This window comes from Solenopsis invicta, chromosome 8, assembly GCF_016802725.1.
Source record: "Solenopsis invicta isolate M01_SB chromosome 8, UNIL_Sinv_3.0, whole genome shotgun sequence".
Classification (NCBI taxonomy): domain Eukaryota; kingdom Metazoa; phylum Arthropoda; class Insecta; order Hymenoptera; family Formicidae; genus Solenopsis; species Solenopsis invicta.
In genome coordinates, this window is record NC_052671.1 from 9,129,995 (window position 1) to 9,688,681 (window position 558,687).

At 37.6% G+C, this 558,687-nt stretch overlaps 17 protein-coding genes and 2 long non-coding RNA genes across 24 annotated transcripts; 6 read left to right on the top strand and 13 right to left on the bottom strand.

The window, feature by feature from the left end:
• The first annotated feature begins 586 nt into the window (after positions 1-586).
• On the top strand, positions 587-36,309 carry LOC105200908 (pair-rule protein odd-paired). The gene is made up of 3 exons (XM_011168711.3): positions 587-2,279; positions 32,346-32,515; positions 35,430-36,309. Exons 1-3 carry the CDS (start codon positions 1,331-1,333, stop codon positions 35,751-35,753), a joined length of 1,443 nt encoding a protein of 480 aa, XP_011167013.1. The 5' UTR covers positions 587-1,330; the 3' UTR covers positions 35,754-36,309.
• A 66,604-nt stretch (positions 36,310-102,913) lies between these two features.
• LOC105200957 (regulating synaptic membrane exocytosis protein 2) lies at positions 102,914-174,308 on the bottom strand. The gene is made up of 25 exons (XM_026130186.2): positions 174,105-174,308; positions 164,659-164,863; positions 150,387-150,665; positions 149,853-150,080; positions 149,125-149,350; positions 138,102-138,321; positions 136,366-136,558; positions 131,947-132,157; positions 131,111-131,368; positions 130,334-130,357; positions 128,897-129,161; positions 128,270-128,536; positions 127,802-127,975; positions 125,571-125,600; positions 124,037-124,178; positions 123,584-123,744; positions 123,326-123,495; positions 122,916-123,147; positions 118,850-121,401; positions 117,787-117,963; positions 112,663-112,879; positions 108,902-109,113; positions 108,684-108,823; positions 107,536-108,584; positions 102,914-106,483 (listed from the first exon to the last, which is right to left on the bottom strand). Exons 1-24 carry the CDS (start codon positions 174,218-174,220, stop codon positions 108,378-108,380), a joined length of 6,906 nt encoding a protein of 2,301 aa, XP_025985971.2. The 5' UTR covers positions 174,221-174,308; the 3' UTR covers positions 102,914-106,483; positions 107,536-108,377.
• Positions 174,309-174,523: 215 nt separating this feature from the next.
• On the bottom strand, positions 174,524-174,946 carry LOC105200956 (ataxin-2 homolog). The gene has a single exon (XM_039452810.1). It carries the CDS (start codon positions 174,944-174,946, stop codon positions 174,524-174,526), a length of 423 nt encoding a protein of 140 aa, XP_039308744.1.
• A 1,993-nt stretch (positions 174,947-176,939) lies between these two features.
• Positions 176,940-188,040, bottom strand: LOC105200907 (exostosin-3). 2 transcript variants are annotated; one of them, XM_011168710.3, is made up of 10 exons: positions 187,120-188,035; positions 186,501-187,041; positions 184,892-185,730; positions 184,609-184,824; positions 184,291-184,501; positions 183,940-184,196; positions 183,731-183,858; positions 183,382-183,658; positions 183,040-183,144; positions 182,288-182,912 (listed from the first exon to the last, which is right to left on the bottom strand). In XM_011168710.3, exons 1-10 carry the CDS (start codon positions 187,276-187,278, stop codon positions 182,808-182,810), a joined length of 2,838 nt encoding a protein of 945 aa, XP_011167012.1. In that variant the 5' UTR covers positions 187,279-188,035; the 3' UTR covers positions 182,288-182,807. The 2 variants fall into 2 exon arrangements, with proteins under 2 accessions (XP_039308634.1, XP_011167012.1); XM_039452700.1 differs by lacking the exons at positions 182,288-182,912; positions 183,040-183,144 and adding an exon at positions 176,940-177,262 and having other exon boundaries at positions 183,636-183,658; positions 187,120-188,040.
• A 119-nt stretch (positions 188,041-188,159) lies between these two features.
• LOC105200906 (DCN1-like protein 1) lies at positions 188,160-191,834 on the top strand. Its single transcript, XM_011168709.3, has 5 exons — positions 188,160-188,310; positions 188,848-189,061; positions 189,150-189,318; positions 189,692-189,905; positions 189,982-191,834. The coding sequence occupies exons 1-5, from the start codon at positions 188,308-188,310 to the stop codon at positions 190,144-190,146; spliced, it is 765 nt and encodes a 254-aa protein (XP_011167011.1). The 5' UTR covers positions 188,160-188,307; the 3' UTR covers positions 190,147-191,834.
• Positions 191,835-191,982: 148 nt separating this feature from the next.
• Positions 191,983-194,207, bottom strand: LOC105200905. The gene is made up of 5 exons (XM_039452701.1): positions 193,281-194,207; positions 192,949-193,187; positions 192,601-192,762; positions 192,345-192,413; positions 191,983-192,235 (listed from the first exon to the last, which is right to left on the bottom strand). The coding sequence occupies exons 1-5, from the start codon at positions 193,402-193,404 to the stop codon at positions 192,062-192,064; spliced, it is 768 nt and encodes a 255-aa protein (XP_039308635.1). The 5' UTR covers positions 193,405-194,207; the 3' UTR covers positions 191,983-192,061.
• A 562-nt stretch (positions 194,208-194,769) lies between these two features.
• On the bottom strand, positions 194,770-204,969 carry LOC105200904 (tripeptidyl-peptidase 2). Of its 2 annotated transcripts, XM_026130281.2 has the most exons (19): positions 204,697-204,969; positions 203,973-204,101; positions 203,516-203,683; positions 202,588-202,748; positions 202,305-202,468; positions 201,883-202,215; positions 201,430-201,699; positions 201,031-201,342; positions 200,740-200,896; positions 200,471-200,658; positions 200,218-200,372; positions 199,882-200,099; positions 199,559-199,793; positions 199,029-199,279; positions 197,655-197,666; positions 196,550-196,776; positions 195,559-196,013; positions 195,193-195,408; positions 194,770-195,005 (listed from the first exon to the last, which is right to left on the bottom strand). In XM_026130281.2, the coding sequence occupies exons 1-18, from the start codon at positions 204,856-204,858 to the stop codon at positions 195,199-195,201; spliced, it is 3,807 nt and encodes a 1,268-aa protein (XP_025986066.1). In that variant the 5' UTR covers positions 204,859-204,969; the 3' UTR covers positions 194,770-195,005; positions 195,193-195,198. The 2 variants fall into 2 exon arrangements, with proteins under 2 accessions (XP_025986066.1, XP_011167008.1); XM_011168706.3 differs by lacking the exon at positions 197,655-197,666.
• An 889-nt stretch (positions 204,970-205,858) lies between these two features.
• On the top strand, positions 205,859-212,413 carry LOC105200902 (UDP-glucuronic acid decarboxylase 1). Its single transcript, XM_011168704.3, has 5 exons — positions 205,859-206,192; positions 209,617-210,216; positions 210,292-210,405; positions 210,490-210,810; positions 210,891-212,413. Exons 1-5 carry the CDS (start codon positions 206,132-206,134, stop codon positions 211,157-211,159), a joined length of 1,365 nt encoding a protein of 454 aa, XP_011167006.1. The 5' UTR covers positions 205,859-206,131; the 3' UTR covers positions 211,160-212,413.
• On the bottom strand, positions 210,044-229,133 carry LOC105200903. Its single transcript, XR_850996.3, has 3 exons — positions 228,346-229,133; positions 227,146-227,184; positions 210,044-210,168 (listed from the first exon to the last, which is right to left on the bottom strand). It is a non-coding gene; the product is annotated as an uncharacterized LOC105200903 (long non-coding RNA).
• Positions 229,134-229,494: 361 nt separating this feature from the next.
• On the top strand, positions 229,495-316,097 carry LOC105200899 (extracellular sulfatase SULF-1 homolog). Of its 2 annotated transcripts, none has more exons than XM_011168702.3 (19): positions 229,495-230,157; positions 231,326-231,364; positions 232,513-233,049; positions 278,395-278,713; positions 280,427-280,666; positions 297,224-297,545; positions 304,381-304,531; positions 304,694-304,869; positions 305,620-305,730; positions 306,548-306,825; positions 310,387-310,731; positions 311,311-311,533; positions 311,612-311,867; positions 312,501-312,686; positions 312,798-313,743; positions 313,818-314,219; positions 314,287-314,481; positions 314,559-314,649; positions 314,734-316,097. In XM_011168702.3, exons 4-19 carry the CDS (start codon positions 278,464-278,466, stop codon positions 314,825-314,827), a joined length of 4,266 nt encoding a protein of 1,421 aa, XP_011167004.2. In that variant the 5' UTR covers positions 229,495-230,157; positions 231,326-231,364; positions 232,513-233,049; positions 278,395-278,463; the 3' UTR covers positions 314,828-316,097. The 2 variants fall into 2 exon arrangements, with proteins under 2 accessions (XP_011167004.2, XP_011167003.2); XM_011168701.3 differs by having other exon boundaries at positions 229,496-230,157; positions 306,545-306,825.
• Positions 288,689-289,080, bottom strand: LOC113002934. The gene is made up of 2 exons (XR_003268186.2): positions 288,970-289,080; positions 288,689-288,792 (listed from the first exon to the last, which is right to left on the bottom strand). It is a non-coding gene; the product is annotated as an uncharacterized LOC113002934 (long non-coding RNA).
• LOC120356750 (MRN complex-interacting protein) lies at positions 315,748-317,485 on the bottom strand. The gene is made up of 3 exons (XM_039452334.1): positions 317,299-317,485; positions 317,155-317,223; positions 315,748-317,061 (listed from the first exon to the last, which is right to left on the bottom strand). Exons 1-3 carry the CDS (start codon positions 317,347-317,349, stop codon positions 316,555-316,557), a joined length of 627 nt encoding a protein of 208 aa, XP_039308268.1. The 5' UTR covers positions 317,350-317,485; the 3' UTR covers positions 315,748-316,554.
• A 147-nt stretch (positions 317,486-317,632) lies between these two features.
• Positions 317,633-319,629, bottom strand: LOC105200901 (ATP synthase subunit s, mitochondrial). The gene is made up of 5 exons (XM_026130088.2): positions 319,346-319,629; positions 318,920-319,008; positions 318,642-318,847; positions 318,099-318,261; positions 317,633-317,790 (listed from the first exon to the last, which is right to left on the bottom strand). Exons 1-5 carry the CDS (start codon positions 319,355-319,357, stop codon positions 317,682-317,684), a joined length of 579 nt encoding a protein of 192 aa, XP_025985873.1. The 5' UTR covers positions 319,358-319,629; the 3' UTR covers positions 317,633-317,681.
• Positions 319,630-322,419: 2,790 nt separating this feature from the next.
• LOC113002937 (thialysine N-epsilon-acetyltransferase) lies at positions 322,420-329,480 on the bottom strand. 2 transcript variants are annotated; one of them, XM_026130094.2, is made up of 5 exons: positions 328,221-329,480; positions 323,091-323,181; positions 322,983-323,031; positions 322,708-322,910; positions 322,420-322,652 (listed from the first exon to the last, which is right to left on the bottom strand). In XM_026130094.2, the coding sequence occupies exons 2-5, from the start codon at positions 323,154-323,156 to the stop codon at positions 322,482-322,484; spliced, it is 489 nt and encodes a 162-aa protein (XP_025985879.1). In that variant the 5' UTR covers positions 323,157-323,181; positions 328,221-329,480; the 3' UTR covers positions 322,420-322,481. The 2 variants fall into 2 exon arrangements, with proteins under 2 accessions (XP_025985879.1, XP_039309052.1); XM_039453118.1 differs by lacking the exon at positions 328,221-329,480 and having other exon boundaries at positions 323,091-325,833.
• A 2,253-nt stretch (positions 329,481-331,733) lies between these two features.
• LOC105200955 (thialysine N-epsilon-acetyltransferase) lies at positions 331,734-333,061 on the bottom strand. The gene is made up of 5 exons (XM_026130096.2): positions 332,539-333,061; positions 332,376-332,466; positions 332,263-332,314; positions 331,988-332,190; positions 331,734-331,932 (listed from the first exon to the last, which is right to left on the bottom strand). Exons 2-5 carry the CDS (start codon positions 332,439-332,441, stop codon positions 331,762-331,764), a joined length of 492 nt encoding a protein of 163 aa, XP_025985881.1. The 5' UTR covers positions 332,442-332,466; positions 332,539-333,061; the 3' UTR covers positions 331,734-331,761.
• Positions 333,062-333,426: 365 nt separating this feature from the next.
• On the top strand, positions 333,427-463,850 carry LOC105200954 (lysine-specific histone demethylase 1A). Its single transcript, XM_026130099.2, has 14 exons — positions 333,427-333,655; positions 334,225-334,441; positions 334,513-334,664; positions 334,722-334,883; positions 335,863-335,979; positions 336,062-336,238; positions 336,410-336,673; positions 336,952-337,089; positions 337,172-337,245; positions 337,330-337,478; positions 459,259-459,551; positions 460,617-460,829; positions 461,548-461,746; positions 462,949-463,850. The coding sequence occupies exons 1-14, from the start codon at positions 333,632-333,634 to the stop codon at positions 463,131-463,133; spliced, it is 2,364 nt and encodes a 787-aa protein (XP_025985884.1). The 5' UTR covers positions 333,427-333,631; the 3' UTR covers positions 463,134-463,850.
• Positions 353,620-480,314, bottom strand: LOC113002939. 2 transcript variants are annotated; one of them, XR_003268189.2, is made up of 3 exons: positions 479,338-480,314; positions 479,212-479,254; positions 353,620-354,422 (listed from the first exon to the last, which is right to left on the bottom strand). XR_003268189.2 is itself a non-coding variant. In XM_039453119.1 (2 exons), exons 1-2 carry the CDS (start codon positions 364,694-364,696, stop codon positions 354,285-354,287), a joined length of 369 nt encoding a protein of 122 aa, XP_039309053.1. In that variant the 5' UTR covers positions 364,697-364,941; the 3' UTR covers positions 353,620-354,284. The 2 variants fall into 2 exon arrangements, 1 of the variants encoding a protein (XP_039309053.1); XM_039453119.1 differs by lacking the exons at positions 479,212-479,254; positions 479,338-480,314 and adding an exon at positions 364,466-364,941.
• LOC105200898 (toll-like receptor Tollo) lies at positions 396,801-406,399 on the bottom strand. Its single transcript, XM_011168700.3, has one exon. The coding sequence runs from the start codon at positions 405,745-405,747 to the stop codon at positions 402,016-402,018; it is 3,732 nt and encodes a 1,243-aa protein (XP_011167002.2). The 5' UTR covers positions 405,748-406,399; the 3' UTR covers positions 396,801-402,015.
• Positions 464,003-469,341, top strand: LOC105200952 (trichohyalin). The gene has a single exon (XM_039453117.1). The coding sequence runs from the start codon at positions 467,580-467,582 to the stop codon at positions 468,876-468,878; it is 1,299 nt and encodes a 432-aa protein (XP_039309051.1). The 5' UTR covers positions 464,003-467,579; the 3' UTR covers positions 468,879-469,341.
• Positions 480,315-558,687: the final 78,373 nt, after the last annotated feature.

The window sequence follows — 558,687 nt, forward strand, 5'->3', positions numbered from 1 at the left end:
CAGTGAATCATTATTCTTACACGTATGGCCGTCTTCTCTTAATCAGATTTCATTTACTCGTATACATGTATCCGTTTTCAAGGTTCGTGATTGTATCGTAATTATCGCGTATTTATCATCAACTATACGATGAAAACCAAATCTGCCGTTTTAACAGATAAAATAAAACAAACGCATAAAATCTCCGTGTAGTTATACATTTCCGAATGACGTTTACGTATCAAAAGACAGGAGGGTACTTCTTCGCACAATGTGCATAAAATCGCGGAACGTCGTCGCGCGCCGTTTTCGAATCGCAGGGCGTGAACCGCGTGCTAAATCGCGACATGCGCCTTGGTAGGCGCGACGCGCCTATCCGCCCGTGGTAAATTAACGGGCACCTCCCTGTTCAGTGGCCTCCAATGACTGGTGATGCCGTCGGCGCCAATGGTACGCTGGTAACCGCCAGGACACGTTCACCAGTGGTAGAGACCACAGTTTACATTCGCGCCGCCAGAACGGTTCGGTAGGGGTAGAAGGCGGGCTTAACTGCAGTGGGGCGGCGAAACACCAGGTTGGACATCGCATCGGTGGTTCAGCTACGTGGAACGAGGAGGGAACGAGAAACGCGCGCGGCTCGCAGAGAAAGAAGGGGACTCCGAAATCAGACGCGTCGCCTCGGTGGGAGTCCTTTACTTTCAGTCCCGCTGTGAACGCAGCGAGGAGCGCTACGTGTATTCACCTTCATCGCACCCGGGATGCCGTCATCGTGTTGTTGTTATCGTCGTCGCGTTCATCACTAGGAAAGATATTGTGTTTGCTCCCCGAAAACCGAAAACGTACCACGGTCGCGTGCAAGTGACAAAAAAAAAAAGAGATGATCGATCGTTAATGTCATGCTTTACGAGAATCGTCTAAAAGTGTTATAATCCGCACGTGACGAATGTATGTTGAAGCGAGTTCGTTCGTGATGTTATACGTGAAATGTAAGATTGCTCGCTAATCAGGACAGAATGGGACTTGTGTTAACATGGAAATATGAATATTACGAAATACGGATTTCGCGAAAGCTTAGAATAGGCAGCTTGATAAGACTAGTGATTCTAGAATGAAGTGTATTGTGGTCCGTATGATTCCTACGTCAAATACACGATTCTGCTCTATTCAATTATAGTTCTCAAAGATAGATCTCTCTGATTCGCAGTCCTTGAGATAGAGAATCCAATAAAATCCAGCGACGTCGAAGATGTATAAAACGTCCCCATTGTCTGATGATGCGACCTGAATCACATCGTCGCGAACAAAGTTCTTTGGTGCTACTTTTGAAGCCGACGTTACGCCAATCGCGATAATGAGTTTTATAGAGAGTATGCCACCCCACCCACATCATATCGTCAATCTGGGTATCAAGGTGTCACCCGGAGGTGGTGGGGCAACCGGTGGATTAACAGATCCCGGTGCGAACATTCAGCCACCTCCGGCCGAGGCACCGTCCCAGCAACACCATCACTTCCATCCCCAAAGCTACCCGTCGCATCATTCTCACACAGCTCCCCATATGCCGCCTCACATGAGCCATCACATGGGCCATCCTAGTTATGCGCGTGAGTTTATCATTCGACGGGAACACGAAATAGCAACAGCGAGTCCTACCACCCCCGAGAGCAGCGGACTAGGCCTGTTCACGCCGTTGCATCATGACGGCACAGCCGCGACGATGCAACATTTCTCTCATCATCCCAGTCAGCATTCATTGGCCGCCACCCACTATCCTGGGCACTATCCTCAGGATACCAGGCCAATACCTTCTCATCACCAGTATATCGGTACGCCGCACATGACGCCGGCCGCTATCCACCACCAGCAACACCCAGCCATGAACCATCCAAGTCATCCCAGCGCCTTCTTCAGATTCATGAGGCCTAACGGCGCCGGCAGCGCCGGCGGCCACGCGGGCACCGTTGCCAGCGGTGGCTCCATGGAAATTATGTGCAAGTGGGTAGATCAAGACCCGACGTTACCAGAAAATGGAAGAAAGCTATGCGGCAAGACGTTCACCTCTCTTCACGATATCGTGGCACACCTGACAGTGGAACACGTGGGCGGACCCGAGTGTACAACGCACGCGTGCTTCTGGCAGGGTTGCGCGCGTAACGGTAAGGCCTTCAAGGCCAAGTACAAACTCGTGAATCACATACGAGTGCATACTGGAGAAAAACCGTTCTCGTGCCCATTTAACAATTGCGGCAAAGTCTTTGCCAGGTCGGAAAATCTCAAGATACACAAGAGAACGCACACTGGTACGTACCACCGTCTCATTACCATTTATTACCTTTTCACCTCTCGCTTAAACTACTGTCACTTTTCTTAGCGGATTTCTTTTTTTTATTGACCTGGTGTTAACTCGATTTTATCGAAGCGCATGCGACAATTAAGTATTTCGTACGGTAGAAAACTAACTGACGTCCGCGACGTGTTGATGTCGAACGACGAAATCTAATTAGCCTCACAGATTTTTATCTGCGCGAGACATAAAAAAAATGCGATACAAAATAGTTTTCCCTTTCGTTCTTTCGGATTCCGACCCCAAGAATTTTTCGGATCCCATCAACGTGACGCGTTCACGATCCAAATGCGCAGGTCACTCTCACAGATTTGAATCGGAATCTCGGGTGACCTTTCCACGAACCGATTCATCTCGACGTCGAGAGAGTCGGTATTAGCTTCGTTTTCGAGATCTGCCACAAACCGCTAAATCGCATAAATTACATTCACGTAAGCGCTAACTTCTTCGTGGCGTGAGTCACTCGAATCTCGGCCGGAACTCGGCCGAGCGTGAGAATGATTAATACGCGAACCGACCGTTTACTACATCGCGAAGATCGCGCGGACAAAGAGGGGAGATCTTCTCTGTCATTAGCTTAGTTTCGATTTCCGCCAAGATCGCGGGGCTTGTACCGTTAGAGTCGCATAAATAATCGTGAGGGCAGTTAATATGTCTCTCTACTCTCTATCCCGCGGTCTTCTTATTTTTTTTTCTTTTCTTCTTTTCGTTCGTTTGTCTCATCCACGAGACGCCCCCGGCGCCTTGAGCCATTTCAATATAATCAACCGGCTGTTTACGATGACAAGAATTTTTCGGGGCGCAATTAAGAAATTACCGGGCCATATATCGTGTCGTTTTATGCCTACGACGCGCTGGACATTGTATTTACATATTTATTCGTCAGACGAGCGTCCGATTGGCCGATGCGACGGCTAAACGCTAGGCGTTAGCCATGTCGTTGCTGCGCCTGCTGCTGTTAGTGGATTCCTTTCTAAAATTATTAATTCTGTTGTATAGTTTGTTTCTCACGAGTTTACCTATGTCTTTCTCTTCTTATAATCATTTTACGCACAGTGACTTGAATAGAAAATAAACTAGAAATTATACTTTTAAATCAATTGCTGCTGACCACATGTATACTGGTTATATTCTTGTTCACTTTTTACTCGGAAAGTTATGATAGTCATACAGCGGGATATTGAAGTGAACAAATTATGAATAAAGTAAATAAAAGTACAAGGGTTTATGTTGCAGTATTACTCACTTTAATAATAAATCGGAAAAAAATAAAAATATGCCATCTTGATAAACGCGTTTCGCGTCCAATCAATTTTAAGTTCATGCGGCATTTTTGTTTGTGTTTATTATATTTGTTAAATAAAATGTATATTTCATAACGATAAAATTACAAAAATTATTAAGAAATATAAAGAGAAAGCCTAAATACTAATATTATAGCATACTTAATAATTATGTAGCTACGCATGATGTCAAAAATTATTTTATAATTATATTTCTTTTTGTAGTCAAATTATCAAGCAACCTGAATGGAAAAATTCAACATGAATCCCTAGGGACTTTTGTGTTAAGCAATAGCCAATAAAAATTTCATTTGAATTTTAGTAATTCAATATATGATTGTGTTCTTTCTTTGTTGTTACTTGTTTAAGAAAATAAAAATAAATTAAACTGCAATATAAGCTTCTCAAGATGATTGAAATTTAATTTGTTGTTAAAAACATGCAATTGTTAATTTAAAAGTTCTATTACATGAAGAGGACTATGATACCTTATAAAATAAGTACGGAATCATATCTTTTCAAAATAAGAAAAATTATAAACAATTCTAATAATTAATACAAGTTCGTAAATTAAAGTAAATTGAAATAATACAGATTATTCTATTTTACATTCTAATTACTTACTTCTTATGTAGCTTTTATATAAATATTAAATCAAATATACATACATTCATAAAATTAAACATATCTGAACAAATAATATCAAAGCGCATAATGAAAATATGTATTATACATATATATATATACATATATATATATGTATATGTATATATATATATATATATATATATATATATATATATATATAGTAAGCGCTTTGATATTATTCAAATAAATCAGTGTGATCAGTTTAATTTATGACTTTTCATCCGACATGTTATTGCATGAGTGTCTGGATTATGCGACGTATTTTAAAACTATATACATTTTATTTATTTATTTTATTTACCAGATATTATCAATAACATCCCATATCTCTTGGCTAACTCAGAGAATCTATCATCCCCGTCGCGTAATCTAGAAACGCGTGCGGTAACACGTCGGATATGTATATTATTTTGCGCGCGACCCACCCGCTCTTAATGACTTTTAATAATGAAATCGCGCAGAGAGTGTATTGCATCCGGGGGGACACCAACAGTCACAGGTGCCCGTATTTTCGTTCGCACGATGAGAATTCATGTGCTCATCGTCATATCCACCCCGTACGCTGGGGGCAGTATATCACGTGTGATTAAATTTCGTTTTCATTTATAACAAACGCCACCCTTCCGACGCCATTGTGGAGTGTGAGCTCTTTCTTCCGTGCCTCCCTCCCCCCCCCCACTCTCAACGGTACAGTTGACACTTTGGGACGCCCAGATCGACATTGTGCCACCCTCTGTCGCAGATTGGGATATATATATTGTTATAATAACTATTGTCCTCTATCGAGCGCTTAGGGCTTTAGCCAGGATAAACATTTGTCAAAATCAAGTATTGTCGATTTTTTTTTAAGTCTTTTTTACATCTTGAAAATGCTGCCTTAAAATTTTAGATGTATACCTAAAGTTAACGAAAGAGGAAAGTTTTATTATTTTATATATTGTATTTTTTACATAGTACATAGTTCAAAAGTTTATATTTTTTAATAATAATTGGAAAAGTTTGCAAACAACAATTTCCTTTTTCAATGCACAGAGAGTTATCAAGAGTTCTTTACGCTATACTCTTTGATCTAATTGATTTTTTAATCGCAAATTTTGTTATATTATAATAATAAGAAGAAATAAAAAATCATTTATTAATATGAAATAAACTCTTAAAAAAAATTATCAACATGCGCCTCTAAACTTTATGAAAAAGGAAATGTGTGTGAAGTAAAAAATGAAATAGGAAATGATCAAACTGAGTAATAGCAGAGTAAATGTATCAATTAGTATTATTCTATATTAGTACAATTCTATATAAAGATTTTCTCAAAATAATAATGAAGTAAATTCGAAATGATTTGTATGTATTTATTAAAAAATTTTTTTTTAAATTAATATTAAATAAAATTATTTGGAGATTGCAACATGCATTACTGTATACTTTTTTGTAGATGGAATAGTCTTTTACAAAAATGCAAGTTTTTCGAATAAAAATCGACGATACTTGTCACAATCCTCGCATGGCAGAGGACAAACGATATATCGACACCACAGAAATTCGAATGCTGTAGGCATCAATAAAGCAACGTTTTCAGCGAAAAAGAGTCAGAAACATCGAACAGAAAAATGCATCGATATCGAAACGAGCTACATGGATCAGACATTGATGACTAATAAAAAATTATGAAACTTTGCAGCATACATTTTTCAATGCAAATAATCGCTCTTTTCTAAAAACAATATATTTTTTAGAGGGATTAATTTTGAATAAAATAAAATATTTTACAGTCAAATTCAGTGTACATTGTTAAATGCATTATTGTCTAATCACATAGTTTCTTTATATAGAATATCAGTATTATCGATAAGACGATAATCATCTTTTTTCATGAAATTTCAATCTTTTAATCTTTTAAATATGTCATTATTTCAACATATTTTCTCTATGTAAAAAAACAACAATAAATATAAAATAAAAAAGAGGTATTCGTATTTTCATAAAACATGAATAGAATATTTGTTCAAACACGATAAGGGCACCATATAAATGTGTGTAAACTTTATTCGAAACGATTAAAGGCTTCGAGATGAATGAAAATTCATTTCTATTTGCGTACACACGGCAACGACAACCCTCATGCGACTCCCTCGTTGAAATAAATTAGCTCTTTTTCGAAAAACGATCCTCGATCTACGCACGGCTTCACGCATTGTTTTCGCACATTGCTCGTGAACGCGCGCGTATACGCACGCATCACGCCTCTTTATTACGTCTCCTTTTTATTCCGCTCTTCTCGCTTCTTCTATTCGCCATCGAAATACGTAAATGCGATCTGGCAGCACCATTTTGTCACTCACAAGTGGTACCGTAAATATTTTCTCTTGTGCACATTCCACGTACATTCCGCTATTGTTTTGTTGAGACAAATCAAAATGAATTTAATTAAATGGACATACGAGAATATAACTCGAATTTATCTGGAAAATTATTGCTCGAAATTATGAAATGTAAATTGTATAATTATGCACATAAATTTCTAAGATTTCTTCATTTCTTTTCCGTTTGCTAAACTAATGCATATTGCAAATAATTATAAATTATAAATAAAAAGTGTCAATAAATTTATATTATTGTCGTAAGTATACAACTAATAACAAGTTTATTACATGTATACTTATAATAAATATTAAGTTTAATTATATCTTTTCATTTATATATTTATTCCGAGTATTGCATTAGCGAATTAATTTATAATCGATAATAATTCTCTCATTATATAAGTTTTATCTTTAAATTATTAATTTTCTTTCCAAGAGAGAAATATTTTAAACTCTTTAATAGTCTTTAACAGTTAGCTGCAATTTATGCCTTACGTAAATATTATATTTGTCAGTCTTGCATAAAAAAACGTACCGTAACAATTATTTTTGCATTATATTATATTATGATTGCATTATCATAATGTAGCAATATCGTGCTTCAACGTCATAAGGATCCCAAGCGCAAATAGCCAAGTACGGGACTTGGTGACGTTGCATTTAACGATGATCGATGGAACACAGCTTCCATTAGCATAGAAATGATTTCGAGTTGCGGCATCGGAACGCGCCGGTCTACACCGTAACCGTACGACAATACGACGAATTGAGGCGGACCGAAGATATTGCCGGATACACGCGAATATGGAGAGCGTGTATAGAGCAAAGTAAGCAACTGTGGTAACCGGTCGCAATGTCTGTTCCTCGCCGCGCGATTGGGAAATAAAGCGCGCGCTGTCGAACCGTTCCCTCCCCGACGAACGATCTGTCCTATTAATCCGCAGATGCGACCTGATGGAACGGCGTTGGTCATTAGGCTAAATCGATATGCATTTTAAAGCAGCTTACAGTCCTCCTCGCCCCTTTCCCGGAGAGGGCGGCGGGCGGAGAGGAGAGAGGGGTGGAAAAAAAAAGTGCGAAGAATAAGTCTGCTACGCGTGAAACCGATCTCGCGTGTGCGTGGAACGGGCTGCGACGATTGGTCAGATCGACAATGGATCCCACGGCCTCGTACGCCATTGGTCAGGATTTTCGGAGGGTTAGACGCCGCTGAATAGGGGGATGATACAGGATGAGTCGTCCACGAGGGGACGCGAGGAATAGGCGTTAAGTAGGGGGCGAACCGCCGTGTCGAGAAAGGGCCATACGCGCAGGCGAGTAAATGGCTACTTATTCAAGCTGCAACGCGACTCGCTTGTGAAAGAAGTATGCGAACCGGTTTCTTTAATCCCTTAATTGTCGCCGATGGTGATAAACAGAGCGTCGAAAAGCTCGTCGTCGGTCTCGATCGCCGGTCTTTTTTGGGGTAAATTTTTCGAACGTTTCGTCTCTTTTCAGCGCGACCACGAACACTCCGTTTCAATATTTCGTTTCGACGAAGCATCAATGAATTTTAATTGTTTCCTCTCTCTCTCTCTCTCTCTCTCTCGGAATCCTTAGATCGTTATGCGATTAGATTTGGACGATTAAAATCATTAATCATTTGTCGCTTCGCTTTAAACGTTCGTGAAAACGTGAAGATTACCTCCGTTTTGTTCCGCATACATACACGCGTGTACGACGTACTTTGCTACGACGTGCGATATCGGCGAAAACCGCTACTATTTTGCCGGAAGTCATGTCGTCTCCTGAAATGACTCCAGCGGAGTTACCGATCCAGAGGAGTTGCCGATCGTTGCCGTGCCGTGAGTGCACAGGCAATTACTTTCAGGCGCGGAGAGGCCAGTGTACTCCAGATTTTTGCGCCATCGGGGCACGACGTAAAGCCAGGGTGTAAAGCCTGGAAGACCCGACGTAGAAGAGTAGAAGCTGGTGGGTTTGCCCGTGTCCGCCTCACGGGACGCCGAGTGTACGAAGGATGAGTCTCTCGAAGAAGTGGAAGGGACGGAGAGGAGAAGACGAGGACGGTAAAGCGAGAGAGAGAGTAAAAGAAACAGAGAGAGAGAAGAGCACCGGATCGGATAGAGAGACCATGAGAAATTATGAGAAGTACGGGGCCACACGAGGAGCGTTGCCCGAAGCGCGAGACGATATTTGCTCAAGCAGTGGGCCGCCGCCGGCTGGAAATCGACGGCGATCGGCAGCGCCGCTGTATACCGGGTGTATTTGTACCTGTGGTAAACTAACGACAGTGCTCGGAAGTTCTCGACAGACAATGAATTAGGTCGAACGAATTCGCGGGTCAAAGTGCGGGACAATGGAAATTTGTCGAGACGAACGCGCAAGTTCGCTCATCGCGTCGCTTCACACAAAATCCTGATCAAGTCCAACTCTGGCATTCAAAATTCGAGATAACTCGATTAAATAATATTAGAAATTTAAAATTACCAATCCAATATCATCTACCGCACGAAAATCAAAGTGCGAGAAGATAGAAGTAAATGTGTACACAGGAAAAAAAAACGATTTTGCTGAAGTATCTATAAATTTAGATACAGATACAGACTAGAAAATAATTTTGTTGGATTATCGAAATCATATGCAAGACGAGCATGTTAAGCAATGCTGCAAAAAATTTCGACATTCCAACTAGCTTCCTACATAATTATTTCGATGATATAACGAAAGTTATTTTCAGAAAGAGAGAGAAATTATCTATCTAAATTTTCAAATCAGTTTTAAAGTTACTGAAATCACATGCAAAAATCAAATGCGAGCATTTTTGTATTCATATGTTTAATTAAATACTTGCGGCCTTTGAGCCTCTTTTGTTTTACAAAGTTTTAATAGATACTTTTGCAAAGCCAATCTTTCCATAAACAGAGCTCTTCATTGTAAATTTACAGCAATAAAATAGCGATAGAAGGGAGGAGGTTGAAGGACTTAACAAAGTTATCTTAGATTAAAGGAACTTAATGATGGGTTAAGCAGCGCCTGCAGTATATCACTGCGTCTGATTCTGGATTTAGTACAAAACCGTCAAACTACAACCATCCCGCAAAACCAAGTTTGGAAGGCATCTCTCTACACATAGATCTCGGTTCTGTTCTGCCTCGAAACGACAGGGTGATCAGCGCCGAAAAAACTGATTACACAATGGATCCAGCGTGAATTTCGCTTTGACCTCAACGAAATGCTTGTGGAATGCCAACGGAGGCACGAGTCGATTCACCGTGCTGCGCCGTGTGCGCGCGCAAAGTTAATAGACCGTAAACCTTTTTAGGTGTGATTTCGCGAAGGAAACCATTTCAGAATTTATGCGTTTCGCGTAACACAATGCCAAGAAAGACGCTTCTAGGAACGATGACAGCGCGACGCTGCACCGTGGTCGGACAGGGGAACGATGCGGACGCGAGATTATCGTATCGACGACTTATCGGAATCTTTCTGTCGGGAAGATCGATCGGAACGAGCAGCCTCGCGCACACCTCGATCGGGATCGAGAAATTCGATTTGGAGATAACGCGCATCGTGAAATCGGACCGCAATCCTCCGGACGGCTGCGGTTGACAGATATATACAATTCCGCGATATTTCTCGAGAATGCCCAACGAAGATCGATAGATCGTCGCGTATCTCCGACGCCATCGCCAACAAAAACGAAGGCTCGAAATGAAAAAAAAAAAGTCATCGGAAATTCGGTACGATGATGTACCGATTAATTTTGAATTAAAAAATCGTGCTATCTCATTCCGGATCTCTTCGTGTAAAAATCTCCAACGTTTAATAGACCCTTCGACGATCGATGCTCATAACTTTTTTGAGAAATCTCATTCGCAACGACAGGCTGCGTGTCTTCTCGAAAGAGAGACGCGAGTCGTGAAAAGGAGAGGACGCATGTTAACTGTGCCAGATAAGATAAAGCTCGATCGTGGCAATACCGTGTTTTTTTTTTTCGCGCGTTGCAAGGTGAATCACGACCGAGTATCGCCGGCGAACAACGCGGAAAAGTCCACGGACAAGCTCCGTGGGTCGATAAGGGCGAGACAGTCCTTCGCGCCTGCACCTCGAAAAGCAGCCGCCAATAAAAAACCACCCCACGTTCCTGTTTATACCGCGCGCTTTGTTACTTGACCGCCCACACCTTCATCGATCGCCCGACACGACGCGCTCGCTCATCTTTTGACAGCGTGAAATATAAGGCGAGAGAGAGAAGGAGAGAGAGGACGAAACTCGGAATATTCCGTTATTTTTATATCGAGAAACGAATCGCCATCGGAGATAGTAATTGAGCGGATCACGATAAATCGACGTTATCCGCCACGCGCGCACAATACGGAGGATTAATCGGTGAAAATTGAAACTACCTCTCATTTCTCATGTCAAGATAGCCTGTATTCTTAGAACACAGCGGTTTACGCGTTTCAAATAAGAATGGATGACGCGTGATAACTTGAGATATTGAATATTTGCATACACGAAATTATGGCCAAGGAAAACATAAAAATATTAAAACCGACTTTGCGATAAATTCGTATAATTATTAACTTTAATTCCCACTAATTGCGCCTAAGAAACTTTGCTAAGAAATCTTATTTATTCGCTCGCCAATTTTGATGGCGCTGTAGAATACATTTGAACTTTATTTAGTACGATACACGTGCTGATAAATTGTTTCCTCATATTTGGGTGTGACGACTATTCTATGAAACATTGTTTTCAAATAACTCTCACGAAGTCCAAGCATGAGCCAAGCGAAGTTCAAAGCAAGGCCATGAGAATAAACACACATAAACGATACATATTTGTGAATATTGGAAATGGACGTCGACTGATCTTATGCTTGCCAAGGAATCTGCAATATGTGAGCTCAATTTCTCGCAAAATTAATGTAAATTATACGTCCGTAAATCAATCTTTTTATTCCTTTCAATGCCGAAGTCATCTCTGACAAAATTTCACTAACGGTAAAACATTTCTATATATTTTGCGTCTCAAATATAGCGTCACATAAAGAACTCTGTGAATAGAAACATCTCTATGGCTAAATTCCAAATTTTATCGCAAAGATATAATTCAGCGTATTGAATCAGTAGGCCTGATTTACGAGTGTTTTCTCTCACCTCTTCACGTTACAAGGGTCCGGTGCCGAAACACTTATCTCACTCGCGAAACTGATTTAGACAGAAAGATTTGTTGCAAAAGTGGCGGGCGCCCGGTCGTCAGGCCGTCTTTTAGTCGTAGCCCCCGGCATTCTCTCACCTACGAAAGCTCTAACGATCTCGGCTGTATGGGCCAGCGAGGGTGCCGAAAGCGCGCCCTTAACCCGTCAATTTAGTTCGCAACGGTCTATAAAAACTGTATAACTCATTTCCCACGCGCGCGGGGCAGCTTAGAAAATAAAAACAGTAATCAAATAACACGCCATTTGCATATTTCTGGTAAACGTCTTTCGAACCAAGTGCATGCATTTCAAAGTAATAATGTCTGTAACTAGAGAATTTTGTATATAAATTCTCAAAATAATTATATACATTATATATAATTATATATATTATATATAATTATGTATAAATAAATTATAGATATGTATATACAGCCTACTTTTCAACTAACACTTAAAAAGGCATTTTAGGCCTAGAATATGTACAGAGGATAACAATTTTCAAAAGTTAAAAAATTAATAATAGACAAAATTAATTGTGATATTTAATAGTAGAATAGACCTAGGAATTTCGTTTTTGTGATTAATCATTTTAAAAGTGATTTGGAAAATGTAATTCTTGTTTGTTGTTTGTCATTTATTTTTGATTCGGTCCTTTTAAAAATACAAGCGTTTAATAAGGTCCAATGTCGCAATTAAAAAGTTTATTTATTTACAAATGTCTTATATAAAAGATAATCTTATTTTTGTAAATGATTGAAATAAACTTTTTTTTTCTCATTTAGTTTATTTCAATATTTTTATAAATAATTTATAAAAAAACAAATTAGGTAGACTCAGGTACTTTATAATCTGTTTGTTATTGTCGTTATTAAGAATGTATGATTACGTAAAACATTTTTAAACAAACAAAATAAAATGTAATAGTGTGCATTAAACTGTTTTCTTTTAAAACCCCTATGTTCATAAATTTTTTATAGATTAGTTTCTAATTCTGGTATTAATAAGAAAAAATTATATAAAATAATCAGTTTCTCTTAATTTTGTTTACCTATTAAAAAATTCCAATCTTTCTAACAGTATTAATTAATTTGAAACAAACCTGTACGTATTCGTTTTGATAACTAGAATATTGAATATAGAGAGGCGTTACATTTGCAAACAAAGTCTGTCTCTGGTTTGTCGGAAGCGAACGTTGATGCGATTAATAACGCGCCTCGACGTTGACAGATAGTCAATAAAGATCGGAACAACTGAATCGACCTGAAGGATGAAAACCGAGCATCACCATTAAACGTGAAACCCGCAATGAAATCCGTTTGTTAACGGAAATTGATATTGTTCAATGCTCGAGTATCTAAGCGGGGGACTATCAGGATATGGATATACGTAGCTAGTAGATGTAACACTAGTAAGAATCAAACGGCACGCGAGTGGCTTCCCTCGAAAATAGGACCAGTTAATTATCTCTGTAAACGCACGCGTGCTTAATCTTTGGCGATAGAGACGCTGGTAATGGCTGGTCTCTTGATCGGTCAGCTGAAAAAATAACGAGGAGGCGCCGCGCTTCCTCTAGCCCTTCCCGTAACTACGAACACTCGCTGATGCATGCAGAAAACTGCTTCCATCATTAACGTCTCGCGTGTATTTGAATTCGATTCAATTTAACGTCGCTCAGTTTGCAACACGCGTTAACAAAATTTACGAATTAATTTCATTTTTTTTTTTTTTTTTTAATACTTTTCCAGCCGAGACACTTAAAGGCTTACGTTGTTTGAAGATTTGATTCCCGGTTTTTGTTTCGTTTTCACGAAGAGAAAGAGTTCCTCATCGTTATCGTCGTCGAACAGATACTTCGGATTAACTGTCATTGACACTAATTTATCTATATTTAAGCCGGCAATTAGTATGCTCGCGTGTACACGCGTACAATGCTTCTCTGAGGAATCCACGACGTGACAAACAGGTTTCTCATTAACGTTGCAGTTTGACGGAAACCTTTCGGGACCTGGTAATTGCCAACTAACGTTAATGTCGCGACTACCAAACTCCAGAATGTCGCGGCACCTCGTTTGCGATGAAACGCTCGCGACACACATTCACGGCAATTAAAAGCGTTTGCCTTCGCCGCAGACGCCTCCTGGCGATATTAACACTCATCACCGCACCGATTATTCTCTCGCTATGGTAGTCGCGTCGCCCTCGGGAATCGTTGTAAATCAATCCACGCGACGCGCGATTACCCAGCGAATGATGGATAGTCAAATAATTTCCTCAATAATTAAACATTCCACGACAGAAAATGATTGATTGACGACGTATTTTTTCAATTTCCGATTACGACTTTCGCGAGAAAGCGTATACAGATTTCGTTACACCCGCATAACATTTCGCGTAGTTGAATAACGTAGAAAATGGCGCTGCGTGAAACGTGAACCTAGCCAGCGTCCAGCGGTATACGATCGTTTATATTTATCTGCAAACCAGCGATTGTACGTTACGAACAATTACAGAAACGGAAAATTATCCTCGCGCGTTGCACGTTCGATGAATTCGCGCGATCGACGTCGCGAAAATAGCGCGTGTACCTGTTCGCCCGGATAAATTACGACCGTGCATTCTGAAATTCTTCGCGATGCTGCTCACTCACCGGGAGCAGCGCAGTTTCGCTCCCAGCTGATGCAAATGCGTAGGTGCGAGAGCGGGATGAGATATCCCGCGTGCGCGGGGCGCTAAAAGAAATCAAACATTTCTGGTTATCTTCCAGCGCGGGGGAGGGGGAAGGGGATGAGCTGTTCGACAAGAAAATAACTCCCGCTCCGCTCTTCTGTTCGGAATAAACGCTGCTTTTCGTTCTGTTCTTACTGTTTCACCTCCCGCCCCCTCCCCCACCTCTCTTTTTCCGTTCTTCGATACTGGATATAGATTGGAAGGTACGGCTCCGCGGAACCGGGCGAACCGGCGCTGTTATAAAATAGTACGGGGGCATTAAGCGCGCCGCTAAGCGACTGTATATTATTCTGTTTGTAGCCAGACGTCCGCGGGCTAATGTTGCCATTCTTGAAAAAGTCCGCTGCGCCCGGGCGTTTATTGGCGGCCGTACGGGCGCCTCCGATCGCACGTGATATTTTTTCGCCCGCGGAGCCGTCTAATCGGAATCGAATTTATCGTTTAACGCGAAGCGCCAAATGCGCTGCAGAATGCGCATACATATATATATATATATGTATATATATATATATATATTGACCGGATGATTTAAATACTTCCTTCTTCTAGGCGCGCACGTGGTACTCTCCGAGCAATTGCACAACCGCGGTCGTTGATTTATTAAGGCTTCGGAAGATTGAGACGTCCAATGCTCGGATCTATTTCAACAAACTCGACTTTGATTGGACGAAGATGTTTTTTTTTAGTAAATCGCGTTTAACTTTAGCTTGCGTTTTGTAGATCCAAGTTGTATGCGGTTATTTCATCAACTCCCAATACCGTAAAATCTCAAAAATGATAGAACCCATTCTGCCAATCTTCATGTTTACAGAAGAAACGTTTCAATTGAAAAAATTAAAAAATTTTTATATACTAATTTATATATTTAGATTTTAGATAATTTTTCGCTCCTACGACGATTTATCTGACGTATAAAATAAAAAAGAAATTTTTTGGCCAACGTTTAACTAATTTTTCTGTAAACTTATTTTAAAAATAAGAGAAATCAATAACTTGAGAATTATTTTCAGACACAAAAATCAGTTTTACTTAGCCCCAAATAAATTCCACGTCAGTAGGATTTGACTTAAAAAATCCATAATTACTGGAAATGAACATTTGCAAATTATTTGTAGAAAAATAATGCACGTTTGAGCATAAACCATAAACAAATTAGCTTTATGTTGGTCGAAGAATAGTCTAAGGAGGAAGTGGGAGATACATGTATTTGGGATAACCCGAGTATTTAATTATCTTAGGGATCTCCCGAGTTCAATTCTCGACTTTATGTCGCAATAAGTGCCGGAGGGTCAAAACCGCGTGGAGCGCGGTCATTAAAGTCCGCTCGCGGCCCTACGATCCTTAACGGCGCGGAGGAGCACCACGGTAGAAAGCTCTTTATACGGAAGCGGGCGTCTCACGAAGCGCGCGCTTCTTGTTGCGCATCAATGCGAGCGGGTAACCGAAGACGGGGTAAATCACTCCGAGTTTTGCCGCTGGCTGCCGTCGTTGGTACGGTAGCCCCCGTCGAAATAATACCGGGCGCTCCTCCGACCGCGTCGCGTACGTTAAAGATGCCGTCGTACAATGACGATCATCGAGAAAATATCGAGTTTCCGTAACATTATACTTTCGTGCGGTTTAAATGCCAGCGTCGGTGTCAGGGCGTACGCGCGCGCGCGCGTCTGCTCGGCTTGTTGCGTGTCAACGAGCGTGTAAAATCGACAGTGTCTCGTGCGATCGTGAATGCTTCTTGTTCATCATAGGAGATCCTAAGATCATAGGCAGTTTGCCGAGTGTGCATGATGCAGTCCGTCACGAAAAGCGCTTCGCGTATGATCCCTTTCTTCGTGAGTTCATATCCATTTCTAACGATGAAGATTAACGTCGATCTCTTCTTTAACTTGCTTTTCACCTTTTTCTAATTTTTAAGACTAGAAAAGGATAAAGAGTTAATTAAACCGAGCTCAAACTTAATCCACGTTGGTGAAAAAACGGACATTAAAATGATCTTGGCTACAGCGAACCTTAATCGGAAACAGCGTACACAACACCGTCATGAATCTGAAATAAAATTTGCATAAACGAGATTGCTCCAATAGCCTTGCCTGCTCGCAAATTATTCGTCGAATATTAGCGATTTTAAATCATGATTGTGCATGCGGTTTACCTTCGCGCGCTTACTCGATGGGTTTTATAATGCGTATGTGTACGAATAGGCATATATTCGCTCGTCGCTAATTAGCCGGTTCACGTTAACTAATTAGCTACTCACGCTTTCTCCATTTTCTGTAACTCCATCTTTCTCTCTTATTCCACCACTACGGTCAGTCTATTCCATTACTTTCTCGCTTTCTAATTGCAATGATAATTTCCTTCCATTTTCGCATTAGAGCTTTTATTTCGTTAATTAATTTTACAATGTAAAATTAATGTAAAGATAAATTAATATAAATAATTGTCGAAAAAATGTTCTGACAAAATTATTCAAGTAATCTCGCGTCAATCTTTTTTTCTTTGAATGCAAATAAGATAGTAAATTATAATAAAAAGTGATACAGTAAACAATTTCAGGAATATTAGCAAAAAAATTTTAGTTGTGAAATTTTTAAAAGATTCGAAACATTGTTTTGTTCCTCGAAAACGAGCACCCATCTCTCTTTTAATATTTAATAACACGTTTCAAGATGTAAGAAAAAAATTGAAGCCCAACGGTAAAATGGGAAATTTGGAAGACAATTATTGTCGTCACTGGCATCGCAATCCAAACATGCTGCAATACTATTTAACTTGTTTTTAACTCTTTCCACTAATTTTGTATCGAGTTACTCCAATCTGTCTGATGTGCTACCGACCGTCAATATATTTCGCAAAAGGTGATAGCCACGTGACGCGAGCTCTCCGCGAATGATATGTCAACCGAGTCAGAGATCAAGTCGAATCTTCACGAAGAGCTCATTATCATGGCCCGTCACCCTCGTAACGGGTCGCGCAGGTCCACGACGTTTTTCCCACAGTTCTCTCCCGTCAGAACACGCCGGAGGAACATTGGCGGACGTAGGAGAAGAAGACGAAGGAGGAAGAGGAGGAGGAGGGTCGGTCGGTTGTCTCCGTGGTCCGGTAGAAAAGGTCGAAAAAGGGAGGGGAGATAAATAAATAAAGAAAAAAGAAAGAGAGAAACGCGGAGGGAGGAAAAAAGGAGGAACGAGCAGAGGAGCGGAGAAAACAAAACGGAATTGCGGCCTAGCTGCGGTGGATGATTTAGGGGGCGAGGGTCGCGGGTCGAGACCGGGCTCTGGAATGCTGGGCCTCTTCTTCTTCTCCTCTTCGGGCATCCTCTTTTCTCTCGCGGTCTCCTCGCTTCTTCCTCGCAACGTTTCTCTCCCTCTCTCGTACTCACTCCCACTTTGTATCTCTCTGCCATTTCGTCCACGAGGTGGAATCGTCGTCGAGGAGATGCGGGAGGAGTAGGAGGAAAAGGAGGAGGAGGAGGAAAAGATGATAAGAGACAAGGATAACAGATAGAACATTTACATAGGTCGTTAGTGCGGGCAGATGTAGGGACGCGTTCGCGTATATACCCACGGCGACCGCGTGTCCACCTTGTGCCTCCGGTTCCTGACCGTGAGACTCCAACTTCGCACGGCGAGATCGACTTCCTATTGTTGTTCGAATTTGTCATCGTTTCGTTTAGTTAACGGCCGTCGCGAATAAACGAGCTCGTAATTCATGCGCGTAATGGCGACTCGCCCGATCTCTCGTCCCGCACTAACTCGTTGTAAAGACGAGACGCTCTTACGCTATTTAATTCTTTCGCAGTTAAAAGAGCACTATCACCGTCATTTTCGCTCCCATGCCAATCTATTTCCTGGATTCGCGTCGATTGTGTACGCAGTTGACATCGGACTCGATTCGCCGGCGATTTTTTCTCCTTTCGAGAAATAGATGAAAGCCAAGATTCAGCCAACACACATCTGCTAATGCCGGCGATGCGTGTGTGAACGATTTATTGGCGGATATCCTGTCTCTTTCACGTTTGTCGCTCCGCTTCAAAATTTTTTCCCGAAAAGTACGAGAACCTCACTTCTGTTACATTCCATCTTCGCAGTTAATATCGAAAGATCGCAGTGCTGCAGAATGGCACAGGGTACGTAACGCGAGTTTTATTTAAACATTCGCCGCGCAAAGCTTAAAACTTTTCTTTCTTTTTTGTTTGGCAGATAAGACGATCTTCGCGTTTACTGCTATAAATAGCTGCTATAAGCCTTTTTTTATACGGCCGATGGGTATATGAACACTTCGAATTTCTCTTCTAATCTACCGGCAGGATCGGGCAAACCTCCTGTCCCACGGACTCATGTCGGGGATTGACCTAAAGGGCCACGTCAAAAATCATACGGATACATGTCTCAGACCGTTTTGACGTCGGGGCACACCAGCCCCATTCCTTATTGTAATTTAATTTCGTAACCCGACGCCGTGTACCTCTCCGGCCAGGGAAATTATCACGGGGGCCCCGTGTGGCACGTTATAATTTTCTCATAAGAAGCTCTGACGAATTGAGATTCGAACGTTCAAGAATGTCACAAGCGAACACGTTTCTCTTGAAGAAGAGTCGAGACCTTTTCACACCAAATGCACGCGAATGAAGTTATTCGCTAAAAGCTCTCCCGTCTAAAGAGACATAAATTTCTCTCTTTAATGAAAAAAGGGACAAAGAAAGAAAGATGAAATTAGTATTGCGCGAAAGTTTCTAGCAACATTACACGAATAATAACTGGGCAAATTGCAACGACGCTAAACGTCGCGTATTAAGCGCCGTGTAATAATACAAATTTACATCTCACAATTATACTATCGCGTATACATGTCGTAGGTGCTTTAATCGAACGCGTAATTGCTTTATCACTATAAGTTGCTCAGCAATTATAACATAGTATGCAACCTGCTGTACGAATGATTTCGACGATAGCATTCCATTGAACAATAAATAACAGATAATAGGCAATATTTTACGAAAATCATGAGAGTATACGCGTCGCACACTTCAGAGCTGTCTGACTTTTCGCAGCGCATTTAATTGCTATTTAACAGATGCTTCGTGCGCAAGAATGTTATAGTTATTGCAACCAAATGGCATCAATAAATTTTTAATACAACTGGTTTAATAAAACTGGTTCTAATGCGTGCGTGTAGAATTGCAGTGTTATATGCAAAATTAAGATTTAATTTTTTATTACGAATAAATAAAACGTCCGTTATAATGCCAGTAACTTGGACTGGACTTGGATAACTTACGATATGAAATTTCTTTAAACAATACACTGAGAAGAAAAGTTGTTAACGTGACTAAATTTTTCAACTCGATTATATTTTTTCGGTTCAAGTATTCATGTATTTGACTTAAATACATAAAATATTTGAATTTCAGTTTAAGCATTTATACATTTAATTTAATTATACATATACATTTAACTTAAATAGATACTTGAACTGAAGAAATTTAATCAAGTTAAAAATTTAATCAAGTTAACAACTTTTTTTTTCAATGTCTTTACTAAAAAAAAAAGAGGAAGAAATTTATTTCTACACATTCAAATACTAAAAAAAAGAGAAAAAAAGAATGAATACTAATTCTAAATTGCTGATGGGCAATATTGCGGTCATTACACGACAGCTAATAATAGAACGTGTCGCATGACAAACATTCTGTATTATCTCATGTGTATTCGCTTGAAGATTTAACGCGGTCTATCGATCATCGCTATCGCAAAAAGGTGTTACTGAAGTTTTTACGCAAATCTAACAAAATTATCTTTGCGAGACGCGAGTGTGAAAAGTCCCAATAAATAAAATCGCACCGTGAAACGACGTGCAGGCACGCTAACGGCGTATCAGCGATGAGAAAAAAAAGAGGCCTGCGTCAGCGTGCACGTGTGGAATTGTGTGAATATGAATTATATGTATAAAATATGAAAATTTGCATAAGAGAGACACGCTCTGCGGAGAAATAAATACGCGAGACGGAAAACGTCACGGAACGCGCGTGTACGCAAGAGGGAGACGCGAGAGCAGCGTAATATTCAACGTATAACCCATAAAGATCTAATTGCGTGATTTAAACGAGTGCGTAAAGTTGCGGCTGGAAAACCATGAACTTGGTACGCGCTGATAATGCAATGACGAAGTATAAAATAAAAGACGAAGGGTCAAGTGTACGTTGTGTGTATACTAGATGGGACGCCGTAAAAGTTGTTCTCTCCTCCCGTCTCTTCGCCGTTCTCCGCTCTTTCTCGCTCTCGCGTTGTTTCATCTTATTTATTTATTTTTTTTTTCTTCATTCTCTACTTTTCATTTCTCTCGCTCTGGGTGAATATGTATACGTCCCGACCGTACGTCCGTGTATACGGAGAGAGGTAAGTTTCGCCGGTCCGCGTTATATTTACGAAGAGCCTCTACCTCTAATGGTTTCGATGCGCTCGGACGCAACGCGTACCTGTCCCGCGCGGAGTGCGTGTGCACACACGCGTGCGTGGGGCGATTCCTCATGCGCGCGCGCGCGCGTGTGTGTGTGTGTGTGTGTGTGTGTGTGTGTGTGTGCGCGCGGGGGTACACACGCTTGCTCGTCCCGATCCCGCGACGCGCGATACGGCGCGTAGGGAGGACGAGAGAGGATTCACGCATACACACACACACACACACACGCACGAGCCGCACGGGCGTGAATTATGCCTCGCGCGAGATGTCAAATTGCTCGCCATATCATAAAATATACAACTCCGCGCGCTGTGGGAAACATTATGTTCTCTCCCGGTCCTTCTCCCCACCGCCCCGGCCGTCTTCCACCTTCAACCACCCGGTGTCCCCACCGTCCACCCTCCCACGGGTTCTTCCTCCCTTTCCTCCTCTCCCCGTTCTCGTCCTCGTTTCTCACCCCCGCGCGCCCGTCACGATTCGCAAATAAATTCGCGCGGCGCACCGCAGTCGTATTAACGTCGAGACGGTTTCGGCGCCCGCTTCCGGAAATTCATTTTTCCGTCGGCCACGACATAATGTCGCCTCGGCGTAACGACGAAAGCATTATACATACACGTACGTGTATTACGATAACATAATTTAGTAAAAGAAATAGCAATTTGTGAACTATCGGATGAGATGAAGGACTGCGTTTGCGTGAGAAATATTTCAAGATAATTTCGATTCTAAACACGCAACAGATAAAGACTCTTAGCATTCAAAATCAAATCAATAAAAAAACGGCAAATAAGAGTTGAGGCACAGATGCACAAATTATATTTCATATATTCTTTAAGTTAACGCATCTTGTGAATTTCTAATGCATCCGCGTACACTGAGACAATATTACCAAATTTTTTTTAAATAAATATTTGCTTGAACACTTGTAATGAAATATTTACTAAATATTCATTTAGTATAAGAACCACTAATTTAATTTAACTGTCATTTTTTTCTATTGAGTGATAATCTTCAGAGCCTTTTCTATTTTATTTTTAAATATTTATGTATCACAAGTATAGATTTCATGGCAGGTAACATTCAAACAAATTATTTATTAAAAGGTCATTTTTTATTATAAGTTCTCATATTATAAAAGTTACGGATCTTTAAATATTTATAAAACGCTTAAGATGGCTCAAAATGGAGCCGAAACGTAGGTAAATAAATGCATTAGGAATTCAAGATATATTAACTTATTGAAGAATATATGAAATATATTTTAATTTGCGCACCTGTGCTTGACTCTTGTTTGCCATCTTTTTGTTAATTTAATTTTGATTCTGTTTGGAGGTTTCAAGTTGTTTGGAAAGATTAATACGTTTATTCGATCGCTGTATGTTCTTCACGTAATAGAATACGTAAGACACTTCAGTTTTAAAAATCAGATACGTCGAGAAGAGCTGCAACGTCTCGTCGTGTGTCCGTCCGATAGTCAGAGCGTAATATACCTGCGACTCACTTCGACCTGATCTGATTTAGCGATCTTTCCGCCACGCCTCACGTCTAATCATTAGACGAAACACAGAGAGAGTGAGAGAGAAAGCTCGGTGCCGTTCATTAATAAGCCTAAAACTGGCCCACACACGAGAGTGGGCCTCGAAGAGAGTGCCCCGTCGTGCCCGAGAGAGATCTTTCTCTTGCTCTCTCTCTCTTTCTCTCTTCCTCGGGATATTCCGTCCCGCGAGAGGAGAGCCGGAGATGAAAGATCCATCGATGATACATAGTGTATCGACGCGAGAAACCGTCGAATCATCGACCGTCAATAAATACCGATCGATCCCGCGCCAGCGTCTATTAATGACTAAACGTCGGCTAACCAAATTAACCGTGACTAAAGTGCGTTTAACTCGGCATTCCTCGTACTCGCGTAACATTGTTTAAGCCGCCCCGGTTACCGCCCGATAAATCACGATCGTGTAACGCGTCATTTCCTCAGTGATTTTGCAACCCTATAATGGTATTCTTTAACACAAACTTATTGTGCTGGTAAAAAGATTGGCGCTTAATCTTTGCCGATACACGAGATCTATTCAATACATCATACAACGTAGCTTCGTGTCGAAATACTAAACGCGAGTATTACACCCGGCAAATGAAAATAAATTCAAATGAAATTGCAATTCATTTTAATTTATCCGAGTTCGCATTTTGGAGTCTCCGAGTGCTTTTGGATTCAAATGGACTCAAATGGATTGAAATACGAAATGCGTATTCATCATGTTGAATTCACATTATTTTTGGATTCAAATGGATTCAAGCAATCTAATTCGAAAATATTAAAATGAATTTATTTCTATTCATTTCAATTCATTTTCGTTTGCTGAACACTCAACAGTTAAGTAAAGAGAAAAAAAACTACTATCCTGATATGTTGAAAAATAGTATTCTGAGCGTATGAGAACTTTGGTTCACTTTTGTGTCGAGTTTCCATGTGGTCTCATCAATGTTATTAGCCCATATTTAATGAATTAATCTGATAATCGGAAAAAAAGTTTTGAGGAATGCGATCGAGGAGAGTTTTTTTGGTTGGAGCCTAATGAAATTCCTCCAAGATTATTTGCCGTTACCGCAGCAAGGTTAATGTATCTTCTTACTTGCTCTTTCTCTAGTATTCTCCTTCCCTTTGCTCTGCCATCCCCCTCGTCCTTACATTCTCTCAAGTATCCGTCGCGCGAGGTTTCCCCACTTAATCCTGTCCGTACGTAAATCATGAACTTCCTTCTCGACGCCTGCGAGGGTACTTGGCAGGACTATCCACGAAAAAAAGGGGGGAGAACGAGACGCGAGGATGAGGACGAGACCAAATCGAAACTTTTCTGGGAAGCTGCTTCCTTCGTGCGAAACTGAAGCTTGTTCGTGTTTTTTTTTTTCGTTCTACAAATAAATAGGTAGAAGTTATAAAACGATGTTACCGAAACATTCTCATCGGTAATTTACGCTCGCAAGAAATCGATCCTTAAGGACAACGAGGTGTGTCCGAGAGAGGAAAAAGCGGTATATTAAGTGCGTATAAAGGGGCACGGGATATATTGCAAAGAATGGTCTAAAGGCACGAATAGCCTGAAATACTATCGGACAAGAAAGAGAGGAGGCGAAAATAGAGAAGGCGCGGTACCGAAACTAAAAGTAACAGTGTATATATGTATATACATATATATAGCGCTACTCGAAACACAATCGCTCGGATTCTCAGACCCAAAAATGTTAATCCCCGACGTTTCCTTTTGACCACACATTCTTTCTCTTTCCAACCTTTTTCCTTTCCCCGACACTCCCTCACTTTCTCGTTTCGTCGGCTGTCGTGAAAATATTACAAACGTGGATCTCTCTCGGCGAGACTGTCGCGGAAAGCGCCTTTAGAGTTTGGAAATCGGCGGATTCGACGTGGAAAAGCTCCCACCAGATCGGACAATGGATCTCTAACAAGCCCTCTGTCGCGTCTGCGTGCGTCCATACATGCATTCCTTCCTTTTCCTTCCTGCCTTTTGCGGTGCCGTTTAGCACCGGGGCACAAAGATATAACAATGTCGCTGAGTTCTGCCCCGTGCGTAAGCCCACCGGGGCCCATTTTCGCTTTCCTTTAAAAATCTCGAACCGTGCCAAGGCACACAGGGCCCGGCGTCTGTTTGCATGCTTCTTCTGACGAGTGCCACTACGCAAAAGTTGACGAGACTTTCAGTAGCCCTCGAGGTAAGGGATAAGGGCACGCGTGTACTTTTCGCCTCAATGAGAATCTTTGATCCCTCTTAAGGGTCCTCGAACGACCGCGTTTGTAACTTGCGTTTAGTAAAACACGCAAGTCAGAACTTCAGCGATCCGTTATTTTTCAGTTAAATGGAATTCATACGAGGCACAAAAAAACGTAGTTATTACACAATAATTAAGTTACGTCATTTATGAAGATAAAAATCCTAATTTCTCCACCAACTTTTCCAGACGTCTCGAAAAGAATTGAACACTCGTAACAAAATCAAATAGATTAGGATCAATAGATTAGGATATCATATAAAGTTGAGAGGGTAAATCTCTGATCTTAGTGCCTAATAACGTTTGCGTAAATTTTACAATTTCCAATTCACGTGAATTGAACGCTTCATATTTGTCGATCTTGAAGCACAGTTTTTAACCAAAACCAAAATATTTTATCACAAATTAAATAAGTAATTTAATAATACTGATGTTCACGAATATCTTAAAAACACTGCGAAAAAATTCATTGGAGAAAACTTAACACTTAATATTACATATTGCAGCTTAAGGACAGTGTTTCAATTTCTCGTCTTTACATTTGAGAACTAAATGAAAAATACTTTATTTGGATCAACACAAAAAAGAAAAAAAAGAATTTCTATTTCATTGCCCCCTCGAGAGAGTATACACATACCGCAGTTTTAATTTCGCAATCTAAACCGAAACGGTAGAAAAGTTTTATGAGCTCAAACGATTTTCAGAGACGCGTAAAATGCAGAGATGCAGTTCCTACGCAGCGAAGATATACAATTATGGGTTAGATGAGTGTAAAAGATATTTTGTACCGTGACAACTATATACGTACGAGTTAACCCGAAAAAATGCCACCTTCCGCGAATAAATACGATGTACTTTGTATGCGAAGAATCTCTCTGCGTGTTCAAGACCGTATCGGACTGACCGAGAAAAAAAGGTCTCGCGATTCCATTTGCAAATAATATGCATGGCAGAATACCTATTGTGATTAGTAAATTTAACGGTCAGCACTACACTGTTATTTGGTAAAAATGGTCACGCTATTTCTGAAAAGCATATAAAAACTTCCATAATGCAAATGCCGAGATAATTAGCTGCACACCGGATTATCCTGTATAATCTGGCACCGACTCCCCCACCGGTCGCATCGCCCCGAAACTCAGCCCACAAAAATGCCGCAAAGAATTCTGTGAGAACTGTACCGATTGTGTCCTCATACCGGTTTCCTTGGAAATGATAGGTCGGCCGGATACCGACCCTGGTAACTCTAGACGGACAACCGGGCATACCGAGTCCGTGGCGCCCCTATCTTTTATGCCGGCAGTTTCTGAAAATCTCTGCGCTTGATCTCTCTACCCTGGATTACAAACAAGAGTGAGAGAGAGAGAGAGAAAGAGAAAAAGAGGTGGTCAGATCGTGGAGGTCGTGCGACGAGCGAGACGGTGAGGGAAGCTGGGAGAGAGATTGGTTGTCAGCGACAGCAGCAACCGCAGCAACGGCAGCAACACGTGTGCGCGCGCTGGACATGGCGGCGTTTACATAAACACGTATAAACGTCGTGTAAACCCCGGCGCGACACCAGTCCCCCGCATTCTAGAGGTGCGCGTGTGCGTACGGCTCAACGCGCGTCCGTGAGAGGGTCCGGCGACGGTAGCATCCCTGGGCTCAGATAACCGCCGAGGATATACGACTCTAAACTACACCTACGTGCGCGGGGACGCTCTTGGGCTACCGAATTTTCAAGGAGTCACGACAGAACGTCAAGATAGCGATGGTAAAGGACGCACGGGGAACCGGATCAAGGATGAGAAGTGTCCGCTTGACTGGTGATTCTCAGTAAGAAGCGACAAATATATCGTGCCGGTAGAACCGGAGAGCTTCTGGTTGTTGCAGGCTATTTAGCCACTAGAAATGTTTCCTGCCTACTAACTAGAAATAGTTTTATTAACAGCTGCATAAGTAGATTACGGACGGAAAGTGGAAGATGCAAATTTCTGCAATATTATACTCGCAGGAATCCAATACGCGAGCAAATCTGGAACGGTGCGATAATTTCTGAGGCGGTTTAGATGGGAACGAGATCTCGCTTAGCTTCGTCAGGACATTATTTGGGTCAACCATTATCTTATCCTAACGCGATCTGGAGGTAGTGGCCTAACGTGCTTTCCAATAGACGTCGGGAGGTGGATATATTATGGAGGCCCTTGTGGGGCACGGGTGAGGAAGATAGCGTTGGAGCAAGCGCGCGAACGAGAGAAAAGGAGAGACGACAGAAAAGAAGAGAGGGAACGAGCAAACACTCGAATTACTTCAGCAAAGAAACATCTGCCGATGGCGCTCTCCCTTTCAAAGCCAACATGGCGGAATGATCGGCGCATCAACCGGTAGTTACGTTTACCCACGGATCTGCGGTTCTTTTTTTCTGCATTGCGTTCCCTCAGGCCCAATCCCCTTCTCTCGTTCTTTGCTCTTCCTCGTTTCCGAACGCGCGCGCGACCATCCTCGACAGAAAAAAAGTCCAGTTGCGTTTTCGCAGAAAAGTTCCGAACGTCCGTCTTCTTCGTCCCTCGTTTTCCCTTCTTGCGCTCGCAATCAAGCGCTCGTGCGGAAAGAGGAATCGCTTTTTTCTTCGCTAACACAGATTCGAGATTCCGTCCCGTCGTAATCGTAGTATCGTGAACATATCTGTGGATGCCAAACATAGCAGGTGCACGCAACATGCCGTCGGAACTCCCGGAGTGACCCAAAACGAGAGGCGATTGGAGATAGGTATTAGATCTCAACCGTTCGGTTCCGCAATCTCGGAGGTGCAAATCGGGCAATATTTTTTTTAACCTCGTTCAATCCAAACAAACGTAGCGTTGGTGGACGGTGACTGGTGTGCGCGGCGACTGATTTCATCTCCGAACGCCACCGATGAAATCACCCTCCCGTGGTGCGTTTCGAGATTTTAATTCCTCCCGAACGTATTGCACGTACATCCATCCATCGCTCATTAAATCATAACGTTTATCATTCCTCGTTTTCAATTCCTTTCTCACGTGGAAAAAAATCACCAATCTCCGCGTCCTTCTGACTCTCTCTTTCTCGAATTGCTCGGAGAGAATGAACGGCAGATTGCGCGTCGCAAAAAAGGCAAAAAAAATCCATCGATCGCAGATTATTTGTGCAACATAAAGTGCCTCGAGCTAGATCCAATATCTAAAGATCCTAAACCGTGGTAAGATCAAGTCACACTGATTTTGTCGTGACTTTCGTATCTCCTTGGCCAATCGCGATGACTGCAATCGATATACATTTGACAGGAGAACCTCCAGGATTTCCTAATGCCGAACGTATAACAAGAAAATTATCCACTTGAGGGACCTCCGAAAATGGAAACGGGAATGCGTGGAAAGAAGAAGAGGAGGGCTGAAAGATCGCTATAAAGGTGGGGAGGGTAGTTTTCTACGATCCCGTAAGGTTTACAACAATGTCCGGTGGTCCCAAGACTGGTGTCCTCTACGATACAATGGCCACGAAAAATCATCCATTATCCGCGCGAGATCCACGCATAGAAGGGAGATGACGAGAGAAAGATGGAAAGAAGTTAGTGAGGTTGCAAGTTCGGGCCCCATGGACAATGATGTACGCCCCATATATCACCCGACTGATTTTTCCGAAAAACGGAATCAATGAGTCTCCGTCGAAGGTGCGGTAAAGAAAAGGTGGGATTCCATACCGGTTTTCGAGTCACCTTTTCGAGCTGATAGAACACTTCCGATTCTGACCATTATGGAAGACGAGAATTTGTTATTCTCACTTCAAATTCTTAGCGGAAGTGCAATGACTTGTGGATACTTTATGATACTTTACATCTTTACAAGATTTAACAAGTTCAGAGATTTTGTAAAGAATATTGAGAAACCGGCAATATTTTTAAGAGCCAATAATTCTACTGTTAAGAATAGAAATAATTATAGTATTTTCTATTTAATATCTTCTATAAAAGGAAAAAAGCAGAAAAATTATTTAAAAACGGACGATCAACAATACATATATAACGGAATCTTCGATTATTTAAAATTCAAATTCGCGCAGTTTCCGTACGAAGGACTTATTTTGCATAATTGCTTAAAATTATACACGGCAGATGTGTCAAGGCGATTATTTTACTTTTAGAATTGTGTGCAGATTAAAATCAGCATTTTTATGATTCAGTAAATAAGAGATACGCGCATCTTCTGTTTAAATGCCTTATCCCCCAATAGATGAAGTACGGACTCACGATCTATATCATCGAACCCGCACATTCTTCCATGACGCCGGTGTATTATATATATATGTGTATATATATGTACGTATATATACATATAAACGCGCGTGTATCGCTCTTCGATTCCAGCCATAGCCAAAACGATTATAATAACTATTTTATCCGGCGCGGATCTGGGCCATTGTGCCTCTCCATTCTGAAAGTCATAACACGATGCCTGTACTGCCCTTCGGAAACTGCCTCAACTGTGTTCCCCTTTTGGCTGTGCTATACCACGGTGTAACCTGGTGTATCATGAATTTCAAACACACACACATAGAGAGACGTGCGTGCCCAAGGATACGGACACGGCGACCGACACAATCAGAGTCCGCCCGTGACTATATTTCTCGCGCGTACGTATGCGTGCCTCATATACAATGTGTACTGTAACTGTATATGGGGATGTGCGAATATCTATATGCATATGCGTGACACACGTTACGCATATGTAGACGATTATCTTCTAGGTGTACGTACATAGGTACAGTAAGAACGAAATGCGTACACGGAACATGCATTATCATATGCACAGGTTGTCTCGGAACTACGAAACGTAGTCTTAATGACAAATTCCTTGGCAATCTGATTAGCGATACTGATCTGTTGAAGAATCATTTAGAGAAAATTTCAAGAAATTGAGAGGGAAACACAGTTGAGCATCTTAATGAAAATTATGAAAAATATCCAATTAAAAATTTTCCTATAATTATTCAAATTTTAATAAAACATGCGATTCTGCTTATCTAATCGCACACTGGCAAGAATGTACTTCATGAAAAGTACAATACTTTATTCTTAATTGCTTGCGATGAGGAAATCGATCCCTCAGCATTTTAATAATAATAAGAAAACGGCGACGCTAAAGAGCAATCGATAGATTTGTGATTGCGACTGAAGATCGCATTTTTGAGACACCCTATATTCAAGCACTAGCGATCATGGTCTCGGGCTCTGACACTGGCGCACGCATACACACGTATGAATACGCGCGTCTGCGTGCGTATCGCGGCGGTGGCACACATCGACCACCAGCAATATTTCACGGCATATTGTTGCCATCTGCACACGCAACCCTGCGCGCACGACAGAATGCACGACGTAGGAGAGACGCGCGCTTTTATTTATCTGCTATTTATTTGCCAACGCGCGCGCTACCGAAGCACGGTACCCCGACTCACGACCCTGCCGGGGACAGATTTGAAAAGTTATTAATCGTTCTGTTTTGGATAGGAGTGCCACGGCACTCTCTGGGCCCCCTCCCAATCGCCAGACGAGCTCCTTTTATGCGAGCTGCCGGTTAACCAGATGACGATGGCGCATATTGGCCGTGCGAGCGAACGTGCCCCTTTCAATCAGCGAGAGAGGGTTCCTCGAGAAGGTGTGAATCGATGGGTGGAGACAAGCCACAAAAAGTTGAAATCAAGTCAACTCTTTCGCGGAATGGAGGGAGGACGGATTGAGACGAGAGAGATCCCAGTCGACACCGAGCATCAGCTGTATTATATCTGTGTTCAAATTTTCCACTCAACAATTTAAACATAATATGTTGTGATATTACATTTATATTATTGAGTGCGAATTTTTCACATATACATATGTAATGTAGCTGATAGTCAGTGTCGACTGGGGTGCGCACGGTGTGTCGTTGACTCGCGCAAAAATCATAAGATAGTCGAACGTTCAAATTATTTGACAAGAATATTGCGGGCCCCGGCTTGATAGCTTATCTTTCCTCGCGAATATGTATAAGACGCTTCATAAATATTTACGTCGTTGCGAAATAAATATTTCGCATTCCGTAAATGCAATATCACGATTGCGGGATACGCCTTTGCGATCGAGATAACGAAAGTGTCGTAAAGTCCGGCAATTGAAATCTTTCCGGTGGCGAATAAAGAAAAAAACGTAGTCGCAGCGTCGCGAGATAAGAGGTGACGCCGGTGCGTGGGACCGTTATCTCCACAACTTCATAAATATTTAAGACGCCTGCTTTGCGTATGATGCCATCACAGGCGTTCGGACTGGCAATACCTGAGCAACTTGAATAAAATCTGTATCGTGGCGATGCGCGATCTCTTTACGATGATACATCATGTAAAGTTATCACATTATTTACACGTTAGAATAACGATGTCGTTATGCCCGAAAGTTTAATGAGCGATTCTAAGAAACACAAAGCCGTTTACAAGATCAGCTGCAGTTTTACGCTTCGTAAACAAATCGTTTTTAGCGTAAAGTAAGCGAAACGATGGCTTCTGCCGTCGCTTCGAGAAGGAGAATCTATTCATTCGATAACTGCCAGTGTAGTCAATCTGTTTATTTTGCAGACTTCATCATCGAATAAAAAAATAAAATAAAATAAAAACGAAAAATTTTTAAATATTTCTGTATTACATTTTAATATTTGCCAAATATTTTGCGAGTTTTTATTAATAAAGATTTTTCCATTAAAATTTGCTGGAGAAAGGAAAGAGAAATACATGGACCCTACACCGGTCGCGTCCCCCTCAACACTCATTTTGATTTTTTATGCGTTTCGGTAACACATATTCCCAATTCTCGCCGCGGCTCGTCTCCGCAACTTGTCCAAGGGTGAGAGCCGCCATTTTTCCCATAAAAAATCCGCCAAGTTCGCGCTTCCTGTGTTCGCGCGTCTCTGCTCTCCTCGAGAGCGCAGCGCCAGGAGGAAGCTCCGGAAAAGGGAGTAGAATACGGGGGTGTGGACCGACACGGTAAAATATATTCCAGTCAACTTCCGTTGGAAATAAATAAGAGTCACGCCACGCGATCTCACTGCGCCCCGACAACGGCGGCCATTCGTGTGCAGGGGACCTTATCTTTCGATATCTCTTTCTCTCTCTCTTCCCCTCTCTTCACCCTAAGCTAAGAGAAGCCATCGAGAGGAGTTCCGCCGCCACTCATCAAGATATACAGAGATCAAGATGAGACTCCCTCTCTGTAACGCGCTTGCGTAATCGTTCTTTAATTACTAACACCTACGTAATTGCGAATTCCGTTCTTCCTAATATGTTCGTAACACGATGATTATTCATGATTAACTCCGATTCATTTTATAATCGGATATTATTTATAATACCATTTGTACAAATCTTTGGAAATTAAATTCGATTCAATCATTTCGTTCATTCTCTCTTTCTATATTTTACATTATATTTTAATAATTTTCTTTCGCGGAACGTTATACTATATTGCATGTGTGTGTGTGTACAATTGGAATATTATTGACCTGTGCCGTTACAATTTCTTCTTTCAGGCGAGAAACCTTTTAAATGCGAGTTTAGTAACTGCGACAGGAGGTTCGCGAACAGCAGCGATCGAAAGAAGCACAGCCACGTCCACACTTCGGACAAGCCTTACAATTGTCGAGTGTCAGGATGTGAAAAGTCCTACACCCATCCCAGTTCGCTACGCAAACACATGAAGGTATGTCTTCCGGGTTAATCACGAAAATAGTTCGGCGAGCAGATGAGAATGCACTACTAGGAATTCGAGTCTATCGTTTACACATTTGGGCTGCTTGCGCAAGCCACACGCTCAGTAATTCGACTTTAGTTAAAAACAACTTTAAGAGAAGGAAGAAAGGGAATGTTAGCACGAATGAGCATAACGGAAGTTTAAATCACGCAAACTTATTTTAATAGACAGCTTAATAGATAGAACTGAATATTACGATTATGATACGAAATATCTACATTCAAAAACTGCAAATAGGTTAACGTTGGATTAAAAAGACAGTTGAAAAGGCGCGTGGTCCCCATGATCAACCGCGACGATCACGTTCCGCTTGTACCAAAACTTGGATCGCTACTTCGCGTATACATTCTTTGGAATGCTGAAGATTGTAAAAATAATGAAACAAAACTGTACACCGTTCCTACGACTGCGGTGATTTTTTCGCATGAACGATCGCGGAATCTTAATAAGAAATTATCTCAGCACGGAAAGGCAGAAGGAAAGGTAGGGAACCGTGCAAAACCCAACTTCCGAGATACACGCGTGATAGGTCAGCTTCACCAGGAACGCTTTCGCTACTCCAAGGTTTTCGCAGACGTGATTCGCGGAAGGCAGTCGTCGAGATTTGCTCACTGAATTATGAAAGAAGGACCGGAGAGATGGAAACGGATTCTTGATCCCCGTTGCTTTCGTTCTGGACTTCTTGGGTCAGGCCAAGGTGCTACTCTCTCCGCTGATCCTTGTGATCTCAGTCTCGATATCTCGACGATCGACTCCAAGTCCCCCAGTGTTATAAGTTCTTCGCGAAATGTACCGTATAAATCAAAAATATGTTCTGTATATTATACGAAATACACGAAAGTCATCTCTTCTGGGAAAATGATAGGTAACTTTTAACGATACGTTGCAGTTATGAGAGGGATTTTGCGCATAAATTATTATGAGCAAAATCTATCGATTGATCCGGATTCAGATATGTATAATTAACAGATTTATTATAACTATCTAGATTATCGTTCTTTTCTGACCTTTTAACAAATTGACACTGCGTATACATATGTAGAGCTAGAATTATACTTGATATTTAACAATATTTTTTGAAACAGTTTTATACAAACAAAAATATAGGGGAGAGTAGGGTAAATTGGACCTAGCTACAGTTTTTGCTCTCTATAAGGCGCAAATAAAGTCCGATCGTAAAATTGAAAGTGCTAATAGAAAGATAATTTAATTTCCTTCATTTTTGCTTGAGACCATTTTGACATATCTCTCATCTATGTTAAATTATAACGGAAAATGTAAAAACGCTTTTTTCGATCCAATTTGGAACTACTGGTTCCAAATCGGACACTCCTATGTTTATCAACTTTTAAATAGAATTTCAAAAGATTATAATGTATTTTTTTTAGTATTGAATAAAAACGAGCAATTTGATAGTAAAAATAAACATTTTATCGAGGGGGAATTCACAACCCAAAATTTTGTACACCAATGCCGATTTTTGGCATTGCTGTAAAACACTGCCGACATTTTTGTACACTGCCGACAATGCTTATTGTTAGTCAATGCCTACAATGCCGTCAATCCTATATTAAAATTAAGGCAATGCCATGCAATTATGAACACTACCGCGTGCCCATTATCATACACCAATGCCTGCACAAGAATTCTAAAGCTTTCCCGAAGTATTCAAAAATTTTGGTGCTCAACCCCATGATCGACTCTGAAGTGAGCTCACCACTCCCCAACCACTGACGACAATGCCGTCAATATTATAGGTCACTGCTTACTTTTTTCGGCAGTCCACTGCCGAAATTTTGTACACCAATGCCGGCTGTGAATTTCCCCTCGCATTTTATTAAAAAAAAAAAAAAACAAATTAGTAACAGTTTATATAGTTAGACGTTTTCGGGTCATGTTGTGATATTGTTATTATATAATTAGAGTCAAAATCAATAAAATTCATATTCCGAGTCTGATAATTCATAATATGTTACTAATTTAACATTTCCCTAGAACGGATTTGGTCGGGTTAGGATTTGGTCCTAACCAAATTTGATCGGCTGATTGCCAGTGTTACGATCAGGTTGCAATTCCGACGTAAAAGTCCGATTTGGACACGAGTCTCTTCGAACTTTGGAACAATTTTTACAATAAACCGTAAAAAAGATCACAAAATAATTGATATTTTTTAATTCTACACTCTTTAATTATCTTAAATCAATTATCTTTCAAATTTTTAACACTTTTTAATAATGTTTTACAAGGATTTTTTTTTTAAATTTTGTACAATGACTGAAAATACATATTTGCGTTTATTCTGTGAATGATTTGACAGAAAACTGTCAAACTGCTGTCACATATTCGGTGTTTTATAAGGACTTTACATTATAAATGGCATCCAAATCTGCTTAACCGTATTCATTTAAATTAAAAAGATTTGGAACACGATCCGATTTACCCCAGTCTCCCCTACCCTATAAACGCTACAATATTATTTAATACTACCTAAATAATATTTTTGAAATATTATTTCATAATATTTCATAATATTTGCATAATAATTCACATTAAATTTTGAAGAAAAATAATATTCGTAGAACATTTTTATAATATTCCATGAATATTGCAATAATATATCAGGAATATTATATAAAGCAGATACGTTTGTAACATTAAAATAATACTTCTATAATATTAAAAAATATTATATTCTCGGAATATTATTTTAATATTATTTTAATTTTTTAATAATATTCGTATAATACTCTAAAAATATCGTAGCGCTTATAGAGTAATACCTAACATCTTTTTTTACAATGGTAATGATAAAATTCGTCATTACAGTCGTCTAATGCAATCCTTTTCCGATGCTCTCTTTCAGGTACATGGATTACCCGAGGGTAAAGGAGGAGGATACGAGAGCGAGGGAGAAGAGAGCAGCAGTAGTGGGGGTAGTCTGTCGGTGACTGGTAATACGGAATCATCCCAGCCACCTCCGATCCCGCCAAGGACAACAACCAATCTTCCGTCTACGAATCGAACTCACGATCCCTCGCTTCGTGGAGCTGCGGAGGTGACGGAATGGTACGTTTGTCAGGCACCGACAGTCGGGCCTCAACCAGGGCCCCTACCTGGTCCACCACAGCCGCATCATCTTGGTCATCATTTCAATCAATTGATACACCACCAAGCAGCCGCTTATTAGGAAATATCGAAGGATCGAAGTTGTGACCAAGTGAGAGTCTTTCTAAAAAAATCTCCGTTCCTATCCGTTCACCTCAATTTGATGATGTGATTTCTTGCTGAGGATGAGTTTCGTCAAAGGAACTACAAATGACAATCATCTGTCGATTTATCGAAGATAATCCTTCGAGGAAATATTCGGGGACATGCCTGTGGCGAAATTTCGTACTCATCATATGATGTACTATTCGGGCTCCGTTGGCGCCTTATATAAAGAAGCTCATGGATATTTAGAATGGAGTAACGTATTCGCTGTAAGCATCACTCTAACGTTTTCGACATCATACAAATTTAAAGAATATTTCAACACATTTTTGAGTAATATAAGGTATATCATATAATTCATTCATTTAAAATGTTTCTAAATTAACGATTATTAAACAAAAAAAACATTTTTCAACGTTACTTCTTTGTGAAGAGGACATTTTGTGATATATCTCTATTATTTCAAATAAAATCACATAATCTTTTCATATCAAACGATTCTTCTTGACATTCTGCAAATATAAATACTAATACTATAAATTAATTAAAAAATAAAATACTTTTCTAATATTAAATACATGAAACATTATAATACAAAAATATTATTATAACAATATTATAACAATAATATAAATATGCACTTCATAAAAGTAATATACATTGCTTAATCTTTAGAAAATATTAGAGTAATGTTAAAAAACATTAAAAAATATTAGAAAGTAATAGAAATTATTACAAAATATTTTTTTAAAATTTTTTATCATGACAAATTCATACGCAGAATATCATAAGATTTTTATTTGAAAAGTTCATGTGAAAAAATCATGGGATTAAATTTAAAACACTTTTAAATTTAATTTTGCAAGTGATAGTAATTTGAAAATTTGAATTTCAAATTTGGATTTAGAAGCAATTTCTAGAAAATTAATGTTTGTCCATCCCACGTTCATATCTTTCAAGACTTTTTGTCTATGGTATCTTTTAATTTCAAAGCACGGTTGCGTTTTATTATTTATCTAACGATTTGATTTTACTCTAATTTATCTTTTTTCCTTTATGAACATTGTTCCTTTATATCAGAGCTTAGCAGAAAGTTGCTCATTTCAGCTGACTTTCAACTTAAAACTTTCCCTTTTTTTTACCTTACTACTTCCCGCGCAATCCAATTGCCGATTGACATTTGGACTGCGTGCAGATTGGTTAGATAAAGGGAATAACACTAGCTGAAAATGTGCCGAAATGTGCATTTTTTGTCGAACTCTGCTTTACGTAAACACTGTTGGCTAATCTGATTCGAACTTTTGTCACTTTTTGTTTCTTCTAACTTTGCACATGAATTTAACTTTTAAAGTGCTCCACACATAGGTTCTTTCACGGTGGAGTTTGTTCATTTTTCGCAATTTTATAGTTTATGTGATCAATAGGCTCTGAGAATTGTAGTTTAATCTACAGAGAGCATGAAAATTGAGAACTTTTAAAATTACAAGATGTCCCAGATTTATCATGATACCCGTTAATAAGAAAATAAGAATCATTTATGCTTTATGAGTTTTTGAAGAGTTTGTAACAAGTGGCACTGCCATAAAAAAATATTCATCAGGATTGCGCATCAGCAAATCAAACTGTTAAAAAATAGTTTAAATTAAAAATTTAGACGTGATTATTTTCTTTTTGACCTTCTGACATATAGATGATGACATTGTGCGCGATTTAGTGTAAAATAATTCACAAAATTTAACGGAAGAGACTATTGAGAGATTCAACATTGACAGATCGTATTTCGATATTTAAAAAAGAAGTTACATTCTGAAGTTTGCTATAGAGGGTGTCTAATAATTAAAGATTAAACTCTTGCATAGAGGTACATACAATAGAATAGACTAAATTGAAGTTGAAAAGTCATGTACCATTTTGCAATTGTAAAGTTATAAATTAATAACTCGTTATCTATTGCGAAAATCGCAAAATGGTACAGAACTTTTCGACTCAATGTCAGTTTAATCAACTCTATTTCTATGCAAGAGTTTAATAATTAATTATCAAACACCCTGTATAGATGTTGCATTTGTTGATCGAAGCAAATAAATTAATAAAGTAATAAAAAAGTGTTTTGTACCATCTTGTTTTAATAATAAATCGAACACAAACTTTTATCTTCATCCAATACAAAATTACAAAAAAATGAACAAAATTCATTAGGAGACAGTTTCCCATTTGACTGTGTGCGGGAGCCTTTGTCAATCTAGAAGCGCCAATCTGTCACTGTTTTAAAGCATAAGATTTTTTTAATATTCTTTTAATCTATTGTAACGTTGAAGATAACGCGCGAAAATGAGTCAAATCCATCAATTCAATTACGAATATTACGTTTATTAAAAAATACTATAGCTGTATTATTTACGCATCAATACGCTTTCATTGTCCTTTAGTACATTTCTAGAAAATTTTCTTTATTTCTTTATTTGATTTCTACAAAGTTCTGTTGATCATAAAATGTCCTTGGAAATAAAATAAGGTTTTTCGAATGTTTTTTCTATAATCATTGAAGAGATTTCGGATAAAATTATACTATTCATTCATTTAGCATAACGAAAAATCAGCGTGTCTGATAAATATTTACCCCCAACGATCGTGAGTAGATGCAACGAATTAAACTAAATAGAAAAGTCTCTCATGAAATAATGATTAATAAAAAAAATTCGCGAGTAGATGCTTGCATCTGCACGAAGAGACAGCTCAATTTTATGGTTGATAACAGCATAATGAGATGTTTGGAGATATGTTTTACGAACGGTACAATTATATGTAGTAACGCAGCGCTCCTACATATCCAATGCCGCCTGTAAACAACTCCTCAAGTGCTTAGTAACAGTGAACGCATATAATGCTGGACGACTAAGCAGTTGTATTTGGTTTACATCTGCCTGTGGATCGGGCAAGATATGCTTTCATTTGATAATTTTTAATCATTAATTTTTTGTTATTGCAAAAATCACAAATAACGGAGGACTTTTCTATTCAGTTTAGTTCGCTCTACCCAAGGGTTGTGTCAATAATTATCAAACACCCTTTATAAATTCGCTGGTTCAGACTTTGCACTGTGTAATATCATTGTTTATAGATACATGTAAGGTAAAAATGAAGTTATCTACGTGATATATTAGATGTATGCAAAAGTTTTAGTCCTTTTATTCAGCCCTCTAATCTAATTATTTTAAATTGAAATGTTTTCCCGTCATTTTGTAAGTGTAAGTTGGGTATTAAACTTTCTAAAATGCCTTTCTAAAATATTGTGTTCCTTGATACGTGCAAATATTGATTTTGTCGCTTTGACGGTGATCTTGATGCAAGTGATCATCCGCGATCTGGAACGTTGCGAAAGCTTGAGATCGGCAATTTGAAAGCGTTGTTGAATAAAAACCCGTCCCAAAGAACTTGCAAAACAGCTTGGAGTTGACCAAACAACAGTTTTAAGACTACATAAAACGGGACAAATTCAAAAGCTCGAAAAATGGTTAGAATTATCTGCCAGTTGAGTACATACGTGCGTTTCATTGCTTTTCAAACAGTGCACAAAATTTTTTTGTGGAAAATTATTACTGGAGATGAAGAGTGAATTATATGTAATAGTTTTCTACAGAGTCTTCTACATTAATGGCAAAATCAAATATTCATAGCAAAAAGATTTTTTACAGTTGTATTTGGTAAAATGTAAAAAATGTAATTTTATTTCAAGCTTTTTTAGCCGAAAACGGTTCATGCTGAACGCTATCCTTTCAAACCGATATCTTTCTTTCGCGAAGGAATTCGACAGTTGTCCGAAAGGCATTCAGGAAATTATAGAAAACGAGGGAAAATATTTTTCGGATTTATTTACAGTCACAGTATTTTATGATAAGCAAATAAAAATTTGAAAAAAAAGACGAACTTTTGCACACATCTAATAATAACCCGAGTTATCGGTTAAGTCTATTGGAAACGCGATCGGTTTAATAAAATAATATAGAATTATTGCGATAACGTAATTTTAAGTTAATTTATATTCAATTCTGGATGAGTTGCGTAGAGGTGACGATCAATTTCATTTTGATGCGAAACACAACCGGGTCTCTTGACAAAATTTATACAAGAATTATTCTCGTATAAATCGGAATTTCATTTGCTGTGTACTGCTTGTGCTGGGCCAGGGAGAAAAATTATGCATGACATAGGTTACCAACGATTCGCGCTAACGCCGGATCGACCTCTACATTCAAAAAGTCACTAGACATTGGAAGATGCAATATCTGCGATATAATTTTATATAGCATACCCAAATAGAGAGTGGACAATGCTTTGGACAGCATCGATCAAAATGAATGAGAAACAGATCTACACGTGTCTACTATGCTAACACATTATCTTCTTGTTTGTTTTATTGATGAAAATTCATACTTGATGTTTATCAATTCAAAAAAATACTCAGTTTGGTGATGACTCTCAAACATTTTGGGAGACAAGCGTACGAACTCTCTAAATCAGTGTAATATGCACCGAAAAACAGTGAATAGTCTAATTCCAATGCTATCAGTGTATTATGCACTGAAAAACAGTGAACAATCGGATTCCAGTGCTATACTTATAAATACATCAATCAGTGATATGTACATTATCTTTCAACAACAATATACTGATTCCGATCAGTGAAAGTGCCCCCTTATAGTTGGAATCACACAAGATAGGAAATAGTCACTGACGATCATAGTTATAAATATAGCTACGAATCAATAAGATTTCGCTGATTTTAGATTTAGAGAGAATGAGCGAAATTACATTGGAAACATGAAAGGCGGCAGGAATAATAAATTTCATTTGCGCAAAGATTCAATAATTAAATTATTAGATTGACAAGTAATCCGCGCGCAATTGCATAAACTGGAAATTGTAAGATTCACGCAAAAATATTATTAAGCACCAAGATCCGCTCTGACCGAGTAAGGCTCTCTTTACTTATTTGTGTTTTTCACATACCAGTTGATTTTCATTTATTAGTGTAAATTATTAGACACAATATTAATACATTTCTAAATTTCGCGTTTACTTTACGATTAATTTATCGCGATTATTTATCATCAATTGCCTTTGTGATCTGAATAAGACGTCTAATTGGTTTCTTTTTCATTGATGGTAAATCGTAATGAACCATTTTGAAGCATAAAAGACTGAAGATTAAAACAAAATGTTTTCTCGCTTAATTCTGGTCATCTAATTATAAATTACTTTTAAGATCGCTATACTTGGATAAAGTACATCTCGAAAAAATTTTCCTGCACGCTGTGTACAAAAGAAATTTTGCACATAGCACAATTGTACCTCTTTCTATCTTATTCGCTGTGATTTGATATTGTATCTGACGTATTATTTATATTATACCAATTATACAATTCTTTCATTATCTCTGTATAAATTTTATGGATATAATTATTATGAATTCTTCATTGTATATTTTATATTTTAGAATATCGAAATTTATTTTCTTAATCTCTTCTAAATTTACTCTCTAAATATTGTAAGATAATTTTATTTTACCACACACTTAAATCAAGAAATGACCAATAATGATTAAAGCGGATCTTAGTGCTCAAATAATCACACACAACACAATATTAAATTGCTAATCAAGGTAATATTTATCGCAACAAATTCTTCAGAGAGTTTTTTAGAACAAGGAGCATCTTATAGATGCTTGTAAGCATTAATACTATTAAATTGATTAGCATTTTAATATTGTAACATTACTTTTCTGGTTCAATTTAAAAGCTGCGCTTCAAGATCGACGAATATGCGGCGCCAAGTTCAGGGAACTAGAAAATGTATATAAAATCACTTAGAAAAATTATTATTTGAGCACTAAGATCCGCTTTGACCGTTATTGGCCATGTCTTGATTTGAATGTATTATACACATTTCGTGGTTTTATAGATATATTAACTAATTTTATTTTATTCTATTTTTAATTTCGAAAAACAGTATAGCTAAATTTTACTTAATATTTTACGTTCTCATTCTCTTCATACGTAAAATTAGTAACTACCTGTAAAGAAACTTGTAAATAAATTTCTTTAATTTAGCAAAATATTATTTGTGATATACTTGCGGCTTCAACAATTTCCTCAAAAAATATACAGTTTTCCCGCATTCGAATATATAGAAATGTATTTTTTATCGTTTGCGATCTAGAACTTAATTTTCGGATGAATGTAATCGACCGTGTTAATATGCTAGGCAAGATAACAGAGCAAACACAGATATACAAGAATATACAAGCCACGCTCGTGCCTCAATTTATTAATCGCCAAGTAATTAGTGCGAGTCTTTTGTTCGTTTACAAACAATTTCTCACATGCACTTCTCGTATACTCGAATCTAATGGCAAAGTACGTTCGTAGTATTAGCGAGAAAAGAGAAAGTGAAATCGATCGACTGCGCTTTATTTTGGCAAGTGCGAGATATAAGTATTTTGCGAGACTTGGCGAAACCTTGTACATAAATGTCAAACGCGAACTACAACGGCATAGGTGTTCAATGTAAAATGTATAAAATAATTTACGATTTTTATTATGTGTGATATCTTGTAAATTTTGAAGATAGAGTGTAACATTATTGTGTAATAATTATTTTCGTTGTGTATATGCTTATTATATCGGCAGAGAAGAAAATATCAACACTTGTCGAATATTATTGTACCATATTCTATTTGTTTTGCAGAAGACCTGAAATATATTGATAAGACAGTATATTGGAATACAATCTTACTTATTTATACTGGCCAATCCTCCATACATAATATATATAAAAAGCTTTAAATATCTTTTATTACAATACACCCAAAAAAACTCATTTAATTTTAAGTTATTAGAATATTTTATTTCTGTCTCCGTTTTTTTTTTTTAAATAACTAAAAATGTTTTTAGCTTCAAACTCGTGTTTAGATGTAACACACTAAACCGTTTAGTTGAAATCTTTAATAGCTTTAAACGTTTGAGAGCTTTAAATATAAACATCGTAGTATTTAAAAAGCGGAGCCAAAAATGAGAACATTTTAATATCTTAAAATTAAACACTTCTTTTTTGAGTGTCTCTGTGCATGTCAAAAATACTTGTATTTTTTTTTTTTTTAATTTACTTACACCCATAGAGACAATGTTATCTACGATGTCGATACCGATATCTGAGAAATCGTTCTGTCTGATAAAAATAATTTCATTAAAAACGTATGAAACAATTCGCATACACGGAATCTATACAAATAATAAATTTCTTTAACAAATTTTTATTCTCAATTTAATTCATGTCTCCTTCCTCGCTCTTTTGCGGTACAAATAATGGCAAACGGAGAACTCGAATGTATAGCTGGCGTCTTCTAAGATTCCTAGGCAAGATTATAGAAATCGTTTCTTCAGTGAATTATATAAATATCGTATAACGGGCACAAGATTTTTTCTTATTAAACTGGCCCCGAACTTAAGGAGCATCCCGTGAGGCGTATTGAACGGATAAAAAAAAGTGGATAAGAAAGGAGACATATGTACAGGAAGGGTTCGGTTGGCATGGCGCCACGGCGCGTCTAGTAGGCACCTACGCGGGAAAGAGAGAGGAGAGAAAAAGTGGAGGCGATAGCATCGGCATCGGGACGACCGTGGCGTTTTATTGCTCGATAAGCAGATGAATTCGTCAGATAATTTCCAGGCCCGATGCAGATGATTTTATTAGCTAAACCCGTACGAGACCCCGGAATTCTTCGGGTCGAGGATTGAGATGACACGGGCTCCGGGGAAGATCACCAGAGATAAGATGAGATACCGAGGGAGGTCCGGCCAGGTGTCCTCGCGTGAATTCGTATGATCGATGATTTTCGGATATGCTAATCTTTCGCGCGGTACGCATTATATACGTTCGTCATTCCGTTCTCTCATCCCGATTTGTAACGTACAGCGCGCGACAAGCGATCGACAAGCGAATTCACGAGGCGAATAAACGAAGCCAGGACGCCGAGAGAGTGAAAACGAAGGCGACGGATATGAAAAATATAATTCCCATCCTCCGGTATAACGTGCTTTTGTCTTGCTGCCCCCGTCCACCCTTTTTTTTTCGCCTCCCCTCATAAAAGCGAGATTCGTATTAAAAAGGCACGACATATAATTAATGTCCGACGGTCACGAAAGATGCGGAGCGCGAGCCGACGATGCCCCGGCATCCCATATACACGCGTGCCGATTTATAAAGGACACGCATTCCTCTACTCACGTACGCGTGTACACGTAGGCGCGTATGCTCGTCGCGTGCCGCGACGAACCGCGCGGACTTGCGCACGTGCGTGCCCAAGTGCGCGGCCGCTAAAAGCGCTTACATTAAATTCTTTAAATTAATTGCAGAATAATTAAACGCACGAAACGCGTGACGCGTTTCTGTCGGCATTCTTCACAGCTCCCTCCCTCGCTATAGAAGCTGTTGGCCAGCTGCTTCTTTTTATTAAATCCTTTATATCTTCTGTCTACAAACTGGTCTATAACTGCCGCGAGCAAAAAGCAGCGAGCCTGCCTAAATTATAAGAAACCTGTTAATCCGCACGGAACTCTTGTACTACATGGTGTATAACGATTTTGTGAGATTTTATAACTTAAAAATTTGATTCGTAAAATGGTTTTGTGTTGCGACTGCTCATTGAACCGTTTCTGAGAAATTATATAACGGATAGCGTGCGACGCTTTCAGATTCTCAAAAAACGCACCGGTGACTTCATCATTTACGTTCTCGCAATCGAAGGCGTGAAAATCGATTAGATTAGAAAGAACCCATCGAGTCTCGCAGCTCGTGGACACTATCGCCGACGCACTTCCGCAGAAGCGGTGTAAAACGGTGTAAGAGGATTAAAAGGCTCAGCCGATTGGCTCCCATTACCGGTCCTGTCTGGGTTGTAAATCCTCCATAAATCCATTGATAAATCACGCGCGACTTCGTGCGGACGCACGACTCGCCTTAACGACCGTTTCGCGAGTCTGCGTGCTTATGGAAACTTTAGCAGCGAATCGAGTTTTAACCCGAATCGAAACGAGTCGAAACCCGAACCACGATCGTATAATCGAAGCCTTGTGTCGCTAATTGAGTAATTAATCAAAATTCGTAATGAGACAATTTCAATCAACCTTGCGATACACGTAATATATAACATATATTATAAATTCTAGTTAATTATTTATCAAAGAAGACTATTCATATGCTTATGTATAAATTATCGTTTTCGACGGCGTCACAGAATGTAAAATTAATGCTTTTAGTAAATTATGCAAAAATTATGTAAGTTATAAAAATATGCGAATTATGCAAGTTATAAAAAAAAAACATAAAATTCCAACTACAGTACCGTCTCGTTTTGAAAAACAATTAATTATTTAATAAATAAAATTCTAATCCGTGGTGCAATAAGAAAAAAATTTCTGTCGACTGCATTGTACCTCATGCGCATTAATTAAATATTGAAAAAAATGCTATAAAAATAAAATACAATTATTTAAAGATTTAGAGCTTCTTTATATTATCTTTAAATTTTTTAATTTATCAATGTTTAGCAGAACGTAACAATGTGTGTATGTTGCACACAAACGTTGATAGATCTTGTACCAAGTCTAAAGATTATAAATCTAATAAACATTAATTAATTTTTATCACGTCATTAGGTTTATCTGACGTATAATATAATTTATTAATGCACCGCGTTTATTAATAAGCCTTCCAACGTAACATATAGGCGCATATATAACTTCTGTTATTTATTAATGGAATATTATTCGTATAGATAAAGAAAATGTATTTATATCAAAGGTGAAAAACAGGCTTTTTTAAAATATCTTTCTGGCAGCATTTTATATGCCACGAGAATGATACAACTTACAATTAATGCAATAATAAATCAATAATTAGATATAATGTTTAATTAAAAATATGTATATATTATTGCATTACTCGCGATAATAACGATATCCCATTTAATTCCACGCTTCATTTACCTTACAATCGCTCGCGCTTGCCTTTCACAATGGAAACATTTGCAAAGAAAAATTAAAATAAACGATCTCGATACCTTTATAAACGTGAAAATATTAGTGCTATCACTACTTGCGAGATAGATGCAACGATCATTGCTGTCAAAGGGTTAAAGGTTGCTCTGCCGTGAAGTAATGGAAGTGTGTCGTGCGTTCCGGAGCTGGATCTGCGCCTCTGTTCAATGAATAAATGCTCAATCGCACCAGTACATGCGTCAAGTACACTAGGCGTCATAAATGCTTTTATATTCGCATAATTTCATACAATTATTTTGAGAATTTATCTAAATATTTACACATCATTTATAATATTAAAAAGAAGCGGCAATTGACAGCTAACGTTTAGCGTTTGCCATATTTTAAATAAAAGATTAAAAAATAAATAAATCATGTTACAAGCTACTCTCTATATTAAATAAATTTATAAAATAATATTTCTTTGAATTTTTATATTATCATTAAATTTAAATCTAAGACACGCACGCGTGTGACGTATCTTATCTCGAAACCGAAATCTTTACTCAAAACAGCTGCTGGGATAAAGTTTCCGTAACTTTCGAAGCTGTTTACCTTCTGCCAGCTGACGAATAATCTGATGAGACAGGGATACACGTGTCGTTACGTATTGACGTTTCGTATAATCAAACTCATCTCCTTTGCCTTTTCACGCTCCAAGAATCAAATGCGCGCGGAGATTTTACGTATTGCATCTAGACGCGATGCTGTAGGCTGAAAAATGCCCGTTTGGAAAATGCTGAGGCGTATACAACGCCTAGTGTACACGTGGGACAGCTACGTGGGCGTGTACGTGTGCCGGTATGATCTACGAGGGTTATTACAACGGCAACGAGGCACGACGCGAGTGCTCACCGAGGATACCATCGATTCTTCTCTACTCTTTGGCCCCTGCCACGATATAACATCCCGGCTCCGACCGTCTCGTCGTCGGTACCGGAGGAGTCCTTACCGGAGTAAATACACAAGTCGCGGCCGACTGCTGCATTCCGGCTGTAACGGGGCGTCGCAAGTACGTGTCTCTCTCTTTCTCTCTCTCTTTCTCTTTGCCTTTCTTCCAGTCGACGGCCGCGAAAATACATCTTGGGGATGTTGAAGCGCGTAACGTCGATCAGCGAGATTAACGCCTGAGAATGGAAGTTCTGAACGAGACAAGTTCTCGCGCAAACAAAATGAAACATATGCTCCGAGATAATGACGTGTATAATTTTTTCTTTTTTTTTTCTTCTTACCTGCAATAATAGTTCGCGCGATAATGCCAAGGTTCAACAAAATATTCGGGACGTAAAATTTACGAGCCCACGAGACACGCGACAGCGCGTCGCACGTCGCGCTCGTCATCGCCGATAATTGAAGTTGTCCCGCAGACCCGCTGAGAGTACTTTTCGTTATCCGTGAGCGTGAAGTATTATCACGAAGGAGGATAAATGGAGAGAAGAGTCCGCGAGAGTGGAAGAGGCGCGAAAGAGGAGGGCCAAGCGAGCGTTTACCCGTCCGCTCCGATCCGGTGAATGAGAGGCAGCGGGAGAGCAGAAGGAGAGAGAAAAAGAGAAGAGAGAGAGAGAGAGAGAGAGAGAGAAAGAGAGAGAGAGAGAGAAAGGATGAAACGAGAATCGAATGAGAACGAGAGCCGGAGAGCGCAATTTGTAGTCGCTCTCATTTGTCACCGCGTCTCCCTCACTGTACCCCCTTCGTCCTTAGTCACCTACCATCTTGCCCGGCTCTTCTGTGTATGTGTGTGTGTGTGTGTGTGTGTGTGTAAGAGACAGAGAGATTCCATTTCTCCTTCTTCCACACATTATATCCATCCACTACTTCCACTGTTACCACCACTAGGTAGATAGGTAACTCCCTCGTCCTTCGGTTTTACCTTCTCCACCCTCTCCGTGTCGCTTGCACGCTCCTTCTATCGCTTCTCGTCCTCCGCCCTGTCTTGGATTCTCCTAGGACAATTCTTACCAGATAACAGACAGATGAAGGAAAAATCTATCGTGTGATACGCAAATGCGCCAAGTATTTAATAGCATGTGCGTGGAATTGATAAAAAAAAAAAATAAATAAATTGCAGTAAAGTCGATGGTAAAATAAATCAGTAAAAGGGAAATTTATTTTTAGGATGATCTATACAGAACTGCCTTTATATTCAGACATAAACCTCTTTCCAGAAAATTTTAAAGTCATGAAGAAACCATTATACGTATGAGTATATTGAAACTTTGTACTTTGATATCTTGTGGAGAAAATTTCATCCAAGTTATTGTAAAGCAATCTCTAAATCTGAATCACTGATTATCAGTGAGTAATTGTGATCAACAGTCCCAAGTATGCCACGTATTGTGTATTAATTAATGATTATTTATTTATTTATTAGTATTTATAAGTATTTATTAATACACTGAGAACTTTTCATGATTACCAGTACTTTTTCATTGATTCTTAGTTTAAGATAAGCACTAGATTTATTAATTCCAAGTATGCCACTGGTAATCAGTGATTATTCACTGATTCAGATTTAGAGAGTATTTAATTCCGCATTCTCTCTTATACATAAAAAAAAGAAAAAAGGGCTGCAGATAAAAAGATATAATCCTGACTCGACCCTTCGATAGCGCGAGACAAACACGATGACTGCGCAGTCACGATCACGGTAATAATTTCATAAAACGTCGTCCAGTCTCGCCCAGAAATCATACCTCCTTCGACACCCCAAGGAGCTAGAGTCCGAGGGACCCGAGTGGATTCAGCGAATGGCGCATTTCGGTATATTAACACGTAACACATCAAGCAACCGTCACACGAGCGCACCTGCGCCGCGTTAGAGCCAAGGGACGCGCATACACGCGTGCACTTTATTATTTATACCCTGTAAAAGTCAGATTTTCTCTTCTTTTTTTTTCGATTCTCGACGCGCGAGTCGAAGTGGAAACCGAATTCACGTGGCCCGGTTATAAACGTCCCCGTAAATTCGAGGCTGGTTAGAGATCGTAAAATAGCGTGATACGGCCAAGATACGGGTCCCGGTGGCGTGGCACAGAAAATCATAAAGTCGATCCGTACGTCCCGCGGAAGGCCCTAGCCTCCTAAGCCGATTGCTTGTCGACTCTCGAGTTTATTTGTCTTTTCATTCGCTTCCCGACCACGGTGCGAGCCTCACTTTGTCGCGTCTGGGTGTCTCGCTTATTAATTACGGCATATTCGCAGTCGTGTATTTACATCACGGTACATTCCAGAGAAATTCCTACTGTCGGCGAAAACTGAGCTTTTTCCAACCATTTCCGGATATATATTTAATTAAAATTTTATTCATCTAAATTATACGCAGATTATATTTATCACGCGTTTTTCTTCGCTAATCATAAATTCTACAATTATTTGTAATAAATAATGGAAATAGAATTATTAAAAACCCTTATACACTATGTACTTTGTAAATAGTATATAATAAATATAATTTATGTATAATTCTATAATATTAAAATATACATTTTTCACATAAGAGAATTAAGTATATAAATTTTTATAAATATATTGTATTTTGTTATAAAAATGTGACAATATTTAATACAGCGATATATTTTCCGTAAGGTATAATTTCTTTAAAAAAATTTAGATTAAATATTATTTAAATAGTACTTAATATTTCTGCTGTATTATATATTGCTACTTTATATTAATGTTTCTTATTCCTTCCTAATTTATTTTTATTTTCTTTTATCGATAAAACGTTATATATTAAATCTATAAACATTTATATATTTTAAAGTTATGAGGATAGATACGAGATGATATTTCACTTTCATTCATTTACATTTAGTTTATATCATTTTCCAAATTTACATGAATCATGATCTTTTTTTTTTAAATGATAACATCTACAATTAATCTAGCTTTAGAGATTAAAGTGAGAAGGAAGTAAAACAAATTGATTATTTTTATATTATTTTACTTATTCGTCTACTTTTTAATTTTTTATTTAAATATAATTTTAGAAATAAAAAAAAATTAATTATTTTCTACAATTTGTAGTATAAAGATAAAATTTGAAGTATGGAGGTTTAAAGAAGGTGCTTATTCTCTTTTTTTATTTTTGTTGATGTTATTTTTGATGTCGCGCATTGAAGTGAATCATTTTTATATACAAAGAGTAAAATAATTCTGGCTTATCTTAAACGAGAATTATTTAATCCCTTATATATAAGAACGATTCACCGATGCAAACGAATGAAAGATCCAGCAAAAATCGACTCGTGACCCATCAGTGAGTCGCGATCCGTACTTTGGGAATCCCTCGTTTATAAATGTGTTCTTTCGAAGATTTCAAATGGGGAATCTTTTCGTCAGCGATATATTTTACATATAGAACCGAAAAAACGTGCTGACCTTTATTGATAGTGGAAAGCGAGTGACTTGGATGACTGGATCGACCTGTCCGACACAACTACACACAAAAAACGATACTGACGTTTCAATGTGTGGCTGCCACAACAGGACGTCCGCTCTTATTATTATAAATTATTTATTTGCATTTCCAAATGATCCTTGAAGAATCACGGTATTATGCTAATGCAGAGATTAACATATAGGGAGGCCTGGCGCGATATTTCAACTCGCCTCACCATTTAGACTGTGGGAGTCTAGCCACGGTATTTGATCTCTCCACACGACTCGAAAGAAAGGCGCGGGCCGAGGATATTTTATCATTTCTCCTGTTACAAAAAAGCGTCTACGAAACTCGAAGAAATTCCTACGCGGACGGAGAGAGAACAATGCTCTCACGCTAAAATATTTAGCAGTTAATCGCTCTTTCTTTGTACCGCGAAATAATCGATAGACGTACGTTTTTTGTTTTGTGACACGAATACGACTGATTAATGTGGAAACAAAAAACTTTCCCATTTTTTTTAAAAACTGTATTTTCATAAATAAATGTAAAACTTTTCTTACTCTTCTTACTCTGGAATTTGAAAATCGTCATTTTCAAAAATTATATTCTTTTCAGAATGTGATGAAAATGAATAAAAAAGTTATTCCAACGTATACCGAAGATTTATACCTTTATTAACTGAGTATCTGGATAGAAGTCAGTATTTTACAATGTAAGGACCAAAGGACAAAGTGTCTGATCTGTAAAAAAGATTGATAACGTATTACAAGGATCGAATTAGGGGCCAGCGACTAACGACGTGCAGGAATTATCATACTTATTAGAGGACAATAAAAGCACGGTCCTCCTTTACCTAAAACTCGATAAGCGGCGAACATTCTAACCTTTCGCTAATTTATTGCAACGCAGACCGGCGGGTCGGAGATTTTTCGCGCAGCCCTCTCGCGAGAGGGCTGTCGGCCCGGAGCCCTCATAAATGACTTAACCAAACGTAATTAACGATGGCCTATCATTATGTAGTAGCGGGACCACACCCTCGTCACATTATATGTTTATAAATCAGCCCGGAACGGCGACTAAAAACACGACGAAAATCGAGTGTCCGGAGGCGCCTCCTCACCACCGACCGTCCCGGAGCAGGTAGAGGAATTCTTATGCTAATGATTTTATGATCGTGGAAATGAATGCTCGTCATATTTTTTTAATCGCCTGGGTTTCCACGTACGCGAGTCCGCGGGACGGCAGGCAGAGGCCGAGACTCGGAAATCGTTCCTTGTCTCCCACTGCCTACTTTATGTCCACCCGTTTTTTATCCCCGTTGTTACAGTCTTACGGCCTGTGCCCGTCTTATATGCGCTGTCATAATCGTAAAGTAACTCCGAAAAGGACGACTTTCAGCGTTTCCGAAGATTAAAACAAAAATGTTGGTGCGGACAAGCTTAAATTCAATAATTGAATGCGGAATACGTTAAACGAGGGCATTAAGCGGATGTCGCTTAGCGTGAACACAAACAAGCGATGTGTGCGTGGCAATTGAAGCGTAAAATATGAATGATTAAAGCCGGATAAGCAGGAGCGATAAATACAGTGAATCATCATCGAGAATTTAATTCCGCGTTCCTGTTCGCCTGACTTTATTCAATTGTTAACAATTTTATGAGATTATATCGTTTCGTTTCGATAATGATTTATTGCAAAAGCTTAATGGATTACTTTGTCAGACATTTGATATTGAAATAAAAAATTCGATTCGAAACCTATCCAATAGAAAGTTCGGAAAATTTGCCCGAGAATCGTAACATCAAGATCAAGCGTCCTACGATATTCCGTTTCAAAAAATTTACTGTCGCAATATAATCGATCTTTTAAAAGTTCTATCTTTATCGAAACTACCTGCAGCGTCGATCACTCTCGAAAATTCGGTATAGGACACACTCCAGCCGTGCCGTGCGAAGAAGATGTCAAAATAAGTGCAGCGAAACGTACGGTGGGATAAGTATTATGAGGTAACAATTACATTGTGCTGCGGCGCGAACCGCGTATGCAAATGAAAGATCGCCGTAGACAGTGCCCACAAAGGTGCTCGAGCGGGTAGCGACTCTCACACTCGCGCATTCCGAGCAGGTGTACTAACAGCTGAGTCCAACCACCCACCCACACATGTGCACGCACACATACGTACCTAGGCTAACCTGACACCTTGATGGATACTATCGTGTCCCTTTCTTGCGTTGCATTGCATTGCATTGCGCAAGGTGCGTCTGTTACGATTGCCCTCTCTAGCGAAACTCACGATGCAACACTTGAGAGTGCATTGCATAAAGCGAGTGATGTAACGATATAAAAAGACGGATCGATTAGAATATATCGCACAGCTTGCCCCATACGAAATAATTAAGAAGCATAAATATTAAAATTAACGCTCGAAGATTGCGCACAGGATCCGTTTTAATGACGGCAATAGGGATATTATAGATGGTATCCGTAAAACGCTAATTAACGCTATCTGACATTTAATTGATTTTCTGTCTTCTTCATGAAGCAACATTAGAAAATAATGAAAAATTAACTCAGCGGTAGTTAAATCTAACTTAATATATTCGAAATTTATACAAATGTCATGTGTTTCATATTAAATGCACACTTATATATGATATAGTCAGTAGTAACAGTAAGAGTAGTATAATTTGCAAATAAAATCAACTGATTACTTTGAGGATTAGAGAAGTAGATTGTACCTTTCCTACACTGAGAAAAATGTAAGGAGAACAATGATCGAATTACCATGTCAAAAAGTAACAAACGTAATATTCATGTAGATAGGACAAAAGTTCAGATCGCTGAGAATAAAAATTATTAAAATGTGAAAATAAATAAAACATCTATCAGTCTTCAAACAGATAACGTTTGTTACTTTTTTGAAAAAATAATTTGATCAAATAAATTTCTCAATATTATCTTACACATTTATTAAGAAAAGTACAACTTACTTGTTTAATTTCAAAATAATCAGCTGGTTTAATAATCATTTGTTTGCCAATTATACTATTTTTCTGTTGCTTACTGACTATAAGGAATAACTCAATCTCTTTGAGCAAAGAATGTTACCAATGTAAAAAAAATGATTGCAAGATACAGTGTCGGCATTTACAGGACTCATTTTAGTTCATAGTACAATTGACAATAGCAGAAATAATCCCTTGCTAATTGCATTTATTATTATTACTATAATAATAATAATAATAATTACTATTATTAATATATTATATCATACTATTATTATTATAATATTTTATTATAATATTATTATAGTACTATTATCATAGTAATAATAAATTTTAAAGCATAATTTTCGAGAAAAATGGACGTTTGGAGATATTTTTCATACACATATGTTATTTTATTCAAAAATGAAATTGGTCCATAGTTGTAAATGACATAAAGAAATGGGAGAAAGAAAAAAAAGTCATGTGTTTTTCCAACTTCGCGTACCGTACGAAAGCCAGTGACGAAACCGCGTCGTTATTCAAAGATAGTGGCGGTCGTTAAGTATCTGAAATACAACTTCCTTCCTTCGTTCGAGCGGGAATCGCGCGTCCAACTTGGTTCTTTTCCTTCGCGTATCGCCGAAACATCGAGGATCATCCTTTCGGATTGCGATTCGCGGCTCTCCTGATGCAGGCGCGCATGAAACTGACGTAAAAAGGGCGTCAGCCCGATAAGGAAATAAAATTCCCGGGGCAGGTGGTTGACTCGCGGGGCCAACAGGTTAAGAGTGCGCGCTCCTCGGAATGACTTGTATCGCACATGCCTCTCGCCGGTCATTTTTACGTGCTATATAGGTCAAAATTAGCATTTCCCTGCAGTTAATTGCGTACGAGCGGCTTCCCGGCGATCGGCGCTCTTTCTCTCTCTCTCCCTCCGTCTTCCAGTCTCTCTTTTTCTCTCTTTGCCTCACCTCCCGAGCTGCAGCGGCGCGTGTCAGTTCCGCGACGCGCCTTGCTTAACTCGGGTATGAAAATATAGCGCACGGAAATTACCGGGCGCGTAGGAGTATCCAGTGTAGAAGAGCGACTCGAACAACGCGATCGATATCTTGACGTTGTGTGCGTTGCATGTTGCGAGAGCACGCTGGCCGATTCCGGCCGGGGGAGAGAGAGAGAGAGAGAAAGAGAGACAGAGGGGGGCTCTATATCGATGACGAATCTTGATGGACTTTGACGGTGATTAGGGCTAGATTACCGATCAGACTGAGGGGCAATTTCTGCGACGTTGTTTAACTTTAACCATAGTTCGATTATCCTTCTATGTCTCTGAGAGACGATATCTTCATCGCTGATTAATTTCTATTCTAGTTTAATTGATAACGTGTTCTTCTCTTCTCTCTGAAGATAAAATTAAAAAACACGCGTAAAGCTGATTTACATACAAAGTTAATCAATTTCGAAAGAATGTTTCTACTCTAACAGTCTAAATCTGAATCAGTGGATAATTCTGATCATCAGTCCAAGTATGCCACTGATAATTGGTGATTATCTGAACTAAAAAATCAATGAATTTATTTATTAGTGTGTAATTATTATTGTGAGTGTATTTATTGAGCAATAAAAACTTTTCAATAATTACTAGTAAGTTTTCATTGATTTTTAGGTTAAGATAATCAACGATTTATCGGTACCAAGTATGCCACTGGTCATCAATTCAATGATTACCCACTGATTCAGAGATTTAGAGAGTATAACTGTGATCAATCAGTGATCATTCACTGTCCTTCAGCGGGGTATCCTCACTGATCAGAATCAGTGTATTATCAGGCAGTGCATGTGTCACTGATTGATATAGTTATAAGTATATCACTGAAAGACTGTCTTTCAGTGAATAACACATTGACTCCGATTTAGAGAGTAACGTAGTAAAAGAAATTTTAACGCAATAATTCCTTCTTAATTTTGGCAAATTCACAACTCGACCACCGCGGATGTGGCTGGTCAAACTCCCGTACAGGAGGCAGGGAAAAAGCATGGCGGTGGTTTTCTGCGGCAGTTCGCCGATTGGACGGTGCATCGGGGAGCAAGGAGCGCGTTTCGAGCTACGAGGACGAGGCGAAAGAATGAAGTAGGGACGATCGCGCCCGCGGGGATGAAACAACAATCTAATCGCGGACGCCATTTTGTTTCTGCCTACCGGAGCAGTAGTTGATATATGATCCCATTGGCTACCAAGCTGTTTGGTTCCCAGCTCTGTACCGGACGGCAGGCACGACCTCAACCTTATGGTGCCCGCTATAACCGTACGCCCCGACGCTCTCTTCGGGTTGCCCTGGCAATTAAAATTCTTTTCCTCCCGCCATGGGTACTGCTCTCGCTGGTTCCCCGTCTCCGTGCGCTCGTCTCCTTCTCGATCTCCTCGTTCTCGACCTCCACGTCTGCTCCACCGTCAGCTTCCCCCTTTCTCCCTCCCACCCTCTCGTCTCTTCGTCGTCGTCTCTCTCTCTCGGTACCCGACGCGATACGCGCTGGCAATTAAAAGTGCCCGCTCGCCCCGGACGTTTACACGATCCTTAACTCCTGGTAGCGCAGGGGTTAAAGGAACTGACGTGCTCGCTTAAGTAGCTGGTCAAGGGAAACGGGTAATTATGCGAAATGTCGGCGTTTCCGAGCGCGGAGCGGCGCGGCGCGGCGCGGTGCGGTGCGGTGCGGCGCGAGCCGCATTATCGCGAAGTCGAGAGGTCTCGTCGATTCTACCGGCGCGCAGCGCATGAGCTTCGTTAACGATCAAGGGTGGAGGGGTCGGGGAGGTCGGGATGTGCGATAGCTTGCATTAAGCTAACGTCGCTATTATAACGCATTAAAATCCGCGCGGTATTCAGCACTCGCTTTGCCGCACGCCGACGATTCGCAGAAATCGAACGAGCGTCCAATAATAACGTCCAATAATAATAATTTCCTTAAGCGTTTATGGTTGCGCGGAGCGAGTTGCGATCGCAGTTGCTCTCGGGACTAATCATCATTCCTGATTTTTCAATTACACGGAAAAATTTGAGGAAGGTCGTGAAAAGATGTTAAATCAGAATAAATATGCATATAATATGATTCCGACTTGCGCGCAGCGCTGCATGGTTTCCTCAAAAGTTTTTATTATCAAATCTTTTTAATTAACTCAACTTTATCGCCGAAATTATTGTTCGGTGAAGTTTGATGATGCGAAATTATTTAGAAAAGTTTTTTTTTAAACCGATACTACAGTGACACAATTAAGAAAAATTAAAAAATAATATAATATAATAAACGATATATAAAACAATTAGGTGTTATAATATCTTTAATCTAACAATAAATGATGTACGACGTTTCGACTTCACAGAGTTCTGTGTAGCATATAAATTGATTTAACAATAAAATCTTGGTAAGGTACATAATGATATATGTCAATATTTCAATCATTAAGTTGTATAACAAACGTTTTGTTTGGCGTATAGTTATAAAAAATCATGTTGCAAGTAATGTCAGCGCAAGTGACAAATCCAGATAAGTCACAAGTGTGTAAATCATAATAGTGATTGATTCGTCATTTCCTGTTTGCAAATAAATCGAGTCTGGTAGTTAAAAGACAGATGTCTCATTATCGACGTGAGTATGCATCAATCCAATAATTCAATGTTTAAAAAAGTAATTTTTATGATTAAAAAACTATTAGTCACAAAACTAATTTGACATAAAACATAAATATAAGTGTTGAAACTTACATATGTGTTATATTACATTTCATGTAACAATGATAAGAGAAATTAAATGAAAGAAGCGACGATCGTAAAAGAATTTCACTGAATTAAAATTCTAGGAAGTTCTGAAAAAGTCGTTTATGCGATCTAAATTAAATGCGGATTTTTGCCATCTCTTTTCAACTCGTTATCGTTCGGTAAGCTCGAGTTACCGCGTTGCACCAATGTGCGAACGTCGTAAATTCACGATACACGTTTGCCCTTAGTTCCCGAGTAAACTGCAACGAATCGGCGTTCGCGAGATACATTTAAATTCGACCTATTTCTCGTGCGCGTGACACTCGTCCGACCGTTTTATCAGCCGTGGTTCAATTACCATGGTAAGTAACTCGCACACGGTTACTTTCGAGCAGGTGACTCCCGACCAACTCTCGCTTTACTGGGTCGATTTATTCATTTACATTTGCTTCGCGCGCCTACACCTGTTTCTCGCGCCAACACGTAGCGATCAACGCTTCAACTAAAGAATACGTATTCATTATTCGTAACACTTGTTCAGTATTCGCACTCTTTAAGATTTTTGTACGGAAGCCGAAGAAATATTGCTATTACTGTAAACGTATTACGCTGGCACAGTTACGAACTTGTAAATCGTGTGCACAAGAAAACTTCCACGTTTTTTTTTTTAATTATGGGTATAAGATTTATCAGATAAATGAAAAATTTTAAATAATAACTAGATATACTCTCAAGTTACGATTATTTAAAAAGATTATTTAATTCATGCTACCTGAAAAATGCAACAGCACGGATATTGCACCCAGAGAAAAGTTTCTTTGGGTCAAAAAGACATTTGAATCAAAGAAATTTGTACATTGCAGTATGATTAAAGAAAAATTTCTTTAATTTGAAGACATTTTTTGGTTGCTCCTTTTATTAGAATTAATGAAATGATTTGATTGTGCTGCACAATTTTTTTTTTAAACAAAAGAAATATATTTTTAAAACCAGAACAACTATATTATTCCTTACATTTCTGTCAGTACATTCTTTGAAGTAAAAAATCATTTAAATTAAACAAATAATTTATTTACTTTAAAAAAGATTAATAACGTTATTTCTTGGAATCAAATAAATTTTTATTTCCCACAAGAGTATTTTCACTTCAACTTAAAAAAATCCAAGTTAACTTAAAGAAACGACTTAATATACATAACTTCTCTCTCGATCTATTCCTTTTATACTGAGGATGATGCAATTCCCGGTATATCGAAACATCTTTATCTACATTATATGTAACAGTTTCATGAAGAATACATTTAAAGTACTGACGAACATCTTGTGTTTGGTTCTTTATTGGCATTACACACTGTATTTTTTATTCATTTCAATTGAACCTATTAATTTACAATTTTTAATTAAAAAGATACTTCGTGCACTTCGGTATTTTCGGCTCGGTCAAGTTCAAGGACATACGGCAAGAACAAATGTAAACAGGTGATAGAGATTTGTCACCAACGTTATCGTAAGGATATCGCGCTACGCGCTTTTCGTGGCACACGAGCGGCGCCTAAGGTTGGAACGTTCCGGCCAGAACGCAAGGAACTAATTGCCGTACCTTCATCCTCGCGACCGCCGCATTCCCGGAATGCTCGGTCGTGGCGATACGCGACCGATTACAAACGTATAAAATGCCTTCGCAATCGTTCTCTGCATTCTCCAGTCATAGCTAGAGACAGATGGCTCTTTGCCTGCTTTGACAAATTGTCCCATCCCCTCGTCTTTATTTGTCTCTTTTTTCTACTCCGTCTCTTACATCTACGATGAACTTTCACGTCGTAAGAAACAATGTAAGACGACGTACGGAATTTTTCACAAATCAAAATGAATAAGATTTGTGTGGACTACTAATTTGCGTCTGCTATATAAAAAAAATTCATAAAAAATATTTTTAAAGACAGAAGCAACTTAATTAGGCTAATTATTTGCCTAATTAGTTAAAAAATCCGTTTGCTCATAAATTAATAATTTGTGAAAGATATTTTATTTACAATAAAATAAAGAATATCAATTAATATAAATCAAAATTTTTAATTCATGTAGATGTTTAATAAGCATGTTTACAAAAATTAATATTAAATTAACACGGAAAAAAACAATTTTATTGCGGGATCTAAAAATTTAGCTAGATCAGAAAATAATTTTATGTTGGACCAACAAAATAATTTGCAGAACGTCCAAGCTCGATAACGTTGCTGTAAACAGTTCTGATGACATTCTAGCAACCAAGTTAAACATCCAATACAATGTTTTAAATGATTCAACGTAATTATTTTCAGATCTGTATTTTTCGGCAAAATTGTTCTTTTCGTGTATATTGCCTAGCTAATTAGTCCAGCTATTTAAAGTACTAACACATGCGTATTCTTCTTTCACGAGATGTTCTTATTACATTATCAACAAACGCGATTCTGCTATTAGAACGTGGACGGAATTAATTATCGGAACCGTATCGGATTAACGCAGATTGCCGGGTGCGCGGTGCACGGCGTGCATTACCGCGCGCGCCGCGACAGGACAAAGAGGAGTTACTAATTTCAAACAAGTCTATATTTGGGGTCCCTCGCGTGTGCACCTCGATATCGCCGCCGCCCTCTCCGCCGGGACCCCGGCGCGCTCGTCCTTTTAATATCATCGTCGAACCCCGGACACCATAATATGCGAGGTCCGTATACGCGGGGCCGGGTCCCGGGCCCCGGTGCTTGTCGGCCGTGGTATAGGATATAGGTACCGGGGCCTTAACCGTCGCTCCCCGGTCGCTAAGGCTAAGCGTGTATACATGTTCGGTGCATAAATAAGGAGCGCAGCTCGGGAGGCATTAAATCACGCGCGAGGATCGCGTGTGTGCGGACGGAATGAAGCGGGGCGGGAGGGGGGGGCAGTTGGGGCCACGGATAGAAGAAACGAACAGAGAAAGGAAAGGGGCAGAAAGAACGGGGAAAGGAGAAACGGAGGCGGGATAAGGACGAGGGAGGAGCGCGGATGCGACGTGCGGATAACCCGAACCACCGGATCCGCAGGATGCATCCTCACGGATTCGCGGCGCTACGTACGCGCGCGGGCACGCACCCCCGCCGAGCCAATATGCCCCTTGCCATCAACCGTTGCCCACCTTCTTGAGTAGTCCCGCAATTATGACGAGAGGTACCCGTGTGCACGGTGAACGTGTAGTGACCACGTCCCGGAGTCCAGTTTCGGATGTGCGGAAAATGATGCGCCGCAATTAAATTGTTATTCGTGATCGAATTCGTATTCGCGAATTTCGTTGACTTGCGATAATGAGAACGGCTTTTCTCACACTGTAATAAATTTATACAAACAATATTAGCAAGCTAATATCGTTAATATGAACAACAGATTTTAGAGGAAGTTACTAATGATGTTCTACTAATTTTCCGTATTATTTAAAGAATACGTTTCACAATGGAGTCAATAAAGACAAAAGTTCAGCATATACCAATTTTTTGCATAATTATTTTATAAAACTATTCAAGTTCAGATTTTTTTTCTTCATACGAGATTAAATAAATTGCGTTACGTGAGTTAATAAACTTTTCTATTTATGCTTAATAATTGATCTGCCTTGCCCACATATACGTAAGATCCACACAGCACAGATCTTCTAAGGACGTCTATGGGATGTTCAAAGGATGTCTCAAAGTCGTCTTTACGTCACAGGGACGTCTTTGGGACATCCTTTGGATAAAGTGTGTTGGGAAGAGATATCCTAAAAGTCATGTACTTATGGTTACATTCCGTATCTCTTTCATCATGCTACGTAATGTAACTTGTGCAACATGAATATCATAAAGGTACAGGAATTTTTAAAGAAAGTTTCAACGACGAGGGTTGGAAAATTTCAACGCGGTAGTGGCGAGATTAAGGCAAACTGTTAGGTACATACATTAGGGGCAAGAAAGTTCTTGAGGTAGACGCAGAACTCAATTCGCGAACGCCGTCCGAATCTTGTAACGAGACGGCCGCGCAAAGTGGAGAAGAAGAAACGAGGTAGACCCGAACGGTATCCAAAAACGCCTCGTGCAATCTATCACGCGCAAAGAGCGCAGCAAGAAGCGAAGTTAGGAATGTTAATGTGGGCAGCGGGAGCAGGCAGTCGGTGCGCATGCGCCACCCCCCGCGGAGCCAATCACCGCCCGAGAAATGGTAGCTGCGCCCGAGTCAGCTCCTCGCGAGCACCATAAGCCCGGGAAGATGGAAGAAGAATCGCACGGCTGCTCTTCGCGTTCTCCTCCTCCTCCTCCTCTTCTCTGCCCTTCGGTCGCCTTCTCCTTCCATTTCGACATTGGATAAAACGTGGAGGAGGGAGGCGTGGAAACGAGGCAACGGCGAGAAAGAGCGAGAGTAATGAGAGAGGAGAGAGGAGAGCCCGACTGTGGAAGCCCGGACGCCGATGAGGACCTGTAGAAGGAGGAAGAGGCTGATTGCGTCCGGGGCGCGTAAATCTTGTTGATGGAAATTGTTCGCGGACCTTCAGTTTGTTCGGCGATTACATCCTGCGGAGAACGCGTTCGCCGGTAGCGAGGCCTCCTCTCTCTCTCTCTCTTTCTCTCTCACTCTCTCTCTTTTTTCTACTCCTATCCTCTCTTTCTCTCGTTCCCGTTCCCTACGCCTATCCGTCCTCCGAAGGACCTCTTTCTTCACAGACGCCGAGATTAATGAGCGCACCGCTCGGTACTTTTAATTCCGAAGAGCGAGTGCAAATAAGTACCGTCATCCGTCTTGCCCGCCAATTACCACCGGGCAGAGAGAACTCTGCTCTCTCTCTCTCTCCGTCTCTCTCTCTCTCTCTTTCTTTGTCTTCTATACTCTCATTTTAGTTTTCTTTGCCGCCGTCTCTCTCTTCCTCTTTCTGTTGCTGCTGCCTATCACCTCTTTACGCAACGAGTACGCGTTGCGTTTGGTATTTATGCCAAAGAGATTTCTAGCCGCGTAAGTTCGAGAGGCTCTCGCGAGGTTGATGGATACCGGGTACGTCCGGTAACTGGTAGCGCGTAATGAAGACGCCGTCCTGCGCCGGCGACTTTTTTCCCTCCCCCCTCTCCCCCTTCGTCTTCGTTCCTTTATCCCCTTGCCTTCTGCGGATTTTAATTCGCACATCACGCGCATTAATTTCAACGTATGTTACTCACGGTGCGTATATTCCGATTTGCGTCTCGCCGAGTAACGAATGCGTTGAATTTGCGAACGTGTAGCGCGCGCGTAAATGTTTTTCTTCGGGACGAGAGGAGTACCCCGGACGATAACGGGGAGAAAAAGATTCTCACGCGATGCCCTTACGCGAGCAGTGGAGCACATACAAACTTCGTTAACTCCCAAGTTTATTAACTCTCACGCTACGCCGTAGAAATATAACGTATGGCTTTATTCGTCCAAGTCCGTGATAGCGACAGGAGTATCTTCTAAATATAATAACACGATGCGGTTGTTGCTTGTCGAACGTATACACGGTTCTTTCGATGCAAAACGCTACCTACTCGCCGATAAAAAAAAGAAGAAACTCCCCCCCCCCCTCCTGGCAAACGGCATTTTGATAAATTTTCAGTCGAATATGTAGACTTCGTCAAGACTTATAGGCGGAGGAGGATAATCAACGAGACTGCATTCGCCGCACACGGTATTCAGAGACAATGTTTTATGCATATGTGCGTACTGATTTAATCTCGAAGTTTATTGCAATTCCGAACTTGGTTTCCGAGTAACCGTCACCGAGCAGCCGATGAACAAATGATACGTTACACCCACGTCTCAGGGTCCGAAACTGTCTATAGACGCGGACGCGCGCAGCCTCATACCGAGGCACGAGGATCCCAAATTAGAGGAATGTCTGATTTACATCTCGAGATATCTCGGATGAAGCTATAAATAATTTCGGTGGTGGAATGTTAATGCGACCCTAGGCCAGAAAGGACTGAGCGAATGGTCCGCGGACTGGAGGTCCGCGCTCGAGACGTCCAGTCAAATTGGAAACACTACTACCATCACCACCGGATCCGTTGTGCCCCTTCACAAAAACAGTCAACGTTAGCCTCACGCGGAATGATCGAATACCTATTAATAGTCTGAATTATACGCGATCGGTTGTCGCGTTGGCAAATGCGATTTAATTGAGATTCGCTGCCTCTTTCTGAAGAATGCAAAACATACAAAAAGAAAGAGAGAGAGAGAGAGAGGATAGTTCCAGCAAGTAATTGTATGCACTAACAGCGCTCCTAGATATATCTTTTTGTAACGTAACGTTTAATGGGCAGCGAGTTACTAGAATATCACAAGGAATCGCCCTTCCCGGAAATTCCGTTGTGCGACCTATGTGCGGTGTATCTTATACCGCGACGATAGGTGAAGATAGCGACAGAGATGTACGGGATGCACGGAGGCTGAGACAGGGACAGAAGGAAGCGTGGGGGATATGCTGGAGGGTACGGGGAGGAGACGTGGTGCAGGACGGAGGGAGAGTCGAGCTGTCAGAGGCAGAGACGTTCTGGGATGGCCCCCATCCTAGTCCTCGCTCTCGTCGTCCTCCTCGTCTGTAATCGTGGGGGCGGTAACGTAGTCCTGTGCCCGACAGGATCACATCGCCACGCCGCTACTGTACCTATATACCTACGTACGTACAGCACAACGCGTGGCGTTGCCCTGCCTGGCAGGCAAGTAACGCGGACTGCCAATCTCGGCCGCCTAACGCAAAATCAAGTCGGAGATTGTCCCATTGTATAACCCAACGCTCCTCGCTCGCCCGCCCGCCTTCGAGAAGCTTGCGAGATAACCGTCGATCTAACGCGCGCGATTACACGTTTCCACCGAAAGGCGTGGAGGTGAAATGGATGATGAGGCGTAATAAATTATTGCGATAATCGATACCAAATTGGGTATTGTAATATTGAGAAGAAGAGTGATGTTAAAAACAAATGGAAAGGAAGCAATAAGCGCAAAATGTCCAAAATCTATTTTTTTGTTTTTTAATATAAAATGTGCAACTGATATATACAACTGGCATATCGCGTTGCCTATGTCAGCAGTATTCGTAGAATGTACTGGCGCGTAAAGCGATTAATCCGACAAGTAGTTAATTTTGTTGTACGACCAAGTCATCGCGTCCCCCAAGAACATTCACATGTAACAACTTTCTTCATGGAGTATAACATATACGCTGTGATTACTGGGTGAAACAGAATACGGGACGCAATCGATCACAACATTAGAGATATCGTCGAGAGTAACCTGATCTGTGGGGCGAGATAAATAATAAGCCGACAATGTGAGAGGATTAAGGAATGGCATTTAGTATCTTCTCTCTTATTTATTACGAAACTATTCTTTTCGGAAGCTTTATGTAACTACAAATTTTTATATTATAAATTTAATAACTATAGAAATCGTATATAAAAAGAACAATTTTGCTGAAATACAGATCTGAAAATAATTATGTTGAATTATTTAAAAAATTGTATCAGATGTTTAACTTGGATGTTAACTTACTAACATGTTAAAATTGTTTTTACAATATTATTATGCTTTACAATATTATTATGCTGAAGTTCTACACTGTTAAAAATGTCATAAAATTCAATATATTTTTAAGTTACGCATTAAATTTAATGTATCCATAACGAAAAAGAATACGTATAAAATTTTGTGTAATTTTGACAACATAAAATTTACATTAAACGTACATTAAATGTTTTTAATGTATCTGCTTGAAATTTGCTTCCGTTACATTACATTAAATTCTGCTACCGATTTTTACAGTATATACAATTATTTTAATGGCCTAACATTATTCTTTTCGTATATTTATATTGTAATTCATTTAAAAGCAGGAAATAAAAACTTATTTTTATACCTTAATTTGTGATTTAATTAACCCACTTGATGATCCAGTATAAGCGCAATTAGAATAAATAAGATTGAAATCTATTCTCAACATCAGTTTAACTGTACAACAGATATATATACACATAGATATCGAGAAAAACCATTTATACATATGATTCAAGTGATCGTAAATCAATATCGTCCCCTCAGAATTCATACGGATTCGCATTTAATTCGGCCATATTTTCCAACGTGTGCGGAGTTAAATCACATGGGATTAAACGGCAAGTACGCGGAAGATAACCCATCCGCGTCGAAACATAGCGACTCTTGCGCCGCAATTCCGCACGCATTCGATCGATCGCGCGATGTTCCTCGACGAGGGATTAATGGGCCTTCTCCACACGTGGAATCGGCACTCCGTGAGATCCCTCGGGATCCCAGAATGGATAATACTCCGAATCACACAGGATAAGGAAAAAAGAGGAACAAAGCGCGGACACGAAGAAGAAGGAAGAAGAAGAAGAAGTCGCCGTATCTCCCGAGTCCGTCGAGACGGAGCCCGCTATAATTTCAGCATCGATCATTCGCGAAGCGCCGGTCACCCGCGCAAAAGCATCGAGTCACAGCGAAACCTCCACGCGCGGGGTCGCAAAAAGAGTTACCGCACCGAGAACACGGAATACTTTATTCATTCGGACGGGGGTTGGCATGGAGGAGGACCCGAGGGGTGCGCGCCGTCGCGCAGTAATGTTTCGACGATAGAGAGTATATAGAGAGATGCCAATAAATATGTCCCCGTCGGGCATGCAATATGTATGCCGGTGTCTGCCAATCCGCGAATAAGACCCGCGGACCCAATTCACCGCGACTTGTCTCCGCTTCGTCTTCTTCTTCGTCATCTTCTTCTTCGTCTTCTTCTCGTTCTCAGGGCCCGGCGTCGCCGGCGCCCGCAAAAAGACCCGGGCTTACGCGCGAGCGATTTGATGGACGTATTGAGACGAGATGTACCGCCACGACGATGATAATCGATACCAGGGTTCTTAAGTCGGATATCTTGGTGGTCGGATGTTTACACGGAGGTTCTGCGTTATCCCGTGTGTCGCTTGACGCATGTCCGCGGTACTGTACTGACAGTACAGGGTCTTTTTATCAATTTTTAAAACATTACACGGACACAACGATTTTGGTGGAGCATCTAAATATTTAGCTGGATACGGATCTAAAAATAATTTTATTGGACCATCAAAATAAAGTTCTGACGGACGTTCAAACACGATGAACAATGCTGCAAAAATTTTTGACATTCTAGTAATTCAATTTGAGAGTCCAACATAATTATTTTGATAGTCTAACAAAATTATTTTTAGATCTGCATCCAACTAAATTTTTAAACACTTTAGCAAACCCGTTCTTTCCAAGTAGAGAAGAAAAATCATTTATGTAATAATTATATTGTCAAAATGTATATGCGACTTTGACCTATTCTATATTTTCTGAAAAAAAAAAATAGAACTCTTTTTGGAGAGACAATTCGCGTTGCATACTTGCAATTGGAATTAATCTGATCGCAATCAAACTTCCAAACAGACAGGCAGATAAGAAAATATTTTTTAATCGTATGTCACTCCAAAAGAGACGATATAAATCGACCACGTGTAAATGCGGAACTAAATTAGCGGCTTGTGAGATTGGACACGCCAGGCGGAAGAGTCTGGCTTGCAAGGACAAAGCAACATTTAAATGAGCCGTGCGAGAGAGAATGGTACCTCGACGAAGCAGAGTCCCTTTTTGTCGCGGGTGAAAGGAGGACGATCGACGCATCGGGTGGTCGCCGATCGCGACGGATAGACGTCCGATCTGGCAGCAAAACATTCGCCGATCTGGCGTATTAACGATCTCATCAATAAAGCTTTCCTCCGTGTCCGCGCAGACGGCCCTGAGGAGCACGACGAGAATCGGTGGACCCATCCTCCGGGTACCGCGCAAGAAAAATCGCCAATTTGTTGAATGCACTAACCATAATCCTACGAGAAAAACCATCATTTTGTATGCGTCGGGCTCGAAGGACCGAGTTACGTCGGTACAAACGTCATGTAAGAATCAGACGAGGCCCCCTTTTTCGATCGACATCCGGAATTGGTATACGTCGCGTGTACCAATTCGGAGAATGGATTGAACGAGGCTTTTTGCAAATTATCTGACGACAAAGAGCATCCTGAAAAGTTCCCAATGTAATAATCATCAATATTCGTAACGCCAGAATTTTAGGGAATTTTAGAATTCTGGAGTTATTTAAAACGGTGTGGAATTCGCGAAGACGATTCGATCGAGCGAAGCTCGCCAACGTGCTTCAACGTGCAAGCGGATATTGAGAAAACTATCTACATGTTTAGATCTTCGCATTCACGCGCTCGAACTGGTTAATTGACGCTAGACAGATGCATACTTGCTTTTACCGTCCTGCTAACCGTATCAATTCTACGCGCTCGGCTACGCAAACAAACCACGTATTTTCGGATGTTGACTCAGTGCGGAAATGTACACCGAAGAAATATTTGCCTTGATTCCGTATACTTACTCGGTGTATCTTGAACACCAAATGTCTTCATTACAATCGTTTCTTTTTTTGAAAAATTTAATTAATAATCGGGAAAACAAAATCGCCGCGCGATCATTATCATTTAAATTACTAAACACTAAGATTCCTAAGTGGCCTAAATTGCTTCTTATATATCCTTATCTACTCAATTCGAGCGGTCGGTTGTATCAGTAATTTACGAATATAAAAGCGTGAGCGATTATAATTCTAACGATCGTAACATTCGACTCCGCTTACATTTAATAAAACGTTGAATAGCTCGCTCCACAATACTTAATGTTTATGCATAATCCGCGATACGTCGGCATGCAAGTGCCTCGATTAACGCGCCCTAGATTTATTTGCTGCACAGGGGAGCTATGGTTTTATTTCTATTCTCGGCTCGCGCGCGCGCGCGCGATTTAAGTGCAGATTTCCGGTGAGTCGCGCGAGATAACGTCGTGCGAGGAGAGGTTCCGCTTCGCGATCGCCCAACGAAAAGGAAACATAAAGAGGGGCTTTTCTTCCCGCGCGCGCTCGTATATCATGGTCTCGTAATAATATCTAGTCGCTTCCGATCGCATGCACCCACGTGTAACACCGTCACACACCGCGCACGTAGCGATAACTCCTTTCCAGAATTGTCGCCATTTATTTATTGTTTACCACACATCTCGGATTTCGTTTCATAAATATTTTCCGAATTAAAAATAAGCTTTGATACGGAAAATAAAGATACACTCAAAATTAAATATTTTTGTCTTTGTGATTTTATTTATTATGATCAATTAACGTAATATTTAGAGGTAAAGGCCAAATGGCACTCCTTTACATTTTATTTAATAATTTCGTTAATAATTAATATTTTGTATTGAAATTTGAACGATTATGTTCGTCAAAGTAGATTTTAGGCTCAAAGTTATGAAATATTTATTACTTATGATGTGATTTATAAAAGTATGACAACATTGTATAATAGATGGAAAAGAATGAAGGATGGTAATGTGGCCTCTATAAAAAAATTTAGAAACTGGTTTTGTTTAAAAAATAGTATTTTGTTACAAAATTATATATTTTTATTTTCCATTGTTTTGAATTTTTCCGATTTAGAATTTTTCTACGTTCAGAAACATTTAGAGACATCATTTAATCCTTATTTAATATTAAACGACAAGGATAAAATGATATCTGCAATATTTCTGAACGTAGCTGTCTAAAGTGACAATCAATTTATCAAAAAAATATTTTAATATAAAAATTTTGCTTATATTACTATATTAATAAAATACTATGCTATTCAATAATTTTACATAACTTGAAATATACATATAGTTAAATAACAAAAAAGAAAATTTGATAAACGCTCAAATTTACAAACAATGTAAAAGTATGTATAATGAAATGTTAAGATGTTTCTTGAAAAAATTTCAAAATACTGAAAAGTCAAAATGCCTTATAATAATTGAACAATCATAATGCAGTAGTCATAATATATTATCTTCTCCTCTATTATTATAAATTAACGTAAGTAATACATTCTCAAGAATGTCAATCAAGTATATCAATAAAGACATTAAAATATACATGAAAACATGAATTATTTAAAAAATGAAAAATTATATGTATATATCTGCAAAAATACTATTTTGGGGTTCAATTCTCTGACACAATTATCATGTGGTCACACGAAAGTACGCAGCATTATATATATTCACGCAAAAACGCCGCACGTGCTGAAGTAAAGTATTCATATGCGTTGACGCGCGCATTCAAAGTAATCTAACGCGTGGCGAGTACATTTCGCGTGGGGCATCGAAAATCTATGGACTGTGTTACACTGTGGGTTCCGCGTTTATGCGACAATGGGGGCTCCGTTTTTGTTCATGGGTGGGTATATAGTGAATTCGCTCCCCGATGCAGCCTGGCAAACATTAGGAACGAACGAAGACTCAATTTATTTGCGATAATCTTCATACTGTCTTACGATTTCTGTGAAAATTTTTTTTATAGTAAGATAAACATTTTGAAAAATTGTAATACTACTCATTCATAAATATCCTATTGCTTATTTTTTGTTTGTGCTTTAACTGTTGTTACTTTATTAATAAGGTATTGAGATTTTAAAATAAATTCTTCGCCTTAAAGGGAAATTTCAATCATAATTTATTTTAAAACATTACGAGAAATATTTAAGAGCGACTCTCTCGATTAAGCCGTCATTTTACGATACTGTCACGTTTTGTAGAAGAATTAGGGAACTTTACGCTTGGTGGAAGTATCGATTAAGACTGTATACCGGAATATATTTTGGCAGGATGAAGAGGGACAAGGCAAGTTTACCGACGCTCGTTACCGCTAAACTATTCTTAAACTAAACGGTTTATCACCCAACCCTTGCTGGTAAGAACTGTACAATTACCGAGTCGCTCTACCGGCCAGATTCGTGCGGGAACTAAAATATGGTAAATCGTAAACTCCCGCCGTTTATGTTACGCGCGCTGAAGCAAGAATCTCCTACGCATAAAGACAATCTATTATCAAATTAATTTGTGGTCTGCAAACACATACACATATACACACACACATTCCTCCCCTCCACCATCCAAACCACTATAACTTTTATTGCCTCGAAGCTTCGCGCGATCGTTCCGGAATGGCCTCATTCGAGGTAAAATGTTGCGGAGTAAATACGTACAAAGAGATTCTGAAAATATATTAAAATGCATCGAGCGCGCTCGTCGTATCATTATTCATATTCATAGGGAAAAAAATATTAACTCGGAATATTATGAAAAAATTTTGATAAACGGTAACTCTCGCATCGAGTCCGTCAATATACGGTCGAGAGTGTGAATGAAAATAAACCAAGTGATGTAGTATCGGTTATATTTCTTCACGAACGATAGCGGATGAACTCATGCGCGAAGTTGCGCGGAACGATCGGCCCACCGTATGATCATCGTACATATATATTATATATATATACGGGGCGGAGAAACGAGGGATGAACGTGTCAGAAGCAGTCTCTGGGGTCTAATTATGAGTTTGTACAGAGGGTCGGTTAGTCGACTCCGCCGCGTAAGGAAAGGGCCCTATTGACTCATTGACCGAAATATCTTCATTGAGTATCTCGAATGAATTAATAGCACGTACACGCCAAGTTTAGCGTAATGAACGGATACAACGCTTAGTATCGTCGATCCGGCAGAATTTGAAACTATTGTAGCGACTATATAGGCCGAACTCATTTTCTTACAGCACGTACATATACACGTGATATTGAGAGGCGGTGGAATGAAGAATAAATCAAAAGAGGCGATGGAATAAAGAATAAATCAGAAGAACCATCGGTCTCAGAAAGTAAGTTTAAACGCCATCAAACGACGGACGGCCGCGCTCGACGTCGGAATCAAGATTAAGCGATCGCGTTGCCGGATCGCGCAACCATAAATAATCCTACAGAAATCGTGATGTCATTAAGATCTCGTCGCATGTCGATGCTCGCACGGTGTAAGGTGCGTGTCCCGAAGAAACCGGGAAGAGCAAGAGGGATGAACGCGTTTGGGGCCGGGGTGATGGGCGGAGGTGGGGTCACGAGTCGACGGAAAGTTCGCCCCGGCAATATTTCGCGGCGTGGTCGGACAAAAGGGGACACAATGCCGAGGGCAGGATCGATTCTCCTCGCTCGAGAGAAGAGGATCGCGGACGGGAGGATCAGGCTACGTGGTTACGTTGCACGAGAGACGCCGAGAGTAGACCGGGCCACATTGTTGCCGAAACGATGCTCACCATTGGGCTTGGGGAAACAACGAGCCACCGGACTCCCGAGAGGCGTAATTAATCACTTTTTGTTGCGCAAGGCGAAGAGAGACGGACAGAGAGAGAGAGAGAAAGAAGAGAGAGGGAGGAGGTGGGAGGAAGAGAGAAAGGAGATTCCCGCACGTTGGGAAGCTCTCGAAGATCAGCATCGCAAGTCGATGGCCTGGCACTGAGATTCCCGAGTCGAATCGATCGATTTAAAATCACTTATTAATTGAGGAAAAAATATTGCGAGCGTTAAATCTCACCGTAATGTTTTAGAATAATTTTGAACTGTATTTGAAAAAATTTAATTATAAAATTTGTAAATCTATGTAATTAACATTCTTAACTTATTATCATAATTTATACGTGTATGTATGAATATAATATACTTTACATTAAATTGAATTAATAAAAGAACATAATAATTACCTATTGTACTTAAGCTTAAATAGCGTCCTCCTATTAAAAAGTTTGGGCGTTTAATGAAAATTAATTTAATTACTCAGTTTCTACTAATGTCCGAGTGGTCTTTAACATTTCTATTTGCAATAAAAAATTGTCTTGTATATATTCCTATTAGCAAGTGTATATGCTATAAGTATGTGTAAATATTGTAATTAGCGTTATTATATTTTCTAAAATGGCTACAATGTCGTGAACGTCATCATCAAAAAGATTTCTGACACTCGACCTTTACGAATCGCGAATAATCGTAGCGAAATATTCGCATGCGTTTCTCTCTCGTCGCTTCCCTTCTGTCCCACGTTCCCACGACAGAGATCAGCGACCGACGGTCGCGCGGTTCCCTCGAGAGCCCGAGAAGCTTTTCGGCTATGATCCGGTAATTACCAACGGAGCTAGAGGTCGTTGGGGCTGTTAACGTTCGGCGGCTAATGGTATGCACGCCGGCAATAAAAAGCCTGGAACAACGGACAGAAATCAAGGGAAAAGAAAATAGACGGGTGAGGAGAACGGGCGGCAGCGGCGGCGGCTGCCAGGGGGAGAAGCCGGCGAACGCACGATGAGGAGAGACTCGTCGTATGCTTGCACACATACGGCGGCTAACACTGGCGAAACAGGGCCCCGAAACGACTTTACGGGAATTACACCCGCGAAATCGGGGAGATATGGAGCCGCGAAATGCGATGTGGCCATCCGTCACTCCCGCGGCCTGCGATGTCCGCGCCTGTGCCCGGCCGACCGGCCGACCGACCAACCGGCTGCCTGCCGGTTCGCCCGGGCCCTCTCATCTCTTCACGCACAGGTGTTGAGTTCCCTCGCGAGAGCGGCTGGACTCCGGTAACACCGTCTCGTGGATGCATTGTCACCTGATAATGGACCCGCCAATGCTCGCTCTCGCCTAAAGATTAACTCTTTTGCAACGTGATATATACACGCCTCTCAGTTTTACATTAAAAAAAATAAAAGCTATATAATATCGACGCACTTAAACGCTTCAGATGCACAGCACAGTGAACAGTTTGGCGAGTTTATTAAAGCAATAAAAACTCTGTATCTTTATACTTGTAGCGTAGAAACTTCAAATGTGAAATTAGTATCAAAGAAATTTTAACGAAATACAGAAGCTTCTACTTAATTTTTTCTTTTTATGAATATTAAATTTAAATGAAAATGATAGAATAAGAATTCAAAATCTAGTACAATTCGCTCGAGTGCAATTGAGAAAAATGATGAAGATGAAGTCACGCAGGTGGAAAATATTGCTCGCATTGCTCAGAGTTTGATTTATGACGCGATGACGCTTTAAATGAATGTCCCAAGCGTGGATCGTAACGCGATCTGACCACACACAACGCGTGTTCCCGACCGATATCACTCGCAATAATCTCTCTCTTACGGTGCGTAAAGACCAAAATTAATGTTATTCCTAATGTCACGCGGGATTTATACGCTGAAATTATAACATGTAGAGCCGGTCGCGCCTCTAGTGCGAGAATGTGTAGCGAGACGCGCTTACGTATGACGCCGACGTCCGCGTGTGAAAAAGCGCGCGTCTTCAAGTTGGGAGAGGGGGCAAGATTTACGTCTTTTTATAATGCAGCGTTCCTTTTTAACCCTCACGCGAGAGAATGCTCTCGAAGGTGGACAACGACGAATATATTGTCGGAATTCCATTCTACATCGGCACGCAGAACTCGGTGTTTCAGGCAAAAACTCATTAAGGCGACCCCCACAGAGTCCTCCTCCTAGACAAAACTGACAATCCTGATGATGCTGATCCTGGCAGACAGGTTGGTGCCTTCCTTACAACGAATTCCTGGAAGAGACTCCTCTACCGTCCTCCGCTTACCTGGACAGGTGCGTGGTTTCTGCCCTACGGCAAAAGCTGGATAGCTATACGGGTGTCAGGGACGTATCCCTTGAATTATTACATTTCTCCAGGTTGGTAGTTGCCTAATGATGATTTTTTTTTCTTAAACGACACTTTCTGAATGAGTCATCGTGCGAATCTCTTCCTTCCTATTCTCATTGTTCCTTAGATTTAACTTGCGCAATAATAATATTGTATCTCACACATATTTTTTTTTTATTGTATCTTTTTCTCATTATAATATTGAATGTTATTAAATAACCTTTAAGGAACTTTAATATAAATAAATTTCAACTACAATTTCTACTACATCGAGAGAACCTTGTCCAATGTTTTTTTTTGTTTATTTCTGTCGCCTGATTTCTCCACTTTAAATTATCTCTTAGATAAAGTTATAGAAGTTAACTGCTTGTTACGTACATCGTATGAAAGGTATCTTATTTCTATTTGACTCTTTACGATATAGATTTCAAGCGATCATTACAACTGCACTACATGTTAGTGTTAACGGAAAAAAGTTCATTTTCTGCATTGTGATAAAAAAAAAGCATTAATATCCTTTCAATTCATTCGCAGAATCTATTTTTCAATTATAAAATTGTTAAATTGATACCTAAGCTAACTGATGATTGATATCTAACTGATACTAAGTGTGACGCTTGAAGTTGGAAAAATCAAACTTGTTTCTGTTGACGCTGGCGCATAGTGTGTTATCGACATGTTCGATATGTCATCGATAGTGTGGTCACATAATCGCTTAGTTAGACCATAACGTCAAGCGTCAAATGAAAAAATTTGCTATATACCACGAGAGATAATTGATGGAACTAATACAAGAGATCGACTGTAAGTGTTTATAAATAGTATTCATTTACTTTTAAGATACTAACACATTTTTCTGATAATACATTTTATTGCGCGAATGCTAATTTCTAGAAAGCTACTTTAATAGTTCGATTAATTTGTGTAAATCTTTTATTTGTAATAACGTCTCGCATCAAGAGATCGCATAGAAATAAAGCAAATTCAGCAAGAGAAATTATATTTTTATTGGATATTTTTCATTGGACATTTTGAAAGTGCCACTATTACTAATATTTTTAAAATTAACAGTATTTCCTAAATGCCCAAATAAATATAAAAAAATACTTGTAACCTGTAACGTATTATTAATAACACTAGATATACGTTTATTGAGAAATATGAAGTAAATATCTCCTTCTCAAATTTTTTTCAATTCCGGAGTAAGACGCGGAACGATCAACGAAAGATGTTGGAAATCACCAGCCCTTAAGACGAAACGATGAAAAATGTCGGCCGGTCGAATGATAAACGATCGCGAGCTCATAACCGACCGAATGATACACTCAAGAACTCATTGTCCGAGTGAAGTTTTCAGGTGGTTCCCTTCCATTGTCAGCTGTGCGGCTTCGTATTGTTGCGACGTTGCCGCGTGATGAAGTGACCGAAAAAATCTTTCGCACTCCGTGGAAAGAAGGAAAAGATAGTTGCGAGAGTAGAGCAACGCACACACATACGCGCGCGCGCGCGCGTATCACACACGTTTCGCCATGCGAGTCTGAGAACTACGATCGACTCGCGTGAATAGCACACAAAGTCAGACGATAATAGCTCGAAGCAGGTTCCTTCTATTTTTATCTTCAAATCGATTCGCTCAACTGTGCCCTTTTTTTGACGCTTTTTAAACGCGCAGCAAGATAGACAAAAATGTGAATCTTCGCAGCACGTACGCGCCAATGCGACCGTCTACATCGAAATCCTTTCAAAAGGGCGAAAGCAAAAGCGCGAGAAATCACAAATGGAGTATGATACGCGCGATTACACTACACATAAAAAATAAATTAGAGTAAACGTACATCGTGCAAAGTCGAAAGAAGAAAAGGGAAGTAAAAAGCGCAAGTTTAATAAATTCAAGAGATTGCGTATGTGCGAGCGATTCCGTGTTAAGTCCAGCGAATCGTGGGAATGTACGCCAATAGATATGTAAGCAGATACCGTCGGACATCGCCCGATTTGATTCGTGGACGTTACCAATCATCGCTCGCGCAGAACGACCGGCAACTGAACGCACATTCGGAAGTAGAAGGCGCGATCCTAGGCCAGCGGCGCGTCCCGCTAGCATCCGACACTGCTCGCCCTCCTTCCTGCCGCGGTTGTCGTCATTGTTTCATTGTGTTATAAACGCATTGCGTGCGCTTAGTGCGTGGAGCGAGGGTGTATCGATTGCCCCGCCCCCTGCTGCGTAGCCATGACGACACACCCTATCCTATCTAACCCCTAGCCTAACCCCCGGCTACTATCTTTCTCTCTCCCCTTCTCTCTCTCTCTCTCTCTCTCTCTCTCTCTCTCTCTCTCTTTCTCTACGTTTCAACCCCTCGCGCGGCAACATAGGTTCTCCTCCTTCCTTTTCGTCATTCGGAGCCCGAAAAGCCCTGAGTCGCCTTCTCGAGGAGGAGGATGAGATGACAGTGGACAAGGAAGGCCCTGTCGTCGGCCCGACAAAACAAGTGACCTGTCACGTTCTTCTCGTGAATTGAAAATCCGTCATTCTCTCCACGATTACGCGGACCGTTCTCGCGAGTTTGAGCAGTGATACTTTTTGCGTTACTTATCTCCACGTTTTCTGAAAGTGTCGCGTTTAGCTACTTCCTTCTAATACTTTGCACTGTAGAAAGAACCATGATCCAATGTTGTTCATTCGACATTTGCAGACGTTAGATAGCTCAGATGTTTTAAATCCAATACATACGTGTGAGAAAAATGTTAATAATGTCGATTTGCAAAATATTGTATGAATATGTTTTGTACTTTTTCTGAGTTTTTACTCCTTTTACGATTACTAATAATAATGTTAAAGTTAATTAGCCTTATATTATTTACAATGTATTTATTCTCATAATATTGCACAACATTCAAGAAAAAACTCAAGTATTTTTTATATTCATTTGGGCATTTAGAGAATACTGTTAACTTTAAAAATATTAATAATAGTAGCACTCTTCAAATTTTACGTCTAAAAAATCTCCAATAAAAAATATGTCGTAATTTGTCTTGCAAAATTTGCTTGATTTCTGTGGTCTCTTGGCGCGGAATGTTATTTCAAATAAGAGATTCATACAAATCGATCGAACTATTCAGACAGCTTTCTAGAAATAGAAGTTTCAAACAGTTTAAAATGAAAATCGAAATAATCGGTTCGTTGATTAAAGTCAAACATTCAGAAGGAGGAAATGGCTGGTTTTCAACTCATTGAAAACAGAAAATAAATAACTCATGTGCATTTGGATAAGAAGACAGGTCTAACAGATAGAACGAACGGTTCAAATATATCTTGAAAAATTTATAGCAATAATTCAAAATGTCAAATAAAAGTTTAGACATAAAACATCTGGTAAGCGCGTGTTCCGAATGTACAAAAGTTCTAGTTTTTAAATAACTTGTGCTTAAAATAAATGCATGAACAAAAATAACAATATAAATCAGCTTGGAGCAAAATTGTTTTCACCGACAAAAGAGAGGATTATGAGAATAGCGCGGCTCGCCCGGGAAAACAGCAATTCCCGGAAAGTCATGGAGAAAGAGTGAGAGAGAGAGAGAGAGAGACCGAGTTGAGAAATTTTTAGGGCCTGTAGGGTCCCGGGAGAATTCCCTAAGCCCAGTTTGTGGGTCCCGGCCGAGAGCACAATACGTCTCATTATGTTATCCGCGCATCTCTCGACACAGCCATTTATCATTCCTCCGCCCGTATACCAATATATCGATCCCCTTCTTACGTGCGTAAAACTCGAGCCCGTGGCGGCGGCGGCGACCTATCTCGGGACCGAGACGTTGGTACGTGCAGGTTCTCGCGCGAGAGCCTTTGTCTATGATGGAAGAAAGGCTCTCTCTCGCGCATCGGTGGAACGCGAGAAGAAACAAGACATACGGAGCTCGTAGAAATGGAAAACGATCATCTTCTACCGATCGTGCGAATGATACCGAGCCGATTTACGGATAGCGCTGATCGCCGCAGTTCCATTGCCGTGCGCGGGCCACGCCGCGCCGTCATCCGTAATGGACCGCAACTTTAAACAAACCCCCATGTTCCGGGGAATTGAAGAGCGTTGTAAATTATTCACGAGAGGAGTGCTATCGCGCGTGTGCACTTGCAGGCGGTTACAAATAGTGTTTCAGCGCCTGTGTGATTATGCGTCGTGACATGTATCTCTTTAAGGCGCGAGAGTCGCACGACGGGAGATTGATACGAAACACGTCATTCGGACCATTGCGATGAGGGTTGAGCCCGATGATCATTGATGAAAAATCAAGAAAATTCTCATGCACACGCGTCGTAATTCGAAAACGAATTTTTACGGTCCCACGCGACATCGACGATAATTAAAGATCCGCCTTCAGAATATTCCGATTTACTGGTGCAGAGCGCATGTCAGCGATGAGGTAACGTCACTCGGCGAACGGAACGGGAAACAATTAGAGCTGACGGAGAGAAACGCACAGATATTTCAGTGTAATGTAATCTAGGCGACAGCGACGACGATCGAAACAGTTCGTTCGCGCCACTTATTATTCATGGAATCGCGCTCGCTAATGTGTCTGGTGCTGCGTGTCCCCACACACGTGCACGCACACGCACGCACGCACGCACGCATACGTACGCACGCCCGGTGGTTAAGCTTGCTGCGCGCGGTTACACGCACGTGGGTGGTACACGGGTATGTGCGCAAATGAGCGCCAGTGGAAGATCGCTCGACGTCGACTCACGAATATATGTATGGGAAAGAAAAATCATCCATCACGTTCGAGGCCATCCAGAGTTGGCAGTGGTGGACGGACGATGTTTTGGGCATCGTTTCTCTATGGACGCGCGCGTCATAAAATTGATGAGCGTCTTTGACTAATTTATTACGTTGAAAAAAACGCACTGAAATTCATAATGATCGGGGTGAGACTTAGCATTTTTTTTACAGCCCCGTCGACGCGCACGTTTCTACCTATATCGTTCCCGAACGCGGTTGCAGGTCCGATTATGAATGGTTGTGAAAGCTTATTTTTTAGATTATTTAATGAGGACGATGGTCCAATATAGCGTTTCGTAAAAATATGCAAGTATTAGCTTGTATACATAAATAACTGAAATTTTAAACAAGAATTGAAGGGTCAACAGTCTGTCAGTTACGAAGAGTTGGAAGTTTAAGAATACGCAAACATCAGAAACAAAACCTCTTGATTAATGTGAGACTTGTTTCTTACCAAACTATTATAAACTTTAAAATCTTTTCAATGTAATTAATAATTCAACAGATTATTACAAGAATTAATATTAATTGTTAAAAAAAATATTTAAAAATAAACTTTAATTGTGCTATTAAAGAGATATTGACTCCAAATTGATTACAAAAGTTTTAAACAAAAACTAACATCAAAAATTAGAATATTACTGTTTTTATGTCTACATAGTTTAATTTTGTATATTAATATTGTAAAAATAATTTCCTCCACGGGCTATCTATAAAGTCTATCACTTCCAATATTTCGAAAATGGTTTAAAATTAGGAAGTTTATGGTTTAAAAATAAGAAAAACTGCAAAATACGTGTTTAATCATTTTGAGGAACTACTCTATCCAATTTCATTGAAAGAACAGAGAAACGCAATTTCAGAAACAGAGTTTCTTTGAGTCAAAAAACATTTATTTCAATCAAAGAAATTTGAGCGTTGCTATACAGTTAAAAAAAAGTTACTTTGATTTGAAAAACTTTTTTAGTTGTTTTTTTTAATTAGAATTAAAGAAATAGTTTGATGATGCAAAACAAATTTTTTTTAATGAAAGAGATATATTTTCAAAACCAGAACAACTAAATTATTTTTGTATCAGTACTTTCTTTGAATTAAAAAATTATATTGTTTAATTTAAACAACTTATTTGTTTACTTTAAAAAGGGCTAATAACATCATTTTTTGAAATTAAATAATTTGTTACTTTCCTCAAAAGTATTTTCACTTCAGCTTAAAAAAAATCAAGTTAAAGAAATGAGTTTATCAATTTAAACGTAATTTTTCTCTACTATAAGTGAATAGTCTCTCGAAATGATCGAACACATATTCCATTTTTTCATAAATTTTGTACTGTCTTCAAAATACAAGGGGATAAAAAAATTTTGTTGACACTCTGCATAATGTGTGAGTTAACAAAATATATTATTAAAAGATAAAACACTTCAGAATAAATTTTATCTTTATAAATTGTACCGAGATAAAATGCTTCGCACTTCGCGCAAGGTGCACAGTTATCAGTTTCTAAATTCTTTTTCTCGATCTTGATAATAACATTAATATTAATTGCATACATGTATTCTTCAAAATTCCCAAGTACAACTGAAATGCGGGGTAGTGGGAGAGCGGGCGCGTGTTCGTACCATAAGATTTCAAAGGCTTCATCTCTTTCCAACTACGGCGCTTAATTAATAAACTTGCGATCTTATCGAGCGCAACAAGACACACATCCTCCCTTTTGCATCATGCCTGCTACTCCGTGTCCTCTTCTCTTTCCCGTTACCTCGCCGTTCGCTCGAGCATTTTTCTCTTTTCTTCCCGAGGGGGAGGGCGCGATTTTTGAATCAGGCAAACGCAAGCGCTCGCAAGCGTGAAAAATGATGCAATTTTCGCGGCACGCCTCCTATAGCGCGCCTGAATCTCGCGTATAAAGGTGCCTATTAGGTATATCCACTTGGCCCCGAGGTGTACGAGGCGTCGCGTTGATCGTGCGCGAATCTACTGGATGCTCCCGCAATTCGAAATGCCGCTAAATTCGTTCCGCCGCGCTTGAAATAAAACGCAAAACGAAGAAACTCGCTCGATATTGCTTTTTATCGAGATTTGTTCACGTCATATCGCGAACGTTTCGCTCCTAATGATCCATTTATATCGGCGCGTTACAGAAAAATCTACAAGGGCGAGTGCTTTTTAGCGCGATATTTTTTTTTGCGAACAATAACGCCGGTGCGTAACGTATAAAATGAGAAATATAAATGAAATGATCAACCTCGAGCCTTTTTAGATTCTCCCGCAGAAAAAAGTCGCGAGAGTTTCATAATATCCCATCAAATTTATCAGAAAATTATTGGAACAGGTACGTAATACTACGGTGTGTAATAATTTCATTTGAATTCGATATCAAAGAAACGATTAACATTCTTAGAATTTGTACGTAAAGAGGCACAACATGTATACACATATATATGTATATATAAAAAAAATATATATATATGTATGTGTGTGTGTGTATGTATAAAATACAACAAATCACACATTATGTGATATATGTATATGTATATAATGCAGGTATATGTACACGCACCCACGGCGGGGTCCTCCGTCATATACCAACAGTGGGACTTTATGAAAGAGACAGATGGAGGTGAGGGCGCGTTCGAACATCTGCCGGTGATGTACCCCTTGATATCGATCAATTACATCGTGCATACCGGTCGGTCGAACGATAAGACAATGTCTTCACACGTGGCCTTTATACAACGTCAACCTCATACTTCTTAAATAATGGCATGCGATTTTCGTTTTATTCACACGATTAAAGGTATAATATATTCTCGGGTGTATTGCTCTTATTGCTCGGCAGTTTTCGTAAAAATAATATCGCTCGAAGAATTATATTTGAACAAATATGTTCAAGATTTCTAAAAACTGATATTGTCAGATGGGAGTGATTCCAAAAGTTCCATCTAAAAATGATAATATAAAATTTTATTAAAAAAAAAATATATATTTTATTTCTCAATCATCTTGTGTTGATTAATGAATTTTACTCCTTAGTAAAATACGTAAAGAATTAAAATCAAGTGTCTTTCGGTAAAAGGATTCCAGTCTTTCTTCGACGCTAAAGATAGACGAGGCGAAGGACCGAGAAATCACATGGATTGCGAGAGGCTCCACCTAAGAGAGAATCGTACTCGTCGAGTAGGCTCCTCACCTCTTCTGCTATTGGTCGACACGTAGCCCGCCATTGTTTCATTCACGCCTGTTGCACGTTTCTCATTTATCTCGTTCGGTCTCTTCCAGTTTTTACATTTCTACGAGACGCGCGCCGCAATACGAACCGAAAATATACTGTTGTTCAATTAACGAGGGTAAGATCCAGAGATGCGATGGCCTGCAGCGGCAATTGCATCAACGTGGAATTGAAGCATTTTCTTCGTCTATTTTCATCTTTTACAATCAATCTGCGTTTTCGATTGCTTACGTGTTGTTGATAACGTTATTTTATATTTAAATAAATTGAATTTTGTATAACATAATCGATATAATATTATACTGTTGCACAAAACGCAAATATTATCTTTTGATATCTTTTAGATATTTATATAAAAAAAAGCATATTTGCATGCGCTATGTTATCACATGATATTATAATATAAAAAAGAAAATAACTTTTAACATTCAATCATAAATAATACTTTATATACGATCTGCACTATGTTGTGAGAATATTTTAACAATCTGGGAAGACAAATGCAAAAAGCACGAATCTCAGACGATGTTCGATGATCCTCAGGGAAATATCCAGAACGTCAAAAGACGCTTATAAGAATGTGGTCACGTTTTGGAAGAGATGCAAAGAAGCCTTGTAATCTTGGAAAGTTAAATGGGCACGGATAATGACCCTTATACCTGTTTTAAGACGGTACGCTCTTTGAAAGCGAACAGACCGGAAAAATCAAACGAAACGGCTTGTTACGGCTTGTTGGGCTATTCAGGTAAACCACTTGTGCACAATGCATAAAAGACGAAAAACAATTTAGCGCAACTGACATGTAAAATAGAGAGAAATCCTGCAAAAATACCCAAGTGAATACATCCGAGCATCTCAATGGCCGACTCGAATCGATTTTTCACGAATGCACGAGTAGAACATAGGAGTAGGACAAATTCTCTCAAAGTTTTCTTGTATAAATACATATAAGATCTCACATGACAAACATACAAAAAGAAATTATTACCGTAATTCAAAAATATTTCATACTTTAACAATTTGAAAAGAACGATTCAGCAATGTGGACAACAGTTGACTATGTTACATTCTCATTTCTTAAGAAATTGTTAATTCTTTAATTTTTTAATTTATTGTCTGTTTCAATATGATTTTAGTACACAACAATTTTTCAATGCCAAAAAAGATTGAAGTCTGTTAATCAATTATTTAAAAAGGTCAGAGGAAAATTTTGAATAGAATTTACATAGAAGAATTAATGGCTTATGAATCAAATTTCTTAAAAATTTGCAAAAAAAGACAGACTATTCTTTAAGAAACTTCAAGGGGATGCTAAAGTTATCCCTTTTTACCAATCAAATATTATTGTTTTTAAATATTTTGCTAATTGTATTTACAGATTGAAAAATCAGTATTTTTCTAATTATATTTACAGATTTAAAAATATTTTGGAGAACTCCAGAAATATTTCAGATATCATAACGATGTAAAGCATGACTAAAATATTGAAAGATCATGCGAATCTAAGCTACTTGATGAAACAAGATGAAACAATCAATTTAAATATTTGAAAATATTTATTTAAAATCGAAAAAAAATTTAGTGATTGATAAGCATTAAAAAATAAATAAATGACTGTCTGCATCATTAATCCTTACAATACAATATTTTTCTTGTTAGATTACAAATTAATATAAAATTTAGTGACGTTTATATTTGCAACATGAGAAAGAAAAACACAGACGCGTAAATAAACTTTAATAATTTGTATAGTTTTTGCGAGTTTATTCCATTGGATAAAATCCGGAACGGTAAAGACCGGAATTCGCCATGATTTCTTTCATTCATTGAACTTTTCCAACCAACCTTGTCGGAAATACTTTTTCACGTTAAGAATGGTCACAGGTTTTATTTAAAAATTAATTGCAAATTTTTATCTCGTGTTATATTATAGATCCCGTCAGATGACAACGCGTTTCTTTCCCGGCAGCGAACATGTATGGCAATTATAATAACGAAATAATAATCAAGACATACTCAAGTTGATATTTACATTAACACGAGTTGGTGCACACGTAACACTCGATGCAAGTGAGAGTTAAGTATCATGTTTCACGATGTATAATTACACAACGAAGAAATATTGCAGAAAGATATGCGCAATTAAAATACACGTTTTAATGTAAGAAAATGTATAATAGTTTCATCAGTAATCACATATGAACAATTAAGTGTATTCGTTTAGCGTGTGCAGTAAGTACACATATAGTATATTTGCCGTTAAGAAAGAACGAGGCTAACAGGTTTTTGCATCACGTCTGAAACAGCGGTAAATATATACCATTTTGCGGTCTTCTACATTTATGCTAATTCAATTGAAATTACTATAGTAAATATACTAATAAATTATCTATAATTCTTAAACTTCTCAAAGTTATTTGGCTCAAAGATACCTCGATTATTTCAACGCAAGTTAATGTCCGGCATGACGGGGAGAAGTAAATTCCCCCCCCCCCCTAATTTAAATTCCTTTATACAAACGATTTGGGTGTAAAATCAGGACTTTAAAATAAAAGAGAGACGCGCGCGAGCCACTCGCTCATGATTTTGTCCGAGAGCAAGCTCACCTGTCATCGGGCAAACAATGGAAGGCAACCAAAACGAGAGAACGAGGAGGTGGCGCAAGATGGTCTCGGGGAGAAAAAGAGACAGACAGCGCGTAAATAAGTGTAAAAAGGGGCGGGAGAGGGGAAAACGGGATGATCGGGGGTCCACGAGAGATGGGGTTCCCTGTCCCTCCCCATCCTAGTGGCATCCTTTGCCTCCGTCGCGGGGCTATAATTTGGTCCTTGGAGTTGCCACGCCCACGCATATACATCACCCTACTATCGAGATCTCGTGAGTCAGATAAGGCTTGTCACTTTGTCGGCGTACGTATACATACGCGCACGCATACAGGCGCGGAACGCGCGGAATAGTGGAGATGAGAATCCGGATAACAACTTTGACCGGGAAAGTAGGAGAACCTGCGGACGAGGCTGCAGCCGCAGTTGATCCGAGTCAACTACACCATGTCGGGTTGAAATCGAATTCCATATTGGTACTGGTCTCGCGCGCATACACGCGCGCGCACACACACGCACACTGTCCTTCCTCTATATTGTACGCGTAATTAAGGCGACTCTTCGTCGCGAGGGATAAGATGGGATAAGATAAATGCGGACGAGGAGTTATAAGACACAGTTATGAATATTTATGAATCAATACACAGCCGCGACCAATACAAAACACTCGTATCACTCTGTGCGTGACAAAATATTCTAGGATTCATATAAATTTAATTTATTCATAACGATTAAAACTTTTTTCATGAAAACTCGAGATTTTTATCGAAAGAAACCTTGCGAATTTCGAATGATAGACCTAGAAGATTTGTTGTTAACCATGCCGTCGTAAAAAGAATGGCTGGAAGGAAGTGGCACGAACGCGTAATCGGGCCTTTGATTATGACCATTTCAAACCTTCTTTCGGGATTCCGCGCATCAGTGTCGTGACAAGGAATCCCGACGCTTTTGACACGCGTTACATCCGTATAGCGGAATATCAACCTGTCAGGGATGTTGCAGGGTGTGAAACTCCGAGTGAGTAGGTATATACGCGCATACCCGCACGGATATACGCGTATATACAACGCATAATATACCAGGTGACCCTCCTCAAACCGAACCACGCCTAGTTAGCCACCATTGTGCACTCTGAGAGTTTATGAACTGGAAACGAATAATCGCGCTCTTGACAACTTGATCGTTATGCGACTGTGGTAAATCCTATACCTTCTCCGAGGAAAGTTTATCTCCTTCGGGGGAACTGATCCGTGCATGTTATATATTCTATCTAATAAGCCTTTATACGAATGTGTAAATACTGTAATTGATTGTTTATATATGTTACATAGCAATATACAATAAAAAAAGAGTTTAGTAATAGCCACCAAATGTTGAGTGAAATAATGCCAATTAAATATTTGGTTAATATAAAAATAATTTTTTTTTCTGAATATTTAGCGAGTATCAAAATTAGTAATACTTATAAAATATTAAAAAAAATAAAACTATTTTTAGTTACATTAACCAAATACTTGGTTGGCATTATTTTCACTCAACCATTTAACGATTACCGCCAAACTCTTTTTTCGGTGTAATTGATTGTTTATATATGTTACATAGCAATATACACTAAAAAAAGAGTTTGGTAATAGCTACCAAACGTTGAATAAAATAATGCTAATTAAATATTTGGTTAATATAAAAATAATTTTATTTTTCTGAATATTTAGTGAGTATCAAATGTAGTAGTACTTACAAAATACTTAAAAAAATAAAACTATTTTTGGTTATTTTCACTCAACCATTTGACGATCATCACCAAACTCTTTCTTCGGTGTACATAACATATATACTATTTCTTCTGAGAATATGTTTGTGAGAACTTTTAAAATGAAAGTTTAAAGAGAAGTGAATTTTTTAATAACTATTCTTAATAATAAAGAATTCTGTTACTCAGTGTTATTGCATTGTGTATAACTTTCTCGTTCTAATTCATAAATCAGTAACGATGTAAAAAGTGAGCGATTGGCATGCATGATCGCAATATTGAAGAGCAATCATTACTTCTCCGACTGGTTACTCTTATTTATGACGTTTCGCGATTTAATAATGCCATCGAATCTATTGAATTATGCACGATGTAATCCTACATGTCAGGCGCCGCGATCAAATGAGAAAAGTTGTGCTGACCCACCGCAATTTTAATCCGTCGTCGAGTCACGTGCTGTCAAAGTCCCCCCATCGCCCCACCCCATCTGCGGCGGTTGCACGTGGAAGATCAACGTATTATCTTGCGCCAACAACGCGCGACCGCTTTTTACCGTCGCGCGTTATTCGCCGTGTTCTGCAAACGTGAATTTCTCATATATGCAGTTGGAAAAAAGAGAAAGAGAGAGAGAAACAGAGATTGTCCTAAGTAAATAAAATAGCGCAAGCCCTGTAGCCCTCGTGCAAACGCATCGGGGGCTAAACTGCTCGTTTACGTCGTCATATTTAATTCCTAAAGTCATCCCGGCACACGTGCGCCGTTGATCTCATTGACGTTGTGTCGCGCATTAATGTTGTAAACTCTATCCTCAATGGATCAAGGAAAAGAGAGAAATTCAACTTCACAATGATAACATTCAGCATTAGATGTTTCTTTGAAGTCATCGTTGAATTTGTGCAGCGGAATAATATAGGCAAAGTGCGATACAAATATTTGCAATATCTTTAATTACAAAATAATATTACGGAAAAGTTTCTATTTATACATATTTTTAATTTTCTTACGGATGAAATTATTGGCTTCGCGTTATTGGCGTCGTCATTATGAGATAAAAAAGATTAATCAAGCAATATAATGAACGCAAGTAGTATTTATGAAATCCTTGACATGGAAAGCTTCAGTACGATTTCATTCAAGATTGCCGTTTACGTAACGCTGCGCGAGACTAGTGTGTCTTTTAATCTAACACTATGGAAATTCTAATTTGACAAGATTCTACAGCAACTGTACGCAAATTTCTCTTTCTCTCTCTCTCTCTACGAATATAATTTTAAAAAAATCTTAATTACTTTTAGTATAATATATACAATATGATTGGTGTGAGACGTGCGGTGATACGTATTTTTGTTTCAAGATTAGCGATTTATGGAGAAATCCCAAGAACCACATAAAGAGAATTTTCTCTTATTTATTTTCAAAATAATGATAGTGGCACAACACAAATTTCCGAGAAATTTATTATACTTTTATATATAAAATATTATTTGGTTGAATTTTATTAAAATTTTATTAAATTTCACTAAATTCCTGGTAGAAATTTCATGCATTTTTAAAATAGCTATTAGACGTTACTTCTGTCTGCTAATTGAAAAGCAATACTGAGGATCTCAATCAAGATAACGCTTTGTCTACAGTTATTGCGCACAAAAGATGCACAAAATCTGAATTTACTAAACAACAATAAATAGATTATCCAGTTGGTCAGCAAGCATGAAAACCTGTTTATTAATACTAAACAATGGGTAATTGGACAGGTATCTGCATATTTTTATCAGAGAAACTGCTTCAGTAATAAAATTTTACCAAGTTTTTACGCAATATTGTAAAACTAATTTGAACACAGTAATACTAAACAATAACTAGATAGATTTCTAGGAAAACTGCAGCAAACATTCTATTACGGAAAGTATAGTAAAGTTCTTTGAAATCCGTATTGTCCCGATTACCATGAGATTTCGGATAAATTCTAAGAAAAAATTCTCTCCGTAATCCCAAGATCTATAATCCCCCCAAGTCTATAATCCCATAATGTACCAGCAAAACGGTCGATTGAAGATTTAGCTCGCAAGCGAGAAAGTTTCCCCGGCGTGTGGGAGAATATATAAATTTGCGTTCTGTATCGTGTGTAACTCAACCGTAAGTAAACCGGCGATGGTTTCTCCTAAAATCGTTCATTCGGCGGAGGATCGAACGTCGTAAGTTCCCTTGACCTATGTTCGCGCGCGCGCGCGCAATCTCCTCCTGGCGAAAGGAAAAATAAAGCGAGAAAACGGGACGATAAATAACAACGCTAAGTACCTAGGTGCGTCCGTGTAGTTACCTTCGCGCAATTATTACTCGCTCGCAGCGAGACGCGCGCGAGCGCGCGGCAGTTGTAAAAGCGCGTGCGAAGACGATCTCGTACCTTCTCGCTCACCCGAATCGTCTTTGTTGCTTGAAGAATGCAACGCATTCACGCGGTGTTTTTCCAAGGCGAGGGATGAAGCTTTCGCGTCACGGATAATACGGGACGAAAACGTAGCGGCACGGATGTGTCTGAAAGCTGTCTCCGACCATTATACACGAATTTGCTGAGAAAAGAGGTAACAAACTCGGCAAAAAGATCGCACTCGTTCTTGAGATCGTTTCAAAAAGAGCGGCAATCTGTATAATCCGACAGCACAAATGCCGAATATATACTGCCGAATCACTGCCGAAATTTCTGCAACGTGACTATCGCACGAACATAAGGGAATCCAGATTGCGAATTGAAGATTCTTGGTTGGAACGAAACTGACCGATCGGACGACCATTTTTAACAATCTTACGACAAATCTGTACAAAGTGGCGCCATTCGTGAAACGTCAAATAACCACGACTCTGTCCGTCATGTAATACGTCTCTGACGATGGCAAAGTGAAATCCGACGAAGGGGCACAATTGAACGATGAAGCCACTCGACCCACTTTCTTAAATAAGATCATTCGTTCTTCTTGATGCTCGCAATATTTTAAATTGGACAGTGCTCGAGCAAACCCATCGTACACGGCGATGTAATATCAAATGCTGCTGTTTTTATTCGCAAAATAATCGACTCAAATCATAAGGACGTTTTATGACTAGTGTATTTTTTTAGAACTTTGATGGGCGAATATTATTTATCGCAATTTCTTATACATCATCGTTAAATATTTTGCCAATTTCTTTTAGGAAAAGATCTGGAGTCTCAAATCTGCATTCTGAATATTTATATTATAAAAAATTTATTCAAAATTTGTTAATTTCCTTCAGCAAAAAAATCATTCAAAAAATTTGTTAAAGTGTCTAGATATATATCATTAACAAAACCAATTATACAGTAATAACGAAGTAATCAGGGTTGAGTAAGTTAATAAATTTTTTTAATTAAACTAAATTAAAATTGATAGTTCATGAAAATAATTTAGTTCCGTTAAAATAAAAATAGCAACAAAGTATTACTGAGTGTCAATCTTAGAATTTCGAAAGAAAGTTTACGTTCATATATTAAAATTGACGAATGATATACATTAGACTTTTTACTCCAGAGCATTGCAAAAGAATATTTAATTTGATCATTTATGTTGCATTTTTTATGTGTATTAATATATTTATTTCAATAAGAAAAAAATTCTCAAAATTTTCTAAAAAAATATAACTGAACTATTTTGTTGTATGGGGTTTTAAATTTTACCAAAATTCTTAAGAAAAAAAAAATTTTCTTACGAAAAAATTTATTAAAAAATTTTTAGAATCTTTAAAATTTTTTTCTAAAATTTTTTTTTTTTAAGAATTTTTGTAAAATTTAAAATCATTTTATATAACAAAATAGAATTCAATTATATCTTTTTAGAATTTTTAGAATTTTTTCTACGAAAAAATTCTAAAAATTTTTTTTTAAAATATAACTGATCTATTTTATTGTATAAAATGGTTAAAATTTTTTCTTAATAAAAACTAAAATTCTTAAAAAAATTTTTTTAATCTTTAAAATTTTTTTTTAATTTTTCTTTTCTTAAGAATTTTAGTAAAGTTAAAAACGAGGGGAAATTCACAGCCGGCATTGGTGTACAAAATTTCGGCAGTGGACTGCCGAAAAAAGTAAGCAGTGATCTATAATATTGACGGCATTGTCGTCAGTGGTTGGGGAGTGGTGAGCTCACTTCAGAGTCGGTTTTTCGATCATGGGGTTGAGCACAAAAATTTTTGAATACTTCGGGAAAGCTTTAGAATTCTTGTGCAGGCATTGGCGTATGATAATGGGCACGCGGTAGTGTTCATAATTGCATGGCATTGCCTTAATTTTAATATAGGATTGACGGCATTGTAGGCATTGACTAACAATAAGCATTGTCGGCAGTGTACAAAAATGTCGGCAGTGTTTTACAGCAATGCCAAAAATCGGCATTGGTGTACAAAATTTTGGGTTGTGAATTCCCCCTCGGTTAAAAACCATTTTATGTAATAAAGTAGAATTCAGTTATATTTTTTTAGAATTTTTAGGATCTTTGCGTTAGATAAATTCTAAATATGTTAAGAAAAAAATTCTAAAAATTTTCTAAAAAAATATAACTAAACTATTTTGTTGTAAAAAAAATGATTTCAAATTTTACTAAAATTTTTAAGAAAAGAAAATTTTGTTAAGAAAAAAATTAAGAAAATTTTTAGAATCCTTAGAATTTTTTCTTAACAAATTTTTTTCTAAGAATTTTAGTAAAATTATTTTATGTAATAAAGTAGTTTAATTATATTTCATTAAAACTTAATCAAATTTTACTAAAAATAAAAATAATAAAATTTGCCAAAGTCCACGTTAGCCTACGACTGTCATGATTTTTAAAATAAATTCTAAGAAAAAATTCTACGCTTAATTTTACCTGACCTAATCTTTAATCTATACCAATTTATTTCATTCGTCGTAAATCATCAGAAATTCTTATATTAAAATATAAATACTTTGTATCACGACTTACATTTCGACGAATCACGACTTACATTTCGACGATTACGTCCGGAAATTGGAAAGAAATATTCCTCTCGTTGCTTTCCTCGTCCGCTCCCATTACTGCTCTCCACGTAGACATCTTGTGAAGTCGTTACTCCGTTAAAGGCACGTTCACTAAAAACACTTCACATTTATTTCACAGATACCACACTTTCCACCAAAACGCGGCACTCCACGACGCCCGTTTCGTTTCACCAGGACGCGATCGTCGTCCGCAACGGCGACGCCCGTTTCGTTTCACTAGGTCGCGATCACCGTCCGCGACCACTTCCACGGCATCGGAAGATCCTCAAAAATCGAGCAAAAAAACGTTGCTTTTCTCCCCCCCCGTCCGCCATTACTACTCGTCGCGCGTCACACAGACACCTCGAAATTTTCGCGAAGTCGCTACTCCGTTAGAGGCACTTCCAGGTACTTTTCATCAAACTATCTCTTTCACCTTCCATGCTTTTAATACGCATTTTTCGCCACGCACCTTCGACACGCACCTTCGACATCCTTTCTGTCCTTTACCCGTCAAAACACATCTCCCTCACACACGACTCGACGCGATGCTTGCGACGCAATTACCAAAACGCGGCACTCCGCGACACCCATTCCGTTGTTTTACCAAGACGCGATCGCCGTCGCGGCGCTCGTTTTGTTACGCCAGGACGCGATCGCCGTCCGCGACCACTTCCACGGCATCGGAAGCTCCTCGGAAATCGGACGGAAAAAGACGCTGCTCCCCCCGCCCGCCATTACTAATAGCTGCGCGTGACGTAGGCACCTCGGAATTTTTGCGAAGTCTTTACTCCGTTAGAAGCACTTCCAAATTCACCCGTTTCGTTTCACCAGGACGCGAGCGCCGTCCGTGACCACTTCCATCGGCATCGAAGGATCCTTGGGAAGATTCTTGACACCATTCCTAGGACCGCTCGAGTCTCTTATTAGCGAATTACCTTCTCGATCCGCGATCAATAACAGATATCAAACACGACCGTGCCGGTGCTCCGGAGCGACTGACGATCCGATTCTACCAACTGTTTAGTAACAAAACCCACTAATTGCGCGTTCCGCATTGATAAGTACACAAAGTGGACAAAAATCGCGCAGTTACTAAAAAATCTGATCCGCGAACATCTTGTTGATCGATGGAGTATTATCGCGTTTCTTGATACAATAAATAACCAGGATGCTTCGAACAGGCGTGTTTATGTTGTTTACATTAATTTTTTTGCGACGCGTTCGTACCTTAATGTCCAGCGGACTTCAGGGTGTCCACTAATGCGGAAAAGGGCGCGCGACCAATACAATCAAGAGTCAACAACGCGACGACACTCGGATTGGCGGAAGGAGAGGGGGGAAATGTCAGCGTGGTGCGATTTGTTTTTTGATTCACTTATAATCGCTCGTTTTCTGGCAGTTTCTTGAAATTGGATTCGAATATAAATTCCCATAATGACATACGGCAATCACGGTCGATTGCATGTTATTATGCAGGACTGCCACCCTTTCAATTTTAACGATTCCGAGAAAGAAAAATTCAAGCGTAATGTAAATTATCGTATTCTTTAAGCTTTTTGAAAAAAAAAAATAGTAAATGACACAACGTACGTACAAGCACGTAATAATTATATACTTTAAATTAAGCTTAATAAAAATATTTAATTTAAGTTAAAAAATTAATTAAAGTCTGTATTTTAAAAATAACTAGTTAAAGTTAAAAATTAAATCATTTAAAATTAATCTTTCAACTTTATTAATTAACTTTTAATTTTTTAATTAGTTACTATCTAACTCTGAAAGTAAATAATATATTCAGTATATAACGTAAGAACTTTGAAATATATAAATACATTCATCAGCAATGATAAAGTAATATGTTGGATGCATCGAAAACACATATTGTATAATCAATTATCGACATGTCCGAGCAGGACTAACGTCTTTAAATAATTCATCGGGAGACTTCGAGAATGAATCGAAGAACCGTTCGGGATCAGATGCAAATCAGATTCATTAGCGTTAAGCCGGACCGGGGTGGAGGGTGGAGTCGCCTGTACAACCCCTCAACGTCTCAACGTAAACACTGCCGGCACTGCGTCAACCTTCGCTCCCGAGGGGTTGTTATTGCGCGGTTACACCAACCCCTACTGACATTCGTCTCTTTTGCGAGGTACATTTGCACTTTGTGCAAATGCTTCTTGTGTTTTGGTTTATTCACGAGCGCGGAAAATTTACTTGAAAATTGTTCTCATTTCACAGAAATTAAATTGAAATTAATTTTTGTTGTGTCACACGATACATAATAGTCTGTCTACAATGCGCGCAGTAAATCTTAAGTTGTAAGAAATTGACCAATCATAGCAGTGTATGACAAAAATTATCAACTGTGATTAGTTAATTTCTTACTATTTAAGGCTTACTGCACGCATTGTAGATAGACTATTGGCGATGCAAAGATTTTCTTATGGCGCTCCTAGTGGCAATGGGTAGAACTATTGCTAGTCAGACACTTTGAAGTAAAATGTACTTATAATGGAAAATAATGAAATAAAATCTAAAAAAAAAAACTATATATTGTTGTGTGGTGCAATGTCATAATTATAGAAAAGAGGAAATTAGTTTTTAGCACTTTCTTTCCAAAAAAAATAATAAAAACTAATTCTTTCTTTTTTACATGTATTACGCCACACAACAATATGTAGTGTTTTTTTTATTTTATTTTATTATTTTCCATTATAATAAGTACACTTTACTTCAAAATGTCTAACTAGTCATGCTTCTACTCATCGCCAGAAGCGCCACAGGAAATTTTTGCATCGCCAATAGAACTGCGGAATAGAGAGTACGTCATTGAAACAGTCAATCAGTGCTATTCCTAAAAATTGCGCTAATTGAACGGATCAATGATGCAAACGCACTCTTTATTCCACAGTTCTATTATGCACCGTGTGATTTCACCTTTAGAGTCCCTGGAATCCCTGGAACTTTATAAGCGGTCATTGGCGGCAGTGTGTCACCTTCATGTGGTCACCTTCATGTGATACTTGCAACCTCCTAGTAACTAGCATCGTTCAAGAATTGTCCTTGTAACTAGGGGGTCGCACTGATCGCATAAAAGTGAGCGTTAATAAACAGCGTATTGCACACGGGCTGCGGTGAAATCTCGCTACAAATGATTTGAAGCGTTTGATTAATCAATCACAATAAAGATAAAAATTTTACAAATTGACCAATCAAAAGATGCTTCAAAGCATTTGCAGCAACATCTTGACCGTACCCACGACTAACGAAAGCATCGTACAAGATATACGATCATTACATCGGGTGATTACCGTCGTACTCACAAATGCACCGGCAATTTGTTAAATCGCGAATTTTGTGAAACACCATTCGATCGAACGAAGCTCGTCACTCGTCACGCGAACGACAGCATTAGTGATCAAATCGTCGAATGATCCGTCGATCGTCGGTCGATCCGCATTTTTCAATCCACATTTTTTGATCCGCGAGTGTTTGTTTTCAGTTTCCATTTGTTTATCAGCGTACGTGAGAACGCGGATATAATAATCGTCCGGAGACGTGCGTATATTGTGTGTTAGCAACGATTGTGACCAGCTGTTTGGAAAGGTTATGTTACGCGTCGCGAAGAGTGAAGATGACCGCGCGTACTCCTGCGCTCGTTGTCTACCGCATTAACTTCCTCGGCGATGATGCCGATGTCACGGGTGACGAGTGATGTGAATAACACTTGTTTCGCGTTAACTTCCCGTTGTCGCAATGTAGTGAATTGCGCGTCGTGCACCGTCAACGTCCAGAATGTCGCGCGATTGTCGTATCGAGGTGATTATTGCTAACCATGTTATAAGTAGTAATGTTTTTATAAGTGAAAGAGTGCCAGTGCCATAAAACAGCAACAAGCAGGAACAAAAGAGGATGAGAACCTGGGAGGCATCAGGCAACAGCGGAGCAACCACGAGGTAATTCGTCGAATTCTTTAAAAATCTATTTTTAGGTGATAGAGATTTTTGTAAAAATAATTATTTTGTAAGTATAATTATTTTATTAATAATTTGTATTTGAAAAAAGATGAATAAAAACTCAATATGCATGTAACGTAATCAGTTTTTACAATATTAATTACTACGGATGCCACTATAATGTGAATTATCTAATATATATTTGTTTTTTACAGGTCGACGTTGAAAACTCCGCTGCTGCGCATCGTATGTCAGTAAGCGACAAATTATATTTTAATCTAGTAATGAATCTCTGTTAAATATATTGATAGAGATTCATTGCTCCAGATATTGATAGAGATCCATTTAAAATAGATGCGCCACACCAGATTAATATCAATATTTAATCCTGGAAAATATTTCCATCCAACAATTTATTGCACATAACCATGTGCAAAAGTATTAGGCACCTAATAATTTTCAAGGTATTCTAAATTGTGATAGAAACAGACAAAAATATAACTGCATATACTTTTATAGTCAATAAATATTGACTATCACAATTTATAATAACTTAAAAATTATAAGGTGCCTAATACTTTTGAACATGGCTGTACATTTCAATATGTAAAATGTGAAACTTATATAATATTAATCTGTTAGCGTATTTTGATGACTGTTATGGAAAAACAGAGTTCACAAACCATGTTGACTCGTTTGAAATTTGTAGAATAAACATGCAAGCGCGTATAAAAAAATATTTTTATACACTTTTTGCCAAATGCTTACATCCACGAGATTTTTAGAAAATTGAGAAATATTTTTCATTATAAAATTTATTATATAAAATAATATATAAAATAATACAAAAAATGTATAATATAATCTGCACTTTTCAAGTATAATTTTTGAGTTTAAATTAAATTAAATTAAATTAAATTAAATTTTTGAGTTTATTACTTGTTTACAAAATAGTGACATAAAAAAATATGTCCTTAAGTATTGATGTTTTAAAAATGTTTTTTTTTATAAAATAAAGAACTTTTCATTTTTTAACGTCTTTAAAATGTTTCAAATGTTGGAAAAATATTTTTTTTAATATTGTTTATTACTTGAGATGTTAAAATTATTTCTTGATGATATAAGAAATTCATAATATATTGTACAATCATCTATAAGTTATTTCAATGAAGAAAGGCAACAAAATAGAGAATAGAGATTATTACATTACATATATTAAATAAAGATTACATAAGATTCTCCGTTTATATTTGCCATTTAATCAGGAATAAAGAATGTTAGTGGATGGAAGCTGTTGCATTCAATGACTTTGAACAATAATTTAAATACCCTCACATAAAGTTCATATGAGATACGTAAAGAGCAAAAAGGAGCAATCAGAGTGTAAATAACAGTATGAAAAATAGCGCATTACGTACAATGGATAGTCATGTCTCGTATAAAATATGCGTAAGCAACACAAAGCGATTAATCTCTCTTGGGTAAGAGACTAATCGTAACTCTTTCGAAATATCAGTTCTAGATAAGCTCTTGCCTTCTGATCTTTAAACAATAAAAATAATACACTACACCTACGTCTATATATACATCAAAAGTGAATAATACTTTATGCGAATTATATCTTTCCTTCTCGTGTTTCGAAGGTGTTTCTTATCATTTTAGATTTTCACTATTGCGAAATAAGAGATGTATCTCAAAACTTGTTAAAAGTGGCCAGATAATCGATTGATTCTGGGCACATAACAGATTCTAAAAGCTGAGCATGTCAAAAGCCACGCGCCGGTACTGTCACGATGATCGAAAGCAATGATCGCGCGTAAATACTTCTGGATTGGGATCAAGTTCGGTACTTTTCCCCCGGGGCGGGTCACGGCAGCATACCCGGCACGGAGATATACCCTCGAGATTACAAGGATTACGCGGAGATTGAATCACTTCCCAGCCACCCCGCACGAATGCCTAAATGTGTCTCCGGCAAACTGTCCCTTAATCATCGTGTCTTTACCAGAGGTCGTTATCGCGCTTCCGATCCAAAGTTATACGTGTCCCGAATTGCATATCATCAGAGAGCGCTCGTTATCACGCGCCAGACCGGTCATTATCATTCATACGTTATAAACTTTTCTCGATTCGATGAAACTTACAAGTTTATTTTGCACATTTTCAGCTGTTTCATTAAATGTTAACAACGCACAAAATACGCAGAATAATTTAAATCTCTTTTTCCTAATCTATCGGATTTATTTTGTTGCATTCATCAGACATCAATAATGAGATCTTTACTTGAAACAGCTAAGGGAATGATTTTAAAACATGCTAGTATTTCTCTTCAATTATTTCTGCAACGCCAGAGAACTCGAGAAAAATGCGATGCGACTGTATTAGAAATAAGAGAAGGTAGGGTAGTGAGGTAAAACAGAATATTTCCTATATCGAATACAGGAATTGCAATAGATCATACGCATTAGATGTGGAATTACAATAGATCATACGCATTAGATCTTTGGTTGTTAAAAGTTACCCATGGGCCAGCAAAGTAGGCAACTACGTTAGATTGTAATTTATATTTTTTTATGATTTCCTTGTAATTTAATCTCATTTTTTTACTTGTGATATTAATATTAAATTATAGTAAATTTTTGAAGTGTATCCCATCTTGCCTACGGGAATATTTTATTTTCCCCATTCGTGGGGCAAGATGGGAAGAAATGCATTTTTTAATTCTCTTTTAACAAAAATTATAGTTCTCTGAAGATTTTGTTTAACGATAGTTATATTGAAAAATTACTATCCAAAAAATATTTAAGAAGTCAATATTGTTAATTTGATTTGTTAATTATGAAAACACCTAACTTTTATTCATCATCAAATCTTAACTACACCGTCTTGCCCCATCTTTCCCTATTTTATTTTCACAGAGGAGAAAACTTGGCGACAAATCGCGAGATCCGCAAAGACGGGAGTGATCGCCGCAAATAAAAAAAGAGATCCAGGAAGGCGAGTGGCCAATGTTTTTTTCCCCTCCTTACGCCTTCGTCGGCGCGAACAACGATCGCGTCAATTATGTGAAACGCGCGTAATGAAAGCGCTGTCGTGAAAACCAGTTGAAAACAAACTCTGAAAGGATCTTGGCAACCCCTAATCAAGTCCCGTTTAATAAAACCGGGTCCGTGGATCCCCGAGTCTTGCACCCCCGTTGCCGTGAAGGACGGGGAGAAGAGAGGAGCGGAGAGGGGAGGGACGGGCGGGCTCGGCTAATCTGACTTTGATTAAACTTTTAGCGACACCGAAAAGGGTGCCGGGCCGATAGAAACGCGTGCGCGGGGCGGCCGGCGTGTAAGTCGATTTTTATTACGTTCCGTCGCATACATTACGCGCGTCGCGCGGTTAATGGGTTTATCGACGCCGCGGGATTACGACAATAAAGTTTTCCGATGCGCCGAAAACCGCATCCCCACAGGATCCGTCACGTTCATCACGGCCTTTCGCCGCGCCTGTTTGCGCATTCGTGATTATCTCTCTTCGCGCTATATCGCGCGTTTAATATTCAACAATGTAACAATCGAAACGAACCGTTCGTTTCTTTATAAATATAATTGTTCGTCTGCGAAAGATTATTGCTAATTGCGATAACGTTCATTTTTGTAACGTTTTGCGTTCTTTTGTGAAATCCAATCGAAAAAATTAGCCTTAAATAAACTCTAATGATACTGAAAACAATCTTTATGTTCAAGTAAATATATTTATTTTAACATTATTTCTTTGCTTTAAAAAAATATTTTCTAAGTTTGAAAATAAATTATTTTGTACTAGCTTATTTAAACCAAAGAAATGAAATAAATATAATTACTTGAATATAGAAACCTCTTTTTTTACAAGAGAGATTGTTGTGCGGTTAAGTGCATTTTTAATAATAAATTTTAATATGTTGAAAATTATTATGCGCTTTATTCATTAGCGCGTCTAATATCTATTTTTACCAATTGTAGATTAACATCTTGATTTAATTTATCTTTATTCCTTTCTAGTTCTAAAAATTAGAAAAAGTTAAACTGAAATTAAAGTTAATCTGGACTAAAATCTAACACTTTGCTACTATTAAACCTGTTCTCTCATAGTTAATCCTCTTACATGCTTCACCCTTCCTTCTTTTCTTTTTCTTTTGGAGACTTTGATGAAAACATTTCTCAGAATTTTTCATGTTTGTAAATTCTGAATATTCTACAATTCGTATAAAAAAAATCTGGGAAATTTTCTAAAAAGTTGTAAAATGACACAAAAATTCTAAAAAATTTTGAGAAAAGATGTATATTTTTTCACTATTTCTGAAGTGTTCCAATTCGTAAAAAATCTGAAAAAAATTTTTACCAGGCGAGAAGAGAAAAAATAAAATGTGTACAAAAAGTCTAGTTAAAAAAAGAATAAATCTTACCTTTTAAATACACGGAAAGGGATTCGTTTTTCGAAGTACTTAATTGCGTATTGTTTTTCAGCATGTGTTCTATACATCGAGAATAGTGGCTCAAACCGGCTATAACGTTGTCTTTATTTTTAAATATGCTTGCGCGGTTCGAAATATTATTAAATATGATCAACGAGCGATTTAAATGCGATTTTAACACACATCGTCGTGTGCGAATCGAACAAACGACCGGTGACTCTCCCTGCCGTCGACGAAACTAAGGTGCGCGAAGCGTACCAGAGTGCAACGCGTAGCATTACCGACGATGATATCAAAATTGCAGTTGGTAAGATACTGCTGTCGGCAAAGTCAATAGGTGTAATAATTTGATCGAGCTGTTTGCAGCAACATTATTATGATACTTGAGCATTCATGATTATATTGATGGTGCAACATAAAATTCTCTAATTTGTACCTAGCTAAATTCTTAGATGCTTTGAAGTAAAATTGTTCTTTCCGTGTATCATAATTATTTGACGTTCTATCTACTAACTTAAATATTTTTTTACAATAAAAGTAAAAATAGAAAGATAAAGGTTACAATAACTAGTAAACTAATAATTTAAGGATGTATAGGTCATATCTCAAAATACTATCAAAAATATAAACATTTTATAGAATATTCTAGTGTTGTTTAAATATCTGTGTAAAATTTGAGCATAATTCATTTATTGGTTTAAAAATTATTTAATTTTTTATTCATTTTTAATTCTTATATAAAATCGTGTTTTGTACTTATACTAATATTTATATTACTATTATTTTATATTTATATTTATATTACTATTATTTATATATCAATATATTAATAATATAATTACATATAATTAAACAATAATTATTTATATTTATATTCTAGTATAATAATTTATATATTTATATACTAATGTTATATTATACTTACACACAGAAAAAAAATTAGTATCACATCAGCAATTTATCGTTTCATATATAAGCAAGAATAAAAAATCTTGGAAGAATTTATAATCTTAAACAGATATAATTTGCTTACATAAAGAAAATTTGTTTTCGTACGTCCTAATGTCTCACCGATTAAATTAGAAACGTGTGATTGATATCTATCTCTACAATCTTCCTTTCTTTCTTTCTCTCGCTTCTGAAGAAAAAAGATTCCTAGACATTTTTCATGCAAATTTACTGTTTTCTTCACTTGCGAAAGGAAAAACTGCAAGATGATGTATGAGGGACGATTGAAACGCGGCAGGATCATTGAATCACTTTATTGTCACACGCCATCTCTGGCATTTGGGGGTATCTTTTATCAGATATATGATAGTGGATACAGTCACTAACGCTTTATACTTAATCGTCTCGTGATCTCCTGCCGCGAACTCCGTGAGTGAGGTGATTAGCTCTTTGTAACTTGTCCTCGAAAGAGGAGATACAATATTATTAATTTAAAGAAACGAAAATGTGCAGCATTCGTCGTACGACGGGTGTTATCTTGTAATTCTGGTTTCTTCGACGGTGTCGAAAACGACTAGGGAGAGGAACGAAGTATTCGGAGTGTTCACGGAGTTCTCGGCCGAGGTTCCGCGAAACGTTGTCTAAACGTACTGTTTAAATTCTTTCGTTCTTTCGTAATTTACGTGTTTTTCTTTTTTCTGTTTTTGTTTAACGAAAAATGACACGCTTTCTCTAACGTCCGCTCTCTTTCACTCCCTTGTACGTATTTCTCTTTCTATTTTTCTTTCTCTCTCACAGACACTACCCCACTCTCTCTCTCTCTCCCTCTCTCTCTCTCTTTCATTCTCTCATTTATCATTTTCTCTCTCATTCCTATTCGCTTTTATTTTGTTCTGTTCTACGTATTCTCTTTTTTCGCCCGCTCTCTTACTTTTTAGGGAAATAAATTCAGACGCATTCTCTCACTATTGATAAATTAAAAATGTATGGATTCCACCCGTCACGGACAGGTCTCGAACAACAGGTGACTTCGGAAAAAGCAATATTTCTGTTTTCTTTCATTTTTTGTTTTATATTAAAGTCGTAAATTGTTTGCGTTCTTACGACTTGCTCTAGAAAATATTGGACAAGATGCTCTTTAGAAAAGAAATACGGGAGAGTCTAATTAGAACATTCGACAATTAAGGCGCCCGCACGCTTTGCAATGTGTTCGTCGAGATCGATCGTAATAAATAAAATAATCGATCGACGAAACGGTGATATGCGGTCCAATTACTTCCGGTACGTTCAGATTAAAGATGCAAAATCCAGATTGTAAGATTCAATGTGACAATTACTTATGGTAAAATTACGGTAAGATGGTAATTTATTGGTAATTTTGATCAAATTCATTGTCTTTGATAATTTTATGCGCAAATTGATTCAAATCATGTTATCCTTCCGCACTAATACATAAGAAATAACATTTTTTTCTGTATTCCTATCAATTATATTCTCCAATTGATAAAATCATTTTCCCAAAACCTTTCTATTCCTTATGATGAAAATGCGTGATCATTATTATTATAAATGATAATTTTGTCTCTGATAATGAATCACGTCATAAACAAGAATTAGAGAACAATGCGGATTAAAAATATTAGTATTTGTCACATAATTTTTAATGTTTTTAACATTAACAAATTTAGCTTTTTTTTGTTTTACTATTTAAAATTATTCTATATTTTTTTTATATATTTTTGCAGTTAAGTGCAATTACAAAAAGTTTATTTTTTGTCTTCTATACACAATTATAAATTTAAACGTTTAAGTGTAAATTTTTGTTTTTTGTTTCTTATATGTTTAAATTTTTTAATTATTACCACAGTTCAATTTTTGTTAAAACGTTAATATAAGATAAACAACGATGATGTAAGTTTATAAAGTATAATAGTATGAAAAATATAAATTAAAAGACTATATTACAGTTATCATGCTTCTTCTTTTAAAAATCCCAATAAAAAAATTTTATTTGAAATTACTAACAATAAGTGCTTAGTTTTCTCATCATTATGTACTAGATGTAGCTTATAAATATACAGTATTAAAATATTTTATGGAAAATATAAGTTAAATAAAATGTATTCATGTTAAAAGCTAAATGCTCCTTTTAAATTGTATGTCAAATTTTTTTTATTTCTGAAAACTTTTTTCTAAGTTACAATTTGGTGACCAATTTTTTAAAATTACCGGACAAATTACCGTAATTTACCGACTAAGTTATCGTCAGGTTGGGTCATTTTCATCTCTCGTTCGGATATACGAGTATATATACGAGTGTTAGATCGCGGGACTCTCTATCATCTGATGGAGCATCTCATTACCAGTATTACCACATGTAATGCACATGTACGTGCGCGCTCAGCGCCACTCAGCTCTCGTATTACGAGTCGCTCGTGAGCTTACGACGCAAGATTACAAGATCGCCTAAGCTACGTTAGACATCTTCTTACGAGAGAATAGTCGATAATTCATTTTACAGTTCAATATATCTTGTATGTCTTTCCATTTCTTCTCTCTCTCTCTCTCTCTCTCTCTCTCTCTGTCACTCTTTCTCTTTTTTCCCCCTTTCTCGCCCATATCTTTTCTCATCTCATACATTCGATGCATATACACACGGATGCACACACCCTATCGCCCTAATACACCATGTACACCCTATCGTAATTGTAAACCTAAATTGGCTTTCTAAATTTGACAAAAGTGGTACCCCTTGGCTCTCAGGCATTTTCATTCGCGAAATATTCCTTTTTTTTTGTTATAATAATTCGTTATATCTTTTTTTTTCTCGATTATACGCCCATCTTCGCATTAGCCTCTACTATTCGAATCGATAATAGTTCTCGGGGTTTCACCCCGATCTCTTTCATTGAGTTAATTAATAATATATAGGTACAAAGTTGGATAATAATTTGTGTCTCGTGGTTTCGTAGTTTAATATTATACATATGTATATATGCATAATGCATACACATATATGTATATATGTATGTATGTGATTCATGTGATGCGCCTGTCCGCGATCCTAGAATTGAGCATGCCTATGTACAAATGGGCATGGCAAGAATAGAAATCGACGTGTGCACTCTTCGCGCTGTTTCTCATGACAGATCAACGATTCTAATCGGTATCGTACGAATTGTATTAGTATTATTACTATAAACATCATTTCGCGATGAGCGAATTTACATTACTTTCGTTACTCTCGTAAATTTTATGGCACACAATCCTTCTCGACACGCGGAGAACGACTTTGTCTGCCACTTGGTCACTACTCTAATATTCGCAGTGCGCATAGTCACGTAACAATTGCGAATTAATCAGTTTCCCAAATTGCTCGATCGCTTACGCGAGCGCAGTCTTCGCAAGTTTTTCATGATATACAAATTCTACGATTCTCTCAACTCTAAATGTAACTTAAACGGATTTGTGTTCAATCGTTTTACTTGTCGAAAACGTAAGAAACAGCTCGCGAAGAGACGAGTGTCGAGTGTCAATTTCGCGGAGAATCTTATACAGCCGTCTGTAAACGATGCGTTACAAACTGAAAAGTTTTACCTAGTAGTCTTGTATATTTTATCAGTTAACTATTACGGAATTATACTCGTGTATACGTCCCACGATCTTGATAAGTTCGTGCACTTGCAAAATATGTACTTAGAAATCAGCTTACAGTAATATCTTTTTTTTTGTCACAGTACTTTACATATACATTTCTTTGTCTTCGGATAGAACTCTACATTTCTGTGTCTTTGTTTTCTCACGAGTAAAAAAGCTTCTTTCTTTTTGCTGTTACGCCTCTAATTTAAGCATGTTATAGATATGATAAGATACCACCCATTTATACAATCCCCCTCGTTCTCTCCCTAAAGCTCGATCGATTACGAGAAAGTTACGTTACCTAAGATTTATCGGTGAACAATCGGATAATCGATGACATCTACATAGCTCATCTGTAAATTAACGATACTCGTTCATCAAACTCTAAGCTAAGTCTTACGTCATACTCACTTAACGACGGATTGCATGTATTTCGATGACATTTCGATATAATCTCAGCACGCGTATCAAACTTCGCGCTTACATTATTCTCGATCTTACCTCAAAAAATCGTGTCGCGAATATTGCATAGAAACATTGATACAGTTGAGAGCGAAAACGCGAGTGCGAATGAGACGATTGTTTTAAATTGCAAAGCAAAATATTATACTTGGTCAATCATAGTTAAGAATTGTGATAAGAGATCGTCATTAAGTGTCGATTGTTACAATTTTTATGATTCAAGTAACGCGAATTATAGAAACTTTTCCTACATTCGAACCTATATCTCTAGCAAATTTTTATAGTAAATCGGAAATTTACAAAAATATACGTAATATAGCCATATATATTGAAGCTTGCATTCCACACTTGTCAATTTTATCAATAATATCCAAGGAGTACCTTCCAACTGTACGACGATTCGTAATCCAAAGCATGTTACATAAAAAGCTTACTTCATGACGACTCACAAAGAAAATTCGCGCAGCAAATTTCCTCAATTTTAGCATTCGATCAACGTATCGATTCGCAAAAGTGCATCTAAATTGTGACACAAATATCTTACACAAATCGCAAAAATGCTTGAAAAATATTGAAAACTCGCTTCTCTTCAAACTTTCCCTTTTTTCCCTTTTTTCTTTCAAATCTCGTGCATTATAATTAAATTGAAACATTTGTCTTTCACACAGAGATTATATGCCAAAACTATACAAAAAATAATGTTCTTTCTTTTTCTCTCAATCTTTCTCTCTTTCTCTCTGTCTTTCAATCTTTCTTTTTTTCTCTCCCTCTCACTCACACACTCCCCCCCCCTCTCTCTCTCTCTCGCTTTCAGAGGGCACAAATGTAATTATTTACTAATTCACAGCAGACGTGCATGTGCATGCTCGCTGAATATATCTTCGCGAGTGTTCGAGATACGCACGAAGAAAGATCGAACACATAGCACGATAATTAAGATATAAAATTAATTGCAAGCATTTCTTTTACGCGCTTCTTACAGAGATTTACAAAGCCTCTTAAATATTTAATGGCATTTCACTGTTTTTTGTACAAAAATCAGTACGAAAGAGAATTTTTGCCGCGACGCGTCTCGTTTACGCGAGTTATATGGGCGGTTTGTTTTCTCAATTTGTTTCAAAAACTGGTTCTTATACGTGTGAATAAAATTTCCAAACGAAACTTTCAAACAAAGCTAATTCGTAACTGTTTAGATGTAGCTTCTTCGTTCTGGCTTCGAGAATGCTAATTTAACGAAAAGATCCAAACTAGATGTATAGGAATCGATTTATCAGTCTGCTTCGTACTTGAGAAACATAGTATATATGCCTGCTCCATATTTTCTACGTCATAATAATTACCTCACTTTTTTTGGACACAGATTACTAAACGATATTTAAAAAGCCAAGTAACACGTACTAATACGATAACTAATAAATGTCAGTATTCAGGGAACAAATTGTGTGTAATTAATTATATCATCGTACATTCTAATTATTCCGATGCTAACTTAGAAAACGTTAAATTAGATCGAGTTTATATAATTAACGGAAAATATGCCGAAACTATAACGACGATCATCGTAGAAACCGTAAGTTAACGAGGATATAAAGTAAACGTCATTACCCATTCAAACCTGCGCGCACATATCGCAAATTCTCATATCAGAGTGTTATTATAATATTTACATTAAATAATATATGCTCTGATGGTGACATTTTTTACTAAAAATTTGACAACGATAAATGTCTTTTTAGCCGATCGTTTCGGAGATCGGCATTTAGTACTTGAACTGTCCTAAATTATATACAAAGTTTGGAAATGTCCTCTCATTTTGAATGTCTCAACATTTTTAATCTCTCTGCCGCATGCCGGTTAAATGAAGTCCATGATCGTTCCTCGCTTCATATTTCTCACTGTGTTCATGAATTTCTTACTCACTTAACCACATTTAGATTCACTGAAAACGAGTGTCATTGATCGTTTCACATCTTATTTATCTAGTACACCACATTTGAGTTCACATCTATCCCGAACTTGCTTGATTTAGTTTGTTTTCACTGCAAATAAAACAAAACAAACGTATTATTATTTATAAATACATAACATCACTTATTTTTCATGAAATATTGAATGATAAAGATTCTCATTGCATATACGTAAGATTCACGCGTCATATGCTGTGATCGCATATATCGTATAATTCACGATTGTTCTACCGTGAATTTTTCCCGCATCACCATTCAATATCTCAAATTGATTATATTTTGGAAACATTTCGAGAAAATATACAAGAGGATAGGACTCCGAATACGGTCATAAACTTACCTTCGTTTCACTTTTTGTATACTTTTTATATTAAAAATTCAAGCATATATATATATATATAATATGTATCAAAAACTGTCACGATTTACTACACGTATTTACAAGAAAGTTTAAACGAGTTATGAAAAAGAGAATGTAACATTGTGCGCAAAAGGTCGAAATTAATAATGTGATGCGTATCAAACAATACCAGAAAACTTTAGGAAAATCGTTCTTATATGGAAAAATATCAACAAAGTGCAAATTCAACAGTAAATTTAAGGATTAATGGAAATCGAACTTTTTCCACGTCGGGCCAAGTTTCGTAGGCAAAGGCATATTCCTTCTACAAGTTTGGAAAGGTAAAAATCGATGCACATAGCACAAGGCAACGAAGTTTCGACCGCATATACGATAACGTAATCTCGTGTCGTTTCTGTTATCGACTCTATGTCGCTACTTCGAAGCCGAAATGGAAGTATTTTCATATAGGACAGGCATTTTCACAAAGAAGAAGAGGAGATTTCTACACAGAACGGTGGAAATGAAAAGAAGATATTGGCAACAACAAATGTGTATCAAGATTTCACATGGGTACTTGAGAAAATCAATCGACGTTAAAATGTCCTTTGGAAGTACGAGAGCAATATCGCTATACACTTGATCGTCAAGTATTACGAAATATTGCAATCATCCCGCGATCGATTGCAATCTGTACCGGCGCCTTTTTATTATCGCCTTTTATGTACCCACGTTAAATCGTTGTCCAACTATCTACGAACGATGCCTTGATCTCAGTGCGTACCTAAAACTATCTGGCGCTCCGGGAACATGGCTGCTACGTCTACATCTAGTCTACATACAGACTAGTGGCTCGTCTGATATGCCGTACATGATATGTGATGTACTAGTGGTGTTTCTAGAAAGACATGTCCTTTCGTACGTTCTTTCGCTCTTTCCGAATTCTCGCATCGCCTTTGCGTTGCTTATATCTCTCGTTTTCATTCCGGTCCCGCAGAATTTTCTATTATCCGTACCAATCGTACTTCTCGTACTGTGCACTCCTCATGTAATATGTTTGTTAAACTGACTTTACCGTATTCAGAGCCGAACGTCACTCGTTAAGTAGCTTTAGGCTTCGACATTAATAGCCTACGGAGGGTACGCGTAGGGCGTATAAGATTCATCTCGATTCTGTCAATTGTAGTGAAGAATATGTAATATTACGACACGATAGAGAATTATCTAGATACTTCTCTCTCTCTCTCTCTCTCTCTCTCAACTTTAATATAGTGGATATAGCGGTAATCCGAATTCTCTATCCCCTAATATATTTATTTGATACTACATGTAATATCATCAAGAGATGACTTAATGCGTGTCACTTAAAATTATTAAAGACGTTTATAACAATTTCCATACACTTTCTAATTGTTTAACCAGTTAAAGTAAACGTAATACTATCTTGTACATCGACTCGTGCATTTCGATATTTTGTTAATGATAAAAGCGACTAGGTGCACCGCGATAGGAGCTCGAACTCAATTTGTGTTTGCTCTACTTTGTCTACTGTAAGAAACTTAAAGAACTCCTCAGAAAATACGTATAAAAGGAATATTTTGGTACGTTCTTCGGGCAGTCATTCTTTTAGATTTTAAAAGAATCGAGCGACGTGACCGAAGATCGACGGGATAAAGCAAGGGATGCAGCTCCACTGACCAGGGCTTGGGTGTCAAACAGCTTGTACCATCCGAACACCATCTGACTGAGATCCAGCTCATCCAATACGATCTGTGCAATACCCATGAACACTTTTTTCCCCTCCATCCGACCATAGTCACCCCATACTGTCACCTACAACACGAGTATACAACGATGAGATTAAATACGTGCGCGTGAAATCGCAACAATATTAGAGAAAAGGAACTGAAAGAACGATGATGTCGCACGTACCTGTAATATACAACCCCGGCAGTTTTCTTTAAAAGCCAATAATTGCTGATAAAATGGATCCAATGTTTTTCTGGCCATCGTGGTTTTCGCTTTCTCTATACATCTTTTACCGTTCACCAGATACAGCTTCACGTAAGGAGCTGGAATAAGAGTCGAAGCTAAGCGCGTCCGCGTCACTTATCGCGCCAATCGTGAAGCTTATTCGAGGTTCAACTAACCTGGTATTATTTTGCTGCCTTGTTTCGCTTTAAGGTCTTTGGCACGTATGACCTCTACTTCAAGGTAACCCTTCGTGTGGCTCAACGACAATTGAATCTCGCCAAGGCAACGGGCACCGAGTGCTTGCCTTCCGACCACTTGGCCCGGTCCAAGATCTTCGATGAAGTCTCTCAACTGCCCTTCGCCTGCCATTCGCAGACTGGGAGACCAACTGCAGTTTTTAAAATTATATATTTAGCAAGAAAACGCAACTCGCGCGTTCAGGATACTACGAAAAGTATGATGTATGATTTAAAAGAAAGAGTAAACGAAAACTTCGAGTGAGAAGAGTGAAGTTTGGCTTATAGCGTTTACCGTGCGACCAATGGAAAAAATGGAAACTGTACTTTATTAATTTATTCCTTTTTTTCCTTCCCTTGCTCGCACACTAAACTTATACAAGATTATGTGCAGAACAATGATCTTGACTGTTTCAAATGCGCGGTAACCCACAATAAAAATAAAAGTAAAGCGCGATAACTGCAAGCTGAAAATTATAATATTATTCGAAGAAACTCTCTGATGCAATGAAGAAAATGCGAAGGATAAAAATCATAAACGAAAATATTCCGCAGGAGCGAGGGACAATTCTCGCAAGCCTTCGACGAAAGTTGTAAAAGATAGAGAACACACCTCATTCAGTTTGAGATAAGAAGAACTCACGCTGAAAGTGTAGTGTCAGTGTATAGTGAGTAAATATAATATTATACACATGGAAAAAGAGAGATTATATAAATAAGTTTAAAAACATACCAGACTGCTATAACGCATGCATTTTAATCTGAATGCGCATAGAGAAAGAGATTTTAAATAATCAAGTAACAGTAATCAGTCCATTTCATCTGTGAAATCGAGGAAAAATTGCACAGAGAGTAACAATTATTAATAATATTAATAATACAAAACATTAATTAAAAATATGTAATACACGAGTTATTTTTCTATTCAAAAATTTCAATATACGACTGAGTACTGTTTTCTTCGCTCACATTTATCTACTTAACATGCTTTACTAAAATCTTAGAAATAGAAAAATTAATCAAAAAGAGATTTATATTAACTTATATCGTATTAACTTACTTGTTGTCGCTAGGCGCGCCGTTGGGAAGATTCACGTTACTAAAGCTAAGCGGATCTTTTCAAAAAGTGCTGCTATAAATGTAGATATTCATATCGAGTGTACACAGACATACTCAAAGTTATTGTTAGTCTAATAACTAATTATACTTAGAAATTAGCTTTCGTAATATCTTATAAAATAAACGTACACCTCTTTTGTGGAGCAATTATATCTAATAATGGCATTATTAGTCATTTAAGATATACTGCTACAAGGATTTTAATACTGTGATACCATTGACAAGTGCGATAGAATATATTTAAGTGACATGACGGACAAAATCATACGGACAGAAGTTCACACATCCGATTACATCCAATCATTTTCTCCAAAGTTCCGACCATATTTAGGTGCGAAATACCGTTGCCAAGGAGCAAAATAGCGTATTACCAAGGTTATTATATGTAAACGTTTTGTGCCGAACCGACAGAACATTTGCTTACATCCTGTAAGCTACCTAGACACGCATACCTACATTTAATCTATTTTTAATCGTCGACTTTCCGTTCTTTCGAGCTGACGCGTAGGTACTTTAAGAGATATACACGCTGTACAGTAGCTATTCTACGATATATCAAACACGCTTTATGGAAACGATAAGAAATCCATAAGACGGGGGGGGGATTACTTTCCAAGGAACGTCGATATGTCAATAAATAGTAATAGCTCACTATATATAAAAGACAATGGATCGTACAGAAGTAGGTGGAAACCATTGGGAAGACGTGAGGTTCTGCGAAGACATTCTTAGGTGACATTCGGCATATTCACAGGGTTTTTCTTACCATGTGGGTAGAGAATATGACTCCGCGACAATGAGATATCACATTGACATATAATAGATACAAGGTGCGTGTGTGTGTAGTGTGTGTACGTATGTATATGTGTGTGTCTGTGTGTGTGTGTGTGTGTTATATATATGTGCAACGGTGCTCCGAGGTAATGCGGTACAATCATCTGCCACAATCAAGCAATTAAGCCAAGACGACAACAACACCGATAATGAACGACAATATTTTTATGGGCGCTTTCGTTTCTGGAGCAGGGGTGTCAATAGTAAGACTAAAGGAGATAGAAATAGACAGCAGAATATAAGTTCCACAGCCAGTTCGTCGAAGACTATATCTTATAATACATATTTTTTCCTCGCATTATAAAACTGACACAGTGAAGGTACTCTACCGGTACGAAAAAACATTACATTTCCTAAAATGTAATCCTGATTATACAAATTATTATCATTACATGTTGAAAACTCACTGAAATTAAAAAAAAAAAAGAAGAATAAACGGGTATGAAAACAAGTTACTCATCTTGCAATAAAACATGATAGTATGCATGATGTATAAACATTAAATTTCTTATTTTCATGTAACTTTCATACCATGTAACATTATTCGTTTAATTAATATGATAAATCGAAAAAGGAACCGTGATTGAGAAAAGTCATGGATAATCTGAATTTCAAATTGAGAAAAATCGAAGAGGCATGAGAAAAAGAGTGGTCGTAATCATGTAACTGCACAATTCAAATCATTAACATAATACTGACGTATCTTCAATCACACGTTTAAAGATTAAATAATCGATCTGGGGCGTTTACAATTTTCTGTGTAGACAGATAATTGGCGCATACAAGGAGTAAGACAAATAAACCAGCAAATTATTCTTTGTCTGTAACCAAGATGATTCTATGCTAACATTAGTAAAGATTATTTGGATGATATTTTGTAGAATGCTTAAATAAGACTTGAAATGATTTTTCCAATTAACAGTATTTTCTGTGAACGACAAAGAATAAGTTTCCCACTGGTTAAAGAATGAGGAGGCAATAAGCTGGCATGTACATTGACAAACGATAAGCAATGAGCTGCAAGTTGTAAACACTTCAAGTAATAGATTCACTAAACAATATTCGAAGCAAGTGGTCATTAAGAGCGCATAAATCGGCAATAAGCGTTATATTCACGCTTGATGTCGCTACTCATATAATTTCTAATAGCTTCTCAAAATAAAAATCCACACAATCCAACACGAGTTTATAGATATTAAATCACGTTCGTCTTAACATTTTTATTTTACCTTTCCACTTGAACTTTCTTTCATCCTACTTTCTCGTAAAACAGAAACCCAATGAACACGGAGAGAAACTCTGTTTAAGATATATTTCAATGAATCTAATTTTTTATAGTATATTTCATACACAGTACAAAACCTGTGTATTCTTGTGTTTTAGAGTATTTACAATATTCTCGAAAACAAATCAATCAAATTGATCATCCTTTCACATTCTTTACATTCCCCGCCTTTATTTCGTATAACTTGATTACAACTTACAGCTCATTTCGTTCAATCAAGGTGCACGGCTTATAGAGGGGCAGAATGTAGTAAGTGAAATCGTAGAGAAACAGAAGTCGATAGCAGGATCAGCATTGAATGACGGAACAGAAGAAATAGAAAAAGGAAGAAATAGAAAGAGAAAGAAAGAGAGCGAGAGAGAGAGAGAGAGAGAGAGAGAGAGAGAGAGAGAAAGTGTGAGTGTATGTATCAGGAATCTCGCGCTTCCGCTTGCAGTCGCCACAGGTGGAGTCCACTACTTACGAGCTTCCTTCGGAACTAGAGATCGAGTTGAGACTTCCGGCGGTATCGCTGGCTGCGGATCCTGCCAGTTTGTTGTCAAAGCGCTGGTAGGCCGGCATGACCTCCTCGGATCGTTGTATGCTGCCCGGTGTGCTGTTACGCTTCCGGCTCGTTAAGCCGGCACTGCGTGCCACGGCGCTGGCGCTTCCACCAATGCCGATGATCATCCCGCTGCACTCTGCGTTGTAAACCAAACAAGAAATACTAAACTATTGTCTTTCACTAATATCTGCGTACGCCAGTAATCTGCAGCGGCTCATCGCTCCCTCATCCTCAGGTATATCCAAGAGGGCTGCCGAATTGTCGATCATTAATTTAGCGTATCTCCGCAATGATGGAATCACAGAAACAACAAACACAATTTCAACATGTAAGACATATGTTAACTATCATTTTGTCTTTCCGTTTTTCTCTCTCTCTCTCTCTCTCTTTCTCTCTCACTCTCTCTCTCACTCTCTCTTTCGTGCAAACTTTTTCTGTTATACCCTTTTTCCTTTACTCTCTCGTGCTTTTTCGGTGTCTCCCTGCTCACTTTCCAGGAATAATCTAGTGAACAGTGATAAAGATGCAGAGCTAGAATGAGATCTTGTAACTCGAGAAGCATTTTGAATTGAATTCTACGAAAAGGGAGTGTGAAAACTTATTGTGGTGTAATATTTAGAGTGTAATGTAACGGGATAAACATTGCGCGGACATTTGCATTTGACATCAATACAAGGAATATATTTAATCTTGGTGTCCTATGTAAAAAAAACTTTAAGTTTTGACGTTCGTCGTATCATAAATAATAATGTAATAGCGTTTGCATGATATATCATAACGGAGTATTCTCTCTGGGATTTCTAAATGCAAATAAAGTCGATTTATAGGAATAAGAAATATCATTGATCCAAAAAGAGTTTGAATAGCAATAGATAGAACACGAAAGCTGAAATATAGATGAACCTTCAGCCATCTATCGCGTTGTTTTATTAATCTTCTCTGTAATTAATATTCACGCAGACTGTCGAGACAAAAGTCAACCGTAATCACAAATAGCATATCTTTATTAATTCTGCATAGAAAGAACGGTTTTGCTAAAGTATCTAAAAATGTAGCTATCGATACAGATTTGAAAATAATTTTGTCGAACCATTAAAATAATTATAAAGGCGTCCAAGTCTAATGAGCAGTGCTGCAAAATGTTTTGAGCAATCAGTTTAAGCGTCTACATAATTATGTTTTATGTTTAACAAAGTTCTTTTCAGATCTCTGTATTCAGCTAAATTTTTTTAGATACTTTAGCAAAACCGTTCTATCTGTGTATGTAAACAAAATTTAATGAATCGCAACTAGAAAAATCACTTGATGCATTCTCCATTGTGTGATTGTTTAAAATATTCTTCGGACGCCTTAAGTACACAGATAATTATGTACATAATTATATATAAACACACATATTTTGTACACTTATAATTTGTATAGTAAATTAAAAAAAACAGAATAAAGATTTAAAATTATCATATCGGTACGTAAGGATTGTCCGGTAATAATTTATTTGACAGCACATTCAACGGATGAATTCGTAATCGATGATATATCGCAGAAATATATATATATATATATATATATGTATGTATGTATGTATGTACGATTATGTCGTAACGTAAATATGCTCCATAAAAGCTTTGCAACGATTCAGGACATCGAAAAGTTAAAAGCCGTGTGAGTAGCGCACTCTCACCTTAAGCACGTATCAACAGCGGCTTCTAAGAAATAATAAAAAAATAACGTATCACACAGGTGGCCAACTTACCTCGATGCAATCGAGAAATTGAAATTGACCACGCGACGATCTAGATTCAAAAGCTGTATGGAACGGAACGATTATAACGTGACACACGGTGCCGAAACACTATTCTAGAGTCACGAAAAGGCGCCAGCACAACTATACTTGTGCAACTAGGATATGAGTTTCCTGATCTGCGTGACTCGTGCCATGTCGGAATAAGTTTTAAAAACTGGAGACGCGTGGAGATTCTGCATCTCTGAAGAAATAAAAGGAGACTGGACAATTTGACACGCGTATCATCAATAACAGCTTATAATTAGATCACAGCCCAGGAAACTCGTGCGAACGTTCCTCTAGAAATAACGTATCAATGCTACGTAGAAATAGCATCTACGATCTAGAATAACGAGAAGGAAAGGAATCACCTCGTGACCATTTGTAGAAACGTGCAGATTCGCAAAATACTTTCTCTCTTTGATTGTATTTAAAAAAAAAAGGAGAACAAAGAAAGAGAAATAATACTCGACGGCAACGCGTTTATATGTATAATACGAGGATCCTTTGTGGATCCACCGTATTGAACCGGCGTACAATTTTTAGGCAAGAGAGTATTTTCCGACAACAATCACGAGAGAGACTCGCACGACTCCGACTAAAGCACGGCCTCTAAAGAGTGATGTGTGGTGTGTTTCATTGTTGCTGTGAACAATGGTGTTCATCGGTAGAGTCGGACGGTAGCCCTTGTTCTTCCTATCGCAAGTCCTCCTCCTCCTCCTGCAACGTAGTACTCACATTTCGTCGAAGGCTTGATCCAATTTTACGATTAATGGGATCAGCGTATACCTGAGTAAAAACCTCTATCAATCGCCTCGCTTCTTCCATTCGCGCGACACTCGGACTTGTACGCGTCATTCACGTTCGCTTGCGTGCTTCGCGCAAACAACTCAGAGTTCATCAATCGCGAAAACGTATGGTACGGCGACTCGAGGTGAACGATGGTGAACGCGCGCGCCCGTTCCCGCGTAAGACGTAATAAAGACGCGGATCCCCTTCGATCGCTCCCGCGCAAAGTCGATGCAAAAGTAATGAGGAAAATAAGGCGAAAGAGAGATGAAAAAGAGAGGAGTTTCTACTGAGAGAGAGCAAGTCGGACCTGTCCCCGTCGCCGCTCCCCTCGCCGTCGCTGCTCGCGGAGCTCGGCTGCCGGCCGCTCCTACCACCGACCGCGTCCTCCGGCGGCAGGATTTCCTCGCTCCTGTGAACTGTAAAGGACGACTTCCCCTTCTTCCCGAAACCCAGCCGCCGTTTCCGTCCTTCCTCGCCCACGCATGTACCACCAACAGACGCACGTGGTATGTTATGGATTTTGCGTGATGTGATACAGTTTTATTGTTCATTTCGTTTCGTTTCGTTTCGTTTCGTTCGTTCGTAGTTAATTGCAAGTTGCAGTAGCAAGAGCAACAGTTATTGTAAGCGTGATGTCAGTTTATCGAGTCAATTTTACAGACGTACACATAATTGTTTTCGTAAGTATATTGTAGATGATAGTACCGGTTCGAGTTTTTTTTTATTTTGTTGTATTTTTTTTTGTTTTGGCGATTGATCCAGCAAATCGATGATGGTGATCCGTGCGGAGTGTTCCGTGAACACGAGCGCACGAGCGCGCGATGCGACGATCGGCCGCCGCGATGAGAAATCGTGCAGGTGGGTGCAGATCGATGACGTGAATGGTCCCCCAGCGTCGAGAGGTGGTTGGTTGGTAGAAGTAAAGTGTGAGTGTGTTCATGTCGAAGAAGAGGCAGATAGAGATGAGGAGGGATGGCGGAGAAAACAAGAATACAATTAGAATGTACATACTGCCCCGCTTACTGGGTTTTTTTTTTTTGCTTTTTCTACGATATGCTCTTGTTATCGTTCAATTCGTTACCCACCGAACCGAATTGTAATGCAATCCGCGCGGTCATAATGACCGAGACCCGTGAAATACGAAGAATAAGGTATAACGGATCAGAGGAATAGTTAGCAGAATTATTCGTAGCACAACGCACTCGTTTGTATCATTTGCAACATTTTCAATTTGTTAGTTGCTTGTTGTCTTATAACTATAACTATAAAATACTTACATCTAAGTATTTTATATCCGGTTTGTAATCACACTGCAAAAATTGATGATTAGGATTCATGATTAGAATTAAAGATCGCTAATGGCGTTTCATCAATCGCGTGCACGTTTCGAATGGGATTTATCTCAGTCGACAATTTGCAGCTGCTGTGTAATTTGGAAATAATACTTTATACAACAAACATTTTGTAATAAAAAAGTATGCTTCAATATATAGAACTGAAACTGTAGAAATAATTTATCAATTAATAACAAAAATAATTATAATAAGATGATATAAACATCATCATTACTTTTAAAAAGGGGCAAAATTATAATATAACTGCAACATTGATACAACTTTCACGTTATATAAACTGTGATAATGAAATTTATACAAGGAAAGAACGATTTTGTTGAAATATATCTAAATATTTAGCTATATACAGATCTAAAAATAATTTTATTCGATCATCAAAATAATTATAACGGGTGTTAAAGCATGATGAGCAATGATGGAAAAAATGTTGACGTTCTAGCAATTCAGTTTGAGAATACAATTATTTTGATGGTCTAACAAAATTTTTTTCAGGTCTGTAGCCAATTAAATTTTTAGATACTTTAGCAAAAACCGTTCTTTCCATGTAGCTGTTACATAGTAAACACACAACTGTGTCGACCAGGATACTTGCGTTCCTTCCTTACGCATCGTTATGATGTTGCTTTTCACCCGTAGTTCCTCATTCTTCTTATTCTTCATTCGTGTTTTAATCACAAGACGAAAAACCGAAAATTTCTATCATACACGTGCACGAATTCGTCTTCATTAACGTTTAACAAAGTGCATCCTTATACCAACGGCATATTTTGCGTCATCCTCATTTATATGTACGTAGCGAGAGCACACCGTTGTAATCTACACACTAACGATGCTAGACTACTCTATCCTAATTTACAAAATATCGATGTTCTGAAGAAAACGATATCCTTTTCACTAAAGAGAGAGAAGATATAAACGTCAGGAAAATAGAAAACTGTCTAATGTCGCGCAAGATGGTGTCATACATCGATCAAACGTTCTAATATCGCGCACCGGGAGACGTTAATTTCGCGCGAAACGATCGATCTTTACGTGAAAAATCACGACTACGTATAACACGTAGAGACTAAACGCAAAACTTAACTAGAAATGGTCAGTGTGACAATGTGTTACCTGTCGCGGATAATTGGCTGGTGCTATTGCTCTTCTTGCCCAGACCCGCCTGGTACTGCACCGCACTTCCGCTACTGCTGCCACTTCCGCTTTTACTTCCCGGTGAGCTCTTACGGCCCCTCCTCACTGCATCTTCAACGTTCAATGCAATCGCGGTATCGCTGAAACTACCCATGTCTGCGAAACAAGGACACGTACTTGTACACGTATAGAATTAAATTAGTGCAGCCCGAGAGTGAAGTGTAAAAAAAAGAACTGTTGGGCCACATTACTATGCGTACTGTCTTTTGCGATGCCAGTTTTGGAAAATAAAGGGACAAAGTCACGCGAGCGAGTTAACGCAAAAGAATAGAGCTTTATGTTAACTTTGGTCAGTTAAAGATTTATAGATTTTGTAACACGATATTAAAATATTAAGTATAAAGAGCAATGCGTGTCTAATCTTTGCCTTACTATCGTTGAACGACAGACACAGGAAGACGTTCGTGACTCTATGAACTCGACTTACTTTCAAAATGTTCGCGTAAACGTATGTCTGCAGTTTATTAACTACCGCTAAATTCGAGTGCAACGAGTTCGTGACTGTAAATCTCGACGAAAATTTATGTTACACTTGTGTAGAGAGAGAGAGAGAGAGAGAGAGAGAGAGAGAGAGTTCGATCTTCGCTCCTTCAGCTATATATATCACGTCATCGTGACAGTAAAATCGATGCCTTTTTAAAGAGAATTCATACGCATCAGCGAAAGATTTAAGCTAGATATCAAATAAAATTTTTGTTAAAAAACAGGATGTAAGATATATAGTAGAGAAATTTAATTTGATAGCCGAAAAATTTCATTTTAATGAGCGTAGCTTTCGATGTTATATATATAATATATATATAAATGTTAAAAGCGCGATTACGATGTTTATTCGTAATAATGGAAATAATTGATATAAGATACATCTTGTTATAGAAAAAATGGAATTTGTTGGAACCGCGTAACGTTCCACAACGTTTGCAAAGAATAGCATAATTTCAGTCAGTGAACTTTTTAACTAGTAAAACTTCTTCTTTCTCACCTTTCTCGTCCTGCGGCACATCGGCGTTACTGAGACTCCTGGTGAACTGACTTCTCTTGTCACGCTCGCCGTGCCCGTTGTCGGTGACCTGGCGACTGGACGTTTTCTCGTACGAGCTCGACTGACTGGTGTACTCGCTGCTTTCAGGCATAGATGAGGAACGACGATTCCGAGCGTCGTCGTCGTCGCGACGATCGGCGACGGCGGCGACGACGTCGACGTCATAAGCGGATTTTTTTCGGGATCGCCGTCGGGCGGATGACGAGGACGACGGCGGCAACGGTGGTAGGAACGACGACGCCACATCGGCGACATTGGCGAGCGGCGACGTTTTCGTGTTTGATGGGTGTTGGTGATGATGATCGTTGATCCGTGGGTGGTAGTTTTTAGCAGTGTCGGAGGTAGCGGTTTGGGAATCAAAGAGACTCGAATTAGCGTTACCAGGGCGGGGTGCTCGGTTACGGGGCCTACGCGGATCGCACGGGCCAAATCCGCAGTTCTCGCTGCACTGGCTCTCGCTCTCCATCGAGTACTCATAGTACTCGAGGGTGTCGCTGATCGCCACGTTCCTCTTACTACTTCCCTGCGGTTGCTGATGCTGCGGCGGCTGCGACGGCGGCTGCTGCTGCTGCTGCTGATGATGATACTGCCGTTGCTGTTGCTGCTGCTGCTGCTGCTGCTGCTGTTGTTGCTGATACTGCTCGCTCGGGTACCGCCGTTGCTGCTGATGGAGCTGCATGAGTTGCTGATGACGCGGCCTCTTCTCGAGCATTTCGAGATCCCTAGCCTCCGGACAGCTGCTGTTCCGCCTACGATATCTATGCTTCGTGTCTAACGATGAACGCCGAGGATCGTCACCCTTTCGCAATAGCGATCCCGACCTACCTAATTCCGAGGAGAGTGCTAGCTCACGACACTCCGGGCAACTACTTTTACGCCTATTGCGCGACACGTGTCGCGCCTCGCGACTCGAAGAACGCTGCGACCCTGACCTAACTAGCCCGCGTGCCACCGGATAACTGCGATCCTGATATCGGTCCTCGTGATCGTATCTTGCGTCTAAGTAACTACCACGATCTTGTTCCGCGTCAAAGAAGCCCGATCTAACGTCATCGTTCGCTCTAGCGTCCGCCGAAGCGTAGCCCGAAGTACGACGAAAATAATCGGCGCCGATTACCGTCTCCATCGAGCCGAACTCCTCGTCAGAGTCCAGCACAGTTCTCGACGTTCTCTCACCGTTTCCACGCGGACCGTACATTCGCAGATCTCTGCTCTCTGGACAGCTGCTGTTCCGCCTGCGGCGATACATGCGTCTGGCGCGATCCGCAATCGAGCTCAGGTCCTCGTCCGAGTGTAGGGTCGGCGTGGATTCCGTTCGTTGAAGCGTCATCAATCTCTTCTCCGTTAATCTCGACTGAGCGCCTGACACGTCTCTAACTCGCAGGTTCTCGTAGTCACTACTGCCTCTCCTGCTTCTGCGTCTTCGTCTTCGTGACACGGATCCATCCTCGTACGTTTCCATTTTACCGGTACGCACAGTCCGATAATCGTAGTCATCGGTCGAATGATAACTAGTGTAATCGCTGAGCTTCCTGTCGTCATCGTCGGACTGTGCGTAACATTTTCCCTGAACGGCACAAGAACTTTTCGTTACGTCGTGAAAGTACTCGCCTGCGCGCATTGATCTGCCAATTCTTAAGGCACTAAGGCCCTTGTCACGATAGCTAAATTGCTTTTGTTTGTAGTCTTCGACTTTCTCCCGATCTATAAATCCTTCGTCGTAATCGGTATCCCAGTTTTCGCGATCCTTGTATCCACTTTCCTGATAGGTATCGGTTGCTCCACGAGATCGTAGAATACCCTTTACATCCTTCGACCTCCATTCATCCATGTTAGTGGCATCACGGATCTTCGTGGCGGATCTCGCGAGAATATCACGCTCATAACTTTTACCGGACGGAAAAGCCTCCTCAATACTGGAATAGATATCACTGATCGAATTACGAAGGTTGCTATCTACGTTCTTGGATCTTGCCTCCAAAGAAATGTCTCTAATATATGAGGAGTCGTTGTTCAAGTAACTTTCGTCCATATATTTCTTCTTACTTTTCTCATCCTTGTCTAGAATATTCTTAAGATTAGCGCGGTCGTTGTCACTGAAGAGATCATTATCGGAATTATACGAGGCTTGATCGTCGGCCTCGGTGTTCTGCTTATCGAAACTCGGAACGTAAATCTCCGTCTCGCCGCAACTGAGCTCCGAGTCGTATCCGTAAAATGACTTGTGGTCCTGATCGAGTAGAAAATCGTAATTCGTCTCTTTGTTCGTGAGACTCGTAGGCACTTTGTCGTCACCGTTAGAATCGTAGTAGGACTTGCTCTGATCGTCCAACGCCGGTATCTTGTCACCGTACCCGGCGTCGCTGAGAGAGAGATTCCGCTTGAGCTTTCTCCTGGCCGTCCTGAGACTGTCGTCGCTGAATATGTTGCTCGAAATGCTCTCGTACTCGAAACTCTTGGCCCGGCGCGATAGCAGACCGACGGCCCCTGGCCTAGTACCGAAACGATCACCGTATGTATCGTGCATCACGTCGTAATCGAAGCTCCTAGTCTTAACGGACAAAAATGACCTACGCGGATGCAATCTAACGTCTATGCTCCTAATATCGAGATGGTCAGAGAGATTGATCGGATCTCTCGAGATAATCGGTCGTCTCGTCTTTGTCCTCGTTCTCGTCGTCGTCTTCGTCGTCGTCCTCATCGTCGTCGTCGTCATTGTCATTGTTGTCGTCGTCGTCATCGTCATTCTCATCGCCACGGAATCATCGCATTCACGCGATAACGTATCGAATCCTCCCGCAAGATACGACGCCGAATACTTAGAGCGAAACTTCTTCACAAAACGATCGTTAAAGTCGACCCGGAGGCAATCCTCGACGTATATCGCCGGTATCTTAGCACTACTAGCTACGAGTCTCTCTGGCTTGAGTATGTACCCCTCGGAAACGCTGTACTCGCTGGTCTCGGAGCTGTAATATCTCAGCATGTTCTCGTCGACGGTCTGCGATCTCGTGAATGGCGTACACATCTTTTTGTACAACGAGCGTACCACTGCGGACTTGCTCCGTACGAGGGGATATAGGGTGGGACACTTGCTAGGGTTATTGCTTCTGGGCTTGGTGGGACAATGACATTCGCTGCAGGGTACCCTAAGTTTGTGCCTGCGCCTATTGCGCCTAGGGGGCGGGGGTATGGGGGATATGGCACCGGGTATTAAAACTTTCGGTCTGCAAACAATGTGTTTCATATAGAGTTTAGCGCTCTTATGGAAACACAACCAAAAGGTGAGCCCATTCCGCTTTTCATCTTTTCATTGCTCCTTTTTTTTCTTTTTTTTTTCTACTTAACCGCGCGTTCGCGATCGATCGAACGCATATCGGTCATTAACATCTCAGAACTTGACTCTGTCGATTCGCCGAGAACAACGGGTCGGCATTTCAGAAGAGACACGCGGCGATCGATGTACTTAGCAATGCTTCTTCTTCTTTTATATGACGCGACGAGACACAAACTACCTAACCGTTCGACCAACGCCACGCACTGATCCCTGCTTTCATAGAATGGGACACTAATTAAATGGACATTGACACGGTGCATAGGAAGTGCAATCTAATCGCTCTGTAAAGAAGACGGGGAAGGATATTGGAAGACTTGACACATACACAAGCAGGATGTGAAAAAGTGCAACTACGGGATATCCATTTAGTTAACAATGTCCATTTAATCCAGGGATTTTCCTTGACTCAAGAGGTTGAGCCGATGAGTGTGCTAGTTGAGTTCTTCAAGTTATCGATTTTAACGTATTGTGACACATAAAAGTTCAAAAGTATAACGATATATAATGTTACAGCGATATATGCTATAAGACAGCACACCCGATGCTCAGATCCTCCTTCCTAACGGGATATTCTCTTGAATCTGCGTTGCTTTGCACATTGACTGCCGCAACGCGAGGTGGTCCGTATGGTAGAATAACGGAGAAATTTAATTATAAAACTATACTCACATTAGTCTCGATCCACGTGGTCGTTCCGATTGCGTACTAAAGGCACTGCTCGTTACCGAAGCTATGCTCTCCATGTCAGAATCTCCAAGATCGCCGAGTACATCTTTGTCGGGACTTAAATGCCCTCTCCTCGACCTGTGCATTCTGTGAGCGTGACTATGTAACGTCAATGGATCGTGTCCGATTGAAGGAAGATCCGAGTCCGAAAGGCCGCTGTAATGCTTCTCCCAGCCTGATAATAAATTAATCAATTATTCAAAATACAATAATAAAAAGTTTATAAAAAGTATAAAAAGATTAAAGTTAGTTTATTCATCGAGAGAATAAATGATATATTAGTTATTATGCTAAAATATTTGTTAGTATTCATTCTATCAACAATTTTTCCGATAGAAAACGTCGAAACTCACCTCCCATACCCGTGCTCCTGTATATCGACGGTCTGTTGCGATGTCTCATGAATCTTGCTCGTTCTTCAAAATCTTGCGCGACTCTTTCCTTCAAAGCTGCCGGAATTTGAGGTAGCTGACGCTTCTTCGGCGATCCAGTAGGTGTGGCGGTCGCCGATCTTGAACCGAATCTAAATAAAAGCACAAGTTCACTGATGCAGTTCCTACAAGCGTGACAATCTAGTCAATGTCAAAGAGTTTCGCCATGACATTTTATACCTCGTCGTATGTATATAGTATGGAATGGATCTATGCTCGGGTGGAGACAAGGAACGATGACCGGTGGGACTTTGAGACCTTCCTCGGTATCTGACACTCGGAGAGTCCATAGGTGCCGCGCTGTGAGACCTGTGACCCATCATTCCCCGATGGAACTCGTCCTGCGATACGTATTTAATAATGTACAATACACTTTGATAAACGTTATTTAATAACTGTACATCGATGTCTCATGCAATTATAGAGTATCCATAATTTTTCTTCTTTTTATTCGCATAATCATCGATTAATTTTCGTGAATCATTTTAAAAAAAATTCACATCAGTTAAAAAAATTCAGATCAATGTTTGAATGCACTCTCATCCTTTTGTAATTTCTAAACGCTCGATTTTAAGCACCTCTGCGATCGGTGCGCAGATCAAAATTAAAATCAAACCGTTCTTGAACACTTACCTTACGATATGTCTGGTAACTCGAAATAGAAGCAGGCTGGTCACGAGAAATCATTAGGGCTGCCCTTTTGCGTCCCTGAGGTGACATATCTCTTCGACTCCGATGCTCGCCATCGACGTAGAGTTCCCTCTCCGGCGGCGGGCTAGAATAGTGGCTGCTCCAGCATGCGTTCATTTTTTTTTATCAATCAGTGAATGCTGCGTGCCTTACAAGTTAAATGAGGCGAGTGCTGTGATCTCGCGCTAATCTCAAAATGCATGCGGCCAGGATGGTGGGGAAGCAGACAAGATGTTCAGAACGCTAGGAGCAAAATGAGCTACGCAGCACCGAAGACGGAGCCGAAACGTTGAAGTAAAAATAAAAAGCAAAATCCTCGTCCTTCAAAATTCTCGTTAAAACTATCTTTCCTCTTTTAATTTTTTTTCACACATATTTTGGCGCATAAAATACAAAGCGTGAGCTCGGTTCGACTCCTCAGATCGCAAACTGCGAATGCATATCTCCTAATTTGGCGCGAAGCAGCTCCAAGTTACTCGGCAATGCAGTCGAGCGTTCTCTTTCGTGTTGTCGCGGACTCCTTTCGTTGCCAAAAATGAGAGTACGCGCGACAAAAAAAAGGAGGTGAGACTTGTCATAAATTAAGAATACACCGTGTGTGAGTGCGTCCGATGAGTGCCAAGTATTGCGTACAAGTATTGCACGTCGAAAAAGGACGACCGTGCGAGATATGTAAGTTAGGAAATTCAGAGATATATATAACTTTCACCATTTTTGGCAACAAAAAGCAACGTGTCAATAGATAAGAACAGTCACGGAAATCGGACAAATTGCAGTCAAAGCTTCGAGTGACTCAATCCACCCCGGCCGATGCACTGCAATGCACTAAGCATTCTAGAAGCCATGTCTTGTCGCATCTAATATAATATGCGTATATGCAAGAAGCAATGACAGCATGACGTCTAAAGTGCCTACATGGATGGCGGTCCGCTAAATATTCGCACTTGATATCTTGTCGTTTATTTTCACTATGTTTGCGCGCCTCGACGAAGAACGAAGACAAAGGGGTAGAAATTATATTCCGAAAATTTTGTAACACCGAAACGTTGTGCATTGCAATATTTACCGACTTGCGGTATCGCGCGTGGAAAAGTACAAATGACATTGGAGATTTGCGTTTGAGATGCCGATAGCGGTGTTTCCCGTCATCGATGACGTCCGTAACACAGTCGTTGTTTCTTTCGCCTCCCGGAAAAGATAAAAGAGAGGACACTTTCTCCCCATTTACGCTTGGAAGTAACATTCTCGTGAAATGAAGGTTTCTCGATGCCTTTGTTGTCCGTTCTTAAATTAAATTAGCTATGTGATCACGTCAGTACACGTCCCGTTGTCTCGTCCCTATTACATCTCCGGCTCGTCGGCATGACTAACTGACTGATCTACGCGCAATACATATTGGAACCTAGCGGTGAGGATGCAAGACGTGTGACTGCGTGATTCGTGAAAGAGGAGAAGATAGAAATTGTAATGGCCGTACCGCTTATAATTTGACGGCATATTATGAAACCTAAAAAATAAATCACAAAGCACACGATTAAAATCAAAATCAGTGAGCGGCGGCGCGGTCGCGGCCGACGCGTTATTGTTTAATGTTTCTTATCTCTCTCCACAGGTCATATATTTTAACGATAAAACATTTTATCCGCGTTTATGCGTGTCAATATAAACTGGGAGAAACGTGTTTTCGACCGCAGTCTTCTATAGACGCGTAATATCTTTTGTATTCCGGCGATGCTCAGGGAATCGCGAAGAGAAACAATAGCATAAAACTTGAACGACATTACGGATGTAAATTTCTTTTATAAACTAATGCCCGTACGTGTATTCGCGATGGAACAGAAGAACTATCCGTATCTTCGCCATTAAATAATACGCGTTCGTACTCGCGTAGAATTGTAATAAAAATTTTTTATCGAAACGTACACATTGTTCATCGTGTTAGTGCCGCCAGCTTGGTTTAACGACGATGGATATGTTAATATAACTGGCGAAACCTTTTCGAATAATCTTATTAAACGATATCGAAGGTTAATATTTAAGTGTGTATGCAGGGTGTCCGTCGCTCTCGGAGCAGACTGGAATTGTGTTTCAGTTATTCGGGGGAGGGCACATGGCTAATACGCGCTTTAGGGATAGAACGCGTCCGCACTTTGCACCTCGAAGATGTTTCGTATAAAAGAAGTGCAGAGCGATGCCGGATAGTATCTCGGCTTATTCCCCATTTCTGTCACTCTACCTGCCAAGCCTATCGAAGATAGCCTACGTGTTCACTGAATCCGCTACATTGATTCGATTTGCCTCGTGTACCGCCAATGGAGAAAAAAAAATTTACGGGCAAGCTATCTTTAAAGCGAGAGCAAGATGCGTCGTTGGAACAATTTCGAGAAATTTACTTGCCAAGTATATGGGAGTTATAAATGTCGCGATATCACGCAAATTTTATTATGCTGTAAATTTCGTTGTTGATAACTGAACGTTCGCGCCGATGGTGGTTTCACGGGTTTCACATTTTTTGAATAATTGCAACTGAATAATTTATTGCAACAGCGTGTACATTAACTTTTTATTCTCTGATATTTTTCTGATTAACTGAACAGCTGTTTGATTTTAAAAACAGTTCATTACCACTAAATGATTGACACTGTAGACTGTTGTCTTCTTGTCTCAATTTCTTTTGTTGTGAACTATCACTTCTTTCGTTTGCACATAAATAGATACTTGAAAACTACGACACAAAAATCACTTTGTACTCAGAAATAACGATCGGACATCATCGTCGGAATATTAATGTGGATACGAGTTTAAGGCTGACTTCCGGAGCTAGCAACGGTCGCGGGCCAACTGGCTATGTCAATTGGCTTGTTGCCCAGTTTTATAACTTGGCCTTTACCCTCTCTCTTTCTTACGATTGGCTCCTCCCGTTGAAGTCTTGTCTTTTTTTTTTAAACTTTTGTTCGCAATTATCTATTTCACATGTTCGCACTTGTCTCTATTGCCACCTGCGTTTGGTTCACGCTTCAGTAAGAAAGTTGTGTAAGAAAGAAAGAAAATTTTATTATCGGAGCCGTTTCTAAAATTTCATAGAAACTATTTTTAAATATCAAAAATCAATTTTATAATAACTTTACGACATATGATCGATAAAGATAAATCAAAACGATAAAGAAAATTGATGAAGACTCCTTTATCTTGCATTTTTCTCATCATATAAAATTCTTCCTAATCACAGACTGAATCAGTGTCTGATTCTAAGAAATTCCCGGAAGAAATTCTTGCCGGAAAATACTCTGTATCGAAATAATGTATCCTTGTGTAATAAAGACCGCAATGCAAGGAACAACTATTACGCAACGCAATAGTAGTTATGAGATTTGTAAGTTGATCTTAAGTCGGGGCAGCAACTCTGCCAAATTAGTAACGCGATTTCTACCGATCAAGTGTGCTGATAGTAACGCATTTTGATAACTGCCACATTTAATTCTCAATAGTGTACAAAGTATTAATTTATCTCAACTAACCCGTCGCGATATCTAGTAATTTTCGCATAAACGTTTCGATTTATGTATGACGAATTATGCAGTATTCAACGCATATATCCTAAGCTATAATTGAGTCGGCTGATTTTTCCGGTGGTTTCAATATACTCTTTTTCGTTAGACCGGGAGATTTATATATATGTACTACGGAAATTTTAAGAGAAGGCCTTACCTAGAAGAACTGCCGATACTGCTTATGCTGGCACCGTCAGCTGTTCTTCTTTGTTCTCTCGACACGTCGTAATCCGTAATGTCGCACTCTGAGGTGTCGGAGTCACTTAATCTCGAGGTGGTCGACGGTGGACTGAGATGACAATCTATCATATCTTCAGAATCTTGGTAATGCCTGAGGAGTAAAAAGCAGTTAATTGTCTTAGTCATAGACAGTGTCACGCGACATTATTTCTATCCCGTTTAGAAACAAGAATATCAAAGAATACGGACTTCTGTTTGACTTGAAGCGCATAGGCCCACGAGGTAAGCCACTGTATAATGTTACGTCACACTTTACGCAGAACGAGGTATAACATGAGAACATTGTCAAACATTCCGCAAGAAATTCGTATCGATGCGTGGTATTTATTTGATCGCTTTTAGCATTGGCATTGGAACTACTAGCATCCGCGAGTGGGATTCATACCTGACGTGCCGGTGCTCTCCGTGAGCGGTCAGAGAATGCCATTCTGGTTCCTCGTCCAGGAGACATACTGCCAATTCCAGGACAGTCTCGCCGAGGAAATCGTTCGCCTCGTACCTAGCGTAGTCCCAGACCGTAATCTCCAATGCTCTCTTCTTCAGCTCCGAACGTCTGACTCCATTGTAAACGAAAGTCTGATTCCATCTCGGGTCGTTCGTGTTCGGGTCGTTCGTGTTCGCCACAGTCTTCGTACGTCGTTTCGATTTTTCGCTACGGGGACATTTATAGAATAAATGAAAAAGGATGTATAAAATTTTAAAAGCATTCGAAAGATTAGCCGACAATTAAGTTAAAACAACATGAGCCACATTGTTTAATATTAAAACTAGTGGCACGTAGAATAACATAAACAGTAAGGAATAAAAAATGTTAATTTTCTTACATCTTGCTAATACTTAAATTTTTCTACGCGCTCCTAACTCAAACGTATTGGTTTCACTTTTATATTATTTGAATTACAAATGAACATCTACGTTTACGCAGAGGTTTTACGCGTACTTATTTCCACGAAATTGTTAATCGATCGAAAGTATTATCATCGAGCACTATCAAATACGGTAATTCACTTACCTTTTATCAGGAAGCAGAAAAACTTTGGCGTAAGGATTTCTAGGTTGGCCGTTGCTTTTTGGCGTGAGACCCGAGGCGCATATTATCGTGACGATCAGTTGAAGTCCCACGAGATCGTAGCCCAGCTTCACTTGGATGCTACCGCCCACGTTCGCATTTCCGGTCGGATGTCGGGAGTGTCGGCCGCGTCCTTGGGCGTGCAGGTCCGGCGAGCCAGGCGACGTCACTAAAACCGAGGGTTTCTCACGCCTCGCGTCGTACAATTCTGCAAGTGATCGTGCAGCTTCGACTAGGATATAATTTGTTTCCGTATCTGCGATCTTGCAGCGATTCACGAGGAGAGAGGGTACGCGCGAGATTCGTCATCGTGTGGAAAATAACGAATAGAAGTGAAAGACGACGATAAATGAAGAAGAAGAAGAAGAAGAAGAAGAACAAGAAGAAGAAGAAATTCGGAAATGATCCAATGGATGAACAAATTTTCATGCTTTTATTACGCGTAACACATTCATTGCCATTCGTCAGCCGATGATGCGGCGCTCGTATTGTTGGCAGTGAATATGTTACAATTCGCGTTTATACGATATGCATTGGGTATAAATACTCAAATGAGACAGAGAAAGATTGAAAAAGTTATCTTCGAGACGCCCAAAGTAGTATCTGAAAGATTGGAATGTCTGTTAGACGTCTGTTCGAGAGGTCTCCGCGTCGACCGGGTACTTTGAGTGTGCGAAATTATAGATGCGAAAACCAAGTTCTATCTCACAGCGTCATCGAACCCCCGGGGATGTTGCAAAATCGATAAACTATTTCTGAACGGTTCTGGAAACACCCACGTCTTTCGAAGAAGTGAGGTCCGCATGCACGAGTTCTCACAATCACGGAAATCCGTGACAACGAGCCACGAAAGGAATGAGGGGAGTTATTATGATAATAATGTTAGATCGATATATAGTGGAGGTAACAGACAGCGAATACAGCAAATTTACACTTATCCATGAGGATTACACGAGGTATTCGTGATTTGTTACAAGTAGAGAGGAAGCACGATATGAGGGATTTATATATATAATATATTATCGGCATCTTTATATATCTTGTATATACATATAATATAGTTGTTGCTCCCATAAGACTATAACCTAGACAACGGTGCTCTTTTAGCGGAGGGAGGAGGAGAGGTGCAATAGCACTACGATCTACATCTACGTATTAAACATCGATGGTAATACTCAAGGCAGAATAAATAATAAATTAATTTTCGTTGCTGCGCCATACGTCCTGTCGTAGCATCGAAATTATGACTTCGGTCCCGTTTGTTGAGATTTGAAAGCAAAATCTCGCGAAACGGCCGGGTCGATAAACGGAGATAAAAGGCTAATGATACAGGCAAGAAACACTGAAAGTGATTTTTAAAGAGAGTTGTCTGAGGCCTACCCCATAGTAAAGTTTTCTTAAGACCTGAAATGCGAAAAAATCATGTAATCCGTGGCAATAGCGTTGCTTCCGACGCACGTATACTTATGCGAGTAAAGTAGTGTTAGTAACGAGAAGCGCGATGCGCCATTTTTACGTTTAATGGGATTTAATTGACATCGATAAATATTTCATCAGTCGGAATAATTAATTATCAACTTTTCCGTCTTTCAAAATTGCTGAATTATCATTAGGTATTACGCGTGCTACTTTTCAGCACTACGCGATAACTACGTTAATTATTTTTTTTCTTTGTTCAACAAAAAAGAAAGATACGAGTGCATTTCAAATGAAGTACTTCTGATCCTCTAATAATCGCATTCAGCTTTGAACAACGCATCTTCCTAACACAGTCTTTTCTAACTCTTTGGTGCTACATCCAAACTCCGACATCCTGAGAAGAATGAAAGCCAATCTACCTAAAATAATCTATTTCATCCCTTTAATTCGTACAATCACCATTCGTATGTACATACGAATAAGATTTTTCTCTCAGCGTCCATGATATTTATTAAAATATAACGCTCGGTACTATAAGCCCATGCACGACTACAATATTACCAAATCGATGGTAAATATATTTAGAGTTGTACGAAAAAAAAAGTGATATGTATATATTTCGATTTCGTCTGAACGAAACGAGTCGGTGATAAAATAATCTAGATCACATTTGTGATACACAGAAGCGAAATCAAGTCGAAAGGTCGGAAACGGAGCGTGCTGTGTGTGCATAGTTACCTTTGTGATGCGGCGTCGGAGGCCCGGAGATGGTCTCGTGTTTCTGTCTCCATTGGCTCTGTGCAACGATTCTTCTGGATGCTATGGGCGTCGACGGGCCCGGTCCTGCAAGCGCCATGCCCGTTGTCGTCGACGACAACTTTCTCTCAACTACGAGCTCAATCTGCGGCTCCATCCTCGACTCGGTGATGATGTCGTAAACCTCCCGGAAGCTCTTGCCTTGAAGGGACCTCCCATTCCACGCGATCACCTCGTCACCTGAAACAGCCGCAGGGAATCGTCGAGCGTCGTCCGATTCGTTCTTATAGACGGTTGTGAGAATTGAAACGGCTTGCTCGCGATTGTTACGAGCGCTGTCGACAAGCCGTCCGTTTTCAAGGCATCGAAGCTGAAAGCGCGAATTACCACGACGGAATTTTCGTGACACGGCACAGCTCTTTTATTAATAAACACGATCGGATATGCTGTTATATCGCGGTCAAAAATTGAAGGCATATAACTTATCTTTTCCGATTCTCAACAAATGAGCTAAACTTTATGCAAATTTTCTTGGAATTTTATTATTTGATCAATGTAATGACAATTGACGATATATTCATTCAAAAATTTTTCCATTCACCGATAATTAATTTCTTATTTACAAATAAATTTATAATTTATAATTTACAATCTCAAGCATAGCCGCAAAAATATTTTGCAATGTATCCCGTAATGTTTATCATCATATAAACTTCATATTTTGCACTTCGTTCGTAATAAATGCGCGGTAATGCTCACAACTTGAACGACTTGAAAATTCTCCGAATTGCTTGAGCCAAACTTTGTAATCTTCTTACCGGGTCTAAGTTGACCTTCTACGTCCGCCGTGCTACCCTTTTTCACCTTCTCGATCAGAGCACCCATGGAACCATCTTCCAATAGCTTGCCACCGACAACTTTTAGTCCGAGTATACTACTACAGCTTCCGGCGGAGCCGGCCGATTTTCGCAAAACCATGTGGCCGATGATCTTCTGACCGTCCTCGCTCACTTGCCAGGATAATGGATGCTACGGAGCGCGGACAGTATTTCTTTTACTGATAATGGGTGCCATGCCTTCATTAACCATTAACAATATATGGAGTGTACGTCGAAATTCTGGATCTTAATAAAAAATGTAGTAATAAAGAAAAAAAAGAAATTTTTGCCACATTAAATGAAGAACCAGTACGATATAATTATATAATATACAGTTGTTTCATTGTGAAAGTAATTAGTCACAAATCAATCTAAAAACTCATGTTATTTGTACGATAATGTAACTCGTATATAATTTTGTTCGGTTTCCAGTATCCTGACGTATTTCCATTATTGATCTATATTTATCAATTAAAATACAACTTATAGAAGACAATTACAACATAATTATATCAGTTTACAAATACTACTGAGAAATGCCTTGCCTCTTGCAGCAATACATTTCTCTTGCGCGGGAAGTGCACTACTTGAGCATAAAAGGTATTGTATAGTTTTTAAATTAGCGTAAAACTTGAGAGGATACACTTGGGCAAGTTGCGCATAAATGTCGAAAATATAAAGAGATCAATTCTTAATTGAATATCTGAAACAAACTGCTTCCGGCAAATAAAAGCACGAGTCCTCATCTTTTACGAAAAGCCTGCTGGTATCCTCCCAACGAAGAAGGCGGCTGCCTTCGGCGAGCTAGGCATATCGGAATATTTAAGAGCGACAAGCAACGCGCGCTGTTGTAACATGTAATATAAAAGCGAATAGTAGCTACTGCTTCATGCGATACATGCGTGTCTTGTAACAAATATTGCAATAAGTAGGGCATTCTGTACATACTGCATGCATCCCGCACCTGTCAAATTTTCAATGTTCGAAGGTTCCCGACAAAGTATACATACATGTATTGCAGGCATGCAAACAACACTGCGTGAGTCGTCAATATGCGTAATATTGCGTAAAAATCCTGAGCGTGATGTATATCTGAGAACGACACGATTCACCAGGTGGATCTACTTTAGGGAGAGGGGTCGCCTCTTTTTTTTTCTCGGCTTCTATCCTATCGAACGTTGAGCTTCTCGACATTTAACGCGCGATAATTCACAGAAAGGTCCTCGTAAGACAGAATTTTAATTCAAATTTTTATCCGTAAAAAGTTATTACCGTTCACGTCTTTTCACTGTAGCGGGGTTTAATAACAGCATTAATCCTGCTTGGACATTGCTGGAAAATTAGAATGGTCAGTCTACACGATTGATCACGTATTCTCAAAAGGCCATAAATTTTCGCGGATCAACTGCATGTTTTTGTAATCCATTTCTACTTTTACGCCAGTGAAATATTTTAAGTAATTTTAATCGTTATAATAACGATGCTTTTATAATCGTGTTACAATGCAAGTTGAAAATCCGAATTTCCCGTCAGATGTATTCGAACCGCAGAGCTGGCAGGATTGTATGCCAGACGGCAATTAAGCTACTTCTCGCTCGCGATTAAACAGTAGTACGAACCTCTTTCATTTGTACAACAGCTAACCGCTCGGAAATCGTAATAATTGAGGAGATATTATAAAAAAAAATCCTTTAGAGTCGATCGACGACAACTAACGAGGTCGTCAAGCCTCGCCAGTCGCGATATCCTTTGGCCGCGATCCAATTTGATTAATTATGAAACAGACACGCTCTCCTTACGAAAACTGGCAACTTCGCCAATTCTTTAATTGGATTGTTTTGAACCAGCGATTCGCCTGGCGAAAAAAAACACGCGAAATTTTCTAAGTACCCGGTCGACAGAGGGACAACATCGCGATGCACTTTTATCGAATATGAGCTGCCGGGACGCGACACTATTATCGATCGGGCGCAATCGCGCGAATTAATTCCCCCGCATCGTCAAGTCCCCCGTACTCCCCCCTTCTCCCCTCTTTTGATTCGTCTGGTAGAAACCAATCGCGCTCGACGTTGTTTAGTTTCCACGTTTTTGTCTTTACGCATCGCAATCAGTTTCCACTTTTGCCCCCGAGAAAATAGAAGCAAGCCTCGGGTTACGTGACTTGTTTGGAAAATAGGAGTGAAAAAGATTGATCCCGATCGAGTTGCTTCAAGAGATACGTAAGTTGCCAGATAAATTACCCGATTGCCGACCGTTTACCCTGGGAATTTAATCTTGGTTATTTGCTTCGTATAATTGGACCGCGACCCCCACAGCCTATCTCCTTCGTATATCGAACTATGAGCCGTGCACGCAATATTTCGCCCATTTGAACATAAACTTTGCGAAAATGCTCGAATCGACATCTGCCAGAATTGCAGTCGTAAAGTCCATTTTCCGGATAATTAGTTAGCATAATACTTATATAATTATCTGCATGTTTTTTCGAATAATGTGCTTTCAAAACGGTATAAATCTTCATTTATTTGTTCACAATTGCGAAGAAATCAAGTTTTATAACGCTGTAATGTTTGGAAGATATTGGAAGTATCGATCAACGTTACAAATTTTTGCTAATTCCGACAAAATAAATATCAGATCGAATCATCATTTCCATTGAAGTATTCGTAATCGATTGTATAATTTGGCTTCGTTTTAGATACCGATGGGAATAGCCTATATTTTTTTATAACGGAAGAAAGTTTGCAGTAATCTATAATTAAATCGTGATTAGTATTTATTATCCGCTTTTGTTATTTGCAGAGTCTATTGATTCGTTTATTCAGAACGTTCTTCTATTGTGAACGAATCTCACGCTCACAAAATACCAATTAAACACACACACAGACACATACGCTTACATTAAACTGGCGAGTAAAAATAGCAAAAATGGATTTTATGTAATACTAAACGCCATTTTCTCCCACTTCTAGATATTTACAGAAGAGCTTACGCGCCAAGTATTGAATCAAATTATCTGCAACTTCTTATATGTTTTACATTATGTAACGTATAACTTGCGAAAACTTAATTGGACGGCCGTACTTAAACTTGGAAGTGGCGTAAAAGAGAAATGAATGTGTCAGAAATTATATTCATTATTTAAAAGTACATAAATCTTCTTCGTCGCTATTAAATCTAAGTCATTGCGAAACTCGAGGAAAATTACGGTAAATTGTAGGCAAAAGAGGCACGATGAAATGGAATCGAAAGAAGCCTGACGTAAGAGAAAATACAAAAGACGACTTTCTACTTAAAACTTCTGAATTCACGGAATACCGTGTGGTCAATAAAAAAATCATGTGTTTTTATTAATTCCAATGTTTTTTTTTTGCAAATAACTAACAACGTTAATATTGTTGATAAACTGAGTCAACTGGTCGACTCGAAAGTGAGCGATAGTCCGTGATTTCAGCTTCGGGAGAATCCAAATAAGCTTGAATTTTATATCAACGCTGTAAGTTGTACAAAGAAAGCCGATGTAAATCATACAAACGAATCTCGATATAAAAAAACGAACACAAGCACACAAGCCTTGAAGCACGAAGTTTAGGGTTAATCGAGCAAAAGAGGTTCTCTCTCCTGTCAGCACAGATGGGAAGAAAAAAAAAACTCAAACGTTCAAGCAGTAATTTCGTAATAGTTACGGCGTGTGTAATAAATATATATTATATATCTCTCTCGGTTCGTACAGCGATCGGTATCAGTGGTCGCAATGCGATCAATTGCGCAATTCTCCACTCCCTGAAACTTCGGCTCTCCTGGCACACGGTACACATTGTAATCCGAAAGTAACTAATTACAAGTGCTGCACGCTAATTACATCAATTAGCAAGCCACCTCTCCAATGCACCTCTTCGCTACGCTATCGAAGCTAGGAGCGAGAAAGAAAACAACCGTAATTCCACTTTGGACGACGTATTCCATTTCGGATCCGCCGCGATTGGCGCGGCGATTGGAGTAGATCGCGCGCGGAAGAGAGTGATCATTGCCACGATGAAGCAAAACCGTTTTTATCTATGGTCCCGATCGGTGTCGCGATCGTGCAACAAAAAGCGCTGCTGAAAAAACCCCTTTTACTCGATCCACCGGCGAATACGAAATTTGTTCCTAAACTCTTGTCTATTCTCGCGCGTGTGTGGGACTCCGCCTTCTACATCACCGATCAACAGATCGACTCCGATCTACAACTCGCTACAACTCGAGAAGCGTTCTCTAGCATTTTCTTTTTACTTTTTATATTATTTTATTTTTTATTTTTTATTTTTTTTTGCTTTTACGAGCCGGTTGACGTTACTCGCTCGTAACCAGGCCCCGTACCTTGGGCAGATCGCCCCTGTTGCTGTCTTCACTGCTCGTGAAGGTGCTAGAAGTGTCTATCCCGGAGTCTTTGGTCGCGCTGTCTTGGCTACCCTGCCGATCGGCCTCCCAAGACCATTCCTCCTCCTGAGAGCCGCCGACATTGGTCCCACCGTCAAAACGCACTGTCTTTTTCCCCCTTCTCTCCGTGAACCTGATGGACACGCCACATACACAGAGACACGAGAACGGATGGGTATTTGGTGCCTGTGTGTGTGTGAGTGTCTGTCTTGTCGTATCGCGTCGCCGCGATTCCGATTCGCGATTCGGTCCAACCGAGTAGTCGAGCTCGAAGTGTGATCCGCCACGATCGACAACACGGCCCGCGCATATGCTGTCGGTTTATGCTTCGCCCAAGCGATTCGTTCGTCGTACATTGTTTCTGCGATCGTTGGTCAAGAACTCGCTTTCAACATTTCCGTTTCCGATATGCTTCGATTAAACTTCGCGATATTGTAAACTCGAATGCGAACACGGCCAGAGGAGTTTTGGTCGTTTCACATAGTATTATAAAAACGCAAACGTGCTTTAAATTAGTTTATGTTTAATTTAAAAGTGGAAACTAGTACGATAACGATAAATTAAAATATTCAGTGCCCTTTTCGACAAAATTTTGATTATATACCAGATATTTTATTGAAACGAATCAAGTTTTAATTTATCGTGCTTTAATTACAGTACGCACGCAATAAAAATATTTTTTTACGAGACATACGACAAAATAAATAAATATATTATTATCTTTCCTTAACCAACGACGCAGATTCTTTTACGTTATCATTTCCGTTTCTTGTTCAAGCCGAATATATGTCCCGATTCGAATATCTTTGTCTTTTCGATACGTATTTAGTTAATTTTGTAAAGTGTAACGGTGAGAAGATCCCCAATTGTAAAAGTTTATCATGTGAAAAAGTTATTAAATAAAGCACGCGAGATTGCATTATAATTTCAATAATACAGGTAATTATTTTCAACCTCAACGGAGTTTAAGGAGATGCTGAAGTCATGAATTTTATCGACTAAACAACGATTTACAATGTATACGTAGAGTTTACGAAATAAGAGTATGTTGTTACATACTACTACATCAATATCGCACGCACACATGCGGATAAATTTTAATTCAAATTGTAAGCTTTTCGTATTGAATTAGGCGTCCAGATCTAATTCTAAAAGCCCGACGTTCTTCGCGTAATCTTGGAGACGTGTTTGGAGACTCCAATTTCGTAGAGCTTTTACATCGAACAAATATTGTCACGATTCGACAACTCTGGATATATCTCAAGAAATGACAAAGAAAGATCTGAATTAAAAAAACATTCTTGCATAAAGTCCATACTACAGACATTTATTAAAGCATATATTTTAATTCTAGAATTTCCAAATCTGTAAAAAAAAAACAGAACAGACTTCGGGATCTCCTTAAATAGAATTTTTTAATATAAAAAACCAACGACGAACAATGGTCGCGTCTTTCGCGCATCCTTCAGAAATAATGGCACATTCTCCCCGAGTTGCGGCAAACTGGAAACAAGTCGTCTCGCAACGTTAAACTTGTACGATAGGGGGATCCCCTCGACGATATTTTGTCGAACGAGCATTTCGCGCTATACCGGTGAAACGCGACGCGCTTTTACGGCGAAAAAGTGAGAGAGGAAAAAGCGGCGCACACAATCGTCAGCCTCCTTGAAACGCACCTCCTACTATCGGCGCGCCACTCGTCGCCGCACCTTCGGAAGCTCCGTCTGACGAGAGTGCTCTCTTCTTTTCGCGGCTCTCGCGGTGGATGGTGGCCGTTATGCTCCGCGGCCGTCATGCCCGCGCCCGACCCGTGGTGCCCATTGTGGGATCCGTTGTGCCTACGCCCACCACTGGACATTGATTTCGGACCTCCCGCGTGCTGGTAGTACCCCTTCCCTACAGTAGATCCAAAACGTTTCGTGTTTTTCTTTCTCCTTCCTTTTCTTTATCACTCCTCTACGAGCGTGCGCGGATTTTCTTTTCTTTTTTTTATTTTTTATTTATTTATTTTTTTTTTTACTGTATTGCAAACTCTTAATTCTAACTACGACGATTCTCTCTCCCGCGCCTCTCTAGAGAGGAAAGAGCGTATCCTCTCGCGGTCTTCCTTCGAGATCTTCTCTCTGCGCACGCGTCCCTTATGGAACTCGCATGGAGTTTCGTTTTTCGGCGATCGCGTTGATCTACGCATCGAAAACGAAATTGTTACAATGTCTGGGGAGAGGGGATTAATCCTGTCGTTATCTCGAGTCGAATGCACCTTCCTGCGACGTCTCGCATTCCTGCCCTTCATGGTGTTTTTTTTTTTTCCCCCTCTTTCATTCGCGTGTCAGCTTCGTGTGCGTGTCAGCTGCTGCGTTTTGTGTGTGGCGGTATACCTAACGGAAACGAGATAAGGCAGCGGTGCAAGCTTGCCCGCGATAAATGTGCGATAGACGACGTCTGAGAAGCGTTAAGTAGAACCGGTACGTCTGAATCCGCCTACGACTGGCATACGATTGGCGAGAGACGCTAAAAGGTTACGACTATATGCGTAAATTTGTGCAGGGATCGTGTGGTTGTGTGTGTACGTGTGCGCGTACGTGCATTATGGTAGTTACAGCTCGTTTTTTTTTCTTGGTGAAATGTCTAAAGTTCCGCATTGAGAGACGCTTTTTATTTTTTTGGGGTGACAGCGGGATTCTAATGGTAGACACAGCAGACTTTTGATTCGTTTATACAAAAAACAAACCGGACGGAAATAGAAACACATGAAAAGTTATCGCACAGAAAAAAAAATAGATACAAACTTGGCCTCCGTAGGGTCAAATTCATATAAATTAAATTATACCTGTAATATCTGTAAGAAAATACGCTACATCGGTATTTTCAAAACAAAACATCGTTATCACTATTTTCTCTTGAAATTTAAGAAAAGTCTCGAAAACGCTCACCTCGAAAACGCTCACCGTACGAACGCCAAAGACGAGCACTATTCAAAAACTTAATGCAAAAAGGAAAATGAGACACGCGAAACACAGTCCCAACTCCAGTCTCAAAAACGTAAAATTTCGTCGCTGCAACGTCATCATCCCCCCGAGGTTGGTGAAAAGTACCTACGGATCTATACGTGGATATCTAAGTAATGTGTGTATGCGAGCGAACGGAAGATCTCGAGAATGCGGAGATATTTGTGGGAGTTGTACGGGTATGTGTGTACGCGTATATATTTTTGAGTGAAGTGTAGATAAAAATATACCTGTGCACGATTCATAGCCGTCCAAAGTAGAACAAATAAAGTCTATTACAATTCTCTGCCGATCGGTCGCATCGCGTGACGTGCGAGTCACGGACGAGGATTTTTCTCGTAGAAAAACTCGCTATTTTCTTTTTTCTGTTTCCTTTTCTTTTCTTTTCTTTCTTTTTTTTTTACTGTATATACACATCCTCGCATTGTTCTCGCGGTAATGTTAACATAAACGTGCCTCCGAGGGAGCGGAAAGATAATTCTCTTCGCAAAGTGCAAGGACAATACACAAAAGAGAAACCTAAACACAATTAAGTATGGACGGTATGTTCCCAATGAAGTTTAATCCTGAAGTTGGATTAGCGGGACAAACACCGCGGAATTTTAAAAAAGTTATCAAGCTCCACGCGAAGAGCGCAACGCAAAGGGAGAATGCGGAAGAAAGGGGGAGGGACGGGGAAAAAAAATAACATATAACGTACGCGTAATCGAGCCACGAGTCAGATAAACCAGAACAGAGAAACAGCTTATCGATCCCTACTCGATACGCACGACCGTTCGGCAGATACGTACACACACATGCACACGCATACGCACAGATATACATATTATATATATGTATATGTAAGTATACATACAATTAGATATATGTGTAGCGATCAATATATAGCGAAAGATGATTTGCTTTGTATTTTTACGTAATAAAATTATTTAAGTACCGCGGGGAATTGCCGATTCAATCTGTCTGTCGCCTTCTCCCGCGTACCCCTGGAAGTCATCCCTAGTGGCGGCGGCTTTTGCCCTAAAAGCCGATCTCCCTTTAACTACACATTGCAACATACTGTTTGACTTATTGCTAATCATCGAAATAATATGCTTGGCGGTTGTGGCTCATCGGAAATAAATTGCTTTCATATATATATATGTATGCATATGTATATGAAATATATACATATAGCATATAAATTACATATATAGGTTGCATACATTCAGGGTACCGATGCGATACCGGAAATACGGGGATATCTGTGCAAGATTTCGTGCTCGGTGTTTCTAAACACAAGACGCGCAAGTAAGAAGACTGAATGACAGTCACGAAGGTACAAGCTGTTGAACATCGGGGGCTCAACTGTGTATCGTGTAAGAGCGAGAATTACAAAAGTAAAATAGATTCACTAGACTTTGACCAATGAAATTACAAACGTTCCAGTAAATTTACGCACTTTTGTAATATTCACCGAGTTGTATAATACACATGGTCGATCCTCTCCGTGAATAAAAATATATCGCACAAAATAAAAATACGGAAGCGTGTTCGCTGAATTCAACGATTCTGAATTTACCGCGAGCGGTATGTATATTTTACAACCATACTACGAGAACGCCACGAGATGCGAATGATTCTCTGACGTCAGACAGGTGCTGCGCAAGTCGCTGCGTTATTCGCAGACAATTTCTCTCGCTGAAAGAAACGCACCATTAATTTTGTCATGATTAAATATTAAAAAATCGCACGCAAAAGAAGGATATGTTTTCAGATCGAGGAGCGTATAAAAGGGACGCTGGGGAGAAGAAGTCTCGCTGTACGCGTATATATTGTCGGCGCGTAGGCGACGAGCGCGACATAAAAAAAAAAAAAAAAGAAAAAAGAGAGAGAAGAGATTCGCAGTTCGTAAAACTAACAAATTGGTAATACGATCGCCACGAGAGAGCATCCTTATATCATTCAACGACACCTACATATTCGCGTTCCGCGCGGCGATGTGCATTTGATATCCGTGTGTCAATGCGATCTCGACATTACGACATAACGAGAGACGATAAAAGGCGAGAGAGGGACGTCGCTGTGACGACGCTGGAGAGGACCCCGCGCTTCTCCATTGACAATCGCGCGAAAACGCGTAACAATGGAATCAGTCTGGACTACGAAAATTTCATGCTCGAGGTGTTCGAGAAAAGCGAACTTGTAATTTCCACGTTTCCGCGCTGTCGTAAATCGTATAACCGCGAGACCGCGAGGTAAGAGTATCAATGAGCTCGAGTAAGAGGAGGGGACACTTTTACGTCGCGTATTCGCGTATTTCCTCCGTCGCGAAAGTAACGACCCGCATAAAAGACGTCGTCCGCGTCGTTCTCGATACGCGAACGCAAAGCGAGGGGATGGCAGCGTCCCTCCCCCGTCCGACGGCTGAGAACGACCGTGTCGATGGGCGTTCAGAGTAGGCGGTTGGTAGTCACGCATCCGCGGGTACCTGGCGACGCGAGCGTGGCATTTTCTACCCGGCACCGAGAGAGAGATGGGTGCTCGCGTGGGTAATAAATAGAAGAAGAAGTGTGCGCGCGGCAGGACGCGAGCGGTGTGGTAGCAGATGTCGTTGCGGCGAAACTGAAGGAGGGAGTCACGCGTCGGGGAAAAGTGCAGAGAATCTTAATTTAAAAGTTAGATGACACCGACTCACCGCGTATAAATCACTCCAAGATTTTACCACCCCGTTCCCGGCGCCGCCTTACCGCCCACTTCCACGTCGTCGTCGTCGTCGTCGTCGTCGTGGTGGCGGCGGCGGCGGCGGTATCTCGTTTACGCTCCTATTTCTCGTGAAAAAATTTCGCTGAGCTGCGAAAGTTCGGGCGCGCGAAAGGCATGGATAAAAACCGCGCCGACGAAGACTCATTACCGAGATAACGAAATTGGGTAAACTCAAAACGCCGAGTACCTACCTACCTACCTCCGTTCGCGCTATCTCGCCGGTGAGGTGTGATCGATAAACGGCGCGAGAGCGAGACTTTTAGATTATTACAGCCGCGTTTAAGCGTGTCACTGTCGGCATCGAGTCGCGCTATCAGCGCGGTGTCGGAGGCGGATTATTCGCTCCGGGATTGCGGTTTCGCGCGCGCAGGTGCTCGACTGCTGGAAATCTTTATTAGCGTTGATTCCCGACGGCGCGACGCTGAGGAAAACGTAGAACGCGAGAATACGGACGGTGGAGAAGAGATTACTTAGAGACCAGACGAGAAGTGGATTACCGCCGGCCGCCGCATCGATCGTGCGGCAAACGTTTCTCTTGACAATTAATTTGCCCTGCAAATATCTCTCCTTCTTTTCCCATCCCCTGCTGTCCGTGCGAAAAGACACGTGTCTCACTCTCTTCTCTCTCTCTCTCTCTCTCTCTCTTTGGGTTTGAATTCTCCGTTGGGTCCCTGTTGAAACGGGCGATCGCCCGTGTAACATATGAGCACACGTAACTTACCTCGCTTCTACAAACTAATTCTCTATTCACTAATTGTATTGTGCATCTACGAATGGGAGCAACAACACCACCGTCGGGCTAACCCGTCGCTTCTCTCGCGCGTCGTACGCGTTTAAAGCGATTCTCACATATGATCACTCGTTGTTACTCGGCCTCAACTTACGATTGCTGCACGCAATCGTTTCCGTTCATCAGACTTTTCAGAATGAAGAATGTTCGGCTAGATATACCTCATCTCGTCTCGAACGTTTGTTACGGCCAGATGCTTCGTGGCCAGTTTTACCACCTTGGTCAACTCTAGCTTTACTCTGACTCCTTAGGAATCAAAAACCGCAAAAAGGCAGATAATCGGTTAAATTAAGATCGAAATTAATGGTGGATGTGCGAAACCGGCTGTTAATCTCGCCACTGGGCGTGTAATCGATCATCCAATGCACTTTGTGTTCTTTCTCTTTTATCTTGTAGTTTGTTGTTCAAAAGTTTGTTTTATATTCATAATGAAGACAATTAATATACAAAAGAAATAAGAAGTGCTATATATTTTCGATCGAAACGCGGAAGAGCGGGGAATCTTGATCCTTCGATTACACACGTTTTTTCAATGCTTTCTCTAGCACACATGCAGGTGTTCCCTGTCACATCAAACGCTATTTTTCCTAGTAGGGTTTCTTTTCTTCACATAATGCGATGACTGCTATTTTTTCTAGTATTTCTTAAAGTATTCGAAAAAATCTGAAAAAATTTATGAAACATTTGTTAACATTGTACTTGAAGATTTTATTCTGATAAACACTGATTATTGATAAACATTATTTTATTTTTAATACACTTTGAATTGAATAACGAATTTTGTCCGGTTTTGTTGGCAGTAGCTAAATAGGAAAACGACGATTTCAAAATTGTCAAAATATTAAAAAATGTTTTAAAAACATTTTTCATAAATAACAAAATTTACTTATAGAAAAAAAGCCACATGTAGATCTGACAAGTATTTATGCGAGATATTTAGCTTACTTAGTTTTTCGTAATAGGGCTTTGAATCTCTTCTACCATCTAGAGAAAAGTTGCTGAATATGTACCGATCTCCTAAAGCGTATCTATTCAATACTTTATATTTTTACTTTGTATAGACAGCATTTAGTAACAAAAATATAAAATAAACAAAAAATAATGTAGATAAATGTTTAAAAAAATTTTATTTTGTTTTGTACATTTTAGAAAAATCAGGTACATTTGATGTAAATTTTTCATCAACTTACAGCTGATAGTAACGTAATTATGCAATTTTATTTTGAATTGTTATATTTTTATAAAAGAGAGAGAAGGCTTTTGTTGTAGAATATTTTACATTCATGGTATACACATATTTACAATTATAAAAATTAAATCATATTTTTATAAATTCTATCAAGTTTCCTAATTTGTATCTCCACTTTTACTATAAAAAAAATGATTCTAATGTATAATAAGATTAATACTAGTAATTGCTATGGATATGTCAGTTGCAAAATAAATTCAAGTCAGTTTTATTTTGTTGTTTTACCTTTTCATTATTGTTATTTATTAATTATTGAATATTTTATCGTTTTTTTGATAAATTATTAATAAATATTAATTAATGAGTTCTGATAAATTTAATTACTTTAATTATAAATTCGATATTTTCGAAAACGCTTTAGATAACCGGTTATCTAAATCACTCCTTTCGCAGCATGTAGAAAAGCTTATAACAAACTGATTTGTTATTACTAAAAAGTTTTTTGTTGTGCACGTAATAATAAATGTCTGAAGCTACAATTTTAAACGTTGCATCCAAAACAGTACCAAATGTGAATATAATAAAAAATAGCTTAAGTGGTACGTATTTGGCAACTCTCCCAGATTTCTTTTTAGAGATGAAAAAGCCACAGATAAACAGATTTAATTGTTTTTCGTTTACGAGTAGATGTTACTCTGCCTCGGACGCGTCAAACTCACATGTGTAATCGAAGAGTTGATGACATTTTTTTCCATTAATATATCAATTAAATACATTTTTCAGTTATATAAATTGCCAATACGGATTAATATAGACTCGGTAATTAAAATAGACTTAATCAAGACTCCTCGCACGCGTTTCCGCAGAGTTTACCGTGTGTCATTTCGTCGAGAAAAAAATATTAAAAAAAAAAAAAAACACCGAGACTGTCGGTCCGCATTACAGCTATTATTGGCATTTTTATTGAAAGCAGACCGTGCGTCACTACGGAGTGGCGCGATGCGTGTCTTTGATACGCGTAAGTCTACAGTCGCCAGTTTCTGCGGAGTAGCGACCGCTTGATTCCGGCCCCCGTGTTTATTCCCGAGCTATCGCGCAACGATCAAGAGGAAATATCACCTAGCGACGTATACACAGACAGTCGGCCTACTGTGTCTCCTTCGACAGAAATAAACGTGGATATCTCGGGGGATGGGCGAGGGCAGAGGGAGAAAGGGATGAGGACGGGAAGCTCTCAAAGCCAATACGCTCTGCAAAATCTAGCGGAGGCTGCTTTAACTATTTGCATCGCCGGATACACGGTAGGCGCGTATATGCGTATGCACTCCGCGCCCACATGTTTGCGCATTTACATGAATTTATAACTACCTATATAATAAATCGTTGCGCCACCGCTGACGTCTCATTTTAGTTTGCGCGAGGAGGCAATCTCATTTATTTTCCATAGGGAGGTAGTATTATACGGGCTCACGATCTCCTTCCTTGATTCCGTCCTTCAGACGTATTGTGCATTAACCGAACGCTTTTTCCATAAACTAATTGAATTAAAAGAGCCGCGCGCTTAAAACGTGTATTCGACGTATTTTAAATGGCATGCAACATACGCAATATCGTTAGAGCATGAAAGCGCGCAGTTACGATCGATTTAATCTCACGCAATTATCGTACCGGCTATAACTATTTTTTCACGATAGAGATGATGCAGCAGAGTTTCTTGATTCCTACGTAGAAGCTAATCACGATGTGCGCGCTGCGCCAGATTTACGAGCGAGCGAGGGCTCCGTGTATAAACAAAACCCTAGGTATAAACAAAAGAAAAATAAGTAAGACGAGTACGGCGCGGCGCCGAAGCCTTGTTCGTCCGACCGTCAAATTGCAATGCCTTCGGATTAAATTTATACGAGACCGTCCAGCCTCCTCCTCTCTCTCTTCCCTCCTCGAGAGGGAAGGTTCGAGGCTGTTGTGCCGCGTGGATATGTGGCACAAGAAAAAAAAAAAAAACTGCCGCGGCGCATAGAACGCTGCTGCCAACGCTAATATAATTACGGTTATCGCGAGTACAGTACTCTCTCGTTTGTCACGCGGGCGATCAATCATGGAAAATGGTCGTTGCGCGGACAAATTAACCCGTGAACTCCCATTGGAACCGCGCTATGAAACGCGAAGGAAGGAAGGAAGTAAAAAAAATGGTGTAACGAGCGACGCGATGTTCCCGTCGGTCGATTCGAAAAGCGCGACACGCAGTTTTCTCGTCGCCCCGAGGTAGGGAAAATGTCAAAGTTTCTCCAGCCTCCGTTCATAAGTAACGAGCCGCGTGGAGAGGGGGTAGTAGTGGACGAGTGTAGGTTCACGTGATCTTCATTGTGCTCTCGATGACATTTTGTAACCCCGTTTTGCCGACGATTTATTTTCTTTCCATTTTTTTTGAAAAAAAAAAGAATTTAAATTTACGTTGTTGCGCAGAGCCCGAAGTTATAGTCGAGTTCACTTCAAAAGCAAAGCCGCGAAACTGTTTGATTTTATTGTGCATCGGTATTGTGTGCGCCTTCAAACGTAGGGAATTGTCTTTCGAAATCAGAGGAGGCAAGTGATAAATCGGTTCGCGCTAACGAGGCGAAGGGTCAGAAGTGCACTCGTAAATTCAGGTGCTGGGAGGAGGAATGATCTCCAAGATAATCATTCGATGGGACGAGGAGAGCACTGAGTCTTTGAGCCTTGACGGGCCTTTTTTTTCTGACCAAAGTCCTGGCCGGTTAGAGGTCGAAGACTATTCAGAAACGAAGAAGGGGGCAGATGTTTGAATTCGCCCACGTGCTGGCCGCGTGACGTCACGGCCAGCGTGTGGGCGTAGCGAGGTACCAAGAAGAAGAGGGACGGGGAAATAGGAAGACCGCGGCGAAGGGCGAAAGGGTGGGAGGGTGGGAAAGAGAGAGGAGCAAACAGGGGCGCGAGAGAGGGTTGGAAGGATGGATGGGCGAGGGGCGAGAGGATGCCAAGGATCAATGCAACGGCGAGACCGGGAGGGCAGAACCTGAGAATTCCCGCGGGACACATCGACGCGACGGACGCGGGACGCGATACACGATCGCGGTGTACCAATCGTGGATTTAAAAAGAGTGGATGCCCCCTTATCTCTAAAATCTCTCTCCCTCCCCCTTCTGCCCTTCTTTCCCTTCCTAATCGAGGAAGACACACGTCTGGATCAAGTCCAGTCGATGTTGCGCGGACGGATCGCTGGGAGGACCGGAAGGGCATCGAGCGCCGCTGACCATTATAAAATCGATACGTGTGCGCATCAAGTTATATAACGTAGCGTTTCACGTGTGCGTTCACCGTGCACTCGCGTAGAAATTATTAAATCGTATTATTCGTCGCGATTCTATCTCGATTGCCGTCGCGTTATCCCGCGCCGCGAAATTCGCACGAGAGTAACACGCATATTGTTTGTATAACCTAAATCGACTGATTCAGAAGGGAGAGAGAAATTTTACGACACGTTTCGCGCAAGATTTGATTTACGCTCACAATCAGTCATCGATCTACGTTAGCGCGGTTACACATGTGATGGTCCGGGCGTCACGTCGACATGAATTTCGCACGAGGAAATCTCTCTCTCTCTCTCTCTGTCTCTCTCTGTTGCGCGATCTACGCAGAAACTCGGCACATCCGACCTTCATCATATGGAAAAAGTGATGCACGGCAGAGGTAGGCAGAATGCAGTTTATTTCTGTACTCCGCGCGAGAGAAAGAGAGAGAAAGAGAAAGAGCTTCACCCTACAGGTGCGCACCTGGATGAGTCGGTTCACAGTTCGCCGATCTCTCGCGTTTAATCAACTGTGAATCGCATACATACATCGCACACACGGTTCCCTCACCTTCCTCCGATTTTTGGGAACGAAACGTTCTCCCACGAAAACACAATAGCCAAATATTGCTGAGAATACGAGCGTGAAATGTACGATTTACTACTTTAATATCAATTAAGGAACAGCTCATCTATTCCTTCATTGAAGTATCTCACAATTCCAGCGCAATAGAAACCTTGCGCTTTTATTACATTCTGAACAAACGTAAAAAAAATTTATAAAATTGACTCACAGAATATATGTACATTCCCCTAATTTTTTTAGCTAATAACTAAAATCGTCAAATAATTTTATTAATAAAATTTAAACAAAAAATATCGGAGTGAAGAATTTCACATACAATTGAATCTTTCTTGTATTTGTATCTACATGAGCATTAAATTGATTTAGTAATATTAAATCATATTCAATAACAAATATTTTATACATTTTATGAATTACGCATGTCTTGTAATGAAACACGAGCATTGGATTGATCGATTACACTTTCCATAATCGCCTTATGTATAAGTGAATACGTGTTCTTCGTAAACCAAATATCTATTGACACGGAAAGACTAGGCTTTCCTCGTCCATTGACTTTTAAGAGCAAGGCCAATCCTTTCGATCACCTGACGTTTCTGTATTTTAGAATGAATTCCGCGACAATTTGGCCAGTTTTACTAATAGTAAAATTATATTGTTTTGCATATCTTGCAAAATATATGTAACATAAATGTAATATATACTATAATTATCACAATATTTGTAAAGTTTTCCTTTATCGACTAATTAAAAAATTAATATGAATAAAAAGACTCAACTAACATACGTATATCTTTATGTAAACGCGTGGTATTATCATATAAACCGTTTCGTACATATCACAAAATTTGGATTAATCCAGATTGTATTTTACGATACGTAAATTAGCTTTAACTTTATAAGAGCTTATTTTTAGAAGCTTTTGTTCTGGAATGAAAGAACTCTTCTTTAAAGAATTCGAATAAAATTTATATTGCGCGAATAATGGTATCGATCAAATAAAGTATCTCGTTAATTTATGTCGAATGGTGAGTTGCATAATCAGAAATAAATGTCGAGATTGAAAAATTCGCTTACCCTTCTCCGACTCGTCCGGCTCGTCACTGGCGCACTCCGGTGTGCTTCGCTCTTCCTCACTGCTACTGAAACTCCTTTGTTGCGGGACGCCTACTGTTGACGTAGGTTGAACAGGACGTCCGCTCTGTGTCTGATGCAACGAATGCTGTTGAGAGGGATGCACCGTCGTACGAACGGAGCCAGTGTCCATCTGACCGTAAGCCATCCCGAGGTCTGTACCCTGGTCCTACATTACATTAAAAATAATAAAACTCAGCGGATTGTTTCCATGATAATACCCATGATAATATAGAATTGCGACTTTCGATTATAATTATCGTTAATTGATCCGTAAAACGTAAAAAAAAATATATATATATATATAATTTTAAGGAGCAAAAAATATGCGGTGGTGTAAAAATTAAAAACTATTCAGCACTAAGAACCTCTATGACTGACATAGGCCTACTAATTTTATGTTTGACAAAAAGGTTTGTTAAAATTCTCGATAAAAAATCAAGTTAATTTTACTGCAATATTTTTATCTAGTAACAAAATTAAAATTTGATCAGATAAATGTATATAAAAAGAATACTGTTTTATTTTATTATTACTTCGTTAAATACTAAATTTGGAGTTTCAGTCGGAACATGGTAAAATTAGCTCGATGAATTTAACATGGTTCCACGTATACGAATTAATTTCTATAATTTTGACGAGAATCAATTCGAAATGATCAGTTCTCTTACTTGATAGGTTGATCGTTGCCTCTGATAGTTTGGCAGATGCTGTCTCATCAGACCGTCGAGTTCGCTTCGGTATAAACTGGGATCATCGTCAGGATAGGCTACAGGATGCCTCGGAGTTTGTTGTACCGGGTAAGGACCAACCACGTGGGGCGTCGGTAAAGTTCTCGCGTGAGGCGAAACGGACATTTCCACCCCACTGTCGCTCGTGGACATCCGGCGACCCGAGATCTGTAACCACAGGAACGAGAGACTCACTGTGAGTGCTCCGTGTAATACGTCGCGAGGGCGCGGGCTGATAGTGTTCTTCGGTGTTATGACGGCAACGCCTTACCCTCATTCCTTTCATTTCGTAAATAAATAAATCGCGGGGCTGTATCAAACGTGCGAATTATTGCGAACTTATCACGGTGTGACATCACATATTTATGAGTGTAAAAGCATCTGAGCATTTACGTGCGCAAAGGTATATCTGCGTTGTAAATAAAAGAGTGCGTCCCGACAAGAATATCGGGCGAGCGAGGAGAACGTTATTACCTGCTCTTGCTGGGAGTACTGTCTCCTGAGAGGACAGTTTCCGCTTCTCTGTAATAACGGCAAATTCTCTTTCTCAGCCGCGCTGTGCGCCCTCTCGAGTTTCGGTCTTTTATCCCGAGTTTGGTCCGCGAGTCCCTGACGACCACCCACCTGCAAGTCCTCCTGCATTTGCCGCAGCAACGCGTTGTCCACGGCACCGAGGTTCGTCTTCGACATCCATTGACCGGTCTTCGAAAGAAGTTCCTGCTTCTTCCGGCAAAGTATGCACACCCATATCACCTGCAATCGGAAAAGTAGCCTTCTTGTGTTGACCGCGATAAAAATAGCGCGAGCATCATCTATTTGTAACTCGATACTGCGAGAACATATTTTGGGACGAGTGCGCTTAAAGGGCGCTTGGACGATGTGCTTTATTTAAGGCTCGCCGTTATTACGAAACGAATGTCTGCGCGAAAATTTTATTTTTCCAAAGCGCGAAAAGTATCTTGAAACTTATCGATCCAGGTCACCGCGTGCGCGGCCAGTGACGAGGATATTAATAGGAAATTACCTATAGGAAGTTAGCCGGTTACCAAGCTAATTGGAATATATAAAGCGGCGTGAGATTGATTACAGAAGCGAAAGATACGCGACTAGAGTGGCCTAGGCGACATCTTATTTTACGAGCCACTGTCCCCCGAACGCTTTATTTTTGCGACGAACGATCTATAAAATAGACGAATGCGTTCTAGACCAAATAAGTATGACGAATATTTAGAACAATTGTATCCGTTCTGCTCCGTGAAATTTGAAATTTTGCTGGTTTTACAGAGAGAAATTGTAAATTCCTCTCCAAGTTGCCGGACCGGGCCATTGCCTTGAGCTATATTCTTATGCAAATCCATACGGATTTGAGTAATGTTAAATTAAATTGAACAGATGCGAACGTAACGATGAGAAGCGTAACAAAAGAAATCTGCTCGTAGAACGCATACAGACGATGAAAGGGATGTTGCGCTTCTTCCATAACCCTTTTTACATGTTATTTTCGTCGTTAAAAAAGAAAATTCTTCATTACAAATGCTTATTTGTCCTAAATATTGATTCACATTTCGACAATGAAATAAAATGGAATAAAATGAAATAAAATAAAATAAAATAAACTTGAAATTAAAGCGTTTTTAAATTTACAATTTTGTTTCATGCGAAGATGTACGTGCATTCAATTTATAATGTTAAAATAATGTACTGCGCAGCATTCTGTTCTCATATTCTATTTTTGCATTCTCAACTTTATGTATCGGATGTATATCGAGTATATATTAGGGGAAAATTGCTAAATGCGTCCTAAATCGTATCTCGTCAATATTTTATTATTACTCAATATAAGCAACATTAGTGACCAAAATATGAAATAAATGAAAAATAAGTAATATAGATAAAAATTTAACAAGTTACATCTCGTTTTATGCGTGTTTCAACAGTTTAAAAAAATCATATGTGATGTTCATTTTTTATTAATTTATTTCTCATAAAAAAGATTTAGTCCACATATTAATTATATATATATTTTTATAAAATTTATCAAGTTTCCTATTTTCTTATTTTTTCGTTATTGTTATTTATTATTTATTAAATATTTTTCCTTTTTTATAAATTATTAATAAAATAAATATTAATTGATAATTTTTCAAAGTTTTAATTATTTTAATAAATTTGATACTTTCGAAGACGATACAATTTAGAAAACTCACAGATACAATATAGACGATCTGTCGTCTAAATTATTCCTTTTGTAGCAAAAAAAAACTTATAATAAATTAATTTGTTGGTGAAAATAACAGATATTTAAAATATCAATTTACAATTTCCAAGATTCATTTATATACTAAATGGGAAATAAAAAAATAGCAGTAGTGGAGTGGTAACTCAAGTATATATTTAGCAACTTCTCGCCTTATATAGTTAAGTAAATAATTTATTTTTAAAATACGAGACAAGTTATTAAATAATGATACAAATCTGTAAAATGGAAAAATGTTTCATGGTATATTCTAACGTGATCACAAAGAAAGATAGGCATGGCTCAAGTTAGAGCGGCATATTTAACACAAGATTAATCGTTTCAATAAATTATCTATATAAAGTGTGCATTCTTATACGCAACTGTTGTATATCGGATATAATGAGGGTTCACAATTAGGGAACTACCGCTCGAGTCAAGTAGTTTGCACTGTGAATAGGAACTAGTAGAATATTTCATCAAGATAAAGAGTGATGGATGGAGCGTTTAGTAGCAAACTACAAAACAATGCCTATGCAAACTCTCATCGATAACACTTTGCTGCCCACTACCGCGTTACATTGAGAAAATCATGATAGGGATCAATGACGCTACCAAATAATAAATTGGAAATATAGAATTGGACGTTTCGTCATTCCCTGAGAACACAGCGGTGCACGCGAAAGGGAAAAACTTTAATTACAGTTATAAGAATTCAGATTTCAAACGTAAATTGACGTCAAAGTACAACGAACTTTATTTTAGTTTAATGACGAATTCGTTGAGAGCCGAGAAAGTAAGTGCCCGTCAACCTACTTCGTTTGAACGCTGCGTGCCGAACGTGATTCAGTATCATGAATTCGCTGTACATACGTCAAACTCTGCCTTAAACGAACATGTAATTTTTGTTGTAGCGGCATGAGAATAATATCGTGCGATATATAATTTTGATAAGTACGAGTGACTTTTCGATTCGTGGTGGCATGCCAATTTTTACAATATATCCACGTCCTTCTATGTTTAATCCTAATTAAAACAATATCGTGTATGTATTACAAAATTATTTCATCGGCTACGTACAAAAGTATGCACAACTTTCTGCAGTAACCATTAATTCTCAGCGTTATTGAATAAAATTAGCCATTTTAATAAAATTGCTAAACAGAATATGTCCATAATATATATATATATATAGAGGAAGGACGACGGTCGTGGAATTTATATCTGGGGTGGTGTAATATTATGAGGTCTCGTATAATTCGCACTGAATTCTAAAAATAACCATTAATGTTACTCATTACTAGTTCTATTTAAATATTGTAGGATGTAAATTTTTACAGGCATCTACTCTCTACGTATGTTACATATTAATTTTTTAACTTGAATATGAATTTCAAATAATATTGAATTTAATATGTATATGAACTCGGCGACTAAAGTCATGTTCAATGTGGGCTGTGGTTGTAGAATGTGGTCGTCCGCCATGTGCATCTCTCTTGTAATTTTACAATCTCATTGTAAACGTTGTATAATGTTTAATAGAAGCAAAGAAATTATTTTAAAGTTTTAAATTTATTTTAAAAATATTTTAAGCCGAAAGAGTTATTAAAAAGTTTTTCTTTAATAAAACATTTTATGAAATGTTCGTAAAACCTTGTTTTATGGAACTTATTTGTTTGTAAAATCTATAAAAAAATTATTAATAAAATTAATATTTTTTATAAATAAAAGCCTTTGATGGCATTAATTGTTAATATTCCACGATTCTCCAGCTATATATTTCACGCATTTTTTTTCTCACTTCAATAAATTGTAAATTACATTTGTTCTACATATTCGATGAACTTTTACCTATAGAATGATTGGTAGAACTCTATAGCTAATAAATTGGCATTGATTAGAATTGTATCGCGTTAATATTTATTGAATTATTGTTAAAAAACAAAATAGTATTCCTCCCCCCCTCTTTTCTTTATATAATTTTTACGAATTATATGCTGATATCTCTCCCCCGCAATTAAATATATTTCACACACCCACACACACACACCCACACACACGCGCGTGCGCGCGCGCGCGCGCGCGAATCCAGCTATGATCATCAAGAATTTATACTATGATGCTGCACTTATCGTTTTTTTACGGGAGAGTACGAAGACGTTTAGACACTTAAACACGTTTCTCCTGATTTGCACGTTTCGTTCAATATTTCTATAAGAATTATCAGAAAGCTTCCGACATCATTTCGCGACGAGACTGTAAGCTTAGTGTTCTAGAATCGGAAAGAAGAATTCCAAGAACGGAACTAAAAGCTATAGGTACGCACAGACAGAACAATGAAAGAAAAGGAATTGTGTACGTGCGCACACGATTACCTTAAACCGCGACCGCGAGACGAATTTTCCGACGAATTCAAATACGATCGAATATCACGTGCGATCGCATATGCTCAAACGAGTACGCCGACGAGATACTCGCGAGCCCGGCAGTATCAAGATGGACTGGCAGCAAGGAAGAGTCTGCGAGGAATGAAGAAGAGGACAACAAGCACGGGGAAAGGATGCCAGGAGCAAGGGAGGAAGCAGCCAGAAAAGACAGATGTGGACGGGAAGAACTTGAAGAGCACTTGGAGAGGTTGAGTTGCCTAGACAATATGTCAAGAGTTCAACCCCTTTCCGCAGTCTTCTTTTGTTCGTCAGTGACCTTCGTCCGCCGAAAATATTTCGTATGTGTGACACATGTGAACTACCTGTCAGTCTTTAAAAAAAAGGGGGAGAAATAAAAGAAGTAAAGGGAAGAAGTCCACCAACTATCTCGCTACCCCCTTCCCCCCCCCCCTCCTGCATAATAATTCAAGAGAATCTGGTGCCTCGTAAACGATCATTAATTCGATGGATTGACCCGCGTCGGTGATTTGCATTAATTAATTAGGGACAAATTAATTCAGATTACTTTATCACAACGCAGTCCCACCGGCAGGGATACCGCCGCCAACCGGGGCCGACAATGGCAACTGGCGGCGATGACACACTGGCATCGTCATCAACGTCCACGTCCCAATACTTGGAGCACGAGGAACGATCGATACCACACAAGCTCGTACAAGTCAATCCGATAAGTCACTACGACGTCAACGATATACGGCACGTAATATTCGCCAGCGAGTCTACGTGATTTCGTCTTGACTTTGGGAAAATGTGATCGATGCGAGCTTTGAATATATAAATCCTATCATACACGTATGTCAAATTATCTCTTACCAATAATATTGGTCGAAGGAAAGAAAGAAAGAGAAAGAAAGGAGGGGGGAAAAGAATATTATTTAATAAATTCCAATAATTTGATGTTGTGAATCACGTGTAATTTACGTGTGTCTTAAAGAAAAACAAACATTTTTTTAAAGAAAATATGCGTACTTATTATATTATTAAACTATAATTTAAGATAAGCCAATGTGTTGTCGATGCGCTCGTAGTATCGCAACATTATTCTTCGAGACCTTCCTCTTTGATCACACGGGATAAACCTGAAACTAAATCAACCGAACCCGCAGTCTCGTCTGAAAAAGTTTTCGCTTTCTTGAATAAAGCATTGTTTTTCGAAGAAAATAGTTCTATGAGACCGTCGGTCCGCGGAACAAAAGAATCGACTTCTTTATTGTCAGCAACCACCTGATGGATGAGAGAAACGTAGGAAAAGATAAACGGAAAGATAAGCTGCAAAAGGTTCTCGGTCGTCGCGCAACGATTGTCTACGTGTATAGAACAACATCTGTACTTAAGGTCGCCCTTCAGATCCAAGAGCTCGCTCCGTATGCACCCTCTAGCGAGGCATCGTATCGGAGCACTTTCGGAAGACCGACCTGGAATCATGCTCGAACATATAATACGAGCCAAGTACAAGTACGTGGGGAACGTGCACAAGTCGGGCTTTCGTAGCAAATGATGACCAGAGGCCTTTGAGGGAAGCTGACGCAATTACGAAGTGCTCTCGTTTTAGGAATCAGTTTGCACACACGGGATCGGCGGAGTTTCAAATGATACTGCCACCGGGGGCGGATTATTGTGTGTACCAAGGGATGTTATTGTGTACGCCACTATCAATCGTCAGTGAATCACGTTGGTGTAATTAGCAGAATGCGAAATTAATGGCGGAATGAAACGACATCAATGAGTACGTTTGTACGTACGCGCGCGCGTCTGCTTGTCGTGCAGTTTTTACGATATTACTGCGTACGTAAACGCGATGCGAAAGCATTTTAATGGGCAGTAAGATTTGTTTTAGCGAGAATTTACATCGTGTAGCTTTATTCACGGAAATTCTCATAGAATTTGAGGGTCTTCCGCGCCATGGAGATTGCGAGAATTTCGAAAGTTTGCGAAACGCAATTTTATCTACTCTTTCTCTTTTAATGACTTTGACTTTTGCACTTTTGCATCTTTCTGATAGGAAGCATAGATCCATATTAGCGTCAAGGGCTTATACTTTGTCCGGCGAACTTTTCAGGTGTCCTACATATAGAATGAGCGGACGAGGGAGTCGTATTCCCAAGTCGCTGCTCCACGGAGGGCGTCAGTTGAGAAACGACAGATGCTGCCCGTAAGTCAAAGTACCGGGTTCTTAGCGAAACTTTCGATCGTTAATACCCCATTGGCAATGTGTGTGTGTGTGTGTGTGTGTGTGTGTGTGTCTATTTGAGGCGCAACGAGAGTCGTGTATATTTATTATCGCCTCACACGTAACTCCTATAATTCGTTTATGATCGCCGACGTGCGAGACGCGAGGCGGTACAGTCACTTTGAATTACTAAACAGCGACGAAGAAATATTTTAATAAAAAGGCACCGTCGTCGCGCGTGCCGTACGTAAACTTTTGCAGATTAATGCGTTGTTAATATTAAAGCAGTTTGTAACCTTTTTTAAAATTTATCGTAGAGAGTTTGGAGGATATCCGCGAGCAACCTGTAAGAAGTATTTCACCGATGCGTCGGGTTCCTTCGTAAAAAAAAAGAAAAGAAAATAGAATCTTAGCAACGCGCGCCGAGAGACTATAAAAGTAAACGAAAACAGAGTATTTATTGATGATTGCAATATATACGACATCTCTGTACCTTCGAGCGAAAGAAAACGGCGACCGCAGAGAACCGTGAACGATATCACGTCGCAACTGCAGAACGATGCACAAATATAGATTTTTAACATCGACGCTTTTAAATAACGTAGTGAAATTGGGCGAGAAGGTATGTACGTGCCGACCAAAGCTGAAAATAAGGTGTAGAGAACGTGGCACTTGCCTCGTGTAAAAAATTTCAGCATAAAAAATGGTAACGTAAATTTAAAGGACAAGAATGACCCAAATGCAAATGAAATTTCTTCTGTAATTTTGAAATAGTATCAATTTCAAATAGTAACCAAAATCAATAGTTTCTGATATAAATTCAGCTTCTATTTTAGACGTCTTAAAATTCAATCTAATTTAAAATTATTCTTTAATCGAATCACACTCTTTTATCCGAATTTGGAGATAGCACCAAAAATATTTTTAACTACTCCAGAAACAGTGATTTCATGTAAAAGAATTGTATTAAATTAAAGTTAATAAATTGTTGAAGATCAACATTAACAATGCATAAGTCATGCACTGAGAAGAAAAATATGTTAAGAAATTAAAATATTTATTCCGATACGTTCAACTAAATATTGGATTGATTCAACAATTATTTAGTCGTATAAAGAAAGATAATTTATTCATGTCAATCATTAACATTTTTTAGTCAAGGAGTAATTAAACCAATTCAATATTTAGTTGAACGTATTTGACTAAATATTTTAGTTATCCGACACATTTTTTTTTCTCGGTGTGAAAAGTTATCAAATGGAAATTCTTTAAATTAAAAATAAAATAAGGATATAAATTTTGATAAAATAATTGACAATGTTGCGACTATCGAAGCATTGTAATGAAAAGCATCATGCGAGTAAAAAAATATTTTCTGCGAATTTTTACAAGAATTAATATTATTTATATAAATGTAAAATGTATACTACACACACACACACACACACACACTCTCTCTCTCTCTCTCTCTCTCTCTCTCTTTCTAATTTTATTGTAATAGTATTATATTTTGTTTGTTTTCCTAATAAATTAATATTAATATATTAAATATCACACTACTAATAAATATTATTTCTTAATATATTTATACGTTATAAAAGAAGTATTCTTCTGCTAATAAGGGCCACATTTTTTTACCAACAAAAATTAACAGTTAAAATTCGCGTTAATCTTTAATTGTTTCAAATTACTCTTCTTTCAATTTGTTAATGCTAAAGTTCTAACAATTATTTAAAAATTATTTAATGTTCTTGATAGACGTTAATTTCTTATTATTCTGCAAATGTATTTTGCATATAAAAAAACATGAGAAGTATTATGTATCAAGCTCGGCAGTCATTTTTTCCTTCGTTCATTGAATTCTTGATACAATCTCAAAATAAGAAAATGCATAATCATCTAATCAAGAAGAGGAAGAAGCAATTCGCCAAGTCATCAATGTTATCAATGTTGGCACGGTATAACAGAAAGGCAAGGAATGAAAAAACTCACATAAAAGCGCACACGACTTTGCACGATGCTGCGCTACGAAAAACAGAGACAATCGGAATTACAGTGGCCCGCAATCAATAATACAGATTGCGAAAAACGATGAAACGGAGAAGTCGACAGGTATTTTAACGTTACATGTACTCGTGTTGCCTCGTTCTCGTACATCTCGAGTCTTTTTACTAAACAATGCAAAGTCCTCCAAAAACCCCGCTGTGTTACACCGTCTGTTCTTGCGCGGTAATAAAGTATTCGATAGAAATGATTTCGTAACGCGTGAGCGCGTGTAAGTCGCGTTTCAGTCGCGAGGGGTATAGTCATCGGACGTATAGTCGATTTCCAGCGGAGGAACTGCAATCCGAAGGGTAGATAAACAAAATGGTCGCGGAATGGGTCATAAACGTCGCGTACTCTAGCCATCGACATTTTTATTGTGACGTCGTTTTCCACATATACCAGTTCGTCATTTAGGTATCGCGAATACCGCGCTTCATTCAGAAATGCTCTTTTATACATCCGCGAGACTACTTACTGAGGAGTCTCCATAATTTACGAGAGTAGTTCAAAGTTGACGGAAAAAATGCAATTAATCATTTTCGGGGAAAATTAATTTAATTGCGAAAATGAGGCTAACCAGGGAAGAGAGATAATAAAAGTGTACGACGATGCACGTTCGCGATAAATTTGTTGTAATAGCGCGTTTCATGAACAAGGTTTAATACTCTATAAATAAATCCCGTAAGCAATAACAAGGCTTCTCGGCTCCGTTTCGAGAAATTTATTTCGAGGAGTAATCCAGTGCTCGACACGTCTCTCCAAGAGACATTGTTTCCGTCTGGCAATTCGATGCCAATCTTCGGGTCGCGATTGCCATTGTAAATCGCGTAACGGTTGCTCATAATGTCCCGGATCTCGTTATACCGTCATCCCTCTTCGTTTTCTTTTCTCTCCTCCCGACTCCCTTTGCAACTATATGCCATCTTCGCCGTCTATCGGTAGCCGCGGCGGCGGCGACGGCGACGGCGGCGGCGGTGGCATCGAGCGACGGACGTCAAACGAAGACTATCCATCCTGTCGTCTTCCCGCCGCCGCCGCCGCTGCCGCCGCCGCAACTCGGAGAGAACAGCATACAATACCCGAGTAAAACTGTATGCACCGAGAAATCCCAGAAGAACGTAGATTTGACGGATAACGTATATTTTATTCCGCCCTTCCCTCTTCGCTCCCCTTACATACCGACCCTCCTCCCCCGTGCTCCGCTACCACGCACCCTCCCTACCAAACTTAGATCAATATGTTGCGTCATGTACCCTCCCGTCCCTCCGTTCCTCGCACACCGCCCCAACGTCTCACCGTCCACCCAGCCACCCACTCCTCCGACCCCCGCGCTCTTCAACCACCCTCCCCCGGCGCCCACACTCCCTCCACGTGAACCAGCGCGGCGAGTGACGTCACGCAGGGACGCGCCCCATTCATAGGCTCCCACGCAGCCAGTCCAGGCCGCGAGAACGGAAAAAAAGAACGAGATAGAAAGAAGGAAGGAAAGAAAGAAAGCTCTGGCAACGGCGACGATGATGACAACGACGACGACGACGACGACGACGATCACGTCTCCGTGCGTCGTTGTCGTCGTCGTCGGGTCGCGCGATCGCGACGAGTTGCGTATAATACCGTCGAGTAGGCTGGTATCGATTCCCTACGAGCGAGAGAGACATTTAGATAGCTCTGTAATTTCGTTGTTTTCGCAACGGGACGCAATTAAACGGTCGACCGCAACCGTGCGACGCGACGAGACGCAGCGAGACGAGACGAGACGAGACGAGACGAGACGAGACGAGACGAGACGAGACGAGACGAGATGCGACGCGACGCAACGAGGACGCGGAGGTAGGAAGAGAGCTCCCGCTCATTTGGAACGAAGAAAGAACCCCCTTTCTCGCTTCTTACCCCGCCCCGCCCCTGCCCGCTGCCGTCCCCCTCCCCCCCATTGTTCCGCGGGCGCGCGGATCAATGATGTAACGACGCTCGCTCACGATGACGTTTGTCATTGTACTTGCGTGCGGCCATGACGGAGGCGTGCGTGCGTAGCGTGCGCGCACGTGTGCAACTCGCGGCGGTGGAGGCGGCGAGGGGTGAGGGGGCGAGGGGGAGGGAGGCGAAGGTTTACTACAAAACACCCCACCTACCCCCCGTGTCCGCCTACGTTTGTGCGCGCCCAACATTTCCGTGCTCGAGCGCCGTTAAATTTTACGCGGGCGCGCTCGCGAGCGTCATTGATCAGCGCCCGGATTACTTTTAATAATCCGGAAAATGGAGCTCTCTGTCTCCGCGCTGAAAGAGATGAAAGATGCAGCGACGCTCGGCGAAAGATAAAAGCTATTACGTGTTCGCTGTAAAGAGGTGTCCTGCGCGAAATATCGCACGGCACACATACGCGGCCGCGCGCGCGCGCGCGCCCCTCTACCGAGAAATACATATATGTATATATTTTCCAGATTTCCTTCCTTTCGGTAATTATTTCGGTATTAAATCTGTAATTTATCTATCACAAAACTGGGTCATTAAATAAAGCCAGAAGACACGGTGATCGATAAAATCGGTGTTCCAAGCTAAAAATAATAAGGGACAATTTCTATTTATTTAAATCTTCATATATTCATGCACGCGTATAAATTGCATATACGTCGCGGGCTCGCCGTTTATGCACGCCTATAAGTACCCATGAAACCCCCAACGACGTGCTCAGATGACTACGTCGCATTCTTGATGCGACGATAAATATTATACGGTTGCACGCGCGCGAAAACCAACAAAATCTTTCTCACATGCCCCTGCCATGTATTATTAGTACGAAGATTACGCCGGAAAGGCCACGATTCGAACCTGAAATGAATCGATATTGTAATACCGCGCGCGCGAGGACGGAACGTAGTAACCAACCCTGATGCGGAGATAAGAATAATATTTGCGCAAGTGGATAATCGCGTTAGAACGATATAACTGCGCGAATTTGACGAGCGTTAGTTTCTGTTTGCGAAAATCCGCGCGGATCCCCGGAATGCGGTTGGCGCGGATAACAGCGAAGTTTTAAAAGCCGCCGGGCGTCCGTCCGCGGCGCGCATTTGCCGAACTGCACACGTTGCACATTATCGTCCCGCCCGCCGCACCGGACGCTGTAATCCGCCATCCCCGCGGATAAAATATCGGAAGATCGAAATCGCGCGCGAGTACAAGCGAGTAGAAAACGGTACGCGATGTCAAACGACATAAATGGAGAGACGGGGTGTATCCGCGTGGCGCCTAGTTAGTGACGGTATTGCGCCCACGAATGCCGTATATTCGTAAGTGATAAAGGGTTAATTGACGTACCGGCACCGGGAGATGATGTGACGCGCCGCTGTAGGCTCGATTATTTTGACTTGTTCCAGTAAACTTCCTCGCGGACGATTATTACGCACTGATTATTATCTTTTACTCTGCGTCTGCTCTTGATTGCCCCCAAAAAGCAAATATTTACCGGTCTCCGACGATATTACCGTCCGCACGACCTTTCCCTCTCGTTAACGCTGTCCGTGCTAAAAGAGGGTGTATGAAAATGGCCCCAAAATTGGCCCCGAGCAGACAATCCAAAAACCTAAACTAATACCACAGTTTTTTGATGTGTATGAAAGAGAAAAATAATGTTTATAATGCTGGGAAGTGCGGAAAAAATTGCTGATAAGAAAATTTTATACGGAAATTGTGATATTATGTTTCAATTCTCTTCATTTCTACATTACCAGATTTGTATATATTTTAACTCTTTCTCTATTTCGTGGGGTCACTCGTGTCCGAGAAAAATTTTCCGCGTCATGTACATACACCGGTACAATACGTACTGAAATTATATACTTTCATCAATTGTTATTGCCATTTCATTTTTTGATCTATACTATCGTATATTAAAAAGTTGAAACTAAGTAAAATTACGATTGAAAACCATCTCATTATAGTGTACTCTTAGAAGCGTAAAACGCGAATGACTCTACGCTGTAAAGTAAAAAATAAAAAATTACGATGTAGAATAAGGGTTTACATATATATTTACACTCATTTTTACATGCATTTTGCATACAAATTTATCTACAGCAGCCATTTTTAATAAAGAAATATTAAATTTGTTAAGTCTTCATCTAATCCAAGATCAACGATAAAGACGTGGCGATTACTAGTTCCATTTTTTGTATTTTGTTTTTTATTAAAAATTTTTTTTTTTATTATGCATTTGTGTCGATTTTTGTTTATTTTTTTAGTATCATACTTTTAATACTTTTTACTTTATATACTTTTTATTTTATTTATTATAGTATATAATATTATAAATACATTATATAGTATATTATATATATTTTTGTTTCATACATTAAAATATATGAAAATTAATATTCATCAGAAGAAAATTCCTCAGAAACATCAAAATATTTAAACAATTTGATTTTCATGTAGTATAATAATATAATATATATACATATAAAATACCAATAATAAATAAAATAAAAAATAAAAAAAAACAAAAAATGATACCAGTAATAAATTAATCACCACGTCCTCGTCGTTGGTTCTGGATTAAACAAAAAGTGATTTTAAAAAATTCAATATTTCTTTATTAAAAATTGCTATTGTGTACAAATCTGTATACCAAATGCATTTGAAAATGAGCGTGAATACATAATTAAAATATATAAATGCAAGTTTGATCATATAGGAATAAATAACATTAATATACAATGTCATGTATGCATTACGTATTTCGCATGACATTTTACTGTTATCAGCAATTTTTCTCGCACTTCCAGGAATTGTAAATATTATTTTCCTCTTCATATACATCAAGAAATACTATGGAATTACTTGTTTCTACTCGGGGGCAATTTTTGTCATTTTCATATACCCTCCTTTACGCTTGCCCTCCCTCCAACCTCTGTCAAATCACGCGTTATCTCTATGCATTATCTCCGCCGTCGGAGAGTACATGCGCACGTAATGAGGCAATTGCGAAATTTGTCTAACCCTGGAGAAGGAGGGAAGGTACTAGCAGCTTGTCTTCCACGCTGTCGAGATCCGATGAGAGAAATGCGGAAGAGAAAAATTCTATGAAAAATCTTTCAACGACGAAGCTAATTTACGAAGCAGAACGGAATTTTGCGTATGTCAAGTCTGTCGTGGTGCAAGTGGTAAATATATCCGTACGATCTATCGCGTTTAATCGTCTGTGATTTTGATCAAAATGTTCTTCATCGAAGCACCAATAAATTATTTGTACGATGAGATCTATGCGAATTCAAAAATCTTGATTTTGTTGCTTATCCACCTGCTTATTTGCTAAGAAAAGAAAAACCAATAAAAAGTACTGCGCCCAAGATAAAATCAAGAGACGTGACAATACCTTTCTTAGCACTCTATTTATATATTCACGAAAAGTTCTCTCTAAAAACAGTGCGGGCCTGATGAGCTTATTTTCCACACTTTAGACGTTGCCCCGAATAACTATCGCTCGCATCGGAAAACAACCGTTTATCGGTCCTGCGCATTTCTTCTTTCTTATTTTGTTAAAATAATTTATATCCCCATTGTGCCCCGTATATCGAGAAGTGTACGCTCGAGGGTACATTATTTACATCGGACGCGTTAATATCAACTTGATCGCCGTGCATCACGCGCCGATGGATATTTTCTCTATTTTTATTTTCCGTGTAATCTTTTTACGCCGAGGCCTTCGAGAGGTTTCTCCACGGTGTGCCGAGTAATATGCGGAAAGAAAAGTGACACTGTTAGGATCGCAGACACTCGCAACGCACTCGATCAATCTGGCCCGGCGATTCTTCCGACCGTTTATTCGCGCGCTCCATTCCCGTGGCCCCTTACCTTGCTTGACCGTAAAGTGACCTTTCCGCCGCAGCGTGCGCAGCATCGGATGTCGCAGTAGTTGCAGATGTGGCCGACGCCGTCGGCAAACTTGGTTTTCAGGCATATGTGACACGTGGCGTTCAGCTCAACCCCGGCCTTTTTGTGTTTCTCCGAACGCATCCGTATCGTTTCTTCGAGGACCTGAACCTCATCTTGCTTTCGTCTGCAAACAAATAACCAACTATTAAGAAGAAACAGTAAAAAAAAGCTCAGAAAAGAGCTCAGCACTGACAGTATCGCTTTAATAATCTATTGCGCTTTATTCGCCCATTTTATTTTTTTTTCAGCGACAAATCAATTGTTAAGAATTTGAAATCGATAATCTTTATGACCTAGTACGATTAAATATAGAGGAGTACGATGTCTCAAAGGAAAAGACGCAAAATAAAAGGAATGTTTTATTTTTGTCACTTTTTGTATGTCCTTAAACAGATCTAATGTTTAATTAATAGTCCAACGCAGCCTGACAGTCCAAGGCTTACGATTCCTTAGTTTCCGGTAAAATTACTTCTGACGACCTCGTATGAGAAGAGCGATGGTTATAATCAGTGTCTACGGGATAAACGATGGAAAATTAACAATACTACCATTCGTGCTCGGTGTCCAACTGAATTCGTACCAGCGAAGCTAAGAAAATTACCGGCTATTTCTGATATAGAAGCCACATCCCGCGAGACGGCAGCCGAATTTGTCAATCCTAATTCTACCATTTGCGGACTCCGGCGTTCTACTAAACCTCAAGATAACGGATCGCTCCTAGATTTATTTCCACTCCGTAAATCGCGCCCTAGAAGCGTCTCCGACCGAGCGGTCGCAATCTTTCCCTGAAAAATGCGACGTGACGACACCGATGTCACTCCTGCCGTATTCGTCGCTGTTGATTCTATTCCCGTTCCTACTCGCATCCATTAAACCAATTTAGGACCGTGTATCCTGCACGTTCGAAATTAAATCGACGGCTCTGTCAAAGCAAGTCGTTATTGTGCGATTTGTTATCGATATCAACAGTTTAATGCTGAAAGAATTCAACTGAAAGTATTCAAATCAAATATTGTTGCGTCAGTGTTATTTAATTAATTTTGAATTAAAACAAAAATAAATTCTTTTCTCTATCTATCGTACAATTTGATCAAGCAAAGAAAAGCAAATTGCTTTAAATTTAAGATAATTTTTGTGACACTTTTTAGTGATGTAAGACCATGATGCTAATTTCCGCCCATCTTCTTCTTTCTGTATACGTAAATATATAAAATGATAAACTAGATTATTCTAATGATAATAATTAGAACAATGAAGTAGAGAAAGAGACAGCCAGTCATTAAAACCAAAACTTTTCGGATCGAACACTCATTAAATTTAAACTATTGTTGCAACCTTATAATAACTTCATATGAGCGTAATAAAAATTTATTTATCAACTTTCCATTCGAACGCGGCGCGCTACACGTTGTCGGGGAGAAAAAACGAAATTTACAAGCTCTAGTTGACAGTTATTGCGGTGCAATCGTCCGTTAAAAAACGCGAAGCTACATTTAAGGTCACGTTTATTTCGTACCTGTCCTACCGTAATCGCATCTTTTGTTCTTTATGTCCCACCGTCGACTAATTACGCGAAGAGCTCTCGTAAAATGCAAGTGAAATTAATGAACCCTGAAGAGATGAAATAAACATCGCCTGTACAGTGGAGATACGACATCAGTGTGTTTTAAATATATCGCGAGCTGCAGTCAGATAAACAAAACCGCTCTATTCATTAGAGAATCAGTCAGATTTTTTTCCCCCGTTTATACATTTAATTTTGCTTTGAGAGAGAGAGAGAGAAAGAGAGAGAGAGTTTCTCTAATTATCGACTTTTGTTTATGACATAAAATGGGGCCGTTAAAATCATCACATCTTTATTCACGTAATGTTTGATGATCTAACTCGCACGCACGCGAATATAGTAGATATGTTTTTTTTTCTGTTAGACACTCGCGAGAATTGAAAATAGAAATTATGTTAAGGATGTATAGGACATTTCTCAAAAACATTAAAAAATTATGAAAAAATTACAGATTGTTTTATATTGCATTCGAAAGTAGTAGAAAAAATTTGACGGTGATTTTCTATCGGGATAAACAATTATTTAAATAAGAAGTAAACCTGTGCTCGAATGAAAATATAATTAATAATGAAATAATGAAAGAAAAAGTAATGAAAAAATCTGAATCTTTTTTTTATTTAAGTACTTTAAATATGCACGATGATTTGTGTAAAGTTTCATTAAAATTCAGTAAAATAAACAAAATTCATTTTTTTCTAAATAACTAAACAGACAATCACAATAAAACTTTGTATAAATCATCTTGAATACTTAAAGTATTTATACAAAAGAATTGAGATTTTTCTTAACGTTGTAAAAAATAATCTAATTTTTAATAACAAATAAAGTAAATGAGCTACAAAAATATGTTATTAAATAAAAATATAATTTTATTCGCACAACTTTCATATATTTCATATCGTTTATTAAACACATTTTTCAATTTTATTTTACTTTACAGGAACTGTATGTCCAATACGTCCTTAAAAAAAAAAAAGAAAAAATCCTGCATGTCGATCAGCGAGGTCAGACCAGCAAGAACTGCTCGCTTAGTGCACCAAACCTTCAGACATGTAGATACATGCACACTCTCGCATACATTTGTTAGGTAGGAGATTTATGTGAGAGACGTTGGTCCGGCAAATAAGCCGCAGTCACCGTCATAGCTGCAAGTGGAAATAGGTGAGCTGCACGTTGCAGCAATTTTTAGCATTTGTATCTTGGATCACGTAAGCAGCGACAAATCAGACTGTTGAGCTTCAACCAGGGGTTGTTGGCACTGCGACGTGTCAGCTCCACCCCGGTAAATGAAACATACCGCGGACACGCAAAAAATCGACTGAACGCCATTCGCGTTGCAGAATGCGCATTTGGAGCAGGTAACCTGCGTCAATCTTTGTAGTCGGGAAGAGACGTATATAAACTGGATCTTCTTACCCTTGACCGATTGTCAAATAAAGGGAGGGGGAGGAGGGGGACTGCCGCGCCACGCATCCTGACATCGTAACCCAAATCCCGAGTTTGTCGATAGAACAAAAGCCGGCGCGTTGTGTTACAACGAAGCGGGGAAAGGGAGGAGTTGCGCCGCATCTATATACCTATATTTCTCTAATTACTTTACCGATAATCGAGTGACTCGCGCACGCAACGGTGATCACACTCGACAAAGAGTCGCACAAGACTTTCCCACTTCTGCGTTACGAGCGATCGTGGAAAGGTCGCGACACGCAAGAAACTGATCTCCCATCGACATGAAAGAGCTAGAAAGAAGCTTATACAAATGAAGTATCACAGACATATCCCCGGTAGCTTTCTATAACTTTCTCGTGCTTCTAGCGTGTCTTGAAATTGGGTTTCAACTTATTGATATTCCACATCGAGACAGATTCCGAGTATTGTCATCGATAAAACAAAAAGTATATATAAAATAATAATTCATTTATTAAACTTTTTCTTTGGATTGCGAAAAATTGAACCTCCTTATTAATTTAATTCCTGAACAAAGAGAGATTTTTACTTTTAACTCTTTAGGCCCAATTGTAGGTACTTTGTGTCTCACCAATTTTCATCCATGGAAGTTTTTCGAAATTTGAAAAAAAAATATTATAATACATTTAAAGAAAAATACAAACATTTAGTCTACAAACTTGAAAATATGTTCATGAATTTTTAAAAATTTTTCGAACCATTTCAAATAGATGAAAAAATGACCAAACTCGAAATAAGTAAGGATTAAGGATGTATGGGTCATATCTAAAAAAAAAAGTTATCAAAAATATAAAAATTTCATAGAATTCTAATATTATGTTCGAGTATCTGTGCAAAATTTCAAGACACTTTATTTATTGATTTAAAAGTTATTTAATTTTAATACTTTGTTTACTATTGATTCTCATGTAAAATCGCGTTTTGCAGTATTTGCAAATTTGATGGGGAAGTAACATTACTAATTAAATCCAAATTTTTATTAATAAAACTCTAACAAATATTCCTGCAAAAATTTATTTAGATTCATTTACTCGTTTAAAAATTATTTATTTAAAAGTGGAGCAAAATATAGTAATTTCCACTGCAAAAACCATTATATAAAATAAATTTTTCATTATTTTCTTTTTTGCAACTAGTTTCAGAGCCAAAATTTGAGCATTTACGACTAAAATTTTTTGTTTGATTAGAAAAAAGAAGAATAAACCTAGAGAAGCTTTCTACCTTCAATTTTTAAATTTTGATAACTTTAGCCCGTATCATATAGCCAAAACATTCTTAATTTAAATTGCAGGATAATTGGCTTCATAAAATGTAACCCATTTTTCCTTGCGAACTTTTCATGTATTTTATATTTCATCCTAAAGCAGTATATAGCATCCGCGACGATGCCACTTTAGTAACCCATAAAACGACTTGCCAGTGTAGAGGCATTCATACGAAGGAAAACATCATAAGGAAAGAAATGTCTTGGAATCGTACAAATATCGCGTATAATGCGCGAACGTCTACAAACAAGACAAAGACCAACGAAACGTTAATGCGCTATAATGCCGATGACTGTATATATATATATATATATATATATATATATATATATATGTATAACCGATATAACGCGGAACAAAGAGGGCGAGAGTTCTGATCCCCCGAGATGCACATTCGTCTTTTTCCCCACGGGGACCACGCATTTCCAGGGATAATTTATCTTTCTCTGAGAAAAATCATTTTATTTACAATCCATATAGTCTTTTCTAAACTCGGAGACGATGGCACTCGTAACGGCAACTCGTAACGCAACGACATAATTGCCGGCTTAACTTTCTCGCGTTGAGTCTGGATCGTTATTCAACGGTATTTGCACCCTTTCGCCCTTCTCCCCAACTGCCTCCGACTCTCTCTACTCTTCACCGCCGACGTGCTACCTATCTACAGGACGCGTATATATTTCACCCTCCAAGAATTTACCGTGCCAATCCAGACGCTTTCACACCCCGTCCACGAGCATGGTCGCATACACCTATGCATACCCTATGCAGCTGCAGCAGCTCGTTACTACGCCACGTCAAGGCTCGTCGCCTTGCATTTTACATGCGTCCCTACACGTACTTGTCGTCTACATTACATGATCTCGCGCGCATCGGTATGGCACAGCACGCTTTCCTCATTACTCTTTCCCTTCGTTCTCACGTTCCCGTTTTTCGCTCGGTCGCAACGCGACCTATCAATAAAACCTGTTCACTGCGCAACGCCCGGTTTCTCCTCTCTTTCTTTCTCTCTCTCTCTCTTTCTCTTTCCTCCTCCTCTTCCTCTTCGTTTACAGTTATTGTTAGCCACCACGGCAATTAAACCGCCGGTCTTCGTTCGCACAATTACGCACACCGCGCCGCGCCGCGCCGCGCCGCGCCGCGCCGCGCCGTCACCGATCCAGTCGTCGCCTGCCGTGATAAGCGGAGCACGGACCGGCGCCCGCCGATATTTTTATCATCGACACCGGCGAGGCCGATCGTAATCGATCGTACCTACGTTCATGTTACATCCGACGTGTTCGTCGAGTCGATCGCACGTCGGTGGCACAAGGCGCACATGAGACGCAGAACCTTGTTACGAAGGCGGCACAAGGGCGAGAATATTTGCGGACGTCGAAGACACAATTATAAGCGATTTTTATTTCTGACCGCTTGATACAAAAGAGATGAGAGCCGACGCGGTAATCGGGAGCATGTGCGGGGCCGTGGATACATAAATGGAAGATGTAGGTGTAAAGCGGTCAAGGACTAATGAGCAGGTGAGCCGGGAAAATAGGTGAAACGAGCCGGAGCAGACCCATTGGTCAAGAAATACCTTTATCCAATCGATCGATTGTCGTTTCGTCCATCTGCCAATTGCGATAAAAACCAAACTGAACGACGTCTCACTTTCGCGCCGGTCTGATCATTAATATCTTTTTTATCCCTAATTCCGATAATTTCTAAAGTTAGCCGAGGCTTGACCTTGAGTTACCACTGATCCAATAGCGTTAAAATAGGTACTATTGTTACAACTAAAGTTATTAGCCTTTTTTTATAACGCACACTCAGAGAAAATGTCGTACCGGCAATTAGACTTTTCAGAACAAACGCTTCTACGTATTGTATAGTTGTAATAAGAGCGTTGAATAAGTTACACAATCAAACAAAAAAAAATATAGAAGAATTGAATTATTTCCAATCTTCTTCTCGAGTGGCATGAGGCGTACTTACAATTTGAAAACTGGAAGTAATCACCTGATGCGACTTTTGAAAATTTAGATTTAAATTTCATAATCACAATGTTATAACGTTGAAGATGGCGGGAAGTCAGCCGAACATATGGATTAAAAGGTATGAAGAAGTATGGATGTACTAAATCATCAAAGGTATCAGTATACAAAATTATCGCGGATTTGACTTAATTGCCTAATCACACGATTGATTTTTGAAATTCTCAGGAGTCTAAAAAGAAATCTTAATTTTAAAAAATATAATATAACCATTCGTTAAATAACTACAGAAAAATAGTAAAATCAATGTAGGCGATGAAAAAGTTGAGCCTGAGATTCGTACTGGGATCTTCTTCGTTCTTCTATCCTTGCATTTATGCTATACTGTCACTATTGTCTTAATTATTTTAATCTTATGTAAATACTTATAATTGAAATTATCATTCTATATACCTTTGTTTCATTAAAAAAAGTCTTAACCAAAAAAAATTGTAATTGTCATAATTTATGTGTATGAAGTCTATATAACTGTAGGGTAATATAGTTGAATCACTATTTCACGATCAATTGATAGTATACATAAATAGTGTCGCAGTAACTGTATTTTTTAAATTTACTATTATTTTGGTACTTATTACTTCGTAAAACTAGTGACTTAAAATGTCAAATTTAAAGTTACCAAAATCATTTTGTTTTCTCTCAGTGCTTTTGAATGTATTAATATATTCAAATAAATTATGAAAAAAAACTTATTAATAAAGGTATGAAGTTAATTAATTTTAATCTCCGTTTAAATAGTTGTCCAAGTCATAGAAGCTACGTTTAAAAAAATAATTTCTTGCGTAAATCCAAAAATCGCAAAAATATTTACGTATATCCGCTTAAGTGTGTTCCCGCCAACGCTGATCGATACATGAAACTTTTATCCCAGTGAAATGTCGACACTCTCAATAGTTTTTATCCGATGCTATGCAGTTTCACGGTTTTATTTGCGGCGGTGGAAATAAAAATAGTCACAATTACCGAACGCGCGACGGACAATACTGGCCGCATGCATCACGGTACGTGAATGTTATTACAGGCATTTGACCAGCCTGGCAATATCCGGTGCAATAGAGAGTCCTAAATACCCGTGTGAAAGCTCGCGCGTCCTTACGCTTGTGAAACAATACTTCATCGATAGTTTCGAATCCATCGTGTGAAAAAAAAAATATTCCAACGTACATTCGTGCTCTAAGATTTGACATCATACACGATCGTTACGGGAGAGAGCAAACAAATATTAATGCCGCGTTTATAACGATACTTCAAGTTCGTTATTTGAACGTTTTACTAAATGGCATAAATGAGGAAAAGCTTAATTACTGTTCACGTACGTTTAGATAAATAATTGATAATTATTGATTATTTCATTAACTTTTTCTAGAATTTTCTCTCAAAATTAAATTTTTCAATATCGAACAAACAAAATCTTTGCCTCTTACGTATTGTGAAATTATACTTTGTCAATTATAGTAACATATATGTTGACAAGTCTTTTTGTTATTTCTTTTCTTTTTTGCATAAATATATTTTGTACATTGTGCATATTTTAGAAAGCGAGTATCTATATCACAATGACTAAAATTTCAGTTTTGATTTTTGATGCTGATTTTTAAAACAAATATGCATACGTAAGATTATATAATTTATTAAACAATAATTTAAAATATATGTATAATAATACATAATATTAAATTAATAATTAATTTAATATTGTGATAATATTTATATATTTTTTAAATTATTGTTTAATAAATTATATGATTAAATTATATGATTGACAATGCCGAAAACTGTAAAGAATTTTTGATTAATTTTATAGATATTTGTAAATATCAGTATTATTAAATTGAATTAATATCAGTATTATACTGAGAAAAAGAATATTTTAAAACAAAACATTTTATTTAATATAAAAAGTTATTTACTCGATAGGCCTTAATAGCTTATTTATTTGAAGTCAAGTTAAAAATTTCTAAATTGAAATTATGTAATTATTAGGTGTGCGAGTACCCGAGATTTCGGGTTCGAGTTGAGTCGGAAATTTTTTTCTGGATCGGATCGGGACCCGGAAGTTCGTAATGTTCGAATACCCGAAGTTGAAATCGGGTTGGGTCGGATCGGGATTCCAAAATTTTATAAATTTTGGATGTTTGAATCTGAAGTCGAGTCAAGCAGCGGTCATAGATTTAGATACTTTATACACTAAGCAAAAAATTACTAGAGTTTAATAATATATTTAAAAAAAAAATTACAAATTTTTAGAATCCTAATCCAGCCCGACCCTATTTCAACTCTGCATACTTGATACTTACGAGTACCCAAAAATTACAAACTTTTGAGTCCCGACCCGATTCCGAGAAAAAATTCCCGACTTGACCCGAAACTTGGGTATCCGTAATTTCGAGTACCCGCACCCCCCTAGTAATTATGTAAATAAAATGAAGAGATAATTTTTAATCAAGTATATATTTTTCTTGCAATTTTAGAAAATATTTACTGTTATATTATTTTTGTATTCATGATAATTAGATTTTTTATCAAAGAAAACAATTCAATTATATTTAATAATATTATTAACTTATTTGTAAAATCATTATTTCAATGTAAAAATCCAAAATTACATACATGAAATAATATATCTATATTTACTTGAAAATAAATATCTTTACTTAAACAGAACAAACAAATGTTTGCATCAAAATATATGGTTTTAAGAAAATGTATTCTTTTTTCAATTTTTTCTCAGTATATCAATTTATTATTTTGATATTACTATTCTGGTACAACTTAAGAATTGTTTTTCAAAAAAATAACGAGAAACAGTTCGAAAGGCTAAAAAAAAGGATATAAATAAAATGTATATAAAATCACATATAAAAGATTATTTGAGTACCAAGACCCTTGAAGAATATCTGACCATTGTTGATTTTTTCTCGATTTTATATAATTAATCGTTCCTACTTAAATCTCTTGGATAAAGAGGGTCGCGAGAATTTCCACGTGTTCAGGCAAAATTGATGAAAAGTACATGTACGATGGTCGGTCGCGTACCTCATAATCTCATGATCCTGCTCCTCCTCCTCCTTTTGGCGCATTAAAACACCCTCTATGATGCGCCTCTCCTCGGGGGTGAGGTGCGACATGTCGGGCTGAGGTAGCTCCGCCATCACGGTGGTGGTGGTAGTGGTGGTGGTGGTGGTGGTGGTGGTGGTGGTGGTGGTGGTGGCGATGTACGCGCGTGCACGGGGTATGCGACGTGGGTATGACGCGGGTGGTAGGCAAGCCGTCGGCAGCGCACCACCGACGACGCCGACGTCGACGGGACGTCGTTACCGTAGCTGCTCCGTAGCAGGGGCTGCACCCTAGACGCGCCTCTTCCACGACGACGGCACTCGTTGCGGGATATAACGACCGGGGCAATATACAATAACCTTCTACGACTACGAAACACGTCTGTCGTCCTGAGGAAGTCATCCGACACCCGTTGAACGCACCACCGCACCGCACCGACGCGGGAACGTGAGCGCACCGCCGGGGTTACGTAGTCGTCGTGGTCGTCGTGATCGTCGTCGCCGTGACGGTCGTTGCAGCAGTACCGTCGTCGTCGTCGTCGACTCGGCACTCGCGGTACGTTGCACTCTTCGCGGGTGGACCTCCTCCGTGGTCGTGGTCGATGACTTCGGAGTGGCCTCCTTCACCACGACGCGGGATAACGATAAGGAAAGACGGCAGATTTCGTCCTTAATAGATTTCGCATCAGTCGATGTTTGCCGCGTTACGGTCTCTTTTTCTTGTAACCGCTGTTGCTGCTGCTGCTGCTGCTGCTGCTGCTGCTGCTGTTGCCACTGACGTGTGAAAGGGCAATCGGGCAGTAGTAGTCGAGCTGGTCTCATGCGAGCGCAGAGCGTGGCATGACCGCGAAGTCGGGTGTTGTTCTCCTCCTCGTTGTTGTTGTTACCGTCGTCGTCGTCGTCTTCCTCCTCTTCTTCGTCGTCGTCGTCCTTCTCGTCGTCGTCGTCTTCCTCGTCGTCGTCGTCGTCGTCGTCGTCGTCGTCGGCGTTGTCGTCGTCGTCGTCGTCGTCGTCGTCGTCGTCGTCGTCGTCGGTGTCTCTCGTCGTACGATTACCGCCCGTCGCATGTGTATGACAAATCATGTTCACAGGCTGTGACGAGGCTCTCGCATTCTCTCTTGCAGCCCGGCCTCACGCGCTGCGCTGCCCGAATGCACCATCGGACGATACGCGATCTCTCTCTCACTCTCTCAACCAGCAGGGGAGCGACGTCCTCACTCGGATATCTTGCCTTTGTCTCCCGTCGCAGGGAGCAGCGGGGAGCAGACGACGACCGTACGGATGGTTTTTCCTGATCAACGCGGGATACTGCCGCTCGACGACGACTCCGATGCGCCGCTCGGTTGGACTCCGCTGCTAGATAATGGCTGCGCCCTTCTGTCCCTCCGGTCCTTCGAAACTCTTTGGAACCGCATCGATTGAAAACGAAAACGGGTCACTGGGTTGCCGCCGTGCCTGCTGATAAATAGGACTCCACTTTCGCGGCTCGATCTTGGCGCGGTCGTGCACCGCCGCCCGCTGCTGCTGCTATTGCTACCGTCTGTCTATCTATTTTCGCTCCTGCTCCGCTACGTTATCCTCCGGACACCGCAGCGATGCGTGTCATCCCAACCACCAACCACCAACCACCCGTGCTGGGTTGTTATATTTCGTTAACTGGATCCCGCCGTGCCTGCGGCGAGAGACATGCTCAGCGACGAGCAGCGGAGCAGCAGGTCCATTCGCGATCACGGGACACCGCGATCCTCCGCGGAGCACACACAAGTCCGCTCTCGCGCGATTCACGTGGCAGCCGACACGACAATGGCGCTTCTCGGCGCGCCTCTAACAGCCGCCGCGACGCCCACGCAGTCGATCGTCCCCGAGCGGACGGTTACACACCCACGACAAGCGTTCCCCCAGCTGACGACCGTCGCCGTCGTCGTCGCCGTCGCTGCTGCCGCCACCGCCGAGAAGGGTTGTCTTTCGCGTCGGGAAATTCGAAATGCTCCTCTATCGTCGCCGGGACCGCGGTGGAATGGTCGTTACCGACGTCGCGTTCATCCTCGTTGTCGTTGTCCTCGTGTCGTGGTCGCCAACGCGCGCGGAGAACGCCCCTGCAGACGCGGCCGCTGTCGTTTGGCTGTCGTCGTCAAGCTAAACAACACCCGTCGACACGAATCCTCCGTGTTTCGAGATTCCACGCGTGTCCCCCTTCTCCTCCGGCAGCACAGCACTTCCTCCTTCGTGCGCTCCGCGTCGTCGAGCCGCGAGGAACCTTGCGAGCGGAACGCGAGTCGAACACTTGTCACGCACGGCGAACGAGGGTGAGCCAGCGCCAGGTGCCTGCCACTCGCGGCCGCCTCGCGTCACGTCGTCGCGTCGCCGCCGTTGCGATGCGTGGCGTTGCGTTGCGTTACGTTGCGTTGCGCGCTTACGCTGCGCTGCGTCGCGTCGCGTCGCGTCGCGTCGCGTCGCGTCGCCGGCAGAGACAAACGTTTTCACTTCCGCGCGCGCGACGCGTACCTCGCTCTTCACCCCTCTTCCTCCCTCGATGCGACGCCGGAATGCGACCCGCGAATGCGTTTATTCCTCTTCTCTCCTCTCCCCTCCGGACGCCCTCCCGCGACGACGGTGTCTCGCGGTCACGTCGACTCGCGGGGTAGTATCCGCGCTCGGTACCACTGATGGTGAACTCTCTGTCGCTCTGTCTCTCTTCCACCCCAGCTATCCCGCCACTCCCCTTTTCGCGCCTTTACGTCCCTCTCTTTTTCCTTCTTCCCGCCCTCCACCACCTGATCGCTCTTCACTCGTTCTCTCTCTCTCTCTCTCTTTCTCGTTATCTCCCGCTCCCTTCTTCTTCCTTCTCTGCTCTTCACCTGTGCTCCGCACGCTACTCGTTCTCACCACTTGTGTCTCGCAACCCTTCCCTCGCGACGGCCGCGGAACGGGACGGGTGGAACGCGAACGGGACTAATTTCCGGTCGCGAATCGACTTCCTGTCGGGATCGTCACGTCGACATCGAGGCGCGAGCCCGCGTTCCTCGCGAGCGGTTCTTCGCTAGTTGCGCGCTGAGAGACCTCTATCCAAGGGAGGCTCGCCTTATCACACTTGTGTGCGACCGCAGTTGCGCGAACCGTGCCTCGCCACCCTCTTCCCTCCATTCCCTCGGTCGTAGCGATGTACAGGGTGACTCAGAGATCGCGCGCGTTTTCTTCGAATCGTTTGTTAGAAGCCACATCGAGAGGTATGACGATTATCTCGCTATCAAGATCTATCGGTTATTTCACCCTTGAAAATCCAAAAACTTTTACGCAATAAATTCTTAGAAGGCAAATTGCATACGTAACAACGCAGAAAAACGTAAAAGAATCTAATTTTTTATTTAATTTTTTATTATTACTTTTAGCAAACATTACAGTTATATAACTGTTAGTTATAATTTCCTATTGTTACACTTGTTACGTAACATTGTTAGATTACATTGTTGAGTAGAAAATTATAACCAACAGTTATATAACTGTAACTTGATATTTGCCAGACTGTATTTCATCAAAATTTCTCCTTAAAGACTTTTAAATCGAGTCATTTGATTTCGGAATAAAGAACTGCTGAAGTGACCGACTTTCTACGCTATTCTCGTTGAGCAAAGTTCAACTTCGGATTTTCTGAAGAATACGTAATAGGGGAAGAGTACAACGGGGATATACTTTGGGGCGCCCTATATATGTTCGGCGCGTACAAACTCCGGTATCACGTATGTGACGAGCGATGCCAAAGAGAGAGGGCGGCGGAAGAGAAGGGGAGAAAAGTGGAAAAGACTCTTCGAAGCGCGGCGATCGTTCGAGCGGCGATTCGCTCCGGTTTCATGCAATCGTAATCAATCTCCGCTGCGTCGATCACAATCGCCGTCCCACGATCGCTCAGTGACAGATGGTGCCCGGCGAATATCGCACCTTCGCGCGAACTTAATAAATAATGGGATTGCGGCGTACGTTCTGACCAATGGGCAGACAGGATGCGACTTACGTCGCGGAAAGTGCCGTATTGATCGCCGAGCGGACCAATCTGGCACGAACTTTGATCGCGACCACGTGGCGCTGTATTTAAAACGAATCCCGCTAAAAGCCAGAGAAGTTATTTGGAAAAATAATAAGGAGAAAGCTGTTCCAACAACTTTCAACCTTTTACAGGGATTAGTTTAAGGGACTAGCGTTCAGATTCCACCACGCTTTACCTTGCGCACGTTTCGCGGAGTTTTATTTCGGCGATCATAGAAAAGGCCAAATTTCTAAAGCCGCCCTGGCGGAAAAAATTGTACAAAATTCTATAAAATTTAAGAAATGCTACAAAAATCTACAAAAAAAATGCTAGAATTGGGACACTTTGTTAATTTTATTAATTAAGTATATATTTCTGAAAAAAGAAAACACTTTTACGAAAAAAATAAATATTTCTACAAAAATACTTGATAATTTCTATAAATTTCTATTATTAATAGAATTTTGTATTCATTTATAGAAATTTTTTTCGTCAAAGTAAGCTACTTAGAAATGTGTAGAATGTTGTAGTTTGTTATAGTTTGATATAGTTTCACCGAAAAATTCATAGAAATCACAGATGCGCTACAAAAATACAAAAATTTAGAAAAATTCAAAAAAGTGTTCCAACTCTAACATTTTCATGTAGATTTTTGTAGCATTTCTTAAATTTGTATAAAATTTGGGTTTTTTTGCCAGGCCGGAAAAGTTGATTTTTGATACTCCCTTAAGAAATTACATCTTCTCAATTTTCAAAAAATATTTTGTTTATCTTAAATTATTCTTTACAGTATCCAAAAAATTGTCTAAAAACACAATAACTATTCATATGAATTTTCTTTGTTAAACTTTAAACTTGTTTTCTCGAAACTATGTGTCCAAAAGTTTTAGCGCGATAATTTTAAGAATTTTTAATCTTTTTATTATAAAACAAGTTTTCACTTGTATTAAATGTAATTCTCTATGACCTCTTCGACTACTTTTTTAATATAACAATTTTTATAAGCATTTAAAATTCGAAACTTTATCGATAAAACCGAAACTTTTTCATGAATTCTAGGAATGCTTTGTCAAAAGGTCATAATAATAATCAATTCAAGTAAGTCAAAACAGTTAAAAAAAATTATTTTCTTACATTAATAATAAATAAAACATTTTTTTTATAGATATCCAATCGATTTATTATCCTTTCTAAAAAATTCCCCAAAATCTATAATTTTTTAGCATTGAGAAGATATACGTAACCCTTTAACTTTGCATCGCGTCGTTGCGCAATTTCATTGTGGCGCAAAGATCTAAAGAGAATCAGCGAAGAGAAACGCGCTTAACACTATGTAACAAATCATAATTTTCATACCTTTCCATTCGTGTCGGAAAATGGAGCGTGTGGCACACAAACGACAAACTGTAGCATACACGATGGATACTATAGTTATCGCGGCCGTTCATATAATCCCATGCGGGATCCTCGGTAAATCACCTTCCAGGAACCGTGTTCTGGAATACGACTTCTGATGGAAGAAACTTCTGATGGCCCGAGCGCGCCATCGGACGACCGGCCGGCCTCGACCGCACCATTCCTTCAACATTGCCAAAGTTTCATACATCCACCACGTGGCTGCATATGGGATCGCATTGAGAACTTTTTTTCCTCTTTGATGAAATTCGCTAATGCGAACGAATTTCGGGCGAGCAGTCAAGATACCACGAAGAAACTTCTAGTCGTTACGCCGGCCTCCATAAAATTAGAGCTCGATACAATCGTCGAAATTAATAGATTCCAAAGTCTCATTTTTCAACTAGAACAATCTTAATAAGTAACGTACACATCTATTTACATTTTGGCAAATAATGCCGAGTTAGTGGGAGAGAATAACCTCTCTTGGGTATCATTGTAACAGATTGTGCGCCTGCTTTATCTGCAATGCGTAATTAATGCGCGATTCGTTATAATTACGAATTTATTGCATGTACATGAATTATAATTATGTAACATAATGTTGATCGGTATAAGGATGTAACATAATGTGGTCATTCGATGCAAGCCCCGATGATACGCCTACACTTGGCTGTGCGCAGCGCGATACTACTACTAATGCGCGTCAGACTATACATACGTAACAACTACTGTCAGCATTTACTACTATGCGTCAGACTATGTCTGATGTATAAGGCACTTACTACTTGCGCGATAAGACAATGAAGATTAGAGATGTCCTTTCCAATAAAAGATATGAAAAAAAATGAAAATTATTTGTAAAATAGTTATTTACATGTAAAATATATTTTTCTAAATAAAATTGAACGTCCAATGTCAAAAACATTATTAAAATAAAGCGAAGAAAGTAGAATGTATTTTGATTTTTTATTTTCACCAGATTTTTGTGTCGTCGCTTTTCTCTTTGATTTATTATTTATATATTCAGTCATTAATTTATCTGTCGAATAAGTAACATGTTCTTGTTGCGCTTCATCTGTAAAACGCTTAATTAGATCTTTGTATTATATAAGCAGGTAATAGTTTAATAGAAATACAATCAATATAGATTTTCACGCCATAATGTACAAAATAATAACACAGAGCATATACAGAACCATTTTTTTTTACAATGCTAATTTGCTATAGAGAAGTCATTTTATCGCTTACTAATTACATGTACTGAATGTTCTATTCGTTGACAATGATTTACAATAATTAATAAATTTCTTAAGAATATTAGATACAGCAGATAAAGCTAGAAAATTATGCTTTTAGCAACATCTAAAAATCTTATTCAATTATACACACACACACACACACACACACACACACACACAAAATTATTAAAAATTTGGCACATATTAAATTACATATAGAAATGCATGTAGTAGTATAGTAGTAGTAGTAGTAGTAGTAGTAGTAGTAGTAATAATAATAATAATAATAATAATAATGATGATGATGATGATGAATATAATTAATAATTATTACACAAAAATAGAAAATATTACATATTAAAGATATAAATAAAGTACATAGAAATCTAAAAAATTCGAGATTTGATTTTTCTTCTAATTGATTTTCTTCATGATGTAAAATGAAACGAACAGTTGTCGCGTCAATTTGGACTTCCGCTCTTTTGAAAGTTAAAAACAGGAAATTTTTAATCTCAAATACATTGATCGCTTATTATCTATATATTCTGTGCAATTAATTCTTAATGAACTTCGTTACTGTAATATCATAATTACAGGCTAAACTTTATTCTATGCAGTCTATAAAACACATACTGTGTTCTTTTTAATTATTACGTATGTATTGACAAAATGTATTTAAAATCAATTAAATTATACACGTAGCTTCAGATTGGTCTGACAAAGTATTTATAAAAATAATAATTTAAAATTAATTGTTTCTTACAGATGATCGTTTCTCAATATAATAAATTATAGTATATAAAAAATCATTAAATTTATTTTTTTTATGCTGGACATAAATTTCAATAGATTTATATTTTTATATGTTAATATTTTGAAAATAGAAAAGAAAAAAATAGTTCAAAAATATAAATAACTAATATATAAATAAAAATAAAAAATAGTTATGTATAATTTATATATCATCTATTATTACGTTATACAAATAAATATCTGTAATGTGATGCTTCTATCAATTGTAAAGTAGTTGATTATTGAGCTTTTGCAAAGAAATATAGAGATTCGTTATAATATTTAGCAAGTGGTTTTTGTGTGATTTGAATTATCAATTGAACTACTCGAATGTACATACGTATATATAAATCAAATTTTTCTTAATTATCTTTAATGTTTTTTTTTAAATTAGCATTAACTAACAAGAAAAACAATGCAATATTTTTAAAACAAATTATGTTTTATGTTAATATGTTTGTTTTTCTTTTCCCTCTTTATGAAATTATAAAATTTAATTACATAATAATTATTTAAATATAATAGTAAATAATCATTGCACTGTAAATGTAAATAAAAAAACATTAAACATAATTCTGTTCATTTGTTTAAAAATTATATCATTCTTTAAATTTTATCTTAAATATACACATTATTGTAATAGGCAGTAATTCATTAATATACTATATTACTCTAGTATATGTAGTATACTATCTTACAATAGTATATTAAATATTTTAGTGTACTTATAGAATATATTAACATATAGTACACATACATGTACACTACTATATTAATATATTTACAAAATAGACATGCTCATCCTTCTAGAATTGAATATTTAACAAAACATTTAATGTTTTGTTGTTAAATATTAATTTCAGTTAAAAAAACTTTAAGAGAGAATTATTTATAATTACACATTCACTCTAATATTTTCCGTGGAAATATCATGATCATTTATAATCATCGTTTCTTGTTAAATGTCTTATAAAAATTAAAATAAAGATTAGCATCATGCAATATTTGTGTGTACTTGATAATCATTGATATAGTAGTTTGAGAATTTAATGACACTTTAACTTGCTATAAATTGTAAATTTTTTACTATATCTTGTGTTTTCCTGTATATGTTCAGTGCAAAATATTGGACATAATTGGGCAGTTCTTAAATTGTGAGCTACATAAAATCGTATCAAAGTCATACAAATCCTATCCTACAATATCTACACAAAAGTTCTAATGTTTTCACTTTTCATATAAACTTGAAACATTTTTGTTTATCATGTGGTATTCGTGTCTTAAATAATATGGAATCAGCTCTATATTGTGTATTCAATAGAGGCATATAGCCGAAAACCTGAAACGATTAATTGTACTAAGTAAAAGTGACAAATTTACTTAAATATTAATGACAACATTAAAATAATTTAAATGAATGTAATAAAGTAAAACGTAGAAGAAAATTAACAATTCGAACTTTTTACCTGTGAAAAAAAGTTGATACATTTATGTCTCTCCTGAAAATGGGTATCGTCTTCTGAGAGTGAAATTGGACAACCCGGACATCTGAATGTCCAACGTGATGTTACCTAATATATAAATATAATAAAAATGTATTTTAGTATCACTGAATCATATATTGATACATTCACATAAATTTTCGAAATTTCATGTGATTGGAATATAAATAAAAATGCAATGTAGTTGCTAAGTTTTTATAAAGTCTAAATCAAGAGACTAAAGATTTTTTACTGAAGATATTACAATAGAAAAATATTAAATGATTATTTTTCTTAATCAAAAGTATGTATTGTATAATGTCTTACTTTAACTGGAGGTTTTCTCGTAAGATGCGATATTAAAAAATTCATTGCAATATCCTCACAGTTCATGTATTCGTCAACTTTATCCCTTATTGCCTGTGGTAACCAGTGCGTATACAGATATGTATAATGTTTGTGAATGAAAGCAGCCCCAGTTAGAACCATGGACAGCTCACAAGAATAATTAGAATTATAATTCCAAGCGTTATGATAATTCTGGTCCCATGCATGAAAACGACCAGGGAATCCAACTACACGATCTCGATGTTCCCTCCATACTCTAAAAACATAAATATAAAAAATAAGACACAAAAGTTATAAGGGATAAAAAGATTGTGAAAAGGCGATTTACCTAAAACCGAACATGATTTCATCATGCCTCAAGTGAGCATCATCGTCAATAGAAAGGACGGCTTCTGTCTCAATTGCATCAAATGGAAGGAATCTATTATTCAAACTATTTCTTGGAGCTTTTATAACCTGTTCAGATATATTTGAAAAATACGTTTTAATGTAATCTTTAAAAAAAGAAGATTCTGTAGAATAAATTTTAAAACTTACGTGTATAGGAACACCGATATCAGGCCATTTGAGATCTTCTACAGGCGGTTTCGGACTATTCCACACTACAAGTACCTTGTTCAGATAAGGCAAACCATAAAGACGTGCCAGTGAATTTATAAGAACCTGTTCTCTTTCATAGGTTAACATAACAATTGTAAATTGTTCTCTTGGATAGTTTCCTCCTAATGATTCACTAAACTCTTTTCCAGCACCTCCAGCACCTTTACCGATAGGTCGAAAGCCAACCTCTGAACCTATGAAAAAAATAAAATAACAAATAAAACAATATGATTAAATATAACGTAATAAATATCATGTAATAGTAATCTCTGAAATAATTGATTTTACCAAGAAATTTGGCATCGCTTGGAAGAATAGTATCAAAAGGTAATTGCGGATACAAATTAAACGGATCCATCCAATCATTCCAAATTTCATGACCGTGGACTAATAGTGTCGTATAATTTCTTTTAAAAGCAGGAGATGGATATGGTGGTTCTAAAGGACCCAAACTTTCTTCAGCTTCAGGTTCAGCAATGATGGTATCAGATTTTAAAGGCTTTTAAAGTAAAAGAAGAAAAATTATAAAATTAAATTTTTTGCATATTTTAAAATATACACCATGTGTACTTTAACATGAAAAACATGTCACATTAAAATACGCACCACAAAACTTTCGTTAAAAACACTAGGGCTAGGTGTTTGAGACGCTGGTAATGGAGGTATACCAAGTCTATCTCTTACTACTGCTATGGTCGTATCCACTACACCTTGAGCAGTACTCATATAACGTTCCCATATCAATCTACCTTGCCGCCGCATAGTCAAAAGATCATTGTCAGGAACGGCGCGCAATAAAAAGTGCATTTCAGTCACTCTAGCCTAAAATTATTTTTTGTTAGCTTTAGTTCAATTTTCAAATTTGGTAACACGTTACCATAAATATTACCTTAGGTAGGAAAATAACTGCTCTTCTCCAAGCAATAACTTCGTTATAACTAAGCAAAATCTGATCACCGCCGAGAATAACTGGTATTGACCCAGCTCGTAATGCTTCATATAATCTTGCTTGCATAAATGAAGTAGTCAATAATGTAGCATTACTGGGCGCTAAGATCAATGCAAATGTTGAGTCTTTTAATATGGCTCTTCTTGACGAATCAGTTCCGCAAAGAGACCAATCAAGAGTTTGTGCAGGTCTACTTTCCACAGAAGCTGGTATACATTCAAACTGAATGAAAAATTTATCCAAAGTTACTCCATTGCTCATATCTTTCAAATATTGGATAATAAATGCATCTATATTATCATCGATTATCAATTTTTCCAGATCTATGTCTGCGTCATCAATTTGATATGTTATCGGCGTGCCTATCAAAGTTCTCATTTCTCCTTGGAACGATAGCAAATATTTTCTTCTCGCGGGTAACATTTGTGCGCATTCTTGCCAAACGTCTCCGCCGGGTGGTCCCAGAATTGGCGGAACAGTTAAATCGAAACCATCGCGGAATTGATTTCTATAAAATGTAGACTGCACTATTATTGCTCTGCCAATATCTAGATTACTGAAAATATTTCCAGAATCTGCGGATAAATCTCTACGTGCAAGATTCAACAATATGTGATTTCTACCGTCACCACCCCAATATGGAAGTGCATGTAATTTCTTTATATCCAAAGGTTTACTATAATGTTGATCACTCTTTTGATGGAGGCTTAATGCTTCACCAATTAGGACTATATAAATACATGCCTCTGCTGGATTCCTAGTAAGATGTGGATTGTATCCTGCAATCAATATTTTGTATCAAGTTATCACACATAAATATTATACAGCAAAATATGTGTCCTTAAGGAGGGATGTGCATATATACATATATGTATATCTTCTTTTAACAAAGAAGCTTATTATTGTCATCTTCAAAATAATAAATAATGGATAAGAATAATAAATAATGTACAAAATTTAAGTAATAAAAACAATAATTTGTTACTTAAAAATATTTTATTTATAATATTAATAAATCTATATTGATATTAATACAGAAAAAATTAAAGTAGAATTGTATAATGATTTAAATGTAGTAGTAAGCACTGTAGTAATAATGATTTAAATGTAGTAGTAAGCACTGTTGACACATTTTTATTAATATATCAAATTTTACAAATTATATAATTTATGAACATTTTATACTATTACACAAAAATGATACTAAAAATTTTATTTTTTTTAATTAAAAAAAGTTCTTTAAATATTATTCTTTCTTGTAAATTCAATTTTTCAAAATGTTTATATTTTGTTTTGTGTGATTAAATTATTTAAAACTTTCTTTCCCATAAGAATCAATGCTATTTTAGAAAATTATGATTTAAATTTAAAAAAAACTATAAAATCAAAAAATTAGAAAATTCATGAGAAAGTCTATATATCTATCATAAGCTTAGTTTCAAAATTTAATCAAGTTCTCATATTATGTGCAAAGATTGAAGAATCTCTTTAATTGCAATTCTACTCTGATAATATATTCTCTGATTATTAATATATCTTAAATACATACCTAGGGTTTGTTTAATAGTTGTTTTTAAGAAACCATCTACATCCCAGCCTAGATTAACTACTGAGAATTGATCTGGATCATACAAGTACACAGGAAAACCACTTGTCAGTGCACATCGACTGTGATCAAAACAATTATACATTCTACATGATCTTGGATCCGTGCTAGGTAGTGTAACAGGCAGAGTGTTAATCAATATTCTCTTAGGTGGTGCCAATTCAGGTGTATTTCTTTCCACCGCCTCCTTCTGTGCCACCTGCGCTTGCTCCACGCTTATCTTTAATCTATCGAGATCTGTTTGCTGATGCAGTAACTCCTGCTTCAATTCATCTATCTTTTGCGTCAAGCTGTTGACTTCGCCCTGAAGTCTTTGCCTCTTGGCGCTCAGATCTCTCAATTCGTTGCTCACTGAAATTTTTATGCGAAACATCTCCTCTATTCTCATCTTCAGTTGAGACGCCTTCATGGATGTAAAGTCTTCAAAAGCCTCTAGCGTTGAAAACGTTCTGTACATATCCCTATCTGGCAAGTCAGATTCTACCTGAAAGTAAAAACACAAGGTTAATGCAAGGCAAGTTCTGGAGCAATAAAAATTTAATTTTCCTCTCTTTAATTGTACCTTAGATAAATAGTAATGTGTAAATAATGGCACAATAAACAAGACTATAGACGTCAAAATTATTATCCTTGACAACTTGACGTGCGCCAAGCACTGGCACTTCTCCCTCCCAACTCCATTGTGGTAGGACGGAAGTATCTCATATGCGTTTCCCATCATGTTTACACGGAATTGCTACGTATTTTCATCTGTCTAACAAATACTGGATACTTCCATGTAGCATGTTTTTCTTCTCTTTTGGATTTTTGCAAGTAACGTTACACGAACATTAGAGTAATCTCACGAGATGATTTTCACTCGTCACTTCACTTTGCACACGAAAACAGCTCTTTTCTCGTTCATGGTTTTCTTGCGACAGCATTTAAGGAACGAAGAATACTGTAAACGCGTTTTTATCAACAACAATATCTGGCCGCGCCAGAAACCGACATTCGAAATAAATCCAAGTATGATTTTATCGGAGCGTGTTCATCGTGTTGTCGATAATCTACGCGACCTCGAGATCTGCTCCGATTCTTCGCTATTGAAAACATCACGAAGCAAAGCGATCCGACAAAGATCTCTGACGGAGTCACATTCTGTGCGTCGCGTTGAGGTTAGTCCCGGAGTCCCGGGATGCGTCTCACATCTCACTCGCGCGCACGTCATCCGTCCACATCCGTCTGCGGTCCGATAGATCTCCGCACTGCTCTGCAGTCCGCACTCCTCGTGGGTTCCACCAGCGCAGCGCACCACCATTGATCGTCACCAAGCGCTTGCCGAAATTTCCGCGCGTCGTGACGTCGTAACTCACGAAACGACGGAGATCGAGAACGGCCGTCAGGAAATGCACATCCGTCCGACGACGCGGAACAGATGTGGTAATCTCTGCGGCCGAGATAACACTCTTCCCGGACGCGATATCAAAATCTGCGCGTCGTGTTTGACCTCGCGACCGTCGCGTCGATTACGCGGTTCGAACGGCCCGCTCGCCGCCGCCTCGCGTCCTGCTTTGCTCCAGCGACGTTTGGCGGCACGTGCGTCGTCGCGCCTCTCGCGCGGCGCGCGGCAGGTCGCGAATACATTCGCGCACATTCGCGTGATGTATTCCCGTCGCCCGCGGCCTTCGCCGAACATGCGCATGTTCATGTCAAGCGTAGTGCGAGGGGAATAATATTTTGGCTTTCGGGGCCTAAAATTAGCCGGAAAATGGTAAGCATTCGGGAAAAATGCAATTTGTATACCGATGAGATCACACTCGTGCCGCGTTGTCGGTCAATCGGGTCCGGCTCCGCGTCCGAGGGTTTCATATCCTTCGTTTTAAAGTAGTTGGAATAACCTATCTCCGCGCTTCTACGGTGTTTTTCACGTTCGAACGGCAACCTCGTCGTCCGGGACGACGGAATGACGCGGAGCCTCGCTATGACGCTCACCTCGCTGTCCCCCAGCTTTAAAAATATGCCTGCGTTGAAATACCGTCCGATGCAGCGCGGAACCGTACTCGACACATCGAAGCGTATTTTGAATATTGCGAGCTGTAATTTTTGCACGCATAATGGCTCTTGGAGAATTGAAATTATCTCTTATTCCTAATTATCTCTTAAATTATGAATGTAGAACTCGCTGCTAAGATACTTGATTATAAGTGTGATCCAGATTTGTATTGGTGTCACTTTCACTCTTGCCTGTTACTTTTATAATCAAATGATACTGATTTGTAAGGTATACATCATCTTATTTGTGTTGCAGCATAAGTTAAAATTTTCACAAAGGGACAAAGTAAAAAAATTTATAACATTTACACAAACTGGAGAGCAAACTGCGATATATTGTTTAGCCCAAAATGATTGGAAGTTGGATCTCGCAAGTGACAATTACTTCCAAAATCCAGAAGCATATTACAAAGAACCGAAAAATTCTGTTGACAAAAAGAAACTCGAAATATTGTATAGCAAATACCAAGGTAAAGTTATCATGACACTATATCAATTGCCATAGGTTTTAGCACACATAAAAAACATGAAGAATAAATTATAATCATTATTTTCCAGACCCAAGTGAACCCAATAAAATTACGGCGGATGGCATTATGAAATTTCTTGATGATTTAAATTTAAGTCCTGAGAGTAAATTAGTTTTAATCATTGCGTGGAAATTTCGTGCTGAAACGCAATGTGAGTTTACTAAAGAAGAATTTATGAATGGAATGATGGACTTGGGGTAAATATTAATTATTTTTGATATACATTTATCTAAAACAGGCTTGTCTGATATCTGGCTTGCGAGTTAAAACGTTTCCCTTTTCTTGTCCTATTAAGATAGAGAAAAAAAATAAATAAAAGCTACAGCTCTAGCCAATTTATTATCGTACATTAATCAAAACACATCCTATGCACAGCTAAGTGAAGTTGTAATATTTAATTGTTTCTGTTTTTCTCTGCCTTATTAGACAAAATAATGAAAGAGGGAGAAGCATTTTAATTTGTAAGTAAAGTATTGGATAAATCTGATCTGCGATTATTGTATCAAACAAGTCTCAAACTTCTCATTACAAGGTGCGTGTAAATATGACTATTTTTATAATTATTTTCAGCGTGGATAGTATAGATAAGCTAAAAGCAAGACTAGGTAGTTTAGAAAACGATTTAAGGGATCCTCTCAAATTCAAGGATTTTTATCATTTTACATTTAATTATGCGAAAAATGCAGGGCAGAAAGGCTTAGATTTGGATATGGCAATCGCGTATTGGAATATTGTATTAGATGATAAATTTAAATTTCTCCAATTATGGTGCCAGTTTTTACAGGTAAGCAAACTTTTGATATTGTAAATTTATTTCTGCTTAGTTACTTTAAAATAATAAACTATATAATATATTCTAGGAACATCACAAACGATCAATTCCAAAAGATACATGGAATCTACTATTAGATTTTGCACTTATGATAAATTCGGATATGAGTAATTATGATGAAGAAGGTGCCTGGCCTGTACTAATTGACGATTTTGTAGAATGGGCACAACCGCGAGTTCGTCAATCTCTCTAACGATTTTCTTTTTTTCGCAACATTCTCACACGTGATGATTATTTATTCGTTTATAAAAAAATATATTTTTCAAGTTACTTTGTGAAATAACAATTTTTTTTCAATGACAATTTCCGTTTTTGCTTTTGAAAATAATGGACAAATTAATGCACATAATATAACGCGACTCATAGTATATACTATATATCATCTTGTAATATGCAATCTCAACAATTTACAATATTTCGCTTCAGTAGGTGATTTTATTTGCTAAAATATGCAAAGAGAGAAATCGTTTAAATGTTTGCTTAAGAAAAAAAATAACAGTTATTTACTTATTTATTAAGTTCAATTTGTGTGAAATCTACTAACAACATAGGGTATACGAGATTATCAATTGTAAAATAATTTAATTGCAACTTTTGATTTATTTTTAAAGAGAAAATAAGCATTGCCTTGAAATTTATCATATTGTACAAAGTAATATGATGTGTAAGATGTTCATTTACATGTGGGAATAGCAGAAAATTGCTCAACTGTACTACTTAAGTAGTATTTGCAAGCAATTGAAAAAAAAAAGAATACTTCTCAACGTTCTTTTAAAGTAATGTCGGAAGCAAAATTGGAAGAAGGATTAGTCTATACGTTCCTGTAGATAGTAACTTCTAGAAATTGCGTTGTTGAAAATTGTTATTAAATAAATTCTACGATACTCTATTACACAATACTTAGAATGTATATAAAAACATAAAGAGAAAGAAATCTGTATTTTAGACATTATACTATTTTGGCATCTTTCTATTTATTTTTTTATATTTAATCGAGATATACAGTAAAAAAAGAGAGAAATTCATTTTTTTGTATTAGATCACTTATACATGTATAATATACTTATGAAACATTATATGAACATTGTTCTATATGAACAAATTATAAAACTTTTTTATAAACTGAATTAAATTTAATTAAACAATTTTTATTTTCAATTGTATGTAACTTTATCTGTTGAATTGTCACAAAAAAAGTCATTTGTGATAATATTCTTTACAGATTTAATTCTCTTAACAAGTTTGTCATAGGCATTTTGTATATTAGACATGATCCCTTGTAACTACATTCTATAAAAATTTAGCAGCAATATATTTAGATTTGTATTTACACGAAATATGTGAAGATTATAAAGACATAATGTAAAAAATTATGTACTATCATAAACTGAAAAGATTGTTAGGAAATCAAAATATTATAGCTATATATACATAATGCGCGAAACACTTTTGAATAAAATTGTCTCGTCCACGCGTTTTTGATTATATTTTATAAGCATAATGTGAAGTAGACAAAGGATAAAAATCTCAACAGATATAAAGCAGTATAAACTTATTATAATATGTAGTTACACATATCGCCAGGGATGTCCGTTTGCGCAATGCTAAACTCATTGGAAAAGAAATATACCATTATTCGAAATTCATTATTTTCGAATATATAAAATTATTTCCTTAACAGTTTCAGCATTGTGCAGACAATAAATTGTTTTACCAGCCTTAGGAAAAACAGAGAGAAAGTAAATTGTACATAATGTAAATAAATATATCAATCTTAATCTATTCAACCCGTCTGTTTAAACAAACTGCTGAATAAATATACACCACATTTCGTGTATATTATCTCTATGTGTTTAAATAAAAAGTTCTGCTAAAAGTATACAATTATATTTCGTGTGTGTGTGTGTGTGTGTGTGTATTACTTACGTATAAATTAGGAAAATGATTATTTTATTTTATAAGTTTACAGTCGGCAAAAAATATAATTAATAAAATGCGTTAGTTACAACAATGATTACATTTTACAAGATTTTTTACAGTCGTTATTTTATTTTGTAAGTTTACAGTCGGCAAAAAATATTAATAAAATACGTTAGTTATAAAAATGATTACATTTTACAAGATTTTTTACAGTCGCATAAAATTCCATTATGGTTACTGCATTGTGCATCATACGAATATAAGAAAGCTAATTCGTATTTATTAGCTTGCGTATTGTAACAATTCTTTAGTACCTCCTGAATATACCAGTTGCATAATGATTCCAGTCTATCGATAGTTGTCTGCATCATATATATATATTTTTTTTTCAATTATTAGATAAAACATAGTTTTCATGTTTATATTTTATCATTTAATATTCATTAAAGCATAGATCTAAAATTTACTTACCTGAGCTATGACTAATCCACGATTTAAATTATTAACTGTAGTATGACTGTGCGAATCGAATAAAGTGACCTATAGATAAAACTTAAATTTTATTTTTATTTATGGCGACATTGATTATTAATTCTATATCAATATTTTAAAAAGTAAATCTAGTTCAAAATATACTATATGATTATTTATGTAGATTAACATCTAAAATAAGGACACAATAATCAATCTGCATGATTGATTTCAATTTTCTAGCTGCATTGCTTACCTTATTGGTACTTTCTTGAAATATAAATAGTATAGTACGTCCGCATGTGATAAGCAGCATAAACAAAGCATTAGATTTCGGAGCTTTGTACCATTCATATAAAAATATGTTTATATTTTTGTATAGGCTTGTTTCTATCTCTTCGTGAAAGATATTGAACTTCTGTGATAAAGGTATGTACGTATTATCTAATTGTACCATTTATACATTTACAAAAATTAATTTACTTGTTCAGATAAAAGTACAGTTAGATGAGAAATCAATAAAAATTTTTCTAACTGTAAGTATAAAAAAATACACAAAATTTTATATATAAAAGAATATAACGCATTTTAATTCCTACTGTACCCATTCTTTTAATGTTCTTAAACTTTTGCCGCCATGCTTTAAAGCATCTTCGGTATTCAAATATGGATGTGATATAAGTCTTTTCTTAATGAGCCATGCATGAGTCGCATTACCCTCTATCATCGCTTCTGCTACAATAATATTCAATCTCGAACAATTTTCAATATCATAAATCGATACATTTCCTCTTGATATTCGTACAGCCACAAGTAAACATATAAGAGTACATGCTTCACTTACTGAAAATTATTCAATATATCAAAAAAGCGATATTGATATCTGATGTATATATGTGAGTATTCTCAATAGCATAAAGAACAAAGTAGAATTACTTTTTTGCCCTGGTGGATAACGGCTTTGCGTAAATTCCGGATGATACCACAATATATCTACTTCATTATTAAAACAATCTTTCACATAAGATGGAAAGTGGCAGCTAAACAGTGGTAAAGTCATAATTACAAAAGTATTTCTTATTCCGTATGTTACTCATTACTTATTAATTTTGTTACCAAATATAAACTTTTTGTGATTCATATTTATGTTCTTTCTAAAAAGGTTTGATATATATGTCAAGACATTTTGGATGCCAAAATTGTGTATGATAGTTGGGTTATAATCATATTGTATGTGGGATATTATGAAAAAACAATTATAGAGATGAAAAATAGCTGTATTCAGTAGATACAAGTTAAACGTTTATCAAATAATTGAATCAATTGATTTTTAGAAAAGTATAATTTACATTGTTCTTAAAACAATAATTAACATCTGGAGGTCAATTATGAAACTTTTTTCCTAAGGCGGAAACGCGAAAAGTGAACAATTTCGTCATTAATTTCAATGGTAAAGATTTTCACTTTTCACGTTTCCACCCTAGAAAAAGTTTCATGATCGAAACCTCCTGAAAGTAACTTGTTTAATGGTTTTGTTGTTTAAATAATTGCACAATTGCACAAAAAAAAGCAATATAGGTTTCACATAATATTTTAAAATTCTGTTTTCATCTAGAAAATATTTTTACCTTACTTAATAAATTATAAGAAAATGAATGAGAGAGTTATTATTCAATATTTCATATTTTTTATTTTATATAAATACATATATATGTATACATACACATATACCTATATGTATATAAAATCAACTGTTCCAAAATAATGATTTTTTAAAGTAATAAAAATATTACCATTTTATTATTTATAGAAAAACATTGTTATATGAATGACTTTAGTGATTGTATAAAATTCAGTTTCCAATACGTATGCGCGTATGTATTCTTTTTGATACTTTCTTAGATAAAATATAAAAGAATATCTGTATACTCTTATATATGAATAATATATCACTTTACAATTTTGAAATTAATGGTTCTCTCTCTTTCACTCTCTCTCTCTTTCAAGATTAATTGTATTATATAAGTTGCATATGTTCGAGATAACACAAAACAGTACACTCCATGAATATAAAAACAAAAGACATATTTATAGCGTATTATATTTACATATAATTTACTGTAAAAATAGAAATACGGTAAAAGTTAAATGATACATTGTGTTATATAATAGAAATTAATATTTCGTAACACAATGTTAATTAAAAATTCAATTTTCTAAATTCACATTGATAGTGTTCTTTGTAAAACATAATATTAAAAACTAGAGTTATAATTTAAGTACTCATTTAAATTAAACCCTTCTTTTGTGTTTTTCTTCTATAATATTAACAATATACTGATTTTTGCGAATAAAACGTTTTATTATTCTTGGTGCTTATACCTTTTGACGTTTCGATCAATATTTTAATATTTTTTATATAAAATTTTTTCAGTTTCCATTAAGCAAATCATATGCATACACATGCGAATATAATTTATTTTAAGTCAGTTCAGCACTGTAGTTAGTTTTCTAAATCATTAGTTTATTATGAATAAATTTATATTTTTCTAAATGTATATTACACCTGACTTTTATTTGTCATTGTTATTACAAAGATGTGTTGGAAATCGTTTTCATAAATCTTCTATATCATACTTTCGCACATTGCCCTCACAAAATCTGAAAGGAATATATATTTTGTATTATATAGTAATTAAAGGGTATATTAAATGTTCTTTAAACTTTAATCAAACAATCAATGTAGATGCATCTTAGAAAATATTAGTGATAGAAAGGTTATTTGTAATTTATCATATTTATTGTTACATATTTTTAAAAATTTAAGATTAAAATAAACAACACCCACCAGTGATCAGAATGATCTGTATGTAGTTGGATAACGTGTTGGTATACTTGTAGTAAGAAGACGTGACCAATGTTCCCATCCCAGAAGTTTTGCAATTTCAATGCACTTTTCATCAATTTCCCTCAATGGTTTTTCTTCATAATAGCGTACCAATAATTTCAAGTAACGTCCATAATGATTATTGATGTGTGCATGCCATAAAGATAAAATAATAACCTAAAAAATATATAAATCTTATTTATCATTTTATAACATACTTATTAATTATATAGGAAACATTTATTCAAGTTGGCATATGTGGATATATGTATGTTAATATATTATTTTCGTTTAATTAAAAAAAATGGCTTTATATATCATTTTTACCTTATTATCAGTAGGTTCAGCGAATTTCTGTACTTCTTGCCAATGATGTGTAACGCTCTCAAGCAAATGTTCAAAGGATCCATCTGCCTCCCCAGTTTTCGTTCCATGTACGTACAACCGCGCCAATGCACAGCCTTTTTTCACCAGTCCCTCAATTAAACTATTCTTTTGCTTCTCCATAGTTACTTTGATTTTAGCCGCATCAGGACGTTGATCGTTTTTCAATCCATAATATGCTAATAACTTATCTTGATCAATATTTGTGATCACGGAGTCGGCAACTGTTATTATTTGATTGGCAAACGCAATAGCGTTTTCTGAAAGATCGTTCTGTGGTATATGTCGCCGTGCCTCAGAAGAATCCAAAGATGTCAACATGGCAGTGTGGACAGGTAAATGATCTGAGAAGAGGCCTTTCAATTCTCCGTACAATGTATTTGTGTGTTCACCAGGCTCTGTATAAAAAAGAACAAAATTTATTAATATTAATTTGAAAAAATAAATGTTCAATTAATGTATGTCATGTGAAGAAAATATCATATAAATGTATATTAAAGGTCACGTTTGCATACATGTGGATATTCATATTAGATTTGTTATATTATATGATAACAAATATTAGAATTCTTAAACAAATGTATGTACGATGTTAATGTAAATAGTCTATCAAGTACAATAAAATAGGATAAAAACTGTAATCGTGGGTACAATATTTGATGTACAAATACCTACAGAAAGTTAGATTAATGCAACAATTGCAATTACATGCTCAAAGGAACACATGTATCTTATCATCATACAAAAAAAAAAAACATAAATACATAAATCACATCTTAAATTCATTCCAACTTACTTATAGATGGTGCTATTGGTAGAATATAAACCGGAAAAAAATGATAAAAATATATATATGTGATAATACTACTAAACTCTAAGTATCTATTATATCTATTGTATATCTAAACATTTACATATCTAAATGTTAGATTACCAAATTTGGCAAGGTAATTGCATTTTAGATCTCTTATGGCTTCCTGGTATTCATCCCACTTTGTAGTTTTCTCTTTTTCAGATTTAGAAGTAGGGCTGGCATTTTTCTTGGCGGGCTCAGATATGATGTATTTAAAGGTGTGACTATCCACTTTCTTTCCAATATCATCTTTACAGAAAGTCAATGTACCTTGAAGATAACTACCAGGGGTAGCGTATTTGGATACTCTTTGCAAAAAGAAAAGAAAAACATTTAATATATATTAACAGATTAAATTATATATTTTAATCATAAACATAGCAGCTTATTTTTTTTCATTACATATATTACATGCTGAAGCTAGATAGAACAGAAAAATAAATTGAATACTGAGAGAAGAAAAGCGTAATTGTAGTCATAATATACAACAAAACATGATATTCTCGCAGAGAAATAATACACTCCATTCTTATATAAAATATGCAATGTTACATTAGCATACAAGTGAAAAGCGTTATGTATAAATGTAACATGTGTGTGTGTGTGTGTGTGTGTGTGTGTGTGTGTGTGTGTGTGTTTGTGTGCGCGCATAAAAAATTAAATAATTTCCACAATAATGATGAAAAAAAATATTCGCAAGTAGTTGGACAATGAAATCTCCAAAACAGGTGTACAAATATGAAACAGCTATATAAATATGAAATCTATGATAAAATTTTTTTAATTTGAAACATTTTTTGAAAAACATAAAATATATACCAAATTAATTGAAAAAAGGAGAAAAAGCAGTACTTTATTTTTGAGTACGTAGGCAAATTTTTTTTGTATTAAATAGGTTTGATCTATGTGTATTGTTTCAATACATGTACAAGACTTATGTGTATGTGTGATGTATCTGTTAAATATCTAAGAGGGAAAGAATAAAAATTTGCCTATGTTTTCAAATGTACCTTTTCTTGCAATAAGCAATATCTTAATATTGTATCTTGTATACAATATCTTGATTAAGGATAGACACATCAGCATGCATTTAAAATGTGTTGTCATAATTGAGTAGCAAATATCCTTGACGCTATTTGAAGCTTTCAAATGCAAAGTATATATAAAAATTGTATTATAAACTCACTTGTTTTCAGTGCTGCAATGTAAGATAAAAAAAAGTTATCTTAGTAGCACTTTAGCACTAAATATTATTTTATCATTTTATAATATTATATTTATATATAAATATTATATCTCTAAATAAATGTCACAGAATTTACATATATTAAAAAAAAAATTGTTACTTTTTTTAGTAAAAGCACGTGCGCATGTATATGTGTATGTGTATGTGTCTAGAATCTTTTTTATTTGTATGATTTATAGGTAGTTGGAAAAAAGAACTTTTCATAGAAAATACCCATAAGTTTCAAAAAAGAAAATTAATAATAAAACTCTATTGTTTATTTAAGAAAATTTTACTTCAATAAAATTTTAAGATAAGATTTACAATTACTGATTCGATATTAATTGTAAGACATTTAACACTAAAAACTTAAAAAATTATATAAAGGATTTCCAATACATATTTTACTAGGAAAAAATCGATTTCAAATTGGTCAAAGAAAATATGTGTAAACTTTATGACATCAATTTAGAAACATCTTACATATATATAAACTATTAAGAATATAATATTCATAAACGTTTTTATGCATATATGTATATGTACATATTACATGTATGCATAGAAAAGTGATGAATATTTTTTCATAAAAACCGTTTATATTATTATTCAAATATATTTAGCTCAACAATCAAAAAAGAAAAAATTATTAACTAAAAGTCAAATAGTATTTTACATTCAATCAAGCATACTACAACAATACGAAATTAATTTTCAATTCGTAAAATTATTAAGAGTTTATACAATGTATATACAAAATACAAAATTTTGCATAGAATAAATGTACAGTTTATCAGTGTAAAATAAGTGTGCGATAAAGATCATTTGATAGTATAGGTCAATAAATGATATATTTTTAATATATATCATATATTTTAATGTAAATTATATGCAATAGTGAACATGATACAAAATGTATTGTACAATGTAAGAAATGTGTGTGGAAAAGATAACATTGTTAATAAAATATTTAAATTAGAAACTTCTATATATATATATATATATATATATATATATATATATATATATATAACAGTTTTAGTAATCTATATTATAGTATTTTTTGATAAAATATTGATTGATTAAAAATCTTAAATATATTGGAAGTTTAAATTATAAAATTTTCTTTATACGCTTTTAAAGTTACAAATTAGTCTTATATTAATATTTACTAAATATTATATAAAAACTAAATAATTATTAAATAACTACATTTATTATTATAATCGGCAACAAATTTAAAAATATCAAACTATATTATATCTATATAACACAATAGCAAAGATAACTAAGAAAAAGAATTACATGTACAAATATAAAAACATAAACACTTACTTGCTCTCGTTGGATAGTGGAGCGATATATAAAGGAAGAATATGACCAGGTGGAATAGATGCAGCAACCATTTTTTTTCCACCAATAATAGCTTGCGATTGATTGGCATAAATGTCCAAATTAATTGGTGTGCTAAGCTTTTGACTCAGAAGTAATGGCATGTCTGTCAATCTTTCCAACAAATCCTTTTTTTCATGACGTACATGCATTTTCAAAGTATAGTCACCTTTTTCCAATTTGTGAATTGTATACTTTAACAGATTAATATTATTACACATTAATATTATATTCATAAATTAAATTAGACCACGTTCCATATTTATACGAATTCGTATAATTCAAATTATTATATTATTATATTGCAAAAAAATATTATAAATATTCTTTTCTTGATTAAAGAAATATTATATACTATTTTATATACTTATTTTATATACTAATTAGATATAAAAAAGTTAATGCAATTTTGTAACGATATCTAATATAACGTTTTAATTAAATATTTGTAATTCAAATTCTGAAAAACTTACTTTAGATGGATATGCATCTCCACAACTTATCAATTGTTTGTTACTGTCGTAAATCATCCACATTTGGCTTTCATACTCGCTTTCATACAACAAATCACTAAGCAATGCAGCATTTGGTGTGACCTCAGTTGATTTTGCCGAATGGAATGTATATGTTAGTTGTAACTCATATATTTGTCGTGATGGTGGAATAATATCACGTGCTCGTAAAGGAGCAATTTTCGATTCATTAGGCCTATAATGTTGCGTGACAAATTGAATCTTATAATCATTAAAGTTTAAAAATAATTACAGACATGATGCAAATCTTAAATACAACATACTTTAAGACTTGAACAGATGTTTTTAGAGAAATGTTGGGTACGACTTCTTCATTTCTAAGAGAACTGCGTAATTCAAGGCGATTTATTCCATCTCCAGACAGCATCGTAAGATTGCCATTTATCATGCGAATTCCATGAAATTCTATACAATAATCGACAAACATATCGCCCAAATTTGCCCAATATTTCGCAATAACTACTTCTAAAATTAATCCACCCTAAAAAAAAATAAAGATAATTAATATTATTATGATTATGATTATAGATATAAACTCTAAAAAATGCAACTAAAATTTTCTAGAAATTATATATATCTTTAATGTCAATTTTTTATACCTGAACTGCAAATGGTTGAACAGTTTCCGATTGACTTGTAACGCTGATTACTCTGTTTACTTCAAGAGTTTTACAGGCTAAACGAGGTTTTAATTGAACCGTATGCATCACAAATCTACCAGTCTTGTCCTTTTCTGTGCTTTTTAATCTGAGAACTAATTTAAAAAAATAACGTGATATAATATACATATGTATAATATTTTCTAAATTATATTACAATAAGATAATCATTTTTTCATATGTGATATGTTACCTGCCCAAGTAGCATCTTCTGGAACAAGAATAAAATGACGGTGAATTGTATTGGGTTTAAATAAAACATTTGTGTATGTTAAGTCTGGAAGAAGTGCAGTCTTCGGTATTGTCATTGGTTGGATAACAGTTACCGGAATTTTAAATACTGGTCCTTTCGCGATATTAGTTACATCATATGCTCGTATACTGAAAGTTATAAGTACAAACTCTTACAATCATCTCAAAATATTTAATGCAATAATAGAATGTAATATTTATTTCTTTTACCTAGTGGCATGAACACCTTCTGGTAAATTAGTAGCTTCAATTCTAATAGAAAAAGCACGAGGCATATGCATCAAGTCTAAATGTGTTGGAAATTGGACCCAGGAAGCATCGCATACAAGCGTTAGCTTCAGATTAAAGTCAATTTTGCGTGCTGGATCTACAAAACGACATAAATTTATTTGTACAAAGATATCATTTTATATATTATTTATTTTAAAAAGGTTTGGCATGGCAATAATAAAGCAAAATAAACAAAGCATAATTACAAAACATCGTTATGTACAATATTACCTATATTTTCACTATTTATGAATACTGGTTCGACTGTAATTGCGTAATCTTTTGGACGATCAATGACACCTGTTCTCATATGAATGCCTTTAGAATTATTAACGCCACAATTGATAGCAAAGCGTATGTCTCTTTCAGGAGCATTACAATACGAGACAAGATTATCAAATGCACCTTCGACTTGCAATAGGCCAGAGCCTTGTGCAAATGGATCTAAGTTGGGTACGAAAAGAGCGGTATTTTCAAGAGCCCTTTTTATACTATACGGAGAGTATAAACAATTCTTAGCGAGAAGACCCGATATAAGAACCGCTGAAAAAATAAAAGAAAATGTAAGAATTTGTGATGTGAGAATAATTTTATAATATCTTTAAATGTATTATAAATAAAAATACACACCGACTGCTCCAGTGACATGTGGACTTGCCATACTTGTCCCATTCATAAGTTGACTTTTTCTAAGAGTAAAGTTTGGGACGCTGGTAATGGCACCTCCAGGTGCACATACTGTTACTCCAGAACCTCCATCTATCATTGGACCACGGGAGGACCAAGTATATGGCATGCCTGGCATCTTTTCTCTTAAAGAATATTCAGCTACCATCATATCAGGTGATACGTAGGCACCAACGCTAATAATACTATTTGAACTGATGTCTGGAGGAGTGCCTATAAAAGTATTTAGATAAAACGTTAAAACATAGTGCATTCAAAAATTAAGTTTCTGACTACACTTTATAATTAGAATACTAACATAAATTACATAATTAGACAATAAAATTAATTTTGAAATTAACACAACAGAATGTATGTAGACAAAAGAGAAAATTAATAATATAGTTTTATACTTACCAATGGTACACAAAGCTGGCCCAAGATTACCAGCAGATGCAACCCAAGTTACACCATATTCATCAATAACTTCATTCATTAATTCTCCTATTCTACCTGTATTTGACCAATGAGCATGTTCTCCGTAACTCATGTTTATGACGTGAATTTTCTCTTTACGTTGCATTATATGGATCATCGCTCGTACTACAGAGGTTCCAGTCTCCATGGTACCAATACGTCCATCGCCGACAGTTAGCGAAATAATTTGAGCTCCTGGTGCCACTCCATTCAAATCTGGATTATCAGGAAAATATGCAGCTGCGATTGATGCCACATGTGTTCCATGACTGGCTGTAAGATAATTTAATGTAAAAAAAATCTAATATAAAAATCAACATTTAATTTTACAAATTTTTAATAAGATTTTTTGTCATACTTACAACATAAGCTGACAATTTCTAATGTATTGCCTTCATCATGAATATTAATACTAATATTTAATTGGTCTTCTTGAGTAAGAGGGGCAAAATCTCTCGTGGCAGAATATTCACCAAGAAAAACGCCACTTTCCAAATTACCTACTTCAGAAGTATCAATACATGCTCTGTAATAAAAAAAAGAGGCATCAAATTAAACAAGCAAATATAACGCTCATAATTTGAATTTTAAACAAATAGGTATGTGCATATTTAGGCTTATCACACATACTCGGAATATGATTACCTCCAAATATTACCATCATGGAAAACAACGCAATCGTAAGTAGGTCCTACATCACAATATTTTTTTTCCATATTATTCAATATTTCAATTCGAGCTTCAAATTCTTCTTTTTGCAGTCTTTCTTCCAAAGTTGATAATTGTGAATTTTTGTTCTCAAATTCCTATACAGTATATTTAAGAACACTATATTAGTAATTTCCATTAATAATTAAATAATTAATGATAATATACTTTTATATCTTCAATTTCTTATACTTTTAAATATCTTTTACATGCTTTCTTGCGTCTATATAAATTAATATTTAATTTATATATCATAAAACTAATATCACACAAAATTAATAAAAATGCTACACATATATGACACCCATATAATAGGCTTTGGTTAAGTAGATATTATATAATAGAGAATCAATGCCTTTACAATAGATGAATCTGCCAAATACAAATATAGCATTAGATACAGATCACTGTGACGTGTTGTGAAATAGTGGCCTCATTTAATTGCATGGTTTGACATGCTCGCGACACTCCTATCTTTGGATCACATGGACTAAAATTCTAATTATAATGCTATTCAGAGATATTCCTACAGATTTCCAGTAATTATTGCAATTAAAAATATAATGATATATGCAGAATACATGTAAAGTAAGGGAAAAAATAGCAACTTGACGTAACAAAGCATTGAAAATTTTTAATGGATATGTTCTTGAAACCTCGAAGAATGAGAGGCATAATTAACATAACTATATCATGAAATTAACATATTTTATTCAATCTCGATTCCACTCCATATATGTCTCAGTTAACGAGAGACTAATTGAAGAGTTTTGAAGATTGTAAGTTAAGAAATGAGACAAATTGTAACTCACTTAAAAAAGAAAAAATATTAATGTATTATAATTAAAAATTAAAAATATTATACTTGTAATTGTCTGGAAGCTTCTGCAAGTGCTGCTTTATGTCCATCATCCCAAAGACGCTTCTTGCGATCTGCCACTACTCTTTCCTTCAGTTTAGTTGGATATAATGAATACAAGTTTTTTAAACCAATATGATATTCTCCACTAGGGTTATTCCAATTGGATGGAATCTAAACATTGAATATTGCACAGTTCATATATAATATGCTTATATTAAATAACATCTATATTTTATTGTATCTATAATTATATGACAATATGTATCTTGCTTGTATAGCTGATACAATTATTAAATATTATTAAATTTTAGTTTAATAAATTTTACTTTTGTGTTTACTCATAGTAGTAATTAACAATTTTAAATTCTAAAAGTAGTATTAGATAAAAAAAAAAATATATATATAACATTATTTTATATACAATGCAATTTCTAAGCAACTGAACAGTTTGTAAACATACCTTTAATTTACGGCCAGTCAAACCAGTTATATATCCATCTGGGGCTTGAACAATTTTGCTAGTATCTACATCTCCTGCTCCGCTGCAGTCAAATCTCTCAATAATTTTTGGCTTTCCATCTGAAGTCACCTAAGTCCCATATTTATTGTATTTATAAGTAATAATATGTATTTTCTGTATTGAAGCTTATTATTAAAGTTACGTTAAAAGTTTTCACATTGTTATAAAGTTACATATTTAATTAAATCTGTTGAGAGTGCAAATGGTAATACAACTTGAGAATTTACCATTAAACAAACAAATTATATTGATAAAAATCATGACATAATGCGAATGATTATAAATTTGAAATTACTGTGACAAAACTCAGTCGCAGTTAATAGATTCCAGGATGTCATTAGTCTGGCAAAGCTCATGCAATGACTTTCATTCAATGGGACTTTTTTACAACATAACAAGATGAGCAGGATCGTCGGGCAAGAGTAAATGAACAGCATGACTTTTATTTTTTAATAGAGACAATTGACGAGATGCGGGGGATACATCTCGAACAAGTAAGGAGTGAACGCAAGAAACGATACTTGTCATCGAGATACACGATTTACCACTCCAAAGGTTTCGCGTTTCGAAGGGAAGGGCGGTCCTTAGGCGGAGGGAATTAGCGCCCTGCGGGAGGCGTGCCGACCGAGTGACCAATGCTCGCGGATTCACCCTCGCCGCTCACCTGCATACCCGGAGCCCCGGGGTCCACCCCCGAGTCGAGGATCGCAATGACGACACCCCGGCCATCGTATTCTGGATACTTAGTAAGAAACTGAGTGACACCCGTCTCTTTCTTAGGCAGTAGGCCCCAAACAGGAAAGTTACAATCGATGATGTCTGCCATGTTTCGAGTGCCACTGCCACCGTGACTGCAGGAAAACTACCCGAGATGTTTCCTTTGTACTGCCGTAGCCTTATATATCAATCGAAGAACAAGCTCTGCGCCTGCGTGCGAGCCAGTTGGATGCTTCAGTCGTTTGAGGTTAGGTTAACGACGGACGGTACATGCGCCCACACCGCCGTCGTGGACAACTATTAGCTTATGCAGCATTAATTTGTCGTTAATTTTAGTTGATTACGTACCAATTTTTATGAGTAAGCATACAACTTGATGATATCACAAATATCGCCGTGTAAGTTGAAATTTTTTTTAATAATCTCTACTCGCATGGATAACCGCGACGAGGATGCAATTTTCTAACTCCGATATTATTTACGAAACGATTCATTCGATATAAATACATGACATAAATTGGCTACATTATTATATTAATAAATAAAATAAATTGTAAAATTATAATTAATTTAATTACCTAGCGAAAATAAATTCCATTGAATTAAAAATTGCAATTTTAATTTATCCGATTCACGCTGTTCCGGAGTATTTTTGAATTTAAATGGATTCAAATGGCCCGAAGTGTTTTTGAATTTAAATAGATAACTTAAATGGATTGAAATAAGCATCATTTTAAATTCAGATAGATACATATGTCTCCATTATATTGTTTTTGGAATCAAATAAATTGAAATACAAAAATGAACTATATTCATTATATTAAATTCGGATGTATTTTTCATATCCACATTATAATATTATTTTTAGATTCAAATGGATTCGCAAAATCTAAAACGCGAATTCGACAATGTCGAAATGAATTTACCTCTATCCATTTTAATTCATTTTTCGAATTATCGAATATAATCACATTATATTACTATCGAACGTTACATATGACGGGATGCAAATTGTCACACGAATTTCCAAACGTCACCGCCTAGATGGCAACACCCGTATCTCGGATGGCTTCGCGTCAATAACCAAATAATAACCCTTCCACCATGATAATAACCACGAGCGCGTCGCGTGCACTGGTGCATATGCAACGCGAAGCGTGGAGCGCGATCGAGCGGTCGTTCGGTCGGTGTCCGTGCACCGCGGAGGTTATGTTCCCTGGCCCCGTGTGGGTGTTTTGAAATCGTTAGCCAAACTGGCTCGATTCCGCGAACGCGCGTTTCCCGTGTCGCGCGGGAGGACGCGACGCCCGTTGTCGATCGAGCCACCGCAACGGGAGTGACGTAAGCGCGATTTTGAAGCGAGTCATGTGCGAATTTAAAGCATGGTTGTCACGCAGCGGAAGATGAAGCAGTTCGCGATCTTCGCGGTGTGCGTGCTGCTGGGTGAGTCCTCCCGGATAAGGTTATGGGAATTTGGGAACGTGGGAGCTTTCACCGTCGGGGCAACGCTGATTGGAGATTCGCACGAGTCCGGGATCCGTCTCCTGATTCCTTTGCGCTGCGTGGATTTTTTTTTTTTTATTCGCGACTGATACGTGGACCTACAGTGAATTCAGCCACTGCGATCTCGTACGATGTCGTTGTTTACTCAGTCTACGCTCACTTGCGAATTCAGTATCAGACGGTTCTTCCAATCCTTTGGTTCTCTCCCTTCCATTTTACCGTTCACATTTTTACAATTTATTTAGCAATATTATTCTACGTAATTAGTAACTTTTTTTATTTACGTTCATATGTTATGTTTACGTAACGATGTAACAGTTTTATTAGTGCTCTATTATGTAAAATAGCACTGAAATAAACAACGCACATTATCCTGGTGAAAAAAATTCTACAAAAATTTAAGAAATGCTACAAAGCCTACATAAAAATGTTGAAAATGAAACATTTTTCTAAATTTTTGTAATTTTTGTATTTTTGTAGTGCGTCGTTTTTGCGATTTTTATGAATTTCTCGGCGACACCACGTTAATTGTACAATTACAGCATCAAGCAGCGCATTTTGAAGGAAAATTTTTATGAATAAGCACAAGGTTTAATTAAAAATACAAATTTGTAGAAATTACTTTTTTTCATAGAAATATTTAGTTTTTCGCAAAATATTTTTTGGAAAAAATATGTATTTAATTATTAAAATTAAAGTTATAGCATTTTTTGTAGATTTTATAGCATTTCTATGAACAAATGCTAGAACTGAAACATTTTTATTAATTTTAATAATTAGACATGTTTTTATAAAAAAAAGTAATATTTCTGAGAAAGAAAATAATTTCTACAAATTTTTATTTTTGGTAAAACTTAAAGAAAATATTTCCGTCAGAGTAAGCTATTTAAGATATTATAATTCGCTGTACTTTTTCCGCCAGGGTATATTAGCAAAATTTGTTTTTTTTTTTTATAATATAAATATATTTTTTTACGCCTCTCGTACGTTTATCTCTCGTGTATGTGTGCGTAAAACTCGATAAAAGTCGACTTTAACTGCGAAAAACGAAACATACGAGCGAATGTTTTCCGAAGGTTGCAAGTCGTTACAAGGACGATTTTCCATTAAATAAAATGAAGGACGAATATTTTCAAATTATTATTTTTTGCTCCTATGTAAGGCGCCTTTTACAGTTCGAATCACTGCTATAATTAGATAATTGTGATTACATGTCGCGGTCGCCGCATTATCAAGAGATATGATCTGCGTAACTTTTATCGATAACCGAATTTTTTATTTCAATAAACTACATTACGAAGAAAACGGAGGGCCTTGTGAATTTTTTTTTCATATCAATGCTGATAAATACTGTCCCGATTATTTTGATGTCTAAATGTAAACAAAGGTAACTGAGCGCGAATAATAATTGCCACTCTATTGATCTTGAGTGTTTTTCGTAAAACGAGAATTATTAATATTTAAATTTAGAGTGGCGATATCGGAAAGTTTTCTCTCTTCGAGCGCGAATGTATGCGGTGTATAATTTATGTAATTATGTATTTGGTTCGTGCTGAGCACCGCTGAATGCCTAGAGAGAGATGGGGAGTAAAGGATCTTAGCAGAACGGTTGATATAATTTTAATATTTTATGTGTCTTTGTCTATAATAACTATTTTGTGTTTGAAATCTTAAATTATGGACAAGTTTTTTAATTAATCGATTGATTAATTGCATCATGTGCAAATGCAAATTTTCTTTGTAAAAGCTGCATTTGCATACACTGGGAAACAAGTCGAAATATTAGTAAGCAAATGTTACTTGTGACTTTTCTTCAACATTTATTGATTATAACAAAATTGAACGACGTAGTATACATTTCTGTGAAATATATTTCATTTCAGTAAAATATAATTCATTTTTTTTATTAGTTTACTTGCTAGAAATAACATTTTATTTCACCATATTTAAACAAAATTATTTCAATGAAATAAATTTATATCTCTTAAATAAATTTTCAAATATCTTTTTCTTCTCAGTGTATAATACGATTGTTCAATCGATGAATTAAAAAGCTCGCCTTATATGCACATAAAGAGCCATTGTAATTGATAACAAACCGTTTGCATAACAAAAGTATTATTAACTTTATTTTTATACATGTTAAAATTCATATCATGTAATAATAATAAAGTCTTGAAATTACAAAGCAGTCGTTCTGCTAAGGTCTTAAGACAATTGTACACAAGTACAAAAAATAGTTTTTGTTAAAATTTTTATAATAAATTTTTAACATACTCAAGTTAATATAATGTTTATAATTTAATATGTAATTATATTATTTAAATATTTTATATTAAATTGCAATGAAAAGTTTTTTCTTTGATTTAAATAAATATTAACTAGTATAAAATATTTATTTTTAAACTTAGGAAATATTTCTTTTAAATTAAGAAAATGATGTTAAAATAAATATATTTACTTGAATAAAAAAAATTTTTTTAGTGTGATATTCAACATTTTTTAATGTCAAAATAGCATAGATTAATATGGATAATATCCAAATTTATGAATAAATGAACAATTAATATAAAAATAATGTTAATAGTTTCGAAACGTTAATTTTCCAAGATAAATGAAAAATTGCATGTGTCGACATATTATTTTATATATCTGAATTTTATTGAAGATGTTTTTATTAATTTTATTAAAGAAATATGCTTCTAAATTTGTTTCGAAATTGGTGTCAAAGTGTTACAATTTTTTACGTAATATTTGTGTTACTAACATATTTATTTTGTATTAAATTAACATAAAAATTTGAGGACTTTTTGGAGCATACAACATATTTTTACTTTAACACAAATGTTTACAATTGTGTAGTAGAGTCGACAAATAATTCAGACCTAAGTTACTACAGTTATCTATAGTTCATTTTAATTTTAAATAGACTGTTGTTATTAGTAACGATATATTAGGTGAAAAAAATTAAACATAATGAAAAGAGAAAAAATCGTGTATCATTCTGTCAATCTGGATATTTTGCTGAACTACGATGACATCTATTAGAATTTAATTTTAAAATTATGAAAATATAAATATAAAATTATATTAAATATAATTTTAAAATTAAAATGGATAATATATTTTATTAATAATAATTAATTATACGTGTACGCGTGTCTTCTATATTTCCTCTAACAATAAATCAATTTGTAAAGTAGATATATTTTATATCTGACTTTGTCAGTAAAGAAAAAAATACCTCTTGCATACATTTACAAGTAGTTTGCTTATAATGATGATTACGAATATATTTATTATGAAAATTTAAGAACTGATCTGTATAATCATTTTTCTATGCTCTTTCTCTCTCTTATAATAGTCCTGGGCTTTTACAAAACTTTGGTGACTACGGAAGAGGAACGGTCATTTAACCGTAGTCGACATCGCGCTGTGCTTGGGCATAAAGCTAGTTTAGACGACAAGAACGAACTGAACGAGGTTGCGACGCAGAAGGTTCGCGATGTCGAGGATGAGCCATCCGATGGGGACATTAAGGATATCGAAGAGGCGAAAGTTCGAATCCGCGAGTTGGAGGGTAAGCTTCAGCATCTGGAGGCGGCGATTAAGAACGGAGTAGCAAAGGACTTCCCGACAGTGAAGTTCTTGAATTATAAGAACCGGAAGCGAATACTCGTAACGGGCGGCGCGGGCTTCGTTGGTTCTCATCTAGTGGATCGTCTGATGCTCGCTGGACACGAGGTAATAGTCGTCGACAATTTCTTCACTGGCAGAAAGCGGAACGTGGAGCACTGGGTCGGTCACGAGAACTTCGAGCTAGTGCATCATGACATCGTGAGGCCGTTATATCTGGAGGTTGACGAAATCTATCATCTCGCTAGTCCGGCCAGTCCGCCGCATTACATGTTGAATCCTGTAAAAACGATCAAGACGAATACTTTGGGCACTATAAATATGCTTGGTGAGTTAGCAGCATGCAGCTGAATTTGAAGATATTTGAAGTAACACATTGTGTAATCTGTTGACGGGATTTCAGGACTCGCAAAACGAGTCGGCGCACGAGTATTAATCGCAAGCACGTCAGAAGTATACGGGGATCCTAACGAACATCCGCAGGCAGAAACTTATTGGGGTCACGTCAATCCCATCGGTAAGTTTCTGTGCGGCGCAAATACAGAATTTTCTTTTTCTTTAAGTTATACATCAATGTACACCATATACTGTTGAAATATAGGTCCGCGGGCGTGCTATGACGAGGGAAAACGGGTTGCCGAGACATTGAGCTACGCTTATATGAGACAGGAAGGCGTTTCAGTCCGAGTTGCACGAATTTTTAACACCTTTGGTCCGCGAATGCATATGAATGACGGTCGCGTCGTTTCGAATTTTATCCTCCAGGCTTTACAAAATAATTCGATTACGATTTACGGCAGTGGGAAACAGACACGATCGTTTCAATACGTTTCCGATCTGGTGGACGGGTTGGTAGCATTAATGGCATCTAATTACACCTTACCTGTGAATATTGGAAATCCTGTGGAGCATACGATCGAGAGTAAGAGTGTTGCTTGTTATTCTAATCATATTATTTTTCCTAACATTTGTTTGTGATATTTATTGAAGTTTTTTTCTCAGAATTTGCACGTATAATAAAGAACTTGGTGGGTGCTACCAGTGAGATAGTTGAACTCGCAGCGGTTGAGGATGATCCGCAGAGAAGAAGACCAGACATTACCAGAGCAAAAAAATATTTGAACTGGGAACCCAAGGTTCCTTTGGCTGAAGGCCTGAAGAAAACCATAGTGTATTTCGCAAAGGAATTACAAAGGACTAAGCATTCTCAAAAAAGCAGCTTTAAACAGTCTTCTTACAAAAACGATCACGATATTGTAGAACAACTTTAGAGACTCAAGTGTAATGATACGATTAATGTATCCACTTTCAGAAGTGGCGTGAAAGTGCCATTAAGCTATGGACCAGTATGTGCCAAAAAAATCCCCGTCCAATTTGAATTTTATGTAATTTACATAGCAATCAACATATGTATACAAACACGCAATATGCGATCATTTAAATAATCATTCTTGAATTTCTCTCGAATTTCTTCCAATCAGGTACATGTTAAATTCTTTGTAGGAGCAATAATTAAAAATATACTTTTATCCCTTTTCCATGACTCACTCTCTACAGCTCTCTTTCTTTTTATTATTTTTGGTTCCAAATATTTAAAAATGTATACATATTGTTAATACAGTTTATGCATTAATATATTTTATATTTTATGTATATTTATTTTTCATTCTTTTGTTACTGCAAAGAAGCAATGTATCTGTTCGTTATATCTGTGCATCGGTTTTAGATAGGAAAATCTTTTCTTTTATTTCATATTTACATACGACATATAATTTTACATCGAAGCAGAACTGAGAAATGGTGCTGAAGATATAAAAAAATATTGTTTTCCTCTTTTTATATACATTATTGGTCGCATATTAGCTTGAATATGAAAAGTAATTTCGCTTAGATATATATTTATACATAGTAATATTTATACATAGCTAGGAAATGTGTTGTTTGCTTTTATTCATTTATTAGTCATAATAGTGATATTACCGAAGTACCATGTACTTGCAATAAAATCTTAAAGAATGTTTATGTTATTAAGTTATTCAATTATAGCAGTAATAAAAATTTATGGATTCTTGTACAATGCGATTGAAACAGATGGTATCCAATACCGACAAAATAGTATTTGTAACTTATATTGTAATTATATGATATATAATCATGTGAAATATAGATATAGTGTGATCATAAATGAGACTGTAATAACAAACAACGTGTAAGTGAGAAAGTAATTTTATATTTTATATATAAGAGTGTAGCAAAAATCATGCGATAATGTACTCTTTACCGCGTAATTTGTATAATGTGATTAATTCTTATATTGTCGTTATCGAAAATTATGAAATACGTATGTTTATCTCGACAAATTCTTTTCCTACAAACGTGAAAATAAAATTGCTATATGAAGTATGGTGTAAATAAGCAAATATATATGAAAATGTCTTTGTATCAAAGTAAAAATTTAAAAAAATATAATATGTATGCTGAATATGTATATACTTCAATATTCATAATTAAAACGTAGATATATATTCAACATTATTTTTTTAATTTTAGCAAAGTATGAATTTATTTATTTCAGTCATATTCTCTCGTTTTTATTTTATTTTTTCTTCCCAAAACCTAATTATCGTGATTGTTTCAATTTATATATAAGAAGAGATATAACAAGCTGGATCTGAAAACGTAGCAATTAATGGGTCAAAATACGAAATTCATCTAAAATTAATTTTATTTAAATTAACTTATTTGAAATATAAACGCAGAGAAAAAATGTTAACGAATCAGCATCAGTCTAAATGGAAATATTTTGTTAATTCAATAATAATATTAATGAAACAAAAAGATTAAAAGTAAAGACAATAACAAATATAGTTGAATGAATAAAATTTAATTGAATCAACTATATATATATTAGTACAGCCCGTGATTCGACGTTTAATTGAATTAAACTCTGTTTTAATTCACATTACAGCATTTTTTTTCTCAGTGTACAATCATCCACTTTCCGAAATTGCAAATTCGTAATTTTATAAAACAAATTTTAATTAAGTCGCTCTCTCACTTCTTATGAATTTTTCTAATTTTTCTTATTATTAATTGATTAGACAATATGATCTTGTTATATAGACATGTATGACAGATATTTACGACGCATTCCAGAACAAATAGAATTCCAGATGGGAGAATTGCCTGTGTCGCTTAGAGTGATTATTTAAAGAGCCGATTGCTCGCAATAAATGCCGCGTGGGCCATGACAGGGCGCGCGTGGTTGGTCATCTCTTCGGAAAAGACAAACGGAAGGTAAAAGGAGGGATAAACGGAAAAGAAAAAGACAGAAAGAGAGAGAGATAGAAGTCTTCTTAATGATAATGATCGCATCCGGGATATACGACTACTCAGTTGGCGCAAACGAAAGTGCCGCCGCGAGGGTGATGATGACGACAATGATGATCTAATCGTCGCAAAGGCGTTCGTACGAGGTCCATGAAATGCGAGAAGTACATACATAAACTTGCTTAAAAAAAAAAGAAAAAAAACTTAACAAGTGCCAATCATAAATCCATTTGTCTCGGCAGTCTTAGGCCAGCATTCATAATCTATTCGTATTTCAAGATCATCTGAAATAATATCTTAAGATGCTGATATGGCTCTCTGATTGGTTGATGGCATCTTAAGATGGTACTTAAGATGATCTTAAATATAAAAATACGAACTATGTATAGCGGCCTTAGTCGACAATCTGCGTTTTTTACAGCCGGAATTAAATTGCGCGAAATGGATTTTAAATAATAATGATCGCTAGCAATCTCTCTTCTCTCATACATCATTAAAGAAACACGTGTTAGTGGAACTGGCACGTGTCGCTATTGTGTGTATGTACATACGTACGTTCACGTGTAAATAGCAAAGTTCACGTGCGTAAACACATTTAAATTAAGAACGTGGCTTTGTCGATTGAAAGCGGATCTTAGTGCTCAATAATTTCTTAGGTGAATTTATATATTATTTACAAACTCATCCAAATTGCGCGTCGCACGTTTGCCGGACTTTTAAAACGTAGCTATTAAGTAGAATTAGAAATGTGATATCACAAAATTAAATTGCTAATCAATTTAGTAATTTTGATGCCATTAATATCTCTATGACTCACCGCTCCGCCCGTTCCCATCCTGAAAACTGTAAAGAGTTTGTTGCGAAAAATATTACTTTGGCCAGAATTTGAACTCCCTATACTTCATGCGAGTTGTCTGCTCAACCACGTCCAATGACACTGCCCTGGCGGAAAAAATTCTACAAAATTCTATCCCAAAATGCAAGAATTGGAACACTTTGGTTAATTTTAGTAATTAAAGAGAAAATAAATATTTCTACGAAAAAAACTTTATAATTTTTACAAATTCTTATTTTTAGTAGAACTTTGAAATTATTCTTAAACATTTTTTTCGCCAGAGTAAATTACTTATAAATATATACAATGTTGTAGTTAATTGTAATTTGTAAAGTTTTTCCGAAATTTTTGTAGAAATCACATAACAAAAATACCAAAATTTAGAAAAATTTAGAAAAGTGTTTCAATTTTAACATTTTTATGTAAATTTTTGTAGCATTTTTCTTAAATTTGTATTCTTCAACTTTTGTAAAATTTGTTTCCGCCAGGGCGGTTTATCAAATTCGAATTTCTTTTCGGTGGCGCTCCATTCCAGTCACTTCTTTTCTCTCTGTATCAATCAATAATATCGTCATGCTAGGAATGAAGTATGCGCGTCTATTCTTTTATTTAGCATACGCAGAATTCGAATTCCGTGTATGTTCATACTTAAATTAGAAATAGAATCGGTTAGGAAACACACGAGTATTAGCGAAAGTCTGGGTGTCATTGTAATATCATTGCAAAGAATTCACAACAGAATAGATCAACAATAGAAGCTCATCGCCACTGATTGCACCGAATCAAGAGAAGAAACAGACCAAGATGATGGTCAACAGAACAAAATACGGTACAGTGCAACGAATTATCGCAGCAAATGAAAATAGTCAGTCAAGAAAACGCTATAAAAAAATTGATGCTATTAATAGAATTCAAAATAAAGAAACTCGATTGTGGAATGATCTATTAGTGTACTTAAGCACGCTGCATCGGATTGGTATGAGAAATTACCCTTTCAATAGGAGAATATAAGAGACTAGGAAAGTATTGAATGATGCTTTTCTCACGGCGTCTGACTTAAACAATAGACAAGATGATGGTAGTCTATAACCGACTTCCTCGCAAATGTGGGATATACATCTAAGAAGGCGTTACAAAAAAATTTGACGCCATTAGAAGAATTTGTAACAAAAGAAGTAATACCGGATGTGACACAATCTTCCAGTGTTGTTCAGAACATCGCTAAAAAGACCATTAAACAATTAAAGTTCAAGAGCTTTGAATTATGAGCACATTCTCGCGACGTCGGAAAATATGTAGTATACATATAGCAATATTCGAGCAACATCCTTGCAAACAAGCATACACCGATCAAGAATTATCTCGACCTCCTGATAAAGAAGTCGATCAATTATTATCATCATTGCCCGAGCCAAGTGTCGTGAAAATAGCATCATTTAATACTATTCTCATCTTTTGCATATACTGCCCCATTGATTAATCAAAATTTTCCTTGCAGATATCAACGAGATAAAGTTTTTTTATTTACTTCCATCGATTGTGTGTTTCAGTCGATGGCGTCTCCTTCATTAATTCTATTGTGTAAGCGAAAAAATTATTAAATTAATTATTAAATTATTTAATTTCAATAATTGCGTGATATTACATATTCTTGGTTCTATTTAATAATTACGTTTAAAGTCTGGTAACATGCGGCCAGCGCGCATTCTGAAGGATTTTGTAAATGTATATAAATTCATCTAAACAATTATTATTCCCTAAAAGCTTTAGAATGAGATTCCATTCCAATAAATTTAGACAATATTGAGTACTAAGATCTAGTATAACCATGTTTTTAATTTAAATGTATTGATACACTTCGTGGTCATAGTAGGATGTTATTATCACGCATCATTGTTATTATGACAGGCACGCATCCCAGGATCATTGTTACATATACATGTATTGGCGTTGAGTCACATGTATCCGTATATGAACTATGGTACTACAATTATACGCCTCGGGGGAGGGGGGAGTGCAATCGAACGGACGACGGAGCAAGCGGTGGCATGTGTGTTCTTGACACACATCATTGATTTCAGCTCGATAAAATAAATACTGCGCCGATAAAAATGCCGTCGGGGATGCATCTGTAAAGGTTAATTAATCCGCAACGCGTTACGTAAGACGGATGAACGATTTCCCAGATATCTGGTGAACGCTTAGCGAGCAAGATTCGCGCTGTTATTATCATTAATTGGAAATGATTGATTTCGTTAAATGCGGTGTTGATATTTTTTCAGGCTAAGTCCATACTTTTGATCCATTTTTGACCTTTTGAGATCTTTTTCGGAAGACGAATTAGAAAAGCACACTCTTATTTAAGATGCATAGGGGGTTCACAGACAACACGGTATCCAAAATCAAACAAGAATCGTTTTAAGCAAAAAGAGAATTGAAAACACTGAATGAACACAACAGGAAAAAAATTTAGAGCCTTCAGCAAAAACTGTTTAGTTGAGGAATTTTTTAACAGCAATCTATCTTTTAATTTATAAAACAAAAAAGTTTAGTTACATGCAAATACATGCAAATAAAAAAATATTTGTTTGTGTAAACTAAATATTTGTTTATAAAATAGATATAGGACGCTCAAACTGGAATGTAAAAATTTTGTGTAGCATTGCTTGTGCTGGAACGCTCTTTATCATTATTTTGATGACCCATACAGCATCGATTGTTGCAGAGAACTTTCAGAGAGGTTTCATATTTCATATGCAACATTTTGAAAGGATTCTGCAAAATGTTATATAAAATATTGCAATAGAAATAAGTGTCTTTAAATTTAAAGTACTTCAGAAATAATGTTTAAATTTATTACATTTGGAGGACTACGATCAGAAAGATTTCAGTAACTTTTTGGTATGTGTGTGTTTTAGAAATGTTTCAGAAAAATTTCAAATTTGTTCTGACCTTTCAGTAATATTTCTGCAAGGTTTCAATTATGCAAGAACATATGCGGACATTTTGCTATCGCAGAGATATTTTTAAAACATTTTAGACATATTTTGAAACCTTTCTGAAGTAATAAGTAACTTATCAGTACTGAGCTCGGAAAATTAAATTAAATGTATAAATTTCTTTATGAAATATTTCACGTTTTTCAATTGAAGTATTTCTGAAACAATTTCTGAAAAATTTCGATGCCGTATGGGGAGCCAGGAAATTTATTTTCAGATCTGTATCCAGCTAAATTCTTAAATACTTCAGCAAAATCTTGCAGTTCTTTCCGTGCAAATATAAAGCACGAGCCCAAAGTATAATATGCACCGATAAGCGAAACACGTGTAAGGGTATTTTTTTCATGATTCCGTGCGCACGTTAGAATATCAGCACGGTATTATCGCGGTTTTACGGAACCTCGGCAACCGTTCCAAGGCATTCCTCGAGCACGCCTTCGGCGTAACACGAGGGCCGATATTCGCACACAGGGCGTTCCCTCGGAACTTCGGCTTATCGTCGAGCCCGAAACGATCGGGTCCGCATGAACCAGGTCAAACCAGGTTCAAAGGGGTCTACGGACGTGAGGTTTCTCGCCACACTAACAGAAATATTTGATGAGATGGACCGAACGTTTTGTTGAATAATAATCAAATGAATCTTATAGTTATAATTACTAAATATGTTGTTTTGATCAAACAATTTCTCAATGTTAAGACAATATTACATATGTTGCTGCAACATTATGTATCGGTATATTTTTGAAGTGGACCTTCTACCATATCTGCAACGTTGCTGAAACATTGCAGCAATATCTTGCAATGTTTTTTCAATATTGTGCTGTATGGGTCTGTAGTCTTAACCAAACAATCGTTTCCATACAACTTATAACCAAATGTTTCGTTAAACTAAGTTTTTGATATCAGTAACTATAAAATTCATTTCACTATTTAACTAACAATAAACGTTCGAGTAATATTACTCTCACGAGTATAAGTTCGCAGCCGGAGTTCCGCCAGTCCCGTGAACGTACGCGCGATAAAGGTTCCGTTTAAAGAGGTAAGGAGTTAAAGCGAGGGTAAAGGGTTAAAGCGCGTCCATGACCCAGCGATATCTCGGGGCGCGAAAGTGGCGCGTCATGGCGCAGGTGGGTTACGACGTGCCGGGCGTTGCGGGCGTAAGTAATAGCCTAAGACAGACACGTAGGTACCGCCGTCAGTTAATAAAAGCCCGGCAATAAAAAGCTTTCTCCTCGCCCCCGGCCGGAAACTATCGAAACACCCGGCGCGTTGGAATATATACACGGGGGAAGGAATATATATTATATTTTACCGTCGGAGAGCCGCGTGCGTGCCGTTTTCAATACTAATTCTCGCTAAAGGCGCTTTACGGCCGCTCTCGTGACTTTGATACCGTCACCATTATTATTTTGCGTAAAGCGGAAATTTACGGGGATATTCCGCGCCGTCGGCGCGCTTTACGATTATTAGCGCGTTCCCGGGAACGATCCCGTTCTCGATGTCGACGGAGGTAATTCCCCTTCCACCCTTAACTCGATCCTTGTTGCGGACTCAGTTGAGTTTTCGCGTTCTAAGAATATCCGGATGTAGCCGCGTCGCCGCGATTCTTTCGCCGTATCGAAGCGAGTGACATCGTTTAACATCGCGTGCGTGATTCCAGAGATTCTAGCGCACAATTGTAGAATCAGTACGGAATAATAAACTGAGAATCATCAATTCTGATGCATTTCTATTGCTGTAATAACGGGAACGAGTTCTAAGAATAGAGAGAATCTAGCTAAAGAATCTGAATTGATTGAATTATTGAACGCGTAAATTGTTGGTAGATAGGCCCAGAAAACGAAAATGAATTAAAATGTATAGAAATAAATTTATTTCCACCTTTTCGAATTAGCGCTTCCAATTTTTCAAATCCATTTGACTCTAAAAATAATATAATATAAATATAATAAATACATCCGAATTCAACATGATAAATAGCTCACTTTGTATTTCAATTCATTTGAATCCAAAAATATTAAAAATAATATAACGAAGATATGAATCCGTCCGAATTCAAACTGATGAATAGCGCATTTCGTATTTCAATCCATTTGAGTTCATTTGAGTTCATTTGAATCTAAAAAATGCTCCGGGGCTCTAAAGCGCGAACTCGGAAATTAAAATGAATTGCAATTTTCAATTCATTTGAATTTATTTTCATTTGCTGGGAATATAGCATAGTGAACGCAATAAAAAAATTGTCGCAATCTTGCATCTCAATGATTTCTATTTTATTTGCAAATAATTCTTGTTTTATTATTTAAATTAATCGAATACCAGAACTTCACTTTATTTCGTATACATGCTGTTTGTACACACCTGTTTGAAGTTATCTATACTTGCCCATCTGATTTATTGATGCGCGTTTGGCATGAAAACAGTCGAGGCACTTGTTTTTTTAATGATTCCTCGAACACGTCTGATACGTAATAAGAGAAATTGGTTCTCTAGAAATTCCCAGAGGAAACGCATTCTCCTATCGAATATCGAATGCGTTCCGAGAGTCACGAAAATGAATCGTCGCGACTATCTTCACGCCGATCACACGTTTACTCTCAAACGAAAGCAGCACACGAGAGAACAGGATTAACATCACGGTTGCTACTATCCTATCAGATTCCGCCAGGTTTTCGAAAAGAAGAAAACATTTGCTACACTGTCTTGTTATATTTATAGCAATTATCAAAATTGTCACTTTCCTTTTACCTTTTATTGCTTTCTTTAAAAAAAAGTCAAAATTAAACCCTTCGATAAAAGAGAGAAATTCGATAAAAGAGAGAAATATACTTTTTCAAAACTCCAGTTGGTTTTTATGTAATTTAATTATGCGTACCGCCAACAAGATTCGACGCACAAAATTTCATTAAAAGTCTGTACTACTATTTATCCTTGTAAAAAAAAGATTATCAAAAATAGAGATGTGCAAATTATTTGAATACGCAATCAAATTAAATCAGGTAAGATTATATCATATATATAATCAATATTATTTTTTTATCTAAAAAAGATAATATTTTTAACTTAAATTAATTAATTTTAAATGATTTAATTTTTAACTTTAACTAGTTACTTTTGAAACACAAACTTTTTATTAATAAATTAAACTAAGATAAATTAACTTTTAATTTATCTTAGTTTATTTTATTTTAGTTTAGTTTTAAAATAATTTTTAAGTAGTTTTTTTTCACGTAATTTGTGACGTAATTAAATTAACTTTTACATGCTATTAACTTTATCTTAATTTAGTTAAAAAAATATTACTCAACCTTGTTATCTATATATTAAAATTTAATCTAATAATAATTGTGTTATTAATTAAAAGTTAAGGTCTACACGTAGTTGTGATTGTAAAATATTGCAAGGCGCAATTGTTTGTCCATTTCTATCGACGTAAATTAACTTTAATCTCGGTTTTACTTATTTGTAGAACTAAAAAAAGATAACAAGGAAATTAAACTGAGATTAAAGTAAATTAGCATTGGTAAACGGACATACAATTGCGCCTTACAATCACTTACAACTACGCTGCTATAAAACAGCCTTTAAGTTTCATCGAAATCGATCCAATTTAATACGCTTCGATTCGATTTAGAATCCAGTAAAGAAATAAAATTCGATTTGAATCGGCGTCAAGAACTTCAGTTTGCACATCTCTAATTAAAATTCAAAGTACTCAGAGAAAGATTTTTAAAAATCAAAGTTTCCGGAGAAATGGCAACCGTGATCAACATTTGAAAGTCGAAAGTTCTTAATCTGAATATTCCGAAACCGGGAAGAACCTTTACTTAAGATAAAAAAAATGTGTGTGTGTGTGTGTGTGTGTGTGTGTGTGTGTAGACACACATACATACATAAATACTCTACAAAATTTTATACAATTTAAGAAATCCTACAAAAATGTATAAAAAATGCTACAATTAGAACATTTTTATTAATCAAAGTAACTGAATACACATTTCTAAGAAAAAATGAATATTTTTACAAAAAACAGAGATATCTTTACGAAAAAAAAAACTAATAATTATTACAAACTATTGTTAATACAACTTTATACATGCACATAAAAAGTTTTTTTCGCCAGAGTAAGCTACTTAGAAATAAGTACAATGTTATAGTTCACTGTAGTTTTACTGACAAAATAGAAATCACACAACAAAAATACAAAAATTTTTAAAAAGTATTTAAATTGTAGCATTTTCATGTAGATTTTTATGGGTGTGTGAAGATGGCATCCCTATGGTACGAAATCGTAGTTCTGTTAAGAATTCTAGATTGTTCATAAAAAGAAAGAGTTGTTGACAGTTTTTACAAATGATTTTGCCTATTATAACAATGAAAATAAATTTTAAAAAATGGAGATGCTAACTTTATACCCAACACTAACACCGAATAGTTCTGAATAGTTAATGCAATGTCTTTTAACAAGTACTAGAGTTCTAAAAAAAAAAGAAAAGAGAGAGAGAGAGAGAGAGAAAGAGAGAGAGAAATGAAATGTACGTCAAATCGGAATAGTTTTGAATAGCATATATGATTTCTTTCGACGAGTTTTAGAGTTCTCGATATATTTTAGAAATAAATCTGCCCGAAAAAATAAAAAAAAAATCGGAATTGAATTCTCAAAAGTAATTTTCCAGAACTTTTAAAAAATTTTTCACGATGTTGACCTTATAATTTTAAAGTGTGAAAACATTTTTTTGAGTTCTAAAAATCCTGTTGACTGTTTTGAATAGATGTATGTGAAGTTAGCATATCAATTGTCAGCATATCAAAAAAAAAGTGGAGTTCTCTTTGCATACAACTGAGTTCTATAGTTCCTGATAAGTTATAACAATAGTTCTGGTCATTTAGCATAAATAAACGGAAGTTAAGTAATGATATGCTAACTTCGCGCGAAGTCAGCATATCATATAATATTTTCAAAATTTAAACCAATGAATTTTATAGTTTTTGACGAGTTCTATAGTTCTAAAACATAGTTCTGACCATTAACTATCTCTAAATAATTAATAACAATTATTATCAGCATATCGCCCGTGCTAGAGTGATATGCTACGCTCCTGCGACAAGTTCTCGGCTCGTTCAAGATTTTAAACAATAGTTCTACATCCCCTGACGATAGTTCCGTACAGTTCTGACAATTAACAATCTCCAAATAATTATTAATAATTATTATCAGCATATCGCCCGTGCTAGAGTGATATGCTATGCAGAAGCGACAAGTTCTCGGCTCGTTCGAGATTTTAAATAATAGTTCTACATCCCCTTACGATAGTTCCGTACAGTTCTGACAATTAACAATCTTCAAATAATTATTAATAATTATTATCAGCATATCGCCCGTGCTAGAGTGATATGCTACGCTCCTGCGACAAGTTCTCGGCTCGTTCGAGATTTTAAACAATAGTTCTACATCCCCTGACGATAGTTCCGTACAGTTCTGACAATTAACAATCTCCAAATAATTATTAATAATTATTATCAGCATATCGCCCGTGCTAGAGTGATATGCTATGCAGAAGCGACAAGTTCTCGGCTCGTTCGAGATTTTAAACAATAGTTCTACATCCCCTGACGATAGTTCCGTACAGTTCTGACAATTAACAATCTCCAAATAATTATTAATAATTATTATCAGCATATCGCTCGTGCTACAGTGATATGCTATGCAGAAGCGACAAGTTCTCGGCTCGTTCGAGATTTTAAACAATAGTTCTAAATCCCCTGACGATAGTTCCGTACAGTTCTGACAATTAACAATCTCCAAATAATTATTAATAATTATTATCAGCATATCGCTCGTGCAAAAGTGATATGCTATGCAGAAGCGACAAGTTCTCGGCTCGTTCGAGATTTTAAACAATAGTTCTACATCCCCTGACGATAGTTCCGTACAGTTCTGACAATTAACAATCTCCAAATAATTATTAATAATTATTATCAGCATATCGCCCGTGCTAGAGTGATATGCTACGCTCCTGCGACAAGTTCTCGGCTCGTTCGAGATTTTAAACAATAGTTCTAAATCCCCTGACGATAGTTCCGTACAGTTCTGACAATTAACAATCTCCAAATAATTATTAATAATTATTATCAGCATATCGCTCGTGCTAGAGTGATATGCTATGCAGAAGCGACAAGTTCTCGGCTCGTTCGAGATTTTAAACAATAGTTCTACAATCCCTGACGATAGTTCCGTACAGTTCTGACAATTAACAATCTTCAAATAATTATTAATAATTATTATCAGCATATCGCCCGTGCTAGAGTGATATGCTATGCTACTGCGACAAGTTCTCGGCTCGTTCGAGATTTTAAACAATAGTTCTAAATCCCCTGACGATAGTTCCGTACAGTTCTGACAATTAACAATCTCCAAATAATTATTAATAATTATTATCAGCATATCGCCCGTGCTAGAGTGATATGCTATGCTCCTGCGACAGGTTCTCGGCTCGTTCGAGATTTTAAACAATAGTTCTAAATCCCCTGACGATAGTTCCGTACAGTTCTGACAATTAACAATCTCCAAATAATTATTAATAATTATTATCAGCATATCGCTCGTGCAAAAGTGATATGCTATGCAGAAGCGACAAGTTCTCGGCTCGTTCGAGATTTTAAACAATAGTTCTAAATCCCCTGACGATAGTTTCGTACAGTTCTGACAATTAACAATCTCCAAATAATTATTAATAATTATTATCAGCATATCGCTCGAAATTTTAAATTTATTATTAATAATTATTTGGAGATTGTTAATTGTCAGAACTGTACGGAACTATCGTCAGGGGATTTAGAACTATTGTTTAAAATCTCGAACGAGTCGAGAACTTGTCGCAGGAGCGTAGCATATCACTCTAGCACGGGCGATATGCTGATAATAATTATTAATAATTATTTGGAGATTGTTAATTGTCAGAACTGTACGGAACTATCGTCAGGGGATGTAGAACTATTGTTTAAAATCTCGAACGAGCCGAGAACTTGTCGCAGGAGCGTAGCATATCACTCTAGCACGGGCGATATGCTGATAATAATTATTAATAATTATTTGGAGATTGTTAATTGTCAGAACTGTACGGAACTATCGTCAGGGGATTTAGAACTATTGTTTAAAATCTCGAACGAGCCGAGAACTTGTCGCTTCTGCATAGCATATCACTTTTGCACGAGCGATATGCTGATAATAATTATTAATAATTATTTGGAGATTGTTAATTGTCAGAACTGTACGGAACTATCGTCAGGGGATGTAGAACTATTGTTTAAAATCTCGAACAAGCCGAGAACTTGTCGCAGGAGCGTAGCATATCACTCTAGCACGGGCGATATGCTGATAATAATTATTAATAATTATTTGGAGATTGTTAATTGTCAGAACTGTACGGAACTATCGTCAGGGGATGTAGAACTATTGTTTAAAATCTCGAACGAGCCGAGAACTTGTCGCTTCTGTATAGCATATCACTTTTGCACGAGCGATATGCTGATAATAATTATTAATAATTATTTGGAGATTGTTAATTGTCAGAACTGTACGGAACTATCGTCAGGGGATGTAGAACTATTGTTTAAAATCTCGAACGAGCCGAGAACTTGTCGCTTCTGCATAGCATATCACTCTAGCACGGGCGATATGCTGATAATAATTATTAATAATTATTTGGAGATTGTTAATTGTCAGAACTGTACGGAACTATCGTCAGGGGATGTAGAACTATTGTTTAAAATCTCGAACGAGCCGAGAACTTGTCGCTTCTGCATAGCATATCACTCTAGCACGGGCGATATGCTGATAATAATTATTAATAATTATTTGGAGATTGTTAATTGTCAGAACTGTACGGAACTATCGTCAGGGGATGTAGAACTATTGTTTAAAATCTCGAACGAGCCGAGAACTTGTCGCTTCTGCATAGCATATCACTTTTGCACGAGCGATATGCTGATAATAATTATTAATAATTATTTGGAGATTGTTAATTGTCAGAACTGTACGGAACTATCGTCAGGGGATTTAGAACTATTGTTTAAAATCTCTAACGAGCCGAGAACTTGTCGCTTCTGCATAGCATATCACTCTAGCACGGGCGATATGCTGATAATAATTATTAATAATTATTTGGAGATTGTTAATTGTCAGAACTGTACGGAACTATCGTCAGGGGATGTAGAACTATTGTTTAAAATCTCGAACGAGCCGAGAACTTGTCGCTTCTGCATAGCATATCACTTTTGCACGAGCGATATGCTGATAATAATTATTAATAATTATTTGGAGATTGTTAATTGTCAGAACTGTACGGAACTATCGTCAGGGGATTTAGAACTATTGTTTAAAATCTCGAACGAGCCGAGAACTTGTCGCAGGAGCGTAGCATATCACTCTAGCACGGGCGATATGCTGATAATAATTATTAATAATTATTTGGAGATTGTTAATTGTCAGAACTGTACGGAACTATCGTCAGGGGATGTAGAACTATTGTTTAAAATCTCGAACGAGCCGAGAACTTGTCGCTTCTGCATAGCATATCACTTTTGCACGAGCGATATGCTGATAATAATTATTAATAATTATTTGGAGATTGTTAATTGTCAGAACTGTACGGAACTATCGTCAGGGGATTTAGAACTATTGTTTAAAATCTCGAACGAGCCGAGAACTTGTCGCTTCTGCATAGCATATCACTGTAGCACGAGCGATATGCTGATAATAATTATTAATAATTATTTGGAGATTGTTAATTGTCAGAACTGTACGGAACTATCGTCAGGGGATTTAGAACTATTGTTTAAAATCTCGAACGAGCCGAGAACTTGTCGCAGGAGCGTAGCATATCACTCTAGCACGGGCGATATGCTGATAATAATTATTAATAATTATTTGAAGATTGTTAATTGTCAGAACTGTACGGAACTATCGTAAGGGGATGTAGAACTATTGTTTAAAATCTCGAACGAGCCGAGAACTTGTCGCTTCTGCATAGCATATCACTCTAGCACGGGCGATATGCTGATAATAATTATTAATAATTATTTGGAGATTGTTAATTGTCAGAACTGTACGGAACTATCGTCAGGGGATGTAGAACTATTGTTTAAAATCTTGAACGAGCCGAGAACTTGTCGCAGGAGCGTAGCATATCACTCTAGCACGGGCGATATGCTGATAATAATTGTTATTAATTATTTAGAGATAGTTAATGGTCAGAACTATGTTTTAGAACTATAGAACTCGTCAAAAACTATAAAATTCATTGGTTTAAATTTTGAAAATATTATATGATATGCTGACTTCGCGCGAAGTTAGCATATCATTACTTAACTTCCGTTTATTTATGCTAAATGACCAGAACTATTGTTATAACTTATCAGGAACTATAGAACTCAGTTGTATGCAAAGAGAACTCCACTTTTTTTTTGATATGCTGACAATTGATATGCTAACTTCACATACATTTTGAATAGCCACTGCAGAATTTTATTAAAAATTTTCATAAGAAAATTACGCAAAACTGATATTTTTGAAGTTTCGACTATTTTTTATATCACTTTTGAGAATTCAATCACGATTATTTTTACATTTTCGGAAGAACCATTTCTAAAATGTAACGTGAGCTCTAAAACTCGTCGAAAAAATTGAATAGGCTTTTCAAAACTATTCCGATTTAACATACATTTTTATATTTTGAAATTATTTTCTCTTAATCAAAAAAAATTTTTTTATATCAAGAACTCTAATACTCGTTAAACGACATCAAATTAGGTAATCAAAAAAACTATGTTTTCCCGTAACGTTCATCAAAATACGCGCTAACCGATTAATATAACAAGTTTTATTTTACTTATTGAAGTATATTTGCGTACCAATAAATTGTTAGATAAAAATACTTTTTAGGATTAAATATTGACATTATAATCTAGTGTAGCGCATCCATTTTAAATAAATCTATATCAATGGATCTCTATTAATATCTGGAGCAATGAACCTCTGTCAATATATTCAACAGAGATTCATTACTAGATTAAAATATCATTTGTCACTTACCAACACACAATACGCAGCAGTGGAGTTTTCAACGGCGACCTGTAAAACACAAATAAATATAATACACAGTATAGTCCACGGTAATTAATATTGCTGCTTCAATTGAAGCAATGCCCAATGGCAAGCTACAAGCATTACAATTACAATAATCTCTTCATTTTATCACTAATTAACATTTTCAGATTCATATACTGACAGACAACATGTAATATTAAAGCTAGAATGTAATTATTTCAGGTCAGATGTGTGAAAGCTAATTGCATTGTTCTAACTATAAAAAGTGAGATATTGAACGGACAGGGTCAGGAAAGTGAAGGCACAAATTGGAAACTATTAACTAGTGATAAAATAAAGAACTTATTGTAATGCCTGTAGCTTACTCAATTCATAATCATGAGTCTTGAGGGTTCTAGCAAAATTCACTTTTCCTAAAACTTTAAGAAAATGGCATGTAATATTAATTAGGATAATTGTAGTCTTACAATAATGTTTATTAGAATAAATATTTTATATAGGAATTTATATGCAAAGCATTATACAGTTTTATAATGTAAGATTTTATAAGATTTTAATATTTGTTTTTATATACAGGACTTGTTATATAATAACAACTGCGATATGTATTCTAGGAAGCATCATGCAACTTAATTTTACTCTAATAAATAATATTGTAAGCATACAATCATCCTAATTAATATTACATGTCATTTTATTAAGATTTCAGGAAAAGCAAATTTCGCTAAGACCCTCAATGTCCACAATTATGAATTGAGCAAGCTGTAGGCATTACAATTGCAACAAGTTCTTCATTTCATCACTAGTTAACAGTTTCAGATTTGTGCCCTCACCTTCCTGCCCTTGTCTGTTCAATATCTCTTAATACTAAGAATAGTGTTCTCTTTCGCACAGCTGACTTGAAAAAATTAAATTCTGGGCTCTATCTTTAGTATTATGTATTTTCTGTCAGTATATTAATCTGGAACTGTTAACGAGTGATAAAATAAAAACGTATAAGTCATTCATGTCTCTCCGTTCTTTAGATAATTTGTTTAAGTGACCACTGTGCCTACAATAAAGCTTGGTTCAAACAATATGATATTATTCTTATTGAATTTATCTTCATTACGTGTACAAGATAAGAGGGAATGGTCACTTAAACAAAATACATATATCAATTGATAAAATAATGTACATACTTACCGAATTGCTCCACGGAGGCTGTCCTTCGCTGGATGTCTCCTTTTGGCTCTCGAATCGCACTATAACGATGACCGCACGATACATTGTTCAGCACTTACGATACCACACCCGCGACGCCGTGTTACTGTAGGAAGTTACCGTCCCGGCAAACGACGAATCTCGAACGCCAGGGATCGCGCGCGGCGCAACATAACCTCTCGACCGGTTGGTTGCAATCGTTGCTGACACACAACACGCAACATGCGCATCACCGGACGATTATTATGTTTGTGTTCGCACACACTGAGAAACATACGAATTGAAACCGAAAACAAACAGGTGCGGGTTGAAAAATGCGATCGACCGACGGATGGACACCATCGCTAACGCAACGAGCTTCGGTCAAACGGCCCAATATTTTATTCGGTATTTACGATATTGCGTGCGTAACATATCACCAGAGATCGCGGCCGTTCAGAAGCAACGAAAATTGCGAGGCACGCGGAGAATCGAGTAACGTTACACGAGCACGAGACAGTGACGTGACGCGAGCGACAAGCACGTAAGTCTCGTAACGCTTCACGAATGAGATACGATATATATATATATATACGATCCTGGCACTCACGCTGCTATTACACTTGATACATCCGACGTTGTATCCGCACAGAACTTCAACACGAGGAATACGAAAAAAGCACCAGGAAGTACGGAGCGTCCGTCGAGTTATTGGTACAGGCGAGTAGAGGACAAAACAACATGGCGCTGGCAGCGACACGACGACCGTCGTCGGTCGTCGGTGCTGCGCAGTCACTACGCCATCTACGAACGTTGCCGAGCGGCGGCGGACGTGATCGAATGCATGGGTGGCCGCCTGAGGCGCTCGGCACGTCCGCCGCCGCTCGGCAACGTTCGTAGATGGCGTACGTGACAGTCGCCGCGCAAGCTACCTACGAATGTTGCCGAGCGGCGGCGGACGTACCCGAGCGCCTCAGGCGGCCGCCCACCCGCATTCGATCACGTCCGGCGCCGCTCGGCAACGTTCGTAGATGGCGTAGTGACTGCGCAGCACCGACGACAGTCGTCGTGTCGCTGCCACCGCCATTTTGTTTTATTCTCTACCCGCCTATACATACATACTAGCGGATGCTCCGTGCTTCCTGGTGCTTCTTTCGTGTTCCTTGAGTTGGTTTTGTGCGGATACAACGTCGGATGTGTCGAATATAGTAGCAGCGTGAGTGCCAGGATCGTATACAGATCGTATCTCATTCGTGAAACGTTACGACGAGCTTGTCGCTAGCGTCTCGTTGCTGTCAATGCTGTCTCATATTCGTGTAACGTTACTCGATTCTCCGTTTGCCTTGCAATCTTCGTTGCTTCTGATCGGCCGCGATCGTATCATATTTTGTTGGAGCTCGTGTATGATATGTTACGCGCGCATTATCGTGAATGCCGAATAAAATATCGGGCCGTTCGACCGAAGCTTGGTGCGTTAGCGACGGCGTCAACCCGTTGGTCGATCGCATTTTTCAATCAGCACCTGTTTATTTTCGGTTTCAATTCGTATGTTTATTAATGTGTGAGAACGCGACATAATCGTCCGGCAATGGTTGCGACCAACCGGTCAAGAGGTTATGTTGCGCCGCGCGCGATTCCTTGCCTTCCTTGGCGCTTGAGATTCGTCGTTTGCCGGGACGGTAACTTTCTCCACGAAGTCGCGGGTATGGTATCGTAAGTGCTGAACAATATATCGTGCGGTCATCGTTATAGTGCGATTCGAGAGCGACAAAAGGAGACATCGTCAGCGAAGGACAACCTCCGTGGAGCAATTCGGTATGTACATTTTATTAATTAATATATGTATTAATATATGTATTTTGTATAAGTGACCACTTCCTTTTATCTCGTAAACGTAATGGAGATAAATTTAATAAGAATAATATCATATCGTTTGAACTAAGCTTTATTGTAGGCACAGTGGTCACTTAAACAAATTATCTAAAGAACGGAGAGATACGAATGACTTTTACGTTTTTATTTTATCACTAGTTAACAGTTCCAGATTGGTATACTGACAGTAAAAAAGTAATACTAAAGGTAGAGCCCAGAATTTAATTATTTCCTGTCAGTTGTGCAAAAGAGAACATTATTCTTAGTATTAAAAGAGATATTGAATAGACAAGGGCAGGAAGATAAGGGCACAAATCTGAAACTGTTAATTAGTGATGAAATGAAGAACTTGTTGCAATTGTAATGCCTACAGCTTGCTCAATTTATATTTGTGGACATTGAGGGTAGCGAAATTTGCTTTTCCTGAAATCTTAATAAAATGACATGTAATATTAATTAGAATAATTGTACACTTACAATATCATTTACTAGAGTAAAATTAAGTGCATGATGCTTTCTACAATAGTTATCATAATTGTTATCATATAACAAGTCTTGTATAAAAACAAATATTAATATCTTATAAAATCTTATATTATAAAACCATATAATGCTGTACATGTAAATTTCTATATACAGTATTTACTCTAATAAACAACATTGTAAGGGTACAATTATTCTAATTAATATTACATGTCATTTTCTTAAAGTTTTAAGAAAAATGAATTTTGTTAAGACCCTCAAGGTCCATGATTATGAAATGAGTAAGTTACAAGCATTACAATTGCAATAAGTTCTTTATTTTATCACTAGTTAATAGTTTTAGATTTGCACCCTCACCTTCTTGCCCTCGCTCATTTGATATTATTTTTTATAGTTAGAATAATGTTTGCTTTTGTATGTTTCATCTGAAATAATTACTGAAATAATTTTGAAATCTGGTTGTAATATTATATATTGTCTGTCAATATATGAACCTGAAATGGTTAACTAGTGATAAAATAAAGAGCTTACTGCAATTGTAATGCTTGTAGCTTGTTGAATTCAAGCAGCAATATTAATTACCGCGGACACTACTATAATGTGAATTATATTTATTTGTCTTTTGCAGGTTGACGTTGAAAACTCAGCTGCTGCGCATCATGCGTCGGTGAGTGACAAATGATATTTTAATCTAGTAATGAATCTCTATTGAATATATTGATAGAGATCCATTGCTCCAGATATTGATAGAGAACCATTGATAGAGATTCATTTAAAATAGATACGCTACATTAGGTTAATATCAATATTTAATTCTGAAAAGTATTACTATCTAGCAATTTATTGGTATGTAAATATATTTCAGTATGTAAAATAAAACTTGTTATGTTATTCCGTTAGCGCCTATTTTGATGAATGTTACAGGAAAACAGAGTTTTTTTGAATAGCTAATTTGATGTCTTTTAATAAGTACTAAACTTTTTGATGTAAAAAAACTTTGAGAGAAAAAAATAAAAAGAATAAAAAAATGCATGTCAAATCGAAATAGTTCTAAATAGTATATATGATTTCTTTTAACGAGTTCTGGTATTCTCGATAAATCTTAGAAATAGTTTTGTCCGTAAAAAAAATCGTGATCGAATTCTAAAAAGTGATATAAAAAAATAGTTGGAACTTCAAAAATATCAGTTTTACATAATTTTGTTATTAAAATTTTTGATAGAATTCTGCAGTTGCTATTTAGAACACTTAACAGGACTTTTTAAAACTCATAAAAAATGTTTTTACACTTCAAAACTACAATTTGTGAAAAATTCTTTAAGAGTTCTAAAAGTTCTGTTGAGTGTTCTGAATAGCCGCCGCGAAATTGTATCAAAAATCTTAATGAGAAAATTACATAAAACTGATATTTTTGAAGTTTCGATTATTTTTTTGATATCACTTTTCAGAGAGTATATTTTTAAATAAAAATTAGGTTTTTTGATTTTGAATGGTTTGTGTAAGTTAGAAGAAGGACGCGTAGGGTCTTTTGGACCCCGGAGTAACCATTATGGGTTAAAATACATCAAATTAGCTATTCAATACTATTCGGGGTTAGATGTTGAGTGTGAAGTTAGCACCTTCATTTTTCAAAACTCATTTTCTTTGTTATAATAGACAGAATTATTTGTAAAAAACTCTTCTCTTTTTATGAACAATCTAGAACTCTTAACAGAACTACGATTTCGTATCATAGGGGTACCAACTTCACACACTTGGTTTTTATAGCATTTCTTTTTATCTAGAAGTTTATAGGATTTCTGTTGTATTTTGTAGGATTTTTTCTGCCAAGGACCGGTCTCCGCGCTGATAAATCAACGTCGAAACGATCTCGTGGCTGATCGGTTTCGTGAGAGGAGTCACGTTGTGGAAAGATGCATTTTACGCGTCGCCGTAGGACCCCAGCGAGGCCGAGATCGGCGTACAGTTTTCCGGCACGGCGGCAAGAGAGGTGGAGAAGCAGCTGTTTCCAGGCTGAACGGAGCAGCGACGACGGCGGCGGCGGACCGGTGGCGAACTTCGGTTCAGTCTGGTTGCGACCGTCGCGCGGTTGGGTTGCATCTTGCATCGCGGAGTCAGTCTATTCTCACAACGGAGTACCGCGTCGCCACGTGCATCCGCGCTCGTCGCCCGCTCTCTTTCTCTCTCCGGCGGAGCGATCCGCGCGTCCGAATTTCACCGGATCGAGTTTCGCGAGAGGACGAGTGGACGAGAAGACGCCGTCATCGCTCGAGTTCGGCTCGAGTTTACCTTCGCAGAGCAACGTTGCCGATGAAAGTCCGGGATCGCTGGCTGGATCTTCTCTGCGTATAAGTAAGTCCTTTTTGTTTTCTTTTTTCTTCGCAGACAACCGTACCCACTGGTCGCCGACGCGCGTGCATGCGACTGTTACTCCAAACGTATATTTTTTTTTATATATATATTTATTGTTAACGAGGATACTTAATCTAGTAAAATGTGCCGGTTTAGGCATCGATGTGTGTACGCGCGGATGCACGTTAGGTTAGACACGACGCTTAAATCCGCGACAATTTTAGAAGTATTTTTACTTCCTTCAGTCTAAATCATTCGCCGGTCGTTAGAAATTTCTTTAGTTCTTTACTTTCGCAACCATTAACTGTTTTTAATATATAATTTATGACTATACATTGCTGTGGTTATCCTACGTGGAAAGAGAAAGGTAACATTTTTTTACGTTTTTGCGCTCGTCCTTGCCCGGAGGCAACAATCTTCAGATCCATCCAGATATCAAACTAACAATATTCGAACAACAACAATACAATAATAATATTTTGATTTCTCCAAAAACCGTAATAGAAAAATTATTAAAAAATTAGATAATAATCTGTGAAATAACCTAATAAATCATTTCTATACTATTAGGAACAATAGTAGACAGTGATAGAGAAAAAAAATGTTTTAAACAGAATTAGTTTGGGGTTGAAAGAGTTAGCGGGTTACTCGCAGCGCGACTCTTTGTTGGTTTTTTTTTTTAAATCTCGTAATTAGAACGAACGTTTCCTTTTGTTTCGCTGATTTTACTACCGTTCAAATTAGAAACTGTCAGAATTCACACATACTATCGTCTGTACGACACGACTGTTTTTTCCGCTCGTCTTGACGCGAATCATTGACGAATTAATGTAATACGAGTGTAAATATCGGTGAGCCGGTCACAAAAAAGTCGATACGCGTCAATAAACGCAAATAGACGCCGTGGGCAAGAAGCGTCTGTACGAGGAACGTTGCTACCACGTTTCCTGAAAACTTTCGTGATTATGCTAAAAACCGGAAGGGAACTTGAGCCACATGCAGCACATCTGCAAGGTTGTAACGAAAATCACGGAAATAATCCTGTCAAAACTAATCTTCTTACACGTTAAACGGAACTATGAATTGCAAGAGCAGGGAAGAAATACTTATACCGCGATTTGTTACTAGAACGTACACTGATAAAAAAATGGTTGGAAAACTAAAATATTTAATACAATACGTTCAACTAAACATTGGATTGATTTAACAATTATTTAATTGCAAAAAAGTATAATTCATTCATGTTTTATTTATGGTTTGTTCATATTTATTAATCAAGAATTAACTAAACCAACTCAATATTTAGTTGAGAGCGTATTAGGCTAAATATTTTTCTCCAATAAATTTTTTTATTAGTGTATGTAATTGCGGTATGTATTGGAAGATTTAGATTTGAAGGATTTAAAGGATTAAAAAAAATCAAACATCTATTTTTATCAAAATCTGGATTATGACGTTAAATCATTTTTTGTCGTTAGCGTCACAGTGTGAATAATTTTGTTCCAGTTAAGAATCAAACAGAAAACAGAAAATATAAATGCAATTAATTAATATAACATTTCTTACAAGAATCAAATAAATCTAAAAAGTGCAAGAACGTTTTTACTCTTTTTAAATGATTCCTGAAAATATTAATTCTAAAGTCAAAATCTTTTTTTGTTTTGTTTTTATTTGTCCGGAGAAAAATTGCCATATTTATACAAAGCTAAATAAAATGTTTTTATTAAGAGCAACTTGTAAAATGTGAAAAAATGATTGCTTTGTATAAATAATATTTCTTTCTTCACTTTTTATCACTATTAATATTATAAAAAAAATTAATGTAAAATATTTTTGAATAAATAACTAATAAATACTAAAATTCTGCAAGAATCAAACAAATCTAAGATGTTTATTTATTTATGTTTTTTTTTTTAAATAAAACTTCAAAGTATTAATTAAATCTTCCTACTTTGTTCTTATCTCTATTCTTCTATCTTGCCCGGAGGAAAATTATCATATTTATGCATCGAACGGTTTAAAGATGTAAGAAGTTTTTTATTTCTGGAAAATTTAACTTTTTAAATTTATTTGGTTTTTGTAGAAAAGAAACTTTTTATTTGCACTTATACATAATTTGCTGATGCTGAATGACTCGGGGCTGTACTTTACATGATACGCATTCAATCGAGGCTTTATTTATACATCAAAAATTGTATAAATTACATTACGTATATTATAGATTTTTAGGGTGATAGTGAATTTTGAAACCAGTCTGAATATATCGATTTATTTAATTTGCTATTTCGTATCGAAATCATAACATTAAATTAATAAATTTAAAGCTACGTTGAACTTGTCCCTAAACAATTCTATTTTTTCAGCGGGAAATTAAGAGAAGACTTTGCGCACTTTGCGCACAGCGTGTGCTATATAGCGTGAAGTGCATTCAAAGAGATCAAATGCACAATGGTGTAATTGTAGCAATAGGGCTTTTGTGTACAATAGCGTAATTGTATATACATGATTCGATGTAGTTAAAGAGTCGACGACTGTTCCCTAATGAAACGTGTAGATAAATGAGTTAAGAAAGCAAACGTTCTCGTATCAATAAAAACTGCAATGTAAAGGCCTCGTCTTTAAATAATCGCGCGATGATAATTACGCGAAGTTAATCGTTTATCAATGATCGCTCCTTCATCATGGCCGTGTAATTATTGTGTAATGGATTGAGACAAAATATATTCCGTGACCCAAAGTAGCATATCGCTTTTTAAAGATTAAATAACTCTTGAAGTCTGAAGGGTACATCTCTAAATTTATATTGCCCTTTAGATGTCGTGACAATTTTCGCGGAAAGCTTCGAAATTAATAATCGATATTGATGTATGAAGGCTTGCAGGAAGAATGCTATTAAGTAAAATATAATTCGCATGAAGAATTAATAAATTATTCGACCGAGATACGGAGAAATATACCAATGATCTATATATCGCTGACACTCGTGTTTCACGCCTAGACTCGATGGCATGATTAACGACTCATTGTGCATTCATACAACAAGGTTGTTTATCACAAACGTTTCTCTTATTTTTCTTTTGTTTTCTTTTCCGGACACCTGCACAAACCAACACATGGAATCGACTGTTCACATTTGTGTCGGGTTCTCACAGTTGAACAGTACTATTAGCACAATAACTATTATTTCATATGCAAGTTAACGGTACTTAGACACTTTATGGAATGTGAATCGCGGATCTAGCGTGACTAATACATTCTCAATGTAATGCTTTCTCTTGGCACACTCATAAATAGCTCTCGCAATTATATATGTAGCTCAAAATATTTTCCTCATTTTAGAAGATTTTAGTTTATTAGCTAAAAGAAATAATCTTGATTCTTTTGACAAATGAATACAAATCAAAATGTTACATCTCTCTGAATATAAATTCGTTGTTAAGCAAAATTTGATAAGATCCGTTTTCTATGTGTCAAATTCAAACGAGCCTCTTTTCGTAATAAATGGTAATTTGGTTGCGCTCTAATTCAGATTAATAAAATAAAAATGTTAATAAACATTTAAAATAAAAGTTGAGTTGTTGGCTAAAAAGACAAAGATGATATTTTAGGTTTTTGAAGAAAAATAATAAATATAAAATTATAATAGATAAGAATGCAATTACTTTGCCTAATTTATTTGGAATAGATCGCAGGATTGCATATGCAAATAAAAAGTGTCATTCAAATTGAATATGAATGGAGGTAATTATTGGATTTGCTGGGACACAATTATCAGGGTCACTAAATATGTAAAAGAAGTACTGAAGAATGATTAGAGTAGAAAGGAATAAAAAATAAAAAAAAAAATAAAACCGAAAAGATATTTAAATGAGACAAATAAAAATAGAAAGAAATTTTATCGAAATTTCTGTTTGTTTCTAAAGGGTTTCAGGATTCTGAAAAAAATATGAAAAAAAATATAAATGTATAATAACTATTATAAAGGCATTACTATAAACAATGAGAACAAGTTTGTGAATTTCGCGATTTGGTTCGCTCGCATTTGCGTGTTCGGGAAATATCACCTTTATTCTTCTATTTCTAGCTTCGTCGCGGAAAGCCGCGGCGGCAATCCGGCCGGATGGAAAATTATTTCGCGTATCATTTAAAAGGGCCAAAATAGATCCGTGACGAAGGGCACGCGAGTGAATACAAAGGAATGAATAAATCACCGCGAATGCTTTTCCACTCGCGCTATGCGGGACCTGTCTCGAGGACCTCCACGAATTCGTCCCGCCGAATGAATTGGGCGAATAAACGCAGCCGCGGTTTTTTTCTGGCGAACTATTTTGAAATTTTAATGACCCAAGCCGTAGTTACGGTTGCAAGTTGCAACACGTTCAAATTCATGCTAATGAGCGCGCATACGAAAAAAAGACGGAAAAAAGAGTTACGCTGTGTTTGCTGGTAATTTATCGATTTGGGGTTTAGATTGCTACGCAGAAAAAAATTTAGTATCAAATTAACAATTTATTGTTTTATACATAAGCAAGAATATAAAATCTTAGAAGAATTTATAAACTTAAACAGACATAATTTGCTTACATGAAGAGAAAAATTTTCCAAGATTTTGTATTCTTGCTTATGTATGAAGCAATAAATTGTTGATTTAATATTAAATTTTTTCTGTGTATACGAAGCTTTAGCTTTGTAATTATCGTAGCACAAATATCTGTTTAGGAAGAATAAAAGCTTTTGGTAAAAATTTTTGGCTTGAAAACTCTTGTTTACACGAGAAAACGATTTCCTTGGACTTCATAAATTTTATTGTATCCAAACAAATTTATTTGGAATGGTCCAAACAAACCAATGTTTCAATCAATAAGTCTGACTAATAATAGTGCTATTTTCATCAAATAATAGATGTCGTTTGAATGAGACAATAACACTTTTATTTAAACAAATAATGTTTTGTATACGCATATACATTCAATGGAATTACTTTCAATCAAATAAATAGAAATATTAATTCCAATGAAGTCTTTTTCTCTGTGTATTTTGCGTGGATCTGTTTTCATTAAACAAAGCTATTTCTTTCAATCCGTTTATGTAATAAATAGTAACTTGAGTTAACGACATTCTATGCGCAAAAGTTAATTAGTGAAGTTTTACTCTCAAAATTTTCAAATAAAGTATTTATAGGGCTGATGAGAGTGTGGCGCGGTAATCAGTGCGAAAGTTATTTTTGTTCAAAAAGACTTTATTTTTTATTTTAGCAGAATTATTTTGCAAATACTTTTTATCAAAATGTTTCTATTATGGGAGGAAATGTAGAAGGAAATTATTTCAAAGATATCATCGCGCATTAGTCTTAATTAAACAAAATTGTCATTTTCTCTCTTTCTCTCTTTCTCTTCGTATATTACGACGCAAATGAGATAATAAAAACTGTTTTAGACCACTTTATCCTTCTTAATAGAGGGAAGAGTAAAGTAGAGTAAGAATAAAAATGTTTCTTCGTATTACATACATTTTCTTATTTCGTATTTGATATTCATTAATTCATTCTTCAAAATATTATCAGAATTGCTAATATGCTATTGTTTGCCGCATATCTCAGACGAATTATCTCAGAAATGAATTCTTGTATGTATCCATCTTCCAAATTTGATGGTAACGTATGGAAAAGCATGCAATACATTTGTCTCGATTTAGGCGAAAATGGAGGTTTGCGGTTGAACGTGGATCTCACTGTTTGCGAAATTGGTGATATGAAAACCTACAGATTTATCATATGCTACAGCGGCAGTAAATTTACATTCCATTTGCTATTGAATATCTCTGATATTAATCTTCAATGGACTGGAACTCATTGGCGTTACATCGATTCAATATTAATCGGGAGAGGTGATCCAAATATGGAATAAATTTGCAAAATCGGGGTCACATGCGCGACATTCTGTAATTTAAGGTATCACGCTTGATTCAACATTAATATTTGGCACAACTTCAATGCCGCGGGTCTCGATCGTGTACAAATATAGGACGAGTCGTTTAGTTGTGGGCATCTTACGCGTGTCCTTGAACTTTTTCCACTAAATACTATTTTAGTTTTCATTTATAATTTAACTTGTGTGTTCATTGATTGATCACATATACCGTCAATTTCAATAACAATAATAGTTATACGAGTACAAAAATTCATTTTGTTCTTTTGCAGTTTAGGAAACAGTTGCCGAATGTGTATCACTTAAATTATTTTTTATTAAAACAATGATTGGAATTATTTTTTAATCAGTTTTACTCGTGAAATTTTCAAATAAAGTAGTTACAGGACTGATGAGAGTATGGCGCGGTAATCAGTGCGAATGTTATTTTTGTTCGAAAAGCAGACTTTATTTTTTATTTTAGCAGAATTAGTTTTTATTATATTATATTTCCAATTAGGTATTGATTTGTACGCAAATAAACGTTACTATAGCTGAATGTTTCAGATACCTATTATATAATGTTTGACTATTAATAACAAATTAATTTATTATATCCTCTTAGCAATATGGAAGAAGATATGATTTAAGCAACTGATTAGTAATCTTATTTGTGAGGCCTAAATCGTATCGCCTTTACAAATTTTGAATTTAAATAATTAAAGATATACATGAGGAATTAATTGATATTATTTTATTAATAATTTATCGCAGAAAGAATTTATTATAATTTCATAATAGTATAGCATTGATTTATATGTATCTATGTTATAAATCATAAAACGCAAAATAATAATAAAGAAAAGAGCGTGTCCCCCTCGGATTTTGATGAATCTTTAAATATGTCGTAGCTCAGATTAAAATAAAGGACACGTATTTTTTTATACATGCCCATTTTCGTTTTTAGTGAGTGAAACAACTTTTGAAGAACATCGGGTTTTTTTTCTTTCGAAACGTATATCGTCGAAATTAGAAAAGTCACAAAAAAGTGTTCTAAATGAAAGTTTGATGGCTTGCAAAGTACTTTATAACAATGATAAAAAATGTTTTTAATTAAAAAAAAATTAACGCTGCTATTCTGCACAACCATGCACAACCATGTTACATAGGACTTATGTAACAACACTTTTCCGCTTGTCTATATGTTTACAATTCGATCAGTCAAACCAAACATTTGTTTTCTCTACAGTGCCGTTGTAAGATTTCCCACAAATATTGCAAGTATCGTAGCACAATGTACAACAAAATCAGCAATTAACTGACAGCTTTGTACATATTAAGAGTAATTACAGTCTGTACATGCGGTTCACCTGTATGCGATGTATGAAGCATTGTCGATATCTGCGGTGTCCTAAAATTTTTACTGCAATGAATGAACATATTATATAAATATAACAAGTACACCTAGAACTTTCTTCTAACAGATTTATTTTGTGTTAAATTAATACAAAAATTTGAGTGGACCGTTCAGTGCATGTGATATGTGTATGTCAAATTTAACACAAATTTTCCAACTATTTGATGAATAATATAGTCACGGGTTATAATTCTATAATAGGTACAATATTTTTCTCTCTATAAAGAAAATCTGAATTCAAGTTATGTGTAATTCCGTATTTTCATATTATTACTACCTTATTATATAAAATTATACAAAATTATACCTTATTATACAAAATTATATTAATACAAGGCTAAATAGAAGCTTTTTGAGCACAATACGTACAATGATGGCATGTTTATAACGCATGTGTTAATGTGCAAGATATGTATTATACATCACGTGAAAGTATGCGTAAGGTGCTTGTAAGTACAAAAGACAAGCTTATATCGACATATCAAGTAGAAGTGTATCCATTGGGGATTCCATAGTCATATATTTCTTCTTGAAGCATCAGACGGTACATTAAGTATAGAAACGTTAGATATATCATGCTTGTCTCAAAGTATTCGCGACATTCAAGTCTCTACAGTATTCTAAAGTTGAGAACGCCTCATGCAGTCCTGTTACCATGTAACTCTCTACCTACATATATTTCACGACATTTCTCCGCACACGACATTTCTCCGCACTAATGAATTAAAAGCGATGAACTCGCTGCAATTATAACTCGCCCAAAATTATATTTTTACGCTTTGCCCTGAACTGACGTTCCACCCGCGATATTTAAAAAAAAAAAAAAAACGCCATAATCGTTTTTAGATCGATGCATAAATCGATCGCGTTAGATGAGATGCAAATAAAATTCCACGTGCAAGAAGCCAAGTGTGAATACGATGATATCATGCGTTGTTTTTGGATTCATCAACTTCATCATCAATTCGCAAAGTGCGCAATTTTAGCAACAATTCTCTCTCCCATTCCACTCTTTTTCTCTTTGACCGGATTTGAATTACGTTCGTTAATTTCCATAGAGATTACGTTGTTAATATATGGTTAAATGGTTAATATGATGAAAACTTCCTCGATATTTTGATGTGCGTTCCGCTACAGTGTATGATATATGCGTACAGTTAACGCACATAATGGCACGTTATTATACGCAGCGTGCCTTGTTAATACAGATTTATTGCTGAAAGTCCGGGAGAAGGAAAGGATATCGCTACTTGTCGTGCTCGGCACGCGCGACCTAAAGTAGCTTTTCTGCATACCTAATTGTTGTATGCACAAACGTTACGACTTGCTCGTACGTAAGCTACCACCTACAATCGTATATCACCCTAGATATAAAACTCCAGAATATACTTGCGAGTAAAGGAAAAAGAAAGCTAAGGACACAATTCGGAAGAAGGATTAGAATACTTTCGAAGAGAAGAAAGGAAATATATAAAATAATCTGAACCTCGGATGTATAAGAATCATTCGCGAGTCACGTTGATCGAATTATTTGTCATTAGACATGTATACTGGCACTTCAAGTAATTGGTACTGAACTAGTTAGTATTGAGTCTGCTGTTTATCAAAACACTCACGATGTACATTCAACTCGAGTTCGCTTCCATACTCGTGGTGGAAACATGTCTCCAGTAATTATCTATGCAATCAACGTGCAAGCTATTTATTAACACGTCAGCTCAGCGACGAGGTGGTGTTGCTGCTGATGAGACACGATGCACACACGCACACATGCATACATACGCAAATATATACACCTTCTTCTTTTCCTCTTTCTCTTTCTTTGTTATGCGTGCTTATGCACATTTGTACACGTGGACAGTCAGATTGCTTCCTGCTATTACGATAAGCTTCCGCAAATTCATTATTTCGTCTAGGTATCGTGTGGATCTATCTATCTGAAGGTTGCATCTAAACGCGATCGTTTTAAACGTGTCGCCGTGATTTATATGGGATTCGATGAACATTAAGTGAAACGAAACCATTCAAAACGGGAACGGGTAATACCCCTTTTATTACAAGGTAATACTTGCTAAATCGCGCCGCGAGCACGCTTGTGAACTGATCGGATCAAGATGTAGTTACCTGCACACCTACGTATAAATCCTACGCTGCGAATCTCGATCGCGTTTATCGCATTTTTCACGCGAAAGTATATTTACTCAAGAAACATGCTCATTGAAATAAAATTCTGCGAAGTAACTGGCTTCTATATATCAGATGCAAAAATCCGTGTATGTAATATATTTATCTAATTAGGGGAAAAAATTCATATATTGTATGTTTAATTTGCGGAATTGAAGAAACTTATATTAGAAGAGAATTATATTATTAGCGATATAGTTGATGAGTGATACCAATTATCGCTTCGTGAAATATGAACATATTTTGAATGTAATAGATATTTTTTAAAAGCTATATTTTATATTAAGGAAATGCCAGACATTTAACTTGACATAATAAATGTTGACAATATCGTTCGGAACACTGGGTAATTGTTCAATGCATTGATTATAGTAACCATGTACAGCTTAAAAAGTGTTCTAATAGATCTAATAATTAAAAGATCTAATAATCGCCGCCTGTTGAAACAGATTCAATTTTGTTTTAGAGGCGTGATCATTATCTTTAGCGCCAAAGTTACTACAACGCGAGTGATAAAGCTTACGTTGAAATATCACGCACATTTATCGAGTTTTATATTTATCGTTTTTGTTTGGCATATCAATATTTATAAAGAAAAGATGATTGGTTATATCGTTTTAATTCTTATAAATAATTAAAAGGTTTTTTACAAAAACTAAACAAGTCTAAATGGTTAAATTTAAAAAAAAAAACTTCTTATCCTCAAATTATTTATTACGTGAACGTAGTAATTTTTCTCTAGATTTAAATAATATAAAATAACAATAATATAAATTAAACAGATAAAATAAAAGTAAAGAAAACGTCTAGACTTTTGTTTAGTTTTTGAGGAAATTTTATATTTATTACTTATTTGTATTTCTATTTCCCGTTTTGATTCTTGCCCGACCAAAAGTGTTCACAAAATGACGCCACTAGAGACACCGATAGAGAATGATTTGGCCATATCTCTGTTTCTTTTCTAAATGGACTTGTTTGATTCTTGTTGGAAACAATTTAATTCGATTTTCACAAGATACAAATCATAACTGTATTAATTCAGCACAAATTTTAATAAAATTTAAATAAATTATCTCATTAGAGTTGCAAACTCTTATGTATTTTCTCAATTAGTATCAGTGACTAGAATGTTCTATTTATGCAGTTTGACAGGATATATAATATTATTTATAAGAGACAGTCCGCAAAAAAACGAAGTAGGTCTGGACAGTAACAAACTTTTCGTTTTGTTGCTAAAAATTGTCACTAATCAATTCTGACCGTCGTGACTTAATAAATGTACATATTAATGACGGACGATTTAATGACGTACAATTTAATGACGGACGAAGGAAATACCATAATCGTTGCTAGAACGACCGGCGTTTTGCCGTTGCCATTCCGGTATTTTCTAATGCATATATCATACATACGTATGTATCTAACAGGCACGCGCGCGTATCTATGTACGAAGTACAAACATTCAATTATCGGTAAATGCAATTTTTTGTCGGCATGCACTTTGTGCTGCGTCTCGCTCCAGAAACTGCAGGGTCAGGATATCCTTGCCATAAAATACCGCCTTTTTACGAGCGCACTCACGCTATTAGCTTAGTACCGAAAATAGCCTTTCAGGCATTATAACGGCACGGAACGGTTTCGTACTAAGGATTTATAAATAACTCGGCTTAAGTTCTGGATCTGGAAATACCCTACGATATCGTGCTTAAGCTCGCTTGTAAATTTATTTAGGGAATCACGGAAGTTTCGCGTTTGCGGGACAAATTTACAAACGATTACCGATGACAACGCAGCATTTTATTCGATATATTTCTAGCATATCGCATGTTGAAAGTTGAATTTTTGTGCTGTATATCGTATATTGTTGAGATTATTCTATAATTTACCATAGAAGTTCATGTACAATGTTTGTATCTAATGTTAATATTAGATATGATAAATTAAGCAATGATCCCGAAAGATTGCGATCGACATTCTAGTGCACCATTGCAACCGAGAATGTCCTCTGATGTATATTCAGATAACAATTATGCATTCAAGTAATCTTGAACATACATCTGTTGGAAGTTGACCTATGGCCGTCAAAGATAGAAACTGGAGAATTTTTATTTTGCTATAAATGTACAGAATGTCCCAGTTTTACTGTACACACAAACTTTAGTGGTACATATGTACTATGTGTAGAAATAAGAGAAAAATATTTTATATAATCGTAACAAGATTTCTTGACAAATTTAATATTACGTCGATGTCAAGCTTATATTGACAAAGGATGGATGGCACTTTAAAATGCAAGCTTAGGTAAAATTGGTTTTTTTATACATTTTACATTTTTGCTATAATTTTTTAAATAAAGCATTTTGTGACCTACGATTATATAATTTTTTTCTTATTTTTGCTCATTAAACATATTACCTAAAGTTCATACGAATAAACTTGAGACACCTCATATATTCCCATGTTAGAGAGTTTTTGATGTAACGATGTCGCGTTATATCTTTGTGTAAATTCTTGCAAACGAATATGAAAAAAATTGTCTTATAATTATAAGCTATTTATAACTTCAAATTTTGCTAATTAAACAATTTGAACTCGTCACTTTAGGCAGAAATTTCACTTCCTATAGGAAGAAGGGTGAATGTTTAATCTTTTTTAGGATGAAATTTTAAGTTGAAACTATATCGATTTATTTCGATTTATAAGAACGTTCACAAATAATTTTATTTCTGCTATAAAAAATTTTATTTGTTTTTTTTAAATAATGTGAAAAAATTAAATTTTTGCGCATGTTGATGAAATGCATTTTAATTTGCGTGATTAAAAAATTCGTAAATGATTTACAATTGTGTCATTCGTTTTTTATTCTTGCATGATGGGGGAGATGTTAATTACACAGGATTTTATATTAAATTCTAAATAAAACTTTTAATATTAAATTAATATAAATATGGATTATTTTTTAGTATCTTTAACAATAATAATAAAAAATTAACATAAAGAGAAAGAAATGATACTTTTGCTTGTACGAAATTAAATTATGGAATATAACGTAACGAACGATTGAGCATCTCTACCTTTTGCACGTATCTTCCTTCGGCACCCTTCCTGCTGCATTCACCATTGTGTGAGAGCAATGTTCATTGAACCAGTCGTCGCGCATCCTGGTATCGAGGGAAATCACGGAGGGGTTAATGTCCAGCCTGTGCAGTAAGAACGAGAGAATATTGTCCGGCCATATGTTACCAAAACGTTGGTCAGCTGTTTGTGACGGTCGTGGACAGCGGAGACTACGATATACGCCACTATTGACCATTTGTCAATCGTATTCTCGCCGCTTCATCGAGTGCCGAACGGTGCACAACGGACCTCGATGCACGATTGATTTTGGGACGGGAAACGAAGGGCCAGATAAAGGGATACTGTATTACCATTCTCTGGAAATAATTCGTGTGCCGATGTAATCGCGAGTTTTGCAAGGAGAAATTGTAAATGAACGATTTTATTCGCGTTGTATCATGCTGACGGTTATGGGAACGTCTCTTGATTGAGTAGCGAATTCTTCTTGGAAGATTATATTATTGTTTTATATATTAAACATGCATACACACACACACACACACACAATATATATATACATATATCTTAAAGATGTTTTACTATACAATACGAGTTAAAAGTTATTGAAATTTAAAAACTGAAGGCTTCTCTAGGTTTATTTTTTTCTTTTCTAATCAACAACAAAAAATTTTGGTCGCGAATGTCCTAATATTAGTCCTGAAGTCTCCAAAGAAGAAAACAATGAAAACTTAGATTTATAATAGTTTTTGCAACGAAAATTAGTATATTTTGTTACAATTCTAAATATATAAGTAACTTTTATATGAGTGAATGGATTTTTACATAAATATTTATTAAAGTTTTATTAGTATACGTAAAAAATTTTGATTTAATTGGTAATGATTTTATTGTACATAAGAATCGAGAGTAAAATTTAAATAATTTTTAAACCAATAAGTGAATTGTGCTCAAATATACAGATTTACTCAAACGTAATACTAGAATATTTTATGAGATCTTCATAGTTTTGGTAACGTTTTAAGATATGAGCCATACATAAAAAAAAAAAATTGAGTTATTTCCCTAAATTATAAATCCTACTGAAAGTCGACGTTTCTCGAAATAAACCGTAGGAAACATAGGGTTTTAACTGCAATATCTATAGTATTCGAGTATACGACTTCTGATATAAAATACAAAAAGAAAAGGGAATAGTTACTGTTAATCCCTTCCCTTCCATCTCCATGATATATCGCTGGAACAAAGCCGAAAAAAAAGAAACACAAAAGAAATCAGAGCGCTCGCCTCATGAAGTGCAAGGATCGTGCCGGATGTGACGCATTCTACTAGCGACATGATTTATGGTAGACCCATCTATATGCGTTTTGAATGGTTCATTTGAAAATTACACGCCATTCTCGCGTCACGTTGATGCCGACTACTTGGACGTCTTAGAGGCCCTCGCGTGACCCGGCGTGCCCTTACCGCACCGACATGGCATGCACCTTCGCCGCCGTTTACATCAGTCTATACATCAGATTACATGACGCGCCGTACGCATTGTAAAGCTTGCAAGCCGCCGCGTGCGAATTCGTCACTCGACAGCAGACTTTTCGGCTAAATCGTGATTCAGCCTTTTAGCCGCGCACGGCTAAACTTTCCTCCTGCTTTCTCGGAAGGCATACGTGATTACGAAGATTAAAAATGATTGAAATTAATTTCTGCTGTACGATAATTATTGTGCGAATTTGTACGTATAACAAATTTTTATAAAACATCTTTCTTTGAGAAAAATATATCGGTCTTTTTAACTTTTTCATTATGGCGCATTGATATATGTTAATATCAGTGTTAATATCATCAAATATAATAAGTTAATTTAGACATTTATGGGGAAATGTTTTCAGTATTGTATTTTTTTATTATTAATTTGGAATAAATAATTGCAAAATTTGAAGATTATATAATACATTGAATGTAACGAAACTATAAGCATATAAGTGAAGCTAAAAGTGTCTAGTAGATGTTACGAAGTTACATGATTAAGAAAAAAATCTGAAATATGTGGGAAACTTGAGTTTATCGATTTATTTATTTTTGGGATAACAATTTATGTTTTATTTTCTTGTTGAAACGCATCATACACTTCTACCCTATCCTTTAATTTGAGGTATAGAAAGTCCACGAATATATTTGTTTCCTTTAGCTACATGAGTTTGTATATTTTTGAATACTAAAAAGTATTTATATCTCTATCTGGAATATGTAATTATATGATGATATGTATCACAGATTATTTTTCTTTCATCTCTTGCATTAAGAAGGGATTAGGTTTATATAAACGTTGATGTATTGAGATCGTGTGACGATAATGAGATAAGTTATTTCAAAAAACAAAATGGTACTTTACCTCTTCATTTCTCTAGTTATTCTTGATTTATTGATCAGCGACTTATCAGTTCTATGTTACTGTCAGCAGAAGTTGACACAAAGGCGTGAATATCTTGTTTTAACTTTTATACATCAAGAAGATAGACCGATCGTCATAAATCTGTTAACGGGAAACCTTATCAAGTTCACAAGTACATCGTATACGATCGATGAAACTCGATTGTGCTTAGAGTTATTTTCCGATTCAGAAGTCTATTTGATTGAATCTTGAATAGAGCTTTTTAGAATTATAAATATAATACATGCCTCTCGTCGAAATTTCGTCGATATGTCTGCAACAATTTTGAGGCTGCGACACTCTATCTTGCATGAATATATGAAATTCGTAGGATGGTTCATTATGCAATCTCCCGTCGGTGATTCACACATTGAAATTTTATCTCGGGTCCCGAGCTTTTAAAGACCGTTATGAATGCTTGAACCTCGCGCTATAAACATCGTGCAATATCTACTCCGGAGATATTTACATACTTATACGCGGGCTTGAGTACGCGTAAAACTCCGTCACAACTCTTCGCACGGATCTATGCAAATTATATAGTTTTGATTTATGTTTTATACAATATTTATGTTTGTGGAGATATTAATAATCCCGTTGATCTTCGTAGATGTACGGTTATCTAATGTCACTTATGCAGATCAGCTGGAGAATTATCCGGTTCATCATCATGAATTTCACAACCTGCGCATTGCGTTAACGTATCATTAAAATTACGCTAGTCTGTCAATTATATCATATCGAATTTTCTCATAACGGTTAGATGTAATTTCTAGCGCCAGCGAACCGTGCGATCTATCAATATTCGCGCAGAATAATTTACGGAGAACGCCAGCGGTAACATATATGGCGTTCCACAAATATGAAATTCAGAAAATAATTGAGAAAAATAATTAATTATCATTGTTAGGTGCGCAGCGACTTGATGACATTCTGCAACATCGTCGAGCATGACGAAGTTGTTTTCAGACTCGGCAATCGATCTTCTTTGCCACGAAATGGGTATAGAACATATCGCTGCGCCGCACGTAATGTACACACATAGTTAATCGCCGCTGATCATTTTATTAGCTGTTATTTGAATTTTACTTTGACTATAACGCTCTACTATCCAATAAATCTTTGGTTCATATTATCTTGTATTTAATGCGTGGGCCAAGCTGTAAATTTTGAAGAAAAATTTTAATAAAATATAATTGTATTGTGAAAGATATCAAGTTTATACACTACAAAGTTTTTATTCTTACAGTTATATCCAAGTATATATTTAAATATTGGAAAATTATTGAAAATTTATATGATATTTTCTTAAAATATGTACTAAAGTTTTATAAATTTTCAAGTATTTTTAAATAGAAGAATAATGTAATACTTATAGTATAGGGGAAGCGTTGAATGCACTGATCGTTTAAATCGTACTTTATTAATATTTTATATTTTTACTTAATATAAGCAACACTTAGTGGTAAAAATATGAAATAAACGAGATTTGAGTAATGTAGATAAAAATTGCATGAGTACCTTTTATTTTATGAACGCTACTAATACTTAAAAAAAGTAGATAACTGATGTTAATATTTTGATTAATTTATGTAGCTGATGATAAAGTAATAAATCATTTTTTTTTTACTAAATTTTATATTTTTATGAAAGATTTATTGTAGAATATTTTTTGCACATTTACATATTTTCCATTTTTATAAAGGTTACACAAATAAATATTTTTATAAAATTTATTAACAATTTTAATTATTTTTTTGAACTATTAGCATGTTGTCAAGTTTTCTAAATTGCACCATCACAAATTTTAGTAAAATAAATGATATTAACGTAAGACTGATAATTTACAATAGTAAAACTAAAGTAATTGATGTAAATAAAACATTTATCAATTGCAAAAATAAATTCAATTTTATTTCGATGTCCTTATCTTCTCATTATTGTTATTTCTTAATTATTAAATCGGATAATTTGTTTTTTTTTTGTAAAATACTTCTAGAACAAATGGATTCCATTGTATTTTCACCTGCATTTTGTATCTGCATTCCAGCCATTCAAAAATGTGATTGAAATTTTACTTGCGCGAATCTGTTCACAAGAGAAAGTTATTTCAGCGAATGTATAGTATCGGGTAAATGTTTCAGAAAATTCTTCAGGTTGTTCACATTTTCTTTAAAATTATGTGGCAAATTTGCTTAATAAAGTGGAGTAAAACACGTAGTGAAGCATTTATACATGTCCAAAAGATGTTTTTTTTATATGTTTTAATTGCATAAAGATCACCTAATAAATCGTACCTCATCATTTTATATTTTTACTTAAATAAGGAAATGAAAATGTAGACAGAAATTGAACAGATTTTTTCTTATTTTGCTCATGCAACAACACTCAATTTATGTTCAGCTTTTTTTTTAATTATTTCAAGATTGAACTTTTTTTACCCACCATAAATCATTGGTGAGTTTTTGAAACATGTGTTTTTAGACAAAAAGAAATATTGTCATGTTTTTTCTTCTAATTATATTCTTCCATCGTTGATTTATTTTCTTTTTTTTTATTTATAATTTTTAACTACGTTATACGCAATGTTTCGTTGAACGTCTCGTTCTTATGGTAGAGCGCATAACGTTTGTAAATTCTTCTTCAAATGCATCAGACACGTGAACCAACAAATGAAATTACAAACGAGTATTGTAAATTCTTGCATACTTTTTTTATGTTTCATATACAATATATCTGTAAATCGATATTCTATTGTCATGGAGTTATAATTTATGTGCCCTTTAGAACAGCCGATTGAGTGCTGCAAGCACATTTATGTGTTGTAATCGAGAAACAGATATTCAATGTAGGACAAGTCCTTATGACGAAGAACTCTTAGGCAACAGACGTGACTTTATATTTCATTATTGTTAAGGGGCGTGTTGACGTTTACGTAAATATTCTTTGAAGAGTTGTCAATAACTTCAATATAGCATAATACATATTGGTGAGAATAGAAAGAAGTGTGAAAAGAGTGTGAATGAAGAGAAGATGCAAAAAAGGGAAACTTTGAACGGATTTGTCATCTGGAAAATAAGAATTTTCGTAGCAGCTGGAAATTTTCTCAGAATATTCTTCTCAATTTGAAGTCTCATCCGATGCTAGATATCGATAGAACTTCGGATATATAAGTGTTAGACAAGACGGTTTGCACATTTGGTTTTATTAGAAATGAAGAATGGCGCGCTTTCTCTCTTTCTCTCTGGCCGCTGCTTTATATAATTTTTAAATACATCATCCTCAAAAAAAGCATTCAATTTGAAGCCACTCTCACATTCAATTGAAATATTGAAGACGTAAGAATATCACTGCGCGTCGATCGAAATAATGGAAATCCACATTCACACGTATTGGTAAAAATAACATATAAATCACGTATTTTAATTTGTGTCGCAATACAAAACGCTTTCACGGTTGTTATTCTGACATTTCGTACCCTCATATCGTTTCGCTCATCATGAACATGCAGCATAGAAGCCTTTAAATCTTTCTGATGAAATTACTCTTTGAAATTACTCTGCGGTAGCTCGTCATTATCTACCTTCGCTCCTACATATAACTACGTGCGCACATTCATGGTACGAACACCCGCCAAAGTAATTACGTACACTGAAAAAAGGATTTGATATTAGCTACCAAATGTTGAGTGAAATAGTGCCAATTAAATATTCGATTAATGTGATGTAATAAAAAATTATTTTCTAAATATTTTTGTAAATAGCATTATTACACCGTTAACCAAATATTTAATTAGCATTATTTTACTCGTCATTTGTTAACTGTTACCAAACTCTTTTTTTAGTGTAAATATATTTAGTTAAAAATACGTATTTGGATATATCTGTAAGAATAAAAACTATCTGATAATTAATATCTTATAGTTATACAATATATTTAATTAAATTTTGTGAAATTTGTTTATTTAATTGATTTACGTTTAACAATTAATATTTATCATAATGCACTTTACAAGATTCGAAATTATCTTTTGTCTTTTAAAGAAATACAAGTAAACAATATCCTGTTTTTATTTGATGAAATATCATTATCGATATATTTTGTCATTAATAACGCAACTTTACATAGTTTTATTTAAACGTTTATTTAAAAAATTAGAAACGTTGCATTTTTCTGATCCATTGTAAGAAAAGTATAGTAATGCTCAAAAATTTCACGTACGTTTATATGACGCTTTAAATAGTTTTTAACGATTGAGAATTTAAAAAATGAAGGGTTTCTTCGAAAATAATGAAAAGCTTTGAAATATTTCTGGCCAAGAATACCTGTACATTTTATGATAATTGAACTGTATGAAATAAGAGATTGTGATATAATTTGCCTTATTTTTTCAGACAAGAGGTCATTGTTAGCAATTTGCACGGACGTTTCGTCCGAACGTTTCGCCCGAAGTTTTAAATGTTTCCAGTCCTTCGACTTTTGCCACGCTATTCTCTCTTCGTGCACGAGAATTAAACGCGGTCGAGTCCGGCAACAACCGTGACCCGAATATTGTTAGCCCTCTTATTTACGTTTAAACGTCTTTTAACTCGCCAATAACACGAACAATACTTCGAGCTTTCAATGGGGCAAATTGAACGTTTACGGTCGGGTGTAGCGACAGAATCAAAATGAACTAAAGTGGAACGAATACGATTTATTTTTTTAGAAAACGAGATTTTCTATGAAGAATAAGGTATTTATTACATCAACGATTATCATTTCTCTTGATTATATCTAACTGAAAAATAATAAGTAGTATAAATATTGATCTAAGAATCGAATATAATAGTTTAATGTAATTGGCAGGATGTTTTTCGATACATTTGTTATTAATAGCAAATATCAGATATTTAATTATACAGCAAAATGTATCAACAAATTTCGTGACAAAATATTGATTGATTGAATAATGATGAGATAAAAAATTATACACACATGACACTTATGACAAATGTACGAGTACATATATTTTTAAGATATTGTTATAAAAATCTGAGAAACAATTCTCCCTTTCTCTCTGTCTCTGTCTCTGTCTGTCTTTCTTTTTTTTTACTGAAGTGATTGTGAGTTGAATTTAACGCACAATTTGATTGTTAAATGACGTTCTAGCGACATCGCTAGCTTTCTTTTCAAAGTACTTTTTATTGTGGATGATGCTAGACGATACAGTTACCGATATACCAATCGCCTTTAAGACCCTTTTAAACCGACGGTAATCTACTTACTCTACGGTGCAGAGCTTCTCTAAACCGGTCAGCCATGAACGCGCTCGGCTCGAAACGTTTTCACGATCCCACATTCCGCGGATTTATCTAAGAGTACCTGCCGCGTGTCCCCGGTCGATGCATTCGTGCGGATATCAAATGTAAATGCTCATCCGCCGATGCACTTAAAGCGGAAGTCGCATCGTTTATACACAAGATCATAAAAAAATATCAGGAATATTAGAATATTAAAAAAGTTTTCAAATTACAGAAAATCGTATATTTAGATTATTTAGATTATTACAAATTAAGAATGTAAATTAAGATGAAGCTTTATTCGTGCGCGCAAAGTCAGCAAAGTTCAAACAAATTTCATATATAAATTTTTATTTTATAATAGAATTATGTATATAATTGCTTGTAAGAGATATTTATCGTGCGTAACAATATTGATGTAAAAAATCATTTTAATAAAATAGGGTTTCCAATTTAATTAGAAAATTTATTGACTAAAGAAAATAAAGTAAGCACATTAGATATAGATTTACATTTAAATTTGTTTCTATTTATTGGTGGGGTAAATGCAAGTCTAGCGTTTTTAAAAATTAATATGAAAAATCAAATACTAAATAATCTGAAATAAAAAATGTCCTTTCAAACAATCGTAAATAAATACTTTTTCGTATTTCTTTTGAGAAATGATTTATGTCTGACTCTACAACTAGAGTGTGAAAATTGACATACAGAATATATGTATGTTCAATACTCGCGTGTTTTCCGTTACATTAACTTTGTGTATTCTTCCAATATTTGGAAGATAATTGCATAGAATGATCAGATTTTCCGGATTTAATGTTTTTTCTGTTTTAAAATAATGCAATATTTTACAAAGTTTTTTATAAAAATCAAAATTTACTTTGAATGGCCTATAATCCGTGTCAGAATTTTCAGAACAGAATTTTATTTATAATCAAACAACTATACCGTGTAACACGAAAAAATAGTTGAAAAGTTAGCATTCAAATATATATTAAAAAATGTACACATATTAAAATATTTTATATATGAAATATAGAATGCTGTTCTCCAAAATCTGTGGCGAATTATAGATTATCTAAAGTAGATGATGTACTTAAATGATGTAGTATATTATGCGTGTATCTTTACGTTTGGCATAATTTTCTAGTTTTCCGAGCTAATAAATGAGCATTTAGCATGCATATTCTTGTTTATATTGTAAATATTTATCAAGAAAGAGCTTAAGATAAGGCGCTATTTCCACACTTTTTTACTATAACTTTTTTTCTATGACATAGATAAAGAAGAGAATTAAATGGATGATCGTTTATTTAATACTTTTATTCTATTTCCGTGACCATTATGAAACGCTTAAAAATCGTGAAACAAATATGTTCTTTTTTTAACGAATTATAACTTACTAGAATAATTACTTAACACAAAACGCACATAAAGCACAATTTCTGAATATTTGACCTGTAACTTACAAGATATATTAATAGCTTATCTAGATAATATATCTCTTGTAGTTTATATATACACATATTATCTATGAACTACATTTCTGAAATGTTTCGAATATTTTACAGCAGAAAAGTTCCAATGTGATTGACACTTTTAAAATAACGCTTATTTAAAAATAATCTAGGTATTTTTACCGTGTCAAAAGCATGGTCGACTGGATTATATCGCAACTGTGTACAAAATGTATGACTAAGGGGTTAAAATCCGCTTACCGCTCACACTGTCCGCGATTTAAAAAATCGATTGCATCATGGGCAACGGCGGGGTTATTACTATCCTATCTTCATGCCTGCTGATTTCGCGTGTCAATTAAGACCCAGCGTTCGTATAGTTCGGTCGATTGCAGCCGTCGCGACCAAGACAGTTCCGCGCGAAATTGGACACGTCGGGATCAATTATACCGGCCGGCTCTCAAAATAATTCATTTCCGAAGGCTCACTGCATTATATCGCCCGAACTGTCGGCGTGCAGTATTCATTTGTCTCGCCGTGTGGTCGGCTAGAGTCGCAAACCCGTCCCGCTATTGAGGGCAACGTCTCTCGCTGGCATACCTCTGTGTCAACCCTTGTTCGAGAGTGACTTTTCTGCTTGGGAAATCTCTCGCGAATATCGATAAGCTAAAACTAACTAAAAGAAACAAACTGCACTTCGCGCCGGCGCCGAATAAATACATCGAACTTGATCTGCGACTGACAATGAGATAACAGATCTAAATTAATGAACCGAATGTACGATATAAAGCATGTTATCTTTAGGTATACCGTTAAAACTCACTCTAGATGATTTATAGTTTGTGTCAAATTTCAGGCTAAGATTTTAACTATTTTTCATTATTCTGATGATGCGTATTAATATGTATTTTACACATGTGTTGTATTTTTTTTAAGTGCTTTTTATATTTTCCTGAATTATGAAAATATGTACATGAATTTAAAATCGCGTAAAATGGATTTTAGTACAAAACATTACATAATATTGATAGTACAGAATATTGTATGATATTTTAATATTTAAAAAAAAATTAGACTTGAAAGTTCTGATATGAAAACCAATATCAACACTTTTAATAGAGAAACAAATTTTTATATAAGTAATTCTAATTTCTATAACAATTGAAACTGAAAAATAAATATTGATTTGTTATTTATTATTATTATTTAGTCTTACAGATTTAACATATAAATACATTTAAATTGTAATAACTAATACTTGATTACTAATTCTGAATTGTTATACGTAAATTATATAATATTCTTTAATGAAAATTTTTACAATTGATTAATTATTTTAAAAATTTAAATTTAATGAAAGTATTAAGTATAATTTTTAAAAATATATTTTTTCTATTTCTTCTTTCTTTTTTTTGAAATCAAAAAATGAAAATTATTAATTAATTTTTTTTTTTTTTTGGAATTTTTACCTCCTGGAAAGAATAAAATTGTGTAATTTTAATTAATAAAGAAAAAAGTTGCCTTATTTTTTATACTTTAATTTAATTTTTTTAATTATATTTAACTTCTTTTGTTAGGTTATAATTTTATTTTTCTCATACATATAACAAATTTAAGAATATAGCAATAAGTTAATTAATAATAATATATAATTTACTTAATGTGTGTATACACAAATCTATATATTACAGTTTATTTTTGTTTATTTCACTTATGATATGTCGCATTTATCCCCAAATCAGCGCGTGGCAAATTTTGCTCTTAAAAATGTTTTATGCTAATATGTTAACATCAGATGTTTTATTTTGAATGTTGGTCGTATTTCTGTTTCTCCAATTATAATTGTTTTTCGTACTTTTAAATATGAAAACTTATTCAGAGTTTAATCTAACTAAATTTCATCCAGAGAATCAGAATTGACACTACAGATGCATATATGCGACAAATGCGCGCCAACACATACACACGTACACACACGTACACTATTATTCTTCCATATATATTATTTTTCCATTAAAAAGCACTTGACATATATACGTAGAACGTTAGTACTTAAAAAAATAACGATAAATACTTATAAAAGTACATATCAATTTCTAATAAATGCAATATTTAAATATATACTTGGATACATCTGTGAAAATAAAATTATAATTTATAAAATTAATATTGCGGCTGGCACGTGACGAAGCTCAGATGTTTTTGTTTTTTCTTCATAGCATATGCACTTGCTGTGTATGCCTTCACCTTGTCATTCACGTGGTGAGACTCGAGTAAGCAGATAGCGATGTGAGTTACTTCATGTATCGTCTCATTATTATCCTTTGAAATATGCGCTTGTGACAACTGCCATGAAGTAATGCAATCGTTCCTCACAAACAATTAGCGCCTTTTATCTTGCACAATCAATTAATTCATACGGCTTGCAAGCGTATGAATTAATTGTTGCGGCGGCTCTTTACTAGATATCTTTGAAACGCAAATCAAAGTGATAGAGATTTATTGTTTGAATCACAATTTTTACGACAGTTATTTCTTTCGCGAATTTTGTGCTTAGAATCTGAGCTTAAATCGTTGACGAATTTTTCGATCATTAACGAAACGGACGGATTTCAATTCGGTGTCACAATGTGTTTGATTGGTAAATACAAATTAATTCCATATTTATACATTTGTCGGTCACACAAAGTCTTGATAATTTATTAAAACTCCTCAGCATTCTCTAAATTATGTTAGTCTAATTAATTTCAGTATAATTTTATAATTCAATGCATCTTGTAACTCTGCACTTGCGAGTCGTATCAATAGGAAACGAGTAATTTTTTATTTTAATTTACAGTAGTGAATTGGGAAAATTCTATCAAAGATGTACATAAGACGTCTGTATTTAAATTAATCTATATATCAGTTAAAAAACATTAGAATAATATGATTGAATATAATGTCACATTATCCATTATTTTAAAATGAATAAATTAAAATAGATTAAACTTGATTCAATTTTGAAATATATATAATTATCTGATTTATTATGCATAAGTGTATACAAAACTCATAAAATTGAGTTTTCCGTTTAATTTATTTAAAAGATATGCTAATAATTATAAACAAATTTTTGTTTTATGACGCAGCAATTTTATTCTAAAATCTTCTACACTCTTACTAACAAATAAGATTTATTATTTAACAATATTAGTTGATTGTTATATTATAATTTATATAATAGCTGAGCTGCGAAAATTATATATAAGAAATAAAAAAACAGATCAGTTTCGTTCGATTTCATTCGTTAATTTCGATAGTTTATGATTCTGAAATTTTGATTTTGACGTTTTTATACTAGAATTTTTGGTTGAATTTAATTTTTACGCTATTACAATATTATACAACAGTCAAAACGAGGTATGAAATATTCTTTGTATAGCTATTCATAGTTTGTATTCAAAGATACTTTGTGTATATTCACGATTTTTTAAATTTTGATAATAGATTTTCGTTAATTTGGAACTCGTATATTGAAGCATTCAATTAGCATCAGGTTAGGATCGATTGAAAATTTTTTTTTCATCAACTGATTAGACTTTCCCTATAATTTTAATTTTATTTAGAATTTTAAATTTTATTAAGAGAGAATTTTTAATTTTATTATTAGAACATAAGAATTTTTAATCAGTATTATGCATCTTTTAAAATTCAATTTTTTTTCTTTAGTATCCTGTGCATTATCATGAATGTAGACTGTAGAGTACCACTATGCTCAAAAATAAACACATCCTGTCGATTAAATCTTTCATATCTCACAATCAGTGGGTATGCTATCAAAACGGGGCATAAATAAATTAACATAGCACCACGCAGTTCGTACGTCGCGTATTGAGCCTTTGAGCCTTTGAGTTATATTGTTTTGCCGAGTTAAGAGGAGTTAAGAAAGACATAAATGTTGCGATTGAATTGGTAACTCGTGGGAAAGCTATTTCCACGAGGAGGAGCACGCATTACGTCGGCATCAGCCATAGAATGTACGTCAGCTCTTCGTACGCGGTGCGACGCGCGATTTCTTGTAAACAGCTTTGTTCTGTGATACGAACGGAGCTCTGAGAATACGATACTAAATGTTTTGTCACGTGCCGAGACATTGTCGTGGGAAAATCAAGAAGGATGCGTGAGAACGAGATTCTTGTTTATAATTTATGTCATGTAATAAAACTTTTTTTTTTCTCAGAATTGCATCTGTGAATAGACTCGATGCTTGTTACAATCATTAAATAATTTTATGGTTTATGTTATTTGATGATATAAATTATGTGCATTTTGTTTCAATAAAATGCACATAATTGTTTTAGTATGCATCGTAAACAGAAAAATAATTTGACATTCAAATAATTCTATTAGTAGCAAAGCATTTGATAAAAAGTGAACGATTTGATAGTACTTTATCAATTCAGAATTAAATTAAATTTATTATGAACGTAACACGAATATAGACTTTACACGCGATCCATTATAAGATAATTGTATTTATATTTTCGCAACGCAAAAATATAAATTTAACTTTTAGTTAAATACTAGATATATTTAACATTTTACACATTAAACATTTTAAACATTGTGACAAGTAAAGCTTATTGAGGAATTTGTTGCCGAAAAAAATTAACGCTAGGAATTTTAAGTATCTGTAGTTTTGCAATCAGAATATTTAGATAACGTTATATAGAAGTTACATAATATACGATATTAAACGGTAATTAAGGAAAAACGCGACGAGGAACAACACGACGCGACACAGCTGCGTATAACTTGATCATAGAAGAAAATGCAGAAAAGCTGGAAATCTAATTAAGATTCCTTGGCGCCACCCAGAATACGATTACATTAGTTAAAGACATGCATATGCAACAGCCTTCGACATTTATCTGGCAATTATGTGCGAACACCTCTTGTTTGTAATAAGATATGCATGCGCATAGCAAATTGTCTCGGCTACAGGCCAATTAAACGATTATAGGATAACGTCGAGGACTCGCGGACAACAATCGATTGATCGAAGTTGACATAAATATCGTCCTGGTGGAAATAAATTATGAATAATAGAAACGTTTAGAATTGCCGTTTTTACTATGCATCATGATATATAGTTTAATATTACATATAGGCTGCTTTATATTGAACATTAAATTTCAATTTTTTTAGTGAAACTTTATTCTTTTTTTATAATCGAAGATTTATATACAAGCGCGCGCGCACATACACACATATGTGGTATTGAAATATATGAATTATCTTAAAAATGTTGATATATAAAAATTATTCTAGGTATATTTTTACCTCTGTGAAGTTGGTCCCACTTTTTCAAAATTTGAAAAAAGTAAGCACAGTTCTAGTTGCCCTCCCAAAGAGTTCTAAAGTTCTCGATCGATTAAAAAAAAAGAGTTCCGTCGATTAAAGCGATAAAACACCATTTGAAGAAACAGGAGGGGAGGGGCAACTATTCTAAATATTTTTCTATATTTTACTTTAAAACTTATTAATCTTTAAGCTACACTCATGAGTATTGCATGTCCAATCGATTTTTATCCATAAAAGTTTTTTGAAATCTCAAAGAGTCCTCCACTCCTTATTTCATTCTTAAAAAAGGTTAAGGAAGACCGCTATGTGATGAGGCAACCAAGACCATCAATTTCCTTGTGGACAGTGCCGAGTTTATTTTTGAGTCGGACACCAGTGACTCATGTTTTTACGTAACGTATCCTTTTCATGAAGCATAAAAATTTGTAAAAATTATTGTACTCTATTTTCATTTAGGTGTACAAATTAATTCGATTCCTTTATTTTTGACGTCTCGTAACTCCAGTCCAAATTTAAAATTTTTTTTGTTCTACGGTGATTTAAAAGTGCCAATCTCAAATTTTAAGAAGTACTATAATAGTTGACATTACCTCTGTGAACATCGTCCACGTATTCATCTTAAGAATATATAAAACATGATCAAATAAATTTCCCATTATTTTCTTTCAGTAACCAAGTTTTGATTAGATAATTAGCCTACCTATTTTTAAGAACATTTTTCGTTACATTTCTGACTAAGTCCGATTTACGAAAACTGAGCTCTCATTTTATAAAGTCTCTCGTTGATAAAACATAATCACTCTAAAAATTTTCCAGAAAGTAATAATGCGTTATTTCATAAGAACTACTGTAAAATACTCAGGGGCGTAAGGCTTTTAAATGTTGATAGACGATGGAAATACTGGGAAAATAGTGGAATGTCTTGAAATAACAGTGAGAGTGCTAGTTGTTGGAAAGATCCCAGTTTCAAATTAATTGTTTATTTAAAAAAAATGAATTTGAAAAACAAAATTCAGATTGCATTATATGAGAATAAGGCAACATTAAGCTTCTTGGAAGACATTATTTTTGTACCAAAATATACATGAAATTTTATTCGCTAATTTTTTGCAATATTTAATTTTTCTTATTTGCTCTTTACTGAAAACTCATTTTTTAATGTCCGAATAAATATACTTTTGGAAGAATTTGGCTTTTATTTTTTTTTAACAAGCATTACAACTAAACTAGAAAACCCTAATCATTTTTTATATGCATTTATTATAAATGTTAGAATTTTTTAAGTCAAGTAACTTTTCTGTTCAATTTGTGTGTGTGTGTGTGTGTGTGTGCACGCGCGCCCGTGTTTTTGTGTTGTAATTAATCTTTAGTAATTAAATTAGATAACATTTTTTTTCAAAATGAAGTACAGACATTTGTTTTAGAAACTTGAAAATACGATCATAAATTTTTAGAGGTTTTTTCTGAGCCACTTTAAATAGAAGAAAAAGTGGTCCGTCGTGAGTTACCATGCAGGTTTGTAAGGATAATGTGCTATTTTACATGGTTTGCGTTTTTTTACATGGTACCTAAAGGGTTAAAATATTTATAGCACCCATCTCTAATTTTAGAAGCTATAAATACACACACAACTATATTTATTACTCCTGTTCTGCTACTCATGCTGCTCTGCATTCTCCGCTTTATACACGCTACATAAATTCCTTTCTAATAAAATCCATATAATCTAAAAAAAATAAATACTCGTTTGTGTATCTTGTACGCATGTATGCACGTTATGAATGTGCGCCTAACGATGAAATATTAATGTTGATTTATACGTCCAATCCACGCATAGTTTGCAAAGTTGTGCTTCTGCTGCGAAAAAAATTCAATAGTTATTTTTACATTATATCCGTCCGTAACATCTATTTTCATAGCGTCGATGAATTTTACCCAGCATTTAACGAAACTGCAATTTATCGCATCACATGCCAGACTGATCCGGACTATCAAATTATTGTACAACGCTTAAAAAGGATCTCTGGCACAGATAGAGATAAATCAGTTTAAAACTGTCTAAATAAGTTTGTTGAAAGTTCATTGTTCATACGGAAAGTTACAATTTCGGCGTGTATTATAGATTGACTTTAATAAAATACTTGTCGTCACGTGACAATAATAGGACAGGCTCAAGCGTAATGTGATTAGATGTAATATAATACGCATGGTTTTACACAGACAATTTTGAGACACACGCGCCATACTGACGAGTGCAAAATCGTATTCTCAAGTATCAAGTTAATCTCTCTATTTTCTCTGAACCACGCGCCCGTTAGTTTTATAAATAAAGCCGCTTGAGCGATTACAAGAATCGTTTTTATTTTCTGGTCAATTATGGAACCTAACAGCAACGCTTAAGTTAATTAGATGGTTACAGAGCCTTGACCGATGCTCATATAATTTGCATAAATACGCTTATGTTGCGGTAGACGATACAAAAGAGCAAAAATGTTTCTCTGAATTCGTTGAACTGCAAAAATATTGTCGGGCACCGATTGCCCGCAGTCTCGTAAATACGCGTAAAAATCTTCCATGTCAATTATCATAATAATCATGGATAAAATGTTCACAGAAATGCGGTCGATGTAAATTAAATCGCAAATCCGAGAAAGAATCAAGTCTCGACAGGTTTCAAACGAGAAATGACACGCTGTAGACTTTAACGTCATGTCAGCATTGACGATGGCTTGTGCACTTTAGTTAATGCAGCGGTTCGCGGTTAGAACTTCTCGCAGTGTCTAAGTACAGAGACACGATGCGAAAACCGTCCTACCAGTTCTCTTATCGTAGAACGAATTTAGCAATTACGTAATGAAAATTTTACGTCACACAATAAAAATATGCGTTGTTTGCAAAAAAAGTCTTAAAACAAAAATAAGATATTATACAACGTGTTCATCTTGCAAAAATTTTATAATATTGGTATCAGAAATCTAAAATTTTGCAATATTTATATTGCGATATCATAATTCACAAATTATATAATGATATTGTAAGTAATGACATACATATATTAAATAATTAGACAATAATCTAATGTAGTTTAATTTGACTTAAAGTCACTTCACAAGCGATATATGCTTATTTATAGAACATTATGAAAAACAAAGTATACAAGAGTTTACGCACGCATTCACGTTCAGCTAATTGCTAAAACTCGACCAAGCAATTAAATTCATTAGAACAAAATTACCGGTTAAACATATACCATGGATATAGCAAGCCGTTATGTCAATTTACATTTATCATGCACAGCCTCTCCTTTCATTTTTCTGACAATACGAAATATATTTATAATTTTGTTTTTATTAATTATAAGAATTTCTTCATGTTTTTTGATATAAACATTTATTTATGTCTCATTTCCATCTCAAGTGCCATCAAAGCTGACACAATTAAGTACAAGACGACTGTTGAACACAATAAATATATTCTTTTGCTGATGAAACTATAAGCATATACGTGTAACTGAACAATGTGTTCATTTATAGACATCATGAAGCAATTTAATACATAAAAAAAATTTTTTTAATTGAAATATAGAGAATCCGAATTTATTCCCAAGTTACATGATAGCCTCACTAATAAATTGATAACTTTATTTCAATTTATTGGTGAGGTAAAACAAATATCTCTATTTTTCAAAAAATTACTTCTACTTTAAGCTAATACTTAAACTAATAGTACTTTGTCATTTTCTTGGATTTGCGAGATAAAAAGGATAGTATTTCTCTGTGTGTCCGTGTGTTCTATATTTATTCTTTTATCAAATACATTGAGTTTACCATCGATTTATCTATTGAGTTTCAATGTTTGAACTATTCGTGCTTTATCCATGAAACTTGTGATCGAACAAACGTTTTGTTTATACGTTCTTGATTAGTTCAATCTATAACATGACCGTTTCTATCTTTAATGAATCATATACGGATCACTAAACATGGCAACCGTTAGTTCATTCGAGCTTTGACTCTGCGAGCATGCAATGGAGACTAAAAACTCGACATTTCCACCAAGCTGACGTAATCAATTCTAAATTGTATCTCTTTAACCTGTTTCGAAAAGTTTCGTATACCGGAGAGAGTAATAAAAAAAAAAACAAAGCGGGTTTCAGGAAGTTGGTAAATTAAGAAACTAGAGAGCCTTAGAGAAATTGACTGTAACGAGCAAACTACTTTAGATGTTAAAAATGATGCAGCGTTTTGTGATTATAACTTGTCGATCGTTTTTCTGCGTGAACACATTAAACAGTATTTAAGTTTCTTTGCTGCAATATCGAGCGTCATTACCTCCAGTTTCATCATGATGCGAGAATAAAAAAAAACGGACGGCTCAGAATTTATTATAAAGTTATTTATAATAAACTTTCGAAGGACGTCAATTAAAAAATTTATATGCGCTGTCGTAGTTTTGTAATAGGAGAAAGCAGCTAAATAAACATTCACTTAAAACTAAGAATATCACATCATGGGACTTTGCGTTCTTTAGAAGCGTTTAAATTGATGATTTAATTTTTTTGAACACCATTTTATAAACTTTAAGTATCTCCTTAAACTGTTTGAAAGAGAAAAATGAAATTATTAGAAAATATTATCTATTCCGTGTCAATTTTGAGAAATAATTTCTTAAAATAGTTTTTAGCACAAAAGATTTCAATTTTTGAACAGTAACACTTACATAGGAATATTTCTCTATATTTTCCCGAAAATTAAATTACAAAAAAAGAACGAAATAAATAAGAACAAATCGAAAAATGAAGAACTTGAATTCACGATCTAATCGTTTAATTGTTCATCAGAATTGCAATTCTACATAATATAAATTTATTTCAATGTATTGATGAAGCAAACTGTGCAAAAGCCCACAGAGAATACAAAATGCATACAAAAATATAGTAAATGTACTGTTATGTTCTTGCACATTCGCGCGGCAGTGTCAATCAGGGTTTGCCCAGCTGGCCGAGGAAAATGACAAGTGAAGATTGATGCCTGGCGGCGTGTTGTTATTGCGAACGTTTTCTCAGAGTCAACAGCTTTCGTAATGGACAGAGATCTTTCTTACGAATTAACGTTGATATTACTTTCCGAAGAGCAAGTGTGCAGCCTTTCCTTTCTCTCTGCGCGTGTTCAGGAATGGTCCGCGCCGGCTTGTGCGCAAATACAAGTAGTGCAACTGAGCGTCGACTCGCGTGTCAGTGTAACAATATCTATTATGAAATATATCTATATTTTTGCTTCTGTCAACTATGACTAATTGCTCATATTTTTTTATATGAGAAAATATTTGTGTTGAAATTCATCCAGCAGTTTAAAGCAGATGTAAATTAAAGAAATACGAATAACGAGTGTATGAATGTTATTCGTGAAAATAAGCACATTTTTCAAAATATTTATGGGACATTTTATGTAACAATATATTTTAGAAAGTTAAAAAACAACACTGCGAAATAAAAATGTATTTGCTCGTATTTATTAAAATTGTTATACGATTAATAAAAATCTATTTTTTACAAAAAAAATCTTTTTACGTAAGGAAAACAAATTTTTAAATTTGTTTCAACATTTTATAGATTTACATAATAATTTTATAGAATTTAGAACAAAATTTGAAATTGTTTCTTTATTATATATTGTATTTTTCTAATAAAGTGCACCAAAATATTGTGATATTAGGCCAACGTAGTGGCCGCATCACAAGAAGCTGATATAAAATAAAATCTAGAAAATAAAGAATCGAGGTTTAATCAATTTCGTTTGACATAATTTAAGTTTATTTTAATTTATTGATGGGGCGATATAGAAATGTAAAGTTCCACTTTTTAAAAATTAGATATCTATCGGTATATTGATAATATGGCACAAAAATGTCAAAATTTGTACTGAAAAATATGAAAAGCATTAATATTTTGTAAAATAATGTTAAATGAATATTTATATGTACGAGAAATTATTTGTTTTGAATTTTATCTGTGAAGGTCGATACAAGGGAAACACGAATGTTGTACGCGTGTGTGTATGATAAATACAAGTATATTATAGTCAGCATTATTTGCTGACATGATAACTATTACTTGTATATATTCTCAAGACACGCTGATAAATATTCTCCCCACTTTTCGTCCAAGATCAACGATTATCACGTGATTAAGAGGAACTTTTCTCCTTGCCATTATCTCATCTGCAGAATTGCAGTGTGCATTTGTCCGGAATGTACACATCTCGGAAAATGGAAGGCCTGAGGCAGCGCGGCTAGTTAATCACCCGGTAATAACCACGAATTACTGTATATCGTTCGACAGGCAAAACTCCCGTCAGCAATTAAAGCAATTGCTAACCGCTTAAGTCACTTTTCCGCTCGCACGAGTTTGCTTTTCCCGCTGGCGCATATCTGCGGGATTACGATCGCAATTTGCAATCGCATCGCTGTAAATTAATGCCGCGATAGTCCGTTTCTTGGATCATCTGCTATTTTGACGCGGGACACGCATGTTCGTGACGCAACAACCCAGGATACGTTATCCCTCGGAAGCGCTACCTCAGTTCTACCTCTGCTTAGGGAGTCCAATATCCGCTGTATCTCGTATAACGCATCCGACATACGCGAGAAAGTGCTTTAAACTCGGATATCTTCTCGACTGGTGATCGAAAACGAAGAAACAAAATTTTTTGTTATGGCTGATAAAATATGGAAATATGAGAGGGAAAAATTACTAAATTTTAATAAATATTTAATCGAATAGTATTAATGCAATATTAACTAAATGTAAATATATATTTGTTTAGTATAAGAACCACTAATTTAAGTATCATTTTTTCTTATAGAGTAAATATTTATGTACCGTAAGTAAATATTTCATTAGTTACTCAATTCGTATAAATATTTATTAAAATTTAGGAATTTTTTCTCTCATACATTTTGCTAATTTGAGTGACAACTAGAAATAAATTAATTAGAACTAATCCATTAGTCTGACGTAGAATTATGATAATAGTAGAGTGCATTAAGATATGTAAAATATCATGTCGCAGTACGAGATAATTATTTCACTTGGGTAGGAGTTTTAGATTACGTTTTATGAATAATTTATCAAACTTACTTAAGAGAGATTTCGTTCAGTGCTAAGTATGGCCGACTGGTGCTTTTAAATTTTGTTTGCGCAATAAATTGTCAATCAGCGGTCAATATTATGATCGAAATTAACATAGGGATTTGTGAGAATTGATTTTCTGAAATATCTATGTATATATTCCAAAAAATTCGGAATAGAGATAGTTAAAATTACTTTACAAGAATATCAATAAAATAGTTTTATAAAAAAAACAGATATAATTTATATATTTATTTTTTTTAGCAATATATATGAAAATACATCGAACTAATTCTCGCGAGGTGTGTTTATGATTTGTGAATATTTGGTTTTTAAATATTTGTGTTTTGCTTATTCGTCTGGTATCAAATGTACTCATGTAATATCAAACGCGTCGAGAAACGCACGTTGTCTTCACCAGAGGTATCTCAGGTGAAACTGGCACTGTCTCCTCGGTAAAGTCGCTTCACTCATGCCGTATTCATACGTTAATGTCGACGCAAACGATGGAAGGGGGAAAAGGCCTTTCACGGTGTACGTATGCGTGTATACGTAGGACGCGACTCGAAGAGCGTCGCGTGGGCTGATAAAGTCGATGCCGCCAAGCAGTCTGGCATTCTCCACGTTTCTTCGTCTCTCGTTCCGTCATTTCATTGCGAGGAACCTCTTCTTCCTTTCCACGCGGACTCGCTTGGCGACCTTATCCTTCGCTCTGTGCCGTCATCCTATCCTTTACTTTACGTCATCCTCCATACGCGATGTTTACGTACGCCGTGCAATCTCCGTTGCATATCATCCTTTTCTCGTCATTAATTTCGTATGATTATTCGTTACGTCAAGATGGGACATTTACTCAACATCGGGTTTTCTACGACTCTTCCATAAACCCTTTAGTATATATGACACATGTTCGTGATTATAAAAATATAAACTACTTATCGCTTCATTAAGATTCATTAGATACTTTTGTGAGGTAAGGTAAACGACCCAGCGACCGGACATGTACCCGGACATCTGATGGACACTTACACAAAAATTTATGATTAATCTCAAATGCTTTTTTTATTATAATATTACAATTTAATTATACACAGGGAAAAATTACCAAATTAAAAAAAATATTCAAATGGTATATTAATAAAATTTTGTTAAATAATTTATTTAGTACAAAAACTACTAATTTAATTTAAATATCATTTTTTCTTGTACAGATTATGTACAATAAATATTTTATTAGTACCATTTGAATAAAATATTTATTAAAATTGAGAAATTTTTATTTTCTTATTATAATCTTAAATATTTACAATTAAAGTTTACAATTAAATGTTAATATTATTAATATAAAAGAAGCATTTAAGATTAATAACATTAAGTTTGAAGGGAAGTTGCTGATTTGCAAAAAAATTTATAACTTACAAAAATATGTTTCCAGTTTGAATCATTAAAATTTTGTAATATCATTTTTTAACGCGATTTTGATGTAACAATTTGATCGACTGATTGTATAGAAATAAATATAATTAGTTCTTTACTCAGTGTATTAAATTCTCATTAGAATTCTTTTTTTTTTATAGACAACTGAAAAAATAATAATTTTTAAGCTATAATGTAGCAAATGAGCGATATGTGCACACATAGAGAAATAAAGCTTTAAAATTTAGACATTTTCTTAATTAAATCCACCGTACTATTAACAGGTATTTATGAAGCGAAAATGATATATGAAGATACATTTATATTTCTGTGCTTTTTCAAAGACAGGAAAAATCCCAGGACTACGAATCCTGCGGAGTAATCTGTCAGCGGTAATGAAATGTAAATTTGAGACGGCGATCTGTTAATAACGCTTATTTAAAACTGGACGGAAGATTTCCGAGTTTTAATAAACATCATGAATGGATTGTAGAGAGATTGTGACTGTAATATTCTCACTTTCCGCGCGGAAATTTGAAAGCTTTCGAAATTATCATGCGCTTCACGGGCGACCGCGCCGCGGAATCATCGAGCTGTTAAATCGGCTGATAAAAACGTTAAAAGAGAGAAAGAAAGAAAGAAAGTTACTTCTTTCTCTCTCGTCTTTGCATTCCGTAATTTCTCTTTCTCACAACCCTTGATATCTGTTGCGAGGAGAAACCACCTCGTCTCTCTCCACTACTCCTTTCTTTTATCTTGTGAACGGAGCACGTTCATTTAATCGGGGTCCTCGAGTTTCCGCTCTTGCGATACGATCTCTCGATCTCTCTCGTGGCTGTCGAGACGCGAGCTGTGCTCTCCTCGAGAGATCTCTCCCGCGAAATCTCCGGTCTCGGCCGAACAATAACCGCCCACACGTCGCCTTGGTGTCATGCGTGCGGTGCCCTCATCGTTCCTCATTTTCACGCTCCGTGGATGTTCGTCGGGCTCGGCTTCGGCGCCCCTTTCATCCTTCGTTCGCATTCCGCCCTTCGTCATCGTCCTGGACCTCGGTCCCTTATTGTATCGACGAAGAAAGCTGTTGCGTTAACAGCGACTGTAACGATTAATTACTATCATCTTGACACCTGTCTTAAAAATCAGACGATTGGTTGACAACTTTTTTTTCCGCTTTTAACAGATACAATTCGTTAAGCACTTATAGCGTAAAAATATAAAAATTCTACGAACATGAAGATTTGTATTTTGTCGTAGAACATTAGATACTAAGAATTCTAGATAACAAATTTTTGATAGCAATTAAAATCTTGTCAAAGCTTGTTATATACCAACTACTATTGAAAATGTAAACACTGCTCGGAATAAAATAAGTGAAATTTTTGGAATACACTAGCTGTAACTTTATACATTAGCATCAAAGTTAGTGTTGCAAAATATTTTAATAGTATCTTTGTTATCGGGGAAGATCTATGACTATGTAGAATATTTCTCGTATATATGTACAGCTTGAGGAAATTTTTGTGTAGAAGTGTATATGCGAATTGAGATGATACACAAATCACATCCGGTATGTTTGAGTAATTAGTCGAATATGTGCGGTATCAAAGCAGATGCAGGAAATATCCATCACTCGATCGTCTATGCGCACGCAGATGTATGTACACAGGGATAGACAATGCGAGACAGGAAACGTTCTTGCGTTAAATTTGTTCGATCCGGTGTGCCCATTTCGAGTGTCGAATGCATATTTTTTACTATTATTGCCGCAACTCCCAACCGTGCATTCGCGCATAATATTAATCTGATGTTATTGTAGGTATAAATCATTGGATTTTTATCCTCACAATATATTTATTGTACGGAAATATATTTTGAAGCATATTGCAAGTCGCTATTCTAACACGACATTAAATAAAAATTTGCAAACTCTTAAAATTTTGGTATTTTCAAGAATCTGTTTAATTACATAATTTTAATTAATTACGTAATTTGAATTTGATAATTTGAATACGGTAATGTAAATGGCGATTTAAAAAAAAAATTATAGACTAAATGAAAGAAATAAAATATTAGCTCATTAATAAGTGAATAATTGAATAAATTCATTTTTCTTGACTTCTCATTTATGTTATAAAAATTATTGTTTTTTTGTTGTACAAAATGATACGAAGAATTAAAGGAAACACGAGTTATATTAATAATGAATAATAACAAGTTTCAATCATTTATTAATATTTTAAACAGCATTTCACGACTAGTTTCACGATTACGAATAATTTTTTAATTTCCTCATTTCTTATATTAATTTTAACAAAAAGTTTCAAAAATTTCTATAGACGATGTTATTCCGTATATGAGCATTTACTATTGATACCTGAGTTTTTACGATATTTATCGCTATGGTATAATACTGGGAAACGGTAGCAGCAGGGTTTCCAAGCCCGCAAGGTGCAATTCAACAATGACAAACGGATGCAACGCGAGTGTTATGTAGGCACGCGTATATGTAGGTACATGATACATACGCATACTTGCGCGTTGCGCAAAGTCGAAAGACCTATGTGCACGTGTGCACTCGTTACATTATCTGATTGTGCTAAATTCAACGCGCGTTCGTTCCTGCTACTCTGTCCAGGAAGTGACGTCAGATATCGCACGGTATATCCACAGCAAACGCATGGCCGGGATTTACCGTGTGCCGGCCCGAGGATCGTCGATAATGCGCCAGTCGTTCACTTGTCAATATTCATTTATCCGAAACCAAGTTTGAATTTCTAATTATATATTTTCGTGGTACTCGCTAATGATAAGACAATTTTATTCAATTACATGGATTTTATTTTGTTATTTCAACAATTATCCAGTTGCACAAAAATGGTGTAGTTCATTTATGCAACCATTAACATTTTTTAATTAAAAATTAATTAAACCAATTCATTATTTAATTGAACGTGTCAAACTGAATATTTTTTTACAAACAAACTTTTTGTTTTAGTGTACACAAACACACACACACACACACACACACGTACCAGATCTTAGAGAAAATTTGTCAAAGATTGAAACGTAAGGAAAATGTGAGCATCCGATAGAAATCGAGATGGACGCAGTCTGAAAAAAATATGCTGTTCACACGCGATAATTTGGATATATCTACGTTCTTTGTAGATAAAAGAAAATAAACAAAATACAATTTTTGTCAAAATTGCAAATCTCTCGGAGTTATCTGCGTCACTCTTGCTTTTCCTCTTATCGCTCGTGTGTCTCACTGTCGTCCGTCTGCTCGACTATTATAGGAATGAGGTGGCTATCAATTAGCAGTAATTAACATGAGATCAGCGACTCGCGATCGAGTGGTCTGGGTCGAACGTGACATCGCTTTCCGACGTCTTTCCAGTCGCCTCTCGACTTGTCGCGCTGATGTATATACTTGGCACTAATTAGTAATCCATAATAACCTACACTACACCGATCGTGGCGCAGGCACAGTAGGTCGACTAAAATATAACACTTTTTGGATAGCTACAAAATTATTTGATTATCATTAAGTATGAAAAATTTAGTTTATTTTCTCGATTGTTATCTACCCTTTTTGCTGGCTTTCTCGTGAAATTACGACAATGGCTGACGATATAACGATATAACCATGATCGTAATTTATTGCATTGCGAAAAATGTTAAGTATTTATTAAACGTAAAAGTAGCGCGCGTGTTTGTACACATGCAATATATTGACGATGTTTTTATAGATGTATATACTCCCACGAACGATATAAAAAATGAGTTCAAGGATTACATTATACAGATGTCTCGAAGCGTGGGTATGTTCCTTACCAAATAAGTTAAAGGTATTCGAAAAACGTGATAAAACTCAAACTTTCTTATCGGACCGTGTATATCTTCCTAATTTCATTGTCATTTAATTTAACTGCAGATTAAAAGATTAGGTGACAATTGAATCCAAACCACGTTTTATATATAAAACAATTAAGGAGATATTTGTTGATGTAAGATAAGCCTATATACAGCAGGATCTTGGCGGTGAAATGATATTCCTTGTGGTTTTACATACAATTTCTGATTCTTTCGCTATTTTCAGTTTTGAACACAGCTCTTAAATCAGAATAAGAATAATATCACGTAATTAAATTGACAAGTCAATTTTATATATAATACTGATAATTTTATATAACATAGCATTTTTTAAAAGATTAATCTTACAGCGATCAAATTCTTACGTTTATCTCAACTTTCTACCTTAACATGTCTTCGATGTTACGTATGAGATATAACAGAAGAATGTATATTCTTGTATTTCTTTTTGAAAGTAGAGAAACCTTAATGCACACCTTTAAAGCAATATTTTTCAACGTTTCGTGAGAATTACGTATTCCACGAACGATGCTCGCGTTATAAGATCATACATCCTACATATAAGTGGTAGAGAAGCGACCTATCTCGCGACTGGATGGATAGTTTGTGTTATCTGGATTATCATTATCCTTACGCCTCCCTGCGCGATCGACGTGAAATACAACGTGTAAGGTGGAAATACAACGTACAAGATGAAATCTCTCGCGAGCATGATAATCTCGCCGATCGAGGTGGAATCCAAGTGGTAAGCAAGTGCTGTGTACCTTGCGTGGATACGTGCACGCTGCGTGTACTTTGCGAATGCCGGATCTGCCGCGCATCAAAGGCGTTCTTCGAGAGTCCGTGCTTGTATTTATTCGCGCAGACTCGATCGTATTTCAAATGCGGACAGGATTGAGGCTCTTGCCAAGTGAGCGCTGAAGGATGCGTACTAATACAAGGCGAATATATAATATATGGCAGTAGCATCGGCATATAACAAATAAATTTTTTAGAAGAGCACAATAAACGAAAAATGAGATGGTCTACAATACACATGAGAGCTTGCTTGCTTAACTCTATTTTAATTTGATATGTGGAGCAGTCTATACATTTGGGCAACAGAAGATGCCTTCTCCACTTTAATAAGATTATTTACTAATTTAATTACAATATAAAAATGACCTGATTTTACATAAGTGCGCAGATTGCGATCTTCGAAGCGATATAAGAGAGAGAGAGAGAGAGAGAGAGAATTTAATTGTTACATGTTATAAATTTTAATAAGCTACAAACATGAATTGCGTTATGCATTAATTTTTCAGCAAAAATTTAGAAAATTAATTTTTAGAATAAATGATTTGCAGTATTTATTATGCGCATTGAATTTATCAAGAGATTCGGTAACTTTTGTTGTAATTATATTTTGTTTTTATTAACATAATTCTATCGCCTTCGACATTTAAGCACAAATTGCGAGGGCGTTTTGAATATTTATCAATATACAACATCCGTTACGATCCACCCACATTTACGTCCGTTCGAGCATAAATTATTTTAATCGTGGCGCTCTTCCTGGTGAAGTGACGCAGGAAACCATTTTGGGAGATCGCATCGCAAATACGAGAGCCGAATTAATTACAAATGATAGGATTATTACGTGGGCGCGTAACCATTAAGGTGTCGAAACCGGATTCTGCTGTAGGTTAAAAGAGCGATACATTAATCTCTGTCGCTCGTATCAGTATCATTAATATGCGCGTACGAGTTTATATAGGGTAGATATACAATATTATACAAGGTACTGTAATATAATACCTTGTGACGCAATATGAATACGATTTTGGTCCTTGTTCGTTTGAGGAACTCCCTTGCATCTAGGCGCAGTTATTAATCGATAACGTTATCCAAAACGTAATTTCAATATAACCAGACATAGGAAACACATATTCATATCTACACTAGGAGCAAAAATTACTAAATGTTAATAAACATTTGTTCGAATACTTGCAATGACATAATTTAATAAAGATTTATTTAATACAAAAATCATTAATATAATTTAATTATTCATCATTTTTTCAATTGAATAAATGTTTATTTACATTTAATAACTTATGTCATTGCAAGTATTTAAATAAATTTTTTTAGTAACAATAAAAAAAACGAATATGCCGTAGAAGTATAAATATTTTAAAAACTTGGGAAACTGTAAAAATATGATAAGAAAATTTGTTTGAAATGTACAGAAAAAAGTAAACGTGCCTCGAAAGCACCATACCACTTCTGAAAAAATTGAAGATCTAGGCATAGAAAGAGATTTCCGTTACGAGCAATCTAATAAAATTCAATAGAGGACGCGTACGGAAGGATATACGACGGGGACGACGCGACGCCGAAGGCGTTGCGATTTCCGCAAATAATATTCTTCCTTAGCGCATCCTTTCGAATCGTGGGAACTCTCCATCCAGCATCGTGCGTTTACCTGCCGTGCAACCATCCGCGTCCATATTTGACTGTCTGCGAAAACACACTCTAGCATTCTTCCATTCGTTCAGCCCGATCGGGCTCGCGTTTGAGTCTCGCATCATTCGATTTTCTTCTAGCTCAGATGTCTTAAAATACCACCTACAGTGTTGCTCGAAGCAACTCACTTCGCGTTCTTTTATTCGTCTCACGTGCAATCGATAAACGTGGTTAGGAGTCTTTGATAATAGGAGATGATGGAAAAAATCATAAGATTCATCGCAGTACCGTTTGCGAAGTTATTGCTATTCGAGGCACGAAAAGTCATCGAGAAACTTGATTATAAAAAAATATTAGAAAGATTAATTTACCAAGATGGCAATAAGAATCTATGAATATAATAACGATTGCACGCAGAAAAGTTTTTCAAGTAAAAAAAAAAGAAAATTTGATTGAATAAAAAAATTTACTATATAGTTAAAGAAAAATTTCATTGATTTGAAGAAATTTTTTGGTTGTTCCTTTTATTACAATTAATTAGTTTGTGCAACGCAAATCTTTTTTAAATAAAAGAAATATATTTTTAAAACCAGAACAATTATATTATTTCTTACATTTGTGTCAGTATTTTTTTTAATTAAAAAATTATTTGTTTAAATTAAACAAATAGTTTATTTTAAAAAAAGGCTAATAACGTTTTCTTGAAATCAAATAAATTTTTATGTTTTTCAAAGATATTTTTACTTCAATTTAAAAACCAAGTTAAAGGAAACAATTTCATCAGTTTAATCTCTGGGTATGCAATACCTAATGAAGATAATACTACATTGTATATAATAAATGAAATTGTTAAATAGTTTTAAGAAATTGTTTGTTTGCGCATTCATCGGATAGAATGAAAATTATTGTCACCATCATGTAATTTGCAAGTTATTGAACGTATTATTAAATTTTTAAATGCGATTATCAAAAATAAACGAAAAGTGATTATAAACGGTATATTTAAACGGTTGTATAATTAATAATTTCCACTTCATACATATGACCGTTAGATGTTGAAAGAATTTGAGATAAGATCTTTTTACAGCGCAGTTTAGAAAATAATAGTTCCCGATTCTTTTTAAAGTTAATTAGATGAAAAATTTGTGATGTGTTTTACGAACCATCTTAATAACATACACGGTTAAGTCAATAATGGGGAGTTAATTCACGTTCGCGCGATTATTTATCGTTCTTCTTCCAATTCTTCCAAAGACCTTCGCAACATGCAGCACGATGAAGCCTGCCATAAAACACGGAACCATGCGATTATGATCTTGTTCCTTGCTTCTACGGTCCAGTAAGGTCACGTAATTTCTTTTTTTTTGCACCTTTCATCTCTCGTCTTTCATTTCCGAGTAACGTGTTTAGTAGTTAGTTCGGATGATCACGTTCTCTCTTCTGATAAAGCCTGATGATAGGCGTGCGCAGCTAATTGTGTCGAATCGTCAGTAATGCGATTCGTTAATTGTTTCGCACGATGCATGCAATGATCGCGATGTTGGATACGCGCATTGGAGATAATTATCATACCGCGCACCCAAACCTGTTTGTGGATATTAAACGGATTACGTAATGCGTTTTGGTCGTGCAAGAATTTCATTTGTGACTATATCGCGTCGCACTTCGTATACAAACACAATTGGACGATCAGGAATGTCTGATCGATGAATATTTATCGCGCGATATATACTACGCCGTACATTTTGCTATAAATGCCTAATTAAAAGACATTCTTGAAATTCACAAGACCTTTTTTTTATGTTATAGTTTATAGAATTAACTTGAAATCTGTTTCTTGATCGATTCTGAATCTTTCAATCAGTGCAATCTTATTTATAATTATTATACGAATATGCATTTAATTTGTAGATATTACATAAGATTATAGAGATTGTATAAAATTTATTGTATTATAAAATCAGATTCCAAACAAAAGTTTCAATTTTTTTATCACATTGACGACTCGAGGAAAAACTTTTAGGAAAATTTTTATTTATGTCAATTGAACTGTATAATTTCATTGTACACCACGTAATTTCATGATTAATGTGGCCTTTGCAAGATATATAGTGTTTCAATTCTGCATAACGAAATTATAGTTTGATACGATATGTTCGCTTTTGTTAAACCATAGTTCATTTAATATTAAAATATGAATATTATCGCTTAATCGATTGCTCTCCAGTTCGATTTAGAATTTGAAATATCGTGTAATTTATTGAATAAAAAAAATATTATGACAAAATAATCTTTGTTAATTTAGTGATCGTTAACTTTGTTTAAAAATTTTAATACCTATTTATATAATATTATAAACACATATTGCTATTTATTTATTAAATTACAATTATACAATTATGAATGTCACAAGATTAATGTAAAATTTGGCACTAGCTTGCACATAAACAAGTGATAAAATTTTTACTTATTATTCTTATAATAATATATTTACTTACAAACTTATCTACATATTATTTAAAGTATAATATTTTTTACTTGAATATGAAATTATAGAACGAATCATGTATCGAATTTATTGTGTAAATTTGTGAAAACGTATGTGCAGTTATTTTTACTTATGGTAACACTATGGGCAGAGAAAGGATTAACCAACGAAGTTAAAAGCCAGGACAATTAAATGTATTCTTAAAATAAACATAGTTAGTGATCTTTACTGCCAAAATTCAATTTATTAGTTATTAAAATGCAGTTTTACAGTAAAAAATATTTATTGCTAGAATCAAACATGCAACATCTAATAAATACAGTTGCGCGGTTTAACGTTTGTATTGAGGAATGAGCTGTCACTTTCTTAGCTATTTATGTTAAAACGCGCCTTTAATTTTATCTAATAAAGTTGTACTTCGCAGGAAACGTATTTTATCTTTAATAGCCTTTAAATTTACTTTTAGCAATAACGGAAAAATTCGAAGTAGCTACTGACATTTAGCTGATATTTCTAAATTTTATATTTCCTTTCTTTTCGTGCAGTTATTCTTATAATTTTGCAATAGTAAAAAATTTACGACTGAAGTCTTATAAAACACATGTCACGTAAACGTTCTTATACGAATTAGTTCCGTCAATCAGCGCAATATGTATGAAGTAATAGAAATTGCTACTGGAACGATTTCCTATGACATTTGATTTCCTTCTTTCACGCAATTACCTCGCCGTTTTTTTTCAATTTCTTTTTTTCTTCTATCGAAGATATACGAGAGGCGGGAAAGATTCTTTAAGACCTCCTTCTTTTTCTTTTTTTTTTTGCCGCGTCGCGATCCAATTACCGTCGTGGACTCACGCGCCCATTAACGTGATGCGTGCTCCGTTTTCCTGTTCCAGTCACAACCATGGTATGACACTTGATTGAGGTAGCCAGTCCATAAACGACCACCAACCGCTGCCGCCGCCATGAGCAAGCTATTTCAATTTCTGGCCCTCCTTCTGTTGAGTGTCAATGCCAGACGGACCGACGGAGACAGACCTGCGGATGACGCGTACGCCGGTCAGCAGCGTCGCGGCTCCCTCCACAAGTCGAATTACAACAGCAATAATAATTACAATCATCAGCCGAACTCTCCCTATCTGCCGCACCAGCAGCCCAGGGAGCGGAAGCCCAACATCGTGCTGATTCTGACGGATGATCAAGATGTTGAACTGGGTTCGTATAGCAACGATTTCAGGATTGAACTGCTCTCGGAAGCTGAACTAATCGACCCCGCCTTCTGTAAATTTCTTAATTTTACTAGCGGAACGCGTATGATTAGCTTGTTACCTCATATCAGCTTTCTCTACCTTTTATTTCGCGGGGTCGATCACTTTGGCTTCTGAGAGTCTCGTTTATCGCCGGTATATAAATGCCTACGTGGAACACAGAGTCCACTTTGTTTATTGCGTGCGGCAGCCTGCTGGCGCCTTATCTCGCCATCGCGATATTAGTCTCAGTCCTTGCGAAGTCCCGCTCTGAGATATCGCGACATGTACTCGGAGAGAAACGCGTGCAATATGCAGTCTTATCTGTAACGCAACATATAATCTTACGTGTATTTAATTTCACTAATTCGCTATGTTAATGTCAAAGTGGATTACGAACGTTATTGAGCAATATCCGAAATTTGTTTTCACAGATTTTTTAAATGGTTTAGAATTTTTTTCCTAGAGAGCATGAAACTTCGAATAGAAACTCCTTTTTTAAATTGTCAAAGAGTTAAGAGTTTACTAAAATTCAGTCCAATTAGAATTTAAAAAACATCCTTTTACACGGAAAGAATAACTGCAGCGTCTGAACGTTTAATTTGATACAGATCGGAAAATAATTTTATATCGGATTATCAGAATAATTAGGCGGGAACACTTGAGCTATTTTTTATTATATTTCGCAATTGGGGCTGTTTCGGATGCAAATCAAAGTTTGAAATTAAAGCTTGAAGTTTCAGTCATTTATTATTACGTGTTAAACTTTTCAGTAATAACAAATTAATTTATTATAAACTTTTCTGTAACATGCTGTGAAAATGTATGTTGTGATTTAAAAAACCGCCTAAGCGTACCTATGGTCCCTTAAATCGTGTCGCCTTCGAAAATATTGAATTTATAAATTAAAGTTATTAAAATTATATTAAAATTATATTAAATTATATTATATAATTATATTTTAATATTAAGAAACCGTAGACTAATAATTATTTTATTAATAATCGAAAAAGCGATCAAATATTTAATATTTTATAAACAACAAATAAAAAGATTAGAAATAAGCCTGGCTTGAATTTATTTTTGTAATTGACAAATTTTTATTCATAGCAATTACTGGTTTTACTATTATCACTTCTCAATCTCACATTAGTATCATTTCTTTAGAGTGAAATTTCTAGTGGTACGAATTAGGAAAGTTGATAGAGATTATAAAAATATAGATGTAAATTTTTGTCTATATTATTTATTTCTTATTTACTTTCTACTGCCCAAGTATGATAATGTTGACGCAAATAATTTCAACCAAGTTAAACATCCGGTACAATTTTTGGAATGATTCAACATAATTATTTTAAGATCTGTACTTCATCAAAATTGTTCTCTCCGTGTATCTCTTTCAACGATTCGTTTTCTATTTCGATCTTATAATCCTATAACATCTACTATTCTATTATGCAAAGCTCCAAATATGAATCATGCGATTCATAGGTGAAGACCGCATATCCTGTGTAATAAGCATTAATAATACATTTGCATTCGGTGCATTGAACAGCACATTGTACTAAAGCCAACACGATTAAGCGATTGCGGGACAATGGAACGTGCTTTCGCGTACATAGATTATATCGAACAGATGTTTGACCGCCTATCCAAAATAATCCTCTCGTATCCATCGCAGGTTCGCTGAACTTCATGCCACGGACTCTGAAGCGAATAAGGAACGAGGGCGCCGAGCTGAGACACGCGTACGTGACCACTCCCATGTGCTGTCCGAGCAGGAGCTCTTTGCTCACTGGTCGTTACGTTCACAATCATGAGGTCTTCACAAACAACGACAACTGCAGCAGTCCCCAGTGGCAACGAGATCACGAGCCGCACTCCTTCGCCACTTACTTGAGCAACGCGGGATATCGGACAGGTAAGAGGGTTCCCACTGTTCATCCTTCTATAAGCCTGCGGTGGATGATTGCAGTCTCAGCTTCGTGATCTCGCACTTTACGGAGACTCGCACGCACGCAAAACGTTTAACGATATTATTGCTGTATTAAAAACAGAAAACCCATCCCAGTCTTACCGCGTTCTAAACTTCTTCGATACATTTCTCGAGTTGAAAATCGAATTCTTTCTATTACTTAAAAGATTTTCGATTGACAATTTAATTCGAAACTACCCCGGAATAACGGAAATAAAACGGAATGATACAATATAAAAATTTAAAACAACACTCTTCGTCATTAGCTTTTAAATTACTTGAAAATCTTGCGAGAGAGGAGCAAATCTCTCGAAAATAGCTTCGTGATACAGCTATCTGTCTTCAATGCATTTATTACTGGCGCGCGATGTGAAGAGAACAAACGCTTTATTGTTCGTTGAATTGTAATACACATACACATAACTCGACCTTCGGCCGTGCAAACGCAATCAGGATAATCGTGGCACGTTCAATTGTGAGAAGTGAGATTTCTATTTACCTCCCTACGCCAACAGCACAATACGCTCTGTGCGTAACTGGAGTCAAGTACGGTCAGCGATAAATCCTCGTTACGTAGGTCGGCGCGAGCCACTTAGGCTGGGATTTTCAATCAGAATGGGTCGAAACGTTGCTTTCCTTTTTCTCCTGTTTTTCCTTTTCTTCCTTTCAACTACCCTCGCGTATAAATTTACGTCGCGGTAGCAACGACTTTCATGATACTTATTCGCGCTTTGTTAAACGAAGAGGCAAGTCGACGTTCCCTATTTACATACGGATGCTGCGCCCGCGGGCGGCATATTCCCGCAATTAAAATCTCGATTAATCCCGCGCCGCCCTCATCCCCCTCCCTCTCTCCTCCTGCCGACATGCTTTCTGTGCTCGACATGCCGGCGCCCCACGATTTTCATTCCGCGCAATGGGTCGCGCCAAATAGGACGAACACGGCAATGCATTCCCGCGAAATTCCCGAGGCTCGATCCCGCCAAGCTGGATTTCGTCCCGCGCGATTGTTCAGGCGAGTGTTGCAGGCTCCCTTCCTCCCGCAGCCTCCCGTCTCGCCCGACGAATTGGTGCCAAGCTCTTCTCCAGAGGGCCGAAAACGATTGTAACACCGCACGTAACAGAGCAGCTGCGCCGCAACACGTTTGTTCGATCGAACGACTCAAAATCCAAAAGTTTGATCGCGTCGATTGAGACTCGATTTTTTTTCTATCAATCGCGCGTGATTGCAGATATCCGCTTAGCATTGATCAAGACCACAAGATTCGCGACTACGCAAACAGCATTTTTTTAAATTGCCTGGCCATAAGTCTAAATATTGACTATTGTTTTCAAATCTTTTTAAATGGTTTTCAATCTTTTGTTTTCGCAACATTCTGTACACACGATTGGACAAAAATGTCCAGCGCATTTCTTTTCAAATATTATGAACACCTGGCCAAATAGCAATCTCTATTCTCTTCCCAAAAAAAGTTTGGCATGTAGGAAACTGGCTTGGTGCTGACAGGTCGTGCATGTCCTTTATCCAGGGCGTTTAAGAAAACTACCTTGAGCCAGAAATGATTCTATTGTGTACAAAATTGCTTGTATACCTATAAATTTTTATTTCTTTCTTTGTTTTTAATCAATTTTTATTTACATTGGAGGGATTGAACAAGCTGTTGAAAGAAAATTAAAATTTAAACAATTTCGAGTTGAAATGTGAGAAACTCATTAAACACGGTGACATTAAAGACGTTATTAATACATCACTTTGTTAGCAACATCGCTAACATTTCAATATTACAAATAATATTTAAAAAATGTTTCTTGTAATTGGTTTAAAGTTTTTATAACTCTATATTAATAAATAAATGCATTATACCTTCAATTTATTTACGTTTATTTGCGTATATTAAAAATAGGTCAATGTCAACTTGAAGGCATGAAAGTACTTTTCCTTTACTTTTGTTACAAAGTTATGAATTTTTGTATAAAAACGTGTATTTCTCTGATTTTATCTATAATTTTAGCTGCAGTTAGTTATACCGTTTATATACAATTTTAAAAAATTAACTTCCATTATATCCATTATATTTCATTATTTTAATGACTAACGTATTTTAATTTGTAGAAATAATCGATTTCTGGTGGTATTTCTAGTACAATTTTGTACTTATTATGAAGTTACTGTTTACATACGCGATTTGTTTTGCCCTGTTATTATACTATCTTATTAGTATATTTTAATTTCCTCATGTATAAAATGAATTTACAAGCTTCTAGAGGTATTGGCCAGGAAATCAGAAAAATGTGCTACTATACTGCACATGTAGACATGTATAACGAGACCCCTCTAAATGTTGAACACACGGATAATTGTTTAGTCTCTTCGAGCGTTATTTCGATATACGTCGCATTAGTACTTTACGTGACCTAGTTGCTATTTAATAGTTTAGATCTCGTCGAGTTCTAACTATGAGCGGTAGAATCTGAATAATTCTTTGCTTGCAAACTTAACAAGTTTATTCAAGATCACGACCCGTGATAAGGTATTAGTTATGCCAGATCATACCCGCAGCGATAAAGAGTTACGTTATAGCATTACAGATTGCAGATTGCAAATTCGCAGTGTTCGTGGCCACGACGATTAGCGCTACGCTTCGACATAATGCCCAATGACATTAATGTGTTGTAATACAGTGGATGGATGCATCAGTTACGATGCTATACGCCTCGTCGCGTTTATCGAGAGGCGCACGAGCGTAATAGAATCTATCCTCTACGTCGCCGGATGTCGCGGGCTTCACCACGTCATATTGCATTGCGATCGGCGATTTCTCTTATCGCTGAAAGGCGTCGTAAAACGAGTTAGCGCGTCCGCGACGTTAGGAATTCTTGATGGCCCGTAAAACGTTGTTGCGCCTCCTGTCGCAAGTTTGTACGAGATAAATACCTCTTTTTTTTACAAAAAACTTGAATACATTATAATTCCATCGCGCTTGTTACATACTGTACAGTATACGTGCGCACGGGAACGATTTCTATTTTCAAGACATTAACTTCAATTGCGGTTCTCAATTCGATTCCGTCTAGAAAGAGCGTCAGTTAAACTTGAGTTAAAGATAATTGTCTAGAAAGAGAATCGGATAAACTTCAGTTAAGGATAATTGACGTTGCTAGGACTGAGTACGAATGCTGGGACTGCAAGGCGATATATATATTCCGGGACGTAAAGAGAGGCAAAAATCTTCTCGCGATCGCTGGGACCAATCGGTGCGCCCGCTCACCGATGTCGGACCTTGCGCAGACAGGAGAGCGGAATCTCTTCTGCTTCTTCTTGCTCGTCTCGGTATCTTCCTTTCCGTCGCGTCCATTCGCGACCATATTCGCATAGGCAGGACGTTGCTCCCTGAAAGTGCAGCCAGCCCGTCGTCGGCCAGCCAGCCAGACTTCTGTCTTGTCGATCGAACCACCTCGGCTACATCCGGCACGATTGCTACGATTGGCGATCTTCCAAAATTCGCGTACACATCGTATTCCTCTACTTTTGGCGCGATGTCTGCGTCGCCGAGATAAGATTCGGATTCGTCAGGATGAGATTCGCGGCCCAAGGTGAAAGCGCGGTTAATTGCCACGATATGCTGGCCAGTTTTATGATTTTCTCGAGAATGATCACTTCTGACAAGGTTTTTCGCTTGACGAGCTCGTACCTTGTTCTTGGCATACGTTTCAATTCGATGGCCCGTGAAGCTCGTCGTGATACTATAAATCTTGCATGACCGAGCCTTTTTCTAGCTCAATTTCGCGCTTTCGTTAGGTACTTGCGTAATATCGTACTCGTATTAATGTGCAAAAATTAAAAAAGTTATACATGTATATTTAAACCAGATTTAATTCAGATAGATAGGTGGCAAATTTTTATGAACAGAAAGTTGAATTTGAAATTATTTCATAACATATTACGTGTGTGAGCGGAATAAGAATTAGTCAACGAAGATAAAATATAACTATGGATAAAATATGTCCTTAAACTAGAGACAGCTAATGCTGTTGCTACCGAAGCTCATTTTATTAGTTGTTAAAATATAGGTGGTACAAAAAAAATATTTGCTGCTAGAATCAAATAACATTTATTATGCTATTTTCTTTCGTAATAAAAACTGGTAATATTTGTAGTGAAACTAAGAATCTTAAGCTGAGATTGTATTATATATTATATTATAGCTATTACATCGATGCTTTGAATTTTTTCTAATCAAACATCAGATTCCTAAATTTTAATTTTTAAATAGAAATCAATGAAATTGTAAAAACGTTTTATTTACTTTACATTTAGGAGCTCAATTTTAGGTGCTTGATTTCGAGAAATTTTCATAAAATGGAATTCTCTTGTTTCAAAACAAGAGTGAATAATTTCATAAGTCTGTGCCTTTCATTTTATTGTATAATTATCTATTTACGAAAAATACAGTCACATTTCGACGCGTCCATTTTTTTAACAACTAAAAACCAATTTTAATAGCAACGAAATTTGCTGTCTCTAGTTTAAAGACACATGTGTGTGTTAAATGATGTTAAAATTAAAATAAATATATTTACTTGAACAATAAAGTTGTTTTTTCAGTGAGCCTTAGAGTCTCATTTTATAGATGTGACATTTAAAAAATGTTTAACGAAGCTTTCCGATCGTCGAATGATCAAGGGGAACGGACATTCCGGATTCGCGAAGAGGAACGTGTTTCGCAAAGTACCGATCAGTGATTGTGCTTTAGGGAAAGGAGAGAACTTGTTTTTTGTTATCGCCGCCTGTGTTATGCAGGGTGTCCCTGACCAGAATACTGGGACTGACCGGCTAGGCGACAAATTTTCTTTGTTATCTTTGCGAGAGAATCTTGTCGCGAGCGCATACGTTATTCGGTCTGACTATTAAGGTGCGTTCGTGACTTTGGAGTTTGATGTTTGATAAAGACTCGGATTATTCTGCGAACATAAAATGCAAGAATACACAAAAGTTAATTTGCAATTGATGAGCAAACTTATCAAATGTTTACATTTCTACTTATATAAGTATTTTTATAACATTTGTAATATCTTCCTAGTTATATTAACTTTCATTGATAAAGTCTAATGTAAATTCGTTTCTCATGCACAAAAGAAATACGAACAAATATTTATTTAAGATTATTTCATTATTTTAACATTAATTAATTATTATTTTTTAATTTTAGTTTGTTCACTTTACTTGCGTTTTGAAAGATGGAGTTTCATCCTATCAATTAATTGAAATACAGATAAATTTAAATTTGTATCGAATATCTTTTAAGATTATTTAATTTTCTTTCATTGATGAACTTTCTAACTAAATGGTAACTATTATATTATAAAAATCTGATTGTTAACATCAGTATTTTAATGCACGAATAAATATCTCTTACAGGGACAATTACGCATAAATATCTGAAGTCAAACCGATTAATCAGTTTTTGGAAATTTTGTGATTTTAATACTAGAATATATTATGTTAGTGTAATTTTGTCAAGTTTCTTTACATGTCATTGTATCTCATTCAGTGAAGTTGATCATTTTAAAAGAGGCTCATATAAGATTTTTATTTTTGCCTCAAAATTGAGTTTGACATATCGCATATTTAATCCGTAAATTACCTGTATCTCGCAACACGTCAATTACAATCGCGAGTGTTTCAACAGTTGAAAGTATAGACAGGATAAAGGGAAAAATCTTCATGATGCAAGCGAGATTTGCACGAATAATAAGGCGTAAATTAGGGCCCATTATCTGACCTACCGTAATAAATGCGTAATAACAGTGGCGGTGATGACGCCGATGGTGACGTACGGTTATCGTAAGGAGAACATTTCTGTATCTGTTAGCGCTGAAGAAAGTCCCGCCGACACGTAACGCGGTATTGTTTCAAGTGGCTGTAGGAAGTCTGATTACCATAATACGTACTTGTACTTGTTAGTACGCGCGGCAAATATCTCTGCTATTTCACAACTGATAGATGAACGTCTTGATTTCCGGTGTGCCCCTCTCAAATGAAAGCTCATGTAATGATACTAACACGAAACGCAATGTCAACGAACGAAAGAGAAGCTTTAAGTGAAGATCTGACAACGATTCCGCGCGAAAGCCAAAGAAATCTCTATAATTTATTATTGTATAAAAAAATTTTATTATTATAATAGATTTGTGAGAGATTTTTATAATTTTTAGTAGCATGTATGAAAGAATTAATTTTTATTTAGGAGCATTGAGATGATGAAGTTTTCTGTCGATCTCTATTATTGTAATTTATAAATTGTAACTTTAATTGTAATTTGCAGACTTTGTTCTAACAAAATGCAATCGATTAAAAGTATATGTCAAGTGACCACCTTGTCGCAATTATTCATACATCATATTTTGCATATTAACGGTAATACTAATAGGGCTTGGTACCGGTCTTTATTTGATTAGTAATATAGTAAGTTGTAAACTTTGTTGTTCATTCTTCCTTTTAGAAAAACCTCTTTGTAAAATAAACATTTTTTACTTTTCTAAAAGTTTTTCTATTCTTTCAAGACTAAATGCTTTAAAAACATTTTTACAGCGTGTAGCACAAAACATAACAATTCTGTTAAAATTAATTGACGATATAAATGAAATATGGAAAACTGTTGACTATATTATGTGATAAACTAAAAAACTATTGCGATAACTCATTATAATTTATTGATTAAACTTACTACTTAAATAAACCTTCAAAATAATATATTTTATATTTAATCTGCTTGAAAAAAAATATCCTCTATTATCTAATATGATAACATTTAAACTAAATGTTACAGAATTTCAATTTTCGTTAATCTTAAAAATATTACATTGATATGTCTCGACATGAGAGAACTTATAAACCAACAAAAGATAAAACACAACAATATATATCAATATAGTTGAAGCTGATAGTAAAGTAGTAAATAATCTAAACATATTTTAATATAGAAGTCTGGAAGAATAAAATTAATATTAGACAATAATACGGATCGAGAATTTACATAGCGATATATTTACTTTGTTTAATCATATGTATGGTTATGTAAACTTTTTAGAATTATTAAATAGTTTTATATAGAAAACATTCTTTATTTAAATAAATTAAAATTATGATTAAATAAAACATTCTTATATAATAACAAAACACTATTGTCTTATTATTTTAATTCTATTATGAAATGAATTAGAAGCAATTTAAGATCGTCCAAGCGAATAGTAATTTAAGATAGCAAAGAACATACTCCTTATAGCAAGCTGAATTTAACAGTTTGTCTCTAAACAGTACATTCTTCGTCGTCTCAAGTTTTTGTTCTTGTAAGGCTTTAATACGCTCTTCTATTGTGTTAACACAAATAAATCTGAAAAATGTAAAAATGTTAAAATAAGTTTAAGGAACATACGTGCGCGGATATCAGAAACGATTTATTAACTTGTGGATGTAGACATTTTTTCTTTGACAAAAATGATAAATTCTATCTTGCGTCTGCGTCTTTAAGCCTGGATTCTCATGCAGACATCGGCGCTGTGATACCGAGTGCTGATTGAGAAAAACGAGTAAAGCAAGTGCTATTTACCCCCACCTATTTTTCATCAATCAACACTCGGTGTCAAAGCGCCGATGTCTGCATTTGTTATTATTCGACATTCTCCGTACGGCTAGCGGGGTGGGATTAAACTTGATTGGCGATAATTTTATTCGGTTTTTTTTTGTGCTGTTATTACGATTGCGTCAGGCTTGTTGCCATCCGATATTATATCACTTTGTTCCACGTCTTCCTGATCCTTGCAATGCTAGATCCGAAAAGCATACAACAAAATGATATATAGTGGATATGGAAAACTTGAATTTATTGTCCTAAATGAACAACATTGCTGTAGGACATCAAATGTTGTCGACGGTCATGAACATTTCGCCACCACTTGATTCCCCACAGCATCATTATTATAAATCCATCGATTTCGGTGAATTTTCTCGCTGGCACATGCGTTCTTGTAGTTTCTGTATCAGGTAGCAGTTTGACATTGCCTTCAATAATCTGTAAAAAAAAGACAAATAAGAATCCATATATAAAAAATATTTATATTAAGTATCTATATAAAATATTGTATAAAATAACATAATAAAATAAAAATTTTAAACCATTTTAACAGCCGATGTCTTATGTACTCACAGTGTATGACACTGCAATCTTTAATTACTAGATGACATTTACCTAATTCAAAATTCTTGATCTTACTAATCGAATGGTTTTTGGACCGGACGAACGGTTGGTGTATCATCATCATCATCATCATCATCATCACTAAATTGGTCTTTATCCCTGTATATATAAACATTTATAAAAAAATTTACTTTTATTAATGATTATATTTTAATCATTTATTTCAATATATTATGATAAATGATGCGTGATAAAGGCTGCGTTTGCCGAGCGTGCTGTCAGTGTTATTGCGCTATTTGATATTTATTTTATGTATAATGATCGATAAAGATAAAATGAATAGTGCGTTTTCCGAATGCAGCCAAAGCATGAGAAAAAGACAATAAGAGAAAAATAATAGAAAAGTTTAGTAGTAATTTTAAATTACATTGGAAAAATGCGACAGAGATGTGAGGACAACATAAAAAAAATACACTAAATTACAAGTGCGCGCGTGCGCGTACATCCGTACATGTTGATGATATAAATAAATAACTTAAAAAATTTTAGATTAATTAGGACTATGTAACAAAAGAGTAACTGAAGTTGTAGCGCGGGGAGGACGGGGGGTAGTCCCTTGCGAAGCTAGTACGTTCTTAGATTTGAGAACTGGGCATCAAGGATAGAATAGCCAAGTGAACTTTCGACATGAGATTGCAATTTCACGAGATTTCTCACGTTTATTAAATTTTCAACACAAGAAATGAGGCTGCACGGTTGTGACAAGAAGGGGGAGCGAACGGTCGGAGATCTCGACGCTGGTTTCTCGCTGCTACACGACACGCGACTGGAAATCTTCTGGATGAAACCGAGTTCGGAAGCGACTGATATCTCGACGCGGACAACAGAAAATTGTAGCGACCTAATCGCGATCACGAATGCGAAAGACAAATTATAGATACTTGAAAAGTCTCGGCACGTAATGGCGGCAAATCGGAGCACACGGCGGTGAAGAAAGTGCGAAAATTGCGGAATTCACAGGCAATCGAAATCGTCACGAATATTGATACGGCTCGCGGCGCAAGACGTTAAATTTAAGGGAACGATAACAAAATGAAAATTTCCCGCACACACAGATCGGCACGCGTACTTCGATTCGCACTTCCGATGGTATCACAATTAACGAACTAACGACATTACTTTACAACGAGCAAGTAGCCGGGTCGCACCACTACGATTTGCGCGAATGCCCGAATTCGTGGCTCTGCGCAGATTGTCGCAAGTTCGGCGCCGCATGATTTCCGCGTGATCGGTATATGATCTTCGTGAACGATTTACTGGGTGAGCGCGGAGACTCTCCAATACGACGCTTGAAATTAAATTTCTATAATGCTGACGCGAATACGGAACAGAAGATAATGCAAAGAAGAGGAAATATAAAAAATCTGTGTAAAAAATGATATATTATAAAAAAGAAGTCTTTTTTTTTTTTGTTAAATAGCAGCAATCTCATCGATGAAATATTCACTTCTTCGGCATGTCAACCGATACGTTGCAATCAACTAGGTACTCGTCAGGTCGTTGGATGGCTCTTTACGTAGAACGAGTATAAGGTCGCAGGTGTTTGATTCCAGGAAGCCCGCATATACGAATTTTTAATTCGTATCTTCAAAGATAATACGGCTTGGGATCACTCCTGGCCAGATTTCCTGACACTTGCCGTCTTATTAAAAATGGTACTGAGGTTCTGTAGAAGCCAGAAATCCAAAGACCAAAAAGACAAAAAAATTCCTTAACTCTTCAGGTGAAATCAAGTTTGATAAATATGCGTGTTTTATTTGTTTGAGATTTTTTCTACATACAGCAAATTCACTAAACTTGTCACCATTAAAAAAAAGTATGGAAATCCATGTCTCATTTGTTTGAGATTTCACCTGCAGAGTCAGGGAATTTTTTCTTATCTTTTTTTTGGCCTTTGAGTTTCTGGCTTCTACAGAGCCACAATATTATTTTTAATAAGACGGCAAGTGTCAGGAACTCTGGCCAGGGGTGATCCCAAGCCGTATTATTTTTAAAAATACGAATTAAAAATTTGTATATGCGGGCTTCCTGGGATCGAATACCTGCGACCTTATACTCGCTCTACATAGAGAGCCATCCAACAACCTGACGAGTGCCTAGTTGATGACGGTTGCAATATGACGGTTGACAGGCCGAAGAAGTGAGTATTTCATCGATGAAATCGCTGCTGTTTAATAAAAAAAGATTTCTTTTTTTTCATCGAAGGTGAAAAGGACGGCGGCTTCTTGTATTGATCTTTTAAAACGGACATTCTTCCTGTTACGCAGATTCTGATTATTATTCAAAAAAAGAAAGGAAGGATGGAATAATATCCACGAAATTTAAACTTTTCCCTTGGACTAACTCGCACCACCTTCTGTGAAGGTTTATATGCAAATGTTTGACCTACGCGAACGCGTGGTTAAATTGTATTTGAAACATAGAACTTATCACTTAGACTCCACATGAATCTCGTCGAATTAAATTTATGAAAACTTTCTATCCGTTTATCGTAGCTCTTTTTCTCCGTCGATCTATTTGTTCTATCACTCTGTGGCAGGTTTACGTCTTCTTGAGTATACAGAGCACACTATGAATAATGATTCGCGCACAATGTGAAATCCCGATTTATCATGCGAGTCTTTTTGTGGAAGTAACGTTGTTCGTTGAACAGCTCGTTAGGCTGCGGCGGTGGTATAGAAGCATGCGATGTACCCTTAAATCTCGGCACGGGAACATTTCAGCGCCCCGGTCGTAACGAACGGGGTCGACATGCGAACGAATAAACGATCACGCCGGGCCGAAGCGCGCCGCGCGTGTTTCGCTAGAATCCCGAAAAGCGGGTTAATGCTCCCGCAGCACGAAACAACTTCCTAAAATAATCGCAGACTTCCTTCGTATCGTCGATATTCCGGCGCATCGCAATATTCAAAGTTCATTTGCACCGTTTAACTCCGGTGATCTTGAACGCGCTGTTCGAACAAGGGTTTTGATTTTTGAAGTTACAGAAACGTTGATAGTAAATCTCGCTCTGCGAGTTTTACTATCAAAACGGATAATAAAGCATCTTCTATATTTAATGAAAATATGTTATTTGTGACATTGTCTAATAGTTGTCTAAATAGTTTATAGTGATTTTGTTTATACCGCTAATTTTTTGTATAGATTTAATATTAATAGCTGAGGGGGCCAAGAAGTCTTAATATAATATTAGCAAATTTTAAAGGTTTTATTTATCAAATTACTTATTACAGAAATATTGGCTCAAAATGTTTCCATATATTTTACAAAATTATTTCAAAACTCGCTTATGTTAGAATGATGCGAAAGATTTTTCTCGTTCTTCCATCTTGTCTTATATTAGATGAAGCTAGAAAACCAAAGTTCTTTAAAAAAAGAGATTGAAAAATTTTTCCGTAGATGAAAAAGAGAATATAATGAAAATCCGTGGCAGCAATTTTGCCATGAGTTTTCTGAAACTTTGTTTTCAATTTTATCTGATATGTAAATATGGAACTTTTCATCTTACAGCTATTTCTTTTTTTCTCAAATATTGCATTTTGCACATTATCGTAAATGGAATGATTCTTTAAACAAAATTAAATTTACGTACTTCACGCACAGTATAAAATCATTTATCAATGCATAATTCCAAATATAATATATATATCTTAACGATTGCTTTTGATCTTAAGCTTTTTCATCTGACGGAAATTTAACAAGAAACTTATCGTGATTCTTTAATTTCTTTATATTATGTGCTTTTATAGCTACATCTTAAGATTAAACTTCATTAAAATAAAAAATCTACTTATGAGATGAAAATGGTATTATTTATCTTTCTGAAAGTTTAATCTATTGAAATTCTTTTTCCATCTCTTACCCATTTTTATTAAGTCGCTTTTTTTAAGTCAATGTGCCACTTTTCCATCTTCATGTTCACGACAAGTGGTGCATGGTGCCGATGTCGTTGATGTATAGCCATGTGGAGACACTTTGACTAACCTATATAAAGATGGAAAAAATATTTGCTATATCGATCGCTTCCATCGTTTTCTTCTATTTCATTTTGCCACGACTAAAATTCAATCTTCGACTGGCGCCAGAATATTAATGACGCTTCTGTGCCCCTTCTGCTCTCTTCGTTATCGTCATCCACTTAGAGATTCCATTCTTTTACGATCGATGTGCATCGCTGTTTCAGAATGTAATTTGCGCGTTGCGATTTTTTATTGTGGAATTATCTCTGGCGTTGTGCTTTCTATCGTCTTCGAAGCAACAGGTGCGATGCGTAACTAGCCACAATTCGGATCGGATAATATAATTGTTATATGTTTCAGAAATGCTCATTTTTTTCATGAAATTATTTTTAAACTTTAGTATCTACAATATTATGATAAATAATACAAGCTCGAGCGTCTTATGTGAAATTCATAAGCACAGATGATTACCCTCGTAATACAAAAATACATATCGATCGGAATGTTCTGGTTTAGTCCGAAAATTAATTTATAATTGGCATTGCAGTATTATCTTTTCAAAGAAGCTTCAATGATCTGCTCTAGCTGTTTTAGAAACAAAGTCTTTTTTTCATCTAATCGAAATGAATTAACGGCTATATTCATTTTGCATAATTGTTTTTCCCTTTAATTACAAATAATAAATTTAAGAACTTTTAGATAATATCTTTGATTATTGCTTCTCTCATTGCTTTTATTTTCTTTATTAATAAAAATAAATTATATAAAATTAAACTATATAAAATAAATCTGAACATAATAAGAAACTGCGCGATAAGATGTTTTTAATTTTAAGAAGTGTGTATTAATAAATCATAGTTCGGAGATAAATATGCGTTATCTAACTATATAAATAAGTGTTATCAAACTACATGCACATAATTAAACAAACGATAAAACCAGTAAGTTGACTGAATTTTGGATTATTTATTTTATAAACAATAAATCTCTAAAAATACTCATGTGTAAGTTTTATATATTTGAGTAATCCAGATACATTAGCAAGATCTCATATTATTGAGATTTAACGTTAAATATGTACAAACGAATAAAAAATTTAATGACAAAAAACTTTTGAGTGATATATACATTCATGTGATAATACGCTCAAGTTTTAAAAAATGAGTAAGTATTCTTCAAGGTACATTTTAACATTTAAGATAAGTATAATTAAATGTTAAAATGTACCTTGAAAAAGTTTTGAAATGCTCGAAAGTAAAAATGTCTTGTAACAAATGTCGACTATTGCCTATTAGCATATTAGCACTACTACATAACGGTAAGCTTTTAAACAAATAACTTCACAAATAATTACTACAATTTGTCACAACAGAAATAATATCTACATAATTTATAATAATAAAAATCTTAGAAAACCGCTCGTGTTTTGAATAAACAAAAAGTATAATATTAGAAACGGTCAATTTTAACGAGCACAAATTAAATAAGCAATTTAAGTTACAATAATATAATTAGTTAAGTAGTACAATTAATTAGGGACGACGTTTCGGGGACGGCTTTACTTAGCCTTCATCAGCCTATAAAGTATATATATGTAATAATTAAATGATTTATAATATTATCTTCTCCTTGATATATTTATAATTCATTTTAAATTATATATACATTTTTCTTTTTCTCTGTATCCTACTCAATAATTATCTTGTAATTATAAGAACAAAATGTTAATTTAGTAATAATCACTAATACATACTTAAGTCCGTTTGTTACGCCTACATTAAAAGGAATTCATTCGATTATCATGAAATCGCAAAGTGTAAGTAAACGAGACAATTGAAGCCGTTTGTACAAATTACGCATGAATTTGCGTGGTTCTTTAAACCCGATTAATGGAAAACACACGTTGTTTGTCGAAAAATTATCCGATCTCTATTACAATTATCGGAAAAAATTCAAACATCATTACGTGATTAACTAGCGCGGTGGTTGTTTTATTTTGAAACTGCTGCTCATGCGATAGAAACAGAAAGAAGTCGCTGCGATTATGCGAAAAACACGATATAAACTGAGATAACAGCTCGATGTTTTTTTTGCAACTGCATAGATCGTTTAAAAATTTTATATTAGATATCTCGATTTCTTGAAATTGTTATACAGGCATACGAAGCTGCGTCGAGAATAAATATCGCGATGAAAAGTGGAAATTTATAAATACAAAAGAATATATACGATTATATTCCACATTTACAAATATTGAGAAGAAAAAAGAATTATATAATCATTTAATACGTGATATATATTACGTTCTATACATGCTGAAAAGATTATCTCCAAGTTTTAATATATTCAATTAAAATCGCTAAATTATATGTGTGACTGGTTGTAAATCGTCGTGCAAAGAAAGTCGAATTAATCATACACGTAGAATAATTATTTGCATGATCTATTTTTCAGATTTACTAATTGTTATGTCAGCGGACAGGAATGATGCCTGTGACCTTTATTAAGATCTTACCGATTACTCACGATGGTCTCATCCCGGCAAAAAACCTGTGCGCGCGCTCGTGCGTTCGATTTTTTTTTCGCCATTGTATAACTGTTATAAGTGAACATACACGTGCCTGTGGAGCACAGGGGTATAGTGAGAGGATACGCGCAAATAGAAGTAGAGGTAGACCGAAAAGAACGATTTCACCGTGGTGCCTTTGAATTAATTATTTGATGTTATCCCGTATGAATAATTCAGTCTTTGGCGAATGGGATGAGTCTTAGAGAGAGAAACCTTCACGAGAAGTAGAAGCTAGAAAATGGAATTGCCTTTTGATTTATCACCAGTACAGTCGAGCGAAATGTATACTTTTTCAAATTTTCTGCAAGAAATTCACGCAGCCTCGGACTTTCTTCCTCCTCATATTTTTCGTGGAGATAACCGATGCCTGGAGCTATCATGAATATTGCGCTTATGACACTATTCTTAACAACAAACGTTCTAATTAGTGATAAATAAATTATCATTGCAATTAGTAATATTAATTATTAGATACTTTTTCCCATTAAAACAAACAACTTTTCTTCATTGCAAAGAAAATTAGTTTCTTTTATGCAAAAGGTTCCATTATATTATGATTGTATTTTTGCTCTGTATTTGTAATTATCTTTTATGAGAAAATTCTTATAATTCTTTAACCCATAAAATTCACTTATAATTTAAAAAATTAGAAAAAATTTCAATTATCGACAAATAATTACTGAAACACACATTTTTTTCTGTACATTTTTTCGATATAATTTTTTTAATTTAATTTTGAATAATGTATCATTGTATATTGCAAATTAAATCTGTGTTTATTACAAATTTTGAAATCTAGAAAAGCTTTCGACGTTTTTACAGCTTGCATATAGTACATCTTTGTCAATGACATTAATTAAGTTTATGCAAAAAATGCAAGTATTTGATGTGAAACGTTTAGTATTAAAATATTTTATTGAAAATAGAATTGTATATTATGTAGTATAAATTGGTATGTATTTGCATGTACATATATGCAACATTACTAACATATTACTAATAAGTACAAAGAGAATTTAAGACGAACTTATTTATATATACGATTCATGTATTAATTCTCGTATAATTCTTTTTTAGTATTATTTATTTATATATTTCTTCAAGTTCTATTTAAGTCGTTTAATTCTGTTTTTATCGCGTACATGTATTGCAATGCCGAAATGTTATACCGAATAGCTGATTTATTATATGAACATCTGTACCGAGCGTGTCCAAAACACATTAATTATCATTGCCATAGTTTGGCAATACGGAGCGTACGGATAATGCTCTCTTCTATTTGGCATCTAACGAATATATTATGCTTCGTGTTTATCGCTGGTTGAATTCTGATGTTTCGTAAATTATAAATCATGAAATGATTGGAGAAATATTGATACATATTATTTTTTTATATATTTGCTAGTCGTAAATAAGTTTACGTGCCGTATTTTATAACTTGATAGATGAAGAATAGTAATTTACCTGTTCCATTTTAGTTATGCAGGCACAAGTTTAAAACTGAATGAACAACAAGTAATATTCTGCAAATAAGCGCAAACATCGCGATAATACAAATGTAAATTGCATAATTAAAAAAACATTACAGTGCTATGTTATATCTAAAATTACATTCTAAGAGATGTAAAGGATGCTTAAGAAAGTTACGAAGAATTGAAAATTCAATTATCCACCAGAGAGCTGCGACTTAATTCTCGCGATTTTGTTTTCGTTTCAGGATACTTCGGCAAGTATTTGAACAAATACAACGGCTCGTACATACCGCCAGGATGGCGGGAATGGGGTGGCCTTATAATGAACTCCCGCTACTACAACTACAGCGTCAACATGAACGGCAAAAAGATAAAGCACGGCTTTGACTACAGCCGGGACTATTATCCGGATCTGATAGCCAACGACAGCGTGGCTTTCCTCAGGCAGAGCAAACACAATTTCGCCCGGAAGCCTGTGATGCTAGTCGCGAGCTTCCCGGCGCCGCACGGCCCGGAGGACTCGGCGCCGCAGTTCTCGCATCTCTTCTTCAACGTCACCACTCATCAGTGAGTACAATGGACTTTCTGACTGTCTACTCCGATTTTTTGCGATCGCGACGTTACCCCTTGGCAGCGGAACGCACGCGGTCTGATGCGAACCGTAGACTTTTTTGCAAACCGGTTCCCGTTTCGCTCGATGCCGTTCGCTCGCCGATCAGCGATAAATTCGTGGGACGGCACATGAGCGCACATGTCTAATCGTAAACGGAATGTCGTTTTCCGATCAAGAGAATTGAAAATAAGCGAATTATACCGTGGCATCTGCTTCCTAAGCTACGTAGAAGCTGCGTAATAAGCTACTTTTATTCAATTTTTCTCTCTCTCTCTCTCTCTCTCTCTCTCTTTCTCTTTCTCTCGTCCTGTTCTTTTTACGTTTGATGTAAAATTTAATTGAAGTGAAGTTTCACTATTTGATTGGATTCGATAATATTTGCAGTATAAGTACGGTAGAAAATACATCGTTTTATACGTAGCTACGTAAAATCAGAATTAATTAATCCTTTGATTTCTAGTCTTGAACGTTTGTTTACATAATCGGAAAAGAGATTAAATCAAGTGGAAAACACTGCTATTGGTTTTAAGAACCAATGCAAATCATAATTTTATGATCCGTTCAAACTTGATATTAGAGCAAAATTTTAAAAATTAGATTTAATACATTTGTTTCATCAGATAATTAAAAAATTAGCTTCAAGAGTAAAGAATTCTGTTGCGAAAAATACCGTGCGATATTAATCGTATGAGCAGTGATGGGTAAAATACTTTTAAAATGTATCTAAATACAGATTAAAATGTACATAGATACATTGTTGGATATTTTAAAAGTATCTCGGATGGATATCAGGTACTTTAAAATGCTTGAAAAGTATCTTAATGTATTATAGTGGAAAATGTATCTGAAAAATACAGTTTAGATATTGTGTTTTAGTATCTCGATACACTGAAAAAAAAGTCTAGTTATAACTACCAAATGTATAGTGAAATAATATCAATTAAATATTTTGTCAATATAACCAAAAATAATTTTGTGTTTCTAAATGTTTAGTAAGTATTATCAAATCTGGTGTAAGTTACTGAATATTTAGAAAAGTAAAATTATTTTTGGTTATATTAGCCAAATATTTAATTGATACTATTTCACTATACATTTGGTAGTTATTACCATTCTTTTTTTTTTCAGTGTACAGATACAGATATTCCAATTCGAATGTATCTCAGATACAGGTTCAAATATGCAAAAAGTATCTCTATACATATATTTGAGTACATATATTAATGTATGGAAATATTACTCAACACTATGTGCGCGTGTCTCGTCCTTTCTATATAATCTCTTCGCAAGAAATGCGCTGCACGATCCTTTCGCAAGTTTTACGTCCATTATACGTCTTATTTTTGCGATCTTCTTCTTAAGAATCGTCTTCTTGAGAACCATCTCGAGAAGGTTCTTTTTCCCGATTGCACTTCACGATGACTTCATTATTCCATCATTGAAATGAGATTCAACAGCCAAACCACGATGACGAAGTCAAGCGTCTCTCTTTATATGCTACGCTGTTCGTGCGACTTGGTAGATGCGATCTTCGAGAACTCGTTCCAACGAAAAAATGACGAGAGTCAGTTCCCACGAAGAGCAAGTCAAGGGACAGTTTTAAATGCATGTTGGCATCATCGGCGTTATTTCGAATCGCTTGTCGATTATCGCGTGTGAGCCGGCGCTGTCATGACGACCGCAACTTCATCGAATCCAGTCGCGCGCGCCTATTATTTTTCGCTGTTGCAAACCGCTCTTTCACTCGTCCGATAACGTACGACGGGGAGCGCACGCCCCGACAATAAGAATTGTCGCCACGCGGGGGGAAAAAAATGAAAACGCGGGAGGGCGACCTCCCCTGGCTCGACGTCGACGAGTCGGATCCCAACGCGCTTTTCACTCCTTCGGAACAATACGGCGCGTGTCCTGTTCGCGTCGCTAAATTCGCGCGGTTTATCTCCGCCCGCGCGAAAATCCACGTCCAGAATACGCGGGGAGAGCAGGGACGGAAGACGCGAACGATATCGAGCGTCCGCGCGCGTATATACGCGGCCCTAGACGGGATAGACATCGCGTGGAATGATGGAGTGCCCTAGACCACCATGAGCGCGCACTTACGAACCCATCGCGCGAGACAGGTATTATTACGCACACCTGTGTCTGTGGGAAAAGAAAATAAAAGCGACACAACGTGTCGCGGAAGCTAGGAACAAAAAGGGAATGATAGCGGATGCGCGAACTGTCCCTCGATGAGGCTTCTTTTGGCGTCTAGACGCGACGAAACATTGATTACTAAAAAAAAAAATATATATACAGATCGATGCATTAACAAATGACACACTTTTAATGGTAATTCAGATTCTAATTATAATTCTAAACCATCTATGAACCGTTGGACATTTAAAACTCGGGAATAATACTTCCTTTTTATTTTAGATATTACACCTGAGATGATTTTTATAGCTAGTTAAAAGTCATTAGTATTAACCACATATTATAGCATGCGTTCGCGACGAGCGATCAATTAGAATTATTAAAAAGCAACAATTTACATTACAGCTATTTTATATTTTATTCTAGCATATTTTGATACGAAATGTAAAATATCTCGGAAACTATTAATTTTTGACAATTATATCTTTATTAATTTCGATAAAGAAACATATCTTAATTTATTGTATATAGACCGAGTTTTACTGCAAGCTCTTGCGTGTCGTTGCTGTGCGTAAATTTCTAACGGCGGATTTCGCACGGATGTCGGGAACAAGCGACATTGCGCGTACAAACATGTTTGTCCTCTTCAGCCAGGACGAATAAAAGGAGCTTTTCGGCCGCGTGCACGTCTGGTGCAACGGCGTGCGATTCATTACCGGATTTCCAAGACACGGGGGAAAAAACTTGTTGAAATTTCGTCTTGTTTTGCGATAAAAGCACGGAGTTTTGCTCTGGATGATTTATCGCACTTATATACGACTCCGTTGCTCGTCACGAAGAGACGCAGAGAACGCGAGAAGTTTGCTTAACAATTCGTTAATCACAAGTGTCTAGCTGGAGCGTTAATTACTTCCAAAGTGGAATATGAGCAAGAGGCTTTCGATATGCAAACATACCACAAACATACGTTATTAATGTTATTACAGCAAAAAATTACAACGTATAACCCGACTCGGAATAAAGGAGTTATAAAATTGTTCATTTGTGTGCTTCCGCGAAAAATCGTAAACATTGAAAAGCGCGAAATTAATTGAACAGAATTTTTCCAGGAAAGTTTAGATTTTAAGATCCTTCCGGAAAGCTGCATTTCCGAGTCCAATATATTTTCCCCTGCAAGCTCACTACATGTGTCTGTAAACTTTATTTGTCTGGCTCCGACTCTCGATTGTGAAAATTTCCGGTGGAATCGGGAACGATTGTTGTCGGGGACGAGTGTCAGTCTGAAAATTCTATTTCCCGAAAGTGACTCGTAAACTACCAAGTGGGAATTTAGAGTTTATTTGCTCAACACACAGAAATCGTCATTTGAGACGTGAAATGGGGAGTTGGATTCGGCATTAAACACGCAGTATTGACTGCACAGTGAAAAATATATCAGCGAAAGGTGCTTGCGGAACATCACCGCACGTACATACTTTCGTGAAATCGCTCAACGCACCTCGACGACGCAGATTACATTTAATTACGGCGCGATATCGCATGGCCATTTACGCGGTCGCGGGACATCGGCCGGTGTTTTAATATCAAGGTTTCCATTCTGCGCGCTCGTACATCACAACGTTCCCGTGTCATGCCACTCAAAAGCTAATCGACAGAAATTAATGCGTCGAGCGCCACGGACGATAACGTGCTTTCAGAGCGCTTTTATCGGTGCATCTTTAAGTAATCGCCAGCAATCGGGCACTAATCCAATTCTCTCTCCATCGAAGAGTGCATCGGCGAATAATTATTATAAATTGATAATGAATTTTAATGATAATTTGAAAGTAACTATCTGAAGCGTCCATGTATCGTAACTGCAATTGTAAATGATCATGATTATAATCGAAAAGAACTTTTAACTTTTTGCAAATCTTTTCTACGATTCTGTAAAGAGACAAGCGTGTTGAAAGATTACATTATACGTATTAATTTATACTCGGAGTTTAATTTGATCTTCATGCAATCTTTTGCGTTTTAACTCGCTCGTCGCGATAGATCTTCGAGGAATCGAATAGATTGCTATATAAAATAAATTAGAATATAATAATAAAGTGCAAGTGACAAGGTGTTTGCAATTTTATAAGAAGTTTACTAGTGTGTCATAGTTTGAAGTATACTCGTATATAATCAAATTGCAAGCGCACTAGATAAACGGAAAAGTATTCATTTATAAGTTCTATATATCTGAATAATAGTCTGAAAAATAGAAAATCCCGAATTTGATTATTTTAATTTTCTTGATTATATCAATTTTCACAATTCTACATTAGACATAAATAAATTCACTAATACAAAGATATACTTCATTACAATTGAAAGAAAAAAAATGTAAAGCTTTGCAGAGCTCATTTCATTAATAAACTGCAATAAACATAAATTGTAATTGTGAATATTAAACGGAAGCGATAATAGAAGTGATAATAGAAGTGATAATTAAGTATTACGTACGCGCAGTCGATTCCACTATCGTTTTGCAGATGTTTATACCTTTATTTCCTCAATTTATTCGTGTCATCAAATACGCTTCTTTTTCTCTAGCAAAAAAGGAAGTCACGCGGAGATGAACGAGGATGTAAGAGAGTAAGCGATGACACTTCGTCTGGGTGTAAATATAATTCGCGGTGTCTCGCGGGCGAGTTAAGTGGTCATGGGGTGAGACGGCAAACGCAGAATAGGACGCAATTAAGGAGTCAAGTCGAGACAAAACCGAGCGACCCGTACACGCTATACGGTGAAGACGCGATGGTAGCATTCTCCATTCAAGATTGACGCAGTTATCTTCCTCTTTGTTGTGAATTTTCGATTCGCAGGAGAATAGCATTTAATTCATATTTCTTTGTATCAACTTTCACAATTTAAACGTAAATAATTTTTCTATATGTAAAAATATAAACAATTAATTATAATTAATAGAAACGAAAATAACTGCATGTAGCACAAGTTTTAAATCTAAAAATATTAAATCATTTTAAATATAAGAATACAAGATTTTGTGTGCAAAGTTTTTTTTTTGTTGCATTAATATGCGGAAATAAATTTAATTATTATAAACACGAGCAATTCAACAGATTATTGAATTAATATCTATATCATATTCTATCAGTATGAATATTACATTACTTATATAAATTTTCCATCTTATAAAATCTAAGTTACAATTAATACAATACAAAATATAACATTTTACGATATGAGAATAATTTAAATGCCATTGTATCAATATATAATTGTAAAAATCTTTGCATAGATTTTTTAATGAAATTGTTTAATCAAAATTCAGTGACTATTTTATAGATTTATTTATAGAATTATTTTTATAATACATAATATTGTTTAATTTCAGCATTAAATATACTGTTTTAAATTAAATATTTCTATTATAATTGAAGTTTCTTTGAAATTGTCGTATTTTTTATATTACTAATTACCATAGGTAGATGCATAAATTCTTGTACTTTCTTTTCAAGAATATGTTTAAGTATAGCATTATTTTTATTTGTTATCGGCTATATATTTTTCTTAAAATTCAAAATATGCGTAATCAGAAGAACCTGTTTTCATTGTATGAGAACTGTATGAGAACCTGTCAATAAGACAAAGATCCTGCGATATGAGCGCTTCTAAGGGACGTGAAGGAAGGTGAAGGGCCAATTATCCATAATTTCGTGTCTCGCATAATTGGAGGAGGAGAAGAAGGCAGCGATGGTCCGAGCGAATCCGTTTACCTAGTGATCTTTCGTTTCCGACACGAGAAATTAATTCAATTTTGGTCTAGCTGTCTTCTTGGATTCTTGGGACAAAACTGTTACATGGTCCTAAATCTAGACCGGTTCTTGTTAGGACTTCGTAACCGGTTAATCACGATTGTAATTAAGGATAGGATCACGCGGCTCACGACGTTGCACTGAAAATTAACCAGTAGTAGATTTTTTGCGTAAAATAGAAAATTGCATTGCAAGGGAATTTTAAATTTAAAATAAAAGTCATAAAATATTTTCATATCTTGTATATCACGAAAACGGAATATTGGAAAACTGTTTGGTGTAGCGTAATCTTTTCTATAACACAAAGATGTTATAACTGCATTTTGAAATATATTTCCAGAATTTTTGTAAAGGAAATTGTTTTGAATATTTAGAAAAATATAATCATTTTTTTAAGCATTGCAAATTATTTAAACAGTAAACATTGTAAACAATAAATTATGAGCAATCTTTGCATTTTATATTTTTTAACACGATATATACTAGATGGTATTTAACTAATGCATAATACTTGTATACCGATAATCAAAACCGAACGAGTTTTAACGATTTATATATTTAAATTTATTTTAATCAATACAAATTATATTAATTGTACATATTATATATTATGTTATATTATTTGTTATTAATTATCTATATTTATATTAATTCGAATATAAATAATAGCGTGATGTTAGATAATTTTAATTTTCCATAATACTCGTATATTTTATCTCTTTTTTTCAAACTAAACTATCGGAAAATGTTTATTTATATCACTTTCTCTAATAAAAGAAGCACTTTTTACATATATTTGTAAATATGTAGACATATATAATTAACAAATTATATTTTCGTATTTCAGCACGCCAGCGTATGATTACGCACCAAATCCTGACAAACAATGGATACTCCAAGTTACGCAGAAGATGCAGCCTATTCATAAACAGTTCACGGATCTCTTAATGACAAAACGGCTGCAAACCTTACAGAGTGTCGACGCTGCCGTAGATAGAGTATGCATTATGCTTAACATATTTTTTTCTGCGTATAATTATTTAGAATGTCTGAAATCTATTTTTAAAAATCTAGCTATAGTTATATCATTTCCGAAGAACTGTTTTCAATAAAAATGTTAAACTTTAATACACTGTTAAAACATATTTATCTTATAACAGATTTATCAAGAATTGAAAGATCTGGATGAATTGGATAATACGTATATTATTTATACATCCGACCACGGATATCACTTGGGGCAGTTCGGACTTATAAAAGGCAAGAGCTTTCCGTTCGAGTTCGATGTGCGAGTGCCATTCCTTATTAGAGGTCCTGGAATTGAGCCTGGATCCATGTAAGTCTCTTAATTGCATATTTAATTTTAAGCATTTACTATTACGAAAATTTGATTGGAAATTAATTTGATTAGTTTGAACTTAAATTGGATTGCAATTTCAATTCTTAAATTTTTTTTTAATTTTAACACAAAACGAAGCTTAGAAGAATAGCATTACAAAATTAAATAAATCTTTTCAAAAATCCTACAATCTCACAGAAAAAATTTTTGAGATTATTCTCAAAGGACGTAAAGTGTTAATTAAATTTTCAGATCAATTTTGTTAAATGTAATTGTTAATTATATTTATATATAAATCGATAAAGAAAACGTAGAGAAAGGACTATTTATCAGATACTTATTTAAATTCTTTTCTTTTTGTTACTCTCTCCTCTTAGATAAATATAAGCTGGAATAAAGTTAAAGCCAACAAGAAGTAAAATCGTTTCTAATGACGCTATAAGAAAATTTTTAGTTGTCTTAATGTCCGTCTAATATCTCCGAAAATAACTAAACATCAATAAATGTCGAGAGATCGTTAAACGTTCTTTACGTTAAGTAGTTCTGAAAGTACAACCATATGGCTATAAGAGGTTTATTGAACATATGAAGTTGCGGCGTCATGAAGTTGAGATCATTATAATGCTATTACTCGCGATACTTTTGTGCTTTAACTTTCGTTCGCGAAAACTCATTTAAGAATAAATAAACGGGAAGCGTCGGCCCCGGTATTGGAAAGCTCAATAAAACATCCATATAACGTTGCAGAGTAGACGACATAGTTTTGAACATCGATCTGGCGCCGACGTTCCTGGATATCGCCGGTGTCGAGACGCCGTCACAGATGGATGGTCGTTCCTTCAAGAAACTCTTTCTCAAGTGAGTACGTCGGCGGTTTTTCTCGAGGTCATGTATTTAAATCTTTAAGCTCACAATGTCGTTGCACTTTAACAGCATCTGCATAACCAGAAATACACGAATATCGCATATGTATATAAAATATATTAATACGCAGAGAATGTGTATATGTACTCTTTAAATATTTTTTTTTATTTTTTAATTGATATTATGCGGAATGCATAATTGTACAAAAATCACCATTTACTTGTATTTATTCGTAACTTTGTTAACTTTAATATCTTATTGGAAATGTTCTTAATAAAATTTTATTTTATCTGAAATTTAACAAGTCTTTATTTAGAAAAGTCAACTATCTTATTTTTTTGCTGTGCTGATGTAACTGCACGAATATTGGTACATTGACCTCGAGATCTTGAACACTTATTACGGCGCGTTATGTCACACGCATGATTCCCACGATGAATTGTCAATGTAATAATTTCCAATTGAATGTTAGAGCTTAACGTTCCTAGGTGCCTAACTTTAATGCGAGCCACGTAACCGGATTTCAGTCCATACCAAGTTAAAATTCCCGTTTTATAACTTTATTAATTTATCAGAACTTTCTGATTCGGTTAGACGAACTTGCGTTGTTAAAGGTGCCCTTTTTGCAGCGTAACTTTTTTCAGGCTTTACCTTGTAGCGAGTTGAAATTTCTGTCATGTAGTGCCATTAAATTATTGCAACAGTAATAATTCTTTTATCGCGAAGCGCAATATTTTTTTCTCAAAGTAAACCTCTGGCGCCATATCGATTTTGCTTGCGAGTAAAGCCGTCGTTACAGTAGTTACAGTAGCAAGCACGGCAGAAGGTCGAAGTTCAAGTGGCCTGACACATTCCTGATCGAGTCCTCCGGCCGCCGTGAGACTCCGGAATCTATCGCTGAATCGAAAGCCCGAGAGGCTAGGCGACAAAATGCCACCCAGGCCAAGCGGCCGGAAGAGGAAGACGATGATATCGCTGATCCAGACGCGGACATCGAAACAGACCATCGATTTATCGAGAACGACACCGGAAGCGACCAGGACATATCAGACGACGAGGATTTTGAGGACTCGACGATTGATGAGACAAGTAAGTCGTATCCTCTTAGTTGAAGAAAAAAATTTTATTTTGCTCGTCGCGACAGTTAGCTATTGCCTTATAAACGCTACAATATTCCTAGAATATTATACGAACATTATTAAAAATTAAAATAATATTAGGTTGAGGAAAAAGAAATCTATTATTTATGTATATACGTATATACATAAATAATGGATTTCTTTTTCCTCAACCTAATATTAAAATAATATTCTAAGAATATAATATTTTTTTAATATTATAGGAATATTGTGTTAATGTTATATGTCCGCTTTATATAATATTTGTAGTATATTATTTTAATATCCGTGGAATATTTGGAAAATATTCTAGAAATATTATGTTTGTTCAAAAATTAATGTGAATTATGCATAAAATATTCATAAACTTTATAATTACTACATTTAAAAGTTATAATATTTCTGATATTTTTATAAGTTATAATATTGCCATTAAAAATACTGAAGTAAGTAATATTATTTACTTCTTATATAATATTCATATAATATTATCAAGAGTGCACATATAACAACTTTTTATTAATATGTTGGAAATATTATTTATCATTAAATAATATTGTAGCGCTTGTAGGATGCTTGACTTATCAGCAGTTCTTTGAAAATATCTTTCGCGCGATGCGTGATCACATTTACAAAACATTTTTACGAAGATTACCTGTACCCTAATCGAGTAAATGGCTCTAACGGTAATATACAGACGGATAATCAATTGGATAATTAATTCATAAGGTTATTGCATTTATCGGATTATTGGAATTTCCGAGTCGATGAGATTGTACAAATTCATTACGTTGCGAATCATTTTCAATATTAAAATTAATTAATGTCGAATGGAAATTATCGCCGATTAATCACTCTCTCTTCTCTTATTTTTATTGCTAGAGAAATTAAATTAGAAACCGGGTCTGTACATTGTAAAATAGTTATTTTAATCCACTCACGAATGTGAGTCATGTACAGGAAGCGTCAGGATAGAGTTCGCGACATTGATCTCACGAGAACCCGAATAGATAGATCCGTTGGTTCGACGACAAGAGCAGATGCTCCGGGTGCACGCAGCAATGTTACATTATATAAAACCTACCGTTACGCCAGATGCTGTGCGTCGCGTATTACGCGTACATACGCGGAGGAACGAGTTCTTTCCCTGGTATGCATTAGCATAAATACCCGGTCCTCGGGATCGAGACGAGGCGCGCATCCCTCCTCCTTTTATCCTCCTCTCGAGATTATCGGGAGAGGGCTTTGTCGAGAGGGTATTTTCGGCGATAAACGTGGTGCCAGGGAAAGCAAAATGCACATGCGATGTATCCTGCAACCATGCAACAAATCTCGCGATGTCACGTAAAGGACTGGAATGGTTTTTTTTTTTTTTTTTTATGAAAGATTTCTATGCAAAGAAATAGGCAATGTTTTAAACTCACTTGTGAACCTGGCGATTTATTTATTTATTTTTCTTTCGTTCGCGATAGAATTTGCAGTAACATTATTGGATAATTCCTCTTCTTGTCGTCGCGAACTCTTATCAAGCTTCGAGGAAGCTGAGTTTTATTGCTCCAGCATTGGTATTGCATTATGTTCAACTTTACGAATGTTTATTTACATATGAAGTTGTCATGTTGATCCTTCTGCGGCTCCGGGTTTTCCAAGTACTTCGTATCCGCTTTCATTGGAGACTAGCGATTTCATCCTGTGACTATTTCGGTTTCTTCGCCGAAGCGATACAACAGTTACAGATATTAATATCAAGAGACACATCACTTGCACCAAGTGATATTGCGTAGCGTGATATCAGTTCAGGTTGTTTTTTTTTAATTATTATAGAAATAAGTGAAAAGAGATGAATTATATATTTTCTTTAGGTTTTAATCAATTTTTAGAAAAAAAGTCTATTTTTCTTGATTTGCAGTTTTGTTTTGATATAATAAAATTATTGAGGCACGTTAGTAATAAAATATAGAAATAGATTTATGGTGCAATTATTACAATGCGTACAATTTTCTCTATTAGGTTAATGGCACGTATATCGTGTAATTTTCTATTTTTATAAAACTTGGATATATATTATAAAATATAAATATATCTATTTAAATAGATGCTCAAACGACTTATTTATATCTCATTTATAATTGACGATAGAAAGAAATATTAAAGGAAGAACTCGAATATTTTAACAATGTCTAACTTTTGTGACGTTGCTTTTTTCGTAACAGCAATAATAAAGTTGTATTTTTTTAAATAAAATTATATGTATATAAACGATATATAGTAAAGAATATGAAAGTTTAAAAAAAAAAATTTTTTACAGAAATTCTCCATTACTTCCAAAAATATGTAAGAAATTATTTTATATCTCATATCACATTCTAACGTGATGTGTAAAAGTATATTATGTTTATATTTCTATCAGTGTTTATCTACATGTACATTATATACACATAACATTCGTGTTTTCCTTGTATCAACCTTCAGATCCTAGTTGAAGATGTAAATACTTTATTATTCAGCATCAAGAACCACTGAGACTGACATAGGCCTTCTATTCTCGTGTTTTAATTTTGTCAGTCCGATATAACGTATTATTGTAAATACTTTCTCATATATAAAAATACTTAATATATTACTTTAATGAACATCTTTACGCTATTGTTATACCAATTTCTATTAAAATTTGAATTTGAATTCCATTTCTATAACAATAATTTTTAGAAGGTGGAGCTTTGCAGAACGTTGCCCTATCAATAAATTAAAACAAATATAAATTGTCATCGGGCAAAAATGATTGAATCTATCATAGAATTTTTTATTTCTTAGGTTTCTTTTTATATATCAACCTTGTGACATCTATTGAGTGAATATTTTATTCGACTATGCTTACATATAGTTTTATCAACCAGACAACACATTTATTCTCAAATATTTTCTAAGCGATGAAGATTTTGTAAATACTTATAAAAATCTCTTTTGTTGCTTCCAAAATTAAATTGATCATAATATTAATGTACATAAGTTTTCTCTTTTTGTTTAATATAGATATGCAAACAATTTTATTTACCGAAAATATTTGTGAAGCATTTAAAAATGGATTAATTTGATTAATGTGAAAAACTGTATAAATTTATATGAAGATCTACGTAAAATATTAAAAGATTATTTGCCATTAATATTTGACACAATTCAAATTTCCATGAACGTCTTTACATATTACACATTGCTATTTGTATTAAAGAATTTCACAACACTAACTGTTTCTTTTCTGTTGTTTTTTCTGTACTTTTGAGAATTTCTAAAAAATTCTGAAAATTTTATTTGCGGATTTTTGGAAAGTAAAGCTTTTATATTATTTTAATAAATTAACAAACATAATAAATATTAACAAAGCCGTATATATCAAAACTGAAACTTTAAGAAATTTTTTTAAAAGATTTATTGAGATTTCTGAAAGCAGATCTTTCAGAATTTGCATGCTAAGAAATCTGATGAAGAAAATTAATCAGGAATATATTTTTTATCGCTCGCATTTGTGTTCCAGGCTCAGATCCACATCTCGACAATAGGGTACATCCGATGCACTCGCCTTTCGCGACGAAGCACGAGCGTCTCGCGGCAGAGTGCTCACGACCGGAAGCGCAGACTGATTGTCTCCCCGGACAGAAGTGGCGATGCGAGAGGGACGGACACCGCTGGCGACGGTATAAGTGCAGATACGCGGCGCCTCCACCACCGCAGAGGGTGTCCAAAAAGTGCGCTTGTTTCACCCCTAGCGGTGTGGTTTACACGAGGCTCGATTCTAATGATTACGATGGACAAAGGTACGCGAGGGATCGCCGACCCATGGATCCTTACGAAGATTCGTCGGGATACTTTGCCAAACGAGGTATGTGTCTTCTTATCGTCTTGTATTTTTGTACATAATATTTATTACATAGTCTACCTTGTATTCTATCTTTTATATAATCTGAAAGAATAAAAAATTCTCTCCAGAGATATTCCCTAATAAATTTGAAGTCAGCTTACTACGGTCTATTGCATGATTCAAACGGTCCACGCAAATTTTTGTGTTAATTTAACATATGATGAATATGTTAGAAAGCAACATAAACATTATGTATTATAAAAAAAACTGACACCAAAAATATTACACTTTAACACAATTTGGAAATAGATTGTACAAATGTATTTTTTCAATAAAATTAATATTCATAATAAGTTGAAACGTACATTTTATTTATTTATCTTGGAATTTATGTATTAAAACTATATTATTTTTACATTTTTGTCTATTCGCTCATAAATTGTATTACTTTAACACTAAAAGAATATCAATTTAATACAAAATATTTAAATAACACAATCACATTAGTTAAATTAACACTTGAATATGTTAAAAATTCAACATAAAGATTTTATCGAGGGCTGGTTTTAACATAAATACAAAATATTTTCTACTGTGTAGGCAAGCGACAAGTATCAGTATCAGTATTGTCCGCCGTATCAAGTAGTGGGAAATCAGGTAGTGGGAAATCAAGTAGTGAGGAAAGTAAGCAATCTTATAGTAGCAACTCTGATAGCAGAGATAGACGCGCGATTGATGAGGAAGACGATGATAATATGATGCAAGAATTAGATATGCTGGCGCAGAAAGAGAACCAAGAGTACAGGAGAAAAGATCTTGAAAGGTACAAAAATAATTGTTAAATATTACGAAGTTTGAAAGAGCATCTTATCATCAAATCTATAAATGTCATGTATTTTAGAGAGGGCAGTAAAACAGGAATTAAGAACATTGATGAAACTGACGAGCTAGACAAATATATTGTCAATTATTTGGATTATGGCTATTCGATAAATGACTTTGATCCTACTTTGGATAAGATTATTAACGGTCGATTAAATGTGGACGATGTAATAAAAAGGCATCGAAGGGTACGAAGAGATGTTACTAAAAAGGATACTATAGAGCACGTTACGAAAATTATGGAAAGCATAGAGGAAGAACTAGATGACTTAAAGGTAACATTTAACGAAGTATTGATTTTACGCCAATATCACTTTGTATTGCAGTTAGATGACATAAACTTATCTAAATAAATATAAAATAAATTATATATAAATGTATTTTAGATAAGACTTTGAAGATTTTCATTTAAAATTTATCTAAGTAAAAAATAAATTTGTATATTATTTTATTTAAATAATTGGGTTGAAAAATAAAGAAGAAATATGTAACTCACATTCTAATAACTGACAAAGTTTGTTATAATAATTTTCAGCCGCTTATAATTTCAAAATTTTTATATTGCTCATTTTAATCTGCATTCTGTTGTTAACGCTTCGAAAAATTCTCGTTAAGAATGAATGATAGCAAACAGTTAAAGCTCCTTAACTTTAGGATAATACTTTATTTTGATTATTGTTTACATTAACTTATTGTTAGATAATTTGAAAAAAATAACATATTTTTATATAAAATAAAGATGGAAATATTGTACATTCTAATAATTAATAAATAAAATTAATAGAGAAAAATAAGAGAAAGTAATTTTTTTATCTAGATCATTTTCTAAAAGCGGCAAATACTGCATGTAATATGCTTATTATTGTTTATTGTAATTGTAATATGTTTATATGTAATGTTTATTTTAGCAAACTCAAGTTCGTCACTTGTCGTCCGAGATAGGAAAGTCACTGTCGCCAAAATGTTTAGTTTTACCGGAAGGGGGTGTAAATTGTACTCAAGCTATATATCAAGATCCTAATGAATGGCGAATATCCAGACGAGAGATCGAGCAGCAAATCCGAGAGATGCGAATGCAATTGGAAACATTGAAAGTAAATTGTACAAATATATATTAACACTACAATATACAATACAGTTCATATGATACAGTATAAATTTATAATTCGTTTAATTAACTTTTGATAACAATGACATATTTGCAGGAAATTCGTAGGCATTTAATGATCAAACGACCACAATTTCCGGATAACGAAGAGAAGCTTGCTGATGCAGAAGAAACTCGCAGTTCGCACAAAACTCACCATCATCCCCCAAAAGGACACGCAAGCCGCCATCATAAAAAGCACGATAAAGTTACTCACACTACAGATCTTATCACGGATACAACTACGGAGTCCGCTACGAAGATTAATACAGTTCCGGACGATGAAAAAACGTCGACGACGGAAGAGAAGTCTGATAAATTCAGTACAATTCCTATCGAAACTTCTACCACGGAGACTATTGCCGAAACATCGACGACGATTCTAACGACGGTTAAACCGAAGAAATCGCCTCGTCGCCAAAAGACTAAGGAGACATCCACGAATAGAACGGAAGTTGAAGAGGATAAGTCGCAAAGACGCAGAAAAACGCATCATCATCGTAGAAACAATACTTTGCTTACTAATAGCGTACATGACGATGTCCCGCGTGTAACGAATGTGAACACAACGTACGTTACCAGCGACGTGACATGGCCTACACAAAATCCAACGATTCACGAAAGACACAATTACGGTAGACCCAAGTTTACGACTGTTCCTGTCAGCACGATCACAGAAGCAAACACTATGAGACAAGGGACCCAATATTTAGAAGTAACCAGGAATAATAATGACTTTAACGAAGATCGTACTACGGAATCGACGATTACTGAATCCAGAACGACTACAACAATGACTTCAACACACATGACGGAAGTGCCAAGAACCAATCCGGCTATCGATAAAAGTTTTAATCGATTTCGAAATGCGTCCATCACGTCACCAACGACTACATCAGTGAAGAGATATCCCAAGGTACAGAAGAACAGGACATTGAGTGCTCTCGGACCAGCGAGAATCGATGTTACCATTCTTGAATCTCCCGATAGGAAACACAAACAAGGTAAATTATGAATGTTTATTAATTTTAATTTCTATTTTCGAAATCTACTTGTTATCATATAATTTTTTCCATAGCTATAACCACAACTAGTAACAATGGTCGACTGCCACCGATTCTAAATTCTCCGATAGAAGCGCGACACAAATGTTATTGTGAGCCGGATACAAAAAAAGATGAGAAAGAGATCGCTAGGGAGGAAAGACGAAGATTAAAGGAGGAACGTTTAAAGAAGAAGGAGCGAAAACTCAGGAAGAAAGCCAAGCTGGAAAAGGAATGCCTGACGGAAAAAATGAACTGCTTCGAGCACGATAACGATCACTGGCGTACCGCGCCTCTGTGGAATGCCGGGCCATTTTGCTTTTGCATGAATGCTAATAATAACACGTATTCGTGCATACGTACAATTAACAAGACGCACGATTTCCTTTACTGCGAATTTACCACAGGATTAATGACGTATTACAATTTAAGACTTGGTGGGTATGAAAGAAACCTAAAAAAAAATATGAAAAAATTATTAATATTACTTTAATTTTTTGTCAGATCCATTTGAACAATGGAACAGAGCGTCATCTTTGACACCCACTGAAAAATCTTATCTGCACGATCAATTAGAGCACTTGAAAGGATGCAAAGGTACATGGGATTGTACAGTCGGTAGCGCTAGAGAGTCTATGCCGCAACAACTACAACAACATCAACGATATATTTCGAAAAGAAAATACAATGATGCGTTTGGTAAATTCTGTGTTTGCAAAAAATTTATTAATTATTTGTTTAGCGCTAAAAATCTTATTGTTATCTAATTGTTTTAGCGGAAGATATATTTGTACCTTCGGCATTACAAATTATCCGCGAAAGCGAACTTGGCAGTCCACCTAATAAAAGACGAAAGAAATTACAAAAGTATAAATATTTTTTCATATTAAAAATAGTTTTTTTTTATCAAATATATTTAATAAAAATAATTTAATATTATTTTTGTTTCAGTTGGAATAGGCGTAATAGAAGCTGGCAAAGTAGCTGGCGACATCATCAAGATTCAGTAAATCCCCGACGTCATAGTTATAGACATCAATACTGATTTATCATTTTTTTACGCTTCAATCATTGCGTGAGAAATTGCCTTAGGTATACATTGATTTCGCAATGCATTTAGTAACCTAATTTATTTAGTAATAAATAACGAAGAAACCGAGCTTATATTAGTTAATATTTAAATTAACTCGATTTGATTAGATCTTTGTCATCCACATTGTGCATGTTTTCAATCCATTTTATGGTGATGATTGTCTGATTTAACAGTAGGAATATCATGTATGCACTGCGTGGAGCACATTTACCAATATATAAAATATGTAATTTTTATATTATTTATATAAGTTTTATATAATTGAGACTATGAATAATTGAAGACGTAGTTAGGTAATTTGTTCTATTTCGTAAATGTTTTTATGGTAATTTATTTTTGAAGGAAATATTTAGTGAGAAAAATAATTATAATATGTAAACAACGTGTCTAAATGTGATTTTTTTAAAGATATGCGTCAACTAATCGCATTTATTTAAAAATTAATAAATTAAATTTGACGACATTACTTTCCTCACTGTTAACACGTCAATATATCAACTAATGTCAATATACAGTTTTGCTGATAATTTTTTATTTACGAGAAGTATATTTATCAGAATATATTATTACTGAAATCAGCTGTGTAATAGAAGACTGAATGACAACGAAAGGAATAACTTTATCTTCCCTTGCCAATTGCAATCTTTCTGCAATATATTATTTATATAACAATCAGATATGTTTATCAAATGCTGCCATTTTTTTAGCCTTTCCTATTGCCTTTATAAAATATATACACGTATCCTTATATAATAATGCACTGCCAGAACATTTATAAGCATTGATATTCTTTGTATCTTGATATTGATTCTAAAAATGGATGATCTAAGCTTCACAATTAAATGTTTAAGATTATTCAAAAACTAGAAATATTATTGTAATTAGAGAACTTTTATTTGGGGCTTTAAATCTTTTAACGATAAATATTTGTCGCCATTGTTTTTCAGCACAGCTGTTTTAGTATAGTAAAATAATTATTGATAACGCATAATATACATTGAGGAAAAGTAGAATGCTGGCGTATATTAATAAATATAATTAATAAGGAATAATACAAAAATAAATGTGATATTTACATATTTTAACATAGTCCTTTAATTGCGCTATAATTATTTCTTAATTATTTAACATGTTTATGACGTATTGCATGAGATTCTTTGCAGATATTGTAATAGTTCATAAATTTGAATTATTTGTTTTAAATAAAATATGTAACAGTGAATTTTTTAACCAGTATTCTATTTTTCCTAAAGAACTCTGCATTATATAGTAAGTTCTGTTATTCATTTATTTTTATCATGCAAAAGAAATGTAACAAGAGAAGACGATATATTTAAGTCTAGAATTTAGAAGAAAAAAAAAACATTTTGTCTCTGCGATATTATTCTTTATATAGGAATCATTAAATTAAAAAACATTAGTTACCACAGAAATACATATGTACATAGATAATGAGAAGTAGATAAATAATTTATGCATTTAATTGAAATTGTAGAATATTGAAATTTATGGAAAAAACAATTTGACATATATTTTCTTGAATTTTTTATGTATTAAATTCTGTAATAAAATGTTACTCTCTTTTCAGGAAAATAATATATTCAATTAAAGTATAGTATAGGTTCCTGCGTTGTCCTTTTCTTAATTTGCAGGAATATTCTATCAATTATTCAAGAAAATTAAATATCGAGAGGATCATCTAATTCGCTGTAAGTTTCAAAGATGTTAGCAACAATATCGCGATTTTTGCTTAATTTATCATTGTCTTGTAAATTGCATTTATTTTCATTACTAAGATTGTAATTAAAATTAGTAGCACATAACTTCTCTGTGTTATCAACAATATTTTCACTTTCAAAATAATCGACGGAATTTCCGAAATTACAAAATTCATTGTTTACCGCATTACATACGGATTTTTCATTTGTCATATCTTCAATCTCATGAATATTATCAGAAGATAAATCTTCCGCATCAAATGAATTTTTTTTTTCGGGTGAGTCTAGATATTTTGCCTGCTTACTTTCAACAAGAGTATTAATGTCTGATTCTTGAGCAATACTTGTAGCACTGTTATTGCTATCTTCTTGTTCAGAATGTAAGAAAAATGATGTATCATTTGTTTTCAAAGAATTCAAATGTTGGACATGAAGACGACAATCTTTGCCAGATCCTTGAAAATATACCTAAAAATAAAAATAACGTAATTTAATCAAAATATTTAAAAATTGTAACAAGCTGTCGTATTTAGCATCGTTAATGAATTTTTAAACGTGTACCTTCCGTATAGATTGTTTTGCATTACACAACTTGCACTGCCATTTGCGTGCTTTTTTCACTATATGTACCTATATAAATGCGAAAAAAAAATTACTAAAAGTTGCAACAGACGCTGTTATTAATGCTATCTGCTTTAAACTTACTTGATACATTTTGCAAGAATAACAACATAAAATATTCATGTCCTGCGGCATTGCTGCAAATCTGTTATAATCTGAATATTCGAAAGTGGACACACTATCAGAGCTTCCACTATGAGAACAAGGATATTCGCCGCTCAGAAAATACAATATAGTTAACGTAATGTAAAATAATTAATGTGGAATGAGATACACCACTACCTAAAAGCAAAAAATCAATTTCTAATTTTTTTATTTCTTTATATATATTTTATAAAGTATACATGTAATATTAATAATATTTTTACATGTGAAATATATAATACACGTTAAAAAGGAATTTAATCTGAATATTTACTGTATGTAAGCAGATACTATTCTAATAGCGATGCCTAAAATCATATAATTTACTCCAGTTCTATTGTACAACTTGGCAGAGCTTCTGCAAGCTCTTTTCTAAGTGAAGTTTTATCCTCCAAGTATGGCATACCAGCGAGTTTCAAAGTTTTCAGATTTCTGTAAAATATAGAAAGAACTCAATATTTGAAGTGTTTATCTTTATAATCTAACAGATATTAAAAGTAATGCTCTTTAATTCTCCAGAGCTGATGGTGCATTTATTAGAATTATAAATCTTGAATTGTTATTAAAAAAAACTTACTATTCATTCTTTTTCATACAAATTATGTCATTATAATTTCTTTTAATTAATTAGAGCCTTTTAGCATTAATATAAATTAAACAGATCCAGCATAAGTAACTGTTTTTAGATTTTAATGTCAACTCCAGATAGTTAAATATATACAGCAATATAAAATGCTTACTTGAGATTTTTCAAACTGTGTACTCCTTGATTGGTTATACTCTTACAATCTTTGATCTCAAGAACAGTTAAGGTATCTTTCACTGCTGATAATAATGGCAAGGCAGAGTTATACAAGTAAAAACAACGTATAAGTTTTATCTCGTCAATATACCTGCAACCAACTGAATTTCTGTAAGTACTAATATTATAAAGTTATAAAATATAAATATTACTTGACACACAATAATATATAAGAATTTGTAATAAGCAATTGAATTTTTTAACAAAGAAAATTTATTATCTCTGTTGATGACTATTATTTGATGGAAAAACACCCTCAACTGTTTTATATAATAAAAATTCTATATTAATCTAGTTTCAAACCACGTCATGTCACTATCAACATCAACCTTTGCTTATTAAAGATAAAAAACAGAAATGTTGCACAATATTTCATTGATAAATAATGTTATACATTTTAATTTATACTAATTTTTTATTAATGTATAACGTAAATTATAATTTTTCATAAACACATTTATATAATATACATGACACTAACCAAAATATGGAAATCCTATATGTGTTATCCCAGAATCTGTAGCATCTACTGCTTGTATGTAGCATCGATTTTCTTCTGGTGGTAATTTATTGTAATCTTTCAGGTGTTCCGAGAAACCTTTCCATCTGACACTGGCACCGTTCTTCAAGAGCCATTCGGCACACGCACGGTCTGGGCCAACTGATTGTATTCTTTCGTAGTCAACCCTCAAAATAATTACTATGCATTAGCAAGCAATTTGTCAATCGTCAATAATAACAATAAGTTTTGTTGGGTACCTGTTAAATATTATGGTTAACCAGTAAAAGAATTCTCTGTTAGGCACTTTTCGATAACCACTTGTGGTCGCCAGTAATCCGTTTAATATCTGTAATACAAAACATTCATAACATAACAAATACATACGTGTATAAGCAAGACCTTGATTCTAAACACATTATTTCGTACTTGAAATTAAAAACACAATTTGAATTTTCAACACGTTCAAGAAACAAAAATGATAACAAATGACAATTAATCATACTATTAACAAATAATTGAAAAATGTGTAATAATAGGTTTGTTCGAGTTGCTTGAAATCCCCAAAAATTTTTGCACTCGAGATGAGATAAATATATATTCAACCGTGAAAAAGAGAGAGACGACGAAGAAATTAATTCAAAAAGGGGAGCAACACGAACAGGCCTAATATATATATATCGTACGTGTGGCATCATTGTGCTTTTGTTTATTGTAATCAGCTGTTTGCATTCGACAAGGTAGAAAAATTAAACTACTTACCTTTCTCACGAGTTTCGCTGTTGGCGTTATGATCGCTCACTGCGCAAGTGCGCAAGTTCGTTGGTTCGTTTAGTTCGTTTATAGCTACACAGGGCCAGTTTCACTGAGTTTCACAACTTAGTTTAACCGGAGTTTAAACCTTTAAACTTGGTTTACGGTAAATATTGTGTCCCACAACTGTCTTAAACCTCGGTTAACGTTGTTAAACTGCGGTTAAAGTTGAACGGCGAAATTCGGGCGTTTAAGGTAGATAACCGAGGTTTAATACTGCAGCGCCACTGCTTTCAGTAATCTTTCGAGTATTGTACTTCATGGCTGATATCTCCACGGAATTGTAAAAAGGTTATGTTGCAAAATATGGCTCTGGAATATATGTTATCGTCATCTGACGATGAAGATTTTGTTCAAATCATAAATAAATCGACGCCCGAGAATAATTAGAAGACGACCGTCATATTTTGAAGAATTTGATGACATTGATTTTTATGCTCGATTTCGCTTAACCAAGGAATCTGTTACTGCAGTCTTAAGAGAAATCAAAGAAGAAATTTCTCATAAAACAGAACAGTAAAAATAGTTTTGTGATATTATTAAATTAGTACTTATAGATTACATACTATAATTACGATGACCATATATGTGTTTTTCCAAAGAACAGTTTTTTTTTTATTTCGAGTGGCAGTCTTTTAGATTTATTTATGTTTTTCAAAACTCAATTTTGTCTTTTATTCTAATCTAATGTTCTTTATTTTATGAGAAATTTTTTTCTAATTAGTGTTCCAATGTTTAATGTAATTAATAAAGTGTAAATTTTTACAGTAACAATTGAATTTAATTGTTTAGTTCAAACTGATTTGGAAACATGTAAGAAGAAAACTTTAAAACTTTTAAATTTATTCATTATTTTTTGCCTTGGTGTATAGAACCTGTAATATCTCATTCCCTACTCTTCGGTAACAACCAATCACACTACTTGTTCTAGAAGAAAGATAAGTCTGTTGAAGTTTCTTCGCATAGATTATAGGTTTACGTAACCTAGAGTTAAAATCTGGTTGTGAAACACGATAGAAGTTTAACCGTGGCGTTAAACTTGACGGTAGTTCAACTAAGCTCGGGTTAAACCCAAAGTTGTGAAACTAGGGTGCTTTCCAGCTACGACACAAATCGACACTGTGTAACACAGTGTCTATTAGTGTAAGAGAGAAAATTTTAGTTATCTCACTCACACTAATGGACACTGTGTTACACAGTGTCGACTTGTGTCGTAGCTGGAAAGCCCCCTCAGTTGCACTATTTCTTATCTTTTGCACTTAAAATAAAACTTATCGCTGATATGTCATGCCCACGTAAATGTTGGCACACTTGGTGGAGGAAGCGCGCGTAAATACACGAAATTAATTTCAGTACGTTGATTGTCATGTGGAGGATCAATTTAATTCAAAGGTTGTCAGACGTTTTATTTTATATAATTCGATAATCACACACACACACACGCGCGCGCGCACGCACACTATATATATATATATATATATCCTTATATATATATATATATATATATATATATATATATATTTCCTTACGGAAATAAACTATTGGAAAGCCAATAATCACTATTGACAATAATCACTATAGTGATTATTCATTCTCTAATAGTGATTATGTAGCATCTAATGATTGGATTATTCGCAATAATCATTTCCTAATAGTTTTTGAATGAGTAATTATTGATTTCATAATGAGATTATTTGCAATAATCATTCCCCAATAGTTCTTTTATGGAATGATTATTGATTTCATAATCAGGTTATTTGGAATAATTACCAGCACACTACTTTTAATAGTTAATATATAAATGATTATTAGTCGACTATTCACAATAAACCCAATAAGAACTGGATTGTTTTATACGTTTATTAAACGTAAGTATGGTATAAAACAGGTATAGGTATAGGTATGTGGCAGATATGTATATAGGTAAAACGGTTTTTATACGTTAGTGCAATATATGTATATAATAATCGTTCTTATTACGTATATATAATACGGAACGCATTTTATACGTTGAAAAATGGTTTATAAAATGCCAGAAATGTATTTACGTTTATAACACGTATAAAAATACTATAAAATACTATCATATACTAATTAAACGTTTCTTAAATACGTTTAATATATTATTTATAAAATGTATATTATAAATGTATATTATAAACGTATATTATATTATTTATGAAATGAAAAACATTTCATAAATCATTCATAAAACATTTCATAAGTCATTTCAGAAATACCGAATACGGTTAAAATCCAAGATATTCAATTATTAATAGTTATTTTACACGTAAAAATATATTACGGTGCTCTTAAAAATCGAGCGATTTGCTTTGGTTTTGAGTCTCAAACATAGACTTTGTACTATGTCTATGGTCTCAAAACTTTTTCGAGACGCCAGTCTTTGCGCCTTCGCAGCTTGCGTGGCTTCCACTAGGTGGCCATGCCGCGGGGAATTTTCTCGTGAGTCGAGTGCGGCCACAAGTATTATATCTGGGCGCCACCGTGGTTGTCTTTTTAAATCGCACTTCAATGAAACTTTTGTGAATTAATTGTTATAATCTCAAGATGAATTTTGCTTTCGTTCTTTCATCAAATGTGAAGTGTATGTGGTTCGCTGTTCCACATAAAATTTTATAGTTTTACATGTAAAAATAACAATTTGTATTGTTATTAAATCTTGTACATAAATGTTTAATTCAAATTTAATCTTTATTTGATCCTTTTGAACGAAAAAGAAAAAATATTTTTTTGGAAACTATAATTTACTACGTTTAATTAGATTTATCAATACATATTTTATATGACTATATAAATCGGTAGTGACTATTGGGCTCAAATAATTTTTTAATAGTTCTGTGTAATAGTTCCAATAATCCGCGAAAAAACTATGACAAATAATCCAATAGTTTTATTAATAGCTTTACTAATAGTTACAATAGTCCATTTCCGTAAGGGTTTTTTATAATAAAATAATTTTCTTGCTATTAATTAATTAAAATACTTTCATTATTCACAATCGGATGCTAATTTCTTCAATTCTTGTTCATTGAAACGATAACAGTGCCACTTTTCCTTAGTTGTTATATCGTTGGCTCCATATATTTTATAAAATTCTTGTGCTGGATTCCAATTGAGAACCACAAAATCCAGTTTGTGACAATCATTCTCAATTGCTTCCTGCAAATATTTCACAATCAGGCACACATATATATAACTTTATAACTGAATATACCTTTGCGACGGTTTTTAAGAGCTTGATGCCAACATGCTTCCCTCGAAAGTCTGGTGTCACATAGATGTTCTCCAAATACATAGCCTTTCCATACCATGAGGAATACGTGTAATAAAAGAGTGTATACCCAATGACTTTCTTGTCATATGTTGCCACGTTACAAAAATATAATGGTTGTCCATCAAAGCCGTCTCTCTCTAAAGCTAAAATTTTTATCATAAGATATTTTGGGTATACATACCTCATAGTATAACATAAAGACACTTAAATCTCACTCTTATAATCAATTGGTCCATTGGGTATCTTCTCATAGTCCGCCAATTCCTGTCCAAAATAATATATTTTTATTAGTCAATATTTCATCGATTATTAACAAAAATTACCTGTATGAGCATTCTTATGGCTTCACAGTCTTCACGTTTAGCTTTTCGTACAATTATTTCAGACATTATCAATAGTGGATATAGGTTTTGCCTGTAAATGTTGCAATAAATATAAGTATCAAAATATTTAAGATAGACTTGGCAGTATTAAAATTAGAGAATAAAACATAGGAAATACGAGTCAAACGCGGTAATTGGTGCGTCAATAATAATAGTACATATATTTTGCTATCAATACATAAATATGAATACAAATATCGGACGTGTTTCGACTTCCCTTGAAGTCATTTTCAACGATAAAATTCCATTAAAATGACCGTTGTGTGATGTGGTGATCGCGTTGAATAAAACGTTCTAAGTTTTCTCGTCAAGTTTTTTGAAGGATTTTTTTTTATTACAGTATAAGTCTCATTGTCCGACAACATCTCATTTAATTTATTCGTGTAATCACCTCTGTTCAAAGCAACCGTAATATTATCCTTATCAACCTTTGTAATTATCAAATTCGAATTGTCTTTTAAAAAACTTTTAGTAATATATTTGTTTCTGATGGTAACAAGAGAGGGAGGGAAAATATTGTTACAGAAAGAGGAGGGATCAAGGAAAATAGTGAGAAGGTCAGAGAAAACAGAATCGGATGATGCTGTAGAGGCTGTGTTGACGTTATTTAGCAAATTTGAATCAAGTGGATATTGGAAAGTTATATTATTATTACTCCAATAATATTTAATTCCATTGATGTTAATTCCAGATCTACTGATATGTATAGGACAATAGTCAAAGAACTCAAAGAAAGAAAAACTGAATTCTATATCTATAAAGTCAAGCAAGAGAGAAATTTTAGGGTAGTGCTGAAGAACATTCACGCTTTCTTCACCGAGGAATTAAAACAGGCTATTGAAGAGCACGGACACGTAGTAACAAACCTGTGGAATCTAAAACACAAAAAAACCAAGAAACCTTTTTCCATATACTATGTGGACTTAAAACCTAATCTGGAAAACAACAAAGAAATATCCCAGATAGCATAGAGAATTCAAAAAGATTAAAAAAAGAATTCAGGTTTATGTCACCAATACTGAGTTCATTTTGAAATGCAAAAAAAATTCTTTTTCTGAAAAAGAAAGAAAAAGTCACGAAAAGAATTCTTTTTGAATACTGTGTGCTATCTGGGATACAACATAAAGACCTTGATACATTGCCGAGTCGTCTTTGAATCACCGAGAATTAAGCGAGAAATTCCACAATGCGCCAACTGCCAACGGTATGGCCATATAAAAGGTTTTTGTAATAGACAGACCAGGTGCGTAAAATGCGCTGGATATCACCGAATAGCAAATTGTCCAAGGAAGACAAGATCTGAGCAAATTAAGTGTGTCTTATGTGAGAGTAACCACCCGGCTAATTATAGGGGTTGCAGTGTCTACAAGCAATTATAAAAGCTACCCAAGCAGAACAATAAGTCAAAATGACATCAAAGTAATTCACAATTATGTCAAAATGACATCAAAGTGAATCGTAATTGATCGAAAAGTGACTTTTAATGATCATTTTGCAGTCACTTTGACATCATTTTGACGTCGTGATGACTCCCTGTTCTGCTTGGGTAAAGTATCTACCACTTCGACCAAAATCCTACCTAAAGCAGACACGACACAATCCATAACAAAAAATAATACAAATAATACAACAAATTCTAAATTTACATATGCATAAGCTCTTCAATCCCAAACTTGTCAAACAACCATTACAGGGTCCCAAACGAGTGAAAATAGAAACTCAGCCATACGACCTTTAAGAAATCTTAACAATTATAATAAAACAATTAATGTCGCAAATCACCGAATGACAAAAATGCTAACAGATTTCATTATCAGATTCGCATCAAATTCAAGTCATTAAAGATACCCTGCCGAAAATGTGCGATTAAAACCGATTAAAACGGAATCCGTTTTAATCGATTTTAATCTGTTTTAATCGATTCAATCTACGAGCGGATTAAAAAATAATCGGTTTTAATTCTATACGAATCGTAATTGATTTTAATATCGCTTTCGCGAATTATTTCGCAAATATAAAAGGCAGAGAATTGTTGAAAGCCATCGATAAAATGCAACTAGGAGTAGTTTCTTCTGGAGAACCAACGTATTAGCCTACTGATAGAAAAAGGCTGCCCGACCTGAATTTTACTGACACAAAAGGAATTAGTTCTAATTACTTGAGATGTATATCATGTCTCGAACTTTCTTCAGACCACTCACCTATTCTAATAACACTCGCAATTTCCAAGAAAACTACTAATTGCAAACTGCACAACAATAGAACAGACTGAGGTAAGTTTAAAGAGCTAGTTAAGAAGAAATTAAATTTAAAGATCCCTTTAAAAAATGAGGAGAAAATTTCTCAAGTTGTTGAGCACTTCAATGATTGCCTGCAACAAGCAGCTTGGGCATCAACAACTGCAAGCTCTGAACACAAAGACTCTATGTACATACTATCCTCTACATATCAAAAAAAAAATTAAAAAAAAATGACGCTAAGAAAACTTTGGCAAATTACTAAATGCCCAAAAATAAAGAAAAAACTTAACTACGCTGTTAAAGAACTTAAAATTATAATGAATAGAAAAGTAAATGAAGAAATTCAGAATTATCTAAAAAGCATAGACGCTACCCAAGCAGAACAGGGAGTCATCACAACATCAAAATGATGTCAAAGTGACTGCAAAATGATCATTAAAAGTCACTTTTTGATCAATTATGATTCACTTTGATGTCATTTTGACATAATTGTGAATGACTTTGATGTCATTTTAACTTATTATTCTGCTTGAGCTGCATCAACGGATTTTGCGCTTTGGAAAGTCACTAAAAAGCTAAAGCAACCTATCTAACTCATTTATATTAAATCCGAAGGGGAACTGGACTAGAAACGACAAGGAAAAAGCCGAAACATTTGCACAGCACGTGTTTAAACCAAATTCTGAACCGGATCTGACTGATGAAACCAATGACCGAGTCGTTCCACTCGGTGAGTAATATATACCCAGCTCACCCATTGACAAATTCTCCAAAAATGAAGTTAGACGGGCAATCATAAACATCCAAACCAAAAAGGCTCCTGGCTCTGATTTAATAACCGGAAAAATTCTGAAGAAATTGTCGTTAGAGGGTACAACGTATCTTACCTATCTTTTTAACGCGATCCTTAGAACAGGATACTTTCCACCTCATTGGAAAGTAGCGCAAATCAAAATGAAATTAAATCAGGTAAAACGGCAACCGACCCTAAGTCTTACAGACCGATTAGTCTTCTGCCTATAACAGTCAAGCTTCTTGAGACCCTATTTCTATCAAAACTATTATCTTATCTATCAATGCTAGTTATTGAAAATAAAAGACTAATACCCAGCCACCAATTCGGGTTTCATATGAAGCATAGCACAATCGATCAAATACACAAAATAGAAGATAAAATTTTCTCAAAAGATCCTTTGAAGCAGGTGAATATTGCTTTGCTGTGTTTTTAGATATAGCCCAAGCTTTTGATAAGGTATGGCACATAGATTTAATGCACAAAATCAAATTAAAATTACCTGTCGACTTCTACCTATTCTTACAGTCATATCTAAACAACAGATACTATATGGTAAAGCACGGGAATGCATATTTCAAATTGAAGATAAGTCAAGCCGGACTCCCACAGGGCGCCGCAGCGTGCTGGGTCCAATCTTGTATCTCTTATATACAGCCGATCTCCCAACATCCAAGGGAGTTACAACAGGAATCTTTGCCGACAATACAGCAGTCCTAGCAGCCTATAAAGATCCAAGCATAGCATCCAGAATGCTACAAGATAATTTATACAAAATAAAAAATTGGATGCATAAATGTTAAGGCTAACGAAGCTAAATCCACACATGTAACATTTACAACAAAAAGAGAAATATGTCCGCCAGTAACTTTAAATGGCACCCAATTACCCCAACACGACACGTCAAATATCTAGGATTACACTTTGACAAACACCTAACCTGGAAAAAACACATTTTTAATAAACGAAAACAATTGGGTCTTCTTCTTAGTAAGATGTACTGGCTAATTGGACACAAGTTCGAGATGACTTTGGATAACAAACTACTCTTGTATAAGAGTATAATTAAGCTAATCTGATTATACGGTATACAGCTATGGGGTATTGCCTCTAAAACTAATATAAAAATTATACAACGCTACCAATCTTAGATATTACAAATCATAGCCAATGCACCTTGCATTCCCCTATGTAACAAACGAATCATTATATAAGGATCTCAGAATGTCTACAGTTGAGAAGGAAATCAGAAGAGCGACGTCAAAGCATAAAACAAGATTGCAAGATCACCCAAACAACCTGGGTTTCAACTTTGATGAACAAACTGGAATTCCCGCGTAGACTAAAACGCAAAATACCACAAGACTTAGTGTGATATTCTAAGGATAAGGCGAGCCTCTGGGCTTGCACCGAGCAAAACCATTTATCTATGTCATAAAATTACTGAATATCCTCAAGTGTGACAGATTGTAATAATTAGAGAAGCTAAAAAAAATCTGTTATCCACAGTTAAATGGCAGTCAGAAACCACTCCATTCCTTTACTTAACAATCTTTTATCTCTTTCTCCTCATAGAAATCAATCACAACTTTCAAATTTTAGTTAAGATTACTAAAAGTTTTTTAAAAGACAATCCGAATTTGATAATCACAAAGGTTGATAAGGTAATATTACGGTTGCTTTGAACAGAGATGATTACACGAATAAATTAAATGAGATGTCGGACAATGAGACTTATACTGTAATCAAAAAAGATCCTTCAAAAAACTTGACGAGAAAGCTTAGAACGTTTTATTCAACGCGATCACCACGTCACACAACGGTCATTTTAATGAAATTTCATCGTTGAAAATGACTTCAAGGGAAGTCGAAACGCGTCCGATATTTGTATTCATATTTATGTACTGATAGCAAAATATATATACTATTATTATTGACGCATCAACTACCGCGTTTGACTCGATTTCCTACGTTTTATTCTCTAAATATAAATATGTCAAAAGTGTTAAGAATGGATATAGATAGAAAAAAGCATACCTAATATGTGGCGTTTCGTCTATTTTATGTTAGGAAGAGCTCGCCAGATAGTGGTGAATATGATTATAGTACACAGGATTACGTAAAACCGCTCTTTTTATTACTTTACAATATAACAGGTGCTCAGGTAGAATTCGACACACACGATCGGATGGATCGTAGAAGGTGTGTTAACAAAAATTAGCCAGCTTTTATACGCTTCCAGCGCTACTGACCTTAGAAGATACAGACATGGAAGGAGAATGCCTATTGTTCTAAAAAAAAAAAAAAAAAAAAAATATGTCCAGAGAAAATGAGAAAAAAAATTATAGTTGCCTCTCTCTCTTGTAACTGCTCAATAGTGTACATGTGTGGCTTACATTTGCTTGGCCGGTTTTATCCATGAAAATAGGTTAAATTAAGATTCTTTAAGATTCCAAAGTTGTTAAACGTACTTTTTCGCGAACTGTCAAAAGTTAAACAATGGGCTTATATTGCATTTTATGTGGTAAAAAAAATAAAAGTATCCACATATATCTACATCTACAGATACGATGCTTATATAATGATATCATCAGGATATCATCATGATTTTATTTCTCATTTAAAAGTTACCGATAAGATGACACAAAATTAATTTAAAAATGAAAAAAGAAATTTACAGTATATTATAGACAAAATCATTTTTTATAGTTTCCAAAATACTTATATTGTTTTAATATATTGTTAAAATAATGTAAACAATAAAAAATACAATTATAAATAAAAATTAAAATATCTGATATTTATTGTGATCGATGGATGAGATATGACACCGTCATTATGTTCCTATAGTGATTTGCTTATAATAGACTAATGTGTTTCTATATGGGAATGTTGATTTCAAAATACATACAGTTACCCAGAAAACATTTTGCGGGTGAACGTCCAGCAAATCACGCTCAAAAGGGATTTCTACAACGCAAGCAAAACCTTATTCAACTGCGTCATCATAGCGCTAGCAGAACACTAGCACACTTTGTGCGCAATTTCAATAAGCGATATGCACGCAAAACGCTAGCACACTTTGCGCGCGATCTCAATAAGCGATACCCTGCCGAAAATGTGTTATTAAAACCGATTTAAAAAAAGGTAATCCGCATCGATTGGGATTTCGGCACCGAAAATACGGTATTAAGACCGATTGAAAAATAAGATCCGAACCCAGATAGATTTATTAAAACAGAATACATTAATGTAAACGTAATAAATGTTTAGTTTACAAAAAGAAATATTTCTTGTATCCTTTTCGTTAACAAAGATTTAAAAAAAGATTAAATTTGAATTATACATTTAATTTATGTACAAGATTAAATAACAATACAAATTGTTGTTTACATGTAAAGTTATAAAATTTCTTATGGATCAGCGTTTTATACACACGCCATGTTTGAAAAGAATGAGAGCGAGTATTCGTCTCGAAACAAAAATCAGCTCTTAAAAGCGTCACTAAAGTATGAGCTGACGAGTCAACGGGGGTGGCGCCTAGATATAACACCTGTGGCCGCACTCAACTCACGAGAAAATCTCCTGCGGCGTGACCACCTAGCGGTGGCGTTAGCACTCACTTGTTAAATCCATTTCAATCTAAAATTACAGAATTTCAACTTGCGGGCAAAACTTACGCAAACCGCGTGCACAGTTTACATGCATAAGACGCGCAAACTTTGTGCGCAAAAAATGTTATCTGGGTGCAAGCAACTTACGAGCAAATATAATTATCCGATACATCAGCAAATCACATGCAAAATGGTATCCATTTGCATGTGATATGCTGATGTATCGGACAATATCTATCCGTTTGTTTTCTGTTCCTGAACTCCCTGAATTAGTGTGCACTTAAAATGAAATAAATATATATTTGAAAGTTAGTGAAAGCAAGGAACGTTCCAGTGTAGTCTAGTGCAGGTGCAGGAATAGAAAACAAGCCTTATGGCCGATCCATTTGCTGCGAATAGTTTGAAGTCTTCTGACGGGCGACGATTGCTTGCCATTGATCTAGGAAGAACGGATAGATCAGCGCCTGTGTCAATCAGGAAACGCATACCTGTGATTTTATCTGCAACGACGAGGCGATATTTAGTTGTTGCGCCGCTCCCCACTGCTTTAACGGCGGGTCTAGTTTTCCGAGTCCCGTTTTTTTTATTCTCTTTCCATGTACATGGTTTGCGGTATTTCCAAGAGTCTTTCCCGAATTTATAACACATGCCTGTTGGACGGTCTCTTGATTTACTTCTAAATTCGTTTCGATTCCTGGAGAAATCTCTCCTGTCACAGCTTCTGCTTCCGCTGCGGGCTGTCTTCCTCACTAACATCTCGAGCTTTCCAATCCGCTTGGTTAGCACAGCAATTTCAGATTCCGGTATTTGTGTGTCCGCTGTCTCTTCTTTATGTGCCACCATTGCTAGTTCTGGTCCGACACCTGATCTTTCCATTGCATTGTCCGCAATTTTAGCCAATTTGTTCAGTTCCAACTCTCCTACCACTGTGAGAAGTTCTTGGATTCTTTTAGGCAATCTCTGTAACCATAACGTTTGTAGAACGCATGTAGCGACATTATAGTGCCTGCCAACCGTGTTATTTCCCTGAGTAATTCCGATGGTTTTCGATCATTCAATTTCGCTGAGTAATTGGCATAGTTGTGCCTCTTCTGAAGCAGCCAATCTCATTATTAAAGCATTTTTTATATCACCGAATGAATCATCGGACGGCGGGGCGGCAATAATGTTAGCTACGATCTTTGTTGTTGGCGTATCTAAATAGCGGATTACAGCGGCGCATTTTACTGCGTCTGATCTGACATTATATGCTGCGAATTCGTGCTCGAGCATCGCAAACGATTATAGTATGTCTTACATATCTACATTGTAGAGATTGTTTCGGAAAAATCGTATCAGCAACTGTGGGCATGGCCACTCTCAGGCTTCTCTGCTGATACTGATCATCTATTCACGATGCTAGAAATTTGTCAAAGATCTCGGACAGAGAGACACAGCTTGGATGAAATATAATAAATTAAAAATCGAAACCAAAAAGATGTAGATATATTTGACTGAAAAAAATTATGTATACTTTTTTTAATAACGCTGGAGTACATTTAATATTTGTATATAAAATAATCTTTATTTAATCTTATATTTTAAGATTATTTAATAAGATGCATTGCTCAAAAATAAAAACAATTTTGTTTATACCCATTTTATATAATACAATTTATACAAAAAATTCTATATTGAACTTTTATTAACTTTAATATGTGTTTAATATATATTAGAAATGTATATAATACGCATATACATAAATATACAGGATGGTTATCCCAATATTTTGCCACAAGAAATGACATTATCGACTGCAACTCTAAGATTCACCTTGTATGTGTGTATACATGTACACACACATTTAGTCACTCCTGCAGTAAAGTGTTTATTAAAACCTACTATATATATATATATATATATATATATATATATATTTAATAATAAAATAATTTTCTTGCTATTAATTAATTAAAACACTTTTATTATTCACAATTGGATGCTAATTTCTTCAATTCTTGTTCATTGAAACGATAACAGTGCCACTTTTCCTTAGTTGTCATATCGTTGGCTCCATATATTTTATAAAATTCTTGTGCTGGATTCCAATTGAGAACCACAAAATCCAGTTTGTGACAATCATTCTCAATTGCTTCCTGCAAATATTTCACAATCAGGCATACATATATATAATTTTATAACTGAATATACCTTTGCGACGGTTTTCAAGAGCTTGATGCCAACATGCTTCCCTCGAAAGTCTGGTGTCACATAGATGTCCTCCAGATACATAGCCTTTCCACACCATGTGGAATACGTGTAATAAGAGAGTGTATACCCAATGACTTTCTTGTCACATGTTGCCACGTTACAAAAATATAATGGTTGTCCATCAAAGCCATCTCTCTCTAAAGCTAAAATTTTTATCATAAAATATTTTGGATATACACACCTCACAATATAACATAGAGACACTTAAATCTCACTCTTATAATCAATTTGTGGTCCATCGGGCATCTTCTCATAGTCTGCCAATTCCTGTCCAAAATAATGTATATATTTTTATTAGTCAATATTTCAGATTATTAACAAAAATTACCTGTATGAGCATTCTTATGGCTTCACAGTCTTCACGTTTAGCTTTTCGTACAATTATTTCAGACATTATCAAGAGTGAGTATAGGTTCTGGCTATAAATGTTGCAATAAATATAAATATGTCACAAAAGTGTTAAGAATAGATATAGATGGAAGAAAGCAAACCTGATAATTTCTTGAGCAGTTGCGTCAAAAAACCCACCGAGTGTGGTTTCACAATTTTTTAAATACTTCAACAAGATCAACTGTCTTTTTGACTTCACATAGGTTAGTTTGCTGACAATCCAACGAGATCAGTATTATTAATTAAACTGACACTTATGGCATAGATCGACATAGAAAGACATCTTTATGATATCTTTTAGGCGATTTAAGCCGGTCTTTTATAGATGAAAAGCTTCATCTTAAAGCTGAATTTACAACGTTTTCAAATTTGGTTTTGAGTTGATTTTAATGACATTATTACCAATATAAACTTTCTTTTAATTTTCGTAATTTTTCACGAAATTGAAATTAAGGTTATGCTCTAAATTTCAAGATTTCGTCTCTGAATTATTTATGTATTGTTCATGCTACGTTTGCATTAATCTTTTTCGAGTAGTTAAAATACAAGCAACATGAGATATAAATTGGTTAACTTAATTTAGAAAAAAATAATCAAAATTGTTAATAAGTGACTTGTTTATATTTGACCTTAAGAGTATTAAGTAATTGATAAAATTATTAAATATAAAAAAATATGAAATATATTTTATTTTCGATAAGATTTGAATCTTCTACCCATTGATTATTGTTTAAATATTGTAACTTTATTTGACAATTAACTTGATCAGCAGTATTATCCACAGTTCATATTTATTATAATAAAGAAATCAATAATTTTATGTTACTATAAAATATATCAGATGCTATGATCAATCAAATATAAAGAGAAGAGAATTTTGCGTCTTGATCTAATAATAAACTGTTTTTCTTTTCATGGCTGAAGTGATCCTGTGTTTTTGTGTATGGCATGTGTGTAGTTAGTGTCGTTTTCTACTTATCTGCAGATGCTCACTCGTTAAATGTGTCGAGCCTCCACAGGGCTTTTTAACGGCGCTGCGTTCCAGTGTTATTTCAGTGAGACGGGCGCTCTTGGGTTTATATACGTGCCGGCTGTTTCAAGCATCAAAACAAACTCGTGAGTTGTCGATTCTTTCACCACGATCACTTCGGACCAATATTAAATAATTACCCGGGATTAAACAATTAGCACGACATGAGTCGCAGAAAAAGAGCGAAGGTGAGCATCTTTTGCATTTTCCTCATTAAGATTCATCCAAAGATAACATTCACGATGTTTGTGGTTAAACGCAATTAACGCCGATCCTAAAGATAAATTATTGACGGCTTATGTTTCATCTTTCATGTAATAATAAATAAAATGAATGTGTCTTGTCTGGTTTATTTTATAGTTATTCATAAACATTATGTTTTTTTTTCTTTTTCATGAATGAGAAAGTACATTTTGGTTGCGTATACACTTGTGGGATTTTAAAGTAATGGCACATAGTTTAAAAAATTAGAAAATCTATATAAAATCACACAAGAATTATTATTGAATACTAAAATTTTGTTTCTAACTGTTGACCTCTTGATTTTAATTGTGTAATAAGTTAAACCAAGTTTAAAGTTAAGCTACAGTAGTGTAAATGGATCTTAGTAATATTAGTATGTTTAATTGCTATCATGTAGCAACTTGCAGTTATATTTGTTACTTTATTTTTAAACAAATTTTTTTATGTCTGAGCTTTCTTTATATAATGTTTGTTATTTATGAAATGCATATTTAATACAATAATTTGATCACAGGTGGAGTACAGAGAAATGGAGGAAAAATATAATCAGATGGAGGATGAAAATGCCTCGGATACTTCGGAGAAATCTAAAACTGGTCTTGTAACACCTGAGAAGAAAACATCTATGGAGGTGAAAAAGGAATCTGAATCTACAGCATCTGTTCCTTCTGTTTCAAAAACCGAAGTCAAGGAGGAGGATGATCAAGATAGCGATCATGAAGATCCACATGGTGAATCTTACAAATGAGTTATTTATTTTGTAATGTTAATAGGAATATTAATTTTGTATTAATATATCTAGTGAAGGAATTGTTAAATGGTCTGGAAGGTGCAGCCTTTCAAAGTCGTCTTCCATTTGATAAATTGACGTCTACCGAAGCTGCTTGCTTTCCTGACATCTCTGGTGGACCTCCGCAAACACAAAAAGTGTTCTTACATATTAGGAATAGACTTGTGAGTATTTAAGCTAATCTATCTTATTGTTTCTTGTCTAATATGATTGAATTTTAGCTGCAAATTTGGCTGGAAAATGCAAAACAACAGTTAATCATTGAAAATGCACTACCGCAAATTGAATCACCTTATAATAGTGATACAGTACTCGCTCGTAGGATTCATGCCTTTTTAGAGCGGCATGGTTTCATAAATTTTGGAGTTTTTAAACGTCTTAAGGTAATTTAAAAGTTATATGTATATAAACTTTTAGTATTTATTTAATACACTTAATTAATCGGACTAATCTTTTACTAGAGAAACAGTACTGTTCATCATCCCCAATTTTAATATTATATCTCATCCTAATTTTATGGTTTCACAACCCAAATTAGACCTTAACCTTTCTCACAATTTATGAATTTTACAGTTAATTTTTATGAGAGTACAATAACGGCGATAAAAGCTGACACCAGATAATCGTATAAATAAATTTATTGTCTACAAAACAACATATATAACAAAACAACAATAACCAAAATTATATTAGTTAATATGATTAATTTATTTTTTATAGATTTAGTATAGAATAAATTTAATAAAACACATAATATTCTAGCACTGGTTGTTATTCATATTACCATATTTTTATGATTTATTTATTTAGAGCCTTAACTTACTTATTTTATTTTTCACTTTTTATTCTATTTTTTTTTATATGTTTTGCTTTAATTGTTAATTCTGTACATATTAGTAAATTCTGCTTGTAAAATCTGTCCATTAAAATATCTGTCCTTTCCTGTTCTGCTCTTACTGGAAAATATTATTAGCATTTGTTCATACCGACACAAAGCTTTTTACCTTTTTTTGCAAGCCCTAAGCAAACTAATTTTTACGTCATTTTTAGTATGTGACTCAGTAAATATTAAAGCTTATTTGAGTGAACTTGAATGAGTTTCAATTTTTCACAGGATTGGATTACTGCCATTGTCTAATTCCCTAGTCTAGAAGGCCAAAGATACTGCCAAAGATTTGCTTTATACAGATTACTAAATTAAAATCCTTGAGACAAAGGATTAAACCCAGGACTTATTAATTATAAATTCTTTGTTCCTACATGGCACTATGCGATATCTTAAATATCGATGTTGAAATTTGTGTGTATTATACGTACATGTATTACTTGTCACTAGTGAAATAAATAATTTGTTTGTTACAGCCCTTGCCAAGCAAAAAATTAGGTAAAGTTATTGTAATAGGAGCTGGTATTGCTGGATTAGCAGCAGCTCAACAAATGCAACAATTTGGTTTAGAAGTAGTTGTGTTGGAAGCTAGAGTAAGTTGTTAGCAACTGTATTGCTTTAGTCTATTCTTGGATTAATTTTTCTTTCTCTAATTGTTATTAATTTATGTTTTAGGATCGTGTTGGTGGGCGAATTGCTACGTTTCGTAAATCAAATTATATTGCGGATTTGGGAGCTATGGTGGTCACTGGTCTAGGTGGAAATCCTGTAACGACTCTTAGTAAACAAATTAATATGGAGCTTCATAAGATACGACAAAAGTGTCCGTTGTATGAAAGTGACGGCCAAACGGTACATTTAAAATATTTAAATAAAATAATGAAATATACACGAGATTTTATTCCTGTACATTATTAAATTTGATACAATTGTTATCATAATTTCTTTAACAATGAAATTATTTTATAATTATGCTTGAATCACATATTATAAAGTTTAAAAGCAGTATATTTTTATTTGCAGGTTCCTAAAGATAAAGACGAAATGGTTGAACGAGAATTCAATAGATTACTGGAGGCGACCTCTTATCTTTCGCATCAATTAGATTTTAATTACGTAAATAGTGCAGGATCTGGAGGACAAGGTAGTAATACGCGTCCAGTATCCTTAGGTCAAGCATTAGAATGGGTAATTCGTTTACAAGAACAAGGTGTGAAGCAGCGTCAAGTAGCGCATTTACGTTCTGTACTTTCGTTGCAAGGACGATTAATCACTAATCAGCATAGAGTACGTATTGAAAACTTTTATAAAATATTTAATGAAACATTTATTTTTTAAAAATGTATACAATTAGTAGTAATCTGAGCGGATGAGAGTTTCAGCTCATACGTTACCTAAATTTAAAGAGTATCTTTGTGACTTTTATTAAAGGTTACGAATTAAAAAATTTGTATATACAGGATGTATGATTTCGAATTCGCGACCTGTCACTTATGAATCTGTCGCTCTCACACGGAGCCACACATCCATACAATTTATTAAATAATGATTAATTTATGTTGTAGATGATCTCTATTATGGATCGTTTGATGGAATTGAATAAGCAGTACAAGGAAATGACAGAAAGTAAGTCACAAACTCGAGATATTACGCAGGAATTTGTGCTCCGATCTAAACTGCGCGATCTTCATAATGCTTGCAAGGTACATATTTTATTGAATGATACATTTTTATGACAAAATTATAAATAAGATGTGTGACATGTTCATTTGTTTTATTCTTCAGGAGTGGGATCAATTATCAGATCAGCAAAAAGAAATCGAAGCAAAATTACAAGAACTGGAGGCATCACCTCCTAGGTAAATATACATTTTATATTTTATACACAATTATCAGCGTTATGTATTATCACTTGTTATAAATTTCTTTTCTCTTGAATACAGTGACGTCTACTTATCGTCCAAAGATCGGCAGATTTTAGATTGGCATTTTGCAAACTTAGAGTTTGCCAACGCAACATCCTTATCAAACTTGAGTTTGAAGCACTGGGATCAAGACGACGATTTCGAGTTTACTGGAAGTCATCTAACGGGTGAGTTCACTTATTGCATATATAAATAGGGTTTTCAAAACTAGAACAACTCAATTGTATACAAAATTGCATGTGTGATTGTATTATTTTCTGCCATAATCATTTTTCTTTTGTCAATGTGCACGTTACACAAATATTTGTGCACAGTATCAATTTAACAAAAACTAAAATTAACAAATTAATTAATCGCGGGGTATTTAATTAGTGTTATCATGGGGATCGAAACATAAGGGATCCTACAAAATTAGATTCGCGATATACCCGTGTTTGGCTAAAACACGTACGTCCAAGCCTTCCGACGTTTTCTGGAAATTGCTGAAGTAGAAAGGAGATGGTGCAGATAATGAGTGAATTATTCGCAAGTTGCATCTCTTTTATAGGCGTTTGATACTCTCGCTCCTCGCATCTCCCTATAGTTGACTTTATCAACCTTATTGAAAGCCGATAGCATGAGATTCCGTGTAGATAGTCGCCGTATCCCCCGTCCGATCGAGTACCGAGAGTTCTCATTATGTGAAATTATACTATGATCATAGCCCGTAAACCCTTACGAGCTTACTAAAGCGGCGACAGAAAAGCCACGCCGTTAAAAATATTTTACGACCGCCGATGTAAACGGGTATTTTTGCGCTTTATATCGGCAAATAAATCGTTGCCAAGTATTTTAATTTTATGAGATGTATTTATCAAGACATGCATGTACGTTCATATTCTTTATTACACACCATACTAGATCTAGCGATATTAATCAAATTTTACGTTTTATTATGTATTTTAACATACATAAGTACGTAGAAAGTTATAAAATTGGAATTTGATATGAATTTATACTATTTTCGTAAGAGACAATTGGCTTAAATATTTTATTGATTTTGAAAACGTTATGTACTCGAAACTTGCGTGAGAAGATAAAAAAAATTTTTTTTTAATAATTTTTCCTAGTATATATTCGTTGTATTGTCTTTTATTTTTTAGTAATTTTTGAAATATTTGTTTGTGTTGTTCTCACAAAAAATTCTGTTTTCCGCGGACTAAACTAAGAAGATTAGCGTAATATTCACGGCGGAAATCCGACTATCTCCTTAACGACCTACGCGGTACTCAGTGTGCAATCGAAACTAGCCGATATCGTTCCCGCAGTAACGCGGCTTAACTGTGTCACTACCGCGTTGCAATCTCAACGAATCGGTCGGGGCAAGTGGACGTTGTTCCGAGCATCAAGCCAAAGTCGTCCCATCGACGTGAAATGGGGCATATATGACGAGGAGAGAGATCTGTTCCGATTCCCAGGATGACCGATCTGCACAGTTATTTGAGCTTAGCGAACCCACGAGCTCAATACACTCGCATACGTCATATATACACTTGCAGATGTATATGTTTTTGTGAGTGCGCAACATAAAATCAAAGAGAAACAAAGTACAATCTGATTTAAGAATAATGAGAAGAAATACTTATTTAGAACTTATTTAAAATAAAATTTATTTAAGAAAAATTAAATTGACTTATTAAAAATAAAAAAATATAAAATAGATTCCAGAGACATTCTAAATAAGTTTCTAAAATCTATTATATATATTTTTTTGTTTCGAGTTGATTTAGTTGAACTTAAATAAGTTTTATTTTTAATGAATTTTATTTAAAATAAATTCTTTGATTGCGACTCCTGCTTAGGAACGAGAATCAGATATATACAAGGAAAAAACAATTTTGCTTAAGTATCTAAAAATTTAGCTGGATACAGATCTGAATAATTTTTTGTCACGACATAAAATAATTATGTCGGACGTCCAAGCTTATTGCCATAAAATGTCAAAACTTTTTACGGCATTGTTAATCCATGCTTGAACATCCTTCATAATTATTTTGATCTAACAAAATTATTTTTGGATTTATATCGAAATTTTTAAATATTTTAACAAAATCGTTCTTTCCATGTACGTATTATAATAATTGTCTATTCTTCAGTTGATTTTTATTTCACTAATCGTTTAGCAAATGGAATAGATTGAAGCAAGATAGTTACGGTATCAAGTACGCATATGGCTCTGAAGCAGGAATAGTGTATAGAATAATTAGCTCATTATTTTATTTACGTCTCCTAATCGGAAAGTAAATCTGTTCCGATTGGATCGAGCGCGGAATTGCGGAGCATAAGCGGATGCTTTTGTGACCGTGCGAGAATCGGGAGCGTGGCAACGGACAACCCGATGTCCAGCGGGAACGTGGGTTACAGCTCCCCATGACTGACGTGCATCGATGATCATGACGATCTCTCTTGCTGCAGCGGATCCCACCGTTGTTGTCCACCGTGTGCGATTAATGAGATGTAAACAATTTAACGCTAAATTAAGCACGACAATAGGGCTCTCTTTTTTTTCCTGCTCTCTCTTTCTCCTCGTTTCTGAAGCAGTCCCTTTGGCAGCGCTTCGGGCGCGAGCACCGACCTACCCGATATAATCGGGATGGGGACCGAGGTGGACCGTTCGCGGCGCGCTTTTTACGGACCATCAGTTTCTTCTCGGTTTCAAACGAGACCCGCCGACGGGTTGGTCGCGATTTTATCGGGAAACGCACCGAAAGTAAAACAATACTTTACGGGACGTTTCTCCCGTTCCAATTTTTACGGTTCCATCCCTTTCGCTCCGGTACACATCGCACCGGTCTATTCTTTGGTACCTTATCTAGGAAAGAGCAGCCGCTCCTTCGCTTCTACGTCAGAACGATCGAAATTTAATAAAGTGTATGAAAGATTAGTGATATTGACTCTTTGCAAATCGTCTCTTTAAAAATGCCTCGGACATACAGTCCCTGCAAAGTAAATAAAATTTGGAAATGTGTTTAATATTAACACTTTAAGTAAACTATATATATATAAAAGTTGTGTTAATAAAATTATATTTTAATTTAATAACATTTTTATAGTTTGTTATTAAAACTTAAATTATTTGTTACAATTTTAAAGAAAAATCTCAATTTTTTTGTGTAAGTACTTTAAATATTTGAGATGTGTGCAAAGTTTTATTGTGATTGTTTAGTTATTTTGTAAAATAAATAAATAAATTCTGTTTATTTTACAGAGCTGACTTTTGCGTCGCAATGAAACTTTACATAAATTATTTTGAATATTTTAAGTACTTAAATAACAAATTCAGATTTTTTTGTTATTAATTACATTGAAGCACCTGTTTACTTCTTATTGAAATAATTTTTTATCCAGATAGAAAATTATCGTCAACTTTTTTTACTACTTTCAAATGTATTGTAAAACAATCTGTAATTTTTTCACAATTTTTTTAATGTTTTGAGAAATGCCATATATACATCCTTAAAATACCATTGAAACACTCATTTTTTAAATATAATAAACATGAATAATATTTGCTGTATATTTTTTTTAACAATTCGAGGACAGTGCACGACGATGCGAATTTATGATTACGGATCACAAAAAAAGGAAAAAAATTATCGAGAATTTATTACAATCTTTCAGAAGAATCTTTCTTCTCTGAAAAAAAAGGATGTCTGATTGATGCGATTGAGCGAATTCTTTTCTCACATTGTCTCTCCCTTGACCACTCGCCGTCACGTACCGCGGAAATGTTCGGCAACAATTTCACATGCACTTTTGATCATATCCGCGTGAACGGCGCGAAGTTAAGACGGAACAAAAAAGTGCGTAAGGCTGGCTCACGCCGCCGTTGCTCCTGTTGCACGAGGAAAAACATAGCGACGTGATCTCGAGGTTCTATTTTACCCCGATCTCCGTGGGCTTCTTCCCAGTCCACGCACGTTCGCGCTCCGAGACCGAATACTGCGAATACGTGCCGCTGCGCTCTTTCTTCCCGTACTTTATGCGGTTATTGATCCGACCTATGCAGTCGAAGCTATATTCCCGGGGAATATTCGGCGCGTCGAAATTTATGGATGTATCCCGAAGACGCCGGCCGTCACGGTGGTATCGCCTCGACCTCCGTCACCGTTTCCTCGATCAGCCATATAAACGTGGAGTTACCGAGCTCTGTTTGTCGGCAACGAGAGACCGCGTCGTCGGCGTTTTTGGGATCTGACATCGATTTTCCAATGCCCGTAGACAGCTCGACATATCAGGCACGTGACGATGCACAGAGTAAACTTCTCTTCCGCCGAACTTTTCCCGTGGATTTCCCGTGGAAAACAGTTCTTCCATAACGAAAATTTTATTGGACGCCCTCTCCCTTTTCGCAATTCTTCAGATCTTTTATTCATTTTATTATCGTAGTACCTTGATAATTGAACGTCAAGTGAAAAGATCTTGAAAAGCTCATCTGAGATCGATCATTTATATCTGACGCGTCATTGCGCAGAGGGTCTTTCCCGTCTCCTTCGTTCGCCGTTTTCAATTTATTAAATAACTCTGCACTCGTAGGACGAACGAAGCCCGCGCGATAAGAGGATCCACGAACAACTTGTCTCTCTCGAGGGACACGCCCGCGTAGCTCGAAGTCGCGGTGTTCACGAAACACCCTGTATATAAGCTTCCTCCGAAGCGAGAAGAGGTCCGTGTAAGATCATGCAGGAGCGACGGGTCGGGGGGAGGGACGGGGGGCCATTTACGACGTATCGAAGACTTCTATACGCCGTTCGTTGACTCCGATCGTCGCATTCCACGCCGTTCGTGTGTCGCTTCCAAAATTATATTGTCGTAAAGCTGACTTCACGCGCGCGGGGTCCCCGCCCTCCCTCCCTCCTCTCCGCCCGCGATCTTCCTCCTCCGTTGTTACAAGAGAGGAGTTACAGCCGGAGTGGTAACATCCGCGCGTGGGGTTCCCGAAGCACGCGAATGTCCTTCGCAGGATCTCGCGAAGCCGGCCGTCGCGTCCGGTCCCGCTTGCCATCCTTCCCCTCCTTTCTCTCGAGTTCTTCTTTTCGCGCCTCCGCGCATCTCCTCGCGCGCGTAATGCGTGCCGTTGCTCGCGATATACCGTACGCGTCGTTAACGCGTGCATTTTTTTAAATTAATCGGGATCGGGACACGATAAAGGAGATTACTTGGCTGTAATGCCGGCGATGACGCTCCCTCGAGGCGCGAACCGGGTACGTCGTGGGGACACGGCGAAATTCCCCCCGGTGCGCGATCGCGCTAATTGACGCGAGGATAACCCGGCGTGCTTTTATCGGGGCTCGAAGCGATTTTGCGGCATCCCGCGATAAGAGGAGAAGAAAAATAAAGTGAAAAAGGGAAGAAAGTAAAGATAAAAAGGAGGAAATGGAGGAAAGGAGAAAGAGGGAATTTATTGCACGAGTCAGTAGCATCGAAATTCATTTCTTATTTTACACTGAGAGAAACGTTTGCTAAAATCAACTAACGTTTCGTTTAAATAGTGATCAAATGAATTTTATAGTTGCTCTCTAAATCTGACTCAGTGGATAATCACTGATTGTCAGTGAATAATTCTGATTACTGCCAAGTATGCTACTGGTAATTAGTGATTATCTGAACTGAAAAATCAACGAATTTATCGTCTCGTGTATTTATTAATAAAATTTTATAAACAATTCAAATACAAATTTTGTCTCTGTTATATAGATGGTTAAGTACTTTAAGTCAGAGTCGGTGTATTATTCATTGACAGCGAACAGCCTGATTCTAATAATATACTTTAATCATAACTGTATCAATCAGTGATATATGCACTGCCCTTCAATGATAATACCCTGATAATACCTGAGTATCCCTCTCTTAAGCAGAATCACTGAAAGACAATTAATAATCACTGATGATCACAGTTATAAGCATAACACTATAAATCAATAAGATTGTATTAATTTAGATTTGGAGAGTATAAATCGAACATATGCAATATCACAATAAGTATTTGCTAATCATTTATCTGTCTTAGTTTTTTTTGCACATAAAAAATTGTGGCTGTACTTGCAAGACCATTTTTTTGAGTGTATGAAGAGTAGACAAATGTTGATGACACCACGGATGATACGGAATACGGTTTTGATGTTTATATAATAGCGTTTGTAGCATATATTACGGATGACGCGGTCCCTCATTATAATAGTCGCGTTATATGTATATCTATTCATTAGCGGCCGTGTTCTACATTAAGCTGTAATAACATTGTAATTGAGCCTACCGTAATTGAGCTGTATAATCGAGTAACTTTCGACAGACCGCCGCGCACTATTATTGTTCCCGGCGGTCCTTGTGTCTCGCGGATAGAGCGCATACGTGCTAACAGTCGTGTGGACGATTTAGCATCAACAATCCGAAATACACGTATACACACACACACGCACGCACACACACACACACACACACACACACACACACACACACACACACACACACACACACGTGTACACACGCACGAAGGTACCGCGGGGGTTTACCGGAAGCGAGGAGGAGCGTTCAACGTTTAACGAGTAGGTAAAATCACGCTTCTCGGAGCGGCCCTGCCGCGGCCGGATACTCATCTCGCATGATGATTCGAGATTATGTCGTTGTTCTTCCTTTTTCGACGTCAATACCACACTTTCGTTCGTTCCCCTTGGTGCAGCAACCAGCAGAAGCAGCAGCAGCCGCAGCAGCAACGGCGGCAGCAACGCCGCGTTGCACAGGCGGTCTTTGTTGAGCGAAGCTCGAGGTATGACAATGCAACCGCCATCGGTTACGTCGAAATTTCTTCCGAGTCCCCTCGTGATAGGACCATTGTGCAGAAAGGTTGATATTAACCGGGCAAGAGCGGCGCACCGCTCTCGAGGCTCTCATTATGTATGCGCCATCGAAATTGCATCGTTACGATCTTGAATATGCATTCCCCCTCCTCAAATATTCGCCCCGGTCGGCCCGCGCCGCGGCGCTACGGATGGATTTTTTTTTTTGCATGCGGATGCACTTTAGAGCAGCGGTATCGCGATTCTGAAGCCTCGGCACGGGCTCCTTGACATTCCAATCGGATCGGATTTGTCCGACCTCGGCAAAAATCCCAGCTACTCGGAGCGAAATGCGGCTTAGTAGTGCGCGAATTCGCGATATTGTCTCGCAGTTGCGCGCAATCCCCGCTAAAATTGCGAAAGCGATGACACGTATATTGTACGTACGACGGGAGCATCACGCAAAATTTCTTTCAAATTTTTTTCTCTCGTCGACGAATAATATTAAGAAACGTAGGTTGAGTGTGCTTTCTTGCGTGATAAGCGACCTGGAACGCGTGGATCATCTTGATCCCTCCATCTGTTAGCTCTCTGAAACATTAATTTCGTATAAAATTTTTATCAAAATATATTGCAGTTTTACAAGAAAACGTATTAAATAAGTACGCTGAGAGAAAACATTTTTTTAATGAAAAAATATATTTTCTTAAAATCATGTATTTTGATGCAAGTATATGTTTGTTCTTTAAGTAACAGTATTTAAAACTTACAATTTGTGATCAGTTTAGCTTATTATTGAATAACAAAATTAAAAATTATAAAAAGGATACAAATGAGCATTAAATAAATGTTGACTGATTACTCAATAAATAGAAAAATTTATTAAATCTAAATAAAAATATTGATTTTTAAGTAAATAGACATATTACCTTAAGTGTATAATTTAGTATTTTTATCATTTAAATAATGATTTTACAAATAAGTTAATAATATTATCAGACTTAATTAAATTATTTTCTTAGATTTAAAAAATCTGATTATCTTGAATATAAAAATAATTTAACAGTAAATATTTTCTAGAACTGCAAAAAAAATACTTGATTAAAAATTATTTCTTTATTTTATTTATATGAATATTTCAATTAAAAAATTTGTAACTTGACTACAAGTAAATAATTTATTAGGGATCCACTGAGTAAATAATTTTTTTGCGTTAAGTAAAATTTTTTTGTTTTAAGATGTGTTTGTTCTTCTTGTATTAATTTGTAATATTTAAGAATTCTTATACACGAGAAAGATGAAATCTGACGTGATTAATTTTGCGATCATTAATCTATTATTGCAAACTATTCGGATTTGTTTAGACCGTTCTGTTAATGTAAAAAAAGTACATAGAGTTCCAGTGGCACTTTTCATAACTTCAGAGTTTCTTATAAAAATAACGAAGAGTTCTGCAATTTTTTCATTATTGTTTTTTTTGGGGGGTAAAACTGGGTAAAACTGCAGAACTCTTCGTTACTTTTATAAGGAACTCCGGAACTATGAAAAGTGCCACTGAAACTCTACGTATTTTTTTCATATTAACGTCGCGGATGTCTAGAATTGCAACTTGCAAAAAGTGTCTAGGATTGCAGACGTGCCGATGAATCGAGGGAGGCGAGAGGGGGCCACATCTCCTCTCGGAGTCTTCCCTCGACGAAACGAAAACGTAGGCAGCTTAACATTAGCCGAGAGCCGAGAACTGGACGGCGGGTGGACGGACGGATGGACGGACGGAAGGGGTACAGGGGGTCCCAAGTGGTAATTTACGAGGTATCGAAGACCTTGTACACTCCTACCCGCCAACGAGCCGGCCTCGCCCCGCGGAATCCAGTCTTGGCCTTAACGCACCGATACCTTTCCCATGACCACTTTCGGCCTATCTGTGCACGCGGCGGTACCCCGCACACACGCACACACACACACACACACACACACACACACACACACACACACACACACTCGTACGTCCACGGATCTCCTCTACCCTCCACGCCGGTGTCTTTACCATTTACAGTGCCCCTCGTGTCGGCAACGCGGTAGGGTACCTTGTCGATATAGTCTATCTGGGATACAGTCCGCCGCATGATCAACGTGATTTCTCATCCCAGCTATCGCCTCACGGCCGCACCGCCCGTGAGGCAGAAGCGTCAACGAAACGATTGCTTAGCGCCGGGCCCTCGTTCCGCGGAGACAAATGGTCCAGTGGCACATATCGGCATTAGGTCAGCGCCGACTTGTAGCGGCCGTTGGCCTCCGTCGCGTCGCGAGATCGCTGCAAATCAGCGATCGAGCTTCATCCGTGTATCAAATATCGGTTCGTCCAGGCGCTGTTTTAATTTTCACACGCACGTAAAATCGATAATCTCCCGGCATGCATTAAAATGTGGTTTGAAAACATACCAAGAGATTACGCCGAACGCGTTTTTTTTTTACGCTTTTTATTCCATAATAAAGCAATTACGGAATTAATACATCGATGACTGATGTTGACAGCTCACTAAATAACCCGAAGCGCCTTTGAAGAAACGTATATTGCAATTAGTTATCTCCGTTATTTCTGATCGAAGGTTTTCACAACTCGGTGAACATGACAGTACGCTATTCTTCATTTTAGTTTTATTTGCATACCGAACGCCTTCGTCTCGCCGCCGCTCCGCCTGCTCTATATCGCTGAAAATGCGACGGTGACTAATTGCGGTAACAGAACTGATCGTTTGCGCGCTCGCCATTCCGCCTGCTGCGCTAGCGCTGGCACCGAATAACGTACGGTAGATTGAAATTAGTGTACATTCCGCTGACGTTGGTCAACTTTTATTGGCCGTTCTAGATGCATCTATATCTAAGTCCATATTATATTAATGCTTCCAGTTCGTTACGAGCGGCTGCGACGCGACGGGAGCCAGATGCGAAGTGACGCACGCTGGAATCGGACAAGTACCGGTTCGACGTTATCGTTAATCGCGCACTTGCCGATTTGAGATGCAACATTGTACGTCCGTCCGTCCGTGAAATATTCAGGCTTCTAGTTAGATTATAATTACGTCGTCTATGAGGCAATGCATCACGATATATAGACCGACGATGTAGATAGGCGAAGGCCTCTGGAGACTGCGGCGGATTGGATGATATCGTAAAGCATTCCCAGGCCGATTAATTGTTGATTTGGGATGCAAAATTATACATCCGCCAACAAATATTCATGCCGCCGGGCGTACGGCAAGATAAACGTTTGATGAGAAACGGGAAAAATGCCGCACCGTTCTTAAGGAATTATTCTCGATAGAGCGATCTAGTAAAAGTAATAGGGTAATATGGATGCGCCTTCCGATACCAGCATCTAGGAAATTTCTTTCCACTCTGCTATTCCGTCTTTTATAATACCAATTTCCTAACGATCGCTTCGTACGCTTCTAGCTGTTACGTAAGCCCTCTTCTTTTTTTTTGTTTATCCGTCGTTAAGTGATATTAAAACTAGCAGTTGTTTGGTTAAAATAAAACTGCAAAACAAGCGTAATTTCTCCGTAAAGAAAAAGGTACATGTACTGTGATCCTTCATTCTTTTATATCTTTTGCGTTTTACAATTTACTAAAAGGTATTGTTATATTCTTGGAATATTATACGAATATTATTCAAACTTAAAATGATATTGAAATAATATTTCGAGAATATTATTCAATATTTGTAATATTATTTTAATATTATAGGAATATTGTATTAATATTATATGTCCGCTTTATATAATATTCGTGAAATATTATGAAAGTGTTCTACGAACATTATTGTGATAAAAAATTAATGTGAATTATTACGTATAAAATACACATAAAACTTTATAAAACTTTACATTTAAAAGTTATAATATTTCCGATTGAAGTAAATAATATTATTTACTTCTCATATAATAGTCATATGTTATTAGGAGTGGACATGTAACTACTTTTCATTAATATTAAATAATATTGTAGCGCTTATAGGGGCAAAACACGCACAGTTATTTCATAAGAAAAAAAAGATATATATGCACTGTGATCCTCCATTCTTTTACGCCTTTCGCGTTTCATAATTTATAAGAGTAGTTTTAACAAGCTGTCAATATAATAGTGCTTCACGTCGTAATATTATTTACGGAATTTTATGCTCACGTATACAATGTGAGCGGTATCACGCAATAACTCTCTATGAGAATAGCCTAATCTTAATAAGGATCGCGGAGATTTATAACCGTCCGCGCTTCAGCGTATCTTAACGATGTAAAAGATAGACGAAATGATAAATAGCGAATACCGTAACGGAGAAGGTGACAAATTGCCGCGTGTCGCGCGTTACACGTGCGATTTTTTTTTTTTTTTCACTCGCTCGCGTCGCCCTTCACGCCGACGCGCGCGAGTTCCAAAGATCCGTCCGTTTAACGCGTTTGGATTAAGTTCTCATGCACGCACACGCGCGTGCGTTTACTTTAGGGGGATCGGTGAGGTAATCGGCGGGGTTTTTCACGCGGGCTCGTCTATTCGTTAGGCGAAGAGCGGATGCGCTCGCGGAGATAACGGAGCTATGCGAGTACACGCGCGCGGCGCGCAGAAAGGACGAACGAACGTTTCCCTCCGCGCGGACTCGGGATTCGCCGGTGGATTTCCTTGACGCGGAGGCGTTAAGTCCTGGATAGATGTACTGTGACGCCGTGTGAGGAGTGAGGAGAAAGTAACTCAGGGGTCACGAGGGGACGAATTATTTCTACGCGCTTTGTACGAAGCGCCTCGCCGATCTGTCATCGCCGCTTATACCCGTACGCCAGCGCCGTACGCCAGCTCGAGGGGAGGAACGAATATTTATGCGCGAGATCTTCGAGGCGCGATGTACGCGTGCGATATCCCGAGTTACGTGTAAATTATTCATCCCGAATTCGATTTTCATACGAACGCGCGTCGGCTTGTTAACCCTTGATTGCGGGGCCGCGTGCTGTGGATGCATCGCGCCCGTCACGTCTCTAATTCTCGATCGTTATTCAAATTGGCGTCGCATAGGGCCCCCGTGTTATTATTAGCTGTGTTTCGTACCGTTTTCCGCTATGACTATTATTATCTGAACGATCGATTACCCTGGTGCAAACCGTACCGAGAACTGATGTATAATAACAACGATTGTCGAGTGAGAGAGGGTTGCTTTTACGCAGAAAAGAATTGCTAGGAAGTCTCATCTATTCAAAGGCTATTAAAGATTTTTCTGACAAAGTACCATTATATCCACTTTCAAATAACAATGCACGCTAGTTCGGGAATTATTTGATTACGGTCTTTTTTAATGTAAATAATATGTTAACAATATCGTGATTGTTAGACTTTCCGTTAATATGTCGATTTATGATCTCACGAGTTTAGCGATGAAGATAATTTAATATCCTAAAACTTGCAATATTGATGCAAATTAAAAATTTCTCGTCAATGCGATTGTTTCAACTCGCATTCGGTATAGTAAACCTTGATTCGATAATTTCGACAGAAATACGATTCGACATTCGACACAAGTGAGAATTTTCGTCTCAAGCGTATGCAACTTGACTCAGCACTGGAAATAGCACATTGCGGCATTTATTCGAATCACTTATTAAAATCAAATTGTAAGGTCAAATATCAGATATCATTCGTTATCAAAAAAATCTTATTTTAATAATTAATACAAATCCAACAAAGTAAGACATTATCAGTAAGAAATAAAATTAGCTGTATACCGAGGAAAGATGAAGGAATTGTATTAAGGGAGCATTCTAGTCTAAAGTACAAAAAAATTTGCTTAGTTTTTGGGAATTTTTTAAAAGAAATTTATGCATTGCACATATTTTTTTCTTTCACATTTAATTGTACATGTTTATTAAATATCTACAAATTTCGGGAATAGCTAAATGTTTATCAGTTTTTATATTATGTAAATTTAAACAAAAAAAATACATTTTTTAAGTTGGTTGATATTTCTCAGAAACTACTAACAGAAAAAAATTTTTATAAAATTCTACACTTTAAGAAACGCTACGAAAATCTACATGAAAATGCTAGATTTGGAACACTTTTTTACATTTTTGTAAATTTTTGTATCTTTGTTGTGCAATTTTTACAAATTTCTCGATAAATCTACGTTAAACTACAATACACTACAACATTCTACACATTTCTAAGTAGCTTACTCTACCAAAAAACATTTTTGCGAATAATTACGAAGTTCTACTAAAAATACAAATTTGTAGGTATTACTTTTTTTCATAAAAATATTTATTTAAAAAAAAACATTTAAGTTTTTGTAAAAATATTTATCTTTTCTTAGATACATATATTTAACTAAAATTTAACAAAGGTGTTTCAATTCTAGCATTGGCGTAGAATTTTGGCGTAAAATTTTGTAGAATTTTTTCTTTCTTATAATATTGAAGCTACTAACTTTAATTTGTGCGTATACGTAAAGTACACGCACGTGTCTTTTTTTGCATGAATTAGAATTGTTGTGATATCTATAAATTATTTTTTTATATAAATTCAATTGATTTTGTTAAAAATTTTTTTTTAATTGCATTATTTCAATAATTTGCAATATTTTTCATTAATCTAGTTTATGCGATACACAGACATGTATTTTACATAAATGCAAAAGTTGAAATCGATAGCTTCAATAGTGTCTGAGAAATTGTCAGCCAACTTGAAAAATGTGTTTGCTTTTGTGTAACATAAAGAAGACTAATTAACATTTAGCCATACAAAAATGTGTAAATATTTACTAAATATAAAAAAATTAATGTGTAAAGATCTAGAAGAATATCTATAGCAATTTTTTTTAGAAAATTCTCAAAAATAAGCTATTTTTTTTAACTTTAGATTAGAATACTATACTCTCAAGTATATGTTTGTAAATTCTGATTTCATTTTAAAAGATACACTAAAGTATCGTGTCAATATACTTGTCATGTATAAATAATGTAATACTGAAATATTGAGAATCGACACTCTTAAAAACTGAAAATTTTTTGTGTTTTGTTGAAGTATTTCCTTCAGATTTAAAGGAAATGTATACTCGTATGCAAGAGGAAAGAGATTGATTAGAAGACAAACGTTCCTTTAGACGCCTGGATGCACCAGATATATCTTACGGATCTATCGGTAGCGGCGTAATCGCCGAATGATGGGTCAGCTTCGTGTTTTCGGATAATAAGCTTACATACTGCCCCCGCCAACGGTGATGCATTTTTCAAATTAATGCCCGGCAATCTCTCCCGACAATCGCTCGAAAAAGGGATTACGTGACGGGATGACCGAGAATGATTAAACGGGGTCCTACGTGACGGAGAGAAGAATGACGGTGACCATTATATGTTAATGCTCGGCCACACGCCATACGACGATTATGCGGCCTTTCAACGTGCCCCATGCGATGCGTTTACGAAGGAAAAAAGAAATCTTTCGATATCGGTGCGACTCGCCTTTTCGACGGATATACGCGTTTCTCCGCTTGCAGGGAATAATTTTCTTCTTCAGGCGCCGTTTTGTGATGCCCACCTCGTCGGCAATAAGGCCCCCGGCTCTGCGATCATTATGGTACTCTAGAGTGAAATGTGGTTCCTACTTAGGCGTTAACGAAGACAGATTTTTCAATTGGCTGGCTAAGGTAAAATTTGCTCTTCTCAAAATTAACAAGCTCCCGCGTCTTGTTTGTTTGTCGGATGATGATGCGCCGGACGTCTGTCTTATAATTGGAACTCGCACAGAAATGAAAAAAATTTACGTCGAAATTCAACCTTATTAGCCGTATATTTTATTAACGCGTCAAACATCAGGATGATTAATTGATAGTTGATTTCAGTGGCGCATCTCATTTATTTGCATGTTGAGAAATTATACGCATTACAAGTAATAACTATATTTAAGTGTCGTGACAATCAGCAATTAATATGTTAGCCGCGCGATTGGTAGAAATTGGCATAAAAGTAGAACACCCTTTATAGATACTTTAACTCATTGCGTACATTTTAATCTATTATTATGCTTGACGTTAATTTGCTAGAATAAATTTGTCAAAATGCGAAAGTATCGCGAAACTTATCCTCCTCTATTAGAGGCAGAGTCCGAGGCGAAAATTATAGATCGCTCGCTGGCGACGATTTAGCAGATGGCGTGGACTGGATCGGTCTTTTCGAACCACCACCTGGTTGCCAGGCGCCTCCAATCTGCCACTCCTGTCCCGTCGTAAAGTCTTGCCTTCCACTCCCATCCGATGGTCATTAAACCGGCGATAGAAAAGTTTCGGACGTATATCGCCGGCGGTAATTAACGATCGGCCGAGGGAGTATCTCCCGAACGTGAAACATTATCCGTTGAAAAACCGATCCTTATCTCGGTGATGGATTTGAAGTACGGTGGCTTTGGGGAGGCCGTAAACCGGGAGCGCGTGATGCACGGAATTCCGGACAGTTGTCGCTCGCCGTGCTTCGTTTTACGGGCAAGCTGAATTTCGAGACAGTCTTAGAGTGCAATGCCGTCGTGCGGTGAAAGTGTACGACCGAGCCGGAGGTAATGGTGAAGTAATGATAAGTTAAGCGGTGAACTAAATGTACGAGCCTAATTGTACCGGAGCGATATAACTTTGAGAAAAGAGAGTTTTTTTTTCGGTCGGAAATTTTACTTATACTCTACTTTAAGTGTACTTACGCTTGTTTATTTCTTCTCAGCGGCGTCATTACCCAAATGACTGTCCCTTTAAAGTTACTGAGATTATGATTTGCGTTCCCTTTCTCGGCCACTTCCCAATGAACGATTTACGTTAATGGCGCGCACTAAGCAAGGTATTTTTGTCGAACGTAGATACACACCTAGCTTTAAGAATGTATCGAATATACGTATATAGTCCATGCAAAGTAAATAAAACTTGGAAATGTTTAATATCAATACTTTAAATAAACTATATACATGTGAAAGTTGTGTGAATAAGATTACATTTTTATTTAGTAATATATTTTTATAGTTTATTTACTCTATTTGTCATTAAAAATCAAATTGTTTTTTACAATATTAAGAAAAATGTCAATTTTTTTGTATAAGTACTTTAAACATTTAAGATTTATACGAAGTTTTATTGTGATGGTCTGTTTAGTTACTTTGTAAATGAATAAATAAGTTTTGTTTATTTTACAGAACCGTCTTCTACATCGCAATGAAACTTTTCGTGAATCATCTTGAATATTTAAAGTACTTAAATAAAAAGATTCAGATTTTTTTCATTATTTCATTATTAATTATAATCAATACAGTATATATCTACTTCTTATTGAAATCATTTTTTATCCAGATAGAAAATTGCCGCTAAATTTTTTTCTACTACTTTCAAATGCAATATAAAACAATCCGTAATTTTTTCGTAATTTTCTTAATGTCTTGATAAATATCTTATACATATCCTTAATCTGGAGTTACTAAGACGAGCCTTAAACACTAATTATAAATAATGTTATTTTCACAACTGTTCTGTGTCGTAATAAAAAAAATTTTTAAATGATTTTGACAATTTTATCGATATAATTTATCTTCAATGATATCAAAACTTAATTGACAATATTTAAAAAAATTTATTATTATAAAGCTTTTAGACAGAGGTTTAACAAACCCACCTTTAGTGTACTTTCACCTTAGCAAACGCAGGATGAACAAATCGCGCGATCCCCACGATGCGATCGTAGCCACTATTGACGGCTATTGCCGTCGCGCATCGCTACGATAGCTGTACTGTAACTGCATTTATTGCCGATCGCGACGGCGTTTTAGCAATGCAAAGATAGACCGTAAAATTTACAAAGTAACCCTACCACCGTCCTTCTCTATCAATTATCACTTGCGCAACGCACGCGCTGCGACGATGGACGTACCGTTAAGAGTAATGTTAACGATATCCTCCACCCGCGGGGAGTATCCATTCAAAGTGAAATTCTATCTGTCGATAGGTTAACTGCACTCCGCGTGACTCTCGAGGCAAGTCGTGTCGCTTCCTGGCTCGTACGATGCGATTCTTATTAGGTGCGATGCCTCCGCCGATGCTCCTCTCTCTGGCAATGAATGCGCGAACGTACTGCTCGTTGCCGCCGATCATTAGCGATAAATTCCGAGGCAGCGATCTCGGGAAACTTGGATTTCGGTAGGGCACGTATCGGATCCTCGCGCGGTAATTTGATAGTCCTTGAGATTCAAACGCTTAGCGTTTGAATATTTCCCGAGCTTTAAGCATCTCTGAAACAATTGAGTAAACAACTGTAATATTCTTATGAAGAGTGAGTAAATACTAGAGCGGAGGAAAATGCACACTAGGTACGTGTTATACATAAAGGACGGATAAAATGGTTTTATTTCTCTCTCTTAAATATTATCGAGAAACGTAAGAGAAAGCTCTTATTTCCTAATTCTTATTTCATCGCATTTAAATACCATAAATATTGGCTGAGTGCGAAAGTTTTGATGGGTTTTCAATAGATGCAATTAATGTTTCTTCTTTTTAATGCTGTACGGTGTTCGATCTGTGAAAAAATGTTTCATTTATGAACAACTTCTCTAAAAATTCGTGTATTCATTAATTTGTGCATTCGTCAATATCTGAAGATCATTAAGAGCATGATTTGTTTTTAAGGTTGAAATAAAAAAAAAACGTTTAACTTTAGCGAACGATCTTTTGTAGATTGAAATTGACACAGCATTCTCTTTTAAATACATCAAGTGTTTTTATGAATATTTGTTTCTCCGAAATTCATCATTATTATACATGAAACTTTTCTCCGCTTATTTTCAGTTTTATTTAAAAATACCATAACTTACTCGAATTTAGTCAATTTTTTTTTTTTAACGACAGTTGACAGTGTATTTCTTTTCAGTAATACACGGAAAGAATAGTTTAGTTAAAAATTTAGCTGGATACAGATCTAAAAATAATTTTATTAGATCATTAAAATAATTTTGTGTAGAAAGCTCAGGCTGGTTGCTAGAACGTCAAAACTTGTCGCAGCATTGCTCATAATGTGCTTGAACATAATTATTTTGATAGTCCACCAAATTTATTTTTAGATCCATGGCATGCCGTATTCAGCTAAATTTTAGATATTTTAGCAAAACCGTTCTTTACATAAATTACATGTATATGTAAAATATGTACAATATATCAACATGTATGCCGATAACGCAATAAAAAAACGTTGATCGCAAATACTGAAAACCTATTAAAATTTTGTGCGCTCACGCTATGGAGGTACTCGATTGCATTTTTGGTAACATTAAATCTAGTTCCCATAATTCTGAAACGCAACGATTTATTCGATTAACGCTTCGAATTTCGCTCTGTGCGCGTCTCATCGGGACTGGGACTAAATTATGCTAGTCAATCTACTTGAAGGGGAACTCTATCGTTGTCAATTTACGCGTTTGCCACGCGGGTTTGTGGCGATACGAGCGCGGGTACAGTCGCATCCTGCGCTTCCGCTCGACTCATAGGATTCGCTTGTTATTGGGTGCGACCTTTGACAATATCCTCACAACGAGAACGGAGCACGAGCGCCATTAAACCCGTCAATAATAAACCGTTGGCGAAAGTAAGGATCTCGGATCGCTTTGTGGCGTCCGTCGTGAGTTTACAGTCATGAGGATCGGGTAACTTCGACACCTCCTTGCCGTGTTCTTCGTTTTTTATTCTTCAATTACCGTCTCCTCTATCGTCCTCCTTCTCCTCCTCCTCCTCCTCCTCCTCATCGTTCCGTGGACCGACCTTCGCCTCGTGTGGACAGCCGACCACTGGTCCGATCTCGAAGCACTGTTCTCTCGTTCGAGAGAGAAGAACAGAGAAGGAGAAAGAGGGAAACGAGAATTCTCGAGATTTTTCTTCGCCGCACCCGGCCACCAAGAATTTTAAGTAGCGTCCCCATTTTTTCGCTCGTCTATATTTCTTTGCCGCTGGACAATAGTGCGATCGACGACACACACGCATATCTCTCGTGGGATATCGTGGCCCGGTGTATTACTATCTTCGCCGACTAGATTCCGAATCTCGATAGGGTCCGCGATTCTCACGACGAACTTGTCCATTAACTAACAGGACTTGCCCGAACTTCTACATTTGAGCAGGACAAACTTTTGATCTTTTCTCGATAATGTCTAAGAAGACGAGATTGCTTGTGATGTATCTGTAGGTCGAAGTGCACAGCCAGTAAGTGCTGGCATATATCGAGACTGAATTTCTGTTCCTTTCAATGGATAATAAAGGAAATATTTAAGATCCGCGGAAAATGATAACAATTTATAAGGTTTCTTCTAAAAGCTTTTATTACGTTCGTATTTTGCCCGATTCCTTCAAGTTCTGCGGAAAGGTACAGCGAGCTGTGCCAGATCTCCGAGAAAGTAAGTAGTGTCTTTTAGATGCACGATCGATGCAAAGAGTTAAACTCTTCCAAATCGGATCGTAAGCGCATTTGTTTCTCGCACATGCGTCCATCGACTTACACACGGTAGTCGCGATATCGAGCTGATGCTTAGGATGAAGGTGCGAGTAGTATGCGAATAGGTTGCTGATAAATTCCCCTTGGGAAAGAGGAATTCCCGATTGCTTCAACGTAGCGCATAGGTTTATAGGAAAAGGATATCGAGTGACTTGAGCTTCTCTTCACTTTTCTCCTATTTCTCAATTTTCTCCTTTCTCGCTCTTATTTCTCTCTCTTTCTTTCTCTCTTTGTCTTATCCTATATCTCCTTCGCTTTCTCACCCTCGCTACGAGACCGCCACCATTTTCGTCCCCTTCGTCTCGCGCGGGTCACCGATCGCCGGTGCGTCGGGCACCTATTGCGCGAGAGAGGGCAAGCTGACCCGGCTGTGAGTCGAGAACCAACCGGATCGCCTGAGATGTAACTGGAGAGCACATTACCTGGTATTAAGTCACCGAGATAACTACCCGCGTGGGAGGTTCCACCAGCCCCTCCTCCCCGCCCCCTCTCTCTCTCTCTCTCTCTCTCTCCTTCGCTTAAAGCACGACGACGTGACCCGCCGCGCGCTGGCTCGTCGCTTTACGAAATATTCAGATTTTTTTTCAGGCGCGTCAGCGAGCGCGCCTCTCCACCGCGGAAGGCATCGCGGTTGGCGGCGTACGACGGAAGACAGCGGGATATACTGTGTGCTGTCCTTCGCTCTCCGATTTATACGAAACACCGCTTACGCGTTGATGAGGGTCTTAAAGCGCGCGCGCTTCCCTCTTCCTCTCTGTCTCTCTCACTCTCTTTCCCCGCGCCGCTTTTGTATCTCACATTCGCACGATACACTTGTCATTTTTATTGGCGCCGTTTATCCTCGCCTTGCGAGAAGGTGCTCAAAAACTCTGTTTGCGCGACTGTCCCGAATACACATAAAAAATGCTTCATTGCAGAGATTTTATTTCGTTAGTCGCGCACACAGCGTCGTTGCCGAGAAGATGCATTCTCCTTGATATCTTAACTCTTAAATCGCGAGATCGAGTTTTTTTTTTCAAGTACGTGAAAAAAATAATTACGTAACCGTAATTTTCAATTAATTCATTTTTATTTATACGTTTTAATATATCTTTAATATATGTATATATATTCAAAATAAAATATATAAAATTCCCTTCGTTTGTCTCGTAGAGATCTTCCGACAATTTACTGTTGGAATTTCTGATTAAATGTTAAACGTTAGCGCATACGCAGTATATTCTCGCATAATTCGGCATTGTAAATTTTCGGGAGGAAATTTCTTTAAATGGCAAGGCCGGTAATCATACATTATAGGAAGCGATGCTTCGCGGACGGAGGTGTACTGGAATTTGCACGTTTATTGTCGCATTAATAATTCATGGTGTTGCGCAATTTTTAATCAGCCGCCGTCTGCCATTGATTGATGCTGCCCTTGCGCCCCCACGGGGCTCGAATTTACATACAGAACGAAAAGGAAAAGTATTGACACGCGATACGCGCCTACCAAACAAACAGCAAAATCCAATCGCGCATAACGGCGCCGTTTTCTTTCTACTTCTGTCCCCTCCTCCCCCGCCCGGTCGGAGGGCTCTAACCCTTTCCTCTCTTTCCCTTTCTCTTTCTCTCGCCGTCGCGTTTCTACAAAGAAGCTAACAAATCGACCGCGGGAGATGCGCAGGTGAGGCTTTTTATTAAAAAATTTTTATTACAAAACACACAGCAAAGCATACGTCGCCATCGTCGCCGTCGCCATAGTCGTCGTCGTCGTCGTCGTCGTCGTCGTCGTCATCGTCGTTCGAGGCTCCGGTCGAAAAACCTGTTTGCTCTGCCGCTACCATCACCACCATTGCCATCGCTTCCTTTCGGGAGATATTGCTTTACAATACTATATTATACTGCGTGGTACCGTCGAATTTCGCCTGTTTGGATTTAACGAGACTCGCCCGAGGACTCGCCGGTCGTATACGCGAAGGGTCCGCGAAGGGCTCGCGCGCGAAGGGTCCTTCGGGCATGGCAGCGAATTACGCGCGGAGGCCCGGACGTAGGTATACCTATTACCCGGGGTCCTCTCCGCTCTTTTCTTTCCCTCTTCCTCTCTCTCTTCCTCTTTCGATATTGCGGATGCACGATCGCGTGTGTCGAATTTCTTTCTCTCGATATGAGGAGAGGAGCAGCCCAGAGAGCGCGTGCTTCGTAGGTGTAGACATCCCCGGGCATTAATCCCTCGCAAGAAGGGACGCTGCACATTGTCCATCGGGTCCGCGGTACAGCCGCAAAAACACGTCGGAATTCTAGCAGGGGGATTGGCAACTTTTTTCCAATATCCGCGTCGTGCCCGACTCGAATGAACGTTAAAAGCAAATGCTAGCCCCTTAAGTCGTCGTTGCCTGGTGCAACCGGCCGGCGACGCATGTACGGACAAGCTTTATGGCTCCATAAATCGCCGTTTCGGACTCTATTGTATGTCTCTCTCTCTCTCTCTCTCTCTCTCTCTTCTTCCTTCCTCCCCTCGTCTTTTTCTTTCTCTGGATAGTTAACTGAGACGTCATTAATAACGGAGATGAGTGTTCGATTAATAAACTTGGGATGGAAACGTCGCTCATCCGATAATTAAAATAAATCGTCGATTATAATACTTATATATCGATGAGCTTGATTTTTTTTTTACATTGTAGACACAAGAAAGTTTACTTTATGCAGATTGAAGAGCTCCGATAGAGGATAATTCTAAAGATGAAAAGTAAAGAGAAGGAGAGATACCTTTTTGTGCCTTTTGTATCTTTGGCGTTACCGCCGTTCTCATTAAATCGTGTTTGTTATTCGATTGGTATTTAGGAATTCGCTCACCGATATTATATCGGTTGCAATTCTTGAATTTAAGAGAACGGTAAGATGGGGGAACAAACGCAATTTTCCACAATAAGCGGCGAAAACTTGCATCGAGCGTGCGTTCGTCGCGCGTCTATCGCGTTGTTCGAATGTCTACGACGGAGGAATGCTCTTTATGGTGGCTGTTCGCGACCGGCTGCAGCGGGAGCAAGCATGAACTCTCGGGGGTTCATCGAGCGGTGCGTTACACGAAAATTGTGGACACGTTCCAGAAGTCAAGACGCAGCCGCAAAATACCGATCGCATTACGCGCCGTATTACCCTAGATTACATTCCGCTTTCGAAGAGCGCTTGCCAGACGAGGAAGCCAGCGGAGTGGAGGAGGAGGGAGGGAGGGGGGGATCGAAAATTCAGGAAATTCCATCGAGAAAATCGCTTTCGGTTCCGCGGCCGCTGCTTGCCGCCATTGCCCGCACGGTACACCACAACGAGCACGAATTGGGGGCGGACAGGTACGACTCTTGGCATTCGGGAGATTATTTGTACGCAATCTGTAGGTCGTGCCGCGGGGACGAGAAAGCGAAAGAGAGAATAGGAACAATTTCCTGGCTCGCGTGTTGGTGCGTGTGTAGCGGCGCGTGAGAGAGGTGCCCCGAGGAGGAAACAAGCCGTGCGAGAAGAAACGAGGAGAAGAAGAAGAAGAAGAAGAAGAAGAAGAAGAAGATGGCAACGACAACGAAGATGAAGTCGATGAGGAAGAAGAAGAAGACGAAGAAGAAGAAGAAGAAGAAGTTGGAGCAATATATATATATATAAAATATAGGAAAAAATTGTTGGTGGTAGGGCAAAATGTCGGGAAGGAACCGCGGGCGCACCAGAGAGAGGAGAGAAGAGACGAAACGGGCCGTTCTTCCTCCGCGCTTCGCTCCGTGCTCTTGCTCAAAGCTCGAGGCAGGTTCTCAGAAGCTACCGGTGCCGGTGGAATCCGCGTGGAGCTGGATTATACTGCCAAAGGGTATATTTATCGGGCGAGAATGTATGCAGAAGCGCGGACATCGCTACAAAGGGGCCGCCCCTGCGGATTTAGCCTTGACGCAACTTCGAGAGTGGACTCACGATTTCGTACCCGCCGCATCTAACCCGCAGTCGGAGCAGACGCCGCATAATGGATTGCCCAACTTTTCTCCCGCTGCTTCTGTCGCTCTTTCCTTCCTTCTTTCTTCCTTCTTTCTTTCTTTCTTTCTTTCTTACATCCTTCCTTTCTTCCGTTCTTCCTTCTTTTCTTCCTCCCTCTATCTTTTCTCTTTTCTTCTTCTCCCCTTTTCTCTCTTCCTTCTTTCCTTTTTACAATATCTTCTCTCCGTTTTTTCTTCCTTTCTTCTCTCCCTTTTTTATTTCTTATTCTTTCACGTGAATGAAAACCTCCCTCTCGGAAGCCTATACGCGTGAATCCACTTTATTGATATGTTTTATTGAAGTACTGCATCATGAAGTACTGCATCAAGCGCTATGGTAGGCACCGTTATTTCTCGCGACGTGTGAGAAAACAGTCGTTTAGCTGATGCTCGGGCATAAATTCGCGATGAATAACGCGCATTTTTACTGCCTTTGAGGATTTTTCAAATCGCCGGGGATCGACAGTTAGGATCCGTTACCGTACGTAATATTTATCGTAAGTGCATCTCTCTCGGTATGATACTGGAAATGGAATTGACGCGTGAAAAGGAGAAAATTACGCAATTTCTTTTTTTTTTTTCATTATACTTTTTAATATTCCCGTTATATATTCAGGAAGCGCGTCGTTTAAACGGATAGCATACTATAAACGAGGTTAAACGAAGAGATAAGGCACGTATTTATCGCAAAAATTAAAAACTTTTTAATGCGTATTTATATTTACATCATTGCACCTCGCATAAGTATATAATATTAGAAGAGGAATTTACATAAAACACCGACTGTCTTATATCGTCGATTTCTCTGCTAGTTCTCCCCGACATTATAATTACATTTAAATTTATTATAATTTAATAACAACTGACAATTTTATTGAAATATTCAGTGAAATAACTGACAATAAAATTACAATTTAGCCTTTCGGTTTTTTTCACTTTTATTATTCATAACTGTGAATGATTATATACATAATATCAATCTTAATTCGTTCGAGTTTTCTACTCCTGCGTTTTCTGCCTCCTTGCTGCCTCATTCGTGCAACAGCGCCAGCGTCGTGAATACTTCGTCGAATGTCTACCTCAATTTTCTTTTCCCCTTTTTTTTATTGGTACCTCGCAGCTGCATTGCGTCAACCGAAAGAGGCGCATCGTTATTTTCCTGTAGAACCGTAAAACGCACGTTTCGGTTATGCTCGAGGATGAATTCAACATCCTCTCATAAAAGAGTGACTCCGCGCTGCAACACCCCGGCGTCGTTGCGTCTCTCGACGTAAGCCGCAACGATCCCGGTTTCCGTGGGTGAGGAGGGGGGAAAGGGAGACTGCAAACACGGTGTCAGAATCAAGGCGGCGTTGCGCCCTGACGTTAAATGGACGGTGTAAAATGTGCGAGGCGTAACTTCTAAGCGCCCCCCTCGTCGCGGCCGGGGCCGCCGCTCGCTCCGATTCGAATGCGCTCGCGGTCGCGAGCGCGGCCACCGCGCTCGGATAATGGATCGCCCGACTTTACTTCCTACACCGCGCATTTACCAGCGCGCCCGCATGGGATCCCGACGGCTTGCGAGTCGTTTTTTATCGACGCGCTTTATCGAAGTGCCGTGTCGGCCGGGAGAGCGGTGTCGGACCGACCGCAAGAGCGCGAAGAGCGAGTGCGAGCGCGCCCGTGGATTTTAGACGTTGTTCGACGACACGTACGAGTTCGCGCGAATTTCCGCGGTAATAGAGAGTTTTTGTCGCCGCCGTTATTCGAGTACGTTAACGCAAAATTCCCATTTTGCACAGTCCTAAGGAAACCTTCGCAGTCACGCCGGAGAAGTGCGCGCGGTAGGACGATTTTGCGGTTCATGAGCGTGGAGGAACACAAAATTGTGCTTTGCGTAATTCCTAGGAGCGTGGTGGTTGCCGTGAAAGGACTATGCAAATGCTTTTCAGCGTCAAGGGTTCATATGCGGGAAAGCGGAAGTCGCTGCATGAAAATGTAAGGAGGAGAGATCGAACGATATAAGGTCGATCTAATGTCCACAATGGAAAAGTGTGTTCTTATAGCGTTCAGGGGTTTCAAGTGGAACAACATTATTTTCACAATTTTCGATCTAATAGCATTAAGTGTTTGGAGAGAAGCGGCAGAGAAAACGTTCAATCTCTTTTACTTTTCGCATTACGAATATTTTTTTTCAAACAAAAGGATTTACCGTTCTCCGCTCCATTCAAAAATACAGCGAGCGTATGGTTACATAAATAAAAACCAAGATTCTAGGTATTTACTATTATTTTTGTTTGGGAAAGGTATTAAGAAATGTCCTAAGAAAAATATTTTTAAATCTGCTTAGGCACTCTGATTTCTCAATTGATACTTACAAGGGAACGGCCAGAACTGTCCTTCGTCGATTTTTATGAGCTTTGAATATATTGTGGAACATAAAAAAAATATGAGTCTAATATTTTTTAAATGTTTTTTTACAACAAGCTCATCCAAAGCTCATCAAAATCGGAGAGGGACAGTTCTGACTGTTCCTTTGTTCGAACTTTGCAAATCAAAAAACTCCAACATTTACAAATCTTATATTGCAGATTACATCCAGAGAAAAATTATGTTTAAATTGATGAAATCATTTTTTTAACTTGACTTTTTTTTAAGTTAATGAAAATATCTTTGAGGGAAATAAAAATTTATTCAATTTCAAAAAGTGACGTCTAGTCTTTTTAAAAGTAAATAAAGTAATTGTTCAAATTATTTATTAATTTAATTTGCTAATTATTTTGAATTTAAACAAATAATTTTTAATTCAAAGAAAATACTAAATTGTAGAAATGTAAAATACAATTTAATTATTTTGATTTTAAAAATATATTTCTTTTATTTAAAAAAAGATAGGCGTTGCAAACTATTTCTTTAATTCTAGTAAAAAGAAACAATGAAAAAATTTTTTCACATCAAAGAAACTTTTCTGTAACTGTATAGCAGTACACAAATTTCTTTGATTCAAACAAATATTTTTTGACTCTAAGAAACTTTTTTCTAGATGTACTACGGATATCTGTGGATTTAAAAGCGAAACGCTGGAAAGTACATGTCTCTTTTAAAATCTAGGGTTTATTCTAAAAAATTGTGGAATCTGTTTTCTTGCTCAAAGAAAGAGTTCTTTCCAGCTTCAAAAGGGTACACTCGTTCTTCTTTGTGTCGATTTAATCTAGGACGAGCTACAGGATAACTTGTTTGCCTTTGAGAAGAACTTTTTTCGCTTGCGTTTACGTGTCGACGTCGTACAGCTCAGATTTACGTTTAAAATCTATAGATTTTGACCGATCTCCTAGCGCGGCTTTGCCAACCGATCGCACCTGCGATGTCGAACAAGCTGCATAATGGATCGCCAGACTTTCTTCCTTACACGCGCGAGTATCACGTCGGATAACCCCTTTATGAATCAGTTTTATTAATATGTTTTACCAGAGCACTCGATCATACGTGGCGTACGATTATCGAATCAGCCATTAACGGCGGTGGTGCATTTAATCGTGATACGTATTACATGTTACGCCTGCGTTTCGAGCTTGTTAGACCTTGTTGCACTCGCGCAAGTCTTCGTTACACGGGCAATTTATTCGTATTCAAAGAAAATGAATTTATCTTTGAACCGCCATCGAAACGTATGCACATAGGAATATATTTCATTAATCCCAAGTTTATTACATATCAATATTATCTGAGCGTTCGATGAACAAAGGTTCTAAAAGAATACCTAAGAAATATCTTCCAACGCAAAAAAAAGAAAATACTTTTCTTGCTGAAATTTTCCATTGAGAGTACGTACGTGTTTTCTTTTATCAACGAGCCAAGCGACAACGCGACGTATCTCGCAAAATCCGTCTCCATTCGCGGACGTAGTTCGCTGACGCAACTTCGAGAATGAGCTTGCCACGGATTTGCTGGCCATGTCCGTCGAAACGGCCAACCTGCATAATGGATTGCACAACTTTTCTCCCTGTATGTGCCTCCGCTTTTTACCTCCGTCACCGAGATTTCGCGCAGCTTTCTTACCCATGTATTTCGTCGAAGTTGCATTCGTCAGGTCGACGCAAAATACTGCAAAAAAAAATGTCTCTCTTTGCGTCAGTGGTTTCAGCCTTGATGTTTAAAGTTTTGAAGCGGACTCGCGGTTTCAAATCCCGTATTCACCGAATTTATGAGCTTTCGTAATGGATTACCGAAGGTTGTTTTGCTCTTGTCCGTCGCGCTTTATTTAGCCCGTGGGTGGTTTGTGGTAAAGCCCCGCCTCATGCTCTACTATTCAGAGAAAATAAAATAAAATACGAAAACGAAAAGGATTGCAGGTACTAAAAATCAAAATCGAGACAATCCGTTTTATTAAATATTTATTATTAAAAGCGGAGGTATGTGCGAATATTTTGAATCAAATCAGCGATTTTGATTTGATTTGTTTGTCGATTTCCAAAATTTTTTCATCGCTTCTAAAAATATTACAAATCTTAGAAATTATTACAAAAATTTGTGTATGCGACAAACGTTTTTGTAAACTTGTTTCAACATTTCATATTTGTATCATGATTTTATAGAATTTAGAAAAATTTTTAAGTGCTCTATTATATTTTTCTGAAATGCATTAAAGTACTATCATTTTGATAGTAACATTTGTACATATACTCAATGCTCATTATCAGTATAATTCCTTTACACTTATTGGCTATTTATTACAAATTTTTACTTAACACATCATTGGTTGTAATTTTTTTCTAAAATTTTTGCGATTATGTTTGACGTATAAAAAAAATCTGCAATGTCATTATGGAAATACTTATTACATTTAAATTGATATAAATATCACAATATAAATTCGAGAAAATTTGATTCGAATTCGATTCGTATTTCGATTTAACTTCACAAGTACTTGATTCGGACTTTTAATTGAAAGATTAATTTTTATTTAGTTAACTCTTGCAACATTAATAGTTTTATATATTAACTCATGTTAAGTCACATAAATTCCTATACTTAAATTTTTATACATATGCAATCTCCTGTACTAAACACGTGTGAATTCTATGAAGACCCGATAACTTTTTTTGATCTGTCAGTAATCTGTTATAGCGCAGCCTGCTGCCTTTAATTAAAGAAGCATTTGCGCGAGATAGGCGAAATTTATTGCGGCGCGTCTTGTAATAAATTTTGTCTACCTCGACACTCGACATTTACTCGTACTTGTCGCGACGAACAAGGCAACGTAATTGTTACACATGTGTACGTTTTTACGGCCCATTATGTATTATTCCTGCATCACGCTATCTCTCGTTCCGGAGATACGCGCTCGTTTTATTGATCCCCCAGACTCTTCCGGGGACTTACGGAAAATGAGGAAAGTAGAATGCAATTAAAACTTGTTTCCGCGAAGTAAGATTATCTAGAGGGAGTCAAAGAACTGGCATCTTACATCATTTAGCCGAGACGCTAACTTTTTACAGCCTAATGTCTTTTTGTTAACTTCTTCAATTTCTTGTTTTTATGTTGTTTCTGCATTGTGGCTATTATTATACACTTTTAATATCTTGGAGGAGGGAGGAGGGGGGGGGGAAGCGAAATGAAAAAAAGGTTAGTCCAAAAATACTTTAAGCTGTCTGGCGCTTGTAATTTGATTTTATTGCCGGTTTTTTAAAGTGGGTCGCGTCTTCAATAAGCTACAAGGAGGACGAGGGGACTGTTTAGCTTGCCTTATCGATCTTCCTGGGAGATACTTGTGGAAAATTGGAGCTTCCGCGATCATAAAAGTGACTTCAAAGCGGATCAAAAAATTAGAAAAGCAATGTTCTCGGCAGTGGAAAGGCCGTTTGAGGATCTCGGAAGAGATTCCAGGAGAGACCGTATTCTTTTCTGACTTTTCCCTCTAGTTGCACGCGGGCAGAGAGAGATTTCTTTTTTATTCTCAACCCTTTTAGCAGTCAATCCTGGCACCCTCGTTCCGAACGGTTCCGATTTAGCGACGGTGGAGGTGGCGGAGGAGGGGGCGTTAGGAATCGGGGGTTTACAGCGATATCCACTTGCATTGATCCTTGGCGATCCCGCAGCCGAGCATTGTTACGAAGGAGCAACTCCGTAGCGCGCCGCGCTGCGCGCATACGTTGAACGCTCATACTCTTCCGGTCGAGGGGGATTCGCTTCGTTGAAGCGATCGGGGATCGAAATGTTTTAGTATTCCGTAGCCGCGTCGAAAATTTATAAGGTAAGAAGAACATGCGGGTCAAGAGGACCGCGCGTATTAACCGGCGAACTATAAATTCGTGGGTCTCGCGTATATTTCGTGCCTACCTGCGGGGACCGCTTTTAGGTGGAAACACGACAAGGGTTCCACCACCATCGTTCGCCGTGAATCGAACGGGAGGACCCTCCCGTAAGTCGGATCGTGTATTTTTTTAGCGCCGCTAGTATCCCCATCGGCGAATGCCTTCGGATTTATGCGTTTATACCGTCGCAGCAACATTTTCCCCCCGATATACATATCGAGGCGTACCACCGCGCCGCCTCTGGTGTCGCGGCCGATGCTGAAATATTAAGAGCGCGTTGGCGCGCGGAATTACGAGCGATGCCCTCGTGTCGTTACATAAGTCGCGCGCTTTATTACAGCCATTGTCAGCGTTTCGCCCCGGCGACATACCTCCCACGCGTCGCCGGTGATGTATTAACGCAATATCGCCGTGATAGCCTCTTTGTAATATTTTACCGCTATCGCGGATACATACGTAACTCGAGTGAATCGTGATAGAGGTTCTGTCTACCGTCGACGTGACCATTCGCGTATGGCTGCAGCAGATATGGCTCTGCACACGTTCCGCATTTTACACGAGGAATATGAATTAAAATATATTTTTAAAATAAATTTTACACACGGTGAAATTTAACGAGATTTTTTTTTAATTCTGCACGATTTCAATGCGCATTAATTGAAAATTATTAGCAATAATAAGTTGGATATTATACTGCGTGAAAATAATAAATAATGAGAGAAAGTAGCACTTCTCGATCGAGAAGCAGATCTTAATAATTTTTTCGTATCAATTATCAAATGAATTTTTCAATTCTATAAACTGCGTGCCGATATGATGGTGATCGGACTTAAAACGCAATCTTAAACTGAAACTAGATGTAATATCTCAAATTGCGTTGATTATCAAATTTAATAACGACGCTGAAAGCATTTTTAAACTGTAAAGAACTTATTGGCGTAAAATAATATTGAAAAAAATTCGTTTCGCCTGAAAAATGGCACTTTTTATTTCTTTTAATATATAAAATTATTAACTTGTGCGAACTGCATTGCGCTAGATATCTTTTGTTGTATCAACTTTATTTTTTTTTTTGGCAATATTTAAAAAAATATTATAGAAATAATTTGAGATAAATTAAAAGTTTCCGAGGATGAGTGATCTTATATTGCTTTTTTTTACATTAGATTCCAATGCACAATATGGAAATGATGACTTGCCTGATCTATAAAAATAGAGATTTAATATTACTATTAGGTAACTCCTTAATCAATACAGGACAAAGTGAAGAATATTTTATATTACTTGTGTATCATTTAAATAAGACAAATAATTATTTATATCTTATTAAATACTTTTCTTGAAATTTTCTTGAAAAAGTAGCTTGAAAAAGTTACAATATATACGTGCAATTTGCTTTTAAATCCTTAATCTACTTTGTCTCGTTAATCCTTGTTAAATTCGCACATTCTCAGTATTGTCGCGATACACGACTCGGTAATTAAATTATCCCGTCACGAAACGTCGCTCGGCGACGATCGTTCGCGTCGGTGTTGAAGCGCATTTTCGTTCATTGCCGGTGAGTCGAAAATCCCTACGGCGCCGTCTAATCGAGATCGAAATGGACGACGCGTGTACTCCGGCGCGAGTCCGGAGTGGAATGGAGAAATGTCGCGTCGCGCCCGACTTGGACTCGTCGAAGGATTCAAGGGAATGTTCCAAAGGAGCTATTGCGATCGACGAGAGACATCGAGGCGGACAACGGCGGCCGCTGCACGGCTTACTCCCTCTCTTTCTCTCTTTGTTTCTCTCTTTTTTTCCTTGTGCTCTCGTGAAAGGAAAAGCCCAGGGAGCGAGATAGTCCGGGCCGGCTCGCAGGCGATTATGTCGATATCAAATACCACGAAACGCACTCAGCTATGCTCTTGAACCGGCGCGGCTCTGCGCGGCGACGTTGGCGAACGTCGCTCTTTCTTCCCCGGCTCGCTCGCAACGGCCTATTAAATTCTCCGTGCGCAAGGGACCGTATTGTCTTTTCGCTCGACCCCGCTCTCCGTGTGTACACGACGCGCCCAGGAGCACTTCATTATCATATAATTTCCAGTTCCCTCGCGCGGATTACCGCCGCGCAGCGGAATCGGCCGCGTATGCTCGCGTATACACCGACGACACGTGGTGTGCGGTGCATGCGTTGCGCACCGTGTCCCCGAATGATTCCCCGAGTGCGCGTCTCCTTAATGTATTCCGGTCCCTCGGCTCGTCTCGGTACGTCGCCCCGGGCATTAGGAACGAGACTTAGGTCTCTCGGCAGGGATTGTCTCGGCGCGGCGGCGAAGCGGGTGCAACGAGGGCGAGAGGTAAACTTTGTTTACAATTCACGCGAGAGAGAAAGAGATGGCGAATGAACACGACCGGACGATAAAATATCGCGTTAAAGTCAACTTGAGTATCGTGTGATCTGGCATTTCAGGTCTGCGAGGGTGCCGTATCGTTTCGCGTTCGCATAGTTTTTCGACACAAGCGAGTCGTTACGAGATCGGCGTACAGGACGCTCCGCTTTGAATGGCGGGAAATCGTTTCTTGCCAGTATTATCGCTTTTACGTAGGAATTCAACGGGATAGGAGGAGATCAGCTTGCGACGCTGTTCGCGAGATAATAAAGTTTTTAGATGCGCATTCGGCGCAATAGTAGAATAAATCTAATGGACAGAGTAAGTAGAAGATTCAACGCGCAATTCAACGCTGTAAAGTTCGAAATGCACAGAGAAAAAGGTTTCTTTAGATTCAGTATTCCTATTTATTTGACTGAAATTTGTTTTATCGAAATAACATATACTTATACGAAACATTATTTGTTTGAATAAAAATTTTGTTGTTTCGTTAAAAAAAAAAACTCGATTATTTGACAAAAATAACACTATTATTTGAAGTAATATCTTTCAACCAAATAATATATTATTTAATTACAATAAGTATAATAACAATGAAACAAATAATTTATTTATATGAAAATGGCAAAATATATTGAGAATATATTTTTCATTTTAAACAAATGATTTGTTTAAGACGAAGATATATATTGTTTGAAATACAAATAATCATACTTATTGTTTCTTTTGGACCATTCCAAATAACAAATTTTTTTGGATACAATAAAATTTATTAAGTTTGAAGAAATCGTTTTCTCTTTGTGTTATCGCGAAATTTTATAATTAGACTTATGTTGGATCAAAAATAATTGCGGTTTTTGTTATTTTAAATTTTGACGCTTATTTCGAGATAAACTTTTATTTAACTACGTTCGTGCAATATATTATTTTAAAGCGCAAAATTCGCTCTGCTGATTTATGCCGTTTTTTACTTTATTTTTGTTTTTGTTAGGCTGCCGAATTAAAGATGGAAAAAAGGGCACTCGCGACCCTCCTCACGTTCAAGACTCTCGTCTCCGTTACGAAATGGAACCAATGTTGAGCTGTACATTTGACAGTCTCCTTGCCAAATGCTTGGTTGATATTGCGAGCAGTTTCCGCTGCTTTACGTCCCATTATGAACTCGTACAATAAAATCGCTCGAATTTACTTCTTTCCATCTTAGCAACCTAAAATAAACAGGAATACATAGTGAAAACATACCAAGCGTAAATCAGTGGAGTAAATTTTACGCTTTAAAATGAACATGATTAAATTATAAGAGTATATTAGAAAATAATAAGCATCGAACTTTATAATGGCAGAAACTACAATTATTTTTCAATCTAACATATACATGTTGATATTATAATGATCTCTTGAAGTATGTCTTCCTTTATTCTAGGCATTGTATATAATATCTACTGTAATATTGTATACTTACACTTGCTTGTTTCAAATTATTTATTTTTAAAAAGGCTAATAACGTCATTTTTTGAAATCAATAACATTTTTATTTTTATAGGTATTTTTTGCACTTTAACTTAAAAAAATCAAGTTAGAGAAATAATTCATGAATTTAAACGCAAGTTTTCGTTGAATGTATAATGTATTCTAAATATTGCATAAGCGTTGTTTGTAAAAAAAAAGTGAGAGTTAAGTACTTGTGTTCCGGAGTGCGAGGGTAATTCTTTATCGTTCACATCTCCAATTAATGAGAATTAAGCTTACATCCTAGCGAAGTACACACTTGTACATTGCGTTAAAGCTCTACGCTGGGAACAGTAATAAAGATCCCATCTCCCTCGGGCTGCGATAGCGATAAACGTGGGAGAGCTCGCAGATTAACAATCGTTCAGGCCGTACGGCGATGTGGATTTCTCGCAAAAAAAAGAATGGAAAACGGAGCATTTAAACAGTTGGACGGACGGTTTCCAACGTCGAGCTACGGGACGTCGCGTTACGTCGTCGCATCGACGCGGTGTATACATTTATTCGCGAGCGGCGATCTCACGTCGATTTATCGCGGAAACAATAAATCCCTCTCGCGGGTCCCTCTCGTCGGCCGGCCGGCCTCCGTTACTTCACGCCCTAACACGTAGTATCCCGCCACGTGTACGCGGCACGTAAACGAGCGGATTCACGCGCGCGCGCGCGGGCACCCAGTGATTTTCGTAATCTGGCCTTTGGGGCATGCGGCTCGCGGCTCGCGAACTTTTTCATCGCACGCGGCGGCTCGGTGCGAGCGGAGCTCATCGACGGCGACTGTGCGATAGCGCGTGATTACCGCACGCCTCGTCGATCGGGGAGAGAAATGTCCGCGTCGTCGATCGGGGAGAGAAATGTCTCGCAAAACACACTCTATACGATACCCCCCGCACGCCTGCCGAAACGAATTGAAACGTCAGTAGGCACTTGACACTATAGTTAGGCGCTGAGCCCACGTTTATTGGCTGCATTTATTCGCACGACACCGAATAATACCGCCGTGTCATTTTCGCGTAGCTTTTTTACTACATCTAAAAATCTTTGGAATCTTTAGCCACATTCTTGGACACTGAGATTATATTGAGAAAATTTATTTATTTAATTTAAACATAAATTTCTATTAATACGTATTTTGTATTTAAAATAATATTATAAACAGTAATTACTTATTCTCGAAAACTTTAATTTACTTCAAATATTTACATGATATTTAAAACATTAAGGAAACATATAAAATTTATGTGACAAAGAACGTGAGAATATTAAATAATTAAATAGTATTTATATTTATAATATACATACATTGTAGTATGTTACAATATGTATAGGGAGATTACATAATTTTATATATTAAAATTTATTTCAATTTATGTGGATTTAAATCGTGAAATCGCATTTCCAAAAATTTGGGTGGTGATTTCCATTTTCACTTCTGTTTTTATTTCTAATTGTAAGTAATTAGTAATTATTCGTATTTTTTAATACGAGAAATTATTTATATCTAACTTGATCTAGAAAGTGATGATATAACAAAGAAACTTCTATGTAAAAATTATAATGAGATTTATATTGTACACTTGAAAAGATAACATCATAAATTAGACATTGTGTGGATTCTCGGATTTCTCCATTATTCATATTAGCGAAAAATGAGAAATCTAAGTTTGCCAATTCACCTTCTTCACTTGATAACAATTTATGTTTGTTACAATTTATTGATGGGGCAAATATCTCAAAATCTCGTCATTCCAAGAAGTAATTATTGAAAGTTTAATAACCTAGATTAATAATTGCGAATAACACGTTTCGTTTATTATCACTTATAAGTGTAATTGTGTGTATTTTTGAAAACGAGAAATTATTTATGTCCAAGTCCATCTAGAGAGTAAAGAAGAAGTACAATAAAGACTTGTACACACAGAAATTATACTGAAAACAACTTTTGATTATACGTTTCTTTGTTTGCGTGAATACACGCTAGACGGTACATAAAGACATTGACTGTGCGCGATCAAAAAGATATTTATCGCTATAAAGCAATAAAGTTCATACGAGTTAAAAATATTCCATTAACACTCATTTAAGCGGCGAGGTAATGAGAGCAGGTTGGCACGATGTAGAAACAAAGACGCAGAGAAAACCTTGTCCATAATAATAAACGCAGAGAGATCGAAAGCGACAAGGAGAGTGATATAAGGAGTACGTGTTACCTTGCAGTCTGATGCACCTATCCGAAATATTAATGCACCGCCGGACATGGTGGCGAGTGCCGTAAATCAAGAAAAAGCCACGCGAGAGAGCCGTCAGATATATATCTCAGAATTGAATTGGTAGAAATAAATATTCGCGTGTGCTTTACATTGATTTATTGTAAGAACAACGAAATTGCATCGTGCGGCACTCGACCTTCCTCGAGGGTCCCGTTTGTATCTTGTAACGTGAACAACTCCGCGCATGTAGACAGTCGACTTAACGCATTACCGGTCATTTTCGCGAATTGCAATTTCGCGAATATGGAGAGACCGGTGAGTGCAGTGTTGTTTCGCAACGAACGAGATTTAAACGACTGTAATTTAACCTTCGAATTTTTTGATGTTTTTTTTCGAAAAGATGATGAGATAGAACGTAATTAACGACATTACATTGAAAATAAAAGCGTTTCAATATTTAATCGGAAAAATTTGTTAAAATAGTTTATATTATTCTGCGAAACGGTTAATATTATAATTGAACGCGAAGGGATAATATAATTGATTAACACTGTTATTAATTATATTTTTATCGAAAAATTTAAAAAAAATATGAATAAAGAGAAAATGAATATTTTTATTTTAAATTGGAGAAACCAATTATTTATATAGAGAAAAAAATATATTTATTTTTTTATAAACTATTTTTTTTTAATTTTTAATACCTATTGTATTTCTCTGGGGAAATTAAACACAACTAAAGAAAAATATTAATGCAGTATTTACAAAATTAATAAATGCAATAATAGTATCTATTTTAAAATATTTATTAAATTTGTAATGTGAGACTATTCTCTGAAACAATGGATATTATTATTCTACGTCTATTACTTCGCTAGATTTATTTTCTACTTCTAATAATTTGCTTTTTAATAGTTTTTTAATAAATATTTGTGTGAGTAATTAAAGATTTTAGAACATTTAAAATGTCTATGTTTGTTTTTATATTTTTTGTGTAATATTATATATTTCTTTTATTTTTTTACTTTGTTATATAAATATCCAAAGATCTAGATGTGGGTTTGGTGGTTTCGGATGATATGAATGTAGGGTTAAACGCAGGTGCGTATATTACAATTGAAATAAAAAGTACAGCTGTGTATATTATGTTCCCCACAGAAAAGTCATATGGTAGAGATAGAAAGAGAGAGAGAGAAAGAGAAGGGCGGGAGAGGGAGGGAGGATAAGGAGAAAAAGAGAGAGAGAAACAGAGAGAGAGAAAGAGAGAGAGATCATTGAAAGACCATATCCTGTCCGTGCGCAAGTACCAAGTGAAGCAGGTTAGTCGCATTATGTTCGAGTAACTTTTTACGCCGAACTACTGGTTCTTCTACTCGCGATCTACGGTGTACACAACTTGACGAGCTACTTCAATGCAATAGCATTCAGCTGAATGCAAGGTCTCGCTAATCTAGACGTGAAATCATTTAACCGACTTACCACGAGAAAAGAAAAAGCGGATTGTAACGTCATCTAATAGCCGATTCGTATTGCCTGCCGTGAAACGTTACAGAGAAAATTAATCTAACCCCGTGGAACATTTCAAATATCAAACTGAAATATCTCTGGCGCTTTTACATTGTTCCAATTGTTTCAAAAACCCTCTGGCTGCGAGAGGGTCCTAGAAATTGTTGAATCAAACGGTTTTAATCACTATGTCGTTTCAAGATCTACGCAATGTTAAATGCGCACTTGAATTTGTAAATGCTCTTCATACTAAACTTGTTTTCTGTTCCATTATATGTGCAGGATTCGAGTTATTATTTCTACCACACATTTTTGTGTCACGCGTAATCATTCGATCTTTGACCTATATTTGCGCAATCACGAAAAGCCAGCCTGCATCTTTCAGTTGGCAAGTTTTCAGTCTCCTTTTTTAATTAATATTTCGTTAAGACATCGTAATACTCACGCGTCCCTTTTTTTTCATGCTTTATTTATCAATTTTCATCATTCTGTCATTTCTATCTGAAACATTATTAGACGTAATAAGGCTAAATTGCGTGCAGCACTCGCAAGACAAGCTGGCCGACAACTTTCAGAGACCTTGTCTTTCGCAATGCGCGCAGTTATGATTTCGAGAATTCACAATCTCCCCGCGACATTTAGCTGCAACTTTGTGACCGCGCAAGTACGCAATGCAGTGTTTTCACTCGCAGCAAACGCACAGGCGAGCGTAGGTGCCCAGGCAAAGGGACATAATATACACACGCCGCGCTGTGAGCATGATGTAGCACATAATAGATAATTCAGAAGTATTCTCTATGCGCGTATGCACGCGGCAGCGGTCGCGAATCAAGCGAGGAGGACGACGGCCGCGCCGCATCGCGCCGCGATGCGTTGCACGCTGCGGCGCGGATATTTTTCGTCGTGCGTATCGTCGCGCGAGAACGACCGTGAAGGGACTCCTCGTCTGTCCCTCTCGATAGCAGTCCTCTCACAACCTCGTGCATGCGTGCGTGTGAGCCAAGGGCCGCGAGAAAAATAGCGGCACTCGCGGAGCCTACGATAATTGAAGGTTCCGCCGTCCGTAGCCTTGCGCGTGCATACGTGCGTGCGTGCGTGCGTGCGTGCGTGCGTGCGTGCTGCGTGTCTACCTGCGTGCACGAGAGTACGTGTGGTCGTGCGTGTCGATGTGTATTCGTTTTCCGAGGAATTTTTTCCCCTGAGAAACGCGCGCGCGCAACATCGTCTGCGGTGTGTGTTACTGTATTCCAAACGATCGTTCATTTAAATTATATATAACGATTACGGCCGTTTCGCCAGTTTGTCTCACGGTCGGCGATCGATTAGTGATTTGGCGATTAGTGATTTGGGATGACATTAACTCATTAAACTTTATTGGTGTCTTCAATTGCCGCGAAGCTTCTGGCCTTTACCGCTGGAAGCAACGAGCAATTGTCGCGTTACATGAAACATAATCAGGCCGGTTCATTTCGAGACGAAAGATTCAAATTGAGGTCGACTACTGCCTCGGAATGACTCCGAACACACGTAGTTAAATTACAGATGTCCTTTATTGGTATTATATATATATATATTATATACAGATATTATACTTCGTAAAATTAAACATCGAGAGTTAACCGGTTCTCTTTCTCTCTGTAAGTAGAATATTATGAAATAATTTATTATTAATATCAGAGAGAAAGAGAGAATATATATATACTGAAGAAAAATTCATTAACTTGACTAAATTTTTCAATTCGATTGAATTTCTTGAGTTCAAGTATTTACGTATATGACCTAAAAACACAAATGCCTGAATTGAAGGAATTCAATAGAGTTGAAAAATTTTTCCAAGTGAACAATTTTTTTCTCAATGTATATATTATGGTAAACAATAATATAAAATACTTAAATATTGTTTAATGAGTATATGTGCAATAATTTAGAGAAAAAGTTGTGCGTAACGGCATATATTATTTGGACAATAATATTCAGTATTATAGAAGATTTTGTTATAATTCGCGGAGGATAATTGTGAGTGTAAGAAACTTCTTGAAAAATTTAAGAAAAGTTCTTTTATTGAAGACTTTTACTAAAGTCAGCGTTACAAAACGACGATACATGAAGTTTGTTATCGCTTATCTGATTATCTGTGTCTCAAGAAATAGAGAGGATGTTATGTATTCTAACGAAATGAGGGGTAACGACTGATGCATCGTAAAAGCCTTGATCATAAAACGGATCCGTATTTGTAATGGTTACGCGCATAACATATTTATAGATCAATCTCTACGATCGGAATTCCGAGGGATTCGTTCTGATTCCGTTAGATAAACGATGAACATCACCGGCTTATCTTACCTTCTATTTCTTATAGCACTTTGTTTCGTTTATTGTCCGCACCTGCTGAAATCGTTCGCGTGAAGTTAAAAGCGCGCTGCTGGTGCGCTGACGTTAATGCACAGTTTTCCGCGGATAATCGATTCATAAAAACGCCAATGGTGCTCCGAGAATGTAATTGCTGGTCGAATATCCTCGCTACCGCGGTCGCGAACCGGTTGCACACGCGGCCTGCACAAGTATCATCCCGCGAAATTTTAATCTATAGGATCTTCTCATCCAATCCGCCCTGTTTTTGCGGCTAGGGAAATGGTGCTCTCAGCTGCACGCATTGCGTGCAGGATAATTGGCGCTTCGTCAAGTCAAGTACGATAAGTACGCGTCCTTGGGATAGTGATGAGTTCGGCGCAAATGTCTCATACTTAGGTTAGTACACTCATTACTCATCAAGTAATGTCGTTCACGGAAATATGTTAATATCTTAACAAGCTGAACGATAAAAAATGCGAGTTTCTCCTGTGTCAATCCTCCCGATTTTTCCAACGTATTCTTTTCATACGTAATACTTTCGCACGATTGCATCTCGTGTACTTTTCGAACCCAAGGGAATCATTTAAAGAAGTAATTGCTATTGCATTAGTTTAATTACGATTTCGTGATAAAATCTTCGAGTAAACGCGTCTCATTCCAAAAGCGTCAAGTTTAATAGTTGATGCTCTTTTTAATACTTATTGCGATCAAAAGAGATAAGGCAATTAAAGCAATAAAAGAAAATTAATTATAACGATTTATATTAAAATAATATATCGATTGTTTTCTTAAATATTTTTATTTAAATAGGTGACCTTCGAAAAAAATTTGAGCGATATCTTTTCAAAGAACAGTTCTTCATTCTAGTTTTCTGAATAAATCCAGTCTTGCAATTATCTTCCGTCAGCAAAGTAATCGCTGCAAACATTCTAGACGTATACCGCTCCCAATTAAAATTGATAAAAATTACTATTTATGCGCCAATTAAAAGTCACTAGTTCTATCTTCAAGTTTTAAAAAATTGTTTTTAAAACGAAGTGGGTTCACAATTTACGCTACTGTCGCGCGAAGCGACTATTTAAAGCAGGTATGAAAACGTCGCGCAGGTAGATGCGTATTTCGAGACGATATATATTATCAGAAGAGTGCCGGTTTATTTTCTAATGCACGGAGATATCAATATCAGGGAAATAGACAAATGGATATGCACCAGTCTTCGTATACTCCGATACGCTCGCCTATTTGCGCGGTGTAATCGGCGGACAGAAGAAGGGGAGGAGGTAGGGGAGGACAAGAAAGGTATAGGTTCAATCGAGACATTCCGTTCCGCATTTCCTTATTGCTGTTCGACCAACAGGATAGATCTATCGGTCATTATGATAATAATTTTCCGGTCGGACGACCGTACGGGATCGTGTTATACATTTCTTTAAATATCGGCCTTTAACTCGGGTGGACGTCCGTTTCCTCATAACTCTTTATCTTGCGGATAGCGCGAGCTGCAAAAAAAGGTCGCTCTAGTAGACCACTTATCGCGAACTACTTTCGACATTCCTTGAATTTTGATGTCGCCACGATGCATATCGTAAGTAAATTCTCGCGTTTATCTAGATACGTTCGAATGAACGGGAAAATCGGCAAACATCGGCGAAACGCCATGCCAATTTAATCGCGAGTTGTTTGCCGATGTCGATTAATTGAAGCGTTTCGATAATTAATCAGTCGCTGTGTAATTTACACTGCGATGACCGAAAATGCAACGCGGACAATTGCTCCCACATTATCTGTTTTTCCGTCTTCGGCCCGCTGCTCAATTCCGATCGAGCACGATCGGTTAAACGTATTAAACGCGGACGAGTCGGACTCGATGCAGGAGTGCAGCTCTCTAGTAGTAGTAGTAGTAGTAGCAGTAGTAGTAGTATCGACACGTATCGATTAATTTCATTGAGTAGGAGCGTCTGGAATTCTTACGACGGCGATTACTTGACACTTCGCGGACGGAGGGGAGAGATGCCAGCGGGACCGGCTTCGCATAGAAAATATCCGAACGAAGAAACGTTCGAGAAGAAATGTTGCAAGCGTCAAGCCGCGTGTGGAGACACGTCACCCCGTCAGGCCCGTCCGACTTTGCGCTCTCGCGACGACATTCGCGCGGCCCACGGATCGCGGCGCACCGTAAATCATAATTATCATTGTCGCGCACTTTTTATTTGCATAGAGGAAATTCATTAGGTTCACCCAGCCATTGTAAACAACGGATCGTCGCGGCAGCGGGGCGAAGGGAGGGTGGGGTGGTATAAGTGATAGAGAGCGGCGGCGGAGGTGCAGCAGATCGTGGGAGGGATGGGACTTGAGGCGACGGACGGGGGAGTAGGAGGACGAGGGTAATTTACAAGGAGAACTCTCGAGCCTCTCGAGAGCGCGGATCGTGAGTTCGAGGCACGGAGAAGGTGAGCTCGTCGGGCCGACGGGCGTGCGGTATCGATATTACCAATAATTGTCGGCCTGAAAGGTTATCTCAAGAAAGCGTGCATAGCAAACTCCCCGTCGACGTGGCCGATAAGTTATGGGGGGAAGGGGGCTCCCCTGTCCCTCGTCTCGAATCGAGCAGGGGACGGGAACGACGAGGTGCATGTGAGCGCGCGCCTCGACATGTAGAACACGAGGAGACTGCGAGTGTTAAAGACTTCGGGTCGCGTTAGCTTCGGAAACTTTAGAGCGTTTAAAGCGTTTGAGGCGCACTCATCCGACGCGCACGATGAATGCGACTGCAATTGGCGTTAGCGGTTCTCTCGGAGTCTCTCTTCGGCGAAGGAGACTCGAGACACCGCGCGGTCACACGTTAGCGTTAAACGCCGGGGTCTGAACGCCCGATAGGAATGCGGATCCAGATGGATAGAACGATCGGCTGAACTTCTCACATTTTACCATCGCCGCCGCACTTCTGTGAAAACCGATTTATATAAAAGGCGGATTCTCTTTTTAGAAAAGAAAGGGCCGGCGCGAGGAAACAACACTCCCCGTAAATTTATTCCACGGCTCCAGTTTACAGGCGACGGGGGAGCTCGAACGACGGTGGCTTATACAGGCTTACTGTATTCTACATCGTGTACCCGTCAAAAGCACTCGTGGCGAACGCACCGTAAAGGATCATAAAAATATATGGGTCTCTTTCGATATAAAATCGCGAGTGATCCTCACGGGAATCTTTTTTTTACTCGCGGCATTTTCTCTATACCGCGATTCTACGCCGATGTCGTGTGCAGATGCACTTTCAGCCGCTCCGCTACGCTGTCGCCGGCAAACCTCGTTGCATCGCGACCGTTATGGGTCTGACATTTTCCTCGCGAGCAAGCGAGCGACACGCTCAACCTGGAAGCTGGAACCCGCGTAGAAAGGTGGCACGCTTCATTACGTATGTACCAATCTCGAAGGGGAAGACTCGCGTACGTAAATCAGTCCCGCGACTCATCAGATAATAGCGGCGATTATCAATGGAATGTCGCGATTCGCGTTCGATCGAAAGGTCGCCGATCGGCTTTCCTCGCTTTGCGCGCTTCCCCTCCCCCTTCCCCGCTCCCGTTGAGAAACTTTCACACAATTTTTCTTTACCTACTACCGGCCGACGTCGTTGTGTTAGGAGCCGTGATTATAGGTGGTTCAGCCCTCTTTCTCGGAATATAATTACTTCCAGTTACGTTTGACACATCTCGTCTCTTCCCCTCCCCCCTCTGCGCTACTTTTTCGTCTGCGAAATTATAAAAAGAAAAAAAGAAAAAGCGAAAACGCATGTGAATTTTACTCGAGTGAAAAAAATAAGATAACCCGGGTTGACCGTGGAAAGCGCGGCGGATCGGACAGGGTGGAGGAGGGGAGGAGGAGGAGATCCACCCTTGGTGTCACTAGGTCGTGCTTCGCGAGGCGCTGCGACGCCTCTCGCATTTAACGCCGGCCGTATACACGCGATGCTTCTCGCATTTAGCGCAGGATGCCGGGAGTCGACCGATGACGAGCGTAGGATGCGTGGGACCGTGGTCTCCCTCCGTCGCGTCGCGGTTCCGTCCACGCTCGGCGATTTTCAGCGTGCGCGCGTATCTTGATTACGGGCGCAATTACGGCACAATGTAGCCGCGCAATTTTTCACAATGCGCGTCCGCGCTCGCGCGCAGAGGGAGGGCGACTTCCACCTGGGGTAACCGAGTGACCGTGGGGGCGGCGACTCGCTTAAACGCGCTAACAGCTCGCTACGCGAAGATTCGTACCTCGGACCCTCATCCCGTCCGCGGCTCTCGCTGCCCCGCTATAATTTGCGAAAGAAATGATAACCATAACGTTGTCAGTGAAAGGAAACGCTAAGAGCATCGTTCAGTACCTACTTACATCGACGGTGTCCTTCACCCACGACCTCCCGCGAGTTAACATCCTGCCGGGGTTTCCTGGAAACTCGCGCGTTTTAGTCTTCCCGCGCAAGATACGCGGATGTTACTCGACTCGATAAATCATCAGCGCGTTTTGAAATCTCATTTATCTTGCGCCAGATCTCTCGATTGTAATCGGGCGGCTCGTTTGTGCACTTACCGTGACAATTCTTTCAGTTTCAGCCTGCTCAATCTCGTGTACTGCTCTTTTTCTTTATGACTGATGCTAATTATTTTCGTAGCTTGACAAAAAGCGAGCTGTGAGGTTAATTATTTAAACAAAATTTTAACAGGTATGTTCAGTAAAAATATATATTCGAGTAGTTAATAAAGAAAATTTTATTATTGTTTTATTAAAAATGTTATTATTAATTTTTAATCGTAAATTATTTGAAGAATAATGTTATAACAAGTATATTTACACTGAGGGAAAACATTTGTTATTTTTTTCTCAGTGTAGTAAAAATATACATTCTGAAAATTTTGTAAAAGAAAGCTTAGGATAAATTGTTATAACTTTATTTAAATAAGTTGCGATTAAACATTACGAAGTATTTAATAACATCTTTAATTAAATTGTACAAAAGCAAGGCTTTTCTTTACAAAATCTTCGAACATGTACTTTTACTAATTATAATTTGTTATAAATTTGTTTAAATAATTTACGATTAAAAATTAATAAGTAAGAAAAATAATAAAGAGTCTACTTAATGAAATTATGTAGACTTTAATAATTTTCCATTTTTTAATTATTTACTATATAATTATTTGTACAAAGTCTGGAAGAGATACTTTCGGAACGCATCGTTTGACTGTAGTTGTTTGGATGTATTCTTGATGAATTTGACAATTTCTGAAGGATGTATAGGACATTTTTCAAAGCATTAAGAAAATTATGAAAAAATTATAGATTGTTTCGTATTGCGTTTAAAAGTAGAGAAAATTTGGCGGCGATTTTCTATCTGGATAAAAAACTTTTTCAATAAGAAGTAGTGTGTGCTCTAACAAAAACATAATTAATAATGAAATAAGGAATAATAAAAAAAACTCAATTTTTTTATTCAAGTATTTTACGTATTTAAGATGTTTTATATAAAATTTCATTGCGATGCAGAGATCAGTTCTGTGAAATAAACAAAATTTATTTATTTGTTTGTTTACAAAATAATTAAACACAGAATTATAATAAAACTTTATATAAATCATCTGGAATACTTAAAGTACTTACACAAAAAATGGAAATTTGTCTCAGTATTGTAAAAAATAATTTAATAACAAATGGACTAAATAAATTATAAAAATATAATCTTATTCGCTCAACTTTTATTTCATTTATTTGAAGTATTAAAGACATTTTCAAATGTTATTTACTTTGTAGGGACCGTACGTCCGATACATCCTTAATTCAGAGATATCGTCATAAAGGACTTCTGAATTATGGTGTCACGTCGGATTATGGCTCGCTTGAAGTTATACAAATATATCCGCATACTCCTCAGATTATCTCCAACTGAACCTTCGACTCGTTTAGCCACACAGGTAGACGGCTGCCGCGCGATTTCCGTCGAGCGTTCTCGTTAAACGGCCGACAATGGGACTGACTAAACGCGTCGACAGCCCACGGTCCATGAATCTTCGTGTGCGGGGACAGGCCGTTCCTAACGGAGGGAAAGTAGAGAAAGGTTAAAGGATTAACAGTAACTCACAATTACGACTCGCGGATAGTCAACTCACCACGCACTCGTCCGTCTATCATCGGGGCATTAACGTCAGTTGGATTACAAATGTCTCGGCCGTGTCGACCGTAGCGGTATATTTCGACGTATTAATTATTGCCTCGCCACTCGTATAGGCTGATTTTAAGACTGATCGTAAGCGGCCATATGACTGCATATCTACTCGCGGAACGATGCAACTTGTACATACCATTACTCGTCCTCGCATCCCAGCGCACGTGTTGTCCCCCTTCGCTGCCCCATCCTCCTCGCGAAACTACCGACATTACGACCGATTGATGCACGGCTCGATCCTACAAAATCGCGGGATACATCGCGGGATATGCCCTATCGATTCGAGCGCGAATTATGCGATATCTTTATTAAACGCGCGGCTTATCGCGCGTAAATATTCCTGATCCGGAGCGATGGGGGGGGAGTGCAGGAGAGAGGAAAGCTGGCAAACGCGTTTATTTGTCGCTCGTAATAACATCGTACTTGTTATTCACGGCGCGAGAGACGTACCCGCGAGCCTCGGAGGGAGAGGTGGACCCTCCTCTCCTGCTCGACGCGGCTCCCGACGCGCGTTTATCTCGACGATGGTGTCCCCCCGGTAAGCAAATGATATCTACGCCGCGTCCGCGGGCCTTTCGGAGCGCCGTAAACAAGAATTCGTCCGATAATGTATTTGAAAGGCGCGCGTACATTTTATTTCAGGCCGCAGCGACGCGATCGCTTTTTATTCGGTGGCGGGTATCTCTTCCCGGATATTGTATAACCGCGCGCCCGGGGAAAAAATGTATGCGCAAATATATTTCGACGGTCGTGCCTCGCCTTTATATGCTGCCTGCCTGCCTGCCTGCCTGTGCCTGCTCGCCTGCCTGCCTGCCTGGCCTGCCACGGTGGATATGAATTTTCGTGCAGCACGGTCGTGCACGTGTATTCCCACCATCGCGTCGGGCCGCCCGTATCCTTCCCGACTTTCGCGGTGCAGTGGTGCTCACGCTTCGTCACCGGCGAGCGTCGTTAGCATCGCGCTTTGATGACGATGCAGCGAATCGTATCATCGTATCGCGCCGCCTAACGAGCGATCGTCGGCGCTCTCTTAATTTCCCAGAAGCGAGGAACTTCCTGGTCTCACGGGAAAAATCGCGAACTGTGAGACGCGCCACGCCGTCTCCTATGAAAAATCGCGCTCCACCTCTCCGTCTTTCTCCCTTGGCGATTGTGCGAATCGCGTTACGATATCTTTTATTTTTTGGGGGGGAAGGGGAGGGAGGGCAGTTTGCATATCGGTCCGCGTCTTAATTGGCAGACGAAAAAATGCTGCGTCTCGCCACTCCGCGTGTCATTACGGTCGTAACGGGTCCGCGCTCGGTAATACGATCTCCCTCGCTCTCCACCTGTGGAAACGGCACGGCGCGGGAGCTAGTTACGGAGTATTATTCGCCATAATCGCACCGTGAAATGCGCTTTTATACGCTGCGAGCGGTTTTACACAGCGGGGGTAATCGTCCGGTGCATATGAAGCAAATTAATTATTTGCCCCTTTTACCGTTTCCCCGCGCGCGGCGCGGCGCGGGTGCGTTGCGAAGCACTGCGCGCGAGGCGGCCGACACGCGGGGACCGCGCGGGAACATTCCGCGCGCGCGGTGATCCCGCGAGGAAGAGCTTAATTCCCGGGGCAACCGGGTGGAGAAGGAGAGATAGGCCGGGCCGCGTATATACGCGTACGCGCGTGAATTGTTGACACTCGCCATAATACACATTTCATTTGCGTAATTAACGGTCTGATGTATAGCTACATCGGCGAGCGAACGGAAAACCATTCATAATACGGCCACTCGCCACTCGGCGATTACTCATACGCGATACATATCGCATGAGTTTCGAGAGAAAGAAGTGGGAGACGGAAAGAAGGGGAGGCTGCGCGCGGGCTCTCCTCTCGGCCTCTCGGACTCCTTCGTATTCGGCTGAGAAACCGGGATAATGGTCTTCGAGGAATGAATCCCGGTCTAAGAGATGTCAAATCGGTCGGTGCTTGAAGAGAGAGAGAGAGAGAGAGAGAAGAGAGAAAGCTTGTCTCTCGATTGGACAATATCCCGAAGAGCGCTTCAAATCACTTACAAATAACTCTCAGAACCACGACAGAGTCATGTAACGCAACGCGACATCTTTTCTACGAGCGCATTCAACGTTTAGTTGGCGTTTTCGCGAATGTTCCACGGTAAATACCCGCGACGTTTTGATTTTCCGCAATCGGGTGGGCTTATCCCGAGGGCGCGGGACAGCTAACCGGTCGCGCGCCGATCGTGAATAATTCAATCTTCGTTTGCCGAGTGAAGCCGGGTGGACGTTAGGAGCGCAATTAATGCGGTCTACTAACGAGTGCAGGTTAATCTGGCGTACTCGCACTGACAGGTTCAACGTGCCGTAAAACGGGAGACACGATGCCATCGTTGCCGCGATTTTTTCTCTTTCTCTTTTCCTTTTTCTTTTTATCCTGAAAAGGCCAGGGCGGTCGAGAAGGGCGGGGGGAGAGAGAGAAAAGAAAGATGGAAAGAAAGAAAGGGAGCGAAGGCAGGGAGAAACGGCGAGAGATTAAGAAAGAATAAGACGCGACGAGCGCATCGATGGTAGAGACAAAGAGGCGAAGGGAGCGGGCAGATAGCGGCGGGAAAAGGGAGTCGTGCGCGCGGGAGAGGGAGGAGGGGTACGAAGGGTAAGGAAAGAGAGTGAGAAGCAGATTGAGGTTGATAGGAAAGAAAATCGCACTCGCACGGCGTCTCGTTAGCTTGTTAACTTGCACGCAACACCTTCGGCTCAAATACCGGATACATGCTGAGCTCTCTCTCTCTCTCTCTCTTTCTTTTTCCTACTCTCTTTCTCTCTTGCTCTCCCTCTTTCTCTTCTTTCCTTCGTGCAAACGCGTCGCTCTCTTGCTCTTGCTTCTCCGCGTCGCTCCTCATACACCCACCAACATGCTGCAACATCCTCCCGCTTCTTTCCTCCTCTTTCTTCTCCTCCTCCTCCTCCTCTTCTTCTTCTTTCTCCTTCTCTTCTCCTTCTCGTGCTGTCTTCCATCACTTATGGCCGGTCCATCAACCCTTTCTGCATGATCCTGCCCGTTCGAAAAACTCGCAGAGATATCGCGTCGCGATGGTTTCTTCGCTCTTCGGGATATCGCTCTTCGGCTCCTTGCCGATGTTGTTCCTCGAGGAAAACTCGGTAAGACGCTTTTTCTCGTTCGCGTTAACTCCCGAGTCTCCGGACTCCGTCCTCGTTCTTAAGCGGAAGGGCGATGCACCGTCGGAGTCGTCTCGGAGTCGTGCTCCACTTCGGCGAAGTACTCTCTTTCCCTTCGGTGCCAGCGGGCGGATGGTATTAGCTCTCGGAGACAGGTTCCCAGAGAGAGAGAAAAGTTGGACAGAAAAGTAAGGGATAAGAGAACGAAGCGACTAGCGAGCGCGCGGAAATCGGGAGCACGGTTCGTTGAATTATTTCTCTCTACCGGATATTGACATTCATTTGTGTCGGCCGTAAGTTTGCCAGCTGCAAGGACGGAGACGTAAGTCGACGAATTACATTACGTCCTCGCTAGATCTCGCGGACTAGCTTCGTTGTCTATCAAAATGTTTTTCACATTCCTCCGAGCTGCATCCGTAAGCATCTTATTCTCCGACATTCCAGCGAGCAGAGAAAATAGATGAAATCAAAATAGAACACTCAAAAAGAATGGTCTTACCAAATACAGCCACATCGTTTTGGCCTTTAACTAAAGAAGATAAGTAATTAGTAAGTATTGTGACATCGTTTGTTTGGTATTTAAGGATGTATGGAACATACAGTCCTTGCAAAGTAAATTAAATTCGGAAGTGTGTTTAATACTAATATTTTAAATAATCTATATGCGTGTGAAAGTTGCATGAATGAGATTGTATTTTTATTTAATACTATTTTTTATAGTTTATTTACTCTATTTGTTGTACAAATCAAATTATTTTTTTCAACATTAAGAAAAATCTCAATTTTTTAATGTAAGTACTTTGAGTATCCAATATGATTTATACAAAGTTTCATTATGATTGTTTAGTTATTTTGTAAATACAAAAATAAATTATGTTTTACAGAACTGATCTCTGCATTGTAATGAAACTTTACATAAATCATCTTAAATATTTTAAGTGCTTAGATAAATAAAATTTATATTTTTTTTTATTATTTCTTTATTAATTATATTTTCATTTGAGCACGTGTCTACTTATTAAAATAATTTTTTACCCAGATAGAAAATTGTTGCCAAATTTTTTTTTTACTACTTTCAAATTTAATATAAAAAACAATCTATAATTTTTTCATAATTTCCTTACTGTTTTAAGAAGTGTCCTAGATATATTCTTAACTAATAGATAATAGAATTTATATCTAAACTATTTGTGAAATTTAAGAAGAAAATTTTTCTGTGACACTTATTCATATCAAGGCCAATCATATTTGTTATAAAATTTGACTGTACAATTGGCAATAAGACCTAAATTTTCTAAAGGGTGTTAATAAGTATTAATGCTATAAATTCTATATGTGAAAATCAACATTTTATCAAATACAAAAAATAGTTAATTTTTTGTTGCGACCCCTAGAAGTTTACTTGCATCAGCAACTTTTTTGATGAAATTATAAATTGTAAAATTAAATAATCCATTAATTTCTAGTTTTCACGTACGTTCTATTTAAAAGGAAATTTAATGTCACGTTCTCGGTACGCGGCAGCATGCATCAACTAAATGCGTACACTATCGTGCCTTATCGTGCCATCTCGCTGTCTGCCGCTTTATACGTGTGATTGCTCCGTGTGCGCCCCCGTTTATCAAAAAATCTATGCGCATACGATAGCGCGCGCCGGACGCCGAGATAAGGGTGAGATTCATCGATAATTTTGCGGCGCGGGCATTTTTGAGGCGTCAGCCGCTGCCGAGTCATCGGAGCGGTAGCAATCACTATTGCTAGCCGGGCGATATCGATCGTGCTACGTCGATATTAATTATTAGAGCAACGCGCGGCGACGCGCCGCCAATCTCGACGATAAGTTTCTCTCGGCTAAGCCGCCGCTATCTTCGTAATTCATCTTCCTCCACGTACTCGTGCTCGTGCTCGTCCGAGGCACGAATCCACGTGAAATTTAAGGCGCCATATCTCCGACGAGGCCCCGATTCCGAGATGCAATCGCGTGGCCGCGTCGGCGCGTCCGCTTTTGGTCGTCGTCACTGGCATTTAATTAAAGAAAAAGAAGGAGCGGACAGGAACGAGCGGCAAATCTCGGAAAGGTCGTCGTTACGTCGCGGCGCATTAGCTCCGAGTGGCGCGTTTAATTACAGCCGCGACGTTACGTCGCCCGGCGTAAACCGGGCTTAACGTTGGGTCCACCTTGAAGAGGGACCAACACCAAACGTAGCGCGGACACGTACCTTTGCTTCTCCGATCCATCTTGGTTTCTTCGAAATTCTATTAGCTACGTATATTTTTTATCTCGTTATCGTATCTACTAAGTTGGAACTCGCGAACCTGACAATCGTTCGCCACGCTTCCCCAACCTGTGTATCGGCTGTTCAGTCCTAGTTTAATCGATTACGTCATTGTTGAAAACTTGAAATACGAGTTTGTGCTTTTGACGAATTAATTTTTTTTTTTTTTTTCACGATACGTGATTGTATGCCCGAGTTGCCGGCGATGTGAACGCAGCTTAAGAGTCTCGACGAGCGTGCCGGGAGTCACTCGGTTTTTCGCGGCGGGCGAGGACAACGCTCGAGCGGGACGAAAACTCGCACGGAGCACGTAAGACAGAGAGCCCGGGCGCGTTTCTTGTTATACCGTTGGAGGGAAGGTGGATGGGCGCTAACCGTCCGCGCACCGCGCCCTCCACCGCGGCATCCGGACGACCGGGCGAAGCATGCGAGCCTTCTCCGAGCAGGACGAATACCCCGGTACTTCGCGAAGGAGGGAGAAGCGTGTGTTCCCTCTGTCGAACCGTGGAACGCTACCGACCGCAAGATCGGCTCGATCGGTCTCGGCGTTCTATTCAATTGCCGTACGTGACACAAAGAACGAGCGAGGGGCGAGAGGGACGATGAGGGATGTCCCTTTTCCCCCCTTTTTCCCCCGCGTCCCCTCGCGATCTCCGGTTCTTTCCGCGGATCGTAGCGACTTGATCCCCGCGGAAACGCCGCGACGGCCGCCTCCGGCTCCGGCTCCGGCATCGCGCACCGATTTCAATGCGTTCCCGGTACTATTTTCTCTGTACACAATTACGTCGCAGTTTGCTGCGTGGATATCCGTCAAACCTTTCTAACCGCGCGCGACTCGACATCGCTCATTAAATGGTAATAGCGTCGATTTATATTTGCGCACCTTCGCGCGTTGTTCTTCGCGAGTCGGCCGAGGCTGATGTTGCGAAATCGTGTCATTGAAGGCAGCATCGTCTAAAAAGACTTTGTGAACAAACAAATCGCAACACATGATGGATGACGCGCGGAGGGATACGTAATTTTCACGTTTTTCTATATTTATATACGAATCTCGCTTGTCACTGTTATTTTGCAATGTTTCTGTCTTCGGAGCTCGAGTAACACAAGATGCAAAAATGAAGCAGCGTATTATTTCCACTTGGAAAAAGAGTTTGGCTACACAATATTGAGTGAAATAATGCCAATTAAATATTTGGTTGATATAACGAAGAATAACTTTACTCTTTTCCGAATATTTGGTAAATATATTTACAAAATATTTAGAAAAGTAAAAATATTTTTGGTTGTATTAACGAAATATTTAATTGGCATTATTTCACTCAACACTTGGCACACGGAAAGAACAATTTTACTGTAGTATCTAAAAGCGCTTTAGCTAGATGCTGATCAGGAAATAATTTCATGTGGGACTATCAAAATTATTATGTAAAACGTTCGAGCACGATGATACTGCTACGAAAAGTTTTGACATTTCAACAAGTAGCTTAAACGTTCAACATACCTAAATTTTTTACTGGTTTGACATAATTATTTTCAGATCTGTATTTTAGCAAAATTGTTCTTTTCGTGTAGCTATCACCAAACTCTTTTATTTTTTCCAGTGTTGAGTCACAGCGACCGAAAATATTCATCCAGCGTGTACTTAAAGTTAACTCTTGCTCTTCCGTGTTTTTTCGGAGCTAATTTGGCTTGCAATTTCTTCACGATTTGAATAACAGTCGACGGGAGGGGAGGGTTCGTTTTATTCAAGAAAACTGAAATACGGAAACGATAAGAAAACGGAAGCGTTTACTTACATTTATTTTACGTTACCCGTCGTCCCATATTGACGCAAAGATCCGCGTCTCGGGTTTCTCGATATCGTTTTCATTCGCGATTTCTGAGATCCGACGATCTTAGCCAAGTGTGCGCTCAGACGGAAGTACGGTAATAAAACTCCGGAGTTAAATGTTACCGCAAGGGAAAGAGGGAACTAACCCCCGAGTGTAGTTTCGTTGAGGAAACTTAAGCAGCCATCGGAACAGAAAAATTTCTTCGCGGAGTCGCTTCGCGGAATATAAAGTAGCCGGCGCGCGGAGTGCCGGAGTGTTTCTTCTACGTTCGGGGACCGCTCGATTGAGGATCGTATCGTCGCGTCGTCGGACCGACCGATTCGATTTGCATCCGCCGACGTTCTAGCCCAATAAAATACGCCGACACACCGGCGTCCGGCGCGATCGTTTCGAAACGTTCCTAAATTAGAGAGGACATCTTCACCGACGTTTCGATTCTAGTGGGAACCGTCGTTGCCTCGCTTCGCGAAAGAATCTCGCGATTTCGTCATCTCGCCGCTGCAAGTCTCTCGCCGCAGATATCTCTATCGTTTACTTGCATCGAAGTAGCGTTCGATTTATCGGAAGACAGGTGAGGAGAAGGAAACTTCTCGTACGATCGCGTAGCCGGACACGCCAACTGCAAATGTGCACGTCGAATGGAATAAGAAAAGAAGAAAGTATCCGGTGCGTCTTCTCGGACACACTCGTGCACGAATCCGCGCTTCCCGCAGGCCGCAAATCCCGAAAGCATTTCCATACGAAATTTCATTATGGAAATCGCATTCCGGAACGGTCTTGGAAAAGTATCAAACGTTCTTTTTTTTCCCCAGAAAGGGCCGCTGGCTACCAAATAAGGTCCGCGTGAGCAGCCCCGCGGAACGAACGGCGAGGAAGAAGGAACGCCGGCCGCGTCGAGCGAGTTTGATCGCCGCGGATAACGCGAAACTTTTATTTACATAGTCGGACAGAGAAGAAAGAGAGAGAGAGAGAGAGCCGGCGACGGACTCTTTTTACAGTCGGTTCGCGTGCTAGTTAATATCCATCCCTGATTTCCATTTATGAACTCCCCCTCAAGAATGATTTTCCGAGCGCGACTCGGTAAACTGGATTTTTACGTCAGGGTCACACGGGACCGCGTCGTCGTCGTCGTCATCGCTCGTCCATTTTCCCCGAGAGAGAGATTGCAAGAGCGCGCAGGCCTGCACGAGAATTACGGCAATGGAATCTTCAACGATGCGTACCGATAAATCCCAACGAGCGCGCGAGCGTCGGGGCACGCGGTATTAATCATTCGACGGAGTTCCTACTTATCACGATCAGCGTATAACTTAATTCCCGCTTTAGCCGGGCGTTAAATCGCACGTTCGCGCGTCCATAGCGCGGAAGGACATAGATCTCGCCCTTCGTGTTAAACCTTCTTCTCCTCCTCGCCGCGTTCGAACGACCGCGAGCCGTGATCATGCTGCGAAGCTTCCATCCGCAGCCGCGTGAAATTGAGTGAGGAGTATAATCAGATTCCTTGTAACGAATGTTCGGAAACTGGTATTTTCGAAAAAAATGTTGGTAAAAAAAACTTACTTTAATAAAGCGCATGCCAAGTGAAATCGCGCGAAGGCCGTGTGCATTAAAATTAACAGAAGTTTTCCTCCTTCGGAATTAACGGAAAAATATTTATTTCCAACGTGTGAAACGTGCTTTATACGAAAATAACTAAATAAATAAAAATAGAAATTCACGACGTGTTTACATCGTAACAAACAACGATAAAGGTAGCAAAAGCAAAAAGAGAAGAGAACAAAATTCATAAAATGTTTCGAAATTGCGTACGGAATGTATTTTAGTAGAGAGATGCAGGAAGAATTTTATCCGAAGTCACATTCTAACAAGTTGCCGAATGAATAATGTAATGTACAGAGCATGGAGAATCGTTTTGTTTTCTATAACAAAAGGAAAAAAAAAGAGACCGCGAAAGCTTAAATTATACGTTTGCGACTGACGTAGTGGATGATTGTTATCCTGGAAGCAATCTTATCGACGGTCGCAGATGCACCCGAGAGCCGGAGAGAGAATACAGAGAGAGACTTCGCCGTTTTCAAGTTTTCATTGTTTTGCGCGTTTGCCGTCGCGCGCGTGACACGAAATCGGGGCGAATGGTCGTGCTTGAGAATTTCGATCGTTTGCAGCTGTGCTCATTTTCTCTCAGCAGCAGATGTTCTTCCCGCAAAGCCACGCTCGCGTGTGTACGAGGTTGCGCGGCGCATGTACATCCCTCTCGCATAGTTATTTTACAGCTTACAGAAATTTACATTGCCGCGCGCGACATCGTCATAACGCGTGTGTGGATCTGTCTAAAATTTTATTGTTGATACAAATTAAAATCGCGCGCATGTTCTCGACGAGGTACGGTCGTTGTCGATGCGAGTGCTCGTCGACGGTTCCTAATAGCGGCGCGCATCTCTCTCTCCTATGTAATTGAAAACTTAAAACAATTTCATTTACATACGAAAGCGCTTTGATCGTGCCAGAGTCAACAGTGTTGTACAAGTTTGGTTTAACTCCGCACCTATTACTAGAATCCCCGGATGTAATTAAAGTGACGAGACCGAGGAGATGTTTTTTCGGTTACCTTTAACGCGATTTGGAAGTGTTTTATTTAATTTCGCGTTATATAAATTCCAATTTCTGGTTTTTAACAAGAGCCTGCAGACAACGGTGTTGCAATCCACTTGATTCAATTAATAACAAAATATTTGCTTAAGCATTTAACATTATATATATAACAAATGAGCGGACCAATATATGAAAGTACAACTAACTAAAGATGAGCCTTAGTCGGTCATAGTTTCGTTAGTGCTGATATATTTCTTGTGTAATTTTATGTATAAAATAAATTATACATCTTTCAACAAATTGAATTTGTTAGTGTAACTATCTTTTAACAAGCAGATTAATGACATGCCAGAGATATTAGAAAATTGCTATTATAAATTACTCTATTAACTCTATATTACTTTATCAAAAAATCATAATTCTATAGAAATCGTCGTTTTTTACCTCTTTGACTTTATTTTTTTCAAAATTGTAACGTGATAGCCAACTTCAAATGACGAATTCGTATTCAACGAGCGAAAATACATTGGAAATGTTTTTTCACAAACTCTTGTGACAAATTTTAGACTCGTGCTATTACTTCTAAAGGTGTATGATTTATTTTGTCAAGTGCAAAATATAACAATATTGAACAATTAATTTTTTTACAAAAGAATTGAGCACAATGTTTATTATTTTATATTTTCTTTCTTTGACTCTCTGTACCTATATAACAATCTGTTTGCTTGTTAAAAAAAATAATTACATTTACAAATTTAATTTGTTGAAAGGTTTATTTTGTGCCGTACCTTTTCAAGTTTATTGAAACGCGCTGATTAAATTTTCATTCTTGAAACACAGTTCCCAGTTGAACGAGAATACTAATATCACAATATTAAATTGATAATTAAGTTAATGATAATGATGTTAATAAATATCCATTATAACAATGTGTCAATAAGAATTCCCATTTTCTAAATGCAAAGAATTAAATTTAACGAATAAAAGAAAATTTATTTGGCGGATAACTTGAACTTGAAAAAATATATAAAATTGCAAGAAATGGAGCACTAAGATTCAGTTATAATTGAATCAGGTTCATCTTTAATTAAGTTTAAAAAAAAAATATATATATATATATCGTAGAAAAATTATTCCGCATAGAAACGCATAACCGAGAAGGAAAGAGCAGAACTTTGCAAGTCCAAGCATAAAGCAGCAACGTTCGCACACAAGATGCGGAGTTAATTCTTAATTGCCGAGTCAATGCTTAATTGTATCAATTCAACTCGTGACTGATTTACGCGACTGATCCTTTATTATCCTGACTATCGTCGCATATGCTTACATTATATTAACAGAGAAAGAACCAAGGAAACATTTCGTTGAGTTAGAATATTCGGTAAAACGTGAAACACACCTGATCATGTGCAATTAGCACACACGAGGGCAGAGCTCGTATAGAAAATTTCAAGAAAAGCGGTAGAGCGGTAGTTGCGACGACGAAATTGCAGTGGAGACCTTCGGAGAGCGCTCCGTTGTTGCAGTCAAGTGATAATCGTGGCCCTCAAAATGGCAAGTGCAACGGCGGTATCAGCGTGGTCTGAAAATGTCGAAAACTTCGCTGGATTGTCAGCTGGCTTTAATGCGCAACGAAGCGTGTCAACGGGGTCCCATGGTATTATTACGAAGTCTCTCCCAAGCCGCACTTGTAACCATACACGAGAGCGCCAGAATGGTACCCGACACGCCCCGCGAACTCTCGAGCAGTTGCGCTCGCAAAGAGTTGATTAAAGTCACCGGTCGGTCGGTCGATCGGTCGGTCGGTGCAACTTGTATTTTTTTTTACTTTCCCTCTCTCCTTCTCTCTCTCTCTCTTTCTCTCTCTCGTCGAACCCGAAGAGATTGGATCCAATTCAATGTTCCGCGAAAGTGCTTTGTAATCGATCGAGCGAGCAGCTCTCGCCTCGGAATGTTTCTTCCGCCAGTGTCAGTCTCGCAGCGACAGGCAGATCCACCTCCGTCAATATTAGCGATGCTTGTTCGGGACGAGGCAACACTTGCTTAATAAATCGAATTATCCGGCGCTCGCGGGGTTCGTTAAAAGTCCATTTATCCGACGATCGCGCGTCGTAACGGGCGAACGTGAAATCACGAAATACCTCCTCTACCGAAGGCGTTCGTCAAACTGACTTCATCATCGATGACGAGAAATCGACGTATCTGCTTTTAGGGGAGAAATTTATCCTCCGCGCTTCTGATTAATTACGTCTGACAGGATAAACTAGAAACTCGTTTGCTACAGTCGTAAACGGTTCACGATAATTCCAAGGTAAATTGCAAAGTACCTTTATATCTTAACATCATCGACATTTGTCTGTTACATATATCTTACGCGTAATCAACTTGTGTATGTTTTGATCAGACTTGTCGTGTAAAACTCGACGAGATTATGCAAGAAATATAATAATGCGTTGTTTCTCGACAGTTTGAAGAATAATGTATAAAATTATGACGAGCTATTATATTAATAAAGATGAAGAGAGGGGAGCTAAGATGGCGACCTTAAGCTTTTCCGATTTTCCCTAATTTTTGTAAAACGCCGTAAAAATATTGATCCATTTTTCTAGATTTTTTACACTGACAGATTAAAATTAAATTCTAAATGATCATTTATAAAGCCTTTAATGAGTTAATTTTTATTTTGTTACACAAAAAAAATTAGTATAAAAGCAACAATTATTTTCTCAAATATATGCAATGCAAAATTTTCTTGAAAAAATTTGATAATAAATTAATCTTGAACAAACATAATTTGCTTATACAAAGAAATTTGTTACTTAAATGAAGACCTTTGTTTCTTCGTGTATCCAAATTATGTCCATTAAAAAAAATCAAATTCAGGAAGATTTTATATTGAGACAATGATATGATAACTTTTTTCCGTTTGTCTGTTATTATAATGACTTGGAAAAATTCTCATTTGTCATCTTCCCCACTTTTCATCACACCTCTTTTCTTCTATATCTTGCATATACACACAATACGTACCATTTTCTTTTTATATCAACAAGAATAATCGAGCACGCAAGATGTGCGTGCCGCGTTTCAAGAGTATAGCGCACGGTCGCGGAGGATGCGATACTCTTTGTGACGAGGTAAGGGACGAAATTAATTGCCGGTCATTACCTGAAATGCCACAGCAGCGTCGCGCGCTTCGGTGCCATTATTCCGCTTTTGCCTGCGCATTTGAAAGTTCGCGTACAAAGGGTACGGATGATTTCTGCGAGTTATTATGATGTTACACGTTGCCCCTTCGCGCTCGCGCGACTTGTATACGCCGCGACGACGTATATGCAAGGGGTAACCGACTATACCATGGTACGCATAATCAGTAAGCCGCAACGGGTACACGGCGGTGGTACAGCGGTGGCGGTGGCGGCGGCGGCGGCGGCTGTATGGATAGCGCGCACGTGTGAAATATGCATTCGCTTCGCGAGACAATGCAAGCGGGACACTAAATTCTCAATCGCGATAACTGTACTACGCGGCGGCGGCGGCATACGCGTACGCGCAAATATAAAGTTCACAGTCGACAAGAGAGAGCGAGGTCGGTAATTGAGGGTACGGATCTTTTTTTTTTTCGCGCTCGACTTCCGTCGAGTCCCCTCCTCCCCCTCGCGTCGCGCGCGAGATGTGCAAGTAACGCTGCGCACCCAACGATTAGCAGTTGCATGAAAAAAATGCATTTTAAAGATCGCAATTATCAGCGAAGTAAATTCAAAGGGAAAAAGAGTGTGCGAGAGATGAGACAGACAGAGAGAGAGAGAGAGAGAGAGAGAGAGTGAGAGAGAGGAGGGAGACGGAGTTCTCGAGAGTTATCTTAATTAATCACGATTACGCCGCGATTATGTCGCGGGCGATTACGGTCGTCGTGCACTTCGCGTCGCGTCGCCCAGTTTCCAACGGCTGTATAATCACGGAGGTGACACAAATCCTGACTTGCGTATGATTTAATGCCCGCGTCGTCGTGAGTACCGCTTGAATTTCGCAAATCTCAACCGGAATAACGACTCGAGCGTCTTCCCATCGCCGCGCCGGTGCCGTGCAATGCGCGCGCTCTTTTCTCTCTTTCTCCCACGAGTGGGAGAGCGATTTGCGGCTTGGACGATCCAGCCGACTTGTGTGATAAAACGCGGCTGCTCAATGATCCGACACGACGGCGATTTGAATTGATCGTCGGTGTCGATTCGATACACGAATCCCTCCTCGAATCCTCCCTCCTTGGCCCGCGCAACGGCACGCCAAGATGAACGATGAACGATGAACGATGAACGACGACGATGACGACGACGACGTGCAAGTGGCGTGCGCCGTTCCAGCAGATAATGCAAACAGAAACTCCGTTATACCGCATAAAGCATTGGCGACCAGATTAGCGGATGGGGGAAAGAGAGGACGGCTGAAAGAGGTCGGCGAGCACGCGGGCTGCATTCTCAAGGAAGCTGCTTTAACTACTGCGCGAACGAGTTAGCGAGCTGTGTGTGTGTGTGCGAAACGTTAGGGAGCGGGCGGGATATTATGACTGTTATGGACGCGAGAAAGAAGCGCACTACCCGCGCTTCGTCGCTCCTAATTCATTACTTTCCGCAGTAAAAGACCTAAGAGGCTTTAAGCGCATTAAAACTCCTGCCACTTGCCGCTCATTTTATCGGGAAGCCGTTAGCCGCCGGTGCTCGGTATCCTGTCGAGTCGCCTCCTTAGTCCTGCGCGCGTTCGATATTATTGCTCGCCGCGGTCGCTGCCGGCGCGAGTCGCCGAGAGTCGAGTTTCGATTGGAGCCGCGCCGCGCCGGTATAAAGACGTGTATCAATTTTAATGACCGCTCTTTAATTTCAGATTATTCCATCGCGCCGCGCCGCGCCGCCGATTTCTCCGTCGAGTTATACTTGCGTCGAGGTCACGCGCTCGCACCTCGTCTCGTCTTGTTAAGTCGGATAAACGAACAAAAGTGGGGAACAGGTTTATAAACTCCTTACACAATCCCGCATTATCAGAGCGCGGTTTCGAAAAATGGTTTTTGTCCGGTTCATTACTTATCCTGGGCGAGATAGACACGCCTGATTCCGTTCCTTTCGCCACTCTATCCGCGCCCAGGAGTACGGCCTGGAGTATCTAGACCATTGAGATCTTACGATCTCTTGCCCTTCCGTTCGTATATAATTTCTTCCTCTTGCGAGCCTCACGCCATCGCGGACGCGAGGGCTTGTTGTAGTGGTATCTCCGATTTTTCTCAGTACATTAAATTATACTCGAGGGGACTGGTTGACGGCCACGAGCCCGCCTTGACCAGGCGCTTTCAACGGAGAACATAAGCGATGCAAAGAGTGTTTTACCCGTGATATGTTGTTAAGGACTTGTTAATTACAAAAGTGGCAGAACAGGATCGGCAGATAGGAGCGTTGACTCGTTACCGGTCCCGTAGAGACGACGCTCGGCTACCATCACGGCCGATCGCAATCTGCCCGACAAATCGATGTCACGATTAGAATTTTCCATGTATTCCGCTCGTCGAGTTCCTCATTTCGAAACTATCAAGGATAACTACTAGATGCAAGGAAAAGAAAAAAAGAATCAACTGTTGGCAGCAAAAATGTCGAAGAGCGTGACTAACGTAATTGAAGAAACGATGACGACACGTCTGCAGCGAAATAGGTGTCGGATGAACTAATCGTGGGTACCGATTGTTTTGATTAGTCGTCGGAAATGATTTGCCAGAGCCTGCGCGAGTTAAATGTCACGCGCGTGATGATAACCGATATTGCGCGCGCTGCGTTCTCATCGGGGGGAACGGCCCGTCGGGATTGATCGATCTATCTACGCGCCACGGCGCGCGAGGTGCGCGGAAAGCGCGCCCGGCTCGCGCGAATGTTAGATCGCGGCTTACGATCGTTGGCGAAATGACGGGCGCCGCGCCGCGCCGCGCCGCGCCGCGCGGCACACAATGCGATTGCGAATTCCGCGTGTCATTAGCCAAACCGCAAAATGCCCCAGTAGTCGCGGTATGTAGGGTGGGACTCTCGGAGCTTCTCTCCCACGCTGCGCCGCGCGCCACGACGCGGATATTCGTTATCGCGAGCCGTTCCGCGACACCGTTACGGTATACTTGCGTTACTTCTTCGATATCGCAATCGTCCGCATGGATCGTTGTGCTACCACCTTATATTGCCGCGCATCGATCGAATCGGCCGGGCCCGGTTACACCAGCATTGATTACACAGCGATTACGCGCAATCGCGGGCCGCGCAATAACGTAACTTTCGCGAGCGTTTTCACGTAGCTACAATTTTCTAGCGTGGCTCATTTAGCTCGCGCTCCTACGCTACCCGCGGCTCTTGCATGCCGCAGCCACACGGCAAGATCGTAGATCGCAACTGACAAATTAGATTTTTTGCATTTTCTCGGCTTCTCTTATCGCATTGTTAGATATAATCACTCTTCTTTTTTTGCACGTGTGATTTTACACCTTTTAACATACTTCTATGAATATAATATGCGATAATGAGAAATACTACGTTAAATATGAGAATTTTACTAGCTAGCCATGGAATTCCTTGAAACGACGTTTGTATCGTGCTTCGGTACTTCTTAGTCTTCAAACGCCTCTTTTTGCGGTAGTTCTTTCGAGTTAGAACAGCGTAACGAAAGAATGTAATTCAATTTGTTGTGTAGGGCGCAACACGAAATTTTCTCTTAACTGTCTCCTACCAAATTGTCTCTTTTCTATTATCCTCAGGTAGATATTACTTATTCCGTTGATGCAACGGTAACAAGACGTGATGACAATGTATACAGACGTGACTCGATTAACATAAAGTATTGTTTTGTTCTCGAGCTACCTCAGAAAATGGCGCACAAAGCCTGCATCGAAATAGTGGATTTAATTGTCATGCCGTGAATATCGCGTATACCGCTTTGTCATTTTATTGCATTAACTGAAAATGAGGAAGTGCATTGCATACCATTTGTAAATTTAACACGCCTTTGACATTTCTCTCAACAAGTATGCCTGAAGAAGGTAATACTTTGCCGTAGAAAAATGCAGTTTGAGAACCAAGATTGCAATGAGTCGCGAGGGCGTTGAAATTGGCGCATCCCAAAAAGTATCTGACACATTTGTTAGCCGAGAATTTCTTTTGCGATGTAGGACGTTTGATCGAAATTTATAATCCGGCATCATACACATTATAACGCGATCAGAGGAAGGCAAACGTCAGAATAAGAAAGAGAGAATTAAAAACATAAAAATAGAATGTTTTATTACTCAGTCATAGCTTTTATTCTAGAATAATATCGTTTTTTTGTTTGCTGTGTTGAACAATTTGCGAAACATGATAACCGAGAAAAGCTAAAGAAGACGATTTCACGTTTGTACATTACATTTCGAATATTTGTAGCGGCACTTCAGTTTAGCACTTCAGTTTATTTGTACATAACGCGCACTTTGAATTCGACTGTCGCATTTCGGGTAAGATACGTCACGTAAGTTTTGTTTCATCTTGTGCGCCGATTGCACCGCGGCATTTTCGTAATGCTGAAGTCATTACTGAAATACGATTGAGCCATCTGCGCAATGAATACAAATGCACTGTCTCTCCGTTATGCGTTCATAAAAATCTATACGTTCAATTTGTATTCCGTATACGAGATTGTACATAAAAATAAAAATTTTATAAGTGCAAGATTAAAGTCCCGTCTATTGATTCATGCACGCCCGACAACAATGGGACCGTCGAATTCAAATTCTGCGCGGCACGTAGATTACGTTTTCTTAAATTAATCGTTAATCGACGGCAAGCGAGCTTCGTTTGTTAAACCGTTACACGAAACATGATGCATTCGAATCGCATAAAAAGTCTTTTTATTGATTGGAACGAAATAAATAAGATTAAAGTAATACTTTACAATATTCGCGCCAAGAATTTTTCGTTATCACCATGGAGCGTCAGCTTCTATTCGCCGAGACGCTCGTAAGCTCGTATTCCTGGATGAAATTCGTCATCAACCAGAGAGAAGAGAAGTGTAAATACAATTAAATATACATAATAATTATAATTAGGAAGTGGTATCACTGTTGGCGCAGCGGCTTGAGCCAAGCTATCTAAACAATCGAGTCGAGGTTCAAACGGGTCTGGAGACACTCTCAGCTCGATGTCAAGCGATATTTTACTCTAAAAATTGATCGTGGAAGCGCACATATACACACACACACGCACGCACACACGCACGCACACTCATGCACAGTCACGTACACTCGCGCGCGCGCGCGCGCGCAGGACAGCCGTCGAAATTAAAATAATTACGTCGACGCAACATTCACTCGAGAAATCCGTCATTTGCCGATCGATTGCGAAACTATTTGCACTACAGTCGACAAATAATGCCCGTTCTCAACGAGCACGAAACGGGCGCATAATGACGAGGAGCAGCGAATTTTAAGCACACGGCCGCACGCTGGGCCAGAAGCGCGACAGGCTGCAGGCTCATCTCTTGCGTTCCACGATCACGGCACACACATTCACATATACGTATATACGCACCCAACGTAATCGTCGCACGTTCCACGAGCCGAATAACGGTGCCGGTCCGGTCGTGATTCGCGACCGAGCGGACGACGTCCTATTTACAACGAGTTTCAGCTAACCACTCTCGTCCAGACGCGCTGCAACAAATTTACAGAATCTGCGCGTGGCACACCGGGGTATACTTTTCCGCACGGGGAGAGCTCGTCTTAAATATATCTTCTCACTCTTATCACACACCGTCTATTTACACGTGGCCTCTTTCTTCCCGCACACCTCCGCACGCTCTATTTATACATAATGAATCTTCCATTTGTATTTACACACTCTAACATACCATCATATTGCACACCGTTTTAACACGCGCCGTGGAGTCGCGCTCCGAGCGTAACAAAATCCTCTAAGTAAAGCTCGTGTCCCTCCCGTTGTAATTTCGCTCGCGAGCAGCTCGTTCGACACACTCGGGTTTGACTCCAACGAACGATTCATATGTGGACGGATACGGTGCGCGATCCGTTGGACGTTCTGTTATTGTGTTGCCGTCGGACTGGCGGCGGCTGCCTCGTCCTCTGCGTCGCGCGCTGATTGTTCGGCACGTCCGGCAATGCGAATCGCAGCTTCTCCCAGAAGAGCTTGTCACCCCACTGCAGATACGTGTTCGTCTTTAAGTACAGTCGTATGTCCGGATCGAGATCGCGCTGATGCACGTCACCGACCAACACGAGAATCAGCCGACGTCTTCTGTCCCTCAGCACCTGATGGTGCGCCGACTTGAAGTCGAAGCGACACCATTCGGATTTGATGAAGTTTTCCGATAGCACCATAATCGTTCTGCGCGACGACTCTACGGCCTGGACGATGGTATCGGCTATGAAGCTGCCGACCGGAAAATCCCGATAGTGAAGGCACAGTTTGTACGAGGGATTGCCCATTTCGAGTACCGGCGCTAATTCCTCGGCGACGAACGCTTCGTCCTTCGAGCTGTAACTCACAAAAGCGTCAAACAACTTATCCCGGTCGTCTCGATCGACCTCGTGATTCCGATAGAATATCCGCACGCCGAAACGCGAATGAAACCACACGCGCAGCTCGTGACGAAACACAAATGCGAGCATGCACAGAAGTATGACGACGAGCGAAGTAGCTGAAGTGGCTACCAGTAACGGCAGATAATCCTGCAGGACCTGCTTCTCGATAATGGTCTTGGTGTAGTTGTGATACATATCGTTGTCGACGCTAATCTCGCCGGTGCAGACTGCGCTCTCGTTGCCGGATCGCTCGCGAGCGTCCGATACCGTGCTCACCGAAAAACCGAACTCGTCGTCCGCGAACACCTCATCGCCAAACGCCTCGAACTCCGTGACATTATACACACAGCGTAACGCGGCCGCGTCCGCGACGCGAATGCTCGGATCGCGCGACCACTCGCGATAACTCTGCAGGTAATCACATTCGCAGGACCAAGGATTTCCGGCTAAGCTGACCTCGATTGAACTCGGCAATGTCCATATTGCCAGGGTGGTCAGACGATTGTTCTGTAGCCGTAGTATTCGCAGGGAGCGTAGCGGCGCGAACGTGTCGTTGCCGATCGCGGCGATGCGGTTGCGTTGCAGATGCAGCTGTCTTAGAGCATCGAGTCCCTCGAACTCGTGACCGCGCAGTTCGCGTATCCTGTTGTCCTGCAGGTGCAGATCGTCGAGGTCGCGTAGCCCGTTGAACGACCTGTTCTGCACGATCTCGATGTTAGACGAATTGAGGAACAGCACTTTGAGCTTTTTGCGACCGATAAAGGCGTGACTCGACACGACGCGCAGATCGTTCCCGTCCAGATAGAGACGCGTGGCATCCATCGGTATCTGTTCGGGTAGTCTGTTGACGTGTCCGCCGTTGGAACAGTCCACCACGTTTGCCGACCACGATTGGTCGTGATAGCACGTGCAATTCTGCGGACATGTCATCTCGCAGTCGCACGCATCGAAGTCGCAGCAGTGACACAGGGCGAAGCAGTGGGTATCGTATTTGCAGAGGAACTGCGAGTGCGACGCCTCGACCAGCGGCACGAAGGCATGCTCGCGATCATATAAAAGCTTGCAATAGATGCTCTCGAGATCCATAACGCGCGGTTGCACGCGCGTCTGATTCTGCCGATTGACTCGCTGCAGCCACTCCATAGTGCAGTCGCACAGGTACTGATTGTCGCCGATGTAGAACTCCGGCAGCGATCGGTCCGATGGTACCGCGCTGATGCGCAATGCGTAGGGCTCGAGATTTCGTATTTGGTTACCCTTCAGATCGACTCGCGTCAGATTCGGCTTCTTGAAGAACGAGTAGCTCTGCACTTTGGAGATGAGATTGTCGTTGAGAAACAACAGCTCGACGCTCATGGGAATCGCGTTGCCGGTGATCTCCGTGAGCTTGTTCTCGCTCGCGTCGAAGGTGCTCAGCTGCAGCTGCGTCTCGATCTCGAAATAGTTGCCCAACTCCCGGATCTCGTTCGAGTGTATGTCCAGCCACTGCAGCCCGGTCGGTATCATTGCGTAGTCGAACCACTTGAGCTTATTATCGCTCACGTTGAGCCAAACGAGATTCGGCAGTTTGTTGAAGAGGCCGGCGATGTCGGTCAGCTGATTGCCGTCGAGGCGTATTGCCTGTAGATTGAGATTCTCGTCGAAGGTACCGGGTTCGATGTGCTGTATGCGGTTTCGCGAGAGGTTCAGAATCTTGAGTTCTTTGATACGATCGAAGATGCCCTTCGTGAGATTGCCGATATGATTTTCGGTCAATCGAAGCCCATACAGCTGCTCCACGTGGTCGAAGGTTCCGCTCGGTATCTCGGAGATGAGGTTTTCGCCGAGGTCGAGGGTGCGCAGGAGGGGAGTAGCTTTCAATGCGTCCGGCACTGATGTCAGCCGATTACCGTTAAGATGAAAGTCCTGTAGGGACGAAGCGTTTCTCAGAGAGCCCGGGTGTATCGTATGCAACCGGTTATTATCCAGTGAGAGGAGACTGAGCACGTAAAGGCCACTCAATGTAGTGGCATCTATGACTGTTAACTGATTGTCACTGAGCAGCAACGTGTGCAGGTTGTATAGCGCCGAGAACGTATTCTCTGGTAGGCTCTCCAATAGGTTCTCCTGCAGCCGTAATATCTGTAGACTATACAGATCGCGAAAAACGGTCGGGTCGAGTCGCGCGATACGATTGTTCGCGAGATCTAACACTACTAAACGCACCAGACGAGTAAACGTAGCCGCGTTCACCCATTCCGCTGTTAACTCGTTATGCGAGAGATCTAACACTAACAGCTGTGACAACTCGCTGAACAAACCGGGCGGCAAAACGCTCAATGTATTGTTCCTAAGATGAATCTCCTTTATATGGTCCTTGGCATCGCTGAAGAGCTCCGGCGGCAGGCTCGCGAGCCGGTTGTCGGCGAGTCTCAAGATGGCCAGCGACGTGAGGCCTTCGAACGCACGGTCCGCCATGAAGCTGATGGCGTTGCATTGCAGGTCCAGGCTGTGCAACCTCGTCAGACCGGAAAACGCCGCGCTCGGCAGAGACTCGACGCTGTTGTTGCTAAGATCCAACTCCCTGAGATTCGTCAAGCATTTCGCCGCCGCGTTGAAACGGAAACCCGTGATGTCCCTGAGCCGATTTCTCGTCAGATTCAAAACCTCCAGGTTAACCAGGGGACAAAGCGCGCCCTCCGGTATACCCCACATGTTGTTTTCACCAAGATCTAGCTTTTCCAGCTGTCGAAGCTCGTCAGTGAATGCCCCGGCGGATACGTCGAGCGCCATTGCCGACCAGTCGGTGTTGTGCGTCCTTACGGTGAGGTTGCGCAGTTCCTTAAGACCTTTGAACGCGTCATTAGACAGATTGCCAATCTTACAGTACTCGATTACGAGCTCGCGCAATTCGACCAGCGGCCTGAAACTCCCGGCGCTTAGGGAACTCTGATAGAATAGCGCGTCGCTGCATTCCAGCCGCAGACGCACCGTGTGCTGCGGCTGTATCACGCTGAAGTTTGTGTTCTCCAGCTCGCTATTGATGGTACGCAGGCGGCACACGAGCGACACGTCGTCCTCGGCGTCGCCGGTCGTGACCCACTTGCACTCGTCCGGTGCCTTATACCTGAGCGCCTTGCTCAGAGACGCACCTAGGACACCGAATATTGTGCCCAACAGTATGGCGAGGAAGGCAGGACTACCCCGCATCTTTCCGCCGCGTTAATCACTGTTCCATCAATGTGGAGCGGTCCCCCCCCGTGCCCCCCTCCCCGAGGGGTACCTATCTCTATTGCCAACTAACGCCACTGGGGTGCGTTTCGCGAAACCGGCGTCGATCCATCTAAACCACCACCGGGTTGCCGCGCGATTTCACCTCATCACGTCATCCATATCACTCTTTCTCTCTCTTGCCTCTCCCTGCGCTTGTCGGTCGACTATCGACCTTTTGCACCTTGCTCCTTGCACTTTACGATCCTGGCGGTCTCATCCTTGGCGATTCGTCTCGTAGAAAGAGAGCGAATCGTTCGGAGCAAACGACGCGCGCGCACGCTAACGGGACGAAATAAACGCGTTCGCGAAAGAGGAGAGGGAGAGAGGAGCAGGTTCAGCGACCCCGAGATTATCGTCTCTTCGACGGTGAGAAAAATTTCGTGGACAACGAAAAGTCACCGTCGCGGGTGCGGCGCGCGCGTGCAGGAATCCGCTAGGGCCCACGGTTCCACCAGGACTGGTTGGCGGAGGACTGTAAGGCCCTGGCGGACTCCGTTACCCTCTCCCCCCTCCCCCACCCCGTCGATCCTCCGACTGCCACCTTCCACCGCTCACCATTCCGCAGCCATCCTTCCTTCTCCCACCTTGTTCTTTGCCTTCTCCTCGTCGTCGTCGTTGTCGTCGTCGTCGTTGTCGTTGTCGTTGTCGTCGTCGTCGTCGTCGTCGTCGTCGTTGTCGTCGTCGTCGTCGTTGCGCTGTCGCCGTCGACGTCGACGTCGTCGTCGTCGTCGTCGTCGTCGTCGTCGTCGTTGTCGTTATCGTCGTCGTAACCGCCGTTGTCGCCGTCGTCGCCGTCGTCGTCCTCGTCCTCGTCCGCGTACCCAGGTCCCGACGTTCTGGTAAGTCTATAAAAACAAGACAGGTACACTCTCCGGATCTTTACAGTGGCTCCTTCGCATCTGCAGTCTTCTCCATCCACTGCGTTCTTATTTCCTTGTCCCCCCCCCCTTTCCGTTTTTTCCATCACACGTCCTTCTCTTTCTTTCTCTCTCCTTTTCTTAGTGGCACCGCGCACCTTCCCGCATCTCCTGCTCCCCTCATCACTCTTTCTCTTACTATCCTTTCCCCTTCTTGTCGATCTTCCTCCATCTCCTCTTCTCTTCCTCTCTATTCTTTCGTCATATTGCTGTTCGATCCATCCGCGAAACCTCGCTGCGCCGTCATCTGTTCTCACATCGTTTCTACGATTCTGTCACGTAGAATGGGGATCTCGAAAAAGGATGTTTGCTCGATGCCTTTATGCGAATCCCGTTTACGTTCGTGTATACTGGCTGTCCTGCGCTTTGTAAATACTTTTTGTAAATTTCCGTCGCGTTCTTCCGCGTTTCTCATGATCATCTGCTTCTGATCAATATGTACGTTGGTTTGCATTTTACGCATTTAATTTAATTTTTACGCATACATACTATAATACTACTAATATATCTAGTTGTGCTTTATTTTATTCATCAAGTTTTCTACATGCTCGCATACTTATGCTTACTGGAGAGATTATATTCTTATTTGTATCTTCTAAACTAAACCTTCATTTCTAAAAATCTTAGATAATAGAGCAGATAATTGATAACAAAAAAATTGATAATTATGTAAAAAAAAAGAAATCATCAAAAGGAAACGATTTTGGTTTGCAAAATCAAATTCTAAAAAAAATTTATCTATCTTCAATTTTTGTTTCTTAAAACTCAAATTAATTTTTCATATAATTCTAATATTCAAAATTCGCATTTTATTCCGACGACCATAAAACGACATTTATTGTGTTAGAAATTGTGTGTAACATCATATCAAGTGGTCTTTTGTTGCGAACTCCGCCTTTCAGAAAACAGTGCTTAGCAATCTGACCTCCCATTGTGATTTGTTACCTTTTTACCTGCTCGAAGTAGGGTTCCCTGTTGGCAAAAGGTCTCTCGGACATCATCATCGCTTAAGTCAACGATTCAACAGACTCCATTCCTTCTTTTTTCCTTCAACTTTAAATGACCAGATACAAGGTCCGCATCCAATAAAATCGATCATCCGAGGTCATAAATTACTACATCGTTTGCGTCGTCATGTCTTGAATTCCTCGATTTCGTTATATGTTTTAATCTAATTCTTCATGTAGATACACGTAACGGCTTACTCGAGAAGAGCTTATAAAATACTCAAGATGAGTAAACTACCGATTTCGCAATTAAACGTTATGTTTTATCCTTTATTCATTGATCGTTATTGCAAGATCTTTACCAAGGCTACGGGGCTCGTATCGATATTATATTTCACTCTTTCGCCAGTTTTCTCTCGCGTTGGTAATTGCTAACGTTGGACTCCATTTTAGCCGTCTATAAGCGGCCGTAATATTATTCCCCGGGTGTCCGATGTTTTGCGGATTAACCATGTATCACGTGCCGTAAAACGAAACTGCAACCTGCTAACTATCTCGATTACCTCGAGAGAGTTCGCGCCATTCTTTCTCATTACAGAAATATCTCGAGTTCTTCCGGGAAAGAGTTACTTCATTCCCGGAGATTATTTTCGTCGGCTTTCGAGACGCAATTTTTGGCCGATATTACACATACCTCCTCGTTGCCAATTACTGTAACCACTTCAGTGGACGATACAGACGTATCAAAAATCTTACGGCTCCGCGCGCAAACTTGATTTAATCCCCCACAAGGTGAGATTATACTAATCACTGTTAATTTATGAGTGATTTTGTTACACACGTAAATTTATGAAGCGAGCGTATCTCTAATTATCATTAACGACATTAATTCTGCGAATCGAATTTAGTCCAATATCTTGATAGCCCGTACGCAGATTAAACGTTAACGTTTTTAATCCCTACGACTTGGGCATTCAGTTATCGACAATTACATAAATCCCACTGCTTTAATCGGCGGTAGCCGGTCCCATACCGATAAAGGCAATTTCCACGACTTTACGGGGACCGTAAGCACCACGGAACGATTCTTTTTTGTCAGATTTGATTAGCGACGCGATGTGAATGGACCTTAAGCAGGAGGATGCCCCAATGGCTGCGCCGCTGAAAGGTGGCTAGTTGGCGGCCGGGATCGGCGAAAGCGGTCAGTGATCGCTGGGGCTTCATGCCCGGGCCCTCTCGTTGCTGACGATCAGGCACTCTGGCACCTCCTTTCCCTTTACCCTCCCTTCCTCCCGCTTACCTTCATCCCCTCTTCCTTATCACCACGAGTCTCCCCACCGCCGTCGCTCCCGGGGCCTAGTCTCCTTTCAACAGTGCAGGTGACGGGGCATTCTTTTAAATCTAATCAACTACCGAACCATGCGTCCTTATGTACAGGGTGTTTTCGAATACAAGGTTCGTTTAAAATGTTAAAGAGTTCTCTCTAATCTAACGAGGCAATTTGTAGAATCGTGAAAGATGCGTGTGGGCCCAATTGTATGTGCATTACGCGTTGGTGGTCACAGACGTTAGTGTTTACACAAGTTTTATTAATATATTGTATAAACTATTTGTACAAACACAAATCACCTTTCAGCAACTACTGTTAGCTCATATTAACAAACATTTGCGTTTAAGTCAAGATGCGTGTCTTCTTTGCAGTTTGCAACTAGTTAGAAAATTAAAAGTCAAATAACAGAGTTAAAGATGCAACAAATTTTAACTTAATAAATTTTTAATGTCAATTTTTACTTTAATTAGTTGTTTTTACAACAAATTTTAATTTGTTTACTTTTTTAAATTAAAAATTGACCAATTTAAATAAAGAAATATTAAAAAACAGTATTTCTTTGTCATTTCATATAAACATAATTTACAAATAAAATATTAAATTTATTTGATGATTCATATTGCAATTGTTTTGTTATTATATTTGGAATAATTTAATTTTTAAAAAATTTCTTCAAATAAAGAAGTTTATTATATTCTACTTTGATATAAATTTATAAATAATGCTTTTTAAAATCAACTTTTAATTTAACTCAATTTAATTTAACTTTTAACTTAGATTTTTATTTAAGAAAATTTTATATAATTAAATTAATTTTATGAACCATTAACTTAATTTTGTTTAAAAAAATATATTAAATTGCCCAACCTTGGTATTCTGCAATATATTCTTGTTATGCTAATGATTAAAGAACAGCGAAAAATAAAAATAATGAACGAAGATGGTATCTGCGCCAAAATTCTGTTGTAAATATCTCACGAATGTGATATACATAGCACATGTGCATTGGACCTTGTATATGACCGTACGGATGCACGTGTGTCTCGTTTTCATGATATCGAGGCACGCGATGACAAAGAGCGTAGGATCGGGGGACTCTGATGTCGCGCATTCAGAAATTACACAATCGAATCCGTTGTATCACGAGCTCGTTTCGGATCTTCTCCGTTTTTCCAGCCAGTTGGTTGGTTGAGACCGGGCGCGATGCTCATTAGTTCCGAGCAAGAAAATCAATCAAAGACGTTCGGATTGTTACGCGTAATGGTGAACGAAACTACCGGATTCCGTTCGTTGGCCTGCGCTTCTCGCTTGATAAAGACAGATGCGCGCTGGCGTTCCGTGAATGTCTAACTGTGTAATTCCGCTGTTACATAACAATGACTATCTTCGCGGTATGCGCTAATTGTAAAAATCCCTGATTGATGGATGACTTTTCTTCTCGCGAAAGAGAACTAACTCGGACAAGGCAGAATTAAGATTTAATGTTACGTATTTTGATTGAAAGGGAAGACATAATAGAGCTAAGAAAATCATGTATGAGCAATAGGGCTACACACCTTCGAGATCTCAAGTACATATATCTCGATTATTGTTTCTGTGAGAAAAGAAATAGTCATAGAAAAGACGTTTTCCACTTGAATTAAAGAACACTGTTGTTTTTTTAGTAAGGTATCATTTTACCCAGAAATTTAAATCGCCAGAAAAGAACACATTTCTCCTGAGATTTTTTTCCCGGAGGGAAGAATCCGGGGACTAAAGAAAAAGCATTTTTAAATGATTTTATATTGCTTTTTGTTCTAATCTTCTTTTAAAAGCTTCCATTAAAAATTATTCAAATAGAATTACAATAGTATTTCTGAGAAACTTATTTTAGAATCTGTTTTATGAATCTTTCAGAAGAACTTAAAACTTTATCCTGCTTCTTATCCTCTTTAATAGCTTAAAAAAAATGCAAAAATTATTTTTTCAAACATGAAACATATTTATATTCACGAATTAAAAAAATATAAAAAAATTTTGCTAAAAAATTTGTAAATGAATACATTCAATTACGAAATAACAAAATTAGTAATCAGAAATATCATTACTATGGAGAAATATCTGCCTGCCTATTTCATGTTCACACAAAGGTTGCGTTTCTTTTAACCTACTTATGAAGACAAGGAACAAGATATAAATTTAAGTTTCTCTTGAAATATTTTTTTAGAGATATCATTTTAGAGATATTAACCATAACACGGAACATTTCTAAATATTACATAAATGTAGGAAATAGTGCTATTAAATAATACATCGCGATGGCATGCATCGTCGGTTGCAGAATTATTCGATTATATTGATTCTAGCGATAGCACATAACAGATTGCTTGTATTGCGGATGCTATAAGCTATAGCTGTCAATATATATATATATATATATAAGTGATATGATTTGGGAAAATTTTCTTCCTATTACGTTTGTTTTTTGGAAAAGAAAGTTTTTTTTTCTTCCCGGGTTTTTTCCCTTCTTACAACACTACATATAATATAATTAAAAATTTATATCAATATTTTATTTATTTTTTCCTTAATAAGAGTTTTATGGAATTTCATAATTTTTACATGCGAATAATATGAAAATTCACAATTATTGTTTATACTTTCTAAATCTTGTATAGTAAAAAATTACTCTAAAAATTGCACAAGCTCAATTTTAACTTTTTTAGGGTAAAATGTTTTACTTGATGAGTAGAAAGTAATTTTCGTATAAAATTATAAGTTTTCCAAGGCTAAAAGAAAGGGAACCTGCCGGAATTCGTAGTTTATCAGTATCACGCCAGACTAATCGTCGGTCAGACGAGAGTTCTCGGCGCTCCGTAACTAACCAAGCCAGAAGCGCATTGCAAATCATGACGGGCTAGAATTTATGTTCCGATATGTGGTCTTCCGCTCTTTCAGAGATGGTTTACGTAACGCCGATAAGAGAGAGATTTCCCGGGTAGAACGTACATTCTTCTCACGATTCTTTCCCGCGGGAGACTAATGGATTCTCAGTTTCCCCTTTCATTCGTATAATCACTTAGTAGCCGCAGCCGCAGCCACTAATTATCACGACTCAAAGTTACAGAACCTCCGTGGAAAAGATCACGGTGCGATCTTGCAAAACCCCCGCAGACACAAACCGGGATGGTTTGTTATTGTGCACTTTCACTCGAGTCCCAGCCTAAGTTTCTTCCTTCTTGTCCCAGGAGCAGCAGCCTCCAGGCCGTTTATTGTTTTCAGGTGGGCACGGAATCACGATCCGCCGTCGCCGCGCCGCGCCGCGGCCGCGATTCCCGCCGATGATCACCTGCTAGTTTCATCTTGCAACCCTGCAACACGTTTTCTCCTGCAACCTTTTTCGAATGCATTCCACGGGCGATTGCGCGGTTCGTCGTGGTCGGTTTTAAGGAAGCGGTGTAGAACGTATCGAGAACGAACGAGAATACCGCGAGGAATAAAAATTTGAAGCTAAACTATTTTGCGTATCGACGCGCATATTAAATTTTGCATTATTCCGTTGTTTACAAAAAAAAAGAAAAGAAAAATGATAAAGGAAGTCGTGTGAACGGATTAAAGAATGTCGAGGAATGTTTTGCGCGATACAAAAGAAGATTCTTTAGACAAGCGTGTTTTTACGCGGAGTTCGTCAACGGGCTTGCATTTCATCTCTCTGTGGAACGAACGGTGTGCAAAATGCCTAAGAGCGGCTCGTAAAGCGATTACAAAACAGTTTGACACGCTGAATCTCCCATTACATAGCCCGTTAACTCAATTACCATCCACTCTTGTGTCCATTACTATTGTGCTAGGGCGCCGTGTTTCAATGCGCTCTCTCTCTCTCTCTCTCTCTCTCTCTCTCTCTCTCTCTCTCTCTCTCTCTCTCACATCCTCGCGAGAGAGTTACAGTTACGTAAGTAAAATGTCTATATACTTCTCCCGGTATATCTTAACGTTATTGATAGTTTTATTGCTCGTAAAGGTAAATCGAGGTAAACGCGTGGCTTAACAATTAAATCGTCAACAAGACAGTAAACTCATCGGATATCCAAAAAAGAGGGGAGTAAATCTCTCGAAGCGGATATCGCGTGGCAGTGCAAATTCACGCTCGTATTGCATCGCATACTACTTTGGCGTGCGCAGCTGTCGGACAGCCCGGAGACTAATATAAAAGGATAACGTCTTTTCACATGGCGCGAGTCAGTCAAATGAGAACTGCCTAGGCGGCGGCGGCGGCGGCGGCAGCCACCTGCGGGGACGTGCACTTTAGCGTTGAAATAATCATAGGAATGATAATTTAGGGAAAAGATCTCGAGCGCTCCTCTTCATTATCACGTTTTTCAATCGACGAGGAACTTGTCAGCCGTCGTTACGATAAGGTTTATTATCCGAGCGCGGCGCATCACGAGGATAATCAGCGCGTATCAATAATCGGCGTGGAAAATTTATTGCTCCTCTAACGCGCGATCCCAAGAAATCGTTTTCCGCGTGCGAGAGCTGCTCTCGCTGTCCCTCTTTCTCTCTCTTTCTCTCTCTTTTTCTCTACGGATGAACGGTGAGAAGAGAGAAAACGAGAGGAAGGCCGCCGTTCCGGCCTAGCACTACGGTCCCGAAGAGAGACAGACGCATCGGACAAGTTGCTGATGTACGGGAAGGTAGAGGAAAGAGAGGGCGAAAAGAGCGGCGTGACGGAGAACACGAGTGAGCGAACGAATGAGAGAAAGAGAAAGAGAGACAGAGAGAGACCGGAATGTGTGGGAGGGAGAGAGGTGAGAATACGAGAGGAGGGAATACGACGGCGATCGCCTGTAATCGAGTTGACCGTGAAATTTTCATTACACCTCTTTTGAGTTATGCATATAAATAAGGAAGGAAGGGAGAGAGCGGGTCGGTGCACCGGGAGCGAAGAACGTGGCAATGCCTTTGTTAGCGGAAGGTTAATGGTGAGGGACCCTCGGGTGTCTTACGACGCTGACAGCAGTCTCGTTAACGATTACGATAACTCCACGGGCTCCTCCGGGATGCCTAGCCGGGGCAACCGCGCCGGCAGGCGACCCAAGGCAATCCAGAAAGAGGGGCACAGACTGGTTCATGGGCGAGGGACGAATCCCACGTGCGATCGTCCCCAAAAATTAACGAACTCGGGATTGGGTTATCGCCCGGTTAGGTGTAAACCAGGACCGATGATACCTTTTGCGCGGTTCACTTGTCTCCCCCTCCCGATCCCCTCTCTCCAATCTTCTTCTTTATTTCTCTCTGTGAATATGCGGTATAAATTGTCGCGGACAGATCCACAAAGTCGTAATCCGCGAAAATACTCGGATATAATTGCGGAGGAAGGAAGCGTCGTAAAGACTCATCACCTTCGAGACTCAGATGCAACGATTTTGCTGCAAATTACGACGGTCGTAACGATGTTTATCATTCTCGATGACGATTAATTAGAGAAATAATTTCAGGAGTCTAAATCCAGTATTTGAAAATCCAGTATTTGAGTTTGCGTGACTTTTTATAGATTGCATATACCTATGTAATATAGCATATATAGATTTTGATGACTCCGTTGATCATTTCACAAAGTTTTGTAGGATGATGTTAATAACTCTAAGTTAATAACTCGATATATTGTACATTGTAAGATTAATAGCAAAAATTGATGACTATCGTTAGCAAGCATCATCCCAGTTTTATATGTAATTCATAGTTATCTGAAATTAAAAACCACTTTGTGAGCATGCTCCGTCAACAGCTATCCCAAAATTAACGGCTTCGTGGATCAGCTGGCTGCCAAATAAAATAAGTGTCGAACGAGACTCAGAGGGTGAATTACAAAGTCACGGAAGAAGAGCGCCTTACATAAGATTTTCATGGAAACATCATAATCATGCTTAATGGACCTCGACCGGTGACTCGTTAATGATAATCTAGTGATATTTTTAGGATCAGTTCGTCTTAAATTAATCCTTCGTGCCGCCTCTTGTAGAACTGCTTTTTATATCCGTTTTAGAATGACATGGTTAGCACGAAACTTACCAAAGAGGTTATCCAAGCGTTCTTTCTATGATATTTTAGTATTCACTAACACATTGATTATATCATTGAACCGTATACTGAGAGAAAACATTTTTTAAATAAAAAAAAAATACATTTTCTTAAAATAGTATATTTTGATGCAAATATTTTTTGTTTTGTTTAAGTAAAAATATTTACTCTTAAGTTTATTTTAAATGGACATATTACCGTAAATATATAATTTTATATTTTTAATAATAATTTTATAAATAAGTTAATAATATTATTAAACTTGATTAAATTGTTTTCTTAGATTACATAATCAGATTATCTTGAATATAAAAATAGTCTAATAGTAAATATTTTTTAGAACTGCAAGAAAAAATTATTTTATTAAAAATTAGTTTATTTTATTTGTATAAATATTTTAATCAAGTAATTTTTAACTTGACGAGGACGTTGTAAATAAGCTGTTAAGTTCCACCGAGTAAATAATTATTTTGTGTTAAATAAAATATTTTTGTGCTTTAAGATACATTTTCTCTCAATGTGCAAATTGTTTTTAAGAAAATTCAATTTATTTGAAAGCAAACATACAGAATATTAAAAAACAATAGCGTAGAGTGAATGAAAAAATTGTTAAACGTTCAGTGATCGGATATGTAGCTGTATCCGGACACTTAGATAAGATCATTATCGTTAATCTTAAATTTTATTACAATATTAAAATTTAATTACAATCTTTAATAATTTTAATATTTAAAATTAAAGTATAGAATTCTCGAATAACTTTGAAGTAAAATATCTTCTTGAATAAAGTTATAATTTTTAATTCATAATTTTATTCTTTGCTAGAAACCTTAATATAATTTTTTTACTCCGTGATTAGTTGTTCCATGATAGTTGCAGAGACACTTAAATGCTATTCAACGAATTTTTGAAGAAGACACATTGGCTTTGCGATTATGGGATAGCATTGCAATCGCTAAAGAGAAGTTAAAACCGATTGTAAAACTATGAATGTATAAACACGATTTGATCGGAGATTTCACAAGCGATCTATCAACGCGAGGCACTGTCTTGCTTATTACTTGAACAGACGGAGCGTTTCAAGCGTTTAATTTCTCAATAGCGAGAGCCTCGTGCCTACGGCGGTTATCTCAGTCGCCGTATTACGAAGGTTTCGTAGCTAAACGCTGCGAAACTACGCTGTCTGCGAAAGCACACCGTGGCCGAGTACCAAGTACGGTGCGCTCTCGTGAGCCTAGTTGATCTGCAGTAACTACCACCGCCGCGCCGCACCGCACCGCATCGCATCGCGCCGGGGCAATCCAAGGCAAACCCAAAGGTAGCCAGAGGTAATCCCAGAGTTCAAAGACTCTCTCTCGTCGGTGGGCGAGAGACGTCGTATCCCACCGGCGGCCACCCGAAAATTAACGACCTCACGAACCGGCTAAGACTCGGTAAACGAAAACTGCCCAATTTTTCTTTCTTTTTTCTTCTCTCTCTCTCTCTCTCTCTCTCTCTCTCTCTAAGCCGGTCATTAAAACCCCGTCCGCCGCGCGCGCGTACGTAACTCGCCGTACGTAACTCGCCGCACGGAACGCGAGGCGGGACGTGTGCGTGAGCGCGCGTATTGTCGGGCTCGGGACTCTCGGGAGCCAGGGGCGGATTCGCGGATACCTCGCGAATTACTACGCGAGTTTCGACCACTGGCCTACGCGCGCGCACGCGGGTACCGTACATCTTCGCGGAAGCGCGGCGCCGCGCCGCCCGCGTGCGTGTCGTTCCTTTTGCTCCGCTCGTATCGCGTGGCGTGTACAGCCGCGCCGTCGTACCCTTCAGCACCGCTCTCGCTTGATTATTACCGCCCCGGCGATCGCCGATCAGATTACATTGTAAAGTGCAGGTCTCATTGATGCGAGCCGAAACGCACATTGCGATGGATTTCGTTGTTAATTTCGGGAACAGCTCGAGCGTGTATCGCGATCGCTTATTAAATATGTATGTGTTCCGATGCACGGACCCGTGCGCACCGGAAGTCGGACAGAATTGGCTTAATCAGATTTGGATAACGTTCGTGCGGCATTTCGGCTGAGAATCGTGCGCGAGCCTAATGATACTCTCCGCTGTTGCTTGTAACTCGCCTTGTTGTAGAATAGTTACGTAAAAGGTGTTGCCGTAAATTCACAATTATAAATAGCGCGATCGGTACGCAATTACCGCAATTAACACTTGATCTTTAGCTATTAATTACCGAGCGCGAACGGATGACGCAACGGCGCGCAGGTACTAACGATTACGCAAGAACAATACGTTGAAAACCGCGCGCGTAAACCACACGCGCTCCGCGCACGTGAGAAATGGTTATCGCTAATCGCGTTGTTACTCTCGACCGACTGGCTGTCGTATCTCACGCGCAGACAGCGAGATATCCGAATGCAGTCCATAGCCACTGCTCCTCTTGCCGATCGCTCTTCACGTCTGAAAACGTTACGTCACGACAGAGTGGACAATGCGAAGCGGTCCGGGCACTTTTTGGCAAGTCGGCCCGTCCCTGACGGTATCCCACACGGATTGGCTTGAAGAATGAGGCCGCCGTTATGGAGCGCGTATTTAATGGAATTAAAGTGTGTAAAGGTGTACACGGAGGAAGTGCAATCGCATTTTTCTCCTCGCGCTGCAATACGATACTGGTATTATCGATGTCTGCGTTCCTCGGCGCGCTTTAATTTAACTCTTCGTCGACGTCTTCGATCGGAGTCTCTGTTACGTGCCGCTTTCTGTTTACATCCGCACACGGTTTTTTTTCATCGTTGTCGAAACGAAGCAATGCCGACGACGACGACGACGACGATGGTCGGGATCGCCGCCGATGCCGTCCGACATCGCTGTCGCAGCGCTTTCGATCGAGAGACGTGCGCTTACGGCATTCCTGTCGTACGGAGGAAACGTGATAATATGTGACGTGCTTTCGATGACAACACGCACGTGCTATTATATCACAACGGCGAGTGACTGATACGTTTCACTTTAACGGAATAATTTCGTGATTATTGAAATAAAGCATTTACGTGCGCGGCGTGTCGTAAAATAAACTGGCAAACGTTCGTTTCTTTTGTGTACAACTTTATGCGATTAGCGCAATTTAATACGTAACACATACTTTTGGATCCTTACTAAATACCATGAGTGGTAGTTGATTTTTATCATTTTTGCAAATACAGAAAATTGTTAGGTGACTCGTATACTTTAACATCTCTAGAAAAGATTTGTATAGTTTTTTTTTTGTTAATTAACGTAAACTTAATTATAAACAAGTTGAAAGAAATGCGCATTTTCATAAAAATTCATAACTCTGAAACAAAAGTGACTTAAGGAAAGTTATGAAAAAATTATATACAGATAGTTTTATATTGTGTTTGAAAGTAGTAGAAAAAAATTTGGCGGCGCGAGAAATTTTCCATCTGGATAAAAAATTATTTTAATAAGAAGTAGACATGTGCCCAAATGAAAATATAATAAATAAATAAATAATAAAAAAAATTTGAATTTTTTTATTTAAGCACTTTAAATACTTAAGATGATTTTTGTAAAGTTTCATTACAATGCAGATGAGATTAGTTCTGTAAAATAAAATTTATTTATTTATTTGCAAAATAACTAAACGATCACAATAAAACTTTGTTTAAATCATCTTGAATATTTAAAGCTCTTACACAAAAAAAATTTGAGATTTTTCTTAATGTTGTAAACAATAAATTAATTTTTAACAACAAATTGAATAAATAAACTATAAAATTATATTATTAAATAAAAATATTGTGTATATTTTATTCATACAACTTTCATGTATATATTTATTTACAGTGTTAATATTAAACACATTTCCAAATTTTATTTACTTTGCAAGCATTGGATGTTCGATACATTAAACGAAAATTAGTCGAAATTAAGAAAAAAATAAATTTTGGTAGTGCAAAAAAACTTCTACACAAGATAGGTCATTGAGTCTTTGTTTTTTGTTCAAACAACACGCACGAACTACGTCAATGCATTAACTTTGCCCCTTAGGTGCCAAAGTTTTAAGGGAAGGATAGAAACTATTGTTTACAGGTATTCTTAATATTTTAAAGAAAAAAAATGCGCAGAGCAAATGTCCTAAGTGTGTGTTAAGTGTTAATATTTATAACGTGAGACTGAAAAAAAATGGATCCATAAATACACGAACTTTAGTCGCAGTGCGCTATTTTTTTTTTTCTTTCTTTTAGCTGTGATTCGTATAGCGTTCACGTGTTCAGTTAGACAAACAATCACTGGACGAAGAGAACAGAAAGAATGTCGGTCCACGTCGGGGTTTTGAAACGGGTCGAACGTCGCTCCGGAATACCGCCTTCGTGTTAGTTTAACGGAATCGCGCGCGCGGTCGCTCTCGCGAGCATCGGTGCAAGAGCATCCGCAAGTGAGGCTCGCTCGGGCCGCGGTACATACTACACCCTGTGTGTGCATGCGTGGGGGGCAGGCTCATTTATTTTACCGCGGATCAGTATTGACAGGTTGCAATTTACAAATGCTGAGACCTGTTGGATTTATCGGCACTCCGCTACCCTCTCATTACGCAACCCTCTGCCCTCCGTTATTTTCTTCTCTACCCGCCCGCCGCCGGTCCTCGCCGCCTATCCGGCTACGTTTCGCTCCTCCTCGCCGCTCCACGCCGCTCGCATTTTCACCCTCCAATCCGAGCGCGGCCTTGGTACGTCGCTCGTGATTATCGTCAATTGACCTACACTTGATTGAAATACGTAATAAAAGAGAGCACGCGCAAGCAAGCGAGTCGCTCTCTCAAGCGCTCCAGGAAGACCCGGGAGGAGAGATCCGTTCGGGAATTTTCTCTCGAGCCACCAGCGACGCTTCGAGCCGGCGGCGGCGGTGGCGGCGGTCGATCGATCGATCGGCCGCTCGTCCGACTAGAGTACGCCTATCTTTCTCCCTCTTGATATTATTACGACGTTATCATTGATAATTTCGCAGTGGGACGGCCGAGCACGGAGCAAAAAGACGTCGCGGCGTTTGAGCGTTTGCGTGCCGGTGGTACGTTACGATAGCGCGGATTACGATAGCGCGGATTATCGCTACATCCGATAATAGAGTCGGCGGTACAAGTCGACCGGTGTGCGCACGTATACATATGTTACACGCGAGAAAGGAAAAAAAAAATATATATATATATATCTATATGAGCGCGCAGGCTACCGCTACCGGTGTAATCGGACGGGATGCGTTTTCTTTCTGGAAACGGAGCGGAGAGAGAGCAACAGGATATGAGTGAAGATCACAGGATACGCGCTCGAGGAGGCCTTTGCGGATTATCGACGCGACCACCGTTCAGCTTTGACAAAGTATACGAAGGGAGAGGCAGAGAGAGAGAGAGAGAGAGAGAGAGAGAGAGAGAGAGATAAAACGCACCGGCTCGCGCGGATTCAGAAATCACGCGACGGCTGGCTGCTTCGACCGGCGGGATACGGTCTCGTGACAATAATGGCTCCGTACACTCGGTGTATTACGCGCAACAAAGCACGACGATAATTTGTCATTTAAAAAAGACTAGAGAGAGAGAGAGCGTTTAGTCGACCAGCCGTTCCTCGGCGATCGCGAAGCCGGAATTACCGTCGCGAAAATACGCGCCTCTCGCCCGCGGGCGCTGCTCCAGGTATCTCTCTTCGGATCTTTGGATTCACTCCTCTTTGTGGAATCGTAAAACGCGGTGGCGAGAGAGCGTTTCGTGTCTCAGCCGCGTTCCACCGCGAGCGAACGGGTCAGATCGCGATCTCGTTACCATCTTTCTCGGACGCGGGAAGCTTTTTTCGCGACAAATGGAAGCGAGGAGGCGCACACGTGTACCGCTTATCAAAGCGACGAGAGAGGAGTTACGCGGAAGTCGCGGAAGTCTCCGCCGCGCCGCGCCGCGACGGAGGAGTACTGGAGGTTTACTAGGAGCAACGAGGAGAATCGAGGAGCGAATCGCTCGCGAGAGACTAACGACCCTGACCGTTCGTGACTATCGCAAATAGATGGAATATATCCTATAAGGTAACCCTTTGTTAATGAAGGTTCCAGAGAGCGGAGACCACGGTATTTCGCGACTCGCGTGCGTTTCGACTCGGCTGAGTGGAAGATGGCTCGGCCAGATTCACCGGCGCGGTGCGGCGCAGCGCGGCGGCCCCGGAGAGCCTTTCTTGCCGTGGGGAGAAGAGGATACGGCGCCGACCGTAAGCCGACCGCGCGCGGGCTGCGGGCCGCGGGCCGCGGGCTCCCCGAAGAGGAGAGACTTCCTCGTGTTGGTGGGTCTGCCGGCCGTCCTTAAATTCCGTAATGCAAGAAAACCTCGGGACGAGTAATAACGACGTCGTGGAGAAGGCGCTTGTTCTTCCTAGCGCAACACCGCCGTTTACACTTATTCAATAAAGCTTTAAGAAACGGGCGAGGGAGAAAGAGAGACAGAGAGAGAGATGCCTCGTGGGACGGGGGCCCGGCCGTGGCGCGCGGCTCGAACGTTCCTGAGCGAGGTAAAACGGTTATTATTCGACTCTTGGCCCCTAGTACGATCGAGAAAGGCCTTCTCGGTACCGCGCGTTGAAACAGTCGATAGTTATGCGACTTTATTTGTACTTCGTTCGTGTCGCGGCGCGCTGTTGAGGCGCGGGAAAAATTTCGAGGATGTTCGCGGGAGAAGATTTCTCGATTTCTTCCCGCGGGGTACGATCGTCACTCTTTGCGGCTGTGTGAGATGTTATATGTACGTGTGCACGCGCTCAAGGAGGGACCTTTCTCTCGTTGATTTTCTGCGAGAACCTGTGCGAGGATTTTCAAGTTTTCCCATGCATTTTTCCGACCGCCGAGACCGAGACAATTTTGAATTAACGGACGTGGCGAATTGTCTTGTCCCACGAAGAGAAATATAAGAGAAACGTTGCGACCATTTGTTGCAAAATCTTGCATGAATCGATTGTCAAAAAATGGAAATAAAATCGATTTTCTTTTGGAGATATTTGAAAACCAAAATGAGTAAAATAAGCCAATTTTTACCCTTGAATCGACAAGTAAACGACATATCTTTTTTATAGTTGTTGAGTTGTTGAATCTAATTTTGACGTTGAAAAACATTTTAATTTCTCGAAAAAATCAGCATATAAAGCTATTAAATGTATGTAAGAAGCTATTATGAAAACAGTATGTAACTAAAATTGTAAACCTATGATAAAATAAAATAATATTAAAGTGAAAATCGAACAACAAAAATTATTAGAGGACGAAGACCTTATTTGGTCAAAGCGGATCTTGATACTTGAAAATATTCTTTGTATGAACCTTAATTTCCAATAGTAAAATTATTTATTACATGTAATAATTGGCCACAGTCGCATTGATCATTAATTTAATTCAGAAAGATCATAACTAAATACATTTGTATAAGCGGTCTTCAGACATGCAACATTGATCAATGTTACCATATTTAAAGCCAGCTTATACAATGTGTTTAATTATGATTTTTCTGAGCTAAATTAATAACATTATTAGTAGTAATAACTGATAGTCTCATCTATTCTTATTAATACTACATTGTGTCAGTGGTATAGTGGTAGTATTAATAGGAAAAGATGAGAAGACTCAGTCCCTATACAAATAATATCTAAAGATATACAAATAAAATCCAAAATATTTCTCTACAAATTAGATTAAATTAGATTAAATTGTTCTTATACAAATAAGATCTAAAGTATTTCTCCAGTTAAACGAGGAACCCTGAAAGATATTACGAATTTAAAAGTCCGTACACAGAAAAAAATTTAGTATCAAATCAACAAAAAATTAATTATTTTATATAAGCAAGAATATAAAATCTTCTTGAAAAAATTTATAATCTTAAACAAACATAATTTCTTTACATGAAGAGAAAATTTTCTTCATGTGAGCAAATTATGTCTGTTTAAGATTATAAATTTTTCCAAAAAAATATTTTATTCTTGCTTATATATGAAACAATGAATTGTTGATTTAATATTAAATTTGTTTCTGTGTATATATATGTGTATGGAATTTGTGGATTCGAACTCGTGACTTGCCACTTACGAGTCCATCGCTCTCACAGGGAGACGCACCACATTCCTACAATAGAATACAAAAATACTTGGGGGAAAAATCCTTGAAAGACATAATGAGTAACAATGCTCTCAAGTGCCGTAGTTAAGATTTAAAATAGTTCTCATCATAGATAATGTTTGTAGATATTAATGTTTTTTTTTATTAAGCTGAATATACTACTAAGTACAACAGCGTTATCATGTTTTACTAATAATTACAAACTAAAATTTTTTGAAGATCAGAATCAGATTCAACAGGTAAAAAACTACAAAAAAAGGGCATTTTTATTTGCCACTTTGGAAGCCAAAAATTGACCAATTTTACCCATCATTCTTTTGTTTGAAATATCTTGCATTATTTTCCAAACAAGTTCAAAGAACTTGAGAACGTAAATACGAAACTGCGTCATTTGGAAGAGGGTAATGAAAGGATAACATTTATTACACAATTTACATTAGGAACTCGGATGCATTCACTTTACACAATACGTAAAAGCATCGCTTTACGATAGTGGGACGTTGTTTATTGCTCTAACATTTCGTTGTTTATGACAAAATCAACCTGCACGTGATCTGCTACTTTCTTTCAGCGTAACAGTTTAACGGCGTTCGTAACAGCAATTGAAATACAATTACGAGACATTTGCACAAGCGTACCTTTTGTGACAAACGTCTTAAATGCATTTTCATGCGATATGCCACAAAATTTTCTTATCGAAACGAGATACGCGGTCGCCGCGAAAAAGTCAAATTGTCGATCTAACGACCTATGCGGAGCGTAAATTGCCAAGTCGGTGATCGTGTGCGAGCACTAACAACGGTCGTTGTTACCGTATGTAAGGAGAATCGCTGGAGTCAAAGCTCGAACGATCGGCCGATGCCTCACGCAGGCAGAGTACATGCTCCGGCGGCGTTAAGCGCTAAGCGTTAAGCGTTACGCCGACAGTCCGATCGGGGGAATCGCGCGGCGCGACGCTGCAAACGGCCGAGGTAATCGAGCGCGTTCGATTCTACGAGGCTCGGCGGAACCGGGCCGTAAAGAGAGTTTGGACCGTTTAACCCTGTAACCGTATGGGATGGCGCGTATCCACGACGCAACGTCCTCGCCGTTTCCCCCGATCTCCCCGCCGTTCTTTCTAACTTTTCTCTCTTCCTCTCTCTTCCTCTTTTCTTTCCCTTCTCTCCGTTCTCCATTCGCCCTTTCTCGCTCTTTCCCCGTATCTTGCGTTCGCCCGTTCTGGTATCACATGGCGCACATGCATGCATGCATGCATGCAGGCACGGTGGACGCATGCATGCATGCATGCATCTCGAAGCGAGGATGGCTCAACTCGCGGTTCAGACCGGGGACTTTCCTTCTCTCTCTCTCTCTTTCTCGTCTTTCCTCTGCCTCGCGGAGGAGAGGAGAACCGCAGCTCGTTAAAAAGTTGCTCGACCGGTTGAGCGTTCCGAGCTGACTCCGCTGTGGTCTACGACCCGACACCCGGCGCACACGGACGCACGCAAACTCGCCCGGTTTCGCGAGGTATACGTGCACACGCGAGAGAGAGCATGGTGCGCACGAGTACCTACCTACCTACCTACCTACCTACCTACCTATCCACAACCTTAGAGCCGGATATTCACTACACGCGAACGGACATCATTGAGAGGGCTCCTTCCTCCCCTTCCCTCCCCACCCCTCTTCTCTTCCTTTACCCCGTCCTCTCTCCTCTCCTCTCTCTCTCATTTTCTTCGAGAGCGAGGGAGAGATCGTTCTCAAAGGAAGAGAGAGAAACGAGAAGGGGCGAAGGGAGAGGGGTGGTAGGGCTCCCTCCCGCTTCTACCCACCGACTATCACCGCGGCTCGGCTTGCATATCGTGCCTTATACTCGCCTTTCCTTCGGTATCCTTCGACTTTCGGCTTTCTAACTTCTTTTACGCGCATCGTCTCCCTCTTTTTTTCCTCGCCCTCCCGCCCTCCCTCGCATCCCGCCCTGCGCATAACCCTCCTTTCCTCGCTTCGTCCTTATCTCGCGATTGAAATACGGGCGTGCCGCGCGCACACGGAGCGTGGAGCGAAGGCTCCTCGCTGCTCCGCGGAGCTCTCCTCTTAACCCGCTTGTGCCCACCGTTTCGTTAAATCGTGTAGTTTTCGCCGTACACGTCGCTTTTACTCTCCGCGCTTTCTTCGCTTCGTCTCGAGCTCAACTCTCTCTCTCTTTCTCTTTCTCTCTTCCTCTCTTCCTCTTAGTTTTTCGCGTTTTTTTTTTTTTTGATCGGGCTCGTTATTGCACCGTTTTGCTTTAACGTTGACTCCTCCTCGATCTCCTCATACCTTCCCCCCTTCTTCCCCTTCCTCGTTTTCTATTTATTCTACCGCAAGCCTGTTTATTCTTCCTTTGGCATTTGCTTCTTTTTTTATCCTATCCAAGATAATATTTTGATTTCAATCTTTTGTCTTCTCTGTTCTTTTGAAATACCTAAGAAACTTGAAATGAGCGTTATAAAAGTTCTTACGTAAAACATACGCGACTTTATTGAACTTTCGTTAATTGGACATTCCCAAGAATGACATCGATTAAACTATCAGACACGTTACGCGGTGACTATTTTCATTACATTATTAATTGAGAAAAAAAATTGTATTTATAAACGTGGATTATATTTGAGAAAAGGGATTACGTGCACTGGTCCGAAAAAGTATATATAGAAAGCACTTTGACTCGCTTAATGTCAGGTCTTTGCTGTCGATAAATGGACTTCATCGACGACATACAAATCGTCCGAAATCCGATTATCGCGGAATAGAACGTGTCGTGGCGTATCAATTTGATTCACGATTTAAAGGACTGGCGTCAGCGGTCTTTCCGCCGCGCCGCGGAGTTTGACAGTAACGAGGAAGACGTCTCTGGACCGCGCGGTAAGCCTCCGCGACGACTAATCCCCTCGAGAAGCCAGTTAAGGTATTTGTATTTTAATTAGCTCCTCCTTTTCGATACCCGTTTGTTCTGCCCACACCCCCTTCCGCCGCCCGGTCCCGCGGTGAGAGGAGGCCTCACTTCGCCTCCTCCAGTCGCCTCCTCCAGTCCTCCCCTTTCCCCTTTCCCCGGGGCTCCTCCTTTCGTTGCTCCCCTTTCGTTCCCTCCAACCCTTCGAATCGTTTAATCATAATCTAATAACCGGCTGACACAAAAAACTAACTCGATAAGTGCACGCCGCTCTCCCTCGGTGTGCGTTCTTATATGTGAGGCCGCGTTCCTGCGTGCCCCGGTGCGCGAGACGCAGCCATTCCCGCGCCGCGCTGCGCCGCGCTGCGCTGCGCTCGCCTCCCTTCGAAGGGCACCGCGCGCGCTCGCGCTCGCGCTCGCGCACGGCTCCGTGTGAGAGTTACGCCGCATACACGAGAGGCATCGCGGCCATGCACGTGCACACCCGCGAGGACTGCGAGCCGCGCAGATTCGAATGAGAGAGGAGAGGCGAACGTCTCTCCAGATATTATCTATTGCAGTCTGCCTGTCAGGCCGACTTTCGGTCCGAAAGTCGGCCCGAGCGCGCTACGGGATGAAGTGTCTTCTGCATAGTCACCCTCTTTTTATGCCAGACTTCTCTCTCTTTCTCTCTTCCTCTCCCCGGTCCTCTCGTTCACTCGCTCTCTCATTCTTTCAATCTGTCTCTCTCCTTCTCTCTCCCTTGTGAGTTCGACCATCTCGCTAATCCCGTCGTAGCACGCCAGGCACGCCAAACTGAAGCTTTCCGTGCGATTCCCGATGGCGCGTTTATTTTCCCTCCTCCGACCCTCCCGCTCGACCTTTTGCTCCTCATCTCTTTCTCTCTCCTTCCCTCCCTCCCTCCTCTCCTTTCTCCCTCCCTCCCTCCTCTCCTTTCTCGCCGGCCGCTCCCCGTCCTTTTTTCTTCCCTCTTGTTCCAACAAAATATATCGGCTGCCTTGCCGCCCGAGGAACTCCTCGGCGAGTACAAAAAGGGCCGCGGTTTGCCGAGCGATTTGCGAAAATTACACGATCTCGAAGACCATTCCGAGTAATTATAATATATTGTAGCGTCTTCGCGTTTGAAAAATGGTTTCGTCACTCGCGGCCCCCTGAACGCGGCGCGCCGAATCGTTTTATTCAACACGGGGCTTCATTAAACGCTACGTGTTTTTATTCGCATACTTAACCACGTCGCCCGGAAAAATGCAAGCGTTCCGTGAGTAATATCCTGTAATCTTTCGAAAATTTTTACACGCCAAAGTGCGCGATGCATAAAACGTTCTCTGTGCCATTTATCGACACACGTGCACGTCGTCAATAAATATTACATAGAAGAGCAATTCTACTTTCTCAAAATTTTTATGCGGCAGAAACATTTTTTTATTACCACTAAATCTTTCGTACTTGGACTACTCCTGTTTTGTTACGCTGGAAGATTTTACGTTCTTTTTCTTCCGCGTTAAGGATGTATGAATCATATCTCGAAACATTACCAAAAATAGAAAATTTTTATAAAACGCAAATAATAAATAATATAAAATAATAATTTATTTATTAAACTTTTTTTTTGGTTTGCGAAGAATAATCTTTCTTATTAATTTAATTCCTGAACAAAGGTCCAATGTTAAGGGCACTTCGTGTCCCATAGATTTTTTTATCCATGGAAGTTTCTCAAAATTTTAAAGATAATTAAATTATATTACGTTTTATTTTATTTTTTTTTAAATACGAACATTTATTCGAGAAATTTGAAAGTATGGTCATAAAATTAAAAAAATTTTTTTAATTAGTTTAAATACATGAAAAAATGATCGAACTCGAGATAAGTAAGAGTTAAGGATTTATAGATCATATTTCAAAAGATTACCAAAAATACAAAAATTTTATGTAATATTTTTATTATTATTACATTTGAGTATCTGTAAAATTTGAGCACAATTTACTTATTAGTTTAAAAGTTATTAAATTTTTTACTCTTGCTTCTTATTTGTAAATTTGATGAAAAAGTAACCAATTAAATTAAAATTTTTACAAAGGTATACTATAATAATAAAACTCTAATAAATTATTTCTGCAAAAATCTATTTAGATCCACTTACTCGTTTAAAAATTACGTATTTAAAACTGCAACAAAATATAATAGTTTTCAGTTTCAGGGCACTCACGATTAAAATTTGTCATTGATTAGAGAGAAAAAAAAAGAATAAGCCTAGAGAAGTCCTCGGTTAAAAATTTTGATAAACTTTTAGCTTGCATTGCATAGCCGAAACATCGTTAAACGCGCAGATCTCGCACAATCTGTTGTTTCTACGTATCTCTAAGCGATGACAAACGAGCGCGGCTCTGCTCGCACAATTGCTACTACACGGACGAGAAGCGGACGAGGATTTCAATTTAGACGCTACGGCCCTCGCCCATACTAAAGTAAACTGTTGTAACCGGTGTCCCATTGTAAGTTAATTTCTCCTAACAGCGCCGCCGCCGCGCCGTCCACCCGCCTGGAACTTATATCAACGATATCACGGCTTCATCGCGCATCGCCGGTGCACGTGTACGGGATAATATTCGCGGGATGCGCGGCAGCCACGCTCGCTTATTGCCGAACGAACAAAGCCTGCGAGCGAGCGTGTACCCGTGGCGTACCAGTTCTATATAGGTCTTCTCTGAGAAGACCTGTCTTCTTCGCTTGTCATTCCCTCTCATAAAACTTCACACCCTCCTCCGACTCCTCATATCGCTTGGCGAACACGTATACGCGCGGCCGCATCTCGAGAGGACGAGAGAAACACACACACAGAGAGAGAGAGAGAGAGAGAGAGAGAGAGAGAGAGAGAGAGATGCGGCAACTCACACTACCAACGCCTGTAAATCTTTCCTCCCTAACGAGGTGTCGTAAACGCGATCTTATTAGCCAGCGTGCTCGTCTTTAAAATATGTGGACTTTCCGAGGGCCGGTGCTCGTCACGCTGGGAGCATTCGACAGTATCGCCCCGTGTTCCTCGAATGAATCTTACATTGACCCTCCCGCTCGATTCCTTTTTTATAGAGACCGATAAAGTCTCTGCGAGACTTGGGCTGCGGGAATGCAATTGCCACGTTAAATATATGATGCAGTTCAAATATTTAAAAGGATCGTATATTGAGAGGAGACAGGGAAAGAGTTCCCTTAACATCTTTCTTGCGTGTTCGAAAATTAGCCGACTGTGATCCTTTCTCGTTACTTGGCTGCCCTTTACGGGAAATCTCGCGGTTCGCCGATCCCACGCCGGCCACGTGCGATATTGTTAGTCACGGTGGTTTGCGTCGGTGCTCGCGTATCGTTTCTCGTTGCGTTTCGCCCGTGTCTCGTGTCGCGACCGATTACAATGCGAGACTTTGCAGTTATTATCGCGGCGCGCGACAAGAATCAAATCGCGCACTGTCGCCCGCGGGTATTTGCGATGCACACTCCTTTCACGTGCAGCTGCGAAAGAGAAAAGACGTAGGGAAGAGAGAAAGAGAGAGAGAGAGAGAGAGAGAGAGAGAGAGAGAGAGAGACAGGGACGCACGAGGAATAATCGGCGCGCAGACAGGACCGAGACGAATGGGCCGCGACCGTGGAAGACATTGTAAGATCGATAGATGGAATCGCGTGTAATGTAAATTGACTTTCGAGCCGAGAGCCGACAGAGCGTGTCGTCCACAGCGCGTGCCGCGAAAAGCCGTTTTACGGAAATGAAACTCCCCGAAAATGCGACTTTTACGAGAGGCCTTAGCCGTAAATCGAGATCAGCTGACTGTTATGTCTTCCGTTGGTCACTCACAACATAAGGGGCATGTAAGGATCTTTAAAAAGGAAAAGAAAAGAAAATACCGAATTAATAGCTTGACTGGTTAGCTTATAATAATATCAGAATCGTTTTCAAAGCTTAGCTCAAAGAATAAATCTCAAAGCAGTTTTCATTTTGTGCTGAAATATTTATTCAGTACGACTTTATAAAATCTATCACAAACGCAATATAAAAAGGCTCAAACTTTTTTGACGGATTTAATTATAATTTTAATTTGATATCTAATTTTAAAAATATTTAGGGGAAAGTTGCTGAAAGCGTACCGGTCATCTAAATCGCACTTCATCGATATTTTATACTTTTATTCATTTTAAGCAACATTTAGTGACAAAAATATAAAATAAATGAAAAATAAGTAGATAGAAATTTAACAGACTGCATCTTGTTTTGTGCGTGCTAACAACACTTAAACAATTCAGTTATAACTGATATTAATTTTTTATCAACTATGTAGCTGATAATATAATTATGCAATTGGCACTGAATTTTCATATTTTTATATAAAAAGATTTATTCTAGAATATTTTATATTTATAATGTGCATATTTGTTATTATAAAGATTAAATCGATATTTTTATTAAATCTATCAAGTTTCTAAATTGTATCACAACAAACAATTTTATTGTTACAATACATGATATTAATGTAAGATTGATAAAAGACAATAGTAAATCTAATAATCGATATGAATAAAAATATGTTAATTGTAAAAATAAATTGCCACTTTTATTTCAATATCTTCACTTGTTTATTATTGTTATTTATTAATTACTGAATATTTGATCCTTTTTTGATAACTTATTCATAAAATAAATATTAATTAATGATTCTTTACATTAACTAATTTAACTTGCAAAAATGATACGATTTAGGAGATTTAAGTTATCTAAGTTACACCTTGGCGGTATGTTACAAAATAACTTATCTAAAATAAATTAATTTAAATGTACATTTGAATTAAATTCTATTGAATCTATTTCTGCACTTTAACTATTTATTAATTAATTTGGTGTCGGTAAAAAGTTAAACATTATAATAATAGTTACCTGAAACATCGAGCTATAATTTCCAATGTTTATTTGCATACAAATCATTACCAAATGGGAAATAATAAAAAATTAACTTAAGTGCGCATAACTTAGATACGCATTTAGCGACTCTCTCCTAATAGTTAATTAGAAAACTAGTGACAAATGATTTATTGACCAATGACAATTTCCTTTCGACATGTACGATAGGTAAAAATCTATCAAAGAATGATACAAAATATTCTAGTAACGGGACTCATCATTTAGCGTATTCGCCTTGGCAATACGTACGCACAGGAGTCGCACGAAATGGTTTCGCGCATGTAACTTTATGAGGCACTCCACGGTCACTGCGATACGCCGGGGATTGATGGAAAAAAAAGCGCGCTGACGAGCTAGCCCACGCGGTGGAAGTACCGCCGTAATCGGGCCCGCGTCTCGCGGTTGCTGGAACGCGGTTTCCTCGGTGATCTCGGAGTAAGTCCGAATAGGGTTTAACGTGGAATCATATTGAGTCGATCGCTCCACATCGGCAGTCGCGGATTCTCAATATGCATCGGATAACATCGGATACTGGCAGGAAACGGCGCGGCGCGGGCAACCTAATATGGCTCGAGTCCACATTACTCGAGTCCTCGAGTCGCGGATACTGCCGGGCAGAAACCACTACTACGCTACTACCCTGCCATTAGGGGGGGCCACTAAACCGAAGACGAGATGGCAAGGACGACGACGACGACGACGACGACAACGACGACAAGGTGAACGACGCCGACCGTTGTCGCGACGGTACGTGACTACGACCGTCTTCCTGTCATTCCGCTCCGCTCCATCTCTCTCTCTCTCTCTCTCTCTCTCTCTCTCTCTCTCTCTCTCTCTCATCTCTCTATCCGTTCTTCTTCGTACTTCAGTTTCTTGCACTTCCATTCCATCTGTGTCTTCGATGGGGAGCATTCTTAACTTCAGCCAGACTACGGCAGCCCGCATAGTAACGGCGGTAGCACCCGGTTACGAAGAAGTCTCCTCGGGAATTCATTAACTTTGAGATCGTCAATGCGCTGCACGAGATACTTGAGATCGAATGAGCTTCCATCGGGGCTTTTGATTAACGACGGTTGAATAATTAATTATTGCGACAAATTGTATCTTCTTAATGAAGTTCTCAGCAAAATTTTAATTTATTCATTTTAATTTATACAGATTGATATTACTGCTGATCTAACTCTGTACCGCATATAATCCAATGAAATCAGAATTTATTACATTAAACGATAATACACTGAGAAAAAAAATTGTGTAAACTAAAATATTTTTCAGATTCGTTCAACTAAACGTTAGATTGATTCAACAATTATTTTAGTTTACAAAAAGAGATTCATCGTTAAACATTAACACTTTTTAATCAAGAATTAATTAAATCAACTCAATATTTAGTTGAACGTTTCGGAATAAATATTTTAGTTTTTCAACAAATTTTTTTTCTTGTTCAGTGCTGAACATAGTTCGATATGTCAAAATACAACTGATCAAAGATGAACCTTATTTCGTAACTAGGTCTTATTGTTAGTATTGATATCTCTTGTGTGATTTTATATATTGTACATTTTCAAGTCTACCAAACTGCGCGCCAAAAAAAATTTTTCTTTAAAGAAACAGAGCTTTAAGTGGAACGAGAACATTTGCGAGAGGGCGTCCTTTGTTTTACAGTATCGCGACTGAGAACTCAGCGGCACAATCGTTCGAGCCTTGCAAACCCATCTATATTTTTCTCCGTTCAAGAGAAATCGCATTACAACACAAGACTCGTGCTTCTCGCGGCCATAAAAAAATAATATACCGATGCGACATTTTATACATGTATACGTACTATGTACATACGCTGGTTATACACAGTGGTTAACGCATCACAAAATCGATAGTATGGGATTCGATTGGCACTTAACAGTCGTGTAATTGGAGCATAAATAATCCAGTGTCCGGCAACAAACACGCAAGGCCGAGCCCGAACACGAACCCGAGTTGTTAGCCGCGGTGTACCGCGACTGTACGAAGGTACAGCCAATTTTGTTAATTTGAAGAACTTAACGCGATACCGGGAACATTTTCACTCGCGACCGTTATATACAAAATATTCGTGCGTACGTGTGCGTATGTTCTCTCTCTCTCTCTCTCTCTGTCTCTCGCGCGCGCGCACGTGCACGCGCGTGTATGTGTGTGGCATCGTATTTATGCATAAACACACGAGGCCGTGCTTACTAATAAGCTGTTGCATTTGCGTGCGGACGCGACGCGATGCAGGTGTAATGAGCGAACTTATAGATGATTATCATTTTCCGATACTACTCGTATCCGATTCAATCGGAATTTTTGCGGTCGGGACGGGGGAGGAAAGGGCAAAGAGACGGAACGCTAACGAACTCCCGCGGGACGTCCGTGCATATTTCTGTTCCTGTTAGTCCTTCGCCGCGGGGCGAAATTGTAATACCGCAAATAACACAGTAGCTCTGTACGCCGGATATTGGATAATTGGCGGTGCACCCTTGTCGCAGAATGAGTTAATTTGCGAGAGTAACTTCTTATAAATAGCGCCGCTACGTTATTTTGCAGCGCGGTCTACGTTACGGTGTATTTAACTTTAGAAAACGCAAACGGGCGGCGAGCGAGTTTTTTTTCCCCCGTAACGACTCTCTCTCTCTCTCTCTCTCTCTCTCAGTCTTTGGAAAAAGATACGCCACGTCCGCGAAGAGCGACGTGAGTCGACGATCGACGATGCCTTCTTCCTCGACGTTCCCGTGCCATTTTCCAATTCAATGCGCGCAATAGATCATTGCAATCGCGATTTCGCACGTTTTCGCGATATCGCGCCTCGCGGCGCTAACTCAATTTCGCAAATTTCACACGCCGCGCGGTTTAGGGTCAATCGATTTCGCTCACACACCCCTTTGTCTCCGCGCGTATCGAAGCGGCCGTTAATACGGCGGGCACCGTACCGCGCCGATCGGCGCGGCGAGGGGGGAGGAGAACAGACCCCGGTCCTCCGGAGGGATTTCGCACAGCCGCGATACGACCGGCCCCAAAACCCTCCTACGGTTCACGATTTATGACCGTTGTCGCCTATATCTCCGGAAGAAATAGATTACGGCGCGGGCGAGCCGAACGAGGGACTGATATATTAATTTCTCACGAGCTTAGAAACGCGTAGAGCGCACAACGCCAGCCTCGTCCGGGACAAAACTTTCGAAAGAGACGGATAAGCGCTCGGGGATCGTTTCTTGTCGCGCGCCGCGTATCTCAATTGCTCGGCCGGATTCTCCATTCTGTAATGCCGCAAGGAACCCCGGGGGCAGATCCCGGGGTTTTCAGAAATAATCTGGTCATCCTGACTAAGCGGAATGGATTGGGGGCGATCGTCGAAAGAGCTTAAAACTGACGTCAGCTTTACCGATTGAACTTGACTTACATATACTATTTGCGAAACGTCAATAGGTCCCTATACGTACTACTACATCAAGATCTCACGTACACACACGGAGAGAATAATTTTGCGTGGATACAGATTTGAAAACTATTATTATGTTGAATCTAAAACATCGGATATAATTTAAACGATTCTATATAATTAATTCGAAGTATAAACTTGTATTTAGCGGTATTTTTGTTGGCAAACCAAACGACGCCGTCATCGTTTTAAGACGAGAGAGAGAGAGAGAGAGAGAGAGAGAGATCGTCTCTCTTTTTTTATTTTATTATTGGCGTTCTAAGGGCAAGTCCTCTAACAACGAACAAAAGAATACAGAAAATAATAATATAGAAAAAGAAAAAGTGATAAAACAATAAAAATGATAAAGGGGAGAAAAGAGATAACATGAGGCATTAAAAAAATAAGTGTATGAATAAAAAATTGTAGAGAGGCAGGGGGAAGGAGGGGAATGAATGGCAAGTTGCGCGCGTTTGCCGGATGTCATACATATGTACGCGAGTTGTATCCGATTAATCAGTGTAATAGACCATGTTGTAATCGCGGCGGACACTCCATTATGATCGCTCGCGTGTACAGTTTCATGCCGCTAATCTGAAATTAATCAGCCGCTTAATCATTACCGTTCCGCGTTGAATTCCCCGCGCGGCGAGCGGTCCCCTGGTTGCGACGACGCCGCGCGTCCTTGCTCCTTTCTCTCCTCCTCCCTCAACCGCGATCTAACCTGTGTATGCACACGTGCACGCGCGATCCTCTCGAGTCGTAAATGCGGGCACGGGATATCTGAATGGGCCCACATCGCATTCTCTAATTGAAATAATTAGCGATACGTCTAAATAGAAAGATATTGTTTTTCATTTTCTCAATTGCTCGAACGAAACCAGATCGCCGAGCGCGTGACGCGCTATTTCAAAAAAATCTCCGACCTCAATTTAAATAAAAATCAATTTTTTTTTGTTTAACGAGTATTATGTTTAAGGCCAATTCTCTTTTTACTGTCGTCAAAGGCGAGCGTTGAAGGCTCCGCAGGCTAAGAGCGTATCATTTATCTTCAATCACTGATGAGTCTGTCACTGCATTTAGTTATTCATCTGTATGCTAATCAATATAGTTCAGTATGATTATTCAGCGAACTTTTTACACACTTTATCCCCGTTCATCGATCACGAATCATGATTTCGTATCTCGCACGCATTATCTTCCCGCAATATATCTTTTAGTTGTCGATCTCCCTGTTTTTTTAATTACCGAGCCGTGCCGTGTCGAGGAGATTTTATTACGGAGCGCGAAATATAAATTTCTCTTGGACTTCACTCTCCCCTCCTCCCCCTCTCTCTTTCATTCTTTCCGCTTCCCGGATACCCTCTTCCCGCGTCGCGGCCGATTGAGGGATTTATGCCGCGCGCCGCGGCCGCGCGACGGACTGCATTAATATCGCGTTTTTGGCGACGTCCGACGATGCCCCGTTCGGAGCTCATTATCGCGCGCGTCGACGGTAGATTTATAGCGCTCTTTAATCTATGATGTAATCTCCGCGTTTGTGCGCTGCCCCGGTCGGCGCGCCACGCCGCGCCGCGTGAACGGCGCCTCTTAATCTCGGAATTTCTTTGTCATAATGCATCCAATCACGGATTCATGAATTAAACATTTCCATCGTGTCTCTCACGGCGCGATAAATCCGATATTTAGAATCGGCCGACGCCGCGGGCCTCATTTTTTATCCCGGCCGTTCGTCGCGGCGTTAAACGTCGGCGTTAATTATATGACGGTTTTATTAATGCGGCCGACGATCTCTCGGCGATGCGCCATCACCACCGCGTGCGCATAGTTCGCGTCCTGTCGCGATTTTTCACATCGGCCGTTCATTCGCGTCGACGATGCGAGCGTTGGTGAATACGAAGCGACGTGTCGAAAATCTCCGGCGCTTTGACGCATCCATGTGCACGTAGCCTCGCCTCTAATAATTTATTTCTCGTTGAGAAATTGAGCTCGAACGTGCTGACTATCTCCAATTGTGAAATGTTCCCAATCCCAAAACACATTTGTTATTGATCGAAACGCGCACCGGCGGCGCCGCGGCGCGCCGCGCCGGTCGCTCGCGTATGCACGAGGGTGAGGAGACGACCGATGATCAAGTGGGTGTAGGCTATTATACACATCGCCGGGAGACGTCAGCCGGCTGTTGGGTGTTGTTATTAATTAAATGTCTGACTGATAGGCATCAAGCGACACGCCAAATCTCTTCGCGAGGCTCGTCCCTATTAGGCATCATTTGTCTCCGCTACTGGATACATCTCATCGTTTTCTTTTTAATTCCGGCTCACCTTTTCGTTCTTAAATGTCGGATGCGTTTTACCTGTTTTATTTGAAACATTATTAAAACAGTTATTTTTTACACTGAGAACACTTAAGTTGAAATATTAGCAAGCAAGTTGTTGCTACACTGAGAGAAATATTTGGCGAGATAGACCACTTGGAAAAACGTTTTATTGTGACAACAAATAATTTGATTAAAATATACCAAATAAAACTATTTAGTTAGTATAAATTTTTTTTTTATTTACATATATGTATTTCGTGGAAGCAACCAAATTTTTTGTTGTATAAAACAAAATATTTTGTTGCAGTTAAAAAAATACCTCGACTAAACAGCCTTTGCTGAAAACTAGATTTTTTTCTATTATAGTAACGTTTTTTTCGATATTGGTTATGAAAAGATTTGATTGCGATAATGGAATATACATTTCTATGAAATGTATCTCATCTCTGTGAAATAAATCTCGTTAGTCTGATGTATTGATTTACTACAAATAAATTTTATTTTCGTGTTTAAATAAAGATTTATTTTTGTGAAATAAATTTATATTCCGCAAACAAATTTTTAAGCGTCTTTTTCTCACTGTAGATAATTTATACGATAACAAACTGTGTTTGTTCTTCAAGTTATAAACAAGTTTTTAATTACTTTTGTTACGAATAAACTTTTATATCTTTTTCATCGCTTTAAATAAAGATTTAAAATAATATAAAAGATAATATAAAATAATATAAAATTTTTTTTTAATTAAGAATTAATAAAAGTTAATTTTCCTAGCTCAATTGCAAATTTAAAAAAGATAGAAAATCATCTATTTAAATGATTATTCTATTTTTCAAGTATTAAGTTTCCTTCTAACGATAGATACACCAGACAAACACATCTATACTCGTGACAGAACAATGAAAAATACATGACATCATCATTTGTGAATTGAAATATGTATAGGTATCGCGAGATATCATTGTCGCAATTCTTTTCCTTCCGTATTTGACATTGACTTGCAAATCGAAAACGCCGAAGAGGCCACGGATAATTGTTGCTTTACAGTGACGATGTATTATCGGCCGGCTATCGACTAGTGGTTTCGTTTTGTGATAATAAATCGTCGTGCGAGCGCAAGCCGAATTAAATTAATTAACGGAAACGCGCCCCCGCGCGACATACCGGCACTCTTTGCCGCCGGTCAAACGTTAACCGTTACGCTACGATCACACGGTGAACGTGTGTGTCGTCGTGCATCGCGCGGAGATACGAAGTAATATCATCCGCGGGGTTGCGGGACAGATCGCAACGTCCCTCGCCGACGATATTCTCCTTCTCGCGCGGCGTACGAGGCCCGCGATTCGTTTGACTCATCGTTTCTCATCAACACCCGTGAAAAACCCGTGGGTATCGATCGGGCAACTATCGTATCGTTATGCCCGACGGATACATACGGCTTATTAATATTAATGAATGGCCTCTCATAAGTTCTCCTTGATTTATGTCTCCAAGTCCTACGCCAATGCGCGAGCTTGTTGCCCCGCCGTAAATCTTCGGCCGTAGCGGGACAAAAGTAATTTCTGTACGTTATTTGTATTTTTAACGGATTCCCCTCGGCGAGTCCCTCGTTTTCGTCGCGTTGCCTTCGTCCTATACCGCCGCGCCGTGGTCAGCTCCAGGCTTGAGACACGCGCGGGAATCGAATCTTGTTGTTAAGTGTTTTAAACGTAAATATGGGACAATTTATATCGATCAAAGTAGATTTTAATGTTAAATAAGAATTTTTACAATCTCTGGCTTGTACCTTGAATCCTGGAATTATTCTGAAATTTTATGTATCCAGGAAAACTCTTGATAAACCTCTGAAATTTTAGGCGTAACCTGGAATTTTTTTTTTTTTTTTTTTTTTAATTCTAAAAATGTATTGACGCCATGACGCATATAAATATATAATTGAAGCATTTTTAATTAAAAAAATGTTTATATCAATGTACAATAGTTTTATAATAATATTGATATAAAGCTGAATAAAGCTCACCTAACTTACTGTATTTTTTATAAACTATATTTACGTAGATATCGAAATGAACTATATAGAATAACGTTTTTATTTCAATCGCTCACAAAAATAAAATAAATCTTTCATATAGAACATTTGTATAAATAAACGAAAAAAAATTTTAATCTACTATTAAAAGCTTGTATTTGTAATAAAGCCTGAATAAAAAGTAAATGGAAAATAACAAAAGAACTGAACATTATTTTCTAAATCTCTTTTGAAATGATTACTAATCACGAAAATGAAATCTTTCAAGGTTTACTCTACCGTTAAACATCGCAATTATTTTTAACAATGGCTGTAATTAATTTGTTAACTTTTAGAAGTTTTTCGCAATTTGAATACGAGGTTAACTCTTCAAAGTTAGCAATATTGTAAATTATTATCTTCTGTTTTAAGCCACAAACATAACAAACAAATGAGAGAGTAAAATAATAATAAACGTGTAAATGGACCTTACTTAATAAGTACATTATTTATAAAAAAGTATACTCGCTCCAAAAAAACGAATATTAAGAAAATATTACAATATTATAATATGTTGTAATAAAATCATAAAATAATGTGTACTTAATAAATTTTGCAGCGAATTTTTATAAAAACCACTCATTTATCCACTTCGTCACAAGTTTTTGTTGCACTTAATAAATGCGTTGCTGCCGGTTTTAATTTTCTATCTCTTTTTTACCTCCTTTTTGCTTCCTATGACTTTTTAAGCGTATGAAGTGCATTTTCAAGTAAAATTTAAAAGTTGATACTTATTTAGTGTTGAGCCTTATTCAGTTCAAGTACCGTATTAAACATACATATTTTACTTTCTAAAAATTAATAATTTCATTTTCAAAACATAAAGAAAATTATGAAAAAAATTTAGATTGTTTTATATTACATTTGAAAATAATAGAGAAAACTGGCGGCGATTTTTTCTCTGAATAAAAAGTTATTTCAATAAGACGTGTGCTTTAATGAAAATATAATTAATAACGAAATAAGAAATAATGAAACATATTTGAATTTTTTAATTTAAGTACTTTGAATATTTAAGATGATTTATGTAAAGTTTTATTACTGTACAGAGTTCTGTAAAATACACATTATTTATTTGCGGAAAATAAACGGACAATCATAATCACACTTTGTATAAATTATCTTGAATACTTTTAAAGTACTTACACAAAAAAATAGAAACTTTTCTTAATATTGTACAAAATAATTTAATTTTCAATAACAAATAGAGTAAATAAACTATAAAAAGATATTATTAAATTAAAACATAATCTTATTCACACAACTTCCACATGTACACAATTTATTTGAAGTGTTCATATTAACACGTTTTCAAATTTTATTTACTTTGCAGAGACCGTATGTCCGATACATCCTTAATCCGCCACGGCGACGAAGCTTCGCATTCGCGTGACGTAACAGTCACTCGCGATCGCGTTTAACGAGAGTCACTTGTACTCCTACAGTCGTGCGCGAATTAGGCCGACGTAAAAGTGTCGTTTCGCCATTCAATTTTGCCGCCGCTCATCTCGGGGTGTTTGAGAAAAATTTTCGTACGTCACGCCGAGGAAAGGAGGATAATTGCTCGCAGATTGGCGCGTGTCGACACCTCAGTGACTTACACTCGCGCTTATATATACGATTTCGTCGGCGCGCGGCTCGCACGCGAAATTAGCTCAACACCGGTTAAAACTTCACCGGTGGTGCGCATACGCGGCGATTGTAATTAAACGTAAATTAAATGACGAAGGTTGCTCGCGCAACCCGCCTGCTGAATTCCAACGTAACGGGTTATAAACGCAATCGCGTAGCTCAAAGACGGCTTCACGTCACGGAGCAACCGTGACGCGGCTTCTGCTTGCTTGCTTGCCTGCCTGCCCGCCTGCTCGCCTGCCTGACTGCTTGTCTGGATGCGAAGTCATCGACTTCGCTTTGCCGCGTGTCGGGAAACGACGGTAATTTCGGCATTCCGCAGGCGGGCCCGCGAAATTTCAGACGTCGCCGCGCGCGTACCCGCGTCCCCCGGGTGACACGGGAAATTACAACGTTTACCCGCGGAGTTAACCACGGTGAGGCGCGTTTGACGCCCCTGAAATTATCTGCGCGGATCTCCGTAATTAATTAAAGGAGACGATAGAGCGATAAAAGAGAGCGACTACCGGGCTGTCAAGCGGGAACGCGCGCGCGCGACTTCTCGGAGGCGCGCCGTTAACTCGTCGCGACGCGTTCGACGGAGTGTGCGAAATTTACAAGGCTACCCGCCGAGAAACGAGAGGAATCAATTTTGATCGAGGTTCGACGATACCCGGAGTAACCCAGAGCTGTACTCGCCCGTGCCCTTGCCCTTGCGTTGCGCGTCTCGAGAGGGGGCGGCGGGAGGAGGTTCTCTCGTTGCCGAGGAAGCCGCAGAAAACGGGGCACAAGTTTCCGTTCGGGAGTGGACGGTGAATTATGGGCGTTATTGTCCGCCCGTGAACAACAGCCCGCCTCATTACATGTGCGAATTATTGACGCTGGACCGCCTCGGTGGTGCTACTCCTCGTCTCTCCCTCTCTCTCTCTCTCTCTCTCTCTCTCTCTCTCTCTCTCTCTCACTCTTTCTCACTTCCTCCTTCGTTCCTTGTGTGTGTGTGTGTGTGTGTGTGCATATACGTGTGTACGCAATACAATAACGCATACCAGCTTCGTCGCCTCCGCTTTATCTTAACCACGGCTCCGTACCGTCTCAGGTCTGCCAGCCGAGAATCTTGCTGTCCGAGAGGAAGGTGAGGACGGAAGGATTCTTGCGTTTCGCGTAGCCTTACATTTCGCTGTTTCATACCCATGTGATATACTCTAGATCGTACGATCTACCCCGCGTGCGGTCTCAGCTCGTTCAAAAGGACCTTTAGAAGTAACTACGGCCGCTCGTTGTAACGCGAGGCTATGTAGTGGCCGCACCGTTGGCGGAAGGGTCGTTTGCGAGGCAACGCGTACGGGGTGGAACGCGAACGGGGAAACGCGGTAAACCGCTAAGCAGTCCGGATATGGCCGTCCAACGGGCGATCAAGAACGAAATTCCGGATAATTGCGTCACTCGGGGTGACCGCGTCCGAGGATACGCGCTTAATCTCTACAAAGCTCTCGCGCTAACGAAGGAGGTCGAGATAACGGCGAAAATATCCTACGTATAAAATGTTACGCAATTACGAGTCTAATAAACAAAGTTGATTTTAAATCCAACGATGAAAATGTCAAAGCGGTCAGGGAAAAGTCAGGGAATCAAGAAATTCATTAACCTATACGGAAAGGACAATTTTGCTGAAATACAGATCTGAAAATAATTATGTTGAATTATTCAAAAATTTATATTAGACGTTATTTAAGCTACTTACTGAGAGAAAAAATTCTAGTGCTGGCAACTGTAAAAGGACAATCATACAAATTTTGTTAATAGAATTATAATATATAGTTAAGTGAACTATATTATAATTATTGCAACTAAGTTGATGGTTAAGCGAACTAATAAAAAATAGTTGTTATATATTATATAATATAATAGTTCTCTTAACCATTAGCTTAGTTGCAATAACTATAATATAGTTCACTTAACTATACATAATAATTCTACAAAATTTGGTTGTTTCTTTATAGATGCCATCATTACAATTTTTTTTCTCAGTGTAGAATATCAAAAATTTTTATAGAAGTATCATCATGCTTGAACATCTTGCATAATTATTTTGACAGTTCAACATAAAATTATTTTCTGATCTGTATCTAGCTAAATTTTTAGTTATTACAATAAAATTGTTCTTTCCGTGTACCATAATATCTGTCAGTGTTAACATAGTGTAACATCGTCTCTTGAAAAAGAGAGGGCCACGACTTTTGCACTTACCTAATATCTCAATTTTAATAGCAATTTTAGTAGTTTTTTTTATGTAGTTTAATACAGTTTTCGAATTTAATGATGAAGAAAGAGCTTTTAAGGCGGGTATTATTACGAGATAATTATAAACTGCACACATTCCGAGCTTCGTTTCTCAAGATGAACCGTGCAAAGGCGATTATTCGCTCGCCTTCGTTTACGACACCTAGCGTTAATGACGCCTTTCTAAACGCGCGAGCGCGGGAGGTATCAAGATCCGCGCTCGTGCAGATTTGTGTGCATTTCGTGAGAATTTCACAGATAGAGAGAGAGAGAGAGAGAGAGAGAGAGAGAGACTCTCCAAAGACGCTGACATTAATTAATTCCCGAACGAGATACGATCGTGCGCACAACAAAGTCGGGAGAAAGTCGCCATTAGGCTGCCAGAAAAAACCGGCGCTCGTTAAGAACGAGTTGAATTATCGTTATAAAGCCGATCGAAGATAATCTGATATATTAAGGTATAGTGTAGCCTCTTTTTATTCCGGGAAATACTCGCCGTTATATGTACCTATTACAGAATATAATCGACAGGCTAACGGTCTGCGTTGAGAAGTTACGACGTGTACGAGCGCGCGCACGTTGTAAATCGGTTATAATGAATGCATCCCGTTTCGCCACGTTAAATAAGAGCAAAATAGAAACGAGTTACGCGGATCAATGAAGATACTTTCGAAAGTAGATCGCTCTATGTTATACATAATTCGATCCGTTACGCGCGGACGGAATGGCAATACAAGTTGCGAGTCGAGGAGGGACGGGAGCGAGGAAAGGGTGAAACAGAAGTTAATGTTTTTTATCCGATACCGATGTGCCGGGGATTTACGTTACGTTATTTCGCATTACGCTCGCGCGGTTCCGCCGGATCTCGCCGCCGGAATTTCAAAGCTCCGCGAAAGATAACGATTATTCCGTTTATCAGATTTCGACGGTGAATTTTTTTTTACGCTCCACCTTCTCCCGATAACCATTTTTAACGGGTTACCAAATAGCATTTCGGCGAAACGCTTTTGCGTCGTGGAAAACGCAGTCCGGGACGGTAATTGTTTAACGCGAGTAAAAGCGCGTTGTCTCTCCCATCATCGTATTCGTATCGACATAAGCGCGCGCGCCAATACTCTCCGGCCAGGTAAGCACCGATTGGTTTAAAAATCGGAGTCGACGGCACGGAATTCGACGTTCAACAGCTCGACGAAGTATCCCCCCAGGGTCGCGGGAACGGCCAGTCTTGCTTGCTTGCCCGTCCGCCTGCCTGGCTGCCCGCTCGCTCGCTCGCCGTTCGCCCGCCCGCCGTTCGCCCGCTCGTCCCGCAATCGAGTTTTCGTCGATAAAACCAAACGGTGTGCGCCCCGCGTCCCGTCCACGAAACGTCCGCGGCGGCCGCGCCGCTCCGTCAAAATTCGCGTGGGAGGACTGTATCCGCCGCGAATCGTCGCGTCTCCCGTCCGTTGACGTCAAACCGACGAAAGCTCGGTTGCCTGGCGGCGATGGAAAATGTACGAATCTGCCGGGATAGATCTCTCCCTCGGGAACGGGGATGAAGAAGGGAAGGATACGTGGCACGTCGCCGTGGAGCGAATCGCGCGCCGACGACGCATTCCTGCGCCAAAGAGGAAGAGAGAACGCGGAGTGACGAGGGGAGGGTCGGGGAGGGGACCCGCGGTGTAATAAATTTCGAGCCGGTAAAAACGGCACGGTGGGTTACGAGAGATTGATGGAGCGACGCGCGAGGTGAGAGCGCGAGGGCGGCCCGGAGTAAGCGGGCCCCTTCGCCTGCCTGCCTGCCCGCCCGCCCGCCCGCCCGTTCGTTTGCTCGCTCGCTCGTTCGCTCGCTCGCTCGCTCGCTCTCCTCTGACAGTGATCATCAAACCAGAAAAAGTCGCCACCCGGAAAGCTCCTCGGCCCGTCCGCTCCCGGCTTCGCCCCCTTCGATCGTATATGCGCGGGCTAACCGCCGTAATGACTGCGCTCTGTGTGCCCGGGTGGAAATAATTTTAACTCAATTACGCGGTGGGCCCCCTTTCTCCTCCCCCCGCCTCCACCCGTTCTCCCTTTGGCTGCCCGCCTCGCGCAACGTAGTCTTCATCGTCCGGCTCCGGCTTGACGACGGCTCAGGAACGCCCGCTCTTTCGTTACCGCGATACGGTGGCGCCCCGACCGTATTGTCTTGCACTCTTGCAGTCTCGAGCAGCCACGTTGACATCGTTATTATTAACTCTCCGCAGACTAGGCGGTATTCTGTACGGTACCATTGTCATTACGCAGCTTTCTTTCCGTGCACAATATTTACGCGACGATACACTGTAGCGTCAAGAGTTACTCTCTAAATCTCGTTGAGTGAAAATTTACTCGGAAAATTGCGCAGACTCAGTTTTCACTCTTTTAGAGTAACGTTTTACTCTATGAGATTTAGAGAATATAGAATGGTGAACGCTATAATTTTGCTACGATTTTGCCTTAAATTCAAAAGTGACAAAAACTTGAAAAAGGGACATTAAATTCAAAAGGAATCAAAAAGTGAAAAAAACTTTAAATTGTATAATTGTACACGAAAAGAACAATTTTGTAATAATTATCTGAAAATAATTTAATTGAATTATTACAAAATTTATATTGAATTTTTAAACTGGTTACTAGAATATCGAAATTTTTTGCAGCACTATCATCACGCTTAAATGCACATAATTATTTTAATAATCCAATATAAAATTATTTTCTGTATCTAATTAAATTTTTAAATACTACTCTCTAAATCTGAATCAGGAAATTTTATTAATTTACAGTGCTACATTTATAACTGCGATCATCGGTAACTATTTACTATTTTACAATGATTCCGATTAAGGAGAACGTATTCTCACTGACCGAATCAGTATTGTCACTGAAAGACATGTTACTGACTGATATAGTTGTATCACTGAAATCAGACTGTTCACTGTCTTTCAGTAAATAATACACTGATTCAGAAAGTACAGTAAAATTGTTCTTTTCGTGCACAATCATATTTTCTTAAATGTTAAAAGAACTTTTGGATCCCAAAAACCCTTTGGAAAAAATACAATCCTAGTGACCTAAGTAATTATAAGTAATGAAAAATAGAACAATCTGTAGAGGATTGAAAAATCATCCTTCACTTTCATCGATGTACGAATAATTTCATCAGTTTTGTGTGAAGAGAGAGTTATCCTATATCTTTATTTATTCTCTCAACAACTGTGTGTGCCAAAATGCTCCGCATTCCGTTAAATTATCGTATAAACGTTTAAACGACGTATATTATTTTCTCTTATTTATATTTACTCTTCTCTTACTTCACGAGATCCCTCATTGTATGTGAAGTTCTTTCTCGCGTGCCTGCGGGACTGCCTATCTTCAGGGAAGGAGATACGTACGATATTTCGCTTCTCGTAGAACACGCAGCAGCTTTATGGAATTCCGATTTGTTCGCATTGGTATCAGCCGTAACCATGGCAGAGACGCGCCGAAATGATTTAATGCGCTTTAACATGTTCATACTGTATAAATAATAACTTGATCACATTGAAACTACATAATAAATGTAGTTACTAAATACAAACTGGACACGAATCAAGTGAGCAAATGAATGCATTTATAACCGTAAGCGTTAATTGGTTTAATGCCTTCATTATTGCAGCGATTAATTATCGACTATCCGAGCTTGTTTCATCGTGATCATATTATCCCGCGTGAACGCATCGCGCTGCGAAAGACATCAATTGCATATGCGTAATTATATATGCAAATCAACGTGCGTTATATACAAAAAGAGCTGCGGGTCTTTCTTTCCCTTTTTTTCTTTCTATTTTATTCGTGACAGCTCGGCGTCAACTTGAAACGGACAAATTCGACGAAATAACGAGAGAGAGAAAAAGAGGATTCGAGCTGGCGCGGGTTATACCGACTCGTGAGGAGGATGAATAAGCGATCCGCGAAGTGTATCGGGCCGATGACGATGCTTTACGATCGAAGATAACGCACAGAAGACTATACGCCAATTTCAGGCCGCGTTCCCCGGAGGGATTAATCGCCCCTCGTTTAAACCTTCGGCACTCCTCCGTGCTTCCATTTTTAAATCCTCGCCGGCATCATCCGGCCGCATCCGGGGCATCTCCCCTTCACGTGCACGTTACGTACAGGCACGGGGTAACTACTCTAATTATCGAGGTCTCGCGTAAAACGAGTATGTAAACATAAATCGACAATCTTGTCGAGTCAACCGCGCGATCGCTTAACCACACGGTAAGCCCATTTTTCTCCCGCTGTTGCGGAGAGAAAGAGCGAAAGAAAAAGAAAGAGAGAGAGAGAGAGAGGGGGAAAAAGAAAGAGGAAAGAAGATAGAAGGATCTTATCCTTGACGTCTTATTATGATTAAATAATCTTGTGGGTTTTCCGTTTTTTTCCCCCTACGTCCTCTAATTATTTCGCTCGAATGAGCCACCATCGGACACATCTTCCGCAAATTGAAATCTCGAGACGCGCATTTTTTCACGCGCGAACGGGTACCTCGAAACGTCCCACGTTCTAATGGGATCAAATTACGTTGCACGCGATTGTTTCGATGACACAGGTATGTACTCTCGCAATGAGAAAATCGATTCGGTTATCGGCCTGTCTTCTCGTCGCACGTAAGCACTCCGCTCCCGGCGGAGACGCGATGACTTTTCCAGCTCGCTGTGTGGTTTCGTTTCGAGGTCTCCGTTGCATTTACTTGGAAGCATATTATGCGGTAAACAAACGCAGACTACCTTGGCGCACTTCATGCTATTCTCATTTCGTGCGACATCTTATAACGATGGTACGACGATAAATATGGAAATGTGTGCAATTGCCTTTTCTGTTTTATATATGTTTACGCTAGGAAATACTTTTCAGTAATTTTAATTCACATTTTAACATTTTAATAGTTTGAATTATAAAAATATGGAAATATGTTATCGCCTATCGCACAAATGAATTGAAATAATGGAAATACTTTCAATTCATTTGTAGTATGCGATAACTTGTAACTCTAGATTAATGGTTCGGTAAAAATATCCGCCGTATCGCGCAATGTTTTACGTTTCCCCTCTCGTACCTCGAAACGCGCGTTTGAGACGTGTATAAATCTCACGATCCCAAAACACAGCCACGAACAAAACACATATTTGCCCCGCCAACCGTTTGATCTACGGTACAATGTAAATTTACCACGGGGAAAATAAATATGTACAAGCATGTAAATACCGACGCCTATTCAAACTGTCAATGCGTTTAGGCAAGTAGGAGACGTGTACATATCTATTGACTCATAACTGCGCTCTTATCGCTTTAATATGTCGTCTTTTGCTGCACCAGAATTTATTCTACAGCCATGTATAATATAAAGTACATTTATTTATGTACTTGAATGTATATTTACAAAATGTATTTTTTATTCGATATCGCGATTAGAGTCTTGTATTTGAATTATGCGTCATTGTAAATTATCACATATTTGAGCCCTTTTTATGTTTCTATACTGAATTACAAAATTACAATTATCATATCAAATCATTACTATGTTATGTTATAAGATGCTATGTCAAACAGAGAAAAAAAGTGGTTGCAATAACCGTAATTTAACTATAATTCATAGTTATTTTCACTAATTATATATTTATAGATATTTTAACTGTTATTATTATAACTGTTATTATTACTACGTAAATATAATAGTATCTAAGCGAATGTTAAAAGTGCAAGTTATAATTACTATAATTGCGATTTCATTTACTACATTGAAATTTATTTTTATCATTCATGTCTTGATATTTTGCTAAATTAATATTTGAGATTATCATAATTTATAGTAAAATGTTTTCATAATTGATAAAATTATAAATACGAGGTTATTATTAATATAAATAATAATTTAAAAAACGAAGCTTTTAACTATAGTCATATTTTACCATACTATTGTAGTCACAAGCACCAAACACTTTACTCGCATTGTCAGTATAGTTTTCGATTTAAAAAAAATGTTTGCTATTATTCATGGCACCCTTGCGAAGTATCCCTTTGGCACTTCGCTAGAGGTAAAGATTCACACGAGCTCTTCCTTTCCGGTAGTCAGGATGCTGCCGTGATATCCAATTATTCCATTTGTAATTACAACGATAATGTACGGCACGCCTTTTTCAAAGAATCGTACAGGCGTGCACATGGAGGGATACATGTGCGCGAAGGAAATCGTCGATGGCGTCGACGACGATGGCGGCGAAGGGGCAAAGGGTGGCGAAGGTACAAACGCCAAGCACAGGAGAGGGTACAGAAACTCACTTGTTGAAGGAGAGAGAAGGGGGAGGGGGGAGAGTTTCGGAGGCAAACGGCATGGACCGCGCACGCGAAAAAGGGGACCCACGTAAATTGAAAGGGGGGGAGGGGGCACAGCCGTCTTGTTGTGTTTAAAAAGGCAATTTGCGGGCTTGAGATACGGCCTATATATTACGGTGCAACTGCAACGGGTGGTGGGAGATAGCTCGGTCGATAGCGAGCTCCCCTTTTGCGCGAAAGGGACTTACCGTGGGGACCCTGTCGGGCTGTACCTCTACCCCCGTCGTTCCTTCCTCACAGCGGAAATATCCCTTCCTCTGGTCATGTCGGATCGGGAAGAGGGAGGGGCGAAGGGCCTTCTACTCCCCCACCATCAGACAGGCAAATGCGTTTCTTGTGTAGCTCGTTGCTCGTTTGCGGACGGGACGATTTACTCTCGCGGTATAGTCGTATTCAAATATCTTCTCTTGGCCGCGCGAGCGAACTCTCGCGAGCTCCTTCCTTCGCTTCGCCAATTTTTTTTCCCCCCGCTTTCGCCCTTCCGTCCTGCTCGCGAGTCTCTCTCGCCGGTTTCCCTCTCTCTTTCGCGTCTTCTCTTTTATTCCATTTCTTTATCCTCCCCCGTTCCGTCGTATCCGTCTAATCCACTTACCGCCCTCGCAATTGCCACGGGGCCTTAATCCTCCGTAACGCAACGTAATCGGGGAGCTACCGATAGCGGTGAACGAGCTCGGGAGTTCCGGGTTTAATTATCCGACCGCGACAAACGGAGCGGAGATGGTGGCGCGTTTGATAATTATGAGCAGGACGGTTCTCCCGGTGTATGTTCTCCAAGTTACGCTTTTACGCTCGAATGAGGTGCAGTGAAATGCGACATAATCGCTGAGTAAGTCGCATTAACCGCGGCGCAAGTCGTCCATCGCCGGCGATAATACCGATCTGGAAGGTGACAGGACGATGCGCTTGCTTATCCGCGAACTCGGACAGACGCAGGTAACGTCCATCGCTATTTTTCACAAAAATACACTCGGGTGGGTTGCTTGACGAAAATTCCAAACGGATCTCTCTTATTTACTTAAAGTAAAAATCCTGAATAATTTTTTTTTTTTAATAGAAAAAAAACATCAAGTGACGTCTGAAGTCTGTCCTGTTTTACCGATTAAACGCAATAGTTTTTGTCAACTTTTCGTACGTATTACTTTTATAGGCCGATATTCATAGTCGATTCTTATATTTAAGATCATCTTAAGTATCACTTTAAGATGCCATCAACCAATCAAAGAGCCGTATTAGCATCTTAAGACGTTACTTAAGACGATCTTGAAATAAGAATCGACTATGAATACCGGCCATAGATTTGGAAATATACTATTCCAGAATTAATGTATGTGCATTAATATACGTTTGCAGTATAGACTTCGTGCAAAGAACGAGAAAAAGTTTTTTAGTGTAAAATCTTTTTTTATCATTTCTTGTGTTCTTATATTTCTTATATTCATAAATTTTCTGCGAATGACCACAGTTTGTTGCGAATATCATGCGAGAGACGGATAAAATCATTTCGAAGTGATAATAAAATTTTCGTGTTAGAGCCGTGTCTTTCGTGTTAGAGCCGTGCTCGTAGCTAAGCTCGAATCCAGATTGACGAAAGCATGTGGAACCGAAAGTGGCCGTAATTTTGAAACACCTCGTTTAAAATTTACATATCTGCGATACATGGAAGATACATGCGAACATCGATTACCTCCCTAACCGGTCCACATCCCGTCAACAATGTATTAATAAGTGGCTCGCCCATTTTGATAATTATACATCACGATGCGCCGGCGGAACGATGTATGCCCCCCCTTTTTTTCTCTCCGGATTACCGATAATTCGGTAAGTTGCGAGGTGCAACAATTATAAAATATTTCGGCGCGTAACATGCATATGCATAAGTAATATGAATATTGGAGTTGGTTAGGCCGCGCTGTGCGTTGCTCGCCGCGTAATATTCGGACTTATTAATATCCTTTAAATTAATAGGCTGTTTAATTTTAGCGGTATCTTGTAGCGATTTACACATCCGCCGCGTGTGCGTATTTATCACATGCGACCACGCCCGTTTTATCGATACCTGACTGGAAAGCAGCTTCCGTATTTCGCCGGGGTCGTAGCAACTTCGCCGGTAAGCTTCCGCGCGAAAACTCGATTAAGTAGAAAGTAGCCTTAAAACCGTTTGCGCTCGCTACCAATTATGCCAATATGGTGTAAAATGCTCCGCGCGTTCCAGCGCCAAACCGGTTCGGGATAATTCGACTACTTGCGCGGAGCGTGGTCAAACGCAAATCAGTCTTGCGATAATTATCGCCTAAAGAGAGAAAGTTTTTTTTTACTTGAATTTATTTAAAGTGTATTTATGCAAGATGAGGAGCGAGATTGATTGCGAAAAATATATTAAATTAAAGACCAAAAACTTTATCAAATCTGGTCCATTGTAAAAGATCAGTTTTTTTACGAAAGCTTAGGGTCATATTTTTATTACCTACAATACGTAAAATTTCTTTTGCATATACGAATTATATATCTTTTAAAAAATTAATTATTATGAAATTAATTATAGCAATATTGTTAAAAATTTCAGAGATCGATACTGTAATTTTGTGCATGATTTGGAACTCAATTGCAAAGCTGACATATACATAGATGTATAATGGCATGCACATATAGGAACATTTTAGATCGTAAGAATGCAGAAAATACATTTGTACAAGAGTACACAAGCTCATTTGCACAGAATGTGTGACAATCGTAATAAATTGTGCTTGATATCGATCTCCTTACGTTGCAGCGTGATCTAGGAATGTTGTAGTCTCCAGGCGTTTACTTCTCTGGAGAGTATCGTACTGTAGTGATTCTAATTAACTTTATCTTTACAAATTGTATAGAATATTGTCGCTAAATTCATGAGCAGACAGAGACAAAAAAGTTACAAATATAATTTATTTTTTATACATACATTATCAATTAAAATTTTCAGCACGCTTAAAATTTTTTCGCATTTCACGAAAAATTAAACATAAAAAACGTCTAAACAATTTTGGAAAATTAATGCAAAACAAGCACATTGCAACATTTTTTCTTATTTTTTTTATCTCCGTAAACTCTTTACTTTCAAAGTTAAAAACATTTTATAAGAAATAAATTTTTACACAAGAAGTTCGATATCATTACAAGAAATCGTCTCGCAAATTTAAAAAAAAAAAAGCATTTGAAAGCTCAGATAATTTATTTTTAAATATTTTTTTTGTTGTTAATATTTGTCCAATAATGTTTTATCAAGTTACGGCTTTTAAAATAAAAATAAAGATATTGGAAAAATATCGATCTTTAATTTATGTATTTAATTTCAGAACAATATGTCGAAACTAAGAAAACAAATTTAAAACTTTATCTTTCCTCTTTAAAACATATTTTCGAAAACATCTCTACAATTTTTTTCACCAAGATATTAATTTGAAATCGTGGAATGCGGGAAGACTAAGTATGTCGAAATTTTTAAGCGGTAATGTATATGTATATAATAAAATATATGAATAAAATATTTTTATTCATATACGGCATGATCAAATCTTTTATTTCATTGCATTCATGTGAATTTTATTTTCATTGTAATTATATCTGAAAATATGTTGTTTTTTAAATTTATAAATTTGGAAAACAGCTGATTAGAAAGAATATATATCTGATATATATATATATTAATAAAAAAGAAAAAAAAACACTAGAGTTATGTATTTGTAATTGGAAGATAAAGAATTGAAATATCACATTAACGTTTTTATTTTTTGATCCAGTCTTGTAGCGATGTGCACGCATTACGTAAACTTTCAAATTTTGACAATGTAGACAATATATAATATTATATTATAGATGTACGTTCAAATAGCACATCTGACTGACATTATTTTGTAAGACAACCTCACACTCTGCTTTCTCTCCCTTCCTCTCCGAGCAACATATTACATCGTCACGATGTTTAATTAATGTTGGTATAACGGATAGGCAAAAGAGAAATACACTGTGACTTTCGTAAAAGATTTTGTATAAGCATAGAGAATGAAATTTATGCGACATTTCTCGTAACTTGCTTAATTATCGAAAGCAATGTTATTGTATTAAGACTTTATTTTTCGTACACGAAAAGAACGATTTTGCTGAAGTATCGAAAAATTTAACTGGATACACATTTAAAAATAATTGTGTTGGACCATCAAAATAATTATGACGGAAATTCAAGCACGATGAGCAGTGCTACAAAAAGTTTTAACATTCTAGCAACCAGTTTGAGAATCTAATATAATTATTTGAATGATCTAACAAAATTACTTTCAGATCCGTATCCATCTACATACATTTTTAGATACTCTAGCAAAATCGTTTTTTCCGTGTAATACAATTTTGTATGTAAATTGTATGCAGCGATAAATTAATTTTTCATGGTTGCAATCAAATTTTTTTCTCTTGCTGGACAGACGTCCAAAATCCATTTTCACCAATGTGGATTATCTTTGGTTTAACTTGCTCTTTCTTTTTCTAATTTTTAGAACTAGGAAAGGTTAAAGAGTAAATTAAACCGAGATCAAAGTTATTCTACATTAGTGAAAATAAGACGTTTTTAAAAAATATAAAAATTATTCTATAATACATACATCCTGTGAACACGCAAAGGACGAGCACGACATTAAACGTGCGAAATCAGATTACTTGAGCAGGAATAACTTTACACCAAGGCAAAGGAAATTTTTAAATTCCGCAAGCGTCTTTAAGAAAATAATCAATAAGCAATAGGTAGCTCCCTTTGAACCTCGAAACAAAATTTACAAAGTTACTGACCGAACTCTTGCGCAAACTATTCTTTATCGCTTGTGCAACGAGTTCCCTCGCGTTGGTGCAGTCTAACTTCTTCGTCCTACAGCAAATTTCAATAAAACAATGAGCGCAGCACGTTTAGCCATAGATTATTATTACCGGTAGAAACGCGTATCGATGAAACGATAGCAAGAATTATTGCACGTCGAATCACGATGCGGAGGCGAGATGCAGGCAGCCGGGGGTACGTTTGAAAAAAAATACAATTACAGCGCGATAATAAAGTGATGTATGGGCCGTTCTCGGGCGAGATGCACGAAGTTAAGGGGGTGAAAATCTCCGGCGTTACCTCGCACCACCGAAGTTTCCAATCTATAAGGTATCAACAGTTGCCTTTAGCTGCGCGCGCGTTGTATACCTCCGGGACTTGCGATTTAGAATGTTGATATAACGGATGGGTGAGCAAGAAAAGCGCTCCGCGCGCGCGAACCTCTTTCGCGAGACGTGCGAGATTGAAAGGGAATAGGAAAAAAAAGAGCTCTCACGACTCTTGTATCGAATTTCACTCTGCGTACTTTCCGGCGTATTTATATCGCGCCTGTGTGCGCTTCATTATGTTTACATTCAAATGGTAAACTTCTCCGTCGCCGGGAGGGAGTTTTTCGAGAGTCCTGGCGTAAATCTAATCTGTGTCGAGCCGTGTCGAGCGATCTCGCGGAGGGTACACTCGAAGCATGTCAGATTTCAAAACGAAATTTCTACGTACGCGAGGTCTGGAGAAACGAGACTCCGGAGGCGGCTTTCGTGTCGCGTTCGACAATTTGACATACGAGAATATTGCGTCCTCTCGCAATTTGTTCTCTCGAGGATGATCGGCGGATCATCATCTTGGTGTTAATCATCGGAGGTTGATCTCGTGTCAAGAATGGATGCTGTCCAATCGCAATATCCCTAGACACAATAGTTGCGTTCCAATTGTTATAATTGTCAACACAGCACTACACGTCTGTACTCAAGCCGAGGGCTACTGGTCGGCTGTTTAGGCTAGTGTTTTCTAGTCCAATTAAGTAATTACTAACGCGACACTTATAAATGAGATTCAAACGATGAACCCTGCAGTTTCTCTCTCATTATCAGAAATTAAAAAATGCTGAGGCATGGACATGGTATTGAAAAATAAACCTAACTCTATCCGAAATTGCGCAAAAGGTACAATACATATCAGTATACTTTGTTTGTTGCAATTGAGACGTGCACAATGTTACGCTTTGTGCACTCTTGTGTACGTATGTGTCACGATGTGTTAAGGAATTGGAAAGCATCCAATGAAACAACGCCGAGGTGTCTGGTCGAACTTCCGAAATTTCGCGGCGCGGAAGTGGACGAGCGACTCTCTTCTCGTCCTCTCTCGCGTGCGCTCGTTCTGCCGTATACCTTCGGGAGTCCGCGATTCGGAATGTTGATATAACGGATGGGTGAACAAGAAAAGCATCGCGGCGGGCTCCCTCCCTCCTTCTTTCTCCCTTCGTCCGTTCTCTCGCTCCCTCGCTCTCTCGCTCGCGCTCCTCTCTCGCGGGCGCTCGTATCCGGCAAAAAAGCACCGGCGCCGGTACATTGAACCCGGCAAGAGTTCCGCCACACGTTCGCGAGGCCGTTTCAGTATTTGACTGTTCCCCGACGCCCGTGCAACGGCGGCGGCTGCGGCGATTCTCCTCCTCTCCGCCGCCTTCTCGGTTCGACTCCCGTTGAGACGACAGAACGCCATAAGCAACCAATTTAAATGTAAATTGAAAACCACCGCGGCATACAAATTGTTCGACTCGCCGTCAAAAAATACTGCGAGCAAAGATCAAACGGAAGACAAGACACGCGGGCGCGAGAGGGTGGCGTATATGGGGCCGATGGTCGAGATAGAACGAGAAAAGGTGCCTCGGAGAAGGGCGCCGCGCCGGCAAAGTCCCTCCCTCCCCAGCCGGATCTTCTTCAACCCGCGCACCCCCCGGGATCCGCCTGGGTTGTATCCCCTTTTCTCTCTGTTACGACAGGGGAAGCATCCCGGGTCGGTGTTTGTTCCACCCTACGGCGGAACGGATCTCAGCTACCTATGCTAGACTGCCCTCTAAATATTTGCCTTTCCCTTGTCCCAGCGAAAGTTGGCTCGCCGTAACGCGTTTCCGTACGAGAGCGCGGCTCGCTCAGCCGAGGATAGTCATCGACGTCTTCTTCGTAGGAGGGAAAAACTTCCGGAATTCAAAGGGTTGTACCCTCCTCCGTCGTCCACTTTTTCCTCCCACTCTTTCTCTCCGTACTCTCTCTCTCTCTCTCTCTCTCTCTCTCTCTCTCTCTCCCTCCCTCTCTCTCTCTCTCTCTCTCTCTATGTGGAGGTGCCCGCGCGATCGTCGCGCCGCGTCGTCGAGTTCCTCCGCACGTCCGACGTACGATCAGAAGAAGCGAGATTAATGGATCAGTTTATCCTCTCCATTAACGATTTTCGGATCGCGGGTCCGTCTTCGTAGCGAGGAATTAATTTCCCATTCTCGTAAGTTAGAAACAGAGACCCGACTTACCATAATTTTCGTGAATTCGAGCCATTCCCCGACGGAACGGGCTGTTGAATATTCTCTCGCTTATTATGAACGGTTTCTGTAATCAACGTCAGATACAGTCGGGCATGTCGAGCGATAGCCCGCGATAATCGAATATCTAATTGAGTTAATCCAATCATGCTCCTTCGAAATAGCATAGCATGTGTTTGTTTTTTTCAATTTTATTGTTAATAATAGCATAACACATGCTTGTTTTTTTCAATTTTTTTCAATACACCATCGTACGTCGTTTCTATTGAAGAAAACAGCAATTGAAAACAATTTCTACTATGTTGCCTTGTTTTCTTGCAATGTTTTCCAACTTTCCACTTTGTTCAAATATTCTTCAATATTTCCATCAATTTCTTTATTTGTTACTTATTATTGTTTTAATTACCTTCGTAAAAAATTTGAATATTTAATTCTATATTGGATAATTAAAAATGCTAAAATGTAAAAGGCAATTAAAATATATGCAGTCTAAATAGATATCGTATCAATTTTGCTGCAATCCAAAATCTTCCGTAATTTCAAAGATATAAATATTTCTTTGCTTATATTTGATGTTTGATTAAAACTAATCTTTTTTAAACAAAAACAAACTGTTTTATAAGAAAGCAGAGAAAAGTCGCCGATGCCGACATATCACTTTGTTTTTGGATCATATTTCTTAAAATAAAAATTTGGATACATAATTCAATTTAAAAAGTCTTATCAAATGTTTTTCTATTGAATCGAATTTTTGCTAATGATAAATGTGTTTTTCATAAAATAAACGAAAAATAAGTGTCTGATAAAATAAACTCATAAATGCAAAACCAACATAATAAACAATAATGCTACATTTTCCTTTCACATGAGTCATTTGTACAAAAATACTTTTTCAAGTTAATGTGCACGAGGATTCCTAAAAGTCTTTCACTTTGATTTAAAATGTTTTTTGTTGCTTTATACAAATACCTTATGCTGTTCTGATGCAACATGAAGTGTAATAATATTTAAAGATTAAGTTAGATTAGCAAGAGATTCTCTGACTTTTTTCCATCCTTTTATAATTTTTTTCTATCTAATTGGTTTATGCTGCACCGATTTTACGTTTTAAAAACTGCATTATGAGAAAAATATAAATAAAAAGATTTTAGGATACTACAAACATATAAATTGATCCACTATTATCAATAGTATACTCACTATTGTTTAAACTATGCAATTTACAAAAACGAAAATCGTGCAAATTTTATTGTCACTTTTGCAGAATTCGTTTTTAATAGATTTTATTTAAAACATAGTCGCGGGGACAAATTATAAAATTTTTACTTTGATTACATAAGCAGATCATCAATATTTAAAGTGCAATGTTCAGTTTCCGAGAAGTAAGAGGATATCCTTTAGAAGACTTATGTCGGTGTGAACTTTTCTCTATTGTACGTACAGACGATGTTTATTACAGACGAATCTACGAAATAATTTCCTTGCAGCCGCCGCCGACATTATATATGCGTTAATTCGTTCAACGCGACAGAGCAGGGATCGATGGGAGAACGATGTAACGACTAATTCATCGCGCGGTTTGTCATTAGCTGTCGCGCACACGTACGGTATTCGGGAACATTTCCGGTTACGTTTACTATGGCAGCGGCATAAATTTTTGACGACGACGACGACGACGTGTCATGATTTATCGATTCCGGCCGGTTAACATCGACAGCCTCCGGCCGGACGTAATGGCAGCGCGCCATGAACGAACGCGATAGAACGCACTGATCATTAGCTGCCGGCCAAGGTTGCGGCAACATTTCGTCGATCGTATCTCGTGGACGTTCGACACGTTACGCGTAATCAATATGTACCCGCCGGGTCCCTCCAAGGGGCATTCCGCCGTTCGAAATATCGCGATAATGCATAGGCATGCCGCCTCCTCCTCTCTCTCTTTCCTGAAACGTGCTAATTTAAATTAGTCTGTGCTTTCAGCCTGACATAGCGCACGCGTAAATTTAAATTTCTGAAATGGGATGCAGCGCCGATAGGAGAGTGCTTGTTAGCGCCGTGGTAGCCATCAACATAATTAACCCCCTAAGTGGAGACGCCTGTGTATCATTATTAGTACACGCCTCGATGTTATGAGGTTCGAATGTGCTTACGAGAATTTAGGTCCGCGTCAGGTGCCCTGATTTAAGCGCACGTTACGCGAAATATCCAATTAAGTCATAATGGGACCGAGTATTGCATCCAGTATAACATCGCCGCGCGGAGCGGATATTTATGAGGGAGTTCACGAGGGAGGTCTTTTGATACGACGAACGCGTAACGAACGTGAGCCTCTTGATTCGATCTACTTTCCACGACGTGAAAGCCCGGGCGTATACGTGCCGCGGGGATACGCCAATTCAGCATATTGCCGTATCTCTCCGAAATCAAAGGAACGAAATATAACGAAACTCTTAACGCAACCTATAGTTCGTTAAACGCCACCCCATCCTGCGCCCTTACGTGACTATCCTTCCGAATGGTATTCTCTCGCCTTTTTCGAATGATATTTTCTCGATCGCGGAGGGAATTCCCTTTATTGCGCCCTTCGTTGATCTCTATCACTATCACATGAATATACATATATATATATATGTGTGTGTGTGTGTGTGTGTGTGTGAGTGTGGATGTATATGTACAGCGTAAAAATTTCTATCTTTCTCACTGCGATATTAAAATAAATTCGAATACTGATCCGCCTTTTTATCCCTTTTATCTTGCAGTTCGCAACGGTTATTCTTGCGTACCTGTTGCTCTCTCGGAAGGACTTGATATTCGATTGAACACAGCTACCAGGGCGGTGCGATACGGGCCAAATGGCGTAGAAGTATGGGCCGCACCCTCTCGCAGTCCGCACACAAATCACACCGTTTATAAAGCGGACGCTGTTCTGGTTACGCTACCCCTTGGCGTCCTCAAGACTTCCGCACCGCCTTCCGGGGTCACCTTCAATCCGCCGCTTCCGGAGTGGAAGTCTCAGGCCATTCAACGACTGGGCTTTGGCAATTTAAATAAGGTGAGTCTCGACGTGTACGTTGTACGTATACGTGTATGTACGTGTGTGTGTAAGTGATGTGAGTCTTCGACAAGTTGCTGTCGTCCCAAAAGCGGTCTAATTTATGCCGCTCGCAAAAAAGGATGGCGGACGAGCCTGCCGAGCGTTAGTGTAAGGGTATTAGGACTGCATAATCGCGCATTAAGACTTATCACTGATCGCGCAGTGGCAGATTTCAATAGCAATTAATGTGTGTTCTTTTAACGAACGAGGACCACATTGAAGGGTTCAGCGGAAATGTTTAACGTACGTCAGTGACAAATTAAGCTATCAGTTATGCAGACGAAAACGGATAAGCGGAATCTTACGAAACGCGTGGGATTATATTAACATAAAAGAATTCATTGAAATTACCCGGATCTTCTTAAATTGATTTAATTATGTGGCATCGAAACTCGTTATGTAAAATTCAATTTCAATCAGTAAAGTTTTATCAAACGAGAGAAATTATGACAAGTAATTCAATAAATTGACTAGTTAAAAAATAAAATTTATTAAAATTGATTACTTTATAATAAAGTATTATTTAATAGAAGTATCAGACATAAGCGAATTAAATTGTAATAATTATAATTTTTTAACTTTGGATCAAATGATATAATTAATTTTCTTTAAACATAATATTTGATACATGAGGTTTTCGATCAATACGGCATATATGCCAGAGTTACTTTATATTGAATATATTAATTTAATATATATTATATAACACTGACATAAAATTATATTTATGTTGGAAAATTTTTTGTGTTAATATTATATATAATAATATATTCTATTAATATAAAAAATTCTAGGACATATTAGTTCAGCTTCGGTTTTTTATATTTCTCAAACTCGAATGCTATTTGTTGGCAAAATTTTTCGAATGTCTTCTACTCCCAACATGTTTTAATGCAAAAATCGCACAATGTCAGAATTTCGGAAAAGAAAGAGAGAGAGAAAGAGAGAGAGAGAGAGAGAGAAACTTTGCGGTTTTTATTTCGATATAATTCCAATCCTGTAATTTTTCCTTTAATCTCTCAGGTAGTGTTATGCTTCGAGCGCATTTTCTGGGATCCAACGGCCAATTTGTTCGGCCACGTGGGAAGTACCACCGCATCGCGCGGCGAGCTCTTCCTGTTCTGGAACTTATACAAGGCGCCGGTCCTGTTGGCCCTCGTCGCCGGTGAAGCGGCTTGCGTAATGGAAAATGTCAGTGACGACGTTATCGTCGGCCGTTGCATCGCCGTTTTGAAAGTAAGTGGATGAAATTCCTAGTGCGGGACGCACAGGAAGGACGTGTCGGATAGCGGTCTTATTATCTTAACCCTTTGAAGCACAAGGTGTCACCTACGTGTGATACCTTTCAAAAACTAAATAGAAGACATTTCTTTTATTTCAATTTCTTTGCATCTTCATACCTTGTAGATTTTTGAATCGCTGAATCCAAATCTGTAGTTAAAATTTCAAAATTCACAACGTTGACTCAATTATGGTAGCTTAAAGTCCGATTTTGATTTTGTGTAAAATGTACTATGATAAAAAATTTCTCCTAATCATGATATATTGAAACTTATTGTAGCATCTAGAGATTCCTTGAATCGCTGATTTTGAATTCGAAATCAAAAATTTCAAAATAAAAGATGACGGACCAAATCATAAAAAGCCGTATAATTTATAGATTTTTTAATGTTCTCCTTTTTCCTTTTTTATATTTTCCTATTTTCTTTTTTTAAATCCTTCGACACACATTGTACGCATTTGCAAGTTTTTTTCTCTGTTTTTGTAATCAGCGAACTCAAAAATCTCTGTATACAAAATTTCAAGAAATTTGTATTATATAAAAAAAATGTTTCAAAGAGTTAAGCTCAACGACACATCTCGTACTGACAATAATTATTTACCCAATCCCCTTCATATATTTCACGAAGGCAAAAAAGTCGAATAGGTTGAAAGAAGGGTTTTGCTGTCACAGGGTATTTTTGGGAACCAAGTGGTACCGCAACCACGCGAAAGCGTTGTGACGAGGTGGCGGGCGGATCCTTGGGCACGAGGATCCTACAGTTTCGTCGCGGTCGGTAGCTCCGGCAGTGATTACGATCTCCTGGCGGCACCCGTGTCACCTCCGCACCTGCTCAATCAGCCCGCGCCGCAGCCGAGAGTGTTCTTCGCAGGTAAATATTAAATCGATGCTTTTTACGACGTTGCATATTACCGAGACGCGAGAAACTTCAACGGCTACCTTTTTAAGTTCTCTTCTGACGGAGAATTATATTTGCGTTTGTCGTCGCGCGCTATGTGTGCGCGCTATGTGTTTACTCCCCCATTAATATACGTAAGCATCGCTCGCGTTTGCGGAACGTTCCAATTGATGCACAATGCAATTTGCCTCGCTACGATACTCCGTTTCCGACTTGTGTGCGCAGTAATTCCGTGTGTTAACGCTGTTTAAAGATCCTACTATTCGCGAAATGTTGGTCATGTAAACAGGATGAATTAGCGCTCACGAATTTAACGAAATATAATAAACGTCGGAAGAAAAGACGATTATTAAAATGATTCGATTTTGGTCTCCGGAATAGCAAGTAAAAACGGTATGTTTTTTTTCCAACTGCTGATTTTGATTCTAAACCTTCAAAAAATTTTAATTTAACGGGAAAGTATTAAAATTAACATATGAAATTATTAAACATTTAGTATCATAAATTATTATTAAGTTTAATAAATGTATTAATTCGTATTTTCCTGCTAATAAAACATGATTATGTAGTCATCTCTAATGGTTTACATTCTTGATAAGAACTATTTTAAATCTTGGCTCTACGGCACTTAAGAGCATTGTTGTTCATTATGTCTTTCAAGGATTTTCTCCTAGAGTATTATACATATACTTTTTATTTACTTATTTACTATATTTTACTATTGAAAATTGTAAGATTCGCGTAAAAAATATTTTTAAACACCAATATTCATTTTGATTGAATAAGATTTTCATTTATTAAGTTGTATTGTCTTTATCGATCAATTTTCACTGAATATTATTTATTTTACTATAGTTTTAATTTATACTTTCATTAGCACACTATTTTTATATATAATAATTTTATATGCTAATTTTAATACTTTCCCGACAAATTAAAATTTTTTTTAAGTCAGAAACAGAATCAGCAGTTTAAAAACTAAAAAAAAGCTCGTTTTTACTTGTAACTTCTGAAAGTAAAATCGGCCCATTTTACTCATCATTCTTTTGTCGAACATTTTGCGAAATTTTAATAACGCGATGCGAAATATAATAAGTTCGTTTGAGATAAATGTCATATCATAATGAATTTTTTTCACGAGAGTGCACGTTGACCCATTTACACGACATTTTCAGGAGAGCACACTATTCGGAATTATCCTGCCACCGTACATGGCGCATTCCTCAGCGGCCTTCGTGAGGGTGGACGTATAGCCGACCAACTTTGTGGAAGTCCTTACGCGCCACCAACAATGACAGCTTCCGTTCCGCCATCAACGGGGATCACGCCAACGAACAGCGGCAGCAGCTCGACGCCTTAGTATTTTCGTATCGACTATTTTGTTTCTATCTTTGTGAGGGAGGATGGCCATTCAAGAAAAAGCACTTTCTCAAAGCTCTTCCGGCAAAAAGCTACAGAAGCCCAAGCTACAAAGAGAATTCTCCACGATAATTCCCAGTCATATGACACAACTTTACAAACGTACTCGTTAGTTATTATTTTTGCACGTAATTGTTTTTGATGAATAGCTTGTTATGACTTTAATTAAAAGAATTAATTGAAAGAATATTAAATAATTTTGAAACATTCAATTTTTTCACAATACGCTACATTATCAAATATATACATTTATTCATACACGCAAATACACAGCTCAAATGGTTTATTTATCATTATTCATACATATGTGAGAAAACAATAAAAAATATACATATAATAAATAAATATGTATATATATGTATATTTTACTTTATATTGTATTACTTCTTTATCTATATGAATATAAATGACCGCTCGATTAAGGTATCGTTCTTTCCACACATTTTCTTATATAAGTAACACTCCATTTATTACAATGTCCCAATTTTTATATAATTATGCTGCCGTTATTGATTATGTAGCATGATTTATGATTCACATGATTTGCTGCATATTTCTTGCAATTTTGTACTCTTCTGTCATTGACAAGTATTATTATTTATATAAACGTACCAGTATGTTGATGGAATAAATACAAAATAAAGTGATGCTCTTGAAATTGTGTATAAATTGTTTATCAATATGAGCCATATTGTATAACACTATAAAAATGAATCATTTTTTTGCACAGTATTACTTCGTATTACTACGAACGAACAGAATGAAAATTTAATATATTATATTCACATCAATTTATATTTGATGCAGTAGAGGAGATACATGCATACATGCAAACGTACAACTTTTTACTGTAGTATTTATCACATCGCATATACATATGAGATATGTGTATATAATTTCTAAAATTAAGTTTATGAAAATTGATAGTTGATATATAATAATTTGAAATTTCCCCGGATATTCGTTGAATTTAATTACATGTACCTGAACCATTTTTATCTCTCCATAACAAATGACTTCCAGTTCAAATTCAAATATGGTTATTATAAAGATATCACAGAATTATGAATTTATTAATAGATTTCATTTTAAAGTATTATATTGAATGTATTACATTCCTGTGCAAAATAAAATATACGCGTATTTTCATTTTATTGTCGAAGCCTTTATTTAATTATGAAAATAATTAGACGTAACCAAATTGTATTACAGATCTAATTATATATTTGACATGTATATACATTAGAGGAGTTACATTACAATTAAAAGAATTGCTTTATACAATTTTTATATAAAATATTTTTATTAAATAAATTTGTGCACTGCGAGGCACATTGATTCGACCCGATCAATGCATATTGATTAACATGAGGTGTCATTAAGACACAATGTTTATTCATGTTGCTCTAATTTAACGCGATAATAAGATTTGCTTGTCTCGATTTATGTTATGTACAAATTACAAACACGAAGAAGAAATTTTCGGACGTCAAGGGCTATATATCAATAATATAGAGCAAATGCCTGTGCTTTCACATTTGCAATCTTGATTTAATCAATCGTACGTAATAACCGTGAATGCTATTTATGTAGTAACCATATAATCTCACCGATCATATTAGATTTCCCTATCTAATTTGGGAATATTCAATATTCGATCATTCCGGTACGGATATTACATTGTATGCATCGCCGCGGGCGCATTATTTCGAGCTATACAGATTTCCACTGATGCAAACAACTTGAAATGCATTCACCAAAATTCTAAACCTATATCACAATAATCTATATAAAGCTGCGGCTCTAAATCCAGACGTTTTAATCACAGACATATCATGTCTTTGATTTTAATTTACATGACATTGAAGGTGCGTTCCGTTTCACGCATGATGCGCATGATGCATTATTCTTGTTCATTAAATGTTAAACAAAGATAAATGATGCATCATACGCACCATGCGTGAAACGGAATGCACCTATATACGTATACGCGTATGGGCGGGAACATAGACTTTTGCATACGCATAATGTATAACGCATAAGAGAATTTACCAATCGGAATCCTTCATTTCTATCCTGGGAAGGGAGAAGTACAGGACTCTGATTGATTGATTCTCTTATGCGTTATGCAAGAGTCTGTACTCCTGCCCTATCATTATCAGACCTGTACTCTTTAATTGAATTTCTTGCATGGTTCATCTTTCTTTTTTTTTCTTTCTTTTCACATTGGAGAAGAAAAGAGAAAAGACGAGATTTGTGCAAGTTCAGTTAAACCGGGCAGATGTATTATTGTAGCGATAACATCTGAACGAATTTTTATTCCATTTTTTTAAATTTCTATAGTCTGTTTCACTCCAAAAATGTTAGTTCGATAAATGCGTATCGTCATAGCAACCATGACTGCAAACAGCTGTCAAAGCTGAACCACGCATTTACGAATCTTTCGCACGCGTGACATTGTCTATGAAGAACATTCGTCGATCTCTTTAACGTTTTTTTATTTCGTTTATTTCGATAATTTTTTTTGTATAAGGTTAACTAAATAAAATGAGTTTGCTCCCTTTACCTAAAGTACAATGCAGTTTACCCAAAGCGAGAAAGTATCCCATTGACGTTCCCGGCACGGCAAATATATCTTACGGGCACAAGTTACGCGAACGCAAAAGTTGCCGCATCGCAAAGCACCATGGTTCGAGTAGATCTATCTTCGACGGCACAGAGGAGGAGAAGAGGGAATACGACCAGTTACTTAAAACTCTGGACTTCGAGAAAGAAACCGATCGGAAAATCAGGAACAAGAATCTTCGCCAACGAGTCCAACGAGGTATTAACGCGAACGTTGATGTGGTTCTTTCTTTATTTTTTTTCCTTACATTTGCACTTCTTAAGAAAACTTGAGCGGAAAAAGATAAATGAAGAAGATAAAAAATTATTTCTTTTAAAAAAACCTACAGATATTCTTGTCGCAGTATTTTGCATAAATATTATACATTTATATATAATTTATGCTTGTTAATTCCTCATGATATAAAGTAATTTATATAATTAATTAATATGTGTATATCCAGTCTTGCAGAATTATACAAAATATAAGTAAAGTGCCAATTGCGATCAAGGCTAGATCTTGATGCCCTAATACTATTTTACAGTTGCGTCTTGAAAAGCAATCATTGTAAAAATACTAAGTTCTTTCTAACTTCAGTTTATGATTGCAAAGACCTAATGTGTTTGGTGTGTAGTTTATAAAACTAAAAATGTATTAAGATCTATATACATATAAAATACTATTAGGCACTATTTAAAAATCAAATCAATAAATTAATTACGTTTGGTGAAAAGGCAGTAACAGTTATTCTTATAATTATTACTTCGAACAAAGAAAAGTAAATCATTGACGATATCGGTTCTCTCTTGGGGCCATGTACTTGCGATTTTAATTTATCAAATGTAGTCATTTCTGACAACGAAAATCGATAATAAGTTCTAACACATAAATTATACACTAATGTGTATAATTTGCAAGCTTATATATCGTTAAACTTTAACTCCAAGAGCGAATTGGTGTCCAAGAATGAGAATTCTAAAAATTAATAAAACAACGTTACATCGATGAGTGACGTTGTCTATTCCTGGGATTCAAATTAGCGTAACATGTAGTTCAGTGTCTCATGCAATTCGGAAGACATCCCATCTGAATTCTGCATTGGCATCAAGTTGAATTTAGTCTCGAATTGACGCTTTTTTACTTATTTGTATAATTCGTTTAAGCGATCTATAGCGTTTAAATTAATTGTTTATAGAATTTTGAAAGACTTGAGACACAAAAATAAAGTTAAAAATAGCCTTTCTCTCTTCAGAAAGAGTTTTTACACTTAACAAAATATTTTGCTGATGTAGGTTTTTAGATGTCACAATGAAAATTTATCGCTATTTTTTGTATCTGTTAAGAACATTTTAGCAATTCTAGAAAATTTAGGTCTTATTGCCAATTATATAGTCAGATTTTATAATGAGTATGATTGGCCTTAACATGAATAGGCGCTACAGAAAAATTTTCTTTTCAAATTTCACAAACAGTTCAGATATAAATTATATTTCTATATTTAGATTAAGTAACAAGCATATTTGACATCGCAATATTTGCTAATCACTTATTTACCTTAGTTAATTTTTCGCAGCCAAATAATTGTGGTTGTAATTGCAAGACTATTTTTTTTTTAGTATAATGAAATTCACTTAATCATGTTTCACTTGATTTCAATCATGCATAAATCTATCATATATTTGCTTGGATACGGCATTTAGCTGCTATTTTCTCTTGCATAATGAGAGCCGGTGAACGGGTATAATTACCAGCCGTTAACACGGCAACGACTAATCTCCAGACATGTCGACGTACGAGGAGAATCTACAAGCGCGTAGGGAGAAACTACGTGATCTCGTATCGAGCGAGGAGGCGAATCTAATGAAGGAGATCAAGGAGGTGGCACAGCGGGATGAGTGTGCCCGATTCGAAGAGCAGCTTGCGAGAACGGAGGAGTTGAGGAAACGGCACGAGGAGGAACACGGAGCGTTGGTAGCCGCCAAACAGATGCAACGGTATCTAGCCTCATGTCCGGATATTAAGCAAGAATTGTCGAGGAGATCCACAATCGACGCGAAGCGATGTAACGAGGCGCAGATGGCGAACAACGAATCGAGGAGATTAGCGGAGAAAGAACTGGACGCTGTCTGGCACGAGATAATGCTGAGGGAGAGCGAGACGAAGAGGCACAAAGAGACCGAGGAGTTCGAGAGACGAACCTTAGCCCAGCAAGAAACGGTGTCTGCTTTAGCCAAACAAGTGGCAGACAAGTTGACGCTAGAAGACAAGAGGAAGCGGGTCGAGAGGGACGAGGAGCAGGAGCATCTGGAGCGGCTATGCGAGGATATGCGTCGAGCGGAGTTAAGGAATCTCGAGACGGAAAGGCAAAAGCGGGAAAAGTTGAAGAAGGAACTCGAGGAGCAGATCCTGACGACGAGGAAGTTCCTCGCTGAACGTGCCCGCGAGGAAGCCGTAGTGGATCGCGCATTCAGAACGCTGGCCGAGGAAGAACAGGCTAGGGAGAGGGCTCGCGTGAAACAGGACACCGCGGCCCTTCGCGCTGAGTTAGACTCCTATCTGAAATATCTGAAGGACTTGCAGCGAGAAGAGGTCAAACGGAATCTCGAGGTGGAAGCTCTCGTTCGGCAGTCGCACGAGAATATCGAGGCAAAACGCGAGCTCGCGCTGAAGAAATTCAAGGAAGCTCGCCGGCGCACCGCGCAGGAAGTCCTTCGCGGTCGGGAGGAACAGCTGAAGGCGCGACAGGAGGCAGAGGAGCGAGAACGATGGCTGAAGATGGAGGAGCGGGAGGCGCTCGAGAGGCAGATCGAGATGGATGCCGACTTGACCGCGATGAAGCAGAAGGAGAGCAGACAAAAGGCGCTTCGTTACGGGCTGGAGCTCAAGGAGCAGCAGAGATGCATCGAAGCGACGAGACGCCACGAACTGGAGGAGGAACAGCGGTACCACCGGGCCGAGATGAAGAGGCGGACGGAGGAATATCAGAGGCTCGCGGACGAGTTGCTGAATGCTTCCGAGAGCATTACGCCGCATCCGTTTAAAGCTCTGCTGAAGGAGTGCCTGAAGGAGTCCCCCTCCTGAAGGAGAAGGAAGGACGTTGTTACTGTCCTCCAACTTTAACTTCCGCCTATCTGACATGTTAGGAGGTACTGATAAGTTACCAGGTGTACCTCTTGTAAATTACTTCCCCGGCTTGGTACGCGGATCATGTAAAGGGCCAGAGGCAGACCATTGAATATTCAATCAATCAGCGAGCGACCGCTAAATCTATGGCGATAGAGAGACGTGAAATAACTTGATAGAAATCACTGAATATTGATAGAAATTTAGCTTATCGAGATGTAAGATGTTGGTATTTTGTAGAAAAATATAGAAATTATGTGTAACTGATCATATAATTCGTGCTAATATTATAAAAATATTATAATATCCTTTTTTTTTCTTTTTTCTTGTTTCTCTCTATGACTAGATAAAATACATGTTTAATAATTTCTTTTTATAAGAACATAATAATTAATTCTTTTTTATAGAAAACTTCGACTGACACGTGAAAACACAATATAAACAATCGAAATGTCTAATCGGTCATAACTAGATCTTGATACTGACATTTACTATGTTATTTTATATACCTTTTTCAGTTCATGAAAGACCGAATAAATTTTTGATCGTAAAACTCAGTTCTAAATTGAACAAGAAATGGTAATATCACATTATTAAATTGAAATTTTAATGAATAATGCTAACAAGCATCTAATATGGCAATGACTGTTTATTCGGCAATTTCATGAATTTGAGAAAGGTATATAAAATTACACATATGGCACAATCCTGAAATTACAAAATAAATATCAGCATTGAGATCTAGCCATGACCGATTAGTTATATAATAATCAGTTCGATTATTTATATAATAATTAGTTTTCATACTCTTTTTTAATAATTAAGTGCTGTAAATTTTTATGTAAATTTAACCGCGTTACCCTTCTATTCTATTCTAATTCAAATATATTTTATGTTTTATTATTATTTTATTAAAATATTTTTTTAATCTTTTATTTTAAAGATTGTTTATAATAAAATCTCTTTTCTATGAAACTTTTTTATTTTTTATCTTTTAAAGTCTTTTGATATTAACTCAAATGATATACTTAATAGTATAGAAAATTCGAACAGAATAGCAGGGTTAAAGTATAAAATTTAATTGCGTGATAATTGTTAATTATTCGTTTATACACAGTACATTTACCTAGGTTTATTAATATTCTGTTATGTGTTTATAGAATCATTTTGATACAAAATATAGAAATACAATTATACATATAATTTACGCAGCACTTTTGTTTTATTTTATTACGCTCGAAATTAAGTTTAATAGAAATATTATAGCTGTATCATAAAAAGCTATTAGTGAAGAATCGATAATATTCGTAGTCATGTCTATTTATTTTTAATAAAACCAAATTGTAGAATATTGCACATTTGCAATTAAACAATTTCGTGATACACATATCACTTTTAACGCCTCTATGGCGTAATGAAAAATATCTCTATGACATTGTATGAAATTGCATGTAACCTGATATTTCTGTATATTTTTAAGCGACATATTGACTACAATTAATAACAAGAAAATATTTGTGTTATTAAATAATTGACGTGCCACTCATAGAATTGGAAGTAATATCGAAATACAATTCTCCCCTTCCCTTCGCGCCCGACTGTGCCGATCGAAAAAAATGCCTCTTCTCACCCGTGTAATTCGACCTGCAGTTGGCGCTCGTACCAAAGGCTTCGGGCTCTTCTCTCAATGTTCTCCGCTTCTACCATCCGTCGGATGCTGCAGGATCCAGCAACGCTGGTCTGCTGAAGCGGTACGTGTTTATCGACGGAAACGTAGCGGCTTACAGGATCGCACAGGATCAGGCAGCAACAAATTATCAAAATTTCATTGTTCGCCTCACAGGAGACGCGAAGAAAATCTTAGCGTGTCCCTGGCAATTTCGCATACATGTCTTTAAATGACAGCAGAAATTACAATGAAGACCTCAATACGGACACGTATTACTCAGGCGTATTACGGGATACTTTGCGCGACCTAGTGCGATGTAACAATCTCTCCCCAATCTCCTTCGAATGAAACGTACATATATTACATTAAAATGCGCGCCGCGCATTGGATCGAGATTTACGCCGTAATTGGGTTCGCGCGCGTGCGATAGCTGACGGTTAAATAAATCTTCGTTAAATGCAGACAGTCGAGATCACGTTTCGCCGGTTGCGGCATTTCGGATGGCGAGTTAAGAAAAATTCGCAGGCAATCTCCTAACTGATTTAACACGTGCGCACCGTCTAACCGATCGTATTCGACGTGCACATTCTATCCTTCCTCTAATTTTCCAAAATAATAATTCGCGTTGAATTCTCAAAGCCACCATTAAAATTACTTCGTCAGAGTCTATTTAGAGGATGGTTACTCATCATTAGTGTTTGTTATGTTTTTATAAAAGCTGAAAATTTCAGTTTCGCAGGTAGCAAAAATGTTTACTCTCTACGTAATTTTGCGAAGTATGTTACATATTAATTTTTTAACTTTAGTCTAACCTTGTGAATTTTAAATAACGTTGAATTTAATGTGCGTCGTAACGTGTATATGAATTCGGCAAATAAAGTCATATTATACATGGGTTGGTGGTCGTGGAACATGGTCGTCCACCATGTACGTCTTTTTTACGCATGTACGTCTTTTTACGCAATTTTACAATCTCATTGTAAACGTTATACAATATTTATTAAAAGCAAAGAAATTATTTTAAAAAGTTTTAAGTTTTATTTAAAACATTTTTTTGATGATGAACTTTTATTTGTAGGATGATTGGTAAAACTCTATGGTTAATAGACTAGTGTTAATTTGAATTGTTTTGCGATAATATTTACTGTAAAAAAAATGAAAAGCTATTTCACAACCCTCTCTTTTCCTCTGATACTCGATAAATTAAATTTTCGATCAGTGCAGCATATATCGGAGTTACCCCAATTAGAAATACGCGAGTAGCGCAATTTGTAATTCTAAAGTTCCCTCAGCTTAGAGGGAGTATATATAGAATCACGCCTCGTGATAATAGCGAACCGATTTCCGCCTTTCGTTTTTTTACTTTCGGTACGATTTCACCCGGGAGTGTCAGTCGATCTTTTTCTCGCATCGTCAAGCATACCCACTTGGCGGTTGCTCGTTGCGTGTTCCCCAACGATGTGGGTGCGTGCGTGTATGAATACGCACGTCAGCTTAATGCTGTAGACGGCCCGTTCGTGATTGATCGAACGCTGCTGGCTAGACAGCGCAGTTTGTCTCGGGGATTCACCCCAGAGGTTGGAGGGTTGGCTCGGCCTGGCGCGCCTACCGATTGACTCAGGGCTTTGAGATTCGCGTAAGAGGTCGCCGAAGTTCTGATCGAAGTCGAGAGTCGGGTCGGGCCAGAGGCGACGACGAGTGTCCGCCGCTGTGTGCGGATTTTTTTTGCCCTCAAATTATTTCACTCGGTTGGTCCGAGAACACGAATGCACCTGCGCGCGTATACGGCGATTATCGGCGGTACAAGGCTAGTGGAAGGAAGAGGGAGAAAACGGCGAGCGGCGAGGTGGATGAGAGAAAGAGGGAAAGGGCAAAGAGGGTCGGGGGAGGTGGGCGAAGAAGCAAAGAGCCAGAAGACAGAAGGAAAGACAGAAGGCCAACGAGAGCACGAGCGGCGCGGCGCGGCGCGGCGGAAAGAAGGAGAACGGAAGGGAGAAAGAGAGAGTAGGAACGGAGAGGGTTGCGCTGCTGCAAGAGAGCGAATGGACTCTGCCTCCAGGGATGTTCTTTTGACAGTCATGTCGCTGTCGTCTCCTAAGGTCCCCCGGCGGCATTGCATTAATCTTCTTCTTCCGACCCCGCCTTATTGAAAATTCTACAGAGCGCTTCACAGTTTTTGCCGCGGACGTCTTTTATACTCCACTACCGCCGCCTCCCACACCCCCTCCTTCTCGCCACTCGCCTCGCTCCTCCAGCCCAGCATCCCCCTCGATGAGGGCGAGCCGCCCCGCGTGCTACGCTTCGTCGTGCGTCTCGTCACCCGGAGAGGAGAGCGTCTCCTTACTCGTCTCCCCACATACGGCGCGGCGCTACGTTACGCCCGCCGATGGTATCCGTCGACACGGACGCGTCCAAGCTTCAGGGCACAATGATCGATAACGTTATCAATCACCGCATCGGTAAGTCTCACCAGCCCCCAACCTCCGGCGGCGGTCGCGTCCGACGCCCACACGCGTATTCCGCACACCTCGGTGACCGCGAATGCCTGCCGCTGGAAATGCGCGCATCCGTCTCCCGATAAACGCGTCTGTCACGTCTGGAGAGTCGCTCGCGGACGGGACTCGCGAGAGGAAATGCTGGGATTTCGATTGCGCGAACCGTCGAGAGCCATCAGGATTAATTCATTCTGCCGCGATACTCTCCCGCGATAGCTAAAGGGACCGGGACGGGGAAAGGGCTCAATTCTCGCGACCGGAAGTATCGCCACGCGATAGAATGGCGTGGATGCGCTCGATGGGAATTAACACGCGATAAGTACCGATGCGCTCTCCGGAACAGATCGGTGCTCTCTATATGACGAGGAGGTGCGAAAACGGACTGTTTATCGGCTTTCCATTCAGTACCATTTAAAAATTGCCAGCCTTAAATTGATTTCAACGCCATGTTTGATAGTCAATGAGAATAATATTAATTCAACAAAACACATATTGCTGCGTCTTTAATTAGATAAAAAAAATTGATTTTTTCTTCAAGAATATTTTATTATACGATACGAACTAAAAGTTATTGAAATTTAAAAATTGAAGGCTTCTCTAGGTTTATTTTTTTTTCTTAATCAAATACAAAAAATTTGGGTCGCAAATGCTCGAATTTTGACCCTGAAATTAGTTGCAAAGAAAAAAGTCAATAAAAAATTTGATTTAAAATGGTTCATACAGTGACAATTATTATATTTTGCTGCTGTTTTAAATAAATAACTTTTAAACGAATAAGTGGATCTAAATGGATTTTCTCACGAATATTTATTCGATTTAATTAGTTTATGTAAAAATTTTGATTTAATTAGTAATGCTATTTGACCATTAAATTTGCAAATAAGTACTGCAAAATACGATTTTACATAATTATTAATTATATTAATTTATATATTATTTTTTAATAATTAGCATCAAAAGTGAACAAAAATTTAAATAACTTTCAAATCAATAAGTAAATTGTGCTCAATCAAATTTTACACAGATACTCAAATATAATTCTAGAATATTCTATAAAATTTTTATAGTTTTGGTAACGTTTTGAGATATGACTCACAGGTCCTTAAACAAAAAGATTAAAAAGAACAGCTATATACCCGACGAATAGATCAGCGTTATGATTCTATGCATTTATATTGTTAATAACAAAATGAAAAATTTATAATACTCTAATTAAAAAATTTTTTTAATATTGAAAATAATTAAAAGCAAAGTGCTCGCAAAGAATAATATAAAATATATTTTGTGATTACACAAATTTATTAAATGCAGTGTAATAAATTACTTTATTTTCTGTGACATGTTTATCGTTTTTCTACTACAAAAGGGTTGCATATTTTTTTCTCATTAAATAAAACAGTAACTTTTGTTACATTATTAAATTTCTACAATCAACAACAGCGTAATTAATATTTCTCATTTTTTTAAATTTAATATTACAATTTGTACTCAGCACATTTTATTTTTGTTTTAAAAGAAAATGGTTCTAATAATGATAATTATTATTTTAATTAATATTATTATTAATTATTTTGAATAGCTTAACACTGTTTAAAGCACCTATTATTGAAAAGAGAAAAATAATTAACATATTTATTGAACAATCAAATTATATAATTTAACTGAAAATACATATTTGCACTATTACTTAATTACACAACATAATGTACAATAACCTAACAAAAAGCGGATGTGTAAGCGCACACGGAGAATTACTTTGTAATTTTACTCGCGGAATTCGCAGTAACGAAATTCGGCGTGTGTAGCTTTAACCCATTTTAGTCAAGAATTCAAAGTATCAATTTCTTGGGAAGTAGATTGAGAAAACTTTCTTCTTTACTTTTAATCAGAAAAGTTTGAAAAATCCGAACAACCCTCGGAACCGTCGGAGCGTAAAGCACACCGAAAGGGTTAATTAATAAACGCAACGCGTCGAACTCCCGCGAGTCGATGGCGTTCGTGGAGTCGGCGAGCGTGGAGCGTGTCCCGGCTATTTTTAGAAAAGTTTTCCGAATTTTCCTTCTTTTTTTCCTTCCCCTTTTTTCCCCTGAAAGCTCCGCGGGAAGCATTAGTACACTCGGAGGCGTGTCATATCCTATCATCAGCGACGTAGATTAATGTGGCCACGCGCGACGGCGGCGGAGATTGTCGCGCTTTTCACGGGGATTCCTGTATTTATGATGATAAGCCTGATTTCAACAACCTCGTCGCGGTGCGCCATAGAAATTTCGATAAAATACACGCGACAATAAAATGATTCCCGTGTACTCGCTCACCGGCCCGAAACGGTGAATCGTCATGACACAGACAGAGGGGAGAAGATGATTTATAGCGCGCAACCCAAGCGGTACGTCGGGTACCCTGATAGACAGGAAATAGTCACGGCTCTAATGTAAGATTACGGCAGGCTTAAGCCGAGGCTTAATTTGAGGGCTCCCTCCGCGAACCGCCTGGAATTCGTGATATCCCGCGAATCGGCACAAGCCAGTGTAATTTTTCTACTTAAAGGGAGATGTATCATTACATTCTTTCTCTCCCCCTCTCCAAAAAAAAGGAAGCTCCTGTGCTTTATATATTTCATCTCTCTTGATGCAGCAGAATTACATCGAATTTTCCGCTTTACATAACGCGTTATATAAATAATTACATACCTGCTACAGAAATGTACTTACGTTAATTTAAGTGTGAACGAGAGATTATAAGTGCGCAAGCATTTAGATTTCAAGGCAATTCTCGATGATTCTCGGAATAGCCAGCTATTTATCACTGTCATATTTACTCGTTCATAATTAACCGCTTTTAAAATGTTTTTAATACCCATTTAGATAGTCTGCATTTTACATATATTTCATTTTATACCTCATATACATTAGTACAGCTAAAGAGAGCGTGCCGTCAACTCTCTCACTCTCTCTATCTCTCTTGCGAACATTATAAATATTTTAAGTTGCTACCGTGCACTTAGGGAAATTCGACTCTCATATATCGAAGTAAACTTTATATCGCATATATCACAAATTATGCATTCAAAATCGAGTAAAACTCACATTGCTAAGTTTACGAGATGTGAGTTTTACTCGATAGTCCACCTTCCAGCATCTAAGACATTCATTTAAGAAGTACGTATACTTTGTTTTCGAAAATTAGTTTCCTCCAGCGCGCAACACACAGAGCTGAGATTTTCTATTCTCGAAACTGTCGGTGGGAAGGAGAAGACCCGACCGCACTATCAACCGCAAATTCGCTCATCGCGCGCCCACGAACGCTAAAGTGCGACAGAGTGCGTCAGAATGCGTGCATGCAGAAGTGCATGCGTCGGTGGACCATTCGTGATTGCAGGCATATGTCGGCAACTTGATGGTTCGCACGGGTTCATGAGAACGGCCAGCAAGCCAAATGGTAATTTGAGGTTTCGGGTTAGTTAAACATAGCGGCATGGACGTGCAAATTCGGTCGCTATTTAAAAAAAGTGGACGGTATATGTTTTCGACCGTCCCTCGATTAGACACGTACGCCGGCTGACAACAAGCGACAGCGTTGGAAACGATTATTTTTCGTTATTTACAGCATCAAATTTAGATTCGTGTATATAGAGCAAGAGATCGGGTTTCTGCGCACATTAAACATATCCGTACAATCGTGAAATCGATGACAATGTTTAAAAATGTCAGAAAACATAACTGTTATCTGTGCAAAATTGTGAAATGCTGCTATACGCATTTACCTGCATGAGCAATGATTGCTTATATGTGCAAATTAAATATATTTATATAAACAAAGAGTGAAGTGTTTAATTCAAGACATCCAAAAATCTCGAGAAATATGCATTCTACAAAAAAAAATTGTCCTAGATCAAATTTGTTTGCTTTGAAAGAGGGTAGTAAGACAGCGCTATTTTTTATTATTATGAAAATACGCTTGTAAAATCTTGATCATGGATAATTTTTATAATTTTTTCGGGCCAGGATGCATATTTCGATTCTATTTTAATAATATTTTCTCTCCTCATACAATTATGCTAAAACCAATTATGGAACATTTTACTATTACGTCATATTTAAAGAAAAGGAAAGAAAGAATTTCGCGCTATTACATGTCATTATTGTAACGACTCAATCAACTTAAGAAACAAATGAAACAAAAAAAATGTATCTAAAAGCAAGGAGAACATCCCAAGTTCGGTTAATAACATTACCAGCTGCTAATGAAAACACAACTGGCAAGCCGTTTCTCTCGGGAAACATAAACGTTCCGCTAGATCCGCCGACGGCGCGTTCACGTTGAGAAAATACGCGGTTCGTACCGGTAACGTAAGTGGTAAACGCGTGTGAAACGATAAAACAGCGGCGATCGATGGCGCATTTGTGCCAGGCTAACCGAGCCTGATCGACGACTAGTCGGCCAAAATTGTTTCCGATCGTATGCATAAATCCGGTCGCATATATTCAAATAAACTTATCTTAAGTATACACGCGCAAGTGCGCTTGTCAAGTCTATTGGAACGTATAGATGACAAAACTGCACAGTTATTTTGGCTTGCTCAAATGATTTGAGGAAATATGAAGAAACATTTGATTTATTTCAACTAAATTGATCCACCAAATCGTTCAAGTAAACCAAAGTATGTGTAGTGATGTGGCAAGCTTAAATCAGACCAATCGAAAGTTAGCGTTACTAATAAAAATAATTATGTTGAAATATGTACAAGAGAAATTGCTCTTTAAGAAAAGTAAATTAACGACATTCTTTTTATTTAAAAATACTATGCAATTGAATCTATGAAGTTGGCACGACATTCTATCAATATGAAAAAAATACATTCCAGTGGTCCTTTTTATAATTCCAAAGTTCCTTATAAAAATAACAAAAAGTTGTGCAGTCCCCCCCCCGCCCCAAAATAAACAAAAATGAAAATGTGCTAATTTCATGAATCTAGCACAACACACTTTCTCTGAAGTAAAAGAAAACAATATATATTAGTATATTTGACAAGAGTTCTATCGCGAGTTGTAAAAGAATAATTCTATAAAAAGTTAAAATGTTGTCGAGAAAATATTTATGACATAAAAAAAACACATTTTCGTCTCTATTCTCGCAGAGGTAGAAGTGTGTTTGATTTCGTCATCGATTTTTATACTATTCATAAATCATATTTTTTACGATTAATAAATCTAGTATTCAATACGGTTAGTATTCGCGCGATTTAAAAAATAAATTTTCTCTTATCTCAGTCAATCGCGCGATCCATGTTAAAGTTCCAATACTTGTCAAACGGAACGAGTACCTAATTCGGCGACTTGATATTTTTAATGATATTAAAAAGGATATTTTTTAGTACCAAATTTATGCGAGCTTCTAATTATTTAACATGAATTCTCTCTTGTCAGCACACCGCGCGACCAATGTGTAAATTCGAATACTTGCCAAACAGAATGAGCATTATTTTAACAAATATTTATTTTGAATATTTATGTAGCTTAGAAGTATAGTAGCAATTGTTAAAAGAGAGGTATAGAGTGCAATATTTTATATGCAACAAACGAATAAAATTAAATAACTGCACAATATAATAACGTACTAAAAGATATATATATTAATTCAACCTACACATATAAAATCTATTCACAAAAAATAAACTTTAAACACGGGTAAATTGCAGCAGAGAATGATAATATGTGAGATTCCAGTTGATTACAATAATTGAGAGTAAAGCTGCACGCGGTAATTGATATTGCAATTCTTATTCAAATTTCATATAATGTAGCAGGTCACGCTGATTGATCCCAGTATATATAATTTTGATTTTTCTCCAAGATCAGCATTACTGGATTTTTCAGCTGTTAATTGTCTTTATTTTTTTGGTAGACAAAATATAATTTTTAATTTTTAAAATTACCCGGGGCACAAAAAATTATTACCAAAAAATCTAATTTATATTTGCACTTATTTCAAATCAACGGGGATCATCGACAACTGACAATGACTTTATATATTATGTGATAAGAGAAGACCATATCATTTAAAGGGCTAAGTATTTATACACTGAAAAAAAGTTGTTAATCAGACTAAATCTTTCAACTGAACTCACTGACACGACGCGCAGCGGCGGAGTCGAAAAACGCCACGTTGACCTGGAACACATAAATACGAAATCTAGATTAGCGCTAGATAAACGATACTATTAACATTAAAAAACTAATATAATGTTACTAACCACACGTTGTTCCACCGTTGCCCGAGCCTCCGCCTCCTCGAAGATTCCAATGCACAACACAACACTCGCGAGTAATTACGATCGCGCACTAATTATCAACGCGCAATACTGTTGACGGAACTCATCCGGCGAAGCGACATCACCACGTAGCGAAAGGGACACACGACCGCGCGAGGTTATGATCCAGAATGCGTAGATCGATATTTTGTCAGAACGTTTGTTTCATTGTCGCACACGAAAACTCGAAAGCAGATGCGCGTACCAAGCCAAGCTGTTCGATATCGACGATAACACGCGAGCTGATGCGCGATGCGTTGGTCGGACGGAGCACGCGAAGATTTGCGCGGGGTGAATTAACCTTGCTCCACATGTCGTCCCGCAACAACAACACATGCACGTCTCCGAGCAATCCCTCTTTTTCTCGTCCGAACGTCTATTTCACTGTAGGTTACTCACAAAGACTCGAACGTATGTTGTACATACGTGCACAAAAAACTCTACTCGCGACGTCGATGACGTCATACAAAGAAGTACGCGTACGAACGGCACGAAGTACGCGGCGAAAGAGGCTCGTTAGCCGTGCAACACTCGACAAACTTCACACTGACGCCAGTGACGCAACTCGCGTCCGTCGCCGCACAGTGTACGGTGAGGAATCAACTAACACGTCTCACGACGATCGTCACCTTTCTACACGACGCTGCACATATATAAGCAATCGACTCGTACATACGTACCGAGATACACACGGCGGGATCGGAGCAACACCGCTGTGCCACTGCCCTCGACCCATCGACGTCTGGCCCGTCGCTCGACGGCCGAGAAGCTGCCGAAAATACGCATTTCGCGGCAGCTCCTCGTCGTTCGTCGCACGATTGCCGGGATAGAGAATCGAACTTCCTGCGGATCTACCTACTGCGATGAACGACGCGACATGAAATCAATCCGCAATCTGCCGCACGTCCACTCGTCGTCGCCTCCCGCGATTCCATACTACTAGAGTGGCGCCGCGCAGGCGCGCATTGCCGAATTGACACCGAGCGATGAGCGATTCCGATTCACGGTCGGTAACGTGTGCACTTTACAAGATGAATTTTTTCCTGGAAAATATTTGTCAATTCGGCTATGCGCACCTACGCGGCGCCACGCTAGTAGTATGGCATCGTGAGTGACGAGTGGATGTGCGGTAGATCGCGGATCGATTTCATGTCGCGTTTATCGCGGTAGGTAGATCCGCAGGAAGCTCAATTCTCGATTCCGGCAATCGTGCGACGAGCTACGAGGAGCTGCCACGATATGCGTATTTCGGCGGTTTCTCGGCTGACGAGCGACGGGCCAGACGTCGATGGGTCAGCAGACGGTAGGCCGACGGCGACGGCATAGCGGCTACGAACGCATTTCGACATACGTGGATTGCTCCGATCTCGCCGTGTGTATCTCTGTACGTACATACATACGAGTCGATTGTTCACATATGTGCAGCGTTATGTAGTAAGGTGACGATCGTCGTGAGATGTATGTGTTGATTCTTCGCCGTATAGTCGTGAGCTAAAAGATAGCAACATATTTTTTTTGATGGTAGATGGTTTGATGCTTAATTGGCTGGATCCACAGGTAAGAACCAATGACGTTCGCCGTTTAACGAGCAAGTCTACATTTCAAAAACAATCGAAGAAAATGTGTTGCAATCTTTTAGCTCACGACTATACACCGTGCGGCAACGGAACGGACGCGAGTGGCGTCAGTGTGAAGTTTGTCGCGTGTGTTATACGGTCGACTCTTTCGCCTCTTTCGCTGCGTGCTTCGTGCCGTTCGTACGCGTACTTCTTCGTATTAATCATCGATGTCGCGAATTGAGTTCTCTTTGCAACGTACACCCGAGTCTTCGTGAGTAAGCTACAGTGAAATAAACGTTTGGACGAGACAGCAAGATTGCTCGGAGATGCGCGCGTGTTGTTGCGGAACGGCATGTGGATCAAGGTTAATTCACCCCGTGCAAATCTTCGCGTGCTCCGATTAACGCATCGCACATCAGCTCACGTGTTATCATCGATGTCGAACAGCCTGGCTCGGTACGCGCATTTGCTTTCGAATTTTCGTGTGCGACAATGAAACAAACGTTCCGACGGAAGATTGATCTACGCATTCTGGATTATAACCTCGCGCGGTCGTGTGTCTCTTTCGCTACGTTGTGATGGCGCTTCGCCGGATGAGTTACGTCAACAAAGTGTCGAGCGTTGCTTCGATAGTTAGCGCGCTATCGTAATTAATCGCGAGTGTTGTGTTGTGCGTTGATGGAATCTTTGAGGAGGCGAAGGCCCGGAAGGCATCGGGCAACGGCGGAACAACCTGTGGTTAGTAACATTATAATAATTTTTCATTGTTAATAATGCCGTTTATCTAGCGCTAATCTAAATTTCGTGTTTGTGTGTTGCAGGTCAACGTGGCGTTTTTTGACTCCGCTGCTGCGCGTCGTGTTGGTGAGTCAAGTTGATTTAATTTAATTAAAAACTTTTTTTTCAGTGCATAAATACTTAACCCTTTAAATGATATGGTCTTCTCCTATTACATAATATATAAAGTCATCGTCACTCGCCGATGATTTCCCCCATTAATTTAATAAATATTAAAAATATATGTTCATTAAAAATAATGCTCGTTTCGTTTGATCGCGTTTGACAAGTATTGGAACTTAAATATCGATCGCGCGGTTGACTTTTTCTAGAATTATTCTTGTACAACTTGCGATAATTTCTACATGGTATCGTTAATCTCTTAGTATGAAAAATAAATAACTCTTACATATCGGTACATTACTCCTAATATTTAAGAATGTTAAAATTCTTTTACAAATTCTCTCATGAAAGATCTTGCAAAAAATAAATTTATCAGTTTGCGAAAAATAAAAAGTAACAAGATCTAATTGACGCGACCAGCTTTAAGAACATGGTTTACGAATTGTTTTAACATGACTGAGACACAAAATCTTACAAATTGCACGCCGCGAGGGGCGTTTTGCTTCCTATACAAACACATACATACACGTGCATATACACAATAAAAGTATGCAAAAAATGTGGGCAAAGAATGATTTCATGTTAATAACAACAAAATTCTTTTCAATTTTAAAAAAGATTGATATCCTCCAAAAATTTCTTTATTACCACGAAGTCGTTCTTTATCCTCTTCATTTCTGTATGTACTTTAATTATGTAAAACAATTTAGAATTTCTTGAAGCTTATTCAAGATTTTTTCTAATAAAAAGAATAGCTGTAATTTGCTTTAGAATCCGGTTTGCTTCTCTTATATCCATAATTGTTCAACTTAATTAATAATATTATTGCAGTCACAAATTTTTACTTAGCAATAATAACTCTGTTGAATTTTTAATGTCAATTAAAGAGAAATTCTTTGATGTATATTTTATATAATTACTTTTAAGCTGCACATTTCAAGAGAAAAAAATGATTACTATAATTTAATTATAATTTATAATCATTTTCGATTATATATTTATAGTTATTTTATCCATCGAAATTATAGCTGTTAGTTATTATTACTACGTAAATAGTAAATAGTATTTTGAAATTATCATAATTTACAATTAATAGAAAATTTAATATTTCAATAGTAATATCAATATAATATTGATATAGTAAAATATCAAAATGTGGATAGTAAAAGCAAATTAAATATTTTTATATAGATAATAAATGGAATCATAATTATAGTATATATAACTATTTTTAAACATGTGTTTACTATTTATGTAGTAATAATTAACAGCTATAACTTGCATGGCTAAAATAATTATAAATATATAATTGGTACCGAAAATGACTATAAATTACAATTAAACTATAGTAATTATTTTTCTTCCTCTTGCAATGTGCAGCTTAAAAGTAATTAAAAGTAAAACATACACCAAGAATTGCCTTTTAATTGACATTAAAAATTCAACAATAGTAATAAAAAAATGATTGAAAATCAATTGTTTTATAAGAACAGATTTTAAAGAAAACAAAAATAAATAGAATTATTTTTTCTGAGTAAAAATTTGTAACTCTAATAATATTATTAGTATTAATTAAGTTAAACAATAAATTTTTTTGTTTAGTTGGTAGAACTGCAAACTTTATTTGTATGATATACTGGCATTACAACAATAACTATAAAAATGGAACTAATTATAATTATTTTGCTATGCAATTGTAGTTACAAATATTAAATACACGTTTATATCAGCGCTCTTGTGCAAGTCTATCGGAATGTCTAAATGACAAAACTGCACAGTTATCGCAAATACGATGCACACGTTCCGGTTGACTTGACGCCAGCTTAACTATGTTTCATCATCAACGATCAAGGAAACGTCTCGGATAAAAAAAGAAAAAACGAAAAAGCTCTTTTGCGCGCGCCATCCATCGATCGATGGATCACTGTACGATCGCACGAATTGTCGGTGACGGGAAATCAACCGGGCGAACCGGTCACCCTCCATCCCGCTCACGTAATCGGGCTAACCGGCGCAATTACAACGGCCAGGGCGCTGACTTGGCAGCGACAGAGAGACGACCACCGCCGTTTCTCCCGGCTCCCGGTCTTCGTCGTCCGTTGAATGAATTTTCCATACGCACGCGGGCACAACCGCCGAAATCGATTTTCTTTTTCGGCTGGGCGCACCGTAACCACACTGCCGCGCCGCGCCGGGAATAAATTCGCGGTTAACGTTCGCGGCGCTGGCTCTGCCGAGGACGTACCGTTAGATCACGATCGGGGTGGCAGGTGGGGAACGCAGGGGCGGTAGCCGTTCGCTTCCGACATTCTATTTACCGGAAAGACGGCGATATTATGCAATCGATGGGAATGCCAGGCTATACACATGCACGCGCGCACAAAGAGCCTCCTTGAGGAGACATCGGCCGGCGGCGAGACGACGGGGGAGAAGCGCGCGACAGGATGGAGGAGTTGTGCACGCTCGGTTCTATGCACGCTCCATCTGCCGCGTGTGCGACGTGGGCGGTGTCGAACTCGTGGCCGGTGTTGTTAAGGATACGATATTAATCCTGGAATGCTAAGCTAAGGGACCGTTGGCACGCCCGGCTTGCAGATCCGAACGTTCGATCATATTATTCGTGACTCTAGTCCTTGCTTGTCGCGGATGAATTTTGTCGTTCATATCACGATAACATTCATGAAAGGATGAAATCTCTCTCTTTCTCTCTCTCGTTTTTTTGTTTAATGAAAGGCAATAGTTTTAATTAATTTGAGATATTGGAAGTTTTAATTTTACACTTTAAATGAAACTATAACTAAAAATGACGTTGATGAAAACTTGCCTACACACTAGCATGCACATACTGCATCATTCCACGTATATTGCTTTTTATATAGAAAGAATTTTATAAATTTGTTTTCCAATTTTGAAAGCGTCTGTCCAATATATGTACGTACGTACAAAACATAGTATATACAAACTACTAAACGGTAACATGGCATTAATATTATAATTTCCTATTCAACAATAGATGTTATTACATTAATATAATAGGTGTGTTGTACGTAACAGTTACATTGTAGCAGAGTAATAAATTATAATATTGATATTACGTTATACATATACTGGTGTTTTGTACATACTGTATATATATTGTATATACAAAACACCAACTTACACTAACATCAATATTATAATTATTTACTACTCCACAATGTAATTGTTACGTACAATGTACGTAATAACATCTACATTGCTGAATAGGAAATTATAATATTGATGTTATGTTACTATGGATGTTTTGCATACGTATATATTATGCTGTCTTCAAAGCATCAGTTATATTTCGCAACACTTGCTCTTATTTGCTTTGATAATAATAAAAAGAAGTGCAAAATAATAAAATTACACGCACAGTAATATAGATTGCGCGCGTGTGCGTATTGCTCTAGATTAAAATAGACTGCACTACCTCTCTTTCAGATAATTTAATATCCGCGCTATGTAGTCGGATTTGATTTTCTTGCAGGGTTAACAACCTTACGGGTCGCACCGCCACCGCGATGAGCCTTTCGGTATAAGGAGAGCAGTATCCCTACTATCTTCCCTTCTTCCTTTCTCATAGTGAATTATAGAAACAGTTTGCGGTATCGCGCTCCGTCGTTTCGGCGGACTTCGCCACCATATAGACGATGCCCTTATATATTCGAGCAATATTGCACCGATATTGCATCCTGTAACCCGTTCAGACTCCGCCGCGCCCGATGCTACATATGGGGAATGGATAGGGAGGCGGATAGCGAGCCGGAGAGTACTATTATTTGCTTCGATACATTGCGCTGACTTTCCGTAGATGATCGTGGCCGCTGGTCGTTTGCATGAAAATATCGAGAGTAGATGGAAAGCGAGCGCACACGACTCATTTCAAACAGATACTCTTAATTTCATCGTTCTAAGCGATAAACTGGACAATGTACTCTTGTCTAATAATCCCGACACAAGTATTAATTATTCCGAGACGTTATTAAAAGTGTGTTGCTGAAATTTAAGAAATAAGAGAAAGCTGCCGAATCACTAAAGTTGTTTTCTATTATCTTTTCCATTCTGGTACTGATTTGTACGTGAATGAACGTTCAAGATTGTAGCTTGATGTTTCAAATATCTACTGCTACAATGAAAGGATCAAATTAATATATAACAGCAATGACAAGGTAAGAACGTTAAAATAAAACTGGCTTTAAATTACTTTTGCAATTAACACTTTAATTCATACTATTCATATTTATACTAATTATTAATTTTACTGTTACTACTTATCAGTCTTACATTACATCAGTTATTGTAATAAAATTTGTGATACAATTTAGAAAACTTCATAAAATTTATAAAAAATACTATTTGATCTTCATAATAATTACAAATGTGTACGTACAGTGAATAGAAAATATTTTACAGAAATAAATCTTTTACAAAAATATAAAATTACGTTATCAGTTATGTAAATTAATAAAAATTGACATCAACTACATCTAAAACTCATCTGTTAAATTTTTGTTTTCATTGTTTCTCATGTATTTCACATTTTTATCTTATATATTTTTATATTATATATTTCTTATATTAAGTAAATATATTAAAATATTGATAAAATACAATTTAGACGACCAATACGTATTCAGCAACTTTCTCCTAAATATTTATTAAAGATTAAAATTTTTGGTTGTATTTTTAATTACACGGCACATTAATACCTTTTTGATGAAAATGCGAATGCTCAATTTACGTTGCGAGCAACTGTTTTAACAATACTTGTTATAATTATCATATTGTTATAATTGTTATAAGAGATTATTATACGTATTATCGTGTTACCGTAATTATTTTCGAAATATGCGGTCTATCGTCGGAGTAAAATTGAACGATATGAACGAGTACGCGTGTAACGGTGGCCCGGATGGTAATCCGCTAATCAGCAATTCCCCTCGTATCTTGCCAAATTGCGCGATAACGTTTTTCCTTGACAAAAACGGCCGTAGTCATAGTCCTCTAATTAACACGGGAGACGCGCGCCGGGACGGCGTTACATTCTTTCTCCGATCTGTCCGCGACGAGACACCAACCGCTGAGAAACCGGCCGCCTCAATTAAGATATCGCCGAGCTTAATGCTTCGACTCTCATTCTGCGACAGTAATCCGCGGGGATTCGGCGAAACTCCGTTGTCGTCGTCTCGTTGTCGCCGTGGACTTTCTCGCGAGCGGGTGAGTGCAAGAGGCAAAAGAAAAATTAAAAACAAAAAAAAAAGAGAAAAAACAGAAAAAGAGAAGAAGGAAAAAAGGTAACAGGGGGAGAGGATTAGCCGAAAGATGGCCATGTATACCGCGGGTGCGCGCGCGCGCGATACGGATGTACCTTAATTACCGAGAGGGGTCCGGACGCGGGCGACCGCCGCGTCAGGGATTCGGGTTATCTTATCCGGGCTCAGTCAGTATCGAGTCCGATGTTCCCCGCCGTCGGTGTTATTAGCATAACATAAGACTGGGGCTCAACACGCTGCGTGGGCGGCGCGCGCGGACCCCAAGACGACGAAGACAACCGGGATGGGGATGGGGACGAGGACGACAAACAGGAACGGCGTGCAACGTAGGATACACGAGCTCCGAGATCGCGACGCATCCGGATATCACGCCGCGTTGTTCAGATGCGATACTCGATTCGCAAGGAGGGGCCGCGCAGGCCCCTCTCTGTGCGGACCCCCCGCGTCCATCGCGTTCCCCCTCAGCGATGTCGCTTTAATCCCATCGGTCGCCCTCTCGGCGTATGCATGGCCATGCATTATTCAAGCAACGACGAACGCGCGGCGACGATCGTCGCTTATCCGAAGGAGGGCAGCGCGCGGCGGCCCTAAATGTTCGATTTTTACGTCCCCGGTGCGGTACCCCATCCACTATATATTGGATCGTGGCCATTGTCCCGTGGGCCTTACTGGCCTTACTCCCCAAGATACGACCCGAAATTCGACGTTTTAATCCTGCGCTGCCGCGCCGGTTTGACCGGATACAGATGCTTACGCATTTTGTGCTTCTCACTTCTCGTATATTTATTATTTGGAGAATCGCCCAGTCACAACACAGACAACGAACTCGAATCACAGATAATTTAATTCTCTTTCTCTCTCTCTTTCTTTTTTCCCTCTTTCTCATAATTAAATTTACACTTTGCACAAATGAGAGTTATTAATCAAAATTAATTCTTCTAAATTATAATGAACAAAATAGTCACGTCATTAAAAATTTATCGTATGTTGAACGGAGAAGGTATCAATGATTGAAATAATCACATTGTTTTGTGCCTAATTTTTTTTATTCTCTTAATCACGTATCACTGTCTCTAAAAAATTTGAGGTACGAAGAGTTAATTTTTCAAAAAAAAAATATATATGTATGTATAATATCAAATATTAATTAAAATATTTATTTTTTGCAATTCTTTACAATATTTGGGGAAAGGAAGTAACAGACGTTTATTAGTATTACTATTATTATTGAATTGATTATCAATTTGTAAATAATTAATTTGCAGAGTTGAGTAATTACTAATTAAAAAATCAAAAGTTAAATAATAAATTTAAGTTGTTAGCTTTTAATTTTAATTAATTTGAATGTTTTATTTTAAATTAAATGATGAATACATTTTTTTATTCGTGTTTCTTTGATGAAAACGGTTTTTTGGTGATTTTTTTATTTCGAGGTGCTTTTTTCTTTTATTTTTAATAATACTTATGTTCCTTATAAATTACACATAAGGTTTTTATTTACTTATTTATATAAGATTTTAATGTGCACCTCTCTAATTTTTGACGATACATGTTTAAAAATGTATAAACTCGTAATCGACAAACTTCAAATATACCTCCCACACAGATATTCTAAAATATGTATTAAAGAATACCCTTGCCTCCGATATACTGTAAAATTGTTGAGGTACATCTGAATGGCCTCTTTAGTACTCGGAATTAATTTGGAGATTAGAGATCTATCCTAAATCGAATCCCGTTGTACAACTCGCGCTCATGCCTGCAAACAACGAGCGACGTCGTTGACGAGCCCATAAAATCATCGCTATCGTGTCTGAAATCGCGTCGAACTCGATGTCGAAGCGCCGGTTTACGATGTTCCGTGCCGCGGTGCGCAAATTAATTAGGAAACGATCGCGACGCGATTGCGCTATGACGAAGCAGGGGTAATCGAGCGCGCGTCGCTCGGTGCGCAGCATAACGGCGACGATTCTCGCGAGTCTGCCGTTATCCTCCCGTCGAACGCAGCTCGTGGGATAGATAGATCTAGATACTCGACTTTGAACTACAATCGATCGCGGGTAGGTGAGCGAGATCGAATTGCGCGAAACTACCATAAACGTGAATTACGTTACGCCGAGCGAGCTCGATTTAATTGTATCCATGGATATCCCGCGTACTATAAGACTGGTCCATCTGACGATGAGGAGAGGAATCGAGGCGGAACGGAAGGATGGGATACACGTGCATAATATTACGATCGGCAACGCACGATACTCAGCGGCAGGAAATTGCAGTATCGATGAAACAGCCGGTAGATATCCGGGATGTTTAGCGCGAATTGCGCGCGCGGCGCGGCGCGGCCGCGTGGACGTGATTTGCGCGAGTAGTTTCTTCCCGCGCAATAACTTCTTTAATCCCGTAATAAAGGGATCGTTGCTAGAACCATCGAACCTCCCGCTTGAAGGGGGAAATAAATCGTGCCGCGCTCGAAAATATTCTCATTCCTTCAGTATAATTTTCGTATCTAGGGGAAGAGCCTCCCTGGCGCACTACGAAATAAGGCTAATATCTCATGTGTCGCACGACGAATTTGTCGAGTGTGCTTATTGTCTGTCGGAGGGGACTTATTGGCCTTTGCGAAAAATTTCTCGGGTATCCAGAAGTTCTTTGCGAGATAACCAATCAGTGCGTTCAACAAATTTTTCGCACGACATTGTGAAATATTGAGGTACTCTCGTGCTGAAACCACAGGGGTAATTTTTTTGAGAAAGACAATACGCTCGAAATCGCGTTTCTTACGCATATACACGCCTAGATAGAATTATTAATATACAAATGTATTCTTTTTGTACAACATATTTGCTTTTACGCAGATTACATAAAATAGTTTCAAGCGAAAAATAAATGCCCCAGTAATCAGACATGTAACGATGCGGAGCCAATTGTTGAATTTTTGTAAGGATTCATGATATAAAATGATTTAATTATAAAATTAACTGAAATATAAAATATGAAACGTTATTGCTAATAACAAAAATATACGTATCAAAAATACGAAAAATTTTTAAATTATTTCGAAAATAATAAAAACTTATAAAGAATATAAATAAACTAATATTCGGACAATCTAAAAAACTCGTCTTTTGAATGTTTTAAAGTTTGGTTTTAATGTATTATTCATAAAATAAATAGAAAAAGTATTATCTGGAAAAATACATATTCTTTTTTTAAATTATAAGAGCATCATTAAAATATAAATTCCAATTTGGTTGTGTAACAAATTTAATTTTTAACTTTTATATTTAATATTTAATATTAGTATTTTAATGTTAATTTTTATAATATTTAAAATAATCTACTTTATAAATATCCCAAAATATTTAAAGATTAAATTTAATATTAAAAAGAAAAAAAAACTAATTTAAAATTAATAATAACAGAGTTTGTATGTAAATATACGAGTATATAGAATGTTTAGTCACTGAGAGAACATTTTAATCACTAACTGTATGTTAGAGAAAATATAGAACAATAAAGTATGGAAGAGTATGGAAGAGCAAAGCTAAGAGAACAGTTTTATAATACGATTACTGTTTTCTTCAAATAACCGAAAGCATTAATTTAATTATTGCTTCGTCATTCACTTAAATTGGTATATACAGTTTTTCTCATTTCATCAATTGATCATTTCATGAACGACTCGCTTATATCTCTATCAGCTCTGAAGACAAACAACACGTGGTTATCATGTCGCACGTGTGTAGCGTATAATTTGCCAACGACTTGTTTGATTTCCCATCAAAACCGAGATAGAATCGTGCCATAAAAGACTCGACGAGGCACGAAACGCTCTCTCGTGGTGATCTAGTTCTCCAATCAACTGGAAAACGACCATTGTACAGTAGTTCCGTTTACAATTAGTCACTGCAGTTGAGGAGTATGGTCGCGTCAATGCTCTGATGAATGCGATGCCATAATATTGTATATAGGACGCATTATGCGGAACGCACCGCACAGCGAATATAAACTATGAATTGTATAGAAAATTTGTGTTTGCAGCTGCACTGTTATTATCGACTCGTGAGAATAATCACTTCATTTCAGGCGAAAGCATAAATATTTTGAAGTTGTATAATTGATACAAGTAAAACGTAACGAAAGAAAAATCATTGATCACGCGAACCTAATTAACAAGGAAACGCAATCGAATATCCTCTTTCGATTTTATTAAGCTTTAGATATGTTAAAATATAGACAAAACTAAAATTTTGAATAAAAGTTAAATGGTTTCAAGAGTATATTTTATAATAATTTTAAAAAATTTTAATATTTTTAAATAAAAAGTAAAAGTTTTTTCTAATAAAATTAAAAAAAATATTTTTATCGTTATAAAATACTCTTGAGGAATTGTGGGGTTTCGTATAGAGAGCGACGAACTCGTAAGTGACAGGTCGCGAGTTCGAACTCACATATCCCGTACATACGGATTTTTAAATTTGTAATCTTTAGCGGAAGTTGCAGGAGAACTCTTTAGATCTAAGTGACGTATAGGGACTGAGAGTCCCATCAGTTCCTACTACTACTACTACTACTAAAGTACTCTTGAAACATTTAACTTTTATTTAAAAAACTATTTCTATCCTCTTATAGTTTTGATAGTATTCACTTTGAAAGAGAATAACCATTTTTTTCAAAGGGATGTTTTATTTCCTTTAAAAATGTATGAAATTCTCAAAACATTAAGAAAATTATGAAAAAAATTAGATTGTTTGATATTGTATTTGAAGGTAATAAACAAATTTGGCAGTGACTTTCTATCTGAATAAAAAGTTATTTTAATAAGAAATAGACATGTGTTCTAATGAAAATATAATTAATAATGAAATAATGAAACAAGAAATAATGAAAAAAAATCTGAATGTTTTTATTTAACGACTTTAAATATTCAAAATGATTTATGTAAAGTTTCATTGCTATGCAGAGATCAAATCTGTAAAATAAACAAAATTTATTTATTTATTTATTTATTTACAAAATAACTAAACAGACAATCATAATAAAACTTTCTATAAATCATCTTGAATACGTTAAACAATACTTAAATTGAGATTTTTCTTAATGCTGTAAAAAATACTTTAATGTCAAATAGACTATAAAATAAACTATAAAAATATGTTATTAAATAAAAGTATTATGTTATTCACACAACTTTCATATTTATATAGTTTATTTGAAGTGTTAATATTAAACACATTTCTAAATTTTATTTACTTTGCATGGACCGTACGTTCGATACATTTTTAAATTACAGATAAAAATAAGGGACACTTGCTTTTATCTATAACTTAACATCTTTATAAGGCTTATTGAAATCAGAGGGTGACACTTGGTTCCCCTGTAAATGACATACAGATAATTAGCTTGGAGATTATAAACAAGTCGATTCATTAATGTGAACAAAAGTTAATTTCGTGAGGAGCTGCTCAGAAGCGACGGGAAAATCGAGGCAACGAGCACAATTTCGACGCACAAATTAAATGCCTCTGCGAGGGACGGACGACCTCTTGTCGTCTCTCTGCGTTCACGTCGTTAGGGTTCCGGCGGCAACGAAGTAACATTTTTTGGGAAAATAAACCAAAAAAATTCCAGGGTGACACGCCCAAGGCCCGGAGTTTAATTACTCCGACAGGGCAATTAGGCCTAACGAACGACACTTATGTCTGGAAAGTCCCGCGTAATGAGTCACCCGATATTTATCTATTCTATCCGTTCCTGTCACCGTGGCTGTCCCTTTTCTTTCTTCCTCCTCGCCCTCCCGCCCACCTGCCCTCGATCGACCTGTACATACGACAGCTGAATTCTTGCCGCTTGATAGATGATAATGATAGATGGATTCGACGTAATATCAGCTGAATCTTTCGTCCCGGTATGATGGATAATAATGATTCGCGAGGTTGACGTATCATCGGCTACAGCTTTTATTCGTATGATAGATAACGCGCGTGGAGATAAACGGCCGCGCAAACTTTTTTATTCGATCGAATCTTGCGCGTCGCGACGGTGAGAATCGGTTAATATAGACGACGAAGCGATATGAAGCGAGCGAGTTAACCGAGAGTTAACAAAGCCCGGCACTGATTCTCCGAGTATAGGTCGGAGTAATCGCACGTCTGCGATTGCCGTGTGCTAGCTGGTATAATAATTAATCAACGACGTGATCGCGGGAGCGACGCTGAAGGCTCGCGCAGCCTCAAGGATGTGCGACGCGCTAGTTGCGCGACGGCGGCGCCGGCGCCTATTAATCGTACCATCCGCGCTTAATCCGACGGATGTGCGGATATTAATTTACGCCCGGAGTAATTACGCGACCATAAACGATTCGGCAGCAGTAACTAACGCCGAAATAATGAATAATTGTCGCGTTGTTACATGCCGGGCACCAGCGCGAGCACGCGCGCGCGCGCGCGCATACAACGCGCGGGTCACGTGGAATGCTTGCAATTAAATCAATTAAGCGACCCTTCTGTTTAAACGGAAATGGATACTAATTTGCGCCCGGAGTAATTTCGCGACTGTAGACAAATAAGGGATAACTAACAACCGTCGTGTTGACACGTTCGCGAGGCACTTGACATCAAACGTGTCGAGTGCCTGTAATGTTAAGTTACAACCATAAGCCATCACATTTATTTTTTGCTAGCTCGCCGCGCGAATAGCAATAGCGCAAACAGTTAAATAAAACGATTGAGACTTGTATTCGTCATATTTTATAAGGCCGCCGTTCTATTTTATGGAACGCGTAAACTTTAGTACTTTTGGTATATCCTGCACACATACACACGCGCGTTTAAGTTGGCTCGACTGATCTCCAGACGAGCGGGACTGCACCGAGCAAGGGCACCGTCTCTCACTCACGCGAAATACATTTTTCGCGCAAATACCGCGCCACCGCTCGTTACGCGTTTCCGATCGATCATTATATTATACTCGCATGTGTACATTGCAGCCGCAGGCATATTATATCCATATTACTCGCGCTGCACACCCAATAAATTGTAATTGATAGCGGCGAAAATCGATATCGTGTTATCATCATTATCAATGTCGCAACTCGAGCCAGTAATTAGATTGTTATTCATCGTAGAAAATTTAATACATGATGTCCTAGTTCCCAGGTATCTTAACCTGTGTCTAGTGGCACGTACATGTGCCAAACAAAATTCATATCTTCCGCAAAAATGAAGATAACAACTTCTTTCTTAGACTTATTTTAAAAATAAAGGATAAAACTCTTCACAAAAAAAATTAACACTCTTAAAAATTTCCCTCCTTGATATGCATACTGCATCAAAATTTCGTAAAACAGAATAAAAGTGAAAAATGTATATATCTTTATTTTGAAGTCAACTTAAGACTATTTGTAAAAAAATTGCTATTTAATTTTAAAATGACAGATCCAATGTGACAAAATGTAACAGTTTCTTGGATTTGAATGAAACTCATACTCTAAGAGTTTTTAAGGTCACTGATTAAAATCTCTAATCAAATTTTCACAATTTAATATGACGGACGGTGGATAAAAACGTTAAATTTTGTTGGATTTGAGTGAAATTTATTTTCTAGAAGTTTTTAACGACTGAGAATAAGTATTTATGGAAACAAGGAAATAACTAATTTTAAATCAATTCCAAAAACTTATATAAATATAAATTTTATTTAAATCTAAAAAAATTTTATATTTTAGTCCGCTATATTGGATCTGCCATTTTGAATTTTAAAATTTTGATTACAGATTTGTAATCAGCCACCCTAAAGACCTCTAGTAAGGCTAAATTAGATGCAAATTATTCCTAGAAAAGTCAGGCACGAAAGGGTTAATAAACGCGACAGCGCACAACAATTTTTCACATTTTGCGCGCTTTCCCACAGCTCGCATAATGATATATCCGTGTTAGAAATGAATTGTTGAAGGGAGGGGGTTTCCTACACAATGGGACGTAAAAATATAAATTACTCGCACGAACGACCTAGCTGAAAATGAAAAAAGGTGCTTTCGGCAAGTGAATTTAAATCGCCCGTGGCTGCGAGAATCGGTCGCGACGCGATTTTTCCGTGTTAGAAAATTTTTACTCTCGCACGTATCCTAGCCTGGTGTAACTTTTTGCGCAGCTCGGTACTAGACTTTTATGATCAGTCATCCTCGCGGCCGCAAATGTAGCGATACTAACTACTTTCATCATTTTTTCCTCCCCTCGCGTCCCTGTTCGCGCCGCGTCGCGCTTACGCCCTTACGCCCTTACACTTTTATGGCCCGCTTTAATATACGGCTCGATTATTCTTCCCCGTTGTCCGGAAACTTCGACGAAAAGGATCCCATTAAGTGCGGATCGGTTTGCTATGGTATATCGAACGCGCAACAGTTCACTCTCTATCGAACCTTATTATCTAGTACCAAGGATAAATGTATTCCGCGCTTCTTCGTTCTTTCGCGCGGCGTCCTTCTTTCGCATGGGATTATCTAAATGTGGAATATATCACCACGCGACAACCACGAACCTTCAAGATTGTCAGAAGCCGAATGGGCCAATCAAATTTATCTTAACGTCTAATAACTTCTGCAGCCGTTAAATGTTAGCGTTACGACATCAGCGCAAATATATCGACAGACTAAATCTATTTCATAAACGACTGAACGCTCGCATCTACAACTTTGAGTGTTTTTTTTTTTTTGCAAGAATTCCAGAGACGTGATCAGATTCACGAGTCATGACAATCGTTCTTCATCATGTCCCACATTTTGAGTACTATTTCAGAGAAAGAAACAGAGAGAGAGAGAGAGAGAACGAAAAAACTGCGGTTAATTCCTACGTTCTCTTAGCAGGTTTTTAACAAGGTGCAATTCATCGCCAAACCCGGCGGACTTCCAACACGCGATTTGAAATTAAATTTCATAACTTTAAAGTTGCGAAAAATGATCCGTCTCGACACGGGTTCGCAGGGAGAACTTCAACCCGACACGTTTTCAATTACGCTACCTGTGCGATACAATGTATTTCGCTTTAATGTAATATAGAGCGCGCCGATCTTTCTCACTACCTCGAACACACGGTGCTCGGTTATCACTAAGAACGAGAGAATCGCGATTTAATGCGGAAAAATGGGCCGCGCGAAACTCGGGCGATATAATCTCATAGCGCAATCATTACTCTAACTTCTCTTTCTTCCCTTATTATCTTATCGTTCATCATTTTTCGTTATATTTTTATTAATTCAACTCGGCGGCATTAAGTGTTCGTAACACGTGTTCCATTATTTATTTCGATCCATTAAAACACACGTATAGCCAAAGTAAAAATATTTGTGTTTACTCATATATATTGCAGTTACGAAATCTGCTTCATGTTTGCACACACGGTACATGTAGATAATGTTTCTACGGAAAACTAGCAACTCCTATTAGTCGATGCTAAAACCCTCATTAAAATCGCAACAATTCCTCGCGTTCGCGATTAATTTCATATATTACTCTAATTAAAATTACATCAAAAGCGCGAGCAGTTAGTTTCCGCAGTTGATAATTACTCGTTTTGAAATCGTTTAAGCCGCGTAAATGCGCTTTTCTTGTTTTCGCTCGCTAGAGCAAGTTCCATCATCGTCCCTTTTATATTTTATCCCTTAACTTTTTGCATTAAAATTTTAATACTTACGACGTGAAAATACTGTGAACACCACTTTAACTATCTACAACTTTTCTGAAGATGTAATATCTGTGCATCGCTGTAAATTTTTAAACCTCTTGAGAGCCTGCAAACGTCAGCCATCTTGAACTGTGATGTCCGTCGTGAAGGCGAGAAAATACATGCAAATAACCAATATGTGACTTACATCCGTAAAAATAAGTTAGTTTGTCCATCCAACTATTTTGGTTGAGTAAAATAGACTTCTCGAATGTAGTACAAAATGACTAATTGACATATGACATATAGAAACGAGCGCAATATAATTACGCATCTCAATGATTCTAGAAAGTAGATTCGAAAATTATAAAAAAGATGCAGTCACGGTTAAAAAAAAAATGATATTCAGATTTACATTTAATGTATGTCACGTATCTGAATCTCTATATAGAAAAAAACCGATTTTGCTGAAGTATTTAAAAATTGAGCTCGATACAACTCTGATAATCTAATTTTGTTGGGCTGTCAAAATAATTATGTAGGGTCAAGCATGACGATAAATGTTTCGAAGACTTTTGACATTCTAATAAGCAGCGTCCTACATAATTATTTTGAGAGTCCGGCGGAATTATTTTCAGATCTGCACGTAGATCTGAATTTTTTAATGTTTCAGAGTAAAACTGTACTTTCCATATACATTTGACACAACAGCTTGACACCGAACGAGCTTAAATGAAGAGTCATTTATACGAGTGTAAATTGCAGAAATTATTCACGCATCTCATCTCGTCTTCTGACGTTACGATTCAGGCTGGCGGACAATCTAAGATATTGCCAATTTTTAAAGGGTCACGGGGCCGAAGGAAGTATTTCCGTTGCGCGTGATTTAAGATCGTCTTACCTCACTCAACTATCGTCTGTGGCGAAGCTTTTTAACGTTCGCGACAAAGGGCCGAACAGGCATTTTTCCGTGATAAAGAATTCCGTGGAGTTAAAGAGTCAAGAAGCAGGAAAGAGGGAGAGAGCGAGAGAGAGAGAGAGAGAGAAAGAGAGAGGAATTCGCGGCGAACGTAGGGCACCGAAGGGGTCGGGGTCGACGCCACAAATTTGAGCTTAGAGTGATTAATCGCACGCTGTTCACCGTCCTCGCGCGGCGTTACCAGTGCACAATTACTTACACGGTGACGCGTAATATGCGAGTTGAGCGTTTCTCGCGTTATTATACACACCCTGCGCCGCCCGGTGTTTATTACCGTCGAGTCCCTCGTGTCACTCCGGCAGAAACACAAAAGAAACCCTATTAGCATTAGCCATGCAAACGATTTTTAAACCCGCTTTCAAGAGAGCCTGACTCCACGAGAGGAAGAGAAGGAAAAAGAGAGAGAGAGAGACAGAAGGGCGCGACGAACGAGACGGATGGTAAAGGGAGAAACGGTGCTGAAAGACGAGTCCCCTCATTTTTTTTCTTTTTTTTACAGAACCTCCGCGTGAGGTTCGTTTTCCGAAGAAAATTGCCAGAGAACGCACGTCCGCGCAGAGGCGTCCTCGCGTCCTCGCGTCCTCGAGTACCACGCGCGCGCGCGCACACACACGCCAATCTCTAATCTCATTTTCCTCTAAAAGGAAGCTCCGGACGTTATATTCCCTCCCCTCTCTCTCCCTCATTCCCCCTCCCCCCGTACACATCTTTAAACACGACCGCCTACAGCGCGCCGCGATCATGTATTATGCATTTGCCACCCCGAAACATGCGGCGCGCGAGAGTCCGTACGCGCGTACGATGAGAGCAGTGCAGCCGCGCAGTGAGAGAGGTGCTATGTCGAGGACGCGTTCAACACGCGTGTTCAACGCCCGTGTCAGAACGAGAGAGGAAGAGAGAGAAAGAGAGAACAAGGACACAGAGGTTCCCGGCGATTTTCCACTTTCGGCGCAAGGGTCTCCCGGTGAATCCGGTTCCCTTTGAATCTCGGATCGCGACTGAATTTTTTACCTTCCCTCCACGCCGGGGTTCGCGACCGCCCGGATTTGGCTTCGATGTAAATATTCGAATGGATTTATCCATTTTGAATCGCGCGCACAGTGGATATCGCCGCGCGACGACGAATCCCGGAAGGAATTTGTTTCCTTGTTACAATTCACGACCGCGCATAACGGAGCAGGGACTCCTCTCTGTTAGCTCTCTTTCTCTCTCTTTCTTTCTCTCTCTCTTTCTGCGTGAAGCTCGCTCGCCTTCGTCTCGCGATTTTATACGCGAAAGATCGTATTTTGCGATAAAATAATCTACACATTAGATACTCTTTCGCTTCGGCTGCTTTTACGCAAACACGTACACAAACACGCACGCGCACGCGCAAACGCACACACACGCACACAAACGCACACGCACATGCATACGCACACAGAATACCTAAACCGAATTTGAGTTTGTCTTTCGTCAATTCGCCGATAATTCGCGTCGTTTATCGTTTCAGTCGCGCGCGCATTATCCACACTCGCAAATCCGAATTCCGCCGCAGGGCTACGAATTAATTTTCCATTATGCGCCTCGCGCATTGTACCCGTATGCTACTGCACCGTACCGCCGCTACTAATCCGCCCCCTTGAATCCCTCGCGCCGCGAGATCTCACATACCAAGTACCGATGCGCATTCACCGAATACATCGCTTGAGATTCAGCCGAAATAACGGCAAATTGTATGCAACGAAGTCACGGTAGCTGACTTTCGAAGTGGCCGGACTCCCCCGAGTGGTAGCCGTCCGCGACTCTACTGCCGCCCGCTCGCCCCCGAGGCATGGGCGAGTTCCGAGCTCCGGGGTCACTTCGCACGAGACGTTCTAATGCTATCACGGACGTGCGTCTCGGGGACGAGGGCGGAATCAAAAAACAGCGCCGGGCCCTAGCGGATACGACATCGCGAACGCGACGCGACGAGAGCACGCTGTGCCCCGAGAGCACCCCAGGGCGCATCAAAAGTTCCGCCGAGGAGGAGGTATAAATGTGCTTAAAAGAACTTTCCGCCGCTCGCTCGTTCGCGCGCGCGCGCGCGCTTTGTTCGCCGCCTCTCCTGCAGGGATTGTCTACAAAACGGCTCCCGGTAGGTATCTCGGGCCCGGACGGACTCGCGCGCACTTTTCCGCGTAATAAGCGCGATCGCGTTACGTCCTTTGTTCACGTTAAGCGCGTGTATTCTTTCCGTGTTGCACTCGTGTATTCTTTTCTTCGAGGCGCGCGTATCTGCCAATGCTTTCTCTTTTTTTATTTTTCTTTTTTTTCGATTAAATTTATTCCGGACGGGCGACAGTTGGGAGAGGAGAAGGGGGGCTCACGTTGCAAGAACGTGGGAACAGTGCACGTTGAAACATGTTTAAACTAGTATTTACTAAGATGCGGAAAGTGCAACTCCTCTCAGAATGCGAAAGAGAAGAACAGAGAGAATATATATAATGAAGATCATCTATATTCACCAAATTATGAATGGCAGGCGGACAATGGTTGAGAGCAACTAGGGTAAAGTCACGTCTTTTTTTTTTTTAAAGAACAAAGCATCATACTTTTTTGTTTAAAATATGTTTTAAACAGTATTTAAAAAATAACATGTTTTAAAAAATATATGAAATATATTAAACTTGTTTTAAACACATAATGTAATGTATAGAATAAATATATAATGTACAAGTTTTTCCGTACAATTATGTTACACTCTCATATTACACGCGTATTATATTTTAATAGAAAAATTTAATAAGCAATGATTTTAAAATTTAGTTTTAGTTTTGTGTAAAAATTTCAAAAATATTTTAAAAAATGTTTTATTATATATATGATTGATATAGACATATTATATAACATTACGTTTAACAAAAAAGTAGCTTTGCAACTTTGTAATTTTTAAGATTTTGATTTTTAATAAAAATAAACAGATATCGAAAAGCTTTAACGCAATTATTCTTTATATTTTGATATAAAAGTAATATATTTAAGTGCTAAAAAATATATATCTCTATTAAATAGAAATTTTGACAGCTTGAATATTAAAATGTAAGTAATAGAATAAATATAGTTTTTGTTTATATTTTGTATGCTTTGAATATTGTTATAAGGCTTATTTTATAAATAAAATAATTCTTTTTTGTGATATTTACAAACATGATTAAACATACAAATAAACGCTACAACATCATTTATCTAAAATCTAATGTTGAATCTTTTCTTTAAAAAGAAACGTGTTTTTAATAGTTGTTTAAAACATGTTTAAAACAGTATAGTGTTCAAATCATATTTTGTTCGTAAATGTTTTAAACATAACAATCATAAAAATAACTACCAAATACTTGACATATTAAACTCTTGCTAACACACAGAAAGAACGAAAGTATATTTATCTAAAAATATATTTAGACACAAAACTAAAAATAATTATGTAGAATGCTCAAGTAATGCTGTAAAAAGTTTTGACATTTTAGCAACCAGCTTGACACCGTTCTATAAAATTATTTTAATGATTTAATAAAATTTATTTTTAAGTTTGTACCTGTTAAAATTTTTAGCAAAATAGCACCGTTCTTTGCAGGTACAAGGTAAACCGTAATAAAACCCGACTCAATCATCTATTAAATAGTTCGAAGAATTAATATTATTTTGTTTGTGATTTCGATGTAAACTCGTTCCTTCATTCGTCAGCACACACACGCTCATACACACGCGCAGGCATGCGCGCACACATTTACAATTTGTTTTGCAAAAATAAATTAATCGAACAGTATACACATTTGTTTGTAGAATCGCCCAGCATTTTCGGATTATTTAAACGCAATGAACAAAATTTTCACAATTTAAATGTAGCTACGTTAACGTCTTTCTCTCTGTTTTTATTATTTTTCTGTACGATCTCACCGGCCGCCGCATCGTAATAATGTAGCCGCGCAGCACGAGAGTGGGCGAAAATTCCTCGATACTTTAGCGGCGCTTCCGCGTGCGCTCCCGCCGCACGACGATTCAATTTCGTTCTGATGCACACGCGCGCCCTTTTCGTACTCATTTTACGAGTGACGCGAGGTCATTTCGTAAGGTCAATTTTTATGCTGCAGAATCCGCCCAAGAAAATTTCATCGTATCCGCTCGCTCTCTCGCGTCTGCCTCGTATCTCCGTCGTCCGATTCGAGCGATGTAAAAGGGAGTCGCGCCATTGATCGGTTTCTGGCGACAGACTGTTTCTACGAGACGGCTGTTGTATAAAATGACGATTGAAGAAACGAGCGAATTTTTTAGGAAATACTTTAGTCCGAAAATGAGGAGCTCTCTCGCCGATGAACTGAAAAAAACATTGTTGCGATATAACTAATTGTTAATGCCTTGGAAAATACAAAAAGCGAACAAATAACGTGCGTACGTTTTGTATCTTTTATTTGAAATAATTTTACGTAATGCATTTCCGCCGATTTCATATAACGTTGCTGGTCCACGCAAATAATATGTCTGAAAGTTTGTGGAAGTTTCGCTCGGTTTTTCCACTGGAAAATAATTGTATAATTAACGAATAATGAGAAATTATTCAAAAAAACTTCATTACCGATAAAAAAGGTTATACGTGTGCAAAAATAGGTCAATCCAATAAAAGTGAATAAATGAAACATTTCTGTAGGTCAGTGCACATAGCGCATAGTGCATGCATATCCACAGTTGCATTAACGCCGCGCGGCCTGAAAGGTATTACTTATAGATTAATTTGTTTCGCTTATTGCCATTTGCGCTCCGTAACAGAACGAATGCAATCGCGTTGGGACACATTTTTCAATTTGCGGCGGAGTGAAAAACGATATTTAACTTTCGCCGGGGCTAGGAAGCTCGTGTTAATCGACATCGCGTCGTTACCCTCTCGTTCGGCGTCGCGCGGGCGGGTGCGGGTGCGGGCGCGGGCGGCGCGGACGGCGCGGCAAATCTTTACGAGCGGTTCGCGCCGTTTTCGCTCACGCTTTGTAGAACCGACCATCCTGCCGCAAATTCCGGTTTGTACACAGCGAAATTCTATTTATAAAGTGGTGGGCGCGCTTTAAATTAAATTCGATCTCGCGCGCGCATAGCCCGTTGCACGGGGCCGGCGCGGCGCGGCGCGGCGGCCTCGTCAGGGCCGCCCGTGGCAACAACGCTCGGCTTTACCGAACGGATTATTCCACCCTAAATCGTGTTTTCGGCTGGAACGTCGCCCTGACATTGGCATTCGTTGCCGTTGGTTGCCCGAGGTAGGCGGAGGACACCTGCGTGGGCCGAAGGGTTCCGGTCCCCCTTGTCTCTTCTCTTTCTTTCTCCCGGTCTATCTGCCCCTCCCTTCCCCCTCTCCCCCCACCCCCTCCGTCTCTGCCAGTCCTTTGTTGCCTGATATTTGTTTTTTCTCTAATGTTGCCGTCCGCTGCCGGCTGACAGCGAACGAGATTCAACCGTTGTTTCTACGCCCGGGTTCCTATTCCAGATCACCCTGCCGGCAACTCGTTTCTACCTACCGACCTCCTCGATCTTTTTCCCCGAGAGTTAACGAGTTTCGTAATTTTTCCAACGTCAACATCGAAAGGGCGGAGAGGCGTCCGAGTGTCCCACGCAGTCACGAGGGCTCTCGTCTTCGGGCGAGAGTGTCCTCGTCGGGGGAACGGATGAATCGCGACATGTCAGCGGAGATCGCAAGAACAGCGGCGCGTGTCCGTTTAACGTAATTTACGATTTACGCGAAGGAGAACAAGATATCGGCGCAACATGTTAATCGTAGTTTTAAATTAAGCTTGATGACGACGACGTGACTCTCCTTTCGTAGAATATGCGCCGTCATGATTGCGGCAAACGAGGCGTATGAGGAAACACAGGCTTGCACTTTTCGCCATTTTACGACGTAGACGTAGAATAAAAATCCATAATATCATCCCTCGAATTTTATTTGATAAGTCTCGTTTATTAAGTGCATGAAATTAATGTGCTCTATCGTATTCGAACTTTTTATGAATATAATACTATGATCAGATTTTCCGGTTTTTCCTCTTTCGAGCTGCACAATTCTCCACACTATTATTCGTTTCACCAACATAACGAATATTTTCTTTTGTTTTTAATTGTTATTGTACATTTTTTTTATTAAACTTTATTAAAATTTCAAATTTATAGCTATCATCTCATCGTTTTGCTCGGTAGCCATGGTTTTTATTATTTGTAATCTTTCTTTTCCATCCAATCGAATTATTAGAGAAAAAGGTATTATGTCCCATTTTATATTTTATACAACAATTTTGTTACTAAGCAGTAGTTTGAATTGAAAACTTAATGATTGTATTCATCGAACTGTTCTTTAATAGATTTGAGACTCAAAGTTATGACATTTATTGCAGCAACCTTGCGTAATGAATCGAAAAGAAACGAAAATGATAATGATTTACCAAGAATAAATTTAAAAAAATAACTTTAATTAAAAAATTAGTGTTTTGTGAAAAAATTATATATCTATTCAAAATAAAAAGAAAATATTGCAGAATGTGTGCAAATGTACATACATATAAGTTTTCTGTACATAAGTGGCTTATTGAAATACTGAAAATACTACAATACATCCTATGTAGATTAGCAGTAAAACTACAATCAACTTTTCACATAATTTGTACTTTGATATAAAAACTTTGAAGAAAAGTCATATTAGACCTGTTGAGACGCATAAGGACTCATATTAACTAAATCAATTTAACTTTAACTTTGCACTCGAAATGTGCACAGTCAAATAAAAAGTTGAAAAAAGTTAAATAACAAAAAACACTCGCGTGTACACACATTCGTATGATAATACCCTCAAGTTGAAAAATAATGAGAAAGTATGCGCAATTAAATGTTAAAATGCACCTTGTCAAAAGTTTCGAAATGCTTGAAAATAAAAATATCCACTATTGCATATTAACATATTAACATCTCTACATAATGGCAGGCTATTAAATAAATGCTTCCATAAGTAATTACTAAAATTCGTCACCTAATAACAAGTGGCCATAATGTCTACGATGAGCTTCTCCTCTTTATTATCACTTTAAACATCTGTATTTGTCTCTTCTGTTTTATAAATGTTATTGTTATTCTGCATTTCTCTTATTAAAGTCGAATAATATCTTAAAAATCTTAAAGCAAAAATAAATATTTTAAATAAGTAGAAACAGCGTTCACAGAGTGGAGATTGGCGGTCGTGCACTGCCGTAAGAAAAATCTGCATGCGTTGCATTCTGCAGATCTACAAATGTGCGCCGTTTATTTCAAACCCTTTATTCTACACCGACGCAATGCGCCACACGAGGTGCAACGCGCCTGTGTTCTTCCTCGCGGCGGGCGCATAGCCGTCGGATAGCCGCAGAATTTTGAAACTGCCCCCGACTCGAGTCTCGTCGCTGCCGCCAAGTCTCGGTGGCATTTTCCAGATACCCGTGTGGCAATGTACGATAAAGTCGTGCATCGCGTTCCTTATATCAGAACCGCATGCAATTTGATAGGACATGTAAAGATCCCCGTGGTTTGCACGGGAGAATGCTGTGTGCGACCTGCAGCTTTGCTCCGCCGCGATCTCCCCCTTTCTCCTTTCTCTTTTCTCCACCTCTCTTTCACAACTTCCCGCTGTGAAAGACCCTCGCTGCTGCTACGCGAACGTAATGGCGTAACGAAATTTCGGAACTTCCTTCGCGGATCTGCGTGAATCGATGTTCCGGTTCAATCTCACCGTGCGCCTTGCGCTTCCGATAGAGCGTAAACGCCCGCCTGTAAACCGAAAGTAGATACGCCCGGCGCGTGCGGGAGAGGGACTGCAAGGCGAAACCGGCGTGAATAGATACGTGGAACGACCATAAAATCGTTCCACCGCGGATTCCCTGAGGCATTAAAGTGGACAGTCGTGTAGCGCGTCGTAAAACTTTGGATTCTTTCCCAATTTTTTGAGTCATACCCGGCGCGACCGCGGTCGTTACCTATAGACGATACCGCCGCGATGGCCCGATTGATAATCAACACGCGGTGTATAAATTTTCCTTCCCCTTGTCTCTAGTTCGCGGGGATTATGTTGTAAACTGAAACGTATGGGACAGGTATACCATTAGGATGTGGGAGTGTCGGCCTCTCGAGGCCAACCGGATACTCGAGCGGAATACATTTCACCACTTTAAGGCTTAATTATCGGACCAATGGTCGCTTTGATAGATCGCCTTGATCACGCTCTCTGCATACGCGTATAATTTATACACCGAGAAATTGTATTCTTTCAAATTAAGAATAACATCTTTTATTTTTATAACAATTTCTTCCAAGATAGGCACCGAAAGGATTTTTTTAACTTTTTCTAAAGAGGAAAATCTGTTAAAGGATAGTAGTATTAACCAAGCAGTAAACAATATTTATAAAAATAGTTTAATAACATTAAAAATAATTGATTAAGTCTCTTTTATTTCATTAAGAAAATGTTTATTTTATCAAAATTATCAAAGTATAATTTTTAACATTTAGAAAACGTTTATTTATTTCAATATGACAAAATGTATCTTTTAATATCAAGTAAATATTTTTAAAGCATTTTAAAAATATTTAATATTAAAAGATATATTTTTTCAACTGTTGAAACGTTATGTTGAACGTTTCTAAAAAAAGAAGTAAGAATATCTCTGCTAGACTGTTACTATGAAAGGATATATTCTAAACGTTAAAAATGATTTTTTCACGGATAGTAGCAGATATTCTTGACTTTTTAAATAAAGATATATAAGCAAAATAAACTTTTTTTTATAGAACTGATTTTATTTTAAGACTGATTTTTAACATATAAAAAGAAGTGTAATTTTCAAAGTTTTTATTGATATAATTTATTTTCTTTAAACATAATAAATTAAATTTCTGATATAATTGAATATAATTGGTGCAGCGTGTATATAGGAGTTACCTTATACCGTAATAAATTAAAACAATATCATTGTTACAAACACCAAATGAAACATGGTCTGTACAAAATTGTCCAAATTCAGGTAGCAAGCTGACATTATTTGTTACCAGTTTGACGTCAAAATGTCGTCAAAGATGTTAAAGTGACAACAAATAAGGTCAGCTTTCTACCTGGAAATATTCATTAGAAAGAACATGTTCTTAGTTTCAAAGAATGCTCTAGAAAAAAAGATATTCTTATGCATTAAGAATGTGTTAAGAGGTCTTGCTAAGTAAACAGTCCTCTTATTTTGAGAATGCAATTTTTTCGGCGTAAAAGTAATGCATTCAAACAATTCAGAATTTTACAAAAAAAAAAGAGATTTGACTTAATAAGGTCTTCTGCTTTAATAAGACGATCTCTGTTCAACAGACGAAGCAAAATAAAATCGTACGATAATACGTAGTTTCACGGATATTTAAATCCGTTTTCTGTGAAAATCATTAAATTAATACTTAACATGCGTGCGCGCGCTAAGTCTTTAAGTCTATAAACATAATTTTGTTGAATATTAGATTTAGAATTAACGTTGAAGGTAAAGTCTCACAAAATTGCTCGCGAAAGTGTTAATTTTCACACGTCGTACGCTTGCTGAAGTACCGTAAAACGCTGCACGTCGACAAGGACCGCGTTTCGTCGAAATGCTTTACGTCCGATATACCGTGCGCACAATTTATCCTTCGAACATTTCCCACGTGGTGCTGTTAATATATTCGCAATTTACATGTCAATTTTACGCCTTATCCGCGACAGTATTTTTTTCGGGCCGGTTACCGCGCGTTCGAGCATGAGAATTACCGCGTTAATAAAAATTCTCGTTAAAATTTCCGGCGGCAGAATGAGATGCGGGATTTTATCGGGGTCACGCAGCTGAAACTAAATCAAATGTAAATCGTAAATACTTGATCAAACACATAAATCATTACAGCTGTAGTACAGTTGATTATGTTGTAATATTAATTATTTTCGGCATTTCGCATTGACAATTACATTACGCATACGAACTTTCCATAGATAATATCAAATTAACGTAAATATATACACATCAAATTTTAGGATTATACTGATCGATTAAATTAATGTTAATCCCGTGACAGTATTTATTATTAAAGTTAAGATAGAACATTGCGAGCGAGTTCATGCATTTGCGTTGAAAAAGACTGTATTCTCCATATTGCGACCTCGTTGGAAGTAAAACGTTTATTACTTAAATTCCCACAGAATACACAATTAATTTAATAAGCGTTCTTCTCGTGGCGCGCTCGCTCGCGAGAGAGAGAGAGAGAGAGAAAGGGGTAGGAAGAGAGAATTGATTTCGCAGCAATTACGAGCCGGACTAATTACCGCACCAAGTGCAACGCAATGAGCAATTATTCACTCAATGCACAATTATATCGGGCATTCTTCGGGCTACGTTCCCAGAAAATATCTTCCCGTGAATAGACGTCTCTAAGCAATGCTATCCCGCTGTCCGTCCAGAAGAGATTCCAATTGTTTTCCAATAAATTATTCCGACGGGCGGCGCCGTGCCGGCGATTTTCTCGACGTTGAGAAGCGGACGTCACGGCGGACGGATTCCACGCGGACGCTCGTAAAAAATTTACTATCAAGCGTACATATATCGCGAGACGAACGAGGCGTGGCGCGGCGGCGTGGCGTGACGCGACGTGGCGCGGCGAGGCCCCGGGAATGGAGAGATCACGCGAAGTATTCGCGGTGAGAGCAGCAGCGTTATCTCCGCACCGCGGCACCGTTGATCACCGTTGATCCGCGTAACCGAGCCTAATCACACGATCGGCAAGACGCGCCGCTCCGCTCCGCTCTTACCCGATTAAGCAGAAAAGTTAAAGCCGCCGGAGCGTGTGTCGTATCCGCCAAGTGATAATTTATGGGCACTGCGGAGGGAGGAGGAAGATGATGGGTCCTCCTCCTCCTCATCCTCATCCTCCTCTCCTCTCGCGTCATCTCCTCCCTGCTGGTACCCACAGGCGCCCGAGACTTTCGGGATATGGCGGTGGCCGGGGAGGGGAGGGTAAGTGGATTGGGCGGATACCTAACGTCGCCCCCAGCACGTATCGTAAACTGCTAGAACTTCGCCAAGACTTTGGAAGTAGCTTCCAGATATTATTGAAGCCCTTCAAGATTCTGGATAGACGCGTTTCACCGCTAAGCATTATGCTGTGTACACGGTGGGGCGGCTGTGGGTACGGTTGGCGGGGAGGGAGGGGATATTGTACGTATATAGGCGTAAATACTTACGCGAATATTCTCTTCCCGTGCGGTGTGCACTCCGCGCGGGATGCACGTGCATGTAAGTGTGTTTATGTAAGCGGCGCGTTCTTATTAGCGTATATACATATATATGTGCATGCAATAACAAACGCGCGTGGCGCGCGCGTACCGGGTGCGAGAGGGAGGGGGGGAGAAAGATAACCCGCGTCGGGTGCCACGTTGGCGCCTAATTAATTTTCTTTGCAGCTTAACTACGGGCAATGCCGAAGCAACGAGAACGGCGGCCCTTGCGCGCGGCACGTCGGAAACTTTTCCTATTTTCGGGCGATTATATTAACGCGATATTAAACACCCACTTTCGCGTCGTCGCCGTCATCGTCGTCGTCGTCGTCGTCGTCGTCGTCGTCGTCGTCGTCGTCACCGCCGTTGTCGTCGACGACGACGATGGATCGAAGTTTCGCCGGACCGCCTTTCCGACGGTCGCACGAAATATGATCCGCGGCTCCTCAGTCACCGACGGCAGACAGCTGCTCGAACGGGCGGCGCCGCGCTCCTCCTCGTTTTAACAGTTTCCAGCAAGCAAATCGTTCCTCCGATCATCGAATCTTACGAAAATATTTTTCGTCGTCGAGCTCTGGTATTCCGAAAGCAAGATATTCGGACTCGAGTAGAAGGAGACGGGAAGAGAGCTCGACAGCGTGTCATCTTCTCTCTCTCTCTCTCTCTCTCTCTCTCTCTCTCTCTCGATACATGCAATTTAAATATTTGACGTTTAGCTTGCTGTTTTATTAAAACGTAGAGGATTTTGTAGCATATGATATCCTACAGAATATTGCGGAAAATTTATTGCGTGTTTAACTCTCCATGGTCGAACTTTTTTTCGACTCTTTTCTAGCCCAACCGGATCATCGAGGCCTAATAGTAGTAGTGGAGAACTATCGATAGTCGTAAACATTGATAATTATATAGCTTGATACTTGACTATCGATAATTACCCATTAAACGAAAATAAATTCAAATAAATTGAAAGTTGCAATTTAATTTAATTTATTTGAGTCTGTGCTTTAGAGTTCTAGAATATTTTTGAAATCAAATGGACTGAAATGGATTGAAATACGAAATGCGCTATTCATCATTTTGAATTCAAATGGATTTATAATAATGTTTTATAATAATGTTTTCTTCTCACTATATTTTATTTTTTTGGATTCAAATGAATTGAAATACGAAATGAGCTCTCCGTCACATTGAATTCGGATGTATTCATACTCGTGTTATATCATTTTTTAGATTTAAATGGATTCGAAAAATCTGAAGCGCGTATTCGAAAACGTCGACATAAATTCACTTCTATCTATTTCAATATATTTTTGTTTGCTGGGTATCGATTATTTTTGATAGTCGCAATATCGTAAAAATTGTTTATTTAAAAAGACTTTTTAGTCAATTGTTAAAAATAAAAATTTAATTAGAGTTTAAAAAAAATATATGAATTAATAAAATTAATAAAATTTTGTCGTTTTCCAAAAATTTGGTACAAAAATAAATTTTTACTATCTATATTTATATTTAATAATTTATTAAATTCATATAATTAAGAAAGCCGAATAAAAAGATAATCAGCCATCTTCAGTTACCACTTAGCTTGCTCAGTGAGCACATCTAGATGCACTTATTCTCTAATCTGATACGGGTTTTAGTGAGTCTTTAATATGATTGATCCTTGCCTTTAATTCTGTGCTGGATTTAAAGGTACAAACCAATCGTAATAATCGAATTACTGAGCTCTTACTGAGCGGCTTTGTCTTCCGAACGCAGCTAATTAAATAACCACAGAGAATTTCCAAATGCTATTTAAGGCAATTTTAAACTATGATTACGAATCTTTGATTGATTTATAATAAAAAAACAAAAATAGAAGATTATCGATAATAATCGAGATTGCTATCGATATTTCTCCATCTCTAATAGTGTTTTCGAAAGGAATTTTGTGCTCTAAAAAATCTGAAAAAATTTTGGTACACTTTTACAGTGTTTCAGTATACAGTTTTACAATTGTTTTTCACTTTTTTTGTACGTGCCCAAATTTGAGATAGAAATTCAAAATTGAAAATTTGCCTGGGTCCTCATATCCCCAGTTGAACTATAGAGGGAAGCAGAATCAGAACAAAATGATATTTATCATCGAATCACAGAGTGAACGTCTGCTCTGTGCATCTAAAAATTAAAATATCTCAAGATCTGATTAGAAAAACGTGTTATTGCGGTGTGAAATAAGTTGCATCGTCGAACAATTGCACATCGAATCTAATTCAAGTTCAATGTTTTTATCCGTGAGCACGTGAGGGACGTTGATTCGGAGGCTGCGAGTGGAAATGTCGGAGAAAATTTAAAAATATCTCTTTTATTTCCATTGAACAAAAACGTGTATTCGTTAAGACTGAACAGATGCTTGTGTGTCGCGCGTTGCCGTACATGTGTCTCGAACGTAACGACATTTTCCTAGTAACTAATAGCGTCTTTTACACAAACGCCTTTACACCAACAGGCGTTGTCAGCCCAATTTTTCCCTCAAAAGTAGCGCGGCGGCAGGATGTGAACACGGAACCATATGTCGGCCAGTCTGCAGCTAGTAATTAATTCTCCGTCTCTAAACTCAACCCAGTTGATCGCCGAGGCGGAGACGACTATCCTTCTCTCCGAGAAGTTTTTTGCCGTCGGATAATCCTGTACCTCCTAAAGCTGATAACTTTGTACAAAGAACCACGTTATGCGAATAATTGCTGTAATTCGCTGTGGTACATTTAATTTATTGACAATTGTGACGTTAATTTCTACATTCAGCGGTTTTAGCATTTTTAAAAACAGCTGGATTTTACATGAATCTACGTTACAATTGAAAATATTTTACGAAAGATTTATAGAAATTAGGTTTAGATTAAAAACCAATATATTGAAAAACCAATAATGAAAATATTTTGCGCGAAATCATGTAAATTACATTAGGTTTAGACTAAAAATCAATACAATAAAAGTTGATATTATCCGATCAAGAATGTTTATAGATATTTAAAAATTTTAAAGTTTAAAAATAATAAGTTTTTTAGATTTATTTTTTTTCTACAAATAAAAAATAATTTCTTATTTTTGAAAAAAATTTGATTTGTTTATTGCATACTCGAATTTTGATTCTGAAATCAATTGCAAGAACAAAGCAACGAGTAATTTGATTTATAATCACACAAATAATTAAAGTAACATCAAATACGCGATTCAAAGCTAGATTTTTGTTGTCTAATGTTATTTTGTATGTAAATTGTAAATTGTAATTTATAATAATTTAAATCAATACTTAAAATCGTTGATTTATAATGACTTATTCAAACGTAATTTTACATATTTTGCTGCAATAAATAAATAACACGAGCAAGTAAGAAGAGATGAAAAAAACCAATCACTTTTTGAAACGCATTCTATTTTTTTTTATTTTTTTTTGTACGTTAGTTTATGTTTTTGGTTTGTTCTCAATAAAAATTATTATTATGGTATCTCAATCACAGCGGATCTTGGTGTTTAATAATATTTTGATATCAATTATTAAATATATATTTCAATTTTACAACATAAACTGCATATCGATATGATTGCCGGACTTTAAACGCAATCGTAAACTGAAGCTAAAAATAATATTTCAAATTAAATTGATCGTTAAATTTAATAACGATGTTATAAGGTAAATAACTTTTAAACGAATAAGTGGATTTAAATAAACTTTTGCATGAACATTTATCAAAGTTTTATTAGTATACGTACAAAAAATTTGATTCAATTCATAATGCTACTTCTTCATCAAATTTGCAAATAAGTACTAGAAAAAAATGCAATTCTGTATAAGAATCACCTTCTGCGAAAGTTATTTGTTAAGTCTCGAGCTTGACGTTACTGATCGAAAACTGTTGTAAGGTGTGAAATCTGCATTTTTCAAATGGTTGCTCCCAAATTTTTAGCTATATGTGACGTTTAGTTTTGTTTTGACAGTCAGTGGCTACATTTACACCTAGAGACCTATATGCAGCCTGACCTATATCGTGACTCAAGATAGGTTTAGTGCCCAACCGTTTACACCCTAATCGACTTAAAGTATTTTTAGTTTAGGTCTCCACATCCAATTACCTGGTTACGCTACCTTTAGCTGTTTTACGAATCTAAGATTATGTTGACATTTTAACAGTTAGGTCAGTGCGTTTACACCGAAGTTTCAAAAAGCAATCTATTTCAGGTTGGGTCAGTAAAAAAACGAGACCTGACCTGAAGCCAGGTCAGGTCATCTAACAAGTGTTTACAGCAAGAGAAATAATTTTAAGTTGCATTTAGGGTATTGGCCGCGGCCTAAATACAGAGTGTAAACTTAGCCAGTTGTAGTATATTTTACGCCTGTCAATATATTTTTCAACGATGAAAATAGTCGAATATCGTTATTGCTGAAACAAATATTTGATTCTAAAAGAGAAATCCTTACCAGAAATCAAAACCGAGTTGAATTCTGTTTACGATTCTAGGTACGATTTTGTTCTTTTATTCAAAATTTGCGTTGCCCACTTTAAGCGCGAAAATTGACATGATTTTAGGAAAATTTTAATGACATAGATTTTTCTTTGCTCACGTTAATTTAAGAACGACACAAGCATACAGATTGCAGCAAGCGCGTATTGGCATTACCAAAGTCTCGATCCGTGAATTAACGCCAGGGAGAAATTATCGCTGTAATTATTGTCTGCACGACGTGCGCCGCTTAGATTAGAAAGCGCCGTGCGCGGCGATCTTATCACAGGCGGGGCAAAACCGGCAGGGAATTAGGACCGAATTCCTCAGCTCTCGACGCGATAGCAATCGCGATCCCGACGAAATGATTGTCGCGAGATTTATCGCTAATTGCGGGCCCGAGACCCGTTTCCGGGATGCCACGGACGCGGCGAGAGCGGCGCCGCGCGCGTCGTGCCCTCCCTCGCGTCTCGTGAAAGGTGTATCTCTCCGCGGCGTCAAATTACGTCCCGGTAAACTCGATAAACCGTGCACCGGGATCCCTCGGCTTGAAAAGAAGTTCTCTCGCCCGCCGTCCGAATCGGGAACTTCGGGAAGTCGCGCGGCGGCCCGCGATGTCGCAACGTCCTCCGTAACGCGACGTCTAATTAATTTTCTTTGTAACTCAATTCTCTGGCAATCGTCGAGGTGGAGGTGGCGTTTCGTCGCCTCCTCCCTCTTCCCTTGTCCCGCGCTTTCGCGAGGGGAGCGGACAAAGAGGATTTCCGCCATCGAGGTATCGTGGATTTAATAAAGACCCGCCTACGCAAAAGTTTCCTCGTCGAAAAACAGCGGAGAAATCGACGGCGAATCCCCTCTTTGTCGAAGTAGACCACGTTCCGTCTCGCTAATATAATCGAAATCAACTCTTTCGGAATTACAATGATGAAAGGAATCTTCCTGTACAATGTATACAGCGGTCCCGAACGCAAGAAGAGAATAAAGAACTTTCTTATTGGAAGTGAATGCGGGGTAGATGATTAAAGCTTTAAATGTTGCGAATACTTGTGATCTCAGAACACTCAGACTTCCGCGATCATTGTTTAGCAGACCATTTAATTAATTATTTTGGGAAGAGAAACAAGTCGTTCGTAAGCCAGAAGATCAAAAACTTGCGAGCTTGTTACAAAGAACAGTAACTTCCCATATAAATTCTTGTATAAAAATATATAGGAGAGAGTTGCCAAATATCCCCTCCCCCCGCCTTGTATTATTTAAATTATTTTTTATTATATTTTCCATCTGATTCATGTTGATTTGTACAAATAAATATTGGAAATTATAGTGAAAGCTGATATTTCAGATACTTATTAATAAATAAAATGTTTAATTTCTTAACACAAATTAATTTATTGTAAGCCTTTTTGCGAGAGGTATGATTTAGGCAATCTGTGAATCTTTTTGATTGAATCGTCTCTGAAAATATCGAATTTATTTATTAAAATAATTCAAAATATTAGAACTTGTTAATTAATACCTTTCTCATTATTACACTATCGAACAAACGTATTAAATATTTAATAATTAATAAATAATTATAAAAAGAACGGCGAACTGAAACTGGCTTGGATTTATTTTTGCAGGTTACATTTTTCCTCATATCGATTATTAGTTTTATTATTATTGCTTATCAGTTTTACATTAATATCATTTTATTTTAATAAAATGTGTGATGATTTGATCTAGGAAAATTAATACATTTTATAAAAATATCAATTTAATCTTTGTAATAATTGCGAATACACACACACACATACACACACACACACACACACACACACAATAAATGTAAAATATTTTATAATATACCTTTTTTAAAAATTTTTAAACATCAGAATAAAATTACACGATTATATTATCGGTTACATAAATTCATTAAAAATTAACATCAGTTGCACTTGAATTTTTAAAGTGTTATTATGTACACTACAAAAAGTAATCTTTTAATTATTGTGTATGTTATATATTTCTCATTAATTTTTTTTATTGAATATTGATTGTATTAAGTAAAAATATGAAATATTGATAGGGTACGATTTAGGTGATCGCAACACACATTCAGCAATTTTTTCTTGACGTCCGTTTCATAACATTATTTAGGAAAAAAAATTCTTTTAGAAACATTTTACTTCCCATGCGTTTCTGCACGTTTCTTTTCGCTATATTTACTGCCCTAACTTCTGCACTAATGGCGCCAGATATGTAGAAGTAAAAAAAAAACGTTACAAGGGATAATCGTCGATTCCCTGCTGTGCGTCGCCGAGCTTTCACGAGATGGTGAAAAGCGTCGCTTTTCCCATTGCGGGCAGAGTCCACGCGACGAACCGCACGCGTCCCAGACCGGCAGCTGCGAGCGTGGGCCCGCCGACCGACCGACCAACGCGACGGGAAGCTGTAGGCATTTTGGAACAATGTCGCTCTGGTCAGGGAGTCAAACTACCGCACGCCCCGCAGGAAATCGCGCGATCATTCATCACTTTCCTGCGTTTCTCTATCGTTGTGCGCAACCCTCGTGTCACCCATGCCCTCCTCGTCCTCCTCATCCTCCTCCTCCTCCTTCTCGTTACAGCCGCCCTTGGAACACGTCGCGCACGCCCCACGAGCACCCCAGTCGACTTGTCTCATTTCCCGCTTTTACGTGACGCCGCCGCGCTTGTGTAATGAAACGTGCATCACTTACTTGCCTGCTCCGTCTTGAAAACCGGTTTTTAAATTCGTAGGAAATTCCATGGACGTTCACCGATAAATCTTCATAGGATCCAATTCGCGATGTGCTCGGGAGAGGATAGGGGGGAGGGAGGGGTGCGGAGTAATTTGGGGCGAGACAGGAGGATCAGAAATGGAAGAGGATGAGCGGGACCGTATTAGAGACAGGAGAGAGAAATATTCTTTCTCACGCGTTAAATCATTTTTCGTGTCTACTTTATTATTAATTTCCCTCACCGTTATATTTTTCCCTTCGCTACCTTGCTCGCTACCAACATCGTTTGACAAGCAAACCTTTATTCGATTCATATTTAATCGCTCCGCGTAAACTGTAACGCAAAGAGCTACGAAGTCTATTAATAGACATATTGGCCCATATTCTCAACTCTATTTTTATCGATAAATGCGTACACATTTATTTCTGAGATTTTGTAGTATATGTAACGTAAACTTCATGCTTGAAAGCGCATTTATTGATAAAAATGAGTTGAAAATGTTCAGAAAACATCGAGATCTTGTAGATGTCTAACGGATATTTTATTAAAGAAATTTTCAAGAAAATGTCTGGGCGATATGTGAAAGATGTCTAAAAAGATTTTGTTGAATAATAAATGTATCTTTTTTCAACTTTAGCTCTTTTTTTAGTTTACAATTACTGTTATCTCGGAATTATATCTTAAAAGAAAAAAAAATTATTGTAAGCAAGCGTAAAAAGATACGCACGCTAGTTACAAGAAATTTCTTTCATGACCTTAATGAACGTAAACTAAATGAAAATATTGAAACTTTTGTGTTCTTTTATATATTGTGACACATATAGTGCATCACGAAAGCGTACCAATTAGCCTGCTGCATAAACTGCAATCCGCGATCGCATAGTGATTTATGTACCTGTGTATAGTCCTCGTTGCAAAATATCTGCTCGAGAGAATGCAACGAAATGACGAATTGATAAAAGGAGTTTCAAAAACTATTTATGGCGGTTGGAGTTATAAAAGCTGACGTCTCATTAACAATTTTACCAGTTTTATAATTAATCTACTTTCTCTCGCGCTAGTCTCGCACCATTCATCAATCTTCATAAAACGCAATTCGTGGCTGTTCGTAAGTTGTATTATATTCTTGACACGCGTCGCTCGGAGGTCAACCAATATATCTCACAAGTGAGCGAGATTAGGATGTATTAAAAACATTTTAAGTCATTTAACCTCAGGTGACGTCACACATGTAACGGACTTACGTATTCAACGTTTCTACAATTGTCATTAATAACGCGAATATTTAATTAATTCCTACAAAATTCTGCGTTTTATAATAAAATCTCTTTTATTTTTGCTACATTGCACCATCATTCGCTAATAGGTCTTCATAAAAGCTATTTTTGTGTGCTCATCCGTATTTTTTTGCGTCGCAAAACAAAAAGCTGAAACAATGTTTATTAAAATGTTTTCGTAAAATACTTTAATAAAATTTCCATTTAATATAAACTCGCTGTTACACTTGATTTACACGATCCTCGTAAATATCTCTTTATATTTTCATATTACAATATTTTTATATTAGCCTCTAGAACTAATTAACTTATCATTATCTTTTCTCTCTTCTTTCTTTCCGCCATCATTCTTCCTCCTACTTCTTTCTATTCTTGCGTCTGGAGTGAGATTGTGGAGGGACTTTCTCAGAGAGAATAAAAGTCCTCGCAACTACTCATTATTAAATCTTTCGTTGTATTGTATATTTAGAAAAATTTGCGTAAATCATACGGAGGAGGGCATTTATTTTTCCGGTTGAAGAAGAAGGTCTGGTTGACTCGTGTCTTTTCCGTAATAGCCGAGCGAATTGAAAAATTGCACGGCTGTTTATTTACGTCGACACAAGTTGCGCGATAATTCGCCACAGCTGTGCGACGCCGTAGATTTCGCATACACAAAATTAACAGTGCGCCGAAGTTGTGCCGTTCAAAAAATATTTTCCTCCTCCTCCCCTCCTCCCCCCGCCCGTCATAATACACTCGCGGAAGCGGCACGAGCGGCTGTACATTTCAACCAGCGCCGGTATTTTGCGCCATTCCTGAACAGGCTAATAAATATTTATAAATCATTTTTTTTTTTTTTAGAAACGAGTACGTTTGCGCATTTATTGCGCAATCACGACTGTGCAGATTTATAGGGGCTAATGGTAACCCTCCCGTGCGGCCCTTTCCCGCCCTTCCATCCCTGAATATGCATATGAGCGTGTACGTGGACACGCGCGTGACCGGGCGTGCGTACACGCATCGGCCGCGCCGCCGTGTGCATTCACGGGGGAAAATTCAATAACGCTGTGCGGATAGTGCAGATACCGTGGGGCGCGAAGTTGTTGATGTCGTTAATTTCCATCGCGTTAGGGATCCGAGTTACTTCCCCGTGTTTCGGATAACCCTCCCACCCCCTCCCTCGTCCCTCTCCCACGTGCGCCATGTAAGCATGTTACTGGGTGAGCGCTGAAGAGAAACGAGACGTGAAAGAAGAGGCAGACGGCCGCTAATGGAAAGAGAAAGAGGGAGGAGAGATCGACCCAAGATCCGCTCAGCCATATCTCGACAATGTTGTTTTAGACGTTCTCAAAGGAGAGACACGAGTTTTGAATGTTATGTCAGTTCCGTCCGCGCGGAAGCCCCGTAAACCATATTATAATGATAAGCAAACACTCGAGTGCATCGGATAAGCTGCGAAAACGACCCTCGCGTTCAACGAGTTCGGTTCGGATGTAGGAGTAGGATGGGGAGGAACCGCGATGGAAAGAACATGACAAATCGTACGTTTTACGTAATTACGGGATCAGGAAATATACTCGTGTCGATGAAACGAAACAGCGATATGCCAATAAGGACCTGCTTGGGACATAATTATTTCACGAACGTTCTATTCTCGAAAACCGGATATATCCCATATCCGTCCGAAACGGATTTAAAGCGATTCCTCTTTTTTTTTCCCCTCTCCTCCCACGATAATGTAGAGAATAAAAAGGATCGCGTGCGTGTCTCAATTAATTCGATAACCATGCGAGGAACATATTTATTGATTGGACCGTACGGCTCGACTAAAATACGATAAAATGAAGAGACGTGCAAAATTGTCGATTTTACGTGTCGTACGTATATCAAACAGAAAGGGAGAATTTAAGTAAAGATGTAGTATTGTGTCACGTTTGCACAGAAGATTTTTCGCTTTAAAAACGGTCGAGTAAAGCTCGGGGGGAAGGGCGAATTCTATATTAACGTAAAATCGTTGATTTCGTCTGTTCGTCGGGAAAAGACTTTTACAGATATTGCAGAAATATTTCTATCTACTTTTTATAAGCTCTAAGTAGCAGATTTGTATGCAAAACATTATTACGTTTCCTCAATTTTGTAAGTTATATATAAAGCTTTAATACTTTATAAACCGATTTAATAAAATCGATTGAATTAGTTGCGAATCGTTTACGTAATTAATCGAATGTAAAAAGTATATGCATTTTTCCAATAAATTAATATTTACGTATGCTATCGAGTGAGCATGATCGTTAATATAATTCTTATTCTAAACGAAGATAACATTTAAACCTATAATACGTGGCTGCATTAATTATATGTAATAAATTCATTATCGCATCGCAAATCGATTTTGTTGTTATACGCATCTTACAATAGGATATTACAATGCAATAGCAAATTATGTACGATAAATAAATATATTTATTAATACATTCTTTTCTTTCTTTTAAGTATATTAAACTATTAAAAAATTAATTAACTTGTGGATTAAAATAATCACCTATGAAATGTTTGAGGTGTATGAATCGCCTAAATAACAAGACTTTTGGCGAACCAAATGCAGAGATAGTTATGTTTTTCTAATTATGGGAGAGATGTTAAGGCGGAAAATCGGGAAAGTTGCGGAAGTTATAGGGTGAAGCCTGAAATAAAAAGTTCAGGCTTCTTACTCTTACTACCTCTTATTTGCGATGCAAAGTACGCCTGAAAGTATCTCGTAGTCGGCCCAACGAGTGGAAATAGTACATACAAATTGAGTTCCCGTCCAGAGTTGAGGTTCTCCTTTCCCACTTTCCTTTAATAAAAATCTCAGCGTGTAACTGACCTAATTGCTGGATCGTTACTCTATGCGAATAATTACGTGCACTTCTCGTGTATTTTATATATATGCACTTGACATACAAGCAAGATTAAAGCATCATTTATTCTGACTCCCAAAAATAGGTGAAATTTAAGATAGTGTAACTTGGTCAAAAATGATCGTAAAAAAATGTTCAAAAAAGCATTTTAAAGCTTGAGATCTCTAGTTTTAAGATTGATAATTCATTCAACGATTTACAGATTGTTTACGAAGAAGCACGGATTTAAATGGGAATGTGTCAAATCTCAAAATGTTTTACAAACTTTGCAAAGCTTTACGGCGTGAAATAAAAATTGCACGCAAATACGATTTACAGCATTCGAAAGCGCAAATCTTTACCTTTAATTTGTGTATTTGTTGAGCGTTGTACGATTTTTTTTCACTGAGTTATTCAACATTAAAGCAAAAAAGGCTATTTTTCCTTCAGTGTTGAATAATTTATTGAAAAAAAATTATAGAACGCTCAATAAATACGCAAGTTAAAGGTAATAATTTGTGCTTTTAAATACTGTTAATCGTATTTGCGTGCAATTTTTATTTCATGCCGTGAAGCTTTGCAAAGTTTGTAAAAAATTTTGAGATTTGACGCATCCCCATTTAAATTCGTACTACTTCATAAACAATCTGTAAATTATTTAATAAATTATCAATCTTGAAGCTAGAGATTTCAAGCTTTAAAATGCTTTCTTCAGCATTGCTTTACGATCATTTTTGACCAAGTTACACTCTCTTGAATTTCGCCTATTTTTGAGAATCAGAATAGATAATACTTTAATTTTGCTGTCGAGTGTATATATACACTTCATCCAACAGCACTACTCATCCGCCGGCGATTTTTTAGTTAAGGGATATAAAAATGGTCTTTAGCTTTTAATATCTCTCTTCATCTATATCAAATACTTATGTAAGTCTAATTCTTTATTTTTGTTATTAAAGGAGAGTTGATAAATGCGTACACATATACTGGTGGGTTAAATCATACTTTATCAATACTTTATATTTTTACTTAATACAAGCAATTAGACAATAATATGCAAATAAGAAATGAGTAATATAGGCAAAAATTTAAGAAGTTACATTTTGTTTTGCGCGTTGACGCTTTAAAAAATCACTTGCTGTTAACAACTCATGTTAACTTTTGATTAATTTATGTGACATGACTTGAATATTTATATTTTCATAAAAGAATTTTTTGAAGAGGTTTACTGTAGAATATTTCGCATTTATTGTACATACATATTTGCAAGTATTATAAAAATTACAAATGGATAGTTTTGTAAAATTTATTCTTCTAAATATCTAAATTCATACCGCCACAATAAATAATATTATTTTATTACAATAATAAAATAATGTTAATGTAAGACCGATAAGTGATAATAGTACAATTATTATATTATTATATTTTAATAATTAAAGTGAATAAAAGTATGTGCCAATTGCAAAAGTAAAACTCAAATTTTATTTCAATATCTTCATATTTTCACAATTATTTTTTTAACTAATGTTTTGGTCTTTTTCCAATAAATTATTTATGATATAAATATTATGATATAAATAATGATTCCCTATATTTTTATTTATTTTTTTATTTTATTAATTCATAAATTTGATACTTTCAAAGGAAATACAATTTAAATCGGATTCACATCGATTTATTTAGTATGTTTAAATCGTATCTTTTGTAGCATGTCACAAATAACTTCATAATAGATTAATTTGTTATTGGTGAAAGGTAAAAACGTTGTTGTGTAATAGGTATCTGAAATATCCAAATTATACTGAACAGGAAATATAATTAAAAAAAACAATTTAAGTGGTGAGCCTTCGGCAACTTTTTCTTATTTTAAAATTACGTTGTATTTTGCTTTCATGTTTTCTCAAACGTTTATTGCAATACCACTCACAAAAACGTGTGCATGATATGTAAATGTATTGTACACGAGTGTCTGCAGTGTGTTGAGCTCGGGTCTGTGAATTCGCTAAGTCTAAATGACTGTGTGGATCAGTCATCCCTGCGGGATGCCAAAGAGCACGCATTAAACCACGCGTGCTTTACTCTCGCGTGGAGTCTCTAGCATGTTTCATCGAATTTTCCACTCCGATTTTTATAACATACCAAAGATGCACGTGTGCGTAACGGCGCGCTTTACTGCGCGGACTCTGCCAAATAATTATAATTAAATCGCGCGAGTCGAAAGTGCGACGGTACTACCCACCATACGGTTTCATTCCCGAATCCATTTTGTTTCATTTTAGTTTGACATTTATACCATGGCTACTTGCGGCTTATTAGGATTACACGCCCCCCGGTAACGTAAATTCGACAGTTATGTCCGACGACACAATGATCTTATTAGCGGCGTATCATTAACGCTCGAGATTGCCACTCGTTGAATGGCATGCTAAATTTACGCGGGTACGACAAAATGACTCTTTGAGAGCTTGGTAATCACGCAAAATATGATGGTACCCTTTGACGTACACGCGATTCCTCTTTAAGTATAACGATTGAGAGTTGGTACGGAAAATTTTGTTTCTGAATTCATCAACCTAACGAGTAAATATGGCTTTCGAAACTAACAACAAAGGGACTTAATCCTTCATTAGAGGTTTTCCTGTTCTTTGAGCGCAGATCATAATAATTAGGTGGAAAATACTTGAATATATTTAGGACGATCAATATCGTTTCTACACATGAATTTTGTTACATGTCACACACACATTATTAAAAAAATGTATATATACAGATAAAAATATATTGCTGCGCGTATCGATAGCCTCACAGGATATCATCAAAAACGTTTCAAACGAATTTTATACAGGCATTTTAATTGACTTTATTAAAAAATGAAAAAAAAAAGGATCAAATTTAATGTTGGCGGTATTACGATACACGCCATTTTGAATTGTAAATGCAGTACAGTATAAAGATCATTACGCAACACTTAAATAATGTGTAAGCAATATGTGCTACTAGATAAATTCATTAATTTTAAGCATAAAAAAGATTGATATTTTTTTTCTTTAAAAAAAGCAATGAATTATGTTACCTATGTTCTTTATCATAAGATGCATCCAGTTTCGAGAAATAGGAAGATAAATAGATAAGAAGTCAGATGTAGGTACGGTGACTGTCCTTTATTCTGAAGGACAGTTTTTTATTTCAGGTAGCTGTCCTTTAGATTCATTTATTTTTTTTTTTTAACTCAATTTTGTCTTTTATTTTAAGAATATTACAACAAATTCTTTTCTAATTAGCGTTTAATATTATACTATTAAACGAATTTTTACGGAAACGAGTGATTTTAGTTTCGTGCAAGCACGGCATTAATTATCTGATGTTATCAAAGAGACTGTTGTCGGCTGAGGGTCTCTTTTACCATTCTCCGATTAAGTTAATCAATGATCAGCCAGCACGATTTCCAACGTGAAAATTAAATACAGCTTGTTTCAGAAGAGGAAAAGAGAGGAGATAAATACGCTCTGATAGATTGAACTGTGGTTGGCATTTCTGTGAATTAATCATTGATTAACTTATCTCAGAGATTAGTGAAAGAGGCCTTAACTGTGAAACATTAACTTGAAAACTGATAGTTTACTGTTGATAGCAATTTGTTCTGTACAAATATGCTAACGGTATTATTACTAGATATACTTTAATGCAAAACATTTATAGTAGGTTTAAAAGTTTAATTAATTTTGATTTCAGTCCCTTTCTATGGCACCTAAAAGAAAAAGTATTTTTATGACAAATTGCAAGAACAGTTTCCTTTCATTAAGAAGACAGAAAGTGATGTTAAGTGTGTGAGAAATGTTTGGCTAGTTTTAATATCGCAAAGGGGAGAGCAGTAATAAAACAGCACGCAGAGACGGAACACAAAGAGACTGACCCGAGGGCTTCATCAAGTAAATAGGTAACATCGTTTTTAAGAAGGGAAGCATTTGACAATGGAGAAAAATCTTTAGCTCTTAAAGAAACTAGCTGGAATTATCATTCAGTGCAGCACAATCAGTTGTTTTGTTCTAATGACTGCACTTCAAAATTAATTAAAAAGTGTTTTAATTCTTGTGCTAGGACAAAAACAGAGTCTGGAATTTTAAATGTTTTTGAACCATATTTTGTTAATTTGATGGAAACGAATTTGTTTAAAGTACATTACGTTACTATTTATTCGGACCGTTCTAATCAAGATAATGTAAAACAACTATGTTCGATTCTTATTAAATATTTCAAAGAACTGAAATCAAAATTGAATGAACGTAAACATTGAGAGTTTCTATTCATAAGTATTAAAGAAATTATTTCAGAATTAAAGCAAATCCGAAGAAGAAAAATTATTAAAAAAATCTCCTTTTATTAAACATGCATTGATTATTTAAATCAAGGAGACAACGCCTTTCCAATGAAAGAAATAAAAGTATTTGATTGAATTCTTTTGTTAGAAACTCCGTTGCGATAGTAGACAGCCTTTCTTTTATTTTAAATAAAATAAAACTGAACATTGGTGGTAAAGAGCTATTTCACGAGGTTTGCTGTGCTCAGAGCTACATTACCAAAGAAAAACTCGAAGACACTTTGGCGACAAAACGCGGAATAATATTATGATTTTACTATTATGGTTTCATTTAAGAGCCGTGTTTAAAGATCGGAAGAAACGGCACGCAGTTCGAAGAACTAGAAATGTACTATATATAAAGACACACAGGAAATATCTGAGCACTAAGATCCGTTTTGACCGTTGGTGGCCGTTTCTTAATTGAAACGTGTCATATAATAATTTGTTTTGCTTTTTTTAATTATGTTTTTAATTTTTATTATTAAAATCATTCAGATTAAATTCATTTTTATTATTTTTTTTAGACCTATTTCAAACATAAAACATTGATGAGATACGATTCAGACGACTAGTACGCATTTAGGAACTCTCATCTAATATTACATATTAATTATTGCGTATAGCATGACTCCTTTATCCGAGTGCAAATTTTAATAGAAAAGGTCAAATGCACCTAACAATCTCTACAATACACGTATTGTTCCTCTACTCACGTGTGCATTAAGTTTTCACGTCTACATTAATCATCTAATCCACAATAAATTAAAGAAGAAAGGGAGTTATACCTCGTCGAGTTACGAAGTTCGTGGTACTTCGGGAGTTGGCCGTCCCGCTGTGCGGTACCCAAGTGACTTTCGTCATGGTGAAGGGGAGACGGGCGTCGTTAGTTTCCGAATCACGGCGATCCGTAAGACACGAGAGATTCCTCCTGTAACCAGGAAACGCGCCCTCTTTTTCTCCTTTTCTTTCTCGAATGTTACCGTGGTGGATCTCGCGGCTCGAGCTCGCCCGGGGTCGAACAGTTTCGCGGCGGACAGTAAAATTGCGGTCGGGGTTGGAACGTTGATGCGTACCGACCGCAGTTTCTAACCGTGTGGAACGAAAATGTATCGACGCACCGTGCATGCCCAATTAAATATCGCGAAACACACGTACGCGCCCGTTTCGCGGCCCGCCGCAGAGCGAAGGCCGGCCGTTTACCCTTTCCGCTCTTCTCTTTAATTCGCTCTTGGATACTCAGTGTTCCAGGGCGGGGAGGGAGGGCGAAAAAAAACGTAAAAAGACGCCGTGCGTCGTTTTACACATATAAATCCCGTCGGGGTGCGTCGATGCGTATACGCGCGGCCCGTGGATCAAACGACCGGCGCGTTTTAATTTAAATTTTTTTTTGACGGCGCGTAGCGCACTTGTAAATATTTTTGTTTCCTTCGTTTAATTCCCCGCCGTCTATACGCGCGTATACCGAAATATTTCGGCTCGGCGTAGCGCGTAGCCGTCGCACATTCGCGTTTTCGGCGCATTCGCGCCGCGCGCCGGTGCGTGCGCTGCTCGTCTCGTGCGTGTATGTACACAGCGGTGTTACGAAACTCCAGCGTGCATAATACGCGCCCCGCTCGACTACCGGTTGTAGATACTCGACTTGGCCGCTGGCAAAGAGACAACTCCCATCTGCCGAATTTATGGCGTTACCGCGCGACGACCGGGGTCAGCGACCCCTTCGAAAACCGACGGGGATGTCCTCGTAATTGGAGCCACCCGGAACGACATGTTGCCGTGAAAAAGCGTCGCGGGCGGATGTACACCACGAATGGGATGCATCAGCGAATACGCACCGCGCGTGTATGCGGGAATAAATGATTAATTAAGGAAGATACCGGTTGATAATTGAATTTTTGCGCCAAATCCAAATGCCATTTTCTGTACGTACTTACGCGTCTTTCGACGCGTTTAATCGAGACTCGTGCGTTTGGGGACTTTTGCGACTACAGACAGACAAAATAATGGGAACACCTGGGCAATGGACTACTTCTTCTATTAATAGTCAATCAATAATCAATAAATCCATTTACTTTTAATTACAAATTTCATCTTTGTTTGGAATAAGGTAAACAACGCTCAAATAGCCACCAGTGCAATGTTACGCTACTTTTCTGGCAGAATACCTTTTGAGAGAAAATGTTTTTCACCGTGCCTTTCAAAATTGTTCACAATGACTTGATGATATTTATGTCAGGCAGTTACGTAGGATGGAAAAATAAAACGTTGAAGTTTTGAAGAATAGAGGGCAATTTTGGAAAATAGCTTGAAAAGCAAATTTCTTCCTCCAACATCAATCATACATTATATAATCAATTGAAAGACGTTTTATTAAAATAATAGTATAACGTTCTATTGAACTGGCTACTAAAGCGGTGTATGATATTCCAAATTTACCACCAGGCACGAAAGGGTTAAAGACGAATCGTGAGTTAATCTTTTATTAATAAAAAAAAGGCAATGTATTTTCCAAGTGTGTTTATATTATTTTGTCCATCCTTCGTACATGAAAAAAGCGTTACGTTCGAGCAAGGTTCGAGAAAGGACGGAGTTTTGCCGTAGAAAACGATAAAAGAAACGTTCAAAGTGAGGAAAGAAGTCGTTTTAATCGCGCAGATGTCAAGGAGACGACGTTAGGAGACAGTCTCGCGCGAAGCCACTGTCGCGTTTCGAGCGAAGCAAAAAATATAACGAACATAATTATGGAGTTCGGCAAGTTTAATTGAATTTCGCCGGGGTTGTGTTATTGGGAGCTGGAACTTATTACCGAGCGGGACGCGCGCGGCAACACGCGTTACGCGCCCGTGACGCGTGAACATAACGACGAACGCGCGTGACGATGGCAACGAAACATTTAGCTCACACCGTGGCAATATCCCGCCAAGTTTCCGGCTAGTTTTCCCCGGGAAATTTATATCTGTCGCGGACACACCGCCGTATCCCCGTAATAACTCGTTCTGCGAGCCCTAAGTCGGCATACTTCTGCGAACAATTAGTCATTTCGTCGCCTTACGGCGCAGATCGCCGCCCATCGTCCGTTGTTGGGCAATTTCAACGCTAAACTCGTCTAACCCAGACTACAAAGAAATCCCAGTTGGGGAAGTGTCCAGCTAAAAAGTATTAGGAAAGCCAAGCGCACTCGCTGTCCAAGATAAAATAGAGATTTAGCGAATTTATCTTAATTTCATTTAATTATTTACCTGGCGATATTGATTTATATATAATTCCGTATCAATCTGCTGTAATCAAACGCGCCGTATCGAAACGTATGCTACTTTTCCCTGCGTCCATCGATATCTGCCTCGTAATTACGATAAACAGAGTTTATTGCAATCAGCGTTGTATTTTAATTGATTCTGCGCAAACCGGCCGTACAATCTCCCGTTATTGCACATAAAACCACAACGCAAATTAGCAATTATTTAATGTTAGTCCGTTAAAATTGAATGCAAAACCGAACGTGCGGTTCTAAGAATCGCGTTTTACGTTTTCAATATACATCTAATTTTTATGTCGATTCGCGTAGAATTTGTGCAAACATAACGATCTGCGTAATACAACGCTCGAAGATTAAACAAAAATATTGACCAAGAAGGAGGGGAATGAATCCCGAATCAATTCTGAAAATTATACGATAATAATTTATTTCAAATATTAACGGAGAAACATCGAAATCGTTTGTGCGTAAATAACGAAGACGGGCATCGAAAATATTCAACTGCCGTGTTTTTTGACGCTGTAACGTTTATTCCCACCAATGTGGGTTAACTCTGATCTCAGTTTAACTTACTAATTTTTAGAACTAGATAAGGATGGAGAATAAATTAAATCGAGCTCGAAGTTAATTTACATTGGTGAAAATGGACGCGAGTGTCGCGAGGACTAATGAGTACGAGCGATCGTGGCTGCCTTCGGAGCAAACGATTGAGCGGGTTGTTTACCCGCGCTCTGTAACAGCGAGTAAAATTAAAATAGATACGTTAACGGGTCAATCGGCGGGCACGGCGCGCGGAGGGGATGCTGAACTTTGGCCCGGCCGGCCGCGGACGAATGGCGCGGTATAAGTGGATTGCCCGAAAGTTCGTACAACGTCAGCGCGCGGGAATATAACTCGGGGAGGAAGGGACGGAATATCTGCGCCGCGGAATTCCGTGAAGAAGAACGGTCGAAAAAGTTGTCGCAGCGCGAAGGAGAGCGGCGAGATCGAGCTGGAGGAACGACGCGGAGCGGGAGCGAGAAAGGCGGACGTTACTATTGAAAAGTGCTGCGGCGAACCGGGCGAACGACGCGCCGCGACGCGACGCGACGAACGGCGTGGGAGGATGCAATTCGGCTGTCACCGATAAAATATCGCGGAAGTGCGCAAAACACATCAGTCGTTTTCCGGATCTTCTTACGTCGGGTCCGATGAGGGGTCGCCATTGAAGCGGCGGGATAGAAAACAATCGGCTTGGACGCGCGGCGCAAAATCGCGCTCGATGATGGCGCGCGATCTCGCGCAAGGGCAACTGCCGAACGGACGTGCCGGATGCGTAGAATTTTATACACGAACTCTGGCTTTTTCATCGCTTTCGCATCGCGTGGCTCTTTCAGAGAGCTCTGCGAAGTTACCGTCACGCTTTTGAAATTTTGATACAATTGATGGGTCTCTGGTTTTTCTGGATTTCTGCAGAGAGTTGCGAACTCTGAAGGAAAGTCCCTCATTTATTTTGAAATCGACAGTAAAGCTACTTTCTTGTCTTATATTTGTGAAAAAATGAGTGACATTCTCTCGAATGCAATTTCTATTAGAAAGATAGTGTTTAGAGATAAACATCGTAAAGGAAACATTGTAAAGGAAAAGGTGGAATTTACAACTTGTAACTTTGTTAGCAATCAATATGTTATAATGAAAGCTCAACGATTACATTATGCTATTTAATCGATTCTAGACTAAAAGTGGTGAAATATTTATTACTTAGAACGTTGTTTATAAAAATCTGGACGATTTTTGGTGGATACTGTATGAATCGAAGGGAAATAGAAGTAATGCGCGCTCTTTATCCCCAGCAAAAGTAAATTGAAAAAATTGATTTTCTTTTGAAACACAGTATTTTATTATAAAATTATACATTTCATATTTCTCTTTATTCAAAATAAAGAGAAAATATTACAGAATATATGCAAATGTATGTACGTGCACATAATCCTTCCGCATATAGACTGAAAATCTATAATACATGTGATGCAAATTATAGATTAACAGTAAAACTACAATCGATTTATCAAATAATTATCTTGAAATATAATGATAAAAAATTTGATAAAAAGACCGCATTATGCTTATTGATGCATCAGCCGCTTAAGGGGCTGCGTTAACAAAACACAATGTTATCGTTTAATTTTGCATAACTCATAATTCAAAACAGCTGAATAAAATGTGAAATGAGAAACATTCAAACGTACGCATATTTGTGTAATAATTTAAATAAAAAAATAATGAAAAAATATGTGTAATTAAATACTAAGAAACACATCTTAAAAAAGTGCACGAAAGTAAAAATGCTTTATAACAAATATTAATTACTGTGCATTGGCATATCAGTGTCATTTTATAACGACGAGCCGTTAAATAAATGTTTTCGTAAGTAAAAGTAAATTCCACTAGAGTTTGTCACCCAATAACGGAGATGGTACTACCTTCAACATTTTATTTTCTACATTTAATTAAGCGAATACGTATTCCTAAAATATTCTTTCTGCAGTTGAAAATGCAATAATCTGTTCGACCGCTCGCGCTCATTACGTGAGAGAATTATTTTCTGCGATTGTAATACGTACCAACTTTTACAGCGACCTTTTGAACTTCATCATATTCGGCACGTTTCGTGAATTTCTAACTCGCTTATACGCGATGATACGACTTCATCAGATACATGAATATCCGCGTAAAAGCTATTTCGCAACGAAATTGTAGCAGATAACACCTAAAACTTTAATGCTTCGAAATTAACACGCAAAAAATAGGTTTTCGGATTTCCAAATAACTATGCGATCATATACAGCGGTTCATAAAAACACCCGAATGGCCTCCGTTTACAGGTACATGTACCGGGTCGTTCGACGGTATTCCCGCGTGCCGATGCATGCAGAAAAATAACCGTAAAAACTGAACAAATTATACAATCGGCAAGAGATAAATTTTATTTCGTAGCAATCGAACAAACGAGAATTGAACAGGAAAATTAGAATTTTAGAACAATGAGTTGACAAAAACGTCGTCGGACGCGATCGCGCGCGCGCGTTCTGGGAAGAGAGAAATATAAATAATCAGAACCGTTTGCGGAGGACATGTGTGCACGGTGATGTAATATTGCCCTGCAGTGCGTGCTCGGTCTGCTTCGTGGGAGCACTAAGTGAGTTTCGCGAGGTAACGACATCGTATTTTTATAAGTTACATGCCAAAAGGATCTCGTAACCGTTCCACGGCACCGTGCAATCTCAAAGGCCATTGTTTCGCCTTTGAAAGTTAACATCAAACTTCATTTCACGGCGCTGAGGGGTAGCGCTCGCTCCTCGCGACGGCGTAATTCGCTCGTTCGAGATCGTTAGCTTACTAAACGTTTCGCGAAGAAACGGGAATCGAGAGCGCGCCTCGCAAGCCCGCGCGGAAAATGTCACGGCGGAGTGTCCGCGACAGTTCCATATCGATCTAGGTGTCGCTACCAAGGAGCCCCGCGCGCGAGGAGTCGGGGAAGTTATATAGTTATTGGCCCCTGCGCAGTTATTGGCCACCCCCTGACTGCTACTGCCATTGGGGGACCAATTTCGTGGCTCATTTTCATCTAGCCGACTTTAATAATAATGAAGATAAAGTTTTTACTTTCGCGACTGCCGTGGCCGTTACCCGTCTCTACAGCTCGGATGGGAGCCATTCTCAAAAATGGCTTTACGATAGCCAGCAAATTTCACGTCCGCCACGCTCGGGACGCGGCGAGCGACGATTAATAACGCGTTTGCAAATTGAAGGGTCTGTTGCGCGCGACGAGGGTGCGCCGGAGGTACGCGCGAGCGCGCGAGCGCGCGTCCCCCTTCGGTAGCCATGAGAAGAGTATCTCTGCGTATCTGTGTTCCTGAAATGTGAGCTACATCGTTATTTTTCAAAGCTGCGTTTCATTTTCATTAAACGGTTCGTTCGTAATACGAGAATCCCACGCGTTTCATCAGTGCTTAAATTCTCGGATAAATTTTAGAAAAGCTCCTATCTCCGAGATTGCTTTTCCATAGATTTCTCGCCGGTAAAAAAAAAAGAAAGAGGAGAGAAAATTTTTCGGCAGAAATTTTCACCGACCGTGACCTCGATCGAATCTTATTTCCAAATCAAGTTTATTTTTGCATGAATTTATAAATTTTAAAATCGCCAAAGATTTCTCGTAACGTTATTCGCGACAATTTCTCAATCGGGGCAATAAATTCATAACCGTTGCAACTACAGAAACGCCGCTACAATATGATTCTATACAGCCGTTCGCGGTAGATATCGGTGGATCAATTCTATCCCATTATTAAACCGGGCAAAACCACCTGGCTCGCGCAACATCAAGATTGTCCGAACCACCGAGTACACTTAACATCCGGTTCAACGCACGCAGCTCGTACCGACCCATGTTATATTGCCTTCATGAGCCATGCGCAAATACGTACGTGCCCAATCTGAGTGTGCACTGTGCGAGGGCGGCATTGGATAGATACAGCTCTGACCTATGGTTATGTCGTGCGGCGTAAGATTCGATTTAGCAGTGTTTGTGGTTTATCAAACTTTGTGCCTATCTCACGATACCAGCTTGCGATTCCGGAGCTGAGCTTAAATCGCGCTTACAGCGATGGCGATACCGATATAAATAACATCAGACTAGATAGTGAAAAACTACATATCGCCAAAGGAATTTACTTTGTTGATCTTACATATGTCTTTCATATGAAGCTCGTGAATTTTGGCCTAGATTCCGTTTATTTATTTTATTACTTATCTTTTTGGTCGTGCTAATTATATTATTTGTACATAATTATTTCCTGTAGATTATTACAAATGTCTAGCTATACAACTAAAAGTTATCGAAAAAAAAAAAAATTTTTTTTTATTGTTTTTTCTTTTTTTCCGTAATTAACTACAAAAAATTTTGAGCCTGAAACTAACTGTAAAGAACAAAACGATTCGGCTTATAATAGCTTATGCAAATCTCTTAAACAAGTAAGTATTAAGAATTAAGAGGAAATAAAAATTTAAACAACTTTTAAACAATAAAGGAATTGTGCTCAAATATTATATAGACAGTCAAATGTAATAACAGAACAATTCATAAAATTTTTATATTTTTGGTTTTAGATTTACTTGAAATGTGATACAGTCAAAAGGAAAATGCCAAATTTGTGCCCATATTACTGCAACATTATATTTTGATAAAAAATTTAATTTAACAAAAAAACGCCTTAAACGATCAAAATTAGATCTTAATATTTAATATTTTTTACGCGAATTTATACATATTTCTAATTCTCTAAACTACGCAAAGTAGAATACTTTCGCTCTCGAAACACAGTTCTAAACTTAATAGAGTAATAATATCACAATATTAAATTAATAATTCGTTCATTAAAAAGTCATGGAAATATGCTGAGTATTTATTTAATAAATTTTATCAAAAATAACAACATTAATCAATTTTATTATTAAAACAAATCATTACATAATCATGAATTTCTCTATTATCTCATATTAACCTTTTAAACGATACGAATTCATAAAAACGTAGCTATGCTCTTTTAGTATAAAATTATAATGAAATTTGAATTATCCATTTTTTAATATAAATCAAAGCGTAAAGGATGGAAGCAGGAAATTTTATATCTTATAAAGCTAGCATACACGTTAAAATTAGCATATGAGTTAGCATGCGTTGCAGAAATGAATATTTAAATTGCAAAGTATTGATATGTGATATTATACTGATAGCTAAACGTTAACACAGATGGTTTTTGCTCTCTGACCGCAAAATCTTTTTTTTACAAAATTTTACTATTACGTAATATGAAATGTAGCATGCGAACAGAACATGTGTAAACCAAAATATATTTTCAATATTTGAAAAATATTTCTACGAAGGTGTTGCTCAGAACAAATTTGGCCAACACTCAGCGATAAATTAATCGTGCTGGTAGTCGACAGATGTATTACCCACTTGCATCTTGTTTCGCAAAATTAAAAGCTACAAGTTCCCGGAATGTATTGTGAAATCTAAGTATACATGGAATTGCTTATCATGCTCGTTAGTCTTTCGGAGAAATTTTTTAAGCAAATTAATGCTAAAGTGCCTTAAAGCAACCAGATGGTTGTCTCGTATTTTTAATGTACTGCATTGCTCTGAATTACTACTCTGCTATTTAGTGGCGATGTTACACAAATTACGTCAGAGGTAAAAGGTAATAAAACGTAGGTAAAGGTAATAAAAAAGAAAAAACAAAACAGGAATGAAAGAGAACTATAAATATAAATATTAATTAATAACTGAAATATTTATTTATCGATGACTGTCTCTATATTAATAACAATACATTATTTCAATAAATACTTTGCAATGATTTAACTTTTATGCTTGCACAGAGAAAACGGTATCAAGCATTAGTATCAAATAAAAAATATATTTAATTTAACAATTTATGTATAAGCAAAAAGTTACAAATAGTGATAATTAATCTTACTTAAATATAATTCAATCTTTTTTAAAAAAATTTTATAATTTTGAATTTCAGCAAAATATTTTTATTTCAATATTATAATGATCCGCTAAAGAACACAACATAATCGTTTTTAAAACATTTTAATACTTAAAGATACTATTATTTAAAGATATTGTTATATTGTGTGTAATATTTTTTCCTCTCAACTCATAAAAATTATTATTAATTAATACAAATATCTCGATAAAAGTACACAAAATTCTTCATATAAGCAAATTATGTCTTTATCTAATCTTATTTCAATATTTAACATTTTGAGAAAAAAGATATTCAAAAGTATGTTCTTTTATTTGTGCGCCAGCATTTATATTCTATAACGAACGCATGCTGGCGGATACGGGTCGAAATGAGTCGGGGACATACGAGTTTATCAGAGAGGGACGCAAAGGCGCGAATATACTCATTACGTAGGATACTGATGCGTCACCGATAAGTAGCTCTCGACAGAGCGAAATCGTACATTCAGTTTACAGACAGATCTTCTATTACGTCCGATACGCGTCCGGGGAGAACACACCATCTGAACATGTCAATTATGCCCCTGGTCAATCCCCTGGTCATCGTCCCCTTCGCATCTGCCGAGTTTCACGAATCAGTGTCCCGTATATGCTTGGCAAACGCGAATGTTGAAGCCTGCCTGCCCGCAGCCCTTTCGCCCCCGCGTCCACCGCCGCCATCGCAATGTACAATCGGTTCACTATTCCGTAGGTCCTGCGCAACGATCTCCGTTAATTATTGCGGGAGACGCGGCGAATGCGTACGCGCCCCTCACCCCCTCTCATCTCCGCCGATCCCTGCGTCATACGGCCGAAAAACAACGGGGGACACTGTCGCGCGGACAAATTAAATCATTCGTGGCGCAAGAGCGATTCTGTGTCGTCGCACCGCTCGCGATAGGAGCCAATCTCCGAATCACCGGTTTTTAAAATCACACCAATTCTGACGCCGAGGATTTGCGCGAGTATATAAGTTGACGGCTGACGTTTCGCAAACGGACCGGCGACGCCGTTGACGCTTGCAGGTCGACACGCGTGATTGTTTTTCGTTTTTTTTTCCCTTTTTTTTTAAAGCGATATATTCGCGCGAATTGTGAAAAACAGAGTTTTGCGCGGTGAATCGATTGCACGCAAAAATCTCGCGATAAATACCGAGCGCCGAACACTCGAGAATAATAGGATATACACTCTCCACCTGTATCCAGAACGAGTTATCGATTTGTTTGCTCGAATAATTGAAAGGTTTACACGGCCACAACGTCCAGAAGCTTGCAAAGAGATTTACTTAGAATTACTTAACATTTTTGTTCCATTTAGCCGTCCAGCTACGGAACATACGTTCCTCTTTTCGCTTTAATTACTGTCCAAAAAAATAGATTATACTTTTAATCAATAGAATCATAAAGAGATGGGTCAAAAAGATGAAAAAGATATATTTAGTTAAAAATACTTAAAACAATACGTAAGTACGTTTCGACTTAATTTACAGTCATCTTCAGCTTTACAGATCAAATTTTAATTAACGCGAATAACACGAACAGAATGATAAAAGTATGAATAATCGAAGATCGCCAAAGTTAAATACGTGCCAGTATACATCGTTGGTTTTTAATTTAAAGTATTGCCGAATTATTTGTTGTTGTCCCATAAATCCATCCAATATTGATCTGGTTCAAATTTAATCAAAGATTGTTCATTTTTCGTTTAACAACGAGAAAACGTACATCAATTATATAAAATGTTAAAAAATTTTACGTTTGTTCGCTGACTATGGTTCATCGCGATATAAAACAACGAAAAGTTACAAAATTTAAGATCAATCAAATTCAATATTGGAAAAAAAATTTTTCGTAAGACTTATATACGCGCGCGCGTAGAAAAATAAATAGAAAGAAAACCAGGGCAAGTTTTTCCTGATTTTTACATATATTTTTAATTGTTTTTCTCCTTAATTTTCTTTAGCTCGTGGTCAACGACACACATTCAGTAGGCCTTGTAACTGAATATTACAGTTATTACAAATGAGAAAGAAAAATAGCGAAATTTGCAAACATGAAATGATCTCGACTGTCATTTCGCTTCAATTCTCTCTCGTCGCTCCCAACGAGCGAGGAAAATAACGTAATCCGGGCATACATCAACGGCGTTATCCTCAAGCGACTCTCGGAGGATATCCGCCCAAGCGATACGCCGACTCACGCCCCGAAGTAAGACTATTATTTTCCTTCAGCGTTCGTCTCTCCGCTCAACCCGGTGCGTGCGATCCGACAACTTGAGAAGATATGATTATTTCTCTTCCAGAACGTTCCTCTCGCTCGCCCCCTCCGGTCCAAGATTCCTCGTTTTCTGCAGAAATCGTGCAGCCACCTACGAGCTTCGATTGCACGCGTCCCTTCCTTCGTGTTCGACCCGGTGTATCGTTCTGGATGTTAACGGCGCGCTTATCTCGCTGAAGCCGAAGTAGTTCGGGCGCCAACTACGCCCTCGTAATTACTCTCGCCTCCACCGCTTGCCTTCGTAAATAATCATTACTGTTTCGAGGACAAGCGATGCCGTGTATACAAGGTATTCCGGCTTCTCCGTACTCTGGCTTAGCTGTGCATTAGAAAAATAAACTCTTCTAGATCGAAAAATTCGAACAAAGAATAGAAAGAGTAATTTGCATAACCGTTCGTTGAAAGAGTTTGATATTTATACGAGAAGCTCTTTGAAAGAGTTTGATATTTATACGAGAAGCTCTAAATCTAATTGTGTATTTGAAGATGTGACATATCCTAGACACAAAAAATTAATTTATTTGATTTTAATATTTCTAAATTATTTATTAATAGAGAAAAGAGTCGCCAATGCGACATAGCACTTTTATTTTTGGATTGTATTTTTTAAGTAAAAACTAAAAATAAAATTTTGGAAACATAAATACGAACTAGAAAGAGTTCTCTACCAGATAATAAAACAATTGTTATAATATTATTTCGAATTTTGTAATAATTAAGTTCTTTGTAAGATAAACAAAAATAAGTGTTTGACAAAATAAGTTTCAAAATTAATATAATAGATAGTAATATTACATTTTTCTTCTTCTTTTCTTTAACGTGGCAGCACGAAATACAAGTTAATGTGTATGAGAATTTTTAGAACTTCTCACTTTGATATAGGACGTCGATTTATACAAATACTTTATGCTGCTCTGTGTGCAATATATAGCTCGATAATACCATGTATATCATAAAAGTTAGATTAATTTAATAGCTTAATAAATAAATTTCCTAATGTTATTGTCTTATATATGTCTTTTTCTGTCTAGACATATGAATTTTTTTACTATCTCAAAGTAAAAAATTTATAGTGCAAAGTTCTATTGTTTTATCGACAAGTGTTGCTAGTTTACGCTATATCCCGATTTTATGTTTAAAATCGCACTAAGAGAAAAATAAGAAATAAAAGATGTAAACGCTTCAGGACGCTTTAAAGTGATCTAACATTATCAACAATTTACTCACTATCATTTAAATTATGCAATTTGCAACAAAAAACCTTATAAATTTTATTCTTGTTTTTGAAAAATTTGTTTTTAGTAAAATTTATAGAAAGAACCATGAATGCATAAACTTTGAGAGTTTTTACTTCTTCAATTATCTAAGCCAATGACGCGCAATCTTTTTAGACTACTATTTTAAATGACTATTTTCAGAAACAGTAACAACTTGTGGGTTGAAATATATCTACTTCAATACATCATATTTAATATGCTACCCATGTTATATATATTATATTATATATGCATTACACAAATCAAATGCGTAATCTATGACCATGCAGTCCAACGGTCATGCGGCCCGCGAGCCACAGATAACGCATCACTGATCTGTAATCAAATTATGTTTTTATTAATAATGAACAAGAATTAGATTAGAGCAAAAAATAAAACAAGCCGCGCTGGGTATAAATGCGAATTTATCAATTCTAATTACATAAAACAAGTTGTAATTTAATCTTGATTATTACATAAAATAATAATTAATAATTAAAAATAGCAAATATTTTGAAGTCATCTTTAATGCTAAGGATATGTTGAAAACGTAGGAAACGCTTGAGGTCCATCATTGGCTCTTGGAATTAGATTCACCAAACGTTTTACATAATTTTTTCAGAATGAGTAAGTGGCCTCTCTGTATGATAGTGAAAAAACAAACGGGTAATAACAAGAATAGCAGTCAAACATAAAAATAAAAAAATGTCAAGATGTAAATGGTACGTATTAGCGAGAATAAAAGATCAAAATGTTAAAAGTGTTAAAAATAAAAAAAAAGAATAAATAGTTGATAAATAAAAATTAAATTAAAGACTTAAAAAATAAATTAAATTAAATAGTTAAATAAATAAATGAGAGAGAAAAATGAAAAAATCGAGCTACTGGAAAATATTAATTGCAAAAAGTCGAAAAGAATGGAGTCGAAAAGAATGGAATACTTCATTCTTAGTAGCCACACGAATCATCTCATCCAAGAAACCTTTAAACTAATTACAAAATAATTGACGTAGTAACATGTGAAACGGTCGTACTTAGAATATTGGAGACAGAGAAATAGAAAGGAAATTGGAATTCATTAATATAAATAAAGTACAATATTTAGTTTCCGAGAAATAAGGGGATGTCGCTTTGGAGGATTCATATCGGTATTGGAGAGCGACATTTCTCTACGAAATATAGGAATACGCGTAACTCAACTACCACTGAGAAACTAGGATGTAATTCTGAGAATATAAACTGTAAACGGTATCGCAAGCGAGACCCTGTATATCTAGACATATTATCTTCAACGTATAGCGTGACTCGTGTTCCGGCTGTGCGTGGTAGAGAACACGCGTTTCGTAGACTGCTATAAAAAAATATTACCAGCTGTCGCGAGATATCCTATCGTATATATTGTCTCATTAAAGCAGAGACTCCTCCTCGGGGTTATTGTTCTACTAGTCGCAACTCCCATGCGTCCCATCTATCCGCTCCCGGAAGCGCGGTAAGGCCCGGCGAGACGTCGAAATAATATTTTATTATTCGCCCACATCGTTAGCGACACGGCGATAATTCCACCGTTTGCTTTCAGCCAGAACCCTTTGCGTCCCGCTGCCGTAATTATCCTATTGTTACGGAAGATTGAATCGCTCTCCTTTTGCGCGTGTAATTAAGCACCGGTGCCGTACCGGATAGCCGTATTCTCGCAATAATTTCGCGAGCTCAAAAGAATCCGGAAAACGCGCGGACGGCGCGCGGAGAAAGAGAGACGAATACGGTCGGCGCGGCGCGCACTTCCGCTCTTCGGACGCGCGGTAATTACCGATAGTAACCGCGCGATCGCGCTAGAAACAATGATATATATTTCCCGTAGAGGTGAATTTATTAAACGCGATCGGGGAAATCGAATTAATCCCACGCGGATGCTTGCGCAGGGGAGGGAGGAAGAATAAAACGCGCGCGCGCGCGCGCGCGTACGATTTCGCGCCCGTATTTTCTCTTCGGCGTATTAACCGCCGCCGGTATTTGCGTACGGAAGTATTTCCCTACACCCTCCCCCCTCGCCCCTCGATAAAAAGCACACCGCCGCGCCGCGCCGCCCGCTTTTTTTTTTTACTCCTCCAGCCCGCTTGGTATAATGTCGTGCGAGAATGCCACCTGCTGACGCGAGTTTCCGCGACGCGCGATCGGATCCCGCCTGCGTGCCTATTTATTTCCCCGCCTGCCCCGAACGCCGCGCGGCGTTTCTCTCCTCCCCTACCGTTCCGGGAGCCGAATGGCGAGAGGCGAATGGGAAAATGATCGTCTGAAGCCGTGTCGGGGTAGAACGAATGCTGATGGGCCAACCCTACCGTTCCACCGATATAATTTGCCCGCCGAATTCCAGACGGGCGAATGCACGTTGGCACGTTGCGTAGCGCCGCCGCCGCCGCCGCCGATGCTGCGCGTTGCGTTGCAATGTATTAGCCGTATACCGGACGCCGCGGGTCTAAATTACACGCACGTTACTGTATTAAATTCCGCGACAGAACGTACGAGGCAGGCAGGCGGGCGGCAGGTAGGCAGGCAGGCATTCGGATCGTTACGAACACGTGGGACATTAAATTCTGGGAGAACTTCTGCGGCGGTCCTGACAGCCTGACAGTCGTAGAAATAGTTCCGCTCTCGGTTACAATACCGCGCGCGAACTCTGGCCCGGCCGGTGCCGCGCGCGTCATGTAAATACGCGCCTTTTATTCATTTAATTAATCCCGCGGGCGCCGGCATGACGTAATGATAAAAAATACGGAGAGGGAGGGGGAAGGTGAATGGGTGGGTGGGTGGAAACAACTGCGAATCGAGCTTACCTCTCGGACGTCCGCTAATTTCGCACGTCCGCGCGGTTATTATTTTTTAATTCGCTTTAACCGTGCGAAACGTTCGAATCCGGTAGCGCACCGGATGGAAAAGTGCAATCTGCATTAAGATATTTAACGAGCATAGCTCCTGTTATATCCTTATCGTAAACTTGGCCATATTTCAAATAGATCTCCTCTCTCTCTCTCTCTCTCTCTCTCTCTTTTCTTTTAGAACGGTATCGTGCGCTTGTTTTTTTACGTAAGTCGCTTATTTAAATTACTTTGAAAATTTTTCTTATATTTATACACGTGCGTTTATAAATATTTGAAATGTGTTTGGAAATTACATTTATGCGTGTTATTTCGAAATTAAATTCTTTAAATATCTAATGACGCATATTAAGATTATGTACAGAACAATGTACAACGCGTATTACAGATGTTAATCATCAAAACAACGACACGCTTGTGCGCTGTATATCTGGAGGAAGTGAAAGTGCAGCGAGATTTAGGCGCGGTTCGGTTGTGGACGCACAAAGGTTGTTGCATTCGCTCGCGTCAGACTCGCTGAACTGGTTTTGCGATTAGCCTCGTGATTGGGGCTACTCGGCCGAGCGATATCCCTATGTAACGATCGGAGGACCGTGCGCGCCGGACCGCAGTTGCACGTGGAGGAAAGAGCTGTTGCGGTACAGCAGAAGCTTACGAAATTAGTTTGATGTTTATGTCGCTATTCCCTTTTGATATGGAACCGAATCTCTCTTTAAGCGTGTCGTAACATCAAGATACAATTTCTTTCTTGCAATCATAATAATACAATATTATATACATATACATATATCCCAGTCAAAAATGATTGGTCGATTCGACATCGAAATTTGCAAACGACTTGATTAAAAAATAAGCTTAAATTAGTTGTTGACAAATCAGTTTAATGTCGATTTAATATTAATATATTATACATATACGTATGCATTAATATGCCTGTAGTCAATTTTTTTTCTACTTTTGTAATTATTTGAGAGAACAGCTGCAGATTTTTTTTCCATTTTTACAATTATTTCAGAAAAATTATCCCGCTTCTTATCTTTTCCGCAAAGTAAAGCGTATCCCGAGAAATAAAATAACTGATTTAAAAAATATACTGAAATAAGGATTGAAATAAGAAGAAACATGCAATACATAAACATAATTAAACTGAAAAAAAACAAAGAAAAGAAAGTTAATATAACTTTTTATAAACCTTGGGAGATTTAATCAACTTTAAATATAAAATAACATTTTACAAAGAGTTGAAAACTCATTAACTATAGACATCTACACACAATATAAATGTCAATATACAATATCTAATCCAAGCCGTAGTCACACCTAGTGTTACTCAATTCTGTGATCATAAAAGCATTCACCGTCCCCAGTCTGAACCACCATCAACGTTGCTTGATTATTTCGACGATTATATCGCATGAGAACTGACACTTTGTGACGATCCACGAACACTTTGTGTTAACTATATTTTTGACAGCTGATCTTAATAAATGTTAAAAAAAAAACATGGAACATGTACAATTAAAATATTTTTTTCATAAATGAGTGTAGAGTTAGTTTTTACTGATTTTCATAATACATGGAATAGCATCTCGAATAACTTTCATGTTACAGGTTTAAATATGCATGTTCAAAGGAGACAATGTAACATGTAATACAATGATGAAATATAATATATATATATATATATATATATATATATATATATATATATATATATAAACATATTATACATTCATTATATATATTTTATACAATAGTAATAATATTAAATTTATAATTATATGGATATATATAAAATTACTTTCATAATATAAATTTGTAGTGTTCAGTTACAACTGTTAATGTTTCTGTATATTCAATCATTTTGTAAATATTAGTTTTCAAAAATGACTTGGAAATTACGATATTATAACATTTTTATAGATATAATGTCATTAAAAGAAAAAAAAAAACGTTTTATATTAGATTTTATTTGGTTTTCTAATATTACTGGACAAGATTTAATTATGAATTGATTTAATTATGAATGTAATATAAACACATATGTATAATACAAATGCATAATGAGATTAAGATTTTTTTAATGAATGAAAAAAAAAAAAATATATATATATATATATATATATATATATTACGCTTTTCATCTTTGTATGTGTTGTATTTAAAATTGATTAAGATAGAAAATTTTATAATAATATTAGCAAATCAATGAATATAAGAACAATCTTCACGATGAGATCGAAAATGACAAACATACCGACTAGTATTCGACATCGTCTACTCATCGAAAAAATGTGTGTGTGTAAATGTTTTTATAAACCTTAGATAGAACAATGTGAATACTTGGGAAATATACTATTTGTTTTATTTAATAAAGGATTAGCCCATTTATCTTTAATACAGATTTTACCCTTGTTGAAATAGAATAATACAATGCTTGAATAGTTACCAGTGCAATGTTATCCATTCTAGCAGAACATCTTCCAAAGAAATATTAAACTATCTGCTTTTAATTCTGCATTTCAAAACTGCTCGCAATTTGATGATATTTAAATCAAACAATTGCGTTGTCAGGAAAGGAAAATTTAATGTTAGAAAGATAGATTTTAGAAAACAAAGGACTGTGGCAAATAGAGATGAGCAAATTTTCTCCTCCAGCATCGTTTATGTATATAAGCAATTGACAGATGTTCTGCTAAAAAAATAATACAACATTTCGATGATTACTATTTAAGCATTCTACAACTTTATTTTAACAACACCGAGGGAAAAATTATGATTAAAGTTAAGAAATCTTTTCTTTAAACATATTTTTTCAAGTTGAAGTGAAAATATTTTTTAGAAAAATAAAAATTTATTTGATTTCAAGAAATGACGTTATTAGCTTTTGCTAAAGTAAATAAATTATTTGTTCAAATTATTTATTTAATTGAAATAAATAACTTTAATTCAAAGAAGTACTGATGGAATTATAAGAAATAATTTATTTGTTTTTTATTTAAAAATATATTTCTTTTATTTAAAAAAGGATTTTCGCTGCCTAGTCAAATTATTTCTTTGATTCTAATAAAAAGAAATAACCAAGAAATTTCTTCACATTGAAGAAACTTTTGTTTGACCGTATAACAATGCACAAATTTGTTTCAAACAAACAAATTTTCTTTGACCCGAAGAATCTTTTCTCTGGGTGAAGGACAGAATTTGTATTAAAGGTAAATATAGTGGGCCAATCTCTTATTAATAAAATAAGTAGTAAATTTCTCAACTGTTTATATTATTTTGTTTATTTTCTTTAAATATTTATGCATATTCTATATTTTGCCATAGATAATTACGCTCTTCAACTGATAGACGTATTTTGTTATACATTTTGCGAAACAAAACGTTGCGCGCGGCAATAATAATGTGTGCACTTGACATAAATTCGCAACGGACCCGCGGCTGCAACCTACAGCTCCGTTGCACAATGTCGGTTTATCGGTCCGGCCCGTTTTCGATATTAGAATAATATTTGGAAATATTTCCAGTGTATCGTTACACGATTGCGCGCGCGACTGCGGGGTATCGGAAAACGATTACAACATAATTCACGGCGGCGGCGATAAAATTTAATTACACTTTGTGTAATTTAACGTGCCCAAGTGTGAGCTTCCGAGGCGCGGATTTATGGTACCACTTGTGCAGATGCTGGAAATATTGAATATCAAGGTGATTTGAATGCTAATGCATCTCGCGATTGTGTACGTTATCATTGCTCATAACGCCCGACTTCTAATGGTATTCGATAACTTCAGGTACGCCGATATCGAATAATAATTTCAGTCGTCACGGACAGTTGAACTTTGTTAAGATTCGCAATCTACTTAAAACGTATTCCTGCCATAATTTGGATTATATGTATAAGTCGTCCTCGTTTATACGCGCGACTAATCTCGAACGTTTGCCTTCGTATTAACGGAGTTTTAATCTGCTTTTATATTAAGGGACGCGGTTCAGATAACATCTCCTCTCTCTCTGCTCTCCGCGAATACGATTCTCGGGAAGGATAAGCTGGTGAAAGAATGTTTCAGGGAACGGAAAGGGGAACATCGCGGGCGACAAATATATGTAACCGGAGCGCAATTCTAATTCGCCCCCGTCGTATTTTTACGTCACCTTACCTATTTCGGCCGCGGGCATTGTTGCCTCGAAGTTAGTGGGAAACACGGAAGCAACATGACTTGACCCGGAATGCATGTACCTTTGGTGACAGAAACCTCGTTTAGGGGATAAAGGGTATCGGGGGAGCATGCATGGGGGGTTCATAACGAGCAACAAAGGCTTTACCGCAACTATCAAGAGATACGGTCAACGCACACACGTATGTGCTAAGCAGCAATTACCGAGTTAATTTTTCACGTTATTCGAGAACAAATCGAGAGAATATCTCTTCCCCGTGCAGTTGCAGTAATTACCAAGATACTCAATATTAAATATTTAAAAGTTGCAACAAAGGACGGAAATGTTCCTCCGAGGAGAAAGGTCAACTTGTTAATTAAGGTCGACTCATTCCGTCCATTCAATTGCTCGACCTACTTGCTTGTCGGGCGAAAAATTACGGATTCAAGTTGGAGTCATTATGCGAAAGAATGATGGAAATTTAAAGATCGGGAAATGACGCACAGCCGTCGAAGCTTAATGCGTTTAATAACGAAGCTAGGCACGCAGGCAATAAACTGTTGTCGATTCTCGAAACGCCCGGGAGATGTTCTCATAATGCACGTAACACATCCGTGAGGCAAACATCGCTGATAGCGTTGCATTGCTTTGGAACGTCTTGAGCGTTACGGAGATACATGTAGAATATGCACATAACAATTCAAATGCCTTATGCAGAGCGGAGCAGCGACTGCAGCAGCAGTAGCAGCAGCAGCAGCTTTAAAGACCACGCTATAGGACGTCGTGAGAGCAACGTTACCACGATAGTATATCAGGTATACTCCATCCACGGTATACTGACGAACATTTGGCATTCGTATTATTCTTCCTCCCCTCGGTGTACATTCGCCGGTACCTTGTTCTTCGTGAATACATAAGACGCAGGAGGTCGACATTTTGTAGATGAAACATGAATATTTCAGACTCGGGAATACGGAGCGTTGCAAACAAATTTTTCGACTGACAAATACGGAGTAAATTTTTTCCTGGGGAAAACTTTAGAACAAAGATGCTATAATATATATTGCAACTATGTGAACATACTTTGGCCATTAAATCTTAAGATATTGAGCGAAGCCGCGCTAAAATTTACATAGGTTTTCAAAAGATTTTCCGATTTTAATTTGCCTTCAGAAACTTCAACTGTTTGTACGTTCGATTGTATAAATGCGAATGACAAAAAGCCATTAATGTGTTACGCGTCGTTACTGATGAATCACTGGTGATTAATCTATTAACATTGTCTCATTAAAATACATGTAAAATGCAATCAATTACACTATTAAATTCGTTATGTCGAATTATACTCACTCCGAGAGAAAGAATGCTTATGTTATGGTAATTACCATAATGTGACCATAACTCAATATAATTTTACTTATTGTCGTTGTCAATATATTTATAGTTATTTTAACTACACAAATTATTATTACTATTAAGGTTATTATTATTAGGTTAATAATATATTTATCATAATTGTGACTGCATTTACTGTATAAAAATGTTTAGTTTATTTTAAATTTATGTCTTGATATTTTACTGCATTAATATATTTGAAATAATCATAAATTATTGTAAAATTTTTTCACGGTTGATAGAACCAAGATAAAGTTATTATTATTAACATTATATCAGTAATAACTTTAAAAACAGAGCTCCTAATCATAATTATTTTATCATGCATTTATAGTGAAAAATATCAAACACTTTTCTCTCAGAGCAGTTTGAGTTATTTTTAATCATTTCTATAGGTTGTCATTATTCCTGTTCATTAATTTAACTAAAACAATGGAGTAGGTAAACCATTTAACTTAAAATTGATTTATTAATTACTGGCTGCATGCGTTAAATAGGTACGCTGTTTACTTTAAACCTAAGCAATTTAACTATGAAAATTGATTGATTAGATGAGAGAGGCTATTCTTTTAACTACGTGTTTTGTGTCAAAATAAAGAAATTCGATACACACACGAAAGATAAATGTGTTATTAAAGGTTTAAACTCCTTTAATATTTAACAATGGTGTATCCAGCGAGTCACACGGGACTCAATAAAAGATACATTAAACGCAAAAAGGAACCACTCGGAGCGAATGATAAATCGATCTATAATATTAAAGTAGAAAAATAACAGCTCGAAGGTGCGATTCGCTTGCTTGCCTACTGTGATTCCAGCAAATCAAACTAAAGATGCTATAAACTTTCTGTAAGAATGTCCTCGTCGTTCCATACGAGATAGTCAGAAACGCGCGATAGCTCGACTGCCAGATACGGAACCGAGAGAGACAGAGAAAAAGGGAGAAAGAGAGAGAGAGAGAAAGTGAAAGAGAGAGCTGACTGTATTCTTTGGAACTGATGTACAACTGTATATAAGAGTCATGCACGGTCGCGGCGATACCAGGCATTTTTCTTCCTCGACGAACCGGCAAAATTTTGATATTCCGGTCTCGCGCTCTTCAATCTTGCGCATATTCTTACGGATATCACATATTTTATTCCGTGGCGTTTGTGGTCCTCGCATTAAATGGAGCATACTAAGAATATCTTCCCTCTGTGAATCACGCGAAAGAATTTGACCATCGTCACAAAGTCGCCGAGCGTTCGCATATTACACTTACTGTCTTATTCAAAAGGATCATTCAGATGTATATAACGCGTGCAAAAGAGGTTCTGCATGTATGTACGCAATCAGATTTGCTGAATGATAACGAGACTTCGTGAGAAGCTGAACCAATCTATGTCGGGAATTTTTTTTTTTGCACACTTTCACGTTTTTGCACAGCAATGTTCTCGCAATAACGAAATCGCGCAGTGATAGGCAAAATTATCTCGAAAGGATCCAAGCAGTCTCCCACAAGATTTTCCAGAATCGATTCCATTATCGTATGTAAAACAGATATTTGAATAACATACACTATCACAATTCCCAGGAACATGTGTACGCGTATATGCAGAAAATCAAGATGCTGTCTCAAATTCTTGAAATATTGCTGATCCGAAAAGGGATTCTTTGTCCCAAATCAATTACTGGACACATTTCGGCAAAACGATATAAATTTTGTAAAAAAAAAGAATAGTCGTGTAAAGATCACAGTTATCGTTCTTTGAAATTTGGATAATATCACGTCGTAAATATGAATACACATTGGCTGTTTAACCAATCATACCAGCCCCGAGCGCAGCTTGTACCTCTTATTACGAATGTATGGAGAAAAAATGGAGAACGGAACGAGTCTCTTCTCGAGTGCCGGAACAGATTTCAGAGATCCTGTACTTCCTCATGCAGAAGCTTTTCTTACTATGAAGACTACTAAAGTAAACTGGGTCAAAAAATAAAGCAAGGTGGCTGTAGCGCATTTCTGTAGGAAGGACTACATAATCTTGAGAAGCTTTCGCTTGAAAAATATATGCAAATGCCTAGGAATCAAATTATATTGTTTGTCTTCGTACGTTTATAAAACTCAGAAGGAAAGAAATTCTTATACCTTATAACACAGTTATATACCATCAATCAGTATAAATGTCTTTAATGTTTGTTTATGTTAATTATCCTACCTATAATATTTATATAAGAGTAAATTAATTCCAACAATTATATATATTTCCTGTAACTCGATCACATTTAGAAACCACCATTTTTTAAATAAAATAGCATAATTTCATTAACGTGATAATTTAGTACGTAAAAGAACAAATTTCATAGGATTTAAATGTGACCTTTTCAATGTTTAAGGTCAGCTTAAGGTCATGTCCTACGTTATTAAATTTATTTTCTTTTTTTTTTAAGAGCAACATTACCACAAATTTACATTTTAATGAAAATATACTGTCCATTTTTAAACATAATGATCTCAAAATCTCGTAAAATAATAAACACGAGGAAAGACGCTGCCTAATTTACCGCCTCGAAACGAATAACTTTGCTCTTTAGTATTTTTTGTATTATTAAAAACAGCAGAAAAATATTCTAAATGATCGAGTTACAGGAAACGTGCTGCGTATAAATATTATAATGTGCTGGCGCGCACGCACAATTTTGATTGCGAAAAAAAACGGCGCAATATCATGAGAGTTTGCATAGCGATACTTACAACATAACCCCGCGGCTACATATAATACTCTTTTAATTTTTCAACGAGCAGATATATCTATTGTGATGTGTCGCATTTCGCTATTGTCGAGCATCTCAGCGTATGAAAAACCTGTCGGTACTCTTCAATTTCAATTGAACGAAGTAATTGACGAACGCATATTGAAGCCGTTCCACGTACTTTTGATGATGAACGTATTGTTCGGGAGACGATCATATAATCGTCAAAGTGTATCGTTGATAGTACATATTCCATTACGCGGACCGCTGATTCGCGGAATTTCACGGAGATATTGACGAAGGGAATTTCCGAGATGTGCACGATGTGTTCCGGCGGAGTTAGCGTTGAAGATAAGGCGAGATTGCTATTCGTAGCGATATACGAAAAATATGCAAACAGCGTTCGAGATTTGTACGCGTAGCAAAGAGCTAACAGAGCTGTGTAACGGCAATACTTTGACAGAGAGAGAGAGAGAGAGAGTCCTTTCCTTCTCTCTCCGTATTACCGAACTGACGAACTTCAGTATTTCCTGTCAAATAATGGCACGTCTGGTCGATCATCGTTGTGGGTGCATCAACATGCACACGTAGATAGGAAATTGTGGTTGCACCGAAACGCGGTATACGTGACAAATCGAAGAACCACAAATCGAAGAACCGCGCTGTATAATATGTTCGGCAATCTGACATAGAGCAATCGGATATCGTGTTGCCGCTACATGTAACAATAAAGCGTGTTTATTAATCTCGCGAAAGATATTTCGGCACGCCCTATATTTTGTACTAACTTATACATCATGGAACTACTTAAATATTGCATGTACTTTGATAATGCCTTCGAAATTACTGTCGAGGGGGAAAAGGAAGCGTATAAATAATATTTAGCGCCGGATGTTGCACAAAGGATCCTAGTAACAAGTCCGATGGAGCACGCTTTGACGACATACGTCGCCGAGAAGAGATCATTTTCTCGGATCCGACGAGCGGCGCACAAAGAGCTGTCTGGCATTATGTGGCGCCGCGTAGAAAATATTAAAGATAATACAGAATTGCGCGCGGCAAGGCAGAAAGAGAGAGAGAGAGAGAGAGAGAGAGAGAGAGAGAGAGACAGAGGAAGAGAGGACGGCTTAAACGTCTCTCCTTCTCTATGTACGCGAAAAGGCAGTTCGACGGCCGCATCGCGAGCGGAGCCGCTAATACGAGAACCGCTCGTAACGCAACAGTTGCAACTCGGCAATTCGCAGTATGCATTCTTCTTCCGCCAAAGGCGGCGTACTTCCGCTACTTCGGTGCCGCTGCCTAGAATGTTCCAGCAGTCACTTATCGCGGATACTTATGGTCGGTACTTAATGTACCGTCGTTCCGCGGAATCACGACGCTCCCGGAGATAACGTTGTGACGGACGTCGCGTTGCTGGTTGCTACGCGAGGAACTGTAGATGTTGACAAAAAATTCGCATGGTGTGCGCGTTGGTTTATTAAAAAAAAAAAAACTACTCTGTCAAAATAAATGAAATTTTTACGATACCACGAACACCAGGAACGTCGAACGTGTCGTGGCAAGTATTTTAATATTTATCCTTTCAGTAAAATCAATGAATTGTTTTTTTTTACATGCGCGTCACATTTCTTAGGTGTAACAATTTGTGAAATACGCAGATGGAATTTATATAAACCGCGAATGAAAAAAAAAAAATGTTTTGCTTGTGTGCGTTTTAAGTAAAACGCAAATGTTTTACGAAGCTATAGCGAAGTGTTCCACTTTATGACTTGCGGCTATTCCAAACTCGCTAAATAATAGCGCAATACCGCGTGTAAAAAGTTAACAATAGCCGTCGAATGTCGGGAAATTGTTAAACGGCGCACGTTGCTTTCGCGCGCGTCGGCTTTGCTGCAATTTAAACTGTGATTCAATTGTAACTTTTTAACTGGTTGCTATTGATAACGGCATCACATATTGCGAAATAAAATATAATTTGATGAGCTTGTCTTTGTACGTTAGCAATTGTCTCGCACAATGATATATCAACGCTACAAATGCTTGAATCGAATTGAAAAAGCTTACTTGAATCGAATCGAGAAAATCATGTAAATTGCGATCCAATTTGTATTTTGCGTTTTGCGTTCTGATCGTCCCCTAAAAAGACAAAATAGTTACGATTGGAACATCCGCCAACTATTACATTGTAAATAAAAAAATGTAATTTAAAGCATTATAAAAATAAATATAATCTGTGCGTATGTTATTAATATAAATTAACTTTTACAATGTAACTCTGTGATTAAGTATATATTAATTACAGAATGTGTCTAAGTACGGTAAAAGATTTTTAAGGGGTAATTCTTTACACAAATTCAAGACGAAAACATATGTTTGAAACGACTTAATTTCAAAGAGTACTAAAGTTGGAAGAAATTTTTTTTTTTTTCAAAAATTTTGAAAACTATTTGGGTTTTGATGTAGCTTTGTGTGTGTTTAAAGGATACGCAATCTCATCTTTTGGGGTTATACATTACTTTTTATTTAATCAGGAATGGAGCCAAGGATAAACGTATTTTTTTTTACTTAAAATTTTTTTTAATGACAAAAAGGATGAATCAACAGAAAAAAGATCTCTTTAATATTTTTAATAGAAAACAAGCCATTTTGTATCTAATGATTGAATAAAACGATTTTGTTTATTTGAAGTCCACGCATTTAAATTTTTTTCTCGAAAATGTATATACATGTACATATATGTATAATTAAGGAATGCCACACACAAAAAAATAAATTTAAGAAAAGTGCTTTAATAAATGCTTTAATTTAAGAATATTTTATGCTTAGAATAACGCCAAGAATAAATAATTTTCGTTTAAAAATAAATTATTCTTAAAATAAAGCGAAAAGATATTCTTTAATTGAAAATAAATTTTACTCTATTTATCCTCGGCCGATGGAGAGTGGGGAGGCGGCCCAGACGGCGCACACGTGCGCCTGTCTGACGGAATCGTGTGCGGTCAACGACCCGAGTGGGTGGCATTAACCGGCGCGTACGCGCGCCTTGGCTAAGCGGAGTCTCGCTGTGCGAGACTACTGCAACGACTTTCAGGGAAATCTTGTATCGCACCGAGTTACAAACTTTCGTAACTTATTTGCAGGGTTGGGTAAAAAAAGGGGGAAGAGATTTTAAAATTAAAAAATCCATATTTTAATAATATTAATCATTAATGTAACATTTATTATAAAAAGTAGAGGTTAGAATCATAACCCAGCATTGAAAGTTTAAAGAAGTATTGCTTAAGCCTCATATTGAAACATTGTAATATTGTATGGAAGTTACAAAAGATTTCTGCAATGTTACTACAAGCTTGCGGTAACGTTGAAATGTTCGCAATTTTAAACCTGAAAATCTTTATGACGTTTCGGACTATTTGATGATCGTCTACTGGTTTTATTGGTGGAAGAAACGAAACGCAACGCCAGTAATTTTTACTTGTGTCAACTGCATTATTTTGACCAGTAATAGCGAAACTTATTTTCGAACAAAGGGTGAATCATCTTGCTTGATACTGGGATCCATTGGATTGTCATGCACACCCTTGCCCGTGAATGCGAAACAGACGAGCTTCGAGTATAAGTCGAGCTCACTTTCAAATATGCAATTCTTAATCCAAGAATAAATGGTTTTTAAATAATGTGATTGAGTTTGTCGTGAGAACAATATGATATTAAAAACAAGAATACGATCTCTTAAAAATAAAATACACTTCGCACAGATATATTTATTATTGATGCAAGCGAACAGTTGTAATTAAAGAGAGCATTTCATACTCAAATGAAAACAAACAGCATTCTAGAATAAAAATATACGTGACTTAAGAATTCATTTTTTTATGTGCGCAAATTATTCTTTCAAAAACAATAAGTAAAATACAAAGTGACGCTTTAAAGAATAATATCGAATTACGAGGCGTCTCAAGTACGCTGTAAAGAGGAAAAAGATCAAGTTGCACGCGCAGTGAATAGTACTCGCGGCAATGATGTTAATGCAAAGCGTAGTTCTAAGGAAACGGCACTCGCGCGAGTGCTGATGGAAGTATTTTTCTCCCCCGACACACAAAGTGACAAACTTTCGGTACTCCGGTCCCACGCGCGCTCCTTAACATTCCCTCGCATTCTCTCACTCTTCGAGAAAGGTGCTGCGCCGCGCCTGCCTTTCTTTCTTGCCCTTTTTTTTTTCTTTTACACGCGGCACTGTTGCTTGCTTTTATGCGGCAGTTGTCGGCCGGCAACTGCCGGCAACTCGCACGCTCACGGCTACAACTGCGAGCGCAACAACTACCCCGAGAGTAGAGTCGACGAGCTCAATTATTTTCGACATTCCTCACGCCTTGAACTGCGAAACACACGCGAGTTGCCACGTTACATGTTGCGCGCATCCGTATGCTCGCACAAACGGTGTCTGCGAGATAAGATAAAAAATAGAGAAGAAAATGAGAAATTTCAGTACTCTCGGCAAGTTCTTTATCAGAGAGATATCACAATCGTGTCTTAAGGGAAAATTGCTAAATTATAACACTTTTAGCCATTTTTATTGTATTTCCTGTTTGATAGCGATGTGTACGCCAATGAATGTTAGAAATTATAGCTTGAGGTACCTGTAATATTACTCCAATGTTCAATTAATAGCAAATTAATTTGTTATAATTAATTAATTAAATATTAATTGCTTTATTAATTTATTAAGCCTTTCAGCAACATGCTTCAGAAGATGTGATGTAAACAACCGTTTTAATCGTCGAAGTCTAATTGTACTTGTGAGTCTCTTAAATCGTATCGTCTTTTAAACACTGAATTCATGAATTAAAACGTAATGAAAGATGTAAAGAATTATTAGAATTAATACTTACTTTATTATTAATTTATCAAAAAAAAATGAAATATTTAATAAATAATAATAACGGAAGGTACCGAAATAAAATTTCGGCTTCAATTTGTTTTTATAATTGACGTACTTTTATTTATTCAATTATTAGTTTTATTATTATTGCTTATCCGTCTTACATTAATACCGTCTTACATTTATAACAGAATTTGTGATAGTATGTATGTACAATAAGTATAAAATAGTCTATAATAAACTTTCTTTTATGAAGATATAAAAATTTAGTATAAAATTTTGTATTACTTTATTATCAGCTATATAAATTGACATAAAAAATTGTGCTTCAGTTGTGCTTTATTTTTTAAAGTGTTGTTAGCACGCGCAAAACATAAAGTAACCTATTAAATTGTCCATATTACAAATTTCTCATTTATTTCATATTTTTATTAATAAATGTTACTTATAATGTTAAGTATAAATAGAAAATATTGATAAATACAATTTAGGCGACCGGTATGCATTCAAACTCTCTTCCTTAGCAGTTTTTCACATTTATATCTTTTTTTTTATCGAAATGTTTAATCTTACCTGCGTAACGTTTCGTTTGAAATTTATACATTTAATCGCGATATGCAATCGCGATACTCGGTGTATACCCTCCGTGTCGTGCGAGAAAATCGTTCTTAACGAGGGAACAATTATTCTCATTACTTTCTTTCGCTCCAATCGCTTTACTTACGCTAAGCCGCACAGCCGACTTCTACATTATGCGGCGCGCACGTCTAAGCAGATTGCAGAAGAGGCGCGCTACGCAACGTATGCTGCACGCGGACCTCTCGACAGTCTCGGCAGCATCGAACCTGTACCATCTTGGATCCGGCTCGCGGATTTGCTTGAAAACCTATCTCCTGTGCCTCGCGCCTACATAATATCAACGTCGCGGTAACTCGAGCGGGGTAACGACGACTACGAGTACATTAATCCTGCTAAATAATTCAATACCTCCTCGTTCCCTGTCTACCGATGATGAAGCACGAGTTTACGCTAGTGATTGTCGTAATTAATTATTTGCCATTTACGTAGATTCGAATTTTTTATCCCCTATTTCCGATACAAATTAACAATGAAGGCTTAACCGGTTATTTTAATCAATTATGGAACTAACCGAGCTCTAATGATATTTAATTACAATCCTCAGATTGTGCGAACTTGTTAGAAAACCTGTTACTTATTACCAGTTATTGCAATCGAGAAACATGTTATTTAATCTACAAAAACCAACATTAAGTTTAATTAATAATTAATGTCACGTCATTTTACGGATGTATTGGACATAGGGTCACTGCAAAGTAAATAAAATTTAGAAATGTGTCAATATTAATACTTCAAATAAATTATTGATGCTTACGAAAGTTGTATGCGAATAAGATTATATTTCTATTTAAGAACATATTTTTACAGTTTATTTACTCTATTTTGTAATTAAAAGTTAAATTATTTTTTACAACATAAAGAAAAATCTCAATTTTCGTGTAAATACTTTTGTGTATAAGTATTCAAGACGATTTGTACAAAGTTTTATTATGATTATCTGTTTCCTTATTTTGTAAAATAAATAATATTTATTCTACAGAATTGATCTCTGTATTGCAATGCAGCTTTACATAAATTATATTGAATATTTAAAGTAGTTCAATAAAGATTCAGATTTTTTTATTATTAATTATATTGTTATTAGAGCATATGTCTACTTCATATTGAAATAACTTTTTATCCACACAAATAGAAAATTGCCGCCAAATTTTTTATACCACTTTCAAATACAAATTTATAAAACAATCTCTAATTTTTTCGTAATTTTCTTGATATATTGAGAAATGTCCTCTACATCCTTAAATACAGAGCTGAACTTGGTGCTGTTTGCCAAAAACAAATTTATCTTTCATTACGTGATGTAAAAAGAAAATTGTGTCAAAATTAGAAAGCTGCAATCGCGGCGCGTAAGTGCTGGCGCACGACGGGATTAATTAATTAATTAATTTGCGAGAATGCGAGGACAAGGAAGATAAAGTGCGCCGCTTTAACGCTCGCACGCACTTCTCACGCATCCATGCGGCCGCCGCCTATGTACATGTGCGTTGCCGTCTTCGTTTGCTGTAGATCATGTCACAAGCGGAATAGAGAAGTGGCCGACGACGAGCTTCGTTACTTTCTGTCAGGCTGCATTCATTACGTCGCAATTTACGCTATTATTGCATCGTGCTCGGGCAATGAAAGAGAGAGAGAGAGAGAGAGCGTGCGCGCGCGCGCCTCGCCGACTCGACTCGACTCGACTCGCCTCATGCAAGCGCGGAACTTCAGCAATTAATCTCGACCGTTCTTTATACCGCATAATGATTGCCTGCGTCTTAATTAGTCTTTCGCGCAACTTTTAGCAGCCGTAAAGTCGCCTGGCATTCTTGTTGCGTCAGCGGTTAATAACAACCGGATCGACGGTGAGATCGGGATGAGATATGGCGATCGATCAGATTGAGTTATCCGCGCGGACGTAATGATAATGAAAGCTCGTTCATCATGCATCTGAAAATCCTACGAACGCTACGATGGGCAGATACGCATAGCAGATGTAACAAACAAGAAAGGCGCAGACGCGAGCGACGGATATCGAGAGCCTCGATCTTCCGATCGAGAAAAGTATTTCCAACGTGGAGGGGAGGGAAAAGAGGGAAGTAGGGAGAGGAAGGAACGATAGTCGACATTATCATTAAATGAGCATCAACGTCAGGCGGACGCGAGAGAGACGAGATGGCCCCCGTGTACCTACTCACCATATCTGCCTGGTATCTCCAGCGACGGCCGCGACGTCGAGGAAATGAAAAATACTTTCGGCGTCGTCGATTTTTGCGCGTGCCACGAAATAAATCAGTATTCACGTGCTTTGCCGGAAATAAGAAAAAATGGTCGCCTTATTATCTGATATCATTTTGAGGCTCTGACTGGACGGCGACCTCCAAGCCCTTCGCGGCCGTCCTCTGCCGTTCGGAGGGGCTTGACGTCGAACGCGGAGAAAAAGAAAGCAGCTTTCCAAAAGGAAGATATATAGACCGTTCGCCTTGACGCACACGTAACAGCCACCCGGGGGACAAATAACCACATAAATTTCGCCGCGATTCCACGGTTGTTAATATAGTTTGTATCGCGCACGCGTGCGCGCTCCGTCTAAGGTCACCCGAGAAGTGAAAGCGTGTGCGGGCGCGCGTTTTTTGGAAGCCACCGAGCAGGGGATGAAAATATCGCAATTGGCGAAAATTGAGCGTCACATGCGCGTGACGTCGAGCGCTAATGGATCGAGCGAATAACAAAATTGACGTGAACGTTACGCATTTGAAAAACTCCGGGAAAGCTCGATAGAATCCATTAGATAGGTATAAATAAACCTGCAATTTTAACGCAGGTGCGCTCTTTCGAAAAAAGTCGCTTTTGTTCGTGTCTGCCTTCTGTTTTAGGTATCTGCTATATCCTCGAAAACATGTGCGTCGATTTATCATGATACGTGTATGAATTGGAATTACATATTTACACCATTTGTAATACGATCACTTTCTGCAAAACCGTCTCTATTTTTTATTTTTCAAATACTGTAGCGTTATTAAATTACTCCTCGCATATACATCATGTCTAATATTATAAAAGAAATATTAGAACCGACCTCAATGATTTAAAAAAAGTCGCCGTTCTAAAAATCGGAAAATTTACACAGATAAAAAAAGATTACTTGATAATTAAATATTAGTACTATTCAAACAAATTATTTACATCAAACAAGTAAATATTATTTGCCTGAGGTAATTAGAGGAGAGTGACAAATGCGAATCGTTTAAGTTATTTTTCTTTATATTTCGCATTTCGAGCTGTTTCAGATGCAAATCAAAGTTCAGAATTGTAACTTGATGTTTCAAGTATTTAACTGTTATTACATGTTGAACTTTTCAGTAACAAATTAATTTGTTATAAACTTATCTGTAACATACTGCGAAAGGTGTGATTTAGAGAACCGATTGCATACTTATGATTTCTTATTTCGTATTATCTTCCAAAATATTGAATATATAAATTAAAGTAATTAAAAATATAAAATATTATTAACTAATGTTTATTTAATTAATAATTTATCGGAAAAGCGAAAAAATTCAAATATTCATTTATTAATAAGTAACAATAATGAAAAAATAATGACACTGAAATAAAACTGGCTCGAATTCGTTTTTATAATTGACATATTCTTATTTATATTCCATTATTAGTTTTACTAAAATTATCATTTATCAATCTTACATTACTATCATTTATATTGTAGTAAAATTTGTAGTGATACGTGTTGGAAAATCGAATAGAGTTTATGAAAATATCAATTTAATTTTTATAACAATTGTAAATATGTAATAAATGTAAAACATTTTGCAATAAATCTTCTCTCTTTTATAGGAAATATAACAATTTAAAATGAAACAGCATATATTA

Bases quoted from the DNA above. Each gene is read 5' to 3' on its own strand.
- LOC105200904 (XM_026130281.2), bottom strand. From the start codon at position 204,858: ATGGCAGACATCATCGATTGTAACTTTCCTGTTTGGGGCCTACTGCCT. The intron at 202,216-202,304 runs GTAAGTATGACA...ATTATCTTACAG, and splicing joins AGAAATTGTCAGCTTATGTT to CCAGTCATGGAACACATGTG. The intron at 195,409-195,558 runs GTAAAAATGATA...TATATTTTTTAG, and splicing joins CTGAACCTACTGATAATAAG to GTTATTATTTTATCTTTATG.
- LOC105200906 (XM_011168709.3), top strand. The intron at 189,319-189,691 runs GTAAATATTAAT...AATTATTTTCAG, and splicing joins AATGGAATGATGGACTTGGG to CGTGGATAGTATAGATAAGC. The intron at 189,906-189,981 runs GTAAGCAAACTT...AATATATTCTAG, and splicing joins TATGGTGCCAGTTTTTACAG to GAACATCACAAACGATCAAT.
- LOC105200957 (XM_026130186.2), bottom strand. From the start codon at position 174,220: ATGGCGGAGCTACCTCAGCCCGACATGTCGCACCTCACCCCCGAGGAG. The intron at 164,864-174,104 runs GTACGCGACCGA...ATTTGTTTGCAG, and splicing joins CAGGATCATGAGATTATGAG to ACGAAAGCAAGATGAGGTTC. The intron at 136,559-138,101 runs GTGCGTTTCAAG...CGTGTCCATCAG, and splicing joins TGGCGCGCCGATAGTAGGAG to GTTCACGGAGAGAAGGGGGA.
- LOC105200955 (XM_026130096.2), bottom strand. From the start codon at position 332,441: ATGTCTGAAATAATTGTACGAAAAGCTAAACGTGAAGACTGTGAAGCC. The intron at 332,315-332,375 runs GTAATTTTTGTT...TATTTTGGACAG, and splicing joins CCATAAGAATGCTCATACAG to GAATTGGCAGACTATGAGAA. The intron at 331,933-331,987 runs GTATATTCAGTT...AAATATTTGCAG, and splicing joins TCTTGAAAACCGTCGCAAAG to GAAGCAATTGAGAATGATTG.
- LOC105200899 (XM_011168701.3), top strand. From the start codon at position 278,464: ATGAGCAAGCTATTTCAATTTCTGGCCCTCCTTCTGTTGAGTGTCAAT. The intron at 304,870-305,619 runs GTAAGTCTCTTA...ATAACGTTGCAG, and splicing joins GGAATTGAGCCTGGATCCAT to AGTAGACGACATAGTTTTGA. The intron at 306,826-310,386 runs GTAAGTCGTATC...TTTGTGTTCCAG, and splicing joins CTCGACGATTGATGAGACAA to GCTCAGATCCACATCTCGAC.
- LOC105200956 (XM_039452810.1), bottom strand. From the start codon at position 174,946: ATGAGACCAGCTCGACTACTACTGCCCGATTGCCCTTTCACACGTCAG.
- LOC120356750 (XM_039452334.1), bottom strand. From the start codon at position 317,349: ATGCCGCAGGACATGAATATTTTATGTTGTTATTCTTGCAAAATGTAT. The intron at 317,224-317,298 runs GTAAGTTTAAAG...GCATTTATATAG, and splicing joins ATTCTTGCAAAATGTATCAA to GTACATATAGTGAAAAAAGC. The intron at 317,062-317,154 runs GTACACGTTTAA...TTTTATTTTTAG, and splicing joins CAAAACAATCTATACGGAAG to GTATATTTTCAAGGATCTGG.
- LOC105200907 (XM_011168710.3), bottom strand. From the start codon at position 187,278: ATGATGGGAAACGCATATGAGATACTTCCGTCCTACCACAATGGAGTT. The intron at 187,042-187,119 runs GTACAATTAAAG...TTTTACTTTCAG, and splicing joins CACATTACTATTTATCTAAG to GTAGAATCTGACTTGCCAGA. The intron at 183,859-183,939 runs GTAAGTTTTAAA...ATATCTGAACAG, and splicing joins ATATCGGTGTTCCTATACAC to GTTATAAAAGCTCCAAGAAA.
- LOC113002937 (XM_026130094.2), bottom strand. From the start codon at position 323,156: ATGTCTGAAATAATTGTACGAAAAGCTAAACGTGAAGACTGTGAAGCC. The intron at 323,032-323,090 runs GTAATTTTTGTT...TATTTTGGACAG, and splicing joins CCATAAGAATGCTCATACAG to GAATTGGCGGACTATGAGAA. The intron at 322,653-322,707 runs GTATATTCAGTT...AAATATTTGCAG, and splicing joins TCTTAAAAACCGTCGCAAAG to GAAGCAATTGAGAATGATTG.
- LOC105200898 (XM_011168700.3), bottom strand. From the start codon at position 405,747: ATGCGGGGTAGTCCTGCCTTCCTCGCCATACTGTTGGGCACAATATTC.
- LOC105200901 (XM_026130088.2), bottom strand. The intron at 318,848-318,919 runs GTACCCAACAAA...AATTATTTTGAG, and splicing joins TTAACCATAATATTTAACAG to GGTTGACTACGAAAGAATAC. The intron at 317,791-318,098 runs GTAAGCATTTTA...TATATTTTACAG, and splicing joins CACAGTTTGAAAAATCTCAA to AAATCTGAAAACTTTGAAAC.
- LOC105200902 (XM_011168704.3), top strand. From the start codon at position 206,132: ATGGTTGTCACGCAGCGGAAGATGAAGCAGTTCGCGATCTTCGCGGTG. The intron at 206,193-209,616 runs GTGAGTCCTCCC...CTCTTATAATAG, and splicing joins CGCGGTGTGCGTGCTGCTGG to TCCTGGGCTTTTACAAAACT. The intron at 210,811-210,890 runs GTAAGAGTGTTG...TTTTTTTCTCAG, and splicing joins TGTGGAGCATACGATCGAGA to AATTTGCACGTATAATAAAG.
- LOC105200908 (XM_011168711.3), top strand. From the start codon at position 1,331: ATGAGTTTTATAGAGAGTATGCCACCCCACCCACATCATATCGTCAAT. The intron at 2,280-32,345 runs GTACGTACCACC...TTCTTCTTTCAG, and splicing joins ACACAAGAGAACGCACACTG to GCGAGAAACCTTTTAAATGC. The intron at 32,516-35,429 runs GTATGTCTTCCG...GCTCTCTTTCAG, and splicing joins CGCTACGCAAACACATGAAG to GTACATGGATTACCCGAGGG.
- LOC105200952 (XM_039453117.1), top strand. From the start codon at position 467,580: ATGTCGACGTACGAGGAGAATCTACAAGCGCGTAGGGAGAAACTACGT.
- LOC105200905 (XM_039452701.1), bottom strand. From the start codon at position 193,404: ATGACTTTACCACTGTTTAGCTGCCACTTTCCATCTTATGTGAAAGAT. The intron at 193,188-193,280 runs GTAATTCTACTT...AATAATTTTCAG, and splicing joins TTATCCACCAGGGCAAAAAA to TAAGTGAAGCATGTACTCTT. The intron at 192,763-192,948 runs GTACAGTAGGAA...CCTTTATCACAG, and splicing joins TAAGAACATTAAAAGAATGG to AAGTTCAATATCTTTCACGA.
- LOC113002939 (XM_039453119.1), bottom strand. From the start codon at position 364,696: ATGGGTAAGAAAGCTGCGCGAAATCTCGGTGACGGAGGTAAAAAGCGG. The intron at 354,423-364,465 runs GTACGTACTCTC...CAATTGTTTCAG, and splicing joins TCGTTGATAAAAGAAAACAC to AGATGCTTAAAGCTCGGGAA.
- LOC105200954 (XM_026130099.2), top strand. From the start codon at position 333,632: ATGAGTCGCAGAAAAAGAGCGAAG. The intron at 333,656-334,224 runs GTGAGCATCTTT...ATTTGATCACAG, and splicing joins GTCGCAGAAAAAGAGCGAAG to GTGGAGTACAGAGAAATGGA. The intron at 337,090-337,171 runs GTACATATTTTA...TTTATTCTTCAG, and splicing joins ATCTTCATAATGCTTGCAAG to GAGTGGGATCAATTATCAGA.